This window comes from Anser anser, assembly GCF_964211835.1.
Source record: "Anser anser genome assembly, chromosome: 27".
NCBI lineage: Eukaryota > Metazoa > Chordata > Aves > Anseriformes > Anatidae > Anser > Anser anser.
Window position 1 is genome coordinate 3,420,868 of NC_139748.1, and position 475,926 is coordinate 3,896,793.

General features: G+C 54.5%; 15 protein-coding genes across 88 annotated transcripts; 10 read left to right on the forward strand and 5 right to left on the reverse strand.

The window, feature by feature from the left end:
- Positions 1-1,518: 1,518 nt before the first annotated feature.
- SLC45A3 (solute carrier family 45 member 3) lies at positions 1,519-30,495 on the forward strand. 8 transcript variants are annotated; one of them, XM_083812890.1, is made up of 6 exons: positions 14,674-15,450; positions 16,305-16,486; positions 19,808-20,227; positions 20,468-21,295; positions 22,645-22,910; positions 26,341-30,495. In XM_083812890.1, the coding sequence occupies exons 3-6, from the start codon at positions 20,056-20,058 to the stop codon at positions 26,791-26,793; spliced, it is 1,719 nt and encodes a 572-aa protein (XP_083669016.1). In that variant the 5' UTR covers positions 14,674-15,450; positions 16,305-16,486; positions 19,808-20,055; the 3' UTR covers positions 26,794-30,495. The 8 variants fall into 8 exon arrangements, with proteins under 8 accessions (XP_083669022.1, XP_083669020.1, XP_083669019.1 ...); XM_083812891.1 differs by having other exon boundaries at positions 16,305-16,439; XM_083812896.1 differs by lacking the exons at positions 14,674-15,450; positions 16,305-16,486 and adding an exon at positions 1,519-1,654.
- Positions 30,496-30,641: 146 nt separating this feature from the next.
- Positions 30,642-45,769, forward strand: LOC310887071 (uncharacterized protein). The gene is made up of 4 exons (XM_083812527.1): positions 30,642-31,060; positions 31,524-31,929; positions 33,998-34,204; positions 36,773-45,769. Exons 2-4 carry the CDS (start codon positions 31,895-31,897, stop codon positions 36,948-36,950), a joined length of 420 nt encoding a protein of 139 aa, XP_083668653.1. The 5' UTR covers positions 30,642-31,060; positions 31,524-31,894; the 3' UTR covers positions 36,951-45,769.
- ELK4 (ETS transcription factor ELK4) lies at positions 45,702-67,604 on the forward strand. Its single transcript, XM_083812517.1, has 5 exons — positions 45,702-45,944; positions 54,247-54,462; positions 55,851-56,774; positions 57,939-58,055; positions 59,344-67,604. Exons 2-5 carry the CDS (start codon positions 54,256-54,258, stop codon positions 59,440-59,442), a joined length of 1,347 nt encoding a protein of 448 aa, XP_083668643.1. The 5' UTR covers positions 45,702-45,944; positions 54,247-54,255; the 3' UTR covers positions 59,443-67,604.
- Positions 67,605-68,592: 988 nt separating this feature from the next.
- MFSD4A (major facilitator superfamily domain containing 4A) lies at positions 68,593-88,016 on the reverse strand. 2 transcript variants are annotated; one of them, XM_083812513.1, is made up of 10 exons: positions 87,662-88,016; positions 81,812-82,010; positions 81,446-81,685; positions 76,528-76,696; positions 74,702-74,817; positions 73,489-73,662; positions 71,482-71,629; positions 70,742-70,812; positions 70,404-70,524; positions 68,593-69,733 (listed from the first exon to the last, which is right to left on the reverse strand). In XM_083812513.1, exons 1-10 carry the CDS (start codon positions 87,889-87,891, stop codon positions 69,669-69,671), a joined length of 1,533 nt encoding a protein of 510 aa, XP_083668639.1. In that variant the 5' UTR covers positions 87,892-88,016; the 3' UTR covers positions 68,593-69,668. The 2 variants fall into 2 exon arrangements, with proteins under 2 accessions (XP_083668639.1, XP_083668640.1); XM_083812514.1 differs by lacking the exon at positions 87,662-88,016 and adding an exon at positions 85,161-87,459.
- A 3,871-nt stretch (positions 88,017-91,887) lies between these two features.
- Positions 91,888-126,840, reverse strand: CDK18 (cyclin dependent kinase 18). Of its 2 annotated transcripts, none has more exons than XM_083812516.1 (16): positions 126,675-126,840; positions 106,691-106,845; positions 101,391-101,536; positions 100,925-101,050; positions 99,621-99,677; positions 99,275-99,389; positions 99,037-99,131; positions 98,879-98,941; positions 98,621-98,744; positions 98,225-98,345; positions 97,850-97,947; positions 97,529-97,634; positions 97,280-97,322; positions 96,679-96,769; positions 96,262-96,339; positions 91,888-95,949 (listed from the first exon to the last, which is right to left on the reverse strand). In XM_083812516.1, exons 2-16 carry the CDS (start codon positions 106,812-106,814, stop codon positions 95,915-95,917), a joined length of 1,422 nt encoding a protein of 473 aa, XP_083668642.1. In that variant the 5' UTR covers positions 106,815-106,845; positions 126,675-126,840; the 3' UTR covers positions 91,888-95,914. The 2 variants fall into 2 exon arrangements, with proteins under 2 accessions (XP_083668642.1, XP_083668641.1); XM_083812515.1 differs by lacking the exon at positions 126,675-126,840 and adding an exon at positions 123,037-126,648.
- Positions 126,841-135,280: 8,440 nt separating this feature from the next.
- Positions 135,281-171,524, forward strand: BLACAT1 (BLACAT1 overlapping LEMD1 locus). 12 transcript variants are annotated; one of them, XM_083812532.1, is made up of 3 exons: positions 135,281-139,393; positions 164,892-165,136; positions 165,331-171,524. In XM_083812532.1, exons 1-2 carry the CDS (start codon positions 139,286-139,288, stop codon positions 165,030-165,032), a joined length of 249 nt encoding a protein of 82 aa, XP_083668658.1. In that variant the 5' UTR covers positions 135,281-139,285; the 3' UTR covers positions 165,033-165,136; positions 165,331-171,524. The 12 variants fall into 12 exon arrangements, with proteins under 12 accessions (XP_083668658.1, XP_083668662.1, XP_083668655.1 ...); XM_083812536.1 differs by lacking the exon at positions 135,281-139,393 and adding an exon at positions 139,443-139,878; XM_083812529.1 differs by lacking the exon at positions 135,281-139,393 and adding an exon at positions 139,893-140,210.
- Positions 171,525-171,988: 464 nt separating this feature from the next.
- Positions 171,989-184,882, forward strand: LOC310887070 (uncharacterized protein). 6 transcript variants are annotated; one of them, XR_014575643.1, is made up of 7 exons: positions 171,993-172,089; positions 173,000-173,052; positions 173,867-174,005; positions 176,258-176,359; positions 178,277-178,350; positions 181,382-181,467; positions 182,234-184,882. XR_014575643.1 is itself a non-coding variant. In XM_083812524.1 (5 exons), exons 2-5 carry the CDS (start codon positions 176,275-176,277, stop codon positions 182,508-182,510), a joined length of 522 nt encoding a protein of 173 aa, XP_083668650.1. In that variant the 5' UTR covers positions 172,005-174,005; positions 176,258-176,274; the 3' UTR covers positions 182,511-184,882. The 6 variants fall into 6 exon arrangements, 3 of the variants coding, with proteins under 3 accessions (XP_083668650.1, XP_083668651.1, XP_083668652.1); XR_014575642.1 differs by lacking the exon at positions 173,000-173,052 and having other exon boundaries at positions 171,989-172,089; positions 182,234-184,881; XR_014575644.1 differs by having other exon boundaries at positions 172,008-173,052.
- Positions 184,883-191,741: 6,859 nt separating this feature from the next.
- On the forward strand, positions 191,742-211,842 carry KLHDC8A (kelch domain containing 8A). 6 transcript variants are annotated; one of them, XM_083812518.1, is made up of 7 exons: positions 191,742-192,130; positions 199,094-199,160; positions 199,349-199,765; positions 201,451-201,615; positions 202,741-202,956; positions 203,353-203,454; positions 203,606-211,842. In XM_083812518.1, exons 3-7 carry the CDS (start codon positions 199,390-199,392, stop codon positions 203,797-203,799), a joined length of 1,053 nt encoding a protein of 350 aa, XP_083668644.1. In that variant the 5' UTR covers positions 191,742-192,130; positions 199,094-199,160; positions 199,349-199,389; the 3' UTR covers positions 203,800-211,842. The 6 variants fall into 6 exon arrangements, with proteins under 6 accessions (XP_083668644.1, XP_083668649.1, XP_083668647.1 ...); XM_083812523.1 differs by lacking the exon at positions 191,742-192,130 and adding an exon at positions 192,645-193,117; XM_083812521.1 differs by lacking the exon at positions 191,742-192,130 and adding an exon at positions 194,585-194,965.
- A 2,326-nt stretch (positions 211,843-214,168) lies between these two features.
- Positions 214,169-224,995, forward strand: NUAK2 (NUAK family kinase 2). Its single transcript, XM_083812997.1, has 7 exons — positions 214,169-214,406; positions 218,952-219,072; positions 220,152-220,303; positions 221,191-221,256; positions 222,382-222,501; positions 222,645-222,777; positions 222,855-224,995. Exons 1-7 carry the CDS (start codon positions 214,215-214,217, stop codon positions 223,985-223,987), a joined length of 1,917 nt encoding a protein of 638 aa, XP_083669123.1. The 5' UTR covers positions 214,169-214,214; the 3' UTR covers positions 223,988-224,995.
- Positions 224,996-234,590: 9,595 nt separating this feature from the next.
- Positions 234,591-260,538, reverse strand: TMCC2 (transmembrane and coiled-coil domain family 2). 6 transcript variants are annotated; one of them, XM_083812994.1, is made up of 6 exons: positions 247,631-248,017; positions 245,922-246,064; positions 245,134-245,236; positions 236,745-237,679; positions 236,440-236,575; positions 234,591-235,876 (listed from the first exon to the last, which is right to left on the reverse strand). In XM_083812994.1, exons 3-6 carry the CDS (start codon positions 245,161-245,163, stop codon positions 235,565-235,567), a joined length of 1,413 nt encoding a protein of 470 aa, XP_083669120.1. In that variant the 5' UTR covers positions 245,164-245,236; positions 245,922-246,064; positions 247,631-248,017; the 3' UTR covers positions 234,591-235,564. The 6 variants fall into 6 exon arrangements, with proteins under 6 accessions (XP_083669120.1, XP_083669121.1, XP_083669117.1 ...); XM_083812995.1 differs by having other exon boundaries at positions 245,922-246,073; XM_083812991.1 differs by lacking the exons at positions 245,134-245,236; positions 245,922-246,064; positions 247,631-248,017 and adding exons at positions 253,316-253,822; positions 260,269-260,538.
- A 2,534-nt stretch (positions 260,539-263,072) lies between these two features.
- Positions 263,073-288,531, forward strand: DSTYK (dual serine/threonine and tyrosine protein kinase). The gene is made up of 13 exons (XM_083812175.1): positions 263,073-263,415; positions 269,683-270,068; positions 275,838-276,501; positions 278,983-279,257; positions 279,665-279,748; positions 281,008-281,184; positions 281,450-281,579; positions 281,849-282,005; positions 282,738-282,870; positions 283,538-283,651; positions 284,134-284,248; positions 285,347-285,481; positions 286,390-288,531. Exons 1-13 carry the CDS (start codon positions 263,181-263,183, stop codon positions 286,575-286,577), a joined length of 2,793 nt encoding a protein of 930 aa, XP_083668301.1. The 5' UTR covers positions 263,073-263,180; the 3' UTR covers positions 286,578-288,531.
- Positions 288,532-290,064: 1,533 nt separating this feature from the next.
- On the forward strand, positions 290,065-382,274 carry RBBP5 (RB binding protein 5, histone lysine methyltransferase complex subunit). Of its 8 annotated transcripts, none has more exons than XM_083812182.1 (14): positions 290,065-290,364; positions 291,005-291,030; positions 291,121-291,293; positions 291,733-291,873; positions 292,305-292,467; positions 292,930-293,039; positions 293,203-293,322; positions 293,600-293,753; positions 293,860-293,931; positions 294,476-294,593; positions 295,188-295,257; positions 295,915-296,144; positions 296,427-296,504; positions 382,082-382,274. In XM_083812182.1, exons 1-14 carry the CDS (start codon positions 290,346-290,348, stop codon positions 382,105-382,107), a joined length of 1,500 nt encoding a protein of 499 aa, XP_083668308.1. In that variant the 5' UTR covers positions 290,065-290,345; the 3' UTR covers positions 382,108-382,274. The 8 variants fall into 8 exon arrangements, with proteins under 8 accessions (XP_083668308.1, XP_083668303.1, XP_083668307.1 ...); XM_083812177.1 differs by lacking the exon at positions 382,082-382,274 and adding an exon at positions 299,982-301,904 and having other exon boundaries at positions 296,427-296,621; XM_083812181.1 differs by lacking the exon at positions 382,082-382,274 and adding an exon at positions 299,982-301,904.
- On the forward strand, positions 302,130-315,480 carry TMEM81 (transmembrane protein 81). The gene has a single exon (XM_083812184.1). The coding sequence runs from the start codon at positions 303,398-303,400 to the stop codon at positions 304,187-304,189; it is 792 nt and encodes a 263-aa protein (XP_083668310.1). The 5' UTR covers positions 302,130-303,397; the 3' UTR covers positions 304,190-315,480.
- Positions 315,629-342,991, reverse strand: CNTN2 (contactin 2). 2 transcript variants are annotated; one of them, XM_083812174.1, is made up of 24 exons: positions 341,381-342,991; positions 332,157-333,510; positions 330,896-331,016; positions 327,043-327,187; positions 326,211-326,386; positions 325,815-325,910; positions 325,324-325,533; positions 324,629-324,728; positions 324,186-324,361; positions 323,383-323,519; positions 322,745-322,874; positions 321,723-321,873; positions 321,315-321,442; positions 320,746-320,921; positions 320,487-320,607; positions 320,047-320,205; positions 319,758-319,907; positions 318,954-319,024; positions 318,464-318,698; positions 317,953-318,068; positions 317,482-317,668; positions 316,895-317,007; positions 316,642-316,810; positions 315,629-316,081 (listed from the first exon to the last, which is right to left on the reverse strand). In XM_083812174.1, the coding sequence occupies exons 3-24, from the start codon at positions 330,948-330,950 to the stop codon at positions 315,975-315,977; spliced, it is 3,108 nt and encodes a 1,035-aa protein (XP_083668300.1). In that variant the 5' UTR covers positions 330,951-331,016; positions 332,157-333,510; positions 341,381-342,991; the 3' UTR covers positions 315,629-315,974. The 2 variants fall into 2 exon arrangements, with proteins under 2 accessions (XP_083668300.1, XP_083668299.1); XM_083812173.1 differs by lacking the exon at positions 332,157-333,510 and having other exon boundaries at positions 341,381-342,990.
- On the reverse strand, positions 345,351-462,891 carry NFASC (neurofascin). Of its 31 annotated transcripts, none has more exons than XM_083812152.1 (32): positions 462,673-462,891; positions 398,359-398,543; positions 396,235-396,252; positions 395,792-395,897; positions 395,414-395,610; positions 394,950-395,072; positions 394,566-394,736; positions 392,038-392,088; positions 387,307-387,418; positions 386,501-386,685; positions 386,104-386,235; positions 385,655-385,798; positions 385,020-385,131; positions 384,756-384,922; positions 384,018-384,165; positions 383,269-383,393; positions 382,335-382,370; positions 381,467-381,568; positions 381,156-381,353; positions 380,094-380,164; positions 379,276-379,498; positions 377,493-377,608; positions 376,111-376,315; positions 374,328-374,450; positions 373,535-373,708; positions 371,719-371,733; positions 364,649-364,879; positions 362,669-362,785; positions 361,095-361,250; positions 356,349-356,480; positions 355,713-355,782; positions 345,352-350,202 (listed from the first exon to the last, which is right to left on the reverse strand). In XM_083812152.1, the coding sequence occupies exons 2-32, from the start codon at positions 398,450-398,452 to the stop codon at positions 349,971-349,973; spliced, it is 4,086 nt and encodes a 1,361-aa protein (XP_083668278.1). In that variant the 5' UTR covers positions 398,453-398,543; positions 462,673-462,891; the 3' UTR covers positions 345,352-349,970. The 31 variants fall into 31 exon arrangements, 30 of the variants coding, with proteins under 30 accessions (XP_083668292.1, XP_083668285.1, XP_083668278.1 ...); XM_083812162.1 differs by lacking the exon at positions 462,673-462,891 and adding an exon at positions 432,395-433,183; XM_083812141.1 differs by lacking the exon at positions 462,673-462,891 and adding an exon at positions 432,073-432,198.
- Positions 462,892-475,926: the final 13,035 nt, after the last annotated feature.

Here is a 475,926-nt window from a genome sequence, read left to right on the forward strand (position 1 = left end):
ACTCTGGCACTTTACCAGCTTAAGGCATAGCTTAGCTCTCCAGGGCTTGTTGGCTTTTTTTTTTTTTTTTTAATTTCAATGAGTTTCTAGCTGCATGTGGAGTGCCAAAAAACTTTTTGCAGGAAACAGGAGTGTCATTTCTCCTTGTCAGCCACCCCTGCGAGCGAGTTCTCATCAGTTCAAGTGACAATAAATGCAGGTGCTCCTCTGCTTTTGCCATGTAGGGTGAGTCCTTTCAGCAAGCTTTGGGAGGGAGCAGCTGCTCAGTGAAAACAAGACTATCCTGCTGATCCAAGCTGAAATGTGATGGGGAAATGGGATTTTTGACCTTGAGAGGTACAAAGTTGCTCAAAGGAGAGAACCTGCAAAGATTAAAAATAACTAGATCTTTATAATGCTTCTGCAACTGAGCTGGATAAACATATTGCAAAACGGATGGCCAAATTCTAAATAGTACAAACTAACCCAAGCCTTTTGATGGCCAGTCAGCTGAAGAACTGGCCCTAACTTTAGCAAGCATTAATTGAAGATCAACTTTTTTTTTGGCAGCTGTATTCTAATCTTTTTTTTTTTTTTTTTTACTGTCCCCTGCCTGTGAGCGTTCGCACAAACTGTTTGTTGATGCAGATGTTTAAGGAAGGCTGTTCTTTAGAAGGCTGCTCATCTCTAGGGCTGTGTGTGAGTCAGAATATTCATTTTTCCTCAACCTCTGCTTCTGTTCGGTTATTGTTAGACCAATTACTGACCCGGAGCTGTCTGAATGGCATCCCTGCCCGCGGCAGGGGGGTGCCGGGGGGGTGATCTTTCAGGTCCCTTCCACCCCAAGGGGCTCTGTGACTGTGACAGTGTGTAAGCACCCATAAGCTGGCTGTCTTTCCCCTCTCGCGCGCACACGCCGTGTGATTTGAAGCAGCCATGTACCATGAATAATGTCCGGGGGCCAGGTCACAAGCTTCCCAGAGCACGGAATTCATTTGCATACAATCCAAGCAATTACAAGTAATGAATAGATTAGTTAAAAAAAAAAAACAAAAAACGAAGCAAACAAGAAACGATTCAGAGCACGGCTAATTCCCCCTGCAGAAAGGAAAAAGAAGAGAGGGGAGAGAGAAGAAAAAATAAAAATTAAAATTAAAAAAAAAAAAAAGAAAAAAGCCGAGCGCTTCCAACCCCCCGGTCCGGCTGCGGGGCTGACCCCGGGGCTCGGCTGCGGGGCTCGGGGCGCCCGGTCCCGTGATGTCCCCGTCCCCGTGATGATGTCCCCGTCCCGGTGCCGTCCCCGTCCCCCCCCGCCCCGCCCGCGGCAACGCATGCTCCCTGCCGGGCCCCAACCTGCCCATTTAAACGGCGGCGGAGGCAGGGGCTGAGCACCGGGGCCGGGCTGAGCCCCGGGCACCACCGAGGCGGGGCTGCGGGGATGCCCGGGGCCGGCCCGGGGCGGGGGCGCGGCGGGGGGGGGGTGCTCGGGGCGACCTTGCGCTTGCAGCCGGGAAGGGAGCGCCGGGTCCCGGCGGGTTTCCGCTGGGACGGGGCGGTTGCGAGCCCCTCGCCGATCCCGCTGGTGCTCCCAGCGATCCGGCGCTAGTTTTGCTGCGGGGAGGCGAGGAGGGGAGCCGAGCTCGCACGTCGGGGAGCGGAGGAGGAGCGGCTGCAGGTAGGGCTGCTGAGCGGTGCCAGCTGCGCTGATGCGCGGACGTAGCCCGGGTCTTTTCCTCGCTTCTCGTTGTTGCAGATATCTGGTGTGACCGAGTTCAGTTTAAAGGCGATTGAGCCGGAAAAAAAGTGGGGAAGCGCGAAGTGAGCCCCCGAAATCCCGAGGGCTTGCGAAGACGGGTCAGTGAATCTTCAGAATCAAAGGAAACCGGCGCTCGACAGAAGGAAGTCCTCGTTGCACCTACTGGTAGGCTCCGCTTAGGTTTGCTGCCAGGTTAACTTGTCTGCCCTGCGCGGATGGAAGGGAGCTTGCAGAGGCTTTCTTCCCAGACGTGGTACCTAAGCGTCGCGATGTGAGTGCTTCGTGAGTGTTAGCTTTGGTGCGACTGCAGACTTTGGTGGGGAAGATGCATTAATTGCTTATGGTATTAATTTGTCTTCCCCTTCGTGGCAGCTTTGGGAGGAAGAAAAAAAAAATCACTAGAATCAAGTAATACTTGTACTCTGGTGATGGCCAAACTTGGCAAGGTGCCTGGTTTTCGTGCCTTTTTTGTTGTTGTTTTTTGCCTTAAAAATATAAATAACTGCTGAAATTGGAGGGGGGGATCATATCAAAACCAATTTTCTCGGTCCTCATTTAGACCTGTCAGACTTGTGGGCAGTACAGAGAAAGTAGCCGAGCTCAAACGAGATCCTGGTCTGGCACTGTTTTAGTCATAGACATGGGTTCGAGAGAGTAGGGTTTGTATGCGTAACATGAGAGTAACCAGGAATTTATAGAAATAAAACATGAGTAAGAACTTCAAAAGTACCCAAATGACTTGGGCACCAAAGTCAGTCAGGCACTCCTGAAAAACATGTACCAGCCTTTAAACGATTTGTATTATTCACCCTACCTGTAATTTTCTCTTTATTTTTAATGTGTGATGCTACCCGGACGTGCTTGCGTCACCACAGCTCCCTGGTAACTCTTCCCCTCGGTGAGGAGTGGCTGTGGTGCAGGAGCTGGGAAGGCTCAGCCCTTGATTCTCAGCCCTGCGCTTGAATTCCAGGCAGTGCCTTAAACTCTGGAACTTATTACCACAAAACGTCGGGGAAGCCAAGAGTGCTTAGCTTATGGGATTTGAAAAAAGGATTAGAAATTTGATATGGATAGCAAGAATCTCTAGAATTAATAGTAAATTAAAAAAGAGCTTTACAAGGGATATAAATCCCCGTATTTTGGGGCATAAGCCAATCTTAGGATTTAGTAGGAAAATTCTCCTTGTAGGGAGTTCTTTCCTGCGCTGTCTGCTGATGGCTGTATTCCCCTACAACTTGTTACATACGTAGCATGTGCAACGTCTTCTGCGAGAGCGTCTCCTCTTCTTGAAGTGGTTCTGGTTAAAGCACCTGAACCTCGAGGTGTTTCACAACGCGGAGCTGTTGCTAGAAGGTTCGGGCCCCGTGGATTTGTGCAGGAGCAGCCTAGAGATAACGGTAACGTTATTTGTGAACAAAGCAGCAGTCTTATAGACTCTTCTAAGATTATCGTTACTGTAATATAACAGTAATAGTAGATACTGAGTGTATTTCAAACAAACTCCGCTGGCAGCATTTTTTGAAAAGCGCGTAGTCCATTTTTGTCAGCAGTGAGAAACACCATATCCATAGCATGAGAAGCTCAGATCACTGGATTGATTGCCGAGTTACAAAATGCAGCCTTTTGGTCTGTTTTATCTTCACCAGAGTCCCCAGAAAATGCGGGTGTCTAGTATAAACTCTTGCTAACCTTTTCCCCGAACTGTTTATTTCGCTGGAGCACTCAAGCGGCAGTGTGTTTTTCTGTATGGAGTTTAGTGTGATGGCTCTGCTCTTGTGGCTGATGGCATCGTGAGTGCGCTCTCTAAAAAAACAATAAATCAAATATTAAAAAACAACTAAGCAGCCCGGTTTTGTAGTGAAGCTGCCAATAGAAGCTTTGTCAGTTGTCAGATTAGGTATCAAAGGAGCTGGTCCTAAAAGCATCAAATCTGTTGAACAATGAAGTGACAGAGCAGCCCCAGCTCTTCCAGCATAACTGCGTGGGTCTCATCGAGCGTCCTTTTGCAGAGCCCCTTTGAAAATATCAGCCTGTCTGCGGTGTGCCTGCTGCACTCTGAAAATCTCAACCCAGAGCCTTTTGTGTTGGATCCACAAGAAGCTCTGAGGGTTTGCAAATTACTTCTGAGGAATGTACGAAAGCAAACAAAAACAAATTTAGATGCTCTGTGAAAGTAGTCTTTATACACGATGTTTCTAACCTACTAGATTGTAATAGTCTTAATCCCTGCCTTCCATAATTCTGCGATGGTGAAAAGCAAGGTGAAAAGCCGTGCATGCAGCAGCAGTTTTGTGCTGGCTTCTTAGAAACCCTTTTGAAGGACTACTGCAGATGATGATGTGGCAGAGAACTCGAGGATGCTGCTGGGTGTGTGTAGTCTTATCTGGACATTGCTATCAGTTGGTTTCATTCAAGCTGACTGTTAGTCTGTCAGGTCTGGTACCAGGCTAGACCTGTGCTAGGAGCTTGCTTAAATGACAAGAAAATCACACAACAGACATTAACAAGTAGCTTGCTGATGGGCTCTTTTTTTTTTTTTCTTTATGGCTGTGTATCATCGGGCAATTTAAACCTGTTTCATACACAGCAATGGGTATGAAAGTCCTCAGACTTTGGCCTCTCCAGGCAACTGGCCCACTTTTTTTGTCACAGTGGGGCTGTAGAGCTTTTCAAATAAGCCATAAGCGGTGTAAGTAACATCTGTTTGTGTTTATTCTCCACCTTTCTCTAGGTTGGAGCTATTCAACCAAGGAGTGTCTTGTTTTGGTACCTCTTTTGTGTTGTCTTTAATGTGTGTGCTGCTATCGCCTTATCTCGGCTAAGGCAACATCAAAGCAAAAGACTTGACCCCTTGGGTGAAAGTTGTGGAGGTTTGTGATGGATTCAGGGCTACTAGGGAGCAGGAGCAGAAGGACCAGAGGGATGGGAGGAGAACGGCTGCAGGCAGCGGCAGGGATGAGCAGGCAGCAGTAGCTATAAAACCTTGGACCTTGCACCTCAGGAGAAGTAGGCAGCAGCTGGTACGGAGAGGGAGAAGCAGAAACGAAAAAGTCATGTCTGGTGAATTTCTGTTCACTTCTGCTGTTCCAAATAATGCCATCATACGATCGTGCCCTGCGGCTTCTGCAGGAGGTGGGGGACATTCAGCATATGACAGCAATTTCTAACTAAAACTAACCCAGGACGGCCAACCTGTGGGGTCTACTGACCCTAACTGTGCAGTTAAACTCTTGATTGAGGTTGTGCTATGAGTGGAGGGAATCATGAAAATCTTGTGAGCAGTTGTCAGCTATTTTCAGTGTTGACTTGACTTCTGGGTGCTCGATATCAGACATCAAAACTATCCGTGTGAAAACAAGGAACCCTAGGGCTCAGCTGAGAAAAGGGACACGGACCCTCATGGAGGAATCCTTGCTTTTAAAAAACAAACAAAAGTAAGGAAAACCTCAAAGGAGTCTCTGTGAGATAGTCAAGCAATGTACGTGCACGTAGAAGATTGCCTTTAAGTATGGATCTACATAACGTAAAGGAAAACTCCCTCACTGCAAAGGAAGGAATAGGAAGAAAGTAACCCAGAGGACAGCAGTTTTTTGCCCTGACGCTTGTAGTTTACAGTCAAACCACATTTATCTCTAAACCTGACAATCTGTTGAATCCATTTAGCCCTTGAAATGTTCTATTTCTCGTGCTGCTGTTGCACGTCAATGCTTTAAGAATCTCTGAATCCGATCTTGTATTATGGAACTGCAGAAAATTGCTGATGTATCCACCGTGCAAGCTATCGAGTTGCTTGTTCAGAAAACATAACCACGTGAAGTTATAAAGTGTCCCTTTTATTATTATTTGTATGCATGCTGCTCCTTGGAGGTCCTCAGATTTGTGCCCTTCCTCCTTGTTTTCATATCCTAAAATGTCAGTTCCTCTTGCAGTTCAAAAATATTTGTTTAACATTTTGCCAGCCTGCAGAAGAGGAGAAACAGACCCCCGTGAATATTGTCTGGCAAAATAAGAAATGTAATGTAGGAATGTGGTCCGAATGGCTTCTTTGTCTCGGTGCTGGAGGGCGGCTGGAACACACACAGCAAAAAGCAGGTGCTTGATTTGCAGCTCTGAACAGTTTTTCTTTCTCAAAGTCACTGTACACGCACTAAAAGAAACTGCTGCTAGTCCAGTTCTCAGGGCCCAGTCCCTGCCTTACATCCAAGGGAAACCTTCGTAGAGTAGCACATGTAACCAGCTGTGCTGATTCCAGAAAGAACCAACTTACGGTGGTTTGCAGATGAATTCTCATAATTGCCAATTTTTGAGTATTCAGAACGTGTAAGGATGGCCTCTGGCAAGATGATGAGGTTTATTTGAAAAAGAAACTTAAAACAATGTTGGGTGCTGGTTTTGGTTTGTGAGGTTTAAGGTTTTTCTCTTCCATCAAAGGAGCAGATTTTTTCCACCTTTGTTCTGGTGGAAGCTGAAGCTCTCCATGGTTGTTTGTCTCCAGGAGCTAGAGCTAGTTTTCCTCAAGAAAAACGCAAATATAATGATTGCAGTGACTCAAATCCGTGCAAGTTGTCAGCACTCAAAAGACGTTAGTGTTCTTGCGGAGCAGGCTAGAGCCAATTTGAGGAATGATGTGTGTATTTGTGGATAACATCTGAATCTTGCTTTAGATTTATGGGTTAAGACTTTTGGTGAAATGGGGCATGCAATAATATCCATGGATCACATTTTCTTTACCAAACATTAGGGTTGACTCCTGCTGGGATCTGACCTCCTGCATCAAAGCAACTGAAGTGGTGGTCAAACCTCAAATCTAAAGCTATTCTGCCGTCTCCTCCCAGTTGCCTGCTTCTAATTTAGGAGCAGTGCCCAGAAGTGGCTCTTCAGTTCGATTTGAAGTGGGTGTAAGTGTACGCACTCTGTTTTCTGTCCTCTCTGCGTGGAGACCCAGAGCCTCCACGTTACTCCGAGCCTGTGCGTGAGCTACCTGCTGGTGATTTCATGCTGCTTCCATCAGCAGGCTGTGCTCTGCAACGGACACACAGCATCTGCCACTGGTCCAGGACGCTACGCTGCTCTCTTTTCCCTCTGTCCAGTGATATAATGTCACTTCTGCTGTGATCCTCCATTTGGAGAAGGGGGGAACCCAAAGCATTTCAGTGGTCTACAAAATGTGAGCTAATCTGAGTGTCCTCTGTTAGCGCTGTGTCCGCCTGCGTGGTGTGCTGGGTATTGCTGTGCTACCTTGGCCTGCTTTCTGGAGGAAATTCTCCCTTCGCTCGGAGCTGCGCAAGCAGAATAAAGGATTGTTCTGGTCGCAGAGAGAGCGGCCTTGTAGGTCTGGGGCTGGAGGCAGTTCATAAATACAAAGAGATGGAGCACAAAGGAACAATGAGATGACAGCGCCTTCGCAGGGCAGCAGGCTGTGCGTACCAGGTACTGGCTCGTGGGGGGACAGGAGAGGGCTTTGTGCGGGCGCTGTTGCTGTCGGACTCCAGAGGTGCGTTTGGGAACGGTTCTGACAAACAACTCCTGTGTGAGAGGGGCGGTGGAAGCAGCTGGAGCAATGCTAGAACAAAAGGCTGCTGTGCTACAGCCAAGGCCAACCGAGCAATTAACGGGCCTGGAAGGGTGGCTTTTCGTGGGGACCGGCTAAAGCTAGGTGGAGGAGAGCAGCTATATGTCGTCGGGAGAGGGGGCTGACCGTGCAGATAGAAAGAGGGGCACAGGGGACATAGGAAGGATGCTTCCAGCTATTAAACCTCAGCCCACGGATATTGTTTCAGGGGAAATTCTTGCAGCCTCAGTGCTTGAGATCCATCCATCCGGACTGGACAAATGTGCTGGAGAATGTGCTGTTGGGAACAGTCCTGCGACAGCCTCGGGGAAGATGATTCAACAGGGCCTCTTTCGTCTTTGATTTCTGCGAACAGTCTACATTTGTGCTGCCCCCAGATAGTCCCATTCATCACTGTCTGTGGCCCATGTTGATAGCCGTGAATAAGCCTCTTGGGCAAGAGCAGGGAATGCTAGCTATCCCCCGTTAGCAGGCGAGTGCAACCGCGGCTAGTTAGCACACGCTGGTGCAGAGCCAGAATGACCCAAAACGGTGCTGGTGATAACCCCTTGCCCGGATCTTACCGGGCAGAGCCAGCACTGTGCCTGCCTGAGGCACCCTGGCTGTTTGCCCGAGGCGCCCAGAGCACGTTGCGGGAATATCAGAGGTCTTTCTGCTTCGTTTGTAGCTCGCTGAACTTTACTCCGGTAAATATGGGCAAGAGAGCCCAGTGAGGAGAGAAAATCCTGCTCTACTCAGAGTCTGAAATGCACAAACTTTTAATCTTCTGCCCCTACGACAGCAGAACTTGTCAGCAAGCGCTAAGGAGCTTTAGTGCTCGCACCACTTCCCTGCCTGCCCCCTTGATGGATGCAGGGTGTATCGAAGCGAGAAACTAACCATGTGCAACGAAAAGCCTGAGCACCCCTGGCCAGAGCACTCAGCAAAATCCAGGCAGCTTTGAACTTGAACTCCCAGCTTAATTACTAAAAGGCTAATAATTCAAGGCTGATACTCTTCCTGGAGCTGCAAAACAGAAGTCAGGTGCCTGTCTGTACGCAGAGGCAGGGAGCGAGGGGGGTGGTAAAACGCCTCGCTCTGTTCACCGCCTATAGAAATTGTGGCTTTGAGCTTTGTCTTTTCAGAAGCGGAAAACTCCCCTTGCAGCTACTCCTTGCTGCTGCGTGTGCTGGGTAAACGGCTACAGCTTAATGTGAAATCCCTGCGTGTTCAGGGTCCGTGATATATTAAACTGATAGTGAGAGTGGGGAAAGGAAAAGGCTTCCTAAGCTGCTTATAACGATCTTTCAGTGAAAGTTATCTGTCTTAAAAAATACACTCTGATGGCTTCTTATCTTTGTAGTTATCCAGACAGCTTCAGACAGAAGTAAAATCACGGGATCTCTCGTTTTCAGACCCAGACCCCATGACCAGTCTGTCATGATAAGGAGAAGGTGCTCTCAGCTCCAGGGGTGATCTGAGGGCCCTCATTAACACGGAGACATTGGCGTGCCGCAGGCAGACGGCAGGGCTCGTGCAAAGTTTTTACCATCTGAGGCACATGAAATTGCTTTCCGTGTCCGAAAGATCTCGGGACTTGGATACGTGACCTTAAAGAGAAATCTGGTCATTCCCTGCACGCGTGCCGCTCACCTGTCCCTGTGGCTGCTGAGACAGGAGGAGCCTGGCGTAGAGGTGTAAACCCACCGCCGCGGGCAGCTGCGGTCTGGAGGGCAGCACGCAGGTGGCTGAGCGGCAGCGGGACGGAAACGGCAGCTCTGCCAGGGGGGCAGACGGCACGGCCGGCGGGATCTTACAGCAGCTCCCAGCCCAAAGTCTGCGGGGTTTGCTGTATTCCCTCCCCCTTCGAGTTGTGCCACCACGGGTGGCTGCCCGTCCGCATCCGTTCGCGCACCGGCTCCGGTACGAGCACTTGCACGATCTCCAAGCAGGGGGGTAAAACCCAGCCGTTCCCAGGAGGGCTGCGGGCTGTTGCCCAGCTTGCTCGCCTCTCGTGCGCTCGGGGCCTGATGTGACTGATGGGGGTTCTGTGCTCACAGCTGTCTTGGGGCTATTCCTCACGCTGCAAAGGCTCTTTGTCTCATTCAAAGCCATGACCTCATTTTAGAGACGGAAAACAGAGAGGGAGAAACCCACCAACCTGCCAGCGGAGGTCAAAGGGCTTGCCGAGAGATATGTTAGCATCAAACTTCTCCGGCAGGGACACAAATAACTGGAATTGCAGACCAGAAAATTACCATGAAAAAATGGACTAACTACCATGTGATTACAAAAGAGCCCATTAGCTCTGTGTGTGTCTAGGATTCAAAGTATACCCTTTGAGGAAGAGCACAAGGTCACGCTCCCAAAACTTTCAGCGAAAGGGACTGCAGAAGCCTGCGCCTGTTGCCTGCCACTCTCCAAGCGCTGCCACGCATGGAGGAGCAACCAGCCAAACCTCTGTCTTTCCTAGGTACGGACCTCAGGACACATTTTTGGCAAAATGAGGGAAGGTGAGATTTCAGTGTTAGGTGGCAGCAGCTCCCGCCATGGTTAAATTTGTCAGACCCCTCTCTGCGGCTTCAAAACGGGCCCGCTGGGGTACGGCCCGGTCCTGTGCCGCGGCTGCTGGTTTGTGCTAGCACATCACAGCTGCCCTCTGCACCCTGAGGCTGGCACTGAGACTCAGCTGGCCCCATGACTGTCACAGTTTTCTAAATAAAGCCAGAAATGATGATGACCTCTCATGGGGTACAAGTCCCGGAGCCGCCTTGGAGCCTGACCGTGCCGGAGGAGCCACGGCGCTGGGGCTTGCTGGGCAGGCAGACGTGCCGTTACGCAGCATTCGTGCTTTGCTTGGAAACAAGAAGTTCCAATTTCACTTCCCATTTTCCCAGCCCTGTGAACAGACATTGCAAAGCAGGCACAATAAAATAGCTAGGGTTTCTGCCCTCCCATTTCTTCTCTGTAACAGGTGGGAAATTTTTCTCCTGCTCAGCACTGGTGACTACAACTGAGAGGTTGTGTGTCGCTGTTTCAGTGCCAAGGTGAGCTGCGCAGCATCCATGGGACAGCCATGTGTTCCCTCTGCCAGCTGCCAACCTTCCACCAGGACTGGTTTGCTCTTTCCTTTGCCAGTTCCAGTTTGTTGGGGTAAGTGCTTTCTGCCTGAGAAGACTTACAGAAATGCAAGCCTCTGAAATCCCACGTGCTTGTTCAGGGAAGGTTGGTGGACGGCAGGCTTCACACCTCAAAATGGGGCGGTGATGACAAGCAGAGAAGCTTGTGTGGGATTGAGCGATGGAGGTAGCTGCGCTGGAGGAAAATGCAGATTCAATGTCCAGGTAGACAGAGGTGGGTGAGTGTGATCTGCTTTTTGGGGGGGCCTGCAGGGGGACCGCCTGGTGTGGCACTGTCACAGCCCGTGGTTGGGAGCACTGCTGGACCCGGTCCTCGTCCCCTGCGGGAGAGCGTCAGGGGCTCCTCAGCAGTTGAATGCAGACTCTGCCTCGGCCTCGACAGCACTGAGGCCGTGCCCAGGGTCCGTCTGGGCAGGACCCACACATCCCAACACTATTTGGAGCCCCAGGGCCTCCCCCTGCCCAGGCGCGGGCAGCCGGCGAGCGCTGCAGCCCGGCACCGCTGCGGGGTCGCGGGAGCGGGGCCCGAGCCACCTGTTGGGCTGTCACACATCGGGAGGCTGCTGCGCTTTTTACCAGCGTCCGTCTCTTTTTCCTCGCTCCCCGGTATTCCCTTTACAACCAGCTCATTGTGCTGCGGGCTGGAGCAGCTGGGTGGAGTGTTTCAGGCTCAAGTATAATTTCAGCGCCTTTAAAAGCCTTCGGAGCTCCCTCCCTCCTCCCCCCCCCCCCCCAAGGCGGCCGGCAACGCCAACAAGGGATAATTTGATGGATTACTCTGTGGGGCTGAGGGGCTCTCCTTAATCCCCTTTGTGGGCCTGTTTGACTAGACGCGGAGCAGAAGCCCCCAGCCTCAGGCAGAGAAAAGGCGGCTCAGCGGGGAAGGTTTTACACCCTGACACATAAATACGGGCCCCGGTCATGTGGCGGCGGATATAATCTGCGCCCGTTACCATGCTGCAGAGAAGGGGGGCACCTGGAGGGGGCTCATTTTTTTCCTTCCCGGTTCGATTTACATTTTTATTCTTCGGCTAAAAATAATAAAAAAAAGAGGGGGCGGGGGAAAGGCTGAGTCAGACCGAATGCCAGGGCGATGGGCACAGTATTTTAAACAGCAAAAATGAACTCAAGTGGAAAGCAGAACCAGCTCATCTCGCGTTTGTCCTCCCACTCCAAAACAGGGGCTATTCTCATGAATAAAAGTAAGAGCTTGGCTCATGCCGTAGCAAAAGAAAGCTGTAGCTCTGATGCAGGGCCAGCCTTGTCTGGAGGTTTGAGCTGTTCACAGCAGACCCGACGCGAGCTCAGGGAAGGGCGACCAGCAGGAGCGAGACTCGAGTGGAAGCTGAAAGCGATGCCTCTTGGGTTGCATTGTGTGTGTTTAGGGGTGCGTGAGATCGCTTTGTGCTTGGTGAAGTTTGGCGATCAGATGCTGGCCCTAAGTGGGTGAAATGCTGCGAGGCTGTCCTGCCCTGCGGCTGGCACCAGCACGTCCATCACGGCTCCTTCAGCGCTCTCTGAAGATCCTTCTGCAGCTGAGCTCGGCTGTGGGATGTTTTTTAGGGCACTCAGTCCTTCACTGCATCACGGCTTAGCTTACTTGGCTCTCCAGTCGGTGTCCCTGATGGAAATGGGGCCGAGCTGCAGACCAGATTTCAGCCCTTCAAGCCTCAGCCCCTGCTCGGCTGCACAGAGCTCAGCGCCCGGCTCCTCCCTGCACCCTGCTTTCACTTGGCCACACTCCTCCTCGCGTGGGCCGGGGCAGGATCTCCCCCCCAGCAGCCCGAAGCCCTGCGCGGCTCCAGGCGGGTGAACGTGCCGGTGACGCCTGCCAGCTGTGGGAGAGTTACTGGCACCCTCTGGCATCCCGACGGCTGTCCCTTTGAGCAGCGCAGCAAGCTCCAAAACGTGTCAGCGTGGCCTCTGCTGAGTCAGTGACCTCGCTAGCTGGAGGCAGTTCCTGGTTTGTTACGGGAGGAGGAGAGGCTGGGACTGGCCTCTGCTGCTCTGTCCCTTTCTCTGGTCGGGCTGGCAGGCAGGGGAGCTCAGGCAGCCAAAGCCTGGGAGAACGGCTCCCGCCAGGAGCGGTTCCTTTGTCTGCCAGAGGAAGAAGCAGGTTGTGGACAGGAGGTCAGTGGAGCCTGGGGGCTGTCCTGCTGTCTGTTTGATGTTCTGGGGCAGGGTGAGGATAAAGAGTCCATAGAGCTGTTGGCATGGCTTCAGAAAGAAGCGTGAAATACCAGAGACGTGCAGGGTGAAGGGCGAGCGGGACGGATCTTTTCCCCGTTCTGCAAACTGTCCCCCCGGCACGGACGGTGCCGTTAGCCTGCCAGGATAGGAGGGCATCCTTTCCTAATGTTTGTTCCTAACAAATGTTTTGACCTTCTTATCCATCTTATAGGGGCCTTCATTTGCCATCCGTAGCCTTTCCCTGGTGCCTTTGCTTTACCCAGTTGATCAAAGGGGGGACAAATACCAGCCTGTTTCACGTGCCCTTGCTGCTTACTGTAAAACAGGGAAGACACTTAGCAGTCACCTGCCCTCACTGGTTGACCATCGCTTGAGCGAAGCAGTGCTATTGGAAAAAACCCCAAACCTCCCAGAGCTTCTGCAGACGTGCAGCAGTCCCCTGGGCTGGCTCCAGGACAGCCCAACCCCACGAACCATCAGGACAAACCATCAGCATGAACCATCAGGACGCACCAGCCTCTCGGGGCAGGAGGGCCAAAGGTAGGAGGGAGGTCACCGGGCAGCTTGTGCCCCACCTCTGCTCCCGGGCGGTTGCAGACAGATCCCAGTAGCTCTGAAATGACTCGCAGTCCGCGGTCGAGGTGGTAGGAACCAAGCAGGGCCTGAGATTGTATCTCAGCCTCCGTCTTGTCGAGCTCCTGCCAGCCACGGGTAAGGTGACTGGCTCGGTGGTTACAGGAGACGAGAGCTTTGCTCCACTCTGAGCAGCACAGTATGGTTTGGTGGCCCGCAGAAAGGGGGAGATGCAGCCCCCCAAAGCTCTGCTGGTAGCTCCAGGTGCTTAAAGCTTGGCTCCTTCTCTCTTTTGCTTCCTGCTCTCAGTTCACAAAATGGAGATCGTAGTGAATTGCTTTCAGCCTCCCTGCTTGTGTTCCTTGGGCAGGGATCAGTCTGCTGTCCACGAGAGCACCAACCACAAGCTGAGCTATGGCCTTTAGATGGCCCTAACAGCAGGATAACCACCTTGTGGGTGCTGCAAGGAAGCAATTGCTGCCTGGCAGAAAAAACAGCTCCCAGTCCCAATAAATTTAAACATCTCCCTTATGAACAAACCACAGGGAAGGTGTTCTGAGCTGCCTTGGGGACGTGCCCCTTCCTCCAGCTCCCAACACGTCTGTAGCATCTAGCGTTTTTCCTGGACTAATATCTCCCGGTGTCTGAGCTGCTGGATGCTGCACCGTGGGGTAAGGGAGGGAATTTCGAACGGGCTGTGGCCCTCGGGTCTTCCTTGTTCTCATCTAAGGGGATTTCCACCCGCTGCTGCTCTTTCCCTAAGCTGAGCTGCCGAGGCCAATATAATGGAGCCCCTGAGCTCAAAGGAAACGCAGAGTTAATTCAGAGAGACTAAATAAATCGCAATTCTCCCATCCCTGCTTAATGACCACTCCCCTCTCCCCACACTGTGAATGGGGTCAAGGAGATTTGGCGGGGGGGGGAAGGGGAGAGGGTCAGGAGAGGTCAGGTGAGTTTTCCATTTCATCCCGCGCAAGCCTGCCAGAGCTATTCTCCATGGTGTATTTCACATTCAGCGGCAGTGAATGGCCACTGATAGCTGTGAAAGGCTCTGGCACTGTATGAACAGCCCTTCCCGAAGCGCTCGCCCTTGTGCTCGCTCCCACCCTTTCTTCCAAAGGGCTTCCAGGGAGCGGGGAATTAATAACATTCAGAAAGAGCCCCTTGGAAGGTTGGAAATGTAATGCTGTGGTTATGAATGGCTAACAATAGCCCTCGCCCTCCCCTCTCCCTGCTGCTCGTTGGCAATAAGTTTGCGCATCGAGCCTGCCGTGCGGCGGGAGGAAAGGTGTGGGTCGGGGTCACCTGGAGCAGCCCCTGCCCCGCACCGTCCCCTGCCTCCAGCCTGGCAAAGGCTGACCCGGGGAAATTTCTTCCAGTGTGAGAAAGGGCTTGGGTTGTTACAGAGCCCGGGCAGGTCACAACTGTTGGCAGATCTCCACGGTCTGATCATTGCTGCGGCTGTTTGTTCATCTGCCGGGTAGGTGCATGGCAGCCATAAATCAGAGAGGTTGCTACCACGCACAAGAACATCTCGTCTCCTCTGCACCCACGGGAGCGACGGGGAAGGCTGCAGAGCGGCGAGATACGGACTCTTCGGAGGAACGAGGGAGTTTTTCTCAGCCACGTAACCACACCCCGATTTTATTTTTAAAACGGCTGTCCCTCAGTCGTCGTTCTGTCCAAGCACAGATGCGATTACTTGTAATATCCTACGTTGTGAAGATTTGAGGAGACGGGGAGGAGGGGAGGCTTCTTTTGGTGCGTGTCCGTTAGCACCCTGCACGCAGTCTGCGTTCTCAAGGTGTCCCAGGGTCTGTTCCATCCGACAGCAAAAGGTGTGGCGTGGAGCCCGCTGGGGAGGGCCCCCGGAGCAGCGCCCGTGCTGCTGAGAGAAAGGAAGTGGGAGGTTAGCTTTCTGCTGGCTGTTTCGTTGCTTGGTAAGCGACTCCCTGCATCTGACATCACCGCCACACTCGGCCCCGTGTCTGCGTGCGGCCGCGCACCCACTGCTGCTCTTCTGGAGCGCACGTCGTGGCCTCCTGCAGCAGGGCTCTGCTGCGTCTGCACCACACTGAGCTTACGAGGACGTTTGTCAGAACTTTTTTCTATAGCACGTGAGCGAGGAATTCGCTCTGACTAGGGGAAAGGCACAAATCCAGGCCTGCTGATCCCCTGCCGTGAAAGGACCGGACTCTCAGAAGCCGCTTCCCCTGGCTTCGCCCCTGCTCCTCCTGCCTGCTCCCCGTTACTGCTGCCAGGTGAGTCGTGCTCAGCAGAGGCAGGCAGCCCGGCTTCCTCCCGTCCTTCTGGGTGCCCTCACAGGAGAGGAGAGAGGGTGCAGGAGACAGCAGACGTGCAGGAGGTGCACTCCTTTGGTCGCAGGTGTCCGGGTGGGTGGCAGAGAGCTGCCCCGGGGCTGCCGGTGTGCGGACAGCGCGGTGCTGCCGAGCTCCTGCCCCGTCCCGCCCTCCTCCCCGGCTGCCAGGTGGAAGAGCCTCCTGGGGTTGATCTGCTGGTTCTCCGCAGGGGAAGGGAAGGAAAAGTCTGGGTTGTGAGCTTAAAACTAAAGCAGAAAACCTTGGGTTTAAAAGTGCTTTGCTACTCCCCGGGGAGGGAGAGGAAGAGCCTTAACGCTCAGCAGCAGATGATGTCCCCCTGCCATGACAGCTTGGTGAACGGTTGTGGAAAAGCCCCAGACGTGGCTCCTTTCTGCTTCTGTGTTCAGGAAACCCTGCGCAGAAGGGCTGGGATGCAGTTTTGGGAGGGGTTGGCTGTTATCCTTGTCAAGGCGCTTGGTACTGTGTACCCAGGGAGGGACAAATGCTGCCCCCGCTGTTAAAGCTGGGGGAAACTGAGGCCAGAAGGCGAAAAGTGCGTTCTGTCATGCAGCTTTCTGACCAGCCACCCCCTCAAACCAGCCCTCCTGCGTAGCCTGCCAAATAAACTGTCCTGGAAGAGATCAGCAGTTTAAATGAAGCGTTAGGTCTTGCTGCTGGGGCTGTTCTTCAGAACCAGACTGTCACCTGCAAAACTGAAGGCAACGTCTCATTGTCTTTAAAATAATAATAATAATAATCCCCTGTGCTAAAGCTGTCTCTGCTTGCTGATTTAGCCCCAAACCCCTCGGTGATGGGGAGCAGCGTGGGAGCAGATGGGGAGCCCTGCTCTGCACGCCCTGCCTGTGACCTGCAGGTGCCCGTAGCGCAGAGGAGCCGTTTGTGAAGCACCAGCAGATCCGCAAGAGGAGGTGACAAAACGCGAGCAGCAAAGCAGGGCTTTGGGCAATGTTTAGATGTGAGTCCGCATCCCGGAGTTTCTTTCTGAGCCGGTTTGGGACCGGACTGGCAAAGCACTCTGTGGAGAGTGGCTTTGTGAGGCTGGTGCTGGCAGCCCGTGTTTGCTCAGCACCGAGCACGAGGGGCCCAGCGCAGGTGTGGCCGTGGTGCTAGCAACACCACCAACACGCCGTGCGGCTCCGTGTTATCAGGAGGCAGGGAGGGCCCTGAAACCAAACCCGCGTGCGTACCTGCGGCTCGGTTCCACCTCTGCTTGCCTGCAGCCTACTTAAGCAGCTTTTCCTGAATGCTATGTACCCGGCTGGCTGCGGGGAGGGCTGCGGGGATCTGCTGTCACCGCTCCGCCTGGAGGAGGTGAGTGCTGCCTTCTGGCTCCCTCAAGCCTCCCAAATCTTCATTTTCCATCCCTCTGCCCCGTCCTTACAGATCAGATGCTTTGGGTAGTTTGCACTGGCAATTCTTCGCAGCTAAGTCCATCTCTCGGCTTTCTGTGAGCAAAATAAAGAGATAGTGGGTATTGGGGCAAGATGCAATCCTAAACAGAAAAGAGTTGGTTATCTATTGGTGCTGAGTCTGTGACTTGGTTGCTGTAGGTAACTTCTGATCGTGGGTATCGCCACTGGGTACGCTGGGATTTGTTTTTTCATTAAAGTCCTTTGAGAGTGTGGAAGGGGGAAGAGACAGATCTCCTCTTCCCTACTGGTAAGAAATTCAGCCTCTCTCCCTCAGCCTGAAATTCTCAGGCAGCTGGGGAGATGTACAGGTTCCTGCTCCCCTCCCAGTGCTGGTTAATTGCTGCTAGAGGTGTCATTGGGATAAAGGGAAGAAAAAAGGTGTTTGTTTTGTTTATTGTGTGTACGTGTGTGTGAGAGAGACATCATTTGCTTAATGTTTGTTTACCTTGGGATAAATTTCCCTCTGTAAGCCCTCCAAACCCTGGACTACAGCAGTGAGGATCCCCGTAGACAGCGGACATTACAGCTCCCTTCCAGGTCTAGCTCAGATAATTTTGTCTCGGGAGCCTGCTCCCTCCAGCTAACAGCATCAAGCCTCGCGCTGCTGGAGGGCTGCAGCTTCAATTCCTACCCCAGGGCTGTCAGCCAGCTGGGCACCCATCGTCAAAACGAACAAGGCTGAGACATCCTGTGTCTAGCCCACATCTAAGAAAGGTGGTTGCTGCCCCCAGTCGCTTCCTCGCCGATAGAGTGCACGAGAAGTAACGTCGGGCGTAGCTGGGGCCTTGGTGCTCCTTTGAAGGATGCGTAGTGATTAAAGAAAACTGCTGCCCCCCCCCTCTGCCATTAGCTCGCTGTTTGACCTTGGGCGAGTCGTTTAAATGTTCACAGTTGGTAAAAGAAGGTATCCTTTGTGACAGTCAAGGTCTAAGCGAGCGCGGAGGGGGAAGGTGAGGGATTCCGGGAGGAAACTAATCAGCACTTATTGTGCCTAATTGGCAGCCTGTCAGCTCCTGAGCTGGGGAGCCGTGCCCCGTCCCTGCACAGTGAGAGGCAGGGAGGGATGCTTGTGTCTTCGTGAAAACCTCACCGCCGTGCCTCCTGCTTCACCCAGTTGCCTCCGTGTGTTTTGTTTTGGCTGACGGCAAGAGGGGAAGAAAGGGAAAAGGCAGCAACCACATAAATTGTGCCTGTCTGCTAACACTTGTGCAGTGATGGAGGCCGAACGCGTGTGCGCTGGGAAGTTGGGGGTCCAGCGGCTCCTCCTGCAGGGCTGGCTGTGCCAGGGGCTCTGTGCACACTTCACACCCGTTTCGGCCCCCTGACACACAGCCCTTCCAGCTCTGCGAGGCCTGACCTGAGGCCAGGCACGGCCTCGAGTCCTGGTGGCCTCAGGGTGCAGAGGAGGGAGGCACGTGTTGGCCTGGAGATGGTCCCTGTAGGAGGGGACATCTCTTGCTCTCCCGTCTAATTGAGGCAAAGAATTTAGAGGGGGACAGGGCTGCAAAACTGGATTTTCACCTTGTTCCTCCTGCTGGGCTCACTCTCCACAGCTAAGGAAGGCAAACTCTGTACCAGTTAGCCTCTCTGGCATGAAGGAGGTGTACCGGCAGGTAAACAGCCACAGCTTCCCCGCAGTCAGGGAGGGAGCAGGCAGAGATAAGCGCCTCCGCTGGAATGTCCCGCGTTCTGCCCAGCCTCCTTCAAGCACAGGACCCAAAGCTCCTGGGGGCTGTGCTGTGGTGGGGACCGGAGGCAGAAGCTTGTGCAAACCAGGAGCACAGTGCAGGGGGCACTTTGAGGAACGAGTCCTGTGCTGGAACAGTTCGGGGCAGTGGGACCTTTGGGAACCAGGCATAACAAAGAAACTCGCTGGTGGCTCACTTAGGGTGTGAAGTCAGAGCAGATGAATCCCTGGGAATTCAGTTTGGTTTGCTCCTGAATCAATGTCTGTGCAGGAGCTGAATGTCGCCCTTGCTGCTAACCCATTCTACCTCTCCCAAGGTAACCCCAGACCATCTCCCCAAGATGCTGTTAGCCACACAGCAGTTGGGTGGACTAGGTTGGATGCTGGCGACCTCACAGGACTAGGTTTTGTTGCAGACTGCCACAGTGGCAGGCTCAGCACAAGTTTCTAAGAGGCATCTGCTCTCTTGCCTTGGCTGTTCAGACCCTGTCCGGATCCGGTGGCCTCTCCCCTCTGAAGAAGGCTGGGGAGAGGGAGCATGTTACAGGGCAAATAAATGACTCAGACTAATGAGTAAGGTAATTGCCGTTCACTGTTAGACGAGGCTAAAGTGGGTCAGGTTTGTTTGTGAAACTCCACGGAGGCACCATCTGTTCCCTGTGCCCTGTCTCGGGGGCTGGAGGCAGGATTTGGGTGAGATCGCGTCCCCGGGAGCTGGGGGGAGACGCCCGGTCAGCAGGTGGTGGTGCGGGTCCCCGGAGATGCCCTAAGTGGCTGCAGGCACTTGCCTGCCTCCATCCTCGAACAGGGACTCGTAATTGATTTCACTGGGAGAGGGGACCCGACGTCCCTTCTGAGGTTAAGGCCTTTGTGTCTCTGCTACAACTTCCCATCTATCAGATGAGGCTGGACAGGGCACCGAGGGGTCATTAGGCCTCCCGCAGCCCGAAGGCAGGATTGGATTTTCCCAAACCGTTTCTGACAGGTGCCTGTCTCACCTGCCACAAGCCCTCGGAGAGAAACCAGGCACAAGCATAGCTCATCCCTTAAAACCCCACAGCTCTCCCGGGTGCCCTCGCATCTGTAAGCTGTCTCTTTCAGCCGCGACGTGTCTGTGTGGCACCTGCTTTTAGTCCTGTCCCCTGCCCTGTGTCTAACGAGCCGTCTCTTCTCTCAGACCACAGCATGTGAGCAGAAGGGGAAGCACGGAGCGGGATCTCGGCCTGCCCACGCTCGGACTTGACATTGCTGGGCCCACATCTTGCAGCAGGAGGAAGAGGAAAAGACGGTTTGCTCACCGACGCTAAAAATGGGAGGCAGCATCTGTCCGGCAGACCGGGAACGGAAGCTCCAGACCTCACCTGTGGGACATCTCCGGGAGCGCCGGAGCGCCGCAGCCCTCTGTCAGTGAGGGTGTGGGGCAGCATGGCGCACAGAGCGTGGCTCAGCACGCTGCTGCACAGCCGCAGGGCCCAGCTCCTGCTGGTCAACTCCCTGACGTTCGGCCTCGAGGTCTGCCTGGCTGCCGGCATCACCTACGTGCCTCCGCTGCTGCTGGAAGTGGGCGTCGAGGAGAAGTTCATGACCATGGTTTTGGGTAGGCAGTTTCCCTCTCACCTTCAAGAGACTTATCTCCCCTTCAAGGGGCAAATCAGAGCATGGAGGGGTGGCTGCAGGATGGCTGTTACATCAAGGGCAGCCTTGTGTTTGGAGGGGAGGGCTCTGACCCAGTGAAGCTTACTGGGTCCCTGAAACATCCCAGGCTTTTGTTGCAGTGCACATAGACCGGAGTCCTGTCCAGTTCTGTCCCCTAACACTACCTCTTCCTCTGTTCCAGGGATAGGACCTGTCCTTGGCCTGGTTTTTGTCCCACTGATCGGATCCGCCAGCGACCACTGGCACAGCAGCTACGGCCGAAGGCGGCCTTTCATCTGGATGCTGTGCCTGGGAGTCCTGCTGAGCCTCTTCGTGATCCCGCACGCCAGCAGCATGGCCAGCCTGTTTGCCCTCAACACTCGCCCGCTGGAGATCGCCTTCCTCATCCTGGGCATCGGGTTACTGGATTTCTGCGGCCAGGTCTGCTTCACCCCGCTCGAGGCCCTGCTCTCGGACCTCTTCCAGGAGCCCGACAACTGCCGCCAGGCCTTCTCCATGTACGCCTTCATGATCAGCCTGGGGGGCTGCATTGGCTACCTGCTGCCAGCCATTGACTGGGGGGGCAGCTTTCTGGCCGCGTACCTGGGAGGGCAGGAGACGTGCCTCTTCAGCCTCCTGGCTGTCATTTTCCTTGGCTGTGTGCTGGCCACGCTCTTTGTGACCGAAGAGGCAGCCACCCAGGCAGATGCCCTGGATGGCGCAGCACTGAAGGATGCTCTCCCTAAGCCCTCCCCTCCTGCCTGCTGCTCTTGCCAGCTCTCCAACAGCCTCCTGCAGGCCAGGCACATGGTGCAGGCCCTCAGAAACCTCTGCACGCTGCTGCCGCGGCTTCACAGCCTCTACTGCCGCATCCCCAGGGTCATCCGGCGCCTGTTCGTGGCCGAGCTCTGCAGCTGGATGGCACTCATGACTTTCATGCTGTTCTACACGGACTTTGTTGGGGAAGGGCTGTACCATGGTGTCCCCAGAGCCAAGCCGGGCACAGACGCCAGACGCCACTACGATGAAGGTGAGAAGTGAACCGTCTGCTCTGGGGCCACAGGGCCTGTTCCCTGGGACAGGAGCGTTTAGTGGGAGCTAGGAATGGGCTCAGCTCTGCCAGTAGTGCAAAAACTTGTTATAGGGAACTACACCTTCTGCAGGTGGGTCAGGAAAAAACATTCCCCCGTGACCAAGAGGGCATTGCACAGGGGACTGAACAGGGAAACACCTTGTTCTCCTCTGAGCTACCGAGCACAGAAATAGATCTGGCAGCACAGCCCTGGCCTGGGGCTGAATTGTTAAGTGGCAGAATGGTCCGGCAGTTTGCATGCTGAACAGAACATACCTGGCTCTGTCTGCAAAAGGTGACCACCTCTGCCATGTCCTTCCTCTCCTCCTCCCTCCTTTTTAAAGGAGAGGTGATGGTGCCCCCCGTCTCTTGTAGGGCAGGGGTTGAAAAGGCTTTGCTGCATCTCTCTTTCACACAACTGTGAGATTCCCATCTCACATCTATATGTGGGGAGCCCTGGAGCAGCTTCCCCAGTGCTCACCGCTCTCTCCAGTGCTTCCTGTTACTGCTCACCACAAGTCAGCAGCTGCCCCATCCCCACCATGGGATACAGCTCACTCCAGCATGTTACCTGCTTACTGTTGTTGCCTGCTGTCCTCGTTTTGGCTGCTGTGTTGTTCCAGAGCCTTGACTCCACTGCCCAGCCCTTCTTTCCCTCCCCTAGATCCAAGTCCTTTATTCTTGGAGGCATTCCCCTGGCCCTCCTTCTCTAGCTGTATACCCTGCCCTCCAAGTTTTCCACTCAGTGCCTCCACGAGCTCTGCAATACACTACCTCTTTGTGCTGTGCCTCTGTTTAACTTAGAGGGAGCTTAATTATTATTTAACACTTCCACTGTATAGCTTCCAGCAGGTCAGGGCTCCATTGTGCTAGCAGTCATAGAAACATGTGTTGAGTAATGATCCTTGCTCCAAAGAGTTAATGGTTTTAATTCCCTGAAATCTGATAGATCTTTGCAAAGGGTAAGGTCCGGATTGCTACCGGATACTGCCGTCGCTCGGTGGATGTTGTATACTTTCCCTTGGCTGAAGCACAGGTTCTTGTTCCTTTTGTTCTGTGGCTGGTTTTGGCATCAGATAACAGATCCTGGTTCATGAGCAGGTGACACAGATCCTGATCAAGAGTAGGAAGGTGAGAACAAGAGCTTTCCAAGAGAAGAATGGCGTTTGCATTTCTGTCTCCCCCTCTCATTGCCCCTCTGGCCTGAGCTGGGCACTGGAGGGAGGTCTGAGGCCCGAAGGTGCTTGGCTGTCTGAAGCCTGGGCGCAGTCGTGGCAGTGTCTGTCACCACCTCTGCTTACCCGCAGGTGTCCGGATGGGTAGTTTGGGCCTCTTCCTGCAGTGCGTCACGTCCATCTTCTTTTCGACAATCATGGACCGGATGGTGAAGCGCTTTGGGACGCGGGCGGTCTACCTGGCCAGCGTGGTGTTCTTCCCCGCGGCTGCCTTCGTCATGTGCCTTTCCCACAGCGTCATCGTTGTGACCATCTCAGCTGCTCTCACGGGCTTCACCTTCTCTGCACTCCAGATCCTGCCATACACGCTGGCATCGCTCTATCATCATGAAAAACAGGTAGGGACGTGCAGGTAGCTGGGAGGACAGCTTGGGCAGCCTCTTCAGCTGCTTGTAGCTTCCACAGTCAGCTCAGGCCATGGCAGAGAGCACGTGCCTGTGTTCAGAGGTTCTCCTCGTGTGCCTCTTGTCTCCAGGCGGCGTCTTCTCTGAAGATTTATCTGAAATTGAGGAGAGAAGAGAGTTTCGCATCTCCTTCCCTAGGCACTCCCTGCTCACAAGAAGCATTTTGCAATTTTAAATAGTGGGGAGGGGGTAAGATGGGAGAAAGCTAGGATTAGTGCACCAAAAGGGATGGCCTATGATCCTCTGTGTTAGGGAAACTGGTGCAGATTAGTTATTGCCATGTGTTTTCTGCAGCTAAGTCACATCTGCAGGATTGCCAACCTGAGGTGCTAAAACAGGTGTAAAGTCCTGCTTTCGAATTTTGGTCCATAACACTAAGAGCTCTAAAATAGGAAGAATTTTCCTATTCCTCTAGCTCCATGAAAAACAAACCTTGAGAAACTTTTAACATAACACAAAAGCTAGTAATTCTGTCCCACAGATGATATCCTTGTGGCAAAGTCTCGGGAGGTTTCTGAGTTGCACGCTGGATTAATAGCAGTTTCTCTTGTGCTGCAAATGCAAAATTAATTTGTGGTTTGAGAGCAGCTCTTTCATCCCGATGGCAGGCGGTTCGCTGTACAGTGAAGTAAGCAGGAGTTCTTACCACAGGCATCCAGATGTTCACATTGAACAAATACTTGTGACCAACCCATCCTGATTTGCACCAGGCACCCCGTTAAAATAGGGGGATGAGGGAGTGTTCTGCTTCGCAAAAGCTTCAGCTTGCCTGGGATCTCCCATGGACATAACATCGACAGAATGAAAACCAAAGCCCACAGGCTGGGAGTGTGAAGGCCACATGCCCAACTGTTTGCCAAAGTCTTGATGGGGAGCAACTCTCAGTACAATGAGGTGTGGGGTATAGCAGGGTTTGGTCTTTCTGTTGCCCTGACTTGAAAGCTTCTCCTTCCTCTACCAAGAACTTTCCAGCAGGCTGCAGGGAGACCCCACAAGAAGCAGTCCCTCAAATGCCATTTGCAGAAAATTCTCCATCTTCACCACTTCTGTTCTTTTCTCTTCTCTTACTGTTGAAATCTGTCATCATTTTTGTTTGCCTTCCCTCGTTCCTGCTTCCTCTCTTCCCTCTGTTCGTTTTTTTTGTTTTGTTTTTTTTTTTACCTTTTTTTTTATTTCAAATGCTCCTCCCGAAGTGAATCAGCAGAGGGGCATCCAGAGTGGCTGTTGCTTCCACCCTGTGCGGGATCGATGGCGAAAGCCTGCAAGGCCACCTCAGCTGGAGCTCCTTGCTTTGCACAGGCTCTGTAAGTCGCTCCATTCTCCTGCATGCCCTCTTCATCTTTGCATGGCCACTAAACCTTGTCTAGAACAGGAGGAAAAGATCTGCATGTCCTAACAGCACCCGAAAGCTTGCTCCAGTGAGATGCATGGTGAACATTCACACCTTCTGCATGAGATTAGGGAGAGGTAGGTTCCTCATTCCCACCACTCCCCGTCAACTATAGAGGGAGATGAAGCTGCTGATTGAGGCACCAAAGACTCTTGGGTTTATCCTGTGTTAGCAGGGTGATTTTAAAGTATGCGTTCTCACTATGCTCATTCAAGTGAATATCTGATTAAGTCATTTTCTCGAGATGTAATTTCTGTATACTAGGTACTCAGACACCTCTGCTAGATCTCATAACTCTGAAGTCTTAGCCTGGATCGGTATAGAAGATGTGGCCTGGACCTTCAGGGCAGCTGAGCAGGCTTCTGAGAACATCAACATAAAATGTGGAGGGCTGGAAATGTGGGGCACATCCTAGCGTGGCTCACGCAGTGCCCTTTCTGATGTCTGGTGGCAACAGGAGCTGCACGTGAGGGTTTTTAAGCCCACATAAGATAGGTGACAGTCCTGGATTCATGCTTCTAAGCTTAAGTGCGTGAGCCTAGACCCTGGGGTTTGAGGGGTACAGTGAGCAGCTGAGCAGAGCCCAGGTAAAGCTTTTGGAAGTAGACTCCCATTTAGTGAAGTTCTCATCCAGTTTCTCTTCTGTGATTGAACCTGAAACTGTTTGTGTTCCAGAACTGCAGCCATGGCCTGGGGCAGCGCGAACAGAGACTGCCGGGTGCTGACATACGCTGGGGCAGGGCTGGGTGTAGCTGGGTGGGTGCCAAGGCTGCTGAAAGCTCTGGGATGGCCTGCGACAGAGCTGGAGTGCCCACTCCTGCCCCAGCCGTTCCCTCCCGGTGACCTGTGTCCTTGTCCCTCCTGCAGAAGGAAGGGTTCTTTAGGGAAGCCCCTCTGAGCCCTGCAGCTGGGTACGGTGTTCTCTGCCCTCAAACAGGTGCTGTTTTTTCCTTTTTGGTTTCTTTGTTTGTTCTATCTCATCGTGCAGATAATAGATTAACGTCCTTCATTATCTGCTCTGCGCCGGACAGATCAGTGCTTGTGCAAACGCCCTGGAGTTTTCAAGCTGGGGTGTTTTTGTTATCTGCACACCACTGCCCTTTCTTTATTGGCATTAACTTGGGGAGCTTTTTGATCCAAATACTCTCCATGAATACTGCTGGAGTGAACCATGCCCCTGAAATCTCACAGCCTGAGCAAAGTGAGGCAAAAAAAAAAAAAAGGTGAGAAGAAAAAGGTTTTCTTTCCCCTACTTTTCCAACCTGAGTGGGGAGGCTCAGGTCAGGCAAATGAAGCAGCACGCTTGAGGTCACGCATGCACGGTCTGCTGCAGAGCTTTTTCCTGAGCTCCCAGCACTGTACCCACCTCCGTTAGTGTCACTGTAAGTATCCCGGATACCGAGAAGCGGCCGTGCACGCAGGGCTCTGAGCAGTTCTTCAGTCTTTAGGGCTGTTGTGCAGGAGTGTTTTGAGTTCCCAGCCTGCCACCTTACAAAAGCTCATGTTTGCACTGGAACGGGCTGTCTGGCTCCAGGATATGCCCAAAGCGGGCTCTGGCCCTTCACTCCTGCCCTGTGAGCCTGCATCAGCTGCTTTCGGGTGGGGTGAAGTGGAGCTGGCGCCCAGTGAGGAGGTGACGACCCGGGGCTCGGAGCAAAACATCCCCGAGCGCAGAGCCCGGGCTGGCGCTGGGCTGCGGTGCTGTGCTGCGCCGTGGAGCTTGAACACAACAAGGGCACCGCTTGGCCAGTTTCCCCGGTGAGTCAGGGTTGCTTTGAGCCCCGTGCCAGTCAGGAAGAGCCAGGCTGGCTCCTGGAGGCCACCACACGTGGGCCAGGCTCACTGCAGGCACCTCCAGCACACAGAGCTCAGAGTGGTTTTGCTCTCGCACGCAGCAGGGGCCCCTGGCCCCCGCCTCGCTTGCTGGGCTCCACCCTTCCTCTCATTCCTCACGTGCCCTCCTTCTTTCCCCAGGTATTTTTGCATAAATACAAGAGCAAAGAGGAGGAAGGTACGGCTCGACTGGACAAGAAATCGGCCTTCCCTAAAAGCCTTTCCAGCCAGAAACTGACTTACCAGAACGGGCATGCTGGGGGCCTCTACTCCTCATCCTCCCCCTCCTCTCCTCCTCCGGCTGCCAGCTCAGCTCTGTGCGTCAGCTCCTCCTGCGACGTCTCGCTGATGATGATGGTGGGAGAGCCGGACTCGGTGGCTCCTGGCCGAGGGATCTGCCTGGACCTGGCCATTTTGGACAGTGCTTTCCTTCTCTCTCAGGTTGTCCCCTCCCTCTTCATGGGGTCCATCGTCCAGTTTACGCAGTCGGTGACTGCCTACATGGTGTCGGCTGCTGGCTTTGGCCTGGTGGCGATCTACTTTGCAACCAAAGTTGTCTTTGATAAGAGTGACATGGCCAAGTATTCCGTGTGATGGGGAATGCACAGGGGCAGCGCGTGGGTGCCTGCACGTGGCAAAACGAGCTGTGTGCGCGCTCACACAGCCGCCTGTGGGAAGCCTCGTGTTGTGTGTGCTCTCCCCACGCTGCTGCCGGGACCCCTGGGGGGTTTCTGTAGGCCGGGGGCAGGAGCCGTGCAGCAGGGCTAATCTCAGGTGTAAATATGAGGCATCGGGGCATTGTGCTTCAGGCCAGCAGTGCTTTCCACGCGGTGCCTTTATCAGATGAAAGCACTGCACAGCCAGCACCAAAGGAGATTGTACAGGGGGACAGAAAGGAAACGGACTTTTCCTTTAATAACGGGTCACGTTTCTGTCGTGTTTCTACCTAAACTGAGCAGGAGAGGCAGCGATATGGGAGGGGAGGAAGAAATCATTGGCTCTCCTGTTTTCCAGCTATAGATGTATCCTCTTACCCTGCTTGTTGTAATTCTACTCAGCTTCTTGAGTAACACTTCAAACAGGGCACTGGGAGGAGATTTCCTTGGGAAAAGGATGGGTGCCTACGGTTTGGTCATGGAGCAAAGGGGTGCGTATGCGTGCACGTGTGCTTCAGTCTCTGTTCTCACTGGGAGAAACCCTTTAGGAGAAAAGTTACTATGCCTTGTTTGGGAAAAACAAGTGACGTTTCATTAGGACCAATTCCAAAAGGTGACTTGTCTTTTACATATGTACCAAGTTTCACCAGATGAAAAGGACTTCTTAATTTATTTTTTTTCCTGAATGATTGTTTTTAGCTTTCCTTACAGCTCTCAGTAACTGGCCTCTCACTCCTCAGGGCCCGGAGCAGCCACCTGTTCTCTCCCAGTGCCTCCTAGCAGATTTGGGCTGGTGTGCCTCTTCCACACCTGACCCTTCACACCTGAGTGAAGTAGGACAGGCAGAGCTCTCCTGGAAGGCTGTCTGAGAACAAATGTTCCAGGCTGGAGGAAGCTGCAGGGATTGCTTGTCCACCGATGGCCAGCTGAACTCGGCAGCAGTCGCTGCTGTACTAGCTACCTCGCGTAGGTCGCTGGCTGTGTTTGTGTTCCTTCGAAGAGGTGGCCCCAAAGCAGCCGTCCAGACCAGACTCTTTCCAAACTGAAGGGCTTTTGGCTGCGCTTGCAGGCTGGCAGAGCACACTGCATCGCGGTGCCCCGGTGAGTTAACGCATTGCCAGCGCTCCCAAAGCAGCTGCTGGAAACAGCATCATGAACGCTCTGGCCGCTGCTTTGAGAACAGGGCAAGCCTAGTTCTTGGTGTGTTGGACGAAGGAAGGAGCAGAACAGAAACTCTTGGTGCTGTTTGTGCCTGTGGTTTGCTGATCCAGATTACACGTTTACTATGTTACACTTGTTTTGGCTTTTTTTTTTTTAATTTCCAGACAGAGGTCAAGATCCTTACTGAGGCACAGCATAAACACAGTTACCTGTGAGAGTAAGGCAGAGTGCCTGCTGCACCGGGACCGATGCTGCTGGGTTGTCTAGGTCGGGCAGCCGTCAGACGTGAGTCATCTTCCCTGGCAGAGGGGCGGCTGCAGCTGTGCTTCTGGCCAGCCCCATGCCTGATGCGAGTGGACCGGCTGCAATAATTCTGCAGATAGCAGATCTCTGCCACTTGAAGATTCCTCATACACCAAGAAGGAGTCCAGGTCCTGGCCCCCAGTCAGCGCTTAGACTTTGAAATGCGCAGAGAAAAGCGCGAACTGGGCGTTTGGAGGTTAGGCTGTGCGCATGCAGAAGGTCAGCAGTCCTTAATTTTGGCTGGTCTAAACAAAGTGTTTGTGAGTAATTTTCTGTGGAGGTGTGTGGGCAGTGAGATGCACTGGTGAGGTTCTGCTAAGGGCAAAATGTTGCTATTTTTGTGAGGTCATGTCAGACTATTCCTTGGCATGGAAGCAAGGTTACTCCCCTGCTGTCTGCAGACGGGTCCTGAGAGAGCTTCTCCTAAGTTTTTTTTAAAGTATCTTTCCTGTAAAGGGTGACTGTTTTTGTTTTATTTCTTCTCAAATTATATGCCTGCCGGCCTCCCTTTCCCACAACAAGGTCTGCGTGCTGAAATGCAGCTGTTTGGGGGATGGATCTGGTGGCTGCTTAACCACCTACGGAAACAGTTTTTCATCTGCACTTCCTACCCTGGTGTCTGTCCACTTCAGGCTTCGGAAGGAAGTTTTTGAGGCAAAACATTATTGCCAACAGTGGGGTGTTGCTGGGATGAGTGCTCCTAGCGAGCAGTAACCTCTGACCAACATTTTTCAAGCAGGTCCCCACCTGAGTGCTGGAATATCTTGCCATTTGTCTAAGTGCCTGTAGAGTATTTCCACACCAACCTCAGGTCTACTGGTCTGATGATGAAGGCCTTGAATGCTTCATTGGGAACATCCCGGTGATCCGTAAGGAAGCAGTGGGCTCCAGGGGGCGCCAGCTTTGTTTTCTAATGCCTTTGGGTTTGGAACACGGGAGAAAAAGATGCTGCAGCTGTTGATCCATAACTTGTATGTGTCCTTCAAGAGGAGAAGGCTTAAGCTTGCCAGATTCCCCAGCGGCCCTGCCCCCAGGGCTTGGGGTTAGTCCATGCAGAGATCTCGCTCAGGCCCAGAGAGGCACAGACCCACCCGCCACGGGGCTCCTTAGCCATCCCTGCTCTGCCCGTGCTGCTCTTCTTTTAGCCAGTTCAGCGCCTGTGAGAAGAGCTGCTTGTTCATTTACCAAGAGACTCTGATTTCTCACATCTCCTTCCCCCCAGCCCCCTTCTTTCCATTTCCTCAGCTGGAGCGAAACCCTGTGGATTCGGTAATTGCTCCTTTCCTTCTCACCCTCCTGTTACACCAGGAAAAGTCTGCTGGGCCCGCTGCCAGCTCCTAACATAGTGGGCAGGTGGGTGCAGGAAGGAGCGTTTGCCAAGACCCAGCTCTGTCTTTGCTAACCCTGTCCCCTGCCCGAGCAGAGCTGGGCTGCTGGCAGGAGAGCGGTGCAGGGAACGGCCACGTGTGGACGGGTCCTGGGCGGGCAGGGGTGGAGGGGGATGTTGCATTTGCTGCCACTGCAATGGCCCCGTCCCTTTTCCCAATTTAGCTGTCCTCCAGTATGATGCCGTGTGCTCTGTCGTTACCAAGAGCCTTTCTTCCTAGCTCAGGCAGTCGCTGGGGCTCGTAGGAGAGGCATTTCCCAAAACACACGCTGAGAAACTCCTTTAGAAGATTAAGTCCTTTCTGGAACAGCTTCCCTGTGTCGGGATCCCATACAGGCCAGCAGGGGACACAGGTGTGTTCTGGTAAAGGTGAGCACATCCCTTACTGTACGGATGTACGGGTGCGAGCACAGCCACCTCTCCAGGACGCGGTTACACCACACAGGGATGGGGCAGGCTCCTCCGAGCTGTCATCGGCAGCATTTCCACCCTGGGGTAGCGGCTGCGCTCTGCCTCCCTCTCCGTCCCTTTTGCGAGGCAGTGGCTGTGAGAGCCGAGCTGGGGACAGAGGGGAGCTGGGCGAGCGTCTTCTCTGGTGCGGGGCTCTTTTTGTGAACCTGTGGGCGAGGGAAGGCCGTGGCGATGCTGGGTTTCTTTGGAGATCGCGTGCTGTCTGCGAGACGCGGACGTTTTATTTATTCAGTAGAGTAAATATTTTGTATACGATGTAAGAGGAAGGCTATAATAAATTTTTATGAAACGGAGGAAATAAAAAAGCGCTCAAACCGGCCAGCAGTGTGTGTCCCTACCGGGGGCGGGGCGGGGGCGAGCCGCCAGGGGGCGCCTCCAGCGAATTTGGGGCTGGGGCTGGGGCTGGGGTCCGGGGCTGGGGTCCGGGGCTGGGGCTGGGGTCCGGGGCTGGGGCTGGGGTCCGGGGCTGGGGCTGGGTCCGGGACTGGGGCTGGGTCCGGGGCTGGGGCTGAGCACGGCTCTCGGAGCACCTCCGCACCTCCTCATCCGCCGAATGTGCGCAGCGGGGTGCTGAGCTGGGTGCCGTTCCCCGTGACTCGCTGCCAGGCGTTCCCGGTGGGTCTGGGGCGCGCACACCCCGTCCTGCTCGCCCCGCTGGGTGCTGGGCGGGCACACAGGGATCGCTCCCCGCTGGCCCCGGCAGCAGTGCGAGGTGGTGGAAGCCAGCCCTGGGGGCCTGAAGCCGGCAGCGTCGCAGCAGGTAGCACCTGAGGATTGCGAAGAGCTGAGGCTTTCCCCGGCCCCAAAGGAACCGGAGTAACACCGGCCCCAAAGGAACCGGAGTAACACCGGGACTTATTTTGAAGGTGAAGCTGGGACACGGGTAAGTGACACCAGAGGCAATGGGCTGCCCCTTCCAGGTGACCACGCACCTTTATTGTTTGCTTTGGGGTTTTGGGTTGTGTCTTTTTTTTTGTTTTCCAAGTGTGAAATCTTACTCTGGTGAGGGAGAGTTTTGATTCAGGCTCCAATCCCCGTGCTTCTAACAAAGCAGAGAAATTTTGCGTTCGTTTCTGTGGCTGTCCGGTGCTTGCTGCGGCCGGTGAGTGTCCTCCGGTCGCTTCTGAGCAGGCTGCAACGAGAAACTCCCTTTTCCTATAAGGGGCACTGTCTGCCTCAGAAATGTTCTGCTTGCAAATACTTAACCCCAGAGCACCGTCACCACCAAACGCTGTGTGTGCTTTGAGAGAGCGGAGGCAGACCCGATTCCCCGTGCCGTGCACGAGACAGCACGCTCCCGTGTTTCTGACTCTCGTGCTTTTTTTTTTTTTTTTTTTTTATCGCAGGGCACGTGGCTCCTGCACTGCAATGACCACCAGACAGTTTAGAATGACCCCATGAGCCTGGAAAGCCATCTCTGCCTGCTACCTGCCGGAGGCAGCCCCACGCTCAGCCTCGCGGAGTCCCTTGGGAGGCCACAAGCCGCAGACCCGCTGTGCGGCCGGAGCCCCGCACCTCCTGCCCCTCCTGCACCTCCTGCACCTCCTGCCCAGCAGCAGCCGCACGCTGGAGCCCTGCCTGCTTCCAGACATGTGCCAGCAGCAGCCATGGCCGCAGCTACCTGCTTGGACATGACTCGTATTTTTTTTTTTTTTTCCCCTGAAATGTTGGGGGAAGCTGGACTTTCTCCAGTGTAAACAAGCAGGGAGAGGAAAGGATGGCCCAGTGCGGCACAGCCCGAGCACAGCACAGGTACGGCCCCCGACGGCACCCTACATCCCCCTACCTGTGGCTCCGTGGGGGTCCCAGGCCGGGCTCTGGGTGTCCTGGAGCTGAGCCCTTGGTGGGGCTGGGTGGGGTGGGGGCAGGTGTGGAGCCACCCCCAAGCTGCGGGGCCAGCGAGGAGCCAAGCCAGGTAAGGGGGCACGGGGCTGCGGGTGGGCACCAGCTCTGCAGGGTGCGAGGGGTTCACAACCACATCCACTTCACCAAGGGCTCCTCGGGCCACGGGGGGCTTCCAGCTGGCACCCAGCTCTGTGCCCTGCCAGGGGCCCGGGGGCTGCAGCCCCACTGGGCTGTGCTGACATTTGCTTGTCCTTGGCTGGGTCGGGGCACCCCGTTATCTCCAAGGGGTCTGCGCCACGTAGCGCTGCCGCTAAGCGGCTTTGCTTCTTTAGCACGTTTTGTCCCGGAAGGCTTTGTGAGCGCAGGCTTTGCTCGGACGGCCTGAGCCTACCTCTGGGCTCGAAGAGGTTACAGGTGTTTGTCCGTGCTGTTGAGCACAGGAGGAGAGTCGTGACCCTCAACGAAGTCCCAGCTTCTGCTCACTGGCTGACCTGGGGCAAAGTGCTTCATACCCGTGTGCTCGAGCTGCACATCTGCTGATTTCATAGAGCCATTGCGTGCTGTGAGGGATCCCAAGAGCTACGAGGATGGAAATGCAAAGCGAAGCTTGAAAGCAGCACTGACCTTGTTGTGCAGTATGTTCACTGGAGGCTGAGGTCTGGCCTCCGCCTTGCTGCAGTTTATCTGACAGCATTTTTGATGGGCATTTTGCAAAATGCCTTGGATTGGCAAGGCGCTGACATCTGTCACAGGCATCCCCAGATGTAACGCAGCGCTCCACCAGTTACACGTCTCCCCTTAGCAGCGCTCTGCAGGGCAGGACGTTCCCAGTGCTCTGCTTAGGTGGGACCAGAGCGCTCCAGGAGCTACCCCAGGATCTATTTGCACCATGTGGGGGTGATTTCTGACTGTAAAGACAGGAGCCTTTATATTACATCCAGACTGCATCTCAGCAATTCGCTTTCCCAGCTCGCAGGACCCTGAGGACGCGCTGATAGCGAGGACTGGCAGGACTGGTTGCAGCTCTGCAGAGAGCTCATGGGCTCATTTACTCTGGGGAAGACTCTGCAAAGTGACCGTGGCACGGCTTTTCTTTCTCCTGAAAACTCCCTTTCTGCATTAAATGCCCCAGGTAAGCGAGCAGACCGGCCGTGCCTCGCCGGGTGCCTCAGGTGTTGCAGAGGCAGCGGGCAAGCTGCTCTCCCAGCCCCTGCAGGCTGAATGCCAGGAGGGCGCTCGCCTCTGGAGACTGCACGGTCCCACCTGGAGGAGTCAGGACTTTGCTCATCCGTTCTGAAGCGCGGTGCGTGTGTCCTCAGGGGCCCTGCGAGCTGACCCCAGACAGGCTCGGCGCTGCTCCCTGAAGGTGTGACCTGCCTCAGCTGGCTTTAAGCTCGCTCGTTCAGGCACCCAGCCCCTGCAACCGCAGCAGTGCAGCTGCTGCTGAGCGCCTGCCAGCGGTGGTGCTGCACCGAGCCCCGGGCAGGCTGGTGGCCGGCGCTCCCCTGCCCGTCCTGGGGTCAGTTCCTGAAGCAGAGAGCTGCAGTCCCGCCGTGATGGGTCTGCGTTGGGTCGTGGTGCTGCCGACGCTTGCAGCGGGGATAAGCCAGAGCCCTCCGCTGAGTCTCGCTTACCTCCCGTTTGTAGGCCACAAGCCATCCTCTCTGCCATCCAGCAGCACATTCCTGCCCTCTGGCGTAGGTGGAAGAGGGATGAAGTGTTTCATTGTGTATTTTTACCTTAATAAACTCCCCAGAGAAGTTTGCTGCTGGGAGGAATCTCGCTCTCTGCAGCCTGTGTAGGAAGATGGTTAGCGTGTGTTTTTTGAGCAGCAGCATCTTTCAAAACAAACAGTGGTCGCTGACTACTTTTGATGTTTTCTTTCTAATGCACGGTCCATTTTATTCAAAGAAATTTATTCAGATTTCTTGTTTGTTTTTAATTTGGAAGTAACCTCGGTGGTGTTCCCTTGCAGATGGGTGAAGACTTCCCCAGCCCCGGGAGCCCCAGCTGAGCTTTTACAGAGCCTTCTGACCCAGCCCAGCCAAGAGCTTCGTGCGGGTTGGGGACGTGAGTGGGGCTGCGGCAGGATGTACGCCAAGAGCTCCCACCTCAAGGCCCGCTGCCATCGGCACAGCGAGGAGAAGCCCTACCCGTGTGCTTGGCCCAGCTGCGGCTGGCGGTGAGTAGAAGCCGCGGGCGGCACTGCCAGGGGGCACACGTTGCCTGCCGGGCTGCGGGAGGGCTCACGGGTAGTGAAAGGCCAGGGTGAAATCACAGGTTTTCTTCCCCAAATGAATTTCGGGTGAGACCTGTAAGGAGGCCTGGAGGAGAAAAGTGTTTTGAGTGACCCTGGGTAGTTTTCATTCAGTCTGCACGTGCTGAAAAGCTCCAACCGGAGAAGCCAGTCTGACCCTGTCCCAGACACCCCAAACCCCTCAAGAGACGAGCAGATCCCTGAATGCCCTCGGGCAATACAGCTTTCCCAAGGGATTTTGTAACTTTGCAAGCTTTCTCTGCCTGCTTCAGGATAATTTCTGCAGTTGGGCTACAAAAGGGGTTCCTCCAATTAATATTTCTCCCAGAAAATAGGAGTCCCACTGCATCCTCAGGAGCCAGCAGGTAGTTCTGTGTCGGTTTAGCATCTCTGCTTTATCCTGCTGTTTGCCTGCGCCGGCTGCTTGTATCCCTCACCTGCAGCATATCTTTGTCATGCATTTACTTTTGTTCGCTCTGTGCCTGGTAGTGGTTGTCGTTTTCTTTCATCTCTGTTCCCTAAATTAACCATGCTTCTTAATTGTGCTGCACATCTCTGATTGCTTTCTGCTGTGGTGTTCTCTTCCTGGTCCCGGGGGGCAGGATGCTCAGCACAGCCTTTGGGAAGGAGGATTAGTAGTCCTCAGGTCTCGTGTAGCACTTTCCATCAGCAGATCTCAAAGCACATCACAAAGGAGACTGGTGCTGGCAGCACCGAGCTTCCCTGGTTTCTTGTGCAATCCGTTGGCATCACCTCGCTGCGTTTCCCTGCATGGTGCATACAGCTTCTGGCTCAGGGTGGTGAAACTTCGGGAGGTGCGAGACTGGATCTGAATTACAGCCGTCCCCCTGCTTCACCCATGCCACGCTACGTGTCTGTAGGCTCCTTTCCCAGTACCAACCAGTGCTGCCAAACAAACCCTCCTGCACCTGATGCTCAGAGCCCGAGGACGAAGGAAAGGGGTTACGGCAACCCCACGAGCACCAGCCCTGCTGCACCCGCTCGCTGGCAGCCCATCCTCGCCTTTTTCTCTGCCTGGTCTCAGCTCAGTGTTGAGGCCGAACAGCTTTTCCCTCCGGGAGGGAGGAAGGAGCTCGCCTGCACGACAGCGTCCTGTGAGCCAGGCCCAGCCTGACCACGGAGCGGCTGCGCTCTGCTTCGCTCGCTGCCCTGCTCGCCCCTCCGTGGAGCAGCTCTGCGGCCTCGTGGCGTGCTCGGCTGCAGCTGGGGTTCTCTGGGCTCCCTTCCCTAGACGTGTCCCTAACTGTACGTTTGTGTCATTTCTCCCGTCTCTGCTTGCTGTGGGGAGCTTGCTTCTCTCCATAAAGCTGGAAGAGAAGTCAGCGGTTTGCCCAAGAGCTGAGGACGGCCTTGGGATGCATTTAGTTGTCACGGCGCTTCTTGTGAGCAGGCGCAGTGCTCCCTGCACCAGGTGTGAGCTTGAAATCCTATCACTGGGAGTCTGGGGTTACATCTGAAGCTCCTTGCTTTGTGCTTCTTTGCGTAGGCATGTTTCAGCCAGATGGAAAAACCCTTCTGTCCTAATACTCCTGCCATCTGTGCTGCCTCCGTAGAGGCAGAGCAGGAGAAAATCCTGTCTGGTCCTCCTCTCCAGCGCTCTCCTGGCACTCGGACATGCAAAGGATGCTGAAGTCCCCCCAGCTCCCGGGCCTTGTGGGGAGCATCGAGGTGGCGCCCTGGGAGCTGCTGTGCTTCAGCTCCCTGCAGGTGCTCCCGGTCTGGGTTTGTGTGTGCCAGGTGGAAGAAAGGGCTCAGGAGAATTAAGTGGGGACATGCGTGTGGTTATAGGGACTTTCCAGGCTGTTCAGCTGATCTGCTCCAGGTGTGGGAATTGCACAGCCAGGCTGAAAACCGGGTGTTCGTGTGGTCCTTGCTGCTGCATCCTCAGAACAGCAGCTAACTCGCTTCGGCCTGGAAACCTCTGCTTCTCTGCTGCAGGCTGGCTGCGCTTGCTTTTCCTTCTGCCCCTCTGTCTCCAGCTTCCCGTCTACCAGGCTGACACTGAAAACTCGCTGCCGTTCTGAGGAGCAAGGGGATGCTCGCAGTTTGCAAGGACACCCCGTGCCCTCTCAGGGAAAACAAACCTTCGCTCAACAGCGATGCCCTTTTTGCTGGATGTGCAAAGCGATAGGAAATCCTTTCCACCCAGGCTTCTGACCAGTGTCCTGTAGTCCCTGCCAGCCTGGGCTGGTGCCCCTGAAAGCGATTCGCTCAGCATCTGGCCTTGAGGCTGGCAGCTCGGAAAGTTTCTGGTGAGGGTAAAACAGAGGAAGGAAGGAGGTGGACGACGCTGTCCTTTAAAATCAGTAGCAAGAAACAAAGATCCCAGTGGGTGAATTCCTTTCCTCTTGCCTTCCTCTAAACCACCCCTTGGAGGGTTTTTTTCTTTTCAACACCTCCAGCAGGAGCCTGGGGTGCCCCCGTCCTGCCTCGCAGCGAAGGCCGGGCCCTCCATGCCTCCTTCCCCGGCAGGTTCTCCGGCTCAGATGAGCTCTCCCGGCACAAGCGCTCCCACTCCGGTGTCAGGCTGTACCGGTGTACCGCCTGCGAGAAGAAGTTTGCCCGCAGCGACCATTTAGCCAAGCACATGAAGAGCCCCCGGGGCCAGCCGGGCAGCCAGCGGACGCTGCGGGGATGCAGCAGGAGTTAGGTCCGGAGGCTGAGCCTTGCACGGACGAGCCCAGGAGGCATAAAACAGCAATGAAGAGGGGGAAAAGACTTTCTTTAACAAGCTGTGGAAGATCCAGTGTTACACTTCTTTTCAAGGATGTGTGTACTTCTGTTCTGCCTGTGTTCAGGGCCTGTTTCTTTTAAATATTCTTTGAAATCCCTGTGATGGAATCTACCTTAATTCAGGGTGTGAGCATCCCGTGGGCTGCTGCAGCCGCCACTCACGCCAGCATCCCGGAGCTCTGGGGCACACTCATTGCCGAGGCACCCAGAGAGGGCGGCCGGGGCTGTTTGTGTGCTGGGGGGACCAGAGGCAGATGCTGGAGGCAGCTTTTCCTTTGTGGTCGAGGTGGAGGCTGCGTTGTCTCTAGCCCTGCCCTCCCGTGGCGGTGGTTTTGCACCTGACCAGCACCGGGTGCGCTGGGGTCCCTGGGGAGCGCGACGTTACCACGGCGGTGTGAACAGTGGTGCGTGCTGAAGGGGGGTCAGGGGAAATGTAAGCAGCACCAGCGAGGTCCTTTTTTCACTTGCTGGCATGGAAATACCTACGGAGAGACGCCGCTGCGTGTGGCCCCGCAGCAGGGCTGCACGCAGCGGTCGAGGGGAGCGGAGCGGCTTGCAGGGTGCTGACGTCCTCTTTGTGTTTGCCTTCTGGTTAATTAAAGGCCAGCTCTTTGCTGCGGTGCCAGCTTCCCAAGCTTTTGCAAACATCTGGGAGGGAATTAGCTGCTTGTACAAACAGAGAAGAAACGTCAGGAGGTTGAGCTGGGCAGCGTGCCCTTTGCGGAGCCAGGCAGTGCGCCCTTCCTGCGCGGCTCTGCCAGCATGTCTCTACTGATGTTTAGTGCCCGCAGGCTCTTTTCAACCCAGGTGTGCTTCTGCCGTTACCCCGGTGCTCTTCCAGGGCAGGACTTCGTGCACTTGTCTCAAGATGCTCTTGGGCTGGCTTTGGTGAGGAGAGTTGGGGTGTACCCAGAATTAGGGACGGGAGGTGGGCTAAGCTCTGTCCCCCAGCCTGCGGAGGGCAGGATGGCACGGCAGACCGGGTCGTTCTCTGGTCCCTGGAGCTCTTTCTGAGCTATGACCGTGGGGAAGGACAAACCTTGCTGGTGGGGATGGATGTGGTGTCTTGCTCTAAGGGTTGGCACAAGCATCCCTGAACGAGACCCCAAACTTCTGTGTGAGGAACATGACCCTGCAGAGCAGTTTGAAACCCTTCCTGGTGACGGTGTCGCATGGCCGGAGATTTTTGGTGCTGGTGGCTGCTCCCCCCTCGGCGCAGTGACCAGAGCTGTGCCAGCTCTGTCGGGAAGCCACCCCAGGGCCACTTCGGGGACAGAAGGGGCAAGGGAGCCTGAAGTCCTCGGCTGGTTCCTCACCCGGAGTATTTGGGGATACGAGCACCACAGGGAGGGGTCTGCTTCCCCTACGTCTTTGGCCCCAATAAACAGCAAAGGTTTCTCTAAAATGGAAACTTCAGCGTGCAGAAAAGATGTTTCCACAGAGGAGGAACATCGCTGAAGCCGGCTTGGGTTCTGGGTTCCAGCTGTAACATCCAGCCGGCAGCAGCTGAAGGGAGGCTCGCTGGCCAGCCTCCAGCCTCAGCCTCGCGGGGCACCGACACGTGCCTCCCCCGGCTGCGAGGCTGCACCGAGCCATGGCCAGCGGACCTGCAGTTGGCTTTCCAACGAGCCGGCGTGCCCGGGTTGCGTGTTTCTTGGAGAACACCTGCGTTGCTTGCTTTCCTAGTCCCCAGGCGGGAGAGCAGGGTTTACGACAGGAATAGCTGGAGCCACGCTGCTCGACTTCAGCGCCAAGCTTTCCCCAGAGCTCTGGGAGGGCTGGATTCTGGATCCCAGCGTAAACTCCTTCATCCTTAGCTCATGAGCGGGTAGGTGTGGGTAACTGAGCGGGAAGAAGCTGCCTGCAGCGGGGTTTCTTTCCCGTGGAAGCGTGTAAGAGCTGCGCCCCTCGTGCTGGCTCTTCGGCCAGAGCTCCCCCCTCTGCCCTGGCCAGGTGTGACCAGGTGCCAGCAAGAAACGCAGCCTGAGCTCACGCAATGCCGAGCCTTTAATGACGAGCGAGAGGAGACAGGTATGCCAGAGCCTATTTTTGGTTGCCTTTTGTGTTAGTGGATTTTTGCCTGACCAGGAATTTACTTCATGCCCTCTTCCCTCGAGGGCTCTCTTCGGAGGCCGCACGCCAGCATGACTCACGCCCGTCTCATGCTTTCATCTGTCCCCCTTTGCTCCTCTCCCTCGCTCCAGACTCTTTCACAGCACACTCCCTGTTCTCTCCGGACCTGCCCCGTCCTGTCTCCCTCCGCTCCCAGCCGAAGGCGACTGGGGAGGTTGCATGTTTCCAAACCGGAGCGAGGAGAGCTGCCGTGCCTCTTCCCAGGCCCTTCTCCCTTCTCCAGCAGTTGTTTGCTGAGCAGCTCCGGCAGAGCCCGCGCCGCTGCTGGGGTGGATCCCCCGTCGAGGACGGGGCTGGGAGCGCTGGCGGCTTGCTGCTTACCTGCTTTGTTTTGCCATTCCTTTTAAACAGACCGCAAAGGGAGGGGAGAGATTTTTGTAAAATAAAATACCCTAGATACATATCTCTTGTGCAACGCGTATTGTAGTCTCACCTGCTTCCCTCTGGGGACTTTGGATGAATGGCTCAGAAGGTTTACCGAGGGCTCTGTAATTACCCGTCCTTTGCTCCAGTGGGGATATCTCTGCAGCAGGAGCGCTCGCTGTGGAAGAGAGGAGACCCCCACGGACAAAAACACGCCAGAGCTGCCGAGAGGTGCACCCAGTATCTGTGTCACCGGGGCTGCCGGGTTAAAACCCTGGCCCTGTGTCCAGCGACCCGGGCCGCGTGCCTGCCGTGCTCTCCCCGGTGGCGGAATGGGAACGGGAGGAACTGGCTGCCTCGTGCTCCGAGTGAAAAAGGCTGCCGGGTTGCTAAGCGCTGCTTTTGAAGAAGTTAAACGCAAGCAGACAGGAGTTGTAGCAGGGCAGGACGTGGGAGAGCACAAAGGGAAATTCAGGCAGCGTTTCTAAATTTGCTGCCGTGGCTCGGGCTGCAGCAGCACGCCGCGCAGAGCCCTCCGTGAGCGGCGTGCAGCGCCGGCCCCACGCTGCAGCCCACGCGAGCGCACTGCCTGGGGCTGGCTGCCTGTCCCTTCTGCACGGGGGGGGGTTTGCACGGCCCCCAGTTGGGTTTAAGGCCCACTTGAGAATGTATCTCTAAGGCAGAGCACAGCACTGGGATTTTCTGGTTTTGTCCCAGCACAATCAGAGTTGTGTTTTTATTAATAGTTATTTGGGCCAGAGTCCATCTTACTTGGGGAAAATGCAGTCCTTGGTGTAGCTTCTGTTTCTCGTGGTGGTTAAGCAGCAGAAGCTGGCTTATTGCAGAGACCATGCTGGCATCTTGAGCTTTTTCAGGCAAGCATGTGCAAAGGGGGTCAGTTGAGCCTTCCCCAGCTAGCCACCAGCTGGGCCAGAGCCTTCCTCTGGAGGCTGGGAGCAACAGGAGGTCAGACCTGGCAGTGTAAATCAGGTGGGGCAGGAGGATTTCACCCTAAGGGGCTCAGCAGCACTTCTGGGGCCTGAAGCTGGAAGCAAACGGGACAGGAGCCGCTCGCGTGGTTTGGTTGTGAGTGCAACATCGAACATTAACAGCTGTTGTACGGCCTGGACTTTGCACGACTTGATTAGCAAAGAACTTAGCTCCTGGGCAGTCACCGGAGCGGTGACCCCGCGCTGTGTGCTGATGGGTGCCGCACATGCCCTGGCCCCACGTCTCCTGAGGGCTGGAGGCTCGAGGCCTGGGTTCCCCAAACTGCCTCTACCGCCAGCCTCCGAGCCTCCGCTCTGCCTCTGCCCTGAGCGTGCGGACTGCCCGGTGCTGGGGCAGGGATCTGTGGCATTCCACAGGGCTGGAACCAGCGCAGCCCTGCAGCTTCCTGAGAGCAGCCACAAGCAGCGAAGCAGAGGCAGGGCAGACCTCTGCAAAGAAAACCCAGAGAACTGGAAAGCTGGAGCGCGAAACGGCTCTATTGTGCCTGAGCAATGAGGTTATTGGCAGTTTGGGCATGGAAGGGAACACGAAGAGGGGAACTGATTTACTTCTCCATCCCTCCAAGGTGCTGCTTTTGGCCTCGGCCCCTCCAGCTGTTACTCGTGGTCTCTCTGTGCCCTGCCATGGGCACCCCGCAGCATCCCGGGAGCCCCGCGATGCTCTCCGCCTGGCCGGGTGCCACCACGTCCCGGGGCGTGGGGCCGGAGGCTGGGGTTCTGCTGTGTGTCGGGTGCCGGTGACAGCAGGTTTCCCACTGTAAACTTGTCAGGTTGATGACTAGCACCATCTAGGCCTCGTCGGCAAACTAGCACTCGGCCCACTTCTCGGGGAGGTGGGCAGCCCGCTGCTGGACCTGCCCGCTGCTGCAGGACGAGGTGTCACCCGTGTCCAGCAGCCCCGTGGCCTCACCTTTTGCACCTCTAAAGGCAAGCAGGGGGCTCGTCTCCCCTCTTCACCTCCAAAGATACCCTAAAAGCTGTGTTATGAAGCATTAGTGTTGGCAACTGAAGCCTGAGTGATCCGTGAGGGCATTAAACATCCTGAGAGCATCTCTCCTGGGTGAGCAAGGAGTGGATTTTTGTTGTGAAACTGTGAAAAGGCACCAGCAGCCCTTCCTTCATCTATGGGCTTTTCCCTTGTGAACACATCTTCTTGCTAATGGGGCACGAAGCCTCTCATAATTATTCTGCTTATTTCAGGACTTGGACATTTCCAGTACTCTTGAAAGCTCGGTCTCCGAGTTGGAAAGCTCGTTGAAACAGCACCTCCAGATTCTGGAGTAAGGCCTTGTTACTGTCTGATTAGGTGTTGCATAATTTTCTGGCTTTCCTGGTGCCTGTGCTTCCCCGCTCCCTCCCAGCACAATCTCGGGCCAACCACCATGTGATTGCAGAGTCAGAGCCACGCAGGGAGATTTCGCTTTTTCTGATAAGTTGGTGATTTAGAAATCTCCGCACTTCTTTTCCTGGGTTGTCCAGTGTTTTCCTCGAATCGGCGGCTCCTTATCACTTTACAACCCTGTCCTTGGCTTGGAACTTGCAACAATCTGGACAAAATCTATTTCTAGGTGCCCCGGCCTGATTAACCTTCACCAGCAATCCCAAGAGCAGCGTAACCCTCCAGCTTCTTTTTTCTGTGCTCTTTCCCTTTAAAATGCCTTTGCTTGAGAGCTTCTTTTTAAAGCATCTTTACGTATGAGCTTTTCCTAAAGCCTGCCTTGTTGCCTGCCTTATTTTATTCCTTCCTTTTGTCCTATATATTTTTTCCCTCTTGTGATGTTGTCTCAGATGGGAACAAACCCACGTCAGATTGCAAACCCACGGCAGGGGAGGCAGAACAAAATGAGAGCTGCACAAAGCAGCAGGTTTATTATCCCTCCAGGAAAGCCCCTTCTTCGGCTGTTTCTCAGTGCAGTTGCAGGGCTGGAGCTGGAGCCCTTTGGGTCACTTAGGTGGCAGGGCAGAGTGGAGTTTTGGGTGCTATTCACATGTTGTTCCACACTGGCACATGGAGGGAATACAAAGTTTTGGGTGTCCTGGGCGATTGTGCCGATGGTGAGTCGAAGCAGGGGCAGAACTTGGAGCCGCGGTGGCGTGCTCGGAGATGCGGTCCGGTTGTTGGCCTTGCAAAACGTGCGAGGACCCCGCTTGAGACTGGCACATGGGCTGAAATGCTGGGTGTGTGATCACACGTCCTGTGAGATGTTCCTTTTCGGAGATGTTTCGTTCTCCCCCTTTGCCAGCAAGTGGTGCCTGGTGCCAGATGAGAACGTGCACTCAAAGGAAGGGCACGGCGTGTGCCGGTCCCTTGTTCAGCACAGCAGCAGGAGCTCTTGGAGAAACCCGACGGTTTCAGGAGAGCTCCCTGAGATGTGTAAACCCAGGTGCTCCTCCTTTCCCAAACAAACTGACTTAGCTCTGTTTGAGGTGCACACAAGCAGACGTTGGCAAACCTCCCATGTGTGACTCTACAGGAAGAGTCTGATAGAGCGCAGGAATTTTCTTTATTTTCTTCTTTGTTTTCTTGATTCATTGTGGGAGAAGGAGTCCAAGCTCTGAAGAGAGCAAGAGCTTAGCCTGGAGCACAGCAGAGGAGGATAAGACTGAGGGGCACAGGGAACCGCTTGACCAGAGGTTGGTGACATCTGTTAGCAAAGCACCTGCGGGGCGTTCGTCGTGTTTGAGTCACCTGTAGCGCAGATCAGGTGGAGGTGAGGAGGCTGCTGCTCGATGCCTCCTGAGCTCCAGACCTTTGTTCCCTGGGTCAGCGATTCCTGGCTTGGGTCACTACGGACAGCATGAAGGGCTCTGTTGAAATAATGACCAATGCTTTCCACGGGGAAAAAGAAAAGGAAAGTGACACATGCCTACATCTCAGAGGGGCTTTAATTATTTTGAAAGCTGAGAAACTCATTGTTGACTCTAGACTCTTGTGGAGTTACTTGCTTGTCCCTTTTCCTTACCTTTTTCTTTTCTTCCCCTCCCTGTCCACTCTCTCTCATGCTATTTTTTAGACGTAATAGCTAACTTCCATAAATAAATAAATAATGGTCAGCTTGGCTTAAAAACTTCCCCTCTCCCTTTAGTGAAAGCACATTTTGTAGAGGAGCCCTGTGCTTCCTCCCTTTCGCTGTAGTCAAATGGCATCTTGAATGGCATCTTCTCACGTTCTGTTGTGCCAGGATTCCCTTAACTTCCTTACTTTCCATGCTTTTGTCTCCCTTCCCATCTCTTGTAACTTGTGCAGTAAATGCTGAGAAAGGGTATTTTTTTAAGGGATTATGACTTGAAAGGTTGTGTTTGTGTTTCCCATCTTGCTCCTGAGTATAAATCTCCTTTCACTTTGTGGTAGTCATTTGACTACATGAAATGGGTCCAGCCGAAGGGGATGAGCTGGTAAAAATACACAATTTGCCTTCATAGAATCAGCATTAATTGTAGCTGGAGCTGCTCGGGCTTAACCGTGATCTCAGCTACACCTTCTTGTGTGCTTGTGGATGCTGGTACTTCCCAAACAAAAACGTAGCTGGCTGAGCGGTGCTTTGGCCTGTACCTACGTCTTGAGCAGGAGTCAAGTTTGTAGGAAGGCAAGTAGGTGAAACGTGCACAGAAGACTTTGTGCTAACACATCTAACCTCTTACCGGCATGTGTCTAGAAAACTGAAGGCTGCATGTTTTGGCATGTGTGGTGTTTGACAGTGGAGTGCTGCTTAATTCTTTGTTTTTTTCCCTGCCAATGGGTGGGAATCTTACGGCGAGGCAAAGACGGGTGTTTGTGCACCAGAGGGAAGTGGGGAGCATGCTGCCTGCTTGACCCTTCACCTGCTGCTCCTGACGCCTGATCCGATGGGAAAATAACTGCTCTCAAACTGGTGTGGACCCTGGTTTTAGTACGTATCTCAGGACAGAAACCGCCCATCTGTGTGCTGCTGCAGGCCAAGGCAGTGCCCCTTAGCAACAAACACAGTAGCTGACCATAGGAGAGCAGTTTCTTGAGGACTCAAGTGCGTGCCTGGGCTGCTTTAACGAGCTTCAGTGTGATTAAGGCTCCTGCTGCGTGTGCGGTCTCCTATCTGCAAGCCTGGGATCACCTCTCGCTTCTGCTCAGCCTCGGGAGTGCCCAGGGATTATGTCTTTGCTACCAGAGCGTTAGGATCAAGTGGGACATGGAAAAGATGCAGGAATAGAGAAGCCCTGGCCCAAGCCGGGAGCCTTCTGCGAGGAATGTGTCCAGGTGGGCTTCCTGAACATGGCCTGGTGCCACCCCGCTCCCCTGCACCAACATGGGGTTGTGCCTTTCCCCCAGGAAGAACCATCTTGGTGCGGGTTTCTCCACAAGCATAGGCAGAAGCAGGGAGCTCTCTGCACAGAGATGGACGGAGGGACGTCCGCACTGGCGTCTGCAGAGTACAAACGTTGGGTCGTCCCCTGCTCGAGTGACACCTGGACGCCTTTTGTCGAGCTGAATGCTGTTCTGTGTTATCCCTTGGAAAGTATTTATTTATTTTTCCCCTCTCTACCGTCTTCATTCTGGGGTCTTTTAAATTTTAAGCCATCTTTGCTGGTGTTCCATGACTGCGGGCGCTGCTCCTTCACGCCGTGACACAACCACCGACTCCTCCGTCCCAATCCCAAAAACCCGGCGTGGTGCTGAGGGCGAGGGGCGGCCGGGCTCCCCCAGCCCTGCTGCTCTGGCTGCGGCTACCAGCTCGGAAACGTGCAGCCTAAATCCTGTGAACTGCTGCTCCTGGGTTCCTGCTGCGCTTTCCCTCCTCGCTCCGCTTCACTTTCCCTCCTTACTCCGCTTCACTTCTCTTCATTTTCCCTTCTTGTTTCGCTTTGCTTTCACTTCTCACTCCGCTTTCCCTTTCCCTCCTGGCTTTTCCCGTTAGGATCCTCGCCCCCAGCACGTTCTCCCCCCCTCCCGCCCGGCTCCCCCCGTGTCCCCACCCCGCGTCCCGCAGAACCGGCGGCGGGGCCGGGCCAGGCCGGGCCGCGGGCACATGGCTGCGAGCGGCCTGGGCGGGCTCCGCGCCCCGCGGACTACACCCCCCAGAAGCCTTTGCGGGCAGGCGGGCGGGTACCGCCGTCCCATTGGCTAACGGCTCCCTCTCTCTGCTCGCGGATTGGCCGCCCCCCGCGTCCCTAGGGGGCCGTGGGCGGAAGCGTGGCGTACGGCGGCCGCGGAGGCTCGGTGCCGCCATGTAACGCGCCCGGCGCTCCCCGCCGCCGCCGCCTCCGCGCAGCTGCCCTGCGCCGCCCGGCCGCCTCCTGCCGCCTCCTGCCGCCCGCCATGGGGGCCCGGCGCCCGGCCCGGCCATGAAGGGCGGCGGGGGGGCCCGCTCCCACCTCCTGCCCGCCGCCAGGGGACCGCGACGCCCGGGGACCGGCGGGGCTCCTCCTCGGTGAGCGGGGACCGGGAGCGAACGGGCTGGGGGGGGGGGCTGAGGGGAACGGGCTGGGGGGGGCCGAGAGGGGCCGGTGATGGCCCTGGGGGGCCTGAGGGGTGTCGGGGGGGTTGGGGGTACCGGGGGGGGGGCCCGGCTCGGGGCTCGCTGCGGGCACCGGGGGCTGCTGAGGGGCCGGGGGGGCTCGGTCAGCACCGGGGGGGCCGCGTCGGGCGTCTCTGAGGGGATGTGGGAGGGGCTGGGGGGTCGGGGGGTGGGGGAGGCACCCACGCGTGGGGGCTTGGCCTTGGGGAGCGGAAGAGGCCGTGGGGGCTGTCCCGGCCCCCTCCAGCCTCCGTTAACCGGGGAACGGAGAAAAGGCCCCGGCCGGCTCCGTGGGGCACGGGGGGGGGGTCCCCCAGGTTCCCCCAGGTCCCCCCGGCCCCCTCTTTTCCCCCCGGCCCCGTTTCTTTGCCCCCCCCCCCCCCCCCCCCCCCCGAGGTGAGCGGGAGGCAGGAATCGCACGCTCAGTCGGGTGGTCGGGTTTTTTTTTGTTTTGTTTTTTTTTCTCCCTGCCTTCTGTAATTTTATTTATTTATTTATTTATTTTTTGGAGCGCTTGTGTGTTCTTTGCGGGATGGGTGGATGCCTCCCCACATCAATAGGGGAATCCGTGGAGAAAGTATGCAAATGGGCGCTGCTGCGCCGCCGGTGCACGCACGCAGGCGGCTCGGATCGGCTCAGCTCAGCTCGGCGCGCACCTGCCTGTTACACAACCTCACCTGAGCGCCAGGCCCGCTGCCAGCAATCCCCCTGCTGCCTCGCACAGAGGGGGGAACCCGGCGTTGCTGTGGCCCTGCTGTTTTTATTTTTGAGCAGCGGCTCCGGGCGCCTTGCAGGCGAGCCGCGCGCGGTGGGTGCCGGGTTTAGTCGTTAGCGGTGCTCTCTCTTCCTCTTCTCCTCCTCGTACGCAGGGCGAGCGCGCTCCCTGCACCAGGCGCAGCCTTCCCGACGGAGCTGCGGCCTCCGTGATTTCGCCCGGCCTTGTTTATTTTTAGGGGCTTAGCGCCTGTTTGCGGAGAGGAGTTGTTCCATCGTCATGGCAACCGGGCTGCATGTATCATAAACATTATTAAAGGAAACCTTTTCCAGCTCAAACGAGGCTTCCTCTTCGTAACAAGGTTAGGATCGATGGGAAACGTCGAGCCTGTTGCTCGGGGCTTGCTGCGCGGCACGGTGCGGGGACCCGGCCTCTTGCTCCTCGCCGCGGATGCTTTTACATTCAGCAGCCGTGCCGTGCCGTGCCCGCCGCAGCCAGATCCATCTGCTGCTGGTAAATGCTCCCCGCGGCCGCTGCCGTGGCAGAGGAGGAGGAAGCAAAGTGTAATCCACTGAAAGAGGAGCTCTCATACAATTACATATCTTCATGGCTTATTAGAGGCGGTCACATCAGCGTTAGAAACAAACCAAGTGCCAGATAAAAAATGGAGTGTCTTTGAAGTTTGCCATTCTTTCTGTTTTTTCCTGGCTGTTCCCCTGCTACCGAAAGGTGGGGAAGGCTAGAAAATGCAAATTCGGGACAAGAAGTACTTATTTCTCAGGCAGGAGTTAAAAAGATGAAACAAACTGCTCCAAAAACCCAAAATATTTGCTAATACCTTAATTTCATATAAACTTGCAGCTTGATTTTTCGAGCCAAGAACAGAGAATTTATTGCAGCGTTTGTTTTAAGTAAATATGACTGTCAGACTTGGAGAGGGATTAGGCAATGAAAGCTGTGGAGCAGCTCTTATCATGAGGACATCCTCCAGCGTTTCCTTCCAAGGAGCTTCCTGCCTCGATAACCACGGCTTCTCGTTCAGAACGAGCTGATTTTCCTGACCGCCTGGGAAACAACAGCGCCGTGAATACCAGGGCCAAGGGGAAGACTAGAATTTACTGGGATCTGGGATTTTTTTTTTGCTTATTTTTACCCGATTTTGCTATTTGTTAGGGAAGGTGCAGTTTGAGTGCTTCTTGGAAAGCTACCGGGGTTTGGAAACCTTAATGCTGATGTTGCAGATGGGAAAATGTGTGTCTCTAATTTAATTCCTTGCAAATGGTAACTTGGTTTTACATGTACAGCAGTCTTCTAACAGGTAATTCACCTGTCTTCGGGAAGTAAGCTAAGAAAGCAAGCAGCGATGGCAGCAGGAGTTCAGGTGTCCTTACAGTGCTCGGTGTGTCCCAGAAGCGGGCTGCGTCCCGCTCCTAGCACCCTGCTGAGGCAGATTTTTGGCCGCTAGGTTTCACACGTGTTGGGCAGCAGGCTCCTAAAAGGAGTCAAAATTGGTAAAACACTGCAAGGAGTAATTCAGGTGATTCACCTTCCCGGGGGCTTGAGAATGTTTTACGAGAGGTGTGTTGGTACAGGGGTGTTTGGAGTGCAGTGCTAATGAAATTGTTGCTTGATTGCGTGCTGATGACCACTTAATTGCATAGTTCATTAGTGATGTTACAGCTCCTCGTCCCGTTAGTAAAATAAAAGGAATAAGGGGAATAGCGCAGCTTTATACTTACTTATTTTGTTGGCTGGACAGAGACACTGAGCAGCCTGACGGTCCTTTGAAGTTAACCCTGTTTTGAACCAGGGGTTGGGCCTGTGACCTCCCAAAACCTCCTTTAATCTAAACTGTTGCCTTTTTTTTTTTTTAATTTCCTGGAACAAGCATCTAAAGCCTCGTCTCCACGGGAATATTGCGCAACAGAACAGGGGTTATTGTCTACAAATTCCTTCTGTTCACACACCATGGCCATCTTCAGCTATTAAAAAAAAACATGGGGAGGGTTTTGTACAGTGGAGCCCTAACAGCTCAGCTTCGCTGTGCGGGAGCAGGGTGCCCCTGTGGTGTGTGCACAGCGAGTCCGGCTTCCTGCAATTGTGTAAGGATTTAATTTGCTCACCTGCAGGCCCGCTGCACGGCTGATTTGCACCATTAAGCATGAGGACCCCGAGACAATCTCTAAATTATCATTGCTGTTTGAATTTATTTATTAAATGGAAGTATTTGGGGGGAGGTTTTGTTCTCTTCTGGTGAATTTTGGTGCTTTCAGGGTGCTGTGCACATTGGTGGTACTGATTCGGTTCTGGCAGGCTTCAAGCAGCATCCTCTGTGGCACCGTCACCCCGTGTCTCCTGCTTTATGCTGCTCTCAGCCAGCTCGTGAGGTGTCACTTCTGTGTAAATGTCTGGACAGCTGTAAGCGTGCCCCTGACGTGCTTGGGAGGGATTTTTGCCCTCGTAAGGGCTGTGACACTTTTTCTTCCCCTCTCCTTTGCACCGGCCTTGGCTTCTGGGGGGGGGATTCTGGCAGGGTTGTCGAGCTGCCTCCTGTAACCGGCCCATCTGGAAAAGTCATCGGCCTGCAGATGCTGATAAGGGAACAAACCGAGGCGCGGGATTACTGAGCTGCTCTCGGTGTTGAGTCAAAGCACAGGAAATCTGCCAGAAGGCGTTGAAAGGGGGGCTGGGGCAGAGCCCCTCCGGTGCTGCCCCTGCTGCCTGCCCTGTCCCGGCTGGCTGCTGCCTACCGGGGCGTAGCGGGTGCCCCTCTCCCCCCGAGCTGAGGGCGCCGAACCCCTCGGTTTGTTCTGCAGCGGTAAGTACAGCTGCTGGCCGCGGTAAAATCATATGCCGCTTCCTAAGCTGTGCCACGCAGTGACCGCACGCTCTCCTTCCCCCAGCGAGGCAGAGCCTGGAGGCTCTGTAATCACATGGATTGTGCGAGGCGGCTTGTGGCGAGGTGGGTGAGAAGTCGCTCGAGAAGATGCCTATCTCGTGTCCTGGCTCTTGTAGACGTGAAGCTCTGTGAAGTCAGGGCTCAGACAAAGCTGCAGCAACCTCAGAGAGGCTGCAGCCACCCGAGCACGCTCAGGTCTGCAGCGTGCGCGCTCAGCAAACTGCAGCCAAACTCCGTCAGCTACCCGGTGTGCTGCGAGGGTCAGCTGTAGGCGGCAGAGAAGATCTCAAGACAATAATAGTGCTCTATTTTAGCATGCTCATTACAAAGTATAACTGCCCTCTGCCTCTAGCAACTATTTTTTCCTCGTACTCAACTGGTGCAGAAGTGGGAAGGCTGTTGTCATAAACAGCGCCGTTGCTTCGCTGCCTAATTCCCTCATTGTCTTTTCAAATGAGACCTTTGTCTTTCTCCGTGGACTCTCAGAAGGAAAATAACCTTCAGCAAGGAGGCAGTTTGCAGTGGTGTGCTTGTAATTATTGGTGTATTCATCTCGAAGAAAAAGCAATCAAACGAGGAGGCTTTTTATGCTGACAGGGAGCTGTGCTGGGAGATTGATGCCTTTTGATGAAAGGAGCCGTAGATGTGAAAGAAGCTGAAACGTTACGTACAAATCATGCAAGAAGCAACGCCTTGCCATTGTTAGCGGGGATAGGAGTGGGATGGTGGGTGCCTCTCCTCATCCCCATGCCTTTGAGTTCCTGTAATCAACGAGCCCGTAACGTTTCTGGGGAGTGGGTTTTGCTGAATCAAAAGGACAAGAGGATCCGCCAAATTCCCGCCCCTCTTGGGGCGGAAGGAGGGGGACAGTTTTGAGCATGTGGCCCTAAAAAGGGCTGGGGTATGGACAGAAGCTGGGCTGCCCAGTGCCACCCGGCAGCTGGAGGTGTTTTGCAGAGCTGGGGTCAGACGGGGCGCTGGCACCGCTCAGGAGGCCTCGGGGCTGCGAGGTAAGGGCTCGTGGAAGGAGACAGCTGCCATCTGCCCCCGGTGCTGAAGAAGGAAGAACTTTTTAATGCAGTACCTGGTTTTTCTTAAATCAAACAAAGCGAGGTGCGCAACTCGGCTGTACTGGTTTTAATTTTACATTTTGTGTGGTGGGTTTTTTTTTTCTAATCCTGTTTTTTCCTGAAGAAGCAACAGTTCTTTGATGTATTCTTAGGCGGTACCAAAGCAAGTTTAATAAAGTCAAATGAGAGGAGCCTTTATTCGTCCTGCAGCGCTGTCTCCTGTATATGTATTACCCTCTCCCAGTTGCAGCTTACTCCTGGACTCTAAAGGGGCGAGCCCATTGATTTAACCAGCTGGGAGGGTTATTTGCTGGCCCTCCTTGCTGGATATAGTCTGCAGGAAAAACTCCCAGTGACGCTGAGGTACCTCTGTAGTTTCCTGTACACGTGCACAATAAATATTTAATAAAGAGGGATGTTCATTCTTCTCACCTGCAATACAGCCTGCCCCTTAACAGCACCACGCTGCTCTCTGCCTGTGTTCCCTGACAGCCGGGCCGTCAGTAAAACTGCCCTGCCTCGTTGGGAACGGGTCTGATGGAGACTTGATAAAGCGGAGGGTGATGGCCACGTGCAGCATATCCTATAAGTGATGGGAGGGATCATGACAACACTAAAGCCTGTAAATGCTAGAGACATTGCTAGAAACTCAGCTGATTACCGTGCCAGTACAGTCGGTAACTGTGCCCCTGCCTGGGGAAGGATTCTTCCAGCCAGAAAACTGCAATGCTTGGGACCCAGGCACCGTGAGCTCTGCGCAGAGCATCCACGTTATTATTTTGGTCAGTGCTCCTTAGAACAGCGTAGCACATCACCGTGAAAGGTGATTTTTTGAAATCCTTTATCTAATATCATTTCAGTCACTACAGGCACAGGCCGTGTTGCTGAACTTGGTGCTGTGCACACACAGTTTGGTCAGCACCGTGTATCCCAATCGCAAACCAGCCTTCGTCTAGCAATCATTTGACTGCAGTTGGTGAGCTTTGAGATGATAACAGCAAAGTACTTCTTCCCGAAGGGAAGCACACCGGTGGGATTATGGCATTGAAATTGGGGGATGAAATCTGCACAGGTTTTTAGGCGAAGAAAAACCTCTGCCACTCTGAAATTCTGCTGCTAATCTAATTTCTGTGTGATTACCTCCCGTTGCATCAGGCAGCGCTAGTTGGTGCAGTGCTGTTACGGGCTTTGGAGCTGCTGCAGATAAATGTAGCGTGGGAATAATCACTCAACTTCATTTTCCTGCTCTTTCGCTGTTAGCACTTAGCGCGGGTATTGACAGCTCTGCAGAATGGTGGAATCAAGTCCTTATGTCTGCACAACAGCCGTGCGTGTGCATCATCCTGACGGCACAGTGAGGCTCCGCTCGTGGTGCTCCGCGGCACGCGCGTCCCTGGCCGTGCCAGCAGGCAGATACTAAACGAGATTAAAGGTTCCTGGTGAGTGTGAACGTAAGTCAAAGTCCTGGAAAGGATTGAATTCGGTTCCCTGCCCCAGAGGTCCGGGCCTTTCGGCTCCCCAGCGCGCTGTGGGAAGTCTCAAAGCACTGGGCTCAGCAGCTGATGTTTTCTTAGAGTACTCGGCAATTAATTTGGGCAAGCGTGGAGTTGTATGCGTGCGGTAATTAACGAGGAAAGCACCTTAGGCCAGCATAACAAGGTGGTGTGGGTGTCCTTCATTTTGAGATTGTTGCGTGTAATTGCAGCAATTTAGCTGGCTTGATCAATGTAACATCCCTCTGGAGTCACGTAAGCGTGCCATTAGGCAGGTAGTCTTAAAAATAGGCTCAACGAGATGGGCTCTGCCCAAAAAAACACCTGCCCTGGGGCACCTTATTTAAATAAGAATGCACGGTCCTGTGTGAGCTGTCAGCAGTAATCCTTTTACAGGGCTGAGTGAGTCGGGAGGCTCTGACACGAAGCCGGTTCTCTTCCTTATATAGGGCTGGGTGAGTGCTGGGCAGTATCGAGGTTGGAATAAAAGCCCTTGGTAACAGATGAACTGGCTGGCAGTGCCGCCTGGATCTTAAACCTAGCCCTGCGGATGCCTGGACCTCAGACAGCGCGGGCGTGGGTCCCGCTTGCTGGGGCTGGGCGCGATGCCGGTGCTGAGCCTGGTGTCTGGTCGCTGGGGCTGCAGACTCCCCCCCAGAGAAACCCTGTGCTCTATAGGTTTTTTACTGGGATTTGTTTGGGGGGGAATCCAGCAGTTACACATATCAAAACAGCGTCACTGTAATCCACCGTGAAGGCTCTTGTTGCACAGTGGCCGGGTTTCTTGTTATTGCAGTGGAAGAAGTTGAAGCCATCTGTGTGAGGAACAGTTTCCTCGCTGGGAGAGTGGGGAGGGCTGGCACAGGCTGCCCGGAGAGCCTGGGGAGTCTCCCCTGGGGATATTCACAAGCCACCCAGACGTGATCCTGGATACGGGGCTGTCGGAGACCCTTCCTGAGCAGGGAGGTTGGGGCAGCTGATCCACAGAGGTCCCTCCGACCTCTGCCACTCTGCGATTCTGCGAGAAAGAATCGGTTCTGGACTAAAGGAATCCATGTGGGATACTGCATTAATATAATTTGATCTGTTAATTCGCAGCGTAGCTTATCCTCATGCTTCCTCTGTGCAGACAGGATTATTTGCGTTCTGCTCCAAAACGTCTGTGGAAGTGCTGTTCCGCGCGGTCAGATATGGTCAGGGAGAGATGGCATCTCTGCCGCCTCGTCTGCCCCCGGTGACTTTATTCAGCCACAGCTCCAGTGTGGGAAAACCGTGCTGGCAGTGGGTGAAGCGACGGGCAGGCACTAGTGCTAGGAAGTCTCAGCCTAAAAGACTCATGTAGGTAAGACACGAGAGGAATCAAGAGAAAAGCCAAGACAGCATCAGAAATCATTTCATTTACTTTTTTTAGCTTGCTTTCTTGTAAAACACGGGGATGACGTTTGGGAAAAGGAGGAGGTTTGAGGGGAGACCGGGGGTCGATTGGGAGGGACAGCAGCAATACGAATGAAGGAAAATTGAGTTGTTCTGCACAGCGGCATCCCCAGGTAGCCTAAGCAGTTGCTTGATCCGCTCTCCGCCTTGTTAAGGACCCGGAGGCTGGAGGTGGGTGCAGGTAAGAAACGGAGGAGGTGAGTGTGGGTGTTTGATTTTACCTGAGTGCACCTGAGCTTTTTTTTTTTTTTTATAAAGCAGTACAAGTCAGAATGGGTGAACATGAAACAACTTAGAAACTGTGGGTTTTTTGGTGTTTTTTTTTGGATAATGACTCATTGCAACTTACCCAAAGTGACCTGATTTAGTTAAATGAGGCTAAATATAACCCATGTGAAAAGGACTGACATGTGGGAGGAGACGATAGCAGTTGGCTCTCAGCCTCTCTGTTCTGCAGGGAACATCTTTCACGACTGGTGACTAATAATTTTTACTCTTGCTGCCTTTGGAAATAACATCTCTGCACCCGTACCCCCTTCTAGGGAGATGCAGAAAACGCACCGGTCCTAATCTGTTGCCTCTTATCTGCCTTTCTGAATTTCAGCTTACTGCTATGGACAGTGCTATCACCCTGTGGCAGTTCCTCCTCCAACTCCTGCAAGAGCCTCAGAACAAGAATATCATCTCTTGGACCTCCAACGACGGGGAGTTCAAACTGCTGCAGGCAGAGGAGGTGGCCAGACTCTGGGGAATCCGCAAGAACAAGCCCAGTATGAACTATGATAAACTCAGCCGTGCTCTCAGATACTATTATGTGAAGGTAACAAAGTCCATAAATCCACCTGAAATCCTTATCCATCTTACCCGCCTAATGAGCTTTGTTTCCTTTTTCATTCTCTTCAAGGGGATAGGTGTCACTTCTGTCTCCCAGACTTAAGTGAGGTGCACTAGTTTATGTTTAGACTTGCTTTTTTTGCCTTTTGTTTATCCTCATACTTGGTTCCTCCCAGTGGTTATGTTACGAGGTTCTAGATACATTTGTGCAAAATGTTATCGTCTTTGATTTGTGTCTTTGCTAGTATGAATCCTTCTTTGAATAATGTTCTCCTTTGCAACCCTTCTCCGAACATGTGTGTCCTTGCAAGTGTTAAAATCTTCAACACTCCAATTTAAGCAACAGAATGATAATGATGGTCCAGATGGTGAATGTTGCACCACCTTGAGACCTTTTCTGTAATTGTCTCTACGAAGGAGCTATCAAAATAAGGATTTCCTGTGTGGCAGCCCAGTCTTTTTCTTTTCCTCCTTGTGTTCAGAAATGCACCCCTAAGAAGGATATTGAGTTTATTCCAGTAGAGTAAGGTGCTTCTCTTATTTAGCTAATGTCTTCTAAGAACTTGCAGTAGCCTTTCATTAGTGCACGTGTAGTGTCAAAAAGCTGAACTAGAACCGCAGTGTGGGATTGTGATCTTCATTTCGGTAACCTTTAGATAAGCCATTTATCCCACAACTGTTACTGTGTGGGTGTACGGGATTGAAACACAAAAACAGTTCCTGAGGAACCTGTCAGTTTGTAGGGTATGGTTTGTTGCTTGTCTTTTATTATTGAGTAGCACGGTTTCCTTACCTCTGCCTTTATACCAAGAGGTCTCAGAAATAACAATTGTTCAATAAATAATAATATTCTTTGGCCCAAATTGTTTGTGGCATTGCAGTTAGGAACAAACCAAGTTTGATGAATGCTACTTTGCCTATTGCAAAAGCTGATAAGCCTACGCTCTGCTGACCAGTTCAGCTTCTTTCTTTTACTATTACCTTATTAAGAATAAGGGTGATGTGATTTGATAGATTGCACTTACTGCACACATACCAATGATCTTAACTTTTATGGGGGTAACGGGTATCTTTTGTTTCCTAGCTGATCTTTGAAAATATTGTAAACTGAATTGTTCTGCAGTTTTAAGGCTGCTGTTAGTACATTTAAGGTCGGGGTAAGTTCACCTGCTCTAGTGTTCTGTCTGTGAGCTCTGGAAACGATGCTTTGGTGGGATAACTAAATTGCAAGAATGCAGTGTGTATTTTAAAATAAATAGAAACAATTTTCAGTGAAAGACTACCAACTATTTAATTCCTCAGTCTATTTTAGGCAATGTTTGTAGCAAGAAAATTAATCTGAAGGGCTAAAAATATATATCTTCTTACCCACAGAATATCATTAAAAAAGTGAATGGTAAGAAGTTTGTATACAAGTTTGTTTCTTATCCGGAGATTTTAAATATGGATCCACTTGTCGTGGGCCGTATAGAAGGAGACCCTGAAATGACTGGTTTTGCGGAAGTTAGCAGTGCTCCAAAGGATGTGGAAAACTGTGGGAAGGAGAAGTCTCAGTCATGTGCTAAGTCCTCCAGCCGCAATGACTATATCCACTCAGGCTTGTACTCCTCTTTTACGCTGAACTCCCTGAACTCTTCCAGTGTAAAACTCTTCAGGTCCATCAAGATTGAGAATCCAGCCGAGAAACTGACAGAGAAGAAACCCGCTCAGGATCCAACACCGTCTGTCATCAAGTTTGTAACCATGCCCTCCAAAAAGCCGTCCTCTGTCCCCCTGGTCGCTACCACTTCAACGGTCTCTGCCACTTCCACCGCTTCTGCCCCTTCGGCTGCATCCTCTCTCTCCATGGGATCAGAAGAAACTCTCCAGACCTTGGAGACTCTCGTTCTACCCAAGTTAACTGTCCCTGAAGCTCCAGCACCTTTGCCAAACTTAACCACCAGCTTCACCCCAACTCCGCCTGTATCCTCGGTTTCTCCCACTCTGCAAGTTCCCTCCACTCCCCCTTCGCCCCCCCTGAGTTCTAATCCTGACCTGGACATTGACACGGACATAGAGTCGGTGGCTTCGCAGCAGCTGGAGCAGGCTCAGAGCCTTCAGCATCAATCCCCAGAGCCCAAAGAGCAGGATTCATCTGTGCTGGAGAAGGAATTTGCCAATCATCTCTCCAGATCTAAAAAACCCAAAGGGCTGGAGTTGGCTCCTACTCTCGTCATTACAGGCAGTGATCCAAGTCCGTTGGGAATACTGAGCCCTTCTCTCCCCACCGCTTCTCTTACTCCAGCACTTTTCTCTCAGGTAACCGAATTACCCCCGCCACCTCTTTTCTTTTTTTTTCCTTTTTTTTTGTTTAAAGAGTAATGGTTATATTTTTTAACAGTAAGCGAGGGCAAATGGAAAGTTAAAAGCCAGTAGATGGTATTTGGGAGCTCTGAAACCCATGACATTACTTCCATTTTCTTATAAAACAGAAATTTTATTCATAATCTTCATTAGCTCTCACCCCAAAGTGTGTCCAAGTGGCACGTCAGCTATACGCATCTGTACGGTGTTAGCATGGGGAAGGCAAAGCCCAGCACCAGTAGGATCCTTTGTAAATCTTCCCAAAGTGACACTGAATTATTTCAAAAACCCTAAACCCTGCCCTTTGGGCTGATTCTGAAAATGCTTTAAAATAGCTAACCACTGAGGTGTTTGTTTGCCGAGTTCTCTCACTTGATTCAGTAGCCTTTCACTTCAGACCAGAGTAATGTGAGTTAACGGTGGTAAGAGTGGCTGCAGAATTTGGTTGTTACCGCTGTGTGGGAAAGGAAAGCTTTCATTCCTCCTGGAAAATTTGGAAGAGAACCGAATCCAACTATGCTGTTATATTGTTCTGTATATATTTAATCTCCTTCCTGTAATAAATTGGAGTGAAACTGCAGGGAAACCGCTGATAGAAAACTGAACTGGCTGAAGGTGGGGGGGAAAAATCAAGTGTAGCTGCTCTTCTGGCGCCCCTCGAAGTGTTTGGCTGGCGAACCTGGAACATCCAGAGCACTCAGAAGCTGGATGTGAATTTATTTCATTGTGGCTTACATCACCAGTGTCACCCAGACCATGTGTATGCCCACTGCCTACTCACATTAAATTCATAGGCTGAGTTTTCCCAAGTCATTGCAGGTGCTGTGTACTGAATTGCAGGAGAGGCCAATTTGCTGTGCGCGGGATTTGGCAGCTGCTGGGAGAAGAGGGCCAATTGCTGAGAAAGGGGAGGGAGAGCCGATGACTGCTGCTGTTGTGGGGCTTGAAGGGAGGAGGAGGAGAAGGTGGGAGGAAGCGGAAGGAGAGAAGGGGAGTTTCTGAAATTTGGATCCAGCCCTCCGCAGCTGTAGGAGCTCATTATTGTGGCGAGCTTTCCATGTGCTATCTATTACTCAGTGCAGGTTTCAAACAACTGACTTGTCTCCATGTGTTTTGCAGACTCCCATCTTGCTGACCCCAAGTCCCTTGCTCTCCAGTATTCATTTCTGGAGTACCCTAAGCCCGGTTGCTCCTCTCAGTCCTGCAAGGTTGCAAGGTGCTAACACACTCTTTCAGGTAAGTTCAGCCAATCTCTCTGATTGACCTTCACTTAACCAATGCCTCCTTCTTCAGAAGACCTGCTGGGATCTGTTACCCCAAAAATCCAATGGCAGGTTTAGGCAGTAATACTTGCTGCTTAATAAGGCAAGTAAGCATTTCAGGGAATAGTTCATACTTGGTTGCTTAGTTATTCCAAGTTTAAAGTACTAAAAAGTCGCTTGACAGTTTCCTTGAATTCAAGGAGTCATTTTGTACCCAGTGGAAACAAAATAGACATCTTTGTTTTCTATTCCCATGTTAGCTTTTGAGAGCAAGTTTAATCTTAGTGGATGTTTACCCCGTTTTGTTTAAGTATATTGTAAATGTTGTTGTTTCAGAAATGTTCTAAATTAATAGCAATCTGCTGTAGTTAAATTATGTTTTTTAAGTCTGCCGTTCCTGTAAAACTTGCCTCCTTATAACTTCACGGGTTAAGAGTTTCCTGGAAGTGGAATTTTGCTATTCTCTCGTGGTTCTTTTAATAGTTTGTTAACAGCCTCTTCCTTTGAAGGACATTAATTAAACCTCAGCACTAGTAAGAAGGGAGGCTCTGTGTGTGATCTCTGTGGCAGTATGTAGCACATTTTGTGTATGCTCTGTATTATTCTATCTTTTATGGTTAAGAAATTCTCCGCTTCATTGTTTTCAGTAAATATTTTTATTCATATAAGATTAAAAAAGAAAAAAGCCTTCTAAATTAAGAAAATAAAGTCTTTAGCTGTAATTACCTTTGATTTTGCTCTACTTGGGAATTGGAGTACCTCTATCTGTTGCCTGAGTCTGCATAGGCAGAGGGTGAAATTTTTAACTGCTTGTCTTTTGGGTTTATATCTGACATCTCCATGGAGATGAAGGAAGTACCTTATGTGTACTGTCAGGATAGGCAATAAACAGCTAGGTCTGAAAATGCGTTGGACCTTTTCCTCTATAAATAGCTGGTAATTAATTGAGGAACAATGTAGAACGTGGTTTCTCAACAACCTCTATAAAGTCCCTGTCTTGTGACCTTATTAGTTTAGGAGATAGGCAGTGCTCAGCGCAGAGGCTGCAGACTGGGTCTGTCTGGTGACGCTGGTTGCAGTTGCACAAATCCAGCTATCTGTGATGCAGTAGCATTTTAAAAGTCAATTACTTGGGGAAGACAAGAAGATTATTTGCGAGTTTTTGTTAGTTTGTTTCTGGGGGAGCTTCTACATGCACAGATATGAGAGGAACAGTAAGTCAAAATAGCCTCTTCCTTACTCATTTTTGTTTTGTCTCTTAGTTTCCATCAGTGCTGAACAGTCATGGCCCATTTACTCTGTCTGGACTGGATGGACCCTCTACCCCTGGCCCATTTTCCCCTGATCTGCAGAAGACATAGCACATGAACTCATGGAAAGGACATATTGGCAAGCAAGGGAAAGATTATGACACTTATATTTAACCATGTTTTTTAAACGAGCAATTTATAATTCCACAGAGATTATCAAGTCATAGTTTTTGCCATTCCCAGATAAAATGCCTTTTTTGCAAAATTCCTGTTTTTTGAAGACCCAGATTGGGAATGTATATGCAAACGCCTTAATAGGAGCTGAAGCTCCGGTCTCTTCTCTTCCCTCCTTGGTTTGGAAGACTTCACTATGGATAAAGGGAGTTTCAGTTGGTGTTGCAGTAACTGACTCTGCACTGATTGCAGTAAATGGTATCAGAGAAGTCTTTTCTCTGTGACTCTTGGAAAACCTCTGTTCTTCTGCTTCCTGTGCTTGGCAAGAAGAAATCTAATCGCGATCGAAGCTGGCATTCCAGGAAATGCTTGGGAAGGGGGTGTGTGTGCACTCGGCTTTGCCTTGGGGCCTGATAACTTCTGCAGCAACAAAACAGCCCGCGTCTTATCTGCTGTACAAACGTCTTGTCTCTTTGCAGGGAGAAATTTTCAAGGAATACTCGATGATTGCGTTACTCAGATATGAACAATTTTTGAATGGCATTGTACACAGACAGTCCAGCCTCTCGGAGAAGTGGCCTGGCTGCCTTCTGGATGCTTCCTGGCCCTCCCTTCGGTGAGGAGGCAAGGCCTGGGGACAAACGAATGGTGGGATTAGTTCCTTTCAGTTCTCAGAAAGTTTGAATGCTGAAGTCCAAACATTTCTTGTGCCAGAGACCTGTTCTAAAGCCTGTAATCTCACTGCTAGATCAGCAGCGTGATGGATTTACGTGAGGTTTGAGGGTGTATCTGTTACGTGAGGTTGCTGCCTGATGCGCGATTATCAGACCCAAGCCGTGGGTGAGAACACTAACGTCTGAACGTTAACGTTACTGCTCTTTTCCCACAGGTGAAGTGGAGAAGCTCCTCTTCTCCCAGCTCTTATCTCGAGTTTTGCTTTACATCTATTGCTTTTTTTATACGAGGAAGCACTCAGACCCCAAAAATGTTAGGCTTAGTGCATACAGCTAGTTGAGAGAGGTACCGTGGCGTATCAACCTTACTGTAAATTTGCGCTTGCTTTTCTTTCCTTGGTGGCCGTGTGTGTGGATGAATACAGGATCAGTTTCCAGAGCCATTTGAACCACTGACGAAATGAAATTTGTACTTAGATTTTTAAACCTCAGGAGGCCTTTTAAGAGAAGTGAGGAATGAAAGAAGAGGGACTCTCCTCGCACGGCCCCCTCAGAGGCTGGATGTCTTGGTCTGCTGGCACCGAGCTCTGTGCCCTTCCACTTTGGGTCTCTGCTGTCAGGCAGCAACTTCGGTTTGCTACCCACATACGTGTGGTGAGTTGGTGACATATGGATAAAAACACCCACTAGAAAACAGATGGGGACCATCTCTTTCCTTCGGTATCCTCACTGCCCGTCTTTGAGGTTTTGATGAGCAGTGAAAAAAGATTGTACCTTTACAGCAAGAGGAGCTGGCAGCGTGCTTCCTGCTCTAGTGCACCTGTCTGGTGGGTGAGTGGTGAGCTCTGCCTTCCCAGAGTTTTCCTTTTGCCACTTTTGTGGACTCTGAATTCACTTTAAAGCATACGTATGACAATACCCAAGACTTAATTTACTGCAGTGATTTTCTCTCTGTATATTCTAGCATTGAAATATGTAAACCACTTAGTACGTTCCCGGTAGGGCGCCCTAGCCTTGGGTGGGTGTAATGGAGTTGCTTTTTGGGCATTGTTCATCCAGAAAGTCCTCTGCCTGGTGGGAGGTGAGAGAAAAGAGTGTGCCTATCTTGGGGTGCAGATAGCAGGGCGCGAGCTCACGTAGCGAACTGTCTTCCTGGCCGTCACGTCAGAGGCACGACACTGCTTCGCGTTTTACACATCAGCAGATGCAGGATAAAGTTCCTGTGCCAGTGGCTCTTAAAATGACAATGTGCAATATTGACTTTTTTTTTTTAAATGCAGAAAGAAACCTGCAGATCATAGTTAAGAGCAGGCATGTGGAATTTTCTGGTTTGCATGATAGCTTATGAGTTTGCTCTAGAAAATATATATAGCTATATATAAATAGCAGCACTTTTAATGGTTGTTTTAGGTTGGCCAATTTTATGCCCACTGTGTGTGTGGATTTGAGAGCAACATTGCAGACTAGGATTAGAGTTTAAAAATAACTAATGAGCACTAAAGACTTGCAATTTAATTGCTTCCCTTTCCTTGTCCCCTATGGAGAAAAGCCAAGTTTTTGTTTAAAAGTTGTGTATGTGCACACATGCACTTATTTTTTTGTAAACTGTATCACTTTCAGCATAGGTATGCAAGAGAACCAAATGCTAATGTAGCTCGTCAGTTTTGCTTGGCCTGGTTTCATGCTCTTCTCCGAGTAGCTGCATAAGCTTGCACTGCCACAGCTGGTGGCTGAAATACGTGTTCACCTTCAGGAATACCTTCTTCAGAGAGTGTGAAACGCAGTCTGGATGTGTTGGCTTTGATCTGGTGAAGTCCCAACTTCCTGACGGATGACATGAGAAGGTGACTGCTTTTGCTTGGGCACCTGCCTTGGAAAATAAAGGTCCCACATAGGATTATAATCTCAGGAGGCAGTTGGAAAAGCAAGACTAGGCGAGGTGAGGTGGGAGAGAAGTTCGCTCCTGTTTTCCCCACTGTAACTTTCAGGTCACTTAAAATAATAGTGTCTTGTATATATGCTGCCTCATTAAAAGGACATTTACTAATACGTGTATAACTGCCAGCTTTTTTGGATCACGTTCCTGACAGCACAGTGTCGCTGTGACATCCTCGGAGCTTGGTTGTGTGAACTGCTGGTACTCTGCTGGCTCACTGCAGGAGCAGTTTGCAGCTTGGTTTTAGTGTAGGGAAGGTGGGGGTTAATATAGGCTCTCTTTTAATTATCATGTTAGCAGTCTGTAGTATGGGTATAGTACCGTGTTGGTTTTAAAAATAGTGCAGCATTACAGAAACATTTTATTACGTTACAATTCATGTTGCTGAAGTAACTGTGGTATTGTCGAATGCTTGGTAGTATTTGCATCGGTTAATTCATAGATGGTGGTAGAATTAGACTGGATGAGCATGGAAGCTGAACATCTGCCTCGCTTCTGGAAATCTCTTTTAAATGTCATTGCTGCTGTATAATAGTACTGCAGAGTTGCAAAGCTTGCGCTGCTGGTGCTGTCTGTGCTACGTCTGTTTTTTTGAGATCCTGAACCGTCAGGATGCCACTAGCAATGTGTGCTGCTAGCAGAGACAATCCGTGGAAAGCAGAAACGTGTTAATAACAGCCTACGTTTAGAGAACTGTCCCTGTTCTGTCTTACCCATTTTCAGAGAATGTGATCCTAGTAATGAGGGTGATGGAAGAAAGGTTTTTTTCTTAGCAGCTTAAGTCTAGAACCTTGTTTCAGAAATTGGTCTTCAGCAGTGACAGCTGAATGTAATTCCTATGCACTGTCTTTGGCACATTCAAACTGCATTTTGCAATAGGTCAGGAAGTGATGAAATTCCTCAAATTGGAGAATTCGTTGTATTCACTTAGAGTGTCCTAAGACTTCAGTATCCATGCATCTTTGGTGTAACGGAGTGGGAATTAAAATATGGAAAGCTTTGGCTATTCAGCAGTTTGTTTGGGATAGTTTCTCCCTCTAATATGTTTTCAAACCTCAGATATCCAACAAACAGATTCTTCTTGGTTTTCATAGTGTTCATTTTAACCACAGTGAAGGCTGCTCATGTGCATATCTTCCTTCACAAGCTTTTCAACACGCCGACCTGTTTAATGTCAGATTCCCTCATGACTTCAACTTCCATGCGAGAGGTTCTGCAGGTTGAGACCGGATAAAAGAGCTAGCCTAGCGCATCGATGCAGTTTCTCAGGTGAGCACAAGCAGAGTTCTGGTCCACTTTGGTAGCATTATTCTAGTGCTGAGTTTGGAACCTACAGTGCTGACAATCTGTTGGCTACCCATGGTTTATTCATTTATCTTTTAGTTACTTTTTGCTACTGTTTTATAGTGTTTTTTTGTATGTACTCAACTTTTACTATACAATTTAACCTCTTCCATTTTTAATGCATACTTGTTTACAAGACACATCTCAGTGTTGTATCAAGAGGCTATCTTGGTATTGTCAGCTATGAAATAAACTACATCAGTAGTTAAGGAACATTGTCGAAGTTGACAGGTATTTTAAAACTTGATGTTTGAGTTTTGGGTGTCCATAACAATTTTGTTCTGTTTTGTTCCTTAGTTCTCCTGTGTAAGAAATATTACATACCGTCTGGCCTCTCGGGTCCTAGGTATGGAGGGTTTATTTTGTCTTAAAAATGACGGAGCATGGTATTGCGGACAGGCAGCCCGAGCACCACGGGATCTTACACTCAGCAGCTAAGTTGAAAGTACATGAAAATTGTAATCGTGTTGCTTAGAAGCTATTTGGGGTGCTTTAATGAGGTATAGTGTGTCTTGCCTAAACAGGAATTTTTATGGTTTGATTTGAATTTAATTAAACAGTAATCGGCAATGGCTGCTGTTTAGTCTGAACAGCGTTAGGAAATCTGCTTAATGTGGAAGCCTTTGGCTATTGCCATCTAGATGAGTGATGGTTAATATGTGACATGCTGGAGTTGATCTCCTGAAATCTGAGGCTGTCAGGTGAAGATTAAAGGATGAAATGCAGTGACAGTTGTTTTACACAATTCTTCAGGGCTATTACTGCAGTAGACTTTCTTGGATTGACATCTGTGAACATGGCATTCCACGTAGTTTGAGCGAATAGCATTGACTCTGTAGGACCCCTTTATAAAGCTGGTTCTGGACAGAAATATTTCTGAAAACAGAACCAAATCTTTTCTCTGTAGCCTGCTTTTAGTCATAAGGATGTAATATAGGAACTACAAAGCCACAGGAACGGCGGTGCTGCCATATTTCTACTTTGTGTTGAGTATCATTATCAGACCTTCTGCCTGTCTTGGTACCGCCTAAAGCAGAAAGGCTAAGCGTTGGTTTTGGGTGTCTTGCAGATTTTGAACTGAGGAATGTTATTCTTGCTTTTGTACAAAGAGCAAACAAAATTAAGGGAGAATATGTTCACTGCAGAACGTTGATTCTTTTTGGAGGATGCAGCTTTTCTGACCATGAGCATACTTTTAAAAATAAAAATAAAGTGACCTGTAAGGTAAGAAAACTGGGCAGGGCCCAATGTTTCTGCTTGGATGTGTAAGCTAATGTATTTCCCTTTTCAGATAGCGAGATGTCAGCTTCATATAAATTATTCTATAGAAAACAGTAGAACTGACTAGAATTGATTTTTGTTTACCCTTCCCTTCCAAAGAATGTTGGTGAAGACTTTGTGGAGCTATTCCAGGCATCTGATTAAAAAGCATGCTTCTACAGCTGAAGACTTGTTTGCTGTGTGCGTTGTTTAACTGAGACTGGAATAGCTCTCGTCTTCTGAACGTCCGTGTGCACACAGTCACTGCCCGAGAGGATGTGTGTTCGGTATGTGCTCTGGCTTTCAGATTTGTGTAAATGATGCTTACGGTGTACACTCAGAGCAAATACTGCACTATGCAGTTGCCACTTTTAAATGTTTTGCACATGCTGTTGAGGCTTTTGAGGGCTTTTTCTTTCCTTTCCTTCCCTTTTTTTTATTTTTTTTTAAGTACTCAAATCAATTTTACCATGGTGTGGGCTAAGTATTTGCCAAAGGTTATTTTTAAACGCATCTTTGACATTGCTGTATGCCACGTCTTCTATAAAAGTGTCTTAACTGTATCTTTGAATAATTTTGTATTAATGGAACGACAATTTGGATTTTTCTTTCCCCTGAAACACTTCTCTGTTGAGACCACGCATTGCAGAAGGTTTTCATCTCAAAGTAGGGATTTTGGCAGGGTGAGAGGGTAACGGTATAATTAGCAACCTTTGGAAAACAGGGGTCTTTTAATGGAGACACCGAATGAACTGTAAGCAGTGCAGTCCGAGAGGCTGGAAGGCAGTGTGTTTGGAGCCCACCTCAGTCCTTGGGCAGTACATGCAACAGTGCTGTACTAATAACTGGAAGCTGTTTTGTTTTGTTTTCCTTCTTTTTTTATTTTTTTTTTAACACAGGAAGGCTTTGAGGATGGCTTCTGCATGGTTCCTAGTGTGTGCTGTGTGCTGGGGGGGGGGTTACAATACCTGGGTTTGCTCTAGGCTCCTTGAGATGCATTGTGGTTTTTTTTGGCTAGCATGTCTTAAATCTTCAGGCTTTGAAACTGCTTTATAGAATTGTGTTGACTTTTTGTTCTGCTGTTATTCAGTTGCACAGAGTTTTATATATATGATGTACTAGTTTTAACGTTAATTCTCTGTGAACAGGGTTGAGATTATTCATTGTAGTTAAAAAAAAATGTATTCTAAAACTCCCTTTGAAAATCTTGTTTGTATTCTGTTGCAGTGTTACCAGATGGCCTTATGTACGTCACAGTGTTTTGTGATAAGTACAGTAGCACATTTAATGCTTATCTCTCCCAACCCCTCTGTTTTTATAGCTGAGAAGTATATTCTTAATAATAGAGATGCATAAACGGGAAAATTTAAGTGACATGTATGGTAAGGATAGTGGTTGTCTCCTCTAATGTATGTTAGGACAGCTGGAGTTAATCTGCGACTGAAATGACTCTGACTAGGGACAGTTAACCAGCACAAGACTTTGTCTTGGGAATGTGAGAATCGCTGTGTGAGCTGATGGCAGACGTGAGTCGTATGCCAGCAGCTTGTAAAAGGGAAGAGATCCCTTGGCTTCATCAGAACTGCTCTGACTTACACCAGCTGAGAATCTGGTCCTTGCAGCTTTTTGTCCGTGGCTCAGAGAGAGCCAGGGAGAGAAGGTTAAGCTAAATTTTAGAGAGCTTCAGCAACCCAATCAGCTGTGGTAACGTGTGACAGTCGTCGTTCTGTTTAAAGTGCATATCTGTTTTGGAAAGTGATTTTCTGATGCCTTTAGTGTTACTCCTCAAGTGAATTTTTAGGTTAATTTGGATTCTCTGTAAATCAGCGGGATGACGTCTGCAGTATTTTCAATGCTACAGCAGCTCTGACATTTCTGCTTGGGGCAGACTGTGGAGACAATCATGTAAGTTAACTCTTTAACTCTGAAATGGATTTGATTTTACTTTACTTTAAGTAAAAATGGTATTGAGGTCAGCAAATAACATTTTCAGTTACTCTTTCCAGAACAGAATTGCGTTTAATATGCATATATAGTACTGAGTTGAGAGACAAAGCAAGTCGTGTTATAGCAAACATCTGCTGGCTTCCTACAGTGGAGACTTACTCCAGACATGGACTTTTAGAGCCAACTGTAACCTTACACCGCTTTGGTGCTCTTCTTACAGTTGGGTAAACTTGCCTGTGAGAGAGTAGCTTCTCAGTCGAACTTTTTTTTTGAAAAAAAGAAAAAAGAAAAAAAACTTATAAGAGTATCTTAATGCCATTGTGTTTTAAAAAAATGCTGGTATGTAATGCAAGTACATAAATAGCCAAAGTTTTCAGTAATTGTTCAGTGTTACTAAATTTGCTTTTATTTAACCTTCCAAGATAACATATTAGGAAGACCTTCAGCATGTTGATATCATATTGAAAAAAAAGTCTGATCAACTTGATTATCGCAGATATGCAGTTATTTGAACACATTTCAGGTTTGACTAGAATTTGGAGGGCAAAGTTCTATGATGCAAAACTTACTTTGGAGGACGTGCACTGTATTGACACTTCAAAGTAACTAATCCTACTTTTCAAGAGTGGCATATTGGCAGTTTTTATTCAAACATAATGAAGGTCTTTCCTGAGAAATCAGGTGACTTTTCTATTGCTTCAATTTTTGTGCAAAAAAAAAAAAATCAATGTATTGCAATCTTTTTTTAAAAATGGGGTGGGAATAGTTAAAGAAAACTATTTTATGTAAGAACTGACAGAGGGATTTGCTTTGTATAATGCAAGCTGGCTTTAAAAAAGCATTGTAGCAAATTATTCAAGTCAATCATATGTTAATAGTTATGTGCAACCAGACATGCAAAACAATTGTATTTTTTTAAATAAATATTTTTAACAAAGTTCCTGATCTTTTGACTGTTTTTTTCAGTGGAGGAAATTGAAAGTGACAGCTGCAGGGTGGCTTGCTCTGTGATAGTGAGGGAGTTCATCAGACCTCGAGCTAACCTGTCTTGTTGACAGAAGCGCAGGCTTCCTCCCTTTTTTGCTTGAATGGAGACAGAGACAGAGCTGCTGCTGCTGGCTTTGTGGTGCCACGCAGTCTTTGTGCCAGAGCAGGTACCATTCCCCCCAGTGAGTGGCTCCTTTCCATATTTAATGCTAATGGCAAAGTGGAAATCTGAATTATCACGTACACTTCTATCAAAAGAAGCACTGTCCTGGAAATAGCATTTCGCTAGGTATCGTCCATCTGCAAGGACATCGTAAGACGTGTTTTGTTTTTTTCAAATAGCTGACAGCGCCTGGTATGATATAAATGTAATCTGCATAGATGTCTTTCTAAATAAACTCCCTCAGTTTATTGTTTCGTGCTCATTTCCTCTGTACAGAGATGGAGAGAATGCTGTCATAGTGGGAGGGTCTCTATTAATAACAGATTTATTTATTTATTTTTGCTGCGATTGGGCTTTGCAGTACACCACTTACTTTTCATCCCAGCTGTCTCCAGGAGCATTACAGTGGCATCCTGTGGCTCTAGAGAAGAATTACAGCACACACTGCACTGGATGTGAGGCAGGAGGGCTCCTGAAGTGTAGGGATGAGTTAAGCCCCAAATTCAACTGTGTTTATCCTCCTTCCTGCTTTGACCTAGAGTGCATTTGGGTTTATGTATACAGCATCAGCTCAACAAGACAACCATTCCTGAGAGGATTTCTACAGAAGCCCTGCATGAAGATAGTTTATGGAAGGTAAGATATACTGCTTGGGAAAACAGAAATTCTATTTACCAGCTGTTAGATTCAATCTAAATGTGAGAGTCAGAACTGTTGAATATAGTAGCTGATAGTCTTGGCCACAAAGGGCTTAAGTTACCTGAGTCCAGTCTTGCTGAGAATCTAGCAATCAATCACCTTTAATTAAACACTGCGTTATATACACACGTACATATGTACATCCACATACAGCAGTTAAAGCAAAAAGTACATGTCCAATCACTCACTGAAGAAATAGATGCATGTAGCTTTACATTCTTCTAAAGCCAGTCCTTTCTTCGTAGCTTGTAATAGGCCATGCGTGGGTTATAAGAGTACCTTACAGAAGGCACCTGTCCTGTTATAATAAGTATTGCACAGATTAAACAGCTGGAGGCTGGCTCCAAAATACCTCTGTTTAAGCTTCAACTGGAAGCTAGAAATAAAACTGCCCTAAAAGACACTGCAACTGTAGCAGCTAACATAATGACTTAAAGCAAAACAAAACATCACAACTCATTCTTGACTCTAAAAAAAAAAAAAGCTAATGATTTTAATAATCAAGAGGCCCTAGCATGCTGAATAAGACACTGTCTTAGTGAACATCTGATACCGTGTAATATACAAGAATCAACTGTGCAAATATAGATAGAGCCTGCTACCACTGTGCACTTGGTGGGTTCTACCAATAGCATAATTTTTCCCATTTGGAAGTATTCATGGAGATCACATACACTCCACTCCTGTGTTGCACCAAAAAATAGCTCAAAACCAGTATTGTGCTGTAAATTGTAAGGGTTCCTGTACTTCACAGGCCAAAAGAAAAACCTGTTAAGTTCAATGACTTAAGCCAGGAGAATTTCAAAGTCTTACATATGGAACAAATTGTTCACCTCCACCCTTCATCCTGAATCGGTAATGAAAGCTCATTTGCAGGACTAACTGTTCTCCATCATCCCTGCCCTACTGCTGTAGCCTTTCAGATACAGGGTAAGTCTGATGTTTATAGTCTTTTTGGTACACGTGGTACGGGCAACTTGTGCTTAGCTTCCCATGGTGTTTTAGGACGTTTTCTTGATTCTGACTTACCCAGACTAATGTGCTTTTGATTGCAGAAAACTTGCATGATTTAGTCATTAAATGTGAAATCATCCTTAATAGTACTGCTTAATTGTGTGCTGTTTTATTGCTCGTCTAGGGCACGGCCACTTCTTTAGCGCTGATACTGTCCAGTGTCATCCATTACTGCTGGTTTGTCAGGTGAGGCAGCATCCATATCTGCAAAATTGACATTAGATAGACATTTAAGTGAACGTGCACAAGCTCTCTCACTGGATGTTGCTCTTCTATCACCCACCCCACTAGTTTGTTTGCTTTGCTGGTCACGGAAGAAAGGCCTCAATCTCCAGTAACCTGAACAAGTTACTTGCCCGTCATGCAGTGCCCCTTCTGTAAAAGGTGCTTGAAAAGGAAAACAGTATATATAGACCGACACAATAGGTAAGAAAAATCTTTAAATCGGTGAGGCTTTTCTCAAGAGCCTGACAGCTGCTTTGGAGGGCAGACCCAATTGCTCTCTGGATTTTAGCCAGGGAACAGCCTTGGGAAGCCTGTGCAGTCTGTGCTAGCAGGGCTTACTCCTGCTAGCTCAGCCATAGCATGCAGTGCTAGCACAGCTGGCATCCGATTTGGTTTAAGCTTCCTCTGTGATATTCACAGACCATTCCTAGTTTTTTCCCTTACTTCTCCAACAGAAAAGAAAGCAAATTCTGAGCTGTGGCTGCCAAGGCTTTGTGGGCAAGTCAAAGCAGGAAGAAGGGGCAGGAAGCAGCAGTAAAATAAACATTTCCTTGCATTTTGCTGAAGTGCTGCACCCTGGTTATGTATTGATGCATATGCCACTCTTCCTCTCGTTATAAAGCAGGGCTTAGTGCTGGCGCTTTCTTACCTGACAGGGGCTTGGGGTACATCCTGTGGAAAAACAAGAGGAAAGCGTAGAAGGTAAAGGCCAAGCCTCCAAAGATCATTCCACAGACCAGGAAACTGTAGCTGCCCTGATCGTGTATAATCTGCAATTGGAGGGGAAAAAAGAAATAGGAACAGACATGTCATCATAGCACTCAAATACCTAATTAGCAATTGGCGAGAGCTTTACTTTTCGATAACTCAAATGTAAACCAGTGCTTTTCCCCCACAGCAACTGTGCAAAACTGAGACTAAGGTTTCTATTTAAAAGTTCCACTCAGTTTTTGGCATGCCCTGTCTTTCTCCTTTGCCAACACTTACCGATCCCACCAGTAACTGCAGTACCATCTCTCCAATTCCAGCTCCAGTCACTAGCACAGTTGTGGCACAGCCTGCAAAGAAACAGTGTGAGAGATACTGACAGAGAACAAATGATTCAGCCACCAGGACCAGGCTGGTAACTTCTTTAAATTATTCTTTCACGGACCTCTCTGTACAAGATGTACAAACGCTCAATGGATGTTTCCATCTAATGTTGAGAATCACTCTTCTAACTTGTGGGTAGTACAAAAAGATAAAAGTTTAAGGCAAAAACCATCTCCTGTTCTGTAACTTGTCTGTGTCAGCAGAGGTGCTGTTGCTTCTTGCTGAGAAAAACTCATTCTTCTGTATCGCTGTCCCAGAGATGAAGGTTGGCAGAGACCTCCTATAAGAGCTGGCCAAACCAGGATTTTCAGTTCACTGATAACCTGGATGATGCTGTCAGAACAGACATCCTCGTCAGTCCCTGAGAGCTCTAAAGCTGCAGGAAACTAAGCACCAGTCTGGATCCCTGCCTGTAGAAGTTATTAGTACAGTGAATCTGGGATTTGTGCAGTGGGGTTTCCTGACTACAAGCTTGAATGAAAATTGTATTTAATAGCAGATCTTTCTTCTAGTCCTCCTAAGCATCCCTGAAGAGGGAAGGGGATTTATTTGCTAGGTGTGATGGTGTCTGAGCTCTAGCCTTGAGCACCTGCCTACTTTCAGAGTCTGCCAGGCGTGCCCAAATCCCTGCTTACCTTTGTACTGCAGGATGTCCTCAGTGTAGGCAAGCATGCTGGGGAAAGTGCTGCTGAGAAACAGACCCAGAGATGCTGTCCCCACAAACAAGAAGACAACACTGTAGGAGAAAATCAGGAGCAGGAGGAAGGTTATCAGGACTCCAACCTGTGAACAACAAACACAGAGTCAGCAGGAAGGTAAATGCTGAGTTACAGTAACTCTAGCTTTTTTTTTCCCCAGCATAATACAACAACAACTACATTTTCACAGTCTGTAAAAAAAAACTGAGGTAACAAGTCAAATTAAAATCCATCTATCTTTACAGTACAGAATTTGGTTCTTTTTCTAATGGGACTTAAAATGACTATAAGTAATTTATCTGTCTTGACTTCATTAGGTAGAGATTTAAGATCATGTCTGGAAAAATACTTCTTTGGCTTTAAATACAACAGTACTGCTACCTCCATAATATAAATGTTTCAATCATTAATAAGTCTTACTCAGCAGGCTAAAGCATTCACTCGCTCTCAATAACTGCTCAAAACCCTACCCCTCACAAGCAGAGCCAAAGAACCAAATAAGTTTAAACAAACTTGCCCTCACTTCTGGCTTGCTTTAGTGTACAAGTAATAGCAAAAGCATCCACAACACAATTAGCCATGGCAAAGAGTCAGCAGAGGGAGCTCTGCAATACCAACTCAAGTTGTGTTTCTTAATCGTTTAGGCCCTAATTATGGGTGTGTGCACATATACACAAGAGCAATTTGGATTCTAAAGAAAACGAATTCAAACTGCAGTTTGCTATAATGCTGGAACGCCTGCCAAGAACTGCTCTGTTGTACTACACAGAGCAGCACTAACCAGCAAGCACGGCATCAAGCGTTAGTCAAGCCAATTTTTGTCCTTGGATGATACTACTACTCCTGCCTTTAAAGGGAAGTGAGAAGGCTTCTATTAAGGGTTGGAGGCTCTTCCCTCCTCTCTGCAAATATGAGCAGCTGCTAAAAAACTAAGTCCTGTCCTCGGGTTTAATAGAGCAGTCATGCAATTAAGAAAAGTAATTAAGCATACGCATAGGACTGCTCACACCAGCTATTTAATCTAGATCTGCTGGGGCTGAGCTTTCTCTGTTCCCATGTAACTAGTGACTATGTTCTGAAATAGGAGGTTATTATACTCATTTTAAAAATAATTGCAGTTCATTTGGCTGCAGCTGTTGGTATCTAAAAATTTGTTCTCAGAGTGACCAGCAACAAGGTGCCAAGCAAGCTTCCTCACCTGTGGCCTGTCTGCAACAGACATTGGCCTTCAGAACATCCCAACGTGTACTGTCAACCCTGTTCTCTCACCACATCACAATATTACTGTAAGGCTTGCTATGAAAATAAATTCTGGTTTAAAAAAATTGTAAATTAATTGCCATCTTTTTTCTTTAAAAAAAAAAACAACACAACATGATGGGGAAATGGGACCAGCTCCTGCGCTGATGTCTATCACATCCTTCTATATATCTTTGTTATATATCCCTTTACAGGCTTCCTTCCCCTTTTTTCAAATGAATATATTTTAATTTAAGCAAACTAACATTAACTTGATTTATTTCATAGCTGCTACAGTCTAAGCAGAGAATTTACTAAACTAGTAGATTTACTTCCTTCCCTTTCCTATGGCTAACACAAGCATTAATTTCCCTGTAGATGCAAGAGAAGATAATGTGCAAAGTAAATAAAGTTGGCAGACACTTCACTAGGTGCTCTCAGAAATCTGGCATTAGATTAACCAAGGAGCAAGCTCAGAAAAGCAGTACAATCAAGTTGTAAGTCCTAGCTACCTCCTATATCTATCAGCTGCAAACACAGAGAGTGTTGCAGAGGAAGATTAACGCAGCTCGTGTGTGCTAGTCAGACTGCCTGGTGCAAATCTGGCCGAGGTATGCCCTGAGAATCGCTGCAGCTCTGCACACCAAAACCAAAACGAGCACCTTGGAGGCAAGCAGAGGACAGACGTGGTAAAAATACCCTTACCACATTGATGAAGACCATAGTCGCTGGCTTCATTCGGTAGGACACGGGAATAGAAATGAGTCTGCCCAGTGTGATGAATCCCCAGAAGAGGCTGGGCAAGTAGCCAGCCACTTTATGGACTACAGAGAGAGGCTCTTCCACTGCATAGCTGTAAATGAAGCCCGAGTACTCTCCCTGTGGGAAAAACAAAACAGCATGTCACATCGACGTGGTGATTTACAGGCTTTGCAACTTCATCCTGTCCCTCAAGTATTCACAGTGTTGTGACTGTGCAGGACAGCCCACCTATGGATTTGCTATCGAACCTCAGAGAACCTCGTTCCCAAGAGTTTGCAGCTGGAGACAAGCTTCCACCAGGAGGAGAACACGGGGTTTAAGCACTCCTAAAAGGGCAAGACTTAACAGCTCTGCTAGGTAAAATGCATACTAAGCTCTTATCTATACAGATGCTTTCTTCCCTAAAGACTGGCTTGGAACTGCACATTCCTAACACCTCTCCTAGTAAGAACCCAGACTCAATCAGCCTTGAAGATGGAGGGCCTAGAAAGTTCCAGCGTCTGACAGCTGCTTTGTGTAACCCCACTCCTGTTTAACACCTTAGTGAGACTCAGCAGTGTTTTACCCTGAGTGGACTGAGACAAAACTGTTGAAAGAAAAGGAACAGCAGCCAGCCAAGAGTGAGTCTTCCTCATCTGGACAGAAGTGCTACGTACAGCAAACCCGCTGTGACTGCGCTGGTGAGGGACATGCTGTCAGGCCGCTACAGGGACTGCATGCATGCTCTCCTCTTGGATTTTGTGGGCTCAGGAGACCCGTCAAACAAAGAACCACCGTTTCTTATGACATAAAACAAAGCTGTGCTTGTGCCCTGGCTGAAGTGAGAAGAGACCTCCACTGCTCACAAGTAGACAACGCCACACCTCCAGCTCTAAACTGGCTAGGTTAGTAGCAGTAGCAATCTAGCTGCAGCACCGTAGAGCCTTAGAGAAGTCACACAACCCTCCCAAGAAGCAGGGCACATATCAGCCGGACTGATTAGCTTTTAATGAGCTACCCTGGGAGCCAGACTGCTGCACAGGCAGACCCTCAGGTCCGGCCTGCTGCACACGAGGGACATGTGGTTGTCTCTGGGTTTGGGCTGTTATAAGTGATTTGGAAGGAAGAAAGCCATATAGCTTTGCTCAGACAAGAGCCCTCTATCAGCTGAACTCACCACAATCCCATCAGTCATGAAGAGAACAAGAGCCCCAGTGATGTGGACTGCGAAGTAGGTGTAAGAAGCCCCTCTGAAGTTTTTGCTTTGGCAGCAGCTAAATAAGTCATCATGACCTGGTGAAAAACAATGCAAAGCAAACTTAGCTGGAACGTCCCCCTGGGGCTGGGTGGTTGCCAGCCCGCAATGGGGATTTGTTTTGCGCTCGGCTGCAGGACAGAGACGCATAGAGGACTGTGAACAACGTGGAACACTGCTAACCTCTGCCAACACGGCTTTCTGTACCTACCTATAAAACTTCAGAAGGAAGACATGCTTTGAGGCTGCTATATCCACAGACTGGGATCCTAGCTCTCCAAGATACTTGCTGCTTATCTCTCAGTAGCTGCTTAGGCTCTTCTTCCCATTTCTGAGCTCCACAGTGCTGGCCCCACTCATACAGTCAAAAGAAATAAGCCCATTCAGCCCCAGCACTCGTGCTCAGCGTCCCTCATAGTCGGTACAGCCACATGGGCGAGCCCTGCCCAGGACAGCTCATATTCTTCAGTAAAACAATATTTAACCAAACAAGCCAGCTCTGGGAAAGAGGGTGATAAACACACAAGCTGGTGTCGCTTCCTCTGAGTCGACAACAGAACAAGAATGTGCTCAAGCCAGCTGGGGACCAGGACCCCAGGCACGGCCGACTGGCCCCTACCACACCACTTTGTCGCACTCCAGGGAGTGCAAAGCACCAGCCTTAACGTACCTGCGCTCGGAACCCAGAGCAGGTGAGATGATTGTTCCTGCACGGACAAAGATGAAATTCTCACTACTTCTATGGGGAAGGAGGGATTTTGCCAGCACAGACGTGTCTGCCAAAGATCACGGTAGTCAGCCATATAGCCTTCCTGCTTCTCTAAGGATTAATCCCAAAGGCGTATAAGAGAAGGATGGAGATTTGATGAACATGAGGCTTCAGTGGGTTGTATGAAAATGGGCAGCTGGGTTGAGGAAAGAAGCCCTCAGTGTCTCAGCTAAGGGAAATGCTATTAGATGAACACAGCCTTACTAGACACCAGAGAACCCACACAACTAGGCACGGTTACGAATCATTCTCTGCAGCACCTCACCACATCTCTAACTGCATCTGCTTTCAAGTTTTCCCTAAAATTTAATTGTTACGGTAAAGCCATCTCTTCTGTAACAACACTCCTCTCATAGCCCTAAAACGTGATTACTTCCGAGATTCACTAGCTGAAGAATTGACTTTGATATGTTTCTCTTGGGTAGCAAAGAACAATGCTACTATTGTCCACAAAACGGGGTGTAGTCACAAGTTCAAACTATTGCTGGAATTTAACTTTTCGCCTCAAACAAGGGCACTATCCTTATTCCTTTCAGATCTATAAAAAAACAAATCAGCATTCTGCAGAATGATCGCCACTTTTATTCTGAACAGTCGGAGGAGCCAGCTCAAAACCTGACTGGAAACCAGAAGAAAATAAAGGGGCACGACTTTCACGTGTGCTTAAAAAACTTGAGAGCCCAGGTTTAATTTCGGGGAGCTTGCAGGAAAGCAGCCTGGGATCCCAGTGGCAGCATACTAACCTCTGTTCAGGGGTTACGGTCCCAACAAATCTGAGGGCAATTGGGCACCAAACTGGATTGTTTGGGTACTTTTGGATTACACTCACTTGTATGTTTTGGAAAGTTCTCTCCTTAGACAATAGCAATTAAGCTCACTTGTTAAACTGAATGGAGACATTCTGAAATTCGTCTTTTTTTTCCCCCCCCCAGCTCACGGCCCTTCCCCCAGACCCGTAAGAGAGGTGCCTCCAGCTCACCTCCTGCTGCGTGGGGTCTCTGCACGGAGGTAGCGAGATCGTCCTTCACTGTAGGTCGTGTTTCCATCGCCAGCTCGTCTGCCGACAGCAGTGGACGGCTGCTGCTGTTGAAGCACGGCACCATCCGCTCTTTGTAGAGCAAGAAGAACACCGCGATGGGGACTGGCAGCTGTGGAGGAGCAGAGAGGGGCAGGTAAGCACTGCACACATCCCACACAGAGCACAGTCCAGTTCCCCACTCACGAGGGACTTTTAGGAAGCTGGATTCAGCACCCGCAATAGATATTGGTGAGTTAATCTCCCTCTGAGAGCAACCTCATGCTGCCCTGACCTCAGGGCAAGGAGAGAGGCTGGCAAAGGGGTAAGGAGCCACTGCAGGAAGGACTGAGGCTTGTTAGTGAAACATATTAAAAAAAAAAAAAAAAAGGCATCAAGCTGAGAAGATTCTCAATCTGAACAATCTGGGTGAGTGGGTCCTGGTGGGGCTGGGACCATTCATCTGGGTTGGGGGACGGGAGCACTAGACCAGAAGGCACCCAATACACACCTCTTGAAGCCTGTACCAACCCTTTGAAACCAAAACGTTCTGGTTTCCAAGCATTTGTCTACTTCTGCACAAAGAATAATAATAAAGTAGCTTTTTTTCTTGAGCAGAAAGGAGAGCAGAGCAGTTTGAATGGGAGACCTTTGGCTGAAATGCTTTGTGAGGAATGCACAAGCTGCTCCACAACCTGCTTTGTCCAGCCGTTAGCAGAGGTTGCTCAGCATCTCGTAAGAGACGAGCTTGTGGTTCCCGGGCCAACGGGCACGGCACTGCTGCAGCCAAGCAGCCCCAAACAAACCCTTCAGTACAGCCTCTGCTGAGGGACTTGGGACCAAGAGCAACCACCCTGCTCCTCCAGCCCCTGCCCTCTCAGCCACAGCTGCCTAAGAGTCGCCTACACACCAGGGTCCCCACTGCATGGGTGCTGGCCCCCACCAGCACCGTTCCCTGCAGTCAGGGCTTTCCACCTGGTGCTACACACGTGGGGACAAAAGAGAGGGACCGCAGGCTTGCACCTGCCCGCTGGATCCATCACACGGCAGCATCAGGACCCCCCAGCACCATGCTCCCTCCCTGCCTCGTGCCCAGGGACGAGCCTGCATCCTGCACACACCCACGACTTGGTGGTGCCTCCAAATCCAGAGGGACTTAGATCTTTTTTTTGGGGGGGAGAGAAAATAGAGGGAAGTAAATGAAGCTGGGTCTGCCCTTGGCCAGCCCTCCCTCCTCCTCCTCCTGCTGCAACCAAGCAGTGTTTATTCTGCAACACACTGGGGGAGAAAGCCAGGAAATCCTAAGTGACAGCTCACTCTCCAGCCATTGAGCTCTTGTTTTCTACATGTCTGTGAGCAAGTGTGAGCTCTAGCTCCAAATTTCCTGCCTTTTGTTGGCTCGTGGCACTATTTAAATGTATGGAGAATTCCCCCCCACACCCGCCTCTCTTGCATGAATTCATTTATGAGGACTTCATTGTTCTGGGAACAATGGGAATAGGAACAGTTAGTTCGGTCCCATGGAAGAAAAACGCATTTGCTTGATAGTTCTAATCCTTCCGGAGGTCAGGACCAGATTTTTATTCTTCTAAACTGCAGATTTTGCAAAAAAAAAAAAAAAAAACAACACACCACATAGAGGGACTGGCCAGATAGATAACAGCTCCGGGCACTTAAGGAGTGCTTAGTGCCTATACAAAGGGCCACGGTGCCTGGCTCTCATGGTTCCCAGCAGGACCATGGGCACGTCCCTGCTCCTGCATCCCCATCCCCGAAGCAAACACGTCCCCTTCCCCTTTATCCAGGCAGTACCACCTCAAAGCTGGCAGCGCCTTGGGTGCACGAGCGTCCTGACCCCATGAAGACATGAACTGCTTGCTGATGGCTCACCAGCGCTGGCTGTTTAAATGCCCAAAATCTGGACTCTCACTTGCCGTCAAGCGCAGCCCTCGCCCACTACCATGCCAAAGCGAGCTCAGGGAAGAAAGGAAAGCAAAAGCTCAGGAGCAAGCAGGTTTCCAGGGCCCCATCCCGAGCCAGGGCTGTGTCCCACATGTCAGCCTGCTGGCAGGGCGCCTGGGGACAGTCACCCGTGACCAGCAGCCCTGCGGGAGAGCCCAGCCATAAATCCAGGGTGCGCGCAGGGGACGGGGCGTCCGCGAAAGCACTTGGCTTGTTACACGGGCAGGTGGAGAGGAGCAAACAGAGGTGAACGGCGGAGCTCTGCCAGGGCACATTTCACCTGGCAAAGGAACAGACCCACACCGCAGGTGCAGCCTACCCTTGCCCCAGGACAGCTCGAGGACCGTCCCTTCCACACCACGAGCTCCTGCAGCTCCCGTGTGCACCAGCTGGAGGTGGAGCAGCGAGGACAAGCCTGGCTCATGGAGGGAACACGGGAACATCAAGCTGGGAGCCTGCACGGGGTGAAAGGCAAAATGCCCAGGGAGAGCCCCACTGCCTATAGCTACTGCTCCAGCCCCAGCACTGAACTGCTGGGGACATCACCCCCAGCCCCGTGCAGTTTTTAACTGTTATTATAAACTCAACTGTGTGATGCAACAACTCGTTAAGTGTGAGTATAACTCCAGGATCCTGCCCTCCAGTTTCTATTTCAGTCTTCCCCCCCAGGAACATGGGGTTGTTCCCTGCCATCGCGTCCAGGCTACTTTTAAGCAACCTAAGCACAATGGAGTGTCCTGCACTTCCCCTGGGAAACCACCTTCCGGACAAACACATCCCTCTCGGAGGAACATTTTCCTGACTTCCAGCCCCTTGGAACAGGCAGGATGATGAAATTTCCGTTCTGTGGGAAACTGAATTTTAAAATGTGTTTTTGTTCCAAATCTGGCTGAAAAGCCAAAATTTTCTCTTAGAATGAAAAATTTTGGCTGTGAGTCATCCAAGCACTTCATTTTGATAATGCTGAACCATTTAATTCTACTAAAGCAAAAACATTTTGCTTCAAGAACATTGAAACAACTATTCTGTCGGCTTTACACTTTGTGTTCATGCCAAAGTCAAATTGAGATATTTCAACTTTAAACAAAGCAAGAAATTGAAATGAATCATTTCAGCTGTCCTGTCAGAATACACGCAGCCCTCTGAGAACTGGCACGGAATTGGGGTTTTGACCATTTAAAAAAAAAAAAAGTTGCTGGTTCTGGTTTCCATTTCTACAGCTTACTCATTTCATCCCCTTCCCCGGGGTTTTCAGTTCCATCTCCTTTCTCAAATGTTTACACCTTAAAGGGTCGGTTCTGGAGCGCAGCTGCCCACACTATCTCCAACCAGCGGGCGGGGTTATCCCATTTAAATAAGGAATCAAATCAGCTCCCTCTGCAAGGCTTTGGAGAAGACGATAACGGCTCTGCTTGGCAAGGAGACGCCAGAGCTGCGTGCGCAGCGCGTGTCTGACTCCCCAGCTCCCCTTGTCTTCGTTACCTGATCCTCAGCCCAGAAGCCCACCAGCATCCCGCTGCCTCCCCAGGGGTCCTGCTCGCTGCGTGCACACACAACCCACACCGACAGCGCTTGCAGTGATGCTCAAGACCAGCTCGTGGCCTGCCCGCACCAGCTGCTGGGTGCAGAGGGACTCAGCCCGGGGTCCCATCCTGCTCCCGTGGGCAGCAACAGCAGCAAAATGTCCAGGGGCCAGTGGTGGGAACAGAGCGGGCTCTGCTGACCGCCCTCCCGTCAGTGCTCCGGGCGTTGGACGCGCGCTGAATTCAAGGCAGATATTAAGCGCTGCCTTTGAAACTAAATTGGCTTGCCCAAGATAGGCTGGCAAAATAGATACTGCTCTGGTGTAATTAAAAGCACATTTCCCATGGCATACACAGAGTCAGAGGTAATTACAGCAGCCTTCTCCTAGGCAGAGAACATCATTCTCGGTACTTCTGCAGAGGAACTCATTTCAGCACCTGCCCAGAGATCTGGGCTGACGGCTCTGCTCACAGCAGCGAGCTGAGCGGGCCCGATGAGCACTGCTGGAATAGGTGTGCTGGGGTTTTAGTTAATCACCTAACGGGCAGACCACGAGCAGAAAGAACCTGTGCCCTTTGCCTTGCACAGATGAAGCAGCGGAAGATCACGGGCTGCTCGTCAGCCTGGGCTGGGGAGAGGGAGCACCAGCACAGCTTTGCATTTCAGTGGAAGGGCGATGGCTAAACCTGCACAGCTGGGGGCAGTGAGCAGCCACTGGGCCTGCTTCTAAAAACTGCCCTCGTAGTTGATCGGGGAAAAAAAAGCAACATTAAGCCATTGCTGCCCTCAGCATCAATCCAGGCACCACCAGCAGCACTCCGGGCTGATGCTCACTGCAACACCCACTGCCCTTATCGCTCCAGATCGACACGGGCAATTGCACGCACGCTTGCAGGGCTGCTGCTGCCACCAGGGGAGCGACAGCCCCAGTAACCCAGCCCTTCGGTGGGCATTTTCCTACAAATACAGAGGCTGTGAATCGCCCTCCCGCCACGCCTTCCCCACGCCACCAGCCCCGTCCCCAGGCTGACCGCAGAGGAAGTTTTTTGGATCTGAGCACTGAGAACCACTCTAAATCCTGACTACACGGATGCCAGAGGAACTAGCAGCTTCCAGCGAGAGCAGACAAAACCCGCAGGACAGTACAGTGACACCACATCCAACAGCACAGCCCCCACAGCTCAGCACCATGAGCTGCGCGGTCGCACTCCACACGCGCACATCCTGCCCCGGGCACCTGCTCCTTGCTGCTGTGACCCAGGCATTAGCAAACACGGCCCTTTGCTGCGGACCAGCACAACCACCCGCACGCCTCCTCCATCGCTGGCACCACCCAACGGGCACCCCCAAACACCACCGCGGTCTGCGGCACACCGACAGCCCCTGCAGCACTCACATTGATGAGGGCCATGATCCAGAAGGCGTAGGAGACGCGGGTGACCACCATGCCTTTCATCGGCAGGTCGTAGTGGGACAGGTTGCCCGGGTGGTGCGGGACCAGCGACTTGCGGATGTGAGGGAGGTTGCTGGAGGCATTGGCCGTGGCGTTCGAGAGGATGCAGTTGGTGTCGGAGAGGAAGGGGTCAGCGATCAGCGGGCTCAGCAGCGCTCCAAAGCCCACGAAGAAATGAAGGGCCTGCAAGAGGTGAGGCACGCAAGTAGAGCTGGTGGCTACGGCCCTCTTCAGAGCCTGGCTGCGCTCCTCCCTCTTCTTCCTCAGGGGAGGAAGCACAGCCAGGGGGGACGCAGGCTCCACGCTCACCTGCAGGAAGATGGCCGAGTCCTTCTGGTAGATCTTCACCAGCTGCATGTTGGAGATGGTGTCGATGCAGCCCATGGCCAGTCCCGCCACAGCCATGACCACAGCCAGGACCACCACATTGTGGCACAGGGGGATGATGGCAAAGACCAGGGAGATGGCGAGGGACGAGGCGAAGAGCGCAAACAGCGACTGAGCCAACCTGAGGGAGGGAACGAGGAGAGACAGGACAGTGTTAGTGTCGTGAGAGCAGCATCCATAACACAGCACTGCCTTGTGTTTTCGGCCCCAACCCCAGGGTGGCAAAGACATTTGCAGGCGATGTCCCCGCAGGCTGACGGGGACACCCTGCTCCCTCTGCCCCCACATCCAGCCGTAACCAGCCCAGGGCACCGCATCTCCTGCCTGGAGCGTGGTGCCCCACAGAGGCAGATCTTCTAGGCAGCTTTCAAGATGAGCAACCATCCCTTCAAACCTTTTCTGCACATTTCAAGGCAGAAGACAACCCGAGAACCTTCCCTTGTTAACAGCACCGATCCACCATTCCCCTTCTGCACCCTGTGCTCTGCTCTGGCAGCATCACCCATCCCCCAGCACAGCAGGGCAGAGCTCAGGACCGTGGCCGTTCTCAATACAGGCGGCCGCTTTCTGACCCGCTCGTGCCATGGGAGAAGCCCGAGGGACAGGCACGGTGCAGGAAGCTGGTGCATTGCACCGCGAGCCCAGCGCCAGCCCGAGAACGGCACCCAGGCTGGCACCGCGCTGCTCCGGAGCTGCCAAGTCCAAAGGCAGGAAGGAAGGAAGGAAACGGGGACCAGACAGCGAAGCACTGGAACGACTGAGGCTAGCAGAAAGATGGGACTCCAGAGTCACAGCAGCGAGTAAATAGCACGGGCGCGTCCCTCCCAGCCCGGGCTCCCACGCCCTGCCCCAAGCCCGGTGCAGCGCCCGGCAGCTCCCTGCCACGGGCTGCCAAGGAGCAATGAGTGCAGCTGGGGGAACGCACGGGTACGTCCATCCCCAGCACAGGCACGGAGCCAGCAGGTGAAACGCCCACAGCTCGCTCCCCCAGGCCATCTGCTTGCTGCAGCCACTTCACGCTCTGCCCAAAGAGGCAGGAGAAGGCATGGGGGAGGCACAAGGCAGAGCTACCACAAGAGCCGGCTGGGCACCACGGTGCTGGTCCTCCTGCCCTGGCTGCTCGTCCAGAACGGCTCAGCCTCAGGCACGTCACACCCGTGCTTCTGCGTGGCCCTCATTCATCTGCAAACTCTCAGTAATCTGCCTTCCTATGTCCTGCTTGTTGCTCATGCTGCACTTCAACAGTGTCAGGAGGAAAACAGTCCAAGAGCAGTTGTCCTTTATCCTCGGGCCTGGTGGCACAAGCTGGGTGGTACCGGAGGCTCGGTGTGCCCACCTCACCCAGCCCAACCTCACTCACCCATCAGCGAGACCACGCTGGGCGAGCCAATGTTTTGTAAAGCTGTGACTCCCGATCTTCCTCTGACAGCAACACGGGGATCCAGCATGGGATTTCTGGGGGAGGGAAGGAGCAAAGCGAGATGTGCACAGCTACGGCAGGAAAAACAGCTAGCACATGACCGAGAAGCAGCTTCGAGCCTGGAGAGAGGAGGCAGCGCTCTACAGGGTACAGCAGGAGGGCGAGCAGCAGAGGCACCAGCAGCTGGCAAGTCCGAGGCTGGGAGCGATGGAGGAACGCGCACCGAGACCTCCCCAAATGCCTCCTCTCTTCTGCAGCCCCAGCAAGGCAGCCTCAGCACTGCGTGTGCCTGGCTAGGGAGCACATTCATTACTGGAGTTAAACATTAATTGCAAATAATACGTTCTTAAAAAGCACTGCACAACCTCACCGTTCCCCAAAGAGCAGAAATTCCTGCCTGCAGCCGTAAGACGTTAATCACACGATCGAGCCTGCCCCCAGACAGCAGCAACACACAGCCTGGGGCAGCACGCAGCCTTCCTGCCCCTTCCCTGGCTCTGGCATTATTGGGGGCACCAAGGAATTGCCGCCCTCCCACACCGCATCGCCCTGGGGTACTCAAGGGACACTGCCCAGCACCCACGGAGGCACCGCACAGCCAGCCAGGGATGCCTTCAGAGACAAACCTCTTCAGGAGCACCTTTTCAGAGTGGGTCTGAACCCTGTGCCTTGCTGATGTGAAGCCAACGTGCCCTTCCAAAGGGCTTAAACAGCCACCCTGATGTTAATGCCGTGACATTGCTGCCCTGCCCGTCATGAACCTGTCCTCGGGTGCACAGCTCAGCTCTGTGCCAGCCGCCACCATTGCCTGTCCCGAGGCAGGCTCTGTTCCAGCAGGGCATGAAACAAGTCTGGTAATGCCACGGGCAAAAGCTTGCTTCATCTTGATTTTCAGTACAGACTGCAAAAGTGGGCTTCATGATCCTTCTGAACTCTTGGGTTCCTGGAGCACCCTGCGCACCTCCCAGCTCCATCACAACCCTCGGGGGAAGATCTGCAGCCTGGCACCAAAAGGTTTGGGCTGACCTGCTCCATGGGATGTACCACCACGCTGCGGTCACTGCCAGCAAAGCTCGCCCTCTCCCTCCCTTGCAGTGTGAACGAGTCCCAGCTCACGGCTCCTGTCGCAGTGGGCACTTTCCAACTCGCAGGACGTTTTTCCCTACCTCAGGAAGCATTTTCTAAGTCCAACACGTCAAGAAGAAAAATAATAATCAGGTTAATTCCATTTGGCAAAACGGATCATTAAAACCCCAAAGCCCTAAGAGGACAAGGTGAGGACACGGAGGAAGAAGAGGGCTTGGATTATCTCACTCCTGCCTTCGGGTACCCCGGTCTCCAGCGGGAAGCACTGGCCAGGGTGGAGGAGCCTGGCTGGGTGGTGCTGCCTCCCCCGAGGAGCCCGCGCTTGACACCATGCTCCGTGCTCTCCCAGCAACACAAGGCTTTGCTCTCCTTTGCAGTGAGAACCGTCCTGTGTGCACCATCCACGTGTCTGAGCAGAAACCTTCAGAGGACGGGCGTCTGAAGGGCAGGGAGGGAACGGGGCCGCTGCTCCCAGAGGACGCTCTGCGGCATGAGCGGGCACCCGGGGTTCAGGTGAAAGAAGGAAGGGTCAGAGGGTCCCATCTCATAACCCTCCTGGTCCCGGTGGGGATCCTGACTTCAGGCAGAGCCTGCACAAGGTCCCAACACAGCAACAGGCACGCCAGCCCCCTCCTCTCCTCTGCTAACGCCAGTGGGGTGTGCTCAGGCTGACCTGACACTGGGAGCAAAAGCAAAAACGCAATGTTTTCACAAAGGCAGTTTCAGAATGAAAAAAAGCCAGGTGGGGTACAGGTGCTCAGTTACCTGGTGCTTCTGTCCCGAGCACGTGTGGCACAGCAGCACAGAGCGAGCACGGCTTTAGCTTTACAATGCAACCATAAAATCCTGTAAAAATGGATTGAAAAGGAAAAGGTGAAGGCCAGCAGAGAAAAGCCTTTGGTGCACTTCACCCGTGGGTGCACAGAGCTCCTCACGAAGGGCATCAGCTGCTCCCAGGGCTGTGTTGGTCAAGGCACCTCTACCAGGACCCCCAAACCTTATTCCCACCTACGTGAGAGAACGATTTCACTATACCTCACAAAAAGTTGAATTCTCTCTGAGCCAGAGCTGCAGGTACAGCCCAGCGATCCCCAGGCACACGTTAGCAGAGAGCAGAGCCCGTGCTGTGAGCCTGAGCTGCCCAACGTGCACGGCAGCGAGGTGGGAGGCTGCTCCGTGCCCCCGGCCAGCCAAGGGGCCGCAGGGCACAGCCAAGGTCCTGCTGCAAGCAGTGGAAGCAACAGCTACGTTTGTACACTGCTTGTGATTACAAACTTTTTTCTTTGAAATCTAGCAGGAGAGGGAATTTTGGAGCTTGTCCTGGCAATCCAGGTGCACACCGAGTTGCGGAGGGACTGTTGCCGTCGTTATGCTCTGTCCTCGCAGCGCTCCAGGACTCCAGCAGGGCCGGGAGAGCAGAGACCACGGCCCCGTGTTCAGCAACTTCTCCGTGGAGAGGAACCAGAGCCGCGTTCAGGTGCCACCTGCCCCTTCTGCCACTAAACCCAGCCACAACGCTGCTTTCTCACACATGCTCATCATTCAGAGCAGAGGGCTCAGACCAACATGATTTTAACCAAAAGCAAGCCTGTGTCCCTGAGACATTAGAAATTAATTGTAGCCAGACCGCGGCTCAGCTGCACTGCTGCCAGGTGAGGCTCTGGGACCCTCTCCCAGCCAGCAAAGCCCATCCCGATGCTCCTGCCTGCCCCGGGACCACTCGGTTCTCCAGCCCGTGGAGCAGGAGCACGTGGCAGGGCAACTCAGGAGGGGAGAGCGAAGCTCAGAGCCCGCACACTTAACGTGCTTGCGCAAACCCACGCATCAAACCACTGCGCTGCTCCGAGTAACCCCGGCACGCTCACAAACTACAGCCACCCAAAACACCCTCCTGCCCAGCAGCGCTGCTGCTGCTCGCCGGGGCTCGCGGGCACAGCACAGCCCCTTGTTCAGGGAGGCTGCGATCGCCTGCCCCGAGCGCGTCCTGGTGCGCAGCCACAGCGAGCAGTGCGCGCGCTGTTCTCCCCAACTTGCTGCTGCAGAGTTAAAAGTTCAGGAGTCTCCAACCACGAAACCTCAAGCTGGTTTTTACGAGGTGCTGGCCAAGGGCAGGAGGTTTTGGGTAGGAAGCTGATGACAGGAAACAATTCTGCCTTTTCCTCCGCCGCTCCTTCAAACACACTCGAAGCAGAGCGGGGCTGACAGAGCACTGCCTGCCGACCCGGCAGCCTTGGGTCTGTGTCGGACCCAGGGCGAGGTCCCCACACACCGTCCCCGTCCCCCCACACCGTGATCCTCTCCTGGCACAGCCCACGGGAGCACAGCTTGGGCTGCTCCGCAAAACCTCTGGGCTCTGCCTGGGCACGGCGGCTGGGACAGCTCCCGGACGGGGATGGTAACTTCACAGGTGCTCTGATGCCACCTAACTCAGCCAATGCTCTCCACTTGTCATGAGACAAGAGTTAAACAAACCATTTTTAAACGGGCTTTGGACAGAATTGAAGGGCTCATGCAAGATTCTTTTATATACGTGTTAAATTTATACAGATGACGTGTGTCTGGAGACGCACGCGGAGGTGAAACGTTACACCACTGCCTGGAGAACGAGTGGCAATGTAAATAACCAGCTGAGCCTCGGGAGAGCGGAGCTGTCAGCAAGCCTCCGACCAAGTGCCAGTTTGGCAACCTTTAGGGTTGAGCCTTGCACATTACTTAATTTAAACACATCCTGGGCAGAAGCTCGGTGCGAGTCCCTGCTCGGCTGCACCTCGCTGACGCCCGCCGCTGCCCTCGTCCCCTGGCATCGCGCCGTGCGTGAGCCCCCGCTGCTGGGGGGCCTGGCAGTGCCTCAGCTCCTGACACGGGGTTATTAAAACAGGCCCTCGATGTTATCTTTGCGATAAGCGATTCGGGTAAGGGAAACATCCTCCAGGAAGTTCTCGCTGTAACTTCGCGCCGCGGCTGCCCCTGTCCCGAGCTCGGGGGCACGGGCAGCGGGTGGCAGGGCACGGGTGGGCGAGCGGGGCCCTGAGCAGCCCCCAGCAGCACCCCCTGCCCCCCCTCGGCTCCCTCCCTCTCTCCCTCGCCCCCAGCCTCCCCTCGGCACCCAGCACCCGGCACCCAGCACCATTTGCCGGGGGGGCCGCCGGGCTCCGCGCCCCGGCTGAGCCGTGCGAGCCCCGGGGGAGGGCGCGGGGGGCCCGGCGCTGGCCGCCCCCAGCCCGGGGCTGCTGCGGGGGGAGGGGGGGGGGCTCCCGGCTCCTTACGTCCTCTTGAAGACCCCTCCGAGGCAGCTGCCGAGCAGGAGGCAGAACTGCTGCGAGAAGAAGACCCAGGTGATCTGCGAGAGCGAGCTCTGCGTCTGGCAGCGCAGGTCCAGCAGCGTGGGCCCCAGGAAGGCGATGCAGAGGCCGAAGCTGAAGAAGACGCTCCAGTAGGTGAGGGTGGGCTGCAGGTTCCTGCGGAACCTCGCCGACACCCGCTCGTCCCACCACATCCTGGGCGGCGGCGCGGGGCGGCCCGCGGCGATGCGGCTCCAGCGCCGCCCGGCCCCGCTCCTCCTTCGCGGCTGTGCCTCCGGAGCCCGCCGAGCCCCGCCGGGCGCCGCCTCCTCCCTCTCCTCCTCCTCCTCCTCCTTCCTCCTCCTCGTCCTCCTCCTCCTCCCGGGGCCGGGCGGAGCCTCCCGCGGGCGAGCGGCGCGCAGCGGGGTCCCCCCGGAGCCCCCCGGTGGCCGCGCTTCAGAGCATCCCTCGGGGCTCAGCCCAGGTCCCGGCCCCCGGAGCTGCCACCCTCTGTCCCCCTGCCACCCGCTGTCCCCCCGCCACCCTCTTGTCGCCGCGGCCAGCGCGATCCGAGTCGCCTCTGCCCCTTCTCCAAGCGAGCCGGTTTTTGGGGAGCGCGTGCGTTTGGAAGCCGGAGCGGCTGGATGCTTACGCAAAAGGTCTCCTCTAGAGGCCGGGTTTATAAATATTTCACCTACTTTGAGGGGAAGACTGGCCATTTTTAGAATGCTCTTTCCAGGCAAACCGGAATCGCTGGAGCCGAGCCAGGGCAGAGGGCTGGCTGCAGCCCTGAGCCCCTTCGGTGCCTCCCCGTGCCGGGGACCCCGCTCGCTGCTCCCCCGTCCCGTGACCTCAGGAATGCTGCTCCGGGGCCCTGGGTGCTCCTTTCCACCTGGACATAGCTTAATGTTTAGCTAATCCAAATTGCATCCGAGTCCTAATTCTTCCCCGTCCGTGGCATCTGTGGGAGCCTTCCTGGTGTAAAGAGGGCAGGATCAGGCCCTCTCCCACCAGCGCAGCGAACAAATGAACAAACCGTGGGCAGTGGCAGGGTGGGAGGAGAAGCCCCAATTGCCCTGAAGGGAGACCTGTGGCTCTGTGCACCTGAAACCAGGGAGCAATCAAGCTCAGCTGCCTGGAGGCACGGGGCAGTGTTGTTATCCTGCCTCACCCACGGGGAAACAGGGCCAGAAAGGAACGAAGGCATTTGCTGACAGACACCGAGTGAGTCAAAGGCACGGCCGGAAAGGAGGTTTTGTCATTAGGTGATAACCACCTCCTTAGCAGCACCCACGGCAGGATGGGCGCCTGGTGCACAGGGCCCCGAGTGAAAGCCACGCACTGCGGACCGCTTCAGATTCTCTTTCCCCATCCATACGTGGGGATAAAAGCCCCGGGGGAGGCAGGGTGGCGTTGATAAGGGCTCCAGTGCATGGAGCTGGGGTTCCTTGCACGATGCAGCAGATCCTTCTCTTCCTCACACCAGGTACCAAGCCCCCCAAAAAGGGCTGCAGGGCTTCACCTGCTCCCCACAGCTCCTCATCACCCCTTGGCCCTGTTCTGGTTAGCTCCAGGTGTGTCTGGGCAGAAGGGGCCAAGCTCCAGCCTTCCTTCGAAGCCTACGGTACTGTAAGTCATCACATATTTTACACGTACCCTGCAGATCCCCTGGGAGAGCTTGGGAATACTCTGCTTTTATGAAACCTGAAGTGACCACATTTCTCCTGCTGACAGTGACCCGATTTGGGCCACTCTGAACTTGGTAAAACTTCATTTTAGCGATGCCAGATGGCAGGCAAGGAGGCCAATCTATTATGGATGGCCAGATGCACTACATCTTCAGCACGGAGCAGTTTTACAGCGCCAGGCAGGCAGGAAATCTGTGCTGTCCTCCCAGCTGCCATGGCTGTCTCACCATCACTTGATAGCATCAGCTCGCTGGGCCTCGCCTTCCCCAGCTATGAAATGGCTGAGCAACGCTCAGCCTTGGCAAGTTCATTGCACCCCCAGCTTGACAAAAAGGCAGCATCCGAGCCCCAGAGGCTACAAATGCTAGCACGGCCCCTGTCCCAGCGACAGCACCTGACCCCGCTTCGCTAAGCAGTGGCGTAAATGCCAGTGCGCTGGCTTCCAGGAATATCAGGCTGTTTCATCAGGGATAACACAAATCATGCAAGATATGCTTGCAAATAAAAACCGAAGCGTAGGTGGGTTACTCAGCAGAAGAACACACAGATCCTTTCTGGTTCCACATACTGAAACCCAGCTCCTCAGTGGCAGCTCATAAAAATGCAAGCCACAGGACTCTGAGTATATGCAACACCAGAATTAGCTTCGTGAGGAGGCTCTTTAGGCTGTTTTCCAAACTGAAGTCAATGTTGTGCTTGCAGTGAGTTAAACACCCACATTTCTGTGCTTGCTGCAAACTGCAAAGTGAAATCATGAATGAGCAAATAGCGGAGCCGCATGCCTACAGACGGCAGCGTCACTGCAAGCCAGCGCTGCTCCAAAGATCCGAGCGGCGTTGGAGAAATACTTTCCTTCTGCTTCCTGTGCGCTCACACATTCTTCCTGGGGCAGCGAGAGGCACAGCACAGATTTTTCCGCATAATATCAGTTAGTACTTTCAGCCGGTGGAGCAACTGCTTCTTTACCACCATCAGTCCTGCTTTGCTGTGACTGAGCAGCAACCCAGAAGCCCGATTTTGTCCAGCTTTGCTGTTGTGGTGCCAGCATCATTTCTCTTAGGACGTTCTGGGAAACACCTTGAGTCACTGAACCCTACTGAGGAGAGGTGGGATGCTTCTTGCCCTGCAGCACAAACTGTCCATAGGATGGGCTGAATTGTCCTAGGCTGCGGTGTAAGATGCTCAGCAATCCGGCTGGAATGGCAGCACACCAGGGAGGCACTCACCTCATGCGTGTCGGGGTCAGGAGTTTCACCACATGCTGGGGGAGCTGGAGAGCCTGGCTCCACTTTTAGGTCAGGCATTATCCTGAGATCTCGGCCCAGCTGTTACGGATCAGGTACTACACGTGGCAGCAGGGAGGAAGCGCTCACCTACGTGTAACAATTCCACACGCCCACTGCAATTTGGCTGCAATCAACGCGCTTCCTCCGCCACCGCGCCAAAAGTGCTGCAGAGGAGGGCGGGCGGGCTGCGACCTGCACCAGCGCCGGTGACACGCAGGCCTCCTGGAACGCACCTGCACCCTAAGGACACGCAGCCGACCTCCCCATGAGCAGCAGGGTCACATCCCCGTGGCCAGGCATGCCACGAGATCTGGGGAGCAGCCAGCGAGCGCCGCGGTGTGCACGCCCTTGCGAGGCAGGAGGATGCCCTAAGGGACGAGGAGCTGTGGGCAGGAGCGGTGCCGGCTGTTGGGGCAGCTGGGCGCATCCGGCCCCGCCGTGTCGAGGATGTGGTTGCGGCTGCTTGGCCGCATTCCCCCTGACCTGGCACCACGGGACTCAGGAACGAGCTGAGGGAGGAGCAGGTTCAGCAAACAGCTTGCCACCGGGACCTGCCCGCGCCGCAGCCCGAGCGTGACTCAGGAGGGCTGGGCGCTGGCCCGAGGTGCAGCCCAGGGGGAAATGGGGGCATTGTCCCTTCCCCAGCCCCGCCGCACATAGTCTGTGGGCTCACACCATGGGCCTGGCCCCAAAAATCCCACAGGTACTGCCCATGCGCCATCCCTGGCTCTCCCCAAGTCTCCCCGACCTGGGTGGCTGGAGCTTCCTTACTGCAGGTACCCACAGGGATTGTTGTGCTGGATAGACCTAATCTTGGGGATTTTTAGCTGCCAGAGCAGTGGGAGTGGGTCTCCCTTCCCTGGCTCTGCCCTTGAGTCACTTTGCAGCCATGGGCCGGGCATGGCTGCCCGGTGGTTTATCTGCCTGATTAACTTATGGCAATATTTGTTTAGGGCTTTAGGATCCACACGAGGGACTATAGAAACATTTCCTATTGCGCACGAGTTCCTGAGGTGCCGCGTTTCAGCCTCCTGCAAAGGTCAGGTAGAGGGAAACTCCTTGGGGGTTAACTCAGCGCCAGCCCGGGCCGTTCGGCTGAAGCTCCCCTGCCACCCATGCGTGCCCCAGACGTTGGGGTCGCCCAGCTGAATCTCAAAACCAAAGCAGACCCTTCCCCTAAAAAAAATAAAAAATAAAAAGAAAGAGAAAGAGAAAAATTATATCCCGTACAAAACTACCCTGTACTCAATAAAGTTTATTTTTCAAGCTTGGCTTTGGAGCATTCACAATACAACTGTAATAGAAGCCTTAGCAAGAAAATGAGCACATCACAAAATAGTCTATGTCACGTCTGAAATACAAAAATCGAAGTCTTTGTATAAAACATTCAGACACGAGATTGATAGATGGATACAGTCCTTTATTCTTTTTTTTTTTTCTTTTTTCACCTCTCCATTTATTCCAGAAAAAACTTTCGTAAAAAAAAAAAAAATCATTGCTTCTTTTGGAATAAATCTTTAAAATCATTTCTTTTAAAACGCATCTTTTGTTTGTACAACACGAGTTAAATATATTATCGGTATTCTGCAGATGAATCACACCAGAGAACATTCACAGTACGTGTATCCTGGCCACTTGGGTAGATTTCTCCTGCTGTAGGACAAGCGTGGTACAGAGGAGGAAGGCAGGCAATGAAGAGACCAGAAAGCAGGCGTCAGAGCTTTTGTGCCTAGTGCCTTTTTCCCACCTGCCTTTACCTCTCCAGCCCCTGGGAGCTCCGGGCTCCTGCTTTACGCCAGCCCGGCTTCCAACTGAAGATAAGCCATGGGAAAAACAAAATCAAACAAAAAAACATGCGAGAAGCTTGGGAAAATGGCCTTGTTATTTTCTTTCTTTCTTTTTCTTTTTCATCGTGTGTAAGGGAGAGGAAAAAATCCCCTTATTTTGTTCTCAGTCTCCACGATACAATGCAGGTTTGTTATTTAAAATCTTGCCATAGATCTGCAAAGGGCTGGGCCAGGAAAGGCGTGAGCGTGTGTGTGGAGAGAGTGACATGCAGCCGCGCTGCCCGGGAGTTTTATTGTTGCCCTGTAACGTGGACCTTGCTTTGCACATTACTTACGTTTCTTTAACCAGCTATCAGCTGGAGAGATGCAATAACAGGCCCTTTCCTGAGAGCACAGCCAAAACTCCATTTTCCACAATAACTGGTAAAAAAAAAAAAAAGGCAAGAAAAAAATGTCTGGAAGACAAAACAACAGCTTCCTTTTGTCAAAACTCCCAATCGGCGACGGGTGCCAGCTACTCTGCAAAGTGGCGGCCGGGAGAACCCACAAAATGACAAAAATTCCAGCGAGCCACAGACATTCCCAGCATTTTCATCAGCGCTACTTTAAACATCCATCTCCGGAGCCGGCTGGCGCTCCCGGCGCAGGGAAGGGCTGCCCGCGGGGAGCTGCGGCAGGAGGGGGCGAGCACTGCAGGTCCCTCCCCGGGAACCTGGGGGCTCTCAAGCCCCACAAACCCAGCCGGACCCCTCTCCTGCCCTCGGGGGGCTGTGACCCCTCTCCTGGAGGGGATTTGGCCTCCTGGCAGCGGGCAGCGCGTGGCAGGAGCGCGGGCATCACACGGCGGCCGCCACGTGCAGGCAGGGCAGCGGCGGGCGCTCGTAACTCAAACCTTGCTCGGTGGGGTACCAAATATTTACGCGCGCTATCGTCCTCCTGAATCGGAATCAAATGCCCTCTAAAGGCAGCGGGACAAAAGGGATTATCTGAAATTTGGGCTGCTAGCAGTGCGCGGGGCTAATAAATAACAGCGCCTCCACACAAAGAGCTCCTCTGGGGAGGATTTGTAGGAGGAAAGGCAAAGGCTGTGAAAGGATAAACAGCAGCTAACAGGCCCTTTGTCTTCGTTATCTGATCCCAGATAAGGCAGCCCTGTCTACGGTCAGTGCTGGGCTTTTCCCAACCTTTCCCTCCAGCCACTGCCCTGGGTGACCTTGCCGCTCGGCGAGATGCCTGTCCTATGGGGCGAGCACTGCTGGGACTCATTTCCCAGGGGCTCAGCTTTCAGGCAAGAAAACTGCCCAAAGACAAGTCAAGCACATCTTGAATGGGGTTCCCAAGAGCAGGAGGAGAGGGTTGCTGCTCCCTGGCTCCGATCTGTGCTCAGGGACCCAGGCACACCAGCACCCTTCAGCCAGGTACCCGCAGGTACCCACAGACAGGGACACAGGGGACGCGGTACCCGTGAGCTGGCCGCCAGCTGAGTGGCCAATTTCGGGCCAGGAGCTGTCATTTCTGCACCACGGATCCCTGCTATCCCGAGGAAACTTCCGTCTAAATGCCTTTGTGAAAGAAAAGGTGACGGTGTGAGAGCTGAGACTTACTCCAGCCAACATTTCCCTCTGCGAGCCTGCCCACCGACAAGCCCCTTGCAGCAGGAGCAGGGTGTAGGAAACCAGGCAAAACCCTGCCCTCACATCAGGGCGAAATGCGTCACTGGTGGCTGATGGCTATTCATGCTCTTCCCTATCAAATGGAAACAATTAATGAACTATTCAGCCTGCTGTATGCTGGACATACCGAGAAGGGAACCGAGCAGGGATGGGCAAACCTCAAACAATGCAGACGTCTGGATGCTTGTCTAGGACAAACCCGACTTAACAGCTTTGGTCTGATGGAGGGAGCACAGGGGGTGTCGCGGCGAGCACTGGCACGGGGAGGAGGTGCCTCCGGAAGCCCCGGGGTCTCCTCCTTTATCCTCACACTTTGCATTCGCAGAGGATCACAGAAGAAATCCCGCACGCATGGCAGAGTGGAAAGGAAAGAGAGCTCCGAGTGCTCGGTGGGGAAGCAGCGGCGTGCAGCAGTCAGCGGCGTCCCCCGAGCGCTGCCCTCCCTGGCAGGGTGGCAGGTTAGGACATGGGCACGTCCCGCCGGGCCCAGCACCAGTCACAGCACCCACCAGAGAGTCCCAGCCGTGTCCAAGGGCTCGAGGACCCGTGGGTGGGAGGACCAGTCATCAGGGAGAGCCACGAAAGGGACGTGCATATTAAACAGAGAGGAGACCTCCCGCAGTGCTCGCACACCTGAAGACATTTCAGGCTGGTGGCAAGCTGCAGGGAAGAGGTGCAGCAGGGCTTCCTCGCTCGGGCTGGGTTTGGCAGGCTCCCGATGTGCTCAGTTTGGCACCAGGAGCAGCCCTCGGCCAGCCGAGTGCGCTCAGATCTCCACACGCACCTCAGTCCCGCAGCGGCCGTCTGAGCCAGGGCTGCTGCGACGTGGGGCTGGCTACGCACGGCGAGGCCAGGCAAGAAGGTTCGAGGGATGATTTGCTTCTCCCCGGGTCTATTTCTGGTCCCCACAGCTGAGCTGTGGGAGGTTTGGCACCTCTCCCCCTTCCTCCGGGTAGAAAAGCACTGCGGTGGGTGTGCGCAACACTTGGGTGCGGCGAGGCTGCGCGGCTCGGCTCCGCCGCGGGGCTCAGCGCTGGCACGGGGGCAGACGTGCTCCTGAGACGGCGCTGGGAGTGGTGTCCTGTCCTCGGAGCCGAACCGGGGAACGCAGTGGTGGCAAGGACAGGGGGATGCTGGGGGAGGCAACGCGAAGCCCTCTGCTCCGGCTGCTCCCCCCTTGTCAGGATCCAGGTACCGAAGATGGGCAGAGAGGAAGGGGTTGCGCAGGCAGAGGCAAGGGCGCAGGAGGAGGGGGCTGCCCCAGGCTCGTGCTTCAGCTGCGGTCTCTCCGGTGCCGGGCTGGGCGATGCCCCAGCTCGTAATGTGGCTGCACGGCGTCTCTGCGAGGCATGGGGGTGCAGAGCAGGTTGTCTGAGCAAAGGTACATCTTCACAAATGCCTGCCTGAGCCGAACGTGATGCAGCTTTGCGGACACCGCCCTCTGCTCACCAAACCTCCCTGTGCCCAGCTCAGCCCCGCAGGCAACGAGCGGCTCTCCCGGGGCAGGGCATGATCCTGGGCAATGCCAGGGCAGCTGCTCACTGCAGCACCTGCAGGAAGGGTGGCAGCTCGCGTCCAGCAGGGGCAACGTGAGAACAAGTGGGGGAAAAAAGGCCACAGGTCCACCAACAGCGGCTGCTGGGGGCTGTGGGGACAGGCGGGGAGAGTCTGCAGCCAAGGGCGCTTCATCAGCATCGTCCTGCTGGGGTTGGCAGTGCTGCGGTGGGGCGGGTGGGAGCGTGTTGCTGTCTCCTTTCTCAGTGCTCTGATCTCCATGGTGACAAGGGGAACACGAGGTCCGGGTTTAAAATATGCTCTGCCGCCTGTTCTTCCCTCGGGCTGAGGAAGACAGAGAGACGAGGGTCAGGCAGGTCAGACGTGAGCGGTGCTCGGGGGGCACCAAGCCCTGCGGTGCTCCGTGGGTTTTGAGCCCGAGGCTGTGTGAAGGAGGGAGCTGTGCCCCAGGGCACCTAGGTGTGACTTAGCTACCAACAGGTGATGAGTGAGGATGTTTCAGAGGTAACTTGTGGGCTAAAGCAGGGAACAGGTTTGGTTTTCTCTTACGTGGGTACCCACTGGGAGTAACGCCAGTGCCAGCGCAGCCTGCGGTACCATCCAGGAGTGGAGTCAGTGCCGCTTCCCCAGACCTACCTGACTGCTGAAAGGCTGAGCCTCGGTAGCCAGGGTCCTTCTGAAGCTGGATCTCCTTCAGGGAGAAGATGGAGACATCTGGGCAGAGGGGCAGAGAGAGAGGGGTCAGTCCGGCCGGCTGATGGGATGGGGCGAGCAGGAGGGATGGCAGTGCAGTGCTGCGCCTCCGCAGAGCCTTCCTCTTGGGCTCATCCCTGCTCTAAGTCACCCTGCCCCAAAACATTTCTGTTCTCGCAGCCCCCAGGCTCCCAACCCCACCCTGCTGCAGCAGCGCTCGGCTCCTCTGAGCAAGCAAAGGCAAGCGGCAACCGAAAAGACCTGGCTGCAAACCACCACCCTCAGGCTGCCAACCACAACCCCCAGGCCGCACAGCCGCCTTGCTCCACGTCCCCCGGGCCGAGGGCAGCACACACTCACTGTCGGGCAGGAGGTGCACCCGCTCGCCCAGGCTCTTGAAGTAAGGGTGCCGCAGGGCTGCCTCCGCCGAAATCCGGCTCTTGGCTTCGTACTGCAGAAAGACCCAGAGAAAGGCGGTTACGTTCACACTGCGCGTGCAAAATGGCAGTTGGTGGGGTGTGCAGCACACAGGGTGTGTGTACACCGGGGTGCCTGCATGCGCTGTGCACACGCCTGTGCGAGCTGTGCGCCTAAGCAGTTTCACGAGCTGCCTGGGTGACGGTGCGTCCAAACGCCGTGCACACCACTGGGGCACGCAGGCAGTCACCAGTGCCGTTGGCATGGGCACGAGGGACACCACACACGGTGTGACCACGGGAGCGCACTGCCCACATCACACCTATCTGGTTTTTGTGCCAGAGGACAGCGGGTGAAGGATGGCTCACCACCCTGGTGGGAAGTGGTTTGGGACAGCACCCACCAGGCTGCTGCTGTGCGGACAGGGCTCATGCTGCACTCGCAGCCCCTCTCCTGCCGGGCTCCGAAATCAGCACGAAGGCAGCCGGAGCACTTCGCTCCACCAGAGCCCCTCGGCAGCCACCTGGGCCGCTCTACCACTTACCAGAAGGAGGTTCATCAGCAAGTCAATGCCTTCTGATTCCAGCCTGAGGAAAGGAGGAAATAAAAAGTGGAGCATTACTGCACCCGGGACACGTTGTCAGAGTCCCTGCGGGGGACACGGGGCAGCTGGGACCTCCGGCACGTGGCTGCTGCCAGCACCACATCGAGGAGATGACAGCGGTGTCCCCAGCTCCCGTTTACACCCCGTGCAAGCCCACCGTGCCTTCTGCGTTGGTGCCGTGGGAGGTACCTTGGGGCGTGATTTATTAGCGGCTGGGCTCGGTACTGTGTGAAGTTGTAAGCCTTAAACTCCTCGTTGGATGTTATTCCCGGCCACGTGTCTTCTGTTGGGGTTCCTGGGAAGGGGAGAGAGGGAAACCTGTCGTGCTCACCAGCTGTGGGGCCAAGAGCCATGGCAGCCCCCTGCAGCCCCCTGCACCCCCGGCACCCTCTGCCCAGGGCCGGCAGCGCCGTGCCAGCTCCCCCGGGCGGCCTTGGCTGCGCCCCGGCCCCGCTGCCACAGTCAGCCGCTGCCCTCAAGTGGGCGTTTGGGAGACAGCAGAAGACTCACCCAGCAGCCTGAAGATCAAGTGCAGCTCTTCCTTCACCGTGGAGCCGGGGAACATGGGCCGGCCGGTGACCATCTCGTAGTGGATGCAGCCAACACCCCTAAAGCGCAGCAGGAGCGGCGGCGTTAGCGAGAGAGAAGCCCCAAGGATGCCCCCACAAGCAGGACTGGGGCTGCTGGGGAAGGGAAATCAGCTCTGACACGAACGGCAAGGAGCCCCAGGGGATGCAGAACACAGCCTGGCGTCAGGGAGAGCCCACCACCCTCTGGGCACCCAACGCTGCGGGCACGTGCGGCGCCGCACCACCAGCGGGATGGGAACGCCCGACGCGGGGGCTCGGAGCCCCTCGGGGCACTCAGCTGGCAGCAGTGGCTCACCACATGTCGATGGGCGTGGAGTACTCCGTGGAGCCCAGCAGGACGTCGGGGGGCCGGTACCACAGCGTGACCACCTCGTTGGAGTAGGTTTTGGTGGGGACCGACTTGGCTCTGGCCAGCCCTGAGGACGAGAGGGGTGGGCATGAAGGAGCGGCGCCTTCTTGCGGGGCCGCGTTTTCCCCAGAGGCCAGGCAGCTCTGTGGATGTGGCCACATCCTGCTTTGGTGCTTTGAACTCTGCCAGGTAGAAAGCAGTAGCCAGGCAGAGCCAGCTTCAGGAGCACACACAGAATTGTGTGGGGGTCCTGAGCTGCTCGTGCAGGTCCCCCCCATCCCTCCCCGCTCCAAGCTGCTGCCAGAGACCGCGCGGCCTCTGCCTCTCCCCTGCCCCACCGACCGAAGTCAGCCAGCTTGAGCTCTCCCCTCTCGTTGATGAGCAGGTTCTGGGGCTTGAGGTCTCGGTGCAGGATCTTCCTCCCGTGGCAGTAGGCCAGGCCCCGCAGCAGCTGGAACATGAAGATCTGCGGGGGCAGAAGGGGTTGGCGCTCAGCCCTGGGGCACAGGCAGCAAGAGGCCGAGGGACTCCCAGACTTATGGCCGGGGAAGACCCCTGGAAGCTGCAGACACCTCGTAGAGATGTTCAGGCCTGGCTCACCTTCACGTTGTGCACATTCATCAGGTTCCCGCAGTTATCGAGGTACTGTTTGAGGTCATTGTCCTGCAACGAGAAGCACCCATCGGCACCCATCGGCCTCTCCGTCCCCTGGCCCCCTGCTACCCGCCCGCAGGAGCGCAGCGCCCCCCGGGACCCACCAGGTACTCGAAGACGAGGGTGAGGGAGCGCTCCGTGTGGATGATGTCGTGCAGGGTGACGATGTTGGCGTGCTTGAGGTTCTTCAGCAGCGACACTGGGGGAAGCAGAGGCGGGTTGGGGCATCAGGACCCAGGCACCACGACGGTGGGACGCCCCCGGTCTGCCCGCACTGAGCCAGCTGGGGACCCGGCACTGCTCACCAGGGCCGTGATCAGGGAGAGCCCCCCGTGCCCTCACCTTCCCGGATGGCCGTGCAAGGCGCCCCTTCCTCGTGCTCCAGGCGGATCTCCTTCAGCGCAACGAGGTTTTCCGTCAGCTTGCTGCGCCCCTTGAAGACGGTGGCGTAAGTGCCCTGGGGGAGAGGGAGGAAATGGAGGGCACGCGGGCCGTTTATCGGGGTGGCACAATGGTGACATACTCTGTACCATTTGCAGAAAGGACAATTTGAAGCTAAAGGGCTCAAGCCCATAGCAAGACTTGGTCTGAACAGTGCTAGGTATTAAAGATATTTGGCTCCAGTCTGCCCTTCAGCAGTCCTTTTAACCTAACTTAAATCCTTGAGGGGGTTTCAGCATCTCCTTACCTCTCCCAGTTTGTCCAATTTAACATAGGTCTCCAGCTTCCCAAACCCGATATCCGACTGTAAGAGAAAAAGGAAAACATCACTGGGAGGGATCTCCTCCAGGGAAGGATGAGCACCCAAGGACGCGGGGCCATGATTATTTCAGAGGCAGATTGATTGAGGCAGGCGCCTGCACGACGTGGATTCGTGTCCTGCAGAAGCGGTGCAGGCGAGCATGAGATCCTTCAGAAAACCTCCACAGCCTATCGTAAAGAGCTGATGATGCCCTTTCCATCGGAGAAGCCCGGTGGGATCCTGCGGCCAGCACCCAGCCCTTTTCTTGAGTGCTTTCCTACGTGCTGCTCTGTACTGTAACTCCCCTCACTTCTCCGCTCCTCAAATCAAGCGTGAAAGGGACATTTCCCCGTTTGGAACCGTGACTTGTTAATGTATTGCTGGGACCTGCTCTCCTGTACCCAGTGAAAGAAAGGGCAACCACCGCAAGGCAAGGGCTTTAGGTTTCACTCCTAGCAGACCCCTTACGCTGCACTTCTTTGTGCGCACATAGACACCTCCTCGGTTAGTCCGGGTCATTCACGTGCCAAGGCAGGGGATGGTTCCCAGCACTACAGGCCCAAAGCCCAGGGAAATCCTAGCTCCTGAAGCTTAAATAACAAACCCTGCCGTTCTCTCCTCCCTCCCCACAACAGGCACACCAGATCTGAAGACACCTGCCGACACCTCGCCACTGTGACCGTGCTACTGAGCGCTCCAGGGCAGCAGGACACGCGCGTGCACATTTGCAAACAGGACACCGGGTTTGTGCGCCTACATATGCTGATGCTCTGCAGTAAAGAAACTGAAATGCCAGCATTAATGCAAAGGCTAATTCATTATTTATCGGCATTTACATTTCAACCAGCAGAGGCTCCAGCACTCGTGGCGCTGCAGGAGGTTTCCACCTCCTCCCCTTGGAAGGAGCGGGGCTGGGAAGGGCGCCAGGTGTGTGCAGAGCTGGGTGAAGGAATGCACAGGCCTGGGGATTTGCACGGCAGCGCACGGATTGGCACGTGTAGGGGTGGCATGGGGAAAGGATGAGTGTGTGCATATGCACAGGGGCAAATGTGCATGGGGCACATGGGAACGTGTATTGCTGGGAGTGCGCAGAGAGGGATTTGCAGCGTGTGTGTCTCAGTACAAGGGAGCTTGCACAGGGGGATGTGCCCGTGTAGGTGGGTGGCAACCGACACGTGCACCCGCTGGCTGCTGTATGCACAAAGCGAGGTGCTGTGCCCGCACTGCTTGCTCTGCGCATGGAGACTTACGAGGGAAGCCCGCCGGGACATCCTGCTGAGGGGCTTGGGGAACTCCGGGCTCTCCATCTGCAGCTTCTGCAAGAACTCGGGGGGCAGGCGGATGTCCATGGGCAGGGAGAGGCGCTTGCTGACATCCTGCGGAGAGGGGCAGGAGAGTAGGTGATGAAAGCACCTGATGAAAGAGACTTCCAAGGGGCAGTGCCCTCTATCCAGAGCTGACATCAGTGGCAAAGAAATGGGGGCAACACCCCTGGGTCAGGGGAAGAGGGAAGGTGTGTGCACGGGGATGCGCTCGGGGCTTTGTCCGGTACCATGGACATGCTGAGCGCACCTGCGAGGGCATCAGGGCTCTGAGCAAGGGCATCAGGGCTCTAAGACCACCAGATCCCCACGGATCGAGCACTGGCTCTTCCAGCCAGCAGGCAGGTAACAGCCAGAGCTGGCCACGTCCCTCCTGCCCCCCAGCAGCACTTGCCTCCATGGAGAAGCGGCGCTGGTTGTTGTTGCGGTAGCGCACGGCCATCGGGGACTGGCCTTCCACCTCGGAGGGGGAGATGGGGGCCGTGTCGGCTCGGAAGTCCCTGCCCAGGTGCTCCAGCTGCAGGTGCCCTTGAGCCAGGTCTGAGGACAAAGAGAAAGGACAGCGAGCTGCTGGAGTGGCAGAAGTACCACCACAGCCCTTGCCTTGATGGAAAGGGAGCAGGGCAGGGAGGTCCAGAGATGCTCCAGGGCCACGGGAAAATCCTTTTCTGTCTCCACACCCAGAGGCAATACCCGCTGTTTGCTACAGGCTCCTGGTGCATGGGTCAGCATTCATCTCGGCTTCCCAGCCTTATCTTCACTAACGTCACCTTAGACAAAACGTGACATGTGCTATAGGGACATCTAGGTGCCTGACCGCGGCTCTGGATCTGGCAGTCATTTATTGCAAAACAAAACACTGCGAGCTTTCCTGCCCCAACCTGCTGCACTTAGCCAGACGTGCCACCATCCTGAGAAACACAAAAGTCTCCTTGAAAACCAAACCAACTTAGGAAAATCGCTCTCCTCTTGGGACTCCGGGTGTGAAGCCTCATCAAGCCCAAGAAACCCTGAAAGGAGCAAAAAATCAGAACAAAATAAGCCATTGAGCTCCCTCTGGCCTCCAGTTTGAGGCTTGCACTTAAAGCTCCTCACTCGGTAATTAACGGCTGGCTGGTAGGAAGTGGGTTCCCTGATTCATGGGGAGGCAGCGCTAACTGGGCGTACTGGGACAGAGGAGGCAGCACTAACTGGGTGTGCTGGGACGGAGGAGGCAGCGCTCTGTAGGCTGCACGGAGGCCATCCCTCCCCGCTATGCCTAGCGCAGATTTCGGTGCCCGATTGCGGCGTGCTCGGGCAGCCAGCGATGATCTCACTGCTGAGGAGGGGCGAGGGAGGGCTGGGACCTGGCCGCACGTTGCTCATCTGATGGATGAGAGGTGGCAGGCAAGTGACCTGGGAAAAGATGTGGTTTCCTGCCGTGGGCACGGGGGAGAAGGGGACCTGCGAGCTGAGGGACGTGGGGTGCCCTCTACATACAGCCCGCACCCACGGGAGGGGTGCAGCCCATGCCAGGGGTCCCCCAGCACCTGAAACCATTCCAGGAGATTTTGTATGGGTGGGCAAGGAGGCGCAGAGACGTCCCTTCTCCCAGCACTGCTGCGGGGCTCCGGTCCCTGTCCCTTTCTGGCCACCTGTCTGTGCAGGAGCAGCTAGGAAACCTACCCTGAATTAAGCACAGGTACGGAATTAGCATGGATCAATTAAACTGGATCAAAGCTTTTTAGCTTGTTCACCTCCTAAGCAAATTATCTGAAACAAAATCAAAGGCCATTTAACATCTGACCAAACAGAGTTCAACTAATCCACTTTAAAAGATAGTTTGGGTGAATTTGTGCTGGTCCCTCGAGCCCAAGGTCCTGCTAAAAGGTGCAGCCTGTCCCCAAAAGGCACAAGGTCTGTCCAAAGCGGCAGCCCACCAGCTCTTCATCCACAAAAGCACCCACGGCAAAGCCCAAAGGCAGGACCACAAACCAGCCTCCCAGTGCACGTGCAGGGCAACAGGACACGAAAATGCCGCGAATTACCACAAGATGAAAACAGCACCTAAAACTACACCCAGGACTCGCAGAGATGAGGGGAATGGTGCCCTGGGGCCAGAGGCGGGCTGGAAGTGCCAGCCCAGCCCTAACGGTGTCCCTGACCCCGGGTCCCGCAGGGCTGGTGCTGCCCCGGGTGCCCAGGACCTCTCCGGGTGCTCACGGGAGGCGCCGTGGGCGTGCAAACCGAGGGCCTGCCTGGTTCTGCTCGGCGTTTCACGTGGCTTGCAGCGAGCCCTGACACCCTGCGAATAATGAGGCTGCATGGGATATCAAAGCAAATTAAAGCGAGACCGCAGACACGGCGGCTGCCTTTGACGAGCCTCCTGCCTTTTTTTTTTTTTTTTAATAAATATATTTAAACACTGTCTCTGCCAAAACAAGCTTTGATCTCCCAAGGAAAGGGGCCAGAACCCTTCACTCCTTGCCTGACTTATAACTTTTAATTACTTTGCTAAGTGTGAACTCTCCTCTCAAAGCTCTGTTGCACTCATGAGGCAGGGCCGCACGCGGATCTGGGATTATTCATCCTCCTTCCTCCCCCTCATCCTCACTTCTTTGTGGCCGTGCGCTCCAGAGGCCAGATCCGGCTCTGATTTATGCCGTTTGACCTGGGAGTTACGCCGGCTTCGCAGCCCTTTTCTGGCCTCAGAGGACAGACCAGGCCGTGGCTGTTCTGGGGCAAAACAGCTCCGGAGCAGGCACGAGCTGGTGCTGAGCACCACCAGCCCTTATCAAAGCAAGACTCAGCACCTCTGCAGATCCGGAGCACAGAGAGTGCCTGGGGAAGGGCAGGAGGGAGGGGAAGTCCCCTTGCCTTCAGCCTCCAGGGGAGCTGGAGCAGCCACGGTGAGGTAGATGCAGAGATGGTGCTGGCTCTTGTCGAGGTTCAGACGCTGCCCAGGGCCCAGCCTGGGCTCTCCATAACCCAGGATCTTTCCTCCACCCGAGCAGAGGCCGTGGTGGTGCCCAGGGCAGAGGCACGGCGGGGTGGGGGCACGCAGGACACCTCAGTGGGCTGCCAGAGCTCTGAGCCCAGCACCCCTTCCCTCTGGGCATCGCCGGGCTCTGCCAAGGTGACATTGCCCGCGACAGGACGTGTCCATGCCGGAAAGCTGTTTGCTTTTCCATTTGCTGGCTCTGCTTCTCCCGGACCTCCCTTTATCGGCCTCCGCGGCCGGCAGCGAGGTCGTGGGAACTGGAGGCTGGGGAGGACGGGGCCGGGGACTGCCCACCGCAGACCCTGGTGGTGTCCTCCCACGGGGTGTCCTTGCCTTGTCCCCCTGCCAGAGCAGCTCTGCACGTGCGGAGCATCTCACGGGCAGTCTGCTGCTCCTCCCCAGGGACGGGGACACGGACGGGGACACGGACAGGCCACCCGAGCTCAGGGCCCGCAGACGGCCGTGACCTCTGAGTGCTGATAACCTGCCATTTCTGATGCTGGGGGGGGGGAAATAAAACCTGCAAACGACTCCCTGAGGGGTTGTGCGAGGTGATGAAAGAAAAACCCCACTGTGCTGATCCGTGCTGTGAGCAGTGCCCTTCGTGTGCCCCTCCAGCCCAGGCAGCTCCCACGAGCTCCAAGCCCCCAAGGCAAACCCCACAGAAGAGCGGCTTGTGCATAAACCCCATTCTCATCCCCTCCAGCACCCCCAAAGTGACCCTGCTCCCCTACACATCCAAAGCGCTCCCCACCAAGGCCCCCCCAGGCACACGGCTGTGGGGGGAGCGCTCCCGGCTGCGAGGAGGGGGGCACAAAGCGGCCAGGAGATGTCTCAGACAGATGTGGTTATTGGGGCTCTCCAAAAACAGCCGCAGCAGTGGGATTAAGGGCGCCGTGGGGTGACCCCTGGGGGCTGTTTACACCCCGGGGAAACTCAGGCAAGAGGGAGGGAGCGGTGGGCACGGCGGGCAGCGAGCCTGGCTGGGCAGGGGGCTCGGCTGCAAGGCAGGGCTGTGCACGGGGGACACCGGGATGTGGGGTGTCCCCATGGGGAGCGAGGTGTTGGGGTGGCACCGGGGGTCCCACAGCCCTGCCGTGCTCCCAGCTCCACGCAGGATGATCTGATCACACCGTGGCACTGCCTAGTGCCGGCCCAACTCTTCCCAGCTCTCAGTCCCGCTCTGACTTTGCTCTTTTCCTTTCCCACCTACTTCAGGAGTGACACCGAAAGCCCGAGGACAGGCAGATGCTGCACGCGCTGCTTTGCCGTGCACGGACAAAGGAGGTGCCGTGACCAAATCCTCGTTACAGCAGCAGAACGGGGAAATCGCCTCTCCGACAGCCTCAGCTGGCACGGCGGAGGTAACGAGCCCGGGCTCAGCCATCCCAGGGCCGAGGTGCCCCGAGGGAGGCAACAGCAGCAGCAGCTGTCAGCGCCCGGTGCTTTCTTAGCCTCGCACCATTTTATCCTCACGGCTTCTGCGCATCTAATTAAGGGCTCAAGTCTAATTATAGCCCCGGCTGCTTGCTAGGGTGTGAGGGGCGGTGTGTGCATGTGAGGAGCAGGGAAGGAGGATGCGGAGAGATGCTGCGGAGGGCGGCTGGGGTGTCTGGGGGGGTATGAGGGGTGTCTGGAGGGGTATGAGGGGTGTCTGGAGGGGTATGAGGGGTGCCAGGAGCCGCAGGGGTGAGGAAAGGCAGCTCTGCATCGGTTACTGCCTCTCTCCTTTGGAGCAGGCTCGCTGGCAGAGACGAGCCCTCCCTGCTGGGCCAGCCACGAGTGCCAGGCAATTACATCACGGCCTCGGCCCCTGCTTGCAGCAAAAGTTTCTAGCAATTGTGGCTGCAGGGTGAGGGGAAAAAAAAAACAAACAACAACAACAAAAAAACACGAACGTGACCCGAGCGGAGCCCAGGGCAGTGACACACGAACATGAACGGGCTGGCCCGGACAGAGCTGTTTTGCTAGGAGGCAGCAGCAAGCCCACGACGTGCTCGCCGGGGGCGGTTCAGCCTTGCACCCGCAGCAGCGAATCGCCCCCCGGCTGGCTCAAGCCCAGCTCCGTCGGGTTTCCCAGCGCCGCCTGCCAGCAGCTCGCCCTGCCTGCCCCTGCACGGCCGCCCCGCTGCGAGCTGCTGGGGCTCCTGCCCGCAGCGCTGCCTCTCCCGTGCCGAACCCGCAGCAGCCAGCCCAGCCTGCCCCAGCCTGCCGCGAGCGCTGCTCAGCACCGCTCGGGGAAGGGACGAGCACCGCTGCGCTCGCAGAGCTCCCGGCCCTCAACCTCTCCTGCACTGTGGAAACTGCACCCCAAAGGAGAAGGCTGCGGGTCCGGGAGGAAGCTCAGCGAGCCCCAGGTGCGCCCTACGTGCACCCTAGGAGCCCCAGGTGGACAGACAGCAAGGTCTCTGGGTTTGGTGGCAGCGGGTGCTGGCAGCCCCTGGGGGCTCGAGCATCGTCGTCACTTTGGGGTGGGCAGGAGGAGATCCCACGCTTTCACGCTCTCCACCTTAACCACAGATGTGTCGTTCCTCTCTGCTCTGTGCAAATACCCGTCCCTCCTCGAGACTTGCCCTGTGCAGGCATAAATCTCTCTACAGATCAGGTTTAATAACAAGGTGTTGCTAATCCTGCCGCACGGATGGGGAGAGGAGCGCAGACAAAGGGGCAGCGGCTTTCCACGCGGCCGGCGGCGGGGGCCGGGGGCTCCTTACCTTCATTCCTCTGGTTGTTGAGCTGGTTGAACTGCTCCGTGAACTCCGTCAGCGACTCCTCGATGGTCTCCGTCCGAGGAACCGAGAGCGAGAACCTCCGCTTGAAGTTTTTCATCTTGTTCATTTTACCTCGTGCCCTGAGGGACGGCGGAGCCCTGCGGGGAAGGGGACGGAGCTGGCTGCGGGGTGGGACAGACCCGCAGCCCCCCAGGCACCGGGGCCAGCAGCACCCAGAGCTGCACGTCCCTGCTAGGATCCCTGGGCATCCTCTGTGCCGGAGCCACCAGGGGAATCAGGAACCTCGTGTCACCGGGAGCTGACTGTGGTCAGGAGGTGCACGGGGCTTTTTCTGAGCTAATTGTCAGAGGTGAGCCCAGGGCAGAGCTGTGGACACTGAGTCATGGGCGTCAGCGCAGGGCATGCCTTAGAGCTTGCTTGGAAACTCCAGGAATGCCTGCAAAAGGGAAAAACATGGCAAAAGCAGAAGGAAAGCAAGAAAGAACGAACAGCGAGAGAAAAGACACCTTCCCAGGCAGTCCGGTCTCCCTGCTCTGCCCTTGCACAAAAAACTTCCCGAGCCAGCAGCAGGGTGCTGGGGGGAGCCAGGACCGGCCGGGGGGTCCCTGCCAGGGAGATGCTCTGAGCTTGGTCTGCTCACAAGCTCTTCATTGACTCAGATCCGGTACAGGCGCTGGAATCTCCTTAGCCGGAGATCTGATTAGAGCAATAAACCCCTTAAACGAAGAAAACCCTCAAGGGACACATGGCGAAGCGTGCTGCGCCCGAGCAGCCCCACGAGCGGGCTGAGGGGGCTGGCTCTGGGCGTCTCCACCTTGCCCGCCTGCCAGGCTCGTCCTGGTGCTGGGAGCGGGCAGGACAAGAGCTGTGTGTGCACGGCCGGCTCCGTAGCACCAGCCCCGCCGCACTCAGGACTTGTTCCTCCTGCCGAGCACAGACCTAGCGAACGGCCATCTCACCCCAGAGGTGCAGACGTCGGGGTCTCACCCCTGACCAGCCCTGGCAGCCCCCAACCCATCTCCCAGGGTGTTTCCATTTGACAGCACCGCGCTCCTTTAACGCTGCTCTCCTCACCCAGCAGCCCAAGGGGGGATTTTAAGTGGGAAATCAGCCCTCGGGACCCAAAGGGCACCCAGAGCTACCCGGAGGGGGGCTCCATCCTGCACCCCAGCAGCCCCCAGCCCCTCTGCCCCAGCCCCCTCCGGGCCACGAGCACGAAGCCGCCGCGGTCGCATTCCAGACGGATGCGCTCAGCCGCAGCATCCGCAGCCAATGCATCGCGTCGCCAGGGCGACGGGAACACTTGGGCCGACATGCCTGCATCTGAAGGCTTAAAAGATTACCCTCAGCAACACAAACACTGCTGGCGTGGCTGCCACGCTCGGCTGCGAGGCACGGCCTCCTGCGGCGGGTGCAATCCCCCGAAAATCCTTGGGATTATCCTTGGGATGCACCCGAACGCCGGGGACCCGCTCCCCTCGAGCGCCCTGCTCAGTAGGAAGCCCCATTCACCTCCCACCCTCAGCGATGCAAAACCCGAAAGCTGAAGGCCCCGCGGCGCTTGCATATGCGGGGGTATTTGGCTGGGGGTGGGAAGAGAGGCCAGAGGCTGCTTTGAGTTGCAAAGCGAGCAAGGAGGATGCCAGACGCATCCACTTCGGGCCTCAGACATTTAAATGTTTTCTCAGCTCTACAGGAGCACGCTTTGACAGCGAGATGCTGACGCTAATGAATGCGGCATTAACAAAGTCTCCAGGCTGGTGCTTTTCTCATGGCCAACAATAAAATCTCCGAGCAGCCTCGCTCCTCCTGAAGGGCAGGCAAAGCTTTGGAGACCGCTTTCCCAGCCCACGGCTCTGATCCGGCTCCTCACCTCGCAAACTGTGCAAGTTTTACCCTTAGGCACCGCCGGCGAGTGGAAGTGACACTGGTGTCATGGGCACCCAAGGAACTAAACTGGCCTGAAGAGCTCTGCTCCAGCTGCGCACGCAGACACTGCTCGAGCAGCACGCGTACGAGGTGCAGATGCTCCTGGGCTCTTGCACTCCCAAATTACCAGGCAGGGAGCAGGGGAAATCTGAGCTGCTCCCAGCAGGTACATCACAGGCTCAAACAAGAGACAAACTCCCCACATTAACCTCCAGCTAATCTCAATGATTATTCTTCAAAAATGAGAGCATACACAAGTTTCCTTACGCCTCTGGTGAAGGCTGTGCTCACAAACTGCAGGCTGGCAGCACCCTGAGCCACCCTTGCACACGCCCGTGCAAGGGCGCTGCGGTTACCTGCCTTCAGCTGGGCGCTGCTCACCCCTCTGCCACCTCCCCTACGGGCACCGTGGGCGCTGCTGGCACCTTTGGGATCTCCAGCCCCTTCCTTCAGCAGGACCACCCTCCTGGGGCTGGGGGGGAGTGGGCTGGGGGCTGCTGCACCCCTCCAGCACGCCCGCCGTGCCCGGTGGCAGCGGTCACCCCTCCGTGCTGGGGACAAAGCGCTGCCCTGGCAGGAGGGGCACGGGATGGTCGGAACAAGCTGCACGGCGGGACCAGAAGGTCAGGAAAGGTGCTGAGCACAGGCTTTGCCCCCCAGGCAACCCCACAGCCTCCAGAAGGGCCCTCGACTCCAGGACCAGGGAATAAAACAGGGGAAACAGCACAGAGGTCTTTCCATCTCTTCCCTCTTAACAGCGCGGATGGTTAGAAGGCAAGCACCTTAGCACTGACAAATTTGTGCTCCAGATTGCTCTGAATCCTTCCCCTCCCTGCCATCAGCAGGAGTACCAGCAGCTACAGGCTGCTAAATATAAACCTCCTTGGAGAGGAAGTGGGGTGGGGGAAAAAATAGCACCGGGAGCGCCAGCTACCTCTGCTGCTCCGCGCGAGCCTGCCCTGCGCTCGTTATCTTTATGGCTCCGTGTAATTGCGGCTGTTCTTTCCAGGCAGCCCCGGACCTGCTTGGCATCTGCTGATGGGGTTCACGTCGAAGTGTTTGTCAGGTGGATTTTATGGGCTCGTTCTATTCTTAGCCTTCCACGCCTGCCGGCGAGGCGTTTGCTCTGTCCCACGGGGCCGCTCGGATCCAGGTGTCCCACGGCTGGGATTCAGCCCCCCTCCAGCAGCGGTGGCATCCCACGTCCTGCCTGGGTGCACGCACATTGCATGGGCAGGAACACCCCATGGGGTGCGAGGGGCTTCGTCCCCCCCTTGGGGAGGGGGTAACCTGCAGCTGCATTGTTTTAGGAGATGGTTTTGGGAGAAGGCATCCCCTCCACAGCTAAAGGGAGCCGCGCAGCCTGCTCCCACAGCACAGATTTCCAAGGAATTGTTGCTTGCGGCTGCCTATTTTCCCCGAATTTTAGCAGCAGTGCGCTAAAGGAAGCAGGGGCACTTACTGGCTTGCTGCGAAAGTGACACTTGGTAAGCGGAGCGATGAGATCACTCGTTTTACAGCCCCGAGGCTCTCAAAGCTCCCCGGGAATGAGGACAGCCCCTGGCCGGAGGCACCTCGGGGATGGAGGAAGGCGGCTGACTGCCGACATGCCGAAACACGACGTGGCGCGGTAGGGCACGCAGGGGGGGGAAGCGATCTAAAATGGCAACGGGGAATTTAGGCATCAACAGGCAAAAATGAAATCACTCAGCCTGGACTTTGGCCAAGAAACGGGGATTAAAGCCAGCCGCGTGAATGATCTGCATTTACTGTAATGTAGTCAGATAGTAAATACTTGGCTAAAACACTTCAAAGAGCCCAAAGCTGAATCCCGTCAGGAAAGCTAATCACATGCTCCAGACGAGATGTTAACAATTCTTTAAACGCCGCGTTCGGAGCCACATTCGCTGCTCTAGCACCGACCGCGCTCGCTATTTTTCAGCGAGCTATTCCCACAGGCATTCGGGCTGCGACTCTCCCCGTGAATCTCTCGCATTTGCACAGAAAACCCCCCTGGCTCTCTGCCGGGAAGCCAAGAGGCAGGTATTTTCGGCACAGACAAACCATCTTCAGCCTGCGGAGCTCTCCCCTTCCTCCTTCAGCGCATTGCAGAGGCTCGGAAGCAGGGCTTTCAAGCCACAACCACTTTATTGCTTCTCACAAATAAGTCGCTCCTTTTTTTTTTTGTTGTTGTCGTTGCCATTTTAACAGACTCCTGCCCTCATTTCACAGCTGAAAAGGTGGAAGGCTTGGAGGGAATAGTCTGCTTTTTTAAACCCCAACCCCCCCGAGAGATTAACAGTTGTGTTTACAAGGCAAAATGAACAGTCCTATTCAGCAGTTACAGCCCATGCTCCCAGCTATTAGGTAGCACTGATTTGCTCCTGCAAGTATCGGGGAAATGGGGAATTCTGCTGGTGGAGCCCTGTTTGCTCTGCAAACACGGCTATCGTGCAACGCTGCGTGTGGCTACAGGGCTGAGCAAACACCGCGCGGAGGCACCAGTTGAATACGTGCCCCTGCTCACATCGCAAGGCCTGGAGACCGAAGTCGGAGCGACCAAGAGCTCAGCAGAGCAGCCCTTGAGCCCTCTCCACCCAGCAGCAGAAGCCGTCCCCGCTTCGCTCCTGGCGCAAACCCCGGCGCAGAGGGAGGGCAGGGAGAAGCGGTGCGAGCTGCTGGGCGATGGGGGAGCGGTTGGCTCCTCCGTGGGACACATCCTGCATGGATTCCTCTTCCTCCTCCTCTGCTCTCCTGGCCTCGTGGGGCCAGAGCTCGGTCCTTGGATGTGTGCAGAAAGGGAGAGATTCGGGGCTGGTCTTGGGAGTCAGGCAGAAACCACAGTTGGCCTCGGGGACAACCTCGATGCCGAATTTGCTGCAGCAGCTGGGAATGCCAGCAGGGCAAGGGCAGAGGGGCAGGGAAGGATACCAGCCCCTGACCACCAGATGGATGTCTCCCCGGCTGCTCAGCTGTCGGCACAAATTCCTCCCCGGGGTAACGAGCTCCCAGCCGCTCCCTCCCCGCGAGGGATGCCACGGAGCAGAGCACAGCCCAAGCACCACGAAACATTCGTTTGGATGGACAGAGCTGCTCTGAGAACCAGCACAGCCCTGCAGAGAGGGGGCCGCATCCTGGGAGCCCCTGGGACAGGCAGCAGACCCTGCCCACCCCACAGCTGCCACCAGGACCCTTTTCTGTGCGGCTCTTTGTAGCAATGACACCCAAAAAGGGGAGAGATGAGGGGAGAGAGCGAGGCCAGCTCTCCTCCCTGCACGTTTGCCTCCCGTTGCTGAGCTCTGCTATGCAGGGCCCTGACATTTCCCTGCCATACAGGAAACAAAGCCCCTGCCAGGAGGTCGTGGTCCTGCAGGGGAGGGAGTGCAATCAATTCCTATTAATCTGTGGGAGCCCTGCAGCAAACAGCAAGCCCATCATCCCAGGGCAGAGACCGCGCTGGGCATGATTGGAAAGGAAACTTCGGATCTCCAGGGAGTCTGTCCACCCTCGTGTTAAAATTTTTCTCTCTCCTGTATTGGCTCCTATGATTACAACAAATGCAGTGCACCAGGAAGGTGATTACAGCAGCCAGGAGTTCGCTGTCCTCTCTTCTCACATCTGCTGATCAGGGGAGGCTTGGGAGGAAAAAGTGGCTGGAAAGCTGCCTGGCCGAGAAGGACCTGGGAGTATTGGTGGATAGTCGGCTGAATATGAGCCAGCAGTGTGCCCAGGTGGCCAAGAAGGCCAACGGCATCCTGGCCTGTATAAGAAGCAGTGTGGCCAGCAGGTCTAGGGAAGTGATTGTGCCCCTGTACTCGGCTCTGGTGAGGCCGCACCTCGAGTACTGTGTTCAGTTTTGGGCCCCTCGCTACAGGAAGGACATGGACGTGCTCGAGCGAGTCCAGAGAAGGGCGACCAAGCTGGTGAGGGGTCTGGAGAACAAGTCTTACGAGGAGCGGCTGAGGGAGCTGGGCTTGTTCAGCCTGGAGAAGAGGAGGCTCAGGGGCGACCTCATCGCTCTCTACAGTTATCTGAAAGGAGGCTGTAGAGAGGTGGGGGTTGGTCTATTCTCCCACATGCCTGGTGACAGGACGAGGGGGAATGGGCTAAAGTTGCGACAGGGGAGTTTTAGGTTGGATGTTAGGAAGTACTTCTTTACCGAAAGGGTTATTAAGCATTGGAACGGGCTGCCCAGGGAGGTGGTGGAGTCACCATCCCTGGAGGTCTTTAAAAGACGTTTAGATGTAGAGCTTGGGGATATGGTTTAGTGGAGTACTTAGTGTTAGGTCGGAGGTTGGACTCGATGATCTTGAGGTCTCTTCCAACCTAGAAAAATCTGTGAATCTGTGAATCTGTAAAAATGAGCCTGTAGCAAATGCATGAGGCTGGCTTCCACCCCAGCTCTGTCTCCGCACGCCTTGCCTTCCCCAGCTGTATGTCGGGAATGATGATGCATCCTTCCTCCCTTCTCATTTCTTTGCCTCCTCCTCGGTCACGGGACCCTTGCCGGCAGCAGCCTGGTTTGTGGGGCACACGCAGGGCTTCCACCCTCCTCTCCGCAGCAGCTTCCCTCACTGCGATGGTGCCACGGGACATCATTGGAAAGGAAACGACAGCACAGGTGAAACTCCAGCCACACACAAAGACATCCTGGGAAGGCAAATGCTACAGACAGCTTCCCGCAGCCCCAGCCTTTCCAGAACCTATAACCTGTGCCTGATGCACAGCTGGGAGCAGGAATCGCCGCCGCTCTGCTCGATGCGGCTCCGCTCCCCGTTCTCTCAGTGCTGACAATGAGCCCAATAACACGAGCGCACAAAGGAGGTTTGTTCTGCCTCCTGCCGTGCCCACAGCCCTGCATGGCGCAGCCGGCAGCTCTCCCTTGGCTCTTCCCTCCCCGGCCCGTGGTGAGATCAGGGCAGCGCCCAGGAGGGCACTAAAATGACCCTCGTTATTCCGGCAGCCACAAACACTGGGTGCTTATTCCTTGGCAGAGGGCAACCTGAGAGAAGCGTCCAGTGTTCGGCTGCATCAACAATAGGCCGATAACAGGCAGCTCGCCCGCTGCAGCAGGGCCTCAATGCCTGCCTTGTTGCTGCCTGGGAGCTGTGCAGAGCCACCCGAAGGTGCCCGTGCCAGTGTCCCTCTGGTACCATCACTGTCTCCAGGGGATGAGCAGCCCAGGCTCACAGCCGGTGTCCGTCAGCCCGTCCCCCGCTCCAGCAGATGAAGTGCTGCTGCTGCTGCTTGCCTCCAGCTGCAGAGCAGATCCGCAGGACCAGCAGTAGACGCACGAGTCTTGGCACAACCACGCGACTTTCCCTGTCTCAGAGCCGACCAGGGTTGTGTTGGGCTCCAGGGGATGCTCCCACTGATGCTCATCTTGCAGCAGGAGCTATTTCAGTTATTGAGGTTGAATTTGCCGTCAGCTGGGCACGCAGGGCACATGTCCCACTGGCAGCACTCACCACGATGGCAGCACTGCCCCACGGTGCTACACCACGGCCAGGAGACCCGGGCTGTAATGAGCTGTCTGGAGGCAAAGAGCCAAGCTGGGCCTGCCAGAGAAGCAGCACTCCAGAGCTCAGGTATATTCCCAGAGGTGCTGCCGATCTGCCGCAGGACATTTAGCTATTGTCACCCCTTTTCCGTGAACCACGTTCTCTCATCCTTCTCCTACCCCGCAGGCACGTCCCTCCCAAGCACCACGCCGTGCGTCTGCCGAGTCCCTCGCGCGGTGAGTAGCTGCTGGAAGAGCAGCACACGGAACTGCCGGAGAGGAACACTCGCAGCAAAAGCCAGCCTGGTTCTTGCCTTTTATGACACCCAGCTGATTACTGGCTGACAGTTAACTAACAGCACCCAAGCTGCACCCCAGGCAGATTGGCTCTTCCTGCTGTGCCACCAGGACCTCGCTGGGACGCCCGCCTGCACCTTAGGAGCCCCTTGAGACCCGGGGTCCTGTGCTGCCCTCTCCCAGCATCGCCTCCCCGTTACCTGGCCATCACACCACGTCCCAAAGCACTCAGAGGCTCCTGAATATATAAGCACAGACAATAAAGTGTTCACCGATCCTGCTGAACGCTCCCAAAGCGCCAACCAAACGCTGCCCCCCCCCCATGGCTGGCAGCCAGAGGTCCCAGGCAGCTCAGACAGACAGCGCAGGGGGTGCCAGCTTCCAGCTGCCAACGAAATTCGTTGTCAGCAGCACAAAGCCCCTTCTTTTCTCTCCCAGGAGTGTTTAACCTGCGGCCCAGGCTGTCAGCACCTGCCCTGCCTTTATCGCCAGGTGGGAGGAGGATCCATGCAGGAGGAGATCGCTGGCGCAGGAGCACCGAGCCCCTCCGAGCCTCCCCCCAGCACACCTGCGGCTCCGTCCCCCTGGAGGAAGCTGCGCCACGCTGCCACCCACACCCTCACCCAACACAGGGTACGCAGGGTCTGCCGGCTTCTTAATTGCTGTTTTCTTTCCTTTTCTTTTTGTAATTGGAGCTTTCATTCCCTCCCCAGCCCACACAGAGCTCCCCAGGCTGCGAGCTCGTTCGCTGCTCTGCAAGTGCCGTGCAGGCGAGCTCACGGAGAGCCAGGAGTTGCTTTCCTGCAGTGGTCACAGAAGCAGCAGTCTCCCTACCAGAAAATACTCCGATTTTCCCCGTGACCACTAATTTCATCTACCAAGCCCTCTCTTCCTGGCACAGGGCTGCAAGGAAGGCCACCAGCAAAGGCTGGGGGAAGCCAGAGGCAGGGGCTCGGACCTGCTGCCCACAGCCACGACCACGGCAGCTGGTGCCACGCTGCCCCTGCTCCAAAAGCCATGCTGGGGGATCGCACAGCCCTGCCCAGTCCCCTGCTGAAGGCATTCCTGGGAGGGTATTTAAGGAAACAAATTACATCCTGTACACCCGACGCCGCATTTCTCAAATTCCACGCAACTACCTCAGAGGAAACGGAGGGGGACAGCAAACAGCACGCACCAAAAAGGTGGGGAGGAGAAACAAGGGCTGGACTCCCACAAAAAGCCTTACCAGGGCAACCGTGGCATCAAAGGGTCTTGACAGGACCTCATTTCCCAGAGAAAATGGTTTTAACAAAACCAGAAGCCCAATGTTCATAAGGAGCACCACCACGAGCAGTCAGAGCAATGAGCAGCTCAGCTCTCACCCTGCATTTTCGAGGAGAGCGGACAGAAGCACACGGAGCCCAGCTTGTCGTGCTCTGCTGCCACGAACCTCACTTGCAAACCGTCCCTCTGCCCGTCACGCTCCCCACCCGCTGCAAATACCTGGGTCTGTGCCGCTCAGCCCCCCGGGCAGGCCATCGGCACCCCTCGGCAGGGAGGCAAAACACGGCTTTGTGCACCCAGCCCGGCACGGGGAGGAGGAGCTGCGGAGACTCCGCAAACAGCTCCGAGGGGATTAAGGCGCCTTCCTCCCACCGCGAGCTCAGACCCAGGAGCTCCTTGGAGCCAACCCCGCTAATAAAGCGGCCCCACGCCGCGCTCGGACGGATCTTTCTGCAGCAACAGGAAAAGAAATGAATGAAAGGAGCCGGTGTTCCTGAACTACTGCTCCCCACCCCGGCACCAGCTGCTGGGGGGTTTCTCCCCAGCACTGCGCCCCGGAGCAGCGGTCCCACCGCTCAGCATTCGGCAAGTAAAACTCTTTGCAGCAGCGTTTCAAATCTGTTTTATTTAAAGCTCCGGAACAGTCACATGATAGCAAGGTAGTGAGCAAACACTGCAAGTCTGCTTCCCTGCCAAGGATTGCGCTAATCTGGTATTTAATCTTAAACCAGTTGTGCACCCATCCTCGGAGGGCCCTGCGCACGTGTGCCTGTGCATTTCGTGCTCAGAGACGCAGCCACACAGGTAGGAGCACAACGAGCCAACGCTCGAGGAATCGGAGGATTTCAAAGCACAGCACAAGCTGTAATTACTCCTGGCATCCCCGTCTCCTCCAGAATGGGAGCAGCGATGCTGCGAGCCCTTTCATCTCCTCCTTACCAGGGCTCCTGCAGCGGTGCTGAGCCCCAGCCGGGGGCAGCTGCGCAGGTGGGCAGCACCGTGGGGCTGGGGGGGGTTAAGCAGCCCCCTGAAGCAGCACGGGGGGGTTAAGCAGCCCCCCGAACCAGCAGGTGGCTGCCAGGGGTCCCAGTGAGATGGGTTACGAAGCACTGGACTCTGCAAGAGCTCGGCGGTGCTGCCTGGGTGCTGAGCTCCCCTGCACCCCCTGCCCATCCCGAAGCTGGCAGCTTTTCCCTGTGCTCCGTGAGGAGCCGAGTGTCCCTTCCTCTCCTCCTCTCTTCCCGTGGCTTCTCAGATCTCAGGGCTGATAGAGCCGCAAGAACACCGCGCGCCTTCTTTCTGCGCATGAAGCACTTTGCAAAGAGCCAGGGGCTGGGCAGCGCAGTGAAAACCAGACATTGTCTGGGCCACATGCAGGGAAGGAATAATGCAGAAACAAACAGAGAGATTTCCACAGTAGCAAACGTCTCAGGGAACAACCGGCGCAAGCAAATGAAGCGGATCCTCGGACGGTCCAGCTCCAGATGGGATCTGAGCACAGCAATCGACAGGAGATGGGCAGCTCCACTTTCCGAGATCTGGGGGTTGCCAACCAGGTTGTGCCCAGAGCCCAAAACCCTTCTCAGTAACGGCCTTGCCCCCTCCACCAGCTTCCAGAGGAAGAGCCAGGAGAGCAGAAAGGCAGGAGGCTGGTGCGAGACGCAGCGAGCTCCCCGTGCTTTGCTCCTCATCCTGATGTCCCCAGGTGGCCTGACGTCTCCTGGCAGCCCAGGACGAGACGTGCCAGCAGACCAGACTGTCCTGCTACATCCCAGGTGCTGCCTTCCAGGGAACCCCACTGTCCTTCTGCACTGCCCAGAGGAAGCCACCCCGCTGCAGCTAACCCCCACCACTACGACATGTTCATGTTAACCCCCACTCCGACCTGCCTGGGTACCAGAGGGAGATATCCCAGATGTACAAACAGATCAGGCATGCCTCAGTGCCTGCGAACCTCTGCTCACTTCCCTATGGAGGGCAACATTTCACGCATATCTGGGAACTCAGCGAGCGCTCACTGTTTAGATAAACCTTGTTCCTTATTAAACTGTAAATAACATCTGCTTTGCCAGGCCAAGCCCCAGCTTGGTGTCCTGAAAGTTCCGGTGTCAGTCATGAGAATGGCAGACAAAGCAAGTGCAGCTGATGGTTTTTAACAGACAGAATCTATTTTTTGAACCTCGTTTTTCCCCTCCCATCCCATCTCTTCCCTCCCAAGCCACCTCCCTGCTCCTCTTTCCGAACCCCCGCAGTTCTCGTTGCGGACTGGCTCGGGCTCCCCCAGCTTTGCTGTCCTTGACAAACTCGATGCATTTCTGCACGAGCCTTGGCAATGGGGGAGATAACAGAGTGCAGAACGAGATAAACAGAGTGGAAGAGAGGGAGGGAGGGAGGGAGGGAGGGAGGGAGATCTCCTGCAGGAACACACACGGCTGGACTCACCAGTCCTTGGCACTGCTAGGGAAGGATAGGTGCTAGTGGACGCTGGCTGACCTGTGGCCTGCATCCTCCTGCCCTCTTATAGGACACCAGAAGTCCTGAAACAATTTCAGACATTTCCCCCCAAAAACAGAGCACACCCACACTTCCACGTGGTGCTCGGCAACAAGCCGCTAGAGTCAAGGGGGCTCCAGGCTCGGGAAGGGAGATGAGAAGGGACTACATCAAGCAGGAGCACTCAGAGCTCGCTCGCTTGTGTTCAGTCCTGCTCCTCTCCTGCCTCACAAGCCGATAAGCTGTGTGCTTCACAGAAACCGCTCGAGATAAGAAAGGATTATAATCCTGAGACCCAAAGAAACGGGAAATTTGGCTGGTGTTCACGCGGCAGACCATCAGCTGAGCCGTGCCGCCCCCTCCCACCCAATTCTCCTCTCCTGTGCTGCCTGCGCCCACCGCAACCCCCTGGCCTGCAGTGCTGCTATCATGGTGCGATTAGCTGCACAATTAATCGTTAATAGGAAGGGATTGGAAGGGATTAAGTACTTAAATAGAACACACGCTGCTAATGGTAATTTATAAAAACACGCCTTCTCCCTCAGATACTGTGTCATGTTTTCAGGGAATTAAAGCGACTGACGTGGACCTTTTCCCCGCACCTCCTGCGCAGAAGAAATGTGTTTCCGTCCCCGTGGAGCTGCAGCCTGGGGCTGGGAGGGTCTGGGCAGCACGAGGGGCACCGCAGCTCAACCCAGCCCCAGCTCCCCAGGACAGGGCAGCAGCCGGAGTGCCAGGAGAGCTCCTCCCTGCTGCTGCTCCTTCCAGGGGCTCTCAGGGTTACTGCTGAAGCAGGAGGATGGTGCTGGGAGGGTTGTGCCGGTGGTGCTGGGGGGCGCGTGCTGTGACAGCTCACTTGATGGAGAGAGCAGTTTTGGGACACAGCAGCGCTCTTTGCATTTTTAATTGTCTTCTGGATGAGACACTACGCAACCCCTGGGTACGACCAAAAAGCGTTAGATCTGCCAGTTCTGCCTCCTTCAGACTCCCGAGCAGGTAACGTTCCCCTCTTCATCCTGTCTCACACACACCCATTTACATTGCAAATAGTGTTTGCTAATTTCTGCCTAAAGCCCAGGTGCCGGGAGGCTGCCCAGGTGCCCCAGACCATCCCGGCATTTCTGAGCCCCTTCAAAGAAGCTGAAAACAGTTTGGAGGCAGCCGGCAAATGCAATACTCAATCTGTGCTGCTGCGGCTTCGGTCCCCGTGTCCCCATGTCCCCTCGGCCACAGGCGCAGCCCTTGGTGCTGAGCAGGACTTTTCATGCAGCCTGCGGCGGCCCTGACAACCCATCCTCCCCACCTCAGAGCAGTTTTCTGCCTTGCATCAAAAGCCAAAACAGGCGGAAAAACAAACCCCTTGGCTCTTCCGATCGGGGCAGTCTGAGGCGTCCCTTGGAGGTTTCTTGCCTCGACCACACAAGCCTGCAGTGTGGCTTGGCCCTGCAGAGGTTTCCTCCACACCGGGCAGCGTTTCAGACTCCTGCTCTACCTCTAAAAGCAAAATACACCAGGGCTGGGCCAGCTGATGGGCTCTGCACGGGTCCTGCCCCTGCTCCGTCTGCTGTGAGGGGTGACACGGGCTCTCCAGGGTCCCCTGGGACCCCAAATGATGGCCAGCTCTGCTCGGGACATGTGCCATCGCGGGCGGTCCCCCCAGTGCAGCTCTGCTAGCAGCCCTGAACCTGCTCTGGGGACAAACGGAGGCTTTCAGCCTCCAGGGCTGCTCGTTTCCCTCCTCTGGCCGGTGCCACGCTCCCAAAACAGACGGGATCAATGCTGCCGTTGTAGAGGCAGATCGCAAGGGCTGCGAAGCTCGCCCCTAGATGTGGTCTTCTTCAAGCAGGACCTTGGCAGACCTGCAGGAGAGGCTCTCCCTGCTGCCTCCGCCCGGGATGCAGCTGCTCCCTGCTCTGGATGAACACTGGCCTTCAGTCCCCCGGCTGCAAACACTGACAGCAAAGAGCAGGCAGAGGTACCCAGCTGGGTACGTCCCTCCTGGGAGCCTGATGGGCAGGGCTGCAAGTCAGATACCACCGTGATGGGCAAAATACAAAGGACAGATAAGAGCAGGCTGGGATTTGTGAGATACAGTGTGTTCCTGACCGCCTATACTTCCTGCAGGCTGTGGCACAGCAATTAGTGTGCAGCAGTTAGTTAATAATTACACGCTGACCGGCCCTCGGGAACATCCGTAGCAGATTCTCCTCGCACTTCAATCACTGCTCCAATCTGAGGCATGAAGAACAGATGCTGGAAAGGTTTTTATGCCTAAAGTAACACAGGAACAGCTCCTCACCCCTCTGATGACTTTGTTTGAGGACACCCAAGCATTTCACCAATACCTCAGCCAAGCTGTGAGTTCGGCCACTATCCCCCCTCAGAGACGGAGGCACAGAGATGGGACCCAACTCACCCAAACCCAAACAGCAAGGCAGTGGTAGAGCCAGGAAAGCATCCAGGAGATCCAGAACTGGATCCAGCCTCCAGACCACTACCTCAGCACCATTTTCATCTTCATTCTGCTCTTTATAGATCCCTGCTGCCTCGACCTGGCGTTCTGGGAGCAGACCCTGCCTGAGCCTCGGCAGCACGCTCTCCGCCAGGCCAGCGGCGATGCTGGCGCTGCAGAAATGAGCGGGTAGCTTCCAGCCCTCCGTGCCATCTAGCTGACAGCACACATCACAGCACAGATCCTACAATGAAACTGGAGAGGCTTTGTGATGCTCACAGCCTTGGCTGGTGCCAAAATTACCACGCCTTGTGCTGCTGTGGGTCCCCTGACTTCAGCGGAGCAGCGCTGACTTACACTCGGGTGCCTGGTGAAGCACGGCAGGGAGCAGTTTAACCCAACCGCACGGGCAGGTGCGATAGGAGGACACATTTCCTGGGTGAAAAGAGGTCACCTCAGCGGCTACGACACCCTTCAAACCAGATTTTCACAGAATCACAGAACGGTTTGGGTTGGAAGGGACCTTAAAGATCACCCAATTCGGGACACCTCCCACCAGCCCCATCCGGCCTGGCCTTAAACACTTCCAGGGATGGGGCAACCACAGCTTCTCTGGGAAATTTTAGATATTCAGAGTCTGAAAGACCAAAAAAAAAAAGGAACCAAAGTGCTACTGTAGACCCTGGTAGGCCCCCAGCTACATCTCTGGTACCTACAGATCAGCAGCACTTGCTCCAGCACAGGCTCAGTGCATAAGCTGCCAGCCTAAGAGGCTTTCCCCCAGACAATTCAAGCCCCGCTAGGCAGCGTAAAACCATGCTCCCAGGGGAGCTCCATGCTGGAACACAAGAAACAACAACAAAAAAAACCTCCATACGTGAATTTATATGCGCGCGCATGTTCGCAGAGTTACGGCTCCCGTTCACAAACCTCATCAGATTCAGCAACTAAAAATAGAGACGGCTTCAAGAGTGGGCAGCGCGGGGAGAAGCGGGCGCGATGGAGGAGCAACGGTGAGGGGGGGTGCAGCTAAATCTAGTGGGGGTCATAAATCACAGCCCCCAGGTGGTTCCAGCGTATCAACGCTTATCAAATAATTAACTAGACTGAGTGGAAATAAACTGTTTAAACCAAAATAGAGAAACGGCAGAAACAAGCAGAAGGCTTGGAGTGTTGCTGCTTCCCAAAAAAGGCACATTTTGATTTGTTCCGAGGCTGCAGTGCTCCTGATCAGCTTCAACAGTCTCCTCTTTCTAATTTAGCAATTCAATTAAAAGTCATCAAACCCACAGCAGCACTCTGTGAACCCAGCCAAACCCAGCCCCCTGCCCTGCTCCAAAGCCCCCGGCTGGGGAATTTGGGGTTGTTTTAAAGGAATCAGCCAGGCATTTCAGAGGTTGGGGAAGAAAGAGAGGGAGGGGGAGCGAGTTCACGCAGAAGCCTTCTGCAATAAAACACTTCCCTGCATGTCAGGTCGTGAGGAAAGGCTGAACAGGTGCCCAGAAGAGAAATAAAATTCTTGTCACAGCAGTGTCCCTCTGGGGGAGCTCCCCAGACCCCAGCGAGAGACCAGCTCTCAGCTACAGCCCAGCACAAAGCAGCAGCACTGGAGACTTGCTTAGACCTCAGGTTTGGGAGCCAGGGCCAGGAATACACTCCTGGCCTCAGTTTCCCCATCTGATAAATGGGGATGATAGTGCCAGCTCAAGGGTGTCATGAGGGTGAATTGTATGGGTGTAGCAAACAAAGAGTAACACAATAATCGGATTAAATGCTCCATTAATTTGCAACGAAGTGCCCTCATTAGCAGTGCCATTCCTTCCAGGTACAGAGAAGCCGTGCACCGTCACCTTCCCTTTCCATGTACTACTAAAAGGGCAGCAAACCCTGCACTGCTCCATCCTGTTTACTTCCTCCGCTGTGCATCACAAGCACTAACAGCTCTGATGATACCATGTGTTCCCACGGTGCTGGCAGAGGTGACCGGTACCAGGCACCGATGGCATCGCATCAGAAATTTGCTACTCGAGTTATGTATTATTTTCATTATGCTGGCCCCAGAGACTGAGGACTACCATGCAAAAGGCAGCGATGAGAAACTGTCCCTGCTTCCAAATGCTCCTGATTTAAATCCACAAAGGGAGATAAAAGGGAAGCACAATAGAGAGCCAGGCTCCCAGCAGGTCAGCAGCAGACGCAGGGACAGACCGCAGCGGTCTGTGCGCAGCCAGGGATGCTCTGAAATGCCCCCACCTGAGCTGCTCCAGGAGGCCTGCTTCCCAAAAAAGCAAGGAGCATTAATCTTTGAAAACAGCGGGTCAAACAGCCCTCAGTTCCACAGTGTGAGCACTCTGCAAGTTATTTATCCCCCCAGCGCCGCAGGGACAGTACCTGATACGAGATGGTGGCACAGAAACACCGCAAGCAAAAAGTGCCCAAATCCAACTCCCAGGAGCAACTGCCCCAAAACCTGGGGAAGCCTCCTGCTCTGTCATCTGTGTTCCTGCAGCTCTTCAAGCTGTGGGTCATTAAGTATTCAGCACAGGAGTGAGAATTTTAGCAGGAGCCCAGCTGCTGCTCAGGTGCAAAAAGGGTCAGGGTTTCAGCAGGGATCAGCCCTGCAGGCTCTTCCCGTTGGGAACGCAGAGCACCAAGCCTGGCTCCGAAGTGGAGACTTAATTGTGGTGGCTTGGAGCTCATCCCTAAAACAGCGAGGAGACCCAGAAGGCAAGAGAATACCGATCTCAGGTTGTGACTGGAGATGGAGCACAAACAAGCCACGTGAAAGGAGGGAGGCAAAGAAAGAATCAAAGGAGATGAGATATTGCAGTGGTGTCAGCAGCACAGGCCAACCCCAGCTATCTCTGGAGGCTTGCTTGCTCTGCTCTGTGGCTTGAAAACAATTTCACACTGGCTTCTTTTTCAGCCAGGCTGGCTAGACAAAGATAGGAGCCGAGATTGTGAGTGGCTGAGCAAACAAGCAGCAGATGAGCAGTGCTGGCTGCGGGCAAAACGCTACCTGAAAAGAAACCTTGATTAGGCATAGTAGGAGAGAGCAAAAGATGCTTCATCTGATTACAGATCGGCTCTGCAAAGTTAATTGTTCACCCGATTGTAATCTAGCCTTTCACATCTACATTAATCAACAGGTTGCTTTCTGCTATCAGTTTTCCCTCTACAAACAGCAGAAGTGAGTTAATTTGGAGAAAAGCAAATTCAGCAGGTCAAACCTCTGCCTGGGCAGAGTTTGCTAAAAGGGGTTAAAGGGCCTTTTAAACAGGGACCTTTTCTTGTTTGTCTATCTGTATGGATGCGAACCAAGGGCACGTCATCAAGCAGGGGCAGAGCTGACCTCTCGGGGTTTCACTAATTACCCAGAGTGAAACTCACTCCAAGCTGGGCTCGGAGCTTTTCTGAGCTCTGTCGCTGTCCCCAGAGCCCGGAGTCCCTGTCCCGCTGCCAATGCCACGGAGTTGCTGCTTTGCCTCAGTTCTCCCGAGTGTGGAATGAGAATTTGGGAGGCCTTTAGTGAGTATAAACCCTCCTGGCAACTCCTAAAATCATTTGGACGTGACTCCAAACATACGGCCCAGGTTTTCTGGAGATTCTCAGAGCTCCTGGCCCAAACCTCAGGTCTGTAAGGAAGCCAGAGGAATGTCTCGGGGTTTACAAGGAATGACCAAACATTGATTTCTCTCCAGAAGGCCAGACCAAGGGGATGGTTTCAGTGGAAACTGCAGCATTAATATCTTAATGCATACACGACATACGTGAAGTAAATACACGGGTTTCTGTCTCACCAAGTGGCTGGGGGCACCACGTAGGACAGAGCAAAAGGAGGGATCCTGCGCACTTGGGAGGTCAAAATTCAGCTCCCTTACTGCCACAGGCTCCCTGCCGCACCCGGAGCAAGCCGTTTGTCTTTCCACTTTCCCATATGCAAAGTGAAGCTGCCTTCATCTATCTTGTCTGCTTACAGTGCCAGCAGCAGAAGGCCAAACCTGCAGGGCCGCCGTGCCCAGCTGTGACAGACACAGCGACGGCGGCAGTGAGTGCACACGAAAGGCAGCAGCTAAAGATTTAAAATAGCTACTTTGGAAGCCAGGAAAAAGGGTACGTCTGCTGCATTTTGGTCACCTGTAATGCCTGGCTATGTGACACCCTCGCTTCGCTTTGTCACGCTCTTGCCAGCGAAGCCTACGTGAAGGGTCCATTCAAGGGACCACAAAGGGAGCTTGTTTGGTGAAAGGGACCTTCAGGCGTTGAAACGAGCATTTTAGCACTTCCATGCCTAGCTCTGCCAGCATCCCAAAGCTCTACAGATCTCAGGGAGCAAACCTGCAAGAACAAAACAAGGTCAAGTGTTAACAGATGGAGACTCAGACATGGGGATACAGCAACGGGTCCAAGGTCAGAGAGAATCCACGGCATGGCCAGGGACAGTCAGATCGCTGGAGCGCTGCTCTTCAGCTGTAACATTTCTGCTCTTTTCCAAGCAGTTAAGAGAGAAGGAACTCCCAGTCATTGCTGGGGAGGTTATTCCACTACTGATTTATTAATTATCTTCATTCAGACCATGTGCATAAGTCTGGGCGCCTGGGAACAAATCTGAAATCTGCAAACCCTCCCATCAGAAGGAAGTGGTCCTGCAGTACAGGCACCAAAACCAGCACAGAAATCTTCTGGCATGACAGTCAAAGAGAGTCTGAAAATCAGAGCAAACTGAGAGCTGGATGCCTCGCACACAAAAAGTTTCAAGGCCATGCCAGCTGTTGAACCAGGTTCCCAGCTTCCATCCCTGCCTCTTCCTTCTCTGCACCTCGCTCTTGGACGTGTCGTGTCCCACCAACGTGCTTGTATCTCCCAGAGGACAGGATGCTGCGGACTATGAACGCACTTTGAGACCCGTGAGTGAGGCACTGCCGGTGTGTCCCCATGCCAGTAACTGACCGACTGCCACCACAGCCCGGCGTTTGCATCAGGGGAACCCTCCCAGGATCACAGGAACTGCCTCGGATGACCTCTGCACGGCTGGGGTGACCCAGATGCCCTGTCACAACCGCGTGAGGCTGGAAGACAAGACTCTGCTTGCATTTACCCCATTTCAGCTGTGTGTTAGCACGCATCGCAGCGCTACGTGCTGCCCCGTTACCACCCAGGAGGAAATCAAAGCAGGACACGGGTCCTGTCTGAAGGCACTGGCCCTTTCACAGACCTCATCCATAGCACCACCTCTCTGCCTGCTGCTCATCCAAAGCTCTCCTCCCCCCCCCCCAAACTCTTCCAACCCCAGCACACCGCTCACATGGTTCATTTGGTTGATGCAGAGCACAAAAAGCCCCTCGCCAGCAGCCTCAGGCCCACCTCTGATGCTTTCTCCTTTCAGAGTTCGTGCCACCATCGCGCCCAGCAGCCTGCAGGCTCTTTCCAGTTTATTTTCACTGAGAGAGGAGCTGGTTTGTTAAAGGCGGACTGGCACGGGTGCTGGCATGGCAGGGGCACCAGCTCCCCGCAGTCCTGCCTGGGGGGAGCTCCTTGCTCCGCACCCCGGGAGCTCAGCAACAGGCGCCTCGGAGGGACGTGGCCGATAGCGACGGGCACAAGGCAGCAGTGCAAGGAGCACGCCGGGCAGAGCGTGTGGTTCCTGCAAGCAGCCCCGCGAACTTCCACACCGGAGCCAGCTGCGTGTCCCCCCGCAGCCTCCGGGCCTCCCTCGCCCCCCCCCCAACCTGTGCTGGGCCCCCCAGCGAGCAGCACACGCTGGAGGAGCTGACTGTGGGGAGATCACCGAGCAGGGCTCCCTAACCCACGCTCAGCACCGAAACGCGCTCAGGGATCTCCTCCAGCAGCGGGCAGACCGCTGGAAATTCTCGCCGCGCTTGGTCCGAGCTGAGCCCTCCCTCACCGCGCCTCCAACTTCTGCCGTCCCGTCCCCAACAGCCCCGAAAGCAGAAGAGGGAGCCCCAGCCCCCGAGCCCAGGCTGCCCGGCTCGGGGTCCCCCCCCAGCCCGGCTCCCCCCGGCACTCACCGGGCCGCGGCAGCGCTGCCTCCTTCCTCCTTCCTCCGCCGCCTCGCCGGGGCCGGGGCCGGGGCCGGGCGGGGGCGGCGCTGCGGGGCCGGGCTGGGAGCGGGGCCGGGGCTGGAGCCGGGGCAGCGCCGGGGCCGGAGGGGGAGCGGGGCCGGGGCTGGGGCTGGGACCGGAGCGGGGCCGGGGCTGGGAGCAGGAGCGGGGCTGGGACCGGAGCGGGGCCGGGACCGGAGCGGGGCCGGGGCTGGGATCCGGAGCGGTACCGGAGCCGGAGCGGTGCCGGTGGCGGTGCTGGAATCGGAGCGGGGCCGGTGCTGGGATCTGGAGCGGGGTCGGTGCCGGCGCTGGAACCGGAGTGGTGCCCGCTGGCGGTGCTGGAAGCGGAGAGGTGCCGGTACCGATGCTGGTGCTGGAACCGGAGCGGTGCCGGAACCGGAGCGGTGCCGGTGCTGGAAGCGGAGCGGTGCCGGAGCCGGAGCGGTGCTGCCGCAGGACCCGGCGCGGTGCCGGTGCCGGTGCTGGCTCCTCCCCGCCGCAGCCCGGGGCCGAGCAGAGCCCGGTCGGGGCCGTGCCGGGATGCTGCGGGCCGGGAATTCCCCCCCCCCCCCCCCCACCACCACCCCCCCGGGGCTCTTCCTCCTCGTCCCGGGGCAGATGCCCGGCAGCGGGGGCAGCCCCGAGGTGCCGGTGCCCGCTGCAGGGCGCCCCCGGGACCCGCAGCCTCCGCCGAAAGTGGCTGCCCGGTGCAGGGGGGTGTCCGGGGGGGGATGGCTGCGTGGTCCCCACCCGAGGGCAGCCCCGGGAATTTCAGCCTCCGACACTCCAGCGAGGCTACGTCTTTAGTGGCAGCTTCACCTTCCACGCCAGCTATTTCCTATTGCCTTATATTTAGCCAAACATTCCCCGTTTGCCAAAATTAGACGGGCCGTGGAAATAAATTAGGCTGACTGGAGGTGCCAACGTTGTCTGTCTGAAACTAATTAATTTCTTATATCCCCAGCTATATTAATCCTCGCCCTCCCTCCGCAGACCGACCTGTCTGTCAGCAGAGTTTTTGTAATTAATGTGCTTTATGCTTAGATCTGAGGGATGCACGGGAGGTTCAACGTGGCTGGGGAAGGCAGAGGGATGCAGCAGGACACCCGTGCAGGGACGGGACAAAACCCATCTGTGCAGGCACCCAGAGGCCAGAGCAGAGCTGATGAGGAGGAAGAGAGGAGGCACAAGGTCTCTGGGGAGAAATCCTACCCCAGGAAGTATGTGGGATCTGCTCCTTCCAGGCAACGTGAGTCCACAAGGAAGGCTGTCCAGAAGAGACAAATTCGGGCTCATTTAGTTCTGCTGCTGCCAGAACTCCTTTTTCCCTTTTCCTTTCTGAACGTGGGAGTCCTGGGGGACTTGTTGACTCTCATTTGCTATATTAGAACCATCAACTTTGCTGGGAGACACTCGGAGGAGCGGGGAAGTGGTTCACAGATGGCACTGCAGAAATGTAAGAGCTGAGCCCCCATGGAGGGCCGGGATGCTTTCCAGGCTGCTCAAAACTCCCTTTTATTTCTTCACTTAAACCTGTCCCATGGCAACACCCAGCTAAAACATGAAGCCTTTAGTAATGCTTGCTCTGCCTGTGGGGCAAAATACCCGGCACCAGCTCATGTCGGGGGCACGTGAGCTGAGACTCAGCCGAGCAGGGTTGAACGAACGAGCTCTGGACTGGAACCGCCCCCCAGGAGCGGACTTCAAGCTCGAGGCACATTGCCCGGAGCACAGCTGGGGCTCGATGACTGCAGCAGGGACAAGACACCTTCTCCTGTGCCAGGGGGCGAGCAGCTTGTTCCTCACGGCCCCACCTGCACCGGGAGATTCGCATCCTTTGCTCTGCAGGGCCTGGGGAGCAGCTGCAGAGGATGCAGCCCCGGAGGTGCAACGTGCAGGCTCTCGGCATGAAAGCCTGCCCTGCCTTCACCCCTGGTCAATGTGTACCCGGTCATGTGGGCTGCAAAGTCAACGGCAGCTCTGGGTGACGTTGGCCATCACGCTCCCTTTAGGGCACCGCCTGCAAAAACTGGCTCACTAGCTGCGTTTGCTACAGCCCCGCGGTCCGGATGCACTCGGCATGCCCCCGGCTGCCAGCCCCAGCCCTCTCCTCCCTTTGGAGGGGTGCTGGCTCCGGGGTCAGACGTCTCCAATGCTTCTGCACCGTTCCCAGCGTGATGCAGCCCGTGACACAACAACTGCTGTGCCATTCCAGCCCCACGAGACCACCTGGCACTGCAAGTCCATTTAAAACAGAAAGCCGAGGAGATCCCCAGCACAAGCGATGGCTAATTAAGGAAAGGAAGCCCCCGGGCCGGAGATGGCCAGAGAGCCCAGCTGTGCAAGAGAAACGGGCAACGTGCAAAGGGCAGGAACATTACACGCAATTAGCGGTGGAGGCACGAGCTGGGCGGCTGTGTCACACGGACTGCCATCGGTGCGTGACGTTCCTCATAACCATAAATTACAATAATCACCGTGCCGAGGAAGGGATCGCTGCAACCCTGACAGGGATGACTTTGGGAGGAGGATGTGGAGAGGCAAAGCAGGCAGCTGAGAGTGATTCCTAGACCCGTGTGCTCCAAGGCTTGACGGCAGAGGAGCTGCCTTAGGGGTGACGGGTGCCAGCACGTGGGACAAGAGCACAGCACGGCTCCCAGGCACAGAAACACGGTACCAGCGAGACTTACACTGCGTAATGGGGCTGGGGCCGGTCCACCAGCAATAGCCCAAAGCAAACTGTCCCTTAATGTATGCTCTGTGAAGGGCAGCATGGGCTGAGGTTGCTGCTGTTGGACTTGGCACCCACCGGTGGATGCCTCTGCCCTAGGCAGCAGTGCGGGTGCAAGGCAGTGCCTGCAGGGCATTTTTCAAACACGCCAACTTAATGGCTGAGCGAAAGGCAGGCATGCTTGCTTCTCAGGAGTTTTTTTCTGAAATTACTTCGGGCTCTGTGGTTGTTGTTTTCCCCTTTTGTATTGTCACGGTGAAATCACACAGCCTCGTATGGTTCCGGGAGAGGGGAGAGATCAGGGGTGAAAATGGGCTCGCTGCAGTTAGGAGTATTTTATAAAAAAGCAGGACTGTCTGGGAAACTCCAAGGCTTTGTGTAAGTCCATGGTTGTGCTCACCTCAGCTCATGCTGGGGGAGATTTTGCTCAGCAAATCCTTGCACTTTGCATTTCCTAGTGTGTCACTCTCCTGCTGCAGCCAAGCGAGTGCTGGGTCACACTCTCCCTTTTGATATAAATCGCATCTCTTGAAGACACGTGGGCTGTGCTTCCCATCTCTGCAAACAGCTCCTCAGCCCAGCTGCGGATGGGGCTGGGGAGAGGAAAGAATTGGGGTGTGAAGGAGGGCAGCAGGCAGGGAGGCTCCATCCAAATGGGCACAGCAGCCGGATGCTGCACCCAGGGGAGCCGTGATGCACGTAGCCCAGGGTGGTGGCCCTTCTCTGCATGCCACTAGCCTCACTGGCCTCCCTTCCTGCAGCCCACCCCCGTAAAACACAGCGGGTGCAGTGCTGGGCTGCGGGGCCGCTGCCTCTGTTTGCAGGCTGCAGGCAGCGTGCAGGCGGGGGTGTTTTTCAGGAGCGGCAGGGAAGGCTGCGGCATCCTGAGCAGCATTTTAATCACGGACCCAAGGGGTTTGCTAGGGATGTTCCTCTCCAGAACCTTCCCTGTCAGCAGACACTGCTGCAGGGATGTCGGAGAGACCACCGCAAGCCGAGGGGCTGGCACAGCCTGGGGGCGACGGGGAAAGCACATCCCAGCCGTGCAAGACCAAGCAGAGGGTGCCAGCCGCCACTGTCACCCCTTGACCCCATGCAAACCTGTCCGAGGACGGGGCCATGGGAGCACTGCAGGGACGGACACGGCGCTAGGGCCAAGGCAGAGCTCGTCTTGCAGAGCTACGCCCTGCCCCAGGCATGCTCCCTGCATGGCTCCCAGCCAGAAGCATTAAATCCTCTCCTTTCTCCCTCGCGGTGAGGCCCCAGCGGGGACACCGCATCCAGCCCCGGCGCCAGCTTCGGGAGAGGGGAGGGAGAGTGCCCAGGGCAGCTGTGGGACGGGCAGGGGGCTGGCAGACCTGCCTTAGAGGGGACACGGCCAGCTCGGGATGTTCAGCTTTGACTGCAAAGGGCTGAGCAGAGAATCACAATCACAGAATCGTTTAGGTTGGAAAAAACCTCCAAGATCATCTAGTCCAACCTCAGAGGTCACAGCACCTCCAGGTGCACCACAGAGAAGGGAGCAGCCTGGCCTCTGTCAGCACGGTGCAAAGCATCCCTTGCAAACAGGTGTAAGGACAGGCAATTTTTTGTTGTAAGCTGTTAGCCCCGTAAGCTGTTAGCCCCCATTTAATTCAATCCCTGCCCACCCACCCCAAGAGGCTGCACGGGCCCCGTGCCGAGCCCTGCAGAGCCTGGGGCTCCCCTGCGTGGTGTCCAAGCCAGGGGGCTGGAGTCCTGTAAAAAGGGGAAGGTGTTTGGATGTGCTCAGCAGGGAGCTGAACGGAACAAATATTGAAAAATGCACCAAACAACGAAGCTCCAGACCCAGTAAGACCCAGATGAGGAAGATATATATGGCCACCAAACAGAGCCCTGCCCTCTGGGCATCACTATCTTGCTAGAGAGAAATTTGGAGCCCTTGTCACAGCCCACCGCTGTCACAGAAATGTCCTGGCAACCCTAGTAAGTACGTGAAGTATATTAAAGGTGACAGCCTAGACTGGAGCATGGGAGAAACGACAGCAGCATGAACGTGCTTGACTCACGGAGGAAACAGAGGCCAGCTCCAGGGGATTTCACCTGCTTCCTTCTGCAGCTCCTCCAACCTCCCTTCCACGGCGCAGAGCCGTGGCTGAGCTGCGGAGCCCCCCAGATCCCCAGCAGCTCACAGGCACGTTTTCCCCGCCACTACACTCACGTGGGCACGCATGTGTGCTGCTCCAAGGCCAGTGGCCGCGCGTAGGTCTGCGGGGAATATTTTACAGTTGCTGCATCCAGGCGGCAATTCTCTTTTGCGCTGCCCTGACATTCAATAGTAGCGCAGGCAGCGAGTCATGGAAAGAAAATGTGTTCAATGCCTCCCCTGCCTGTGGACAGCAATCCCTTGTGCACACGCAGGCATGTGGAAATCATTGCCCGGAGACCAGCGCTGCAGTTCAGCAACAGAGTGCTTTGGTTTAAAGGCTGGCTGCTAAGGCAAGTGGGCAAACAGCCCCGTGCTTAAGTGCCCAGCCTGGTGCGTCTGGATCTGCTCTTACCGAGTGCCGAGGGGGCCGACTGCAGCACTGCTGTCCTGGGGAGGCTGCCTGCTGCTGCAATGCGAGGCTTGGTCCGTGCCAGTGACCGTGCACAGGGTTAGCAAGGGGTGCGGGGGCTGCAGGTCACCCCAGCAGCCACCCCAACAAACCACATCACCTGCAACTCCACGGACTCCCACTACGTGTATGGGCAAGGCACAAAGAATTTTGCTATTCCCATTTTACAGGCAGCAGGAGAAAGGGATGCAAGTTCAGAGACCCTTCACAATGCAGCCTGGAGCCTGCTCCCGGTGCCAAGGGAGCTCCTCGATGTCACCCTGCAGGTGCCCTACAACACACCCAACGAGCCCTGATGGACCCCGTTCTGCTGTTGGCCCACGCAGGACCAGGCTCCCTGTAAACACCACTTGCCTTGCAGCTGCAGGCAGCATAAATCGCTGCACAAGTCAGCCTGCTGCATGCCGCACACAAAATAAAGTCACCGTCCACAAAGCGGGGCTGGCCAAAACACAGCTGGCCACGGCAGCTGTCAGGCCAACAGCAAACGGGTGAATCCGACAGCACCTCCCCTTAATTTTGTCCGTGGAGCATCACCATAACAACAAACCTACCAATCCAGGACAGAGATCCACGCACTTAGCAACCAGAAGCTGCCAAATTATGAGAAAGTACAGAAGATGCTCAAAGTATCTCCTCCAGGAGACTGCTGCAAGCGAGCGCACCCCCTGCACAACTCCGGCGGCACAATGGACAAAGCCAGAAAAAATGCACAAGTGAGAGTACAACCGATACCAAAACCTCTCCCCCAGCAAGGATCTCTGGAGAAAAAGCATCCATTGCCTGCCAGCGGTACCATCAGAGGTGAGCCTGGCCTTGGGGTGTGACATTTGGCTCAGGGCTGTGTTCGCCCTCCCTGCTCCGCAGCAAGGCGAGGCTGGCACGCAGCTCTGGGCTGGCACCGCCCGGCACGCTCGGGCCCTGCAGAGCCTCCTGGTCTTCACCCGGCCACGGGACCTGGAGGAACCGAGCACAAGTGCTCTGCCTGAAGGTCTCCAGGTGGGCTCGGCGGGTGCTTCACGGAGGTTAAAGCATCTGAGCTGTGCAGAGAGGAGCCCAGGGCCAGTGCTGGGCAGCTGCTGCAGTTCAAAAGCAGCCAAACCCAGCCCCAGAGGAGTTTGCTCCTGGGAGCAGACCTTGTCCCTGATGACCCTGTGTGAAGCAAGTCCAGGGAGGAGGTAAGTTATGTTTTTAGGGGACAATCCATCTCCATCCCAGTGACTCACTGACAAGCTTCCCTTTTCAAGGCAGTTCGCGGGGTGAGCTGCAGGCTGAGCAGCCCGTCCGCTCTGCTGGGAGGAGATGAGTAAGTGCCCCAAGGGACTTAAATCTGCTTCCTCTTGGGGCCAGGGTCACAGTTCTGCGGGGGGATGTGCCTGGGCAAACCGAGCTGACCAAGTGCTTCTCCTCTTCAGCGTGCACCAGGAACACCAGCAAAGCACCTGGTGCTTTCCTGCCAGAAGAAAGCGGGAGTCCCTGCTTAGACCAAGACCAGACATATGAGAAATACTCTGCAATTCAGAGCAGGGCATCAGAAGTGATTTTCCAGCCCAAACCACTGAGACCCCTATTAGCAGGGTGCAACCTCTGGCCTGGGCAGTGCAGGAGGTCTGGCTGAGAAATCACACGGGCTCTTCCCAGCCTCCTGCCGGAGCGAGGGATGGATGGAAAAGGAGGAGCCATGGCAGCGGGCTGGCACTGTTCAGCAAGAACAGCTTGGGTGTCACCAGAAAGGGACTCCCTCACTGCTGACTTTGACAGCCTCGGGAAGCTAAGCCAGGATTTGCTGCTTGCCTCGCAGCCTGTTAGCTATTTTCAGCCCAAATGAGTGATGTAGCCCAGCTCTGGCTTCCCAAAACATTGATGCAGGCGTGAGAGGGATGATAAATGCAAGAAGGCTTCCGAAAAAGAGAACCAAGAGAGGGTTTGACCCTCAGTGCCAGACACAGGCACAGGGGGGCACAGAGCAATGCACCCCGGGGAGGGCAGGCGTGGTAGGGGCACGGCCAGGGATGATTAACAGGGAGAGCAGTGGGTGCATCCCCCCTTCCATGAATGTGCCAGCCGAGCTCGTGGTGCCTGGGAGCTGCTCCAGCCCCTGCGGGTCTGTCACTGCTGCTGGAGCTGATGTTCTCCCCCAGCGCCTGCTGCCAGCCTGACAACCCCCAGCCCTGCTGCTGTAATCGGGGAATTGGAGCAGATGGCAGCGGTTAGCTGAAAGGAGGAAAATCGCATCCACGGCTGCCACGTGCTGAGAGCAAGCCCTTCCTTCCCAAGCCCTTCCTTCCCAAGCCCTTCCTTCCCAAGTCCTTCCCTCTTCAGCAGCTCGGGGGATGAAGGTGCTGTGATCAGAGGGGAGCTGCCGGGGCAGGGCTCTGCAGCCGCAGCACCCCAAAAAGTGCCCAGCTGCTTTTCTCTCTTCTGGGAGAAAATAAATCTGGCTGGGGCAGGCCGGGCAGGCGAGGACCTTGCCCCGTCCTTCCCAGCAAACATGTGCATTGTATGTTTGCAGATGTGCAAAGGTCACGATGAGCAGAGAGACATTCCTGGGGGTGAGCTGACGCCTCGCTGGCCAGCCCGCATCCCAGGACCTCCGCTCTGGGCTTAACTGGTGCTGGGGCACCTGGATGGGAGGAAAACACCAGTTTTCTGGTGCACGCAGCCCCCTGCAAGGTAGGCTGTGGGGAGAACCTGCAGCATGAGCCTCTTAACTGACTGCACCTGTGATTTCGTTAGCCCTGTCTTTCCCCAGGCAGTAGGTGCTCTCACGGTGTGTTGGGTCCCCTCTTCTGCTCACACGCTGCACACCTGCTGTAAGCACAGCCAGAAATCGTCTTCCCTGGCAGGCTGCAGAGAAACTTTCCTGCTGACTTCTTCTGGCTGGGGGAGGCTCTGATCCCTTCTGACACACGCTGCCTGCCCTGCAGACGGGGCAGCCGCAGCCCAGCGCACTGCGTGCCCTCAGCCTCATCCTGCCCTCGGCTTGCTGAGCATCCACAGCAGAGGGAAAACCGCAGGGAAATACAGTCTTTGCAGTCATTTCTAAGACACAGGTCTTAGGCGGGACTGTTCTGGGTAAATCTGTGCTCTTGTCTCACAGATTAAATCAATTAGCACCAAGGAAGAGGTCTGCACTTGCAGCTGCTGAGCCTGACTCTCCTTGTGCTCATGCTGATTCAAGCCAGGAATAAATAAAGTCCATAAAGGTACTTTGATGTAGAACTGAGAGTGAGAGGAAAATACCAGTTCTGTTACCCAGCATTCAGCCTTCACTCTCTTGGTTTAGTGCTTCTCAAAAGCCCCTTGGGTATAACCAACTTATTTTTAGCTGTTTACTTATTAAACAAACGCAAGGGAAGGCTAAATGTCAAGGCATTTCTGCATACCGAGCCGGACTCTGCACATTTACTCTGTCACAGGCAAGGATGCTGGAACAAATTCTCTGCTCTGGACCTGGGGGAGCAGCAGGGCCAGCCAGGGAAGGGCAATCCTGCCCAGGAGCTGGTGCTGTTTGTAGCCTTACCCCATAAAGATCTGGATGCTGAGCACCTCCCGACTGTGAGAGCATCTATCAGAGCAGTGCAGCACCCATTGGATGGCTGTGTATATCATCTCCTGCTGGGTTTTTACTATGTTTAACCCCTCCACACACACAGCTAATAAGGAAATGCCCAGCTGCAGAGGCAGAAGCAGAGAAGAGGTGCAGGGACTTGCCCAAGGGTGATGGGAATTGGATGGCAGAGCACTGGGCAGGAGCCTCTGTGATGGAGCAGACCTCAGGGCCTTTCCCTGCTGCTAACTCTTTTATCCTCTCCATTTATATCTCTCACAAAACATTTTGGGGACGTATTTCAGCACACACTCCGAGGATGTGCAGGAGAGGAGTCTTGCTGCCTAGGCTGGTGGCCGTAAGGAGATTCACCGAGGCTCTGCAGCCTGCTTTGTGCCGGACCCTGGCCGACGGGCTGAGCTCTCCTGGCTGGGACAGGACCTCTGGCGGGTGCTGTGCTGGGACAGCCTCCCGGCAGGCTGGTGCCAGCGATTCCTGCCCGCCTGGGAGGGCCAAGCGGGGATGGAGCAGCTGCCTGCTCGCCCGCCTGGTAAGGCGCAGCTGAGCGGCCGTGACTCAGCACCCAGAGCCCGTGTCAGGCATGGCGCCAAGCGGCAAATCCAGCTCCCGGCTGGGTTACCTGGGTGCTGCCAGACCCCAGAAAGCAGGGACGGGTCCCTGCTGCCTGCCCCGGGTGGGAGGCAGGGAGGGAGCGAGGCTCACAGGCTGCTGGTGGGACCTGGGGGCTCTGAGCAGCTGGGCACGGTGCGTGGGGACGCAGGGAGGGACCCAGGAGTCTGGATATCTGGTGGCCCCCCTCTGGGTGGGAAGGGGGTTGCACAGAGCTGCCATAAACCCAGGTCTCTGCTCTGTTTGGAAGGGGAAAGAGAGGAGCCTGGTGAAATCTCAGGGATGTCTGGGCTCTAACCGGGCTCGGCAGGCGCACACAGCGACCAGCGGGCTGTCTGCGTGGAGCAAGCACGGGGGACCCAGGGCACGGAGCACGGCTCTGTGCAGTGCGTGCCGCTGCCCTCCTGCCTCCGAGCTGCACAACACAAGGCTCTTTCCCCTCGGCTGGGAGATCCCTGAGCTGCGGGAGATCCATCCCTGAGCTGCGGGAGATCCCTGCGGCGAGGATGGGTGAGACACCCAGGGGTAACCCCATCGGTTTGGTGATGGTAGCCGGCAGCTAACATCGTGGACAGCTTTCCCTGGAGATGGGGTTTTTGCCCTTGTGGCCCGTGTCCCTGCTCAGCCCTTCTCAGGTCTTTTCCCCACGCCACAGCCCCCCCCCCCCCGCTCCTTTGCCGTCCTGCCCGCCCCGCTGAAGGCAGAGGCGGGGGCCCCGCGCTCCCAGGGCACCGCAGGAGTTTTTGGAAAATGCTTCCACCTCGTGGCCCTCCGGAGAAATGACTGCCTGGGAGATGCCAGGCTGCACCCCCACGAGCCCAGCTGGGACAGGCAGTGCCAGGGCCGTGCCACCCCTTTGCTCCTTCCACCAGCTCCCCCCAGGCTGAGCTGGGGCACCTCTGGGTGCCAGCAGCACCCACACCAGCAAGCGGAGCCCAGGCTCCCCAGCACACAGCCACCAGCACCGGAGCACCCATCAGCAGGCCACGGGCCCCGCCGGGGCTGCCCTTGCAGCTGTGGGGCTGGGGAGGAGGAATTGGAGCAGGCCCCGGTGCTCGCAGCCCAGCTGTGTGCACATGCAGACACACGAGCGTGTGCCAAAGCTCAGCCCGGAGCTGCCGGACCCGTTATGCTGGGGGGCGGCGTTGCCACCCCTGCTTGTCCCCCAAAATCTGCAGGTGGGGGGAGGAAGGAGTGGAAAAGCCCGGAGCGCACAGTGGTGAGCACCAGCGCCTTGTGATCCCCATCCCACTTCTGCCAGGGATGTCCTCTGAAACGCCGGGAAAATCGCTTCTCCCTGCAGGAGCTGCCTGGGCTCTTCTTCTCCAGGAAAAACCTCTGGCTTGCACGTGGGTTTCCCACTAGCACACAAGTTTTGACTGGATTGGGGTTTTTTATTTATTTATTTATTTTATTTTTTGCACAGGATGGGGATGACACATCTGCAGGTTTGCTCTGGGCCACAAATGTTGCACTTCATATTAAATATTTTTAAGACAAATGATCCCTCTCTTGCAATTCTCAAGCGTTGCCTCATTTCCCCCATAAAAAGCCTCTTGTCCTGCTGTCTGCTAGTGGATAGGTTTTGGAAAAACACTCTAAAACCTTGTGGTGCTTCCCCCACATGCTGTTACAGGAACCAGGTGGCTTTCGCAAGAACTCTGTTTAAGGACAGCTGCATCTCCCTGAAATATCCCACGGTGGACAGCCATCCCTCATCTCTGCCCTTGTGGAGCTCAGCAAGTGTTACAGAAATCCAACTCAATATGTGCATTTTAGAGGATGTAATCACTCTTAGAAACAGCTTTCTCCACATTCCCTGCAGCTGAGCTACAACTCTCCTGGCTGCAAAACTTCTGCAGCGAGGGATGCATTGCTCGGCCGTGCCCGTCCAGCAGCAGACCCAGCCTGACCACACTACCGATTACTTCTGCGAGTATGAAATTTCTTGCACTACGCTGTAATTTTGCAGGAACTCACCACACTGTTCATCTGAGTGCTGTGCTAACGCAATCAGCCCCTCTTCAGAGGTGTCCAAAATGTCTTTGTCAGCAGCTTCGCTGTTCTGCGAGGTTTTACACCACGGTTTTTGTCCTGGAAGCAGTGTCCCAGGTCCAGAGGTGCTGCCAGGATCTCCACCCCACACATCAAACACCCAGCAAAGCCCAGCTGATAGGATGCTCTTGCAACCTCGGCTCTATGGAAGAACAAAACAGAAGGATTTCCCCGATGGGCTGTGCGATCCTAAGGGCCCCCTGGTTTCCTGCACAAAGGTGAATGATTCACAATATTTGCTAGGCATGAGCAAGACTCAGCTTTGTTTGTAACAGCAGCAGTGTAAAGTGATTACATTTTTAGTAGTCTTTGCTTTTGTCATAAAACAAAATCCATGAAGACGGCAAATCCATTTGCCATGCTCCTTATGTGCAAAACGCATCGTGATTGTTCCTCCCAACGCCAGCGAGAGGACCCCAGCGCCACGGCAATGCCGCAGGGGAATGGCCGAGCTGGACAGGAGGGGTAAAGCGCACCCATCCTCGCCGGGGCAGAGCTGCTTCTCCACCAGCACCCAGTGACCACAGGCACCATGCTGCTGCTCTCCATGCTGCCTCTGCTGCGTGCAGATGTGGTAGGGCCCTGCTGAGACGAGACAGAGTGGAAGCAGCGACGCTCCTGCTGTCACCGCCAGCGCTGTGCACACCAGGGACCTTCCAGCAGAACAGACAGCCAGGCTGCTGGCTGCCCGTTTGTTCTCAAACACACAATCCCCGACCCAGTCTCGGCTTGAACAGCCTGCAGAGTGGAAGCTATTCCTGTGAGAGGTTGGTAATTAACACGGGAGAGTGAGCAAACCTGCAGACGATCTGCAAGCACACCGTGTGGACGTGGAGTTGGAAACGGTGCCCACTACCCAAAGCTTCCGCACGGCTCCTCGTCATCACACAGGGATTTGTCAAAGGGGGGCTAATCTCCCATTTTTTGAGGGTTTCACGTTCTGCGGGAAAAGTGGCTGGGGTTACAGAGGAAACTCTCCCAGCAGGACCTGAGTGAATCTCAGCCACTGTGCATGTTTGGAGAGCTGAGGAGCCCTGCACGGCCGCTGGACTCTCGCACTGCCTCTGACTTAAAGCTCAGCTTGGCAAGCTCGATCTCGCACGGGGATGGCATGGAGCAGGTAGGCAGGAATGCAGAAGGATGACAGCCTGCCAGTCACCGTATGCGGCACCGGCCCGAGGAAATTAAATCCCCGGGCCATATGCTGTGCGGCACGGGGGGGAGCGGGGTGTCTGCAGCAGTGTCTGCAGCTGCCCGAGCACACCCGTGGTTGGGGGTTCATAACCCTGCAATATCTCGCTGCTCCCCCGTCCCCTCGGTGCTGAGCAGGGAAGGATAGGACCGGGGAAGCGAGGGGAAGCGAGGGGAAGGATGACACGAATTCAGCCAGGCCCCCTGGCAGAGCAGCCGGGGAGGCAGAGCCAATGGCTGCTCCTCGTCGTGAGTCCGTCCACCTCCACCCCCCTTCCCCGAGTCCTTAAGTTGCAGCTTTGAACTCCCTCGGCGTTCAAAGCAAACATGATGCTCAGCGTGAACAGAAGGACGAGCCTGCTGGCAGGTACACAGCGCGGACGCTGAGCCCGGCAGGGCCGGCTGCTGGGAGAGGTACGTGCCTTCCGAGGCAGGGATCCGAACGCAGTCGCATTTGGGATGCAAACTCGGAGCAGACTTGAATTTTCCAGCAGGGGGAATATGGAAATCTGGCTCCTTCAAAATGATTCATCCCCCTTCCCACCGCCGCCACCCCCCCCCCGCGTCCTCTCCCCACCCCTCGCAGCGCAAAGCGCCCTGCTGCCGTCCCTCCAGCCCGCTGCCTTCGTGCCGAGTGTCCCGGCGTGCCCGCCTGTGCCGAGCGCGGGTGGCACCCGCGGGGCTGGTGGGTGCTGGAGCCGGGGTGCTGGGAGCTTGTGCCAGACGCTGAGCGGGGATCCCAGCTGGTAAGAACCGTCCTTGGGGAGCTGGGTGCTGCCCTGCTCAGTGTGGGGGTGTTTGGGGTGCAGTGAGGGGCTCACCAAATAGGTGCTGCCCCCCCCCCCCGAAAAGTGTCAGACACCCGGCACTCCCAGGGCTGGAGGGAGGGGAGGGAAGGCAGGCAGTGAAGCGGGGATGTCTGCTGAGTTCGGCTGCCCCTGTCCTCGGACTTTGCTCTCAAAGCATCCTGAGGCGATGCTGCATCCTTCTCAGCTGGTGCCCCTGCCCTAGGTGGGTTTGGGGAGTGGGGAGGAAGAGAGGCCTGGCTGCAGGATGCCTCTGTGATGCGCTGGCGTTGGTCGTGCTGGGTGCTGGCCCTTTTTGGCTGGGAGGGTGCAGGATCTGCTGGCACTGGTGGCCAGACATTAGGCTGGACGGCCGTGAGTGATGCCCAGATGCAGCCCTCTGTGGTTGCAGAGGGTGGTGGAGGTGACACCGTTGTGGCCACATCCCTCCAGCGTCCCTCGTTTGGTGGCAGAAGAAAATGACTTCTTTCCCAGCGCCACGTGGCTCGTGGCCCCCAGAATTTCCACGTAATTCGGTCTCATGAGTATAAACACAGGGCTGTTCTCTCAAGCAGAATTAAAAGGAGGGGGAGCCATGGGGATGCCCCAACCAGGGCTCGCAGGATCTGCCTGGCTCCTGGGTAGCATGGGACGACTTTTGTGGTCTGGAGAAGCGAGCAGCCAGCGTGTGCATTCGCCAAACTCACAGCCTGGGTCTGCCCGTCCTGGGCCGGGGGCTGCAGCTCGTGGCCCCGTTTCCCATCCCCTGCCTCCTGGTGCCGGAGCAGGGCTGGTTCCTGTGGCTGCGCCGATATAAATATTGTCTAACAACCCCGCTTCGGGAGCTGGTGCCGTCAGGTGGCGCTTGGGAATTGGCAGCATCACTGCGGGAAGCCGGGAGCAGGCACTTGTTGCTGCGAGCTCAGGGTGGGCAGGGGAAGGTGGCACCGAGGGTCACCGGGCACCGAGACCCAAACCTCGGCTGCTGCCAGGTGGCACGGGGAGGGAGAAAAGTCAGGGGGCTGAAATGTGCAGAGTGATTTGTGTTGTGGAGACGGGAAGAGAAGCGTGAAAAGTTTTTTCTCTCAGCTCCGAGGAGTGTGATTTTAATTATAGACCGCTTCTTCAGATTTAGCCTTGTCTGGCATGTGATTCCAGCCCCGTAACCTTGGCAGGCTTTGCCTGTGCGAGCTGCTCCACGCGCGTGGTGTGACGTGGGGCTGAGGAAGAGGCTGCCCTAGGTGGAAGTTTCTGGGCAGGCTGGAGAGCCGTGGCGTGCTCGGGGCATTGTTTTTGGCCAGCGGATGCCCAGGGTGCAGAGCAGCACGTATGTACCCCGTGGGCTCCATAAATCTGCTGCTCCCGGCATGGGGCTGCCCCAGCCCTGTAGCACCCGGGACAAACCCCACAGCTGGGCCAGCCCCATCTGTCCAGAAGGGCACAGGGCTGCCTGGATTTATTCCCCACGTCCCATGTGCCACCTCCCCGCACCATAGCGGGGGGGAATCAGCTCCTGGGGCTTGGGGCAGCACCAGGCAGAGGCAGCCGGGTGGCAGCTCGCCGGGTGGCCGCGCTGCAGGCTGGCCGGCCCCGTGCCACCCCTCTCCACCTCCAGGGTCAGGCAGGGTCTGTCAGCCCCCCCCGGGGCAGACGCAGCCCCAGCACGGCCCGGCCCCCCTAACCTCAAGGATAACCTCCCAGTGACTTCAAAGGCAAGGCATGGCTGAGAGGACAAAGAGCAGCGGCGCGGCTGATAAGGCTTAGGGACATATTTAGGTGAGTAAGGTGGTTTGGGGAAGCCCAAACACGAAGGCATTTTTACAGCTTTGCTTACGTGTACAGAGAACAGACAGAAACTGGGGGAAAAAAAGAGCTGCTCAGACTGAAGTCGGAGTGTTCACATCAGGGTTTGCAGCCAGTTTCACCGAACTAGCTCCGACAAAACTTCCACTCAGAGGCAAAAAACACAAGCGCAATCCCAGCCCTGCTCAGAAGCTAGATGGGGCACTGGGGATGGGGCACGAGAGGCTCGCACAGGAGCTGAGCAAAGCCGAGCAAAGCGTTTTGGTGTCCTTGTAGCGGTGTGAGCCTCGGGCCAGGCTGCTTTGGTCGGGCAGGGCCAGCTCCCACAGCTCGCCCACCTCTCCTGCAGCTCGCCCCGTGGCTGTGAGCATCGCCCGGGCTGCCCATGGGGCGCGATGCTACCAGCAGCAGCCCCGGCTCCAGCGCAAGGGCTCACGTCCCCTGTTAATCAGCATTTAATTAAAGGACATGCTGACATTTGGAAATCAGAAACAACTCTCCTGTGTGGGCTGCCTCTCTCTGCCGCTCGCCTCTTCTCTGAATCACTCCCTGACATTTTGCCAGATTAGGATGTGACTCTCTCTCCCTCCTTCCTTATAAAAATAAATTGAAAAGGAGATGCAAAGCCGCCGCTGCTCTCGAGGGAGAGGACGTAGGGGCTGGGGTTTCACTGGGGAAAACTCCCGCTGTTACCGGCACTACGGCAGCCTCGTGCACAGACCCTGCGCGGGGCTGGCGGTGCTGGGGCAGGCGCTGCGGGGATGCTGAGCAGGGGACTCTCACCGGATCGGTGCACGGCAGCCGGGTGGCCCTCCTGGCTGCTCTCCAAAGCCATGCACCCCCAGAGAGCCATGTGGGCATCTCGGGGCCCCCCCAGCAGCCCTGGGGGTGCACCTGCAGGGACAAAAGCAGGCGGCGTGTATGCCCTGTGGGGACACAGCATGACAGGGGATGACAACCCCCTGCTCGCCCCCCACCTCCTGACCCCACAGAGCCAGCAGGGATCGTTCCTCTCATGTCCTCTCCATCCTGCTGGCCCCTTCCTTCCCCCTCACATTTGCCCCCACAGCCAAACCCTGGTTTTGCTCAGGCTTACCCTCACCTGCCCCCCCCACTCATGAGCACCCCACATGTGTCCCCCTTGCCAACCTTCCTTTGCCACCCCCCCGGCAGCAAGTCCCTGCCCCCCCGGTCCTCTCCCCCTGCATTGCATGAGCAAGAGCGCGGCGGCACCCAAGTGTGCTCCGAGGTGCCCCCCGCTCCCACACCTTCTGCTGCTCTTGAAACGGGGCCAGCGTTTTTGTTTGTCTGCTAGCCCATGCCAGAGCTGGTAAAACGCAAACAGCAGCAAGGGATGGGGGAGGAGAAGGGGTGGGGGGGAACCCTCACCGTTCGCTTCCCCTCGGCTGCTCATTTCAACCTTCTTTCAAGCAGAAATTACTCACATTAATCAAGAGTGAGAATGTGTTTGCAGCCCTGCAGATTTGGCAGCGCGGAATCAAATTCCATCAGTAGCAGCAGGAGGACGGGAGCCTGTATCTCTGCTGTGCACAGCCTAATAGAGCCATTGCCAGAGGAAATTGGATCTGAGAACTCCCCTAAATTAATCTACCCTTTAAAAAAAAATGCCAGGAGATCTACATGACAAATGAGCGTTTGCAACGGAAACTGATGCAAACACCCCGCATGTCGCATCGGTGTGGATCTCCCCCTCTGCCAACACCTGCATGGGAGGAGGTACATAACAACCCCGACCAGCAGGGCCAGGGGGCACATGGCAGATGGGGGACCCCAACGGGCAGCTGGGGCCACGAGAGCTGCTGGGATGGGCAGGGGTGCGACGTGATCGCTGCCACTCAGCCGCTGCAGGAGCCCCTTTTTGCAGGCTCGGAGCTGGCTGCGCCCGCACTGAGCGTGTTGGAGGAGCTTGGTGGGATGCAGCCGGACCCAGGAGCAGTAAGGGGCCATGGGGCAGAGCTGGGGGCTGCCGTGCTGGCCCCCACCTCCCTCACCCCGCGGCGTGGGGCAGAGCAGGCAGGTGGAGGCTTCTGGGGCTCTGGCTGGCGTGCGTCATGGGGCCGGGGCGCAGGTGCCACAGCCCAATCTGCTTTAATGGAGCTGCTGCTGCTCCAAGGTGATTGCTACTTTATTGGCTTATTTTTAGCCGCACGGCCGAGCTGGGAGGAAGATGGATGGGTCTTGTCTTGGGAGAGACTTTTTGCTTGCTGTCGGAGCCCGGGCGCAGGGCTGTGAAAGCTGCCTTGAAAACAGCGGGGGTGAATCTCCCCGTGCAAAGTGGGGAGCTCACGGGGTCCTGCTCCTGCCCAGGGAAGGGTCCCAAGGGTGGGCTGGGGACTGAGCCCATGGGCTTGGGAAAGCACCAGGGTGCTGAGCTGGGAGGAGAGCAGTCTCCAGCAAGGGGCTGCCAACACAGCTGTTTGCAAATCCCCCCGGTAAACCACAAAATGCCATGCGATGGTCGGGACCTCGTCTGCCCTGAGGGTCCCTGAGCCTGGGGTCTGCCTGCTCTCAGCAGCGCCTGCTGGTGGAGTCCTCGCCTTTATTTCTTAGGTTTCTTAGCTCCCTGCCCCTTACCTGGGGACTGAGCAGGGGCAGGTGACAAGGAGACAAAGAGCACACCCGGTGCCGCCTTGGGACCGCAGGGACTTGCACCAGGGAAAAGCAACCTGGAACATCTCTCGAGGAGCATCCCTGCGGAGGGCAATGCCTCGCCCCAGGTGCCTTGGGCACTGCGTGTGAGCTAGGTTTGCAGTCCGAGTGGGCCGGTGTGGCTGTGACTCTGTAGAGAAGTCTTTCAGTAGGGATTTCAGATCTCAGACAAGTCTTTCAGTCGGGATTTTCGCTCCCTGGATAGATGTGCTTCGGGGGGTTTTGTTGCAGGAGCATTGTCAGGTGTTTATGGCAAATACGCAGCAAGGTGTTGGGATATTACAGAAAGGGGAAAATAAAACACCTCGGTAGACAGCTCGGAAAGAGTGTGAACTCATTTTAAAAATGAACAAGCCTGCATAGACAGTGCGTGGCAATACCTGGGCATCTCTGCCTCCCCTGAGGCTGTGGGGACCGATGCCATGAGGGGTGCAGCGCCCATCTGTGCCAGCACGAGTGCGGCGCGCAGCCTGGTGTGCGGCGGGGCCACGGGGGATATTGATTCGTTTTCCACTGTAACCTGACAGAGCCTATTCTGGGGATGTAATGAAGACAGATGATCCCATCCCCTCGCCACAGCGCTTTGGGGAAGGGGGAAATTATCCGCCGCATCCTGGAGGGATGCTCCACATTCCTCCGTGCCTCTCCCCCAGATCTCATCTAATTTCCACCCTCTCTCCCTGATTTTTCCTTTCTGCTGTCCTTACGGCTCTCTGCCTTGCCCGCTCAGCACCCACCACCTCAGCTGGCACCAGGAGAGGGATGTGGGGCTCAGCGGAGCCGGGTTCAGACCCCTTGGGTGCAGCCCCCTCGGATGGGACAAGCTGGGGGAGGACCCTCTGCAGCTCCTGGTTTCCTGCACTGGGAAGCACCCCGGCTTCCCCAGCACCCTGCTGCCAGCCCAGCTCGCTGCCAGCTCACATCCCACCTCCGATACCTCCGATACAGGACGAGACGTCCCCAGAGCCACCCTGCTTGGGAAACCCAGGCATGAGCCCAGCGCCTCCTCCCCGGACCTGTTAAATGTCATCTAAGCGCAGCTCTGCGAGGCTGATGAGCCCCTTCCGCAGCCTGATCTCGGCATTTCGGAAACCTCAGGCAGAGCTTTTTCCTCCGCTGACCAGCGGTTGTGAATCCATCTTTATGGTAACACCAGGCTCAAGCATTCGCATGCCAGAAGGCAGTTATGTACAGCCATAAAAATGATTTAAAATTGGCCAGGGTTTAAAAAAAAAAAAAGAAAGGAGGAAAGAAAGCTCATATATTATCAGGTCTTTATTTCTCTTCTAGCTTTTGCCCTTTAGAATTCATGTTTTCAGGCTTTTCTCCACAAACAACACAGTTGGAAATGCTAAAACGCTTTTATATAAGAGCTGAGAAGCCTCCAGAATCACAGGGCTGCGGGAAGAAAAAAATACCGCCTGCTGTAATGCACGAGATATGATCTCCAGAGCTGCCAGCACCCTTTGCAAAGTAACCAGCTCCTACTAAATCTTCAGAAAGCCGATGAGTCTTGCTGCTATCTGCCATCAGACCCAAATCCCATCAGTGCACTGATCTGGGGTTAGGCAGGGTTCAGCCCTGACTCGCTCCGGGGCTGTTCCCCAGGGCTGCCACGTGTCCAGCCATCCCCATGGGAAGCACCCAGCCCTACAGGGAAGGTGTCCGGGGCTGCGGGGCCCCGTGGTGAATTGCAGCCTCCCTTTTAAAAGTTTGAGCCTTTTTAGGGGGTTGTGCTCCCATCGGTTCCCTGGGTGCCGGCCAGCCAAGTTCCTCGAGGTGAGAAACTGAATCCTGTAAATCTGAGGGGGGCCCGTCCTGTGGCAAGCACGTGGTGCTGTGCCTCTTGGCTGCTCCCAGCAGGGCAATCACTCTTTTTTCTTGGCTAAGGGAGCTCATTTCCTAAATGGTGCTGTCTCCACCGCAAGCGAGAGCGGAGAGCTGGTGCCCGGTGATTTTGAAGAAAAAGCCTCTGAAAATAGGGCACCCCCGGGACCTGCCTGCCTGTTACTGGCTGTAGGCACACCACAACCCCAGCGATGAATTTTTTAATGCCTGCAGCCCCCCCACCAGCCCTTCGCCCGCCCGCTTTTGGGCTGACTTTGCAGGACCAGCTGTGGCAGGCTGATGCGGGGCGAGGAGCGCGTCCTCGCCTTTCGCAGCCATCTTTTCCTCCTGCTCTCAGCTCGCAGGCTCCAGTCGAACATCTGGCAAAGTTGTGCACCACGGGCAACGCGAGCGTCGCTGCTCATGGCAGGCCAGGCTGACAGATCCTGTGAGATCAGCCCCACGAGCATCAGCTCTCGGTGATAGCTCGCTCGCAAAGGGGAAAAAATGGAAGCAAATCTTACATGACACATTTATTTTTGTCATCTATTTATTAGCTCAGAGCAAAAGTCCTGCTGCGCTGCATTGTGGGGATTATGCAAATGAAGGACATCAAGACAATTAAAAAAAAAAAAAGCCCAAGTGAGCACAATGTCAGAGCCGAGCAGATGCTGCAAGGGGCGCAGCCCTCCCTGGCCGCTCCCGACCTGCCGCAGCCCGGGCGCTCCTGCTCCTCCTCTGGCTTGTGCACACAACCCAGGGGATCAGCTCGTTAGGCCCCTCGGCTAACGAGCTGCCCACCACGTCCCTAGCACGCTGCCCTTGGCGGGGCTTCGCCTGCTCCCTGCCGAGGGGAGGGGATGCACTGGGTGGACCCTGCAGCAGCCGCACTGCATCACTGCGCTCACCTGGGGCCGTGCAGCCAAACCCGGGGGTTAGGCTAATCCGGGGCTGAATTCGGATTTATGGGTGTCCAACGGGGCCACCCACGAGGCAGAGAGCAGGGAGGTGTCCCTGTCCCCCATGGGTCCCCATGGGAGAGCAGCCCAGCGCCCTGAATGAGGGGACCGGTGGGGCGATGCCGTGCTCATGTTGGGTCGGACGCTGGCTCGGGAGCAGGATCAGCTCGCTCTGTGGGTCTGAAGCCTGCCTAAATCCCCCCTGAGCCACCCGTTGTTACACTGACAGCTCAGGATTTATGAGAGCTCAAGTGAATGGATAGCAATGAGCAAGGAAAAAAAAAAAAAAAAACAGGTCCCAAATCCGACTTCTCCTTGCTGCTGCACACCCCAGAGGACCCGGGCTGTGTGTTCGGGGATTTAATTCTGTCTGAACCCCTCTGTTTTGAGACGGAGATGGAGGAAGAGCTTAAGGCAGCTGAAGTGCATGTCGATAGCTGTGTTCAAGCACAGCTCCTGCCCCGGCAGACCTTGGAAGTGGAAAAAGGCTGTTTCCCCGAAGCGTGTGGAGGAGATCACGCCGGCTGGCACTCGGAGACACCGAAGGATCCGGGGAGCAGCGGGGGAAACACGCTTCCATCCTCACTCCGCTAATTATACTCATTAGGGAAGGAAGGAATGCTGCCTCTGATTTCGAGCTATACCAGCTATTTTTAATTTCCCTGCCTGCTGAAAGCACAAATCGGAGCACTCGGGTGTTTTCCTCTGGAAGCCGGTATTTCTCCTCCCAGGTCAGAGGCTCTTTGTGTCTGCCTGGCTGGGAGACGGGGGCCGGAGACAAAGCAGGAGGGGAGGAAGGGGGAGAGGGTGCGGGGGGCGAGCGGAGCCCCTGCCCGTGTGGGGACATGGGGAGCGCGGGGACGTCCCCATCCCCATCCCCATCCCTGTCCCCATGCCACCGGCGGGTCGTGCAGGGCTTGGGGATGCGGATGTGTGCGCGGCTCCGCAGCCCAATGGGGAGAGCGGGGCGCGGGAGCTGGAGGTAATTTATGCTCTGAGCTCACCCCGGGGTTGCGGGCAGCCGTCCCCAGCCGGCGTGGGAGGGAGGCCTCTGCCCATCGCCCCTCCCGCCCGCGCCACACACATCCACACAATTCCCCTACAATTAGGAAGACACCTATTCAGCACCGCTCCTATTGCCGGGCTTTTGTTCCTTCTCTTCTTCTCTGCTGGCCAAGAGCGCTTCCCCTCCGCACGGCTGCGTTCGGCGCTCGGCGGTTTGTTAACTTGCTTCTCATGACGCCTCCAAAGAAAGCCGGTCCCGCCGAAGTCCTGAAATAGAGGGGAAAAAAAAAAAAAAAGGAAAAAAAAAAAAGAAAGTAAGGCAGCATTTTTCTCTTTCTCTCTTTGTTCGGAGCCTTGCGTAGTGGAGTTGTGTGTGTGAGTGGGAGAGACGGTGAATCAGAGCGAGCCCACGCTGCGCGCCCGGTGCGCGGCGGGCAGCGAGCACCCAGCCACCTGCAGCCAGCAGCGGGTGTGCGTGCACTACCTGCACGGCGCTCCTCAGCCGTGCGGGCAGTGCCCGGGCACGAGCACCCCAAAGAAATTCACGCTCTGCGTCTGTTTACGGTGCATGTTGACAATGTGTTCCTGGCCGTGTGCGTGGCTGTGGCTCTGTGCGGTGACTCGCAGCGTTTCGGAGCTAATCCGCGGCATTTGCTTGCAGCAGTTATGTTCTTGTGGCTGTAGATGTGATTAGCTGAAAAAAAAAATGTTAATTCTCTTTGTTTCAGGCAGGAATAATCACCAATTAGTCATAACTCATCAGTGTGTGACTGTTTGTGAAGCTGTGTGTGTATGGATGTGCTTTCACGTTGCTTACATTGCCCCGATTTGCATGCAGCACATCGAGGTGCTTATCAGCTGGATTACACACCAACTCTTCAGCTGGTGCCCGTCAGCCCGAGGTGTGCACTTGTATGAGTGTTCCTGCACATGAACACACGTCGCTGTACATACGTGATAAGTTTTTTTGTCTCTCACTCAAGTGCCATGCCGGTGGGGGGGGGTAGCACTGTGCCTGTGTGCACACAAGGACTTTTGCGCTGTTTGCACCGTGTGTAAAATCTGTGCATCGGCCCCTGCTTGCAGGCAAGGAGAATGATGAAGGGTGCCCGGGGCAGGAGCGTGTTTTTCTTTCTCCCGAGCGTGAACTGGAGAGCGAGGAGCAGATTTGTTAGAGCTTGTGCCTTGCCGAACAGCATCGAGTCCCGTAAGAAAAAAGAGCCAGGTGTCAGTGCGCTAGGAAGAGATCAGTGCTCTGATGAAACAGCACCGGAGAAATCCTTCCTCCGGCTGGGAACCTGCAGTTCAAACGGCAGTGCTGGCATTCGGCAGGGCGGAGAGCGCTGGGTTTTCTGCGATGAGGTAATCCCGAGGAAAGATAAGGGAAGCGGTGCATGTATTAACCTGAAGGGAGCGGTGATGTCAGCAAGGGGAATGGGGATTAATTACAGCGAGATAGGAATTGCCTCGATTTCGGTGCCTTTTGATTCCGGCTGTTCTTTCGTACGTGCCTGGCTACGGGAAGCAAAGGGACGGCGGCGGGGTCCTGAGGGCGGACACGGTCTGGAGAAACCGATCAGTGCCCAGTGGCTTGGGCAGAGACCGGGTGCTGGTGGTGCAGAGACTGTGCGCGTACGTGTGTGCCTGTGCGTGTGTGTGTGTGTGTGTGCATGTGTGTGTGTGCGTGCGTGCGTGTGTGTGTGTGCGCTCGCCTGCCTGGGCTGCGATAGCCCATTACGGAGGATAACAATTTTTCTCTGCTGGAAGCACCAGCGCTGGTGAGGATGGGTAGGGGAGGGCGGCAGAGCCCCCGACCCACCCCGAGCTGATGTGCTGGGGTGCCCCCGGGGACCTGGCGATGTCCCCTCCTGGTGTCTGCGGACAGCCGGGGTGCGTGGCAGCCCCTCGGCACGGGGCTGGGTGGGAGCAGGTCTGGGACGGCTCCGGGAGGGGAGAACAGGCTCGGTGTGAGCTCGGGGCACCTTCACATCGTGCTTGTGGGTCTGCCCGTGTGGTTCATCTCCCCCCGGCTGTGGCTGTCCCTTGTCACCCGGCACCCTGGCGCCGTGTCCATGAGGGTGAGCAGGGGAGGAGAGGTTCCCAAGGTGGAGGAGAGGCGCTTTCTCCGTCAGGATTTGTCCTCATGCTAATAGGTGTCACATTATGTCATGGGTCCCTGGTGAGTTGTCAGCAGAACATGACAAATCGCTGGTAACGGCAAACAACGGCAGACGAAACACAAATATCTCCCGTCTGCATCACCTTAGATCTGACACTGCTGAATTTTTCACGCGGCGGGAAGACCGGGAAGGTCACCGCTGAGGAGCGAGGTGCGTGCTGGGGACGTGCCCAAGACCTCCATCGAGGGGAACACCTCTGAGCATCTTCCCCTGGTGCGAGGAGACCCCGGGGGCCCAAAGCGAGCCCAAGCCTCGTGGTGCCTGGCCACGGTCCACCAGATCCCAGGAGGGCACAAAGAGCTGCATGAGGCTCGGCCACCCTTCTGCCTCGCACGCACACCTGCATGCGCACGGCGGCGGCTGCCACATGGGCACACCATCGTCCCGTCCCGTTTGGGTCCGAATCACCCCAGCTCCTGCCGATCGCCTCCAGCTGATGATGGGGAGCAGCACCCCATGGGGAGGCTCCAGCTTCTCTCACTCGTGCCGCTGTAAATCCCCCGTGGCAGCGAGCAGAAGGGGTCTGGGTGGGAGCAGGCTGCGGGGCGAGGTTCGGCTGGGGGCCGGTGGCTGCATCCTGCCCGGGGGATCGAGCTGGGGCTGAGCTCAGCCTGGCTTCACGGGCTGCAGCTGCCCTCCCGTCCCCTGCCTTAGCAAGAGCATTTCTCATCAGCCCTGTGTGCTCCTCCTACAAATCCAGACAAATTCCCCCCCGGCTGCTGCAGCGTCTCCTGCCTCGCAGCCCAGACTTAATTACAGCTGGGGCTGCGGGAGCTGAGGCAGCCGTGACCAGGAATGTGCTAAAAGGCCGGGGAGGATCTTGTTAGGGAGCGACTTACCTGGGTTCCCGAGTCGCGTTTGCCCTCTCTTAATGGGCTGCATGGCAAATTGACGGTTGGTTTGCAGGAGCAGATCCGGGTCATTGTCTTGTCCCTTCCCTCCCTGCCTCTCTCATCCCTTCATTTTGGAAAAAAAAAGCCAGAGAAAACAGCCGCGCTGTGTGCGTTGGGCTGAGCAGGGGGGGTCGGGGGTCGGCAGGGCTCGTAGGGACCCAGGGCACAGCAAGCAGTGGCCTCGGGGTCCCAGGGCTGGATGTGACCCTCCCCGGGCTGCTTGGCTGCTCTGCTGAGGACCCGTTTGATGGTTTGCAGAGCACAGGAGCACCAAGGAGTCAAGCCAAAATGAAGGTATTCTGATTCTTTTTTAGCGCTCTGGGAAACAAAATCATCTAAAGGTTAGAGAGCTTTTTGTTTCACCTAGAGGAAAACCTTTCATTATGTTTCCAGTCACCTAAAATGTGTATTTTTGGTCAGAGCAAAGGAGAACTGGAAGTGTCATGCTGTTCCAAATGGAAAAGTGGCGTTGCAACTTCGCGGAGTTGGTTTTGTACCTGAAGCCAATTTGTACAAACTCACTGGATTTGCAAAACAGTCCTCCTGGCTCAGAACTGCGTGCTCCTGCGAGAACATTTCTGCTCTCCAAAGCCACCTCAGGCACCCCCGGAGCAGCCCATCCAGGAGCCTGGTGCTGGGCTGTGCTGTGCCGGGGCAGCCAGAGCCCAGCTCTGCATGCCCCGTGCCCCACGGCACCTCTCCAGCCCCATTTTTGCAGCATGATTCCCTGAATTAGGGAAAAGCAGACCCTGGACCCACTGGAAGAGGAAAACACATCCCATGGGCTGCCTGGGCAGCGGGGAGAGGCAGATATTCCTCTCCTTAAAAGAAAGCTGAACAGTTCTGTGTTGCCTTCTGTGTTTTGGAAGGAGCGTGCGACTGCACGTGCACCTGCAAAATTAGGACTATTTTGGCTCTTCCTGCGTCTGTGGGGTTTTTTTTGTGACTGCCAGAGCATCCTGTGAAGGGAGCCTGGGCTTTGCTGGGCTCTCGCTAACGCCACACTGCAGCGCTCGCAGCGCTGCATCACACACGGACGTGTCGAGCACATCTCGGTACGGGTGCTGCACACAGCTTGGTCTCCTCGACAGCCGCCTGCTTTGGGGGTGACGGGGAAGAAAACCCCGTGGCTGTTTGCTGAGCTCGCCACGAAGGGTGCTGTGCGTGACCTGGGGGGCGCTCAGCTCACCTGCCCTTCCTTTTTACTGCCTGTAGGAAGCAGGCAGCTGGGGGGTTAAAAGATTTAGCCTCCGTGTGTTTTGTTAAAGCAGCTATCAACGGGAACTCAGGTGACGAGGAAGCTGATTATAACCCATAAATAACCCCGATATCACCCCATCTGTGGGACGTACAGGTGACAGACAGCGTGCACCTTAGCTGCGCACAGCAGCGACACAATAAGTGCGTTCCAGCCGCCTCTTTCCCAAGCTGATGTTTCCATAAAGCCAAAAAGTCCAACAGTAACGGCTTGGAGGACATGGAAATGCACGCTGAAGGCTTGGAAATGACATTGTTACAATGACAAATATTCTCTGAATGCCCAATTCATGATCCTGGGCGCCTTATAAATATGATTAGTAGATCTAATCTTGCTGTGCTGGAGCCAGTTGTCAAGACAGCTTGAAAATGGATCGTTGCCCAACTCTGACATCAACCGCTCCCCAAGTTATAATAGTTAATGTTTTAAAAACTAACCAGGAGCTCGGTCCCGCACACCCTGTCCTGAGGCAGGAGCCAGCGCGGGGCTGGGGGGTGAAGGGCTGGGCAGGGGGGAGCTTCAGATGATCCCCTAAAGGAAAGGCTGATGGCACCTTGTAGGGATGCCACTGCTGCGGACCACCGAGGAAAACAAAATCCTCTAGGTGAGCCTGGCGTGGCTGGTGTGTGTTGGATGCCCATCCATCCGTCCATCTGTCTGTCCACCCCATCCTTTCCCGTTTTCGGCAATGTGGTTTTGTTTTTCTCCCCCTTGCAGTGGGGATGAGGCAGCTCCGGTGAGACTCTGCACGTCTCCGCTCTCCCCGCTCGTGGGACGTGGGGCAGGGAGCTGGGGACGGGGGGAATGAGCCCCAGGGGAAGGCGAAGCAGCGCTGAAAGCCCTTGGCTCCGGGGAGGCGTCACTCTTGTGCTGTAATTCCGCGTGCTCTCACTTTGGGTACTGCCGTGTGGGCACCCCAGGGGCCTGACAGCTCCGGAGGTGACGCTGCCACGCGGCTCTCTGTGTGCCGCCGGGAGCCGCCGGGCACCAGGTTTGCTGCAAAGCGGCTGGGAAGGCAGGGGAATAGGATTTCCAAAAGCACTCCGGTGCTTCTGGGCTGCTGGGATGATTTCCAGCCAGGCTGTCGCAGCGTCGCGGTGCCCCTGGGACTGGTGGGACCAGGCGAAGCCCGGAGTGCCCCTGGCTCAGCAGGGAGCAAGGCAGGTAGCTCGCTGAAGGCAGCAAAATGCATTTTAAAGCATCACCCCAAGCAACGTGAGTCCCTGAGGTGTGTTTGATGCCTTTACCCGGGATTTTCTGGGGGATCCCAGGAGGGACACGGCTTCAGAGCAATGCGGTAGTGCTCACTCTTTGCAGGTGCCAGCAGCTGGGGCTGTGTTTTTGGGGCAGCCTGGACTGGGTGAAGGCTGTGGGGGCCTGGTGAGAGCCCCCGAGCTGCTGCCCCCCTGCCCAGCGCCCAACCTGCCCACACGGCCCCCACCTCCGGCCAGCCAGCGCCTGGGACAAACAGCACGGGGGAGGCTCTGAGCGTCTCCAAGATACGGCGGATTTGGGCACCCTGTCAAATGTTCTCATTGTCTGACCCTTGTCCAGACGCCAGCAAAACCCTTTGGGAAATTCCCCCTCCACCCAGCACACCGGCTTTAATTACAGGAGAGGAATGCGAGGCGCAGAGCGCTGCTCCTGCCGCCTCCGTGCACCCGGCCCGCGCGCTGGGAGGGCGGCGAGGTTTGGGGGGCAGAGGGGGGCAGAAAGAGGGGCCGTAGGGAGGAAGAGCGGGGGCCATGGCTGGGTGCCCCTGGACGCTTCCCAGCGCGGGGAGAGGAGCGGGGGAGGCTCGTCCCCCCCGTCCCGCTCTGGCAGCAGTACCCGAGCAGCAGGACATGAGTAATATCCATCCCACTGGGGGAGTTAGATCAAAGGCACTGAAGTAGATACAAGAGGTTTCTGCTTCACAGACCAGAGAGGCTGCAGTTCAATAGCGCCTTTGTTACCGGCTCTCCGGAGCTGGGGATGGAGAAATACCTGACCCCCGCCCCCCCCCCCGCTCCCGGCCCCTCGGTGCACAACCATTTCAAGTATGCAACCGCGCGGCGAGGCTCGGCGGGGACGCGGGGACGGGGCGCTGGGGACGGCAGCGGGAGCAGGGGAGGGCTCGGGGCTGCAGGGGCGAGCCCCCGGAGCTCGGAGGTGCTGGGGGTGCTGGGCACCCCCAGGCAGGGAGCATCGCTGTGGCGCCCGGGTCTTGCTGGGGGGGACCAGGGCGATGCAGGAAGGAGAGGACGGAGCGGGCGATGCCGTGGCGGCTCCATCCCAAAGCCCGTGGTGCTGGCGTGGTGCCCTTCCCGTGGAGAGGATGCCGTGCTGCCAAAGGTGAGGTCAGCCGCGCTCGGCCGGCGGCTGCGGGGCGTCCTCGGGGAGGTGCGGGCAGGTGCTTGCAGTGCCCGAGGGCTGCCTGGCTCTGCGGGGTCCCTGCGGAGCGGTTATGGGGCTGGTGGCCCTCCAAGGGGAGAGCAGCGTGGTGCTGGAGCTGCCCTCAGGTGGGCGCAGCCTCCTCGGGAAGGTTTTGGGTGCCTCAGAGAGGCAGCAAGTGTGGCTTGACCATTATGCCTTGACCCCGTGGTGCACGAGGCTCTGGGAAATGGAGGCCATCATATTAGCGCACCCCTGGGACTGGGTTGGTGCCAGAGCTGGGGAAAAGAGATGGGCACGGGGCGCCTGGCACCCACGGGTGCACACTGGGGTCTTCACCTGCAGGCACACATGGCAGTGCCTGCGCCCAGGGCACGGTGCTGGTGCTGAGCCATGGCTGTGCCTGCGGGGCTTGGGGCCACTCTGCCCATGGGTACATCCAGGGCAAGGGGCCGGGACGCGAGGGTGGCTGCGTCACAAAGCGTGGCACACGGTGGCCTTTTCTTCTTGCCATTCACACGCGGGAGTTCAAGGAGAAAAAGTCTTGGGAAACACCACTTCAGAGCCACCCCTGTGCTTCACGACTTTGGCTTGCAGGTCAAAGTCCTGTTCGCTGCTATCCCAAACTGCAGGGTGCAGAATGCTTCCCCCTTCCAAACCTGGTGGCCGCATAGTTTTAGAAACATTCAATGTCCCCAGGGTTCTTGCTAAGGCAACAAGAAAGGGAGTTCCCTGGGCTCAGCAGCAGAGCTGACCTCACCAGCTCCTGGCAGTTCGCAGCTGCTGCTCAACAAGCCCAAGGCCCAGGAGGGGAAGAGAATGAAAGCAGGAGCCAGCACCTTCCCGGGCACAACCTGGCAGTTTGGGGGCCACCAGAGGAGCTCCCCCAGGTGCAAGGAGATGCAGAGGCTTTGTGAAAGAATAAGGTCAGTGAGGTCTGCGTCCGGCTCTCGGCAGGGCTGCCCGGAGCAGCTGCTCGCCGTGAAATGTGGCACCTTGTCCTGAGAAGCCTCTCCGGTGTCTGCCTCGACATACGTGGGGGAACGATGGAGGCTCCCCCGAAAAGGCAGCAGGGAAGGCCCCCCCGGCAGGCGGCTCTGCAGCCAGAGCTCTCTTTAGCCCTTTGTCTCCCCTGACAAAGGCAGGTCTGTTCGGCTCCCTCCACAAGGCGCATCCGCCCGTGACGCTGCCAGGTGAGCCGGGGCCAGCTCTTGTTCCCCATTCCACCACTGAGTGATGGCGGCAAGGCCCTCAGGGTCTGATTTCCCAAACAGCTACAGGACAGGGCGCAGCAGCACCCCGATCCCAGCTCCTTCCCCCTTGCTGGCAAAGGGGATTTACCTGCGGACACCCGGTCCTCTGCAGAAGGGGTGCCTGCTCTGCAGGTGCACGCCTGCGCTGCTCCCCTTGCAGACAGAGCGCTGCCTGGCTTCCAACTCAAGCTTTATCAGGTTCATCGGGATCCTGAAAAGCAGCACAAAGTGATGTGATGGGGAATACATGGCACTTGGAAAGGAGCTAAGGGGTAGCTTCAGCCAAGACACTGGCAAAGCAAAAACAAACCTTTTATTTTTCTGCTCCTTGGGCATGCTGTCCCTGACCGAGGCTAGGGCACGCTGTCTTTTAAGCACCTCTGCTGCAAGAGGCTGCTGGCCCTGCAAGCACAGCTCATGCAGCGTAAGGAGCAGAAAAGGCTCCTGCACCCACAGGTCCCTGCCCGGGGGACAGAGCTGGCAGGAGTGGCCGTGGCTGTCCTGCAGGGACCCGCGGGGATGACGCTGCAGTGGCCGGAGCGATGCCGTGGTGCTGAGAGGTGACCTGGCAGAGGCCGTGGGGGCTGGACGGGAGGTTTCCTTGGATTTATAGGTCAGCGCAGGGGGAGTGGGTTTTGCTCCCAGCTGGGCATGGGAGGGTGACAGCTTAGACAAGGGGGTTGCTTTCCCCCCCCCCCCCCCCCCCCCTTTCCCTTTTTCCTTTTCTTTCCCCAAAGACTGCTGGCTTATCCTCGGTAAGCCCTCTGCTGTGGTCTATGGCTTTTTATTCCTATGTGATTGCTTTTCCTAACTCATGTAGGGCGAAAAGCCATGGGCTACGCAGGGGAGGGACTCCACCTTCCAGGCACCTCTGCAAACCACACGGACTCCTGATCCCTTTTTAATCACCCATATTTATTTGGTAACAAATAACAAGTGAAAGGGGGCATTGAAGCCTTGCGGGGCCTTAGAGGTTTAGCAAGACGGATGGGGCAGGGGGCGGCGAGCGGAGGGGCCGACAAAGGGGCCGGGGATGGCGGGGGGCACGGCCTTTCAGGCGCCGTCGTCCCCATTCAGGGGGCTGAAAGGGCGCTCCGCGGCGCTGCGGAGGGAGCAGCCTTTCTTTGCAGCGAGCTTTTCTCACGCGGTTCAAAGCGTCCCCACCTGCAGCCCCGCAGAACAAAAGTGGCAGGCGGGGACCCAGGGGCATTTCCAAAGGGGCGCCCGGGGAAGCGGCGCGGGCACGGCCGCCAGGTGATGGCAGAAGCCCATTTTCTGCTTTTGTCTGCTGTCCCTCGCCGGGGGACGGCGGGTGGCTGAGAAAAGCCCCCACACCTCCACGCCATCCTCCCAGCACGCCCTGCCCTGGCCTGGGGATGCTGCAGATCCAGGGGGTCACGGAGAGCCCGGTTTGTGCCATGCAGGATCCGTCCCTGCCGCCCCAAGGATATCAGAGGGGAGAGGGCAACAGGGAGCACGTGAAAAAGGCAGAACTTGGTAAATTTGCACTTTTTAAATCCGCACAGGCAGCATCTCCGGGCACAGCACGCGGCGGAGCCATGCAGGATGGGCATGGGTCCGGGACGCTGGACAGGGTACGAGAGCAGGGCGATGCCACCGACCCCACCACCTCCAACAGCACCCGAATGTCTGCAGGGGGTCACAAAGCACCTCACCACACAGGAAGCCGGGGATTTTTGTTCTTTTTTTTTTTTTTTTTTTTTTTCTCTCACTTCCTGAGCTTTGAGTCATTAGGTGTCAGGCTTTCAAGTTTAGTTCACCAGCCTGGAATGCATCTTTAAAAATAATAGTCATTGAAAAAAATGAAAGCTGAGATTCAGCTGTAATCCCATGACTCAAGGAGGTGTGGAAGGAAGAAAATCATGAAATCCCATGAGTTTCAACAATGAAAGCATGAGAGCTGGCAAGGCTGTGGCACATAAATCATCAAAACTAAACACCATCAGTCAAAATGAAAGGAATTAAGCCAATCTCACCAGGCTGTTTTAATTATTTTTTAATGAGGATTTGCTCATTCAGAAAATTCACCAATCACAATGGCCGCCCCGAGCCATTCATGCCAAGCAGGGCCGGATCCTGCGTCGGACACGCATGGCTTGGCCCTGGTGCGAGTCCAGGCTGGGAAGCCCGGAGTGAGGGTGTCGCTCCGATAATTAATTGGCAAGAAGGGGAGAACAGTGCAAACGAACCAAAACCCCACGAAAGGTCCCATTTCGCCATCAACCCAAAATGTTGTGCTGGGAAAGCGACGAGGAAATCCTCTCCGGGCAGTGCCGGCGCCTTCGCAGGTGCCGTGGTCCCTGTGCTGGAGGCTTCGTTTCGCGGCTATGGAGCCTGCACTCTGCAATCGGGGCTGCTGGTGTTAGGTTTAGACCCCGTTCCTAAGCTTCGGCTGCTTCCAACTGTCGAGGAGCCAGGGAAGAACCTGAGCCTCCTTGGAGCAGCCGCGGCTCCCATTAATATTTCGGTGGCTGTTGCGCAAAGCCGCTCAGAACGGGATTATTGGCAGCCTGTCTGCGGCGCGCCAGCTGGAAACACTGCCCCCGAGACCTGCTCTCACTACCCTTTATGCTATTGATTTTTCTTTTAGCAAGGCAGGCACTAAGAAGGAAAGAAACGGAGGGAGCACGAGCAGCTCTGTACCGCGCTGGTGTTTGGTGGGGGCTGGATCTGAGGGCAGCCTGGGCGGGCACGCTTCTCACGGCGCCTGGTGGTCAGCAGCCGGGGCCAGTGACTTTCTGCCAGGTCTCCTTCTTTCTTGCCCTTGTCTGGGCAGACCCAGCTCTCCCTGGCAGCGCACAAAGGCTTAAGCAGCACGATTTGGCTCCTGCTTTTCCATCTGTTTGATCCTCAGAGGGACATCTGACCGGGCTTACAAGAGGCGAGGTGGGGGGGACGTGCACGGGACAAGTGTTTCTGTGCAAACTCTGCTGTGCAAAAGGCCTTGGCAGGGACCCCTGGACAGGGTCCATCGTGGAGAGGAGACGCTGCCAGCATCAGGTGAGCTCTGGGCTCGGCTGTGCCCAGCTCCCTGGGGCAGCTCCCGGCACCTCGCCATCCCTGCAGCCTCGACTGCCCACGTCCCAGGCCACGACATGGGGACCAGGGCTGCTGGCAGCTGCTCGCCCCAGTTGGGTTCTCAGTGTTCCCATTTGGGTCTGTGAAAATCCCTGCTCTGAGCCTCCCTTTGCCTGGGAAAAGCCTGGAAAAACAAACCCAGAGAGTACAAGGCAGCAAAGCAAAACCCCTCTGCTCCTGTGCTTATAAAACATTCACAGCGTGGAATAGAACAGGACACCGGGTTGGCGTTTTCAAAGTGTCTTAGAGAACTTCGGCACACACCTGTTTTCACAAAGGCAGGGACCAAAATCCCCTCCCTGGTCCAGAGGAGAGAGCTGGAAGGGCGGCTGCAGGGGTGCTCCCGGGCAGCTCCAGCTCCTGTGCCCAGCCTGAGCCCTCCTGCGCCAGGCTCCTGCCCTTCCCGAGCTCCTGGGAGCAGGTGTGCAGAGCAGGACAAGTCGCTAATTACAGATAATAACTGCCATTTAGGAGACAGGCATCCACCGTCCCCGGCTTCCTCTGGGCGTGGAGCTGCCGTACCCCCGAGCTGGCGGCGGGCGAGGCTGGGGCTTGTTCTGCGCTGCCCTGCAGGGAGGAAAAATCACAGCCGCGTGCCTCGACACAGAGCCCTGCACTGCAGGCTCGGTCCTGGCCATCTCTCCTCACCCCCAGCATGGCACCAGCCATAATTTTGGCTCTGGGCATGTGAGAGCCATCCGGCTCGTGCCCAGCTCACAGCGTAACGCTGCGCTGGGAAAGCCGCAGCAGCAGCACCAGCTTCTTGCTGGGTCACCCAGCCCTGTGGATACCGGTCCCGAAAGATAACCAGGGGAAAGAGTGCCAATTATGAATGTTTTAATTACAGACAGGTGATAACGAACTGAAAAGCTGTTGCTATTTTATTTATTTATTTTTAAATCAGAGCTGCAGCTCCCAGCCCCGATGGGGCACCACAAGATACCGGCACCTCACCAGCAGCCCCCAGCACACCTGGGGCTGGGCACTGGGGATCCCAAAGGAGCAGGGGGGATGCTCAGTGGGGACCGGGGCGGGTTTGAAGCCCAGCTCTGGTGCAGGCTGCCAGGAATGGGACCAAGACGCTCCTGAACACGCCGCAGCCCACGTCTCCGGCAGGCAGAGCTGTGGCACGTCCAAGCAGGCTGCCGTCTGAGCGGGCACGCACGGGTCTGCATGTCGTGCAAGGACTTCACTGGGGCTTGGGGTATTGTCACCAGGCATTCATCCGCTCCTTGCGTCACCATCCAACCCCATGCTCCAAAACAGGAGTCCCAGAAAGTGGCTTTTTTGGCGGCAGAAACACAGATGGAGAAGCAAGCACTGGTGTACCTCCATGGGGGTGTTGGGATGGGCAGGTGCCCCAGCACTCTTCTCCTGGCAGCACTGGAAATTGCACGGTAAATAGCTGAAAGCAAAGTGCAGCTGGGAGGAAGGAGGTGTGCCCGTCCTCCTGCAGGACTCAGGTTTTCAGAGCTCATTTCCTCGAGTGCTGATCCCACACAAAATGCAGGTCACTTGGCTGCTCTCGCACGGCTGTTGAGAAAACCTGCCCCCAGTTAGCTGGCTGAGAGCTCGGGGAGCTTTGCCTGGGCGATTCACGAACGAGACAAAAAGAGATAAATCTGTGACTTGCTGGGAATTATTTATTCAGCTCTGCTCTTGGTGGGGAATTATGGATGTGCCGGTGGTGCCACCAAGCACCTTCCTCCTCCCGGCTGCTTGGAAATGGGTTATTTAGTAACTGGTGAGGCCACCGGTGCTGAGTCAGCCCACAGCTAATGAACACCCTGGCTGCCCATTTGAAATTTATTGCACCTATTAATTACAACCATTAGCTGCAGCCAGTGAAATTTTTATAATGAGGACCCTTGCGACTTTGCCTTCCTAGCAGCAAATTAACTGTGTGGGGGGAAGAATCAATGGGATCAGCATACTTTACAGAAGCGACGTTTTAATTAGCGATTCTCTGCAAACATGCCAAGCAACAGCCTCTCCGTTCATTATCTCTCCTTAAAGGGATGGTGCTTCTTTTCAGGTTAGCTTTAGCCCGGTCTCGTCTCCTCTGTTGTTGGCTTTCTAATGCACTGCTGCTCATTACAGAAGCTGCTTTGAAGTTGGCTTTGTCTTAGGTTTGGCTGTAAGCAGCGCTACGTTCGAGGTTTGCAGGGGAAAAAAAAAAAAAAAGCAGCCCTAAGAAATAATGGCTTGGAAAGCTCGGCTGAAATACAGACAAATTGGGCAAATCCTGCAGCTGCGAGGGTCGGGAAAGGTTTGAGTCCCTTCGTGTGATGGGTGCTGCCTGAGACCCATCGGGAGGGCTCCCATGCTCAGGCAAGGGACGCAGGGAGCAGCTGCCCTGCCCGGCACTGCGATGCCTCGAAGGGATGGATGCTCCCGGGGCACGGCTCTGCCACCCGGGGCACTCCTCTGAGTGTCTGCGCGGCGGCTTTTAGAAGTCCAGGTTTGAGATTCCCCCCAGCCATCCATCATTTCTGCAAGTCTTGGCTGTAGAGGTGGACAGACTAGCTGTCATGAAAGGCAAAGGAAATAAAATTTCTGGGAACTTTTCTACGTTTCGTTACAAATGATTTAATTGCATTCAGTTCCTGCGAAAAATAAAAGGGGCCGATTTCCATTGTAAATGATCCCATTTCTCAGGAAAAACCGACATGCTGGCGGCAAAAGGCAGCTTTGAAATTCAGAGCTTAAAATGCAAAACTTAATATTGTTTTTTCTAACCAAGTAGCTAAAAGTTAATTCGATTGCATTTCTCAGGGAAGGAAAAAAAAAAAGGCAAAACTGGGGCAGAGTAAAGTAAGAAAATCAGCCAAAACGTGGGCTCCTGATCCTGTGCGTGCCTTCCCCATGCCCGTGGCCACCCAGCTGCCACCAACCTGAGCCTGTCCCCACCGCGATGTGCTGAGCCCAGGGCAGCGTGTCCAGCTCTCGACGGGAGGAATTGGGGCCGGGGCGAGAGGGAGCGAAGATTTCCCACCTCGGCTGCGCTGCTGAGAGTTGCCTGGATGCGAGGCAAAACCCAGGGAAACGGGTAATTGCCGGGCTAAGGAATTGGCTCTGTCCAACTGGTTCGGAAAGACATTTTTTAGGGTCCAGGGAAAGTGACATTATTAAAGTGAGCATGCTGATTCCAGACAGCTCCCAATTCATCACTGTGACAGTGACAAACACGGCCTGGGGTTATGCAGTTGACTAAAGAGAATTCTCTAGCTTTACATTTTTAATGTTCCTCGCATTTTCCCTGCTGCAGCGGAGTTTTATCCAAAGGATCTTCTCCCTTGAATAGAAAGGGCAGCATGGGTCTGTGAAGCATGCCCAGCCCTTGCAAATCAAGCAGGGCTTCTGTCATCACTGCCCAAGCCAGTTCATTTATTTTTTAATTATTCCTTGCTCCTTCAGGATCCTTTTTCTACCTTTTCAAGAAGAACAGGAGCGCCAGCCTCAGCTGGGCTGCCTCTATTCTCCGGGGCTCATTCATCATTGTCCGCTGCCTGAATGGGAGGCAGAGGGTCAGCCTGAAAAGCCTCGCCGTTACAAGCTCCTCTAAATATATCAATAGCTCCCTACTGGACACGGGGGTCCTGCCAGCCCGACCGCCCAGGATTTTGGGGGTGTTTTGTGTCTGCGGCGCGGGGACGGATGGGCACGGGGAGACGTGGGGGGCACGGGGAGATGTGGGGGGCACGGGGCTGCAGGGACGGGCATGGGGGGACCGGGTATGGCTCAGCCCAGCCTTCCTGGGGGGTCTGCCACAGGCGTTTTCACCCGATTAATAAAGTGCTGGACTGGGTGGGATGCTGTGGTGGGGAGCTCTGTGTGAGCCTGGGGTGTGCAGTGCCAGATCCAGACATTGTGCCCACCCAGGGACTGGTCCCTGGGGCTTCCCCCTCCCTGCAGGCAGAGGTTTTTTGCTCCATTCCCACTGGAGCTCTGCAGAGCCGGGAGGGCGCAGCAGCCCCGCGCAGCCCCTCTGCCCCAGCCGCTCCCTCCCAGATCCCATTCTCAGGCTCCTAACAAAAAGCAACAGCACAAAGAGAGGCGCGGGGACCTGCCGCTACGCTGGGAAGCCATTCAGAACGGGAGACTCATTAAAGAGCCTGTTGTCTTTATTTGTGAGCTCCAGAGGTAGCCTTGTTTAATTTGGGAGCTGCTGGGCAGGTACCCAGATGGCTGGCAAAGGCTGGGGAGGGGGGCAGAGAATGAAACCTCTCGCTGCTGCCCTTGGCTTTGTGCTGCAGCTGGGCCTCTTGGAAGGGGGGAAGGCAGGGAGGCAGCGGACAACACCCCTGCATGTAGGGAAGGGCGCATGGGCCCCACCTGGTTTGGCTTTTTTCCCCACAACTGATTTTCTCCCGGCTGTCTGCGCTGGGAGTTTGAATCGCTCTAACCTGCAGCAGGGAGGCAGGGTGGGGGTGGTGGGATGGGGGGGGTCTGCACAGTGCCCCCCCCACTGTCCAGGGGCTCCCTCTGCTAGCTGCTGTCGGTGCCGGTGGCTCTCTGGATGCACCAGTACCCCATACACTGAGATTTCCACCTGGTCCTTTGATAGCCTGAGCACTACCATTGTGCCCATTTCATAGACAGGTAAACTGAGGCCCTGAGCTATTCCCTCTTTACACTGCCGGGGAATAAACGCTGAATTATGGCTCTGCAGCGAGCCTACGTGCTGGCTATGCAGTGGGTGCTGGGGTCTCTCTGCTGTCCGTGGGGCTGGAGGGCGATGGGGTGAGGATGTGCAGTGCTGGAGTGCGGTGCTGCACGTGCTGGGCACAGCTTGCTGGGAGCACCAGCACTGCCTTTGCTGGGGCAAAATCAGGGCTGGCAACCTGCAAACCGTGCTAAAATTTAAAGTGGGGAGAAAACGAAGGTTTCGCTTCAGATGGTATTTCTGCAAGTATCTGTTGTTTATTTTAAAAAAAGCAGCCTTTCGTTTGCATAATTACATTTTGCAGCTGTTGGGCCGTAATGTGGGCTGTGCTTTGGGGCATTATTTTATCCTCTGAAAACGGACACAAAGCCAGCGGACGCTGCTCTCAGCTGAGCCTCATTGTGCCGGAACCGCTGGTGCTGAGCCTCGCCGGGTGTCCCCGGGCACCTCGCCCCGAAGGGCCCACAAATCCCCATCGGGTGCCACAAGCTGTCCCCACGTCTGTCCCCACCGTCCCCTAGAGCGGAGAGGGGCTGGGGTTGGCTTTCAGGGCCTGCTTCCAGTTGGGTGATTTGGGGGATCTGTCCCATTCGTGCATCCCCTGGGCACCTGCAGGAGCTGCCCTGATCTCTCCACATCTCGCTGTCCCCATCCAGGTCTCCTCGGGTGCCCCCACGCCTCTCCTGCTCCGGGTGATGCCCCAGTTCACCTTCGCGTGCTTCTGCGGGCTCCATGGCTTCTGCAAGATGAAGAGGAAGAAGGAGGAATCCAGCGCGGAGCAGGAGACGGCGGTGTGAGGAGCAGACGGGCCTCGGGACGCCGGAGCTGCCGGGGGGGGACGACATTTGGTGCCCCCTCTCCACTCGCCTCACCAGGGACCAGCTCCCTTCACGCTGCGGAGGTGGGACGGGGCAGGGGGCTGGCGGGGGGCTGGGGGCTGCCCCACCGAGCCAGGGCTGTGCCCGGGAAGCTGCTCGGCACGGGCAGGCGAGCCCAGGCCTGAGCGGTGGCTTTGCTCCTCAGGGTGGGCAGAGGGAGACAAATAACCTGCTCCAACACCCTTTGCCTGCAGCCCGGCTCGTTTTCTCTCCCCAGAGACCTGCCTGGCCAGGAGAGAGCCGAAGCAGAGGAATGGCCGCACCGAGAGGCACAAGGAGGTGTTGTGGACATTATCTGGGCGCTGCAGACATCCTGCACGGACTCCCCAAGCCCTCGGCACCCCAACGGCCACTGTCGGATGCTGCCTGGGTCCCAGCAGGGCAGAGGATTCCCCCCTGAGCCCGCCGCCAAGGCACACAGACAGACCCCCAAGGGGTTTTCAGTAGCCAGGGCCAGGCCTTGTCCCTCCCGGAGCCGTAGTGCTGGGAGGCTGGCCTGGGGTGGTAAGTGGTCTCGCTGCTGCAGAACAGGCCGAACTAAAAACAAGCTGTACTTTTAATTATTATTATTTTTAAGCATCTCTCGAGAAAATGCCTGGGACTGCAAGAAGCCATTCTCCACTCTTTGGCTGTGCCTGGCCCCACAGCTGCAACACACCGAAGCATTTCGGGGACACCAAATGCACCAACCAGCTCGGACACAGCTCCCGTGGGACCAGGGCGGAGGGGACACGGCGGTGGTGACACCCGCCCCCAGGCACCTGAGCAATGTGGCTCAGCGGGGGATTGATCTGGGTTGGCAGATGGGCCAGCAGCCCCGAGCTCGGGGCACTGGAGTCTTGCTCCAGGGACACTTCTAGCACAAACCTGTCCTCCAGAGCAGAAACCCTTAAACTCTTCCAGCTGGTGTTTTTCTTCTCTGTATGGAGACCCCCCCAGCCGGGGGCTAAAAGTGATGCCTGCGGCTGCCAGGCAGGGGATGCTCGCCCTGAGGGCTGGTCCTGCTCCTGCCACCTTCACCCTGTTTTTTGTTGCTGTCCCCAAGGTCCCCAAGGTCCCCAGGGTCCCCCTTTTCCCTCTCCCCTGTCTATGCGTCCTTCCTACCTAGAGTTGAAGCCATACAGGAACTCCCTGCATGCTGTGCCTTCCAGGAGGCGTCTCACAGACGTCCCTGCTCAGACCTCCCCAGCCAGCCCCCAAGGAGTGTCGGAGCCCCCACGGATTTGGGGATGTTGCTGGGGTCTTGGTGCTGCGATGCTGGGGCAGGCTGCAGCCTGCCTCCCTGGCCCTAAACGCACCCAAAATTCGAGATCTCATTTCAGCAACTGGCAGCTGCTGTGACCCCGGTGCTCTCATTTCCAATTTGTGCCGAAAAGCAGGAGGGACAGCCCGTAGGAAAGGGTAAATCCGGGGAGGGCAAGCCCCTGGCGTGGGGGTGCATGGATTTGAGCAGCCTGACACCCCCGCGAAGCCCCCCCTGGTCCCAGCGGGGGATGAGCACAATTGGAGAGCAAATCCTCCCCCCGTGATTAACCAGCCTGACCTTTCCAGGGCTCACCCGGTGCTCTCCGAGCAGATTTACCCTTAACAAACAGAGCTGTAGCTGCCAGTGACAGCTCCCCTTTGGAGCTCTGTTGGCTCAGCCAACACCCAGAGCCAACACGGCCATTATTTTATTTTTCTTATCCAAAGGATTGAGCACAAAAACCTGGCCAGGAGCACCGATAACACGAGGAGCTTTAAATCCTCCCTGCTGGGTGCCCACTGTCGGGGCTGCAGTGGGACACAGCCGATGGATGTGGGGCACGGGGGTGGCAGGGAGTGGGCACGGGGCATGGGCAGCGCATGGTCCCAGTGTGCCAGCCCTGAGGTCGGGAGGCTCGGGGCACTTTTCTTCTCCCCTCTTCCATCCCAGGAGATGTGAGCTAGGGGAACACAGAAGTGCAGCCCCAGGGCAGCGTTCCCAGATGGGGATTTTGTAGGTAAACTCCAAGTTTTGGGAGGAGAGGAGCTGTGCAGTGTATCTGCGACGCGATGGCCAGCTGGGATAGCTGGCCCTGTCATTTGTCACCATCGAGCTCAGCAGATTTCAGCCCGGCGTGCACGGATCGGTGGAAAATACCGCGGTTAGTGCAGGCTGTAATGTCTCCTCCGGGACCTCTGAGGCTGCGTCAGCCTTTTACTTAGGCAGCGCACGAGGAACAGCTTCACCGAGGCCCCGAGGGAAGCCAAAGCCTCTCAGATTAGTGCCTATGCACCCACGTTTTGGCTTGGCTGAAGGTGCCCTGCTCCTGGGGGGACACACGCTGGGTCCCCACTATTGAGGGCGTGAGCAGGGATGACCCGTGTCAGTGCAGCAGAGAGCCGGGGCTGTTCTGGCAGCCAGTGTGTGCTCCAGGGAGACCACCAGAAGCAGAGCTTTGGGGGAAACCTTGGGCAGCTTCACTCTGTCAGGCTTTGCAGAGGCTAAAACATTGCCGTGGGGTTGGGGGGATGGCCCAGTTCCTTACGGTGTAACCTTCGGTGCTAACCCTCTGATTACAGATCCAGCAAGGTCTGGCAGGTAAAGATCTGCAGCCGACAGCCACGCTGAGACCTTGTGTCGGGCTGGGTGCTCGGCATTGCACCGAGAGCAGCCCTGCAAGGGAGCCTTGTGTGTGTCGGGGGGGTGCATCAGGGCTTGGGGCGTCCTCTGGGTGCTAAGGGACGAGCTGGGAGCTCTGCTGGAAGCACTGTGCTCACGCCGTGCTCACGCTGTGCATGCTGTGCACACACCATGCGTGGTGCACACACTGCACATGTGCAGCACACGCTGTGCACACACTATGCATGGTGCACACATGTTGCACACATGCTGCACACGCTGCACACACGCTGTACTTGGTGCAGGCTCGCCGTAGGGTGCAGGCACAGTATGTGCCTCGTGCACACACCACACACACGCTGCAGACAGCTCTGTGCCTGCTCAGGCTGTCCCTGCGTCTCCAACATTCCTGTTTCCAGCAAAAGGGTCCCGAGACATGGAACAAATCCAGGATGTAGATGCAAGACAGGCAGACGCTCACCCACACCCATTCCGTGTACATCTGAAAACACGAGGAATTAACCAGGTGCAGCATGAATGTTAAAACACCCGAGCTACATTTATTTTTTAAGAGAACTTTCCACCTCCCTGGATGGATGGAGCTCTCAGAGCAACAATATGTTTTCCACCGTGGCTCCGAGCAAAATGGTTTGCTCCTGGATTGACCTCTATTGTGTTCATAAATGGCTCGTGGTGCTTTTTGATTCCCCCGTCATAATGACTTGACCTCGGGATTTATGGTGAAGGTCCTTTCAGCCGCGCGCTGTTTCCCACCAGGCTCAGCCTGTCGCTTTTCTGTAGCGAACCTGCCAAGAGCTGCGCCCTGCGCCGCTGCTCGCCCCTCGCTGCCCAGCCCGCGCTGCTGTCAGCTTCCACTTGACAAATTTGCAGTGGGCAAAAGCAAAGGGTTTTGTTTTGTTTTGTTTTGTTTTGTTTTGTTTCCTCTTTCCAATGGCAGCATTTTGGCAGGGCAGCATATGCTTCTGAGACTGCGAAGGCTGGGAATTCGACAGCTCTTGTCACAGAAAAACACTCTCTCCCTGTCTCTTTCTTTCTCCCCCACATTTGCACAACCCTGGGCATTTTCATAAACTGGGATTTTGCTTCTTGTTCGGGATTTCCTCTTGCTCTCCCAAGTGACAGACATGCCGCCTTTGGCTCATCCACCCGGCTTTCGCTTCTCCACTCCAGCAGGGACTGCACATGAGTGATACCGTAATAGCTAAATCTTACCAACGCCGATGACAATGAGCTGCAAGCTGGAGTTGTCCCTCCAGTGGTTTCCAAGAGCTTTTTTGAGGCTTCTCCGCCTTCCAGAGAGGCAGGGAGGCGCAGGGACCCTCAGGGAGCCCGAAGCTGTGGTTGCCAAATCGCCTCGGGTGCTGAGCAGCTCAGGGCTGCCCTCGGGGTGAGGGGTGCAGAAGTGCGAGGGCTGCGAATTGTCCTCTCCGTTACACTCTGCAAAACCACTGGGCTCTCTGCAAATCCCCTGGCACGACACGAGCCTCATCTGTGCCACGGCTTCCCAGGCTTTACGGAGAGATCCTCCACCACCAACGCTCCTCAGGAAGAGGAGAGCGGTGCTCCTGAAAAATGCATTTATTCCCACTAGCAATAATCCTTCCTTAATCCTATTCCACCAGGGAAAGCATCCAGGGGCAGGATGCAGGAGGGGGGCAGCCCTGCTTGCTGTGGCTGCCCCGGCTGGGTCCCCATCACCCGCGGTGCCTGGGGCTTTGGGGACAGGTGGGACACGGCTTGGACCCTTCCAGCATGCCCTGAGCTTCCCCTCCAGTGCCAAAGGGCCGGGAGAAATCTGTCAGCAGGCAGGGACACCCACACACCAGCCCTGCGGATGGAGCCCGTAGCATCGTCTGCAACAAGCAGCCGCCTGCGCTAAGGATTGGGAGTCGGGAGTGTGGGGAAAAATCAGTTTTAATGATCAAAATAGCCAGAGCACTGCCTCAGGCTCTCTTCCGAGTGTGTCCCCTCTGTAAATATTGGCCTACTTCAGTACAGATGTGTGTTTGCATGATGGTAGCAGGGTAGGGGACCGGGCACCAGCAGCTGATTCGGATGCAGAGAGGTTTGGGCAGTAGCTGGAAGGGTGCGCACGCACCTGGCAGGAGGCGAGCCAAGGAAAAAGCTGCAGCCTGAACTCCTCTGCCACATTCTTGGAGGTTTTGCTGGAGACAGGGAAAAAGCAGGGAGAAAACCTGAGCCAGGCTGCACACACCGGGTTCTTGAATGCATTTTTATACTGATTTGCACAGTCCCCCTGTAAAGTGTGGTGGCCACACGAGTGAGACACTCATGGGCTCGAACCACTGCGAATTAATCACTGCTCAGGAGTTTATTGCATGTGTAAAGATACAGGCCGAACCCACCTGCACTTTATGCTGGTATAAATCCAGCAAAACATTCTGTACAGTGATGTGAGGTGTCTACAGAAATATTAATTGTATGGAGATGAGCTTGGACAGGACCCCAACACCCCCAGATTTCTCCCCAATGCACCTCAGACCCGTCCCGAGTACAAAACCACGCAGACAGACAGCACAGGGAGGCACCGACAGGCGTACAGCAGGCACTGAGGACGCCCTGACTCAACAAAGCGCTGCCCGGATGGAAGTGTTTGCCTTGGGATTGTGCTAGATCCAGTCAATTTGCCTAATTCCCCCCTAATAAGCCCGTATTGATCACTGCAGTTCCCAGGCACACGAAAGGCCCAGAACTCTCTCTGCAGCGGCTCCGCAGCGGTGTCTGAAGAGGATCAAAGCATTCAACCTCCTTTATTGTCCTTCCCTTTCATCCCACTGCCTGGATTTCATCACGAAGGGACCTACCCAGACTTGTTCCTCAGGAGTCTCCCAGCCCCAGTAGCCATAGAAACCGGCTATTTTTAGGCTGTTTTCATGATGCCAGTAAATGACTTTTCTCTACTTCGGAGAGACAGAAGACCAGGTCAGCCTTGTGTGCTGTCGCACGGTAAATGATCATCTCTGAAACGCCGTGCAAGAAGATAAACGTGGCATTTGCAAACGAGCGCACGTATCCACGCACAGAGCGGCTCCGTCCCTGTCGTATTGCCTATGCCAGACAAATTATTTAGGACAATTTTTGGAGTACGGGTTTTACAGACGTTTGGAGATCGGGGTTTTTGCTGTATGACAAGCTTTGCCCTTCCCTGAGCTGGTTTCAGTACATACACCCTTGCCCCTCGGTAGTACAAATTGCCATCCTTTGGAAATCCGACCACTGCCACGGGGCACCTGGCAGCGCGTGGGCTGGGGACGGGGACACGGATGGGGACTGCCCCATCAGTGCTCACCGGCTGTCCTGGAGCTGCAAACAAAAACACCCAGCCCAACGGCTTCTGCTGTAGCATGCCCAGTTTGCAAGATTGTACTGTAAATTATAGATGCATCTGCATGTCATGGCTGAGGTTTGCACGGAAGGACTGGCCTGTTGATCTGATCTGTTCTGTTCTGTTCCATCCTATCCTACTGCAGTCTGTTTTCTCTCCTCTCCTCTCCTCTCCTCTTTTCTCTTCCCTATCCTAGTCTGCTTCTATTCAATTCTGTTCTATCTTATTCTACTCTACTGTTTTACTCTACTCTGTTTCTATTCTATTCTATTCTACTCTACTCTATTTTCCTACTCTACTCCCCCCATCCCGTTCTCTGTCTCTGTCTGGTCGCTGTTGGATTTTGCCCCGGGACCGCGCGTGGTGGCGGCCCTCTGTCCCTCTCTCCCTCTGTCCCTCGCGCCAGCATGTGCCTGGCCCGGCCGCGCGGAGCTGCTCGAATAAACTGGATTCAGCCCCAAAGCCAGTCGTCATTCCCAGCGCGCTGCCTGCGAGCCGGGCCCTGTGCCCAATCCGGAGTCACGCCGGTTCCCGTTTACACGTGGGAATTCGGAGCGGGGGCTGGCACCCCGCAGCGTAGGGACGGGCAATAAAGCGGTGCTGGGGCTGAGCTCCACGGGGTGTCCCGGTGGCGGTACGGCCGGGGCGGGCCCGCTGCGGGATGAGGGAAGCGGCACCGACGCCTCCGCCCCCCGGGCACGGCGCCCACTGAGAACGCGCGCCCGGCCCCAGCTCATCGCATGTAACGAGGCGCGGCCCCTTTAAATCTGAGGGCGCGTCGATCGGGACGGATCACGGGGGGGGGAGGAGGGGGGGGATTCTCGCGGAGGGGCGGGGGTCAGGTGGGCTCTGCCAGGCGGCTCCGCGCAGCGCCTCCCCCGCCGGTGGTACGGCCCGCGGGCAGGCGTGGCCGGCTGAGGCGGGCGGGCGGCTCGAAGGGCGGTGGGGGTGCGCATGCGCGGGGAGGCGCGCAGGCTCTTGGAGGCAGGCCGGGGCGGCGGTATCGCAGACCTCGTGGCGCAACGGTAGCGCGTCTGACTCCAGATCAGAAGGCTGCGTGTTCGAATCACGTCGGGGTCACGGATTCCCCTCCGGGGGTCTATTTTACACCCGGGGCCGTGGGGGCAGAGCCGGCCCGAGGCTGTGCGGGGACCGGGATGCGGAGTTACGGCGTGGCTCGGGCCCAGGGGCCCGGTGCAGAGACGGGGCTGTGGGGTTGGGCTTTCCTGTTCACCCCACTGAGGGTCTGGGGCAGGCCGCGGCCCGGGGCCTGGTGCTCGTCCACCTGCGTCAGGTGTCCACGGACCTACAAAAACACAAGATTACCTGAAATTAGTTCATTTTTCCCTTCGGCAGGAAAAAAAAACCGCCAAAAATAAAAACTAATCTCTGGGATACATAAAGCAGCTAAGTGGTTGTTAACTGTAACTGCTCTAAGCTGGGTTAAATGCTGGCTGCGTACACCTGAGGTCCTTCGGTCTTGATCTCTTTCTATTCACTGCCTCTTGCCTTGAGTGGCTTTTCTATGCAAATTCATTGCTTCATAATAACACACAAGAACAATGTTTTTGAGCGTCTCTTTCCACAAGGATTACCTTTATTTCGAAAATTAGTACCAGAAAAATGACAGAAAACTCAACTTCTATTTATTTTGATTACCCTGCACTGCCTACGCTGATACAATTTTAATTACGAAAAAATGGCTGGGTAAAAAAACACTACATATTTGGAAGCATTATCCACAACAATGTGGTCTCTGAAACATGCAATATTAAAACCATTTATAAGACGACTGCAGGATATGTTTAAACTTCACTTTGTGGTTAAAATGAAAGTTATCTGCTCGGTATTTAAAGAAGAAATTGTAACCAAAAGGCTTTTTATTTGCATGCGTATTTTAATGCCAGGTGCTCAGTAAATGTTTTTCCTCTTTAGAAGTCTATACTGGCCTGTTTCACTAAAAGGACCTCTAATGAGTTCTGCAGAAGGTATCAGTTCCTACGTTTTCCTCACTAAAACCTCTTCCAGTATGAGATTCTGTCAGTGAGCTTGGGTGGTGCATAACTGAGGGAATATCAGCACTTCAAAATGGCTTTCCACACTCCATTTCCTGTCTTTTAATGTTTTAAATGGAGTAGGTATATAGCACTGCTACAATTCTCTTCTGAAGCCTTCTGCCAGCTAATGCTGCCTGAGAGGGTCACAATGCAAACATCTTCCCTGTCGTGTGTTCCTCGGGAGCTGGGCTTATTCCTTAGAGGCTTCAAGTCTCTTGCTTTTTTCATTCCATTATAAAATCTCTCTTTCCTATCTGGAGGAATTTATCCAGTCATCCTGTTTCCAATTTATGTTCTCGCTTCTCGTCACCTTGACATTTAAATAAATCCCTTTAATCTCTTAATTGTTATTGGCATTCTTTTGCAGTGTCCCGCATCTCTGCTGTACTGGGCTCTTCCCAGCCACGCAGGTGATCTTGGCGATCCACCATGACCTCTGGAACACGCTCGGGCCAGATTCCTTGTGCTATTTTGGGCCTTTGTCCGCAGTACAATATATCTTTTTGTCCTTCAAAAAACAAAACAAAACAAAAAAAGACTTGTCACTTCTTGATATATCACCTTGGGCTTCCTCCAAAAATTGTTGATTGTAACTTTCAAATTTTGTTTTGAATCCACAAAAGATGTGGATCACCGTGTTCTCACATACATTTAATTGCATCACTCATATGATACTTAAAACGGTTCCAACTTTCGTTCTTCCAGTACAAAGATTTTCCCTTTTTCAATGAAATTTCTTTCCCAGTGACTTCACTACTGGTTGCCGTGGAAGTTCCGATGTCACAGTGACCACGGATGCCGTACCGCAGGGTGAGGGCTTTCAGCAAAGGGACACCCCTTAACATCTCCCCAGCCATCGGGATTCCATCTGGCCATGTGAAGAGGTAAAGCGGTTACTTCCGAAATACTGGCGCGCTATTTTTTGGGTAAACATCCCCATTTGTGAATTGCTGTCGGCACAGCTGAGACTGCAGTCTGTCAGAACATCGACCTTCCCCTCGCATCAGGGCAAGCTGCTGAGCACTTCAGGTGTTCTTTATAGGGAGTTGCTGCAGGTGGTTCAGCCTGCTAGGGGATAAGTGTTGCGTGAAAGGATCCCACTAGTAGGACAAAATCTTTGCAGAAATCAAACTTACTCTGTTAACGTTATTTTTATTCTTTAACCTCACCAGAGAAAAAGTGAATTTGAAGCTAAGCACAGACTTTAGGCCTGCACTGACGTGTTTTAAGTGGAGGTTAAGTGGTTTCAATCATCTTGTAACGTGCAACTGTGCTGTAGCGATATGCCATGCACTATGAAAACACAAAAACAATAGAAGTAATTGTAGACAACTCAAAGGTGAGTTGCAGTTTCTTAATTAAATTAAGTAAACAGCTTTTAAAGTGGTGTGCGAGGCCTTCATTTTCCCTTAGAAGCAGTGCACTGAGAAGTGGTTGCGTTTTCCAGATCGCTTGGTGTTAAGATTCATGGTGTGGTTTTAGTTAGCCTGTTGGACGGACTGCAATACAATCTGCTGGGATCTACTTGATCTGTTCCCACTGTGATCTGCTGAGGCCCGTGCCCACCTTCTGTCCTCCCATATTTTGTCAACCAATAAATAGGGATCCCTGAAATGGTGCCTGGGGGTGAACAGCTTTGCCCTGTGATGGGGGCTTGCCTGCCAGCCGTTCCTGTGTTGCTCCAGAGGTTTCCTCCCGACATTTGTTAGGGGATGTTGAGAAATTAAATGGGAAAATTGCCAATATTTGGAGAGGCTCTAATGAAGAGAGTGCTGATGCTGAAACGGCTCTGTTTACATAAAAACCTCATCTTCCTAAACCACCTTTCATCCCAGTATTTGCTAGTGATGTTTGTATATGCCCGTGACTTGGATTTTGTATCCCCCGAGGTAGGTACCTGTCTGTCTCTTGCTGCCGCGCAGAAATGGAAAAAAAGACTGAATGCCATTGAAGCTGTTTCATTTAATCTTGTCCCAATTGCTTCGCTAACTAGCGTAGAGTGAGGAAAGAGCATTGTTCCATTAAAGTCTGGAAAGGCATAAAGAGCAGATCTGGAGTCTTTCCTCTCATAAGGGGAAGCAAATGAGGCATCGCTTTAGGCAAGATTCTTGCTCCTTAAAATGAGCAGTGTCTGCTCTCTGGAGTTTTTTATTCCCCTCCCCAATCAGGATGGCACATTTTATAATCAAAATCGGGTCACAGGAGACCGATGCGTGAAAGAGCAGCTGTTGCATGCAATCGTGCACAATATTTCTGTGCTAGAAGTGATTCATTTAGTCTGTAATATATATGGAAATGTGCTGCAGGAGCACTGCTGAAAATAACCTATTGTATTCATAAAGCCCCAACAAAGCTGATTTTTGATTTGTGGATTTTACATGCCTTTTCCTTTTTACGATATGTCAAATAAATATAAGCAATCTACCTTTTAGTTCTGGTAGTGTTATTTGGCTGTATTTAATCTATCTGTATTGCTTCTTTTAGACTTAGCTGAATGCAATACCTTCAGCACTGAGGGCATAAACTAAATGAAGGCTGCTGCAGGGAGTCGTATGGAAAGAAAATAAAATCCTGCTGCAGAAGCACTCTGGATGAACAAATAAAGGATATAGAATGAGAATGAACAAGGGGGAACAGATCATTTCCGAGGTCTTAAAATACCCTGAAAAATCTGAGCTAGAAGGGATATTCTGTACTCTTCCACTTGTAGAGAAGTGGCTAGGTAATTTGCCACTGCTCCATCTCTGCATGATGCATTCCAGTAAAAAATGGTAGGGCAAGTGGATGTCCTCCGTTTCTGCTCTGGAAAACTCTCAATGGGTGTATACAGTATTTTATTCAGTTTAAATATAATTGTTAATTACACATAGTTATCAGTTAAATGCAACTCGTTACTTATAATTTGCTGCTAACTTTATGAAAATGCTGCAGAAGGTGTTGAAATCTTTGGATGGAACTGTGAGGCAGTTAGAAACCATTTCAACAGTGGCAGGAATCCCAAAGTTTTCTTAAACACGTCTGTATTTAAGTGTATGTGATCTGTGAGGCAAGAGGATAAATGCTGACAGATGTCTTTCAAACTATGGTAAGCATCTCCGCTAAATGTTTTTTTTTCTTTTTTTTTTTTTCCCAAAAGCTGTGCATTTGGAAGAGATGGCCCAGACTACAACTGACACGCTGATACAACGGCCGGAAGAAAGCGCAGATGAGCACAGCCCAGAGAAAGTTGACGTGCAAAGTGAGTGACAGCCAACTAGAGTCGCAACAGGACCAATGTTGTGTACGCATTAAATGAATTATGGTTCGGTTTGTAGAGAATGTGACCTAAAGCGTATGAATTTGGGGTGCCTGGGGAGGGACTGAGTGAGAAAGAGGATATTGCCTTCCTATAGGAAGACTAAAGTGACTTTCAAAATAAAATCAACTTCTGTAAAGGTAATAGTGGGGTTTTTAGCTATCCCTGTAAATGAGACAGCATCCAGCAGTCAAAATTCAGCAAAAACAAGTTTACTGGCACAGTAAATGTTGTTTGTGTTCTAAATGATGTATTTTAGCTTCCACAAGGACATTTTGAGAATAAGCTTCTGCAGTTGATAAATGGAAGTCCTCTTAACCTGCTGTGGTAAGACAGATGAAAGTAAACACTTTGATCAGAGTTCAGAAAATGTGGATCAAAAAGGATGACATACAATACTATTACTTTTGGAAGGCAAAAATTAAAGTTATCAGAAGCTACAAGGCTTTGCAAAAGCATGTCTTCCTTAGTGTTGAGTACTCTTGAGGGATGTATCTTAAAACTCTTCCAGGTCTGACTGCAAGAGGTGTTTAGGGACCTAAAGATGCAGACTATCAACTGAAATAAATTTATTTTCCGACTTGACAGAGGGCAACCAGTTTACTGAAAGTAAGGAGTGTATTTCTCTGGGGGAAAAATAAAGAATACCCTTATTAATATGGTTGGTTTAATACGAAGTGTTAATACTAATTTTCAAGATCTGAAGAGAACAGTGTTTTTTCACTCATATAACCAGTCTCTACTGAAATTACGAAGCAGCTCCCTCTACAGTATTTAGTCTATACCTTCCAGAAATGCTTGAAACTGCACCTTTCATACTACTAACTCTTAGCAATCTGTATTGCAGCAAATCTGAGCGCTGCTTTGATACTTGGGTACATGTGTCTGCTTCAGATCAAGCTACATACTAGAGATAATTATGAATAATCCTGGTAACCACTGTCTGACTAACCAGTGGAATTTGTCTTTCTGATCTGCTCGGAAACTCCTATGTGAATATCAAGGTGTTTGAAGTAATCTTAGAAGACATAATTCTCTTTTTACTGAAGTAGAACATTCCACATTATAATCTCAAAAAGCCTTTTGGGGAGTTCCTTAGTACTAAAAGCTGTTTTGTCCCTACCTTTTCTTTATTGTAATGTTCTTTGAAGTTTTCTTCAAAGATGAAACCGAACTTCCCATTTATGTTACAGACTAATGAATATCCAGCTTTGTTTAAGCAATTAGCTTGGTGGGATGATTTCTGTTGCAGTTAAAAAAAAAAAAAAAAAAAGGTTCCAAAATCCTGAGTGGTTTAGACATGTTTTGAAAAAAACACTAAGCCAACAGCTGTGCATTGGACTAATCTGACAGTATAGCAGCTGTCATAACAAAAGCAGAGCTGGTTCAAACACAGCCTCTTTGTATAGTGATTGAAAATGATTTAAAGGAAAAGATTATGTACTGGTTCTACTGTGTTGGGCTCTAGGGCTGGATAAGTGATTGTTCACTTGCTTTTGGTATGTGATCCCCAACAGATGAATGGGCTCTTAACCACTGCTTTACTCTAGCTTAGAGGCTCGATTGTTTTACTGCTCAGCTCTGCTTCTTTCTGCTGGCTCTGTTTCTGCAACCATGTTATATAGGTGCCTGCCTGAATTCTGCTTGGTTGATGGCACGCCACTTTAACATGCACACAAACCACATCTGTAATCAAAGAATACTCCAGTGAATGCACAAGAGGATAATTAAGCAATGCAATTTGTAAAGATGGCCTGAACTGTGGCTTTTTAAAGTATCAAATTATGCAACCTGCTTTAGATATTTCAGGCTAATTTGCTTGCGTTTTAAGGCCCTCTTTATTTCTTTCTCCTTGTTCAGACAGAAGTACTGGAGTAACCTTTGAAACAAAGGACTTCAAAGTGACAGCAGGCTGTGTATCTGGCACTAGTGAAGTAAGTAGTCTGCTAATGCGTGAATATTTTATGTATCTACAGCTAAATGAAGGAAATTGCAAGTTGATATAAACTGATGTTCTTTGTATTAGCTCATGACAAATGCAGCAATTACCTCCAATCAGTTAATTATAGCATCCTTCCTTGGCCTGCCTTCTACTTTCTTGAGCTTTGTTTCGTGTTATCAGTTAACTAGCTGAGGCGTTTAGGAATATGCCACGTTCCTCTTCTGCAACACTGAAGTAACTGTAAATGGAGATGTAGCAGCGTACTCAAAATCTAAACTGGCCTCTGATGCAGTCGTTACGTTTCATATGTTAAATAACAACTTGTTTTAAGAGATTCCATAGTAATAAAGATCAGTACCAGTAAAACTAAAGATCTATAGCTGCTTCTTGCATCATCACTTCTCACATAAAAGTGGATGCTTGGCTTTTCAGTGCATTAATCTCCAGAACCCCTCTGTGACAATGGGATGTGCGTTTCTCCATGTTTTATGAATGGAGACCTGCTACGAGTGCCTAGGTAGCTTTTGAGCGTGGAGCTGCAAGTGGTTTGCTCAAGGTGACCTCTAGAACCTGCAGAATCTGTATGCTAGCTGCTGGCTTACCCCTATGCTGTTTTCCCTCTTCTACTAGTCCCTGAGTTAGAAGGGAAGTGATGGTGGGAATAGTTTTCTACAGGGAAACCTCTGTAAGAGGAGTGAGTACTTAGTAAACTTTCAGTTCTTGTGTTGCATCTTCACTGAAGTACTACTTTCTTGTTATGCTGTTGGAAAATACATTGATTTTCCATACCATAGTGAAAGTCATTGGTGTTTCCTCAGTCCATCTTGCTGCTTTCTATTTTGCTTTATAATCTTCACACCTGCAAATGTCTGGATGTCATACAGAGCTTCTGTCACTTGATGTTGATTAGCCTTGCTAAGACAATGGCAGAGGAAAGTAGTTGTCTTTGCATACATCAATTCCCAAGTCTTAGAAGGGAACAAAATCGGATTACCATCACTGTTTGCTGTCTCCTAATTCTGACTTTCTAGTAATGATTACCAAAGGATGCCAGGTATGTTTCTGGCAACAGAACATTACGCTGAGCTTACTTGTACTCTATTTGGATAATCTAGTAGCTTTCAATGTAAACTAAATGTATTTACAATAACTGTAAAACTAGTAGTTAACAGTTAAATTGGTGCCACTTTGTGATGGGTCATCTCACATGCATGTGCTCTCTCATATTAAATTTTAAATACAGAACAATTGGATAAAGGATTGCTAATTAAGAAGAGAGTATATATCAGATGACCAATTAGTGATAAAGTAGAAGCTATCCTAAGGACTCCTTTACTCATGGAATGCAAATTATTTCAGGCTCTTACATATGTTTAAATCAACTTTGCGTTGTAACTGTGTGTGTAGATTTGTCACAGGTGGAAAAAATGTAAGGAGCTTCATTAAATCAGTAGGAATAACACGAGCATGGTCTGTGTTGTATGGCATTCAGGACTTGGTGGTAACTCACCATGAGAGGCTATAATTACACACCCACAGCTTTCGTTAATGAGTCTGTCTTGAAATATTAACAGCTAGAACAAATATTGCCAGAGGATAAGCTTGATACGTTGGATGCAGGGACAGAATAGATCAGCTGGTAGCAGTCCCCATGGCAGTCCCACGGCTGTTTTGCAGGAAGGGGGCATTATGGCGTTGTTGACTTCAATAGCTACCTTGCTGCATTTCCTCCATCACAAAACGCTTCCGAGGTGCAATCCTCAGGCTAGTGCCCTGTTTCAAATGATAGGAATCATTGAATCTCCTTTCATTTACTAGTGCAGCATTACAGAAGTGCTTCCCTTAGTCTCTTAACTTCTTAGAAGTCTTACATCTTATCTGAATTCATCTACATGCACTTCACAGCAGTGTAAGGATCGTGAGTCAGCTCTGAACAAGTGAACTTGCATTCCTGAGGAGTGCTGGAGAGGTAACCAGATGTTCCCCTCGAGGCATCTCACTTCCTTCTCAGTACAGTATGTAGCCCAGAAGATGGCTATCTTAAAGAAGATGGCACTCCCTTTTGAAGAGAATACTTAAAACTTTTTGATGTAGTTGTAGAATGAATTCTGCTTAGCATCTAGAATTCAGCCATGGATCATCTCGAAACAGGAGACTTGTACCAGCACCTACATGTGTGATGTTAAATGCAAGTAATTTATTGAAAAGTGTAGTATTTGTTTCGACTTCAGCCCTAGAAATGGACCCCGCTGCATAATGTTAAAGAGAATGGCTGGATCCCTGAAGGACAAAGCCATCAATCTTTGTCACAAGACTTCTGTCTCTCGGTGGCACCCAGCACAATGGGGCTCCAGTCCCGAGGGAGGCCTCTGAGCATCAGCGTAGCAGGAACGTTGAGTGCAGCGCTGTTTTCGTGGCCTACAGATGAGTTTCAGCCGCTGTGATTAGGTGACGTGTCTGGAGGCAAAGGACTGTTTATTGTGCATTACTCACTGACTCGTGCAATAAATCTGTTTAAAGTAGTGTTTCTTCTTGCAGCAGGATGAAAAGAAGGTGGACAACAGTACGATGACATACTGAATGCCAATTAATATTCCAGGGGCATCCACATTAGACAGAGTAGACCGCAGGCAACCAACCTTTATTTTAACCTAATCTCTTGGTGATTTTAAGTACTTCCCAAAGGTGTGTTTTTGCTATCTGCAAAAAAGGAATCCACTTTAAATGAGATTATTTCAAGGCAGCTTCCACTGACTGAATTGCTTCTCATCAAGAAGTAACATGGTGTTTCTTATGTCTGGGCACCATCTCTGTTAGACTCGTGCGATCATTGACATGCATTCGCTTTCTCATTAGTCGTGTTCTGATAACTCCAGGACCTCAGAAGATGAAGCATCCTCCCCCTTGAAATGAAAGTGGCCTCATTCCTAGCAATCTGCAGCTTGTTTGGTACCTTAGCTTGGTAGAAATAATCTTGTGTGTTAAGTCTGCTAAATCTCTAAGCATAAACTTTTTTTAATTAGACGAGTGGAACATCCAGTGATGGAGCTGATGAAGATGACCAAGATGAAACATACTTTTCTGTTTCTCTGTCTCCCAGTGGAATCAGGTAATATACGTTTAATCTCTTTTCCATCTTTATTTTGGCTTATTTTAACATTTTGGAGAAGTTTCCTTATGTTAACCTGCAGGTAAAAGTCTTGGAAAGCACAGAGTTTGTGGAAATTCTTACTTAGAAAAAGCCTTGAGAAATTTTTGGAGATAGATAAACAAGACTTCCTGAAGTTAGAGTGCCTTAAGTGCAGCATTTAAGTTTTGCCTGGGATTCCTGTAATCCCACTGTCATGACTGCAAACATCAAAGAGTCTGCTGCACTACTGGATGTGCCAGGACACTCAGAAACTTCTGAAGCTGAGTCAAAATGATACTTGTGCAATTATGTTGAGTTGTAATAACTCTTCTTGATGCTCAGAAAAAATGGATTTTGCTATCTCTAGAGCAACAGCAAGCATATTCAAGAATATCATTCTTGTCAATTACTTGTGTGCCATATCCCAGATGCATCTCTATAGGGAAATGAGGTGTCCAGTGTGGGATTTAAGCAGCACTGCATTATCTCTCTGTTCCAGTTACAAAAAGGTGGTACTTGGGTTAATTTCAAAAGGTTGTTTTATATCTAGAGGTTTTGCTTTGTCGTTTGTGTTTTTGTTTTTTTCCATTCCGCCCTAATTACAAGATTCATTTCCTCACCTAATTGTAAGTCTGTATTATAGTCTGTGATATGTCTGAAAGATAACAGATGTTGGTTCTGTAGAGTCAGTGATGAGAGTTCAGGTTACCTGAAACAACATTTGTTTGCTTGTCTGTTCTTATAGAACCAGCAGAAAAAGGCCAAAGAAGAAGAGTAGGCAGTCACCACCTCAGAAGAAAATGAAAACAGTTGATGTGGAAGAAGTGATGTTGGTACCAGAAAAGGTGAAGGACAGAGAAGTAGCAGTACAGGAAAAGGGGAAGAACAGAGCAGAAAGAGCACAGCAAGCAACCGCTCAGTGTTCAGTATCTGAAACTGTCAAGTTTGTGGTACTTGCCCTCTCTGTGTTTCTGATCTTCGTGCATCTGACTATGATGGTAATACTAACAGTCTGCTCGTGATCTTCATTCTGGAAAGAAAAAAAGAGCACTGCGACACTATGCAGTGCTTAGCAGTGACTACAGAACTGAAGAATGCTCTTTCCTTTCCCTGCTACGTGTGAACAAGGTCTTCAGGTAGTGAATTAAAAGCCTGGTTGGAGGGTAAAAAGTCTGTGACTTGTCTGTACGTAGTATTCACTATGCAGTGGTTCTAGCTCCTGGAATTGTGACTTGCTGTACTGTTTCTCTTCTGCTGAAGCCAAGTTGACACTTGGATGCATGTTTTGTGCCCCAGTCAAGAGATCTTCACTCAGAAGGGTTTGGAGTTCTGTACGGCTTGTTTTTTTCCTAAGCTGCCTCCAGCAGGGATTATTCTGTCTCTGAGAAAGTAAAGCTCCTCTAAGCTCTGGTTGTATTACATTTGAGAAACACCAGATATAAATTGAGGGAACAAAGTGCTTCCTGTCTGGCAAGACAGGTGATGGCTCTAGCATAATACAAGCTATGAAGGCTCAAGGGAGGAGTTACTATGTCTTAACAACTTCTGGAAGAATATCCTTTCCCCTTCAAGTCTAGAGATGCTACTAAAAAGGGGGAGTGGTAGAAGTGAGGCTCTGCTGTACATAGCCTGCTACTTTCCATCTGAAGAAGATCTAACTTTGTGTGATGTTCTCATAAATCATGACACTTGGATTTAAATGACTCCAGGGTTAAGATCAAAATGAGTCCTTTCAGTATTTTTTAATTTCACAGGAGAAATGCAGGATTTTTGGTCTGGCACATAATCTGAAGGAATACACTGAAGCATCCTAAAATTGCTGAAGGCATTTGATTCTAAAAACTGCTCATTTTCTCTTGTCTATGTGTGCTTTGCCAAGAAATAAAACTTAATATCCTTACGTCTGACACTGTTTGGTTTAAGAGGAAAATCCTTCCAGTGTAAGTTGTAACACAGTAAGTTAATGGTACAAGATACTGAATGATTTCCTCAACTTTTAAGACCTTCCTCTTTACTATGTGTGCACTTTATAATCTTTACTCCATATCTTCACAATGGCTTTAATGTGAGGTAAGAGGTTACCTCTCTTCTAAGTAGGATAAATGGTAATAAATGAGGAGTTTGACTCCTATAACAGTCAAAGTAGGATTAAGGTTGCTGAGTTTCCACTAAGGTGTGGTGTTAGCTCTGTATTCTCAGAGGTTTCCTGCTTTGTGAATCTCATTTTCCAGTTTAGCAAATGCGATGAAAGCTGGAATGTGTAGTATATTTGCATGATGTTGCTTTCATAGGAAAATAATTTAGCTGTTTCAAATTGCTATGTAAATGCTAGCCATCAAGTAGAATCACTTCCCTGTTAAGTAACTGATGGACCATGTCGGTTCTGCTTCATGCTTAAGGCTTTGCTCTGCGCTGCTTATATGCCCCCACTGTCTAGCCATCTCACATTTCCTCTGCAAAACCTTGTCTGGGATGATCCAACTGATGCATGGTTGCTTTGATGTGGTTATGTAGGATGGCAGAGACGTGGCCATGCCATTTCTCCTGGATTTAACAGCCCATTCTGCTATGAAGTTTAACGTGTTCCGCAGCAGGTGGGACTGCTGTCTAATTCTCAAATCTGCACTGAACTGCAGAATACATTGCCACTGGGAAAAAAAAAAAAAAAAAAAGGTCAGTGGGGGCTGCTTGTAGGTTTGGAATGCCCCAGTTCTTGCCTGCACCACCACCTTCCTGTTCCCTGTGAGTCCTGGGAAGTATTCCTTTGCTTCTGAAAATACTTGTCTTCGTGTTGGTAAAGGGTAGCTTTGCAAACGGATCTGTTTATGGCTGGCACAGCAGAAAAGTTGTTAAACTACCAGGTCATTCTCCTCATACCGAAATAACCCGTGTAGATCACAGGTAGAACTCCACACCTTTTTATGTACTAGAATTGAGGGGATTGTGAGACAGCAAGGAGAGCACACAGTAGACAACTGGTGTTGAAAAATAACTGGCATTAACTTCAGAACCTTGTTCTTTTCAGGAAACAAGTTACTGGTTGCTCTCATTTGGACATCTTACATGCTGATATGGAAGGAGGTGGAATTCCTCCTCTCACAGTGTTAGCTGTCCTAGCTGGGGTGCCCTATGTGTATTTTCCCACTTTTCTTTCTATTCAGTATTTACTGGATTGTCTTAGTCTGTCCTTTCAATTAAGGATATCAAAGTGTTGGCTTCAAGGACGAGGATTTTCTAAATCCTTCTTGGCAATGGATGACAAAAACATTACCCTCCTGCTGTTCAACATACAAGAGGTGTATCCTCATGCTGAGGAGCATGTGCTGTTCTGATCTTTATATGAAATAAACAAGTTAGTGCCCAGCACTGTTTTATTGTCTTTGCTTTGTTATACAAATATTCCTCACTTTAAAAAAAATAATAATAAAGTGTAGTGGGAGGGAGGATTAGAGCAAGTTCCTGGGCACATGAGGTGCTGCAGCTTAAGCTGTGCTTGGAAAAGAAACCCTCAATCTGCCTCTCTGTTGCACAGGAGGTAGGCTTGCTGGGCTTGTTGGAAATGACAGCTAGCCCCAGCTTCCTCCCAGCCTCAGGTGGTGGTATTGACCCTGTTACTGACCAGCCTTCTGCAAGAAAAATCTGTACTCGGCTGCAGGTCTCGTTAGTATTGGATTTGAATTAAAAATGCATTCCTTTAACTCAAAATGGGGAGACACAGACAGCTTCCTCCACCCCCAGAGAAGTTCAGTTTGTGCCAAGTCTCCTCTAGCTCAGTGGAAATTAGTGAGGCAGCGTAGTAATCTTGCCAGAACAGAGTAGGAACCAATCCTCCTTCCCTGGGGAGCAAGTTTAGCACACATTGTGCTTGTTCATTTTATTGAGCACATCACCAAAACAAACAAGCATCGTGTAGGTGTTGTCTGACCCACCGAAGGCAAATTGTGCCCATTCCATCACACCTCCCAGTCCCTGCTCCCAGGTTGGTGTGGTCTCAGCCACTAAAATTATAGTTAAAGGGAGTATTCATTTGGGAGGGGGCTATCTTTAAAACTTCCCTGTTTAACAGCAGGAGCTGAGATGCAAGGTAAGGATGCAGTGCTGCTCTACTCGTGCGTGCTGGGTACTAAAGGGGTTATTGAGAACTGCAGCGGAGCTGCTAACGCTAGCCCTAGGTCACTGTGTGATTTTTTTTTCCCTGTAATTTTTTTTCTGAAGGCTTTTGTTTTAACTCTGTTAGATGGGGTTGTGAATCCTTGTAATGAGTGCAAGGCGCACTAATGGGCTGCGTGGTGGTAACTTCCAGCAGTAGATCTCAAAGTGGGGCAGACGCTGTGTCCCAGGGGGACTGGGGTGGTGACTGTCTTAACTCGGTTCCAGCTGTTGGTATTTACAAGAAATCTGCTTGTGGGATAGTCTGCTGAGGAAAGAAAACGATGATCCTCGAAAGTGAGCTGGAGGATCTTGCCCTAAAGGAGGCATTTAGGCCGCACGTTATGGGCTGGCCTTCTCTCCCTACCCAGGAGGCAGAATCCAAGTGCATTCCCCTTCTTCCTCAGAAAAGGAAAGTCTGTTAAGGTGTGATTTAAGGAGCACATCACCCATGGGGATTTGTGCCCTCCACACGTGGCATCCTTACATCTAAAGGAGAACGGGCCTGGAACCTCCCTGAGACGGCAGCAGAGCCGGTGTTCTCATCGCTGGTCCGCAGGCCTTTCTTTCCTTGTCTGAGCTCTCCTCTTTGCCCCCAGCCCCTTCACCCTGCTTTGCGAAGTTCCTGTGAAAGCTTGGGTGGGATCACTGATGAAGTGATGTCCCAGTGCCACCCACGTCCCCCAGCCCAGCAGCTGGCCCCGCATCCCGGGCACCTCCCCTGCCACTCGGAGCCCGCTGCAGGCCGGCCGCGCTCCGGAGCCGTCTCTCCGCGTCTCCAGTTCCGTGTGCTGCTGCCTCCTCCGCTCGAGACCTGTCAGCAAGGATCTGTGCCTGGCAGAAACAGCTCTGGGAGAGTAATGACAGCCAAATGGTTGCTAAACGGGGAGTAGCTGGAGTGCTGCTGTAGCGGGGAGGTCAATCATAATCAAGTTTCCTGTAACACCGCGCTGTGTTCTCAGAGACACCCCCAGGCTGGGCAGCAGCTGGGGCTGGAAGATGTCTGGAGATGGAAAGCTACGAAGACAAGAACGGGTCTGATGGGTGAGAGTCTTCTTCCTTTGGTGTTTGCCTTGTTGTGCCTGGGGACGGCTTTTCTCTGGTGCCGCAGCCACGTGAGCAGCTCGGAGTCCACTCACCGCTGCCCTTGGTTTTACTGGGCTTTAGCTACGTGCAAATGTATCCAAGATCTTGCAGGTAGAGAACCAATTTTAAAGCCAACTTGTAAGGAGCACACAAGGGAGGTGCCTGTCAGAGGTGTTTGCCAAGCAGTCGTGGTCCGGCCAAGCTGGGAACAGATTCCTGCAGGTGGATGCATGCAGGGTTTCGGTGGCTTGTCACAAAAGCATCAGGTGTCGGAGCCAAGAAAAGAACTTCTAAACCAAGTGAGAATTGGGCAAAAATACATTGTTAGAGATTAATGAATTTGCCCATAAATTTAGCACTGGGGATCAGCAAAACAGAAGGAGGAAGACAGGTTCTGAGAAGTGGAAGTGTTTCACTGTAGCAACCTTTGGAACAAAGCACCTTGTCTTCTGAAAGCATTTCATTCTGAAACTGCTCTTTTTCTTTTTAAAGCACAAATTACTTACACATTTAGACCCCACCAGAACCACCCAAATAAAAGAAAAATAATATCTTCAATTTAAGTGAAAACGTTGAGGTCAGAGTAGGAGTTAATTCACCGAAATATATTAAAATAGTATTTCTGTTGAAACAAATCAGAATTTTACATTTTTTACCCACACACCCTTTACAAATCCTTTCTTTACACATTCTGCTCTTGTCTCTTATCGTTGCCTGGTCCATGAATGATTAACCCCTCCTTCTTTTGAAGACTAGAGAACAAAACCCTGCAGTCCAAAGTCCCTTTTCTTGCTTAGGCATTCAGCTCTTTCTCCGAGCTAGATGTGTTTTGCAAAAGACCCAAGGCGCATTTCCGTGCCCTGCACTCGAATACATTGACTCTTGCTGGGCTGCTCAGGAAGGCGGGTGTGATCTCCCACTCTAACAGACGATCCCTTAGTGAATACAGAAGAGATGCAGCTTGTGATACCAGCAAACCATTGCTTTATTTCAGTCTTCTGGTAACCATTCATGGAGAACAGCTATTCCCTGCTATGTCTCGCATAAACCCTCTCCCTAGGAACAAACAGTTATTTTTTCCCAGTTGTAAATAAACACAAACTCGCATTTTTTTTCATAAACCACATGCAAGCCCAGATGCACACAGCCTCACTGGTTAAACAGCTCAAAGCCCTTCCGTGCTGCTGCTGCAATCCTGCTAACTGTAGCTAATCTTGAATGTTACTGGGTGTAGGGTTTTTTTCCCAGCAACTGTCTTTTCAAAGTGCCTGTCTCTGCTGAAATGATGTCTCTCTGCGTTTGTCAAACGGGCAGACACAGCTGGTGGACTTCTCCCCGCGGGTTAAATATTCTGATTGAGAGATCCCGAAGCTCTCGGCTCCTGTCTCCGCGCATTAAGGTGACTATCTGCACTGTAACCAGCCCAGGGCCCTGCAGGAGGGAGAATTAATTAATTAACTAGTTAATTAACTGTCAGGTTGCCAAATCTCTGGAAGAAATGACAGTCCCCCTGCATTGCCCCCCACCGTTTGCTCCGGGAGCTGCAGCCACCGCTGGCACCCAGATGCGCATGGGCGAGTCCTGGCCCTGTTGCCTGTTTTTTTCCCCTTCATCTCCATAGTTCTGATCTCTTCTGAAAGAAGGCTTTTCTCATTTTGTGGGGTGTTTTTTGGCTGTATTTTTCCTGTTTTTTTTTTTTTTTTTTTTTCGTCTCCTGGCCTGCTTGCTGCAGCTGAACACACCTTTCCCAGACCTGATGGGAAGCGGTCCTGGCAGAAGCGCTCGTTGGCCTGAGCTGGCTCAACCCAAAGCGATGCAGGTAAGAAAAAGGAAAATAAAACGTTGCAGTTTGGCTCATTTGTGTAACTTACAGGAATTCCAGCAACTCTCCTTCTGTTCCCATGGAAACAGATGTTGAATTGCAGGAAACTGCTACACGTTTCCAGGACTATTTCTCTTCCTTTACCGCTGACACCACCTTTATCATTTCCCAAGCAGCCCGGAGAAGTTACCTTTCCCTTTCTGCAGCACGAATCTGGAGTTTCCCTGGGCCGCCTCCTTCCTACGGGTTCCTCGAGGTATCCCGAGGGGCACAAAGCTGTGCAATTTTCACCGTTCAGAAAGCATCTGCTGGGCAAAGCCAGTGCCTGCCTTTGTGGGGAGGCTGGGGTGGCATGGCGCGGCACGCGGGCTCCGTCCTGCAGACACACACCGTTATTTTCCAGCCTGTCGGGTCTGGCTCATCCACCAGGCGAGGCAGCAGTCGGGGACTGAGCGTCTGGGGCTTCGTGGCCATGCTGCTGCTGCTGCCTCAGTGATTTTATCCAGTTTAAACCCACCTTCTTCCCCTGCTTTCATCTCTCATCTCCTTCCTCTTGCCTTTTGCAGGTGCTGCTGCAGTGCGGAGCGCTGGCCGCGGGGAGGTAAGCCTGCTTGGATCGATCTCAGACCCGGCTGTGGCAAGTGAAAGGTCACCGAGGGGTCTGTGGGGTTTATTTTGTTTTGGTTTTAACTTGAGGAATTAGATTATTATGAAGATGAAAGGGTATTTGGATTAATAAGTTGTTAGCGTTACATACGTAGGACTGGGAGGCCGAGGAGGGTCAGGGCTGCCTGGCTGAACCCTCCCTGTCCCCCTGCAGTCGCTCACCTCGCTGCGAACACCCGAGAGCCTCACCTGTGGGATGTCCTGCAGGGGGATGGCGCAGCCCCCCATGACACTGAGCAACAGGGGGAATGGGACATGGGAAGCAGTGAGGAAAAGGAAAAGGAGATAAAGAGCTCGAGATCAAACAGCCATGTAAAACAGAACACCAACAAATAAAAATCCCACTCGGGACAAATCCCCGTGTCCTGAGCCAAGGCTCTCTTTGGACTCCAGCCCCCAAAGCAGGAGCTGCCAAATGGTTTGAGAAACCAGGCCGATGTTATGTTTCAGTGGGGTTTGTAAAGCCTGGTCTGCCCTCAGCTTGAAGAGGGCGAGTGGTGCGCGGTGTGGCTGCGAGGGGCAGCTGCAGCCCTCGCTGGGTCTCGCAGCTTGTCCCTGCTCAGCTGTGCCCTGGGACCAGCTGCCCACTGCTCCCCGAGGGGTGCTGAGCCCAGCCCCTGGGTGCTGCTCTTGGCTGGAATTACTGCCTAGTTATTTTCGTATCCTTGTGAAAATGCCTGTTCCACATGGGAAGGCTTTCTCCTGGTGGCAAGTTTGAGACTTGCACTACTTGTGACTACAGCTAAGCCTTTATAAGTTAGCGTCTTGCCAGCTTGCACCGTGCATTTCAAAATAAAAACATTCGCTTTGTGGAAATGCGTGTATTAACTGAATTGTAGCTGGGGAAGGAGAAAAAAAATAAACAAAAGCTGGCTGGTGACAGGGGGCTTGGACTGCCAGCCCTGGGTCGGGACCTCATTTTCTCAGCGCCACACAGACAAAAAGGCCCTGCTCATCTTTGCTGCTGAGCACGCCGGCTGGATGAGAAGGTTTTTTTTTTTCCTTCCCCTAACAAAACTCTGAGTGATTTTAACCAAAACACAGGCTTTGGTTTCCATTTGCCCTTTGCATTTACTTGGTTCAGCCAGCAACCTGGGGCCTCTCCTTTCCTTCCTTATGCCTCCTTACAACTGTGAAATGTTCTGCAGCCAGGTTTTTGGTGGCTCGAGAAGACCTTTTGTGCTGGCTCTTACCTCCGGCTGTAAGCAGGGAGCTTGGAAACTCACTGGAGACCTTCACTCAATGCTGCCTGGACTGATCTGTAAACAGTCTGGTAAATAATAATAACAAGTTACAAATACTAACTGTCCAATAATTCCAGTCTGCTAATAGCCCCCCTGTTAAAATCCACTTCAATGAGGTCTTTTAAAATTTCTTAAGAGGTAAATGCCTTTGTAATGAACATCTTCATGTTAGATGGGCCCCGTGCTTGAGGTTTTTATTTAAATGTAAATTGAATCCTCCCACCGGAAAGCTAACGGGAGATTAAAATAGCTGGTAGGGGATGAGAATTTGCTTTTATGTAGTCGTTTGACTCAACTTCTTGTTGATTTCCTCATTTCTCTTATTTTATGGCTAGAGCTGCTTTAAAATAGTTTCTTATCTGGACCAGCACGAGCTATCAGCAAGAGCAAACCTTGGCTGGCTCGCTGCGGGCTGACCTTGGGGCAGCACCGAGGGGTTTGCAAGCCAGAGCTGAACCTGGAGCCTCCCGTGGCCGCCTCCGGGGACCGTCACCCCCCGTGGCCACACGGAGCGAGCCCCTCTGCAACGACCACCTGGGACCCTTCCAGCCCTGCAGGGTGGGCTCGGGCAGTCAGCAGCGTATGAAGGCCGTACGAGTGCACTGCCCCGAGGATGTCGAGGGCTTTCAGAGCTGACGGAGGGTCCTGAAGGCTCGGGAGCGTCTGCTGGGCTGAGCTGCGAATGCCCCTCTGGGAAGGAGCTTTAAAGCTTGCTGGAAGATGTGCTGAAAGGATCTTTATCTTTTGCTCAGAAGTGTTTTTTCTGGACTCGAAGTTATTCTGCATCACCTTCAGGAGAAGAACAGAGAAGCAGGTCAGGGAAAGAAAAGCCCTGGATGTCATCAGGCTGGGAAACTTCTGCTTCGGAGAAGGCTGAGGCCCAAAGTTCCCAACGTCCTTATTCCATCTTGGAGTGTTCTCATTTCTGGACACCTCGAGCCTTCACTTTGCGAGCAGAAGCTCTGCTGTGGCTGCTGCCTGTCCCTCCCTGCTGGGGCTGGCAGGGTGGGTGCCCACGGCAGGGGCACCGCAGGGGCTCAGCTCCCCAGCCCCGAGCAGCAGCACCAGGCCCCCCAGCACCATGCCCCCAGCCCAGCAGCCTGGAGCAGGGGGCTCTGGGGCAGCCCCCCCGGGGCAGGGTCCAGCCTGGGACCGCTGCAGCACTTCCACTGCTCCCTTCTCCCTCATTTTTCCCCGTCCCTCCAGTTTCTGGTAGTTTTGTTTCCGCAGCAGCGGAGGGCGGGCGGGGGGGAGCCGCTGTTACAGAACATCCTGTAACAAGCCTGCGAGCGTGGGGAGCCATAAAAGGCTTAAGTATGGGGCTGGTAATCCAGTGTGTACACACGCACGCACGCACACCCCCAGCTGCAGACACCGAGGAAGATCCCGGCCGCCGCACCAGATGGGGAAAACTCTGGCTCCGCTCTTCCTGCGTCTCCTGGAGGCAGGCGAGTAGGGCCGAGGGATTTCTGCTGCTTTCCTCGCTGCCCTCCCACGCAGCCTCCCCTGCTCCCGCCGGCGTCCTCCTTCCCCTGAGCAAGGGCTGCGGGGAGGAGAGGGATGGATGCGTGCGGGAGGAGGCGCTGAGGATCGGGGCTTCCCTGCCTTGGAGTTGAAGAGCGTTTTTTAGGAGAGCCCCGCGCTGCACCCGGGCTCAGCACCGCGGTCCCCAGCTGTAAGTAGAGCATCTGGGGGGGGGGATTCCTGCTGGAGGGCAGCGGGGTGCTGGGGGGCTCGTGGGGCAGAGCAGATTGCACCGAGCGCTAAACCAGGCTTTTCATGTGCAACCAGAAAGGAAGCTTTGAGTTTGTGTTTTCTCCCTAAGAAGTGGTTTTAAGGAGGCTGATTTTTTCCCCCGTTTGTTTGTTTTGTTTTCCCCGTCGTCCCCCGGTGGGATATTTTCTGCCTCTTTCCCAGGCCAGGCCCTGGGAGCCGCGGCAGCTGGCAGAGCTGGGTGCGCAGAGCTGCCCCCGCCGAGGGCTGCCCCCAGCTCTTGGCATTCCCTCCGGAGGGATGCAGCCTAAATTCAGAGTAACGGGAGATGTACAAACAACCGGGGGGACTGCGGGGCTGGGGAAAAATCTGGTGTATTTGACCTATGGAAAGGAGAAGCTCTTCTTGGAGAGCAGCGACAGCGTCGGGGGGCAAGGGGAGGGGACGCAGGATGCAGCGGGGAGCCGGACGCGCAGGGGCAGCTGGCAGATTTTATTTTCTCCCGGTGAAATTGTAACTCCCTCTCTCAAGACAAAATGTAATGCAAACAAATCGTATCTTTTTTCCCACTCAGGAAAAAAAGGATGCTCTGCATGCCTTCCCTTTGCTAACAAGTGACAGAAAATGAAACATCTTCTCCCCCTGTCCCATTGCGTGCTAAAGCTTCTGGCATCGCTCTGACTTACAGTCGCTGGGCTGTTAGCTGTGGAATATTTCCTTCCACAACCTCTCTACCTTCCTATTACCGACCTCAGGAAATTGCATTCGGCATGATGAGGCTGAAAATGATCCCGAGGGACTGCTGTTGGGGGAAGGGGTGAAGCCGGGGGGGTCAGGTTGTTCGCAGCTCCAGCGGCACGCACGTCTGTCTGCAAGGAGATGCTCAGAAACAGAGGGGACGAAATGAGCTGCTGTGAGTGCTGCTGCTTTTTCTTTGCTGGCCATCAAGGTACCGTTAATTCTCATTCATAATTGCTATGCTTTTGCTCTCTCCTTGAAACTAAGCTAAAGTCTATTTTTTTTTTTTTTTTTTTGCCAGCTGGGTAATTTGCAAAGGCAGGGACCCGATGGGTTTTTGGTTGTTATTTTTCTGGGTAGCTGTTACTATGGAAAGGAAACTTGATTCAGCGTGAGGAGAGGTCAGAAATACCAGACTGCGAATTTCATGCGTGTTCTGTTTAAAACCTCAGCTGCCAGGGTCTGAGCAAGGAAGGAGTAAAGGCAGCCCCAGAGTCCTTGGCTTGCAGCGGTGTTTTTAGAAGTCTTTTTTTTTGCTTAAAAGTTGTAGTCATTTGAAAACCCAGACTTGGTAACGCCTGACCTTGTGGGCTAGGGCTGTAATAGAACTGTCAAAGCTTACGAAGGGCTGTCTGTGTGCAGTTCTGCGTCACCAAGGAATGGCAGCAGGCCGGGTCACACAGCACCTTGCTGCAGGTGACCGCAGCAAAGAGCAGGTTGCTTCTGTGGGACCACGCAGGAGGGTGAGGGTTTTGGGTGGGAAACTCGGGCTTCTCCCAGGCTGGAGGGACAAAGGTGCCAGAGTCTTCCAAAGGCCCTGGTCCTGCTCAGGGACACGAATAACCAGTGAGGACTTGATGAGAGCCGTGCCTGCGTGGGTGCTGAGCTCTCTGGACAGTTGTAGGAAGGGGCTTTGGGGTGCTGGGCTGCTGTGAACCTGATCGTGATCAGGTGGAGGGGTGAAGGAAGGGGAAGGGGGGGGTTCAGGGCTCCCGTCTGGGTGCTGAGAGTGGGAAACGTGGCTCTGGAGCTTCCCGGGACATCCGACCCCATGAACGTCGAGTTTCCTGTCTTTGCTGGAGCAAGGAGGCATTTTGTACAGCAAAGGCTGTACCGAGCCTGCAGGGACAGGGCCTCCTCCCGCGGTGCTGATGTTTATCTGCCAATGCAGAGGGCGACTACACCGTGACATTTATGTGCTTCTAGAGGAAAAGCAGCTCACTCCAATTACAGTGATTAACAGCTAGGTTTACGTGCTGCTCCCACATCTGAAACTTTTCCATGTTGCTTTGTTCGAGTTGCACTGCGTCTTGCCGTCTTCCAGGGTGGGTGGAAACAGCACTGAGGAAATCCCCGCTGCGTTTCCCTCCGTTCTCATCATTTGCTGGTTTTCACCTCTTGACAAAATCCCTGCTCCCATCCAAAATGAAACGTTCCTGCCCCGAGCTGTGCCTTGGGTGCTGGGCCCAGAGCAGCAGCAGGGAAGCAGCTGAATATTGCCAAAGCCTGGATGTGGGGCTGGAAGAGCAGGGAGCAGGGACACGGGGGGACTGGGGCTGGCAGCTGCCCCATCCCCATCCTGGCAGCTGGGGAAACTCCGGGGGATCTCCCCCAGCCTCCTCCTCTGTGCCCCCCCTCCTGCCTGCTCCTGGCCTTGCACCGTAACTATTCCTTGGGTCAGGAATGGGTTCCCTGCACTGAATCATCTCCTTCTCGCTGTCTTCATCGCAGCCTGTGCTGTGTCATCTCTCCCTGCTCTTTATTTAATAGAGTGCAGGCAGCCAAGGCAGCGCTGAACTGAAGCTGCTGACTCCTGCGTGGTGCTGAGGAGCAGGAGCTGTGATTCCTTCCCAGTGCTCGCGTGCTATTTCCAGCTCATTGTTGCCCCTGTTCCTGCCTCTCCTGTGACGCCAGTCCCCCTTGCATTGAGAACAATCCCCGCAGGGGCTGGGGGGCTGGCAGACAGGCTGGTTTCAGCCGAGCTTTACAGCCCCTTCCTTTTCTCATGCTGGCTGGCACGCTGCAGGACTGCCCAGGGCTTTTCTGGCATGGCAGTTGGGTGAGTACGAGAGCTTTTTCTCAGTAGGGAGCAATTTTTCTGATAGCTTTCCCTGTCTGCATCTTTGTTTTAACCTACTCGTGGTGACAGCGAGGAGCACGTGGGTGTTCGGCAGGTGGAGGCGGTGCGGGGAGCGGAGATGCTCTGGGAGCACGGCTCCTGCGGGCTGTGGAGGGGCCCTGGGTTTGACGGGTCGCCAGGTCCAGCAGCAGAAATCAGGGGTCAGTGCTGATGGCAGCGGAGCTGAGACCCGAGCGTGGCCGTAAAAGGATGCCAAGGATGTTTGCGGTGTTCACCTGGATCTCTGGCATCCCCGAAAGGAGGGGAGGAGTGGTGGGGAATGGAGCAGGCACAGCAGAGGGCTGCACCTGGGGCTGCGCAGGGGCTGGAGGTTCTTCAGAGAGGGCTGGCATCATGCTGGATCAGTAAATAGTGGGTCCTGTCTGCTTGGGGGCTGCGTAAGGTCGGGGGGTCTCTGTCTGTTCCACCCTGGGTGGAGGATATGTGCCTGCGTGGCATGGGGTGCGCACGATGATGTCTGAGGGTGCCTATCCTCAGCGTGAGCGTTAAAAATAGAAGGTTTGGGAGTGGCTCTGGGGCCTTTTTGCACTTCCTTCAATTTGGAGAGCTGTAAATAGGCTGCCTTTTCACCCTGCGCTTACGCAGCGAGTTGCAGTGCAATATTCAGGGGAGCGTATCACCCCGAAGAAAAGCCTGTTGGATGCAGGGTGGGGATTTCAGCCCCAGCTGGGCCTGGTGCTCGTCCTCCCCAGCCGAGGAATTCCAAACCTGGAGCATAAAAGCTTCTGAGTCCTGGGGAGATGATACAGGGAAGAGAGCACGAGCAGCCACAGGCAGCAGTGCCGGGTTCAGCGACAAGATCTGCCCTGTTGGGGCAGCTCATCACTTCAGTGCATTCGGCACAGCCTCTCGTCTCTAAATCACAAATCGTTGGAGGTAATAAATGCCACTAAAGCAGGCCCTGGTGGGGGCTCAGCTCCGTCTGCCATCTCCTCTGATAGGAAAGCAATTACCATTCATTTTGATTCTAATGTAGCCATTTAGGAAAAACACGTTAATGCCTCTGATTTGTTTGGTATAATTAAGTGATAATTCCCTCTGCCCTGGAGGAGAACATGGCTGCAGCGCGCTGGGTGTTCGGTCAGCACATTTTGGCAAGTCCCAGCTCCCAGGGCACAGCACCAGTGATGCTTTCTAGTGAAGCGCCGGGAGATGCTGGGCAGCTGGAGACAAAGGGTGCGGGTGTAGTGCTTCAGACTGACCTCAATTTTCTTTTAAGAGCATGAAAGAATAGAAATCCTTATTGCAAGGCAGCTGGATTCAGGCAGGGCTTTGCACTGGTGCTGCCAAGCGCGGTGGCTCTCCGGGTGCCCTGGTTCCAGCTGCCTGGGACCACAGCTGGGTTGAATTTGCAGGTCCTTGCTCTGCCTGTTCTCACAGGGAACCCAACAGAAATGCTCACCCACCTCCAAGTCTTTGAATCTAACTCCTGGTCTTTGTGTGCTAACATGCTGAAAAAGATTTTTTTAGGCAATGCCTCGCTAAAAAGGACCAGTTGGAAAATTATGCTCGAGATTTGGATATCCTTAATGACAGCAGAGAAACTGTCTGGCAGCAGCAGTGAGGTTCTGCTTTTGTCAGGCATTTGAGTGACGTGTTTCATCCCAGGACTGCACTTTATAGTTGAAGAAATTGAGGGACAGGGCAGGAGAATGATTTATTGGAGGTCAGAATGCAAATCTGTCACGCTCCTGGAAATAGGAGCTGGCTCTGCTTTTCTAATTTGCTGGACCACGCTGAATTTGTCCACGGCAATGCATGAAAATTCACCTGGAGAGAAAAAATTAATTATTCATGAAAGCCACGGTCCAGAGCTGCTTAAACTGCCAGGGCAAAAAATCCCCGAGCTGATCCAGTCGCGGGCAGCGATGCACATCAGAGGACAAGGTACTGCGGAGATGGAGGACAACAGCTGCTGGTCTCATCTGCTGTTTGCCCCTTTGTCTTCGGCTGCTGGGAGGATGCAAAGCACGGCGTGACTCGCTGCTGCTCTTTATTGTTGCTTTGTGTTCCTTTGTACCGTGGCCCCCGCGGTGCCGGGGATGTGCGCATGTGCCTGCGCCGGGTCCTGCTGCTGGGGGCTCGCATCCCAAGAAGTGTTTGTGTGTTATGAACTGGATTCTTTACGCAACAAATAACGCTCAGCTGGCTAGTGAAATTTATTTGGGAGAATAAGTTCAAATAAACAGGAATCCTTCCATCAGCCCCGCTTAAATTGATTGGGTTTTGTGCCACCTCAGGCTGGTAAGTGAAGTGATTTTGATGGATCTCCATCCAGTTGTCTGAGACCTGCTTTGCTGATCCTTTTCCATCACTGTCCTCTAATTCACACTTTCGGGGGAAAATCGGGGAACTAACAAGACCGTGGAAGCTGATGTCACCGTCAGACGCTCCCCGCGGGCCGTGCCCCGAGGCAGAGCAGGCAGTGAGGAGCTTGTGGTGATGCCTGAGATAACCCGAGGGCCACGTCCACCTCCCTGCTTGGCTGGTGGGCGCAGCAGGCGTGGATCTGTAGGAGGAAGACGCGGCGTCCCCAGCGCGCTGCACGCACGGGGGGGCAGGGTCCGATCCTTGCGGGGAGATCTGCCTCGGCGCTGGGTGCTGCGGTCCCCCGAGGCACCCAGATCCCCACCCGGCTCACCCGAAATGGTGGTGAAAGGCGGCTGTAGGTGGCTGTTGCTACGCTACAGGCTCCGGCTGTCGGAGGGGAGCCGTGGCCAGGGCTGGAGGAGGAAGCTGAGCGGCAAGGCGAGGTGCGGGGCGGCCGCGACGTGGTCCCAGGCCGGGCAGGTTATGGGGCTGGAGGCCCACTCGTGTCCTCTCGGGTCTAAATGAAGCTGTAGGAAATGGGTCTGGTTGTCTCTTGTGGGAGGAGGGAGTCTGCTCCTAAAAAAAAAAAAAAAGAGGACCATAACAATTTATTGCTTTGTTTGCGCTTAAATATCTTAGCTGGGAGAGTTCAAGTTGCTTTGCAGCCCATCCACCGTGCCGTGTCAGAATAAATAAGAAATAACCCCCCCCCCCCAGAAGATCTGCTGGCTGTCAGCCAGGAGGCAGAGAAGAGGGTCTGGGAGAAAACATCAGCTCCAGGGGCTTCCAGACCCCGGGCTGCAGAAACCGGGGCAGCCAGCCCCGCTCCACCGCCGGGCAGCTCCTGTCAGCAGGGGTGGGCTCCGTGGGGCCGCAGCATCCTCGGGGAAAGTCTCAGGGGTCTGCAAAGGGGACCAAGAGGGAACAGCACTGTTCTAGAGCAGTGCGGGGAGGGGTCTGGGCTGTGAAGTGCTGGGGAAGGATGCTTGGAAGGGGACGGTGTCCTGCACCGCTAAATGCCTGGCCAGGAGCGTGCCTTCGGTGTCAGCAGGCTCCTACCCTGCTCTCCTGTCCCCAGATGTGTGTGCCAGGAGAGGCTGCTGCAGCCTGCGAGGGTAAACACAAACCCTCCTGTGTCTGAAGGGCAATAGCCCACGCTGGTTACACAACCGAGGTGGAGATGCTCGGTGCAGGAGATGCTCGGTGCAGGATGCACCTTCTGTCACGCCGCGCAAGCGAGCGAGCAGCTGCCTTTGTTCCCTCCCGTTTGCCCTCTCTCTGCCTTCCTGCACTAATTAATCTCATCTGCATCGCTTAACGGCCATCCCAAGGGAGGAGAGGGAGAAAATAAAAGGCGTGCAGCCAGAGCTGGTGCCTCTGCCTGGGGGCTGCTGGCAGGACCCCCGGAGCACAGCACAGCACAGCCTGCGGGTCGGGGCTGGGGGGCCAGCGCTGGTGGTCACCTATTGCAGCCGGGGGGGCAGGAGCAGGGTGTCCCAGCGTGTGTGGGCAGACGTAACCAAGGGTCAGGAGGAGAAATCAGGTCAGAGAAGGAGGACGCGAGGAAAAGTTCCCGAGCAGGCAGGAAGGCAGCCGGGGAAGTGAGCAGACGGCTTGCAGCCTCCTCGGCTTGAGCGTCGCTTGGGGGCGGGGATGCTCAGGAAGCAGGATCACAAACTGACTCCAACCTCCCTTGCCTTCCCCCCCCCACCCCCCTTTGTTTTGTTTTATTTTTAGGATCGTTCTCTGTGTGAGCTGCTGAGGCAGATCGGGAGCTGCAGGATCGATGGAGACGCACTGAAAGGTACCGCTGGCTGCTGCGCCGTGCTGGGGGGACAGAGGGGCTGGTGGCTGCTGGTGGCTGCTGGTGGCGGCTGGTGCAGATGTGGTGGTTTCGGGCGCTTTGCTCTGCTCCTGGCTGCCTGCAGCTCTGGCAGGGGAAAGACGGTGACCACACTTCATGCTTCTGCACCTCTCTGCTCTGTTTTGCAGCCTAGGCACCTCCCCACGGGCAGGGGACCGATGCTGCCGCCATGGAGGTCGCCAACAGCAGAGATTTCCAGTGGAAAACCCTCGCCCCGCTGCCCAGCCGCAGGGTCTACTCCACCCTGGTGGAGGCTGGCGGGCAGGTGTTTGCCATCGGGGGCTGCGATGACAACGGCGTCCCCATGGACTGCTTCGAGGTCTATTCCCCCGAGGCCGACCAGTGGACGGCGCTGCCCCCCATGCCCACGGCCAGGGCCGGGGTGGCGGTGGCCACCTTGGGCAAGCGGATCATGGTGATAGGGGGGGTCGGCGTGAACCAGACACCGCTGAAGATAGTGGAGATGTACAACGTGGATGAGGGCAAGTGGAAGAAGAGGAACTCGCTGAGGGAAGCGGCCATGGGCATCTCGGTGACGGCAAAAGGCAAGGAGGGTTCGGTTCCGGCTGCGTCCTTCCAGGCTGCGGGGGTGGCTGCTGGGTGAGCGGCTGGGGAAGGTCAGCATCCCTCCTTGCACCAAGCCAAAAAGCTCTCTGGGCCATGCCACGGGGTTGTGATGTTCACCAAAACCTTCTCTGTGCTTGTAGAGGTTGAGACCCATGTGTTCCATCCCGCCTGCTAAAGACAGCAGGCTGTTCTTGGTGCCAAAGGCGGTGCTCTGCTCTGCCCCAGAGCCACGAGTGCTGGTGTCTGGCTGCATTTCTGGCAGGTCCAAGCTCCAGGGTCTGGAGCTGAACTCCTCCAGGGCTTTGCAGCCAGTTCAGGTTTAGTTCCGCCCGAGTCCCAGACTGGGGGGGAGCTGAGCGGGTGCACAGAGCTGGGACAGCCCCTGGCTGAGCCGTGGAGCTGGAGAGGTGCAGGTCCCCGAGCCGTAGACCAGCTTTGACCTGAGGACAAATCTGTGGTCCAAGCCCAGAACCAGGCAGAGGGGTCAGCTTTGTAGCTGTGGGCTCAGATCAGTACACGAGAAAGGGAAGCACCTGGGCTCATGGGGGGCTCCTGCCCAGCTCCCCTCCGTGAGCTTAACCATGGCCTTAAACACGCCCTGCTAAATGCCTGCAGGGCTCTGCCTTTATCAGCCCATCTCATTTTTTTTTAGTTTACAAGCAGAGATGTGGAGCATTGATTTCCTTTAGCGCCTTGTGCTGTGCTTTGAGGCCAGGCAGCTTCCCGGCGCTCCTGGGTCACCAGCCCCATCTCCGGGCAGCTTCTTTGCAAGCTGCTCCTTCTTTTTGCTTAAGCGGCTTTAAAAGCTGCCGTCAAGGAATGCTTAAAAATAATATTTACCATCTTGGGGCTGGTTTTCTCTCTGAGCTTGCCTATTGACCGGTGTGGAGGGGCCAATTTTGTGTGCGGGGCCGGGAGCAGAAATAGCTCCCCAAATACTTCAGCCGTGCAGCCGGGTCTCTGCTTTTCCAGCTGCTTTGCTGTAGGGCTGCTGTCGCTGATCTCCTGAACTTTGTGCGTGTGGTGCTGTGCTTGCTGAAGGAGATAATGTGGGTGCCGTGGCCAGCAGGGTTTTGTTTTGGGGAGCCAGCTTTGCCGCTAGCCAGAGGTGGACGTGGCTGACTCGGAGAGGGGCTGGCAGCTTCAGTGCCATGTTTGGGCTCCAGCCCTTCCAGTCTGGGTCGCATCCTGACCCAGAGCTCGTGGGGCGAAGACAGCAGCACAGAGGAGCTGGGTTTGCTGCACTGCTGTAAACACCCCCAGTCTGGGTGTGTGGGGCAAAGGAAGAAAGGGAGAAATGATCCGTTACCAAAGCGAGGGAAGGGGACGCAGGCTTACATCTTCCTTATCTTCCTTCTGCTCAAAGGCTCGGGAGCAAAGAGCCCTGCTGCTCCCACCCTCTCTGCACCCCTGAGCACTGGCACAGCACCCAGGGGTGCCAGCACTGTCCTCGGCTCAGTGTCCCTGCCCCCTCCAAGGGACCGTGCTGGGAGCAGGGCTCTGGGTGCTGAGGGAGGGGATGAGGAGTCCCATGAGCAAGTCCCAGTGGGGTTGGGGGCATCGTGTGACAATGTGTACATTCTTGCACGGAGTTGTTTCAGCCAATATAATAATTTTGTGGGGTTTTTTTCTTTTTTTTTTTTTACTTCTTGGCCCTGTCCAGACTACAGAGTCTATGCGGCCGGAGGGATGGGGTGTGACCTGCGGCCGCACAACTACCTGCAGCACTACGACATGCTCAAGGACATCTGGGTGTCGCTGGCGGCCATGCCCACACCCAGGTACGCGGCCACCTCCTTCCTGCGAGGCACCAAGATCTACGTGCTGGGTAAGCAGCCGGCCTGCAGCCTTCTCCGGGCTTTGTGTGGGGCTGGCGTGGGCTTGGGGTTTGCGTCCACACCCCCACAGCAAGCACCGGAGAGAGCCCGTGTGCCCTTGACTGCCCCGGGAGCTCAGAGATCCCGCGGCAGCTCGGTGCCAGGTCAATGCCCCCTTTGTTTCCCTGCTCGGTTTGCATTCCCAGGACTGAGCTACTGAGTGAAACCACTTCTGTCCACGTTACATCACCCAAATACTGCTCGCCTTCCAAAGAGTCAGCCTTTGACAGGAAGGTCCCGCTGTCGCTGGGCAATGCCAGACCGAGCCCGTTACAGGGAGCAATATTCCTTAGCCTTACGGAAAGGGGAACCAAGGCAGGGAAGTGTTGCCATTAGCTCACAGCCAAACACACAAAGCTGGGATCAACCCAGGAGCCCCAACGGCTCAAACCACCAGATAACACCGGCTGTCTTTAGGGTGCTACCAGAAACAGGCTCTTTTGATCTATTTTGCAGTTTGTTTGCTGCTAGCAAACAGTTTGGGGGCCCAGCAGCGAGCACAGGCTCTGCTTTCAGAGGCACGGGGAGCATCCGAGCGGAGAACAGCTGCTCTCCTTTGCCTCTGATTGCCGGAGAATAAAGCAGGTCCTTGGCGGCCGCGGTAGCAGCTGCCTTGGCTCTCCTGCTCCGTCGGGAGCGGGGCTGGGGCTCGCTGGCTGGCACTGGCGCTGAACTCATCTGAATTGCAAAGGCTCCCCGAGCGCCGAGCCCTTCTCTGCTGTGCGTTTGTCTTGATTAAACGGGTGCATACTAAACACCTTCCTGTGCTGCCTACCCGCGGCCGCTGGCACGGAGGGAAGCGGAGGGTGTGACGCTCGGAGAAATGAAGTGCTTTAATTTTATCAAACTGCAGCGCAAAGAGAGGGAGCGCGAGGGGGACAAGGTGCCGGGCTCAGCAGCCCTCATTCCAGGTGACTTAGGACGTGAGGGTGGCATCGGCTGGCAGCTCGCTCGCTCTCAGACTGCCCCAGGAACATCCCCGGGGTCCTGCTGGTGCCGTTGGCCAAGCCAACCGTCCCTTCCTTTCTTCCCGTTCCCATTCCTTTCATCCCTTTTCTTCACATCCCCTCACGCAGGCGGGAGGCAGTCCAAGTACGCCATCAACGCCTTCGAGGTGTTCGACACCGAGACCCGATCGTGGACCAAGTTTCCCAACATCCCCAACAAAAGGGCCTTCTCCAGCTTCGTGCCCACGGAGGACAAACTCTTCAGCCTCGGGGGCCTGCGGCAGGGCCGGCTCTACCGGCAGCCCAAGTTCATGAGGACCGTGGACGTGTTTGACATCGAGCAAGGTGGGGCTGTCCCGGCTCCGTCCCGGGCGGGTGGCAGGCGGGGATGCACCCGGGGGCTCTGCAGGGGTTGGGGTTTGGGGCTGGGAGGCTCTGCCGAAACTCTCAGCTGCTGAGTTTTGAGGGTACTGAACCCGGAGCCCAGCCTGCAGCGAGGTCTGCGGTCAGGGATGACAACAGAAGGAAAAAAGGGAAAAAACCTGGGCCAGAGGGGTTCGGCAGCTGCTGGGTTCGGCAGCTCCCTCCTTGACAAGGTGGTGGGGAAGCTGACCGCCGTGTCATGGGTTTTTGTTACCCTGAGGTGCAAATGCACGTCCACGGGGAGGTGCGAGGCCTGGGAGGCAGGGGGTTCCTGAGGGGGAGCGCTGCTGCCATGCCCGTCTGTCCTGTCCCTGCCAGGCGGCTGGATGAAGATGGAGCGCTCCTTCTACCTGAAGAAAAGGCGAGCAGACTTCGTGGCCGGCTACCTGAAAGGCAGAGTCGTCGTGGCTGGGGGGCTAGGTGAGGCGCTGGGGACAGCGGTGACACTTGGGGGTCGGGGGGTGTTGTTACAGAGCGGGGAGCAGGGGAAAAGGACCCCATAAGGGGATGGGCTTCAGGGTACAGACGAGGGATGCTGGCCAGTGCTTCCCGCCTCGCTTTGTGTCCCCAGGGAACCAGCCGACCGTCCTGGAGTCGGTGGAGGCCTTCCACCCCGAGAAGAACAAGTGGGAGAGCCTGCCCCCGATGCCCACCCCGCGCTGCGCCTGCTCCAGCATCGTGGTCAGGAACTGCCTGCTGGCGGTCGGCGGGGTGAGCCAGGGGCTGAGCAGCGCGGTGGAAGCCCTCTGCGTCTCCGATTCCTAACAGACCCCAGCCCCAGGGGGGGGACTCCTCTCCCTGCTGGTTCTGGGCCGGCTCCTGGTGGTGCTGAGCTGTGCGAGCATTGCTCGAGCCGCCCTGGGAGCCTGGCTCTGCCTGCTGGAGGCTGACACCAGCCTTGCTCCGAAGCTGCTGCTCCCATCCCTCCTGGGTGCTGCTGTTCGGGCCCTGCAGAGGGAAGGAGATTTTGGCCAGGGGTCCCCCCTGGTCATCTGCAGAGCCCCGTGGGGAAACCCCGGTGAAGGGACTGCTCGCAGCGCTGGTGTGCGCCCTGTCTCCTGCCAGGAAGGGCTCTGGGCAAGCATCTTCCCGCTGCCACCCTGACCCACCACAAAGGCGACGTGTTTGGGGGTTAGGAGAACGCAGCCAGGTCCGCGGCGGTTCAGGGAGAAGGGACGTGATGCCCTCGGAGCACCCTGGGGTCTGCGCGTGCTTCCCTGCACAGATCCCCTTGGCTTGCAGCAAGGGAAACCCTGGACCCGCAGCCAGGCTGAGGGGATCGTTCTTTTGCCTTCGTAGCAAGGCTTTCCCCGCGCACCCGTAGCATTTCACTGTCACTTTGCCAGGAGCCGGAGCACGGGGCTGCCAGTGCTCCTGGGAGGGCGAAATGCCCGAAGGACTGCTTTGGCAAGAGGCTAGCCCTTACCTTTGGCACAGGAATAGCACAAACATGCCTTCGCAGGGGTTCATGTAGAGGTGGCCTCAACCTGCTCTGTTCCAGCCTGGTTTTTAGTTCCTCCAGTGATGTGGGGTCTGCTGTTCGCTCCTGAGAAAAAGGAGCAGAACTGAGCCCTGCTGCTGGAGCTGGAGCTCTCTCCTGCTCCCGGGGCCAGGCAGTGGCGTTGGTGACAGCCTTGTTCCAGCGGTGAGGACAAAAGACCCCAGCCACCACAGCCACAAGACCCCAGGCACCGCTCCCTCTTTGGGTTCGTCCTTCCCGGGCAGTTTGAGGGAGGGCTCGGACCGCCGGGTTACACTTTGAGCTTGTAGCAGCTGCCTCATTAAAAGCTGTCTCCAGAAAATCTCTTGGATGAGCCCAGGATGTGCTAAGGGCTGGGCCAGGACCATCTGCTGTGATGAGGTGACGAGGTGGGACCGGGGCTAAAAAGGGGGAGATGGGGCCAGCTGTGGCCGAGGTCAGCAACGTGTCCCTGCTTGGGCATCCCTTGATATTTCCAGGGATGTCTCCCTGCTGGGGCATCCCTTGCCACTTTCAGCATGCCCCATCCCTCTCTGGGGACAGTTCCCAACCTGAGAGCACCATGGGGGTCCTGGGGGTGACCCTGCCCGGCTCAGGCTCTGCAGGCAGCACAGAGCACGGGGGACACCGTGCGGCTGCCGCCGCTGTGGCGCCGGGGCTGCCTCCCAGCCCTGAGCCCTCTGGGGACAGGGGCAGGGGTCAGGGCCCTCTGTGCCCCCGGTGTCCCCCAGCTGCTGTCCCCCTGGGCCCTGCCATGGGCGCTGGGGCCTCTGGGCTCCGCTGGGAAGCAGCAAGGCGAGGGCTGCGTTTGAAGCGCGGCGCTGTCAGCTCCAAGCCCTCTCCCTCTCTGATCTCCAAGCGCCGCGGCGCAGAGATGAAAGGGGAACAGCACCGACTCCGGAGCGAACAACCTGCTCGCTAATTATTTACATCCCACCTGCTTGTCTCTGGCTAAGTACAATCAGCACAGCGGCGTCTGCCCCCGTCCCCGTCATGTTCCCATCCGTGGTGCTGCCGCCTCGTTCCCGTCGGCACCGGGTGCTGGGAGGCTGCAAGCACAAACACCAGCGAGGGAGCTGTGCCCCGACCTGCGGCTCCGTCTGGGCTGGGAAGGAGCCCAGAGCACCCCCATGAGTGCATCCCTGGGGTGCTGCCTCCTGACCCCACGAAGCATCCCTAAAACGGTGAAAATTGGAGGAGAGGGGGCTTGGAGGAAGGGAGGGAGCCTTGCACCTTTTTGGAACAACCCCCCCAATCTCCCGGCACAGCACATCTCCATTTCAGCTGCCTCTGCACGGCCGAGAGAGTCTCTAGCTGGTAACCAAGTGTTTTCCTTTGTCCTCAGGGGACCTTTTCCCACACACCGCGCAGCCTGGTGCTCCCCCGCTCCCGCACCAGCCCTGGTTATCGTGGCGAGGCCGCGCTGGCTGGGGCTCGGGTCCGGTGCCTTTGTGAGGCTGGAGCGAGGGGAGGAGGAACCCACTGCCTTTGTCTGGCTGCAGCACAGCTGGGGGCTGATCCTTCGCTTTCTCCCCCCCCCCTCAGAAAGGCTGCGGAGCGAGGCAGACAAAGCAGCGTCGTGGGAATAAACGCGCTGCAGGACTTAATGAAGAGATGTCAGGGGCTGGGGACGAGGCGGGGGGGAGCCGGTCAGTCATCAGAGCTGGAGATGTGCCGAGCATTCAGAGCGGGAGGGAAGAAGGAGCTCTCCGAGCTGCAGCATAGCAAGGAGCTGGTGCAGGGCAGCCTCCTTTGTCGTGAAGCCCAAGCTCTTGTTCCCAAACCGATCCCGAGCACATCCCCAGAGCCGGGCTGTCCCTGGCTGGCAGCAGGTCGCCCTGCAGGGCTCTGCTCCCGCGTGGGTGCGCTTTTCCCCATGGGCTGTGCCGGGGCAGGGAGCTGCCGAGACTTCAGACACTTCCCACACGCCTCCGCTGTGCCAAGCTCCAGCTAACGCCCGCTCGGGGACCTCTGCAGCTGGTCGCTTGATTTTTTTTTTCCCTTGCGATAGCACCGCTTGCTGTCTACCAGCACGCCACAAACGGCTTTGAGAGCACGGAGAGGCACCAGCAGCAGGAAGGGGAGACGAGAGGGATCCATAATTAGCGGCAAGAGCTAGGGTGAGAGGTTGGGGTGACCTGTCCCCGTGCTGGGCTCTGCTTGTGGGGCAGCATCACCTCGGTGCGGCCCCGCTGCTTCAGTTTTTGGTGCCTGAGGTCCAGCCTTGTCCCGTGCAGTGGCCGCGGGGTCCTCAGGCTCTGACTGTGCTCGACCCCACTGATGGGACCCACCTGGGGTGTCAAACTCATCTTTAATTATTTGAAGACAACCTGTACAAGCCTCCACCCCAGACATTATGCATGCTGTGTGAGTGACCCCAAGCAAAAGTGGCCTGATTGCACAGATGGAGATAAGTATCCTGCCCATCCGCAGCGCCTGCATTGCACCCCAAAAGTGGCCCTGTCAACCCCAGTCCTGCCCCCAGCCGTTCCTGGGATCCCCTGCCACTGCTGGCCTTCTCTGGGGCTCATCCTCAGGGCTGTGGGGACGGTGGGACCCAGCTTTGTGCAAGGCAGGCTCTGAGGCTGCTGAGCAGTCAGCAGCGAGCTGTTAGGCAGCACGGGGTTATTTAAAGCCACCGTGGGACTCCAGCAACCTTCGTGCCAGCCTCCTCCGAGAACGAGCATCCCTTCCCTGGCTCCTCTTGGCTGTGGGAAATCCCAGGCCCCTTCCCGTGGGTTGAGATTCCCTCCGGGAGCAGGGGAAATCCTCCAAGCTTTCCTTTTTTTCCAGCATTACCGCTGCAGCTCGACGGCAGCATTCGCTGCTTCCAGCCTGCTGGCAGACAGGAGTGGGAGGATTACGTCTCTCCCCTGATGGTTTTCACAACGGCACCGTGAGTCCTGCAGCTCCTACTGCTGCGGGAGAGGGGAGGCTGCGGGAGATAACCTGCTTTGGTTTGGAAGCAGAGCCGTGCCTGCCCTCCAGGTGACGGAGAGGTGACCGAGCGCCAAGGCTGGGGAGCAGGGAGGTGAATCAGCGGCACCCGACGTTCGTGGGGTTGGCTTGACTGGGAGCCAGCATTATGCGTGTTCGGGCTGAGCAGTGCTGGATGCTTTCCCTTCCTCCTCTGAGTGCTGTCTGAACGGCAGATGGCATCCATGGGCCGAGCCCCGGCGCTGCCAGCACCTTCCAGCCAGCAGCGGGGACCCTGCGCTGCTGGGGTGGCTCCCGCAGCCCCCTGGGGCTGTGCAGGGACCCCTGCTAACGGCACCCAGCAAATCTGAAGGATCTGGCAAGCGACACGATGTGAAAAGGATGATATGTGTCTCCCGCAGTGCTTCAGCTCCCATGAACAGGCACTGCCTCTGAGCCCAAGCACCTTGCGGTAGCTGGGACAAGGCTGAATTCTGCTCCCCGGTCCTCCAAGCAGGCAGTCTGTAATGCTGCTGCTCTGTGCCAATGCCTACGTGGCTGAATCCTGCTCTTGCTCACACTGCTGCAGCTTCCCTGAGCTCTGCAGTGAACCTCTCCAGCTTGGATGGCTGCAGAGTTTCTCTCCCCAGACGCCTGTTGCATCTTCTCAGCGGGTGATGCTGGCGCTTCCATCTCTGACACCAATACCCGATGGATCTCACTGTGCCTGGAGGGCCAAGGCAAAGCCTCAGCCAGGGGGTCAAGCCCAGCGATCAGACCGGGGGCCTTGAATTGCAATTACCAGCTGCCCCGGGGTGAATTTTGGTGGCTGCTGGGGGCGAGACGAGCCCCTCTGTCCTCCCGGGCAGCTCAGCAGCGGTGTCCCACGGGGCGCAGGGCACTGCGGGTTGGGTTTGCCCTGCATGACACCAGCACTGCACATACCCGCTGATCACCTCCGGCAGGTGCTGCTGCCCGAGCTGCAGGTGTGACCAGCACAGATCTGGGGGAAGCAGCTGCCTGAGCTCACCCGTCGCACCCGCTCGGTGAGCAGCAGACACGCAGCAGGTCAGAGCGCACCGGCCTCGGGTGCTCGTTCCTCCGTGCTTCATTCCAGGGGAGCATCCACGGCTGCTCCTGCTCGCACAGCGGAGGGTTTGTGGCCTCAGCTGGCTGGTGCCGCCCTCGTATGTTGTGCAGGGCTTCCCAAGGCCAACTGAAAGCAAACTGCAGTTAGTGTTCGTTGTTCAGGGACGGGGAATTCGATGAAATGTCTGCCTCATCTCGTATTGTGAGGGTTGCTGATGTCTGTCTGACGCTGAGAACCAATTTAGATGCCAGTTCAGTAGCAGGCACGCTTAGACTTCAGCACAGAAGCCCTGTTGATGACAAAATATTTTGGCTGAGGTTGGCCTTTAAATTGGTGCAACTGTTGTGGATGGCGGTGCAAAAGGAATCGTTTAGAAATAGTGCAAACAAATATAAAATAACCGGGTTACGACCCAGCTTCCTTTCCAGAATTTGTAGTAAATTTGACTTGCCTTGGAGAAATGTTGTCAGCAGTCTTGAGAACAGATTGGCAACTGTCTGCAGTATCTTTTTTTAAATATCTGTATTACCCCTAACGGTGACTTGCATTGAAATGGGCTCACGCATCCGTACACTGAGTGCTTTTAACCACGCGTCGTAGCACCATTTATTACTGTTCAGTAGCAGGTCTGTCAAACGGCTCCTCCTGCTTCTGGGGAGCTGCAAAAAGCTCCGCTTCAGCCCTCCTGACCTGCCCAGCCACCAGGCAGCACAGCACCGTGCCCACCAGGCAGCACAGCACCATGCCCAGCAGTCGCAGTGGGCACGGTGCTGTGCGTGCCCTTATCTGCAACCCAGCCGAGCCTTTGTAGTTTTCCAGCTCCTAACGGGGCTCAGCAAATCATGTAGCCGGCTGCTGTCGTGTCCTCGTTTGAACTCTGGATACTCGAAGTCGTGCTCGCTGGAAGCCAGGCTTTTCAGTACCGGCGCTGAGGGCTGTTCCAGCACGGCAGCGGAGCGGTCCGGTCGCTGATTGCTGCCCGGCTTTCCTGCCAACGAGCATTGAGCATCGCTGCTCATTGTCCCCAAGCAGCCTTTGTCTGTATAAACAGGAAATTTCTTTAAAGCAACCTCTAATATATCTGGTCGCAGAGCAGAAATAGCTCCTGTACCTTGTCACACTCCCGTAACAGACATAGCAGTGCCCCGCTCTGCCCCGCTGGCCCCGGTGGTCAGCGGGAGCTGCTCCTTGGGTGACTGCTCCCCTTGCTCCCCTTCCCAAAAGGGGACCCGGTATGAGGGTCTGTGTGAATGCTGCCATACAGCTGTGAATTTCTCTTCATTTGGAAAGGAACAGAGCTCCTCCATGCTGCTGGAGCTGCAGCAGCACTGGGAGGCACCGGGGCCATCTGTCATTGTCACCGTGGTGCCCTGCGCTGCCCCGGCCCCGTCGCCTTCCCAGCCCTGCTGAGACGGCTGCAGGCAGACAAAGCCTCCCCGTCGGCATCCGCCCGCGCTGGAAAGGATATTGAGTCACTACCGTGAAATACAAATGCTTCCTGCACTGAAAATTCAGGCTCCAGTTTTTAGGGAGAGTTTGCTTTTTTTTTGTTTTTGTAAATGCCCTGGGGTTTCTGCAGCCCCCCGAGCTGCCCAGGCTCAGGCGATCCCTGCCGCAGCCTTTCAGGGCTGTTCTTGGGTGTGCAGCACAGCCTGGCCCTGTACAATCTGCGCAGTATTATAGAAGAACCTGTGATAAAAATAATTATTTTGTGGATTGTATTTTCTCTGCTTGCTGTGGGTAGCTTGCACTTGCTGGTGTGTGCACCAAAATCCCAGTAACTGCGTTAGAGCGAGCTGTTCGCATATACGCAGGAGGAGAGCAAAACCTGGGGAATTGCTCCAAAGTGGCAAACACAGGAGAACATTGTGTTCGGGCTGCTGCCCAGCCCTTGTCCCTGCCTGTCTGGGGTTTCCAGAAGTGGAGGTTCAGCAGCAGGACTCAGATGTATTGCAGTGGTTGAAGTACAGGGGCTGCACTGAACAGGGCTTGCCATTTTGGCTTTTATTCACAAGCTTTTAGATTAGAGCTTAACGCAGAGCACTGTACATATCTCACCTGTAGCAATTTCTAGGGTAAATACCACATAACAACAAAAACCATGTCACCGCCTGAAAATGTGATTAAAAAACCAAGATAAGTTCGTATTTTGAAGCGGCTGGTTCCTGGCCTCTGTAATTCCCATGATGAAACCAGCGGGTCACCGACTTTGGGCCACTCGTTCTGCGAAGGAGACCAGGCAATGAGACATTGTGGCCATCCACGGCCTGCTTTGGTGGGGAGCAAGCAGGAAAACAAATCCGGGCACCTCTGCAACCCTGGCGTGACTGCACCAGCTCGCTGCCCCAAACCAGCTCGCCCCCGTGCACAGCTTTGCCTTGCTCCTTGTCTCTTCTCGGCGTGCCTCACCAGGCAAACCGCTACACGCAGAGCTGCCCAGTGATGCAGTTTTCTCTGCCCTGTCCAGCTGGATGAGACACTAGCTGTGCTTTCTGCAGCCATGCTCCATCTGACCGCAGCGCGCGTGCTTATCTCGGTGGCTGCACGCAGCAGGGAGCTCGCGGCCGCTCACTGCCCCCTGCCCGTGCTGGAGGTGATAAGGAGGGGTGGCAGGACCCGGCCGCCCGAGCAGCGAGAGCCTTATCGGGCTGATGGAGCTGGGCAAAGTGATCCTAAAGAGCGGCCAGCCGGAGCACAAACCCTTCCCACCGAGGGGTTATCAAGAGGGATCACTGGGAAAAATGAGCTGAGCTTGACACCGAGCGGAGGGCTGAAGGGTGTCTGCAGGCTGCCTTAATCCCAGGCAGCTGCAGAAGATGTGGGTTGCAGAGGTGGCCTGTGCTGTAATCATTACATTTGATAGGTCATAAATTACTTTTCCAAAGGCTCCCATTGCTGTTTAATGTGTTTCCCTTCTTCTGCTGATGGATGGGGCACCCAGTGGGGAAGATCAGAGCAAAAACCGCTTCCTCTGTGTTTTCAGGGGCAGAATGGGTTTCACACCTGCCTGAGCACTACCCAGCAGAGGGTGAGGAATGCTGCCAGCCTGGAAGACCGCTAAGCAGAGGTGATCATTTGCCTCTTTGTCGTCTTTGGCATTTTAATGCCTGGCAGGACCCTTCCTTTCCCTTTTGGTGGGCTTGCTGCCATAAGCGTGTCTTCTGGGGCAGGTTTATTCCCTTAGCAGCTCACAGAGGTGAGCAGAGCCTGTGCACACCAAGCCCAATGGCAGAGACACAGGTTTGGACCATGACACGGATGCTTTTAGTATAGAGGTAACACTGCCGCATTGATTTAAAATTAAAAAATAACAATACAAAAATAGGAGGCTGGAGGTGAATAAAGCTTCCGTCCTTACAAAGCATCGGGCTGATCAGACTAGCTTTGAGGAGGTTTCCCTGACACAGAGCCAAATCCCCTGTTGACTTTCACGTTGGTGTTAGCAGACACTTGGTTACAAAGGGCTGCTGCTGTAGAAACCACCTTTAGGATGGCTGCAGCTGGGGGCAGGGGGTTTTCTGTGGGTTTCCCCGCTGCTGAGGAAGCAGCGCTACCACTACCACTGACTGCTGCAATACAGGATCCTTATCAGTGGATTCCAGCAGACTTAGATCTGTGTCCCTTGACATTTCCATTAAAAAAGGCTTCCTGAGGTAGTCTGGAACAAAAGCATACCTAAGCTTACGTGTCAGTGACTGCACAGAAAATCGTGGAGAAGAATTCCTCTGGTAGAAACAGAAAGAGAAGCAAGCCCGACACTTCGTTTCCTTTCATCACAGGGAAAAGCCTCTGGAAGGCATCCTTATAAATCAAGAAGAGCAATAAACATGTGCTTAAAGCTAAATGCGTGCTCGAGTGCTTCTTGGGCCGGTGGGCTCAACCCCGAGCGATCCCGCAGCCGCCGGGGGATCGCTCCGTAGGCAGAGGCGTGGGCTGGCCGCGTCCGGGAGCCACGGCAGCTTTCATCTCAGCCAAGGGAAATCGCCTGCCTTGCTGCGATCAGGAGGCCTGCTCCTTCCCCTTCCACTCTCCTGCAATCTCCAGGCTGTGCCTGAACAGGATCCTATCTGTTTACTTTGACATTGAAATTACTGCAGTTTAGTTAATCTCTTCTACGCCTTGTTTATCTTCCCTATGGGCCCTGCTCGCTACCTTCAGATTGAAAAGCAGCTCCTGTTACCACACACTAAATAGTTCAGTAGTGCAACCCTGCTGCACTATCTCAGGACATCCCCCCAGCCCCCGTGCTGTGCGAGACAACTGATGGTAAAGCAGGAAGCCAGGTTTGCCCACGGGTTGCTGTGTGGGGCAGGTTCGTGGTGGAGAGGATGCAGGGCCAGCACGAATCTGCAAAACGTTGGTTATCCCCAAAGCCTTGTGCAGAACAGAGGCAGAACAGAGGCTCCACACAGCCACAAGACACAAGATCCCTCCGTGTCCTAACTCTGCCTCGATGGTATCTAACCTGGAGCCCGCTGAGTGCCGAGGCTGATCCCTGGCGGGGATGAGCAGGAGCCCGGTGCGCGGCTGTGTCCCACAACCTGGGCTCCAGCCGTGCCGCAGGACGGGTGTGCTCAGCAGGACATTCGTAACCTCAGCCCTCTGATACCCAGACTGCGAGAGCAGCCGGGGGCACAGGACCTCTGCCTGGGTCTCATCCTGACGTAGACGGGGCACGGCCGCTATGTCTGTGCTCGGGGGCCCACAGCCTGCAGCAGGGGGCCGGGGCTGGGCGCGCTCATCCCCTCGCTGCACGCTCTGCAGCATCTCTCTGCCTCACCCCGTCTGCCCCGAGCCGCTGGAAGCGGTGGGAAAATCCAGGTCGGAGCGCGGGGCTGAGTAATGCTGCAGTTATCTGCCTCTTTGATCAATACGGTGTGTCCTCACACATGCCAGAGCCGGGCAAGAGCTTTTGTTTTGGCTGCTTTGGGAAATAATTGCATTCTTTTAATATCTCCAAACAAAGATTTACCACAGGGGCGAGAAGACCGCACGGGAAGGTGCTGCAGAGTTAACCAGAAACGTCCGCGAAATGGGTTCGTGCGGGAGCACCGGGGCAGCAGGCGGCCGTGTCCCCCATTTATTTATTTTTATTTTTATTTTTGCAGAGAGTCCTGGGTGCGCTGGGGCTCCTTGCAGCAAACCCGTGGGCATGTGTCTGCCTGTCTGTCCGCCCGTCCATCTGTCCGTCCCCGTGTCCCCGCACCCCCCGGTGCGAGCCCCCCAGGCTTTGCCCCGCACCCTCCCTGCACCCCCTTGGCCCTCCTTTGTGTGCGAGCACCTCCCCGCAGCACCTTCCCCAACACCTCCATCCCCAGCCCTCAGCACCCCCCTTTTACCCCCCCCCTGCAATGCAGGACCCCCTTCGCACCCCTCCCGCATTAACCCCCCTCTTTACTCCCTTTACAACCCTCCCGGGGGGGGGCTGCCTCTGCTCCCCCCTCCCCAAATCCAACCCCCCCCACCTTACAGCTGCTCCCCCCAGCTCCGGGGCCCCCCTTACGCCCCAGCCCTGCCGGGATCCCCCCCCCCACCCCCAAATTTCTCGCCTCCCGCCCCCTTTCCGCACCGGGGGCCGGGCGGGGCGGGCGGGAGGGCGGCCAATGGGCGCGGGGGGGGCGCGGCCGGCGGGGCGGCCCCGCATTTAGCGGCCGGGCCGGGCCGGGCCGGGCCGTGCCGTGCCGGGAGCTCGGCATGGAGCGGGCGGCGGGGCCGGGGGGCGCCCCGCAGCCGGGGGGGCTCGGCAGGTCGCCGGTGCCCAAGAAGCAGGCGGTGAAGCGGCACCACCACAAGCACAACCTCAAGCACCGCTACGAGTTCCTGGAGACGCTGGGGAAAGGCACCTACGGCAAGGTGAAGAAGGCTCGGGAGCGCTCCGGCAAGCTGGTAAGAGCTGCTCCTGTCCCCCCCCACCTTGCCAGCCCCCATCCCGAGCAGCCCCCGCGTTCCCCCCTCACCCCCCGAGCATCCTCCCCCCAGCCAGCCCCGGCTCTCCCCTGCTGACACCCGGGGGGCAGCGGTGGTGCAGCCCCCCCTTGGCCTGCAGAGGGGACAGGAGCCCCCCAAGGGTGCTGGGGGCAGCCCCCAGGGACCTCGCTCCCCCCCTTCCTTCTCTTCCTCTCCTTCCTCCTCCTCCTGCAGCCCCTCGCCCACTTGACCGGGGCGCTGAGAGGGGCCACGGGCAGACGGCGGTGAAGAGCAAACACTGCTCTCGAGTCTCAAGGGCTTTTCCCTTCCTCTTGCCCTTGTTTTGGGGTGATGATGTGATGTGTTGACTCTCTGCAGTGGTGCGTGAGCGGAGCCCCCAGGGTCTGCGTGGAAGCGGGACTTGCAGAACCCCCCCTTGGGAGCCCCCCAAATCCGCCCTTTGGTGCCCCAAAGCAGGGGGCTGGGGGCTGGGGCGAGCTGGGGAGCGCTGCCCTGCAAAAGTGGGGTGCTGCTGGGTTTGGCAGCCCTGGCCTTGCGCAGGCTGCAGGTGTTCAAAGGGCAAACCTGGCGGTGATTTCCCTGCCCCAGCTCAGCCCTGGGCACCCTGCACTGCAGGACGAGACCTGGGAAAGGCACTCGCCCCCCAGCCCAACTCTCGTGGCAGCAGTGAGGGCCCCCCGAGATGCTCTGAGCACAAAAGGGATGCGAGCTTGGATCACTAGCGTGCCACCGAGGCATGTCGAGGAAAACAACTGTAAATCGGAGAGGTTTTCATGTAACGCAACAGCTCTTAATTAAATCAGGCTTGCTGTTTTTCCATTAGCCTATCTGATTCTGAAGGCGCTGCTATTTTGCTGCATAATCAGGGCCTTGAAATGCGGCTCCCACCCACTGACCTGGGAGGATCCCTTCCTTTGGGATGGGTGAGAAGCCTTGGCTTTCCCTTTCTGTCCCTAACTAACAAAACTTGTGTGGGGAATCTTTGAACTGCCAGAGCTCACCTATCTGCGGAAGCCCCTTGGGACAGGGACTTGTTTGTCTGGTACCATAAGTCCATTATGATGCAAATTAAATACACAGACCAATGCCTCTTCAATAAATTCCAAAGATAGTCAAGGGCTTGACTAACTAGTACTGCAGCAAGCTGGCCGTGTAGGAACAGGAGGCTTAACCACAAATCTCTCCTCTTCCCACAAATTCTTTCTTGCACCACTCAGCATTTCCGGACCTGTTTAATCTTCAAGCTTATCCCGAGCCGGGTCATTATTTGCTCCTTCTCTAAGTGGCTTTCACTTCCTAAACAGCGAGGTGCGAGGGCAGGTACTGCTGCCTCCTGCCAGCCCTCGTGGGCTGCGCGGGTCCCACGTTACCAGCTGGGGCTGCGAAGCTGGAGCTGCTCCACGCGTGGCTTTGGCCTCTGGCTGATCAGGAGCTGCCTCTGTCAGATACACTGAATATTGAACCGTCTCATTATACTGCCTAGCTGTCTTTTTTTTTTCCTTTTTTCCTTCTGAATTTTAACCTACGTGGTCTTAGCTCAGAGTAAAGTACGTCTAACCAGCTGTTAGGCTGCAGAGACCAGGCTTCATCAGCCAGATTTTTTTGGGGGGGGGTTTCTGTGAGCATTTTTTGTCTGAAAGTCTTGCTTTCTGGCTAGAAATCCTTTAGGTGAAACGGTGCTCATGCCTTTTGGTGGGTGCTCCTGAGTGCCCTCCCCACTCCTCAGAAAACTTTTGTGCCCCTGAAATGTTGAGCAGGTGGGGAGAGAATTGCTGGCTCTTTTTCCCCTCCCCTACCTCTTGTTTTTGGTTTGAAGATTCAGTAATGCGTGGTGCAAACCGGCTCCTGCACCTGTTGGCATGGCAGCATCTGGCCCTTTTTTTTTTTCCTCCCAGCCTGCCGTTCCTTCCCGAGCCCTGGACCGCAGCCAAGTCAAATAGAAATCAAATAGAAACCGGGACCTCCTGTGGGACTGGCTCGCAGTGTCAGAAACGGATCTGTGGGCTTGCGTGGTGTCAAGTGGAAGGCAGCACCTGGAATATTCCGAGGCGGCGAAGCCTCCTTTGATCTCCTGTAAGGGGCGAGCCCCGGTCCCTTCCGCAGTGGGTTGTAATCCATATTTCATGGCGCATGAAACGCTGCACTTGCAATCTGGAACAACTTCTGAAGGGCTGCCTGGGGTTGTAGCTTAATGTATCTTCCAGCAGCTGCTGAAAATACCTGTTCTGCCCCCCGAAAAACTTTTTAATTAAAAGCCTTTTTGACTTGGAAAGTACTTTTGTTCTCCAGGCTCCCGCAGTGGGAGTTCTGGGGGCTGTTTGCTGCAGGAAATTTTTTATCATATAGCATTGGTGGTGGAGGGAGGGTGTGGGCTGCATTGCTGCCGGTCCCTGAAGCTGCAGGTCCTCATCTCCAGGGTGCCTTTCCCTTTCTGAGAGGGGATCCTCTGCTGCCAGCCCTGTTAGGTAGGGGACATCTTGGGACAAAGCTGCTGCTCGGTACCCCTGGGGAAGGACAAGAAAACCAAGGGATTAACCTCCCCAGCAGGGACTGACAGGTGGATAAATCACCCCACCCCAAACGTGCAGTTCGGTCTCTGTAGCACGAGATGCGGACCCTAACGGTGGCTTTTCCTTGTGTTGTGTCTGTTATGGCTCCAGGGCTGAGCAGCACTCATCCTGCTGGCGCTGCAGCCTCGGCGGTCACTAACTGCGGCTGACAGGCGGCTCTGAGTGCAGCCAGGGGCATCTCCTCGGGCTGAGGAGCTCGCAGCCACTTTGCCTTTTTCCAGGCGGTGAGTCTTGCTCTGAGGCCAGGCTCAGGGTGAGCATCTCGGTCAGCAACATTCTGCACGCACCCCAAAAATGCTCGGGCTGTTTTACTGGGCTGGATGTTGTTTTTATGGGGAGATGAACCAAGAGGGCCAGCAGGGACTCGGGAGGGCAGCAGGCTGGCTTCCTGCATTCTGCAGGGGGTCAGGTAATCAGGGGCTGGAGCGAAAATGGTTAAACTTTAACCTGCTAGCGTAGCACAAAGGTCATGGAGAAGAATACCTGGGTTTCAAGAAGCTATTAAGTGCCTTCAGTATTGCTTTGTGCAGGGTTATTGAACCTCCTCTGGTCAGAGTCCATTCTGCTTGGGTGCTCACCTCCAGCCTCTGCTGGTGCAGGGGACAAACCTGCCCTGAAGCCCCAGAGATGTGCCCCGGGGCCAAAGGGACTCAACCAGCCCGTCTCCTGCTTGCCTGTCTGAGCCCTTAAAGCTGGTGTGGGCTCCAAGACAGCGGTGTGGCAGCTGAGATCTCGCTGCTTGAGCACCTGGAGGCTTGCTGAGTGCGAGATGGGCTCTGCTCAGAGCAGCTGTGCTGGAAAACATTGCCTGGGCAGTGTCAGGGGGGCACTTCTTGGTGGCAGAAGAGGTGGAAATGCAACACAGCAGCAAGTCAGGGTGGAAAAAGTCTGCTAGATGCATGGAGGCCACGCAGCTCTCCCATGACTGCCACCCCCCTGCTTGCTGTGGGGCTGGGAAGGAGCAGGGCTTCCCGACCCCTGCTCCTTGGCGGGCTGGGGTCTCGCAGCGGGGTTTGGGGCTCCCCTAAAGCAAAGGGGGGTGAGGCCACATGCATGTCTCGCAGCTGTGAGCATGGGCTGGGGCTGGCGGGTGTCTGCGGCCCCTCTCCTGGTTGCTGGGAGACCCGCTTGGGTCCCTTCACGGGATTAAGGCTGTTCCGCATTCCTGTCTGGTACAAGAAAAGAGGTTCTGCTGGATTCAGTTGTAAATTCAGCCCTAGGAGCACATTGTCTCTCCCCAGCCCTTTTGAAAAAGGATTAGAAGGCATCTATTCTCCAGCACTTAGTCTTCTTTCCCCTCCCCTTTCGGTTTCCTTGTCGAGGACAACTGGGAAACCCAAGCGAAATGGGCCCTGGCCGGCTGCAGCGCGGTGCTGCGCTTTCTGGGCGGGATCTGCTCCTGAACACCAAACTTTCCCTTCCCTCTACGTAATCGCCTCCTTGAAATAAACACTTGTGATTAAAAACAAAACCTGTTTTTTCTATTTCCGTGACCCTAAGAAGATGTCGTTATCTCCCCGGTCATGTGTGCCGGTCACATTCCTCTGGCCGCAGTCCAGCAGCAGCTGTAGCCTAGGACCTGGTTCCTGTAAGGTTCCCGTAAGCCACCCAAACAGAGGAGAAATGGGCAGCGCTGCCTGCCCCAGGGGGCTCGGAGCTGATCTTGCAGGGGGTGAGCAGCCCCTGTGTGCTCAGCGCCGGGGCTTGGAAGCTGTAAAACCCTCACAGATGAAGCTCGCTGTTAAGCTGCTCACCGCGGAGAGGTGATGCCCTTGGATAGCGCACGCCTGCGTGGGGAGCTGGGCTGCTGATCCTTTGTTAGAGAGCCCCTTCCCAAAAGAGGGGGGGCCCTGCCTCTGCAGGGGGCTGTGGGAAGCTGTGGTGTCTTCTCCTGGCGTCTGGGTGACTGCTGTATGTGTGTGTTTGTCTGCAGGTGGCCATCAAGTCCATCCGGAAAGACAAAATCAAAGATGAGCAGGACCTTGTCCACATCCGGAGAGAGATCGAGATCATGTCGTCCCTCAACCACCCCCACATCATTGCTGTCCATGAAGGTGAGCCCCCCCCCGCCACCCCCTTTCCTTTCCAGCTGCTTCCCTGGCCTCCCCTGCAGCCCTGGCAGGGGCTGTGCCTCCCCTGGTCCTGCCCCGCTGCTCTCCGGGGAATTACCAGCTCCAAAACCTGCCCCGTGCCCTCCTGCACACCCTGAAAGTTGGTGCAGTCTTTAAGAGTCTGGCACCGAAGCGGTGGCAATCCCTGTGTTGGAAATCCCCGCGGCTCTGCCCTCGGCCCGGGGCAGGAGCTAACCTCAGTGCTGGAGCCCTTCCCTTTCCCTCCCCTGGGGCCCAGGAAAACCAAACCGCGGTGCCCGTATCGCTCCTGATGCTGCTCGCTGGGCTCTGCTCCCAGGCCATCAGGACAGTGCCAAGAGCAGCCAAAAGACAAGTCCTCGAGCTCTAGACACAATCAGATTTGGAGCGAGCCTCCAACTGGGTCAGACTTTGCTCAAACCCGAGCCCTTTGGCAGCAAACCCAGCGTGCGCGGGGTTTATCGCGGCGTGCCCGGTGTGTGCGTGCGGCCGGTGCTGGGCTGCTGCCGCCTGGGTGGCGTACGTGAGGTATCCGGAGTCCTTTTGTCCTCCCAACAACAGCACGCTGCCTGGCAGCTCGCATGCTGTTTGCGAGGGCTGAGTCACGCTGGGTGCTGGAGTTCAGAAGTAGCGAGGTAGCTGCCTGCAGACAGGAGGAAATCGCGCCGCGCGGGGCTTGAGCTGGAGCCTTGGTGGGGCATGGAAAGCCCACCCGGCCGTGCCTCTCACCCCTTCCCTCTAAGCAGGAAGGGAAGCTTCTGTTTAGGGAAGAATGGGGTGTCCCAGTCTCCTCCTGGAGGATCAGAGCCTGTCCTTGCGTGGGCTGCAGGAGGCTCCTTGGTAGCTCCAGCCATCCCTGTCCGACCCCAGAGCAAGCACCAGCACAAACCCCGACACCTGGTCTGCAAACCAGACCAAGGGGAAAAGCAATGTGTTGGGGTCGGTCAGGGCTTCTGGTCATTAAAAGGCGGGAGCTGATGAAGTCCCTCGGCTCCAAGCACCCCCCTGACGCCCTGTGGCTTCCCCTCCCCGTCTGTGCGCAGTGTTTGAGAACAGCAGCAAGATCGTCATCGTGATGGAGTACGCCAGCAAGGGGGACCTGTACGACTACATCAGCGAGCGGCAGCGGCTGACGGAGCAGGAGGCACGGCACTTCTTCCGCCAGGTCGTGTCGGCCGTCTACTACTGCCACAAGGTGCGTGGGGCCGCGTTCCTGGGGGGATCGGGGCCGGTCAGCTCCCCTGGGCTCAGCGCGGCCAGACCCAGGTGCTGCGGGCAGTTGTGCTGGAGCTGGGCATGGATGTGGCAGGGAAGCTCTGCCCGGGGCTGGGAGGTGGGAGCAGCTCGCCCGTCTTTCTCGGGAAGTGGGGTTAATCCTGCCCCTTATCTGAAGGGCGCGGCGGCCCTTGGGAAGTGCCCAAGCAGCGTTTTGGAAAGGCTCAGGCTCGCTGAGCGGCTGCTGCGCCGTCGGGCTGACTAACCCCGCTGGCAGGACCAAACCCCGTCCCACCCGCGGCGGGGGAGACGCCCAGGGCTGTGTGCGAGGGCTGCGGGCCCAGCCCTGGGTCACCGCCTCGTCCCCTGGGAGAGGGCTGTGGGGCTGTGGGTGGGCTCTGCCAGCCCTGCAAGGACCCCGGGTGTCTCCCTGGGGATACTTGGGGGTCTCGCGTGGGTCGTCCTCAGCCCTGGGATCCTGCCTGCCCTCGGCAGCAATGGGAGGCTGCAGGGCACCTCCTGCGCCCGGAGCACCTCGGGGTGCTGCTTGGGCAGGTCCCAGCAAAGCCCAGAGCCGGGCTCGCCCTGGGGAGTGGGAACCGGCGGGTGCGTGGCTGGGGAGGGCGCAGGAGCCCAGTGTGGGGTGCTGGCTTGTGGTGGGTAAAGCACTGCTGGTAGCACCCAGCTCAGGACGTGGCTTCCAGCTTATCCTCATCCACGCACCTGGGGTTATTGACTGCTGTCTCACTTGCGTGAACGCCCGAGCAATCACCGCTGTGCCAGCGGGTGAATGGCAGTGACCTCCCCGCGCCGACCTTCCCTACCTCCAGCACCACAAACTGAGCCCGGCTCTGCCTTCCCTTTCAGAACGGGATCGTGCACAGAGACCTGAAGCTGGAGAACATCCTTCTGGATGCCAACGGGAACATCAAGGTGAGGGGCTGGTGGGGCCTGGCCACGCTTTGGGGTTTTGCCCGGCTGAGGGCTGGGAGGGATGCTGCCTGGTTTTGGGGCTCGATCCTGGCTGAGGAGTTTCTTGGGGTGCCCGTGCTGATGCTGCTCCTGCCCTGTCCCTTGCAGGTGTCTCTGGGGCCAGAGGGACCAGGGCAGCAGGGCTGGGGGTGGCTGTGACACCCTGTATCCCCTGGGGCACCTGGTCCCCACAGCCCTGGGGAGGCTCTGCTGGCCCAGAGGCTGCTGTGATCGCCCGTGCTGCTGTTTGCCACGGAGCGAGGCAGCCAGCCCGAGAGATGGGGACCAGGAGGGCTCCCAAATCCCCCTTCTGGCTGCCAGGGCAAAGGCTGCAGAGGCAGAGCCCGAGCTCTGGCTGTTAAAGCCGCCAGTGTTTATTTGGCAGCTGATAAGAGGGCAAAGTCTGAATGCTGAGCTCAAACCCAGGCGGGCTGGGTGGGATGGCTCCCAGTGCAAGCCCTGCTTCCAGTAAGCACGGGGCTGGGCTGGCACGGGGAGGCAGGGGGCAGCCGGGCCCTGCTGGCCCTGGCAGTGCTGCTCCCTTTATCCCAGAGCACTGCGGCCGTGCCTGCCTCCCCGGGGTTGGTGTGGCTGGAGATGAAAGGTTTGGGCGTTATCTCTAGTGGGTAACCTCGTGAGCAGGGACTGTACCTTCTGCTTGCTGAGAGGTGGCATGTAATGAGCACAATGAATGCCTGTGTGCCAGGTGGGGCAGAGGAGGAGTGAAGCAGCCTCTGGTGGCCGTGAACGAGCTGGAGCAGGGCCCTGTGATGCTCCCTCTAAGCACAGCCCCGCAGCTGCCTCTGCTTGTGGCATGTGGGTGATGGGGCTGGAGGGGCAGAGCTGGGAGCAGGAGGCTGTGATGAGCTTTCTTGGAGGAGGAGAAGGGCAAGGGGAAAGGTTGGGATGCTGCCGCTCCCCAGGGACATCAGGAGGGTGCCCAAAGTGAGGGCAAGACCCGGGGTGACAAGGGGGGACTGGTTTCAGCCAAGCCCAGAGCTGGAGAGCTTCATGAGGCTGTGCTGCTCCCCCTGCAATCAGGAACTTTGCTGTGTGCTAATAACGGCTGTGAAATTCCCTCTCTAGATCGCAGACTTTGGCCTGTCCAACGTTTACCAGCAGGACAAGTTTCTGCAGACGTACTGCGGCAGCCCTCTCTACGCATCTCCTGAAATCATCAACGGGCGGCCCTACAAGGGCCCGGAGGTACGTTGTGTCTCCCAGGGGGTCTGGGGTGGTGGTGTGAGCCCTGTCCTGCACCCCAGGAGCTGCTGTGAGCTGCTGGCTGGGTGTGGGGGGGGTGGCCTGGTCCTGCTGCCCCCCTCCAGGGTCACCTCTCCCTGTGGCAGGTGGACAGCTGGTCCCTCGGCGTTCTCCTCTACATCCTGGTCCACGGCACGATGCCGTTCGATGGCCATGACTACAAGACTCTGGTCAAGCAGATCACAAGCGGGGACTACCGGGAGCCCACCAAGCTGTCAGGTAGGCAGACCCCCGCCGCCCTGCGTGGTCCCCCCCCGCCCCGTGCTCTGCCGGTGCCTGACCTGCCTCTCCCCCAGATGCCTGCGGGCTGATCCGGTGGATGCTGATGGTGAACCCGGAGCGCCGAGCCACCATCGAGGACATCGCCACGCACTGGTGGGTCAACTGGGGCTACAAAGTGCCCCTCGGGGAGCAGGAGATGCTGCGGGAGAGCGAGTCCCCCCTGGCCACGGTGGCGGAGTGGCTGCGGCGCTCCTCCCGGCCACTCTTCGAGAACAGCTCCAAGGTGCGCTGCTTCTTCAAGCAGCACATCCCCAGCGTGGCCCTGGAGCGGCAGCGCTCGCTCAAGAAGTCCAAGAAGGAGAACGACGTCTCCCACGTCCTGCAGGAGGTGGCCCTGGCCCCGGAGAACCCCTCCAAGTCCATCCTCAAGCGGCCCAAGGGCATCCTGAAGAAGAGGAACTCCTGCGAACAGAAGGTGCCCGGCCCTCTGCCGGCAGCTCCTCCGGGAGAGGCAAAGAGCGAGGATGGAGAAGCGGCTGCCGTGGCTCTGATCCACATCCTGTCCCCAGAGGTGCTGGCTGGCAGCGAGGGCAGCAGCGTTGTCCCCGCGGTTGTGCCCAAGAAGGGAATCCTAAAAAAGCCCCCGAAGAGGGAGTCGGGCTATTACTCATCCCTGGAGTGCTGTGAGTCCGGGGATGTTCTGGACGCAGGGAGCTTGGACCTCGATGGGAGCGTGTTTGCCGACAGCCCCTCCGCAGATCAGCCCCCCCCCAGCCTCCCCACCGGCCGAAAAGGCATCCTCAAGCACAGCAGCAAGTACTCCCCCAGCAGCACCGAGCCAGGCAGCCCCCCGGGGCAGGGCTTTGGGTGTTTCAGCGAGGTGTCCCTGCCCAGAGCCCCCCTGGCCCCCCGCACCCGCCCGGCCAGTGCCGTGAGCGAGGACAGCATCCTCTCCACCGAGTCCTTTGACCAGCTCGACCTGCCCACCCGTGTCCCCCCCGGCAGCGTGGGCATGCGGGGCTGCGTCTCTGCCGACAGCCTCCTGCGGCTGGAGGAGGAGGAGGCGGATGAAGGGCGCCGGCTGCGCCGCTGGACCATGACGCACTGCCCCAGCACCCTGGGGGAGAGCCGCTTCTCCCTGGAGAGCTGTGACAACGTCACCGAGGTTTACCGGCACGCCGTGGCCATCAGCCTCAAGCTGAGCTGAGGACCCCCTGCAGCCACCCCACGTGTCCCCACCGGGCTCCCCCAGCCCGGGGCTGCTGCCGCTGCCCTGTGCCCCACGTATTTATTTCACAGCCCCGGGGAGGCGCTGGGATGCGCAGGGAGGGAGCCGCGGTGGCTGCGGGACACTGGAGGGGCTGCAGCGCGGGGAGGGGGATGGCCTGGGCGCATCTCCATGGGAGGGGATATAACGGGACCAAAGCCCTGAGCTGCTCCAGCAGCCCCCCTGGGGTCTGGGGGTGCTCCCGGAGCTGGCTCAGAGGCACTGAGGGTGCTTGGACCCCTCCCTGCCGCCCGGGCAGGTTCATCTCATGGGAGGGAAGGAGCAGGGGGGTGGGGTTTCTTTTTCTTTGCACTGTTTTTTGTTTTTTTTTGGTTTTTCTTTGGCTGCACAAGTTAACGGATAGGGCAGGTGATATACCTCAACCAAGCTAGAGATGTAGCAGGGTGCTGGCAGGAGGCTGAGAGGTGCTGTCCTGGCTGCGGGCTGGGCTTTTTGGGTTTGCTGGCAATGGGGTCCAGCCCCAGCCCTTCCCTCTCCTGCCCTGAGAAACCCAACTGGAATAACGTGTGTGCTTTGATGCTGCTGTGGGCCTGGGCCTCATCCTGCACGCAGAAGGGGAAAACCCTGGCTCTGCAGGAAACCTGGGTCTGGCTGAAGCCGAAACCACAGTCTGAAAATGTGCTCTGATGCCAACGTCAATTTTTAATGTTGAAAGGAGAAAGGAAAAAAAAAAAAAAGGTGCCTTTTGTAAGGCACTGCTTTATTTATTGCCTCTTGTCTGAGGTTAATGTTTAACTTCAACAGCACTGGATTTGTCTGGCTCAGTAACAGCCACCCAATATTTTTGTGGGGGGCAGAGGTGTTTGGGCTGTGCCCGTGTGCTGCGAGTCAAAGCTCTGCACCATCTGCTGTGTGTTTGCTGGCCGTTTCCCTTCCCCTTCCAACAAATTAGTCCTGAGAAAACCATTAAATTAAAAGCAAAAGGTGGATGCTGGTTGTTGTCTTGATTGTTCTTCCAGTGCGGTGTGTCGGGGGGATGCTCAAAGGTGACCCTCAGCGGGTGCCTCCTGCCGGCGCTGTGGGGTGCTGAGCCCCTGCTAGGGGGAGAGCCAAGCTCCTTCCCCGCTTTCATGGTGCTGATGCTGTGCAGGTTCGGATTTGTGGAGCAGCTTTGGCAGCAGGATCTGGCCCCGGAGAGCTCCGTCTCCTCTTGCTGTGCCTGCAGGTGCTGTCTGTAACGGGGCGCAGCAGCCGGAGCTCCGCTGTGCCCCAGTGCCAGGTGGGGGGGGGGGTCTCTTCTCTGCCCCTTTCCCCCCAGCTTCCTTTGTCCCCTTCTGCCGTGGCACTGAAAGTGCTTTCATTGCTCTACAGAGCACTCTAACAATTTCTCATTTCCACCCGAGTAAATAGGAGGAATTTCAGGTCCCTGCCACGGGGAAGGGCTGGGGGGGGGCTGCGTGCCAGGCCCCCGCTGAAGCCATGGGGGGCACGCTGCGCTCTGCCCCCTGCCGCGCATTCCCCGTGTGCTTCCAGGCCCATTTAAGGGCCAGCAGAGAGCTTAAACCACTGCGGGGCCATCTAGCTCAGCCAGGGCAAAGTCCTAACGCTCCCTGCCTGCCAAGGCTCTGCCTGGGGTCCACGGCACCCATGGGTGCGAGGGCAGAGCCCCTCACAACGCCAGGAGCACCCCGAGGCAGCGCTCAGCTCGGGCTGAGGTTTTGGACAGCCGCTGAGGGACGGGGCAGGTTTTCAGCAGCCGTTTGTGGGTTTGGTTTCTGGAGCATCCCTGGGTGCTGCAGTCCCATTGCAGGGCTGCAAGGAAAGGTTCATGTGATAATTTCAGAGCTGGGCTGAGCTGTGGCACCCCTGGGTGTGCACCACGAGGCGTGCTGTGACCGCACCACCACGTGTGTCCCGGCTGGTGGCAGAGGGGGATCCTCCCGCAGAGCCCCCTCGCTGTGACCCGAGCCCCCACAAAGCCCAGGGCAGGGGCAGGGCTCCCCCGGCGCCTTCCCAGAGCTGTGGAGGGGGCAGAGCCCCAGCAGCAAACCTCAGAAGCGATGGCAGGGGGCTGCAGTGACCGTCCCCATCCCGGCTGGTGTCTCCTCGCCCACGGCAGCCCCCTCCCCGTGCAGTGCCTGTGCCCCCAGGAATGGCCCTTTCAGTCCCAGCCCCGCTCCCTGCCGCCTCCGCTCCGTTATTAACGGCCCCCCTCTGCTCAGGGCTTTCATCCCAAGCAGCTGCTCCTGGTTTGCAGCCCCCCGGCTCCCTCCCAGGCCCCTGGGAGCTGCCTGGCAAAGCCCCCTCCCCAGCCGCACGTGGGCGAGGGGCTCTGCCTGCCAAGCAGCGCTCAGCACCTTCCCCAGGCACCCGGGAGAAACACCCGAAGACGAATTTGCCGGCTGCAGCGAAGCGTTGGCAGAGCCCAAGCTGAAGGGGCGAGGCTGGATCTGGTGTGCTGGGATCACGGCGCAGAAATCAGTCACAGTGCAAAATCACAGAAAGCAATCACAACGCAAGTCCCTGCGGATTTACACAATTAGTGTGAGCTTTCCCTGCCCGTGTCGGGGGGGGGGTTATGCGGGTGAAGCCGGCCCACAGCGAGCACCGTGGCTATGGGGTGCAGCCTGGACCCCTTCCTGCTGTCATCTGTAGGGGTCCTGGCTTCTTACCGGGGCAGTTGGCACATCCCCTACCCAGGAATGGGCTGCGGGCCTTTCTGAGGTGGGGTGTGGGGATTTTCCATCAGGTGCTGGGCTTGGGGTCCCCCACACCTGGATGCGCTGCGCCCTGCCCCGAGCCCCAGCTCGTCTGGGGCTGCTGTGGGAGCCACAAACCCGTGCAACATCTGCGAGCATCCTCAGGGCCCGTGGGGGCTAAGAGAGGGGAGAAAAGGGCGCTGGGGTGCAGGGGGAAGCAAGTGGCCCCCGCATCTCCCGGCCGTGCCGTGCCCAGGAAAGGCGCTGCCGACGTGAGTCAGCCCCGGCCCCATCCTGCCCGGGCTTGTGCTGGGAGCCCGGATGCGCTGAGCCCAAATTTGGGGCTCGGAGCAGGCCCGGGGGGACGCGGCGTGGGAGGGGAGCCGCGTGCCCTGCCGGGGTGCTGGGCCCCCCCCAGGACAGCCTGCAGCTGAAGCACGTCGCCCCTCGGGCAGGGCTGGCAGCGAGGGGACGCGTCCCTGTGGGTTTTCCTATCGGCTTCCTGCTGTCATCGCCCAAACTGTTCTGATAAAGCCTCGCCGCCGCTCTTTCTCACCAAAATCTCCTAATTTGTTGTCCGGGTTTTTCCCCCCCCCCCCCCCCCCCAGGTTTCCTGCTTTGGTGATCCTGTGTCTGCCTGACGCATCGCGGGCCTGGAGCCAGCGATATTTCTGAGACGTCGTGGAGCAGCTCTGAGTGCCAGAACAATTAACACAACAAAGTTTAGACGTTTCTTTTGCATACGATGCTTTCAAAGTGGTGCTTTTTTTTTTAAAGGTGCCTCCGATATTACCTGTTTGATTGCTGGATTTCTTTGAAGATCAGAAGAGAAGAAATCCCCACATGAAAGCCCTCCCGTTTTCAATGGCACTCGGCTGCAGCCTGGAGCGGCCAAAAAAAAAAGGGAGAAAGCAAAAAAGGGAGAAAACTTTGATCCCACTCTCCAGGAGCGCGAGGAATGGTGCAGCTCTGCGGCCTTTCTTCAATTCATCTCACCCCGAGACCTAAAAAATGTGACCCCAGACCCTGCTGGGGCCCCGGTACTGCAGGTGCCGGGGGGGTTGTCCCCACGCAGGGTGCCCCTGCCCGGCTGCCCCGCGGTCCCCAGGCACGCAGCGCTGCAGGAGGAGGGGGCGCAGGGGGTCCGGGGCAGGGTGCTTGGCTCTTCCAGCACTGCTGGAGCTCGGCGTGCAGCCGGGGGGCTGCTTGGACGTCCCCTTTCCTTTCCTACCCATCGTTTGCGGGGTTCTCCCCCCGCATCGTGCCTGCCGCTGGCTCGCCCCTCATCCCATCCATCAGCTGATGGGGCGTGGAAACTGCTCTTGGGACCTGCAAACCAGACAAGGTGCAGCCTGCCCGTCCCTTGCTGAGCTTGGGGGAGCCCAGGCACGGCTATAAGGACAGCTGCCATACGGCAACGAAACCCCAAACGCTTCTCAAACTCTTCCCGTGTGCGCAAAGCAGGCGCGGGAGGCGCAACGCTGGCGGGGCTCCTGCGTGGATGCGGCGAACGAGCTCCGCTGGCTCGGCTGCCCGGCTGCTGCGGGGCGGTGAGCACCGGGGCTCGGCGGGGCCGTGTCCCACCCCGGTGCTGTCTCGCTGCCAGGCTGCCACCCGAGCCGGCTGAGCCGCTTTTTCAGGGCGCAGCTCCGGCTCCTTGCAAAAGCGGGTGAGGTGAGGATGGAGCCCGTTTTTCCGGAGGCAGCGGCTGGGGGTTCGGGCTCAGTGCCGCTCACATGCAGGGCAGTGTTCCCAGCCGGGAGGGAAACCTGCTCCGGGTAACTTCTAACGTGGCAGGGGCGTCCCAACCCATGCAAAACGACGTTCCAGCCTATGCAAAGAGCGTGAGCAAGAATCAGGGCTCCTGGCAGCTCCGCGGTGGGTCCTGCAGGTAGATGGGTATCAGCGGCCCCGTTTCACACCCGGAGAAATCGGAGTCCCACGGTTACTTGGGTGCCTGAAGATGCAAAGCGGTGCCTAGCTGGATCCGCCGAGCTGCCTTGCTTGGCTGGGCACCAGCCTCCCAGATTTGGGACCCAGAGCTCCAGCCCTTCCCCAAAAACCTGTCTGGGTGCTTCTTTGCATGGGTAGGCAACCAGACGGGCTGGGAACCCCCCTCCCCTGCAGTTCCCGCAGCCCAGCTCTCCTTCCCCTCTGAGACAAGGGCTGAGCATGGCTTGGAGCAGGGGACAGAAGAGGCCACCGGGGGCTGGTGGCAGCTGGTGGCCGATGGCCAGGACGTGCACCCCATGGTGCTGGGGGGCAGCCTGGCCGGGCTCTGCCTTCCCCGTGCACACTGGGGCCGTGCCCAGCCAGAGGGATGCTTGCCCGGGCTGCCCCAATGCTGCGGGGATGCCATCGCGGTGATGCGGCGGTGACAGAAGGTGTTGCACACCTCCGCGTCCCCAGGGCCACCTGAGTCACTGCTGTGTCACGGCTTCGCCCCAGATGTGCCCCGCGCTGTGCGAGATGCTCTGCGAGCAGCCGAGGGGCCGGAGGAGGGTGGCTGTGCTGGGGCAGGGTGCCCAGGGACATGGGCATGGGGATGGGGACGGCAGAGCTGCCGGCCACCGGAGAGCCTCCAGGGGGAAACGTGACCCTGAGCCTTCTGCCGTGCTGCAACAGCAAGGTGCAGAACCGCTCCTTGTAGTAATTGTGGCCTGTGAGAGCCACTTCTCCCACTTCTCTGTGTCCCACAGGCATCACGTCGGGCAGAGCTGCGATGAGGGGGGCACACCAGCTCTGCTTCCATCTGCAGAGCTCCTGCCTGGAGGATTTGCCAACCCCGAAGCCTGGGAAAGCTGTAGGCTTTGCATCGCAAACGAGAAGCGGAGCAGGCAGAGCTGGGCGCAGCGGTGCCGGTGAGGGCACGATGGCGGTGGGACGGCACCGGCGGCCCCAGTCCTCAGCTCCTTGCCCCTGTTCCTCCCCTCACCGGGCACGGGGCAGCACGGAGCCCCCTCTCCCACCTCCTAGGGATCAGCTCCAGCATGCCCCAGCCGACCTGCGGGTCCTGGTGGCCCCTGGGGATCTGCAGCATCAATTATTTTTCTAATCTTATCTAGCTGTCTCTCTTTTGCTTTCTCTTGTGTGCCTTTCTCTCCCTGCCTTCCCCTCCCTCCGCTGTACTTTGTACCCTCCCGACAGCACTGCTTCCCCCCCCTCCAGCCCTCTCTTTGATCCTAGGAAGAAGCAATTGATCCTTCTTATCTTTATTGTGGTAGAGACATTCCCAGCACTGCCCTTAATTAAATTCCTTTTCATTTTCTTCCCTAAGCCTTTCTTTCCCCCAACCCCAGAAATGTATTTATTATTAAACGCGCAATTAAATCGTTAGCTTGGCCATGAGCATAAGAGGGGCCGGATCCTGCGGGGCTCTGTTCTGTGCTGTGCCCAGCACCACGGCGCTCGCTGGGGCGCAGTCCCGGTGCTTTCCCCGTGCTCTCCATCCTCAGGCACGAGCTGCTGGGTCTACACCAGCTCCAGAGCCCAGTGTCACCAGGAGCTGCCCCGTGGCGAGGCCGACGGGTGCTGATGTGACTTTTGGGCAGCCCGCAGGTGATGTGCAGCCGGGCCCCAGCCTCCAGCCGAGGGCAGCAGCTCCGGGAGGGCGAAAAGTCGCAGCCGGCAGGGTGACGGCAGCGCCCGGAGGGGATTTGCTCACCCCTCTGAGGAGCAGAGCCGCCTGCCTTGCCCGAGAGCCCGAGGACAGATTGCAACAGCCTGGAAACCAGCCGGTTCCCGGCACCGCACCAGGGTTACGGCGTGGGCAGGCGGCTCCGGAGCTCGCCCGCGCCCTGCTGCCTGCCCCCGGCTCCGGCTCCCACTGGGGCCAGCGGCTGCATGAGCTCACGGTGAGATTTGGGGCTCACGGGTCGAGGTTTCAGCTGCGGTGACTCAGAGGAAATGGGGCTTTGCTGAGTGCTTTTGGCTCCCGGCGCCAGCAGCGGCTCCCTCCCCGCCGCTGCCCCATTCCCCTCGCTCCCTGCCCCAAAGCACAGCCCCACACAGGACGGGCACCCCGATGCACTGGGGACGCTTGAAAGAGAAAGCCCCGAGTGGGCGGCAGGGGAGGAATGCGGGCTCAGCGGCGAGCCCCCCGCAGCCCCCGGCCTTTGTGGCTTTTTTGATGTTTTGTCCCCTCGCAGCCTGCGCAGGTGTGAGCGATACATCAGGGCGGCGGAGAAGAAAGGGAGAGGAAGCCCGCACACTTCACAGGCTGGGAATTCAAAGCTTTTATGGTTATCGTCCCGTTTCCCCGGCTGCAGGAAAGCCGAGAGGGGCTGCAGGTGGGAGAAGGCAGAAATCCCCCAGCACCAAGAGGGTGAGGGCAGCAGGATGGGGGCGAGGGCGGCAGGACAGAGCCGCAGGCAGCTGCGATCACCCATTCCTGGAGCCTTGGTGGGTGCTGGCCATGGTGGCGTTGTCACCAGCACGGTGGCATTGTCACCAGCTGTGGCTGCACAGCCACCAACGCTCGCGCCAGGGTGAGACCCGCGCGCCCCAGACCGCCGGCGGTGGCTCCCCTCCGCCCTGCTTTAAGCCTTTCCGCTCGGAAATTTTTCCTCCAGACACTTTGACCTCGGGGGGAGCGAGTATTTTTCATGTAGATCAGGCGAAATTCCCCCGGAGACAGCGCAGGAATGCAAAGCATGTTATCCTTGGTACCAGCTCTTTCTTTTTACAGCCTAAGCTTGGCCAAGCCAGCGGGCAGGGGGAGGGGATGTCTGGGGTCCCGCCGTCTTTCCCACTGCTGATTGCCAGCTGCCCCCGCACCCCCTCCTCCTCCTCCTCCTCGGGAGGAAGGCTGCTGAGCCAGGCAGAGCCACCGAGTCCCCCTGTGCCGGGGCTTTTGCAGCAGGGTGGCACAGATCGGGGCGAGGCAACGCCAGCGGCATCCCGAAACACAAGGCGAGCGCCTCGGGTGCTCGGCAGGTCCCAGCACGAGGGAGCAGCCTCCGGTGCGGTTTCGGGCACTCCTTGGGCACGCAGAGAGGCACCCGGAGCAATGGGGATGCTGTGGGGACGTCTGGGAGCTCCACCAGCAAATACTTTATTTTATTGACCAAGCTTGTGCAGCTGGAAACCTGCTGGCATAACGCTGGCGAGATGAATCACCGCCTCATTCGTCTCCGTTAAGTGCAATTACCCCTTCGATCCCAAACAATTTATCGTTATTGCTTCTCGCCAGCTCGCCGTGCTGACCGGCGATCACACACGAGGCAGAGCATGGCAGAGGAGGGCACCCTGGCTCTGGTGCGGCGCTCGCCCCATGGGGGTCCCCATTTTTGGCGGCTCGGGCCCGGCTGGGCCCCCGCTGCCCCCTCACCCTGCCTCCTCCCACCCTCAGCGGCGGCCTGGGAGCCCAGCTGCAGCTATTACATAAAACGCAATTAGCGAGGCGGGCGAGGGAGGCCTGAATGGCATTAAGGAATTCCTCCCGGGCTGACGTCAAAGCTTCACCTCTCCTCCCGGCCGGCACAAAGGGGGCCGTTATGAGCCCGCCCGGCCCCGCTGCGCCGGTGCCCGCTCGGAGAATGCGAGTCCTCAGGGAGCTGCGGGCTGCACAACGCCATGCGGGAATTGTCCCTGTGACCGGCACCGATGTCACCGGCAGCGCCTGGCTCCCGGCGCAGCATTTCCTGGCTCCTGCCTCCCCCTTGCTGGGCAGGGGAAGGTGCCAGCAGGCCCCGGGTGCTGGCACGGCGGGGATTTGGCCAGCGCGCAGGGCTGGAGGACGGGGGGATGCTGCAGGGGCAGCGGGGATGTCACAGCCCATGGGTCCTGCTGCTCCCTGAATGGGACGGTGTGAAAGTGGGGAGCCCAGGCAGCTGGGAATGGGATGGCTCAGAGGTCCTCAAATACCCCGAGACAGTGGGGGCAGAAAACAGCAGGGAGGACCCCAGGGCTGGAGTTTGGGGACTGGGAGATGGTGGCCCTGGAGGGTTTGTGGCTTTGCTCTGCGGCACTTCGGCAGGGCACATGGCCGGTGCCAGGCGGTGAGAGGCGATGGGAATGATGCTGGCTGTGCCCCGGTTCCCTGCTGGCCCCAGCAAGTCCCTGGAGATGGTTCCTAGAAGCCTCCAGCGCACCCCAAACCACACAGCAGCTTGCCGGGGGGGGGCTTTTCTCCAGGCCAGCGGCTGCACCCTCGGTGGTAGCACCCAGCGAGCGGGTGCCTTGCCCTCGGAGCTGTGGGCACACCCAGCTCGGACCCCGCTTCGCAGGCTGCAGAGCGTGGTTCAGCTGCTGCCGAGCTCTCAGGGGCTGGCCACAGCCAGGACACAGCACCGCGATGCCCCAAGGTGTCTCAGGCTGCGCCGGTGCCAGCCGAGGCGAGGGTGACGGGGCTCCTACCCCTAAAACCGCATCCACTTGGCCCTGCTGCGGGCAGGAAGGGGTTAACGGGCTAATTGGGGTGAGGGGCCCCCACCCTGCCCCAGCACCCTTGGGTGGGTCCCCTCCCTATGAGCCCCCTCCCCCCCCCCCGAGCCTCCGGTCGCTCGGCGGCTGCCGGGGGCCCCCTGTGGCCGCAGCCCCCGGAGCCTCCCCGGGCCCTGAGCGGAGCCCCCGGGGGGGAGCGGGGAGGGCAGGGGGCAGCGAGCATCCTGCACCCCCTGCAGGGGGCTGCGTCCCCCCGGGGGGCTGGGGCAGAGCCACGCAGCCCAGGGAGCTGGGTTTGGAGACCTCCGACCTGAAAAGTTTCAATTATTCAATTTTTTTGCCTTTTTTTTTTTTTTTTTCCTCCAGGTAATTAATTAGTGGCGCCCCGGTGCCGATGCAAGCCCGTGCCTTGCTGGGATGCAGCCGGGCTGGGTGCTGGGTGTCGCTGCCCGTGTGTGAGGGGACGTGCAGCCACGGGGCAGGAGGCAGGAAAACGCACCAGGTGAGCACGAGGCACCGGGAGAAACACGGTGCGGGAATGGGGACTGGGGGGCAAAAGTCTGGGGGCTGCTAAAATACCTGCAGAGCACAAAGGGGGAGTGAACGGGGACAGCCTGAGCTGGTGGCGGATCAAGGATGTGATGCCCTTTTGCAGCGGGGTGCTTTTGGGAAGATAAATCTTTCTCCCCATCTCCACCTCATTCACGCTGCTCCTCCCCCTGCCCTGGTCCCTGCTTGTATCACCAAGCCCGGGGCTGCAGGGACACTGAGGCACGGGTGGTGGCCTCCTGGGCTCCCTTCCAGCATTTACCCCGAGCGGACGGCTCGGCTGGTCCTGGGGAAAGGGCAGGCTGCCCAGCTGGGTACCCTGAAAGAGCTCTGGCCAAGCCCAGGCTGCTCACACGAAGCCCGCGGCGATGTGACCGCTCCCTCCAGCGAGGATGTGCCCAGGGTGTCCCCTGCGGGAGGTGCCTGTGTGCTCTCTGGGTGTCCCCTGCCCGTGTGGGCTCCGCACCAAGCCCGTGTCACCCCCTGGGAGCCTTTCCAGCAGGCGCAGGGGATGCTGGCAGCGGGGTCTCTCCACCGGCCACGGGCACCGTGGGACCCCCGGAGCCCCACCGCTGCCTCCTCCCCGCCGTGTTTGCTCAGCTGCAGCTCGGCTCCATTCGCCGTCTTCCCAGGTCAACAAAAGCAGCTGAAAGCCAACGCGCTGCTGGGTTCAGAAACAGAGCAGGCTTACCTCCCAGCACAGCTCTCCTCCGGCCGCGGTCCCCTCCGCTTCTCTCCTTGCGGCCGCGCTGAGCTGGTGCCCACCTGGTGGCCCAAACGCTCCCAGGTGTGCCAGCGCGAGAGGGGATGCAGCCCCCCCAGCCCCCCGCACAGCAGGACAGAAACGCTAAAGGCCAAATTCTCAGCTGAGGCAAACCGGGTCAGTGCCTCCGGCGTCGGCGGAGTTGCACCCATTTGCACCAGAGGAGGATCTGACTGTGCATGTATCATATATATATATATATATATTTATATACGTGTGTGTGTGGAGATATATTACATAAATATATATGTAGGAAATAATTTAAGAAACATCCGAGACAGCATGCTGTGCTCTTGTGTAGGGCTGGGAAGGCAGCTGCCCGCCTCCCCTGGCACTACCAGCTTTGATTCACAAATGGAAACAGAGTCTTGAATTAAATTAAAAACTGCACGCGCACGCACACGCACACACACACGACACGTTGCAGAGGCTGGAGGACTCAGAGGCGTGATGCTGGCAAGTCCAGGTGTCCCTGAAGAGATCAGATCGACTAAAGGCAAAGGGTGGGTGTGTGGGGGAAATAAATAAATGAAGGGAAACCAGCGGGGGGGGGGTCTCACTCGTGCCAGTGCTGGTGCTGTCTCTGGCGCTGGGGACAGCTGGTGGCGGGGTCGGCAGGAGCTGCTCAGCCGCGCACGTCCCGCTGCGAGCTCACCGGGCTCAGCGACACTTGCCTTGGACCCATTTTCTCCGTCACCACGTGCTTCGCTTTTGTTCCATCCCCGGACTTTTTACCACCTTGGTCTTTAAGGACGAAAGGAAAAACCCAGCCCTGAGTAACCCCCGGAGCCAGGTTTGGTCCAGCTCGATCCTTCCCGACAGCCCCGAAGTGGGCTCTGCAGACCTTCCCATGGACTTTCAGAACCGAGTGACCTTAAAAAACAGCCTAAAACCCCTAGAAAAACCCGCCGCCACGTAAACGACCAGTTTCTTCCCAAACTCCTCCTCGTTCCCCATTCCGCCCTCCCTGAGCATCCCGCGGGACCGACTCCGCCACGCTCCGAGCAACGGCAGCCAGGCGCAGCAGGGGCCGGCAAAGCGACCGAACCGCGTGCGAAGAAACGACCCGAAGGCTCCAGACTGCTGCGTCCCCCCCTCCCATCCCATCCCCTCCTCCATGGGATACGGAAAGCCCCCAGGCTGCAGCAGCAGGGCCGCGGATCAGCTGGGGAGCAGGACGTGCTCCAGAAAGTAGGTGATGGAGTCCCAGTGCTTCCAGAGGAAGAAGAGGAAGAGGACGAGCAGGGCGGTGCTGAGGATGCGCATGCGGGTCTTCATGAGCGGGGTGATGAAGTTGGCGATGGTGGAGACGAAGACGAGCAGCACGGCCATCAGGGCCAGGATGACGTTGATGAACTTGCCCAGCAGCGCCCGGGCGTTGGCGTTCTCCACCCCTTCCAGCTGCACCACCTGCTGCTGCTGCTGCTGCAGCTCCAGCTTGGTCACCCGCGTCAGGCAGGACTCCACCGCTTCCTGCGGGACGCAGCCGCGTTAGACCCGACCGGGGGCGACGAGGGATTTGGGGATTTGGGGATTTACCCCCACGCTCTGAGACTGCGAAGTTTTGCTTGCGCAGCTCCGACCTGGGCCCAACCTCACCGTGACGGTGGTGGTGGAAAGGGGTTTCCCTCTGCAAGTCCTCGCCCTGTCTGCGCTGCGTCTTTGTGCCACAGAGACCTGTTTGGGGTCTCTGTGCCACACGTACCGACTGCAGCAGGGGACGTGACCCAGTCCGGGACAGCAGGGGCAATGCCTTGGCTCCCGTGTGGCTCCTAACTGCCCAGCCACCCACCCCGAGCCTCGCGCTGCTGTGAGCACCTCTGGATTTCAGCACAGCAGAGACGTGCTGGGACACAGACAGGTGTTTTGGGGACATGGCTTAGGTACCCACTTTTTGCTGTGATGCTGTCACAGCAAGGACCTCATCTGGAAGGTGCTGACACTGAAAAAGGGCTGCCCCTTGCCTGCGCCCTGTCCCTCCCTGGTGCTGCGGGTGGAGGGCGCAGCGCGGTGCTGAGCCCTGGCGCTCCCTTTACCTGGATGTCCCGCGCCCTCTCGTAGGACTGGTAGGCCACCTTCTCCTCCATGCTCGCCAGCTCCTGCTTCAGGTTGGTCATTTCATTCTGGTGCAGCTCGGTGAGGTCGTTCAGCTGCTCCTCCAGGCGCTCGTACCTGGGCATGGGGACAGAGGGGCACTGGGGCGGGCAGGACCCCAAAAAGCCCCCACCCTCCTTCTCCCTAATGCTGGGAAAACCATCTGGTTTTCCAGGATGGGGTCTCGTGGTCCCCAAAGAGCCACCCCGGGTGATGTGCATCGCCAGCCCGGCCCCCCTGGTCCTACCTGTACCGCTCCTCCTGCAGGCACTGCGTCATGTAGGTGTAATCCCGCTGCAGCTGTGCCTTGAGGTCCTCCATGGAGTCCTCCAGGTGCGACTGGCTGTCCTTGATCTCCCGGAGCTCCTCCAGGATGGTGTCGAAGTTGTTGTGGTGGCTGTCCAGCGTGTTGGACTTGGGGCTCCCCAAACCCCCGGGCCCTGCCCCGGAGTTGCTGCCGCCGGCCGAGCCCGAGGTGGCGCTGGAGCACTCGTCGTCGCTGCCGTACTTGGGGCTGGACACCAGCGTGGCGCTGCCGCTCAGCGCCCGCGACGCCTCCTCGGGGTGCCCGTCGTCCAGCGTGTCCTTCAGGTGGGCGATGTTGTCGGCGCTGCCGAATTTGTTCCGGATCAGGCTGGCGAACTCCCGGGGCTTGGAGACCACGGCGGTGTGGGTGGCCTGGGACAGCCCCGAGAGGCCTCCCTTGACGCCCTCCACCACGCCGCCGCCGAAGCCGCTGATGCTGGAGCGGACGTTGGCGCCCACGTCCTTGAGGCCTTGGTGCATGTCCCGGAAAACATCCTTGGGCTGCCGGGACGGGCCGTTCTGCTCGATCTCCTTCAGCTTCTTGTGGTAGTGCTCGAGCTTCTTGTGCAGCTGCGCGATCGTCTGCGCCGACTTCTGGTTCTTCTTCTCGAAAACCTGCTTGATGCGGGAGGCCTGCTGCTTGTCCGCGTTGTTGGCCAGCTTCAGGTACTCGGCCACGTTGTCGTCCCGCGCCTCCTGCTCGATCTTGATCTGCTCGGTGATCTTGAGGATCTTCTGGTGCAGGTGCTCGATGGCAGCTTTCGTCCGGTGGGGGTCAGGGGTGCCGTCGGGGACATCCAGGCAGATGGGGCCGTCGGCATCGCCGTGGCCGGCGGCGGCGGGCAGGCTGAGCGCGGTCACGTCCCCCTTGTCCAGCTGCGAGCAGAAACACGAGGGCAGAGCTCAGAGGGGGCCAAGCCCGAGCAGCCCTGGGGAGGGGGAGCCCCCAGCACCACGGGGGTGCCAGGGGGGAACGGGAGCGGCGGGGTGGGGAGGAAAGAGCAGGAGAATGGTTAGCAGGGAATAGGTTTGGAGAAACTGGATTATTTTTTTTTTTTCTGGCTGCTCAAGCATTTTCCAGCCGTGCCGCTACTGCAGGCATCCCAGGAATAAGCCAGCTGGAGGCTGCAGCACCAAATTAATTATCCTTAAAGGCTGGTTTGGGCTTTCAGCAAGCAAAATGCACCGCTGGGAGCTCAGCTCTGACTTTCTGTCCTCGCTCAAAGCAGAGACACCAGCAGCTGCCTCTGGGCTGCCTGCAGCGCCGGGCACCAGCGCCATGGGAGGGGCTGAAATGGAAACCCATCGTCCGATCTGCCATCAGAACGGCGGTGAGCAGGGACTGAGCCACCTGCAGGTAATTCAGTCGTGCCCTCAGTCCTTGGCTCTTAGCCTAGACACAGAGCGGAGTCTTCCAGGAAAGGAGCAGCTTTGCCCTAGCCCCGGTTTGGAAGCGACCCCGAACCCTCGGCAGCAGCAGGCGGGATGCTCAGAGCCACGAGCTGCTTTCTTTCCCTGGGGTTTCTCACCTGGCATCGCTGGACCCCTCTGCAAGCACATGCTGCCACCTATCAGCGCGTTTAGGGATGGAAAACTTTAACTGGGAGAGAAATCCACCTGCCCGAGGCCACTCTTCAAATCCCAAATCCTCCACGCCAACCTCCGGCCCCGCGCTCTCCAGCCCTCGCCGCCCGAAAATCGCAAATCTTCCCCGTCGCTGGGTTTTACATGCGGATTCCTATGCAAATCTCCGCGGTTGTATAAATGGCTCCTGGCTTCTAATTAAGAGCTGCTTGAAAGTTAAATACTGTTGGCAGCCCTGAATAATTTCTCATTTCCATCACACTTTCCCCGAATGACCCTTTAATAGGGATAATGCTGCGAGATCGTTACTTAGGGGTGTGTTATCACCAGGAAATGCTTTGTGCAGGAGGGAGGCATGTTCTCAAGGCGCTGCGTATCAACGGTCCCATCTGTGGCGAGTCCCAGGCAGGGCTCGGAGAAGCACTAAAAATGCTTCCCTCCCGTTGCTGCTGCGTTTCCTCCTCCCTCGCTGCTCAGCGGGTCTGCGAGGCGGCTCTGCCTGCCTTTGTGGCCCTGGGGTGTTTGTAGGGTGGAAATAAGACAGGGCTTGTGCTCGCTGGGGACCACCGAGACGTTGGTGTTTCATGCAGGGGACATCTTGCGATGGTTTGAGACTCGCAGCAGGGCAGGGAGGGAGCTCAGGCACCCCCCAGCCCCTCTGCAAGGCTCCTCCTGTCTCTCCATTACTGCCCCGTAACCCGTGGCGGGGCTGCAGGATGTGAGCAAAGGGGAAGAACAAGCAGCCCCCAGCCTGCACAGAGCAACGGGGACAGAGCTGCAAGTGGCTTCATCCCTGATGGACCAGCATTTTTCAAAAAAAAACTCAAACCACCCACCCACCAAAGCCGCAGGCTTTGCAGACTGCTCCAGGCTGTCCTCAGTCACCCCGCTCCAGCCCGCGGCCCACGGAAGGGTTTCGCTTTTGTTTCTTATCAAAGGGCAGAACTTGGAAGCGGCAGGAAATTGCTTTTCTCCCAGATGCACAAAGACCAAAACCGCCCTTAGAAAAGGAAGGCGGCCCTGGAGAAGCTGAAACGGGAAACCCAAAGTGGGCCAACGAAGCGAAGAAGACTTCGTCTCTACGAAACGCGGGGTTATCGCGGCGGAGCCTCCTGTTCCACTTATGCTGAAGCTGAATTCGTTACTTCCATGCATTTACGTGGCCGAGGCACGTCAGGTACAACCCCGCAGCACGAGCCCTGCTGGGAACCAGGTGCTGGAAGGAGCCGGGCGAGCAGAGCTTTCGGGAGATACCTGCGGGGATCCGAGCTGTGCATCAAAGCAGCGGTGACGGCAGGGAGGTGAAGGAGCCCTCGTTTGTGGGGTGCTCCTGGGGGATGCAAGGACCTTCAGAGCACTGCTGCCAGGCTCCTGGGGCTTCCTGCAAATCGCTTAATTAGGAAAATTGCTTAAAGGGCATGGCCGGAGAGAGGTGGGGAGACCCAGGTTTCCCAGGGGCTTCGGAGAAACCGGGAAAGGTTTGGGAAGCACTGAGCCCCGTCTTCACAACTGCCCCGGCCGGGCCCGACCTCGTGCAGCGCTGAGCTCCTGCAAATCCAATCTTTGGGATTTATTTGTGGGAGTTTATTTGGGAGCACGGGGGGAAGGGAGGGCAGGATGGCAGCGAGCGGCACGGCCTCGATGCTGCCCATCTGTGCTGACGTGGCCGGGGTGAAATCCCTTCCCCATGCACCACAGAAAGCTCTGCCCTGTGTGAGGGCAAATCATCCGATAACCCCGGCAGGTTATTGCTTTGAAAGCAACAAAAACAAACAACAAAAAGCCAATACAGACCTCTGCAGTGTTACCAGGCAGTGCCTGCTAAACCCCAGCAAGCCTAAATGACTGTGCAGCAGATTTACCAGGGGGATTAGCAAAAGCCACACTTTCCCTACATGCAGAAAACATTCTGGTAGGCACGCTGAAATGAAACCGCCATTCAGCTCCCCCCGCTTGTTCTCCAGGCACGCTCGGAGGGGAGAGCAGGGGCTGATGTGGGATGCAGGAGGAATGCAGGACGCGGGAAGAAAAACGATTCTTATCACCAGAGTTCAGCCCAGGAGAGCTGAGATATGCAAAAGGCTCAAGCTAATAAGCTGAGCAAACAGGACTTGGAGGGCCACGGGCGGGCACAATTATGCAACGCTGCTTTATTTGCTGCTGCAGGTTTGGTGGAAGAGAGCCCAGGTGGCAGGTGAGGAGCTCGGGGCCAGGAGCTGCCCCGTGGGCTGGGGGGGGGCCGGGCTGCAGCCGCATCCCCGCCGCAGGGCTTTGGGTCAGCCGGCACACCCGTGGGCTGGAAGGGATCGAAACCCGTTGTAAGAAATTGCACAATTATTCCAAAGTTGAGCACAGAGCTCTCGAGACGCTTACTCAAGCTCCCAACTATTCTGCTTTCCGTACGCTGCAGCCCCGCTGCGAAGCGCCGGGGATGAGCTAACGCCACGTGGCCGTGGGGAGGTCAGCCCTGGGGCACTCAGCAATGCGCCTGCCCCCGCGGCCCCTCTTCCTCGGGGCGCTCGAAGCGCTTTACCAGCACAATTCGGCATCCTCGCCGTGAGTCAGGTGCTGCACCCAGCCCAGCACTGCGCAGGGATGCTCGGGACGTCCCCAGCCTGTCCCATCCCCGTGTGCATCCCCAGCCCTGTGCCTCCCAGAGCGGAGCCGCTATTCCCACCACGCTACCCACCCCAGGAGCTGAAAATAGAAGCAGGAGCCCTGACTCACACTTCCCACTCTCCTTTCAAGCCCGCAGCACAGACCGAAGCGGGCAGCCCCGTACCCCCTGCGCCCTGCCCTGCCCTGCCCGGTGGCCAGCACCAACCCCGGTCGGACAAAGGGGAGGGCAGCAGCAGCCCCCGCTCATTTCCCTGCCTGAAAATATTTTTTTTTTCTTACAGGTAAGCAGCATGTTAAGGGTTTCGGCTGACAGCAGAGCTCCCCACCCTGCCCTCGCTGCTCCGGCACAGATCGCGCCTTGGGCTCCATTCACCGAGGACACGTCTCCGGGTCCTGCGGGCAGCACCGGCAAGGAGCTACCGAGAGCACCCGCATTTCTCTCTGCCCCCCTCCCCGCGATGCTATTCCAACCCCGAGGACCGCGGGACCTACCTCCATCGCGGGCAGGGTCGGGTCCCCCAGGACTACTCGGCGTGGGCTCTCCGGCCGCGTCCCCGCCGTGGCGCAGCGCCCGGCCGCGATGCGCGGGCTGCCATGGCAGGGGGCCTGGCCGGGAGCAGCAGCAGCCGCGGGGTTTAGGGGCAGCAGCGGGGACGAGGGGGCTGCAGCCCCCGTCGGAGCCCCCAGCCCGATTTCAGGGCTGCAGCCCCCCCGGCAGAGCCGTCCCCGCGGCCCCGCGAGCTTTCCAAGCGCGCGGGCAGCGAGCGCAGCATCGGGGCTGAGCTGACTGTGTGCCGCGGGCTTGCCGACTCAGTAAATCCGCCCGAGCTGTTTACAGCTCTCGCCGACTGTAGCTCTCAGGGCTGTAACGCAAGAAACACCCCTCATCCCCCCCCCCCCCCCAGCGGGAGCTTCACACCGCCTCCAGCCCCGACACGCTGCCTGTGCCCTGCCACGGGGTGCTGTGCCGCTCCGCCACCATCTGCGCCGTCACAGCCCGGGACACGAAGGCTGGGAAGAGCCCGGCTGAGGCGCACACAAAGCCAAATTCCGGGTGGGAGCCACGCGTGGAAGAAATACGGCAGCGAAGACAGGGAGCGGCCGCCGGCCGCATCCTGCAGCCCAGCACCGGCTGCGATCGAGGCCAAGCTGGTTGGATCCTCACCTCTCCGGGGTGAGCCCCGCTGCGGGGGGGTCCCCAGGGGGAACGGGGGCAGCGAAACCTCCGCGCTCTCTGCCTGCATGTTTAACGCCCACGGCTGCCTGCGAGCGCGGGGTTTGCTCTCCGCTCCCTTCCCGCTCTCCCGGGGGGCCCCGTCCCCAGCTGCGCGTGGGCACCCACCGCGCTCGGGGCTTGCCCTGCGCAGTGATGCAGGCTCGGGGCTGGGGGCTTACGCTGGCAAATATTTTGGAATGAAACCCACCACGGTTTGGAATCGCTGTAAACTTCCAGAGCCCCAGTTTTAGCGCGGCAGGAAAAAAAACAAAAAAAAACAGCACTGCACATGGGGGAGCTCAGCCCCCCGCAGTCACTCCGGGGTTGTGGTGCTGGGGGCCCTGCATCTGGGCCCCCCATTTTGGAGGTTTTTGCAGGAGCGAAGCAATGTCGCTGCCTGCCCACGCCAGCACGTGCTGGGGGTGCAGCGAAACAGGCGCCGTGCAGACACGGCGCAACCACAGCCCCCGGCACAGCGCCACCTCGCACTGTCCTAAAAGCCAGACAGCAGCCTGAGAGGGTTCCTGTAGCCCTACCCAAAAAAAACACGGCCACCAAATGGGTTTGGGAGACAGAAGCCAGGAACCAGCCGCTCGTGGCAGCCTGCTCGGAGCGACGGGGAAGCTTGCACCGGCTGTGGGAGCCGCTGCCACGGGAGGGGGCAACGCCGAGAGCAGCCATTCTGCCCACTCGCCAGCTCCAGGTGCTTGATACTCGGCTTTCTCTTAGCCGTGATTCCCCCACGTGCAATTAAGGCGGTATTAAATGGCACATCTGAGAGGCAAGCAGGGCTGTGGCAGGCTCTGGTACTGCAGCAGCCCGCAGCCACCCGTCAGTCACCGCTTTATGCCGGGGCCAGCGGAGCTTGTGATGGCCAAAGCCAAAGCCCTGGGCGAGGAAGGAGACCTGGAGCTGTGCATTTGTCTGCTCCCAGCTCCCAGGACCGAATACGAGCGGCTGAGCGAAGCAGAATTCGAGCCCAGAGCCTTACCCTGCGCCAGACCAACGCCCCGAGGGCACCGCGGCGATGCTGGGGCTGTCTGAAACCTCAAACCACCTGCGACCACAAGCGGAGCATCTGCACGGCCGCAGCGCTAAGCGACGAGGATTCAGCTGCGGTTCTCCGGCCAGGCTCTTTTTCAAAAAAGGCATAACGACAACAAGAGCTCGGGAAGTATTTTGAGCCACACATTTAATTGTACGGGCCAGAGCGATGAGCTGATCGTGACCCAGATCCATGTTTAATGGGGAAGGCCGTGCTGTTCCCGCAGCTGAGGCGAAGCAGACAGCCCGCAGCACGGCTCAGCCTCGCCTCCCGTCACCTCTCGGGCTGTCCCCGCGTCTGTCCCTGCCCTGGAAGCGCACGCTGCCGCCTCCGAGGGGCTCTGGGTGCAGACGTGGGCTCTGGCAGGCCTGGGACGAGGGCGGCTGCGGGCTGCCAGTGCTCCCAGGCTGCAGGACCGCGTGTGGCTGCAGATAAGGGAGCAGCACGACAGGAGGAAACGGGCACAGGGGCAGGGACACGTTTCCTGGAGCCGCCCTCAGCCTCCAGCCGGCACGGCTGGACCCGGCGCATCCTCCTGCACCAGCACCGTGCCTGTGCCCACAGCTCTCCGTGCTGTGAGGCTGCCAAAGCACAGTTCGACACCCCACTAAAACCCTTGGTCCCCCCGAGCGAGGGACCCGCTGCGACAGCGACGCGGTGCATGGCACCCAGGAACAGCCCCGGCAGGGCTGGCAGGCGATTTCGGGAACCGGTGTTCGAGGGTGAGGAACAGACGGGCTGAATCCAGCCCCCAGCAGCGCGGCTCGCCCGCCCTGTCTGCCCAAGCAGGTCGGGGCTGCTGGCCCGAGGTTGGGAAGTGGCCCTGGAGGGGACCGCTCGGTCCCCACGCCCCAGCCCCGGGACTCGCAGCCCCACGCCAGCCTCAGCGCCTGGGGACACGGGGACCCTGCAGGCCACAAAACCCCTACGGGTGCTTCCAACACCCCGCACCCGCAGCAGCCCCCGTGTTTCTCAGGTCTGTCCCCTCAGATTTTGCAGGCAAAACCTTCCTCCCTGCGTCTCGCCGAGTCGGCACGAGCAAGCTGCGTGCCTGCAAGCGCCGTGCCCGGGGGGCAGCGGGCTCCGATGCAGCCCTACAAAGGGCACGGACCTCTCTGAGAAGCGCCGATTCCCCCCTACATTAAACCCCCCGGGAACAGAAACCAGCCGTGCCTACCACAGGGTGCTGAGCCCTCCTTCTGAGGAAGAATGTGCCCTCGCCAGGGCGGGTCCTGCAGCCCAGCCAAGCCCCGGGCAGCGGATGCCTGCGGACGTGACACATCTCCTATTAGCGGGGGACGGTCATCTTCGGCTCTAACACCTCCTAACGCCGCTTCTCATTTTAGCACGGCAGCCAGAGGTCACTTCCCATTACTCTTCCGCGGCCTCAGCAGGGCAGGAAAAATCCCCGGGCGCACGAGGAACTCTGGAAACCCCCTCGCTGCTCTGTGCTATTCCTTTACCTTTCCCTGGGTTAAAGCGCTCAGCAGCCCCCAAGCACGGAGCAGCCGCGCTGCGGTTGGGGAGGAGGGGGCTCCTCGGGGCTGTGCCCCCCCGGGGGCAGAGGAACCCACCCGTGTGCAGCTCCTCAGCGCACGGGGAAGGTCAGCAAATGATGGAAGCAGTGGCAATGCCGCCTGTTAGTGCCCCGCAAAGCGAGGGAGGGCTGCAGCACCTCCGTCCCCAAGGCACAGCTCCCTCCCGCACGGGTGAGAAGCCCACGGCACCCTCCAGCCCCGGGACGGCTCGGGCAGCCTGGCTGTCACCCACGGGGGTCTCGGCACAGCCGTGGCCACAGCAGCCCGGCACAGCCCCGGCTCCCTCCGTGCCAGAAGGAAAAAGGGGGGGGATTTGCAAGGAAATTACCCGAGACGCCGGCGGCGGACTCCCCTTCATCCTTAGCACCGGTTCTGCTTAGGAGATTTGAGTCCGCTGCTTAGAAAGTGGGAGCTATGTTTTTCAGGCCTGCCTGTAAGAGGCAAATTTAGAAATCAATCAATCCCAGCTCCCGTGCGAAGGAAATCCCTGGATTGCCACAAAATCGCAGCACGTTCGGTGCGTGCTGGGGCTGAGCGGTGCAGGATCCAGCCCCGACTGCCTGCCACATCCCTGTCCGAGCACCTAAACCCACAGACAGGTCACCCAGCAGTGCAGCACCAACACACGGCGAATTTGGGGCTCGGGCTCTGCCTTCGCTGGCTGTGCCGTGCCCCTGCCAGTGCCTGTAACCGGCTGACCCAGCCGGGCTTAGCAGGAGCACGCGGAGCCTGAGCTTAGCCGAGAAGCGTGGACAAAAGAAAAGGGGAAGGAGCAGCCAAGCTGTGCTGCGGGGTGTCCACGACGGGGCTGGGAAAGCTGCAGGCAGATTATCGGGAGCTGGGATGCTGATGGAAGCGAAGACCTGCGAACCGAACCGTTCCTAACCCCCGCTTCCCCCGATGTATTTGGAGTCCAAAGCGGGAGACCTGCTCCAAAGGAGACCTGAAACCTCGCGACCAGCGGCTGCACCGACCCTAAGAACCAGCCAGCCCCGCGCGCATCCTGACCCAGCACCCAGGCACCACCCCGCTCCTCGCCCCGTGCCCCTGCGCACCCCGAGGTCCTCGCCTCGCCAGCGCCCGGAGGCTGGAAGGAGAGCAGGGGGGGATACTTACAAAGACACCCAGCAGGGAATTTAAGAGCAGTATCCTCTTCCCAGGGCAGGAGTCGGGAGGGTGCGGTTCGGGCATGAGGGTGCCCTGGTCACTCCTGCAAAGCGCCGGGGCGGTGCCGCGCGGGGCGGCCGGCTCCTCTCCCTCTGCCATGGCTGTGGTTAAGGAGCGGAAAGGGGCAGGGGAAGGCGCACCGTGCGTTTGCAGAGGAGGCTCCGCGAGGCTGAGAAGCAGCCAAGAACAAGCAGCGCAAGGCTGCCGAGCGGGGAGGGAGCCCGGGGGAGAGGCAACAGGCTGGGAGCCGCAGGGGCCGGTCCCGGCGCCGAGAACAAACGGCACCGCCATGGTGCCACACCGGGCTGCCCTCGGCACCCAGGGGACACCAGCTGAGCACGACGTGGGCTCGCAGGTCACTGCGAGGGGCTCCTCCGCAGGGACCATCCCTCACAAGCAGGGCCCTGCCTGCTCTGGGAGAATCTGGGGGAAAATTCAGCCTCTTCTTTTACCGGAGGGAGGAACCCCAGGAGCTCTAGGGGTGGTGCTGCCACTTCTCCTGCTGGGTCCCGCAGTACGAGAGGTGCCAGCAGCAGCCCCAGCCCGTGCTGCAGCTGGATGTCGGCGCTGCTAACAGCTGAGCCGGTGCTGGTGCTGCCGTGGGGGATCTGCAGCTGCTTGTATGGGAAGGGTTCGCGGGTGGAGGTAGGGAGAGGCGGACGCAGCAGGGCGAGGAGTCCCGAGGCAGGACCCTGCTCTGCTCATCCTGACTCAGCCTCCAGGAGCCCAATTCTGCTCCCGGCCCCATCACAGCCCCCAGCTGCCGCCTGTGAGGGGCTGGGGGATGGACGCAAACCCTCGCCCACCACCCACAGCCTGCCCCATCCGCCCCACCGGGTCACCCCTCCCCACCCCAGCCCACGGCCGGACCCGCGCCTCCCGGGCCGGGTGGCAGCGTGCGTTTGGCATCCCCTGCTTGTCGGCGAGCAGGAGCCGGGGGTGGGCTGGAAACAACAGCCATATGTCAGAGAAGGCTGAGGAACACGATGTCTTTTGCTAGGGGGTGAATCAGTACGAGAGCCTGATATTCTTCTTCTCCTGAATTAATTAAGCAGCAATCCCGGGTGTCTTTGTCTTCGCAGCTATTATCTGCTCTTCCCCAACCGCTCCTCAAAGCGCCATCCCCATGGAGGGAGGTGACGAGTCCCCACCACCGCCACCACGCAGGGACCGTCGTTCCCCTGGGACAAGCGGGGACGGGGACATGGGGACCGACCTGCACGCCAGCGCTTGCCCATGTCCACCTCCGCAGTGCCCGACTGGGGCTCGGTTTGCCGAGGAGCTCAGCAGCTCCTCCCGAGACCCGCGGCACTCGTGGGGCTGCACGGGGGCAACGGGGCATCGCCGCTCCCACTTTTCCCGCTGCAGTCACCGCTGGCCTCCTTCAGCTCCTTCCTCTGGGATTTTAGCACCACCAGAACCTGCCCGGGGTCTGGGTGGGAAGGGAGGACGCGCTTTGCCTTTGTCAGCAAATCCTCCTAAAGAGATGCAAGGAACTTCACCAACAGCACGGAAGCGTTGGCCCCGTTCCCAGCTGGGGAAACTGAGGCAGGGAACGAGGAGAAACCCTACCCAAAGCTCCCAGCAGCATCCCCCCGCCCGAGCCACACCACCCGTGCCACCCCCGCGTCCTCCTCCCCAGCAGGGACAAAGGATACTCCAGAAGCGCCGTGGAGCAAACCTGGCTTCCTACCGGCAAGCTCCTGGCACCGCGGCATCTCCTGCCGGAGCCGGGCTCGGGCTGCTCAGCGCCCCGAGGCGCCGTGCCCGGGCTGCGCAGGGTCCCCGCCGTCCCTCCGTCCCTCCGCCCGTCCCAGTTGTCGACTGAGACAAGTTGTGGGTAACCGGAGCCGTGGGAGGCGAGCGAGCCGTCCGTCCCCTCCCCGCCCTGAAACCCAAGGCGCTGGGATGCCAGCGGAGCCGAGCCGGGGCAGGCAGCGCCAAGCTGGACGCCAGGCAGCGAAGGGGAGCTGAACTTTGCCTGAGTGCCCCGAGCAGCGGGGCGAAGGCTGAGCCGTGCCGCGGCACCCGGCCGCTGCTCGCCTGCTGGGGCTGCCCGGAGCCCCCCCCCCCAAAGCCCCCTCCGTGTCCCCAGGCCAGCGGCACCCCCGCAGTGGGTGCTCAGGGGACGCCGGTGTCTCCCCGCTGAGCACAGCCGGCCTCACCCTGATATGGCCGCGCACACGGTGGGCACCTAAATATAGCGGGGCGAACCCTGCCCTGTGACCGCAGGGCTGGTGCCTCCGAGGACACCGGGGATCGGGCTACAAGGACTGACCCCCCCCCCCACCCCAAAGCAGCCACCCCGAGCCTGGGCTGCGAGCCTGTAAATTCGCGAGGCTCCATCCGCGGGCCTGAAGCTGGGATGCGCACGAGCCCCCCCCCCGCCGCCCCCGTCCCCCCGCCGTCCCACGGGGGAAGCACCCGCGCCGGGAGGGCCGTGGGAGGCGCGGGGCGGTGGCAGCCGGTGCTGTCACTTCCCAGGGGACGGCGAGGGCGGCGGGCAGGGAGCCCGGCGGCGGGCAGGCGGCCTCGCAGCACCTTCGCAGCGCCGGCTGCGGGGTGCGGCACGGGTCCGGCCGGCGAAGGCGAGCGGCGCTGAGCGCTGCCGCGCGTGGTACTTGGGAGCGGGTAAGTGGGGGAGGGCAGCGGGGCTGTGCGAGGCACGGCCGGACAGACGGACGGATGGACAGATGGACGGATGGACAGACGGACACACGCGCCACCCGCAACCACGCATGCCAGTGCGGTAACGCTGCCATCTAACGGCAGGATCCAGCCCCCGGTCCCCCCCCCCCCCAGCCCCGCCACCCCTGGGTTTTGGGGGGGCTCACCCGGCCGTGCCCCATCCCGCAGGCCCCGCAGGCTTCCGCGCAGCTCCCCGGCAGCAGCATGCCCACGGCCCCTCTGCGGGGACGGGGACGAGGCTCCCCCCGGGGTGCCCGGTCCCCGCCAGCACCAGCTCTCAGCTGACCCCGCTGCCGGGGGGGGCTCGGAGCCCAAGGGGGGGGACCCGCAGCTGCTGCTGCCGGCTCGGTGGCCGGGCCCGGCGGTAATCGCCTCCTGCCCGCCTGCCCCGCGCTGGCGGGTCACCAGGAGGAGATTAGCGAGATAAGGGGGCAGCTCTCCAGCACGCTCCCATTGCCATGCGTGCCCCGCTCTGCCCCGCTCCTGCCACCACCCCGCGTGCCCCCAGGTCTGCAAGTCAGCACGTCCTCGCGTGAAACACAAGCACACATGAAGCACATCCCGGCAGAGGCACAAAGGTGCGCCCCGAAAACACCACCTGGCTTTGGGCAGCAGGCAAGCGAGCCTGGGGGAGCAGAGGAGCTGGAAACCCAGCACTGCTCCCCGCCGCCTCCACCCGCACCCCGGGAAGGGGCTCCCCCAGGACACCCGAGGGGCTCCTTGGGGAGCAAAATCTGGTTTAGGGCAATTTTTAGAGGTCAGGTAGATGGACTAGGTGACATATGAAGGTCTCTTCTGAGTGAACTGTTCTATTTTATCCTATCCTATCCTATCCTACCCTACGCTACCCTACCCTACCCTATTCTGTTCCAAATCCCTGGGCACGCAGGGCACGGCTGCGATTCCCAAAGCAGCGCCAACCTACAGAACCGCAGGTCCCAAGCCGTGTGCCATTGCCCGCAGGGGGCAGGGGACAGCTGTGCCACCTCCCTCTGATCCCACCCTCACCTCTGCTGCTTTTTGTGCCCAACGGGGGAGGCCGGGGGCAGGCACAAAGACGTGTGCTGCAGGTGGGGGCACCCCCACAAAGCAGAGCCGTGTCCCCAGCCGCGTCCCCTGCCAGGCTGCGGCGCGCGGGGACGGTGCCAGCCCTTCTCTGGGGGGCCCGAGCGCGGCCCCACGCGGCTCCGGTTACCGCTCGGGCAGCTGTGCCGGGGCACGGGACGGCTCAGGCAGCGCGGCTGCGGCGTGGGGGCACACGGGACAGCTCTCCGGTTACACCGAGCCCCAGCCAGAACCAGCACCCGGTGCTGAGCGCCCAGACTGCCGCGGTCCTGTCCCCATGCCTCTGGCCGCCCATCCCGGCCGCTCCCCGCCACGGCTCCCCCGGGCAAAGCCTCGTCCCCCAGTGGCTGCCTCCGGTGGGGAGGACACGGGGTGGCCCGGAGCTGGTGGGGACCATGGGGTCTCAGTGAGGAAGCAGCTCAGAAAGGTGGGGAGGGCAAACCGGCAGGAGCCTAGAGGAAAAAAATAAAACAAAAAGGCAAGAGCTGCTCAAAAACTGAGGCTGAGCAATTCCACGAGGGATTAATCCAGCGCGCGCGCTCGGGCTGTTACGCAACGAGTGGAAAATTCAGCATGAAGCTTCTGGGGAAAACGGTTTTTCTGCAAGGGCCCTCGCTCCCCTGGGGCTCCGGCTTCCAGTCCGAGGGTGAAACAGGGAGGCTAAAGGCCGTGGTGCCCTTGGTGCGTCCCGCCAGGCTGCCGGTTCGCCCCTCCAGGTGTCTGTGGGCACGCAGGGGCTGGTTTGCTTGTTCAGCTCTCTGCAGGACCCTGCCCGGAGCCTTGCACCCGGGGAGCGGCGCGGGCTGGGCTTTGCAGAGCCGAGGCTTCCTCCCAAGCCCCGGGAAGAAGGTTTTCCTCCCGCCCGCAGAGATTGATTTTCAATAGCGTGCAAGTGCCGAACGCTTTAATCATCCTGCAAGGCTCCTGCCTGCCCCGGGACCTCGGTGGCTGCTGGATTCGCAGCCGAAGGAAGGGGCAGCATTTCGGCCAAGGCCAGGTGAGGCCGATGGGCTCTGCAGGGCGGTGCCAAGCACCCACCCCCCTGGCACCCTCTCTGCCCACGGTACCCACGGAGGGATGGAGGAGGCAGACGGAGGAGGCGGCGGTGCCCAGCCCAGGCAGGATGGTGCTGCAGCCCCGGGGCACGGCGGCACCGGCAGCTCCTGCAGAAGACGAGGCGGCTGCGGGCAGGAGGCCGGCCTTCCTTTGGGCCGTGGAAAAATAATATGGCATGAGAATATCACATAGCTCTTGTTTCTCTAAATAGCTCTTTTTCCACTGCTCCACAAAGGCGCCAGTATTGCCTCTCTTCTTACTACTCTTTGTGCCATATGCAGTTAATTATTCATCCCTTTATTGCGCTCTGTGCCGCTCCGTGAGCAGTCCCGGACCCGCTCTGCTCCCCCCTCGCTGCGGGTGCCGGTCCCGGTGCAAGCTCCTTTGGCTCGAAATTTTGTCTGCAACCACAGGGGAACCAGCAGGGCCGGGCTCCTTGCAGGGCAGAAGCCAGGGGCCAGCTGGAGGAAATTTGGGCTGCGGACGCTGAGGTTGGGCACCTGAACCGGGCCCTGTGCGGGCGCAGCTTGGAGGAGAGGGAGCGGGGAGGAGCGGGGAGGAGCGGGGCTGCCGGGGCAGGGGCAGCGGGGCCAGGTCTGTAAGTGAGGAGGAGGAGGACCTAAATAGCTGGTTCCTGCCAAGCTGCAGCCGCAGTGACGTGTGTCTCCTCTGGGGCCAGATTCCCACGTCCCGGAGGCGCCCCCGTCCCCACGCCGCCGTCGCAGGGACCGGCGCTGGCACCTGCCACGAGCCGCCAGCGCCAGCTGCAGCCCGAGGCGGCGGCGCAGGAAAAGCCGAGCGAAAAGAGAAAGAAAAAGTATCTCGTTAGCCTCTTTCCATTACCTCACAGGGCAACGGGAGCGTCCGGGTCAGATTTCCCTCTTGGGCACTGAGCGCCAAGGGGAGAGGAGCAGCTTCGGGGGGCGCAGGGAAAGCATCGCCCCGAGCCCTGCTCCTCGGGACCTGACACCCCCTCTGCTAGCGCACCCCAAAGCTCTGCCCAGCCGCCTTCATCCTATTACTGAGCTATTCCTGGACATGCAAAGCGTCTTAGCCATGTGCTGCCGCCTCCCTCCTGCGACCTGCCGCCGCTGCCCTTCCTCTTTTGGTGCCGCTGAGCCCCCCAAAACTCAGCAGCTCACCCGACAACGCAGGCAGGGGCTGCCTGAGCCCACCTGGCCACCTCCCTGCCCCAATCCTCAGCTTTGCCAACCCACTGCTGGGACTTAAATTATAAAAAATGGGATGTTTCCAGCCCCAGGGGCTGCGGACGGCTGACACCCGCAAGCTCCAGACACTAAGAAAAGAAGCCGACACGGAGAATCCTTGCAATCCTTTATTTCCGAGTGCTGGGCTAGGGATTCTGTGGCCAGAGCAGTGCCAAGCCCAGCGCATTTCGGCGGGGCTGAGAAGCAGCAGGGGACGCCACGGGGGCAGCCCAGCCCCTGGCAGCAGCCCCCTGCCCTCCCGGCACCGCTGCGTGCGCCGTTCGCCTCCCGCCACCCGTGCCTTGTTCTCAGCGTGCTGTGCGGCCGTGCTAATCTCAGCTGTTTCATAATTAACAGGGCTAAACGCGAGACGGAAACACCAGCCTCTCCGTTAGCTATGCACGGCGCGGTTTAAAAATCACAGCGGGGGGGGGGTGGGCACCCATTCGCAGGCTCGGCCCGGCACAGAGCAATTCTCTGCTGGGCCGGGGCTGGGCACGAGCAGCCCCACCAGGCAATTTTGTCCACAAAGATCGCTCCTCCTTTCACCCTGCCTTCACCCATCCCTGCACCTTTAAAATAACCGGCTCTGAACGCAGCCTTGCTTATCCCCATCCCTTCTCGGCGAATAACCAAGCTGGCGTCCTTGATGTCTGTCCAAACTTGGATTCGTCCGGGCTGTGGCCTGAGGCTCTCTGGGTGTCCCGCTGTAACGGTTAGCAGCAGGGACTGGGTGCTGGGACTGCTTCCCAGCATGAATTTCATTCTCGAAATCCATCTGCAGGCCGGGACGCGGGGCTGAGCACCAGCGCCCCTCAGCAGTTTCTGCACAGTAACCCCCCTCTGGGTTATCAGCAGATCCAACAGTTGTTTGACAGTCAACAGGACAGCAGTTACCTCCTCAAAGAAACAGATAATCAGCTCGGATGGGAAATATTTGTTCACAGCATAGTGAAAAATCAGTGTTTTCAGTCCCTGCACCCTTCCTGCCCCAGCTCTTCCAGGAGAAAACCTGAGCCCAGCTGCGCGCGTGGAGGAACGGGAGCAGTGGTGCAGGTGGCTTCAGTGCTGTGCTAAAGACCTCAGGTGGGATTCCTAATAGGATCCCTCTCTTACCAGGCCTCCTCCATCCCTCAAACCTCGCTCTGGGCCTGGGCATCAGCACGTCCCTGCGTTCCCCACCCCTGGGAGAGGCACAAACCCCGGCAGCCTCCACCCCCGGCTCCTCCACCCCGGGGAGGAGAGGAGCCGTCCTCCACAAGCCCCCTGCACCCCGAGGGAACGTCTGGCCCTGTGCCCCCCGCCGACCCCCCGTGGCAGCCCTACCTTATCGGCCAGGCTCTCGGTGTCCTCGGTGAGCAGGTAGACGGCCCCGCTCTCCGCCAGGAGGATGGCAGTGTCGGTGGTGGAGGAGGACCTGGGCCGGCCCTGGTGCTGATGCAGGATGGCGGTGAGGCTGCTGTCCTGGGGGGCTTTTCGGACGAGGTGGGGGCTGCCCTTTTGGGGCTCCAACGAGCCGCTTTTGGCCCGCCGGCTGCCGCTGTGCAGGCTGGTGCCGCGCTTGATGGAGGGGCGCGAGCGGATCTGCTGCAGCACCCGGTTGAAGGCGGTGGGGCGCGCCGGGAGGTCGTGCAGGGAGACGGCGTAGGAGACGCGGTGCATCTCGGGGGAGCGCTCCTTCTCGTCGGGGGAGTCGTGGTCCGACAGCCCGTAGTGCGGCGGCAGCGAGTCCTGCGAGTTCTGGTGCTCCCGCTCGCGCGACCGCCGCCGGCTGTGGAAGAGGTGCTTCAAGCCGTGGCCGAACATGGAGCCTTCGGACAGCTGCTGGATTTTCTGCAGGGGAAGAGAGGAAACGATGCCCCGTTACTTTTCCGAAAGGCTGGCGTCACCTCGCGCCCAGGGCTGTTAGATGTTGCAGCAGTTGGATGTCACAGGTGCCCTGGCAAGTGACAAATGTCCCCCCGGGACGTCCCTGGCACGGCTCGCGCCACAGCTGTGCGCCGCAGCCCACTGCGCGGCTCTGCTGGACGGTGCCTGTGCCAGCACCGCACCGAAATGGGATGCTAAGGGGCTAAAGAGCTTCGGGAGGGTGTTGGGGACCCTCGCACCAGCCCAAAGGGACCCGCCGGGGGAGGCAGCCCTGCTGCGGCACGGCTGCTCCTACCCGTGGCTGTCCAACATCAGCGCCCAGCTGGCGGCACAGAGGGCTGAGGACACGCGAGGTGGCTCGGGATGGCTCCGGGCTACGGCTCCAGCAGCACCACCCACACCAGGGGAAGGTCTCTGACGGGTGCTGGCAGCCCCAAGAGCTGCAGGAAGCCCCGTACAAAGCCGCACGTCCCTCTGAGACACCTCGACCCGAGGGGCAGCAGGGGCAGAGTGGCATTTTCTTCAGCAAGAAAACCCACGGTCACCCCCTGCCTCGGAGCCTCGGCCGCCAACGCGCTGCCAAGAGCCAGCTCCTCTCCAAAATGGGATTTTCCACAGCCCCCCAGCCCAGCACGGACCAGGCTGGCCCCGTTAACGGTGACACCGTGGCTCATGGCCAGGACAGCCTCAACCCCCCCTAGGAACCAGCAGACAACGCGGCACGAGCCTGCTCCGCTGCTCTCGGCACCGTCTCTGTTTCGGAGCTAAGCGAAGCACCCGAGCCTTGAGGCCGGCGATCGCGACCCTGCTGCGGTGCGGGGACATTTCACCCCTGACTCGGTGCGGCTGGGACCTCCCCCTGGGGGTGCCGATTCCGGCAATCGCAGCGCCGTCATTTACTCGTGCCTGAAAACAAGCGAGCGGCAGGCTCCGAGCAGGGAGCTAAGAACAGCCCCAGCAGGCACGTGGCAAAATCCCGCTTTTTCAAGGAGGGGTCAGGTCTGGGACCGGCTCCGGGCGCTGCGGGTGGCCACGGGACTTCGCGTCTGTACGGAAAGGACCCCACCTCCTAAAACCCCAGGCACGAAAACCCCAATGTCCCAGCCCGTAAGGGCCTAATTCGCATCACACCCGCAGTATTCCCGAGGAATCGGGGTGTTACGGACAGCAAGGAGCTCCCGTGTCGCTAAACGCTGCAGGGAAAGCCCTTAATCCTTCCGTTATCCGCCCGTAATGAAAACCTATATCCTTGTGGTTTTTCCCCAGAAGTATAGAATAAATCCACGGTGCCGAATTGCTACTCGGGGAAATTGTGATTTAAATTTTCTTCTATTTATAGAGTCTCTATGGAAACAAGAGAGAGCATTAGGTAGGTAGTAACGCCAAACCCCCAGCTTCCCACCACCGAGGGTACGGCGCAGCCCCGGGCGTGCAGTTAGCCCCTGGGAAGGTGCGGGTGGGAACAAGGACACTGCCCTGCCTCGGGGAAAAGGGGGAGGAAACCAAAGCGAAGCCTGCCATGAAGGCACTCCTACAGCAGCGGCACGGCAGGGGGAAGGCGGCTGCTCTCGGAGCCCGGCAGCTCCATCCGATAGAAATTCACCTTTTTGGAAAAACCAACACAAAACCAACACCTCTCCTTGGGCCCCCTCCAGCTTCTCCCGAAAGAACCCTTCAGGGGCTCCGCCGGGACTGGGGAGATCTGCGGGGAGGGAAGGGAAAGGAAGGGAAGGGAAGAGCAGCAAGGAGAGGCAGAACCGCGCGATGGTTATTGCAGAACATTTCCCGCTGTAAAAGCTCCGCTTCCTGACGTTACTCCGGGGTCTGACTGCGCTCCCAAAGCAGAGGCATTTTTCTGGCACGCGGCCCCCGGTGGCTCGGAACAGAGCGTCTGCACGGGCTATTTTGGAACGGCCGTTGCTTAATAACTGATGCAACGGACACGGCGGTTAATCCGGCTGCGTGGCCAGCTGTACGGCGCTAGGGTTATTACCGAAATACATCTTTTTGGGGTCTGTTATTAACGCGGGCAGGGGCTCCTGCTGACGCCAGGGCCTGGTTTCCACGGACTTCGAGGAGCTGCTCCCGGTTGGCGTCCCTCCGCGAGCGGACCCGACCTCGGTTCGGGCTGCACAAAATCCCCCGTTTCCAGCCCACCGCTCTGCCTGGCCCCATGGGGACACTGGGGCTGGAAAGGACCCCAGAGCCCCCCTTGATCCTGAACCCCCAGATCTTGCAGGAAGGCAGGGATCCCGATGACCGTCCCAGGATGCTGCACCGCGCTGAGGGACCGCTGGGTTCTGCCCTCGATGCCCCCCCTGTGCCGAAACCTCCCGGTTCCTCCCTAAATGTTTTTTTCTGCTCTCTGCTGGGCCCTGCCCCAGTACCCAAACCTCCGTTCTTGGGTTTCAGATGCGCAGGGAGGGGATCTTGTTGCCATAACCTCCCAGCACAGCCCCACGCTGCGCAGTCCCGCTCAACTCTTCTTCGTATTAATAATTATTTATAGCCCTGGCCCGCCCAGGGGCTCCAGCCAAGACTCGGCAGCCCGCTGGAAGCACTGCAAAGAGACTGGAAAACCCCCCCAAAGCACCCCAAAGCATCCATCCCGTCCAACACCCAGCGTTTTAGGGCATGGGGGGAGCTCCTACCAGCACCCCGCAGCCAGGCTGGGGACCAGGGCAGGGTCCCCCCCCCCGTGGGGCAGCACCGAGAGCTTTCACTCCGCCGCCGGGCCTGGAACGAGCCCTGGGAACGCGCTGGGGTCCCAGGAACATCTCCTGCCCAGGAGGGTGCTCTTCTCAGGGGCTGGGGGCTCAGCGTGAAGCCCCCAGGTGGAACGGGGGGGACCCGCTGGGGTCCCTGCCGGCACCCCGAGAGCTCTGGGGGAGGCGGTGACGGATGAAGCTGCTCCGGTGACCACGCTGCTGCTGCTCGAGCTGCTTGACAGCAGCTCTGCTCCGCCAGCCCCAGGGGACCCAGCTCACCTTGGCAGTGTCCTTTTCAGACCAAAATACGCTCGGAAAATTGTTCGTGCGAGGGATTAAATATAAATGTACCTCGGCGTTCAGAATAGGGACCAGCGACCTTTATGGAGAAGTGTCGTCCTCTACATCCTGCCCCGGGAAGGGGCAAAAAAAATGAACCCAGGCAGCGGGACGGGGCTGCCACGAGGGAATGGGGGGTTCACGTTTCCCCCCGAGCCCCAGCCACCCCCCTCCCGGCCCCACTGCTCGGGGCAGGGCACCCACTGCACCCACAGCAGGGGCTGCGCACCCCATGGTGGGACCTCCCCGTGTCCTTCATGCCCCGTGCCCCACGAGAGGCTCCAGGAAGCCCCCGGGAAGCTGATTTTCCTTTTGCATGGGTTTGGATCAGGCCCGGGGAAGGGGAAGGGCTCAGGACGGCGCCCTGGAGTCGCTGCTGCTCTTTTGGGTTCTGGGTGCGAAGGAGGGAGTGGCCAGAGCCGTGAAGATCGAGACGGTGAAACTAGAGAAAGGATGTCAGGCTTCGACTTCCAGCCCTCCGTCAGAGCAGCCCCTCTGGGAAAACAGAAGGAAACCCAGGGGAAGCGCTCAGATGAGAGATGCTCAGGGGAAGCGGGAGTGGGGCCGAGCAGGGAGCGGCTCCGGGGAGGCACCGCGGGACCCCGGCAGCCTCCAGCCAGAGAGGCCCGGCTGCTTCCCTCTGCAGTGTTTTGTATGGATCCAGTCACTCTGCTGCAGAGCACAGAAATCGCTGCCACCCAACATATTTTTAAGCAGAACTATGTGTCATGCATCTGCTTTTGCCAGAAGTTGGTTTTTTTTTTTTTTTTTTTTTTTTCCCCTAATGGAGCCCTCGCTCTCGGCAAAGGAGCTGGATGTGGGGCTGGGGAAAGCGAAGCGGCCGTGGGTTTGCTGGGGTTTGGGGACGGAGACAACACAAAGCAGCCTTTTGTTTCCAGGTCACCAGCTCAAAAGCGTCTTAAGCGTTAAAAAAAAATAAATAGTTGACATCTGACGCTCGCTGGCCGCCCGCTGGGAGCTGAGCTTGCGGGTCTCGGTGCGGGGCACGAGGCCGGCCCGCGGGGGCCGGGCACCCCCAGGCACGACGGACGCGGCACGGGAAGAGCAGCTCCAGCGGGGTTTGGGGCAGGAAATCCTTCCGATTACGGTTTGCTTCCTAAAGCTGCCACCGATCGCAGCGACAGGAGGCGAAGCGGCCGAATTCGCGGTGGCGGTGGCGGGGCCAGGAGCGAGCAGCCGGCTCCCCCGCGGAGGCTGCGGGCAGCACCGGGCCGCAATTCATCCCGCGCTGCGCCTGGCGAAGCAACTTGGAGGGTTCAGGCAATTAATTGCCGAGCTGCAAACGCGTTAAAGGCGGGCATCAAGAGGCGAACCCGCATCAGGGCACCGTCCCCACGTCAATAAAATCAATGGCACTTTGGCTGCCGGTGTCGCCGCGAGCTGGACCAGGCCGAGCTCCAGCCGGGGCTGGACGCGCCATCCGAGGGACGCGGGCGGCTTCCCGGTGACAGCCCCGCTGCCACCTCCTCTTCACAGCAGGGCCACGCCAGGCAGCTTGGAGCTCCTTCGGCCCCTGTCCCCCCCCCCCCCCCCCCCCCGTTTTTGGTTTTGCACAGGTGAAAACGGACGCAGGCGGTGGGACGGAGCCCGGGGACCACGCGGATGGGAGGCAGCCCTTGGCCAAGCCCAGGTGGCACCTGAGCCCCCTCGAGGTAAGGGAATCCCACCCCAAAAAGCCCCGGGTGACCCCAGGCACCCCTGGACGTGCCGTCCCCTGGCGCAGGGCTGTCCCCTCCAGCTGTTAGGGCAGCGGCTGCGCCCTACGCCAGCAAAGCCAAGGCCACCTCGCAGGAAAGGCACCACCCGGGCGAGGAAAAGGCACGGCGCGTCGGCGCGGGAGGCAGCCTGCACCCACGGGGCTGGTCGTGCTCAGAGCAGCGGGGCTGAGCACGGGGACGGGGGTTTTGTTTCAAGGCTGCCGCTCAGGAGGAGGGGACGCGGCCCGGCAGTCCTGGCGTCCCCCCCCCACGGTCCCCTTCCTGGGTGCCAGGCTCCCTCTGGGCGGCCAGGGCCGTTTCCCAACTTTTGTCCCGGTCTTTCTGAAGCCCCAACCTGGAAGTGCCGCCGAGCCGCCGCCACCCCGCGAGCACGCCCCACGCTGCGGCGCCTGCAACCCCCCCCGAGGTCCGAGCAGGGAATTCAGCTCTGCGGGAAAACCCACCCCACGCCACAGGGACCTTTTTTCGAAGGGCCGGGGACCCGAGCTGCTCCCTTCCCAAACCCCCCCGGGAAATTTCTGCCCAAACTTCAGCCGGGACCGGCTGCCCGTACCCGTGCCGGCGGTGCCTCCCGCAGCGCAGCGCTTGTTTTCCTCATTAACCGGACCCAGCCCGGAGGCACGCAGGGAGCAGCCCCGGGGCCGCAGCCCTAACCCCGTGCCCTCCCGCACAGTAACCCCGGGGGTTACTTATTAGGGTCTGCTCAGCCCCCCTGCACGGGGACGGCGCTGTGACCCTCCTGGATCCCAGGGAAGCCTGCTGGGGTGATGCAGCCCCCCAGGAACACCCCACAGCGCGACCCCCCTGCCCGCAGCCCCCTTGCCCAGGGCTGGTGGTGACACCGGGGTCCCCCCAGCTCTCCCACCCTGCCCTATTGTTATCGCTGCTTTTGGGGGCCGGGGTGATGGCCTCGGTGGTGCTGAGCCCTGTGTGTGTGCTAACGGGCCGCGAGGCATCCCCAGCTTGGGGGGTGACCACTGCCGGGGGGCACCCGCCCCCCGGGGCATGTCCATCCCCGGCAGCGCCCCGCTGCGGGAGCGTCCCTGTCCTGGAAGCGTCCCAGCTGGGACCTGCTGGGGCCGGGAGCATCCCAGAGCATCGTCACTGCAGGACCGTCCCCGCCCTGCGACCGTTGTGGGACCGTCCTCATCCCGGGAGCATCCCCCAACCGAAGAAATCCCCAAACCAAGAGCATCCCAAGAGCACCCCCAAGCCAAGATCACCCCCAAATCACGAGTGTCCCCATCCCATGAGAGACCCCAAACCAAGAGCATCTTCATCCCGGGTGCGTCCTCACCCAAGGTGCACCCCCAAACCAAGAGCACCCCCATCATGGGACCACCCCCACCCCAGCAGCCTCCCCATCCTGGCAGCCTCCTCACCCCGAGAGCATCTTCACCCCAAAGGCGGCCCCCTCGCGGGATCCGCCCCCCCCCCGGTGGGAGCACCGCGCGCCCCAAGGTGACACCAGCAGCGCCGCGGGGGTGCTGGGACCCCTCCGACCCCCCCAACCCCAGCGGCTGCCCGCCGCACCGGTAACCCCGAGGGGACCCCCGGAACCACCCAGGGGCCCTCACCCCCCGGTGCCCCCCCGGTCCCCCCCGGTGCCCCCCCGGCGCCTCACCTTGAGGTCGGGGGGCTTGGCTCTGGGCGCAGGCCCGCCGCCCACCTCGGGGGCCGCCGCCTCCCCTCCCTTGGCCTCCATAGCGGCGGCACCGAGCGGCTCCCCGGCGCCTCCGGGCTCGTCCTCGGGCTCCCGCAGCTCGTCCGACCGGCACCGCTTCATGCCGCCGCTCCGCGCCCCCGACCGCCGCGACCGGCGGCGCCTACGGCCGCAGCACCGGAGGCGGCGGCGGCGGGGGGCGGCGGCAGCCGGGCGGCCGCTGCGGGGCCCGAGGGCTGCGCGCCCCCGGCCCGGCCGCTGCTGCTGCTGCCGCCGCCGCCGCCACGCCGGGCCCGGCCCGGCCGCCGGCCCCGCGCCGCGGCGGCCCCGCGCCCCCCGGCATCGCCGCCGCCGGCCGCCGGCACCGGGCGCGGGAGCGGGAGCGGCGGGCGGCGCGGCCAATGGCGAGGCGGGGAGGGCGGGGCGGGGGGACGCGATTGGCTGAGGCGGGGCGGGGCTGGGGAGGGGACGGGGGCTGGGGGGGGCGGGGGGGTAAGGGGGGGTAAGGGGGGGTAAGGGGGGGGGTAAGGGGGGGTAAGGGGGGGGGTAACGGGGGGCAAGGGGGGGTAAGGGGGGGGGTAAGGGGGGGTAAGGGGGGGGTAACGGGGGGCAAGGGGGGGGGTAACGGGGGGCAAGGGGGCACCGGGGGGCGGCCTGTTGGTAGCTCCGGTCGCGTACCTTGTGGCCGTTCGTTGCCCTTTAATTAATTCATTCACGTTTGGGTAATTTAGTCTTTTTCTTTTCTGGCGTTTTTTTTTTTTTTTTTAATTTAAATTAAGCAATTGAATTTTTGCATTTAGTATTTTGGTTTTCTGGACTTTTTTCTTTTTCGTTTTTAAGCCATTCATTTATTATTTTTAATTTGGCATTTTTATTTTCTGGCGAGTTTTAATTTTAAAATTATATTTTTTTAAGTTAATTTTTTATTTTCTGGTGTTTTTTATTTTTAATTATTTTTTCAACTTCATATTTTCATTTCTGGCCGGTTTTAATCTTTAAATTATTCTTATTATTTTTTAATTGGGTAACGTAGGGGCAGTTTTTATTTCAAAACGAATTTATTTTAATCTGCCATCTTTATTTTCTGGCGTTTAAACGTTTTATTTTAATTATTTTTTAATTTATTTTTTTTTTAATTTTCTGGCAGATTTTTATTTTGAAACTAATTAATTAATTTTATTTTCACATTTTTGTTCCTTCCCCCGTCCTTCCGCACTGAAGCATGCTGCGGCCCCATGCAGGGAGCTGCTGGCCGCGGCTGCCCTGCCCGCGGTGCTTCTTTGCCCCTGTCCCGGTGCAGCCCCGAGGCCGGGGCCCTGCTGCTGCCACCCATGTCCCCACCCGTGTCCCCAGCCGTGTCCCCAGCCGTGTCCCCACCCGTGTGTGCCCCATCCGGGGTGAGCAGCGAGCGGCGCTGCCAGCTGCGGAGCTCTGCGACGGGCCTGGCCGGGCGGCGGCTCCCAGCTCCGCCATCCCACGGCACGACGTTTTCGCCAGGCTCTCTTCGCGCCAACAAGAAATAAAGGGCCTGGGAGCAGCGCGGGGGCGGTTCTGCAAACAAGCGGCCGTGCCAGGAGTCTGGGATTGTCTGGTTCTCTAAAGCCGTGGTCCTGTGGTGCTGGGAATCTGTGGTTCTGCGCTTCTCCGGTTCTCTGATGCCGTGGGTCTGTGATGCTGTGGTTCTGTGCTGCTGTGCCTCTGTGGTTCCGTGATGCTGTGGTTCTGTGGTTCTACGGTTCTATGGTTCTGTGGTTCTATGGTTCTACGATTCCATGGTTCTAAGGTTCTGTGGTTTTATGGGTCTGTGGTTGTGTTTCCATGACGCTCTGGTTCTACGCTTCTCTGTGATTCTGGTTCTGTGTTTCTCCGTTTCTGTGTTTCTCTGGTTCTGTGTTTCTCCGTTTCTGTGTTTCTCTGGTTCTGTGTTTCTCTGTTTCTGTGGTTCTCCGTTTCTGTGTTTCTCTGTTTCTGTGGTTCTCCGTTTCTCTGGCTCTGTGTTCCCGTCCCGCCGCACCTCTCCCCACCCCGCACCCCGATGACCCTCAGCACCCCACCTGCCCGCCCTGCGGCCGCCCAGCACCGGGAGCCGCCCGTCGGGTGCCGTGGGCGCCAGCCCCGGGCCGTGCAGCCCCGGCCGCCCTCGGAGCCCCAACACCGCCACGCCGGGCCTGGAAGGAGGCCGAGGCATCGCCCCAGGCCCCTGCAGCCCCCCGAGAGGGCCCGGGCCTCGTGGGGCGACCCAGCTCAGGCGGCGAGGCAGGAGCTGGGGACCGAGGACCTCCGCCCGGTGTCGCTGCCCGTTTGGGAATAAAAATGAGGGTTTTGCTCTGGTTTAACTGGGGAGTGGCACCGGGGCAACAGGGATGGCGTTAAGGGGAGCCCCCGCTTCACTGTGGGGGTCCGCAGCCCTCACAGCGCCTCCCCGCCGGCCCCCTCCGACGGGGTCAGCACCGTGGGGAGGCCTCAAGCAGGCCGCCATGACCACCCGGGGGGCCTCACGGAACTACACTTCCCACAACCCCCCCCCAAACCCCGCGGCGCGGCGGGCCTACAACTCCCGGCGCTCCCCGCGCGGCGCGCAGCCTCCCCGCGCCGCCGAACTACGACTCCCGGCGTGCCTTGCGCGCTCGGCGTCCGCCCGCCCTCCTCCCCCCCTTTGCCCCGCGGCGCCCCGATAAAGGTTCCGCGCCGCCCGCCGCGCGCCTCGCTCAGGCGCTGCCCCGGCAGAGGAAGGGCGGCGGCGGCGGGGGTCGGGGAGGCGGGAGGGGTGGGGGGGGGGGCGGCGGTGGCGAGGCCGGAGGAGAGGCGGCAGCGTGGCGGGGGCCGAGCGCGGCCCGTGGTGGGGAGGGGATAGCGGGGCGGACCCGCAGGACATGGAGGGCGAAGGCGCCCCTTCATGGCGGGGGCCCGGCGGGGCGCTCCGCGAGCTGTGCCGCTCCTTCGGCCACTACAACCGGCACCTGGCGCGGCTGCAGCACAACCTGCGCGAGACCAAGAAGTTCTTCCGCGACGTCAAGTACTCGCAGGGGCACCCCTTCGCCTCCGCGACGCCCGCAGAAGGATCCCCCCCCGCCGCCGGCTGTGGGGACGGCTCCCCCCGGGATGGCGGTGAGGGGGGGGCCGGGGGCGGCGGGCGGGGCCGGGCCGGGCTGGGTCAGGTCGGGGGGGCCGGGGTGGGGGCGCCCTGAGGGGCTGGGGGGGTGCAGCTGGGTCTGGGGGGGGCGAGGGGTGTGTGGCGTGAGGGGCTGGGGGGGAGAGGGGGGCTCTGAGGGATGCAGCTGGGTCTGGGGGTGAGGGGTCTGTGGGGTGGGGGGTGACTGGGTGTGTTATGGGGGTGCAGGTGGGCTTTGAGGGGCGCAGTTGGGTCTGGGGGCACGGGGAATGTGGGGTGAGGGGCATCTGGGTGTGTTGTGGGGTCCAGGTAGGCTCTGAGGGGTGCAGCTGGATGCGGGGGTTCGGGGTCTGTGGGGTTCGGGGGTTGTGAGGGGTGCAGCTGGGTCTGGGGTCTTGGGGCCTGTGGGGTGGGGAGTAAGGGGCAAGTAGGGGGTGGTTGGCTGTGTTGTGGGGGTGCAGGTGGCGTGGAGGGGTGCAGTTGGGTCTGGGGGCACGGGGACTGTGGGTTTGTGGGCGTCTGGGTGTGTTGTGGGGGCGCAGGTAGGCTCTGAGGGGTGCAGCCCCATGACAGGGTGCTGTTGAGGGGCTGCGGGCTGTGCTCTGGGGTTCAGAGGGGCTGTGGGGTTGGCGTGCACGTAGGGAAGTGGGGTGACTCGGGGTAGAGGTGAGAGGGGCTGTGGGGGCAGGTCAGAGCGTGGGTGAGGACCGGGGGGGGGCTGGATCCTGCACAGGGGTGTGGGGAAGAAGGTGAGGTGCCCCCGGCACGGGGTGGCCCTCGCAGCGTGGTTGTGAAGCTTTGCCGGGGGTGCTCCTTCATCCGCTTGGTCTTTGTCTGTGGCTGTTGACAAACATTGCTGCGGGTTGGAGACCTCCTGCCCTGTGCGGGTCCTCCTATTCCATAAGACTGTCTTGTGAGGAGAGCTTAGCGTGACATTAAATATATATAAAGATCTTCTTTATTCGCTTCCAAATGGTTCATGAGTCATCTCCGTTGGCTACTTGTCCATGCTTGTCTTATGCTTATAATTCTGGTTTGGAAATTGGAGGGTTGTTGAGCTCTCCTGTCAGCCTGTGTCAAAAAGGAGTGAAGTGTTCCACGTGAACTTTCGGAACAGAAGTGGATAGCTGTCTAAAAATCTGCTCTGTTTGTTTACATCTTTCTGTGACTTCAAAGAAGCAGGAACTGGTTGGTTTCACTTGCTTTCTATTAGTCTAAAGGCTGTTTGGGTGGCAGCACTCAGCTGGAGGTGTTCTTCTGTTTGGGTACTCCTCGTACAGCATCGCCAGCCACGTATCAACTGCGCCCTGAAAGGCTGCTTATGGGGCTTTGTGGGTGTGGAGGCAGCGTTCGTTAAATATTCCTGACATAGGTACGTATTTCCCCAAGTATCCTGCCTGCTCTTCCTACCACAGAGTGCTCGAGACTTTCTAGCTGTCAAATACTCACCTTGACCTGGTTTGAGTTTACACTGAATGTGGTGCCAGTTGGCCCTTAAGTATCAGGACTTCGGGAAACGCAGAGTGCTTTAGATCTTGTTTGTGCGAACAGTAATAACAGCGTAGGCTCTTGGTTCGGGCTTTCAGACAGAAGAAGTTGTATAACATTCACCGTTCTGAAGAATAAAACTTAAATCGGTTGTTTTCGAGCTGTTATTAAAGCGGCAAGGTGCTCCAGGTGGGTATGGAGCAAGGTAACAAACCTGCTCCGGGTTAGGCGAGGAGCTGAGGTGGCAGCCTTGAGGGGAGTGTGGAAGGAGGGGGAGGATGAAGAGCAGGGCTTGGTGAAGGATGGAGGCTGCCTGTCTTCAGTGAGTCACCGGCAAAATAACTGGGAACCAATGTGGTTATATATATGTGTGTGTGTGTGTGCGCGTGTTGTAAAAGCATGAAAAGACACAAGCCTTTGAAATCCAGAGCACTGATATAGCTCATTGCCTGTGTGCCTGAATAACCACCTCTGCATGGAGCTTCTTGTTTCTCGGCAGTTTCAGTTGATTATGTATTTCCAGTGCTCTCTGAAGCTTAGCAGATACTTTCTCTGTTAACAAACATTTTTTCCCCTTTCTAACGTGGGGAAGTTACTTGAAGTGCCAGAGTTGAAGAGGCACGTTTTGTACTGGCTCCGGAACCGTTTTTCCTAGGCTCTGCCCTACCAGGGGTTTCCCATTAAGAGGCGTTTTGATAAATCAGTTCCAAAGGCTGCTCGCAGCACTCTGCGGAGCGTGGAGGTGTGGGTGCCAATGGTTTGTGAAACGGGTAGGGAGCGGGAAGAGAAATGGACAGGGCGCTTACTGCCTGCAGTTGAAGTGGAAAAATAAACTGCAGAAGTAAATCTAGATGTCTTGGAAACAAAACAAATGTGCGGATTTTGCTTTTGGGACACCTGCGAAGCTGTTGCAAGAGCGTAGAAGCGTAACTGCCCTTTGAATCAACAGAGACCGAGCAGCCTAAATGCAGCCTGGGCTGCTCCGTCTGAGAACAGCCCCGGGAACCTGCCAAGCTGGGCGATTAAAGGAGGAAATGTGGCCCACCTTCCTCTGCCGAGGAGGATGACGAGCAATGTTTGGCAACAGTGGGGCGTCACTTACCGGGTGTTTCCTCTGTGGCCTTAGCACCAGGACGTATTCCGTATGGTAAGAGAGGGAAAATAACTTCAAGGGTGCAAAGAGTTGTGAAAATGGAAGCACCGAACCAAACCCTGCCTGCTTTGTCGTGAATAGTTTTTTTACAGTGACTTGTTACAGGGCTGGGCCAACCCCGCAGCTTCAGCCTGGGCAGATCTGACAGCTGCTCGGTGAGTTTCCACTTGGTTTCCTTCTTGGTGCTGTTAGCGAACGTGATTTTTACAGAGTCAGTATGAAACAAATCTTAATTAGGGATTCAGTAACGTTTTTTTCTACTATATGTAAAGGTACTAAGGGAAAAAAACCAGCAACTGTGCTTTGTGCTAGCTGTGTTTTTCTTTGTCCTGTGCTTGAAGCAGTTGAAACTCTTTGACCTAGGAACTGGAGGTGGTTTTCGCTGTTCATTTCTTGCTTTCCTTCGGGAAGTAAACTGAGCTGCACCTTTTGCCCGGGTAACCGCGGCATCTCCGGAGTGCCGGTTAGTAGCTGTGGTATTATTTTAATGGGTGTGTGCTGGGAGAGAAGCCCTGGGCCTGGTAACCTGATGGTGCCGTACGTAGGTGTGTTTTGGGGGGGGGGGGGGTGTATTAACCAACGGGCTTGGGGGAGTTCTTGTCCTGGTGCTGTACTGACCAAGGGTATGAGTCTGGGTTAAAATGTGGCGGTTCTGCCTGAGATCCCCCAAAGGCCGGTTAGGATTCCCGTTGTGCTGGCAGGTACATGGACATGAGATGAGCTTTAGGACTAGGTACTGCGCGGAGAGGTGGTGGTGGGGGTTCTCATGAAGAAACTCCTGAAATAAAGACGGTAGAGAGAGGAGATGGGAAACGCAGCCAGCCTTCCTTAAAAAGGGGGCGAGCGAAGCACTAAGGGCATCTGCAGGTTCGGCAGATTCAACCTAAGGTTGTTTTGCCGATACTTGGGCTGAATTCTGGGATGAGTCTTGGTGAGAGACTTCCTTGTTCTCGCACAGGCTGCCTTTCATCCCAAGGGCTTTAATCGGATGCACGCGCTTAAGGACTCCCCTGCGGCCAGTTGTCTGAAGTGGTTATCACATGTCTCTGGCTGGTACGGTGCGCGGGTGCCGTGCAGCGCCAGGGGAAGTCTTTGGTAAAGTCCTGCCGCGGGCAGGAGGTGCTCGCGCGGCTGGGAACCTCGCCGCATCTCCGCAGCGAGCGGGTTGTGAATCTGCTCTTTGTTAGGTCAGCGCTGCGGGGGGCTGCGTTCGCCCCGGCTTGTCTCGTGCCTTCCTTGCCGAAACCGACTGCAGGAAACTCGTTCCGTCAATGCCATCCCGGGGAGGTTGCGCGCGAGGAAGGTGTCTGAAAGATGGGGTATTTATACGGCCCTCCTGTGCTTCAGTAACTGCAGCTGAGCTGCTGCACTTGAATCATCTTGTGTTGGCGTTAACATGCAAATGCAGAAGGTGCCCAGAACGAGTAGAGGGTGAAATCTGCTTGTTCCTTTCCTGTTAAAAGCCCGTGTGAAGGGGACTTCGTGGCCTGTACAGCTCCTTCCAGAGCTGTTTATTTTGTGCTTGATGTCTGAAGAGCGAGCTTGAATTCCAGCTGGAATTCAACAGATGTAACTGGATCAAAGAGATCTCGTAGACGAAGGTCTACATGCGCCATGTCTGGGTTTTTGCTGATTCCTTTGTGCACTGCTGGGCAGATCCTGCCCTTCAGCCACTTGATGTGGCCACTGCTGTGGCTGCACGGGCTGAGAGGCTTGTCTGAGGTCACCTCCAAGAAGCGATGTCTCCCGTAACCATTTGCAGGGGTTCCTTGGTGTGCCAGAGGGACGCGAGCTCCCCAGGCAGGGCTCGGGGGTCTCCAGGCTGTTGGTTTACGGGGGTCGGGTTGTGGGGTTGAGGAGTGCTGTCAGGAGGAGGTGTGGAATGACTGGCGCCTGCCCTTCGGTTGGCAGAGGTGCGAGTATCCCGGTGTGTCGGAGTATCTTGTTTTCTTGGGCCTCGAGATGCTGAAACGATTTTGGATGCCAGAATGTGACTCATTAAAGGAATTTTAATAACCGTGGTGAAGCGGAACCTTCCCCTACAGAATCCCTGCTGGTGCTGCTCAGCTGGGCTGCGTCCGAGACTAACTCGGCGCTGTTCTTGCTGCCTTGCCTGACGCCGGGCACTCGGCCGGGTAGGCAGCGTTCAGGCCTGCCAGTCGGTTGTAGCAGCGGCGTCTCGATTTGGCGTTTCGTTCCCGGGTGCCATCTGCCTTCAGATCTGGAAACATGGGCCAGCTCTCTGGCTGCGGTGGAACACTGGCTGGTTTGTGCTCGGGAATCGTGCTGAAGGGCAGCAGATGGGGAATTTGTTTGTATCTCTTCTTTTTTTTTTCCTTGTACTACCAGAATTATTCTGTTGCCATGTGTAAGGTGACGCAAAGCTCCTTAGGCTTCAGCCGAGATGACTGAGCGTGGGAAAAGCTGTATTTAGGACTTCTAAAAGAACTCAGAAGCTAAATTCAATACCAAGACTGTTTTTTCCAGCCTTACTCTAGTAAGGCAAATGCAGGGAGCTGCAGCACTGTGGACTAAATTGAAGCAGCCCGGTTAGTGGGATGTTGTAGCTGATGCTTCCCGTGGCAGATGGGTGAGGAGAGTGACTGCGGGGAGTTCTGGCTCCTCTGCAGGAGGCGGAGATGCTCAGTAGTTTCCTTCAGCAGACTAAATGTTTGTGAAGTTGATAATATCTGGCAAACGGTGCTGATTTAGATCAGCTCTATAGATCACGTCCTCTGGGATGGAAAGGAGAGATACATTGGCAGTGCAGCCAGGGGGAGGAACCTGTTGCTTAATGCGTTACGGACCGCACCGAGAGCCTGCTGGCTGCTAGCAGAGCATCCTCCCTTGGGCTCGGCGCTGCCCGGGCTGGGGAAGGCATGACAGCTTCTTCCATGCCATGGCTGTGTTTCCATCACGGGGGATTGCTGGCAGAAGCTGTTAGTTCTGCTGCCGTTTGCGAGAATGCCTCTTTTTGAGGCTGGAGGGGGGGGGTTGCTGCTTTAATGCCGGTGTTCTTAGTCTTTGGTCCATGAGTTTGTCCAAGGATGCTCTCGGGAACCGGTAGATGTAAAGTATTTACCCCTTGTAAGTGTGTGGGTGGGGCTGTCCCCCATTCATAGCTGGTGCATTTATTTCTATGTGATGGGAGCGTTGTGGACCGGCAAGGCATCAAAACTTGGGGAGAGGCCGCTGTAGGGACCCGTTAGGCTTCCCTGAACTCTGGAGCAAGGTGAAACGCTGTTCCACCCCACAGGTGAAATCAGCCCTTTGGTTTCAGCCGTGACAATTGTTTCCTCTTTGCTTTTAGGGCCGACGGTTAATCTTCCACTAACCTGCTTAAGACAGCTCTGTGTAAACACTTTCTAGTGGAATAACTGGGGAGAGCTGTAGCAAACTTGCCTGGTGACTTGGTGCGAATCGAACTGCTGTGGACGGCTGTGTCGATGCAGTGAGAGCACTTAAATTGCTGACGTGAGCTCCAGGATGCTTAAGCAAATTCTTGGTGCTGTGTGGCCTGCCGTGGGGCAGCGGTGTCTGTACTGTAGCATCCAGCTGGCTTAGAGATACGAGAATTATTGTTCAGCCCACCTGTTCTCACGCAGTCTGTCCTCAATTTCAGGGCAGAACTTCATTTCCTTCCCTCGCCACGAGGAAGAGCACCTCCAGCGGACTGTGAGCTGGCACCCTTGCCTTCTGATTCTCGGCCAGAACTGTAATGCCAAGTGCCAGTTACTCAACATACTGCTGGGGGAGAAGCTGCTGCCTACCACCAAGATCAGCAGCGAGGAGAACTGTAAGAGGCGCCGGATCCGTTTCACGCATGGGACGCAAACACGGGTCAGTCTGGCACTTCCTGAGCAGTACGAACTGGTCCATATGATGGCAGCCCACCGGGGGCAGTGGGACACGATACCAGAGGAGGACTTAGAAATTCGTGGGGACAGCGAAGATCCTGCTCACCGGATAGCAGAGCTGGAGGTCATGCTGCCGTACTCGCTGCTAAAGGTAACTGGGTGTCTCTGTACCATTGCAGTAATGAATTCATTAAGGCGTAGCAAAATTACGTCCGCAATAAGCACAGGAATATTCCTAGTTAACGGAAGAGAAACTGGAAGCCTGATGTCTTTTTAATCTCCACCCTAAAAGGCTAGTAAGAATAAAGCTTCTTAATTCCAACTTCTGACAGAATGAGCTGACTTCATGAGGGTGGCTCTTACACTCCTGTGATGTCAGTGGAGGTTGAAGGCGTTAGGAAGGAGAAGGTGGGAGTCTGTTCTCAGGGCTGTGTGTGATCTTGCTGGTACGTTGCTTTGTCAGCCACCTTTCACTTACTTGTGAACCACGTTCCTGTCCTGGAAGTGTTGTGGTTTGGTGCTTAGCAAATATCTTTAAAGATGAGTGTTGAATTTCATTGGTTTTTATAGCTTTGATAAGCTTTCTTTGCATTTCAGATCTTACATTGAGATCTTGTTGTAGGGTAACACAACCTAGAGCATTGTACTTTGGCAATCAAACATCCACAATAACTTATTCTTACCTGCAAGTTGCTTATGTGCAAGGAATCTGATCTGTGCTCACACAAATAAGAGTATGAACTTTCTAGCTGGAGAGTGAAATGTCAAGGTAACGCTTTTCTTGGGCATCTGAATTGAGACGTGATTGTAATTAGGCACGAAATGGAGACGCGGTCCATCTTCCTCAGGTTGAAAAGCTTTACAAACCCCAACTGCAGCTGAAGTTGGCAGCAGCCAAGTCAATGCTATGTTGTAGGGTGTTTGTGGCTTTCCGTACCCACTGAAAGAACAGAAACACGGTGTTTATAGGCTGTACGCAGCGTCCACCACCTTCCTGAAGAGCACCAAATCTGCTGCTGGTGCTGCAATGTAAATGCCTGTTCTGGCTCTGCGTGTAAAATCCTGCCGTGCTCTTGCGTAAGAGTATTACCTTTACATTAATTTTACTGAGATGGTTTTATATGGGTCAGTTTAACAACACTGCAGTTTACAGCCCTCCTTACATCTATATTTCTCACGGGCGACAAAGATCTCTCTGTCTGGCCTTGGTTATATTTAGGACGTTTAGATGAAAACATCTACTCAGATTAATTTGAAAAGGGTTGGTGAAATAAAAAGCTCTTCCACTAGAAGGACAGGGAGGGTGAATCACAGCTAGCCTCAGATTGAGTCAAAGGATTCCTTACATAAAGTTTAGGGGCTAAAAAGGAATAACAAAACTATATTTTTAATGCTGATAGGAGGGCTTAGGCATTTTAGCAGCTCATCGGGGTAGGGATAGCTTCTTGTTAAATTACTGGAGTCCGGTGTCCTGCTGAGGGCCTCGTCTCTTTCACCCTTCTGGCTGATGTGTGTTTTCTAGCTCTGCCTAGCATGCACCAAGAAAACAAAGTTAAAAATACCAGCTAGTCATGGACACAGCTTCTGTAATTAATGGAATATATATCTGGAACGGTCATGGATGAGGTTTGTTGGACATTAACCAAAACTGTGTCTGCAGAACTACTCCGAGAGAACTTCTGCTTTTTATTAACTTGTGTAACAGAGCTGGTAGTCTAATAACAGTTGCGTGCTTGACAATAACGTGATAGTCAGTGCAGATCTCAAGGATTTAGCTTTGCCCAGAAGCCAGATAGCTTGGAGGAGCTCAGCACCTTTTGGGCAGAGAGGGAGGGAAACCACTCTGAATTTTACCCCACCTGATACCCAGAGTTCCTAGTTTAACTGTTTTTTTCTTCCCAATAGCAGATCGCTTACAGTATAGTACTGCTTCATGGTAACTTTGTTCTAGGTGTTGGGAGGGCAAGGAGACCTAGCAGTCTTGCTGGTGTTTAAAATCTTTCCAGGTCCTTCACTGTGGATAGTTTGAGGAGATGAGGATGCTTTTTGTTTACTGCCTTTGATTTTGACGTTTGAAATCGCGTTCATTCTGCATGATGGGAACACTTATCTACCAGTGGGATACCATTAAAGGGCCCTCAGTGGCTGCAGGATCTGGGGAATGCTCTGCAGCCCTTCGGGCCTAAACATCTCGTACCAAAAGCCTTAATTGCCCAGGCTGGCTTGGCCACCTGGGTTGCACGCTGTGGTTTTGTGCAGACACTCCGTGCTGACTCACGCTTCTTGGGGCAGGTACTCGCTTGCTAAATCTAAACTCCTTAGCCACTGCTCCAGCGAGGAAAGGTTAACAGGACTGAAATAGTTATGAATTCAATCACAGAAGAAGTCTGTAATGTGATGTGAACTGCTTTTTATGTTGAACCCCAAGTGTAGCGCCCTGGGTTTGGTCTGATAACCTCTCGATACCTGGGCTGGGCCCGTGCTTGTTTTGTGTTACCGAGGGATGTCTTAATCACAACTTGTTTCGCAGAAAAGGGGTGAGGAGGAGGGAGCCAAAAAATTCATTTGCTTGGGTTGTCCCCTGGGAGAACACCAGCTCGTGCTATGAGGTATGTGAACTTAGGGGTTTTTTGGTAAACGACCAGGGAAGAAAAACACTGGCAAAGCTGCTCTGTTCCTTGGGGATCGCTGTGCGCAGGAATGCATCTAGGTCACGGGGAATAATCCATCAAACCAGACAGATTATTAGATTTGCAGTGGAAGTAAACAGTTGATTCTTTCCCTAAATCTTATCAGTTGAGCCTGGATGCCCAAACAGACTTCTGCGAGGTAGTGCTTTCCATCTGGATGGCACAGCTGAATCAGAGGAGGGTAGCCAAGCTGAAGGCTTCCTTTCTCATGCCTTCATTTTGCTGTGTGCTTCATTCTACTTTGAGCCTTGGACTCAAGGTTTCAGCCAGGGCTTTGAGGGAAAGAAGAAATTTCAGCTGCTCTGGCAGAGCTGGAAAATGCATGAAGAAATGCAAGCTGGCTGTGTGAGCTGCAACAGAAAAAATAAATCAGAGTTTATTGTTGCGTTTCTTAAGGTACTGTAGCGATGATTCAGGTCATGTTAATTAGTAGTTGTTACGAGCAGCAAGAAATGTGGCTACATACCTGTGGAGTTATTTTAAAGTACATCCTGCTTAAAATCTCCTCCTTGAGAGTATTTTTGACATGTTTGGCAGTGGCAGTAATACAGAAACATGAAAGGTTTCTGTTCTGGCTGAGATGCTCTTCCCTCCACGCAGCACTGCTTTACTTTGGGGTGTGCTGAGATGCTGCTGCCGGGTACCAGCACCCAGAACCTGAGGTTGTCCCTCCTCTGTCCATTTACACGGGAATAGCCGAGGGCAGAAGATACCGAAAGCACCAGCAGCATGAAATTTCTGCCTTCTTTGTGAGACCTGTTCTCTGCTTCTGGTTTCGCTGGCTTAGCGGTGTCTTACAGGGGAAGATTTCATGGTCAGAAAAAGAACATTGCTTCTCAGAGTGTTGGCTGAGGGTGTACCCCTTCCAGCAGAGGTAAAACAAAATTCCCTGATCTAGTGGGCTTCAGAGTCACTGCACAAAACCAAAACAAAAGCTTTGTAGGTCTGTGAAGGACAGCAGTACCTGCTGGAGGCCAGAGGTATCGCTCAGCTTACCTGCGATTCTCTAGGTTGGTTACCTGGCCTCTGACCGGAATCCCCGTGGAAACAGAATAAGCTGGCAAGATCTCAATAAATAAGTAAAAGGAAATAAAATCAGCTGAGGGACGGGCTTAAGAATTTCTAAATATATACTTTTATATACCCCTGGAATCTCAGATTAAAAGGGAGGCTATGAGATTACCTCTCAATGTAACAGAGGCAGAGTACCTGTCTGGCTTCAGTGATTCACAGCCTGTCCTTGGAAGGCAGGGTCTTCAACCTGGCTTGGAATAAAACTGAGCTGGGCCTTCAGTCATGTTCCGCTTGGTATGTGTTTGGGTAGAAATCTGACTCAATTGGGTTAGCTTCTCGGCACCTCGGTTAACTGAACAGTGATTGAACTGCCCAAAGCTGAGCGAAATAGGACAAGATCCTGCTGGGATGTAGCAAACAATTCCTCATTTCCAAACGAGTTAAAAAGAACTTAGCTGCTGACTCAAGCTTAGTAAAATGGCACACCTCAGTGGTCCCGGGACGCCTTCTGTGGGACTCGGCTTGTCGTGTTGTAGCTCGAGACCTGCTTCATCCTGGATTTTAATTTTTTTGGTTGGGGTATGGGAGGCAGCAGTCATCCTGGCCTTGCAAGTCCGAGCCCGTGGATGTATACGCGGGGTGTGTGCATGGTGTCCTTCTTAAACCTGTGTCGTTGACAGCCGCTGTACAGCTGCGGAGCAGTGCATCATGCTTGTAGTGGAAGAGCTGTGACTTTGTGTACCTGGAGCTCAGATTGCTGGGTAGAAAGCTGTGATATTTATATAAAAACTAAGGACCTTTTAGTTAAAGAAACTACGAATGAGGTTACTTCACAGTGATTTCATGCGTACAGCCATGTCAGAAGTGTTGAAGTGTGTTTATAGTGTGTGACCTTGCGAGAACCAGCTGGGGAATTTCAGGAATCCGGCGTGATTCACAGGTAGTCCCCGGACGGGAGGAAGCGATCCCTGATAGCCGCATGGACAGCGTCAGAACTTCCGCAGGACATCAACTGAAAAAATAAAGGCGGGGGAAGAAGTGCTGCTAACGTCCCCTGGAAAAGCCGGAGAGGCCTCTATGGCAACAGAAGGACCGCTGCACTCTGTTCCCCGTGTGGGTTTTCTCCCTGTCTCCTAGAGACAGCGCTGGCTTCCTCCTTTGTTTACAGGCGCTGGCGTGAGTCACCCGTCCCGGGGAGCCCTGCGGGCTGCGCATCCCCTGCTGCGCCGGCTCCTGCGCCTGCGGCAGGTCCGCTTCAGCGCCTGGCAGTCCCGAGATAGCAGGAAGTCGTTACTGCCCCGGGGAGCAGCTCGTACACGTGGTCAAGGCATTGAAGTAACTCTAGGGAAAAATGATTGAAGAAGGCTTAATTATAGCCCCTCGTTGGGAGCTGGGAGCTTCGGTTCATCTTCGGTTCCAAGCCTTCAACACTTGCTTTCGTTATTTTAGTGAAGTGATGCATGAAATGCCAACGCTGTTCTCACATATCCAAGGGTGATTACCGTCTCCTTGCTTGTAAGAGAGAGGAGCGGTCTTAAAAGTGCACTTTTTTAGTAGGATCACTAAGAATTAGTGTCAGCAGGAAAGCGAAACTCTGGGTAGTAAGAGAATAAATGAATAAAATCTCCTAGGTTTGGCTGGATTTGCAGGATGTTACAGATAAGCTTCTCACAACCATGTGTTTCTCCTCCCAGTCTTCTGGCTGGGAGCTCTTTGGAAGAGGGTGGTGGTGGCAGCGGTGGGTAGTGTAGTGCTATCTGCTACGCTGAAAACTGACAGCACGAACATCTCCTCAACAAGCTGCAGACCAGGTAAACATCAATGGGAGGTCGAGAGTATTTACTGGGAGAGGTTGTTGCAAAATGGGGCAGGCATAAACGAAAGAACAACAACTATTCTGTGACAGCACTCCCCTGGGAAACCTTTTCTAAGTTTTGTTCTCAACGAGGCCAAACCTTAAAGGCACTTGGTGCAAAATAAGAGTTTTGGAGTCAGTGGGTACTGATTAATTCCTGGCTGCATCTCTGCCACTGGGCTGTCATCAGCCTTACAGGTAGGCTATGTACTAAGGCATGCTGCTGTGTGTGAGACTCCATAACTGTTGTAAAGGGTGCGGACGTATTTTGTGCTTTGTGAATGAATTGCAGTGTGTTCTTGCCTCTGTTAGTGTTGAGAAGGATCTGTACAAAACTATTTTTTACCTTCTTGCTTGTTAGGAAGTGGACGTTGTGGTAGCACCGTGTCGTGGATTCCAGTCTGCTGAAGCCACCCTGGGAGAGTACATGAACCAGGTCTTGCTCGTTGTCATCTTTGCCATCAGTGAGGCTGAACTTTCGTCTTCAGACGAGAACGAACTGCGCGAGATCAAAGAGAAATTCTCTTTGCCCATTTTCTTCTTCAAGGTGCCAGAGTCAGGGGTGGAGCTGATCTCTCCCAGAAAAACTGATAATGAAAAGTCCTCCCTCTACTGCCAGCTGATGGACCTGGAGTACCTGAGCACCAACCACTGCAGCTGCGGGGCGCCCAGTCCTGACACCGATGCCCAGAGCATGTTGGTGGAGCAGTTTGAGAAGCTCCGTCTCCTAAGCACTTTTTCCAGGCAGGTGCTTCAGAAGCATCTTGTGGAAGCAGCCACCAGCTTGAACGAGGTGCACTGCCGCTGCCTGAACATCTTCATCAATCAGGCTTTCGACATGCAGCGAGACCTGCAAATCACTCCCAAGAGGCTGGAGTACACCCGCAAGAAGGAGAACGAGCTCTATGAATCTCTGATGAACATTGCCAACCGCAAACAAGAGGAGATGAAGGACATGATCATAGAGACTCTTAGTAATATGAAAGAGGAGCTCTTGGAAGATGCTGCTAATATGGAATTCAAAGGTAACTACTGGCAGGAGAGTGATTGGAACAAATTGGTCGGGGCTTTAAAGGAGAGCGATGGGTGATGGTTGTAGTCTGCTAAGGGATGGTTGAGTGGCAGTCCAGACAGGTGACTCTGCAAGCCAGCTCTGAACTGGTACACAAAGGTATTAGTTCTGTAGTACCTACTGGGTAGAAAGCACTGTCCTTAAATCTGAGATCTCAAAATATGAGGTCTTGTTTTCTTATAAATCAGATGGTTTTCCCCCTTCTAGCTTGCTGCATGGTTTTGGGCAGGGTATTTTACTTCTCTGTTTTAATTCCCTGTTCTGCAGAAGAAGAAAATAAGTCTCAACTTTACCTCAGCCAGCATGTTGGGACGTGGGAATAAATCCATCCTAAGGAAAAAAAGTTTAGTTTTAGCAGTGAAGACTTGATTTGTGCTTTTTGCTTGCTTTCTTTGAGAGAGATTTGCATTAGACTTCTGAGTATAGAACCTGCTAAGATGAAACCCTTTTGGGTAGGTGAAAGTTTCTTTTAAAAAAAAAAAAAAATCAGCATAGTGTGCTCCTGAGGCCTGTGCTTGGCATTTGGTGTGTGGTTCTGGGAAATGTGGGGATTCTCACTGCATCTTACAAGTACCAGTATTTCTAGGAACACAAAAGCTGGAAGAATACGTGAGGGTGTTAGGTGTGTGAAGGGTGACGTGCCATCTAAATCCTGTCTGCAGGAATACGTGGCGTGTCATAAACATCAAAGTGACAGTTTGAAGGTTGGTACTCTACAGCTCTCCTGCTTGCGAAGCCGAGGTTTACTCTAACAATTGTTTCTCTTCAAAGGAAAAGTGCTTCTGTGGGCTGGTAGGGAAAGACTTTTCTACTTAAAATCAAAAAATAACTGTAACCTATTGACTTAGTACATAAATTATTCTCTGTGGTGTGAGAGGCCAAAATTGTAGATATTTTTGTCTTGCCCTATTTTCCCTGAATTTCAAACTAATGCTATGTCCTGGGAGGGAGAGGAGAGAGAAATGGTGAATTATGATTAATCCTGCAGGTTAGCATCTGGATCTTTTTGCTTCTGCAGGTGGGAAATGGATGAGATCTTCTCTGTTTCTTGAAATGTTTTTTTGTAGTGCCCTTGGAAAATGAATTGCTCATAAAGAGCTTGTTTCAATTCTAGCACCAATCTGTGTGCTAGGAGAAACAAACCAAAAAAAACTAGCACATGTTAAGGGCGCAGTCAGTGTGTGTTAATTCTACCTGTTTAGGGCTGCTGTTACTCCATTTTCAGAGGGGTAATAATCATTCCTGATGCTTTGTCTGTCTCACTAGAAGGGATACTCACCTGTACAGAGCTGGGGCACTGCTGTGCCGGAGTTCAGGATTCTGTATTTGCAGGAGAGTGTTTAGGGACAGCACAGGCCAAAACACCTGCATACATATTTGTTTATACACAAATGAAACAAGAAAAATCACTTACTGAGAGCCAACAAGATGCTGCGCTCTATTTGAAGTAATATCCTAAAAGGAGGAAGGTGTTATTTTGAGGAGCTAATGCCATCTGCCGATCACTGCATTTGTTTGAAGTAGGCTAGAACTGTTGTTGGTCAAAATCCAAAGACAAGATCTGCAGCTCCTCGTAGTAATCTGGTACTGTTCAGACTGGTTGCAGGGCATGATCAGCGATTTGCTCTGTTTGTTTAAAAATACCAAGTGATAATCAACCTCCTCAAGGTTCCAGGAAAAAAGAAATCGGGTAACCAGCCTGGCTGGTGTATCACTCGTCATAACATCCAGCGGTTGCTTATGGATTGCGGTGTGGCTTGGAAAAAATTCCTGACCTGTAATTTTTTAGATAGAAAACCAGCATTGTGCTTCTGTAACTACCCTCTAATTTTCAGGGCGATGGTTGCCTTGTCCTCACTGTACCACCGTAAACCTGGAGTGGCTGCAGATTGCTCGCATGGAGTCCATCGGGCGTTGCAGCATCCTGCAGGTTCAAACATCAGTGAATGGAGGCAAACATCAGAATACTTTCCATCTTGGTCAGATGTGATCTTTAGCTTCCTTGAAAATGGAGTAACCGTATGTGCATTCTTGAAGTTACTCTAATGCTTTTGTGTGTTCTAGCACAGCGTGGGAAACTTAATCAAGGTCTGTAGGATTGGTTTGGGGACCGCGTGTAAAACTGGCGTTGTGGCACTAGACAGGCAGACTGACAAAAACTTTAATCCTTTGTGAACAGCCACTCCGTGGGTTCTTCTGTCGCTCATAGGTTTCTTTGTATGAGTTAAATGCTGCTTGCTTCAGGTTATATCTGGGTTTAAAGCAAACAATGAGCCTCTGAAGGATCAAAACAGTGAAAAGGCCTTTGGAGCAGCTGCCTGGAGTGGTGCTGTGCTGTAGCTCTTCTGCGAAACGTTCACAGCAGCTTTCAGTAGCCGGTGTTGTAATGGCAATGTGCTGAGTACAAAAGATTTCTTTCTTTTCTTCTGTGCAGATATCATAATTCCTGAGAATGGGGAACCTGTTAGTTCCAAGGACATAAAGTGTTGTATTAAGCAAATTCAGGAACTGATTATTTCTCGATTAAACCAAGCAGTTGCCAACAAGTTAATTAGCTCAGTGGACTATCTCCGAGAGAGCTTTGTAGGGACTCTGGAGAGATGTCTGAAGAGCCTGGAGGAGTCTTGGGAGGTTTCAGTGCATCCTGCAAGAAATTTGGAGAAGTCGAAGGATGTTTCTGTACACATCACAAGCAATTATCTCAAACAGGTATGGTGGCTCACATGGCTATCTGGAATACTAGAGTAGCCTTTTTTTTTTAATCCTGATGTAGCAAGGGTGGGAGGAAATGGAGGTGCTGAGTGACATTAGAGAAACACAGCTTTGTGGTGTGTGTGGGGGACTGGTGTCATTAAGGGAGGTGCTAAAACATGGGAACAGTTTTATTCTTAAATTTTCACGTGCAGGCCTAGCACTTACCCTTCCTAAATCTGTGTAAAGTGAACAAATCACAGCCTAGAAACTCCCGTGAGCTTAATAAAAATAAATGAATTGAACTAAGTGAATTGTGGAGTGTTCCACGTAGTATCTTTTTTCATTTTTGGAGGGTGTAGCAAATATTATAGTGAGTGTAGCTTCCAAATTTCCCGTACTTTCATCTTTCCCCTGCTTTCCAGATACTGAATGCTGCCTATCATGTTGAAGTCACATTCCACTCCGGCTCAACAGTAACCAGGATGCTGTGGGAACAGATCAAACAGGTAAGGGCATTTTATTACTTTTAGTAGGTGTCAGTGTAGTGAATTTCGTGGTGCAAAAAAATATTTGAATACTCATGGCTCTCCTCTAAACTTAGGCTTTGGGCACATGCATTGCAAAGCTGTTGCTTTCTTGCTTTGCACAAAGGCTGTGCGTATAGTTTATTCCTGGGAATGCTAATATTAAATTTAAAGCAAATACCCCTTTAATGTTTCTTCCTTCTGTTCTGAAACAGCAAAGGAATGATGAAGAGTATTTTGAAACTTTCTGCTGTTTACATTTCAGATAATTGCTTGGGTTTGAGGGTTTCTTGCATTTTTCATTTGTTTTGTAATGCTTCTTGATTCAGTTCAATTCACGGTTCTCCCTCCAGAGCAGACCAGACTTCTCAGGTCTTTGTTTTAAAGTTGTCTGTTAAAACACACATCTTTCTGAAGTTTACTCTAAGAGCTGTTGATGACCTTCCCCCTCCTGAGTTTTTTGTATGGATAGCTGAGAGGAATGTGGGTTTTTCACAGATAGGTGCAGTGTGGACTGAGTGGTAACAAACCTTCGGAGTCCTTCATCGGCATGGGGAAGGATCCAGACTGGGTGTGAAGCAGCTGGATTTTTGTGGCTTCTAATATAGGGCGGAGAAGGGCAGCTTAATCACCCAGCAATTTAAGGGAAGTGGTGCATACCAGCACCTAGGACTTCCACACCAGGGTGTCCATCCGCAAAGAGCTGCGTCACTGCAGCTTCCTCCATTTGAGGAACATCTGTCTTCCCGAGGCTCTGGCTTACTGCGTATGCTTACAAGCTGAAAGCAGTCTGTTCTGCTGTGAGCTGTGAAGCAGTTCAGAACTGTCTTCCTTAAGATCCCCTTGTTCAGGGGCACTTATTCCATTATGGCTCCAGATGTTTCTGCAGCCTGATCAAGTAGCAGCCCCTTGCTGGGGACTGAGCCAGCCCTTGTCCTGTACCACAGCTGAGGTTGCCCAGGTGGTGGCTGTGTAACTACATGCCTCCTTGGTCAGATTTGAAAGGGTGATTGGCTTGTAAGAATGGGCAGAGGGGATATTCAGAAAGATCAGATCTCTTATTGTGTGTATGTGTGCAACTCTGATCAGTATCTCTAAATCAGTCGCTGTAAGGTAACTATTTAACCTAATTCTGTGTGCAAATGATGGTATTGTTACAGGGTGTCTCAGGACTCTGGGTAAATTGACTGGCCTTTTGCTTTTCTGTAGTAGTGCCTTAATTCTGTTTCCTTTTTTACTAGATAATCCAGCGGATTACATGGGTGAGCCCACCTGCCATCACCAGCGACTGGAAGAGGAAAGTTGCTCAGGATGCTATCGAGAGCCTCAGCGCATCCAAGTTAGCCAAGAGCATTTGCAGCCAGTTTCGAACCAGGCTGAACAGTTCCCATGAGGCTTTCGCCGCTTCCCTGCGACAGGTGAGTAAGGGGCTGTTAAGGTGGAAATCTTGTTTTGTACGTTGATGCTCTTAGAGGATTTTTAATGGCTAAAAGAGCAGTTTGTGCAGTTAACAGCACGGTAGAGGTGGTGGAGTTGATGCGAGTGTCCTAATACAAGATTCCATTTTTAAACTAGGGATGCTGTAAGTAGGATCCTCTACTCAGTTGTGCAAGGACCCTCAACCCTCTTATACTAGGGTTTTGGACCAGGCAGGATGACAGCTATGTGTGATACCTCTTACAGCTAGAAGATGGCCATTCTGGCAGGCTGGAGAAAACAGAAGACCTGTGGCTGAAGGTGCGGAAAGATCACGCTCCTCGGCTAGCACGACTCTCGCTGGAGAGCAGGTCCCTTCAGGATGTGCTGTTACATGGTGAGCGCTGTGCTTGATGTTCTCAGTGTTCTCTTCTTTACCCTCCTATTTCTGAAGCAGTCAGTGGGTGTAAGCGGGTGGGAGGGATGTTTTGCTTTGCACTAAACCACTTCAGCGAGCTTCAATCTGACACATGCTGAGTACCTTGAGTTGTGCAGCTGCTAGCCTGTGAAAAGCTCCAGGCTGCCAGCCTGACAGCGTACCTCTCATATAACATGAAGGAATAAACACATTTTAATTTCTGATTACATGGATGTTGTGCCTTACAGGCAAACCAAAGCTGGGCCGTGAGCTGGGCCGAGGACAGTATGGCGTGGTCTATCTGTGTGACAGCTGGGGAGGGCATTTCCCTTGTGCACTGAAATCTGTTGTTCCTCCAGATGAGAAGCACTGGAATGACCTTGCACTTGAGTTTCACTATATGAGGTGCGTGTTGTAAGTGCTTTTCTCATTCCGTACGGATGTCCTTAAATTCACTGCTGCAAACAAACATTATTTGCGTAGGCAGAGCCTTGCTGGCTGTATTTCTACTTTGCAGTCAGTGAGCTGACCTCGTGAAATGCCAAGCTGCAGTTTCTAGCAGAGGCAGGACAGTTTGCTGGTGTCACTGCAAAACGTAACAGGCACAGAACGGTGGGCAGGGAAGCTCTTTCCTGTCCTAATCTGATTCTCTGGTATCTATACTGTTCAAATGCTTGCTGGTTTTCAGATTAAATTAGAATTAGTGGAGTATGATAGCAAACAGTTCTTTCTCCCTGGATTTCTGGTGTTCTTTTTCCAATCTTCGTCTTCTCTAAAGTCACAAAATAAAATGTTGGGTCTACACTACAGAAACTGACTTGGTCTTCAGTTAAATAGCTGCAGGCAAGTGCTGCCGTAGAGGCAGCTGAAATAATAGTGTTTCTTTGGTACTGTAAGCTTTAATAGGCTTTCTTGAATCTGATTAGATCAGATGGTACTAAACTGTTATGGTCATCAGAACTGTGGGTGCTGTGATTATTTACACACGTGGCACGTGGATAGCGTCGCTATAGGTGGATCTTACTCCTGTTGTACTGAAGTTGCAGCTACTGGGCATTTTTCCTTTAGAAGGTGAGGCTTGGGGGGTGGAGAGAAGGAGATAAAAACGCCTACCTTTCTGTGCTGAACTTGTTATAGGTCTCTACAGTCACACGAGCGGCTCGTACATCTCCATGGTTCTGTGATAGATTATGGCTATGGAGGAGGTTCCAGCATTGCCGTCCTATTGATAATGGAACGGCTGCACAGAGACCTCTATACAGGACTGAAGGTAACAGCAGTCTGTGTGTATGTACAGTTTAATGTATGCATTTAAAAAAAGCCTAAATATCTGTTCATCTGCGAAACAGGCAGTGTTGAAGTGAGGAAGCGTGAGGTGTGGTTCTGTCTGCCACGTCCCTCTTCTGAAGGGGAAAATTCTGTATGCTAAATGCAGGGTTGTGGATCTTTTTATTATGCAGATAATCTTTTTTCTGGGGTGTTCTGGGGCTGTACATAGCATCAGAACTAGACTTCATTGGTGCAGTGGTGCATATTCCTTGGTCTCAGTCCGTGTGCTGGAACATCTCGTATCGCTGCAATGTCAGAAATCATGTGGCTTTGTTCTTGGCCTTCCTGTCTGCCTGTTCCTTGGGCTTTCACCAAGCTCTTATGTCTGTTTCTTTAAAGTTTGTAAACTCCTCAAGTGTGCTGAGGCTACAGCAGCGTGGTTACTGTTGTTGAAAAGTAATAAGCAAGACTACCATCTCTCAACCGGTAAAACCAGTGCATAGGGAAAGTAGGAGTAGCTCCCCTTGCTTCTGTTGCCTGGTGAATTTTTTGGGAGGATGGTCTTGCAAGAGCTAAAAGAATTAGATTTTGATGTTTTCTTGGTAAATAAGAGTAAGCAAAAGTAACTTCCACTTGTAGGAATTAAGTCTGCGTGTTTATTTTTTCAGGCTGGGCTAGAATTAGAAACACGATTACAGATTGCCTTGGATGTGGTTGAAGGAATCCGTTATCTTCACAGTCAGGGACTTGTGCACCGGGATATCAAACTTAAAAATGTCTTGGTAAGGAAAACTTTTGATCTGACTAATCCTGAAGTCTTACGAGGCCCTTTAAGTGGGAGGGAGGAGCGTGCTATAAATGAAGTAATAGCATTATTCATATATCACGAATTGAAAGATTTTATCGTTAGCAACAACTGGTCTTGCAGTAGGGTTTTGTAGCTCAATTTCAGTCAGAGCCTAGGGGAAAAGGAACAGTAGAGTCTCTTCTCTTGAAGGTAGAGAGCTTGAGCTACAAGTAAGACTTCTAGTTCCTAGCCTTATTAAACCCAAACCACACCCTCTGTAGAAGACGAGTGAAGACGTGTTTTGTTGCTGAGCTTAGCTAGGTAAGTGTCAATGAGCAGCCAAGCAATCAGAGAAGCTTACCTGAGAACAAATGCTCAACCCTTCGAACAGACACAGCTTAAAACTGTAATATTAAAAAGCAGTAATAAAACTGGGAAGCATGATTATCAGCTGCCTGTGTATGAATTCTTCTACAGCTTGACAAGAAGAATCGAGCCAAAATCACTGACTTGGGGTTCTGCAAACCAGAAGCTATGATGTCTGGCAGTATTGTAGGCACACCTATTCATATGGCTCCTGAACTTTTTACAGGTATGCATGTGGATTGGATCCACTACTGTCTCACTCTGGCTTGTATTTTGCAGGCCATTACTTTAAACTAATACATCAACTTGCTTATGAAGGGAAAAATAATTAAAAAATGGGTCAGAAGACTATGCTTACAATGCATAATGTATTGTCTTTCCGTATTTTAAGTCTTAAATCCTTGCTTACTTGAAAGAGGTGAGAACTGTTGGATTCAGAAGCTTTGGTGAAGTGATCAAAACTCCTATAACTATTAGTTTTGCAATTGTTAGGTGGAAATATTTGTCTTTCACAAGTTAATACCTCAGAAAGGGTCCTCTGGTTTTTGTGTAGCTGCTGAGTAAAGAATTTCTGAGCTGTTGCGAACATGCAGCCTATGCTCACATTCACTGTGCTTCTGGCAGGCACTTGATCTAAAATTGAAAGTTTCCTATTCAAGCATCCTGCAGTAGCACTTAAAGGTCCACATCAGGTTCAACAGAGTCCTTCTGGCCTGAGACGGTTTCCCTGCTTTGACAAGATTGCAACCAAACTGAAGCAATCCTATTTGTGTTAATTTAGAAACTATTATTCAAGTGGTTCTCAGTACTAACAATGAAATACTTGTGACTAGCAGGCCAGATCTTGATCTTACAAAGACGTGAGTATTGGCTTAGCCCTTACGCACTTACTGTGCTCAATCTTTTCTTATTCAGTGGGTGAACCTGCTATAAACCAGTAGTTGCCAAACTTCTCCATTGAGAGGCTGCTGTTAGCTCTGTGGACTCCTGGGCTAGCAGCAGAGCTGAACAGAACTGAGGGTCTTAGAAACGTTTGTGTGTGATTCTCTAGAATACACCTGACCTGCAGTGGTCTGTGAGCCTCAGTTTGGGAGCTGCTGGTACAAGTTAAGGGTACAAATTCTCTGAGAAGGGAAGGTCTTCAGCTTATCCCTTCACTTTTAGCAGTAACGCCTGTTATGCTGCTAGGCTTCATACAAGTCCTACCTCCTGGCAATGAAGTTATGGTTTTAATCTGAGGATGTGGAACACTGAAATTAGTTTTGCTCGGTTTCCAGTGATTTTTCTTTTTGCCCTGCTGATCAGATATATGTATTTGTCACAGGAAAATACGATAACTCAGTGGATGTTTATGCATTTGGCATTCTGTTTTGGTACATTTGTTCGGGACATGTGAAGTTACCAGAAGCTTTTGAGAGATGTGCAAGCAAAGATCACCTTTGGAACAACGTTAGAAGAGGTATAAATGGCTTATGTTGAACTCTATTGGGTGACACTGTGCTTGTGTAAAACTTGAGAGGAGGTGAGGAAATAGATTTTTATCCTCTTGTAACTGAAAGGTAAAAATACAAGTTGTATTCTTTCATTGACTGTCTAAAAATTAAAATTTATTTATATCTTGGAAATGTTCTACTGAAATCTAGCTAAAATTAGCAGGGATGAAAGGAGCAGGCTTTCCGTTAGCTGCCTTCTTGCCATAGTGTCACAGGAGCTGTGCTAACACACCACCTAAGCACTGTACTGCTGCGCAGGGTTTATGATGTAAACCGGATCCCAGAATCAGCCAACCGTGGCCTGATCCCCTCAAGAATGCTTAATCCCTCGCAGCTCCTGGAGGCCGTGGTGATCTGTACATTCAAGTGCTTCATGTGTGGCATGGAGGGGAAGCTGTCAGTGGTGGGCTGCATTTTGAGTAAAAGGCTGATGGCTGTTCCCCGAAATATAAACTTACTTTCACATCAGGCTGCTGTAGGGTTAGCTTAGTACTGTGTTTTGAGGTAGCTTAATCCTTCATGCTGCAAGGTGATGTCAGAATGCTTTACTGCTTTGTGCCTTTAGTTGCTGTCCATATAATCTCTCCCCTTCTCATGTGAGAAAGATTAACTCAGATGAGTGAATCTTGTGTTTGGTCAGAAGGCCACGTACACTACACTCATTGCCTGTTCCCACCGTGAACTTGCTCCCAAAGGTACTACTACAGTGCTTGAGGGGGAATGCCTTTTTTTTTTTTTTTAACTGGGGAGAGTACTCATTTTGTTTCCAAATCCCTCGTGAGGAGGGGGGGGTTTTCAACCTGCACCAAAGTAATGAACATCAGACAGTTTTCTATCCTGGTTGACGGTAACTGGGTTCCTCTCCCTTTTCCAGGAGTTCGCCCAGAGCGCCTTCCCGTGTTTGATGAGGAGTGCTGGCAGCTGATGGAAGCCTGTTGGGATGGAGATTCCTCCCAGCGCCCTCTCTTGGGGATTGTTCAACCTATGCTGCAGGGGATCATGGACAGGCTCTGCAAGTCAAGCTCTGAGCACCCAAATAAAGGGTTGGATGACTCTACTTGAAGAGGAAGCACAGAAGAATTCTTGATTATGGGAGAATTCTGAACCCCTAACTCTGCAGATGGCTTCTTCAGATGCAGTTTTTTGTGGCTAACATGAGTGGGACAGGTAATAGCAACCAAAAGGTTGCTTGTAGAGGTGCGACTCTGGGCATGTTTCATCTTGAACAGAGGCCAGAGAAATCTCCCTGGGACACCCTATTGATGCTAGTTACCCCGCTGCAGCTTTTATTACGGAGTGGCACAAGTAAAATAGAAAATCCACTCCCTTGAACTGAAAGGGGTTTTTGCCAATCCCACACAAACACCAATCAAAGAAAAACATCTTGTGTGTTTGGGTAGCATCTGTGTTGCTAGGAGCTGATCATGACAGTCTTTACTCAGTAAAGTAAAAGCTCTCTTCCCATTAACTGACGGCCCTAGGTGGCCTTCAGTCAACACGTCACTATCCCAATCACTTAGATTGGCACCAATTACAGTGCAGTCAGAGTGGAAAAAAAAAAGAGGCTTTAGGCTTGAAGGCGTTTAGAAGCTAAGAGTGTCTATCTGTATTAGCTTCTTGCAACACTCCAAATGTTTACATTGACAGGAGCAAAGCTTCCATGTTTTACCTAAGGGGGATTATCTACTGTTCCACTGCAGTTAAAATACCCCAAGTTATAAGCTATTTATCTCTTATGTACCCTTCACCCCTTATTTCTGTAAACAAGCTCTTTTCTGGTAGTTTTGCTTCATAACAGTTATTTAAATATCTGAAGAAACCTGACCTTTCTTTTTTACAGTCTTCTGGTAAAATGGAAGACTGCTCAGAGATTCTATATTGTAATAGAGAAACATAAAGTCATTACATCTAATGACTGTCCATGGGGGAAATGCCAATTCATTTTAATTAAATTTGGGCTTTGAATTCGTTGTGAAGGCAGTAACAGTTTTAAATTGTGCTAACTATGACAGATGTATTTTTAAAATAAGGTTTCTTCAGCTTTTTTAAATTCACGTGCTTGGTGAGAGCATAGTCGAGGGAAAACAGGTCATTCATTCTTCAGTAGCTGTGTATTGTTGCCGTGTCCATTCATCTGATTGCTTCACTCTGGGATCTCTAATTTGGCTGTATTGAAAAGAATAAAAAATGGGGGGAGGGAAATCCTTGCAAGGAAGGTATGGGTTGGGATGGTCCTGGCGCCCTTATGAAGAGGGCTGCTCTTGAAAATATCCTTGCCCCTTGTCTTTTGCATTTCTAGGGCAACATACCTGTGCGGTGGAGGCTGAAATAGAAACTGCACCTTGTTTACTACGTGAGGAAATAGTGAGTTGGCAAGTTCTCCCTAAGCTTACTGTTTTTCCCAGCTGCAGGGGATGGTCACCAGTGGCTTTGTTTCGCAGGAAAGCTAACATGCTGCATCCAGAATAGTGTAGGCATGTGGAATTCCTGCACCCCGTTGCTGGAATTTATTGTCTAGTACACAGCAAAAACACAACTGATAATCTGCCTGTTAAACAGCTTGAGCAAAGGAAAGGGATACTTAACCCTGCAGTATTAGTTTAGTTTAAATCTTCCCTTCTTTGTGCAATAAACAGAATTAATGCTTTTTTTATATAAACTTTTTTTACTTACTTGCATGTGTGGGCATTTTTCTGGTCTGTGATGGCATTACCAGTGCGGTTCTATACAGATACAGCTGCTCCAGCTGCCCCAGCCCAAGGTGCAGCGACCAAGAACCACATGCGCAGAAGAACGAATACTTTTCCGAAGTAGAATTGCTAGGCATTTCACTGCCTTGGTGCACGTCCATGCCACCAATGACACTAATAGTATTAACTCTTTTACTGTGTGCGGTGGTTAGTAACCTTACCTACAACTAGGAGAGTCGATGTCAGTCTCTTGCGGTTAATAGAGATAGCTTATGTAAATAATAAATGTATGAATAAAATTTAAACCTCTGTATATGCAATTCCAGAAATGGCTTGTATAGCTCTTCCTATGTACTATCTCCAGGCACTTATCTGATGCATTTTTTTGTGTTGTTTGTAGCTACGTTGATGTCTTGTTTCCATTTGGTTTGTCTTCTTGCATGTACAGCATCACAGATCAGCAGGTTTTCTCAGGCTTAGCACTGCTACTTCTCTGCACCTTTTTTTTTTTCCATTGGGTATAAAGTTCTTCCTGGCTGAACATGTTTTGAGAGGCTTCACACATTCTGTTTATCCTTTAAATCAGTATTTTTTTCCCCCTGCCCTCACTTAGAACAAGGAAAAAGCTATACTGAGAACTTGAACATTCCTCAATCTGTGACTACAGGCATGGGTGTGCAGTTATATGAGAAGATGGGGAAGTGGGACCAAACCCAAGTCCTGTTAACCTTGGGTGGTGAGCTGAGCAGGTCCTCTTCTCTCAGACAAGGCTACCTTTACAGCTTTGTCTGCTGAAGATGTTTGTTAAAATATGTTTTAAAATGAGGTTGTGAAAGGGTACTTGTTACTGAGGCATTGTACATCCTACCCCTGCCTCAGCAGGCTCCTGTTGTGCACGGGAGCTGTTCCTGTCACTTAAACGAAAGCGAACTCCCAGCACCTGGGGCTGACTGCTGGGAGCAGTAACTCCCTGCCTCTAGGCCTGCCCTGCTTAAAGGGGAGCTCAGGCCAAAGATTTTAGGGAAAATATAACAAAATCACTGTGTTTACAAAGGTCGCTGTGAGGTGTACAGCGCCAGGTGGGTGAGGAGGCAGGCTCCAGGTGCAAGTACTGAGGGAAAGGTGCTGGAACTTGCTCTACATTTTGGGATTCCCCAGCCCACTTCTCAGCCTTCCCTTGCAGACACAACCTGTGGAGAGGTGAGCTGGGAGAAAACCCCGATAAATAAGAAAACCCTGATAAATAAGAAAGGGCAGCCGAGAGGACACTGGGGGGCTTTCAGGGGGAGCTGGGGGCACTGGGTGGCCTGTGGAGGTGGCTGTGGCAAGCTGTGGCACCGTTGTACCCCCACACCTGCAGAACAGGGCCGAATGCCCCAAACCACCTTAATTAGGAGGGTTAATTACTCCCCCTAAGGGCTCGCCGTGGGGCTGTGGAGCTCCCCCCCTGTCCCAGGGCCCTGCTCGGGGCTCGCAGCTCCCCGGGGCTGCTCCAGCTGCTCCTGGCAGGGCCGTGACGGTGGCGAGCGTGGGGCCGAGCCTTTATTTCGTGTTTTATTTTGTTTTATTTCGCGTTTTATTTTGTGTTTGTGCGGCCCGGCCCTGACGGGGAAAGGAACACGTGAGGAAAACGTAACGAGCCTGCTGCGTGTGGAAAAAAAAAAAAAAAAAAGTACAATAACCATCACGACCGACACCGAAACCGTTGTGTTTTTACTATTTTTTTATTTCCTGTCACCCTTCATTTCTTTACACCCGCGGTGAAACCGCTCCTTTCACGCCCCCCCCACCCCGCCCGGCCCGAGCCGCCGGCGGCGCCCCCCGGAACCTTCGGGCCGCGGCCGCGGCGCCCCCCCGGAACCTTCCTGGGTGCGCCCCCGCCGGGCTGCCCGCCGCGCTGCCTGAGCGCCGCCCCCGCCCCGCCGCCGCAAAACGGGGCGGAACGGAGACACCGCCACCCGGCCGCCGCCGGTCGAGGCCTCCCCGGGCCGAACGGAGCGGGAGGGAGGGGAACCGCGGGATCCGGCGGAGGAAGGGAGCTGCGATCCGTCAGGCGAACGGCGGGGCGGCGAGGCGAGGCGCGGAGGCCCCCGGAGGGGTCCTACGGGGACGGGGACGGAGGGAGCGGGACGGCGCCGCGATGAACCTGGAGCTGCTCGGTGCGGCCGCCGGGGGCGGGGCCGGCGGGGGGGGCAGGGCCGGGCTGGGTCGGGCCGCGGAGACCCGGGCCCAGGGGGCCGGGAAGGCCAACGGGGTCCCGGCCGGTACCGGGAGGGGGGCAGGGGGGTGATGGAGCCCCGTGCTCGGCTCTGGGCCCCTCAGCACCAGGGCGTGGAGGGCCTGGAGGGCGTCCCGAGAAGGGCTGCGGGGCTGGTGGAGGGCCGGGGGCGCAAGTGCTGTGAGGAGCGGCTGGGGAGGGTTGGGCTGGGAAAGGGGAGGCTCAGGGCAGAGCTCACTGCGCTCTGCAACTGCCTGAGAGGAGGGTGTGGGGAGCTGGAGGTCGGCCTCTTCTCGCAGATAACCAGGGATAGGACCAGAGGGAATGGCCTCAAGCTGCGCCAGGGGAGGTTCAGGTTGGGAGTGAGGAGACGTTTCTGCTCAGAAAGAGCGGTCAGGCCTTGGGACGGGTTGCCCAGGGAGGTGGTGGAGTCACCGTCCCTGGGGGTGTTCAAGGGAAGGTTGGACGTGGTGCTTGGGGGTGACAGTGGTGGTAGGGGTAGTTGGACCTGATGATCCTGGAGGGCTTTTCCAACCCTAATGATTCTCTGACTCTGGTGCTCTTTTTGCATTTTGTTGCAGAATCCTTCGGGCAGAACTACCCCGAGGTAAGTGCTCCCTCTCCTACACCCCTTGTCCCTGTCCCTATTCCGCTGCCAGCAGCATTCAGCCAGACCCTGACCGCTCCTTCCCCGCAGGAGGCCGATGGCACGCTGGACTGCATCAGCATGGCCCTGACCTGCACCTTCAACCGCTGGGGCACGCTGCTCGCCGTGGGCTGCAATGACGGGCGCATCGTCATCTGGGACTTCCTGACCAGGGGCATTGCCAAGATCATCAGCGCCCACATTCACCCCGTCTGCTCCTTGTGGTGAGAGAGGGCTTATGTTTTTTTTCAGAAGGCTGTAACTGCATGCTTACTGCTCTCTGAGCTAATAACTACCACCTCAGCAGCTACCAGGTGCGAAAGGCTGCTCTCCTTTTTGTTAGAATTTGCCTGTGTCTGTGTTTGCTGGGGATCAGGTGCTGTGATAGCCTGACTGCTCTTGACACCTGTTCCTGTTAGCCTCTGAAATGCAGCACGTTGTGGGATACAGAGTTGCATTTTAGGATGTTTCCCTTTAAAATAGTTTGAAAATACGGAATGTCTAATAAGTTTGGGGCTGTTAAGAGTTCACAACTTGTTCTCACACAAACAGTTCTATAGCTGAACCTGATAATTAGGTCTGATAATTTTACGTGACTATTGGTGGACACATTTTATGCATTTAAGGAGTAACTTCTACTTGAATTCTCTCTTGTCATTGTAGCTGGAGTCGAGATGGTCACAAATTAGTGAGTGCTTCAACAGACAACATTGTGTCACAGTGGGATGTGCTCTCTGGAGACTGCGACCAGAGATTTCGATTTCCTTCGCCTATCTTGAAAGTTCAGTACCACCCTCGAGACCAGTAAGTCCTGTGAAAAAGAGTTTGAATGCTCTCCTTTGGGTAAAATTAATGATTAGCAAAATACTTTACCGTATTTTGTGAAGTAGAAATGCTTTCAGCATGTCTTCTTTACGTGATTGGATTTGTTGTGGCTCTTTTTATTATGAAAGTATCAAGAAGGGAGTAGAGTAAACGTGAGAATTATTCACAGTACTTAGAATTGTGCGTAGAAATGTCTTGTTGAGTTTATAAGTTAACTTTATAAACGTAGAGAAGCTTCCAGAAAAGGAAAGGAAATGAAAGAAGATACCAGCTAAACGTCATTTTGCAGTGTAAGACTAGAGAAAACACAGGGTTATACTACAATATACTTGAGATTTTTTTTTTATATTTCTAAATGAGAGAACTTTTTTGGAGAACAAACTATTAATTCTTCCTTTACTGCTTTGCAGAAACAGAGTTCTGGTTTGTCCCATGAAGTCTGCGCCGGTGATGCTAACCCTGTCAGACTCCAAGCACGTTGTTCTGCCCGTGGATGATGATTCTGATCTCAACGTTGTGGCCTCCTTTGACAGGCGAGGGGAATACATTTATACAGGCAATGCCAAGGGGAAGGTGAGACTGTAGTAAGAGGCACTGGGTGCAGTATCTTAGATTATTTCCTGTCTTTATTGAGATGCTTGATGTCTCTAGGCTGCGTTCTTTGCTTTAATATACAAGTAAGGCTTCCTCAACGTCTCTTGAATAGTCGATATGATGTTGACACAATCATCTTCACCTTCGGATTTCATCTTTGAAGATCTGTAGCATATGAATCTTTGTCTGAGTTAGGCCTTTTGTGTTCCTGTTGTCTTTGACTGTATTTGTTGGATCCTTTTCCAGTGTAAATAAACCAATGTTAATGTCGCAGAAGTGTCGCAGAAACTGTAGTAAAAACTACAGTTGCAGAGCCCCAACTATTCCTGTGTAGATTGCTGAGGCTTCTGTTTTCAGGGTTAGTAGCAGGTGTGAAAGGTACTGAAAGTGGAGTGAGTCATAATGAAGACACTGATTGCCTTCTGTTTCCTTAATCTTCAGATCTTGGTCTTAAAAACAGACACTCAGGATCTTGTTGCTTCCTTCAGAGTGACAACTGGAACCAGCAACACCACAGCTATTAAATCAATTGAATTTGCCCGGAAAGGAAGGTGAGTTATTTCCTTTAACAACTGCTATCTTTAAAGATGAGCTGAAAGCTACTGACTATACGAGGACTTAAGAACTACCACAATTATTTCATGCAACATATTCTGACTCTTTATTTTCTTTTTTTTTTAATGCAATACATGCTTTGTCCAATCTTTCCTACAGCTGCTTTTTGATAAACACAGCTGACAGGATAATCAGGGTGTATGATGGCCGTGAAATTTTAACCTGTGGCCGAGATGGGGAGCCTGAGCCGATGCAGAAGCTGCAGGATTTAGTGAACAGGTAAGAGGCAGCAGAACGGGTGAAAGCCTGTCTTGAAAAGTTTGCGTTTTGTGTGTTCTGTACTAATGGGAGCATCTGCACAAAGAGTAACTCAGTATTTTGTTTGGTGTAATGGACAGGTGTTTTTATTTGAAACTTGTGAGTCACAATTTGATTGAAATGTAAATGTTGTTTGTGGATGGAAGGATATAAGTTCTCGGCATGGAGAACAATCCTCCGTCCTCCATGTTGTGCTGTTGTTTAATTGCCTCTCTTGAATTTTTTCCTTTGCGTGCAGGACCCCATGGAAGAAGTGTTGTTTCTCTGGTGATGGCGAATATATAGTAGCAGGTTCGGCACGACAGCATGCTCTATACATCTGGGAGAAAAGCATTGGAAACCTAGTGAAAATCCTTCATGGGACCAGAGGAGAGCTGCTCCTGGATGTAGCAGTAAGAACACTGCCCACTATTGCTGAGTTTCTTGTTATTTTGCAAACTAAGCTTTCTTAGTTCCATTTACCAATTAAGCTCCTCTTCTCTTTTCACATAAACCTAGTGGCACCCTGTCCGGCCGATCATAGCTTCCATTTCCAGTGGTGTTGTATCAATATGGGCTCAGAATCAAGTGGTAAGCATTTTAGATTGTTTCCTTAAGAGAATTCCTTGGTGGTTTCCATCCTAGCAGACTGAACATGTGTTGAAATCCTTTATTGAATCCCAATTCAGCAAGCTCTCTAGCTTCACCTGCCTGACTTGAAAGATGTTTGCCATCTAGTTGAATGTGAGGAGGGTGCGTATGCTTCAGCTGCTGAACTAGTTAAGCTTTGTGTTAAGTCACAGGGACATTTTATGCAGGGATGGTGTCCTTCTGTGTGTGTTAAGCATAGGAAATCTGAGCGTGTGTGCGCCAAACCTGCAGTGGATAATACTAACATACAAGTTTGGTTTTAGGGGTAACGACACATTGCAATATCTAAGGAGTATGGTCATATAGGAGCTGATTCATGTAGTTCCTATTTGTCATATGATTCTTGATCTGGTTGAGCCATGACTTTTGTGATCTTGCACATGGCGTGGGGGACTTGACAGAATGAGATTGTAATTGCACGAGTCCTCGCTGTGGTTGCTGTTACTTTGCGTAAAGTAAAATTCATCTTGAATTCGTGGTTTAGGAAAACTGGAGTGCCTTTGCTCCTGACTTCAAAGAACTGGACGAGAATGTAGAATACGAAGAGAGAGAGTCCGAGTTTGACATTGAAGATGAGGATAAGAGTGAACCAGAACAGACAGGTAATTCCTAAACTGTGTTCCTGCGTAGCAAAGGTGTGGTCAGCAGTTCAGCTGTTATCAAATCATTCATAGTCCAAATATATGATCATAATAAAAATTAGTGGTCACAGTAGTATACATGGGTAGTAAATGGCAAAATAGCAGCGGATAAGTGAAGATATGTAAATCGACAATCAGTGTGATTCCTCCTAATTGACATGCCGTATTTGCTTAACAAAGCCTCCCCTTTCCGTTGTGTTTTCAGTCAAAGGCAGTAGCAAATTGACCCGTGGTTGTCTGGGCTTGCTCTGACCAGAAGCGATGCTGAATTTGAATCAATAGCAGCACGATTTGGCCGCTTGGTGGTGCCAAAAAATTGTGTACTGGAAAAGGCTAACGTTACTATAGAAAGAAGTAAGGATTCTTCCCAGCACACCACAGAGCTCTCCTCGTTACCAGGCTTTGCAGTACTTCACACATTTAGATTACTTTTTCTCTAGCACTTTCTAATATTAAAGTGTAATATTGGCTTGTGGCAACAAAGCATTAAAACAAGTTCTAAGTAATTTGTTTTTTTCACTGTTGTCTTTAATTCTTTTTTCCCCTGATTCTTAGGTGCTGATGCTGCAGAAGATGAAGAAGTGGATGTAACTAGCGTGGATCCCATTGCTGCCTTCTGTAGCAGGTAAAAGAATAATTTTGTTTAAAGTATGAATACAAAATGTATCACTAAGATATGCAGCACTCCCCACATGTATTTTTTATGTCTTTCCTGTATTGGATAGAAAGAGTTACTTGTGTGAAGAGCTATTTGCAGGGGCTAAGGTGCATCTTAGTGTATGGATTGCTACATTTCATGCAGTTGCAGCACAAACAAGGTGTACGTTTCAGTAGTTAATCGCTCTGGGTGAGGAAGATGAAAGAAATGAGGCCAAGATGAGCCATGTCCCTTTGTTTCTCATTCTTCTAATACTCAGTGCATCTCTGAGAAACAGTCAAGAGTGTCATATTTTTTTTTCTTCTCTCTGTCCCAGAGTCCCCTGTTAATCACCATCAGTCTTGCATAGGAAAACAATTGGCAGTATTTGACTGTGACGCTCATGTGGCATGCTCTCCCTCTAAGAATGACAAGCCTCGTCGTCACAGCATTTCCACTTCCTTCCTTAATGTCTTTGGTTGAGGTATCAGATATTTGTAGAGAGTTCTCAAGCTGCCAAATGCCTTGGTCAACTACACAGCATGGATATATGACTGCTCCTTGCAGAGGCAGGTCTTGGTTTGTGAATGTGAAGATGTTAAAGGGCACTAGTTTTAAATGAGAGCCTACTTTTTTCTTTCATAGTGATGAAGAACTGGAGGACTCCAAGGCTCTGCTTTACTTACCCATTGCTCCTGAAGTGGAAGATCCAGAAGAAAACCCCTATGGGCCTCCCCCTGATGCTGTTCAGAGTTCTTTAAGCGATGAGGGAATAGGTTCTGAGAAGAAGAGGCAGTCCTCCTCTGATGGACCTCAGGCACCAAAGAAGAAGCCCAAAACCACCAACATTGAACTACAAGGAGTACCTAATGATGGTGATTAGAAGCTGCCGTTGTTTTAGTGCCTATTTTGCATCTGACATAGTTTTTAGCTTTGCCTAGTCAGAATACTAGGTGGTCACTCGTTGATTTTCTTTTCTGTGAAGTTACTTCTCACAACAATGATTAATGGCCACCTACTCTGCAAAGTTTGCTGGCCTTTTGCAAACTAGAAATGAGAACAGGCATCCTGAAACTAGTTTTTAATGTTGTTTGTATTTTAACATGATTTCAGTGTCCTAATGGTAACTCATCTTGGTAACACATTGCTTTCCACAGAAGTCCATCCGCTGCTGGGTGTGAAGGGAGATGGTAAATCCAAGAAGAAGCAAGCAGGCAGGCCTAAAGGATCAAAAGGTAAAGACAAAGATTCTCCATTTAAACCGAAACTCTACAAAGGGGACAGAGGTGCTTTACCTCTGGAAGGAGCAGCGAAGGGTAAAGTGCAGGCGGAGCTGGGACAGCCTTTGACAGGTAAGGACACTGTGAGCGTCGTTGCTTGCTTAGTGGCCTTGCTTTGTACAGACCCTGACTTAATATAGTCATAGCATTTTATCTTCCCAAATGGCACCTGCTCACTAAATGTTTAGCTGCTGTCAAGGATAGGCAAAATTTTATACTTTCTTTGTGGAAAGGCTTTTGATATTTTTAGTAAAACTGATATCCATGCATGTGGTGTTGGATATAATGAGCATGTAGGGTTTTTGATAGAGATGGAGCACTATTTCAAAAGCAAGATATCTTGTGATGACTTCAGTCTTTTTGTTAACTTCTGTCAATTCTTACATTCACAATAACTGTGCTCAGTTTGGCTGGGTAGATTTTGACAGCAAAAATGTAAATAGTGAAGGGTTCAGAAGCTTAAACTGGTATTTTGTGCTATCAATGGTGTAATGAACAAAAAAATTCCGTAAGCAGAACTAGGAAATGAAACAGATATCAAAAACTTTGTTTTGAGGGTTAGAAATACTGCCTGCTAACTTAGGAAAGGTTTTATTTCCCTCTTCTCTGGGACTCGGCTAAATGACCTCGTAACTGGGGTTTTCCGTTTCCTGTCTGAACTAGATTATTGTTATAAATGGTCTCTGCCAAAATACACACCTGTGACTTTCCACTAGGCGAAGTGTTATGTTGCTTAAAGGAGTGTAGTAAAAGATTGAGCATTGCCTGTTTGATCAGTGGACCCGAAGATAGAAATCAGGAGCTGAGTTTTATATACATAGCTATGCAATAGCCTTAGTTAAATTCCGGAAAGCACATATGCTGTAAAAGACGACAGGTTTTGTTGGCCCTTTCTACGTTTTTTTAAATGGTGTTTTGTTGGTTGCTTACTCTAGAACAAGCCTTGCAGTCACCTTTGTTAGGGCCCAGCTGGTGACAGTGTTTCCCATCTGTCTCATTTGTTACTTGAGCATATTTGGGAGAAGTTCATTCAGGAGTAGCAAAGGAAGTACATGTTTGGATTAAATGATGTGGGCTCCGCAGAGAACTCAGGGCTGATACATAAACGGATTCAAAGATACGATGTAATTGATATATCAAATTTTGCATTTCCTTGAACTCAGCAGCTGCTGCTGTGGATTTTAGACTGCACAGAGTTGATTTTTGTTTTTTAACTCCTTCCTTCCCTCACTGCTGGTCCTACGTTACCCACCTTGCTCATTGTCCTTCCTGCTCTGCTCCTGTTACGTTGCTTGTACTAGTACTGATAACTGCTGTGTGCAGAAAAAAGGGATGTGATAAAAGAAACCTGTCTATAAGTGGCAAAACATGGTGGATGTTTTCTGGGCTTCTATTTAATCTTTTCACATCGCCCCTTACAAAATCAAGAAGTGAAACAGATAGCCGAGAATATCATTAGGCCTTGTTTGTAGCCTGAGCAGTACAGATTAGGTTCTAGTGTCGGGGTTACCAGGCAGGGCAGTTCTCTCTCGATTTCTCAGGTCATTAGGGGCAATCCAGTGTGCTTAGAAGTACAGTAAGAAGGAATTGTCTGGGTCAGTACAGATTCTCAGATGCCTGCTGGCATCTGTTAAACATCCTGACTTCTCTGTTGTGCCATGCTGGGTGGACAAGTCTAGTCTGAAGACCAGATGAATATAACCCTTCATCAGCAAGCCTGTTGATTGCTTTCTTTTATCACTCTGCTAATTAACATGGCCATATGCAAAAGGACATAAAAAAGAGAGGATCGTGCACTGGAAACTTAACAATGTGGCTTCCCAAACAAATTTCAGTGGTTAATTGTTTCCAAAAAAAAAAAAGCTGAATATCTTAACTTATCCATATTTAAGGAGCTGTATAAGCACTTCAGAGAACCGTGTGTAATCACTTTCAGAGAAATGGTTTAAATAGCAGGTATGTTTTTCCTTTTTTTTTCCCAAGGTGTACGTTTCTGTAACTTTCTTATCACTCTTTACTAATTTGCTTGGTCTATCATTCTAGACAGATCTCAGTGTCTTCTTCCTGGCAGCTTGTAATCGTTGCATAAATCGTTGTTGCATCAATCTGCTCTATAGAGCTGTAGGAAAACATTACTCCCATTTCTTCTAACATATTTCAAATGAAGCAAGATTCTAGACAGGCACCTGTTTTTTTTTTTTTGCACATAATTGGAAATCATATTTGGGAGGATTTTTGTGTGGCTTTGCTTATAGTTTTCTGTGCGATACTTACAGTCTGACTTGCTTTAAGAGACAACTGTGCATTTTTACTTGCTGCTGCTGCTGAGCTTTGGATGCAAATAATCATAGCAAATAATCAATATTGCTACGGTGGACTTCTGTCTCAGTAGCATCTGTTACTGTGCTCCCTTATACAGTACCATTGACCAAACAGATCATGCAGTAGGTCCCACCAGTTAGTATTGGAAGCGTCTGTATGAGTCGTATGATGAAAGTAACAGTCCACTAAAAAAAAAAACATCATTTGGATCTCTCAAAGCTCACAGTCGTCTTCTCATGAAGTTCATGTCTGTCTTCCTTTGTTCTCTTTATGGCTTGTGCTTATGACTTCTGTTTTGGGCAGCCAATTTTTTCTTGGGTCTGCCAATGTTCCACCACTCGCAAATGCGTGTTTTCAAACTGAAGTGGCCTTCTGCTTGCAGTGCTGGAGCCAGACTGGCTTCTCTGTGTCTCTTGCATGAAGCTGTCAGTTCTGCTAGTTCCTTGTGCTGTTGCTTTCTGATGTGAGTGATCAGTCCCTAAACCAGCCTCTCAATGAGCGTTTTTTCTCTGGCAGCTGTTGTCTGAATTGCCGTAATACAGCGTCTTCTGCAAGCTGTGTGGCTGGGACCTGGAGCCTGCTGCAGGCTGTCTCTGTGGCTGCGCTGTGCAGCCCGGCACTCAGTGTCCTAGTGTTAAAGCAGATGTGTCAAAATCAGATTTCAGTAAAGACAAACTGGGAAGCTTGGTCTATTTTATGGTCTTAGAACAAAATCATGCAGCATTCTGATTCAACCCCAAATGAAGTGAAACGCGTTCTTTTCAGTTGTGTTTCTGCTCTGAGATTTCGGGGTTGATGAATCCAAAAATTTTCCACCAGGTAAGTTTGCTTGTTCCTCTGTGGAATAAAAGCTCAGAGGTTCTTAGCCACCTTGTCCATGCCCATGCACGTGATCTCAAATGCAAATACAGAAATACTGAAGATCTCAATTTGTCATAGGTACTATCTTGTTGATTTTATCTCTTTCTGGAAAGAATAGCTTTATCTAGAAAATCTTGGTCTTTTTTTTTTTTCTGGAAATGTTTGCAACATTTGGTGGTCTCTGGTTTCTGGTAACACCTGTTTGAGCCTGATGATTTATTTTTCACCTGTCTTTGATCTCTTTAGCAGGTGGTGCAATCTCAGAATTGTTATGAAGACATTCTTCCTTATCTTCCCCTGTTCTTTCCTATATTGGCACCATAATATGGAAAACAGATGAAATGCTCAGTCAGAATGGACTGACTATAATACAGCAGCCTGATTGTTCATGGATTCAGGGAGTGACTTTTATAAGAAATGAATATTGAAGAGGAAATGGCCTTCATTCTTCCTTAATTGCCTCTTCATCGAACAGTGTAAGATGCTGACTCTCAGGTCATGCAATTTGCAAAGAGACTTAATTGGACTGCCTTTGTGTTGTCATATATCACTATTTCTCAACTGAGCTGGTACCCAACACATTGCCACTCCAGAGCTTGTCAACCTTTTTTTTTTGTTCCTGGATTGAAGAGTACCTAAAGTGTATGGTGTTTATTCCTGATACCATATGGCTTTGTATCCTACAGACTTCCCTTTCTTTGCTGTTCACTTTCATTTCAGCGAGTTGTAGGTCCTTCTCTGCTGGCTGCATTACCTTCTCAGCTTTTCCGTTAGTTCAGTGCGATGTCTTCTATGCTGACATGCCTAGTGAAACACTGCTACTGATTATGTGCCAGGTTCGATTTCATCTCAAGTGGATAGAGACGTAACGTGAAGAATCAAGACACCCTCTCAAGTCCGCAAAAAATGAATCTTCATAGAGTGGATATTTTAGACATGAAGGATAACTCTGCTTGTGGGAAAAGGAACAAAGGAAAGTAGCTGTAGATAAAATACTCGGTTTATATGCTTTCATCTAGACTGTAATATGAAAAGCTGTGTTGGCAGTTTCTTTCCGTCCTTGCAAGTGTTTTTATTCTGTTTCTTTCCTTTAAGATGTACTACCAGAAACAATTGGTTTCCTCCTCTGCTGGTGTATGCTAGCAGTTACAGAAGAAGCAGAACCAATATTTATCCTAACTGAAACTGTATTTTTTCAGTAATCCTTCCAAGACTTAAAGATGAAATGAGTAACAATGTGATTGTGTAAAAAAACAAAACATATGGAACTCGAATTTTTTTAAACGATCTTTTGTTTTATTTCTTTTCCACTTCTGGATCAAGAATAGAAGAACGATGAATGCTCGCAGCTTCTTCCCAGCTGTACTTCAACCTTTTATTTCTTAATGACATTCGTAATGTTATCTTTGTGGGAATGGCAAGAGACACTTTCTCTATCCAGTACCTACAGCCTGATCCTTCTGCACTAGACCAACGGCTTGCTAAAAGAAAGCTTTCATTCCTAATGCCCCTTGTTTTGTAGTGACTTTTATGGTTCCTATGCAATTACTTCATTTTTTTCCCTAGTTGTAATTATTGAGATATCTCTATGTATTTAAATTTTCAAAGTATACTGCAGACATTAAAAGCCAAGAAGAGGAGTCATAACGAGATGTGTTAATTTACAGTCGGAAGTGTGCAGGAGTAGCATGAGATAGAAGCACGAGAAGAGAGGAGGCATTTTAAATCGGAAGGATTTTTTAAAACTGGTATTTTCATTTCCGGCTTTGGTACAGTGGTCTGCTTAATGAAATCTGTTCCCACGTGTACAGTATTAGTTTTCTTTGTTCTTTCTGCTTATAGGACAATTTACGTCTTTTCTAGAACGCTGTTATGTCAAATCCACCCAAATGTGGCATGGCTGAGCTCACAAGCTTTCAAAGATGCACAGGCAATGGTTCTCTAGATTATTTTCAAGCATATTATTTGCCACAGACTCCAGCCTTCATTTCTGTTAAAACTTCCTTGTACAGTGTATATGTCCTTGGTTTATTTTCTTCCATCTTTTATTTTATTTTTTTTTGGTATGTGTAGTTTTGTACAGTATTTGTCGGATACTGGCTTGCTGGTAGCACAAAGCAGTGATGTTAGTTTTTGTGTCTGTAAATAAAGATGTATGTTTTATTTCCTAAAGTCAATGGTTAAGTCTTGGCTTTTCCATGCTTCCTGATCGTTTTTATTGTGACAGTGGCTAGGAATCCCACAACACAGCTCTGGTGCAAATGTGTTGTACCTTTACCACAGCTGGTGTGTTGTGTTCCTTTTGTTTAGATTTTGTTTTTTTTTGTTTGTTTTTCTTTTTTTCTTTAATGTGGCATTTGGTTGCAGTAGTAAATCTCTAGTGTAATAAAAAGCGCTGTATACCTGAGTGCACCTCTGGGACAGCTGTGCTGAAAGGGGAGCTGAGCACAAAGCGTACCGCGGGTAGCCGGCGTAACTGGATGTGAAACATAACTGTATTAGATCTTCCAGAGTTATCATTTTAATAATTTAAGGGGTGTTAGAAAAAGAAGCAAGGATATTTGTTAGCAAAGCTGTTGGAGAACATGGCAATCTAACCCTTTCTGCAATCCATAATTCAATTGCTGGCAGGGAGACAATTATTATTGAACTGGCTTGACTGTAGTTCAATTACTGCATCAAAAGATACAACTTTGACTTTTTTTCAAGGAGAACTTCTTTAGTAGCACATTTTTCTTTTGGGACGCTTGAATACTTGGTGAATTATGTTGGGATGTTTCCTCTTTATGCGCCCTCCAGCCATGACAGCGTACAGGGGATTTTGGTTTTACAAATTCATAAACTGAACGTGGAGATTTTGGCTCTGAGATCGCTCTTTGGAGTCAGTGGCTGTACGTGACGCAGCGGATGGGGCTCAGGAGATGCCCTGAGGTCAGCGCTGTTGAATCCCAGGCAGAGCCCGTCTGTGACATCGTCACCTGGGAACGTGAGCTCACAGAGCAGCTTTGCTGAGCCCTGTGTAGAGATGGATGGCATCAGGGATACAACCCTGTTCACCTGGCCTTTGATCCCTGGGTAGTGTGATGGCACTGAAGTCAAAATCTCGTTTTCATGGTCTTGGTCACTTGGGCATTGCCTTGGATTTTTGGGATGTGCACATGTGATAAAACCGCAGGTGCTACCTAAGTCATGATGATTTCCTCGCACTGAACAGTGCTATTTTAAAAGTTCCAATAATTATTACTTATATTGTTTTATAGCCTTATGAGAAAATTAAAATGGAACAATACAGTGGAAATTCATTAAAAGAGCATGTAAAATCTTATGGAGAAGGAGGGAGGACTTCATCTTTTTTAACTAGTCAGATAGATCCCAGTTGCCGGATAAGGCGAACTTAAACATTCTGCTCCGAGACCCAGAACTCGGGATTCATTCTGACCGACACAGCGATGTGCTGCATCTTCTTTAGCAGTGTTACACTTCAAGCCTGTCTCGTTAGAGGATATTTCCTAATGGAAGGGTTAGGTCTTAAAGGTGATGCTGGTGGCATTTCAGAAATACTAAGTATGAAGGCTTACAAAGAGTGATTTATTTTATTCTTATTATTTTTTTACTGCTGAATTTATACGGCTTTAGAGAGTAGCACATCTGATTGATAACTTGACATGAAGACCTTAGGGAACGGATGCATCCTTGGGATGCTGTCTTGTGCTTTCTACCTTCCACTGGCAGTCTCCTTTCAAAAAGTCACCATCCCGGCAGAGCTGAAGTCGGTGGTAGCTAAAGTCGCTGTGAACGCCACGTCCTGCAGCGTCACCTGCGGGCTGGGCTTCAAGCTGGAGGAGATGTGCGAGATCACTCCGGCCGGAGAGAGGAGGAGCTGCACCCTGCGCAGGTCCCCCTGCCTCACCACCTGGGGCTGTGGCTTCCTCCACTTCACCGTCCCGGTGGGCAAACCGTTCGCGTTCAGCTGCCTGAGCTCGGACACGGTCGACTTCGTTAGCCGAGCCTATACCTACACGTGGAGGCTCGCCCCAGGCCTCATCACCATGAACGACGTCCTGTTCGGACCTTTCAGAAACCCCGGTTATGTCGTCCGGTTTTCCCCCACCAGGGAGTCGGACGCGGGGACTTACCGCTGTGATGTGCGGATGCTGAAGACGTTCAGGGTCATCAAGAGAGTCTACTTCGGGGTCAGAGTGATCCGAAATGACTTAGTGGATCTGAACTTTCAGAAGTCCTTGACTCACGAGCAGAAGCTAGCAGCAAACGAGGAGGAAGGAATCAAAGGAAATGACACCCACACAGAAGTGCAGCAGCAGCAACACTTCTGGCAAAGAAAATCATTTTATAAATCCCTGATAGGAATTGGAAGCGGAGTGATAGGAGTTTTCTTACTGAGAGCAGCTCTCCGCTCTTTGCAGAAGACTTTGAGAAGAAATGATGCAGAGACATAACCTGAGTTTTAATGCAATTGCTGTTCTCTGTCTTGTTTGTGGTAACAAATACAGCAATATTAGTGTCGACGCAGCTTTTCATGGTGAGGTTTGTTAATTTGGCAGTTTGTCTGTTACCAGACTGAAGCTTAACAAAACAATTGGTAAGTTAGCACCGAAGCGTGGGTCTTAGTGGTGTAGCGCAGGCGGTGTCCCCAGGTGGGGCAAGGCTCTTGTTCCCTACGTGGTGTGAAAGGATGCCTGATGTGCTCTACCCCTGGAATGGTCCAGACAGAAGTTAAGAGGACACTGAGCCACAGAAAACTGCCCGATACTCCTCTGACTAGGCTTTATTTTTACCTCTAGTTGCTTTGTTTGTTTTGTAGCTGATAACTTGGCATCCTGCTTCTGCCTTGTTATTTCTTCTGCCTTGCCCAGAACTGCGGCGATGCAGGCTGACCCAGATGGCTGGCTTTGGTAGGTGGTGTTCTCCAGCAAGAGGCGCAAAGAAGCGAGGATGCAGCAGCTGGGCCCAGAAACGTGGTTTCCAGACTGCCTGCTGTCCCCATCAAACCCAAGCAGTCCACCCTCGAGAGCTGGGTGTGCAGGGACGAGGTGAGCCACCGCTGCCTGCTGTCTCTACAGATGTTTGTCTCTTGCCGCTGGAGCTCAGGAAACGAGTATCAAGTGAGAGCTGGGAGCTTCCACTCTCCTTTGTAGTTTAGAACAGCGAGGCAGGGAGCAGTAGGTAGCACAAGCAAATCTTCAGTTTGAGCACGGCTGCTTGGGAACATAACGGGGTGTTTTTAATCACAGCTCCGAGCTGAGCTCACTCCTAAAAATCTTTAAAGGGGGAGGAGAGGGAAGAGTTCAGTGGGCTTGTGGATCTTTCATTTTTCCTGGTGACTAATAAGGATAAAACATGCAGCAACTCAGTAGGGAGTACTGTTTCCCTCTTGGTCGCAGAATCCACTGAGGGACCTATTAAGTGCATTCTCTTTCTAGTTCCTGCCTCAATTTTAGAGTAAACAACTATATTTACCAAGTCCATTTCCTTTTTTCTATGAACTAAAGTACAGGAATGCATAGCACATCCAATTCTGTGGAAAATAATGATACAGCTCTACTATTTAAGATCAAAGCGTACTATTTTTTTCTTTCTGCCAGAACAAAAAAATGCTTTAATGTCGAAAGAGTTGGGTATACAAGGAAATACCTTGTTTGCAGAGCCTCCTGTGTAAGGAAAAAAAATCAAACTGAAATGCAGTGAGCCAAATCCTCAGGTATGATTAAGTAGCTAATAAGTTTATCGAGACAATGAGCTGTGGAGCACGGGGCTGCCTGGCCGTGTCTGAGTGGAGAAGCAAGCCCACGATCGGGCTTGAGTTCTTAGTTTGTAGCTCTGCCAAGCTCCCTGCTTCTGTGGGAGGACTTCAGTGGGCACAACCGCTGCAGAAGTCTGTAAACATGAAGGGAGCCATTCAGCAGGGACAGAAGGTGCCTCTCTTTTTAGTAGCTTGGCTCTGGGGGGCACGTGGGAGCCCTTGGGAAGATGCCCGGTCCCCTCCTGCCATCTGGGGTGACCCTCGGGGAAGGCACGGGTGGGTTGCTACACCGCTGGGACAGACAGCAAGGGGCTGTATGAAAACATACAGCAGAACATCTAGCAACCTGTTCCTAAGGCTCAGAAGCTCCTGGATGGTGATCCAGTTGTCCAAGATTGTCTTGCTTCTGTTCCTCATCAGTTTCCTCCGACTCAGCCCTGCAATACTGAAGTTTCTTCTGTGCTCGGCGCTGGCTTTGTCCTCGCTCCGCTGTTCCTTCTGGCTCTGCAACTCTTTCTTCTTTCTGTTCCCTGGCCAGAAGCACGCGCTGCTCTCTCTGAGCCTTCCTCCAGGATTTCCGAGTCTCGAGCTCGCTGGGGGTGTCCTCATCTGTGGTCAGCCCGCTGCCTTCTTCTGTGCCTCTCCAGACCCTGTCCTTTTAGTAGCTGTTCTTGCGTTGCTTCTGCGAGGACCGCTCGCTCCCTTCGGCAGCCTCCGTCTGTTCCCGTTAGCCCTGCTTTGCCCTCTGGGCTTTCTCTGCAGCTCTCTGCATTTGCTGACGCTTCGGCCGGGTCGCCGAGGCGCTCTGCAGCAGCCCTGTCCTGCAGCAAGCTGATGGGGCTCCTGTAGCGATGCGCCTGACGAGGAGTTTTAAGCTCCTTGGGGCCATCAGGGATGCTTGGTGGTGGGCACACATCTCTGGCTGGTTCTGCTCCTTGGTTCTCACTGGGCACGTAACTGGATTCCTCATCGCTGTTGCAGTCCTGCGGCAGCAAGTCATCAAAGAAAGCCCTGCAGGGAAACCAAACAGATACACAGGTTCCTCCCCAGCCAGTGAGAGGGGCTGGGGCTGTGCTGGGCGTGCTGAGGGTTACCTGTACATGTATTTTTTAATTGGATGGCCAAAGCACAGAACCAGGACCTAGGCAGCAGCTAGCTCAGGCTGCTTTAAGGTCAGTAGCTGCTGCTATTAGAAATCGGGTTTGGAGAAGTGTGGGTTGATGATGTGCTTTGCATGCTATGGCACTGCTGCTTTTTAGGGGGCGTTTCTCTATCTCCAGTAACACGTACATACCAGTCCAGGCAGAGATCTAAACGTGATTTGCTGCAGTTTTGTTCCATGTGGCATCACTCATCCCCTGCTCCAAAGTCCGTCTGGGTTGCGGCATGAGATGTTTGGGGGAAGCTTGTGGGCAGGCTTCTCTTTGTGCATTTCTACTGTAGCGTGGTCTCCAGCGCTCTGGACTCTCTCTAGGACCTCCTGTAAGCTGGCTCTGGAGGCATCTTTCCCAGTGACCTGGTTAGAAGGGCAGCAGATTGCAACGAGTCCGTTCGATACTCACTGATTTATGGTTTTCAATGCAGAATTCCTCCTCCCTGGCGGAGCTCCCCCATCCCTGAAGCTGGTGGCTCTCCTGCTCAGCAACATCTCCCTAATTCGGGGAACAGATCGAGGTAGTTGGGCTTTTACTCGCTTCCTCATTGTGCTGCAGAGATAAGAGATGAAATCATATCTTTGCATCTCAAGTGTGCTCATAAGGTCAACGTGAAAAAATTATTACAGCGACTCCACGATTTGCACTGATCTACCGTTAAACTTCCCTGTTGATACCTGCTGTAGGTTAACCGGTTTCTTTTATCTTAAAATGTATTTCGTGTCAGCTGAAGTAAAAATACGGCAAGCCGCTTCCAAGCGGGGTGAAATGCGTTGACTCAGATTTAACACCACCGTTTGAGCTGGCTCCGCGTACAAGCGAGACCTGGATTTTGGCTCTTCTCGTTGTGCCGTCTTCTCACCCCCAAGGAATTCTCTTTCCCAAACCTGTAAAAACCAGCAGCAGCAGCAACCTGCCCGCTGTACACTCATGCTTCAGACGCCCTGGGGAGCCTGGCTGCATTCATCCAGTCCGGATCTCTCCTGTCGATGGCTTTCTTGGTGGCGGGGGCCCATGGCTCGCATCCCTGGATATGCAAAGGGACCCTTGCACCCTTTTAAATACATCTGGGCAAGAATACAAACAGTTAATAAAAACTGAAGCGGGCACCTTCTGTAAACATGATTTAGAGAGCTCTTTTTGCTTACTAAATAGGAAGAAATGGGTAACAACTTTGTAAGCTGGGGATGCTCGTGGTAGGAGAGAGGAGGCTGTGGGGTCCCCTCGGTGCGGAAGAGCCCCGTGTAGCAGGAACAGGCTTGTGCTCGGTTCGGGAGCTAATGGTTAAAACCAACAAAGAGAAGCTGACCCCTCTGGAAGGGTCTCCTTGCGCTTTGTAATGTAAATGCGGGGCTTGCGTCCTGTGGGCAGCTGTGTTTTAGAAATGCAGAGAGATTACATGAAAGGTCCAGGACAATCCATTTTCTCACTGCTTAGCTGAGGAGGTCAGAGTGGGAGCCCAAAGGGTCCTTCATCTTTTTATTGCATCCTTTCTTTTTTTTTTTTTTTGGCCCAGGGGAGCAGGGAAGATGAATGTATTTTTTTAAGTTGATTTAAAGATGGAAGGCAGTGATGGAGAGTGCGGCTCCAGCATCAGGAAGGGTGGAATGAGGCCTTTTCCTGATGTGGCTGCTGTTTGAAATGGTACTTTATGTGTTTGCATTTTACAATCTGAAGTGGTTTTCCTAATGTTTGCTTTAGCAGGTCTGCTGGGGGATGGAGAGGAAGGAAGGGAGAGCAGGCTGTGCTGTGGGGGTAAGGGGTTACAGAGGGGGAAAGGGGAGCTCAGATGGACAGGGAGGAAGCAGCTGAAGCAAGGGCCCTTTGAAACAACACTCTCTCCTCCTCCCTACGTGTCTTTCTGTCTTCTCCCATGCTCTGCACGTTTTCTGAGTCACCAAATCTGTTCTTCCCAAAGTAACTGTCTGAATTGTAGAAAAATGTCTTTCCCTGCCCTGACTTTGTAATACAGTGCCCGAACTTCTTCCTCCACCATTTCAGCAATTGCTTGTCTGCCTCACCTGGAGGAGAGGGCTGCAGAGGCTGCATGCGAACCAAACCCTCCTTGCTGCCAGTTCCCAGCCAGAGATTTTTTTGTGGTACAGACTTCTGCTGCCTGCTGATGGTCCTAGGTATTAGGAAGCAATTAGTATTGTACATACTAAAGCCAGACAGATTGTGTGAGGGAGGAAGTCAATTTGCTAATGGAATTAGCACTTGGAAAGAACGAGGTAATAACAGAATGGTGAGGCATAGGCAGCTGTTTAAATTGCTGTTAGCTACTGAAGCTTATCTAAATTGAAAAACTAGATTGCCCTAACTGCTGGAATCTGAATGGCAGCAAAGAGAAAAACAACCCCCATATGCTGCTTTTACACCAAGGCAACGTCTGGGCTCCCGTTCTCTGCACGCTGATCTCTGGTACTTCTCCTGTGTGGTCCTGCAGTTGCCTGCAGCAGTTCAGTGATCTGCTGGGATGCAGCTCTCAGACTTCAGGTGTCACAGAAAGGCAGCGAACTATTTCCCCTTGGTATTTCTGCCTACAAAAACCCCTCTGCTGGGCCCGGGTCTGCCCAAATCCCATAGCAAGGGCTGTCCTCGCAGCGGCTGCAGCCGTAATGCCTGCGAGCCGTGCGGGGAGCCTTTCTGCAAACACACAGGTGCTCCTAGAAAAACCAGGGTGGTTCTTAAATGCAGCTGGTGGTGGGGTTACAGCGTGCAGCTCGGTCTGGCTCCGTGGGAAGAGCTGGGACGGGTGGGTGTAAGTGGTGCTCACAGCACCCTTCACCCAGCATCGGTGCGGCACGGCGTGCTCACGTTGCCGAAGGACCCTCCTGTTCGGGACCCTCCTGCTCGTCAGGGCGGACACATTTCTGCTCAGCCGCGTGACGCGCGGTGGCATTTAATGATGGCTCTTGAGAAAGCAGAAGTGCCCTCGCAGAGGACGGAGCGGGGAGCGATTCATCTCCGTCCTGGCCGCTCCCTGCTGGGTGCTTTAATGACGCTTCCCTGCCCTTTACAAAGCCCCTTTGCTGCCGAACTCCCAGAGCTAATTACGGGGCTCCAGCGCCGAGCGCCTCGCCCGCGGCTCCGCGCAGCACGGGGCAGAGGGGCAGGAGCCTGCGAGGGGCCAGAGCGCAGCTGAGCCCGGCCTCCCGGGGCCTCATCCTGCCCTCCCTGCGATCGCCTTGTTATGTGGCACCTCCCCCTGGGGCAGCTGGGGCTCCTTGGAAAAGAAGGGGCTGCTCTGCACCATCCTCCTCGCCGTACTCCCTACCGTCTTCCCCTTCTTCCTCCTCGCCACCCCTTGGGGCTCGCGGTGGCTCCCGGCCGCCCATCCTGCTGCAGCCGTCGTGCGCCCGGGGGTGCTGTGGGGAGAGCTGGTGCTGGAGGGGGCTCTGGGTCTGCCTGGGGCTGGGCAGTAACGGTGCTCTCTCGACAGCCTCGGAAATCCTTGGAGCTGGCAGCCTACAAGCCAGCTTCGGGGGAGCGGTTGGGGTTATTTACGGTGTTTTTGCTGAAAGGGGGCCCTTCTGCCTTTCTTCCAAAGATGAGACTTGGATCTGCGGCGCTTTACTCTGAAGTGTATGCCTTGTCTTTTTTTGTGAGCTGTTTTATAGGGTTATAGCCTGTAAATGGAAATGGTTAAATGCGGTAATTGCTTTACAGGCTGCATAAAAGCAAATGCGTCCCGGATGGGCTGAGGGAAGGGGTTTGGGTGACATCTCCTACGGCTGGTGCTGCTGAGCCCCCTTCTCCCCTGTCCACTCCTCAGCACAACTCCAGCGGGGACCGCAGGCCTGCGCCTCGCACGGCTGCTCCGGTTGATCTCTTGGCACCCTTCCTGAAGGTGGAAGGAAGCTAATGGATTTTTTTAAGGCCAGAAGGGATGACTGTGATGAATTAATCTGACATAACGTAGACCAGGTGATTTCATGCAGTGCCTCCTGCAATGATGGAAATTATTTTCGGTAATGTAAGCGAACCTTTGTGAGCCTGCTAGCTCGTGGCTGATCTCGTGGATATCTTTCCTGGAAGATCTCCAGTCTTGGTGTAAAGGCTGCTATTGATGATGAAGCTCTTTTGGCAAGTTATTTCGAAAATCAATTACCCTTTTTGCTAATAAGCTGCATGGGATTTCTGACTTGAGTTTTCCAGCGTGACTTTCTAGCCCTTGGAATACAGCCAGGTAAAGCACGTTACGTTGATGTATTTAACCAGACCCTCAGTAACCTCAGTTCCTTGCCCCAAGGACAGTCTCTCCTCTTTCCATTAGTTATCGTTGTCACGGGATAGAGTTAGAGTTTACTGTATCTTAATTGAATTAACTTTTGCTGAGGAGTTCAGCTCCACGTGGATGGGGTCTCGCTGGGCTCCTTATTTGTGTGAGTGCGTGCAATGGGCAGTCAGGAAAATACTCCAGGGCCGGGGGGACTCCTGAGCAAGCGAGGTACCTGACGCATTTACAGCTGGACACAAGCACTCCAGACTCCAGGAGTTGTCTAAAGTCTCTGAAGGTCTTTATTTATGAACTGCGTGCTACCGTAGCCAATAAATAACCATAATTACAGTAAATACAGTATGCTTACAGTGTTCCCCCTTTGTTTTTTCTTAAAAAAATAGCGTACAACAAAGTTACGGAGAAGAAAACTGCCCTGTCCGTGTTTAGTGGTGTTGGATTAAAATATTCCCAGCAGAGGGCTCGTGCGGATGGGGGAGAGTTTTGCACGTTCAGAGCAGGTCAGGTTGCGAACCCCCAGGCATTAACTGACGTGGGTGAAGGCATGAAAGGCGTGGAGCATCTCCCGTTCCGGGCACAACGCTTAGTCTATCCTGATCTACATCTGAGCTGTTCCTGATTCAAACCCACATAGCCCAGTGCTGAATTTAGCCCAGACAACCTAAAGCCACGAATGCAACGCTCAGTCTGTGACTTCAGTAGCATCAGGTAGGTTATTGTGTGTTAAATACAAATAAATCAGAACCGTTTAGCTCCGCTCGTTTGGGAGTCTCAGAACGCTTCACCCGTGTTGCTTACTCCTCGCAGCATCCTCGTGAGGTTGGTTTTGCTGCCAAGAAGTAAGGCGGACCCTGTGAAATGAGATGACTTCCCTTAGTGAGCCATCACAGTGCTGAGAGCAGAAAGCAGGCACTTAACTCATCCCTGTAAGTTAATCCCTAAAGTAAATGCTCAGAGCAATTACATGTGGGGGATTCTTAATGAGACAGGAAATTGATTTGCAGCTTAATGCGACGGTGTAAACCCAATGAACTCAGTTAAGATGTTGAAATCTAAGTTTTCTCCCCTGGCTCTGAACACCTTTCCTTTCTCTCCTTTTAACCCCTGTGCTGCGTTTTAGGAAGCTCTAACTGGTGTCGCGGGAAGTTTTTCGCATCTTTTTCTCCTCTTGATGGCTTTGGTTAGGCTTTACATTTAGGGTTTTTTTTACAGCCTGGATAAAGTTATATTCTATAAGTTTAACTAGATACAGCCGCTGCCTTGGCTGTGCCTTGCTAAATGGCTAGGTGTGTGCACAGATCCTTCTCTGAATGTTGCCTAACCCCTGATAAGTAAACCAGAAAAACATTTTGTCAGAACGTGGTTGTGTCTACGTACAAAAACTGCGCTGTCTGGTCTGGAGGGGGGGGCAGGTAGCCTGCAACTGCCCTGGCCTGAATTTGGCCTCTCCCTGCAGGTGGAAAACCTTCACTGTCCCCTGCTGCCCCTGTCCTTCAGCCAGCGTGTGCCCCCGTGCTCACCTGCAGCGCTTTGTGGCATGCTGCTGTCTTGTCTTTGGAGTATCAGCAAATCCCTCCAGCGTCCGTGGGGCAGAGACTGCCCTGTGACCACGCACATTTTTTCGGAATTTCTTTGTGATAATGCACGGGAAGCACTGGTGTCAGCTGGGCAGTGGCTGGCCGGGTTAGGCAGTGGCCAGCTATGGCCAGCGCAGACACAAGGGCACGTTTGCCCCAGGGACTTGGCAGCGGCTGTCCCACCTTGCTGAAATGTTCCTGGTGCCCGAGCTGGGCAGTTTAAATCAGCTCTGACACCCTCCGTGAGCTCCGATCGCACCTGTGGCAGGGGCGTGAATACACAGAAACGTGCAAACTGCAAAGAACTTGCAGATGCGCGGTGACCTGCTCGTGCCTTGCTCTTCGGGAAGGGAAACTGAGGCAGCAAGTGGTGAGAGAACTGCTTGGAGCAATGGACGGAGAACAGAGCGTCAGAGCTGGTGTTAGAGCAGGTGGTTGGAATGCGCTTGTGGCTGTCTCTAGGTCATACCTTTTTGCTTCTGTGTGTGATCCTTAAAACACTGCAAAAACTAATCAGCATTTTGGTTTCAAATGCGTACTGAGGAAGCAGCCTGTACTTACCTTTTCAAAAAAGAGGCGTAGTTGAATCCAATTTGAGAACCTTTAACTTTGAAGGGGACCTACGTGTCACTTAAAGGCTTCAGGTAATACTGTTCCATGAATTTACATCCTAGAATATAATCAGCCCATTTGCAACGTAGGGCGGTGCTAACTGCAACATTTGAAATCCAACTCATGAAGCTTTTCACTTATATAATGTGCCTGTGTTCTAATTTAACAAATAAACCTATGGAAGATGTATTCACCTTCCCGGGGAAATGGTGCAGGTAGCTGCTATTTCAAACCCTGTGGCACTGCAGCATTTCGATACTGTTTTCACCACGCTATAACTCATCTTGTTTTCCAACACCGTAAAGTTAAATATACCAGGCATAGTCACCAGTATTGCCGGAAACACCTGGTGAGACCAGGTCCGTGTAAGAGACATCGCACAGCCCGTGCGGTTACACCTAGGCTGATGCTGAACCTCCGTCCTTGAATTTCATGGCAGTATTTAGCTTTGCTTTGCTGACTCGCGTGAGTTTGTCCGTCCGGGCACATTCGTTTGCCCTGCAGGTGCCAAGCGTGCGCCTCCTGAGGGCGCCCAGCCGTGCCCGTGGGTAAGCAGGCGGCGCGGTGGGGCATCACAGCTGCTCTCGCAGAGTCTGTGCCCGAAACCGGCGTGGACCTTCTGGCTGCGGCCGTGCACCAAAGCAGCTCCTCCAGCTCGGCGATTCCTCCCGAGGAGCACAGCAGATGTCTTTGGGATGAGGGCTTTGATTCTGGTCCCAGCCGGCAGTGCTGGGCGCTCCGCAGGATCCACCCGGAGTGCCTCCAGCCTCTGCGTCTCGGTGCGGTGAAGACCCTTTGGGCACGTCACTTCATTTTTCTTCTTTCATTTGCTGTTCTCCCAAACCGGGCCTGTCCTCTGCAGGGCTGCTGGGGGAATCATTCTGCAGTGCTTTGGAGCTCTGTAGGTCCAGTTAGATTATGCCTCCTAAATATTTTCCTCGTGGCTACCACTAGTACTGCATATCAATCAAGCCCTAATTTGCTTTGCTTTTGAGCTAACACTGGATTCCTAATTCTCCTTTCGTCCCATCTTTTGTGGAAGAAAGGTTGAAGGCCCAGCAGGATGGACGGAGGTGGTAACAAAAATGCGGAATTAACAACGTAAAATACTTTGCCAACAAATAAAAGCTTCCAAACGTCAATAGAAATATTTTAAAGTCTTCAAGAACTTAGATCATACAAAAATATAATTTATATTTAGCAGTTGTCCTTAAAGAAGTGTTTGAACCGGCCAGAGGGAGCGAGGGGGTTCTTGATGGAGAGCTGCAGAGCAAGGTGGAAGCTGTGGGCAGGCTCGGGGGGTGGAGGGTCCCTGCCTTCACTGCCTGCCTCAGCCCATCACGGTTTTTGGGTTTTTGGGCGTTATTCAAGGCATCGTCTATATGGGAAACTGAAGCGCCCTTTCTTTTTGCTGTAGCTGTCCTCTAAATGTTTATTCTACTTAAGTTTAGTTTTTCCTTGCTTGTTTCTTAAAACATTTCTCCCTAAGCACCTAGGGACCTACCTTCCTCCTCGCACCTTGCTGTTGGCGCTGCACACCCCGACCCTCCCGGAGCGTTTACCTTCTCACTTCCAGGGTAGGCCAGACACGACAAAACTGTAATGGGATGCTGGGGGTATATGCAGTAGGGCTAGCTCCTCCGGGAGGCCAGGGATTTACGCGTGTGATCTCTTAACTGCTCCCTAAAGCCTAGGACACGTTAGGTTTGAAATGATCAGCTGGAGCAAGGAATTGGCAGCTAGTGTAGGAGCTGCATGTCAGGCCCTCCCCGTAGTGTGGGATTTTAACAGGCAACAACAATTTCCAGCCATTTCAGTTAGCGGGGCACCCCAACAACCCTGTACAGCTTGGGGGTGTCAGTTCCCCCACGTACGTTCACTGTGCGAGCTTGGACCTGGCAGCCAGGTGACTTATCCAGGCTGGAGCTCCAGATTTTCTGTGTTGCCTCAGCGATGGCTTGAGTCTCCAGCTCCCGGTTACATTATGCGATATTCCTTCCTCTTCCTTCTTTAAGATCCTCTCTGTATTGAAATTAAATACGTTGAAATCTTCTGTACCGGGCAGATCTGTCTCTCCAAACTGTTGGATGCTGGAAAAGTGTGTCTTTGACTTACCCCTTCTCCTCCCCAAACAAAAAGGAAAGAAGCAAACAACAGAACAAAAACACCCCCAAAACCACGTGGGATATGGATAACATTGAGCATTGCACCTCACAGCATGGCAGTTGGTACAAACAGTAAGCTGGGGCTGCAAGTTAACACCAGTGGCATAAAAAAAGATTTTCACAATCTAACCTCTGTGTTCACCCATCTCCTCAGGGTGGGGCAGAGATCGATTTCTCTCGTGGCTTTATCTCCTTGGGCTGGTTGCTGCAGAATTTGGCTCCTATTACGGGGGAAATAACCCCATCCCCGAATTCATTGGAAATGGCTGTGATTGGGATTGGTGTGGAACATGCTGAAATCCTGAAATTCACTTTGAAATCCTCAGTCCCCGTCCTCCCCTTCCCCTCCCACAAATACACTGTATGTACTAAAAAAAAAAAGTCAAGTTTAGCAGTCTGAGTATTTTAGTACATGGCTTCATAAGGCAGAAAACCTACTCGATACAGTGTATGGGGCAGTTGGCTGTCAGAATTCACGTAGAATTCCTTATTTTACTCAGTTCTTTAAAAAAACTTTGCTTGGTTAAAGACCCATGTCTTGTATGAAATCTTGTGTTCTTCCAAAGAAAAAAAAAAGCCGTTTCGTTTCTTCCTCCCTTAAAACATCATTGTCAAATCCTTTCTCTGTGAAGCTGCTGTGACACAGACGAAGTTGCAGCAGCCAAATATTGAGCAGTTCCTCGCTGCCTCGGGAGGAAGCGTGTCCGGGAGTCCTCGGCTGCGCTGGCCACCATCAGAGCTCCAGGTAGCCGATCAGGGCCAGCATTACGAGCGAGTTGGTGACGATGACAGCGTGCGGCACCGGCCTCGTCACGGAGTCCTCCACCATCATACTCGTCCCTGAAAGGAAGGGAGCAGGGAAGGAGCAACCGTGTGGTTGCACTGCCCCAAAGCTGGGGCTGGGCTGAGACGGGGGCCCAGAAGCGGAGTGAGGAGTTCACTCGTAGGCAGTGTGATTTGGGTGGGAGTGGGGGACCTGAGGGCTTTAGCTGCAAATAATGAACGTGGGGTCAGGCCAGACTAAAAGGTTGCTCAGAGTCTGGAGGGAGGTTACTTGGTGCAGTGCTGGGGAGGGGTACTTCAGAAGTTCCTTTAATCAAACAAAAGGGAACCGCAGACCGGTTCCAGAGATTTGACATAAAACACCAGGGCAAGGTGTTCCCTGGGCTCCTGGAAGGGAAAGGGGGATTTAAAAACGTTATTGTGCTACTGCGCTGCGTTGGCCGTGGAGGGGAGGAGCGGTGACAAAGTCATCGCTTGTCAAAGAGCCGTGGCAGGAGATCATCGTCTACAGGCAGGTAGTCCTGCAGGCGAACTGGGCTTGTTTTTTGGTGGTCTGTGACGCGCCCTGTAAGCAGCATTTGTGCACGGGGTGCGTGTGGTCAGAGAAGCGTACGTACCACTGTTCCGGAGGATGTGAACTTCGGCGGGGACCCCGTCTCCCCCGGGCCCCGTCACCCGGATCTGCACAAAGGCGTGAGTGAAGTCTTCAGGGACCGGGATGTCGATCCGGCTCTTGCTGGCCAGGTACAGCGTGGGAGCGGAGTGGGAATCCTGCCGGTAGAGCATCTGTTGGGAGAAGCGAGTCTGAGTTTGTATTCACCGCGATTCCCTCGGGGCCACGTGTAAGAGGCCAGCTGCGTGCTGCAGTACCTTGTACCCCCTAACTGCAGACTCGTCCGCGTGTGCCACCACGGGGTCCCACTTGATGCTGACCGTAGACCCCGAAAAAGTCCAGGAGATGTTGCCAGGTGGCCTCCTCGGTGCTAAGAGAGACAAAACGAGACAGATTCAGCAAGGCAGGGGGTGAGGAGGAGCTTGTGCTGTCCGTGTGAATCTCCTGGGACTCTAACTGATAAGGCTGGTGGCACCACCCTGGTTGGTGTAATGGGAAGTATCCTAGCAAACAGCACAATGTTCTTTCAGAAGAGAAGGAAAAACACGGTATATGTATTTTTTTCCAGGTGCTATTGGTAACAAATGATGTTTTCTCCCTGCAGGGCTCAAGGTATTTCTTTATGACTGTGACTCTGAGCACGGGTCTTTTCAAATAAGCGGTGCGCAGACCACAAGGCAGATCCGAGGACATTCAGGGAACTGTTTTATTGACTAGCTGAAATGGCTTTAGGGCACCGAGAGGTAAAAGCTAATCGATTTGTTGATCACTGGGGGTCCACTGGAGGAAACGGCTGCCCGGGGGAGTAGGATGCTCGGGCCAGAGGTGGTCGGGGCTCACTCACGTGGCTTCGTGGTCGTGACGTTGGTAGAGGGGCTGGGGGGCCCGGTCCCAGCGCGGTTGTAAGCTCTGACCGAGACGTGGTATTTCGTGTTGGGGTTTAGGCCAGTTACGTGAGCTGATGTGACCAGCCCGGCTGTTCGCACTCTGTCAGCTGCCTCCTCCTTGTCGCCATCCTTCCAGTACCGGATCTAAATAGAAGAGTGTTCAGGAAGGGAAGTGGCATCTGCAAATGGTATTTGTTTCTGAGCGTTTCACCTAGCGTGTGCCCAGCAATAAGGTTACAGCCTGTGAGCAGAGGCAGGTACTCTTAGGAGTACTAGCAGTGGCCCCGTAAGAGCCTCATGCTGTCGTTATCCCCCATCTTTGGAAACAAAATGCTGTTTCCTTTCATCTTGCTTAGCCTCGGGGAATTTCCCTTGCTGGGCTCTCCCTGTGCTTTTCAGCATCCCTCGTTCCCACGGCAGTCTCGCACCTCGTAGCCCAAAAGCACGCCGGTCATGTCTCCCTGCTCCACGGGCTCCCAGGACACGTCCATTTCCGAGGACAGAACAGCCTTGGCCGTAACTCTGAACGGAGCCACTTTCGGTTCTGGAAAAGACACAAAAAGGGAATAAAATCCTCCTTCCACCTCAGGGCAGCGTATTCACTGTACTGAAAGGAGGGATTTGCCTGCAGCACCGATAACTCGCAGCCTGACAGCTGGCACTATGTGTGCGGAGCAAAGAACAGGGAAGGGATTTAGGGACTTAGTAGGTCAAGGAGACCCACAGCTGCAGGCTGTGAAGATCTCTGTCTGCTCTCGGTGTACAGTCAGGGGTGTGCTGAGGGAAACATCTATCTGGGTACTTGAAGTACAAGATAAAGTCTACGCTTTGCTACCGGCTGCTCTTTGAGCAAAAGAAGCCTCTCCCACCGGTGAGCTCCGACACCGTGGCTGATCGGGCGAAGCACCGTGAGTTCAGAGCCTCCGCAGCCCTCCTTACCTTCTTCCGCGGAGTACACGATGGCAGTGAGGCTCTCTGGGCCCTCTCCTTTCCTGTTGTATGCTTTGATCTTCACTTCGAAGGGGGTGTAGGGCCCGATGCTCTCGTTGCGGTACACGTAGTGCAGAGACTCCGCGTGAGGCACCCGTGCGGTGAGCCACCCCTGGGTGCCCTTCTTGCGAAATGACAAGATGTAGCCGAAGCCGTCCCCGTTCTGGTAGTCCCGTAGCGTGGGCTGCGAGGGGTCGGAAAGAGAAAGGAGCATGGAAAGGGGCTGGGCACTCGCTTACACCCACCGTGAGCAAAGCCGCTCCGGTGGCTGTGCGCATCCCATTCAAACGGGCAAGACTTTGGGACTGCCACTACACACAGTGTTTGGCACGACCGCACGTGGCAGTTGTGTTGCAGCACTGATTTCCCCAGAGAAGTGGCTCGTGCTCCTCCCCCTGGCCCTGTCCCAGCCTCCGAGGCTGGAGCGGTGCTGACTTACCGTCCAGTTGATGATAAGCTCGTTGGGAGCCCCTCCGCCGCCGCCGAGCCCAGATGGTGCCACAGTGGGTGCTGTCACGGCCCCAAACAAAAGCAGACAGCGCAGGTTGGGTAAAGAAAGGAGAGTGGGGAAGAGGAGCACAAAGACAGGGAGCAGCCAGGCTTTGACAGCTCATTAGAAAAGTGCTGGTCTCCGTTTTTAGCTGTAAGGATTTCAGATGTCTGTGGCAATGAGGTCTCGAACACTGGCTAGTCCCTGGCGTGCTTATTTGTGGGCAGCATTTCTAAGAGGGGATGAGAATCAAGCTCAAAGCAGGAATATGTGGGAGAGCTTAAATTAGAATGGAGCTAATACGCATTCATTATGTTGAGAGCATTTCTCCTGCTGGTCTTACATCCCTTCTGCGTATGTGTTCGAGCTACAGAAGATAGAATCAACATGCACAGCTGGGAAATTTATCTCGTGTTTGCACAGTTGTGCTCTGTGATATATATAGTAGGGTTCTTTTCCTCTTCTAAGCTTTACTGCCCAGACCGTACAGTATTTGAAGCTAGGATTTATAACGGTTTAATATATTGTAACTAACGCTGGTGCGGCTGGCTGCCAGTTCTGGCACTGCTTTGTCTTTGATGTGTAAACGGGCAGAAAGGCAGAAAATTTCATGGTGGGTTCACCTCTAGGAGCACTCAAGGAGAAGACTAATTGCCGGGGCCCGAGGCTTGTTGCAAGCCAGCCTTCCCCTTCTGGCGTGTAGGGTAGGTGCCTCTGATTCCCCTTTTCTCCTCTGAGCATATCTGCACGTACCTGCTTCTTTGGTACGGATTTTGCTGGAGGGTAAGCTTGGCTCCCCGACTCCAAGAATGTTGCTTGCTAAGACCCGAAACTCGTAATCCATCCAAGGGATGAGGTTCACCACCTGGGCTGTCTCGGCGTTGCCTTCAATATTTACAGGATCTATATAATCCAATAACACGAGAGGAGAGCGAATAGAGCGAGTAGGCAGCGTGCGAGCACAGAGCAAGGACTCACCAAGGAGCTGTCCCTGAGCCAGGCCAGCAGGGCCACGCTGCAGCCGCTGCCCCAGGACACTTACTGGTGCGCATCTGCTTCCACTTGTTGGAGAGCAGGGTCCGGGCCTCAACCAGGTACCTGGCGATGGGGCTGTGGTTGTCAAAGCCGCGGCTCCAGCTCAGCTGGACGCTGGTGTCACCGATGTCTCTCACCACCACGCCCCCGGGGGGGCCTGGAGGTCCTGGGGTGGTGGAGACAGATGTCCGTGTTACTAAGATGTCAGAGATTTGGCGGCTTACTGCTCTTTGTATTCTGCACGTCGTGAATTAAAATCAAGCCCTTCTTTCCTTTTATTTTCTTTAGCCTAGGAATCGTCACCTCGAATTTTGGTTCTTTTAAAGTTGCCAAGACTCTCCCGTCTAATTCAAAAGTGAGATCATGACGTGACTGCAAGGGAGGAGCAAGCCGATCCCTGCAAGCACCGTGCTGGTACTTCAGGCTTGCAAGGAGCGGGGAAATTACCTCTGACAGTCAGCGTGGCTGACTCCGAAGCGCTGTCCACGACTGTCTGGGCTGTACACGTGTACCGCCCCGAGTGCTTCAGCTGGGTGTTGAGGATGGTGAGGTCCCCGACGGCTTCCTTCTGCGTGGGGAAGAGGAGACACGGTGGGGAAAGCGTTTGAACGTGCCTCATCTCAACCCAGCATCTGGCACGCAAACGAAGATGCTGGTGTTATTTTTATGACCTTGTTGGTGGCACACAATTCCCCTTTGTACTCACCACACTGGCACGCCGGTAGTGCCCCTCCGACTTGTCAAAGTCGATGGGAAAATCATCCAGCGACCAGGTGAACGTCAGGTCCATGGTTGGATCGTGGGATGCGTGACATTGCAGGGTAAGGTTCTCACCGACGTTGATGTCGGCACTAGATGGTGCCAACGTGATTTTGGTGGCGTCTGCAGGGAAAGAGGAGGGAGGGCTGTTAGCTGCAAATGGCCTCCGTGTGCCAGAGTTACGTTACTGGGGTGGAGCATCCAAATGACCTAACACTTCCTAAATTGTTGTCGTCCCTCTCTAAAGGGAGCTAGCTGTAGTTTTGTAAGAGGAAGATAAGGGATTAGGGCGGATAGAAAATAGAAGTGCTTTTCCCAAGGGCCAGTTGTTGGTAGGTGTGATTTGGTGGGTCGGGCAGAAGGTTTGCTGCTGTACAGGCTGAAATGTCTCTGATTCCCTGAGTACTGTACTGCTTTTGGGGGTGTTAAGAGAGGAGAATTAAGTTTCAGTTCACACTGTGACATTCTTAGCCCTTTCCTGCTTGATTGACCCCAAGTCAAGCCAAACATCTCTACCTCGAACGGAGAGGATTCCTGTGCTGTTGGCTTTGCCCATGAAATTCTCAGCAAAGCAGGTATATTTCCCCTCATCAGATTTGCTTATGTTCTGGAGGATCAAGGTGCCATCTGTGGTAATAGTCACCCTGGAAATGAAGAAGAGCCATAACAGGAAAGAAGGTTAAAATGTCTGTTCACTCTGCACCCCTGCCAAACACTTTCCAGCTCTTGTTGGTTTTAGACAAACTGATGATAGAGACAGGACCACAAATACTACGTAAGAGGTTTTTTAAAGCAGGAACTAGAGGAATAACAAAGTGTGTGTGGTTAGGGATGTAGCAGCACGCTTGGATCATCGAGTCCAGTCTTCTGGCAAGAAAAAAGAAGTGATTTTAGCTATGGTTTCTGGGTACTCTGTGCTGCTACCTGCTACTGTTGATCAGAAGTTCAGTCCCTTTGGTCCAGAGCACAGTGGCTTTTGGTGCTGCTCTTGGCTGGCATGGGATGATGACCTTCCCGCTTCGGGCTGCAGGTATCAGTCGTTTCACCGGGTTTAGTCTAAAATCTGGTGCTAAGGCTATGGGGGGAAAAAAAGAGGATTAAGGAACGATTAGAAAACCCTGCTATGTAAGCATTTTAACTGCCGTGTAGCTAGATATTGGTTTGTTGTTAGATGGCCTGGTAACAAAGCATGGCAGTATCTGGAGAGCGGGATGAAGGCGCGATTCCTCTGCTGCCGGCTGCTGTCAAACGCCTGCCAAGGCAGGTGTTAGGTGGCACGCGTCGTACTGAGCGATGGCAGTATGACCCTAACAAGTGCAAGGTCTTTGAGAGGCACAAGAACAGCTGCTTTTGAAAATGTAGAGGATATTGCCTTCAGTATCCCGACCAAAATCAGCTGGTGTAAGTGCAGACACCCAGCTTGCCTGAAACTCCTCCTGGAATTGGCCTTAATTTGGTGCATTGCCGTGCATTAACATTAAATAATTGCAGCTTAGGGCCTTTAGTTTATCTCTGGCGTTACTGCCCATAAGGAATTAAGCTGTTAGACTCACGTGGAGCAAGTTTGGCCTCAGCCTGGTTCCGGTCACCACCCAGCTAAGCAGGCTGGGTGGATACCGAGCTCTTTTCCTTGACATCTTTCCTCCCCAAAAGAGGAAGGTTGTGTAATGGAAGGGAGCTGGTCGTGCTGCTGTCTGTCCTGTACACTTTCTGTAGCTAAACAGATGTCCTTGTGCTCTTTCAGCGTTACTGAGCTTACACGAGATTCAAATTTTAAAGGGTTGTAGAGCCTCTTGCTGAGCCAGCAGCTATATTTCAATGGTGAGTGAAGCAGTATCTGTCTGCTCTCATCTTACTCTGAGATTGCCAGCAGAGTATATCAGGAAGAGATCTAAAATGCTTCAGTGTCCCATTGAAAGCCAGAGCACTGGGGAATGAGAAATTACCTTGCACTGTTAATTCAGCACTTGCATATACTGTGCCATGCTTGTTCTCAGCCACACACTGATACATGCCAGAGTCCTCCAGGACTAGCTTGGAAAATCTCAGCTCTCCACCGCTCACTTCGATGCGGTTCTGTGCAAACAAGAGGACGAACCCATTAGATGAGAAGAACAGAAATGGAACTCAAGCCTCGTGTGTTCAGGGTTGAGTTTCATTACAGCCTCGTGTGGCAGTTTGGAGCCAGCCTTGTTTTCTGTGGGAGAAAACGTGGGCCGTGTTTTGCGTCCAGCCAGCACCGCGCATCACCGTGCTGTCTGCTGAGACTTCTGAGTGCCTGAGCAGCAACTTGCAGGTCATACAACGGCAAGTCCAAGGTGATACTTATCCGCCCTGAGAACCGGCCGCCAGCTCCTGCAGCTGCATGAAACAATGGCTGGGATGGCAGTGACGGGAGGAGGAACTTGCTGTGGGTAAGGACCATGCCACCGCTTTGCAGCCTCATGGGGGCGCATGGAAGAGGGGTGACAAACCGGGGTCGAGATGGATTTGCAGCGAGGCGGAAGGGGCTCTAAGTGTGGAGCAGCAGGTTCAGTACTGCGAGGCGTGGGGCGCACAGAGCCGCTGCTGCCCGTGGCGGTACCTGGGAGGTGAGCGGCTGCCCGTCCCGCAGCCAGCGCACCGCCGGCCGGGGTTTGCCGGCTGCCGCGCAGCTCCAGCGCAGGTCGGACCCGATGTCGGCTTCCGTGTCCGTGATCACCTTCAGCCACTCCGGCTGAGCTGCAAAGGAGCAAGAGAGGGTGGCAGAGCCAAGAGGATCAGATGAGAGGCGCGCCGTGCCAGGCAGGCAGAAGGATGCTCATTGTGTCATCTCTGCTGGCAGATTTATTTATCGCGGCGCGTTTCACCATAGGAACAGCCTTTGCCTTTTGTGCAGCGATGCAAGGCTGAGTCCTCCATGGGTCTGGCTGCGGCTGTGCATGTGGGCTGCACAGAATTATGGCAGAATCCAGATCTGAGGAAGAATAGTGTGATTTCTCTTCCTAAGAGTAAACGCAGCCGTTCCTGGCCTTCAGGAAAGACTGGATTCGGACTGGGAGGAGAACCACGTTAAGTTTGCAGCTTGTCTAGGTCTGATGAATAGCTCCAAGCACTAACCCTTGTGCAAAGAGCCCAGGCGTGGAGAAGACTTTGGGTGAGAGCCAAGTCTGCTTTTTCTAACTCTGCGCTCCCATCCCTGGTTACCTCATTTTTGCTACAATTATTTTAGGCCAAGTTATGAGGTCTCCCTATGCTTGCAATAGCCTTTGTCAGGGCTTTGCGATGGGTTTAGTTGGGGCTGATACGAGGCAGGGTCAAGGGTGGGTGTTCCTCTCCCAGAGGTTCACTCTGCTGCCTGGGCCATCTCGCCGTGCCCTGGAAAGGCGTGGGGTTTGACTGCGTTACCTTGAATGATGATGCGGCCCTGGTAGGTGTCCCTCCCTTTGATGTTTTCAGCCTCACACTCATAAGTGCCTTCATCCTCAAAGCCAACGTCCTGGATCTGCAGGAGGGGCTCGCTGGAGATCCACTTGGAGGCCTGCGAACCGTCCAGTTTCCTCCACTTTATCCGAGGAACGGGGCTACGGGAAAGCAAACCCGGTGAAGCCCAGCCCTGGGGTCTGGTGCAGCAGGCTGCCCGTGCTGTGCAGCGGGGTGTGACTCCATCCCTGTTCGGCCAGCTCCCAGCCCAGCTGGGCCTCAGCCAGCAGAACAGCTTGGTTTCACCCCTCCATCCCTCCTGCTATTCCCCCTCCTGGTCTACATCCCTCAGAGAGGGGCTGCGACAGTCGCGGGGTCTGTGAGGCCCTCCCCTCCCCGAGCCCGAGCGACGCGGACGCTGCACTCACTTTCCAAAGGCGAAGCACTCCAAAGTCACCATCTGCCCGGCCAGAGCGTAGGTGTCTGCAGGAAACCTGGCCTTTATGCTGGGTGCATACTGCCTGGCATCTGTTAAAAGGAAGGCACTGTTGAGGAGTTCTGGATGACTTCAAAATCGCACGCGTGAGGTCTTAGAGGGCAAAGATACCTGCAAGGTTTCACTGCTTTGAAAAACCTTCATGGCTACGGGTAACTCATGGGTGGGCTGAGGCTAAGTTTCGTTTTCCTTTTAAAACAGCTTCTACTAAGGTCTCTAAAAACCTCCATTTACAGCACCTCAAGACTATTTCTCCTTGATTTCCTACCTACTCAACTCCCTTCACTCTGACCGAGAGGCCTCTTTAGCTGCACCTCTGCAAGGTCACCGAAGGCAGAAAGTCACCTGCGGTTTCAGGGGTACGCGAGCCTGCCCAGGCTGTTCCCGGTGCCATTTCTACTTTACAGACAAACAGAGCAACCCCCCTGATGGCAGCACTAGCAGCAGAGCCGTAAGAGAGGGCAGCTTCCCCCAGGCTCCAGCCAATTAATGTTTTTATAAGCTCTTAAGCTCCCCTGGAAGCCTGGTGGGTGAGTGCTTAGGGCCCCGTGGAGCCCGTGTGCTTTGAGGCGGTTTGTTAATTTTGCATTTCCCCCAGCCCTCTCAGGATAATCCAGGAGCTCTGACCCTCTGCAGCCAGGCTGAGCCGGGAGAACTTGCTGAAAACGCTCTTGGTGATGAAGTCGATGTGGCTGGTGGCAAAGCACGAGTAGTTCCCCAGGTCGGAAGCCTCCGTCTTGGCGATGTAAAGGTTTCCTGTGGTCTGAGAGACGAAACGCCTTCCGTCGGTTGGGATGAAGTTGGGAAACTCGTTCAGAAGCCATCGGTAGGACAAGCCTGTGGGGAGCAGAGAAAGGAACAAACTGCACGCATTGCCAGCGTCCTCTCGGATGGGATTAAGCCAAGCAGGCCGTTTTCTAGCCCAGAAATTGCTCCTTGGATGGTACTTATTTTCTCCCCGTGCTTAGTCCTATCTCTGCTTTGTTGCTTTACGGAGTCTGAATTGAAAAAAAATTGCTTCCCTGAAATTCCCACGGAAACCAAGGAGCGATTCCCATGTCTGGGAGCTGCTCGCTCTGCCCCGTCTCTTCCCCTGGCCCCGGACCCGCAGCCCTTACCTGGGTAATGGGGAGGGGGGCTGCAGGCGAACATCACTCCCCAGCCTTCCGTAATCTTCACGGGGTCTCGCTCTTCGGCAGAGAATTCCTGCAAAACTAAACATGCAAAGTGAAACCGGGCCATTATTTTATCTCCCCCTCCGCAGGCCGATCTTTTCAGTGGCCTTGCAGAGGGAGATCTGAAAATATTCCTGACTCTAGCCCATCGAATTCCTGCGGCACCTCCTCAGCAATGGGAAGCGCCCGGGGACCTCTCCAAGTGCCGATGCCGTTGCCACGTACAGGAGAGCTCCTCTCCAGCCTTTATTATCGGGGTACGTACGGGGGGCTCAGTTCACCCCCAGCGTCACCGTGGCTGCATTTCCTTTACCTCGTGGGGACAAACATGGGACTTACAGCCAAAGCGGAGGGAGGCTTCCCTGCTCACCACCGTGCCCCTGGAGTTCGACGCCACGCACTGGTAGGAGCCAGCGTCCTTGGCTTTTACTGGGTTGCTTATCACCAGGTCGCCTGCAACCAGCCGGTAACGGGAATCTGGCTCCATCTTCAGCTCCGTGCCGTTCATCTTCCACCTGCCAGGAGCATGCATGGAGAGGGGAAAATAAGCATAGCAACTGCGTGCTCACGTGTGCCTCGTTAGGAGCTGTGCTCGTTTGTTCTTCCAGCTGTGGTGTTGGGATTTGAGTTAGATTTATGTCTGGGACCCCGGGGGCATGGCACACCGTGTGGAGATAAGGAGACTGGCTCCTACGTAGTGATCTTCTTTATATGAAAGTGGAGAATAGAAAGCAGAGCTCTTGATGGTTGTGTCCTAGTCCTGGTACAGAGAGGGGAGAGGCTTTGGCCTTGGCTTGGTCATTCCTCAGCAGGGAGGAGCCCCATCTCTGCTGGGACCACCGGGCTGGAGCCCTCTGATGGGCAAAACTCTCCCAGTGCCAGCGCCTCATGTCTCGGCATTATCCGAGGGGCTCTGCTGGGATGTTGCCACCTAGGGCTGGATTCAGATGGGAGCGTTTCCAAGCTCTGCCCTGTGAACCAAACCTCCGGGACTCCTCATGGGACAGTTTTTGGTTTCGACACGCCCTGCTCCCTTTCTGGTTTAGTGCCAACCTGCCAGAGCCACGGTCACTTCTCCAGCACGTCTCCTCAGGAGCTTATAAACACCCATTCTCGCAGTGTTTAGTCACAGAGAGGTTCAGGCTTGGTGTCTGAGAGCAGCTGAGCTCACCTGTAGGTCGCAGGAGGACTGGCTCTTGCTCGACAAGCCATCGTCACTTTCTCTTCCGCTGAGCCTTCAGGAAAGAGGGTGTGGGCAGGCTGCTCCTCGAACACGGGCCCGTAGGTCCTGGTGCTGCTCTGGGCTTGGCACCAAACTGCAAGGGAGGGGAAACCAGCTGAGCAAAACCGAGCTTTCTCTACAAATCCTCATGTTTGGTTCTGTAGGGTGGCCCTGGCAGCATCAGAACTAGATGTAGAATAAAAGAGGGAGCAACGTGCAAGTCGCAGCCCATCTGTCGCTGCGGCCCAGCCCCAAGCAGGGCTCGGGCAGACCGCGTGCGCTTCCCACCGAGCATCTCACACCGTCTCTGCTGTGCCGCGGGGAGCGGACGCGCTGGAAGCTGAGCACACGGAGGAGCGCTGGCACACGCCTCTCGTACAGCCCTGCACAGACGGGGCTGGAGCTGGGGATGCCTGGGCGCCCTCGTTGGTCCTGGCAGCGAGGACGTGCTGCTCTCTGCTCGGCACAGACCTTGGCTGCCTGGTTCCTCCTTTGTCCTCCAGGACTAGGGAGGGGAGAGGGAAGTCTGGATCTTCGCAGTAAGCTCTCGGCTCTGCCGCTGACTCCCTGCACAGGAGTCTGACCCCCTCCGTCCCTGCCTCGGCAGCATCAGCAGCTCTCAGTTCAACTCCAACCTGCCGCTTTCACGTTCAGGCATGGGGTTGGTTCTGATCTTGAGCCTGGCTCGGGCAGAGGCACGAGAGGAACCCAAGCACCTGCCTGCTTTCTGGGGTGCCGTGCCCAGGCCACCCTTTGGCACGATGTTTCCCTGGGAGGTGCCGGCTGTCCGCAGCGACTGCTTCTGCATCTCAGATAAAAGGCAAACCCTAGCAGGCTCCCTTCCACGCAGGCTTCGTGGAAGTGACAATGCAGAGAGGCGAGAACAAAGCAGAAGCCGCCTGGAAATCTTTGACTGCAAAAACAGCCGGCGAGATAATCGCTGCCAGGATGTTCTGTTCCCGGCACCTGGAGGAACGCCTGTCCCCTCGCAGGGATGGAGCCGCCTCAAGGCTCCGTGCTTCCCAGCACAGTCCCCTCGGTCTGCAGCGATAAGCTAGGAGATGCTCAGCTGCCCCCAGGATCCTTCCGTGCTCTGTAATTGAATTAATAACTGCCTTCAAACCGCCATGCCAACCAGCAAGCTGTTTCCTTCCCTACCGTACGCAGCATGCTCAGCGGTTAAATTAAGCGACTCCGCTAAGTGTGATGTTTTATGCAAGAGGAACTTCCAGCAGGGAGCGGCCAGCTCAGCTCTCCCGGGCTCGGGGGAAGCAGCCCCGTACCTGTAGCTCCCGGGGTTCGCCTCGTGTCCCGGCTGCTCCTGCGTGCGGAGACGGGAGAGGGGCCCGGCTAATTGGCTCGGTGGGTTCGGAGCAGCTGTTTGCTGCCTGCGTCTGCTCCTCGTGTCCGAGCAGCGCCCAATTACCGGGGCCCTCTGCTCCTGCCAGCGTGGATGAGCCGCTGCAAGGGAGCCCCTCGCAGGCAGCAGCCTGCTGGTCCCTGCTGTCACCCAGGGAGGGGGGCTGCAGCCTGCGTCTCATTCTTTGGGAGAAGAGAAGCGGTTCTGTGAGGGTCGTATTCCCTCCAGATCCGTGTAGGTGCCATTTTCCTTCTCAAACAGCTATATTCACAAAGGAGAAGCTTGTCTAAGCTGGAAATGGTCTCTCAGTTGGTTCGGCAGAGGCTGTGCTGAGCAGGTCTCAGCTGGAAATAGCTCTCTGCTGACCGGCGCTTAAAATAATCGTGAGTTAATGGAGAATTAATAAGAACGTGGTGTGTTCGTTGTGTCCTGTTGGGTGGTGGAGAACGGATTAAGGATTAACAGCTTTGCATTCTGAGATTAATTGGTAGCATATAATAAATAATTTCTACTTGTTCAACAAACACTCTGTATATTACTGACACTCCCATGCATGCCTCGTCTCGGGGGATGCTCTTTCCCAGTCAGGCCACCTTAGCTCACCGCCCCTTCTGATTCCACCCAGAGCCTGCACCCCGCTGCTGTCCTCTGCTGCCCCTCTCTGCCTGCCAAGGCTGTGGACTCCAGCAGCCGGGCATTGATTTTCTCACGTGTACTCAATGCCACAGGGCCGGACGATTTTGTGCGTACGGCTCCAAGGTGCCCGGCTGGCGCTGGAGGTGAAGTGCCTGGGTGTCCCTCATTAAGCGGAACAACCGGCAGGCTACAGTAGTAACTGAGCAGTTACAGGTTCAGGACATAGGTAAGAGTTGAGAATTGATATCATCGCGGAGATCTGAGCGCCTCCGAGGCTGATCAGCTGCGGGTTTCTGGCCGCGTGGCTCTGCGTTTTTATTGTTAGCGTCTGGGATATGCTGATAGCCAGAGCTGGAAAGCCCGGGTGTCCAGGAGGCTGAACACCGTGTGCCGAGCCCCACGCTGGCTTTGGAGCCCAGGAAATGAGGAATGTCTCAGCTGAACGTTTTCCAAGATGTATTCCAGTTTCTGAGCGCAGCAATCCTTTTACCGAGCCCAGGCAGCGCATTCTTAGCTCCGGCGCGCTGACCACAGCCTGAAGCCTGGCACGCGAGGGAGCCGGGCAATTAACTGGTTTTATGGGAAGTCTGAACACACACACACACACATGCACAAAATCAAAGCAGTTATTTTTAAAGAAGCCTTCTGAGGAACAAAGGGACAGCGCTTTGGGTAGCCTTAGGCTTCGAGGTTTTTTTGTGGCCTTTAATCAATGAAGAAAGGCCAGAGAGATATTTAGACTTTCCTAACAGCCTCATTCATTAGAGGCACCTTTCTGTTCACTATAAGCTTTAAACCTCTTCGTATCCTCGGGAAGTCATTATTTTGGTGATAAGCAGAGGCACGGGTGCTGTTACCAACCCAGCCTGGAGCTTTTGGGTCCCGTCTTCCCCCACTCCAGAGTGTTTCCTTGAGCCTTATCTAGAGCTGCCATTATTCGGTCCTTGGTGCCTCACTCATGTTTCCAGTGGGGATTTCTCTGTCCCAGCTGGTTCCCGAGATCCATGGCATCATCAGCCAAAGGTCAAGAGAAAACAACCCTCGCAGGGTTTTGCAGCGAGTCATTTTTTATGGGCTCAGCTTGGACGGGGAGCAAGTTGTACGAACTCAGCTGGTTAATGGGAGAGCCCAACTCCGTCTTGCGGCCTCTACCAGATTTGGGTCAGACAGATTTCCAAACAGGCTAATTGCCTCCCAATCTAGGGCAGCCACCCCTCCCTTTTCCTCCTCTGGGACCCACAGAACATTAAAAGGTAATTAGATATTTATAAGGAGAGCCAAGCAGTCTCTTCCTGGGATGATGAATTAGCTTGAAGACATTATCTAATTCTCAGCTGTCTAAACTGAAACATCTCCCTGCTGAAAAGGGACCTTCAAAATGTAGCCTGAGACTCCCCAAGATCCAGGAACAATCCCCAGTGGATGCCAAATGGGAGAAGCTTTGCAGCCGGGGCTCGGCAGAAGAGACATCCCTAGAAGAACCAGGAGGGGAAAGCAGCTTCACCGCGAGCGAGCCCTGCTGGCAGAAAGAATTCCTCCCGGTGCAGAGGCCGGAGCGAAGCAACAAAGTTGGGCGAACGCGGGAACGTTCCCTGGCTACAAAAACCACCTGGGAGAAGCAGGCAATGCCACAGCCACGAAAGCTGAGCACGGAGAGGTTCGTGCCCGGTGAGCAGAGCACCACTGCATCGTGTGCAGCAGGTTGTGCCCTGCTTGGCACCTCCGACGGGGACCAAGCACCCCGCTGAGTCCCTGTCGGCCACCCCACGACAGCTCCAGCCCAGAGGGGCCAGGGGCTGCTCTTACCCACGCAGGTGACGACAGCCAGGGACGTGCAGACAAATCCCGCGGCGCCTCCCATCCTGCGCCTCCGGCCGGCTTATGGCCCCTGTGGCCTCGTCTCTACGGGCGAGCGGGGACAGCGGCCCTGCAAGAGAAACACAGCGACTGTCTGTGGGCTTCTGTGGCTCTCTGAGGACCCCGTGTCCAGCTGCACGTCCCCACGGGCCCAGCACGAGGGTGTCTTTTCCTGGTGAGGAATGCAGAGGTCTGGAGGAGCTCTTTTCCTTGGGAAATGATTCCTCCTCCTCCCCTTACCATCCGCTCTTCTTCCTCCCTCCTCCAAAAATAATGCTTTCGTAGCATATTTTTCAATTGAAAAAAAAGCCAGAATCATACAGGATACTTGGGGGGAGAAGGGAGGAAGTTTCCTCTTATTATTTTGTCAAAAAGTCATCTCGAATTGACTCTCTCCAGGCAGGCTGTGGCTGCCTGCGGGTGTCCTGCCTGCCCCGATCCGCTCCCCTGCTCTGGAGAGCTCGGGGGGGACCCGGCTCACCGCAGGCTGCGCCCGCTGCAACGCTGCTGCTGCTCCCGGGGGTGCTGGGGGAGCAGGGGGGTGCACAGCGAGGTCCCCGCCTGCTGGGGCATTTCCTGCCTTTCTTCAAAGTAAAAAGCATTTGAATAGCTAAGACGAGATAAAAGAGCACCGAGGCATTTCTGGTGCCGCAGGGCACATCAGTAGGTGGAGGGGCGTTTTCCGGCCCCCTCCGCGGCCTCCTGATTTCCAGGATCTCTCAAAAGCAAACAAAACCAAACGAGAGCCGTTTGCGCAGCCCCTGCTCCCTGCAGCCAGCCTGGGCAGACCCAGCTGGGCTGCGTGCGCCCTCCTGGCTAAAATCACCGCGGGAGCAGCTTCAGCACGCGCGCCCCTTTCCTTGCAAATCTGGCAAAGACGCAGCGGTGGTTTTGCATCTTATTTCCCCCCTCTCTGTTGACAATGACATCTGAAGTAAGGCATCAAGGAGCCCCGCGTTCCCTGGTGCTCTCCCAGCGCAGCCCCGTCAGCCGGCGGCGCTGCCAGGAGCCGGGCTGCGAGCGCGCCTTCCCCCCGCTCCAGCTGCTGCCGCTTCCCCTCGCTCCCTGCCCATCTGCCTGCCCGAAGCAGGCAGGGCTGCTCCTCGCCCCCCGCGGCAAGGGCTGCCTTTCTGTCCCGTGGGACGCGGCGAGCGTCGCTGCTTGCGGAAATCCAGCGCCCCGCTCGCTGCTGGCGGCCCTCGAAGCGCACCTGAGCAAAGACGGGGACGGGTCTGTGTTTGCTTCGTGGCTCTGGGGCTGGGGAAGCCACCTGGCCTCTGAATCCTCGCCTGAATAAGATTTTGCTACCCACGCTTTAAAGGGAAGAGACAGCATCCCAGATCCTCCTCGATTTTCTCTTGCTTGGGCTGGACCTGGCCGGCACTGAGAGCAGAGCCCAGCCTGCCCCCGCCGGCTCACGCTCCGGTCAAACACCTCCTACAGCACAGAGCCCTGGATAGGGCCGGTGGCTGGCACACGCCGCAGCCGGGGAAGGAAAACCCTGCCCCGCAGCAGGGGCAGTCGCAGGGTGGCAGAGGGGACGGTTTGGGGACGGAGCGTGGTCTGTGCCAGCTGCCCCGGAGTGAGTCAGCCCTATGAAATCACTCGATGTCACCGAGAATCATGCCCCAAACGGTGTCCTGAACCCGCGGCCTTTCAGCTAACACTGCCTCATTGTTTCCTTGCGTCCACCCCCTGGCTGCTTCCCTCTCGTGTGTTTGTGCGTCCATCGTAAGCGCCCTGGGACAAGGAGCAGCCTCCTGCTCGGTCTGGTTTGCGGCGCCGTACAGCTGTGACGGGGGCTCGCAGGCAACGCCAGCGCTGTGCTCTTTGACCAGTTAACTTCCCCAGGTCTCCTCGCTTCGGTTCCTTCACCAGCACGTTGCAAGGCTTCCTGAAAGGCAGCAAGCTCCCGAGCTGCCCCCGCACCCTGCAGCAGGGAATTAAAGTCAAACACCCGCGGCGTCGCTGCCGGCCCCTCTTTGGGGCTGGGCGCTGCACCGAGGCGCTGCCTGGTGCTGCTCCTCCGTTCTTTTTTCCTCTCTCTTTTAAAACAAATCCGAAAGGAGGAGGGGAAGGGTGCTGTCTGAATATGGGGGCTGCGTTTGAGCAGGAGCAAGTTGCATCCCAGGTGTCAGCTCCTTGAGGAGCCCCGTCCCGGGACAGGGAGAGGAGGGCGAGCTGTGACAGCCTCCCCCCGCGGCTTCCTTCCCTGCGGCTGAGCAAAGCTGTTACTTGTAAGAATTAAGCTGATTTGAATTATTTAATTAGTTCTAGATTAATTATTTATTGGGTAAACTACAGCTTTGTTCCCCACTTCAGCAGCTGGCTTTGCAGCTCGCCTCTTTCAGCCCAGACCTCCCCGTCTACTCCGATTCCTGATTTGCACATCGTTTTCTTCCCTCGCTTCCTCGTGTCCACCGCCTCTGCTTCTCCAGGCTCCTGCACACGCAGACGTGGTTGCTGTGAGGACCTGACACACATGGGGAGCTTTCGGAAGGGGCCGGTCCGGGCAGGCGTGCCGTGCTGCTGCTCTGCAGACCGGTGGGACGCTGGGCAGGGCTCTGTAAGAGGTGACAAGAAGAGTCGTGGCTTTAGGGCCCTTTGAACCCAGCCACAGCATGGCCGGGCCTTTAAATCCTTTATAAAAATTAGGAAAGTGGTACCCAGGGAGAGCTCGGGGCGCAGTCCGCATCAGAGGAGAGTAAGAGAGAACGGAGTAACTTCTGCGAGTGCTGAGGTTGTGTCTGTTCGCAGTTCAGCTGGATCAAACAATCCTCCCAGGCACTGCTTTGCGTGCTCCTGGTTGTCGTATCGCCCGCGTGCCGCGATCGAACGCCGCCGGGGGGCCTGGCGCTGCAGGAGCACGTCTGGGGCTGCGGCGCTGCGTCGTGCTGCACGCCCCGGGGCATCCTCGGGCACTGACCCCCAGCCTTGTTTTCTGCACCTGACTCCGAACTTCTCCCGAGCGCGGCCGCGCGCTTTGCATCTGACCCTTCGGTCTGCTCTCTGGCCTTAATTAGGAGAGGGCCCACGGGGACCTGTTCTTTCCCCTCTTCGCAGGGTATTTTGACAGCCACTTGAGAGCCTGCTGTTGTACTGAAAGGGGATCTGCCAGCCCCGCTAATGGATGCTGTCATTAATACCTCCAGCAGCAAGGGAGGCATGGGCACACTCGGAAACATGTGCACGGGCTGCATTAGCACTCTCCGCTCGAGCCCCTGGGAGCCGCGTGCGATCCATTATCACGGAGGCAGAGCTATCGGCAAAGGGCTACAGGGAGAGTTCGAACCCCCCTGAGCCTCTGGGAGAGGAGGTGCTGCCTCGTCCCCGGCACGCTCAGCACCGCTTCTGGCTGTGGAGCGGCATCGCTGGGAGGAGGTGACCCTGGGAGGCCTCGGGGGACCAGGAGGGGACGGTGAGCTCCGAGCCCCGGCGTGGGGCAGCCCTGCACAGCGCTGGCACCGCCACCTCCCCGCTCTCGCTGGGAGCTGGCCTTCAGCAAGAGCTGGCGTGGCCAGCACAGCCTCAGTGCAAGGTGTTACCGGGAGAAACGAGCGCAGTTTAATCCCCCACGGGTACGAGATGAGCAGTCGGGTGTAAGCGGGGCTGCTCCTTCTGCTGCAGCATCTCCCGGTGAAGGAGAGCTCCGGAGGGTCAGCGACGCAGTTCGGCCTGTGCTGTGAACGTCCCTTTCACTAAGGAGCATCGCTGAGGCTAGAAAAGGCACGCTTCTCATCCTGGCTGCAGTTTCAGCTGCAAAACCCGCTCAGTGTTAGGCACATTTTGTCCGCCTCCAGAACAGCGTGTTTCAGCAAGCTGGAAGTGGTTTTATCGGGATGTATCTGTCCTCCTGTACAACTGTCTGTGCTCAGGAGAGGCAGATTTCGATGCCAGCTCCGGATTCAGCCTTTCCTCAGCTTCTCGGGGCGGACAGTCTGCTGGTGGCCCCAGGACATGCAGCAGCAGAAATCCAGACGCCATCCCACAGCAGTCCTAAGCAGTGAAGTCCCCGACACCCAGTGGCCAAAGCACCCCCAGAGGGGTTTGCAGCCCCGTGGGGGATTTCAGGGGCCGTGCTGCTGGATGCGTTTGTTATTGCCCCGGGGGCTGTGGTGTTAGCACAAAGGGCAAAGGTTTGGGGTCAGCGTGTGCTCTGCAGAGCCCAGCCTGGTTCCTTCTGCCTGGGGGCAGTGCAGGTGGCACCTGCGTACGGGGAACTCGCACCCGGGTGGGGTGAATTGTGCTTTCAGTCGGGCCTCAGCCAAGCTCCCTGCCCGTGCTGCGGGCAGGGGAAGCGAGGTGCACGGCTGAGATGTTCAACAGCCCGGCCTGGGGACGAGGGAAACGGCTGGTGGCAGAGGGAGAGGGGCCCCGAGCTCAGCCCCTCTCCCTCTGGAGCTCCCCACGGAGCCGAGAGCTGCCGTGCGGGGAGCAGGGGGGTCTTGGAGGCTGATCCTGAGCCCCCGGAGCTCAGGGGGGCCTGGCCGGCCCCGTGCCCCTAGGTGTGAGCGATTGCCAGCAGCCCTCGTTAGTATAATTGCACTGAGGGCTGAGCTCTGCCCTCCTGGCTCAGCTCAGAGGCTGGAGAGCATGCTGGAAGGAGGTAGGGGAGAAAAGCAGGTAAAAGAAAGTTGTGTTGGGGTGTTTGAGGCTCTGGAGGAGGGGAGTGGGTGCTGTAGGGTGGCAGCTCCCTGGTTGGGGGTGGGGGGCCATGTTATGCTTTTAGAAATGAAGGCGAGCAGCGAAACCTATCCCAGGGTAGTGTAGCCTGCTAACAGCTTGGCTTGGGGCTGGAGGAGAAGTTAGTTGTGTTTGCTGGGCCCCAAAACTGGGCATCTCTGAGACCTGGGGATGGGGTTTGGGTTTGTTGGGGTCTTGGTTCCTGTTGCTTTTTGCTCGGTGGGCTGGGAGCTGTGGTTCCCCCCTCGTGCAGCAGCGCCGCAGGGCTCGGAGCGGCGCGCTGTGAGCCGATTTACATCTGGAGCCCTTTGAATCACCCTATCCATGGAGAGTGCCGCGCATCTCCCCCTGACACCCGCACCCGGATAGGTGCTGCTCCGGCTCCCCTCGCAGGGCTGGGGCTCCGAGGTGTGGGGGAAAGCCCGAAGGCGATTTTTGGGGTGCTGCAGCTGGCTGTAGGATCTGGTCTGAGAAATGGGTGGAGGAAAGAGCCTCAGGTGTGCGTGGGGGTACCTAAAACAGCCCACAGCTGTGCAACCTACACCATAAATCAGATGGCTGCTGTAGGTGTGTGCACCTGTGGGGTACCTGGGTTTGTACGGGTGTGTGCAGGGGGGTAACGTGCCACGGAGAAGGATCGATAACAGCACCAGTGCTCTGGTTTCATCCAATAACCTCGGTGCCGTGGCTCACAGGAGGCTGCGTGCTGCCTGCTCAGGGAGGAAAGGCTTTGGGCATCTGCTCTGTGGGGCTGCGAGACGAGCTGGGGGGGACACAGGATGGGTGCTCTCGCCCTGTGCCTGCCCTCGGGCTACACTGCCATGCCTTATTATCGTTGATTAATTGAATTATAATGAATCGATCAGGATCAATGTCTCATCAGCACCTCCTGCTCTTGAGGAGCTCGGAGCCGAAGCTCAGCTGGGTGTCAAACACCCTGAAAAAATCGGGAGAAAAGCTTGAGAAGGGAAGGCGCCGCTGTGGGATGCGGGAGCTGCTCCGGCACGGGGCTGCCCGGCGTGCAGCAGGCACAGCCCTGAGCTGCGGGCAGGGCTCTGAGCACCTCCTGCCTTTGGCATCGCTTTTTTTTGTGAGATGGCCCCGTGCTGAGCAGCCCAGGGGGCTGGGAGCCCCGTGCAGGGACCACTGCAGGCGAGTGCATGCAGGTGAGTGGGTTATACGGCGGGACGTGAAAGCAAGGCCCGGCGTGCCGCAGGCTGGGCTGTCTCGATGGCTTTGCGAAGCTCCTGCGAACATCGGGGGAAGGTTGATTTTCTCCTGGGGATGGGATAGACTCATCTAGTTCCCTGGGGCAGGGAACAGGCAGGGCTTTCTGATGGGATCCCAGCAGGACAGCCGCATTAAGGCGCGGCGTTCAAGCGCTGTTTTCTCTGTGTTTAAGTACTTTTTTCCTGAATAATTGGGCAGTGCGTTTGCGTGCACCACGGGTCACGGCACCCCAGTGTAAGAGGGTCTCAGTGGGAGTTTTCTTTAGTTCAGCCCCCGTCCAGCAGGCAAAGCCTGGTGCTTGTGCACAGCTCATCGTCTCTGTGTGCGGAGGACAAAGCAGGGATCTGCTTTTGGTCAGGAGGCGTTGATTGAGAGCATGTGGAGACGCGGCCGCGTGCAGGCACACGGCTGAAGGGTAATGGCTTTGGGACCGGAGTCGCTGGCACGGTAAAATCTAATTGCCATAAAACAGCCAGTGCTATGAGTGGGGCCAAACAAATGCTTTTTGCTGCTCTTCTGGTGTGTCGGGCAGCTGGAATTCAAAACCTGAGCTTCACAGTGAGTTGTTTTTTGTTGTTTTTTTTTTTTAATTGGACCAGATCACATCTCTGGCCATAATCACCCCAGAGCCTTAGGGTGCTGGAAATCCAGCCCCAAACTCTGAGCCTCTGGTTTGCTGCAATCAGCCCAGGGTAAATCCTGGGGGCTGGAGCTGCGGCGGCTCAGCCCTGAGCTGCCACAGGGGCAAGCTCAGTGCGTGGGGAAGCGAAGCAGCCCCGTGCAAACAGCCGGCAGAGCTCCCTGCACCGGCTCCAGACACCAGCCGAGGGCGGGGAGGAGGAAATCTTGCTGGATTTCCCCTCGAGCTGGATGCGAGCGTGGTGTTCGACCGAGGCCGCCAGCATGCGGCTCCTAAGCTCTCCCCGAAGACTTGTATTTCAATCGATAGCCCGAGTCGATAGCAGCTGGAAGGATGCTCAAAGTCTTTGAAAACAAGGCCACGAGTGACTTCAGTTTAGCACGTGGGTGTTGGAGAGATGATGTCTGCCTGAAATCCTTGTTAGTATGCTGATTGCGGTCACTCAAGTTCAACGTATTTGGTGCTCCTTATAGAGGATCCCCTGCAAATCCGTGGTGTGGCAAACCACGGCGTAAGCACAGCAGGGCGCAACCCTGCAGCCTCTTTGTGTAGGAAATGCAGATATTGGGCTGGGGTTACGGTGGAGGAGAAGCTGAGAGGCCTGATTGCCGTGGCAGAGGGGATGGGAGCGGAGTCAGGATGCGGCTGTGCCCTGCACCTGCTGCCACCATTTCCCCAAACTAAAACTTCTCCAAAATAAAGCTTCGGATCTCAGGTTTTCCTTTCCTATATCAGAGCACGGCACCACCCACTGAGCACGCACAGCCCCAGGACATCCTCGGCCCTGTCAGCCTCGCAAACTCACCCGCTTTGTGCTGTCGGTGCTGCTGTGGCATCACCAGCAGCAGCTCTTTGATGTGGCACCGATATAAATAGCTCCCTACCTGCGCCCGAGCCTACCCCCTCGCTGTCTGGTAAATCATTTGGCGAGAGCTGGCCCCCAGGAGGGGCTGGAGCAAGGGAAAACAAGGTCCCTGCAAGGCACCGTGCACCCGTCCCAGCCCCGCGGAGCTCCTCGGCCCCGCTGCACTGCTGAGTGTTTGTGCCGGGGTGATGGGGATGCTGGGGGACGTGGTGAAATGCTGCCAGGATCCTCTCCCTCTGAGCTCCTGGGAAACGCTCGGGATCCCCCCTGTAACGATGGCGCATTCATCCTGCTCCTCTGAAAGCATCATCCGTATGTTCAACCTTCTCATCTGTCTCTGTTAAAGTGTTTCTTAACATTCAGCGTCTCCAGCTAGTGCCAAGCTGCTCTCCGCCTTATAAAAACAAGCAAGAACCCGCACGGAACACATGTCCCACTTCCCGAGCAGGGGCTCCCTGCTTTACAGCTCTGCCGCGGGACTGACAGCTCCGCTGGGTGTGCGGTAAATGACACGGGATAATTTAGGATGTAGGCTGCTGAGCAGGAATAATTCCCGTGTTCATTGAGCTCTTGGGGCATCTACGCTGGGGTCGTGTTGAAGGCCCCCCTGGTAAGGTCCCGGACCCTACAGCTGTGTTGTGGCAATGGGACTAAGGGTGTGTGTCAGAGGGGAAGGAGGGGGGGAAGGATGACACGTTTTGGGTTCAAGGAAACAGCTTTTTATAGCTTGAGGTTTGACCTTGTTTCCTTGCCTGCCGAGACACCTGGTCTTTGTCTACAGCTCACCAGGTACCCAAAGCCGTGTAGTGTCTGGAAACCCAAAAATGAGTTAGATTTGGTTCGCTGATCTAGAAAGAGCCTGGCAGAGCTCGTTAGGGCAGGTTTTTGTAACGTTTCTTCCCTTCCACCCGCACTGTTTGACTCCTAGAGGACTCAAAGGAAGCCTGTTACCTCCTCCTGTGCATCTGCGCTTTAGTGCTGTCTCTGGGTGCCCCAATCAACACGGGGTTCATCTTTGGTTCCTCATCCCTGGGAAGCCCAACATGGTCAGGAAGGAGAGAAGTGCCCGCAGCTGTGCGGGAGGTGACAGGCAGGGTCATCTAAGCCACTTCTCCCCTCGGCGGGTGGTGGTGGGGGCTCGCTTTGTGCCCGGCACCTTCAAGGGAAACTCTCAGAGCTTGGGATGCCCCCTGACTGACACGGCTGGGCTCTGCTTTCCACGATTTGCCTGTGATAACTCTGCAGAGGCAATAATAGCACAGGCTATTAAATGCTCTGCAGAATGATTTTCGGTGACTGAAGCCGTGGTTGCTCTGTTGGGCGGGAATGGATCAGGTGAGGGAGAGGAGCCCTACGGTTCCTTTGTCTCAGTCTGTTGGAGTCGTGCTCCGGGGAGGGCACGCGGCTGGGCTGAGCGCAACCTTGGCATCTTCCCTCGGGCATGGACCCTCCTCGCCTCTCCCTGGGAAGTGCGGTTATTTCTAGAAAGTTTGGGAGCTGTGCTAGCAAAGCAGGCAGCTTTTGGGGTTGTGGTTGTCCAGGTGCTGCTGTCAGGCACGCTCAGACCTCAAGGGCAGAGCCAGCCCCTGCCTTCCCTCGCTGCCCCAAACAGGGCACTTGGCATGGTCTGCCCCAGCTCTGGGCTGTGTGCGGTGCCCTGCTCTGATTTCCCCCTTACCCCGGGATCCTGAGCTGCCCTAGGGGGTGGCAGGCACACTTCTACCTCTGCCACGGTGCCCAGAGGTCAGGGACCTTGCACGAGAAGATGGCTTTCCACGGTTTGCTGCTGGATACATGGCCTCGGGAGGTTCCCCTGGGGATGCAAACCTGCTCCTAAATCTCGTGCTTCAGCTTTGTGCCCTGGGAGCTCCTTGTGGACGTGCCTGGAGGTGGCCTGGGAGGAGCAGGAGCCGTGGGTCTGGCCAAAGCCTGCTGCCGGGGAGGGCTCGTGTTTGTTGCCAGCCCTTGGATAGAAGCTGCTGCCTCCCCCCTCAAAGCAACCAGTGTTTCTTTAGGGAGGTTACAGGCTCAGGAATGCTCCCCAGCCCAGCCAGAACAACAGCGCCGAGGCTCGTGGGAGTGGTGCAAGCCTTGGGGGAACGGGGGATCGGCGTGGATGGGGTGCAGAGGGAGGGGGAGCTCGGGAAGTTTAAGACGGGGACCGGGAGCCCCCCCAGCCCACCGCTGCTGCCCCAGCCGAGCATCCGGCCAGCCCCGAGTGGGGAAGAGCCGCGCCAAACCCTCCCGGGTGCTCCCAGCCGTGGGCGAGCTTCTGTCTGTGACTTTGCACCGACCCCCCCCCGGCTACCAGCTGCAAATCCCCAGCCAGCCTCGGTCACGGCAACATCCCCCGTGCCCAGAGCAGAGCTCCCACCCCACCTGAGATCTGCAGCCCTCGTGGGAGGCGGTGAGGGGGGGCTTGGGACACCACGCTCATCCTCCTCCTCCCTGCCTGAAGAGGAAGCTCGGCTCCTCGGGCTGCGCCGCTCTCGGCTCCGCCAGCCCGTGCTGGAGGTGCTGAAGGAGTTTTGTGCAGCTGGAGCTTTGCAGCCCCCCTCGGACCCCCCCAGACGCAGCAGCCTGAGCGCGCGAGCCGGGCTCTCCGAAGTGCCACCGGCCAGAAGAGCGCATCAGGGAAGGCGTAACTGCAATAATTAATAACTAACAGTCCCCGGCTTGCTCCAGAACAGCTATTTCTGTGCCAGTCTCGCTCGGCTCAGCCCTTGCCACAAGTGACACCGCCGTAGCCCCCCCCTTCCTCCCAACTCCACCCCCGGCTCCTCTCCAGCTCAAGCAGAGCCTGCGTCGCGCCTGCAGAACCGTCGCATGTCGAGAAACGCCCGAGCCCACCCCGTGCTCTCGCCTCCCCCGGCCCCGCGTGGGACCCAGCAGGATGCGGCCGCTTCTCCCGACCGCGCACGCCGGAGGAGAGTTGGCCGTGCCGGAGGTGGTGCCCAGAAATCCGCAGCCTCCTTCCTCCCGGGGCGGCTGGAGGAAGGGATGGAGACGCGCTTACCTCGTGTGGGTCCTCCGGTCGTGCATGAGCCAGGGGAGCGCGGGGCCCCGCTGCCGCCGGAGCCTGTGCTGCGAGGCAGAGCTTGGCGCTGCCTGCCCGAGTGTGGCTGTGTGCGCCCAAAGCCACTGCAGCATCTCTGCATTAGGATGTGCTCCTCCCTCTCCTCCCTCCTTGCGTGCGCGCTCCCTCGCTCGCTGCCAACCACCACGCCGGTCCCTGGAGAGGGTATTTTTTTTTTATTTTTTTTTTCCTCTGCCTTTACCTCACTTGCCACAGTCCAAGGACCAGTCAGAGAGGCAGAGCGACTCGCAGCATCATGCATAATTCATGGCCAGCCTCAGCAGCCGTGGCTGCTGCTCCTGGCTCCGGCAGAAACCCCTCGCCTGCGCCCATCGCCTCTGGCTCGCCCCGTCCCTGGGGCCGGAGCAGGTGTGGGGCCTCGGGGCTGAGCAGCCCCATGTCTGGGGGGTGGGAGCAGAAAAAAGGGACCTGTCTCAACGGGGATGCCCAGCCCTGTGCGGCGTGAGCATGTTCCTATAGATATGCGCGCCCCCGGGGCTAAATGGATGTGTGAGATTATGTATGTACACAGCCGGGCTTGTGTGTGCGCACCCCCTGCTTAAATAGATGTGTGTAGCTATATGTGAACGGCACCAGGCTTATACGTGCACACCCCCGTGCTGAAAGAGATGTGTGTAGCTATAGATGAACATAGCCAGGTTTATGCACGTGCCGTGGAAGTTGCTTTCTAGCAAAATTTGGGGCAGCTCCGCTGAGCCAAGCGCCGCCGTCAGAGGTGGGACCCGATCTGTGGGCCGGGGGCTCTGCGGAGCTCAGCTGCAAGGGGGGTCTGTCCGGGGGGGGTGATGCTATGAGATGTGACAGGGACACTCCAGGACCCCCTCTGTGACACCCTGCGGGCACTGAGGTCTGGGAGAAGGAGCCGGTTCCGATCGCGTCGGGGCGAAGCGGGAGCAGAGCGGTGGGGAGGTGGCACGGCCGCCCCGAGCCTTCCCTCCCTCTCAGCTCCGGCACAGGCCTGCTAATGACGGGGGAGATCAATGGGCACCGGGCTGTCCACAGGTTAATGGCCTGCAATTACAGAGGAGTAATTAAGGCATTAGTATCCCTATTGATTGGCAAAGCTCCAGCGGTCCAGACTCCTCCAGCCAGACGGGCACAGGCGGGAGCGCGCCGGGGCGCACGGCGGGGAGGACGCCGCCCGGTCCTCCCTGTCCTTCCCTTCCCTATCCCTGCCCTCCCTCCTCTGCTCTCAGCTGCTGTTTTGGGGTGAGACCAGCAGAAACGGGGCACGGCCCCTCCTGCAGCCCTTGCTGGGGCGGCCGGTGCTCCGTGATGGGCACCACCGCCTCGCGGAGGCGCGCGCGTGAACGTGCCAGCGGGCTTCCACTCCTCCCTGCCGTCACGCGTCGTTTTTCCACTCACTTTTGGTGGACGGAAAGGAAGAACGGGGCGAGATCCTGCACCCTGCTGCCTGTCCGGCAGGACTGGTGGAGGCACCGAGCAGAGGGGACCCAAGGGAGGTGAAGTGCCTGTGGATGGAGGGCAGAGGAGAGGGGGGGGTCCTGCTGCTCTCCTCTGCCCCTCTCCTCCTTCCCTGCTCTCGCAGCTCCCCGGGGGTTTCTCTGCTTCTTACGAGGGCATCGCTGCCCCTCGGGTGTTTGTCCTGATGCAGACGTGCACCGAGACCACACTGACGGCAGCTGGGGGGGGAAACAGCTCCGTAAGGGCTCCCTTGAATATTTCCAGAGCTGATGGAGGATGGCTCTTAGCTACAGTAATGGGGATGGGTGGAGCTGGAATTGTCCCCTCCGAGGGCCATTGGGGCGGGCTGACAGCATGGATCCTGCTGCCCCACCGGGCAGGCAGAGGTCAGGGGAGAAGTGGGTGTCGTTAGCATGCCATAAAAAGGGCCGAGCACTAATGTGTGCGTGTCTCTCCATGCATCGATCATGAGGATGGGTCCCGTGTTGCTCGCTTCGGGGCAATAAAATCGCTTTTTCCAGCATGAGTGGTGGGAGCGGGGCAGCATCTATCAGGGAGCGGGCAGGGTGGGGAAACGAGGGGTTTTTGGTCTTCTTTAGGGTCCTCCTGGCTGAGCCCGCCTGGTTCAGAGGGGTTTTGTTGTGAGTTGATGGGGCAGCAGAGATGGTGGCCACAAGGTCGGTGCCTCTGCTGGGACAGGAGTCACCGAGGCGTGGATGCTTCAGGATGGCTGGAGGTGAAATTAAAATCAGTTTGGTTATTTTTTGGCAGCTGCTAATCCAGGTCGCCGAGGGGGCTGCGTTGGGCTGAGTCCTGGTGTCGCTCGGGGATGCTTTTTAAAGCCCCATGTGGCTGTGTCACCACCCGACACCCTCCTCTGAGGCCCCACAGCTCCTCCACCTGCACAGGACTTGGAGGCTGAGCCCTCGGTTCCTATTGCTTTGGACACAGGACAAAGGTTTTATGGGATTTTGGGGACCCCCAAAGGTTTTAAGGGATCCCTGGGATCCAGCTAGTGTGAACTTCTGCATCAAGGCTAAGTGCGATTCCTGCTTCGTCCTTCCACATCCCAAAGGGCTTTAGGGTGGGGACCGAGGGTGGCTGGTCCCTCCACTGCCCCAGTAAGTGCTGGGGAGCTCTCCTGGACCTGCAGAGGTGCTTTTCTTCCTCAGGGGGTGGGCAGGGGGGGATAAAGCCTGCGCCGCAGCTCTGGAGCAGGAAGCATTAATACTCTCATCCTATTAGCGAGGACCGCAGCAATTACATCTTCATTAGCGAAATAGCCTTGTGTTTTCCCCCCTTCCTTCAGCCCATTCTCGGCAAGGCTTTGCACGAGGGAGCTGCTGCTAAGAGCACTCCGGAGCCTCGGGGGCAGGCGGGGAAGGCCGGGAAGTGCAGGAATGGCCCCGGGGAGGGGCAGAGCTCCTCTGCCAGGAGCTGCCGGGTCCGGGGGGGGGGGCTTGAGTTAAACCCTGGTGCTCCCACATTTGTTTGCTGGGCCGTGGGGGCTCCCTGCTGCAGCTTCTCTGGACTGCTTGAGGGTATTCGTGCTGTGGTCAGCACTGGGAGGGAGGCAGAGCTGCGGTTTGCAGCGTGGCTGAGCCGCCAGCCAGCACCACATGCACCCAGGGAGCCGGGGACTGGATGTGGCTGCTGGGCTGGCTTGCAAGCCTTACACCTCTGTGCCTCAGTTTCCCTGCTTGGAAAGGCTGCTGTTGGCTGCGCCATGGCCTCATCGGCCTCCGAGTGGTTGGTGAGGGCTTTGTGCTCCCATGCAGCCCACCGAGAGCGGTCACTGCTGCTCTTGGGGCGGTTCCCCTACTGGGAGCAGAGCCGCTGCTTGCAGCGGGCTGCAGGTGTTTGCAGCCTGCCGATGGGTGGAGCAGAAGCGAAGCTGGCCGGCTCGCACCTCGCTCACCCGGCTGCCCGCCCAGGCTGCTCGCAGGGCGCTGTGCAGCGAGATGCGGGCGCAGCAGGAGCAGGGGCAGCGCCTCGTCCCGGTGCCTTGGGGTGCAGGAGCTGCTGCACTGAGTTAGCGCGGGCTTTGCAACCTGTCCCCCGCAGAAACACCGTGCTGGGCCGAGGAGCCACGCAGGAGCTCCAGTCCCAGCACCCTGGCTGCTGCTCTCGGTACGGTCCTTAGCTGTGCTCAGCCCCTGCGCCTGGCTGGGGGCGATGCTTCCCAAAGCAAAGCGCGCAGGGCGTGAGTCTTGGCGCAGGGCTTTGCTGAGGTACCGCAAGGGCTGGCTGCCCAGGGTCACAAGGGGTAAGCTGAGGTTTTTTAAACTGCTCGGTCACGTTTTCCCCAGCTGGGCCACCGAGCCGTGGGAAGGACGCGGGGCGCTTTGGGCTGGGGCACAGTCCCATTGTGCCACCACCTCCCCTCTTGGACAATCATAAAAACATTTAGGTTGGAAAAGACCTTCACGGTCATCGAGTCCAACTTTCAGCCTACAGAGTCCCACCGTAATTTCTGGGCTCTGGTTGGGCTTCTGGAGAAGGGCTGGGGGTGCGGATGGGGCCAAACCGGGTGGTGACACCAGGGGACGGGGCGGTGTCACCGGCTGCCTGGGGCTGGAAGCTGCTGGACACGAAGCGCAGGCTTAGCGTGAGTTTTGAACAATGTTTTATTATATGTTTAGTGTTCTCTATACAAAAAAATCCAGTCTTTTCTTTTTACAGTGATTCAAAAAAATGATATCTGAGTATTTTGGCCTTCTTTCACCTCTCATGCAGTCAGTTTATAAGTCCTTATATTAAACACTTTTCCTGGAGTCCATAAATCTTCTTGCTGTAAAGTGTTAATTTTACAGCTTCAGATACACATTTCTCATTGGGACGCGTGGGTTAACACAAAGATGTTTGTTTTCTTTTTTGCTTAAAAAAAAAAAAAGGCAAATAAATACATAGAATACTTGAGACCAACCAGGAGGTTTTACAGAGAGGATGGATGGAGAGATATTTACAAACGAAAGAAAAACAAAACAGCCCAATATTTTCTTTGTGGTGTGAGCAGAAGAAACAAACATTGAAAACTCGGAACTGCAAAGGAAGAGGTTTGTGGTGTGCGTCTGACACGGGGTTAGACTGCGTTGGACAACCAGAGCCCGATGCCCACTGGCGTGGGACACGGAGGGACGGGTGGTGCTGGGCAGGGGGAGCTACTGACGCAGCGGGTGCTCTGTTAGGACCAGAAAAGCAGTTATTTCCCTCAATAAAACAGGTCGTAGTGCAAGAAATAGAAGATGGGTGGGGTTTTTTTATTATTATTTGTGACGTTTACAATGTTGGTTTATTTTTTTATTGCTTAACTGAAACCATTTGCTGCTAGTACACAACTAAGCCTGGCACGGCGACGTTGCGCTGCACGGTGGGCTCGCAGCGCCGCGGGGACCTGCGCCATGGGGAGGCAGCTGCTGGAAAGGGATGGGATGGGAGGGATGGGATGGGATGGGACAGGCAAGGGATGGTTGGGGCAAGTGAGGGATGGATAGGGCAGCTGGGTGGTGCTGCTGCCTGGCTGTCCCTTTGCCCCGGCCCCATAGCAGGGGGCTGCCTCTCACCCCGTGGCTTAAAGCTGCTCCCCGTGGCCGGATCCATCTCCAGGGGCAGAAGTGGCCGCTCTGCGTGGGCTTGGGGCTTTCCTCTGCAAGAAGGCAGTGCTGGACAGGGGGTGTGAGTAGGGGGATGCTGGGACCTGGCTTGCAGATGGGGTGGGCTGTCGGTGTTTCCGTGAGCAGGGTTTTGGGGGGCTCGTACCAAATCTTGGTGGTTCCCGCAGCTTCTCCGTCTCATTGCAACGTCGCTCCAGAGGGGATAGGAGCAGCCTCGACCACAGCAAAGCAGCAACTGCTCTCTGCTGTCCCGTGCTCGTGCCCCTGTGGTCGGTGCCAGCTGGCCGTGCGCATGAAGGACGTCACGAAGCCACGTGCTGTGTTTTGGGGGGGCCGTGCCTGGATGCTCCCAGCAGAGCCGGTCTCCAGACCCACGGCACGGCTGAGGTTTGGGCTCAGGCTCTTCTAGAAACAGGCTCAAATTTGCTAGGTTGGAGTTGGACCCAAATTACTTTTCTCCAGCTTCTAAGAGCTCTTTGATTTGGGTCTGGCTCACCTCTCTCTATTTATATTTTTAATTTTTTAAGTATTTGCTCCTAATTCAGCTCCTTGGTGAAGATGCATCTTTTGCAGAAGAGGTCAGAGCGTGCCCTGCTCCGGAGAGGCTGTGCAGGTCCTGGCGAGGGACAGGCACCCCTCGATGGACACCGTGGGGGCAACTGAGCCCTCCTGCACCTCCCTGCTGATCCCTGCTGAAACTTTAGGGGAAGTTGCAATGAAATAGAGTTAAACAGAAATCATTATATCGTACACTTTTTTAGTAATTTTACATGCAGCCAGTACGAGCCCACAAGTAATTCATGGGCCCTCCACAGGTATCGCATTCCTTGCCTGCATGCTCACAAGCACGGCGATGCTCAGAGCCCGTCGGTGTTTCTGTAGGAGCTTTGTGGGGCTCGGCCAGGCTGAGCCCAGCTCGCTCCCTGCTCGCCGAGGCCGTGGTGTGCTGGGCACGCATGGAAAAGCCGCGTGGTGAGCGCTGCTCTGCTTCCAACAGGACCCGGAGAGGTTTGCTGAGTAAAGCTGCGGTTAACGGCAGGACACGAACAGAGGCTTTAATACAGATGGCACGTAATACAGACACACGGCACTGACCGCCCTGCTTCCAGGGATGCCTGACCAGCTTCCTCGAGGGTTGGAGATGTCGTATGGTAGCCGAGAGATTCCTGGTCCCTGTGAGCAGCCGGTCTGCCAAGCAGAGAGACAAAGCAGGGAGAACTTCTGTGCCCAGAGCCTGCTGCTGGGTGGCGAAGGCTGCAGGTTGCGCTCTCCACGTTATGCAAACTCAGCGCCGCTGTAAGGACAGCCGTGGGCTGTCACGTTGGCGATTCCCGTGACCGAGAGCTGCGTTACATCGAGCTTAATGTGTCTGCTTGAAAACTGAAGGCGACTGCTGGGTGGGCTGGGGGATGCTCTCCTTAAAGCGCATCGGCGGCAGCGGTGGGAATGGGATCACATCAACGCCTCTACACGGGGGTGACGCTGCTGCTCCGTTCCCTCCCAGCTCTCTCCCGTTCTCTCTGCGTGGTGCTGACCCGGCCCAGGCTCCCTTCCCCGAAGCGCAGGGTCGTTGTGCCGTTAGCAGCTTCAAGAAGGTGGCAAAGTACATGTGAGCAATCCATATTAGTAGAATTATTCTTGTTAGCAATATGTCTTCGCAGCAAACCAGCTTGCAAGCTAAAAGAATAATTGCTTTAATCCTATTGCATTTAATCCATTAAGCTGAACAAAACCCTCCTCCGTAGGAAAGAAACGAAAGAAAAATCCATCCTAACATCATTCGACGTCCGTGAAATGGTCCGAAGAAATCCGATCTCTCTCCGCGAAGGTACCTTTGGTTTCGAAAGTGCAGGAAGTGGGAGGATACACACGGCGTTGGCCACTACGTACTGTCTGTTAGAAAACTCTACCCTCTACAAGGATCCATGCGGTCTCCGCTGGGACAGCTCCCAGTGTCCTACTCCTACGGGGCCGGCGGATCGCCCGCCGCCTTAGGGGCGCGGAAGCGGTGTGGGGGTTAGGATCAGTTCGTTAAAACTTCCCGGGAAGTTCGAAGCTGTGTAAGGCATGTGAAGGAGCACTCCTACCCGAGACGCTTGGTTGCGGCGTGCTAACGGGTTTAACCTAAATTGCGTTTTCTTGATATGTAAAATAACGGAGCGGAGGCGGGTTCCGCGCGCGTGGAAGTGTCTCTCAGGCTGATTGATCGAGGGGGGGAAAGGCCACTGTAAGACGGTAGGAGGAGGGGTGGGCTGGGAGCACTCGGCCTGGAGCAGCCCCTGCTGCTGGGGGGGGACAAGGAGCTCAGGGCCATCCCCAGCACTGTCCCCAAGGGACGCGTGGCCGTGTCCCTGCCGGGCTGCGGAGCTGCAGCGCAGGGCGATGGCAGGGATCTGCTGCCTGGTCCCCGCGGGTGCTTCTCGGCCTGACCGAGTGCTTGGCTGTTCGTGTGTGTTTGTGGTCATTTTTTATTTTTTTTTCTTAAATAAGCAATTTCTGGTCCCCTCGTCCTTTGTTAATACTGCTCCTGCTTCCACTCCCTCTTTGCTACATAAGGTTTATGGAGTTGCCTTTAAAAGAAAGCAGGCATGGTCTGGGGGCACTTTTCCCCCAACTTCTTACAAAGCAAAGACTAAAGGAAAATGGTTTGCCTGCGGTTCCCCAGGCAAGCGGTGCTGTTACCCTGGCGAGGCGGGCGAGCGGCACCCGGCCGTCCTGCAGCAAACCCCACTGGCTCATCTGCTGTTCCTCATCCTCCAGGGACTCCCCCGAGCCACCTGGAGGTGGAGGGTGGCCCCCAGGGGACACGGACACGGAGGCTCAGCACCCACACGAGGCACGGCGCGGTCCCAGCGGGTTCCCAGCTGAGGTGCTGCTTGGTCTTTCAGGAGGGAGGCTTGGGAGAGGCTATGGGCAAGGTGCTGCGTGAGGATGGACATCACTGTAGTACTGCGCCGTGGGGGTGGTGCCCAAATATTGACCGCTCTCCTTTTCTTTCACGTGTTTCTGATGCTCTCGGTGCTCTGCTCAGCCCTCTTCCCTCCCCCAAATTCCTTTTTTCCCCAGTTATTTGGAACCTTCCTATAAATATTAAACAGAATTTTTGCTCCCTCCTGAAAGAACAAGAAGGACCTGGGGGAGCTGGCTGCGGTGCTCCGGCTCCCTGCACCCCGCGCCTCCTCCAGCCCCGCGCTTCAGCTCCGATTCCAGCTCCAGCCCGACCGCGCCTCGCGAGTCCTTGCCATTTGCTTGTTTGCGAAGGATAAGATGGCGTCGGCAGCCACCTGGTCTGCCTGTTTGCTTGGATTATTTTTTTTTCTATTTTTTTCTTGTTTTTTTTTTTCTTATTTTTTCTTTAAATGTCCTTGGTTGTTCACACGGTTGTGTTGGAGGTAGTGGCGGCGGCGGCTGTTGGTGAACCCCCACCCACTACAAACCCCTCAGGCTGTTCGTGGTGCCAGTGTCCTGCGCTATGCCAGCGAGTAGATAGCATTGACTGGGGACGTGGCTTCCGAGCTCTCGTTGCCTTCCGTCTCCTCCTTGTCCTTCTTCACCGTGTACTGCCCGATGAAGGAGCCGTCCTCGTTGAACTGCCCCTCGCCCCCCTCGCCGTAGTCCACCAAGCTGTCGTCGCTCTCCTGCTGCTTTATCGTGCCGTCCAGGGACGTCTGGCTGTTGGGCAGGGGCTTGTTGTCTTCGTCGCTGGTGGCACAAGACAGACAGACAGACAGACACAGCGAGGGTTGAGAACGGGGCTCGCAAGGGAGGCGGCTACAAACCAAGGGCTGGATATTCACACCTAAACCCAGCGGGCGGCTGTGCTGAGCGGGGGCGGCCGCGGCAGGAGGAAGGTGGGTGCCTTCGACCGCCCCGAGCGGTGGGGACAGGACACAGCCACCTCGGTGACCGAGCCCCGCAGCTGCCTTTTGGTGCCGTGCCTGGTGCTTCTGCGAGCCCAGCCTTCGCGCTTTTTCTTTCTAAAAAGCCATTTTTTATGCCCGTATGACATCGGTTGCTCAGATCAGCCCAACTGGATGTACGTTGTAAATATCCTTCCCTTGTCATCGCTGATTTTCTTTCTTTCTCCTAGCATTTTAGCCGGCCTTGGTGTAACCTTAGTTTAGTGAGCTTCGCCCCCAGCTTTCCCTGCAAAAACCCCGCTCTGTAGTTTAGGTAGCTCCATGCAACGGGGAGAACTCTCAAAGCACAGCGAGGGGCACGTACGGGATGCCAAGTTCTGTGCAGCGTCCAAAACTCGTGGGAATTTACCTTTCCAGGCTTATTTCTGAGTATCTGAGCTTGTTTGCTCAATTCTCTATCCTTTTCTCTTTTTCACTTAGAAAGATTAAGCCAGGTCACTGAAAAATAAATAGTCTGACCCACAGGAAAAAGCAACCTTTTAAAGAAACCTTTTAACAAAAAATCGGGGAAAAGCTGTTTTCTCTCCGGAGGGCAAGGACTGGTACCTCATAAATAAAGATTGTATTGCATCGAGGATGAGTGGGTTGCTTTGTATAAAAATTAATTTTCATATCAATTAGTCATTAGTTCATGTTTGAGCTTGTTCAGCATGCAAATTGTGTAATACACCTAAAGAGATCGCTTAAGTATCTTAAATGTTTTTCCTCCCCACCGTTCCTGTCTCTTTGTGTATTTCGTTTTGTTTTAGTCCTGGCCTCGGCAGGCTCGCCTCCCGGTGTGGCACTCTACCCTGCTCTTTGCTTTTCTCAGAAGTGGTCAAAAAATTGAATTTCAGTGCTGTATTTGCAGAGTCATCAATCAAAAAAGTAATTCAGCCTCCTGTTTGTTTGCTTTTTGAAAAAAGAAAAAAAAAAGTCTCCTGTAGCCTCTTGAGTTTGGGGCCATTTTTCATTAAAATAGCGTCTCAGGACTCGCCCTTTGGATCGCCAGTGCCCACACCAAGGTATGTCTGATGGAGGCACGGCTAACACGCAGCCGGGGCCAAGGAGCAAAATGCTCTTCAGCCACGGGAGCAGCCCGGGGAAGGCGTTACATCTCTCCCTTGCCATTCCCCTAATGGCAGCAGCTCTATAGTGGGAGAGGAATTTGGTGTCCCACAGCACAGCTTGCAGCTTTGTACCGCGTTTCCTTACATCAGCACTTTGCAAATGAAGCAGGAATACAAACCCAATATTGGCGACCTCGTGTTAACTTGGCATCACAATAAATAATAACTTGTTAGCTTTGTAAGCGGCTCCTTCTGGAGGGCGGGAGGGGGGAGAATTCAGTCTGCAAGCAGGACTGGTGGTTAGAAAGTCCAATTAATGTCAAGCAGAGAGTGGCAAAACCCAGACCCCTTTATTTCAAACATCCTTTCCCAAGATTTGGGGTGGGTTCACTCGAAACTGGATCTAGAACCAGGTTTTTCCCTAATGTGGGCTCTGCAGTGCCAGACAGCCCGGCACGACATTTCCCGAACCTGCCCCTGGTTTTACCTCTCTCCAGCACCATTCATCCTGTTAGTGCATTAGGAGGGTGAAGCAGATCCTCATCAGCACAATGATGCGACATAACCCTGTTAAAATGGATTTCTGTGGGGTTTGCTGATGGGCGCATTAGAGGACCAGAGCACCCAGCTCGTGGCCATTTGGGAAACGTCGTCCTGAGCGCCATAAATCATTGGGATGGGAGGCTGGAGCCAGGGGGAGGATTTTCAGGGCTGAGGCAGAGCGTGCCGGGCGGTTAGGATCCAGCTTTTTCGCTCGTGTCCCTTGCCACCATCCCCAGGTCCCGCTGCACGTGGAGGGACCGGCCCGAGGGGGGGCCTGGCTGGTGCTCGGGGGTGCCCTGGAGCATCTCGGAGCAAAATGCAGCTGGTGGGGCACGGGGGTACCCCCGAGCCCAGCAGGAGGTGGGGGGGGTTCGTGTTTAATGTGTTAGGTGGAGGCGGGTATATGGGGGTAGGGAGGGGAAGGGAGAGTTTCAGCTGTGAAAGAAACAAATTGCAAAAAGGAGTAAGGAAAAACAAAAAAAAAAAGCTAAATGTGCCGGACTTCTGGCAGCACGTGGTCCTACCTTTCAAGAGACCTTCATGGTCCATGTGGATAGACCAGGTGAAAAGGAGGAGAAAGAATGGGAATAAAACAGAGAGAAGCAGAAAGAGCCTGATCAGAGAGAGATATGATGAGGTATGCATTCACAGGGGCAGTGCTAAAAACCCAAACAAAAAGTCACTGCATTCCTCATGGAGCCGATTGCCTCGTTATACCAAATGGAGCCGGGTGATGGGTCCGAGCTGGGTGAGCCCCTCCGGCTGCACCGAGGAAGCCGATCCGGAGCAGCAGCGGATGGCAGAGGTGGCAGACGAGCCCTTTGGGTCGGGCTGCGCCAAAGGGACCTCTCGGTGTCCCCTCCATCCCTCTGCTGGTTCCCGCACCGCGGTGATGTTGGTGCCCCTCACGGGGCTGGCGACAGCGCCGTGTCCGCCGGTCCTGGTCGCTGCTGCGCCGGGTGCTGAGCTGCCTGCGGGGCATGGGACTGTGCCACAGGATCCTGTCCTGAGCCAGAGCTGAACTGGAGCCCAGAAGGTAAAAAACCCACAAAACTTTCCCTTCCCGGCAGCCCAGGTTTCCAGCCGGCTCCCCCACGTGCAGCTTTTGAGCATTTGGTATAATGAGGCACAGTCATGGGCACAGAGCATTGTCCAAGGATAATGGTCTCCTGCTTTGAAAATAAGCTTCTCAGCTTAGCCTCTGCCCAGGAAAACCATTATTCTGTTAGTGGAACAGAAAGATGTGACAGTATCTCTTAATTATAGGCTGCAGAGATTTGCAAGTCGCATGCACGGGGCATTAAGGACGTGAGATATGATGAGAGCGTCTCAGACATGCCATGTGGAGGTGGGGAGGGGAACCAAGGAAGAACTCACGTCAGCTCAGATCCTGTCCTTGCTTGAAATACTAATTGCTACCCTCCTTGAGCCTAGCGTTGCAATCATTTTGAATCTTAATCAGCCAACAGCGTTTCCTATCAATCCTTCAAGTTCACCTTCCTTTCTGCCTCCTGGGTGGGAGCCTCCTGGCGTTCTCCCAGGAAACGTGGTGGTCCTGATGGGGGGCAAAGCTCACGGACATCGTGGTGGTGGTTTACCTTTGGCTGCTTTTTTCTCCCCCCTCTTGTCCGTGGAATAGTGATGAATAATGCTGGAGCATCTTGGAGGGTCTGCCCCAAAAGCTGCGCACTGCACGCTGCCCCCTTCCCAGCGGGACCCCCCCTCTGGCGGGGGGATCTTGCCCTGCTTTAGCAAATCCCAGCCTCCCACGGCACGTTGCTGGTGTGATATTCTGCGACTAGACAGGCCTTCTCCCAAAGTTACGTCCACTGCCAGTAACGTGGCAAAAACTCACACCTGTGGGTATTGACCCCCAAAACCCAAAGCCAAACCCTTCAGCCTCCTGCACTTTGGTCATTCCTGTGGGAACCGTGCCCAAGTTCCCTGCTGGTGCCCTTCCACTGCCGGCACGCTCCTGGCAGTGGGGCTGCCAAGAAGAGCCTGAGATACAGCCCAGCATGAGCTGCTCTGTTTTAGGATGAAGGATTTACCCCACTCCTTCCCATTGCCTGCGCTGTTGTGCTGCAGGTGTCAGCCCATCCCACAAACCGGGGAGCCAAGAGGATCCCTGTCCTGACTCAGGGAGTTAAGGGGAGCTGCTTTGGTCAAAGTATGGGCAATAGCCGTGCATTTTCTGTATTAAATTATTATTTTCTGTATTAAGGAAAGCCGTTGTGTTCATGGCTTGAAGGTTTTGACCCCATACTGTGGAAGGCAATAAAGAAAGGTGACCCTTTCCTGCAGCGTGCTTACTTGGGTTCCAGCTGAGGGTTTATATCTATTCTGCAACATATTTGTGTATTTATTTATTTATTTATATATAAATATATCCCATAAAACTGCGGAGCTTCGGGCTTATGACTTCCCCTGAAAAAATCAGTCCCTACTGAAATCTGATTACCACACTGCTGCCCATGTAAACAGGGTGGCAGGGAAGCCTGCAGCTGTCCCATTTCCCTTCGTGCACCGTGGGCAGGCAGCTCCATTCATTTTGCTTCCCCCAAAGCCTGGTGGAACACGTGCCCCGTTACATCCCTTCCTGAACCGTAAGTAACTTCTTCCTATCCTGGCTGCATCAACTTGTAGGGCTAGGGTAACGACGCGGCGCTTAATTAACCCCTGCTGGAAGTCAGGAGGGAGAACTCCCACCAGCCTAGTTGGGCTTTGGATCCAGCTCACGTGGAAAGGTTCGTTTTAATTCCTGGAGGAGAAGCACGGCACGCTGGAGGTGCTCAGAGGCTGCGGAGCATCCCTGCCGTCCGGCGGGTGTGGGCAACGCTCTGCGAGCTGCCGGCGCTACCTGCGCCTGCTCCTGCAGGCAGCCGCCCCCAGCAGCGGAGGCACGAGCGCGGCGTGACACTGCAAGGGCTGGGAGAAGGAATGCTGGTGCCCCTCTGAAACCTCCCAGGAGGTTTTTTTTTTTTTCTGGAGGAAAAGTGGCTGGTGCCCTTCGGAGGATGCCATTTGGTCTGAAAGTGGCTGGTCAGGGGAAATCAGAGCACTTTGGGCAGGAGCACGGCTAATCTCCAAGCTCTGCTTCTGAAGGGTTTCCCCAGGGACCATACAAAAAAAACCTCGCTTTGAAGTCAGGCAGACCCCAAGTAAGCGAACTCGCATGCTTTCAGAGCTGATCTGAACACAACTTTGGGCATTTTTCCCCTGGATTCTGCCTTACAAGTAGGAAAGTGGCTGAGCTGCGGGGTGATGCCCCTGAGATATCCTCAAGCTGCTTCGGGAGCTGACTTTTGTGTTTTTTTCATTTTTGTTTTTGTTTTTTTTCCGTGTGCTGGGGGGTGCCACGAGGGTTGATCTGCACTTGCTAAGAGCCGTGTGCCAGGTCCCAAAGTCCCAGCTCTCTGCCCGGGCCGATGCTGCCAGGCTGAGGGATGGGGCAGGAGGACACCTTGCAGCAGGCCCTCGGCTTGCTGACTGCCCCAGGGCTTCGGGCAGGAGCCGGTCCCTTCGGCACAGGACTTGCGGAGAGAAGGAGGCAGGAGGAGGAAGGTGGGAGAAACAACCGGGGAGGCTGCGTGGCCCCGGGGGGCTGCGGAGGGGTAGCGCGGTGAGGTCTGTGATGGCTGGGGAGCGGGGCTGATGGGGGGACGTGGTGGCGGGGTCCGCATGCCGCGTGGGAGCATACCTGTAGTCGAACGAGCCGTCTTCCACGTTCTTGTCTTCGGGGTTTAGGTGCTCGTCTTTATTGTCTCGCACTGGAAGCAAGCACAGCCCCAACACGGGCGTTAAAAAGCAGCAGGGAGGGTGAAAGCTTCACAGGGGAGCAGCAGAGGCTTTGTGAAACGCCTGCAGGGCGAAGGGCTCAGGGACCCGCTAAAACCCCGCAGCTGGAGGGCTCGCGGGCTTGTCCCCAAAAACCACCGCCGCGGTGGTACCGGGGCACAGGCACTGAAGGTGGCCAGAGAGGGTGTGTAAACTGGTGGCTTTTCTTAGGCCTTGGCTGCGCCTTGCAAAAATGGAACGAGGCTTTTGTCTGAAAAGGGCTCTTTCTAGATGAGGACGAGCAAATTTGCAGAATAGAGGTCAGGTCACACAGTGCAGGGGCGTCCAGCTCCGCGACGTGCCTCCTGCACAGCCCAGAGCCCTCGCTGACCTTTAATTAACTAAAACGCTTCCCAGTAATAATAATGTTCCCACTACGGAGGGAGGAAAGTGCTCGTAATCACGGGCGTGTATCTGAGACCAGCACAATTGGATTAGCCCCCGGAAACCTGCGGATATTGAATCCACGGGCACAAAAGCTGCCGCGCGGCGCTCTTACCTGGGTACTTCCCTCCTCTGCTCCTCTTAATGAAGCAAACTATCAGCAGAATGAGGACCAGGAGAGCTATGGCACACATCAGCCCGATGAACCAGCCCTGGGTCGCGATGTCCACGTGGTTCTTGGTATAAGCTGGGAAGAAAATTGAAGGGGAAAAAAAAAAGCTATAAGGGAAGACCGGGACAACGGAGAGAAATAAACGACTAGAAGGATTCAGTCCACGGGTTTAAAAAGGACCTGGCTTTAGCACTGCGTTTGTGTGTGTGTGCTGACTGGGTTATCTGAGACTGTAGCACGGGGATCTGGGGCTTTTTTTAATGGTAGGTCAACTCAATGTTTTAGCAGGAGCTGCAAACAGCAAAGGGTCACGGCATAAAGTAAAACCTAGCACAGACCAGTGAGAAAAGGGCATTGAAAATAATGGCAAAAGAAGCTGGGTAACAGATTTGATCTTGCGTTCCTGTGCCTGAAAGCCGCCTCGGAGGCAGCTTCTGCAAAAAGGTCTGAAAGAAAAGCGCCCGGACCGTAGCTCAGGATGAGATCCCTGGTGTGGAGTGATGCTGAGCAGCCCTGAGGAGCTCAGCAGCAGCCTGGAGCTGGAGAAGCCTGCATTGCCGCAGCAAGGAGAGCTGCAGAGGGCATGGGCACCGTGTCCTGCTGTGGGCACGGGGTCCCAGCAGCCACGGGAAGCTGGGCAAGGAGACGTGGAGGCCACCGGGACGTGGCCAGACACGAGCAGGGACATGGGGTGGGCACAGAGCCCTGGCCCCAGGTCCTCGAGGGACGTCCCAGCTTGCTGCGCCGTGGTCTGGTAGCGCGTGAAAGCCTTTACAGCACCGCTCCATCGCCCTGCGAGGCTGCCGAGCGTCCGCGGGGCTGACGCCAAGCAAGGAGAGGTGTCCTGTCCCCGAACGTGCTCTGCCTTGTTGCGTGCAGCTCCCGTGCACGGTCAGCCAGACAAATCTGTGTCCTATAAATAGCACCAAGCTGCCATTTTCTGGCTCTCATTGACATGCGCTTGGTATTCAGCAAGACAGAGCAGAGGAGAAAATAACCTTCAGCGCGGCGGGGGGCTAAATTTAACCAGACCGCGCAGCAAACGGAGCGAGGTCGTCCTGGCACGAGCAGGGGAGGTCAGAGCTGGACGGGATCGAGCTGGGACTTAGCGGGGTTTGTCCAGAACGGGAAGGATAGCGCAGCGAGCATCCTTCGTTGGCGTCCACGGGACAAAAAACAACTTGAAATGAGATTGCTGCTGCTACCTGAATTGGCTGCTTTGGCGCTGCAGAGTGCTGAGAAGGGCTGTGCTGCTGTCCTGGATGCTTTGCCTTGTTTAATTAAATAAGTCAAGGCCAGCCAACAGGACTGCCCAGGCAGAGCTGAGGCAGCACAAGCAACCATCTCATGTACCTGTCTTGAAATAATCCGATTTTAAACCCACCACCTCCTATGGATAGCGGAGATGCGGCCCTGGCAGACAAGGCTGTGCCCGTGCTTGGCTGATTAGGCACAGATACAGCTTGTAAAGAGGCTGGAGAGGTAGGGCAGTGGTTAGGACAGCTACAACCAGAGGTGAGGTTTTGCAGCTGGTTCCCATCGGCAACCCCAGGACGGTGCCGAAAACCCCAGAGTCACCCCCGGAGGGTGCCCAGCACCTCCTGGGCAGGTTCAGTAACAGCCCCAGAGGGCAAGGAGCTGCTCACACAGGGAGCAGGAAAGGCAGCCCTCCGGTGATGTGCTGGGAAGGGAAGGCTCTTGTAGCAGAGACGACGACGTTAAAAAAGGGTTGAATCGGTAAACCACAGCAGTTCAGGGCTGCAAGCTGCTTAGTCCTCCAAACTGCCCCCAGGTACCAGGGTCTTTCCTGAAGGCGAAATCTAAGGTATGCTGTCAGGAGGGAATTGCAGCCAAAACATGGCCCAGGGACATCCCCAGGTAAAGGAGAAGGACAAGCAAGGGCCGTTTGCTAAAGAAATGGTGTCGGATGCAGAACGCTCTGTGCTGGTGTTGCTTTTTTGGTGGGGGTGGGCTGCCTGGAGGTACCCCGGCCCTCTTGTGCTGCTTTTCCCTTTAATGCTGCCCCGCTCAATATTTACCTTTAAACCAACCTGAGCTGTGTGGTGCAAGAAGATGCACTTTATAACGGAGAGAATGAGATTAGAACAGAAAGGAGCCGGGATCTGGATTCAATTAGCTGAGTGCCCAGGGAGGAAGGGGGAATGAAGCTCTAATGGAGAGCTTGGAAATGGGAGGAGGTCGGGTTAACAGTCCTGGTGGGATGGGATTTCTGCACAAAGCAGTGCTAAGGGAAAATTAAGGGGGCCTGCAGAGTCTGAAGAGCCAAAGCATCCTGAGAGGTGTGCTTCGTGCCACCGGGTCGGGGCTGAGTTGTGCACGGGGGGGAGGCTTCTCGGTACCGAGTGCCCGGGGGCTCCTGCAGCAGGATTGGGGCACCGGTAGGGTAGAGGTGTAGTTGCCATCCTTCCCAAAAAAGCAACACATGCCGACAAAATTATAGGCACAGCAATCTTGTATTTAGAGTAAACGAGTGACTGTCATTGCAGCATTCAGAAAGGGAGGATTAAGTACGTGGCTGTCAGAGAGGCCGTTTGGATTTGCTCTAAAGTAAGGCCAGCGCCGAAGGTAAGCAGTGGAACGCAGCTGTGTAATTGAACAGCGATTGATTTGAAATGCAGCTACGGTGACTTTTTTAAAAGTAATTATAATCTTGTGGCAGAAAAAAGAGTTACCTAACAGTCACAGTTTATATGCCAATTGCAAAGCTGCCTGTATAACAGCAGCAGATCAGCGACATTTAGGCATTACTTGTACGGCAGACTGTTGGTGCGTGAAGTCTCACTAGCTCCAGTCCCACACGGATCCCCCTTCCAGTGTTTTATCTTTTTTTTTTTTTTTTTAAGAAAATATCTCTACATTAAGCTCTATAAGCTATATTTGTAGTTTTGAAGTGTCATTTACTGTTGGGAAGAGCCCTGTTGGGATACGGAGCTGTCAAGTTAAGCAGAAGAGAAGCGCTGGTGCGCACAGACTGCGTATTTATCTGTGTTCACGCTGAAGAAACCATTAGAAGAGCTATTTGCAAAACATTAAAAACAAAAAGCGAAATGAACAGGGCTTTTTTATCGACAGCATTCCTGACAGCATATGATTGTCAGCGGGGGCTGAGCGCTCGTGTCAGCAGAATCCAGCCAGCGAAGAAATGGATCTGCAGCGTTTGTGCGTGCAAGGACGGCGAGAGCTCTGCGGCTCCCACGGTGCCGGGGCTCAGGTCACCGCTCAGCCTCCATCACGGGGACAAAGGCAGCCAAGCCTCTAGTTTCAGTAGTAGCAGTAGGAACCCCTAAATTACAGAAAATAGACACGCCGAGACTGCCAGCATCAATCAGCCAAGGATATTGCTTCTTTTTTTTCTTCCTAATGATTCCCTGCCCCTTGGTGCCTGTGGTGCAGGGGGCTGCCTCCTCTACCCCCCGCTCCCAACGTGGGGAAAAGCAAGAAAAGAGAAGAGACGGGTCCGAACCGGGGAGCGGCAATCCCGAAAGATGCCGCACGCTGTGGGTGAGGGGGCTGGTGGTGATTTCAGAGTCAGGTGGGGGGCTGGAAGCAGACACGAAATGCAACACATCTCCCCAGAGAGGCTGCGTGCCGTGCCCAAGGTCAGCGGGCGCTGGTTTTTTATCAGTGCTGGGCAGCGGGAGGCAGGGAGGAGGACTCGCAGCTGGCACCTGTCCCTGTGTCAACCCAGCGTATCAGAGAATGATTGCTGGAGTCACGGCTCGCCAGCGTTTTGGACTCCGAACGCGTGGGGTGGGGTGGGAAGAGCTGCTGGTCCCGCTGCAGCCCCCCCCTTGCCCAGGACGGACGTTTTGCTTCTGAGCAAAGAGCCCGGGGAGTGCTGGAGCTTTCCATCACCACGCGGCTGGGTCTTAGCAAAACAACTCCAGTTCTTTGCAAATTGCAGCCTCTACCTACTGCATTTGTCAGCGTGGGCTGCTGCGGTGCTGCTTGCTCCTTGGCGTTTCAGCATTCAGACCCCCCCCCCACTCTGACAGCATCGCGCACAGATTCCTACGGCAAAACCTGCCGGTGGCACGAAGGAAGTTTTGGTTGTTGTGATTTACTGAAAGTCGAGTGTGAACAGAGAAGCTTTATAAATGCAGAAAGCCTGATTCAGCGCCTGTGCAAGGCGGTAAGAGCACTTCTGTGGCATCCAGTGGGCAGTGTAGGAAGCCCGTAATTAGGGAGCTCTAAAAATCACCGAGGTGATAAGCCTGGCAAATTGCTTGCGCAATTAAATGCAAAGTTGCCGGGGGAAGCAGACCTGCTTGTCATCTCGCTGAAAAGCCCTGTGCATGTGCCGTGCATGGCTCTAAACGAGGCTGCCTACAAACGCAGCACCCCGAGGCTGCCCCTCACCTCTGTCTGCCACAACCCCGGGGTCCGGCCGTGCGCCGAGGCACCGAGAGATGCGATGCGCACATGCGGCCACAGGGCTTCGAGCGCAGCGACCTGCCGACCCCAGCGTGGTCCCTGCCCTCCTTCCAAACCCTTCCTTGCACCCTGCCGGGGCTTTTTGGCTGCTCGGGCAGCTCCTTAACAAGGGCAGGGACGGGCTGGTGGGCGAGGGCTGCGCCGTGCTCGATCCCCTCCCGCCACCACGCCGGTGCCCCCGTGGACACGCAGTGACATGCCGCGGACGCGCCCCGGGGCTGGAGCCCCTCTCACCTGAGCTGGTGGTAAAGGTTATGTACGAGTGCTCGCTGGGGCTAGACCATATGGGGAACACCCACAGCTTGTACACCATCCCCGGCGTCAGATTCGCCAGCTGCACAGAGGAGGGGGTCTGAGCTTTAACGGGGATGGATTTCTCTGTCTTGTTACCTGAGAAACAGAAACCGCACATCAAACCCAGCCGCGGGAGGCTCGGCGAGATTACCTCGTTGGCACCGCAGGTGATGCATTGTGCTAGCCCCAGGCACCGAGCAGAAATAACACGGCTCGATGGTCAAGGAGCAATTAACGGCGCCGTGATTAGTACTCACTGGGAATAGGATAAAAACAGCAGTGCAGAAAGAGGGTGGGGGCTTTGCTGCATCCCTGCTTGCCATACTGAAAAAACCACCAGGAGCTATTGAGGAGATCGCTCCCTGCTTTGAAGTCCTGACAGATCCTTTATCTGCCCAGCTTCAGGTCTGGATACTTGTTTTTTTAAAGCAATCGGTCTGGAATTTGCCTGGTGCCTTTCAGCTGATCAAAGGGTTTTGCCTGTGGGTTGAGGTTGGTGGGCAGCTGGACGCTGCAGCGAGCGCACGAGCCCCCTCACCCCAGCTGGGATGTGGCTGCTCCCGGGGGCATCGCCGGCATCCCACGGGGCTGCAAGGGGAGCCTTGGGGGCTCGGGGCCTCGGCCTTCAGGCTTTGGAGCCTGAATCATGGAAAATAGTTCAGGAGGGGGAAAAGGGTCTCCTTCCCCAGCACATCCTGCTCTGTCTGCAGCGCGAGACCAGGCACTGGCTGTGCCTTCAGAACTGCTTTAAGTTGTCAGCAAGGTCATCTCTTAGCGCTGTGAACGGCCACAAGTGGCTCACTGTTGATGGCTAGGTGTAGTTGGCTCACTTTAAATGCCAATTTAAAACCAGCATACCAGACAATAAGACTGAAATGGCTGGGAAATAAAGTCAGAGATAAGCAGCATTCATTGCTGCCTATCTATTAAAAAATAAAATAAAATACAACCAATAACATGTAACTGTCTTTTCCAAACAAGTACTAAAGCTGAGATACTGACTTGGGGTTTCCTGACTACGTACAGCCTTACAATTGCAAGAGACAACGACATCCGATACGCCAGGAGGTTTGGGATCAGAGGTGATTCTGCCAGCTCCAGGCTCAGCAAGCCCTTCAAAGGTATATAAAGCCCCTCCAATTTATGTAGATTTGTTTTCTGTACAAGTTTTGTCCCCGTTCATGTATACATATTTATATTTTCAAAGGCTCTTTACACTGAGCCCACATGGAGCCCAGCTCAATGAACTAAACACATTCACGGTTCGTGCATATGAGCATCTCGTGACCATCAGCGCAAGGAGGGGGAATCTCCTGTGAGTCACCAGGACTACTTCTGGTGCTCTCTAAATGGCTACGACCACATCCTGCCACCTCCTCTCCCCTCCACGTGGCCACAGAGCATCGTTGAACACACAGTAATTAAGACTGCATTACGGATTGCAGCCTTGAGAGCTGGCAGGATCTCTAATGGCATCACAACCCTATAGAGTCCCCATGCGATCTGATGCTTACTGGTGATATACTTAACCACAAAGTCAGTTCCTGCAGAGTAATTGTGGCTCCAGGTGATGTTTGCCCAGTTACTATTAGCCAAAGCTCTTATGTCCCATATGGACGATCCATTGGTGTCTGGTGGACAGGTTAGAAGAGGAGTTAGTATTTCGGATTAGACAGAAATGAGAGCTCACCTAGCATCCGGTACCGGCAGAATCTTACAAAACCATTCCTAAAGTTAATGCTTCGATACCTACAAGCATGTCTGAGGCCACATTTGTTTCTTACAAGAGCCTTAAGGCCAAACTTTTTTTTTGGGGGGGGGGGTGTTTGCTAGCGGTAGCTCATTGCATGTTGGCATTGAAGTCCAGCTGCACTCAGTTTAGCTTGGAAGTCTGAAGACCTCCGTGGCGCTTCTCTGAAGACCTCAGTCTGCAGGGAAATCTGGCTAAACCCGTGCCTAAACGAACGCAAGATGCACACATGAGTGGGCACGGACTCACTACCACAGCTGGGAGAGAATATTTTTATGTTACTGGGTCTAGAGACAGCCAGTGGGGCAATGAAGTCACTCGTTTCTGATTTTGAAGTTGAGGATTGTCGACATTGCTTTGGAGAGTGGATGAACTTCTATTTCTGGCGAGGTGGAGCTAAGCCACTAGCTCAGTGTGCTTTAAGAGCTTTCAGAGAAATTGCACCTCAATTTTAGTGTTATTATTTACTTCGGGATGTAGCTCAGGCTTTGGTTTGACAAAACACCAAGGAGTAACTTCCATCCCTGGAAGGAGGGCAGCTATGCGACTTTTGGGAAAGGGCAGCGGAGCCCCTAATGCCGGGCGGGGGGAACGTGACCCAGAGCCCCCCCTGCAGCCCCAACCTGCGCTGCCACGCAGGCCCCCTGTCTGCCTGCATTACGGCTCGGGCTCTGGGCTCGTGTCCCCAGGGCTGTTTGGGACCCGCGCTGTTCCTCGTGCCGCTCCCCGACTGCTTTTTGCTTCTCTGCCTCTTTCCCTCCCGTTCCCCCTGGCTGCAGCGTGCGCAGATAATCGCCCGTTTGCAATTAGCAGCGCTTCCCATGTGCTCGCTGAGCTGTGACTGCGTTGTGGTAATGATCTCGTGAAACTGCTTCATTACTGAGCCCTCGTACGTAGCGCCGAGGCTGCATCTCGCTCCCTTGCACCAGTTTTTAAACTGATTTTGTTAGGGCAGCACTTGCGTCTTTGAGTGCATCCTATTACTACGTAACTGAATTCCTTTGATTGCGTTCCCTTTTGCTATGAGCTTGGTTCCTTTTTTGAATAACCTGGCTACAACTCTGTAGTTTATCAACCGCAGGTCCTGTTACCGCAGTGCTTTTAAGAGCAGGGCTCCGAGGGCTGCCTCTCTCCGTAGCCATCAGTAAAACACACAGAGCAGAGACCGTGCCTCCACCAGAACCGCTGGATCCCCTGCTCCAGCTGGCTGCATGCTTTCTCTGCACCTGGTACATCCCAGGAGCCCGGCTGGGGGCTGTGGCTTCCGCCACCTCCCCAGCTTCCCTGGGGGCTCTGACTGGGTCGCGTTGCAGAGAGCAGCAGTACCACGACCCGAACGGCTCCTATGAGCCCTGACAGGTCTCTTAGCTAACAGACGATGGGCTAAATTTGAAGTGACATCTATAGTAGTAACAGAACCCCTTTGTAACGGCAAAAATAGTACTTTGTAGGGTCTTCTACCTCTTTCCTGACCCTCACACTAATTCAGAAGCATGACACCACAGGGAGAGCCGTGTTATCCCCTTGTTGGGACTGGGACCAGGAGGGTGGCGCAGCCTCCCCGAGCCTTAATCCCCAAGTCTGTGCCACCTCCGGCTTGCAAAGCCATTGCCGGAGCACGGGGTGCCTTTCACCACATGGGTGAGGCTTCGCCCGTGCCCGTTATCAATCCTGGCTCTGAGCGAGAAGGGGGCAAGGCCCCGGTAGGTTTCAAGGGGGGGAGAGGAAAAGGAAAGCGCAGTACCCAGCTCCTGCTTTGTGGTGGCTGCCGGAGCCCTCTCTGTAGTTGTTGTGGTGCTTGCGACGGTGGTGGCGGGCAGAGTGGTGGCGGCTGTAGTGGTGGTGGTGGTGTCGGTGGTGGTGGTGGTATCGGTGGTGGTGGTGTCGGTGGTGGTGGCAGTTGTGGTAGTTGTAGTGGTTGGGGTTGCCGTAGGGCTGGTTAGATCGATTGCAGTTGGAGGCAACCAGGTTGCGGCTGGCAGAGGGAAACGCAGACACTGGCTGTGGAGAAGCGGTTACGTCTCCTCGGGCTCGCCCTCGCCATTCCCAACGCCGAGCACGGCACCATGCAGACCTGGAGGTCTTTCCCCTTCCATAACCGGGGCGAGCAGGGAGCAGGCGAGGGGTGAGCGGCACCCAGCCCCTGCTCCTGTGCCCGCCCGGCGTGCGCCAGCCACCCAGCAGCTCCGCCGCCTGCGCTCTGCCTCCCACCCCTCTGCCAGCCCCTCCTGGGCTGCACGGTGCTGCGGGCACCGAAGGGCAACACTGAGCGGGGTTTGTTGGGGGGATGAACAGGGTGGGCTGCTCAAACCCATCACCCCCTTCAGCTGAGAGCTCTCCAGGCTCTCCGAAATAAGGAACGGGACCGAACTCTTAAAACACCACCGTCCAATTTGTCGTGGAGCAGGCAAGCCGCGATTACACTAATTCAGCGACGAATTAATTCACTAATACACTAATTCAGCTGGACGACACCTCCAGCATTTTTGAGCTGCCAATTTGGCCTGCGGCTTAGCTGCGTCCTTCCCTGCTGGTCTCTGCGCTGGTCCTGCAGCCTGGTGATGAAGCAGCCTTAGCACTGCTGGGGCCTTAGCTCTTCGGCGGGTGCTGGATGCTGCTGTGCCATCACCACCCCTCACCATTTACATTTAAATTAGGACAAAGGGCTTGGCACGCCCTAAGATTTCCAGGGAAAAAGTCTCCACAATTTGGTTTCTAAATAGCCCTTGTTGGCCCCCACCCACATAGGTGAGCAAAAGGGTAAAGGTGCACATCGCGCACACCTCTTGGCGTGGTTGCACAGGGTCCTGAGCGCCACCAAAGGAGGGTGCACGGGCTTGAGCCGGCTGGAGGAGGCCATAAGGTGCCTGTTCGGCTTTGCGGCTTCGGCTTGGCTCAGGGCTGCAATTCTTGCTGTGAGCAGGAACAGAGCCCGTGGCTGATGCAGGGGCTGTAGCTGGCTGTCACGAATGGGAAACAGGAGCTAGCAACAGCACTGGTCTCATGGCTGGTGGAAGGGGCACTGGAAACTATTGCTGAATGCCCTCAGGTATGAAAGGGCATCGCTCTGTAAAGACTATTTGCCCTACTGCCTGAAAAGCTGCCAGCAGAAAATGCATCTGGAGAGCTGCTTAAACTGCCGAAGGTAAATGAAATCCTGTGGTGCTTGCATTAAATTGTATTTACTTACTCTTCTGTAGATCAAGGGATTACAAATCCCCATCAGGCAAATGAAAATGGCTATTGCAAATATCACCCAAATGAGACTAGCTCTAGGAAAGTGCTTTAAAAAGTGTCCCAGAGCAAAGCCAGGGCTTGCTTTATCACCAAGCCAGTCCCAGCTCAGCTTGCATGGGAGCGAGCATCCCTTCAAGGCTACAAATACACCAGAGACCGTTCAGAAAGGCCAGAGCTAAGGCCCCAGGGTGGTCCCCCTCAAAATCTGAGCCCTTCCAGCAGTCCCAGGGCAGAGGAGCGCAGCAGGTGAGGCCATCCAGCTCCCTACTGCGCGCAGCTGCAATAAAACCACGGTTACCGGCACGTCCCCAGGGCATGGCCAGCACGACCCCGCGGCGTGCCCAGCACCTCGCCGCCACAGGGACCGACCGACGGCGCCTCGCAGAGCCTCATGCAGCAGCACAGCGCCCGATGGAGCAGCAGCGGGATGGAGCAGCCACCTCCCTCCCACCCCGGCCTCGTGCGACGGAGCCGACCCACCCGCGACAGACGGCAGCGACGGTGATGGGAGCCAGGCTGGGTGGGAGAATTGCACGACTTTGTCCTCGGGGGGTGCACGTGGCGTCACAAAGCCGGCCCTGACCTGGCTGAGCCGTGGCAGTGGGGGGAGGATAGGGGGGTGCTGGTCTGCATTGCTTTCGCTCACCCAGTTTTTACCAAGCCTTCGCTTTCCTGTGTCCTGAGGCTTACGTCGCAAATGCCGTTCTTGGGCTGAGAGGCAGGACCAGCCGTCTGCTGATTCGTGGCATTTTTCAGGAGGTTAAGTGATTAGTGGGGTTACTGTGAGCGCGATCGCGCTGCACATCCTCAGCTTGGGCTTGCAATGCCCACGATAACCCTGCACAGTGGGGCTGTGGTATTATTAGCTAATAGTACCACAACCTTATTAGCTAATGCAGCTCCTCTGTGAACCCTCAATTCACAGCTAAGGAGAAGACGACCCACCAAGGCACCGAGCAACTTGCTGAAGGGCAGGAGCTGCAGGAAAAGCTGCTCCAACAGCCAGCTCCCAGCCCTGGTGCACGTCACTGCGCCACGCCGCTCCCGTGCAGCACCCCAGCAGACTGCGGGCATCGCCTGGCGCTGCCGCAGAGGCTTTAGCAGAAGGCGAGAGCCCTTGTTAACGCTCCCCTAGACGGGCAGAGATGATCTGGGGTAAGATATCCCTTGCAGAGGGGCGCATCATCCTGCCTTATGAGCAGAGCCACGCTGCCTGCGGGATGTATCCCGCTGCACGGAGCTCTCCTGGGTGCCACAGTGCCAGCAGCCCTCCTGTGATTGCCTGATCCGGGCATCCCAACCCTGGCCGATGGTGGTGCCAGGAGGGATTTGCCCACGCTGCTCCAGCAGAGCACGAGCTCTCCTGGAAACACTCCCCATGAGCGGGGCTATCGCATCGCATCAGGGTAACGCGGGCTCACCCCCAGCAAGTCCCCGTGAGATCGGCTGCGTGCGTCGGCACCGGGATAGGAATGAGCCTGGCAGGACCGGGAACGGGTACAAGGTGGGAGCTTTGACTCCAGAAAGCAGGAGGTCAGCGAGGGGCAGGAGGAGAGCCTGCCTGTGGACAGCACCAGGCAGGATGAGGCCAGCCTGGGCAGCGGGGCTCCCGCTGGGCTGGGGGATTTGGTCCTCATCTGCCCCGGGAACCACAGCTGCAGCCTCATTTGTGTTTGAATACAAAATGTATGCGGAAGAAAAAGCTCAGCTGGTAGATTTGGGGGAGAGAAGATAAGGGGCATTTACTGGCCTTTGAAATCCATCCCCTAATGAGAGCTCAGTTCGGTCTGGGGGAAGGCAAAGCCGGTCTCCGACAGAAGATCAGAGCTCCCCCCAGACAGCGAGGGGCAGGGGCCCCAGCGCTGCGACCAGGGCAGGGCTCATTAAGGATGCTTCTGGCTGGCAGCTCCAGACCTGCTCGAACCAAGTGCTCGGTGTTAGAAGATCATCCCCATCCCGAAACCACGCACAGCCTCCTAAAAACGCAGCTGTAACACTTCACTGGCTGCAGCAGTTCCGAGCTTTGCAGAGCAGCCGAATTTCTCTCTCTGCATTCCCCACTCGCGGGTTCGCTCGGGGACTTTGGCAGCGTTTGCCTCGTGTGTAGATGCAGGACCACGCACCCGGCCTTCACCCGAGGGCTGGGGGAAGAAAATCTCCCCGCTGCCTGAAAGCAGGAGGTGCTGCAGACGAGGGGCGGCCACTTTTCAAATTGCAGGGCAGAGCAGCACCCTGAAAACTGGAGCGTCTAAGGAAGGAGGCTTCAAACAGCCCCAGCACGCCCAGAAAAGCCAGAGAAAAAGCCAGCAGGAGCAACGTCCGTTCTCTGGCTCCCGCAACAGCTGAGCCCCTCTTCCTGGAACACACAAACCACCGCTTAGCTCATAAATCGGCCGCGGCTTTGCAAGGCGCAGATTGCTTTTTCTGTCTGCAAGATACATTAGCCTCTCTGGTGGAGGAGACCGAGGGGCACGGTGGGGAGGAGACGCTCTCATAATGGGCACGGGATGCAGCAGTCTGGCTGTAGCAATTAATAGGCTGAGTAATGAGGGAGATGCTTGCAGCAGGAGGGCTGCTCGAGAGGCTCCTTCTCCTTGCTGTGCCCTGGCTCCTCGGGTTGGGAATGGGCTGGTAAAAAGGAGCCCGAGCCCTGTGCAAAAACTGGGGGATGCTCAGATTGAAGAAATCTGCGAATAAGAATTGTAAAAGCGAAAATTCGAGGCATGGGAGAGGGAGGGAGCATGCTCTGAGAGGGGCTTGAGCCCTGCTCCAAGTGGTGCGGGGTATCACTGAGCAGTCGCGTGTTTTTGCAAAATACAAAAACCAACGCACAGCCATACTGCTCTTTAATTATTTAAAGATGCTTTTAATGTGTTGTTAGGCTGCAGTAACAGCTTTCCCTTGGGTGTGTCTACAAAATAATTAGGCTTGGAGAAATTTGATTAATTTTTCATGAATTTAGATGATTAGCCAAATACATTTTTGGACTTTTTTTTCCCTTCTCCCTCTCCCAGTTTCTAGCAACAGAAGGAGATTGTTAAAGTCTTTATCAAAAAGAAAAAAAAAACGCTCCAAATCTGACAGCTATAAGAAATTCAAGAACAGAAAGAAGCGATTGAATGACATCTAAAAGAGAGGGGTCAGCAGTTCTCTGTATCGCTGCTGCTGCCCATTTCCAAAATGAACAATTGAGCCTTTCTCCTCCGCTTCCTAGCTGTGGAGCGACAAGAAGGGAACAAACAAATCAATGTTTTGAAAGTCTAAGACCAATGCTGTTTACGACCCTGACAAAAGGACATACACAAGGGTAGTTTGGGATCCAGTTTTTGTTTGTTTCATTCGTTGTGTGAATGAGAGCCCTTTGCACGTCACCTGTTCCCCAAAGCAACTTTCCCTCCATCCAGCTCTGGCTTAGGAAATGTAAAGGCTTCCTAAGGTAAAGCCTCTGCCCTTCACTTTGATTTCATCAAGTTGCTCCAGTTTCTCACATGCCTACAGAACAGCTACGACCCCACGTATGTAAGGTTTCCCCTGGAAAAAAAAAAAAAAAGGCCATTTTTCAGTGCCAACAGCCAATGGCAAATAGCGCTTTACTGCAGTTTAAGACAACTTTCACTGTGAATCTGTAAAATCTACAAAATCTAGGTCACTGAGTGGAGATGAATCTTTAGAGAAAGGTCAAACGGCATTTCACTCGAAACCCGTACTGGTTTGGAAGAGGAACAGCCTCCCAGGACAAACACCGCTTCAGTCGCGGAAGCAGCTCCCGCAACCCGCCTGCGCTGGCTGCCCAGGATGTGCCCTAACCCGAAACGACATTCGGCTCGGTATCAGGATGAGGATTTGTTCTGTGTCTTGCTGCAGCTTACACTGCCTCGATTCCTCTCGAAGAAGTGTATCGCAGCCAGAAGGCTGTGAATGCTGAGAGTTAGTGCGTAAAGACCTACTGCTCCGCTTACTGCTTTTCAGCCTCCTTCCAGTGCTTGCGTCTCTTTGCTCTTTGCCATTTCTCCTAGCAGAAAGGAAAAATAGAGGAATAGCCCCTATTCTTACAGAATTTAATGAACTTAACCTTTGAATGGCAACTCATCCATCAAGCTTCCAGTAGGTTAAGAACTTACTCCTGAATCAATACGATGCTGGAAGGATAAAGAGATCACGCCGTGCTTTCAAAGTTCAGCAATATCTGCCGAAAGTAGAAAACGACTTCAGAAGCTGATCCTGATCCACAAAGAAAATCTGGATTCTTGTGGATGGGCTAAACCCTGGCTGAGGTACGGCTGCAGCAGTAAACCAGCCCTCAGGGGTTCCCAAAGGTTTCGCTTGTTTTCGGTTTCCCGACAGCCAAAGCAGACCAATCTGTTACCCCCTAATATTTATAGTTTAAGGAAGAGAAATACAGTAAGGAAAAGGTTGGCAGCTGTTCAGAAAGGGAAAATGAAAAGCAAAATAACGTTGAGTAGAGATGTCACTGCAACAAAATAAAAGGAGGAGAAACGTCTAGGAGGTAGGGAAGCACAACCTAGAGGTGCACAGAGCAGGTCCTGCACCTCGGCAGTGCCTGCTCTGGGCTGGTCCTCGTGCCCTGGGGCTGCAGCCAGCAAGGGCAAAGCACGACCTCTTCCAGCACCCTTGGTGCAGGGCAGAGGGTCCAGAAAGAGAGACCAAAAGCTTTTCTGCAGCACTAGGGGTGAGCTGTGGCTGGACACATCCCCTAGCGCTGCTGCTGCCCCTCGAGCACTGGGTTACAGGGCTGTAACCCCTGTGGGAACGCCGCATCGGGGGGGGGGAAAGTCGTGGCTGCAGCTCTTGGAGGAGGTGGGCGTCCTCTGGGCACCAAGTTATGCTAAGGCTTTGCACTGTTGACCTGGATAATTGGACGCTGGATTAATTGGGGATTCAGGTTTCCTTGAAGCAGGTGGATACCCTGCCCCCCCGTCACAAGAAGGTTTCTGTGTGCTTCAGTGCTGCTGGAGAAATGTGCAATATAGAGGGCAAAGCCAGCAATAGCCTCGCATGCAGACATGCACAGCTGGGGCACAAACGTTGTCCTTAACCCTTTCAATGGGCTTGGAAGCAAAAGGATGGTCCTGCGTTAGAGCCCTGGCAGCCCTAAAAGGGAGAGGTTTGGAAAGGTTTTGGGGTGTTTCACTGGGCACCGCTGGGAAAGGTTTTTGGGTGTTTCACAGGGCAGTGATGCTGAGGCTTACAAAGGGAGAGGGCTGGTGCAGACCTGGAGCGAAAATCCTCATTAACAGTGCAACTTGACTCTCATTTCTGCTTGCACAGCCCGTGGCAGCTGTGCTGTTTGGCTGTCATTAGGCATCTCGGAGGCTGTTAAGGCTGCTCAGAGATATTTTGATCCCTGCAGACCCAGCCCTGCAGCCTGCCGCTGGTCCCCTCCGCCTGCGGTGCTCCATTTCACCTGCCCGCATTCCACATGCCCAGTTGAGGCCCCTGGTGCTTCACCTTCCCATTGAAAGGGTTAACGGAGTGCATGCTTAATTGCCAGCACACGCGAGCGAGCGTGGAGTGAGCCTTGCCCCATGCCTGTTACCTCCTCCGCTGGTACGGTACCTGGGGTTGGCGTGGCTTCAGGGTGCAGTGCCAAGGATAGAGAGGGGAATACGAGGACAGCATAGAAGAGAAGGGAAGAGAAAACAAAGGAATATATAAAACAACCAGCACACACCAACGGGAGACTGGGGACCACTTGCACACAGTCACCAGAGACTTGAGAGAGAGAGGAAATAAATGCATTAGCTCCAACCCATCGCCCTCCTGCTTGCACGGGGCAGAGAGCAGGGACGATCCCTTGGAGCTGGAGGTTAACCACACACCGGCTCAGCTGCAGAGATGCCAGCGGTGTTGATTAAGCAAAGCACTTAAGCAGGTGCTTACACCTAATCCCAGCAAGGACCGGTTTTGACACTGAATTTTGCCTTCGGTTTTCTGGTGGGACTCTAACATCAGGTCTTAGCCTGCGTTGTGTGGGTGTGAGCCCTTGACACAGGGCAGCAGAGAGCTGGGTTTTATTCAGACTTCTTAGGTGAATGAGTCTGGCAAGCAGAAAATAACCCCTGGATGTTAATGGGTTTAATTTTCTTAATCTCCTTTTTTTTTTTTTCCAATTCCAGATTCCCCTTTCGCGTAGCTTTGCAGCGGGTACCTCCATATCAAACTCATTTAGAGCTGCTAATTGTGCTTGTATGACCTGTCATTAACACAACTCGCCTATGCTGTGTTGTACCTCAGGGCTGCAATGTTTTGAGGTCAAATGCTGTATTTCTGTAACTTTGCTTGGGGATTTGACATATCCACTTTTCTCTCTGCGTAAGCGCCAGCGCTTCATCCTTCCGCTGCGCCCCAGCGGTGCCTGGGGCCGCTGCAGAGCCCGGCGGGCAGAGCCCCTTACCTTGGTACGTGGACGTTGTCCTCACCTGCTGTTTGCTGATACAAACCAGTTAAGCAATACACAATAGCTGGTGGTTATGGCTGTTTGTCAGCAGTGCCCTAACAGGCGCCGTTACCCGCATGTAAAAGCAAACCCAGTAAAAACACATGTGAAATAACCAGAACCGCTGTCGGCACTGACGGCTTCAGTCCCATCCCTGTGCTCCGAGCAGTTCATTCAGCAAAGCCCCTTTTTTAAGCACTGATATTCCCCCTCTTGTGTTTGCCAAGGTGCAACCTAGCTGATGTTTTCTTTGTGCAGCCCCATCTCCGATCCCGTCATAGCAATTAGCGCTGCTGGAACCCACCTAAGACATGCCAGGAAGCATTTCATTTCCTCTGGGCCATCAGTAGGAATTACTTTTCCTACTCAGAGCCATTAGTTGGGGCGGGGGAGATGGAGGAAAGGAGACAAAAACCCCATTAAATCATTGCGCTAACTAAATCATAGGTCTTTTAGCAAATGCTAAAGAAAGGAAAGAGCCAGCTTTTGTCTCCCCGAGTTCCCTCAGGGCTCCTGAACTTTCACTTAGTTTGATGAATGCCTCACAACGGGCATTTTATCTCATTAGGGAGCTGGGGCTCTGCTTTGGGTCAGGTCAGTTGCTGGCTGCGGGGTGACGGGGCAGCCCGGAGGATGCAGTTGCAGCACCAAAGAAATCATCTGCCCCATGTCCGGCTCTTACTGAGGCTGCAGAGGTGGTGCCTGGCTGTCCGTACTGCTCCTGCAGAGCTCTGAAGGGACAGCCTTAGGGTGATTTAGTGCACATGGCCAGTCATCTGCCCACCTCCGCAGCAGGTAGCGGATGTGCACCCATCGTTATCTCGCACTGCTCGCTCTGGGGACCTCCCGATTCCCCGACGTGCCCATTTTGGCTGACACGTGCACGTCACACCCCCAGCCCCGCAGCGAGGCCAGCAGCTGGGGCTCTGCACATACCTTCGTTCAGCAGGGCTGGCGACTCCTCCACGATGGTTTCTCCGTCTCCCACCTGGGTCCGAGCACGCAGGAAGAATCGGTAGCGTGAGATGGGGTCCGTCCTCTGCAGGGTGAACCTTGTCTGATTGGGAGAGAAGTTCTCTACCAGGGTCCTGCCCGTTTTGGATCCGTTAACTGGGGAGGAAAGGCAGGTGGTGGCGGCTTCAGCTTGGGTTCGGAGGTACGCTGTGCTATGTCACCTGGCCCCCAGGGCAGGACCTGCAGGGAGCCCGGGGCCACAAGGGCTCCGAGACCTGGATCTGGTGCTGGGTACGCCTTGTCTAGGCATGGGGCTGGGGGACCTGCTGCCGCTGACACTCAGGGTGGTGTGCGTGGCCAAGGAAAGCCCTAGCACGAGTGCCAAGGTCTCAGACAGAAAGCTGTCCTCCCCCCAGCATGGCGCAGAACGTGCTGTGCTCCGGGCAGCATCGCTTATGGAGCCAGGAGCTTGGGTTTGAGCACAAAACACTCGGACGGTGCTCATAGGGCTTTCTAAACCTGAGCTCAGACTGATTTCCCTCCTTCTGTGCCTGAGACTCGAGAACTGCCAAGTGCCCACAGCTCTTTGGGGTCAGCTGCAAGCTGCAGATGCGCAGCACTGCTCCAGGACCCCCTCCAACACCAGTGGTGTCGTTTGGTGATGGAAGTCTCCTTACAGAGAGCTTTCTGTGTTAGGCACGGAGGTAACCCAGCAGCAAGGAAAACACTGAATGACTTATCTGTTATCACTAAGAAGATAAGATGTGGCACGTACAGGCTTGATATCTAAGGTTGTATCCTGTGAGGACTCCATTGGGATGCTCTGGGTGATCCCACTCCAGATTGATGCTTTCCAGATTTGGCTGTCGGATTCTTAAATACCTGGGGGAGCTGGGCACTTGGGAGGAGGACGAGACCAGGGAGGAGAGGGAAAGAAGAAAAAAACACAAGATAACATACCTTACAATACTGTACACATCGCAGGCTGACTGATAACACCCAAGACACTCAAAAACACACGCACCAAAGATCAGATACCCATTGAACAAGAACCTGTGCCAGGAACCATGCACCAGCCAGGGGGTTCAGCAGCGTGTGCAGGGACCTGAGCAGCTCGGCATGCACCGCGTTTACCTCCCCTCTAATTCTCTGTTGGAATGGTACAAAAACTTCTCTTACTGCAGGGCATCTTTGTGTTATTAGTGTCTGGGGACCTGCAACAGGGATCTGGTGTATACAGTGGTCCTTACCCTGAGGAACGTCTGCTTTTATGGCTGCTTATTCAAAGCTAGTAAAGGCAGGGAAGCATTATACCTTCTGAAATTAAAGGATTCTCCTGGTTTACCCCTAATTGCAGCGTCTAACTGGGGAAAGAACTTGGCTTACTGATCTAAGACATCAATGATTATTTTTTAATGCAAATTTTGCAGGATATCAATCCCCTAAGCATCAGTATATAGCCAATAAAATAGCTTAGTGGTGTAGGAAAAAGAAAACCAATAGTTTATGACCAGAGTATAACCTGCTGTGATTGTTCAGTGCCACCCCATGGTGCCACACACCTCTAGCACGCAGGAAGGGAGCTAAACCAAGACGCACCCGATCGCCAAACTGCTGGGCTGGAACAGAGGCCTTGCTTTTTAACAAGCTGAATTGTATCTGGTCAAGGAAAATCACCCAAAAATGGTGACAGCATCCAAGAAAACATTACGGAAGAAAGAGAGAGGGCTGAGAGAGATGCTGATTCCTGGTGCATCAGGAAGAGGAGGAAGAGAAAGACGACCCCGCAGTATTTGTGTTAGTTGAGACAGGATTTGCTTCCAGCTTCTCCTGTTTCCTCCTGCTGCACTTCTGTACTGTGCTGTGCCAAAAACATCTGTGCTAAAGAAAGATTCATTGGCAGCCACTGAAAGTGCAGCTCTGACAAAAAGTTATCAGCGTGTCTGTAAATAGCTCCTGTGACAGCAAGAAAATTAAAATCTCAAATTCATCCTTGACACAGGCTCTTCAAACAGAAGAAGGAGGTGTTCCTGCTTTAAAAGCCTGATAGGAGCACTAGGGACAGACTTCCAGAACAAAACCACGGAGGTCTTGCAAAGATTTCTCCGCCTTTTACTGAGCAAGAGGAACTCCTCCGTTCCCATTTCACAGAGCTGCGGGGACACTTGGAGGTGACGCAGCCAGCCAAGGGCACAGTGCTGTGCCTCTGCGGGGCCTGTGCAAGCCCTTCTCTTGTTCAGCCTGGTCCCTGGTGTGCTAAAAGTACCCGAAGTGGGGGACGATCAATGGGACGGTGCCGGGAGTTGGCTCCAGGGGTAGCCGCAGAGATGTCACCTGCCCCGCGGGGACGAGGGCACGCAGCAGCGCGCTGTGACAGTGCTGCTGTCCTGCTGCTGCTGCCCACCTTCAGCTAAAATCCACCCCTGGGGCTTCTCCCCAGCAGCATCACGGCCCTGCACGGCTCCTGGTCAACCCTGCAGAGCTGGGCTGAGCTGCCCGAAGCCATCCCAGCCCCTGCACGAGGTGCCGGGAGCCGCAGCGAGGCGGCGAGGACGTACCTCCTTCTGGGGTGGGGAACTCCTTAACTTCGCTGCGAGGCCCATCTCCTCTGCCGTTGGTTACAACCATCTCAAGCTTGTAGTTGCTGTAAGGAAACAGCCGGGACACTATGCCCCGGTTTCGGTCTCCAGGAAAACTCACATACTGCCGTTTTTTGGAGACCCACAGGTTCTTCAGCAAACTACTGTCTCTCCAGAAATAGGCCTTCAAGAAACATGCATGGCAAGTGAAGCTTTTCCCGTTTTAAGTTCTTTTTCATTAACAAAGCACAGCAAAACTTTGTCTTTTCAATGAGAAGCGATTAAAGAAGCTCCTCGCCCCTCAGGCAGGTACCCGAGGAGGAGGCTGAGGCACCAGGGGTAGGAGCTTGGTGAGGGGTGCAAGGTGAACGCAGCAAAGCTCAAACTGCCAAGAGCTGCCCCTGGCATCCAGCTGTCAGTGCTGGGCACCGAGTGCTCCCCCTTCCTACCCGGATTAGTGGCTGTGGGTTAGGCGAGGTGCGACACGTCCGGCCACAATGGAAAGTCTGAACTTGGAGAGCCTCCGATGCGGAGCCCCGACTGTAAATCTTATTTCACGCAGAAATAAGATTCGTTCGGAAAATCGACCAGGATAACAGAGCAGAGGCAGAAAAAAATGAAAGCGGCACCCAGAGAGCTTCCTTTACGCTCAGTGAATGATTGGATTTGAAATGTTATAAATGCCTGCGGGACACACGCCTTTGGTGGAGTTATAAACCCTGCTAGAAGGGCTCGGTCCAGACTTTTGCTTGTTTTGAACAGGGTCTATCCTCCGTAATTTACCTTAGCAGTAAATCTCAACATTAGAAGTAAAAAACCAGGATCAGTAAATCTCAACATTAGAAGTAAAAAACCAGGATCCATGCTGCCTTTAGTTGCCAGTTAGTGCGGAGTACTGGGTTTAGACTTTGCAGGGCTTGGCGTCCATTAGAAGATGATGTAGGGACTTTGGGGATGACACAAAATGCAGCCCGTCTGTACCTCTCCAAGGTCATTTCCCCCCAGAGCCAGGCAGCCTGCGCTTCTGAGCAGCTGTGGGGCCAGGGGATGCCTCTCTGCATGGGCAGAGCCACCGCAGAGTCGGCCCCTTGGTGCTCAAAGGCACCCCAGGGTCTTGGGGAGCCAAGGAGGATGTCCCCACCCCACTCAGACCCCGCACAGAGCATCCCAAGGCTCTTCGTCTCTGGTGCCGCCCCAGAGGGGGCTCAGCACCTGGCCTGCACCCCAGAAAAGGTCAGGGTGGCCAGAGCAAAGTTTTCTGTCATCCCCACTGCAGACGGCTCCACCAAGGGGGCCACCTGGGCCGGTGAGCAGGTTAGCCGTGTTAATAGTCCGCGCCGGAGAGATTTGCTTTTGCTCACTCTGTACTCCTTAAGCTGTCCCTGGATGGTGTCCAGGTGCACGCGGGTCCACGTCAGGGCAATGGCAGTGCTGTTTAAAACTCTTATCCTAACATCCGTAGGCGCAGCCTTGGGATCTGGGCGGTCGGGGACAAAGCGGAGCGTGGTCAGCACACGGCGCTCCCCGCGCCCCGCTGCCAACCCGGCGAGCAGCGCCCGCGCACGCCGCCTCTGCCATCTGCTGGCACCCCTCGTCTGCTCCAGGCATTTCATCGCCGGGAGAAATCGTGGCCGTTTTCTCCCTCCTTACATTCGGTTTTGGAGGATTTCCTGAAGCAGCAAAGGCAGGCCAACTCTGGGCTTCTTGGCTGCCCTCCTTTAGGCTGAGCAGCCCCATGACCGCGCACATGCCCGCAGCACACCACCACTCACCTCCGGCCCCACACTTTTATCTGACATAAGCTTTTTTTTTTTTTTTTACCTCCTTTTCAGATCACCTGCTTGCATGTAGAAATCTGCCATTATTTGTGAAGCAATTCAGACATGATAGAGCTACTTCTGCTGTTTTTTTTCTACACGTCCCACCCTTTGGGACATGGGCAGGAGCACACCTGTGCACTTCTGGGTGGGAGATGTGAGTTCGGTCTCCCTGGTTTGCCTCTACATAAAGCACACATGTACAGGCTCTTACAGGTCCTCCCCCAAACCTCAAGCTCATTGCACAAGGTTTCATCTGAAACCACAAAAAAAACACCTTGTAGTGCACAAGGAGCAACGCGGGGACAGCCGTGCAGTCAGGTCATGGTGGAGCTTCTCCAATAGCGAGCTCTCAGCTGGGCACCACTAAGTTTTGGTGCTCAGCCCCTGGTGCTCAGCCCCAGGCTCCTGTCCTGTCTCCCACCCTTTCTGCCCATCCTTTCTTCCACTTTCCCCATCTCCTCGAGGAGATGCCCAGCGTGAGGACGTGCTGGGTGCTATCTCAGTACCAGGAACACAGAGTTTCTTACAAGTGCTGCACTCTTTTTGCGTCCCCTTGACTTCAAGCCTAGAGTCACGGATGGCTTGCTGGCTTATCTGCCTTACTTCTTGGTAATCCCAAAGTCACTTGGCCAGGGACCCCTGCTGATTTGTGGCACTGAGAGGAACTCATTTATATCTCTTTAAAAATGAAGTTGTTGGCAGCAAACCACATGTTCGTGGCGGGATAAGGATCATAGGTCGGAGTGCTGGATGCTACAGGCAGAAGGTGACAACAGCAGTCCAAAAAGAAAGGGAAAGAGAATTAAACAAGCCGGCCACTGTTGTGCACGACCATGTGGAGAGTTTTAAAGGAAGACAAGCTGAGCCAGTGGTGTGCTGCAAACAGGAGCCCAAGCTGTGGCTTAGCTGGGGCTTTGTCAGAGGCACAAAAAGCCAGTCCAGGATGAACCAACACCATCTCAGCCAGTGACAGCACCTCCCATCCAAGATGGACTTGGTGCTGTGCAGATGGCGGGGACAAGAAATTTAATGCAGTTCATTGGAAGACAGACAGAGTTGTTCTTAAGGAAATTTTACCACCTTCTAGACTGGAGGTATTATCTGAGTCTTACAGAGGGAGAGGCTGAGTGGTTTGGGTCCTGCAGGTACCTGCAGACAGCCCAGAACAGACCCAGACCTCTTTCTCCCAATGCCTGGAGCTGGATTTTTGTGCCAAATCAAGCAGTGCTGTGAACACAGATGGGGCGTGGGTGCCCACCCCTGCCCTTGGATGGGATCCTGCTCTTTGGAAACACTTACGGGCTGCGGCTGAGAAAATACTCACAATCTTCCCCTGAGTAGCCGATGACGGTGTCAGGCTCTGGTGCTCTGCCGAAGTCGTTCTCTGCCTGCACTTTGATCTCGTAGGGGACGTAGATGGGGGTGTTCCAGACCACGTGCCTCGGGGTCTTCACTGTCTCGTTGTACCAGCTCCCGCGCGGGTCCCTGCGCCTCCATCTCACGATGTACCTGAGGTTGGGCCCATACGCCTGGGTTGCGTTCAGGGGCTTAACGGAGCAAAACAGAAAGAGAAAGTGAGGGGGGGAAAGAGCAGCTGCATTTTTCTGCTATGGAGCTCCAAAAGGTTCTGCTCAGCAGCTGCTTCTTAGTTCATGCTCCGCCAGCAAGCCTCGAGGAGGGTCTATATTTTGTTCCCAAAGAGAGTCGTACCTAGTCCTTGCCCTGCAGACCCTAGGCAGAACCCCAAACCATACCCCCATGCCTTATTTCCCAGCCCATGCTCCCACTGCAGTTCGTAGCCTCCCTGCACACTTTGGCTTATTCCTGGATGACACCTGCTGGTCAATGGAGAAAAGCAGGAGCTGCTCTGTAAGCCCCATGTATATCAGGCTCCTGAGCATCCTCCCCAACTTCTATCTGTGGTCCCGCATCTTTCCTTTGTCTTCCATTGTTGCAAATTATTTTTTTATCACAAGTCTTCTTGCAGGCACTAGCAATAGCCTCTCTCATAGGCGTATCTTCTGCTTTTTATTTCCTTCATGATCATTAGGGTTAGGGCATTCTGTGCGGTACATCGCACGTGCTAGAAATCCTGAGTCCCCTACGTGTGAGCATCTGGATTGCAGTCAAAGAAAAACTCACCGTCCAGGTTATCTCCATGTTGTTTTTTTGGGTCCCTGCTCCTTGAACTCCTGTTGGGTTAATTTCAGGACCTGATATTCACATTAGGGAGAAAAAATATCAGTTTATAATGCTGAAAAATGACCGTTTGTGTGGTTAAAACCCAGTTACTGCGCAAGCCCATATTACTTCTGGAACAGCAGCTAATGGCCTGCTTTTTCAAGGAGTTTTAACTTCCCATTCAGGTTAATGGAACATGAGATTCTCTGCACTCTTGAAAACCAGGCCATTTATTTAGGAACCCTTTTTTTTTTTCCCCAAAAAAAGTGTTGCCCTAAATCTTTAAAAAAGACCCATTGTGAAGCATCCCTGGGAGCCGAGCCTGACACTTTTGAAATCTGAGACAAGCAGAGCAATGTCACAGCCCAACACTAGGTGCCAGTAGATGTTGCAGAAGCGTGTCTGCAATGGCCAAGAAATGCAGCAAAACTCCTGAGCTTCCCGTGAATTCCTCCCCTGAATTTTCCCAAGTTTTCTACAAAGCACAGGGCACCGGGCACACACTGCAGAGCCGAGTCTCGTCGTGGACCGGAGCACACTTTACTCCAGCATCGATCTGGGCCCCTGCCCAGCTCCAGCAGTGGACAGTGAATTAGCAGCTTTGGAACAAAATCTCTTTTGCTTGGGGCCACTTTACACTTGGAAGTCTAATTTTCCAAGAGACTTCTGAGCTTCCTGTGGCCAGAAAGGAAGAAAGATTTTCTTTAGAAAGATTTCTTTACAAATGGCCTGCCTTCAACAGGTTCTCCCGGAACAACCACCGCAGGAATCTTTCTGTTCAGGCTCTGCTGCTTTGCACAGCACCACTCCGAGGTTCGGGGATGTGGTTTAAAAAATCACAGCCCGGCACACGGCTGCATGGCACAGCTCATTCCCTTTGTCAGCCCTTCATGTTCGAGGAGCTGGGTTCCCACCCCACGAGGGGCAAGTCTGGCATTGTCCAAATCACAATAAACCATCTCCAGCACACCCTAGGTGGGGATGCTGGTGGCCAGATGCTGGGATGGGGTGGCTGGTACTCACGTGCCCCGTTGGTCTGGTATCGCTCAGAGGGCACGCTGGGCAGGCTGCTGCCCACGTCGTTCACGGCAATCACCCGAAACTGGTAGTTGACGTACGGGGAGAGGCTCAGGACGGCCGAGTTGACGCTGCCGGGGTACCTGGAGTGGTTGTGCCAGGTGCCGGGCTGGAAGCGGTCCTCCTCAAACTGCACGATGTAGTCTGGGGGAGAGGACGGAGGGGTCAGCCCGGCGGCGGGGTGCCCCACGCGGCTCACAAGGACGCCTCCGTCCATCCACCCCTCTCCCAAGAGACAGGAGAGCACGGCCGCTGACCTGTGATGGGGCTGTTGTTGTCATCGCCGGGAATCCACGTCAGCCGCACGCTCCTCTCGGCCAGGTCCGTCAGCTCCAGGTCCCGCGGCCGGTCGGGGCGCTCTGCGGGCCCAGCAAGGAGATGGGTGAGGCTGGGTGGTCCCGGGAGCCCCCGTTCCTATTGCTCCTTTGGGGCAGGGAAGCCCTGGCCGTGCCAGCGCAGACCCGCAGGAGGACATGTTTCACGTCCTTCTGCTTTTGGTAAGCTAGTGCACTTTTATTTTTATTTTTTTAATACAAACGTGCTCACGTCCTGATTGCACCTCATCTTGAAACCCGACCCGTAGGCACTGACATCGTCTGATGCTGCAAGCACGAGGGTGGCTTAGCAAGGGGATATCTTACAACAAGCTACATGCCACCGTTCTGAAAATAATTGCAAACAAACAGAGTGGAAAGGACACCAAACCTAACTGAAAATACATACTTGGTTAGAAAATGCCCTGGGCACAATTCTGATGTCTTTATCCTGTCACAAACCATGTGCTCCTACAGATCCAGCTGATGCAATAACAGCAACACCTTTTCCAGGTAAAAGTTAGGAAATTCAACATGATTTCTTTTCTCTACCCTCAGGGCTCACCGTTTCCAGCTATGGGTAAGGTGATTTGTGCACTCAAGAATTGGCACTGTGGGACACGAAGGGATGTGTCCTTCCTACCCGTGCCCATCTGGATGGGATTTCAAGGACAACTTGGGCAGGACTTGGAAGCATCAGCTCACAGCTTGGTCACCTGCTACGCCTAGCTTTTCTGCTGGAGTTATTGACAAGGCAAAACAAAAATCAACTTATGAAATAAAATAAACCAAATGAATTAGTGACGATTACCTTTAGGTAAGTCTCTCAAGCGGTTAGCAGGGACTGCTGCAAGGTAAGACATTGGTTGTTAACAGGGTTAGTTTAGTCATTAAGCTTGGGTGGTGAAAGGAGCACCTGATAAATACAAAGTCACACACACAGTCAGATTTCAGGAGGATCCAAACCTCCCTGGGGACCAGAGTAAGCAAATCCTGCCCCCAGAGACCCCCAGCACTCTGCACACCTTTCTCCATATTTCTAGTACACTGCAAAGGGGAAGCATCAGCCCGGTACAGAGTTAATTAGCTATTAGGGGGTGAGGAAGGGAAATAAGCCCAGTCAAATTATTAGGCATATGGGATTTATGTCACACTCCTGCCTTTGTAGGGCACGGTGGGTCTATGCCAGTATTGCTGGTGGGGTGGGGTGCTGAGATGAATGGAGACCCTGCACAAGAGTGGAGGTGGCCAAGAGCAGGAGCTGATAAATCTGGGTGGTTTTTGGAGAAGATCTGTCGTAAACGAGTATGGGAATGGGTTTCAGTTTGTCGCTCCTTATGCTGCTTCACTCACCTGCTGGGTGTCACACGGTTCTCAGCACGCTCAGACTCAGTTATGTTCGCTCCCAAATGTAGGGCTGCTCTCTCAGAGCTTCCACTACCACCTGGATATTTTTAGCTGCACATAATAAGTTTGTTTTTTTTTTTCCTCTCTCAAATGCAAGTTCCCTTCCGTTCAAATCCGGTGGCATTGTTTGAGTGAGTCTGAGGTCAGGTTGCGTGTCCTTGCTGAGTCCTGCAGCAAGTGAACAACTGCTCTGCCAGCAGCTCCCTGAGCACCACCCCTGCGTTAGAGGACAGCTCTGCGCCCACAGATCCCCCTTTCAGCCTGACCTTGAAGTCAATCTATTGCAGGGCAAGTACAGCACCTAGCTGTGTGTCAGCACGCTGCCAGAACACCTTTACCTAGGACAGTGAGGTAGGCCTTAGCTGAATCCTTGTCCAGCTCCGTGCTGGCTACGCAGGTGTAATCGCCTTGGTCCTTTTCCGCCACGCCATATATCGTCAGACCGTCGTCTTCTTTCTTCATCCTTAAAGGGTTGAAAGCAATAACACAACGGTTCCTAAGAGCTTTAGGCAGCAGGATTGAAGCCTAACTGTTCTCTGATAAAACACACAAAACAGCCCAAAGAGAACAGGAGCACCTCGCTAGTCTGAAGATTTTATCAGCTAAGGATGCATTGAGTTATTCTTGGAAACCTCATTTCCTAAGGAATCAGTGAGTCTGCTCTGGGTATATATCTGGGAGAATCACACCTTTAGGAAGCCAGGCCTGTGTCCCGTGATCAGATCTCATTCCATGAGAAGCAGATCAGGCTATGGAAAGGAAATTACAACCGTACCTCTCACAGCTGATAAACATTCATTTTGAAGTAGCTCGTTATTAACCCATACATTTTATCAAGGTGTTCTAAAATATCTGTAAATAAAACCTCAGATCAATGCCTTGACTTACTGGCAAGTCAATTTTAACTGCTAGGCAGCCTCTGTTGGAAGGAGCTAATAACGCTGAAAGCATCAAGAGCAGCAGATGTTGCCTAGGTGGAACTCAACGTTTCTCCTTATTATCCCCGGTGACTCCTGAAGCAGTTTGCAGCGGGGAGTAAAAATCCCAGCGATTTTGGAGAGACAACACAGAAATGGTAAACACAAACCTGTTTCCAATGTAGAGGGGTGCATCGTCTTTCAGCCAGGTGACCGTGAGCTTCAGCGTCGGGTCGTGCTTGACGCGGCAGTGGAGGCGAGGCATGGAGCCCCTCTTCACCACCTGGTCCTCGGGGCCTCGCACAATCCTGGTGGGGTCTGCAAAAAGTCACAGAGGAAATGTCAGGGGCTGAGCTGCGGGGTCTCAGCTCAGGAGCTCGATCAAAGCTTGACAGCGGTGTCTCTTGGAAAGGACAAACGTGCACGTCAGCTCGCTAAACCATCTCTGCTACAAATGCTTGCAAATAAACTCATTTAACAAACCATTAATTCATGCTGACCCTTTAACAAATACCCACTTTTCTGACTCAGCAAACAGCTTTGCTGAACAGGGAAAACCCAACAGAAACCTGATTCTGAAAATGGTTTATTTAACTTTTATTGTTTTACTGTTTTTTATTGCCATCTGAAAATGTTTTATTTATTCTTGATGCACTCTTTGTGTTTCTTTTTGCAATGCTCATGGCATCTCGCAGTTTGATATCCACACCAAGCCCTTCTAGAGCTTCAGTGTACCCATAACTTTGTTTTCCCCATAAAGAAGGGATCTCTACCCATTTCTGTATCCCAGCTCCAAATGTTGTAGTGCAGACTGTCGGAGCGCACCGTCAACCTCCCTTTACTTAAACGTTCATTTCTGCAGCAAGTTTCAGAGGATCCAAGAGCGCATTTTGCTCCTGAGCTCCCACCTTTGACTTCCAGGCGAACCTGAGCCTCCGCTTTGCCCAGGATGTTGGTGGCGACGCAGGTGTAGATGCCCTGGTCCTCCTTCCGAGCCATGTTCATCTCCAGGCTCCCGTTCTCGTGCGCTTTGTAGTTCCCTCCGTCCAGCGTGTTCCCCTGGCCGTTCTTAAACCTCACAGCCGTACAAAGAACTCTTGTAAGGGAAGAAAGAGCAGGACACCGCCCCGGCCAGCCCTCCCAGCCGGCAGGGGAAGCGCTGCCGTGCTTACCAGCGCAGGGTGGGGATGGGGGAACCGAAGAAGGGGCAGTCCAGCCGGGTCCTGTTGTACTGGATGACTTTGATCAGCTGGTTGCGAGGGGCCAGTATCCGTGGTGGCACGTCTGCAAGCACCAGAGACCCAGCTACTGAACGAGAGCACAAACCAGGCCCTGCGCTTCCCAGTCCTGTCGCCCATCTCCTTTTTTTTGTTCACTGGTCCTTATTGAGGCTTTCAAGACTCATCAGAGCTGCTCCATTCACTCCTATTTCTCTTCCCCTTTCCAGCTTCACCCACAGAACAGCTTACACCTCAGCTCCAGCAGCGCTTGCTCACCCTTTGCCTGGCTTTGCGGGTATATGGCAATGGACTTTCAATCCCAAACCCAGCTGCAGAGGTCGTGTGTAAGTGTACATTAATCTCAGAGCAGCTAACAAGAAAGGAAAGCAAACAGGGAAAACATCCAAGGAAAACTTGAATACGGGGTGTTATCTTCCTTACTAAGAGAAGCAGGAGCCGCCGTTCTGCAGGGGAGCATTTCATGCCCTGACACCCTGCAGGGTCCTGACGGCCACTTCTGGGGTTTTCCTTCCCCAGCCAGGCGCGGAGCAGCTGCACGGGGCTGCCCTGTCCCCGCGGGCACCTACCCAGGACGCTGACGAAGGCGTTGGCCAGGAGGTAGCCGTGCTCGTTGGAAGCGTTGCACTGGTACACGGCGCTGCTGCCGATCTGGGTGTCTCGAAATACGATGGTGTCTCCAGCCACCTCGCGGCTCGGGTTGGGCGGAGAAGCTTCAAAACGGGAGAGACGGAGAGGACACATTAAATCAAAGCTTAAATTAAAATTCACAAGACCCTGTGTTTTATGATGTGTCTTTCCCTCTCAGCCCAGATAAAGGGAGATGGTGGCACACGGTGTTCCCAGCCTCCAGATGGGGTTCGGCTGGCCCTGCCCCAGCCAAGCAGGTGGTTTGTGTGCTGCAATGCCTGGACCCCGCACAGCACCCGGCGGGTGCCTGGCACCCTGACGGCAGCTCTGGCTCGTGCTCAGCTCCATTTCTGCAGAGGAGGTGCAGACCCCCCCCCCCCCGGCTCACCTTCTATGGGCTCCCCGTTCACCAGCCACTGTATCGCGGGCTTGGGGTTCCCGTTGGCTCGGCAAACCAGCCTGCCATCCTCGCCAGGGGCCAAAATGAGGTTTTGGGGCTCGTCCAGCCAGTATGGAGCAGCTTTAAAACACAAAAACGTACCGGTTACACACGTAGTAAATTGGACCAGATGTCCATCAGAGGTTCCAACCCAAACCATTCTGTCTTCTGCAAACAAATGCAACTGGGGAGCGGAGCCCACAGCTCCCACTGCCCGTAGGGCGGGTTGGAGATGCTGATCGGGCTGGATGCAGCACAGCCCACGTGGGAAGCCCCCAGACCACGCTTTCCCCCCTCAATTTCTGGCCGTGAAAGTGAAGAAGATGGCAAGGTAAAGGCGACGTACCCTTCACTCTCACCGAGATCGTGTGGCGGATGCTTCCCATCTTGTTCGAGGCCAAGCAGAAATACTCCCCGGAGTCTTCCTCCGAGACGTTGGAGATCCGAAGAGCCTTGTTGAAGTTCTCCAGCTTGGTCTTGCCTGCGGGGAGCTCACCTCCTTTCTTGTACCACATGATGTCTGGTGCTGGTCTAAGGAGAGGGAAGGAGATAAACGCACTTGCAAGATGAGAAAAACCTTCCTAAGAAAGCAAGAGATGATCCTGCACGTGGAACCTCTCAAACCCAGGGAGGACTGCTGGGCCACCCTCCTTCCTACTACAGCCCCTAAAACTCGACCTGAGCTGGTGAGGAGCAGGGTTCGTGTCCCCCCTCGTGCCTGGGGACGCTTGAAGGTGCGCAGCAGCATGGTGCAGCACACCACAGGAGCATGACCAAAGTCCCACTCCGTGCCCAGGACACTTCTGCAGGCCCATGGACCCCCAGTGTCCTCACCTGCAGTTTATACAGCAAGGCAAGGAGCACCTAAGAGATCTGCAAATAGCTGTCAGGACAAATCGGTGGGAAACCATCCTTGCACAGCAAGTATCCAGAGATACTTCCTTCTCCAAACAGTACTGCAAAACTCAGCTGTCTCCTTGCATGCTCTTATCCCTTCTGTAGGTTATGGGAGCGTCGCTAACAGCAGTTAACAGAAACGGAAGGGAATGCTCCCTTCTCGTAGCCAAAGGTGTTTCCACCAGCGACTCAGCATTTGAGCTGTAAGAGCACTGGGGCTGCTGGCACCCGCCCGCTCCCGTGCCCGGTACGTACACTCCTGAAGCGATGCACTCCAGCAGGAGGTCCACCCCCCTGAGCACCATCTGGCTGCTCGAGGTCCCGTACGGGTACATGAAGCTGGGCGTCGTTTCCGTAACCCCTCGGGCTGAAATCAGCAGGAAAGAAAAACAAAAAAACAAAACCACGGTGCTTTTAAATTCTCCTTCTCTGCAGCAATAAGACAGGGCCAGCGATACACGGCGCTTTTTGGGGAAGCTGGCAAGTTCCTGGCCAAGCCTGGCACACAGACCTCACCCCAAAACATACCTGGAAACTAGAGAAGAGCTTGAAGTCATTTCTAAAGGAAAAAGACTGGGTGTAGAGAGGATGCTGGGCAGACAGAGAGGTGAAAGAGGAAGGAGAGGATGGGCAGAGGGAGCGGGGATGGTGCACCAGGAGAGCCTGGTCCGCGTGGGGCAGCACCCATCCTGCCCGCCCCTGCCTCCAGCACAGAGACGTGGGCTGGAGTCGGATGAGAGGTGGAAATGCCGATGGACAGAACACTCAGTGGAGGACAGCGATGAGAAACGGGCACGAGAAGGGTGTATTGGGCAGCTGCGCCACTTTGCCACAGAGATGTCCCCAACACGGAGGATCCCAGCAGTGCCGGGGGCTCTGGCAGCACCCCCAGGTTCCCACTGGTACTGGGAGCTGCTGGGTGGAAGGACCGAGCCGTCTGGAAATGGAGCTGGAGGATGGCAGAAGACCAGGACAAATTTGAGGACTGGACAGGAAAGTTTAACAGGAGACAAACGGGGGAAGAGACGAGACAACTCCCTACAGATACACACCGTGGGGGTCTCTTTGTGAGAGAGAGAAAAATATATTAATGGAATAAATCCCATTAATAATTGGAATTATTAAACTAGATCTTGATCAGTGAGGGCAACACAGGATGAGATGGGTTTGAAAGCAGCAGTAGCGGAGACAGAAGTTATGAGATTAGGAAATGGGGCAGGACAGGCAGGTTTGGCACGAGACCACTGCAAAAAATGAAGCAATTCAGGGGGAAAGCCCACCCTGGGGTAGGAGCAAGCTCTTGGGGCGCAGACCTAGCCCTTTTCTGCTGGCCCCAAAAGCTTCATTAGCCAAATGAGCCGGTGGCAGCCTGGCTGTTCCCTCACCCGCACTGGGAAGCCCCCAGCTATTTGGGAAGTCTCTGCCTGGGCTCTGGCACAGGGAAAGGGCTGGGAAGAAAAAGGAGAGAGAGGGCAGAGACGATTTATGGAGTTCAATCGGGAAATGTTTGTGGCCAGGCCCCTCGAAGGAAATGGAAGAAACAAACCAAGCAGGAATCAAACCATGCCTTTGAAATGGCTCCGCACCCACCGGGGCATGGCCACACTCATGCATCACGTCGCTCCCACACACCGACAGTTAGTGGCCGGGATGGGCTCATCAGAGGGTTAATTAATTATTTGGTTACTGGATTACCAGGACAGGCACATCTCGAAGGGACAGGTCACCGGGCAGGCGTGCTGCTCTGTGTTCGCCTGCTTCTGGAGGTGTTCATTTCCCCGGCTAAGAGCCGCTCGCCCCCGCCAGAGCCCTGCGGATCGGTGGCAGAGGCAGGGGCGAGATTTCTAATCAGCATTTATCAACAGCTCTGACCAGACCCGTGAACTTCTCTCTTCTATGTGATCAGGAGAGGGGATGTACCATTTTATAAGTCAATATTGGCTTTTATTCGCCAGCAATCTGCAGCCTGTTTGGACAGGCTGGGTACCTCACTGCGATGAACCTGTTTGCTCGGGAGCCCAGGGCATAACTGGAAGAGATAAGCAGCAGTGCAAGCCAAATTTTACGAGCCATATATTAATGATGAACATTATAAATAAGGGAGATAAATTAGTATGCTATCCACTTGTTTAATAAACCTAACAGCAACACTGCGTAGCTGAGAAGCTTTTGCCTTAGCAGAGGACTACAGATAAAGGTTTTGCTATTTCTAATAGGACATGGCCAGAAATTATCTCGGGCAGAGGTACCAGCTCTGAGCTCACGGCAGCTACAGCTGGAAGCTGTCAGACAAATAACAACGTCTCACTCCTCTGCTTGGATGGAACAGAAGAATAAATCCCACGGCTGTTTATTTGTGCTCAAAAACAGGCTCTGCTCCCGATAGATTGCTGCTGTTGCCCCCACCTCTATGAAACTGGACCCGTTCAGCTGCAAACAAAACATCTCAAAACCAGCCGCATCTCGCCCCGAGGAACCAAGTGCCCCTCCCCAAAGTCCCGACCTGACAGCACTTAAAAACTGCACATCAACTTGCAGATCCTTCCCACTTAGAGGCGATAACAGGAACATGCGCACCCGGACACATCCCATCTGCTCGCCTCCTGCACAGCCAGCCAGCTTGCAAACATCCCACGGGTTTGCCAAAAGGAAGAACAAAAGACTTTCACTTCCATTATTTAAAAAGGTGATGAACTCCTGCTAATAAAATTCTCAATTAATCCTCGGAGATCCTTTTTTCTTTCTTTCAGAGCTGCAGACAGTTTGCCAGGGTAATTCCTCTTCGCAGGGGGGAAACGACTGCTCCCACTCTGAGCTGTGGGGTGAGGGGGCTCAGCCACGTCCCCACCATCAGCCTGGTCCCATGGGTGCTGTCCAGGACATCACCCAGCCCCTGCACTCACCCACCCATGTCCCTGAGGGGCATGACAGCTCCGGGGCAGGCTCCAGGGGAGGGGACGATGCCTCCCAGCTTGCCTGCATCCCGCTCTGCAAAGCCTTCAGCTACCCCAAAACCTCCCAAATTCCTAAATACCGGGGGGACAGAGGTTTCTGTCCCCCGCTGCCCTTCCCCCTAAGGTTCCTTGCCGTGCTGCGGTGGGTTTCAGCACCCAGAGGGATCGTTGCGGGCAGAAACATGGAGTTATCAACAAGAAAAAGGGCCGAGGATCACAATTTTTTCACTAGTTCATGAATTATTAAGACGTTTCTGGTTTGCAGCTCACTTTTGCACAGGTCATTGAGAGGGCTTGGGTTGGGGATTTGAATCCACCAGACCCATAAAACATTCCAGGGGACGTTAAATGCAAACAGCCCAGCCAGCGCCAGGAGCATGCAGTTTATTCCAGGTGGCTACAAAGAGAAATCAGTAGAAATCTATGAGCCTGTGCAGATAAGGTCTGTATTTCATACCTGGCCACCTGACTGCCACCTTCCCTTTTCCCTGAGCACAGACGTGCAGCGGGAGACTGAGGGACCCCGACCAGCACGAGCCCACGAGGGCTGCAGACGCGGAGTTGTGCGTTCCCTTCGAAGCACAAACACCGCCCGCGCTGCTCCCGTCGCTCGGGGAGGCGCAAGCTGTATTTATGGCTCTCGCCACCGTGCGCCTACCAGGGAGACGTCTCCTCCCACGGGCCTCTATTAAACGTGATTCAATTTGTGCACTTCCCATTGAAGCTGGTTTTGCCTGCAAGCCCCTTTCGCAGCTGTTTCTGCGAACTCTTTCAGCCCATGCCCAGCCCGTTCGCTGCCCCCACCTCGTCCAGGTGCTGCTGCAAGCTGCCCCTGGGTCCCCAGCATGCTCAGACCCCTCAGATAAGCCTCCCACTCAGACCCAAGCCCCATTTCCAGCCAGAAACGTTTTCCCTTTGTTGCCTCTCAGCCATCTCTGCCTCTCAGAGGAGTATTTGCGGGGGGAGAGAAATCCCCCGTGGCTGCGTCACTTGGCAACACGCGCAGGAGAACCTCGGATCTGGCTCAGGGTCAGATCCCCCTCGCCCCAACCTTTGGTAGGCAGCAAGATCCTGGTCCCTGTTCCCAAACCAAGCACGTGTTTCTAGCAGAGACAAAAGCCAGGAGGCAAATCGCTGCTCAGCACCACTTGAACTCATAGTTACGCTCCCACGGCACCGAAGCCCCCCCAGCCCGGCTCTCCGGCCTGGCACAGAGCAGGGGCATGAAGAAACCTGGGGCTCCGGGGGGGGAAACAGAAGGAAGGGGTCGAGACGGGGGCATAGCGGGATCCCCAGCAGTGCCTGGTGATGGCTGCGCTCCCAGCATCGTGCTCAGCCCCATCTCCCCATTCTGCTTCCCCGGGCAGTGAAACCAGCCTGGGCTGCTTGCCCACCTCGCCTGGGTTGTCCCATCACTTCCCATCTATTTTCAGGGACAGGATCATGCCCCAGGGAGCCACACAAAAGCAGTCTCCAAAGGGAACCTCCCTGCTCAACACATGTAACCACACCGCAAAGACACAAAGCACTGAGAAAGCCAACTACTGCTTTTTTTAACTCCCAGCCAGTGCCCGTGTTTGGCTACAAGTGCAATAGATGCTTGTTCTGAACACAGCGAAAAGAGCGATCGTGGGTCTTATCTTTAATTCAGGAGCCTTTCCTGAGGCCGAGCCGCTGGACTCACTCACCCCCAGACATTTCCACTTGTGCCAGATCCTATTAACCCAAATACCTCCCGAGCTGAGCTCTGCGTATCCAGTTAATTAGCTTAAACCTCGATCATTTCAAGATGCCAAAACTTGGAGGGGATTTGGTCACCGTTGGGTTGTTCGGCTCACTTCCTCGCGTTGGTTTTTGCAAAGTTTGGGTGACGGACGACAGAAGGGACCACACACATCCAGCGGGGGCGCGCACACGGGAGGCACGGGGATGCTGCTCGCAGCCAGCCCAACGCTCGGTTAGCACGGGGTGAGTCGGGTTAGGCACAGGGGGGTTAACACGTGAGGGGCTCCAGAAGCCGGTGTAGACTCACCACTGTACATGTCAGTGTGATTTCGTAAGGACGTTTCGTTATGGGGTTTCTCTGCAATAAACAAAAGAGCGTGAGCATACCGAGTGGCACGGAGCGTGCGGCGGTGCGCAGGGGCACGGGGCAAGGTGACACGGGGACCAGAGCCATGGCCCTGGGGACAGGGCAGGCAGCAGCAGAAGCAATAGAGAGGCACTCGGAGCACGGCTGCCTTAGGAGACAAACAGCAACATAACACAGCGACACGGGAGAGGAAAAGAAGATTGTTTTCCTCCTAAGAAACGGAGAGACAGTTAAATACATGAAAAACACCACCTAATCGTATCACAAACATTTCCTCAAAGTGTTTTTCTCTTGGTATAACAACATCTGTGTCTTCGAAAAAAAACAGTTCAATTTTGAGAAGAAAATGATTTTTCTCTCAGGGAGGTAAGTGTATTCCTGCTACTTTATTCCAGCACAGAGCAGACTGGACACAGCTAGGCAGCGGCGTAATGGTGCAGAAAGGCACGGAGAAGATGAACAAATAAAAAAAAAAATAACAATTAGGCTTTAAAAACATAATCTACTACAAAATCCCTTTTAATTACCAGACAATTACAGTAGATTGTGTTCCATGTGAAACCATCAGCCCTCAATAGCACGCTGCTCTCATTTACTGCCAGCCACTGCCAGCCCACCCGACCTGCAGGCTCCTGCATGGGAGAGCGAAGGAGCCCAGCAGCCACCCGAGCTCCAAGCCACCAGAAAAATGCTCCACAGGAAAATAGGCACAGACGTGTCACTCGCCCCAGTCCTTGTGTTTATCTCTCCTTGCATCAAGAAGATAGATAGCAAGCACATGCAATCGTTTTCCAGCAGCCTGTGACTTTTCTAAGACAGCTGATGCTCATGGCTTAAAGCAGAGACCACCGAACAGCTTGAGACAAACGCGTTGCCTCTGAACGCTGGGCATATAAAGATTTTTTATATCATAATAGAGAAAAACTTGGAGCCTCGGTTTTTTAGCTTACAAGGGTTTCTTGGGGGGGTCTGACGTAGCATCTGCATCTGATAATGCAACAGAAATTTCCAAAGGAAAGCTTACAGAGAGGGCCCAGTGCCACCCAGCCTGGGAGCAGATGCTGTGGAGGCATCAGGGTGTAGCTGCTTGTAGCTGCCTGCACAGAAATCCCCCAGCATTTCTCCCTTATATTTTTCTAGAGCTAAACCAATACGCCAGGGTAAAAGCCTTGGAGGCCCCAGTGAGCACGGATCTCTGTTTGCCAGAATTTCTGCAGCTCCTGCTAACTCAGGACTCAGTCCTTCAGCAGGAGGTAAACGTTGGCAATATTTGGCCAGCTCTGCAAACAGACAAATAATATTCAGAGTGAATTACATGCGCACACTCCTCGCCACCAGCAAAGTGCCTGCTTACAGCGTTTATATTGCTGATTCTCCACTTGTGCTTTGCACAGAGGGCAGGGTGTTACGACAGAAGTGCCAAACGCTCCCGGCCCTGTCTGCGTCTCACGTCGCGCTTCGCTCCCTGCTCTCGGGAGGCTTTAACAGCGTTACCTCCAGCCTCAGCTGCTGTGAGATCTGGTTAAGCTCTTAGAGCTGGGGCTCAGGAGTGATCCCCACACCAGAGCCAGCTCTCACACTGCTCACAGCCGAGGTTGTGCCGGTGCTGTGCACACGATGGAAGCACCATCGCAAGAGCTTCGTGCCCTGCAGCGCTCAGCTGGTGGCCCCCTGCCCGTGTTCCCACCAGGTGCCTGGTGGAAAATGCCCTGGCATCAGGAACCGGCCTCCTCCCGAGCAGCCTCCCTGCTGGAGGGGAGGCTACCAGGGCCCCCTGCCCATGGAGGGGTCAGGGGGAGCCTTGTGCCTGCTCCACCTGCCCCCCAGAGATACTCCTCAATGAGCATCGCTGGCCATCCTGAGCACATCCTGAGCATTTCTGGCCATCCTGAGCACATCCCGTGTGTACCCACTCAGGCCCAAAGGCTCCAGCCCTCCTGTTGCCACGTCCCAGGGCTGAGCGTCAGCTCCTGGACAGCCGCTAAGTCCTGAGCCTTGTGTGAGGCTCGTTGGTCAGGCAATGGACACACACTCGGTCCCCCCGTGCAGCACCAGCACAGCTGGGGGTTCCCCATAAATCTAAACCTGGAGCAAACAAAGGCTATGGTTTGTGCTTCAAACGTTTCAAACTAGGGAAAGATCACTTGGCATTGTACTTCTCCCTAAGGATGGGGGAATGCCCCATCTGCACTGCAGTGCTTTCCAGTTCATCACAGTTGCGTGGACCTGCACCGAGCATCTCCCCGGGGCACTGGGAGGAAACCAGCTCCCCCTCACCACAGCGCAGCAGCCCGGGTCCTGCCAGTCCTCATCCCAACTTCTACCATCCTGAACAAAAGGGAAGGATGCCACTCTTCTGCCTGGTAGGTCTCCGGGATGTCAAGGACTGAAGCAGGGTGCCTGAAAGGAGAACCCTTCCCGAGGGAGGCTGGGGAAGACCCACCCGCAGCGATCACCGTGACACTTACTGGTTTTCACCTTGAGGGTGTAGGGGTTTTTCTGCTGGATGGTGTGGGTGAAGTGGAAGCGGGCGTTGCAGCTGTAGTCGGTCTGGGCGTCCTGCAGCATGACGTTGGAGAAGTAGAGGTCGCCGTTCTGGCCCTGGGAGACGCGCTTGTCCTGGTGGATGGGCTCCATGGCTGCACGGGGGGAGTTCGAACAAGTCAGAGCCTCCTGCGGGTGGGTGACCCCGTGAAGGCAAAAAGCAAACCCCTGACCCAAGCCACGTGTGGGTGCCACCAAGTTCTGAGCTAGCAATAATGACTCTAAATATAATTAGGGTAAATGAACCCTGCAGGTGGGTGATAGAGGGGAGCGGAGGGCCGGGCTGGGCAGGGGCTTCCCCGACTCACAGCTGCTCATCCAGAAGATGACGGGAGAGGGCAGGCCGGGCGGCGGGTTGCACTGCAGGCTCAGCGGAGCACCTTCATCGACCTCGATCACATCCACCTTCTCCTTGGGCCACAGGGGAGACTCTGCCATGGGAAGCACAGACACCACGTGAGGAGGGCAGGGCAGCCGCCTTGCAGATCCCTTCCCTCCTCCATCCCGCCGGGCCTGGCCTGGTTTCAATTGAACAACCTCGATGCAAACTTCATTTCTGTGCCTGCAAGCTTCCCTTAAACCTATACCAAGCATTTGCTGTTGGCTACAGCCCTAATCCCTTGGGTTTTATCTCTGCCCTGTGGCTGGATGCATCCCGATGCAGGTAATGGATGCAGCAGGCTGAGATGTTTGAGCACCAGGTGTTGTCCGCATTATCCCCTACAAAGCAGCCCTTGCTTTCCTCTGACCAGCCCCATGCCCCCCTACTCACTGGACACCTGGAGGTGGATTTTGCTGGAGAGCGCGGTGCCGAAGTCATTGCGGGCGAAGCACTGGTACTCGCCCTCGTAGTCCTCCGGCCGCCCCCCGCTGTGGAAGTCGATGACCAACGTCCCCGACCGCCGCCGCATGGACACTTTGGGGTCCTTGGCCACGTTGAAGAACTTCCCGTTCCGCGTCCAGGAAAAGCTGGGAGGAGAGGGGAGAGGTTGGTACATGGCTGCTGAGAGCTTTACCTGTGCCAACCGGTGCCAGTGGCACAGCTCTGCTGGCTTTGGGGACAACGTGGCCAACGTGGACCTGCCGGGAGCCTCAGCTGCTCCAGGGCCAGTGCTAACAAACTTCAGGGCCCCAGCACAGAGGCACTTACGTGGGAACGGGGTTCCCTTTGGCTTCACATTCAATGAAGATGTTGTCCCGCGGGTCCACGATGTAGTCCTTCACGGACTGCTTGGTGATCGTGGGGGGCTGAGGCACTGCAAAGCAAATGACAGCGGTGAGGAAGGTCGTGCAGGGAGGGAGAAGCCTCTTCCTGCTGTCCTGCAGCAGATCTGGGCGTCTTCCCCAGGCCAGATATGAAATTTGTGGTTCAGAGCCCTCCAACACCTGAAGAAGCCACCAGGAGCACGTGTGGGGTGCGTGCTACTTGTCCCCTCTGCCCTCCGCACTGTCACCAGCCCCGCACAGGAGCAGGCAATGCCCCAGGCACACCTCGCACCAAGCCACAGCCGTCACCAGCCCCGACCCCTCGTGCCATTCCAGACATGCAGAGGAGACTAAAATGCACAGACAGAAGGCGAGGGCAGCACTTACATTCACTCTGAATATTTGCTGTTATTTCCAAAGTGCAAGCGTAATGAAAAAGAAGAAAAAAGGTTAATTGAAGAAGAAACCTGTATAGACATATTATGCACACACATAAACATAATACTGTTATTGGAGGCTCTGCAAATATTATGCGCAATTCACTTTACAGTTCCAGCATGTTCTGATCTACCTACTTAGTGTTATATGGGAGAAGCTGCTGCCGAGCATCCTGTTAGCTGCTAACTGCCTGGGTAGCCTCTGTTTTTTTCGCAGGGTTGAGCAGAGGGCACAAGGCACTGGGTGGGCTCACCTGGGGAATTGGTGTCCCCATGGTCCAGCGGGTCAGCTGCAGGAGTTGGATATGTCACCCCCTACCCTATGGCCAGGCTGACCCCGATTTCCCCGTTTCACCCCCCCCAAATCAGAAGCTGATAAACCCTGAGCTGGCTTTTTAGGTGATGGTCGAACTTGGAGAAGGTGCCTGTAAAATCCAGTAAAATAGGCACGTATATATATCTGGGACAGCAGCAGGCAAGGTTTTATCCTAAGAATAAACCTTGTTAGGGGTGGGGCAGGGGAAAAGCACCTAGGGAAGCTTAAAAAGACAGCCATCTCCATGGAGCTCTACAGAGTCTCTGCAGTTTTTGGGCTGTGTATTTAGCAATATCTGCCGTGCAAGGGATGGCAGGAGGAGGCTCATTAAGTGCTGGAGGTGCTGGGCAGCAGGGAGGAGGAGGGCAGGGAAATGGTGAGCTGGAGAGCAAGGCTGCCTTGAGCAGTTCTCCACCAGCTGTCAGCATTTTTCTTACTTTTCTAAGGTCACATTACAAGCAAATATCAAAATTATTCCATTTCTGATAGGAAGCACAAGAAACATCAGAATAGTGCTGTTTGCAAATGCCTTCAGTTTTGGCCAATGGCACTGGCCCCTACTTCCACACCGGCTGCCTTCACTTCTGAAATGTTAGAGATGTGAACAAAGCCAGGCCTGGAAGGCACCGCCGGGCTGTGTGCACCACATAAATTCCCATTGCTGGGAACAAGAGTGCCGTGTTTCTGTCCCAGTGACCCCAGGACCAGATTTGTTCTTCCACAACCATCTGGAACGGAGCAGAGCAGGAACTTGGACTCAAGTCGTGCACAGACAAGTGATTGCACTGCGACTCCCACCTCACGCTTTTAAGTTCCACAAGTATCAATTCCCCTCGGCAAACCTGAGCTTTCCTATTCCTTCTCTTCACTTATTTCCAAATTTCAGCCAAAAGCCACTGCCTGAAGATTTTTCTTCGCCTTTTGCTGCCCAGCGGAGGTACCCCGGGTACGGCCGGCACCCTCAGGGCTCTGCAGGCAGCAACCCACACGGGAGAAATTTCTGCCATCAAGAACAACCCCGGCACTTCAGCAGAAAGCTGTGCTTTTTCTACTAATGCACTGCTCGCTGGAGGATTTCTGTACATTGCGCTGTCAGAATAGATTCCCCGCAGCTACAGCCTGATTATTATTAACTGCCTCTACAGGAGGAAGCTGGGACACAAAGAAATTATGAAACTGGTTTCCAGAAGAGTAGCTGGACCGGAGCCTCTGAGCCATGACTTAGCAGCACACTCTCAGTACAGACGCTTGTCCCAGGCGCATCCAAACAAGTCATCCATTTCCCATGTGCTGGCCTGAAGATGCTCATTCAGCAGAAACAGCATCCCTTGACCCCCTTGCTCCTCGCTCCATATCCCCCAACTCTTGTGCTTCTGAATAAAACATAACTCCTCTTGCATAATTAACCAAAAAGTCCCAACAGAGAGAGAGAAAAATCCTGGGATGCTCCATTTAAGCCAAGGGGCTAAAGGCTTGCCAGGGCCTGGTTTGCTCCCCAGCGTGGCCCTGCTGCTCCGTCCCATTTCGGTGGGTGGCTGCAGGTCCTTTGCTCAGCTGTTGAGACAGACTGACTGCAGCTGACAGTGACCAAGGTGACTTTCTGCAGGGCACGTGGTTTAAAAGGAAAAACACCCCAAAACAAACAAAAGAAAAAAACCCTTATGCTGGAGCAGAAAAGCTGCCTGCTCCGTGCACTTCTCGGCTCTGCCTCGTCTCCCATTCAAGCAGAAGTTATTAGAGGGGTAAAATGTAACTTACAATCCAGAGGGACTTCGATGGCGCTGACGAGGTGGTGGAGGTACAGGGCGAAGGCTATCCCTGCGCAGGTGAGGTGGTGTCTGTGCAAGACCATCTTGGACGTCGGGACAAGGCCACGACCTCAGCTGCGTCCCCCGAGGTGAGCTGGCCGCTGGCACGCGCAGGAGGGCTGCTCAGGTCCTCAGCTGCAAAACACACAGAGCAGAGGTCACCGCGCTTTTACGGCCCCATTTCCTGCCTTCCTCCCTTTGGCAGCTGCGGGGAGAGAGTGCTTGTGATCCAAACGCATTTGTGCAGAGGGACGGGGCTGCTAATGGTGCCAGGAATACTTCCCAGGCTCTGGTGACTCAGGTACCAGCCCGTGGTCCCTGTCCTCCCAAGCCCTGCTTTGTTCCATGGACGAAGTCAGACTTATGGGGCTCACCCTTTTTAGCCTTTTAGCTCTCCCCAGGGACTGAAGGGAAGTTCCCCAGAGCAAGGGAAAAAACCACTGACCAGTTCCCACAGAAGAAAAGAAAAAGGATGATTTGCGGATTAAAAAATTCATTGTATTGTATTTTGTAACTGTATTTTACGCACAAGAAACACCCAGCAAAGAGCAAAACCCAGCTTTTATTCTGGGTTAAAATGACGAGTTGGATTTTGCTGAAGAAAGCAATGCCACACGGATCCAGCACCAACGAGGGCCTGAAACGTGCTCCTGCACGGCTGACGGCGAACAACCACAGTCCTGCTGTTCCCCTTCCCGATACAACGCCGCGCACTGCAACGCTACGGGGATATTTTTGGGCCAAGGAGAGCAGAGCCCAGATGCAGCCTCTCTTTGTGAGCGAGCCTGCTGCTTTTGCTCAGTTTTCCAGCTGGGCTGGCGGCGGCATTAAGGGGCAGGAGGCTGCCCGGGGTCGGGTACCGAGATGAAGCCTTCACCCTCACGTGTAACATCCCACAGCTGGCCCAGTGCCTGCAGGTTTGGGGCACGGCAGGACCTCCCCTGACTGAAATAAACCCGTTTTGAGCCACACTCCGTCCACTCCTCTCCCTGGGTTCTCATTCTAGCCCCTGTGCTCCAAGGACTCCCCGAAGCAGCCATCCCAACTCCTGGGGATGGGCAGCACATCACTTGGGGTCTTCATGCCCATTCATTTTTATTTTGCTGTTGATAAACCCATAGAGTCACTGCAGATTAAAAGACAGCGGAAAGGAGGATAAATCACCCTATCCGTACAATAAAAATCCCCTTAGAAAGGCTACCGTAGCACAGAGGTTGCGTCGCGGCTGAGTTACAGCCCTGTCCGTAATAGAGCTATAAATGCTGGGCAGCAGACGTGCAGACAGCTCTCTCGGCTAAGGACAGAAATAGTGCCAGGGCAGCAAGCAGTGGAAAATCCCCAGCCTGGCTCCTCGCTGCTCCTCCCCGTCTCCGCGCGCAGCCTTGCGCCGTGTCACCAGGCAGGGGAGCGGTGCGCAGAGGCCATTTGGCAAGCACGAGGAGCCCGTCTTCATGCAATATAAATAACCCGACACAGCTCGGGATGCTGCTGCCCCTTCAGCTGTTCCCGAGCCCGGACCGGAGCAGGAGCAGAGGGGAGGGGGGCCCAGCACGACAGACAAAACCCGGTGAGCACCGGGCTCTGGGTACCGCGGGGAAAGCTGCTGGGGGAGCCGGCGAGGAGCAGATGTCACGGCAAATAAAGGGCCCCGACACATGGCTCTCGCAGCTCTCCTGAACCCCAGACAGCATCAAACCCAGTGCGAGACAACTTTTAAGGCCACTTTCCCTGTTACCCTTACGGGGGACTGGCAGTGCTGTGTTGTTTCTCCATTCACCCTGGGTTTCGCTCTTCCTAAGGGAGATGCTGTTCCTGCGTCGCGCCCTGTAACCACAGCGAGCGTCTGAAAGCCATCACATTTATTGGATTGGAAGGGATGGGGGAGAACTGTGAGCATCCTTCCTACCCCTCTGCAGGCCACACACACAGGCCAGGATTTTCAAAGCATTAAGAGAGCAAGCTGCTCAGCTTCCAAGGTTTCCCATGCGGCGTTCCTGACCCTGCAGAGACGCCTGCGTTTCAAGGATGGGTCTGAGGCAGAGCCTCCTCGCTGCCCTGCTCAGATGGGCCCGGGCCATCTGTGTCCCTGCTCCTGGGCTGAAGCCCAAACGAAGTCGCCAGCCCGCTGCGTCCCAGTTACACCAGATTACAGACCACAGGTTGCGAAGGGGCCGGGAGGGGGAGTGTTGCTTTGATCTTTTTTGCTCATTCAAAGGATTTTCCAATCCAGCTGTTGCAATAAAAGTAGTTGAAGGACAAAATAATTATAGGACTGGGCCAGTAATTAAAGTCATGTCCAGGACTTTCGCAGTCCTCAGGGACCAGGTCATGCTGAACAAAGCTTTTCAAATTACTTCTTTAGCTTTCTGTCTAAGGGAAGACATCATTTTGATCTGTAGTCTTCATTATTTAGAGCGGTTCATTTCTCCAGTTACAGCTTAAACTGAGTAATGGATAAGCTGGTTTTATGCCTTTCCGTTACTAAGCGAAAGTTTGACTTATAAACTAACCCAGCCAATACTGCAAACAGAGATTTAGCAAGACTGAGATTCCTCGTGTCCCTACTCTGCTCGCATAATGGTGCTTCTTCACAAGATCACAAAATGCTTTAAAACCTGCTTCATTCACAGATACAGCACGGGAGGGAAGGTGCACGGCAGCAGGCATTTCAGTACCTGCTTTGACACTGTGCATTGGCCAACATGAAGGAAATGTCTGTGAGATGAAGGACAAGGTTCCTGGCACAGAGGCTTAGGAGATATCTCCATACGTGTGTGGGGGGGTGATTTTGCATTAAATGGCAATGCAGAAAGGACTGAGGTCCAACCCCGATCCTATAGAGGACACAAAGCAGGGATCTGTGCACCCAGCTGGTACAAAACCACACATCCTACCCATCATCACTGCACTAGGACTGGAAATACAAGCTCTGTGCGTATCAGAAGAGAAATTCGCAGTGCTGCAGTTTGAGTGGATGGGAACAGCAGGGACCCAGCTGCTCAGGACCGAAGGACGTGGGCAGGACAACGTGGGAAGGGCCCGGACACCTCCAGGGAGGACAGCCTGTACGGCACAAGCGACCGTGTGTCCACGCTGAGCAGCACCGCCGGGGTGCCGCTACCCGAAGGAACACGAACAAATAATAAAACCCACAAGGAGGCACGCACAAAGCGCATCCCCGCCTTTGGAGCAGCGAGAGCTGGGCTCCCCTTTGTTCCGGGGCAGCTGTGGGTGCGACTCGCCACGCAGCACGAAATTTGCTGCCGTGCTTGCACGTGTAGGTGGGCTGCCGGGGCCGGGCGTTGCTGCTGAACACAGCCCCCATTGTCGGGGCTGCTCCGCAACGGGATGGGACGTGATGGGACCGCCCCAGCACAGCGGGACGGGGCATGAACCAGTGTGCTTCTGGGGGTACTGGTGGTACTGGGAGCATCTGGTGCTGGGAGACATCAACATGGGAGCCCAGGCTGGAAGTTCGTGGAGTGTGGGGTTCTGGCTCCCGTGCAAAGGGGGAAGGAGGATGAAATCTCTTCTTCCAGACATGGTGTTCAGTACTAGCTGCTCCTGGCCCTGTTGCACAGTGTAGGAAAGAATTGATTCCTGCCAGAGGAGCTCTGCAAGCTCCTCAGCCTTGTGCCTACTGCTGTCTCTGGGGGTGGCCGCAGCCCCAGAACTGGGTGGGTTGGGGCTGGGGCTGCTCCAAAAGCCTTTGAGCTGGCTGGACCCAAAACCCGTCCGAAATCTGGACCTGTGGTGTTCAGCCTGAAATTTCACACAGACCATTGTAAGACTGTCATTCCATCAGACAGGAATTTAGCTTCTTAAACGCAGCTCTCATCCAGCACTGAGGCTGTAGCCGAGCACCAACAAAAGCCAGGTCCCTGCTCCACTTTCCTCTAGCGCCAGGCAGCAGAGAGACAAACTTGGATGCCTTTTCCCCCAAATATTCCACCAGAGTTCAGAAGCATTCTGGCCTGGTGCTTTCCATTTCCCTGATGACTTGCTGCAACGCCGGTTCTCACAAGCTGTTAGACTGGGTTGAGAAATACATCCCCAGTATTGCTCCAGACCTCTTCCCAGACAAACCAGACGCCTGTGTAAGTACATCAGCTTTCACTGCACAAAAGCATAACTGACCCCAGGACAGGACCTTTAAACTGGAGCCTGCTCCTCTTGGCAAAACCCAACCCAACGTCCCCACCAGCAGGGACAAGCCCCTGGGACACCCTGAGCAGAGAGGTGCTGATGGCCACAGCACCCCCCAGGAGGACGCGCCGTGCTCATCCCAGCGGCCGTGCTGGTGAATTGGATGGTGCTGAAACACTGCCTGGCCCACATTACAGGTCATTGCCCTGATGTGTTCGGCTGCAGGTTTCACACTCTCGAGTTTCTCCTGATGCAAAGACAATGCTCACGTATCCATAATTAAAATACAAAACATATCCAAGCACGTCATTGCCCTGCGCGTATTCGGCTGTGAGCTTCATGCTCTCAAGTGTCTCCTGATGCAAAGACAACGCTCACATACCCATAATTAAAATACAAAACATTTCCAAGCACTTTGTTTGTAAGCCACTCAAAATCCGCAGTGAAAGGGGGAAAAAAATCAGCTGTTAAAACACTTTTAGGTCCTTCTCCATCTTTTAAGAGCTCTGCTCCAGCAGCAGAACTATGGATGATCCCCCAGGGAACAATTTCCCCCTGGACACCAGCACATGCTGCCTCTCCCTTTGACTTGAGGGCTCCGATCCCACTCTGGCCAAAACCTGGCTCTTCGAAGAATTCCCAGGACCACGTCCCTGCTGGCTGCAGTGCACCCAACGCCCAGCACCACTCGGGGAGCCCCAGCTCTGCTTCGGCACTGGCCTTTGCCCTCGTCTGGAGGGCAGAGCTCATGGACTTCCCCTGGGTACAAATAACCCCGGGAAAGGGCTGGAGTAATGAAATGAGGCCTCTCGGAGTGGCAATTGAAACAAATTCCTCCTCCTTGGCCCCAATCCTGCAACTCGACCCCAAACCTGGCCTCTCACAGGCAGACCGAGCAGACACGGGCATGGCTGGCAGTGGCAGGGGGAGTCTCTGGTTGGAGTCAGATACAATTAAATAATTCCTCAATGAAGGATTGTTTGTAATCAGCTCATTAGGTCCAGCAGGACACTCTCAGTAGCAATTAGGCATTTATCCTTATTTACGGTTGTAAGAGGAGCAGTAAAACGCGAGCAGCTAGTGGTCCCAAGAAGATTCCTACAGCACCATTTAATGCATTGCAGTCGCTTAATTAAAACTGATTGAATAGCACAGAGCAATGGTTCCACAAAGAGAAAACCCTTTTAGTTTCAGATAATGAAAAACATTGATTTAGAAGGAATACACACATTTGATTCCCTAACTGTGAAGCGTCTTCTCCCTGTCCAAAAATCCCCGTAACCACCTGCCCCATGCTTCAGACCCATGCGCTCTCTGCTCACAGGCAAGGTGGGAAGTCAGGTTTGTCACGGGAGAGGAGTACTGGTCTAAGATTATTGACACTCTGTGCCCACCGCAGCCCCAAAGGAGTCCCCATGCAGATCTTTGCTCCCATTCCCTGGAAAAAAAAAAAAAAAAAGGAAATTTTTCAGCACAAGACCTGGGGCTACAGGGTTTTGGTGCACGAGGCAGGCGCCTCCTGCAGCATCGCCGCCAATCCTCCCTGAATGCTCCAGCCCGAGTGGTTTGGGATAACCGTCCGCATCCTTCTCCTATGACTTTCCTGCCACATCTTTAAGGAACACGTCCACAGGCCATTTCTTTCAACTACTGGCTTCTTGTCTCACTGCTCCGTGGGATTTTTGCCACGTGCTGCATTTTCCTTCCACTCCCTGTAACTCTCCTGCACCACACGTGGGTGACTTCTCCGTCTCATGCCCCGCAGGCAGTATGCATTTTCAAGGAATCGAGCAAACAAACAGGCATTGACAGAAAGCGTAGTGATAGCACCAGAAACGACGACGGCTTCCGAAAGTCACCCACCAGCAAATGCCAGCAGGAGACGCGGCAGCATCCCTCCGGCTCCGCATAGGGCAGGACGTGGGAAGTGGGAACAAATCCGTCAATCCCCTGAACTTTAAAGCCGATGCTGGCGGTAAGGGGATTTGTACTCGGCTCGGCTCAGTTCCTACCAGGCAGCCAGCGCTCACCCCACCTTCCTCCTGCAGCCCTCCGGAGTCAGGACCAGCCGCACCCAGGCTCCCATTTCAGAAATACTTAGAAATATTTTAAAATCACAGGAGAAAAGGAATAATTGCACTTGCTGCTATTCAGAGCTGGGGCTGTGTCTTGCAGCTTTTGGGTGAGGACCACGGTTATGCTTTCAGGAGGTAATTCACTCCCTGGTAGAGCCGTGTAATGCTGCTGAAAGCGCAGATAACGCCAGGGAGAGGATCTATCACAGTTGTATCTCAGCACTACATAATGTGAACTAATTTATCATCCTGTCCTTCTGGTACCGTAAGGAAATACTGCAGTCCTATTACACAGAGGCACTCTCGTCCAGAGAGGTTAAGTGTTACCCCAAGGTCACACAAGAGCTATGGCATGAGTGGGAAATGAGCCAAGATCACCAGAGTACTAAGTTTAATCAGAAAATAGTGTTCTACCTTTGCAGAACGGTCACTGAGAGTTTGGAAAAAGAAAAGTGGAAGCCTGAAACTCTCTGAGGAGGACAACGTGGCCTTCAGCAGCCTGCCCAGCACTCACAAGCACTGTGCAGGGCAGCAGCTGATCCTTTCGCTAGCAAAAGGAGAAAACCAAGTCCTGGAAGTTATCCTGGGCAGGAAGCAGAGGGGCTCCAGAGCTCATTTCTGCATGGGCTGCATCTCGGGCTGCCAGCCTGCGGGGTGCGATGCGACACTTCAGGCAGGTGGGGCAGGGCACAGCTAAGATGAAATAGCAATTATTGTTACTTTGGGGGGTGGAAGGGAGGTGTATTTATGAGTCATCCTATTACAATTTACTAGGAAATATGCATGGTTTGCTTAACTTTGATATTGCTTTGTTTAAGGAGAGGGACAAGGAAGTGAGTTAGCATGAAAAACGTGAACGGAAAAGGAAAAAGTATTCAGGCAGGCAAGTTTCACCAGGAGCAGCTTTAGGGCACATGACACCTATGACACTCATGCAGGCAGCCCATTTCCATGCTGCACAGAGCCTGCTGTCCCTGCTGTCCAGAGGCTGGTCCAGGAGCTCCTCGGTCACTGCTGCTGACCCAAAGCAGGACCCACGGCCACTAAGCCCCAGCCTGGCTGTGGGGTGGTGCCTGGGGGAGTGAACCTGGGGCACCTCGTCCAAACGGAGCAGCACCCTGTGCAAACCCAGCCCCAGCGATGGCCCTGCCAAATCCCCCAGCAGCCTAAGGAGAGGCCTGAGAGCAGCAGGCACCAATCCCCCCTGCACAGCAAAGCTCCTTTCCACGGCCGTCCATCCCACGCTGCTCGGTGTGGCGGAGCATCGGGGGGCACGCGGTTAATGCTTGCCCTGCTGTGTCCCTCGGCCACCCATCCGAGGGACTGCAGCATCTGTCCCCTAGTGATTAGCCAACTGCTAATCACGCAGAGCAAGAGCTATAAATAACAAGTGCTTGGGAAAAGCTGCCTTTCCCCTGCTGGCTCTCCCATGATGCTGCCTGGCTTCCCTCTGCAGGGTCTGGCCCCAAGGAGGAGCACAGGGACCTGGGGCTTTGCTCCAGACACCCAAAGGTGCATTTAGTCACATCGAGATCCTGGGTGGAGAAGGGTGCTGCAGGCTCCCACGAGCTCGGAGAGCTGCCCTGCCCATGTCAAAGGGTATCCCAGAGCCCACAGCGTCCCCCAAGGCATAAATAAATGATGACTCGTGTCCCCAAAGCCACATTGGGATGTGCCACAGGAGCTGCCCGTGTGCCCCAGCACATGGTGTAAGTGACGTGATGTAACTTGTCACAAACACGCACGCCCCGACACCCCAAGAAGGGTTTTCTCTTTACACAGAGGAAAAAGGTTAATGAAGCAAAATGGCCTGATTGGCATCATGCGGATGCCTTAGGGGTTAAAAGGCTCCTGCACCAGGAAACCCCTTTGGTAGCTAAATGAATTGGAGAATCGGTGTTTACATCTCACGTTACCGAAGCCCTGGCCACTTGTCATCACTGAAGAGCCTGGGAAGAAGCCATCGGCCCTTCCACCATCCTCCAGTCCCAACCCAGGGACCTCAGTGCCTGGCTGAGTCCTACGTAGCACAAGCAGAAGGGAAGCAAATCTGGATTTCGGAGGTGAAAGGCAGACGTACCCACCCTAGGGGTCTCTAAGCTTTCCGGCCCTACACCACAGCAGAATTCGCATTCAGCCCTGAGGCCCTGCAAGCAGTGGGGCCAGGCTGGGAATGGGGCTTTTGGACCCGTTCGTGATGGTGGCTGCAGGATGCGCTCCGAGGGGGCGTTTGTCAAGCGCTGCACGTTTCCTGCTGGAAATTACAGTACTCAACGGTGAGGAAGGACTCGAGTACCAAAGCTTTAATTTTAGTCAAGGCATTTCTTGAGTAAGCACTTTATTTATCTCTGTCCTTAAAAAAGCTTGTGAGTCTATGACTTATTATTAAATTTTCTTAGTGGCTGTTCTTCTGCTACTAAAGATCTGAATTTCCTGGGCAACTCCAGCACTATTCCTCCTTTAGAGACTCCCCCACCCTTCTGGCTTGTCCTATTCCAAACAGAAAATTCCTGTGCTCTCCTTTCCCTGCTTTCTGACCCCAAGACGATCCCTTTTGCTGTCCCCAGAGCATCACCAGGGCAATCGCTTGGGCATGATTAAGGAACCAGGGCAGTCACAGTTCAGGAAACATGGGATGATTTTGTTCCAAGCCTGCAGGACTCAGAGCCCATGCTTCTCGGGGTTCGGGGGGGTCAGCCTGGAAATCACCAGACCCGCAAGCAGACCTCCCACCCGCCCCGACCCACCTCCACGCCATCCCCTGCCTCCATCTCCGAGCCCCGTAACCGGATCGCAAGCAGGTGTCACCGACAAGACGGGAACACACCTGCCGGCGATTAATCCTGTAAGTGAGCTGTATTTACAGACACCGGCTCTTTCCCCAGGCCCGGCTGAGGGCCCTGGAGCCGTGGCATCACCTTACAGCCAGCTGTGGTGTGCAGGCACCGCGTCCCCCATCCATCCCCCAGGAGGGCTGGAGACCCGGCTGTGGCCACGAGCCATCGGTGCTGGGTCTCAGCCCAGATCCCACCACCTACCTCCCCAAAAGAGCCCGTGTAGGTAACGGAGCTGCTCTGCCCTTCCCAGACACAGCCGTGGAGCACGTCTGGTTTCCGTGTCATGCAAAATGCCTTTGACATTTCATTTCAAACCCCAGGCATTTAAACGGCGGTGACGGAGCAAAGCAGCAGCAAATCTGGCATTTCATCCCTGAGCTCTGACACACAGACTTCAGACAGCACAACGACACGGAGCAGTTCAGGGAAATGGGAGGGGACCCAGAAAGATACAGCAGTTCTTCAAAACCTTACATAAAAATGTAAATACGGTTATCTGGAAGCTTGCTTGAAGGACCGAGCCTGCCTCTCTCGGTGGCACTGGCGTTTCCTTTCGAAATGCTGGGTAACCCATTTTCCTTGCCCTGTGCACACCGAGATCCTAATTACAGGTGGGGAGTCAGAGGAAGGGAGTCATCAGCTCTCATCTGCGCTCCCTTAACCAGTCACTCTGCATTGTAGTCGAGCTCACAGTTGTGAAATCCAACAAAAAAAATACCTTTTATTGGACTATTCTCTTGGCATAAAGTGTGTCTTGTAGAGATTTTCCAAGAATTACAAGCCAAATATCACAAGCCCCCAGTGTCAGCCAACTATCCGAGGAACACCACCTCACCGCCCCATCTGGGCGCTTCTAATAAACCCTTTTGGCCCACTTCGAATCCCACATGGGACATCTTTGCCAGAGATGCTCGTTTCTTACAAGTTCCTTGACTCCTCTTCCCTCCCGCTCCCCCACGACAATATTTTTAACCATTTTTTCCCCAGCCGCAGCAGCTGGCGGTGCAAAGCCGGTGGTCGACGTGTCTCCCACCCTCCCGTACCATTGCCTTGGCCTCATCCCCACCGCCTGCCCGCGCACCTGCAACCCCGACAGCCCTGAGCGACAGACAGCGCCGTGCAGCACCGATGCTGTGAAATCGGGCTTTATTTATTACCCCGAGCAGCAGCCTGTGCTCAGAGCTAGCAGGGAAACACCATCCCCTGGTATTCCGCAGCAGCGCCGCGGGGAACTTGCCTTTGCACGTTCCCTAGCACATTTTTACATTACTCCGTCTGAAATTCTCACCCTTCGCAAGGCGGTCATTAATATTGCCAGCACAGCCGCTCCATCTGCCTTTGGAGCCCCCTCCAACATGGCAATAAGTTAATTGGTAGAAGCATTTGGCTTCCACATAATGAAGTTGGCACAAAAACAGCTTTTAACCTTCAGGACTGAGTACAGGATGCAGATTATTTGTTCCCTGTGCTGGAAAAAAAAAAAATAAAAGGGTTGGTTATGCACACTGAGGGACAGGGCCGGCGCTTGCTGGTTATTTTAAGAGGCCAAATGAGTGCAGAGGCAGCGGGGCACAGCCAGCACCGTGCTCAGCACCCTTCCTGGGAGCCTCTGCCCAGGCTGCGCAGGGCGCGCTGCCCTCCCACGCCACCCTGCTGTCACCAGTGGCCGGGTGACACCCGCACCCAGACAGTGCCACTGCTGGCACCTGGGAATGAGAAGCAAAAGCAACTGGTTTGTGCCCTGGGAAGGTGTGGATGGGCACCCAGACAGCGTAGGTGCCAGCAATAAGTGATGGATAAGTAACAGAAGAGAAAAAAACATCAACACAGCTGCAACGCTGACCATTGCTTTGCGATCTGTGCAAGCTCACTCCCGAGACTGCAAGCAGCACTTAGCCGGGAGGTCGGCTTCAACCAGGGGACGCACGAGCCAAGGAGCCTTATCTTCCTCCTCTGGGCTGCAAAACATTTCCGACATCCCACAGGCTGGGAGATAGGAAACACATGTCCTACAGACCCTGGCAAACGCGAACCTCTCCCTGACAAGAAGCGTAAGCGGGGGGAAAAGTTCTCTGGATAAACAGTGGGATTTAAAGACAAACGGAAAACAAAGGAAAGGACGGCTTGAATATTCAGTTCTTCCACTGTCTCATCTCAAATTCATCCTGCCAAGCTCTGCACCGTGGAGATGAACTGCTGCAAGTGTTAAGTGTGAAATATCGCCCTAAAAGCCATTAAAACACCGCAGCTGACAAGAAACAAGGACTAATTAGGAGGGATTGGGAACCAAGGGCTAAATCAGCAGTTTTCTTGAGTTCTGCAAGCCAAAGCATGAACTGAAGCGTGGCTCTGGTTTTCTAGTAACTCCCCATTCCTCCTTCCCCCCTGGCAGCACCCAGGGACGGAGAAGCCATCGGGGAGCACCTGAGACCAGCAGCACGGGGCAGCTCGGGGCAGCCTGGAGCCGCGGCTGCGTCCCGGCGCCGCCGTCCCCGTGCGTGGCCCTGGTCGGGCTCCAGCTGGCGGCTGCCGCACGCCCCGGCCCCGACACGGCTCGGGGGGAGCCCGTGCTCGGCCAGGGCTTTTCTAAAGCCATTCCCAGGCTCCTTCCTTGACTTCTCTTGGACAGAAGTTCATCTAGAAATGCAGAGCACGTCCTGTGCTGGCTGAAGCAATACGGAAAATAGTAGACGTTTTTCACGTGGCTTTGGAAGGAGTCGTGCTCTTTTCTTCCAGCACAAACCCTGCTGAAGTTTTCCAGGTGAGGTTATCCTCACGCTGAAGGAGCCACGAATCCAAAGGAAAGCTGCACACTAAACTTTTGATTTTAAAAGTAGAAAAAAAAAAAAGAGCTTCTTGACCAAAAATGCGCACAGAGAACCACGTGGACCTGGATCACCATAAAAGAGGGAAAACCACAAATCACTGATTCCAAGTTTCCCATTTTTCTGTCTTGTGCAGCCCACAGCTTTCCCTGGTCTGCAGCTCCTGCTTGCCCTGCCAAGCCAGCAGCAGAGTGTGTGCACCCATCCGGCCGCCCATGGGACCCCAAGGCTGAAGCTGGCTTCTCCGTGCCGCCACGCTCAGCTCCCCTGGGAATTAAGGGCACTGAAGAGCCCAGCCCATTCAGGTATTTCCCCGCTCTAAGACTTTGTTACAGACCTTGATAAGGCAAGCATATGCTTAAAAGATAGCCACATTAAAAAATCATCTCTCCCCAGAGACATTTTCACAGCTCATTTATTAAACCCCCTCAAAGAATGGAGGGGGAAAGCCAGCTTCGATTGTTTTCAAGCTCTAACAAGGGATACGAGAGTTCATTTTTGCCTTCTGGTCTTGCTGCTAGTTTCACTCCTAACAAGCCGAACTTCAAGGCAACGCAGTTATCGCATGAGCAGCTTGATTTTAAAGCCAGCACGAACAAAGGGAGAGCTAGCCACAAGTCGGATCACTCCTGGGCTGATCCTGTATTCCCTGGCTGCATCTTCGTATCCAATTCAACCAGACTGCTGGCTCCAGAGCTACGCTTTAATTTAAGGATGGGATTTTCATGGTCATTTGCAGACAAGCCCGTGCTTGGTACTACAAAGTGGTGAAGCAACACCATCCCCACCAGACAGCGCCAAGGGGCTTCTGTTAACGAGCTTCAGCTCGGTCCCATGCGGGACCAGATGGGATTTTTGCCTGGATCCATGAGGGCAGCAACGGGGTTTTCCAGGTGCTCTCGTCCCACTTGGAGCATTGCTCACCTGGCTGCAGGAGGAGGTGGCCAATCCCAATCCTTGCTCACTTGGCCAGCACAAGCAAAGGAACTCCGTAAATCACCCAAATCTGCCAGAACCGAGCCCACTGAGGCAGCTCAGCAGAGCCAGAATATTTTTTCCACTGCTCATAAAACACTCCTTTTTATGATCTTACGATTACAAACAGCTGTTTATTTTGCCAGTGAGCTTTTTTAAAAGCATTCTTTCCGACGCATAATGGAAAGTGTCAGGCATTTTCCAGGAATTTTCAGAGCAGAGAAAGTTTGGCACTCGGTTCTTTGAGAATCGCTGAAAGGGGGCAATTAGCTTAAGAACAAGCATCTATTCTGGGTAGCAAGCTCAGGATCCGTCATCTGGCATCCAAACAGGCACCATGTGACAAGTGGATGCCGAGCAGTCAGAGCCTCCCTCCCGCTCAGGCATGCATACAATTCCCATAATGTCTGCCTCCCAGCCTGCGCTCAGAGCTGGGCAAACCTGCAGGCAGCCGTAACCCTTGCTTTTCTTCGCATCTTTTTGTTGGGAAAGCTGCGGACGAGCCGGCTGAACGCCGCAGCCTGCTGCGAGGGCAGGAACTGGGGGGCTCCAAGGGGCAGTGGGGGGCTCTCGCCCCTCCTGCCCGCAGCGTTTTCTGCGAGATTAGCACACGCTTTGTCCCCTCCACCATGCAGCAGGTGGGACCAAACGCAAAGACTGCCACCACGGTCAGTTCAAGCAGAAAAACCAACCCGGGGTGGAGGAACCAGGGGCACAAAGACACCCCGGGGTTGGCACCAGGGCTGTGCTGCGAGCATCTCCGTGAGCACACAGGCAGCAGCACGTCTCCGCGGCATTAAATCAAGGCAGCCACCCCAACTAACACATTTCCACCATCAGAAGCTTCACGCCTTGCGAAACACGAGAGAGGTGTGAGCTCTGATTCTTTAACAAACGAGGGTTCCCATGCAGGAGGAACAAACCCTGCCCAAACGCGCCCAGGCAGCCCTAAACACACTCGGGTCTCCGCACTCCGTCGTGCAGCGGGATCGGAGCGGGACGGCTCGGGGCAGGGGGCCGGGGTCACCACCAGCCCCCCCAGCAGCACTCTGAGCCCCCCAGCCGCTCGCCAGCACCCTGCGGGAGCGCAGCACTTGTGCGTGCCCATGGCAACCCGCGCTCATGCGCACAGCCGCCTGCGGGAGCAAAAAAGGGGGGGAATTTGGTCCCCACCTCAAAAATTATTCATGAGAAATTAGTGAGAGCTACAGCAGCCCCCCCCAGGGTCCTTTCCCCCCAGCCCTGCTGGGGAGCAGCCGGGCAGAGGACCTTCTTCTCTGCTCCATTTGGCAAAAAGCTGTTAATTTCGAATTAAAAAAGGAAAGGAGCCTTTTCTTGGGATGTCGGTTCTCAAGTGCAAGTTTGCACCTCTTCCCCCCATCCCTCTGGAGCAGGCAGAGGGTTTGCTTCGAGCCAGCCCCCCCACAGGCCCCACCGCTCCTCCTGGGAACCCAGCACACACCCCACAGCCACAGTTCAGCCATTTTATACTAATTCTTTTCTACGCACTTTCATGCAAATTCTCCCTACAGCGAGAGATACGGGGAAACGTATTTGCCACCCTCCGAGTCGCAGCGGTGCAAGCATCTCCCACCACCCTCTGTTCACCCCTGCTCCCCTCCCATTCGGGCTGCCAACAGCGCGCTGCTGGGTGCTGCTGGGGCCTGGGGAGGTCACCGTGTGTTCTGCCCTCCTCGCCCGTTCCTCTCCAGTCGGCCACTAGATAGCCCACGGTGGCCAGTGGCTCCTGCCTCTCCATTGCCGCGGCTCTGCGTGAGCCTGGGGTTATCACTGGGAGCTGCCTTTCCGCTCTGGGGCTGTGCGGTCGTGGTATGGAAAGAAAGATGCCAGGGCAAGGGGAGAGGGAACCCAAGACGCAGCCAAATTGAGCTTACCCAGAGCTTTCCTTTTCTGCGTTCCCAATATCAGACGCCTCGCGGGCGGGAGGGAGGTGGGTTTGTCCCACACCTGGGCTACATGCTGGGCAGACCGACCTGCAGCCAGTTCTGGGACCAGGAAGGACGCTCCCCCCAACAGATTTCCATGGAATTTGCTCCGAAAACAAGCCAGCAACCAACGCGGCTGCTGTTACTGGGGTATTTGGATGGGTTTCCCTGTGAATCGTTCAAGAGGTTTCCCGTTTTAATCAGACCAAGTTACAGCCACAGGCAGCTAAGTCTGATGCGTGTAACTCAACACGGCTCCTCCTGAGCAACCCGGCTGCAGCTGCACCCAAACCGTCTCACCTGGGGGCTGCGTGGAGACCTGGAGCAGCTCAGGGAGGAGGAAAGGATGCATCTGCATGCCAGGAAGGGACAGGCAAGATGCAACAGCATCCTCCTTGGACACCCCAGCTCCCAAGATCACCTGGCAGGGGGGAGGAGAGCAGAGAGGCAGATTTCCAGGTCACCAGCGAGTGCACGCCTCCTGCATTCCTCCGAAGACACTCTGTGAGGTGCACGGAGCTTTCTGAGGGCTGCTAGAGCCTGAAAGTCCCTCTGCAAGGAGGGGCTGGGCACAGCCGAGCCGACAAAGCCTGCCATTAAAAGATAATGAAAAGGCCCAGCACAGTTAGTGGGGAGGACGCTAATCACCTCCCCGAGGAGTTCTCTCCTGACTCACGCCCGGAGGCTGCAGGGTGCCTCAACGCCTCCTACCATCGCCTCGGGATGCAGTGCTCTGCTCCCACGGCTCAGCACCCGCACCCTGGGTGGGTGGGGGGCACCCACGGGTCCTGTGGAACGACCCCTTCCCACGTCTGCACAGCGGGACCCAAACGAAACCACAGCAGCTTGTGAAGGAGCGGGACGGACCTGACTGCGCTAAGCTTACACCTGGGCTGCTGCAGCTCCACCACCTCCTTTTGCAAAAAAAAAAAAAAAAAAGGCTTGTTAATGACCCAAGCATCCAGGGTAATGCTTTTATACCTTGCTCTGTAGCTCTCTGGATTAAAAGAGAAGCACCCTAATCAAATCCAAAGCGCACTTCCAATGAGCGCTGCTCTCTGCACAGCCTCCCCCCGCAGAGGATCGGGCTGTCTCCATCCAGGCCCAGCGTCAGCGCCCCGGTGACGAGCGGCGCCGAGAGCAGGAGCGAAGGCGTTCGACGCACACGTCAGCCCTGCGTGGCTTGGAAAGGAAGGGAAAGCCAGAAGGTCAGAGGACACACTGTGATGACAGGTGAAAACCCAGTTAGCTTACCCCTGCAGCATCCCAACAGGGCGAAAGGCGGTCGGAGGAGCAGGGGCTGCACGCGGGAGTCGGGTGCTGCAGCAGGACGGGTGCACCACGGAGCTGCAGACGCCCAGCCCTGCAGATGCCCAGCCCTGGCGACCCGCCTCGTGCCCCGGGGGGGCCCTCAAGCAGGAGGCATGAGCAGACTTTCCTGCCCGTCCTACTGCAAACGCCTTTCGTCTCGGTGCCTGAGGATTTGCCAGGGTGCCATCTCCACCCCACCTCCTTACAAGCAGCTCCGAGGGCAGGGAGGGAGCTGCCTACCCGTGCCTCTCCCATTTAAGACCTGGTTTTCCCCTCCAGAGCTCAGGTGAGGGTGCTCAGGCTCCTCCAGCCCTCACAGCCACGTGCCAGGGTGCCAGCACCTCCTGCACTGCTGCAGAGCATCCTCCCCTTGTCCCCCCCGTGCCCCTGCCTGACACAGGGCTGTGTTATCCCCAGCCCCGCCGGCTGGCGAGCAGCAGAAGGCACAATAGCAGTTATTAATAACCCCGACTCTCTCCTCCCTGCTCTTGCTGGATTTCCCTCATGAATAACGCAGGAGCTGCGGCGCAGGACACTGCCCACTCTGTCCCCTGTCACCCCCACGCCAGCAGGGAGGGGGCTCGAGTGCCAGCCAGGGCCTGTCCCCGTGTCCTGGGCGCCAGCACCGCCGGGACGGGGGGGGTTTGTTCCCAGATGCAGCTTCCTTTTGTTCCAGCCCCGCTGGGAGCGATGTGACAGCCTCACGCATTGCACGGCCGGCAAGGCAGAGAGCAGAGGTCCCGCGGGTGCCGGAGAGCCCACGGACGGAGACTTCCAAGCCAGAGATTTTAAAGCATTTCACCAGCATTTCAGCTTTTTTGCCCCCCTTACCAGCGGCAGCTTCTCATTTTACAGGCGTGCAAATGGCGCCAGTAAAGGTACGGAAGGGCGAGGAGAGTCCCGGGGAGCCTCAGCATCCAACGTGCTCATTTGGCCAGCTCCCGGGATGCTCAGCCCCAGCTCCGCTGCTACCCACCTTGAAGTGCCAGAGAGCGATTTCGGTGAAGCCCCCCCTGCCCTGCAGCCACAGTGCTGACATCCCCGAAATGCAGACCTCACAGGTGCTGCCAAGAATGTTCTTTGCTGCAAAGCACAAGATAAAGGCTCAAAAGCTCAAAATGGTCCAGGTCAAACGAGGAGCTGAGGAGGAGCTGGCGCACATTCGGAGCACACACACTCCATCCCAACCCATGGACAGCACCGGCTTTTCTGGGCTTGTCCCCGCTGTGGCTACAAACAACAAAAACTCACTTGGAGCTCTGAAACCCTCGCAGTGCAGAAAGCACAAGGCGCGCTGCAGAGCCAGGCTCCAAACAGCTCTTGCGAATCCTTCCTGCCCCCGAACACGAAGCATCCTTGAGTCTGTGCGCCCGGTGCAAGGTGTCCCACCTCGGTGCCCGATTACACCCACCCCAGTGGCCGTGCCAGACCCGTTCTGCACACCACAAGACCACGGCACAACGCCCCGCGAGCATAAGCAAACGGAGCAGACCCGCTTCGCTCCCTGCTGAATCACTTACTGCGCCGCTGGCACTGCTGGCGAGGAATTTCTCTGAGCCTTGCGAGGCTCAAGCCCGAGACCTGGTGTGCAGCCGCAGCAGCTGCGTGCTTAACTCGTGCAGCATCGCGCACCAAAGGCATTCGGAGCCCGGGAGCTGGTAATTACCTCCCAGCAGGATTCGGCGCAGCCCGCACCAGCCTTGCCCTGCGTATAATTAATGGCACCTCTCGCGGTTAAATGCTTTGCTGCCAGCCAGACTCTGGCTGCCAAGGGAGAAGCTTTTTCCCCCAGGATGGGGTCAGCTGGGGCGCAGCGGTACCCGGGCTGCGAGGGGGCCGACTCGGGGAAGGGGCCAAGCTCAGCTCCGTGCACCCCAAGCACCAGCAGCGGGTGCTGAGCAGCCAGACATGAATGGTTTTTCCTCATCACATTCCCCACGGCACAAAGGGGCTCAGGACATGGTGGGGGGCAAGCCAGGGTAAAACAGAGGGCAAGCAAAAAGGCATGGGGTAGGCAGGCAGGGAGGAGGGCAGGAAGCAAGACCCTGCACCAGGGGGGCATCAACCCCCGTGAGACCCCCACTGCAGCACCGTTGTGCTCCCCCCAGTAACACCAGCGCGGATGCACTGTCACCGAGAGGGGCCTTTGACTCCGCAGGACAGCCTGTACCAGGACACGGGGACACGTGGGATTTTCCTTTCTGAATGGAGAGCTGGCAGATCGCTCCCCCCTCCCCAGAAACGCTTCCCGGGCCCACGCTTCCACCAGCTGTGGGTGGAAAACACTGAAAACTCGCTTTGAGCCGTCAGGTCAAAATTCCTATCCATTTCTCCGGTCTGAGACAAGAGAAGGGCTGAAGTTCTTCTTCAATCCAGCCCTGACGTGAAAAAATCCCCCAAATCTGCACCTCGGATCCTTTTCAGGCTCCTTCGGCCTCGCGGCGCATCCTGCGTTTCGCTGTTTTCCCAGTAGCAAGTCACAGCTTTTAAAGAGCCGGCCACAAAACGTCGAAGAGAGGTGATTTAATTAAAAAATGAGCACAGCCCGCATATGCATCCCAGTTCCTCTGGTAATTAGGAAACAGATGGGGGAAGGAGAGGGGGGGGAGAGGAATCTTTGTTAGGTTAATTGTTTGAAGTCACTAAATGAAATATAGGTGGCCTGATTTCCCTGGGGGACTGCACACAAACTTAAGTATAGACTTTTGCAGGGAATAAAAAAGGGGGTTTCCCTGTGAAGGGCAGCAGAAGATTATGACTAATCAGGCAAGAACAGAAGCGATAAACCCCAGGAAAAAAACCAACAACAACAAAGCTCCCCTTTGTAGCTTCAGATGAGGAATTGACCAATCTGATCCACAACTTCATTACCATCTTATTAAAATGCTATTTCCATTTTCCTGATTAAACGGGTGCGAGCAGAAAAGTCTTTGCGGTGCTGGCCGTCCTCCAGAGGTGGCGGTGCTAAGGGGTCAAAGCCCCGGGGGAGCTTGGGTGACATTTTTTAAGAAAACGCTTTGGTTTTGCTTCCCGGAGCCCGAAGGTGCCCTCCAAGGGCGCATCTTCCTCCCAGCTCGGATGTACCAAGAACCTGAATCTTCCTCCCAGCTCGGATGTACCAAGAACCTGATATTTTGGAGCAAACACAGCAGTATCCCCACGGCTTTCCGGCTCTCCTCTCCCAGCACTTGTTATTACTGCTCGCTGGATGCCATATGCCAAGGGGTGCGTTCTTATCTCCGCAAACAAGAGGGCACAATCCTCCCCCCCAAAAAAAACAGTGCTCTAAAACTTCCCCTTTAGAGACAGTTACAGTTCCAACAACTGTAAGCCTCAGGCAGCTGATCAGTGTTACTTGTGACAGCTAATTTAATCACAAACCCAATGAAGTTCAGCCCAAATAAACCCCCGAATCCTTCCTCCCCCATCAAAGGGCATCGTAGGCACCACGAAACCGATCTCGGTCCGACTCCGCTGCCTGCGGTTCTCATTAAGCCAGAGTCGCTGCCGGGTTAATTACACGGCCAGCCCTGCTGATCCGGATTATTCAGATCGGGCAATGCCCAAGGGGAAGCCGGCGATCCCAAACAGCTTTCAAACCACGAGAAAATTAGAGGGGGGCTGGAAACGAGAAGGATAAGGGGGAAGTGCAATGGGACAATGAGAGCGGGTCGGGGCCTCTGGATTTGAAACCCTAAGCTCCATTCCTGCCATCCGATTAGTACTTCTGTCTCTGCTTTCCTCAGTACCCAGGCAATGCTTTCCTGCTGTCTGGTGAAATTAAAACATGATCCAGCCTCTCGTGGGGTAAACACTGAAGAGGCATAAGTAAAATCTGAGTTTAAGAGCTGAATTTCTTTTAATCTGCAAAGATGCCTGAGGCAGGTCCCGAGCTGACCCATCAGGATACCAAAGAAAATGAACACGGCGTGGGGCTACGCTGCAGAAACAGTGACCGGAGCAGCCTGCTGAGGACATCAGCAACATTTCCATGGCTGCTGCGGTCGTTCAGGCACACTCAGTCCCCGTATCCGCCCAGCACCGAGAATTATGAGGTCTGGCCTTGCCAGTGTGCCCACCTCGTTTGGGAGCAGGGTTGGCTCCGTCTGCTCCTCCTGATGGGGCTGCGGCTGCCGGAGGCTGCAGTGTCCGTGTGGCATCACCTAGCGATGCTCCCAGGACACTTCCCTGACCCCAAATGTTGGCTGATAATCCCTGATCCTGACCTTTACAGCAGCACACTCACACGAGACAAATTGCTGAAGGTTTCCCATCACAGCAGAGGCTATTGCTGGTGATGGGCACGCAAGAAGCACGTCAGGAGGCGCCCTGGAAGGGACACCGAGCCTGGCAGGAGGCGATGGCCTCAGCATATAGTGGTGGGTGGTCAGAAGCAGGGCTCGTTGCCAGCAAAAATTCATCCCTGCTTGATGACTGAAGCCACTGGGGATTAGCTCGGCCCAATATCTCTATTGCTTTAAGTTGCGGCCAGTGCTAGCTGCAGGCCTGGAAGATAGGGAATAATGAGGACAAACAGAGGCTCCCCAGGGAAGACGAGCCATGCTCTCTTTTCAGGATCCATGAAATCCCATTGATTGCTTACAGGCTTGGTCTGAGCAAGGAGAGTCCACTGTAGCTGGTTCCTCCTTCCCCCCAAAAGGAGCCCAAAGAGGCTTTTAGAAGCCGTCACCTTTCAGGGATAATTAGCTGCCAGAGAGGGGCTGGCGGTTTGCATTCATGGGGTGAATGCCCACAAGTCAGCAGCGAGGGCAGGGAAAATCCTCAACTCCTTGCACAGACCTCACTTGGTGCTTTATCAGGCACTGAACATGCCCAGGATGGCAGCTGGGAAACGATTCTAGCTTAGCATAAAGCTGTTTATCAAACAAGATGCGTTTCTTGTTCCCTGAAATGGCAGCACACAGGAGCTAACAGAGCACTGCCTTCTGCTTGCTTAGCCCTGCAAACCTCCCGCAGTCACACAGGTCAAGTGTGGGGATCCTGCAAAGTTTCTGACCAGAATAAATTAACCAGATATCTCTCCTGTCTTTGTTGTGAAGGAAACCGTAAAGACAAAGCGGTTGTTATTTTCTAGTACTTGTACTTGGTGCAGTTTCTCGGTAATGCTTTCCTGCCTGCTGTCCCTCCTTATGGGGCTCCTCACAGAGTGCCATGATACAGAGAGAGCAGGAGGCACGAGGAAGGGGTGGGAGCACAGAAGGAAACCCAGGAATCTCATCTTACCCATAACCGAAGGCAAATCATCTCCTCTCCTGCCCCAGCTCCTCTCCAGGAAGAAAATGCCTTTCATCTGCCTCATTAATACTTCAGGCTATATTCTAAAAACCCTCCAAAAGTCCCAATTAACAGTTTAACACATCTTCAGCCTGCTTGTGAGCCATGGCTACTCAGCTCCTGGGGTCCCGGAGGCAGCTATGTTCTCATTTCAGTGATCTTTTCTAGCTTAGAAACTCCTCACGTGCCAGCTCTGGCCGCATCCTGCCTGCACCCCTGGCTCCGTGCAGCACTCCCAGCTACAAGGCAGGACCAGCGGGTGCTTTGCACCCAAAAAGCGCCTGAGAACGGGGCTTTGGCCACAGCCCAGATCTGCGTTGGGGTGCTGAGGACGTGGGCTGAGCAGCAGGACAGGGCCCGTGCTCTCGTACCGGGTGGACTCGGGGCTGCGCTGCTGCAGCCAGCAGTGGTGGGATGGAGCCACAGCTGCCAGCGCCAGGCTATAATTAGGCACGAGCACATGCTGATGGCAGCCAAACTCCAAAAGCCTTTCTTTTGCCCTCTAGAGCCCGATGTTGAAGATGACTCTGGATTTGTCACAGATTGCGATTCAGAAATAGAAAGACGACGGCACACATTGCTCTGAGCTGTGCTGGGTCCCTCGGCACCGGGACAATTAGGATTTTACTCAGGTGTCAGATTCAGTTTGCCTGAGACCTGAACTGTGTTTATTCTAAAGACAAATCCCCCTCTGCAGCAAGCTCGCGAGCAAAGTCTCACAGCATCCCGTGGCCAGAGCCAGCCCGGCCGGCCCCGAACCGCCACCCCGTCCCCATATGACATCTGGCCAACGCTGCCCACCCCATTGTGGGAGGTAATTGCGCCGTGGGGCTCCATCTGCCTTCCCACATCTCAACATCTGCTCGGAATCAATAGCAGGGAGCATCACCACCGCAGCTCTGCGGACCCCGCTCTGCGGGACAATAGGCAGCGTCAGGCCGTGCTCTCACTGCACTTCTCTGCTCCCTGGCACGCAGCTCCCGTGGCTGTGCACGCACCACATCCCTGCTGCTTCCCCGTGCTGCTTCATTTTGCAAGAGATTCTGATTGAGAACCAGGATTTGCTGTAAATCAGTTGACATACGTTGGCTTGAGCCGGGCAAGGGCAGTATTTTAATATACTCAGCAGCCACAAACTGAATGTTTTGTGCTAATCCAGTACTTTTAGAGCACCTCCAGGTTTCCTGACATGAGGAGAAACATAGGCCAGTCTCTGCAACATGGATAGTGGCTGGGAATTGGCACCCAGCTCATCCCCACCGTGCCAGAATGGAAAAGATGGCCTTAGCCTGCCAGGGCTGGGGAATGGGGCAATTTGGGACCTCGCGTCCCCAGATGGCTACAAGTGCACTGCCCTGGGCTGCTCACCCAGATACCCCATTGCTCCAGCAACAGGCAGCATGAAGGCAAAGCCTCCCCCTGCACCTAGTGTGGGGCATCGCTGCTGGGGATGGCCAGGAGGTTGCAAAGGGGCACAACCACCCAGTGACGCTGTGCCCTGGTTTTGGGGACTGGCAGCTCTGAGGGTTTCCAGCACACCAGAGACCAGCTTGATTTTCTCCTGGGAATTCCCTCTGTCAAGCACCTCTGCCTGTTGCAGCAGAGGGAGCGCGGTGCATACCCCCGATGTGACTGCACACAGCTGCGCCAAGCACTTCTCAGCCTCCAAGCCTCCGCTAGGTAGCATTAGCTCCACTGATGCTCTCTGCCACCACGAGCAGTCCAAAGCCTCCCTTAAGTCAAGTCACGCCACCCCTGCCTAAGCATGTCAGGGATTAGACACTGAAAAGTTCATTAGTGCCATTTCCCTGCTTATCACAGGCTGAGCCCAGCACGGGGAGGGGGGGCGGCGTGGGCACGAAGGGCTGGTCAGCTGCGAGGACGCTGTCCCAGGCTGCGCTAAGTGGAAGTGACACGCCGCTGCTCGCCCTGTGTGGCGGCCGCGGGTGGCTGGAGCTGACGCTGTGTATGTGCTGTCTGTCTCAAACACGGGGATGATGCTAATCTCTGCCCATGATACGCGCCCGCTGGTCAGCGCGGGTTAAACACCCTCCTGCGACAGCAACCTGCTGCGTGGCTGCCCGGAGCGCTTCCCCTGTGGGATGCAGCAAAGCTCCCAGTGGCACAGGGGGGCTGCTGAGGGAGTGGGAGCCAGCTCCTCGCCCTCCCTGGGGGCAGCGTGGAGCTTGGACACCCCCCTGCTCCTTGCCCACAGGCACACTTTAGGCTTCTCCCCATTTGCTGGGTCTGGCTGCCCGCAAACCCTCACACCCACAATAGACCCTGCAACCACAGGATAAAGTTGTATGGGGAAAACTGGGAGTTTCTCTTTTCCTCCTCATTAACTCCTCCTGTTTGAGGATGTTTTCTCCATAGGGCTCCTGCCTGGCCAGTTCACCCCAGTACACAGCAATGCTTCGACAAAGGATAAACCAGGAGTTTCTCTTTTTCCCCCTCATTAACTCCTCCTGTTTGAGGACGTTTTCTCCATAGGGCTCCTGCCTGGCTGCTTCAACCCCAGTACACAGCAATGCTTCGGCAAAGTGGCTCAAAATACATCTCCATTAAAAGGCAGCGACCTCTGCACAGCCAAGGGGCACCGTGCAGTGGGAAGGCCCTAGAAACCCACCCCATGTACCCCCTGGTCTGCCCTGTCCCACACGAGCACGCCAGCACGCAGACATGGCCCACTTGTGGCACGGCACCTCCAGGCCCGCAGGGACCTGCGGCAGGGAGCAGCTGACTGCAGCAGAGCACGCCGCGTGTCAGTCGCCCCGAGATTTGTCCTCGGGACTGCACCAAGCAGCTGGTGACAGGCCATTCTCTGCACCACGGCCGCTAGGCCGCAGTAACTACAGAAATATCTTCAGTTCCTTGCCCACCAGCCCAGAGCGGATCCGGCACAAAGCCCGTGCTGTGAAAGCTGCACCGAGGCCTGTAAGGTGCCAGCACAGGGGCTGGACTCCCACCTCACCTCCTCAGCTCACAGCACATCACTTAAGGGGCAGTTTCAGGAAAACAAAAGGGCTGAGAAGAGAGAGGGCTGTCACCCCTTCTTTGTCCTTCCGTGGAACATCCCCTTTCTGCAGGGTCACACATCGTTACCCTCCTTTTACCTTAACCAGATGTATTTTTAGGAGGCCACGCTGTCACTCGGAGGACTGGCGGGGGAACACAGCCACACATCAGCAGTGCTTTCAGCAAGCTGAGGAAGCCCCATGAATTTCTTTCCCCCCCAAGGCATCCCTGGCACCCACCTTGACATCAGCGGACAGAAGCCGACCTCACAAAGCGCAGGCCTCAGCGGCTCCCTCGCTGCCTTCCTGGGCCCAGCGAGCTCCAGCACAGCGCTGAGAAGGGGCCGTAAGTGGTGCTCGGAGCTCAGCACCACCCCGCTCCCCAGGCTGGAGCTCGCTCCATTCGCTCCCCCCCAGGCTAGCAATTCTGCTCGGCGGTGGCTCCTTCCTCCTGCTGCAGGACAGCCTCGCGGTGGCAGCACGTCACCTGCAGCAGGAGGAAGGCCACCAGCCCCCTGCTCCATCCTGGGGACAACAGCGGTGCATTTACAACAGACGATCACAATATTCCCAAGAGCCCAGATACCATGCAGGACTCTCCTGTTGGTTGCGGTGGTGGTTTTTCCGACCCCACAAAGATTATTTTGTAACATAACTCAACACGTTAATATCAAATTCTAGCAAACAAAATCACGTCTAAGGTATAGCAAAGCAGGAGCTGGCCTACCAGAGGCTCCTGAGAACGAGGAAGAAGATCCTTCAGCAGCGCGAGGAGAGGGAAATGCCATTTAAAACCAGACACCGCTCTGGCAAAGGCCAGATTGAATGAAGACTAAATAAGAGCTGACAAGCTGACATTTGAAAATGCAATTAGCTGCCTTGTAGAACCGCCCTGTTATCTTATTGTTAATTATATGTTTGCTCAGTCTAAGAGGCAATACATTTATTTAAAATTCACTCTCAGGCTCTCCTGCTTTGACTGGTCCCTTCAACCAAGGACTCCCGTCCTTCTCCCTCCCCACCCAAACCCTACCTCGTGGGTTACAGCAAGCTCGATTCCCACGAAAGGACCGTGCTATTGTGGGTTATGTAACTGCCATTATAAACATGATTTTGGAGAAGCGTCTATGGCAGCGAGTTAATTCCCAAGGTAGGAGGTGCTTGGGAACAACTGGATGCCAAGGAGAGAGCTGAGACTACATTAATTCCCCACTTACACATTCCCAGAGAGGTGCCAGCCCTCCCCAGAAGCGATGAGCCCAGTCCCTGTGCTGAATTCAAATAAACTCTTCCTGCAGCCACTTGATCTAAGTTCCGCAATCAGAGAATTATTCGTTATTACACAGGTCCCTAACTCCTCTCCTAATTGTGATAAAGATGTCTTTTAACCATATTAGTGCGATCATGGCCATTTTATGGACATAAATGTAATTCACATTTGTTTGTCTTGCAAGCCAAGCTAGGAGGAAGAAAAAAAAAACATGCCAGCTGAGCAAACGTAGAGATCTCCTGAGTAAAAATCTGCCAGAAAGAAAGCAAAGGCTCCCCAGCTCCTCTAGCACTCACGGGAACCAGTCCCACCTCCGTTCAAAAACCAAAGCTCTGTAGGAAGGTTGGTCTTGGAGAGAAAGTATAGAGTGGTGAGGCAGATGAGGAAACAGCGGTACCCGAAATGTGACATTAGAGAGAAGCCTGCTGTACTGAGCTCCTGCCAGATTAGCCTCACAGCTGCCACCATGGTCAGAATTCAGAAGAGGTCAGCCAAAACACATAGCCGCGGACGCAGCTGCTGATATAGCTGGGGAACAAAACTCTGTGGGCCTTGGCATCTGGACACCAGACCTGCCAATGGGAGATGTCAGACTCTGACGTGCAACAGGACTTTGAAGGGCTCTTTTACCGCACAGATGTTGTCTCATAATAAGAGCAGCCCCTGTATTTTTATATCAGTTCATGCGTGAATTAACTAAGTTTAGTTTTCCTGGGCACATGGAAGGAACCACTTAGTTTTGACAGAAAGTTCAGCCTTAGATATTTTAATATAAAATCCATATTCACTAGATGCAGCGGAAGGAGAAAATAAGATTATCAGTTTATTAAGTAGGTTGATTTGACACATATTTCCGGATGTTGTTCTCAGTGCATGTTCATCTGAATAGCTTCACTGCAGAGGGCATCAAATCCCACCTGGCCACACCATCGTGAATTTGCAGTGGGAGAAGTGAGAACAAGCCACAGCTTCAGTCCCCAGACATGCTGCAGGACTTGCAATTCAACTACAGGAGACTGCTCCCAAGGACAGTGCCCAAACACGGTCTGGGGCATGCCAGAAGCATCATGAAGGCAGGGCTGGCCTGAGAGGAGCTTCAGGGGTCCCGTGCATGCTGCCACACGTGCACGGCTACAAAGCCTCGGTTCTCTCATCCCCCTCCCTCCCACTGGCTTGCACACATCTGTGAGCACGTCACAGGGACTCGCACAGAAGCCAATGAGCTTGCAACAAGCAGGCTTTGTTGCTGGGTCTGTTGGGAATCTGAAAGCAAGATTTCACGAATCCTGACACCATTTAAGTGACAGCAAGAAAGAGAGCTTTTTCTGTGCCCTTAACTCAATAAGGGCACAGCTCAGCATACAGATGTGTCTTTATCAACTGCAGAGCCACGCCGTGCTGTTCGGCCTGTTAGTAACTCTCCCAGCTATCACAAACAGGGCTGTGTAATTAAATGCAAGGTGGCTCGTGGTACCATACCCTACTGAGGAACTGTTAAGAGCCTGTGGAACAAGATGCAGGCTGTCTCCAAGTAGTAATCAGCCAAATTTCTTTATGAAGAATGGCATTTTTCACCACTCACATACCAGAGCACGGGCAGCTCCTCATTCATCGAGCAGACTACACAAAGCTTCCAGGGGCAACTCAAGAGTCAGGGCTGGTCTTCACTTTTTCAGCTTGTTGGGTGAAAAGGGAGCAATGTAATTTATTTCCCACCCTTCACCCATCCCACCCCCAGGCTGTATGAATATCCAATAAAAGCTACTTGACTGCCATGCTCATAACTGTACATCTATGTACATGAGAAAAGGTGCTCACGCTCAAAGTGACTCAGAGAGGGAGGGCTTTGGTTTGGTTCCTGCTGGTGGAAACACTTAAGGCAGCAGGATCACAAAACAATTCTGTTTGGAAGGGACCACAGCAGGTCATCTAGCCCAACCATCTGCTGAGAGCAGGACCAGCTATAAGGTCAGGCCAGGCTGCTCAGCTCTTTGCCCATACTGGTGATAGGACTAAAGGGAATGGCCTTGAGTTGTACCAGGGGAGGTTCAGGTTGGAAATGAGGAGACGTTTCTTCTCAGAAAGAGTGGTCAGGCACTGGAAGGGGTTGCCCAGGGAGGTGGTGGAGTCACCGCCCCTGGGGGTGTTCAAGGAAAGGTTGGACGTGGTGCTTAGGGACATGGGTTAGTGGGTGACAGTGGTGGTAGGGGATGGTTGGACCAGCTGATCTTGGAGGGCTTCTCCAACCTTAACATTTCTATACAGGTCTTGAAAACACCCATCCAACAAGAGTGGAGGCACCCAGCCTCTCCAGCTAACCTCTTCTGCTGCTCAACAGCATGCTTGAGAGGGAGGGGGCATTCCCCCCACCCCTACACCCATTTACCAGCACTTGTTTCAACCCATGCCTGTTATCCCCTCTCCCTCCCTCTCACGGAGGGTGCAGACGGAGCAGCAGCGAGCTCCCAGCACAGAGCTCAGCACCCTGGAGAGCGGCGGCCCCGCACCCCTGCGGCCGGGAAGGCTCTGAGCCCCCGGAACCCCAGAGCTCAAAGGGGTCCGAAACCACCCCGAGCCCCCTGCCTGCAATCCCAGCACCCTCCCTCCAGGTGGGACTGAGTTCTGGGCACTAAGGGCTCTTTGGGACCTTGAACTAAATGCTCGGCTGGGTGATGCCGTGAAATCAAACCCCCGTGGTTCAGCTGGGAAAGTTGTCTTGTAGCCACATTCATGGGATTCTTGTCCAGAGGTTGCTTTGCTGACTTAACTTGAATTTCTTATAACAGAACATTTATTCACTTATCATCAAGTGATTTGTTGTCTTGAATTGTTTCCTCTTGGAAAAGCTCCGGTCAGGTCTTTTGCGTTCACTTCTCACTAATTCCCTGAGTAAATCATTCTTTAAACATCGTTCCTTGTTGAAATGAGGGGCTGGGATACTCTCTCAGGCTCATACCATCATGTGTGGGTTTGTGCATGTCCAACAAATATTTACATGGGAAGTGGAAATACTTACATCTTAAGATCTTCTCTTAAAAATTTTTAAGAGCAGAGAGTGTGCATCCTACTTGTGCACCCAGTGAACACAGACAGCATCAGGACACCAAGCAAATTAAAAGGAGGGCTTGGATGCCTGGTCAAGAGCACTGCTCTTAGTAATGCCCACAATGCCAAAGCTGCTTTTCCTCCGTAAGGACAAACTATAAAATACGGAGGAAAAACGTTAAGGCACTAACCCTTTGTTTGGTAGTTTCCCCATTTTTTGAGGCCCTGCATTCTGTTTTTAACTTAGAGATACTCAAGGTCATTGGAATAATTAGGAAAAGTAAATATTTCACAGCAGGAAGGGGGCTTTGCTGCATTTTATGTCAGATTGAAGGAGAATCCTATCCACCTCACAGCTCACACTGCAACTGCCAGCCCTGCCCATCCATGCCAGGGCATTTCAGGAGGAACAGAATATGCAGGCTGACAGGGAGACAGTATCACGCTTGCTGTGACTTAGAAAGTCTGTAGGAACCCATCACTCCCCATGCTGGAAGCCTGCAAAATCTCCTGTCAAGGAGGCATGAAGCGGGAGAAAACCTGCCAGGAATTCAAATGAACCTCCAGGATGGAGCAGCTTGCATCGAGGCTCTGGGTTATGCTCTCTGTAAGGATCAGTGCTGCTTCCAAAGGTGGCAGAGCAGCATCTAGGACAGCTGATGCTAGGTAAATATCAACTATACCTACGTCAGGCTTTGAACACGAGATTATTTGTTGCCTGTGACAAAGAAGAGCAGCGCTGCAGGAGGCGAGTCCATCCCAGCCTGCATGGGCCTTCATGTATGAACCTGGCAAAGCCTCCCAGGTGCTGCTGGAGTCACCGAGACTTAAGGTGCTTGGTGCCACACTAGATTGAACGTCGACTTTACAAGGCAACCTCTTTACATCATGGATACTTCTGTGGCAGCCCTAGAAGTAGGCAGCCCTCAGATTAGACTTAAGTGAGTAGCAGAGGCAGAGCAATGCTATCAAAGGTCCTCCAGGTGCTGCTTTTTGTAGCAAAGCCTCCGATCCCTCCCTGAGGCCTATGTCCTGCTCCTTGTCCTGCTTTGCCTGCAGTCAGGGCACGGTGCTTTGCTCTCCTGTGCCCTTGGGCTGGGCTCTGTAAGCTGCATTTCTAGGGAGCAGTGAGGACAAAAGGACCCCCTTAGCAGCTGCTGCAAGAGGATGGGACGAGGTCCCCAGGACTGCAAACTGAGGAGAGCAAAAGAGGCAAGGCAAAGACTTGTCCCTGCATTTCATCCTTGGGAACTTCTACCTGGTTTAGCCATGCAAAACCATCTCTATTTGTTCGGTTGTTAATCCTTCGTCTCCTATCTCATTGACTAGGAATTGTGATCCTCATAAGCAGGGCTGAGGTCTAAATCCTCCTCTGTTTTAATCCATAACAACACAGCAAGGTTTCTTTCAGTTCTGGCTTTAAAAAAAAAGGGGGGCAGGGGGGGATTATTTAGCATAACAACAACTTCAAGCATGTTCATTCTGAGCTGGGTCTTTAGAATTATGTAACAACTATCCTGGATAGCAAAGGCAAAATAAATAAATAAATAGAAGTTATGACCTGCTTCAGCAGAGGGAAAAAAGAGAGCAGAAGTCATCCAACAACATTTGAAATAAAGAAAATGGGTTCTGAAAGGAGCTACCCACGGGGCAGGGAGACACGCTAGACCTCTCTGACAAGCTTTGCTAAAGCCTTTCAGAAACTGTACCTGGGTACAGTGCTGGGTTGTGGCTGCCTGTTCAGTTTTAAGACACAAGGGAATGTTTTGATAAGGGCAAACTAAACCCAAGGAAGTACAAAGATTCTAAGGGGAAGCACCAGAGTTAAAGTTTCCCTCTTGAATTTTTAGAAGCCGCCTTCCAGGTTCTGCTTCTATTCAAATGAAAACCAATTTTCTATATATGACTCAGATAAATTAATTGTAAACAACTGTAATGGGTTTAAATCCTCGTGATGTAGCTGCATTCGTATTTCACTTGCACAAGCCGCCCTCTGCATCCACACAGAAACCAGGCAATTTCCCATCTCTCTGAAGCCCCATAACAGTACAGCTGGAGGAGCTCTGCCTCGCCGTTCAGGTTTATCTACGTACGAGGTTAAGTGCTGATGAGATTTGATAGCCTGACGCTGCAGAGACAACTACATTAAAACCCCATAAAAGTCAACACACACACACTAACTCTGTGCAGAGAGGCAAGCTTCAGCAGCTTCTGCTGGAGTCTCACAGCTTCACATCAGAACCGCAGAAGTGTCCCGGGGATCCGGCTGCTTAATTTCCCCAGGCACCTCTAACAACCCGAAGTGCGAACCCTGCACTTGTGGGCTCCTGCTTGCCAGAGCACACCAAAAGGAGATGGAGCCACAGCCCTCCGCAGCTCTGCAGAACCCGTGCAAGCCTTCGCTCTGCCTACAAGTCTCAATCTCTTGTTAGGGACACCCCGTAATCACCACATTTCCGCTAAGTGGGGTTAAAGAGATGGCAGGAAAGGATTCAAGGTACTTGGTGGACATGAATAATTCACTCAGCAAGCCTTGTCCCAAGGACACAAGGTCACCTGGCCAGGCCAAAACCAGAGCACTGGAAGCAAGGATTGCTTCAGTGGAAATTTCAGCTCCTTTTTATCATCTCTTTACCATTCCCCATCAGCATACGAGCTCTGCAGTAGCAAAGGCCTTTTTGCTTCTTGTCTATGTGCATTCTTCCTTCTCTCCCAATCCCCTCCACGTGCAGCTCTTGGTTTACAGTCAGGCTCAGTCCCCAGCACGTTACTGCTCACACCTGGGCTCAGCACCTTCCCCAGCCATCCTGCACGGGCTGCGCCTGGAGGCTCACCCACAGGATTCCCAGCCCTCCTTCATTTAGGGGGTACAACCACACCAAGACCTGCACGCAGGGGCTCCGTGGAGTAGCATCCCCACAGACAGCTGTCAGGAGCACAAATACGAAGGATTAGGCCTCATTTCTTGCTATTCTAGTTAAAGCTACCCGACCATTCCTGATGCCTGTGCACTGCAGAAAGCCTCAGCAGTGGCACTTTGCCAGCGGGAGCATCGATTATACACAAGACCCACAAACACGAAGACAATTAGATCACAGCTAGGCAAATAATTCATTATGAATTAATACCATTTGAGAGCCTGGGATATTTTCCATTTAATCATTAGCTGTGAGACGAAATGATTGGATTGACTGACTTGGTTTAAATCAGATCCCTAGCCACAGCCAAGGCAACAAAACCGAGGGAACATCGCAGCCTCCGGTAATCTCCGATGGGACTCGAGGGGTGATTTTGGAGCTCTGTTGTCCCGATAACCAGCACTATCACACGGCTTGAGCTCAAGTGAGACAAAGCCAGTCCCTAGACCTCAACCCCTGCAAACAAAGTCCATTTTCAAATTTCACAACTTGAGCCCATCTTCGTCAGCTGACGAGACCTCCATGCATTATTTATGTTGCACTCATATTACAGCTACACAAAAAAAAGGAAAGTCAGCAAGGGCCTGGCCTAAATAGAAAGAATGTGATGCTGAATTTGGGCAGTTATCTTTCAGGATAGGCCACGCAAAGAACTTTTCTGGAAACAAAGCACTCACGCTGACAATCAGTGTAGCTGCCTGCCAAAGGGTGGACATTTTACAGAAACATGGTCAACAATAAAGGAGTCGGCATCTCAATAAAAGTCACTGGATTCTTGTTTTTGTCCTGAGCATCTGACAGGGGCACCCCAGAAACACTGAATTTGCCACAGCATCCATCTTAAGACAGTCAGGCATCTGGGCTGGGTTTCAATATTCCAGGTTTTCTGCAATATGTGCATCCCCCTGGCCTTTTATATGGCCTCCCAAAAAGCAGCCAGAAACATCTCCGGCTGAATTGCAGAAATTCCCGATAACCCACACGCGATTCCAGAGCTCCGACCTTGAAAACAATCTCAAAGACAGCATTCGAAAGGAAAAAGAAAAACCGACCCAAGCGGCGAGCCTCACGTGGCCTTGCCCAGCTTTAGGAGGAAGGGGATTTTCTGGAGAAACCCTCCCTCGATCCCCCCATAGCCCACGTAGCACACACCCCGACCACAAGCAGAGGCCTCAGCGAGGTGCAGGCGTGCATCCTCCCCGTGCCCCATCATCCGAGGAGCAGCCGAGGCCACCTTAGGAGATGCCACCCCACCGGCCGGTGCCTCCTTCAGGCCCAGGGTGCTCCCACCTCAGCCACACACCCCTGGCAGACTTTTCTTCGGCCTCTGCAGGTCATCTCTGAGCATTTCCCGAGGACTGGGAGCAGCCGAACCGCCAGCACAGCCGGAGTACAAATGATTCAGCACTTTCCCCACCTCCAGGAGCCTGATCGATAGCAGCGAGCCCTTCTGCAGGCGCAGCCCGAGCATGCGGCCCCGGAGCATCCCCAGCGCTGCGCCCCGCGAGGCCGGCTCCATCTCACGCAGCAGCAGCAGCGCAGCCCAGGTGCTGCCACGGAGGCCTCACGGTGAGGCCGGGGATGCGTTTTACCAGCACAGGGGGTTTCAGAAGGAGGACACGAATGCGGCCCCAAACGCAGCGGGAAGGAGCAGGGCGCAGCATCCCCCAGGAGATTTTGGGGCCGAAACTTGCCCCGTCACACCAAGGTCCATACCCCAGCTGCATTCCCCTGCCGGCATCCTGTCCCCCCGGGCCGACCCATCAGGGTTTTAGCACACACATACACCATATCATGACCCAAAAGCAAAAATCCCATCACACACCCGAGCCCAGCACCCAGCTCCCCCCGCATGCGGCTCTGGCCCATTTCTGGGAAACGGGGAAAAAAAATGGGGGGACCCAAACCTGTGATGTGGGTGTGGGGCAGAGGATCCCCCCCCCCCCAGCCCTGGCCGTGCCCTGGGGGTGCCCGTGCCCAGCACCCCCCCGGGGCCCCCCTTACCTGCTCCGGGAGCGCCGGGGCTCGCCGCAGCCGGGGCTCGCCGCGCCGCACTGCGCGCTCCCGGGCGCGGCCGCGCCGCACTGCGCGCTCCCGGGCGGCCGAGCGCGCCCCCGAGGAGGAGGAGGAGGAGGAGGAGGCAGGGAGAGAGGGAGGAGAAGGGGAGGGATTTCTTAGCGGCGCCGTTAATTAGCACCTGCACCTCCCCGGCTCCGGCTCTGCCCTCCCGGGCACCCCAAGCGCATGGGGGGACTGGAAAGGGGGGTGCCGGGCTCCGGAGCCTTTTCGGGAGAAAAATCGAGTCCTTCCGAGAGCGGGGGGTTACCCAGGTGCGCGGCTCCCTCCCTGCCCCACGGCGGGTGCAGAAGTCCCGCAGCTTGGCTGGGGGCACGGCTGCAGCTGGGGGCTGCCTGCAAGGCGGCGTGCCCCCGCCGGGTGCCAGGCTGCTGTCAGCATCGCAGCCCTGCCATCTCTTCGGTGAGCTGCTCATCAGAAACGTCAGCTTAATTAAAACCTCCCCCCGTCTAGGAAAGGCTCACAGTGGGACCTGCCACTTCCCTCGCCATCCCCATTACGGGATTTCATTACAAATGTTCTGCAGAGGTTGGGGAGCTTCAATCCAGAGCACCACGCTCCTCCTCGCTGATTTAGCTTGTCTTCTAGACAACGTGCATTGAACATGCTGCTGCGCATCATGTCTTTGAGCCCTTTATGGGGTTTGTCGTGAAAAGCTTAACCCAAAAGACACACTTGCGTTTACACACGTTGCTATCCCATGAACATCAGTGAAGAAATCACCTGCTAAGTTGTGTGTGCGTCCTACAGGACCTCCAGAGGAAAGGACCTTCCTCGGGGGGCTGGGCAATGAGCTGCAGGCTGCAGTTTTACTATCGGGTAGTGGACACAGTCATACAAAACCAGATCCAGAGAGCAGGTGCTGCAGGAGAGCAGCGGCCCAGCTGATATAAATTAAGGAAGATAAATCAATTAAAAATAACTAAGCCAGTGCAGAGCAGAGCTCCAAGCACCCAGCCCCAGCTGCCAGGAAACAGAGGCAAAGCCAAACCACACGGCAAAGGAAGGAGGGATCAGCAGCAAAGTGCAACACAAGTGGGCTTTTAAGGCCCTTTCACTATTAAGGTCACTTAGATGCAGGCTTACCTCCCTTAGGAGCTGCTGAGCACCGCTGGAAACATTAGATATCACCACACTTCGCCATTTCTGCCAGGATCCCATTGTACAGCTATATTTAGGGCAGGAATTTGTGAAGTCATTCTTCAGGAGTTGCCTTTTAAGCTGTGTTGAGTGCTTCTCCAAGACGCTGATTGCTGCTAGCTCCAGAGGGGTTCGAGGGCATGCTGAGCTTCATAGGAGCTGCTCCGAGCCATCCAAAATTTACCTCTTTGCCTTGTTCCTACAAGTGTCCCATCCCGTTAATGGTGTTGGTTGCAAAGCAGCCTGCTGTGAAGGGACTGAGGTATTCCTCCTTGGTTTTGGAAGTCTCTTTGCAGAGAATTTGTGAAGAATCCTAGCAGGAGGAAAGCACTGCCTGCCTCCATCATGCAAATAATTCTTTGGGGTACGAACCAAAGTTTGTTCACTCTTTGTAGCTACCTCAGGGAGGTGCACTGGAAGAAAAGGTGAGCTGAGCTCTGATGAAAAGCTTTTTTTTCCTGATGTAAAGAGATTGCATCCTGCACACACAAGACATTTGTGACAGCTAACAATTAAAATTAGCACGACCCTAGGCCCAGGTTCTTGGTGTTTCCCAGCAAGCATTTGGTTGAACTAGGAGGACATCCCTTACCAACAGAGAGAGACATATGTACAGCAGTTATTGAGCCAGATCTTCCTGCAGGGCAGATCCCAGCCGTGGCAGGCTCTGACGCAGCAGTGGTGTGCTCCCTCCTTGGCTCTGATCCTTGCCAGATCCACTCTGGGTATTTGCCTTCACTCTGGAGCTCCTGGTGGGTTCCTCTCTTTGCCTTCTCCCTGGAGATCCACTGCAATCAAATTAACGGGGTTAACCAGGGAAAGGGGAATGTAGAGAAATTAGATGAGTTCCTCTCCTCCAACCAATCTCTCTGAAGAGAATATTGATTAGCCTTAAAGCATTTGCACTTGGAAAGATGGATTCGCGTGTGCCCTACTGTGACACCCAAGCCCTTCAGGAAAGGCTGGTGATGGATGCACGTCCCAGGCACTTTGTTTTAATGGAACAGCAGCCCCTCTTGCCCCTAGGACATAAATCATGGTTGCAGCCAGCCTGTGCTTCCCCAGTTGCAAGCACAGGACACAAAGCCCTTCCTGTCAGTAGCTACACCAGCACTGGCAGTGGTGCCTTGCCTCGTTAATGCACCTGCAATTTTTTTTTTCCAGCATTGGCGCAGAGGATTTAAAATCTAGGCTACAATTTCAATACTCCCATCCTTTTGTTTGCTAAGCCAGAGCAAACATGCGGGCCCTTTCAATGCAGCACAGACTTTGGACTCGACCGTTTAAGAGGGGAAGGAATCCTTCTGCTCCGAGCACCTGGTTTCAGAGACCTCAGCCCTCACCTTCCAGCAACGCCAAACCTCTGCAACTGCAGCAGGATGCAACCCCCCAACCTGTTGCTTCCAGCCCCCCTGGTGCTGGTGGGCGATGCTCAGCGCCTGCCCCCGGGCGGTGCTGAGCCCAGCCCGGCTCTGCGGTTCGCTGTGCGCTGCTGCCATCTGCTGCTGCCGGCAGAACGGCGTTTTCTTTCCTCTCCAGGACGGTTGCATTCAGCATACACAAAGCCCCGCAGCAGAACACAGGGGTGTAGGGCAGCCCTAAGTCCTGCCCCAGAGCGTCTTGCAGATCCCCTGTTGTGGGCGCACTGGGAAGGGTCCGCAGCAAACTGGGACAGCGGCTCCCCCATTCCCTGCAGAATTCCCTACTCATCAGAAAAGATGAGTTTCTTGGTGCTGGATTGAAGCTTTCTGTGTGCACAAGGCAGGCACAGGAGAGACGGAAGAGAAAGCAGGGCAAGTTTTATGGAAAAGAAAGCAGGGCAAGTTTTATGGCCCCAGTAAAGGAGAGAACCAGCAAACCCGAGCTAGGCCTGTTGCTGCAGGTAGCTGTGGCCAAGAAATCTTCCCTGTTTGCTAGGCCCCCGTGTCACCCCGATCCCCCAGAGCATTTCAGCCGATTGCCCTCCTTGGAGCGGTGCAGGGACCGGCTGGGTTTGGTTTCTGCTGTTTTCTGGGCTCTGCAGGAGCAGCCTCCACCTGTGCCCATCCTCCTCACTCAGGCAGCCTCCAGCGCCTCGCTGGTGCTCTCCAACACCTCATGCACTGAGCAGGCGTACTTCTGTGGTCAATCTTTAATTCTCTCCTGTAGGGCCTCCAGTACTCAAACTGATAACAAAGAGCCACAGCTGCCTGTTGGGAAGGACGATTTAATTTCCAAGACTTTACATGCAGGAAGCCCTGGAGCAGGGAAAGGAGGCTTCTGGGCTAAACTGGGTGCCAGCTGGGGAAGTGCTCTGCACCCCATGGAGGGATTTACGTGGTGTCAGCCAGGCGTGCTCTAGCCTTATTTCCAGGAAAAGGTTTCCTTCTACCTTTAGTTCCACAACAAAAGATCCTTATGGCTGTGCACATAAGGATCTGCAGAGTTTGCAGCCCCGGGCTCACAGCTCCTGACCTGACGGGGAGCCACTCGGTGGGACGCTGGCTGCAGGGAGCCTGCTGGGGCACCCAGGGGTGCTCACAGCCTGGCGAGGATCACACTACTGCCGGCACCGCTGAGAGCAAAGCCTGCTGCAGACAGGCAGGTAGGCAGCCACCAGGCCACTGAATTGTCTCTGTTGCACAGCTCCAGGTGTTCCCAGGGACTTCCGTGTCTAACACCGGCTCACTATGAAATATTAAGCAGCTCAATGTGAACAAAGCTTTGCTCTGATCCTGCTCTTTCCAGACAGATTTCAAGATCACAGACACAAGAGCCCAGCATCCTTCCCTCTCTTGCCCCTAGAACTTGACCTTCTGGGGCCAGGCAGGGTGGCATTGCCCCCAGCTCAGTAGCGTCACACCCCATAAGCAGTTTACAGACTTGAGGAGCACTGAATTCTTCCCTTTACTCATTTATTGCCAGCAGGTTAGGAGTTTGCTCAGCTGGAAAAGTCTAGGCCTGCTTGCCTGAGCTTACATCTCCTTGATTTCCAATATGAGCCCACTGCTCTTTAGGCAAGAGGTCAGTCATGTTGCTCTGCCATAAAGCCTAAGATGATTTCCAGCACTCTCCCGATGGCAAATTTAAAAGATCATACTTCCTGAAACACCTTTCTATAACTATTCATGTCATAGACATGTTCTCCATTGCTTAACATGAAGAATAATGTACATTGCTTTTGTTTTCTCTCATCTGATGTAGGAATTGTTGGCCCAGAGCACAAGTACACAAATATCTCTTTACTCCTGCAGAAGTCAGGCTGTACCTGTCAGAGCCTGGGAAAACCTGCGTGGGAACCTCTCCTCAGCCAGAACTGAATCCCATGAACATGTTCAATGCACTACGCCACTAGATTGCAGCAAAACACCAATTTCTGCTGCCAGCACGCCTGCTGGATGGGAGCAAGGAGCAAACAGAGCAGCTGAAACATCTTGCAGTCACTCAAGCAAAAACGTAGGTGAGAAATCCTGCAGAAAGCAAGCCACGGGGAAGGAAATCACTGCCTTTAGGATGCCCATAACCCCCAACAATCTCTCCCTCGCCCACTCTTGGGCTGGAAGCACATCCCATCGCTGCAGCAGGCAGCACCGTGCCCCGTCTCAGCCAGTTTGTCCCAGGCACTGCGGTGACACAGAGGTAAATGTCCCGAGCCAGTCCTAGTGAAACCAGGCCACGGTTTTATACTGAGCTTGCACAAACATTTGGCAAAGTTGAAACTTGGCTGTGAATCCTTCAAGGAAGAGGTGACCTGGGAGGAACTGATGAGCTGACAAAGACAGCGTGGTCCTAGAGCCAGGGGGACCGTCAGGCAGCAGTGCCTGTCCCCAGACCACTCTTCTGCAGTTTCCTTTGCATAACCCAGCACATTCAAAGAGCAAACCCACAACCAAAAAAAAATAATAAAAAAAAAACCTGCTGTAAGGAACCTGCTTTGGCAGGGGGGTTGGACCCGATAATCTCTCGAGGTCCCTTCCAACCCCTACAATTCTGTGATTCTGTAACCAAAGGAACACTTCCTAGGGGCAAGTTTGGCTATATATTAATCAAGATCTCCTGCATTTCCACCACAGCCCCAGACGGCCCAGAACTTTTACTGCTATCACCAGCCCAGCAGATTTCTCGTGATTACAAGAAACTATTTTACAGTGTTGTCTGGAAGGAAGACATTTAGATGTGCAAAACATTCATTAATCATGAATAATTAATAATTAACAATTATTATTTAAAATACCAGGGCAGGAAAAATCCCGGTGTGGATATTTTTGATTTATAAATGCCATGCTTTTAATTAAAAGAGAGGCAGCATAATCATCAGTCAACTGTTTTTTAACAACGAGCAGCCTGGGCTTTGGCTGCTAGATGCCCTAGATAGAAAAGGGCAGCAGTTCTGCTGGAGCAGTGAGAAGTTTCAAGCCTGAAGGATGTGCCCTGGTGGAAACATCAAGTCCTGGGGGGGAGCCTTAAAGGATTTCTCATCATTTAGGCCATCACTCAGATAACCACTGCCTTGTCCCCAGCGCCTTCCAGTAGATGTGCCTTTAGAGGAGAAGTGTCCAGCTGGATATACTGTTTGGCACACGGCGGTCGTAAAGCAACCTTGTTCTGGGATTAGTGGGAAACTCTGCATAAACCACAGATGGATTAAAAGGTACAGAGAAGACAGCAGAAGCAACGGACAATAGGGTAAGGCCCACATTGAAGTTGCTCAGGGACTTAATGCCAGGAAAAACAAGGAAGGGAAGAGCGAGGGAGGCATGGTAATTATTCAGGCTCACACAAAGTATTTGGCTTCCTTCTTTATATGGCCATATCTAAACAAAACTATTGCTCATGGGACTCGATCAACACTCAGCAGTGTTTCTGCTTGACTTGAAAACACCCCTCCTGCTGAATATCCTTTTTATATGAAAACAAACAACCAAAAACCCACAAACTTTCCGCAGCCCTCCCTAACCAGGCAGTGAGCTGAAACAGATTCCGCTGCAGAAAGGCTTTGCTGCCAAAAGCACGAATGCCCTTTCAGGGTCACCCTCTTTAAAAATTGAAGTCCTCGCTGAAGAGCAGCAGAGCACATGAAACCGCAGCTGTACCCCATGCCTCGGGGTCAGCTTGTGGGGTGGAGAGAAGAGCCCGGGATGTATATAGGGTCTCTCCACGTGTACTTACGCCCTTGTGACCCAGTTCATCCCTCCACATCGGTGTGTCCTGCATCCCACGCTTGAGAACTACTCTCACCAAGCATGGGTGACACCACTCTCCTCTTGGGTGCTTCATGGGCTATTCACAGTGTTTGAGAGCCTGGTGAATTTGTTAACACCTTCAAGTCATCAGCCCTATAACATTTGCCCTACTCAATAGCTGAAGAACAGACTTTTATCCACAACATCAGTCTCTCTCCTTCCCTACTGGTCTACCCCTGAGGTCCTCGCCATGCCCTGTTACAGGCGCATCACTCTCTTTCAAGCAGCATCTTCAGCCCTCCTGGCAAGAGGCTCACAAACCAACGGAGCACTCAACCTGCTCACCATTTTGTGTGGCTGGAGGCAGCAGAGCGACATGAGCACACAGCTGCAGAGCTTGCACCAAAGCCCATATATAGGTTATTGGTTAATTAATCAATAGGCTTGATCCTTTTCAGACACTTACAGAAACTTGCCTAAGCAGAGCAATTAGTGTTAGGTGGGTTTCTCGTACCTATATTCCCAATTAGATTATCAGTGATGGAGAAGCAGCTGCAGGCTAGGTCTCTTTAGCATGGAATAGCTTGTAAAAGGAAGGTCACAGATCCATAATGCTTGTTTTGCAGGTGAACAGCAGCATCCTATACTGAGAGGTAATAGAGGTCTTTTGTACAAAGAATTCCCACCTGAAATCCTAGAAATCATATAAGTAGACTGCATTAGCTACACATCATAAATATTGATGCTGTTGCTAAGGGGAAGGAGGGTTGGGTTCAATGTTAATGGACTGATGTTGGTATGCTGAGAACACTCTAGGGAGCAAAAGGGACAAAATACCTCTGTCAAAGAGAGCTGAGTGCGTCGCGTGTGGCTTTCAGGCAGGACTCACAGGGCTGGCCCTGGGAACGTGCGTGTTTTGATAAGTGCGCAAGTCCTTCCTTGTACCCCTTCTCTGAGTTTGGGGTTAATCGTGGGATCTTGCGGTGACAGTGACTGGTTTTGCATCTGATCAGCTCCCCCAGGCATGAGCCGTGTGTCTGCTTCATGCCTGGGTGTGGGCGCACCAGTGCCTGCTGCGTGCCTTGCTGCTGAAGCTGTTGCATTTTCGTCACTGGGCTCACCAGCATGAGTTGTGCTAGTGGGTCCAGCAGGATGATGGTAGGTCCGGAGGGGAATAACACACTTCTCAGCAGCCAGGAGGCAGGTTGTGCATGGAGAGAAAGCGTGGGGAGATGGCCAGGGCTAAGCACCATGCTGCCACAGATGGGATGGAGCACGATGGTTATGGAGGGGGCCCCAAAAGACCTGTCCTGCTGCCTCAGGGCAGGATCCATCTGGCACAAGCCATGCTGGGGGAGCTGGTCCTTGTCCCACAAAGCTATGGGGAGGGAGAAGTCCTTCCCCGTGTGGCCCAGCTGCTCAGCACCCCCTGCGCTGTGAGGCTGCATGTACGCTGACTGCAGCTCTGTGCCACTGCACGTCACTCCTCAAAGCTCAGAAAATATCAGCCTGTTCCTCCTGAGGGGCAACAGGAGGACAAATTAAAATAGGAAGCCTCTGAGGAGAGAGGCTCCACATATCCCAAGGGGATGAATGAACGCTGGAGCAGCCCAAACCTCCTCAGTGCCCCGGCGGGGCACAGCCAGCGCTGCCCTCTTTCTCCTCCTAAGAGGCACTTTCACACCTCTGTTTGTCTGCAGCACTTGAGAACCTGAAGAGCCCTTAAAGGATTAGGCATGACAAGACAATGCTGACGATCAGTGGCTGAAATTCCCCTCCCTCCCTTCCCCCTCTGTGTTTTTCCGCTCCCTGCCTTTAATGACTTATGCAGTCCCTGATGGTTTCCAAATTTCAAGTGCACAAGGTGTTACACAGGCCAGGCTTCTATGTCTGCTTATTATTCACAACAGAACAAGACCGAGACAGCAAATTGCTTTGTTGATCCTATGAAGGGAATCGATCCTTGCAGGCTTAGTGCATCTGACATGTTTATTGTGGCTGCACACGGGAAAGGATGCTCGCACAGGGAAGGATGCTCGTGCTAGCCCAGAGGGTCCAGGAGGGGTGGTCCAACCTGGGGGCTTCTGCAGCCCTGCTGCTCCTGGTCTCCCTCATCTGAGGTGCAGAGCACCCAAGGCTGGGATTAACTGCTGGGTTTGCAAGGCCCGGAGGCAAGGGTCTGGCTGCCTGAGCACCTGGGCAGGTATTAGCTGGTACCCAGTCTGTGGATATCGAGCACTGTGGTCATGAATGGGAATGAAAAGGTAAAACCCCACCAAAGCCAGGCTCTGCAGCCCGTGCCACCTCTGTGGGGCAGGGATGCTGCACAAACCAGGGGTCCTGCAGGTCTGGGCTGTCCCAGCACGGTGACGGCGGTGCCCACGTGTGACCGCATCCTGCACCAGCCCAGCCTGAGCGCTTCAGGCCAAGGGCTGCTTTTCCAAACCAGCACCTCGTCTGGAGGGCTTTGGGTTGGTTTTTATTCCCTTTCTTCATGATTTCTGGCACCGCACGGCACAGTGCAAAGCTCACTCTGAGCTGAAGAAAACAAGATGTGAAGCAAAGGCAACCTGAAACTGGGCTGGAGAGAGAGTGATTACTTGTTAATGGAGCAGAGAGTGCAGCGAGATGAGGCTGTCCCAACACGGCGATTCAGGCAGTAAAACCCCCCCGCTGGGAGCCTCTGCCACACACTTTCAAGAAAACTGAGTTTCTGAGAGACAATAACATCGTAAAGCTGCAGGACACACACAGGTCATTACCGAGGTGGCACGCAGGCACCTCGGGTGGCCGAGCCACGCGGACAGCAGGCACCAAACCAGGGCAGGTCAATGATGCCCCAGCACGAGGGTCCTGAGGGGAGCTGCTACCCAGCCCCGGAGGTGGAGAATGCCTGTGTTAAACAACACCGGTAGCTGGCAAAAGATGCAACGTGTAAACAGGTATCACAGCAAAATAGCTGCTCATAGATTCCAGCATCCACTTTCCAGTATGAGCATAAATCTCACTGATTTTGGATAGGAGCGAAAGGGCAGATCGTGCCACTCTTTAGCCAGCTTCAGGTGATGGCAGTAAACTAAATGATTTTCCAGCTTGGGGCTGCAACTTAATGCCCTGTGTGCCCCTCGGGGTGTCAGCCCTGGGGCCACGTTGGGTATTTCTGATGGGAGATCATCTGCGTGGCTCCAGCCCAGCTCTGAGCCGACCCAGCTCCCAGAGCCTTGCTAAGGAGCACGTCGGTGCTGGATTAGCTCTGAAGATTTCAGCCCTGGGGCTCGGATGACAATACAGTCCCAGCGCTTTGCTACTCCAGCATCTTTCATGCGACAGTTCATTGATTATCAAGCTACAAGGGACAACAGTCATAAATTCATTTGATCTTGTTTATAGTATTCGTCTGTCAGACTTCCCTGAATCGATTCCCATTTAAACCAGAATATTTCTCTTCGGGGAAAAAAAAGAAAGGACACAAAGCCAACTATGTGTCACAGGAAACTTTCCTAATGCCGCCTCACCTCGCGCTCCAGATGCCTCGGCTGCAGCAGGGGCTGCCTGGGGCTGGGTGACCCGCCGGGTGGTGGGAACCCCAAATAACCTGGTGGATGGGGAACAAGGGTCCTGAGGTCACACCGGCAGGGATGTGGGGTTTGGGATCCACCAGGGGCATGAATTGGTGCTTGTCCTCACACCCACAATCCCCACTTGTGATATAGCAGAAATAACCTGCGCTTTTGGATGATTTTGGTATTTATAGCATGAGCTCACGGGGCAGAGGCTTTCCCCTAATTTGTGGCCACTGCAACCACCGAGCTCGGCTCTCCCATGTCCCTGCTGTCCCCATAGGAAGCCTGGGAGCATCAGATGGGACCCTGCCCCATCACCCAGCGATGTCCTGGGGTGCTCCCCACGCCTGGCGGCGATCCCTTCTCTCCCCTGGTGAGTGCAGCCAATTAACGGCGCACCCATTGTGCTTCTGCAATTGCACATTGTATTGCTCTAAACAGGAGCAGGGGAAAAAAAAATGGTTGCTGGGACTAGAGACTTGAAAACCCATTAAAGGATTTATTTTTTATTTTTTATTTTACCCAATACCTTGGGGGTTTGAAAGCTCATCTGTGTGTTACTGCTCCAAATGGAAAACCAGAATAAATGCATATTTGAAGTAATAAAAGCCCTTTCGTACTAAATCCAAGTACAAATTAACAATTACTAGTGCTGTCTAATGCCTTTCTGCCTCAACATTTTCATTTAACAGCCGTTCTTTTATCTTCAATGCTCCAGTTATTTTTTTTCCTCCAAGATATTTATTGTTAAGTTGGGGGTGTGTGTTTTGTTGTGTTTTTTCCCCCCTCCTCTCTTTCTTTCCAATTTAGCAGCAGGAGGAAAGGATTTTATTTGCTGTTCCAGCAGAAAAGAGCAGGGGAGGGAGGGAGGGTGGGAGCGCTAGGGCTCCTGGCACAGAGCCCTGCTTCGAGCTGCCCCCTGCATGGCTGCTCTGCCACCAGGACCGGGGGGCTCAGCACCCTTTCCCTCCCCAGGCTCCTTGGGAGGGGAGCAGGGTGCTGGGCACCACATCCCTCTCCCTTGGAGGATGCGTTGTAGGCGTTATAGGGTCCCTGCCCACCCCAAGCACCACGCTGGCTGCTCAGGGGAGATGTGTGAGCAGGCAAGGTGCAGCGTGGGTGTCACCGGTTGTCACCTGGGCAGGTGCAAGCATTGCACAGCAGTCGCCAGCAGCCTCCTGCTGGCAGGTAGCAGCAAAGGGAACCTGGGAACAACCCAGCTGGAGGCGTGGGGTGGTTTTTGCTCCCGAAGCCTGGGAGCAGAAGGCACGTCCTGGTGCTGCTCATCCAGCCAACAGCAGCACAGAGCAAATACACCAGGGGAAAAGGTGCTCGGGCAAAGCCTCTTGTGCTGCTCGAGGGCTGAGGGGCTCAAAGCACAGATGGAAAGCGAGCAAAGGAAGCAGCAGCGGAGTGAACCGAGGGCATGGGAACAGAAGGTTACCCCCAAGCCCTGCTCGCGCCATGCATGCTTCCTCTTCACGCGCCGTTAGGTTTATGGGGAAGGCACAGAGCACAGCTGGGCTCCGAGCAGCGGCACCTGATTAGCGCTCTGCAAACAGACAGGGCTGCTGGATCTGAGCACGCAGCTTCAGTGATTTGGGCAGAGAAGGGCTAGCCCAGGGGAAGTCCATCAGGCACTGCAAGGGGTGCTGTCCCACTTCCAGATGCCCCCAGCTGCTCCCTGTTTGGGCCACACACCTCTGCAGGTTGCGGGAGGGTTTGTGTGATGCTGAGAGCGCAACACGTAACTTCTCTCAGACTTTTGGAGAAGGGCATAACGAAACCTATCTTTGAAAAAAGAAACCAAATTGCATATTTTGCATAACCTAGAAGGAGACACCCTGTGGTCTTCCTCTCCCACAAGACCTACATTTACCTTCTCTTTGGTCCAGTTCCTCACATTGCTGACACAGCACCAGGAAAGCACCACCGAGGGATGGAGCTGGGACCACCACAGGCTCTCACCTTCCCCTGAGACCACCCTGGGCTCACTCATGCTCCTACCACACCAGCTGGAGTCAGAGAGAAGTCCAGCTCAGGTCAGACAAGTAAGTTTTGGGGCATTTCCTTGGCTCCAGACAACTGCCCTGGTGGTAGAAATAAAAAACAAGCCCCCTGGGGACTCCTGAGGAGCGATGGGCCTGGCCCCTACCTCAGGAGGCCCAAGGAGCACTCCAAGTTCTGCTGCTGGTGCACCGAGGGCCCTCCCAAATTGCCCTTTTCAGCCTCCCATCACCCTCTGTGAGACAAGTGCAATGCTCACCCTGCTGAGAAGCACCTTGAGAGCCCAGATGGAAGCAAAATGCCTCCACCAGGCCCTTGCGCCGGGCTTTGCCGTTTGGTTGTGCGGTGTTTTGAAATGTAGTTCCTAGTCCTTGCCTCCCCGCCTCGCCAGGGAGCACCGCGTGCTCTCAGCAAGGCCAGGGCACGCTTTGACATTCAATTCATCCCAATCAGCAGCGGCAGCTCTGAGGGCAAATGGAGAAAGCCGAGAACGTTGTCTCAGTTAATAAGATAACAATTTAGCATGTGGTGGGCTTCTTTCCCTCTTCCTCTGCCTCCGTTCAAAGCAGACGTTTGGAGTTTCCTCTAAGTAATTTAGTAGAAAGGCTGCTATGATTTCAATCCCCCATCCACCCTGTTACCATCCAGCAATGCTTCTTGTCACCAGCTAGCGGCATTTAAAATATTTACAGCCCTGTCCTTTCCCTGGGGAAGGATCAGAATAAATCATTGTAGCCAACAATAAATCAAAAATTAATCTCCCGAAAGTGCGAGGCCTGTCCGATCCCTCAAATAACAAGCAGCAGAATTTATCAAGTAAATTGGTGCCGGTGTCTGCACGGCATCGCCGTGGGGGCGTAATGGATGGGGTGGGAGGGCAGACGGCTCAGCCAGCCCAGGGACTCACACCCCAGGGAGAAAGGTTTGGGCACGGTGCTGGGGTCACCAAGTGCCACCTTCCCCTGTGACCCCCGCTGCTGTCTGTGGGGAGAGCTCGTCCTGCTCCCTGCCCACCTTCTCTGACCCGCAGCAGGAGGTGGTGGTGCTCAGGTGGAGCCACAGGGAAGGAATTTGTGCTGTCTCCGTTTTTGCCCCATTCCCGTGCCCAGGCTTCACCTCCCGCAGGGGTCCCACTCCCAGGGATGCACCGCGGTGACGTGGGCTGAGCACAGAAAGGGCCGGCTGGGAGGGAAGCCACGAGGTCCTTCACAAGGTAGCATACAATTTTATTTTTCCTCTTCCAACATAACATATATATACATGCTCATCCTTAATAGCAACTAATATATATTCTGTGTTTTGGAGGCTATTATTCATTTTAAATCTCAATCACATTACACGTGCCCACGTACATACATTTACTGAACCTTTTACATTGAGGCTGCCCTGGGAAGGGCTCGGCCCACAGCTCAGGTACAAGACCAGCACCCGGACCGCAGGGTTCAGGGCCAGCAGTGGAGCTGCTGGGGACGGCGAGGAGCTTTCTGCTCCTGGACATGCCCCCTGTCCCCTGGAGGGGCATGGGGACTGAGCTGGGACCCCTTGGTGCCCAGCAGGGGCACCCCGGTCTCTGCTCACAAGGGGCCTTCCCCATGCTGCCCTCAGAGGCGGATTTCTCTGGCTTTCAGGAAGGAGCAGCAGGTCTCTGGAGATCCCTGCTTGGGCTGGGAACAGTTCTTAGGTCAGTGGAGCTCCAAATAGTTCTGGGAGGCTCTGATGTAGATCGCGTGTGAAAGCAGCGTGAAGGAGGGAGCAAAGAGTTTTGCTGAAGTTCTCTTACAACTCTCCAGAGATTTCTTTTTTGATAGCAAGAAGCGCACACAGAAGTAAGATTTTTCTCCCTGCAGAAATGATGGCATGGCCATACAGCCACCGGACCAGCTGTAAAACTCTGCTACAGGCAACGTGCAAACCCAGGCAGCAGCTCGGCTCCTGCACGGCCACGCCAGCCCGCTGCCCTGCCAGCCCACGGCTCCACCAATTACAGCTCCATAAAAAGCTGAGTTATCCGAATACCAAAATAACTCTTCCTCCCCAGTTTACAGACATTATATCTGCTTTTTCTGCAGCAGAGGAAAAATTTCCTTTTGATCTTTTTTTTTGTTGTTCTGCCAAAAATTGAGACTAAACTCATCTGTACTAATTGCTCCCAACAGATATTCTGTGGGCACCTCCTGTTTCTGCTATAGCTCAGGGTCTAGATGTTTAGACAACCTTATAAGAGGCAGATGAAGGAATAAAAGAATTTATCAAGAGGACCCTAAAGGTGCACAGGGAGTGTAAACGTTTACCTGGAAAGTGATGCAGAGGGGGGCAGATCTGACACGGGATTCCTCAACCTGCTTTTTGCTGAGCTTCTCATCACATTTGGGATCTCTGGACTGAAGAGAGTGTGCGGGTATTTTGTGGTGTTACTAATACATGTTTCTTATAAACCAATGTTTGCATACATGATTTATACGGTGTCAGAGCTGTAGGGCTGGCTAACCTAAGCAGCAAATTAACTTGGGAAGTGCCAGGGTGCATTAGTTTGACTGACAGGAAAACAGCCTGAGCCAGGTCAGCAAATCTGTTAGGAAACTTAGTGTTTTCCTTAATGGAACCAGAGACCTCTTTAACAACAAATTAATCTCTGTCGATAGCGCACATAACAGGGCTTCCCTGACAGACGGGTCCCCGGGATGAGCCTCCCTGCTCTCCCAGACGGTTCCTCTAGCAGGATGTGTGCCAAGATGGGGCTGGTGCTCACGGGAGGATCCAGAGCTTTTCCCTGGATGAACCTCAGTAAGAACAACAAATATCCAACCCCCAAACCATGCTGCTTTAAGCCAAAGCCTCGGGCTTGGCCCCGTTGCCTTGTGAACTGCTGCACAAGGAGGCAGGCTTCACAGTTCCTGTTTTCTTCCTCAGTGCTAAACACCAAGGCAAAAAAAGTCGTTACTTGTAAAGTTATTCAGGTGCTTTTGCAGGCTTTTACAAAATTTGCCAACTACATACACATGTGGGTGTGTGTTGACTTCAGTGTTTTTCTTTTCATGAGTTACAGAGATGAGAGTGCTCTGTTCAAAGGAAGTCTCCTTCTGTCTCCTCGTACCCATTTCTCCATTTCCTCATCTCTCTAGCCAGCTATCAATCACACTTCTGTGGCACATCTATCTACCGTGTAATTATCTACCTATGGTACCGGATGGCTTGGCTCCCCATCCATCTTCCTGCACACCAACACAAATACCCATCAGCTCAGGATAATTGCTCTTTCAAGTCTTCCCTGTGCCCATTCCCCTGCAGGCACGGGGCAGAGGGCACCCCCCCGAGCTGCGATTCCTCCCAGGCTGGTCACAAGAGCCCACCCAAAATCATTCGGATCCACACCCCAAAGTCCATGCAAAGAGCCCACGCTGCAGCCAAATAGCCACAGGCATTCACAGGGCCATCCGTGAGGCTAGGCATGAGAACGTGCCCAAACCGGAGATCTTCATGTGTACTCACACAAGGATTTATGGACACGAACACCAGGACTGTGCACACAGGCACGCCCGTATTTGTGGTGGCTCAGGAACAAAGGCTCACACCTACCCCACACCTGGCTGCACTGCAAAGCAAACCCCAGCAGCAACACAGGCACCCGCACCACTCACAGTGACGAATTAACTGGGTTTCTCCCATTCTTCATCAGAAATTGGTCCAGGTCCTCACCCAGCAGTGCGCGGAGCCTGCCAGTGACACTCTATTTATGGTTTTGCTTTTGATTTACACTTGGTGGTTTTTATTCTCACCCCATTCTCATTTTATGTGGCATTTCCTCCAGTCCTATTTGTTTCTTCTTTACAGATGGCACTGTCAGATGGGGAGGATAGGACGTTAGAGCTGTCCTGGTTGCACGAGGAACATCTCAATACATTGAGCCATGGTCTACAGCAGCCCAGGCCAGCGCCTTAGCCAGATTTTTCCTCAAAGCAGCAGCGAGTTGTTTACAATCGTATAAATAGGCTCTTTATTTATCACAATTACCACCAATAACGTATAGAAATGAAAGTGAAAATTATGAAAACGTGGCTGGATTTCATTTTCCTGCCAAAGCCAAGGCAGCTCTGGCTCACACTCCGGGCTTCTCGTCCCGTGCAGAGCAATGTGCTCTTTCCCTGCAGGAAAAGGAAAGCTCGTCTCCCTTCAGGATGTTCATGCTGCCTGGGATGGTGCCTTATGGTCACCCAGGGGGAGGATGAGCCAGAAGGAAGCACTCGCTCGCTGTCACGGGAGACGAGGCGGAGATGGCAGGGCAGAACGTGCTCGCTCAGCTTGTCAAGGTGTGAGGAGCTAAAATTGGTGCCTACCTGACATGCCGAAAGGAACCCGAGGCTGCCGCACAATTACTCTTCCAAACACAGTGATGTTTATCCTGCAGCAATTTTCCATAATTACACTGACAGCACCTGACAGCCCCGTGTCAGTGCCGCAGGAGCCGTCCCTGGCAGCTGATGTGATGCTCTGGGGTCGTTCTGTTGGCTCGCTCCTCTTCCCCCTCCGTGCTAATCTCCAGCTTTCTGATTATTTTTGATGGCTTTTGACCAGAGATTGCAGGTCAGAAAAGCGGGATCTGGATAAATCCTGGTCTAACCAGAGATGAGGCGTTCAGCTGCTGGGACCAAGGACCCCCCAGTCATGCTGAGATGGCTGCGAGAGCCAAGCAGCATTTGCAGTTAACAGCTCTGTTTGTTTTCCAGTAGCCATCAAAGCTGGGAAGTGATGAACTTGGGCACATCCTGGCTTGGGTAAATCACAGCCAGCCCAGCGACTTCAGGGGAAAGAGACTAACCCACCTGGGGCCAAGGATGCTCTTTGCCACCAAGCACATTTCTCCCCACGCTCACAAATGTCTCCGAAAGCTTTCACATTTCGCATGTCAGGTGGCACAAGCATTTTTCCTAGAGGGAAGCTCTCAGCCTGAGCAGGAGGGGGAAGGTAACAGGACCTGGATGTGACACAGCTCCTCTCAGCCAGCTGCACCGAGAGGATGGAGAGCCGAGAAGGCAGCACCCTGCGTGCAGCCTCCCCTTCCCTCACGTCCCCGTGCAGATACAAGAAGCTGGGCGCATCACTCGCACTCAGTTCTCTCTGCTGTCTCAGTTCGGATTTAATTTTAAATTGCCTTGCTTCCCTTGAAACCTCACTGGAGACTCCCCCATAAGGCTTGTCTAAAACCTTCCATCTCTGCTTTAAACTCAAGGAAAATTTTCAGGGAATTTTCCCTCCTTGGGAAAAAAAATAATTTGTTCTTCATCACAACAACAAACAAAATAATAAAGTTTGAATTTCCAGATAAAACATTTCATTTTTCAGGTGTCAATCAGTTCTGGCTTTTCATTTTTCAGGCTGTTGATGAAAGCAGCGTGGGAGGTGAAAAAAAACAAGCCCCAAACCTTGCAGTCACCCCAGGGATTTTATACATTCGGCCTGCCCCAGGTCTTCCTCTGCCCTCTGCTTTACCCTGCTCTTCACCTGGTGATACAGAAATCCTCTCCTGCACCCCTAACCTCTCCAAATCTCTGCTGAAAACACCACACCATCTCTCCCTTCTCCCTGCATCCATTACCGGTGAGCACGGCCATACAAGACCCCTGCAAAGCACCCGGGGTTCAGGGCAGACTCCGCATCTGCAGGACGGCTTCAGGGCTCGCTTCTCAGAGGCAAGGAAGCCCCAGCAATTTCCAGCAGTGCTGCAAAGTCATCTGGTCCTTAATTGGAAAGATGGGCTCCCCCTCCCTCCGGGGAAGCCATCTGGAGAAAGTCTGGCGAGAGACTGGGAAGAAATGTAGGGGACAGATGTGATCTTGTCTTGAACACGCTCCCCAAGAGGCCGCTCCACGCTTAGTTTTGATCAGGACAGTGGGTAGCAGACAGCAGGCTGGTGAATGTAAATAACCTCCCTCTGCTAAGCTTAAATTAATTCTCTTTGCTGAATTTCACTGTTTGCTCTCTACGCATAAGGCAGGGACGAGGTGGGACTGATTCTCCCCACCCCTGCTTTGCCTTCATCGCACTGGTGCCACTTTGCACCAGCCAGAAGTGAGGCCCCTGGGGGACCCAGTGCCGCGGATGACATAGGGCTGCTCAGATGGTTTGTGCAGGGAGGTGATTTAGGAGGACATTTCCAGGCATTTATCCAGTGTATAAACCACAGATCAGCAAGAATTTCAGCGCACAGCTCCCCACTGCCCCAGCCACGCGTGCTGCAGCATCCCTGAGCAGCAGCTGGCGAAAGGTTTTGCCCAGGCTGCTCCCCAAAAGCCTGCTCCTTGCCCTCGCCATCAGCAGGGAAAGCTGTACTGGTTCCTCCTCCCCTGGGTACCACAGCCCTAGGAGGGATGCTCTCAGGTGGATGGCCCCACTGAGGAACTTACCCCAAGCACACTCTACCCTTGCCCTCCGGTTCACCAAGCGTTAATCAGCCCCGATCCTGCAGGGATCATTTGGGACGATCAGGCCACATGCCTACCCAGGCAATGGGTTCTGACAGTGTGACATAATGGGGGAAAATAATACAGCTCAGCCTGGGGGATGTGGTAATAGAAGTTTCATTGCCCTAACTGCCTCTTCTCCTGACCCCAGCAGCCAGGCAGATAATTGGGTTTCCACAGTTAGAGAAATAATTGGGTTTAGGACCAACGAGGATGCCGAGGACAGCTTGCCCTGGGTGCAGAGAAATGCCCCCATGGACACCTGCGTGCAGTGGCAGCCCTCAGTGAACACATTACAGGTAAAGGAATCGGCCCCGTGGCTGGGACACTGCTACGAGGTTTACACGGTGGCAGTTCTCCCTTTGCTTAGGGGGCACGGGGCCTGTTTGCACAGGTTTCTTTACCGAAAGGAAGAAAAATGTTACACAGAGCAAACAGCAGAAGGAAATATCAAAGCAGTTCATGCTCCTGCAGCATGAAGAAGGTGCTGAGCACGGAGCAAACGCCGCGGGCATTGCACGGGTCAGGGGAGCACCCGTGGGCACATCTCAGGCTGGGGACAACCAGGGCCAGATCCGTGCCAGACTGCAGCTGATGGGGGATGCTGATTTGCACCAGCTCCTGCCTGCTGATAAATTGTTCAGCCCTCACAACCACTGGTCCTGCACAGGGTGTTCATGTCTGCCTCAGCAGCTGGTGCAGGAGCTACGTGGGGCTGGGGGACACAGACCTGGTGAGCAGGCATCACTATTCATGCAGGAGCGCAGACTTTATTCCCATGTCAACGGCAAAGATGCTGAGCAAGTTGTACAGAACACACATACATAACTAGCTGCCTCATTATTTATAATAATGCAGTTAGTTTATGCTCAATCCCATATATAAAACGATTTGAGGCAGTTTTTAATGAAAATTAAGGCTGAATTCTTGCACTGAATCAGGAAACAAACCCTGTGGTTTAAAGGACCTTTTGTTCCTAAGTACATGCATCCAGCCTAGGTATTTTGACCAAATTGTAGAGATGCCCACGCTGACTTTTGCCATGTTTCTGGTTTTTAGATGTAGCAACCACCCATACACCCTTCACATCCCTCAGGACCTTTGGTGACCACGCGCACACAGCCAAGCCCATGAACAGGTAACTCGCACAAGCCTTGGGCACCTACCCAGTGGTATTTATAAAACACACGCACTTTACGGGCTCCCACGTGCGGTGAGCTCACTTGTACTGCCCAGAGGGCACGCACAACATGCTGCCAACCCTGGTACAGATCACACCATCACTGCAGGTCCTGCAATGCCACTGAAAGTGTTTTCTTGCACAGCTGCACACCCAGCACTGACACACACCTTTGCTTATTTTGCACGCGCACACACACCTATCGACATCGGCAACTTCTGGTGTCTTTGAGATTTAAATGACAGCACAGTGTCTAATATTTAACACTCCTAGCATTGCATATTCATCTGCTGTTAGAGCAAACACAAGCTAATTAGTAGAATTAATTAGTGTGATGCAGCAAAGTGAAGAAAAGAGAAGGAGAGACACAGAAAAGAGAAAAGAGACCAAAGGGGGAGGGATAGGGAAAAACAAGAATACAGAAGACCAAGGCAGTTGAGAACGACAGGCAGATAAAAGCCCTATAGAAAATTAGGAGCTGACTTGTTCTCCCTTGTTTGTGCACGGCATGGCTCTGAATATCAACAGCTAAGGACAGGAATCCCACCAAGGGCTGAGGCAGCCTCCAGGGGAATATCCATTGCCTCCCTCCTTCCCCATAAGAGCAGTGCATCCCCTGAATGGTCCCTCCGAGCACTGATCCTGCCAGCTGGGGACTTTTTTGGCCCCATATTTTTGGCCAAGCACCAGTTTGGCTGAATGCAGGCTGGAGAGCAGACCTGCTCATGGGGAGGCTGGAGGGAGGAGATTCTGAAAGCAAACAAGGACTAAAAATACCGTAAGGAAGACTGATGTGCTAGACAGAGCACAGCAGCCCATCAGCTCTTGACGATTTGGGTTTGAGGCAGTGCTCCATACATCAAGTCCCAGCCACTCAGCAGGAACGTGTGCCCACAGACATCAAGCACGCATTAAACCTCACGATACACAAGCATGCAGCATGGAGGTGCTGACCCGCAGGGCTGTCCTTCACCCCCAAACACCTCCTTTCCATCCTAACTTCAGCCACAAAGCTCCTCACTATCGCCAATCCACTTCTCACCCGGAGAGCAGAGCACGTTGCGGAGAGCGGCAGCCCTCAGAACCGTGCTGCTCTCCCCCAGGGAGAAGTCACTTACTTCTCCACCCAGCAGCACAGCTTGGGGTTTTCATGCTCCCCACTGCTCATCCAGAAGATGAAAGTTTGAGGATTTCTCTGCCTCCCGGTCCGCATTGGCCTGTGCCACACACTGTGGATGATAAGGCATTAAGGCTCTCAACTAGCCAATTTCCCAAGGCAATATTGACTAAAAGGTTTCCTTAAGTGTCCCCTGATAGGCAGCATTTGATGGGGCTTAAAGGCAGCAGGGAGCTGAGGCTGGATTTAGGAGATCTGCTCTCAGTGCCCCTCAGGCAGCCAGTTAGCAGGCCGCCCTTTAATTACAAGTGACCCTAATGACCTGCAGCATCGATATTTTGAAACAAGGCGCTCGTCCCCGTGAGCCTCGACAAAGCAGGGAAAGGGAGGCAGGAGCCAGGGAGCTGCCACAGGCTGGGACGGGGGCAGGATGCTCCTGTTGGCACCCCTTTGCCTTGGCCAGAGCTAACCAACCGCCAGCACCTCAAGGTTTTAGGCTAAGCTGAAATTAATCTTGCACCTAAATCTGTTGGGAAGAGCCGACAGCCCCCAGCAGCCTGGGGCAGAGGCAGAGCTGAAGCCCCCAGCCCCTTCCCAGGGCTGGCTGTGGGGCGGGGGGTTTGTGACCAACTCCCTGCAGGGTCAGCCAGCCCCAGGGCTGTGACAGCAGCACAGCCAGGCTCCGGCTGCACACAGCGGGCTCTGCCCTCTCTCCCCAGCCCGTTGATGAAAGCTGTCCCCCAGCTATTTCACCATTTGCACACGCAGAAAGGGCTCAGAGCTGCCTATTGCCAGTGCCACCCCGCTGAACCTGGTGCTGATGTTTTAAATGTTATCTATCCTGCGCAGGAAAAGAGGCCCCTCGTGTAACAAACAGCTTCCACACATCCCTCCTGGCCCCTCTTTTCAGTAAATCCGTTCTTTAATTAAAATTCTTTTCAGTGCCCAGCCCCATTGATTAGCCGAGGGGCTGCTGATGGAGGAGAGGAGCCTGGGGAAACTCGCTCCTGCTGCGTCTGCTGGCTCCTTGTTCTGGCTCACCATGATACACGGGCACGGCTCTGATCCCCTCTCAGTAACCCATCCGCTCCCAGGCCCTACAAACTTTGCAATGAGTTTTTTCACAGGAAAAAAAATACATATATAACATGCATAGACACAGAGCGGGCTACAAAAGGAGAGCAGAGTAACGACAGCAAATTGAGAACTGTTCTGTCAAGGCCAGTCCGCAGGAGGATGCACGGCACTGCCAGAAGCACTTACAGGGGCTGAGCCACAACGAGGTCGAGCATCTGCCCTGGGTTACAAACGCCTGCGAGCACAAAGTCCCTCGGAGAAGGGGAAGCTGATCTGAGCGAGCTGCTAAGCTTCAGTGCCACAGCCATAAAACCCTACGCTAAAATAGGAGAAAAATATTTGAAATTATTTCTTTATTAACACAGACTGGAAATTCAAACTGTAAACTGGCTTTATAGAAGCTGGATGAGTTGTTGCTGTTGCAGGATGGTGGAGGACACTGCTTTGCTCTGTTTTTTACCTGCTGCCCGGGTCATGGGTTTAATCCCCCCCTGGCCTGGCACACCTGGGAAGCTGAATACCGGAGCTGCCTGACCCTGCTCCAGGCTGGAGGAGCTCCCTAGAACAAGGTCAGGAACCATTCAATTTCCACCAGCAGGTTCTGGCTCGGGAATGGATCAGCCCTGCACAGGCAGGAGCTGTGCTCAGGGAAGGCAGAGTCCTCGGGAGCGAGATGGGTGCGGAGGAAGCCTGCGGTGGGTGCAGCGCATCGACAGGAACCCGGGCTGGTCCCAGTCCTACTCAGAAGGATGGAAATACTGAAGGCTTTACCCTGCCTCTGAAATGTCTCGCAGGCAGTAATTAATTCTCACAGAAGCCTTGTGTGGGAGAGGACAGGAGCTGGGACTCCTCGAGAGACAGCACCGACTCCCCGCAGTGCCAGGAACGAGGAGAAGGAGGCAGCGAAGGCTGGGTCGGAGGGACCAAACCCAGCACTCAGCACCAGCCCACGCCAGACACAACCCAGCACGACAAGGGGCTTCACTGGAAACCCCTTGTGACCCAATTCGCCCAGGGCCACAGTGCTGAAGACAAACAAAACTTTCCTTTCAGCCTTGTATTAATGATTTTGGATCCCAATCACTTACATAAAAACAGAGCTGAAACTATTTTTGCTGTTTCTCCCTTAAAATTCAAACATACTTCTCCAGTACAAAAAGGAGCCTGCCTTGCCCTCCAAACGTTATGCTGAACAGAAGACGACCATTGAACTCCTCTGTGCAAAGCGTTTGGGTTTTGCCACCCAGCATCACTTCGGTGTTTAAGCACTGGGGAGAGCTCTGATGGGCGCAGACATCTGAGCAGCAAAGCGTGGCCCAGCTGCACGCAGCCATCATTTTACTGCTGTCACTTCCACTTGCCGAAGCAGTGCGACCGTCCAAGGGGACGTTTGCCAAAGCACACGTGGGGCTGAAGAGGGGCGTTTGACCTCCCCTGTGAGCACACGAGCTGCCAGGACGAGTCCTGCCTGAACCAGGCAGCGCCTCTCTCCTTGAAACTGGCACTGCAGTGGCAACCAGTGGTTTCAAGAGGTGGTGTCAAACAGCACATCTTGCATTATTCAGGCTGAAAACAGGTGCTACCAGTTGGCACAGGCAGCCTGAGCCCAGTTAGACTCCCCTCTCCCAGTCCTAAGACTCCCTCTGTCACCAGGCTGAAGACCTCCAGCACTCCCAGCACCAGCTGGAAAGGCGGCTGCACGAGGCAGGAGGACTCAAGAGGGGTCCGAGCCCAGCCCTCAAGACAAGAAGGACCCAGAGGGTGGGTGCTGGTGCAGGGACAGCAGCAGGGACTCATCTAACATCTGGCTGCTGCAGAGCTGGTCCCCGGCACCCTCCGGCCGTGCTCGGAGCAGTGCTTTCCCATGGCAGTCAGTGGCACTTTAACACAAAGTCACCTTTGTCACCAGAGGACTGAGAACACGGAGGTCACACGGTGTCCACATGGCAGAAGCCGGGGCTCTCCTTGGCTCAGGATTACAACATCTTCCCCAGCCCCACATGTGCTCATTTCCCACCTTGCCTTCCCCTATCAGCCCTCGTTATCTGATAAATTTGCTGGGACAGCCGGAAACAGCTGATTAGCACCAACAGGAGGGAGCTGACACCTCACCAGGGAAATTACAGGGAACGAGAGATAAGCAAGGACCCCGAGTACACCAAGATAACACGGGCTGGTGTTTCACCGCGCTCGTTCTGCCTAGGTGGCAGGGAGGTGAGCACGAACACCCCCGTGCGGGGACGCCAGCCAGCTCACCCGAACCAGGAGATGCACATTTACCCTGACAGATGAATGCATGAGATTCAGCGGAAGAAGCGATGGCAGTCAGCAGTGCTTTCTTCTCCCCAGATCGCAGGAGACAGGGAAGTCTATAAATAAAACCCCTTTATCTCCCTGCGAGGCACCAGGTGAGACCCCGGCTGCATCAGAGACCATTACCCTAAACTCAGAGGCACACAGGGAAACCTCCGGCTGCCCGGATGGTGAGAATCTCAGCACAGGGAAAGAACAACTGGATTTTCCTTGATGAGGACAGCAGGCACCTCCGAGAGGCCAGGGGCACCTCCGTTTGTGCAGGGCGGACCTGGTGCACGCAGCACAGGATTTCAGCACCGGCTGTGGGCAAGGCTCGGTGCCTGACACCGGGTTCATTTCCTCGGCAGGGGAAACAGAGCTCGACTGATCAACAGCTTCAGCTGCCACCGCAAATCCTGACCTGCGGACCACAAGACAAATCGGAGGCTTCCAGGCAGCCGAGAGCTTTGTGGCCGTGGTTAATGTGCCTCCCTATCTGTGTGCAGACAAAGGCATAGAAGTGACAAACCGCACACCCTCCTGCAATTACGGTCACAACATGGAGGATGTATTTTTGACCTGGCAGCTCTAGCAGGGCCGCCTTCGAACACATAAAAATCTTTTCTTTGTTTATTAAGCGACACGTCTGATGACACCGCGCACATCAGAGTGTCTAATTGCCTGGAGTATTCCAATGGGTGCCACTTGGCTGATCATAAACTGTCGGCAAAGGAAAATTACTGATAAACACACTATCCTGCCTCGTCGTATAAATAATTGGTAGTATTATGAATGCATGAGCCAGCACAATTAGGACCTGAAGGTTGTGCCATATGTCACAGCAAAGCTAATTTCTCTTAGATTTGCAATGAGGCCTATTACTCAATGTCACAGGCTTATTTAGGAGTGAATTCTGGCTTGATGTAAATCAGCCTAACTGTAAGAGAAGGGGGCCGCTCTGATTTATGTCAGGTGATGAACCAGTCCATGATGTCCATATGGGTCTGTAATTATCCATATGGACACAGATATGGACATCCTGCACAAAACCACTGCCGGGTCTGTTACAGTTATGATTCAAGGTGATAAAAAAGGGCTAATGTTATGTTATGTGCCCATCACAAGTCCCAGGCTGGCAGGAGAGCAAAATTTGCCAATTGTTACAGGCCCTAAGCAGACAAAAATATCCATCCCCTTTGATTGAGGCCAAATTAGTGAGAGATTAACTTTGTAAGTACGACACCAGCACTGGAAATGCCACCACTGACGTGAGGGTGGACACCTTGGCTCGGGGTGACACCGTACAGCGCAGCTCCAGACCTCCCAAAAGCCAGGCTGCCCCTGGGTGGTTTTCTCCACCACCACGAGCCACAAAGCACCGAGAGGCACCCGGCAAGGCGAGGGAGGCAGGAGATGAGTCAGCCACCCCCGTGACGGAGGAGACGCGGTGGGAGCTGTTGGAGGATGTTGTGCCTGCCTGCAGGCTCGCAGCCTCCCCGGAGGGAACCCCCTGCGCACGCGGTGATTCCAGGGGGAAGCTCCAAAAATCCCCGGGATCAGCCTGTGTGGAGCAGGGTCAAGGCTGGTTTATGGTACATTAAGCACAGACAGCAAGATAGGTATGGGGCGCTTCTCTTTCATGTAGAAGAGTGAGCAGAGGAGCTGTGCTGAGCTTGAGCTACTCGGGGAGATGGATCCCACTGAATCCAGCAGTGGTGCTGCCCATCCACCCTTGCTGCTTTCAGGGCTTTGCAAGGTGCTGAGACCTGGTTATCCTCAGCTGATCCTGCAGCCCCCCCACCATCAGGGGAGCCGAGCAGCACTGGCTTTGAGCACTGAGACTCGCACTGCAGGAGGTTTGATGGCAAGCACTGCTTGCTTCAGCCAAATCCCCCTGGTTACAGCACCAAGTCCCCAACAGCCCTGGGCAGCAGCACGAGCAGGGTGACCACAGAGGCCACCCCAGCCCTTGCCCTAGACTCAGCAAGGGACTGTGACCCCTGAGGGCTGTGCCAAGGGTCCCAGCTTCCCGCATCCTTAGAGACAGAGCCTTCCCCACGACTTCTGGAGCAGAACTCTCGCCAAATTTCATATGAGACATGAAATGGAGCTCTGGACCACTCCCAAGCACTGATCTTCCTATGGCTTACGAATATAGCAACCATCCAGTTTCTTTGCCAGCAGCCTTGTCACCCCCCTTTGCCCTCTGACACAGCTCTGCCCCCCAACACAGCTCACCCAGGTTTGGCTGCAGAGAGGTGGTGAGCAGACAGCTGCCTGTTAGAGATGATTTATTGCATCGCCTTGTGCCTCGAGCCTCTAGATTCCTGGGGGTTTGCAGGCTGTGCTATAGAAACAGAGCTATTTTCCTGCCTCCTCTGAAGCTGTGCAAACCTTCGTCAGGGCCGGCTAGCTGATTTTATTCAGAACAGGATAGCAGAGCTAATAAGCACCAGCAAAGCAAGCATTAATAAGGTGCTATAAATATCAGTGTCCCTCTCAGAAGCAGCAAGGGGGGCTCAGCTTTCAGTTATATGCCTTGCAGCAAACCTAAGGCTTGAACCTACACAGAAATCCCCTCTGATCCACTACGGGCTCACATTATCCACAGCACTAGCTCTTTTAATTTGACATTTTCCTTCAGCTTTCCCAGCCTGATTCAAACTCCAGCCACCGAAAGAGAGAGAATTTACATTTCCAATTCATAGGCAATACAGTCCATTAGGTTTAACAAGTGAATGAACTTCACATGTAACCTACAGCAAGCATCAGCTCTGTGGCTATTCATTTTAGCTGATTACCTCGTTTGCTATATCTAGGAGCCCCAGCGTGGCCATGGCAACTGGTTTTGCTTAAATGCAGCTGAAGAGTGAAGTTAATTTTAGATTAGGTGAGGAGGAGGCTGGTGCACCAAGGGGAGCTCAGTGCTGGATTTCTCTTCTCCTTTGCTAACGGGAACCGCTCAGCCTGCCAGCTCTGCACCGGTGGCTGGACCCTCGCAGCATCCCCAGCACGTCCCCGCTGTGTGCCAGGCTTTGGGCTTCGCTGCACCAGACCGACCCCACACAAGTTCCTAGCCATCTGCAAGCCCCCAAGCCCCAGCTCTGCTGGGGGTACGCCCCTCTCCAGGCTGGAGGCAGCTTCTCCAGCAGCCTCACGCACACTCAGTGCAGCAAAGCAGATGGCATGGCTTCTTGCATCCCGGGTAGGTCTAACCCAGGTGGGCTGGCTTGCCCTTGCTGCTCCAGCACCACATACATTTTTGTTGGAAATTGTTTCTTCTGTGCATTATAAAGGTGTCAGAAATGTCCTTAAAACCCCAGGCCTGGGGATGGTTATATGCCAGCTCGGTACGCTCATCTATGTATATTGATGTGAATATTCATACCAGGGCCAGAAATACCATAAATAAGCTAAAAGTGACCTTAAGCATAATTAGCACTTTGGACCTAAGAGGCATATTTCAGTTGTTCTTATGAGAACATGAAGTAGGTGGTAAATGGGCATTTCTTTGAAGCAAGCCTGCCTCTTACTAAGTGCCTCCTGCAGGCAGCCAGCAATGCAAGGCTGCTTCAGAGCTCCTTCCCTCAAGGCTTTCAGTCCAGACAAGGCTCACCCTAAAAAGCTTCCTCAGGGATAGGTTAGCACCCCTGACCTTTTGGGGTTTCTGCCCTCTTCACTGCCTACTCCTGAGACATTTCTGGCTCCCTGCACTCACCCAGACCGTGCCACCCAAGAGCATCCACTCAGCGCTGGTGCCTTGTTGCAAAGCCATTTCTTCTCTCTGCCAGCTTGTGCTTGTCATCTTTTCTGCTATTTTACCCCAGCTGGAGCTTAACCACCTTCTCCATGTAACTTGAAGGAAGGGCAGCTACTGCAGGCACCAGGCTGTGCTCAGCCCCAGCACAACAGCACACTGCGCTCACCTCCCCATGCACATGGGTGCTTGCTGGGTGCTCAGCAGCACCCACTCCACAGCCTGGCTAAAAGCAAACCACCTTGAAGGGCACACTGCAAACCCACAGGTGAGCAAACCCATTGAGTATCCGCTCTGCAAACCAGCAGTGCGCAATATATAGCTATACATATGATGTATATAATCAAGTGTTAGCATTTTTGTTATATACCCATACACTGTATGCAAACCATTGCTGTCTATTAATACATATATACATATGCTTGCTTAAGCAATAATGAAATAAAAACAAGACCAAAACGTGCCTTGCTTTGGCTCCAAACTGTCTTCAAGTGTAACAGGAATACATCTGCCCCTACTCATGCCTGCTGTAGGGGGCTGCTCTTCTACAGCACCAGGCACAGCAGCAAGCCAAGCCCAGCTCCAGGTACCCAAACCATGAGCAATAATCAAGGGAAGAACCTGGCCCATCCAGTGAATGTTTATTCTACATCTCTCAAGTAATTTTTTATTTATTTGGGCAGTAGGTCTGCTAGTGCACATCAGTCTTGGGTGGCACCAGGGACTTCAGCTCCCACCCAAGGGCTCAAACAGGGCTGGACCGAGCCCAGGTCACTGCTTGCACAAGGTTTAGTGCTAAGATGAGCACAGAGCTCCTTTTATTTATTTATTGTTTGCAAGCAGGCCTGTGTCCATCTGGGCCAGGACTTTAGAAGACAAAAATAACCAGGATTTCTAGCAAGCAACAGCTCCTGCCAGAAACTGGGGAAGAGAGAGAGGAGCATCAGCCGCTACAGCCTTTTCCACGAGAGAGTTAAAAAAAACTTCATGCAGAGAAGCCTATTGAGATTGATTAACCAACGTTGTGATTTGTAATTTTGCTTAATGCTATTAAAGAAAAGCATTGACCATTTGTTCGGGAGAAAGGCTGGCAGGGCGCCAAGTTTTTGCATAATGAATTCAGAGGATTAATCCTATTAGTCTTCCTCCCTTCCCCCAGCCCCTTAAACTTCCCCGAAGATGAATCGCAGATGCAAAACCCAACCAAACAGCCAGATATTGGCTGAGCTGCATCTGATATCTCTGAGACCTTTGTGCTTGCCCTGCGAGACAGCAGAATGACTCAGAGGAGTGGCAGTAGGTGAGGAGAACAATGGTGATATTATCAGCGAGGCTGGGAGACTGCTTCAAAGCCTCGAGCAGCTGAAATATGCGGAACAATAGAGGAGGGCGAAAAAAAGTTGTGTGGTTGACAAGTAGGCACGGGGATATTATTAGCAGGTTACAAGCGGTGTGCAAGGGGGGCTGCATGGGAGAGGGGCTGCACCCCACTGCAGGGTGACGGTGACGCCCCTCGGTGCTGGCGTGTCAGCGTGCGCCGGGGCTCATCCTGCTGCGTTCCCATGGGGGACATCACTGCCCAGAGGTCACCCCAAAGCCTGGGTCAGGCTTGTGAATGCTGATGCTGGGGGATGTGCTGTATGAAGGAGGAGAGCTGGGGATGTCCCAGAGGGGCTGGTGGTTCATCCTGCCCCCCACAGCTCCATATGCTCAAAGGGGAACAGCTCTGTCCAGGAGACCCCTCCATGCCCACCCATCCCAATGCGGTGGTGGCCCAGAGCTGCTGTGGGGACGGGAGCCTAGAAGCCCCCAGGCAGTACCAGGAGGTTGCCCCCACTGCCAGGATTGGGGTGCTCACCCCTGCCTCCACCCTGGTCTACAGTAAGGGTGCTCCCGGGGGGGATTTCACCCCAAGTCCCCTCTCAGAGCCATCAGAAAGGCCAACCCAACATCGTGAGCTTCCCTTCCCATATCTTCAAGTACGGTGGGGAAGAAATCACTCTTCCACCCCAAGTCCCCCATCCCTCCAGCTACACACGAAGCATCCCTAATGCACTTCCCACAGGAGCGGAGCAGGACATTAGCCGCTTTTCTTCAGCGCAGCACCTCACCTATAGGCCACATCACGTTAGCGTCACGTCATTATGTGTGACAAACCTCTACATTAGGAGCCATAAATATTTATATAGCATGAACTCAGACAACGCAGCTGACACCTCACACTGCAAAGGGATCCAAGCGTGGAATATTATCTCTAAAGCCTTCAGTAACACTCGCGGGCCCCCTGGCACTCTGCGGTGCTCCCTGCAGGGCTGCTTGCACCTCCAGGCACCAAGGGGCTTTGTCCATCACCCGTTCTTCCCACCAAGGGCATCCCACCAAGCCAGCAGCTCTAACCAGGTTATCAGAGAGCTAAGGGGGTCAGGGCTACCTGCTGCGTGCACAACAAAGCCCCGCTGTGCTAACGCCCTGCCAGCCAGGCAGAGATTTACTGGCCATTTTTAGCCACCAAGATGGCAACCTGCTGCTTGCTTTTCCAGAGGGGTCTTTTAAAGTCAGACACTGAAGGCTACCAGCCAGCTCCTTCCATCTGGGGAGGTTCACCAGGTTAAGCCACAGGTGGCTGGTGCCCCCTCCCTAGAAAGCCCCCATGAGCCAACCTCTGGCCAGATGAGCTGGGGGAGCTGCTCCTCCCCAAAACACACACTCCTGCCTACACGTGGGCAAGGGCACTGCTCCTGCACCTCCCACCCAAAGCGTTTAGCTCCTTACCTTACCACAGACACCCAGAGAACAGTGCAGGGTCATCAGGACCACCGGTGCACCTCCTGCCCTCAGCCTCCTGCAGATGCTGGAAGCCAGGGTGAGAGCAAGGAGCCCAAAGGTGCTCCAGCTACAGCCACGTATCCTAAAAGCCACGGGCACCGAGGCTTTCCCAGCACCCAGGGCACACTCAGGATGGACGTGCCACCCTGACACAGCACCAGCACCAGGGGCATGAAGGGGGAGCAGCCCCTCCTTTCGGGGCTTTTATTGCAGAGCTGCTCTCACGCAGGTGCTGGGTGTTTTGAATTTCCAACGCTTCTCAGGTGTAACAAAAGACGCCAGTCTTGATGAAAGCAGCCAGCTGCCAAGCATCTCCTTTGTGAGCTCGTTGACGGGCACTCAGACGTTGTGTTCTTTTCCATTAATAGTTTACTAATGAATTTCTTGGCACGTGCGTTCAAGCAAACAGCCAAACTCAATGCAACTTTTGGAGAAATTTTCCAGAAAGTTCCTTCAGAGCTCAGTACCACAAGCGTTCAGAGAACCATCCCTCTGGGGAGCAGAGTCATGGGGGAGACAAGTGGCCCAAGGCTCACCCAAGCAATGCACACTGAAAATCCACCGTCTGCTGCTCCTGCATTAGCCACCGCCTGAGCAGCTGGTGCAGGAGTTATCCCACGATTGATTTCTAAAAGATCTGGCTAGGGAACACAGAAGCTGTTCACAAGCAAGTTTCAAGCCAAGATTTGTCCAGAAAAAAATATTTTCTGCAAGGCATTAGCTCAGTTCTAGTGCTGCCCTAACAAATGCTTTATGGTGCCCAGGACTTCCAAGCCCTAAAAGGACACGGCAGCCACCCAAGCCGTGCTCCAGCACAACCAGCCATGAAAATCCTGCACTTTTGGTTCACGGTGGAGCTGGAACATCTCCCTGGAACTGCAGCATGGGGAGGAGCAGAAGGGTATGGCATGGTTTCCAGCTCAGCCCAGAGCAACATGGCACATGTGGGGCTGTCTCCTCGCAAGCAGTGCTACGTGGAATTAGCTGGCGTTAATCCTCATGCACTGCCCGTTGACCACAGCATTAAATTAGCATCTAGTTAAGCATGCACAGGAGCCATGGAGATCAATCAGCAGGAATGAGCCTCTGGTGGCCATAGATCAGCTGCAGAGTGTTGGGGACACGGCGTGATGCTCGGAGGTCCCATTGCTGCAAATGGGGCATGCATGCAGGGGACCTGCAGGGCCATGACGGGGGGTCCCAATGCCCACGGGACCTCATAGGTGCTGGGCAGGCACGTGCCCAAATTTCCCAGAGGGACACCTCGGTCCTGCCAGTGGCACAGGGCTCAGGGAGGAGCTGCCACCCCACAGCCTTTGGGGTTGGCTCTTCAGCCAGGCCAGGAGCTGCAGGAGGTGGCAGGGTCCTGTGAAAGGCAGGGTGAGATGGAATGGGTAAGCCCTACGTGCTTCAGGGGCACCTGGCAGGATGTTTAGCAGGGACCAGGCCATGGATGACCCGTGGTGAGGCTCCTCTCCGTGCAGCAGTGGCTGAAAGCAGCCTGAAGCACAGCACTGATTTTCATCAGGGTATCTGGATGCAGCAGAAACATCCTAGAAAATTGTTCCTGTCTTGTTACTTCCAAATGCTTTGTTATGAGGCTTGCAAGCCATAAAATTTTCACTACTACGATGGTTTTGCCCTCTCGTTTCCAGCAGCGCGTCTCCAAGAATTAGCTGCCTGAATACCTAAAGGCAGTCTGTGCTACGAGAGCCTTATGAACGCATGGCAGGACATCCTTCAGTGCCCCGGGCTCCCTCAGGCAGCTCCAAACCTGCGCCCAGAGCCCCCCATCTGCTCCCAGCTTTGCACAGCAGCAAACATCGAACCTCTCCCTCCAGCCCTCCCCGGCTCCTCCGGGATAAAACCTAAAACGAGGGCCTCAGCTTCCAGCGACGGCAGGTGTCAATGTTTGCTTTCGGGGAGAGTTTGCAGTGCTCATCTCGCCGGAGCTCAGCCCTCGGTCGGAGCTGTGGCAGCTGCCGAGGTGTCCGGGGAGGAGAGCGAGCACCGAGCGCGTTCAGCGCCGAACATCGTGTCCTACGCCTGCCTGCAGGCTATTTACACAGCTCCGATTGATTCGTTGCAACCTGTAATTATTTCAGTTGATTTTTTTTTTTCTCCATGCTGTGTTTGTTTTCACTCTCAGGAAGAGGAACAATATTTCTCAGTGCTGAAGCGATGCTGAAAAGGCTGGGGTGGCAGCAGAACAGCAGGTCCCGCACGTGGCAGGCACTCGCGTGCTCCCAGCTGCTCCGTGGGCCGTGGCTGCTCACCCCCTGCCCTCAAACAAAGTCACAGAAGCGTGTCTCTGATATCTAGACTGATTTCTTCCTCTTATTTATCTCACATCTACATTTATTTTTGCTGTATTTTATTTTTCTCCTTTTTATTTTACCCCTTTTTCCTTCCATGCCACCCTTACTGCAATAAAATGGCATTTTTGCATGGTAAACCAGCACTTTCTCCCAGTACCTAAAAAGAGATTGTGTAAAGCCAATAGGTCCTGGCTTTTCCTAAGGACAGGGCCTGCCCGCATCCCTGCAGCAGCCCCAGTGGTCTCATATTTGAGCTGGAGTCACTTCTGTGCTTGCACAGCCGGTGCTGGAGCTGTTTGTCCTCACCTGAGAGAAAATCCTGGAAGGGACGGATGTCCTCGTCCTGCTTTGGGGACAGGTAAACATCAGATTTATTCCTTTCCCCGATCCATTTACTGGGTCACCTTTCTAATTCACCTTGCCTTTTACCTCTTGGTTTCCTGGGAATGCTCTGCTGCAGTTGCAAAGGAAAGGAATTATTGTTCAGAAAAGAAGTGGGAGAGATGCTATAAATGTAAAGCGCGAGAGCAATCCTTAATCATCCTCATCATTAGTTAATTGCCGTAGCCTGAGTCCATTCCAAGGAGAACACAGTGTTAAATATAGATGGAGAAATGGGATCTATTTTTGTGGTTTTGTGCTCCCTTTGAAGCGGGTTCTGCCTGCTGCTATTCTTACGGATGTCAACACCGGGGAACTGTCAGAGGAGCGTCAGTCTCGCGTTCGGCAGGACGTGGGCTCCTACCCAGAGCATCTGGGATTCTGTTTAGCTAGAGTGATGCCTGACAAATGATCGCAATTAGGATCCTGCTATATTTTGCACTCGGCTTTTGGGGAAACCTGTTCAATACCTGGTTCCAGCAGAGCCTTGTCCAAAGGCACGTCACGAAATCGGTGGCAGAGCCAGAAGCTGAGTCAAGATCTGCTGAATCCAGCCCAATGCCTTAACTGAGATATTTGTTTTTCCTCTACCTAAGGAAACATTTCCACCTATGTCCTGGAGCTTGGATTAGCAGAAGCCCTTGCTCCCCATGCACACACCCTATTTTCAGAGCGCTTTTTATTCCCTAAGCATAGCTTTGGTCCATGTCCTCTGTGCATTTTCTATCTCCCCCCAGTCCACTCCTTTAAACATTTCCCTCCTAACTGGGACAGTGGCACCCATGGAGAGCTGCTGGCCGTGAAGCAGCGAGGGCTTGGGACATGCAGAGCAGCTCTCCAGCAAGTAGCTGTTAAGGTTAGCTCCTTCTTTCTGGGGGGGCTCTGCGGTGCTGGAAATGCCCTGCACGGGGGGGATGTCAGAGAAGGGGTGAGGGATGGAGGGGGAGAGGGGGCACTGGGGTGGGGGACACTGTGGTGTCCCCAAGGTCTTCATGGACAGAGGAGCTGCAGGCAGGTAGAGCAGGATGCATTGCTCCAGCCTGGGGGTGCCCCGTGCTGTGATCCAAACCCCTTGGCAATGCTGGCAGTGCGGCCAAGGTGGCTCCAAGAGATAAAGACCCCGTTAATGAGTTTTCCTGTGGCTGGCAAGGGTGGCCAATAACAGGTTCCCTGCGCCTCATTGCCATAGGGATGGCAGCGTCACCCTTCCCATGCCATCAGTGCTTTTGCTTCAGCTCTTGGCCAAGTTTAGGGATAGAGAGCTGGGACTGAGGACAGAGCACTGCCTGCATTTCTGCGGGACAGCGTGGGACCTAAGGGACGTGCCCATCTTTGTGCAGGGCGAGGGTGCTCCTTTGTGCAGATCCTTGTACCCAGGCTGGCTGGGGGAGCCCACACGTGTCCCTGAGCACCCAGACGCATCCCAGGCAGCATCTGCATCCATCCAGGTTGCAAAACACGCGTGATCAATGCCGTGTGCATGTCACAGCGGGTGGCACGAGCTGGGTGGCACTGAGGCGCAGCTGTGGGCAGGGGATGCGTGCACCTCGTCCCCCAACGTGCGTGCTGGTGGGCAGGGGTGTCTGCTTGGACATGAAGCTGTGTGGGGGTGTCTGGGCATGGCCAGGTGAGCATGCCCTTCAGCAGAGGCTCGGAAGAGGAGGATTAAATGCCAAGTGCTCTGCGGTGCTCTGCTGAGGGCTAAAGCCTGATGTATTGAACCTGCTGGCTGGCTGACAGATACCTGGGTTTAGTGGCTTTTCTGCTCGCTGGCAACACTTGTACAGTGTGTCAGAGCTAAAAATTCTGCTGCACTGAACTGGATTGCGTCCCAGGCCTGAGTCTGCAGGGATGATGTGTGTGCACATGCACGCACCGTGGCAGAGGGCATCGGTGTGGAGGTGTGCTCCTGCACGCCTGTTGCACGTGCAGCCAGAGCTGTACAAATGTGTTTGTGCACACTGCTGGGTGTGGTGTGATCCGGCTGGGCTGTGACCCTGGCACACAGAGTTATGCTAAATATCCCTGTGGATCCCCCTCTGCAGGGCCATGTCTTTGCGTATACGTGTGGAGCAAGTTAAGGAGAATTAGGGGCTTAATTACCTACCGATCTCTTGGAGAGCAGGACCGGTATAACGAGGAGAGGTGGCTCCTGTCTACAGCACAGATCTCTGGGACCCTGGGGCCACCTTTGTCCCCCCCAGTCCTCTGTCCAAGGCTGTGCATGAGTCCAAACCACACAAGTAAGACCAACCTCTCCCCCCGAATGTAATATCCCCAGGGCACCCTGCAGCGGGGCTGTAGCAGCACACGTGCTCTCACAGTGCAGCTCCGAAGGGCAGCCACCCATTGCAGGGGGACATCTTCTGCTTTTTATCCCATGGAAAAATGGATTCTTTTGGTTGTGCTTCCCCTGCTCTGACTCCTTCTTGCTCCCAGGTGCTGGGAGAAGATGCTTTGCTCCAGCATTACCCCTCACCTTCACCCTGCAGGGCAGCAGCACCTCACTGGGCAGGGGCTGCGGTAGCTCCATCCCCTCTCAGCCAGAGTTTTTCTGCTGTGATCCCTGTGCATCCCTGCTCCAGGAGGCCGGGGCTGCAGGCAGGAGCCATGCCATCTCTCTGCTCCTTCGGCAGAATCTGGCCCTGCGCAGAAAGGAGGCAGCAGTCCTCGCCTCCCGGCAAAGCCTCGGTGCCTTCACGTGGATGCCAGCGTGGGGAGATTGGCAGAGGATCTCGGAGGGGATAGAAAGGGAAAGTCAAAACTTAATAAGACATTAAGACAACAGATTCATTAAAAAGTCGTTAGTCTCTGTCAGGAGTGGCTTTAATTAACAAATGCCAGGAACCGCAGTACTGTCTTGTTGCTGCCACTGTGCCTCAACAGTATTGTGACCACCTGAATGCAGCTAATTAAATGCCATTTAAAGCTCCCCCAAACCTGGCAGCAAATCTTCAGTGCTCTGCCAATTTTCTCTGCAGCCTCCAAATTCACCTCATTTGTCATTGTCCTCCCCGCACGGGGGTGGCATTTCTTGGAAAACATCTCTTCCCTCCCAAGGAGTCCTTCCTAAAGCTTCTTCCCATCTTCCACTTGCTTAGCCAGACCCCACACTCCCCCTGCATCTTTTAAGCCGGGGGAGCCCTGGCGCTGCTGCGTGGCGGCTTGGGGAGCTGCGCTTTGTGCGAAACACAGACCCCATGGCTGGAAGGAAAAGGGAGACCCAGCTCTCAGACAAGGTGTGCTTCCTCTAAGGCTCCTCCAGCAGCATCTCATGGCTGTAACTAGTGTGGGAAGGTCCCTGCTCGTCCCCCCACCTGTGGGTGACCCAGAGGGGCGCCCCAGATGCCCTCTGCAGTGGTGCCAGGGGAAGCTCCAGCTGGGACCCTCTGCTCTGGAGCTCGCCCCGAGCCTGCAGATGCTTCTTGGCCATCTCAGGGCATGCGTGGAGAAGGGACGGGGCTGGTGCTCTGGGGGAAGCTGTGTCAGCCTAATTTATTCCTCTGCATTGCACTTATACAGAGGCTTCACTGTCAGAGCCGCACCAGCGGAAAATAAACCAAGGTGCCCCTCCGGCTGCCTCCCCCCGCCCCAGCGCCTCGTGCACGCAGGCTCCCCGCGCAGCTGCTTGGATTGGAGCAGAGGCTGCCAGCCGGGAGCAGGGGAAGGGTGGTCAAGGCCTGAAATAGCTGAGCAGGTCACCATCTGGAGCAGGAATACCCAGGAAAGCAAAAAGCTGCTCAAAGCAAGAGCAGAAGGGCAGCGAAGCCCTTTGGAGATGAAGCATAAGGGGGTTGCATCCAGTCTCTTCTCCTCTTTTCCCAGTAGCCAGCCACGTCCAAACCCCAGCTCCCCTCTCCCTCTTGCCCCCAGGTGCTCTGGGGCTGATGAAGGGGTTGGGGAGCCTTGCAGGAGCTGCAGAGCTGCTGGGAGCACAGCCCTGCTCAGCATCCTGCACTGCCCAGCCCAGAGTTTGTGCCCAGGACATTGCCACGTGGGAGTACGACAGCTCCTGCTGAGCACCCGGGGCTCTGCCACCTCTCCTGGCTCGCTCCTTCCCGTCATTTCCTCTCGTGCCCGAAAATAGTCCGTCTGCTCCTTGAGTAATGGGATCTCTTTGTACACTTTCAGGAACCTTAATACTTCATACTGACCTCTATTGGCAAGATCAAATCAAATCAATCTAACCGCAGGCTCCTGATTTCCTTGAGTTTTTCTTTGCTTGTATTGTCCTTACGTATCTTGTGATTTTTTTTTGATCCAGCAATCAAAGGCATTTCTTTAGCTGCACACACATTCAGGAACATCGGCAAACACACCATCCATAAAATATACAGCATCGTCACAGGGGGATTTACATAACGGTGACACTGAAGGCATCAAAAAGAATCGGTTATTAGATTTAGGAGCAATTACTGAGACGTCTCTTCTGAAGGGGAGCAGGCTGGGAGCTGGCAGCGGGTTACAGAGGCTGCTAAACGCTCGGGTCCCTCCCCGCTCCATGTGCCATTTGTCCTGCTCTACACCTTGCGGAGAAGTTCCCAGCTCCAAGCAGCTACAAACCTCCCCGTGCTCCCATGTTTTCCGTAGCCTGAATGATAGAAGATTTGTAGAAAGGCATCTGGAAATAGCTCGGGCTCCCCATCAGGCGTCTCCGCTTTCTGCAAGCCCTGGGAGTTGGGCACGTGCAGCTGGGTACAGCTCTGGGGCTGTGGGGTGCCCTGGTGCTCCAGCAAGGGAGCGGGGAAGGCATCAGGAAATGCCATAAATCCGAGCATTATTCGATAAACTCCCTCAAATTTTGGGAATTGTTTTGGAAGGCGTTCCTAGCAGACAGCCATCCAGCAGCAATTCAGTCCCCATAGGCAAATCTAGGGCCCGATCCAAGTCTATCCAGACAACAAAATTAGGCAACTAATTAAAGAGGCTCCCACCTGCATTGCACGTGCCAAATTTAACCGCGTGGCCTTGTGGTACCTGATATTTGCAGATCTGTGGGAGATTTGGAGCTGCACAGTATCTGAGAGGCAAACAGCAAGCATAACTACTAAGACTCAGTCTTTTTTGTTAGTGTCCGTGCTTGTGAGCTCTTCTCATTGATGAAGGCCTCCTTTTGGGGGCTGAGCAGGTGATTTATAGAGCTGTCCTTGGGTTTGTGTCTTTTCCATGATGTGCACTGCATTACTGGGCAATGGGCTGGGCTCCCACAAGCACTCTGTTTGCACCCTCAGCCCACCGGCAGCCCTTTGCCCAGAAGCAGGACTTGCTTTCACTCAACCAAAACAAAACCGAAGATAAATAATCAGTGAATTTGTAGACGCTTGATTGCCATGGCAACCCCGCAGCCCTCCTCCTCCTGAGCTGCCTGCGAGCGCGTCTTTGGCTGGAGACCCAGCAGGTAGCATCTCCCCCAGCTGCCAGCTGCTTCGCAGGGCTGCAGTGCCACCCGATTCACCGTCGTACGCCGCTGTCCTGGGTCACACCGGGCTCTGTGTTCCCTGCCGTGCCTGCCCTGATGGCACTGGGGCAGCCTGCGCTGGCTCTGAGGCACCTGGGACCATCACCAGCGCCCCGTGCTCCTTCCAGCTGCCTCCGTCGTCAGGAGCTGGGAGGAGAGCAGGGGCAAAGGGCTCGTTCTGCTCGACGTGGGCAGGTACCAGCACCTTCAGACACATCGAAGCAGCATCGATACGTTTTACAGCACCAAAAAGGGAGGCTGCGTTTCTCTGCCCCCTCTTTGTACACGCAGGACGTGCATTATTCTCCCTGCTCGCTCCGGTTAATTCTGATGGGTTTCGCCTTCCAGCAGCACGGCGTTAAGCCAGAGCACGGCAGGCAGGGAGAGCTGCTGCTCCCACGCCGCACAGCCCGCAGTAATGGCACTTGAGATCAAAGAGCTGGGGGGAGCCCCGGTCCCGGGAGAGCCAGGACGCAGCTCGGAGGAGGAGCGTGGGTCCAATCCTGTCTCCAGCGAGGCTGTCGGGGGCTGTGCTCAGGCTCTGGAGGCACCAAAGCGTGGTCACGTCCCCCTGAGGGCTCAGGTTGTGGCTTTGCCAAAGCATCACAGCCCCCAGGTACAGCCGCCTCAAAGCCCTCCTCAAAGGCAGCGCTGGCACTTGGGGATTTAATTGCACGCTTGGTATTCTGTTCAGTGCGAGACCAGGTATTATTTATAAAAATAGAAAGCAGAAGAAACAGGGAGAGAGGAAAAATATCAAAGGGCTCTTGAATTTTCATGCTGCGTTTGAGCAAGCAGCCTTTTGGATCGGATCACAGCCCGGTGCCTCGGGGAGGAGAGCGGGCGGCCGCCGGTGCAGGGAGCCGAGCCCCAGCTGCACCGCGATGACGGGGGCCCGGGGGCCAAATCCTGCCTCTCCAACAGGGACCCGGTGCACTGTTGCAAAGCAGATGAGGCTTAAACTTGGCTTGGAGTCCCCACATGCACTGCTGCAGTCCTCGAGCTGGGGGAAAGGGTCTGTGCTGTCTGCTGCACTGTGGATGGGGGGCAAAGGGGTGGCTTTTGGCTGCTTGCAGTGGCAGGAGAGGGTGGCCTCGTCCTGCGAGGGCTCAGCACCGGGGCAGGCAGGGCTCCCACCTGCCCACTTCTCCCTCGCCCTGCTGGCAGATGATTCATCCGCGGTGATTGGAAAGGGCTCTTCTTTTTTTCTAGAGGAGCCGTGGAAGGATGCCAGTGAACATAACCTCTGCGACTGCTGGAGGAATCATTCTGGGGAGGAATTAGCAGCACAATATTAGTTGCAGGCAAAGAACTTAATTAGCAGATTCAGCAGAGATTCCAATTAAAAAAATAAGAAGGGAAACAAGCCCCGTGCGTGGCTCCTGGCTCTGCCGCAGACCAGGCGGGGTGGGGGGGACACATCCTGCGTGGGGCTCTCGGCCACCCCCGGCACGAAGCCCTGCAGGAGCTGGCTGGGGGGGGGTCAGGGGGCTGGGAACCAGCTGGGGATGCTGCTGAGGGACCCGTGTCAGTGCCACCAGACTGCTCCAGGCACGTGGTGCCCAGCAAAGCGAGGAGGAAAGCTGGTCCCATTCTGCTTGGGGCTGAGCTCCAGAGCAAAGCGAGAGCCGGGCTGCCCAACCCGGATGGCGTGGTGATGGTACCCAAGGAGCCGTGATGTGCAGGAGATTTGAATCCATATCAAGCCCATGGATGCACTGGACTGTGCGTCTGTGCCCTCAGCTCACCCCAAACCTCCCGCATCCCTCTGCCCCGCTGCGCTCTCCTCCCGTAGCTCTTACAGCAGCAAATCCCAGGAGTTAAATATCCACGTCCCACTGCGCACTGCCTGTCCCCACAGGGCTGCAGTCCTGGCTGCCAACGTTGGACAGAACCATCCCCCAAAAATACATTCCTTTGCAGGAACCTGCACTGGGGAAAAAAGGATTTATTTTTTTTTTTAATATTTGAGCTATTCTCTGGTGACCTGAGACGGTCACAGCCCCCGTGTTGAGCAGAAAAACAGCGACAGAGAGCGCGTGTGCTCCCAGTGTGACAACAGAGAACCAAATAAAAGCAACATCTCGTAACCGCAGCTCTCGGCTCTGTGGTTTTATTCCGATCGGTGTTCTGCCGTCGGGGCAGGCACTAAGAGCAGCCCGCCTGTTATTATTGTTTGGGAGAAGCAAGCACAGCCTGCAGGCCTGGAAACCTGCCTTCGAATGGAAAGGGGAGGCAAAGGGAGGAAGCTCTGAGCATGCACGTGTGAGCGTGAGTGCACTTGAGCACGTAGGTGAGCGCACGCGTGTGTGCGCTGCCCGGCTGTGTGTGCACACGTGTGAGCTCGCGTGTGTGCCTGCAGCGCACAAGGGAGAGAAGGTGGCTCGCATCGTCATGGAAACGCTGACAAATACAAATATGCCAGCAAACGCCACTCGCTGCTCGCGCTGAGATTTTCCTCGAGCGGCAGAGCATCAAAACGCACCCGGGGCGGGGGGTCCCAGCAGGATCCTGGGGTGCCCGTGTGCATTTCTCGCCCCTCGTGCTCAGCGCCGAGCTTCAATCTGCGTGGGGTTTGGCTGATGCCCCTGCAGCTCCCCAAGGGGTTCACAGCCCCAGCGCGCGTGGGGTGGGAGCTCGGGGATGGGGAAGGGGCAGGCAGCCCCCCCACGGAAACCCCCTTTATACCCCCGTGCAATCTCGAGAAAGCAAAATGCAACCACGCAGCTTATTTTTCAGCCCAGAAGGCAGGAGGGAAGGCAGTGCCGAAGCCCAGGCAGTGCCTTTCGCCCGGGCGCATCCCTGCTGCCTCGCAAGGCTGCTTATGTGTCTGCAAGGAGTCGGTGGAGGAGCTAACTGGTCCTCGGAGACTGGAAGACCCAGACACAAAAGGTGTTAATAGTCAGCGCTAACAAATGCAACAAGTTCCCTTGCAACTGGCTGACGCTGCAGCCTTTTAATTACATTTTTGTCTGGCAGTAAAAGAAACAAATTTGACTCTTAAAGCAGCGCGTAACACATGAGGCATCATAATCATTTTCTTCACCGTTTTTTTCCCTTTCTTTATCAGCAAACGCTGTGCTCTTTAGGAAGTTTATTTCCCCCCAGACCAATCTCCTGCCTGTAAATTTGAGAGCGGGTGGGGGCGAAGACAGCAAGGAGGAGAGGAAGAGAGAGTGATATAAAATTTCTGCAATGCAAAGCTCGTTCCGTAAAAGACGGCCACATTATTCAGCACACCTTGCCAGCGTGTTCATATAATGGGGGACTCCATCAGGTTCACCTCACCCCTGTAACTCGCTTCCCAGGGCGGCGATAAAGACAGCTGGGAGGGGGGAAGATAAACCGAGCTGCTCCTCCTGCGTTTCTGGGGCTGGCAGAGGGAGCCGCTCTCCTCTGGGCTCTAACTCTGGTTGTTCCTGCGCTTTATAGCAGCGCCCTTGATTTATCGGCAGCTTTAATAGCAGCTGTAAACCAGCCCCAAAGCAGAGAAATAAAGTAACCAGAAGAACATTTTCCCTCCCCACCCCGCTCGCCTCCCTGCCAGGAGCCGTGGCAGCACAGCAAGAGCTCAGAGGTGGCACATTGGGGCCGAGGCTTTGGTTCCAAATGGTGCGAGCGGGGTCCCTGCACTGCTGGCCGGGCACGGTGCATCCCTGCCTGCTGCTGCATGGTGAGACGGGGCTTGGGATTCATCCCTGGAGGTGGTGCTGGGCCTGAGCACCCTTTATGAGCTGCTCAGGCAGGGAGAAGGAGAGCCCCACAGTTCGGGATGCTCACCTCTGACTCAGGAAGGAGTCCCGAATAGAATTCCCTTCGCCGTTACAGACCTCTGCCGTGACCTTGGCTGGGCTCTATAGACCCAGAGCTCCGAATGTTTTTTGAAACTGAAATCAATGGGGGCTCAGAGGTGGATGCTCAGTCTTTATCGATCCGGCCCTTAGCCTCGCCGTGCCTCGGCTGATCTTGAGGGATTTGGAAATTATCCCCCAAAAGAGTGCTGGAAGACAGAATAAAAATGTGCAAAAAATATGAATATAACAATAGCATTTTAATAGTGCCTGGAAGTGAGGATTTGCTGATAACCCTGAAAATGCCTGGTATCAGTTTGTGGCCACTTCAGACGATACAAAGCCTCCCCAGGACACCTGCCTCTGGTTTGGGCTGTGCTAACCAGTTCGTGTTTTACCCAGCTGCTTTTCTGGGCGTTGCTGCCAAGGGAAGGAGGGTCGCTGGTCCCTCACGGGAGCACCCTGGGTGCCAAGGGTAACGTACAGCCGCCCTGCCACGGGCACCAGCAATGCTGTAACTCAGGAGCAGCAGAGCCTGTGTGAGTTACGGCTCAGTCCTGCACCAGCGATAGCCCTGCCGTAACTCACCCTGCTGCAGGGAGGTGAGTTGGTTTATTCTGCACAGGGGAGATGCGGGAGGGAAGGGGTGTAGGTCCTTTGGCTCCAGAGACAGGGCCACGGGCAGCTCCTCTAAGCACCTGCAGGGTTTATGAGTCCATCCTGCTGCCCGAGGGAGCTGCTGCTATGCCCTTAAATCATTAAAGAGCAGCAATAACCATGACACCACCACCTGCTGCCACGCACGAGTAACCCTGAGGCCATGCTCCAGGGGCTGTTGGCATTTCTTGCCCAGCAGCTCCGTCCCTGATGGGATGCAGCGAAGTCAGGCTTGGCTTGGAGATACCTGGGAGGAAGAAAGGGGAGAAACCACTGCTGGGGGCTGATCCTGTCTGTAGCCAACTGCCATGGGCTTGCAGGAGCAGGCTGGGACCTGAGGATGGAGGAAACCTCCCAGGAGCTTCATGCTGGCTGCCACTGTCCAGGGTGGCGCTGGCAGCTGCGGCCCCAGAGCAGTCGTGGTGCGTCTTGCTTTCTTTTGGCTGTTCTTCATGCTGTGAAGCCAGCCTCATGTGCTTTCTGTGCCCTCTGGATGTAAAATTAAAGCCTGGGGGCCTGATGTTAGCTGCTGAAGGTGTGGGTGGAGCAGAAATGCGCCTGGTGCAATGGTTTCATGGGGTTTCGGGGTCATCAT

Excerpts from the sequence above, each read along its gene's own strand:
- KLHDC8A (XM_083812518.1), top strand. The coding sequence starts at position 199,390 with ATGGAGGTCGCCAACAGCAGAGATTTCCAGTGGAAAACCCTCGCCCCG. Across the intron at positions 201,616-202,740 it reads CACCAAGATCTACGTGCTGG|GCGGGAGGCAGTCCAAGTAC; the intron begins GTAAGCAGCCGG and ends CCCCTCACGCAG. Across the intron at positions 202,957-203,352 it reads CGTGTTTGACATCGAGCAAG|GCGGCTGGATGAAGATGGAG; the intron begins GTGGGGCTGTCC and ends TGTCCCTGCCAG.
- CNTN2 (XM_083812174.1), bottom strand. The coding sequence starts at position 330,950 with ATGGGAGGCGCCGCGGGATTTGTCTGCACGTCCCTGGCTGTCGTCACC. Across the intron at positions 320,608-320,745 it reads ACTACCGGCGTGCCAGTGTG|AAGGAAGCCGTCGGGGACCT; the intron begins GTGAGTACAAAG and ends TTCCCCACGCAG. Across the intron at positions 318,699-318,953 it reads AGCTTATCATCAACTGGACG|CCCACGCTACGGGACTACCA; the intron begins GTAAGTCAGCAC and ends GACCCCTCGCAG.
- NFASC (XM_083812159.1), bottom strand. The coding sequence starts at position 398,452 with ATGGTCTTGCACAGACACCACCTCACCTGCGCAGGGATAGCCTTCGCC. Across the intron at positions 387,419-392,037 it reads TCACACTGACATGTACAGTG|CCCGAGGGGTTACGGAAACG; the intron begins GTGAGTCTACAC and ends TGCTGATTTCAG. Across the intron at positions 386,236-386,500 it reads GATCTCGGTGAGAGTGAAGG|CTGCTCCATACTGGCTGGAC; the intron begins GTACGTCGCCTT and ends TGTGTTTTAAAG.
- CDK18 (XM_083812515.1), bottom strand. The coding sequence starts at position 123,140 with ATGACAGAGCAGGAGGCTTCCCCAGGTTTTGGGGCAGTTGCTCCTGGG. Across the intron at positions 101,537-106,690 it reads CAACAACCAGAGGAATGAAG|ACCTGGCTCAAGGGCACCTG; the intron begins GTAAGGAGCCCC and ends CTTTGTCCTCAG. Across the intron at positions 98,346-98,620 it reads GCTCAAGCTGGCTGACTTCG|GGCTGGCCAGAGCCAAGTCG; the intron begins GTCGGTGGGGCA and ends TCTCGTCCTCAG.
- ELK4 (XM_083812517.1), top strand. The coding sequence starts at position 54,256 with ATGGACAGTGCTATCACCCTGTGGCAGTTCCTCCTCCAACTCCTGCAA. Across the intron at positions 54,463-55,850 it reads TCAGATACTATTATGTGAAG|AATATCATTAAAAAAGTGAA; the intron begins GTAACAAAGTCC and ends TCTTACCCACAG. Across the intron at positions 58,056-59,343 it reads GTGCTAACACACTCTTTCAG|TTTCCATCAGTGCTGAACAG; the intron begins GTAAGTTCAGCC and ends TTTGTCTCTTAG.
- BLACAT1 (XM_083812528.1), top strand. The coding sequence starts at position 149,609 with ATGATGAAGGGTGCCCGGGGCAGGAGCGTGTTTTTCTTTCTCCCGAGC. Across the intron at positions 149,876-164,891 it reads GCTGGGTTTTCTGCGATGAG|GTCTCCTCGGGTGCCCCCAC; the intron begins GTAATCCCGAGG and ends GTCCCCATCCAG.
- TMEM81 (XM_083812184.1), top strand. The coding sequence starts at position 303,398 with ATGAAGACCTTAGGGAACGGATGCATCCTTGGGATGCTGTCTTGTGCT.
- TMCC2 (XM_083812991.1), bottom strand. The coding sequence starts at position 260,430 with ATGAAGCGGTGCCGGTCGGACGAGCTGCGGGAGCCCGAGGACGAGCCC. Across the intron at positions 236,576-236,744 it reads CTGCAGGAGGAGCGGTACAG|GTACGAGCGCCTGGAGGAGC; the intron begins GTAGGACCAGGG and ends CCCCATGCCCAG. Across the intron at positions 235,877-236,439 it reads AGAGGGCGCGGGACATCCAG|GAAGCGGTGGAGTCCTGCCT; the intron begins GTAAAGGGAGCG and ends TGCGTCCCGCAG.
- RBBP5 (XM_083812176.1), top strand. Across the intron at positions 291,294-291,732 it reads CACCCCGTCTGCTCCTTGTG|CTGGAGTCGAGATGGTCACA; the intron begins GTGAGAGAGGGC and ends TTGTCATTGTAG. Across the intron at positions 295,258-295,914 it reads ATTGCTGCCTTCTGTAGCAG|TGATGAAGAACTGGAGGACT; the intron begins GTAAAAGAATAA and ends TTTCTTTCATAG.
- LOC310887071 (XM_083812527.1), top strand. The coding sequence starts at position 31,895 with ATGGCCCAGTGCGGCACAGCCCGAGCACAGCACAG. Across the intron at positions 31,930-33,997 it reads ACAGCCCGAGCACAGCACAG|ATGGGTGAAGACTTCCCCAG; the intron begins GTACGGCCCCCG and ends GTTCCCTTGCAG. Across the intron at positions 34,205-36,772 it reads TGGCCCAGCTGCGGCTGGCG|GTTCTCCGGCTCAGATGAGC; the intron begins GTGAGTAGAAGC and ends CTTCCCCGGCAG.
- MFSD4A (XM_083812513.1), bottom strand. The coding sequence starts at position 87,891 with ATGTGGTGGGACGAGCGGGTGTCGGCGAGGTTCCGCAGGAACCTGCAG. Across the intron at positions 73,663-74,701 it reads TCATGACTGATGGGATTGTG|GGAGAGTACTCGGGCTTCAT; the intron begins GTGAGTTCAGCT and ends TTTTTCCCACAG. Across the intron at positions 69,734-70,403 it reads GTACCCCAAGCCCCTGTCAG|ATATGGATGCTGCCTCACCT; the intron begins GTAAGAAAGCGC and ends TCAATTTTGCAG.
- LOC310887070 (XM_083812524.1), top strand. The coding sequence starts at position 176,275 with ATGGCCCAGACTACAACTGACACGCTGATACAACGGCCGGAAGAAAGC. Across the intron at positions 178,351-181,381 it reads GTGTATCTGGCACTAGTGAA|ACGAGTGGAACATCCAGTGA; the intron begins GTAAGTAGTCTG and ends TTTTTTAATTAG. Across the intron at positions 181,468-182,233 it reads CTGTCTCCCAGTGGAATCAG|AACCAGCAGAAAAAGGCCAA; the intron begins GTAATATACGTT and ends CTGTTCTTATAG.
- SLC45A3 (XM_083812896.1), top strand. The coding sequence starts at position 20,056 with ATGGCGCACAGAGCGTGGCTCAGCACGCTGCTGCACAGCCGCAGGGCC. Across the intron at positions 20,228-20,467 it reads GTTCATGACCATGGTTTTGG|GGATAGGACCTGTCCTTGGC; the intron begins GTAGGCAGTTTC and ends CCTCTGTTCCAG. Across the intron at positions 21,296-22,644 it reads CAGACGCCACTACGATGAAG|GTGTCCGGATGGGTAGTTTG; the intron begins GTGAGAAGTGAA and ends GCTTACCCGCAG.
- DSTYK (XM_083812175.1), top strand. The coding sequence starts at position 263,181 with ATGGAGGGCGAAGGCGCCCCTTCATGGCGGGGGCCCGGCGGGGCGCTC. Across the intron at positions 284,249-285,346 it reads GGCTCCTGAACTTTTTACAG|GAAAATACGATAACTCAGTG; the intron begins GTATGCATGTGG and ends TATTTGTCACAG. Across the intron at positions 285,482-286,389 it reads TTGGAACAACGTTAGAAGAG|GAGTTCGCCCAGAGCGCCTT; the intron begins GTATAAATGGCT and ends TCCCTTTTCCAG.
- NUAK2 (XM_083812997.1), top strand. The coding sequence starts at position 214,215 with ATGGAGCGGGCGGCGGGGCCGGGGGGCGCCCCGCAGCCGGGGGGGCTC. Across the intron at positions 220,304-221,190 it reads CCGTCTACTACTGCCACAAG|AACGGGATCGTGCACAGAGA; the intron begins GTGCGTGGGGCC and ends CTTCCCTTTCAG. Across the intron at positions 221,257-222,381 it reads ATGCCAACGGGAACATCAAG|ATCGCAGACTTTGGCCTGTC; the intron begins GTGAGGGGCTGG and ends TTCCCTCTCTAG.